The following is a 569,365-nucleotide window of genomic DNA, read 5'->3' on the forward strand; positions in this document are numbered from 1 at the left end:
TTTATCAGAGGTATGGAAAGATTTATAATGGTTTATTGTCACTGCCACTCGTTATTTTCCTCCGTCCTACTCCTCTGAGGTGCATTTGTAACTATTCTGTGTACAGCTCAGCACTGCAGTCATATGTATCAAACTAAGAATTCTTCTAATAAGTTGACTTAATAACTTCTCACTCCTTTGCCCTATGTTTCATCCTATAAGCTTATTTTGTTAAACTCATATTTCAAAATATTCTGTGTTGCTCTCTCTTACTCTCAGGGGACAATTCATACCTGCAAAGTGTTGAATATTTGGAATACAATGTAAGTTATCTTTTTCTCCCTAAAAACAAACACACTGCATACTAGGTAAACCAAAAAAGATGCAAAATAAAATAAAATGTAGCTGAACTATAGTAATGTTCCACAATAGTATAATTATCACATCATATATTTTAAGGAACATACACACAATTGTCTGCCAGGGCAAATAAAGCTACTGCAAGAGAAATATCAGCTATGATTTCACATGCAAAATTTTAAAAAATTCCAAATGGCATTTTTTATAACATTTGAGGAAATAAATATTTACAAATATGTGGAGGAAAATTGTCTAAATATGTTGCCATTATAATCATCTACCCAAACTGTAATATTGTTTTTAAAGACTAACAGTATTTCTCTAGGTATTTTCTAATGTTGTCAATTATATACCAAATTCAGTATAAAGTTGTCAATTTAAAACCTATTTAAACCATGCCCTGTATTTTAACTTAAGTATTTTTTGAGAGCGCAAAACAATTGATCCCAAAACAGAAGGGTGGATGAGCACTGCAAAGAACATTTGTAAAAAGATAATGCTTGTCTCATGACAGGATCTTAAAACAATTTGTGCTAAAGTGTTTTGTCTGTTCCAGCCTTCACCCTTGTCATTGTGTGCTATTTTGTAATTATATTGTAAATGCTGTTGTACCTCTTTTTCCTAGAAAAAGCTCTAATCATCCCTCTGTTATACACTGGATAAAAAAAACACCAGTGAAGGACGAGATAGGTGATGGAAAATCAGAAGCAGTTTTACATGTCCCTCGAATCTTCCCATGTGCTGGGTCCGACATCAGTGAGACACTCGTGGTGCTGCTCTGTTCCTGTGCAGGATCCCAGAGGGCCCGGGGGCCGCTGCAGGAGCGCAGTGATGCTGCCCACACCCCTTGGTCCTGCCCACACCTCCCCTCCTCAGCGCTCTCCTGCTGGCTACAGAGCGAGTGCCAGGTCATCAATATAGAGATATTTAGCTTAAGTGACAACTCAATTCAGCTTCCATCTGTGTGAGGAACACGGACAGACAAGTGTTGCAAAAATAGCCTTTTGGTTCACAGTGATAGGATTTCCTCTTTGATGGGAAATATCTGAGAATTCTTTCTGCTCAATGAAAGAAAAATGAAAGGGAGTAAATGTCTTGGAATGCTCTGCCCACTGATGAAGTTGCATTGTGTGGTATCAAAATAATTCAGAAATGTTCTGAAATTAAGAGGAGATCAAATCACTGGAAAACCACCCCCGATGGTGGTTTCATTCATCTTCACTTTGCAGGAGCAGTGTGTGCATGGGTCCTCTCTCCATACTTCCTTCCAGGAACAGATGGCAGTGCAAACAAAGGGAACAGTGCTTCTGTGCATCAGCTCAACCAGGACATGCTCTGGCAAGTAGAACGATGGCAAGAACCAATTGTAGAAATTAAGGCTCTTGGGATCATCAGACCTGCTCTGCTTGACTTCTGCTTCACTATTTCACGGAAATAACTGGTTTGCTTGAGCAAAAAAAAAAAAAAAGAAACCCAAAGCTCTGTGAGGCCTGACAATCCCTGGGTTGTGCCGTCTTGAGAAGACTGGACGTGAACTGATCTGATCTAAAACTTGCCAGCAGAATTAATGTCACACACATCATATCAGGAGGGAGGATAGTGTGAAGATCCATAGATGAAGGGAAACAATCTGGCTCTGCAGTGGTGGCACAGTGAGAGAGAAGGTCCCATGGCACATGTCTGGCTGGGCAAAGTGGGCACCTGGCCACAGCAGCAGAGGGGAACATTGCGGTGACCTGAGTTACATGTGCTCAGTACGTCTGCGGGGTAAGCACAACATTAACGTGCTTTAGGAGATGCCAAGAGTGAGGTTGCTGCATGATGGATGCCAGGCGTGATTGAAGGGATACATGGTGGTGTCAAAGGCAGCTCTGTGTTCGAGAGCGAGTTGTTAGAACACGACAGGGCTGCTGTGGGACGATGCCCAGCGCCTTGCCCCTGACCGGGCTGCGGGCTTGTGCCAGCAGTGCCAGCGCTGACATCCCCGCTCAGAACGGCTCCGCCTGAATACAGCACACACGGATCAGGGCTAGGGCCCCGCTCCTGCACTGGGTCAGTAGTACAGCCCCGGCCCTCCGCCCGCTCCCGCCCCGAGCCGAGGCACCGCCCGCGACGCGGCCCCGGCGCGGCCCGGCCGGATATGAGCGCGGCGCCGCTTCCTGCGCCCGCAGTCCGCCCTCTCCCTCCCCGCCTTGGGTGGTGCCGCTGCCTCGTCCCCGCTCCAGGCTCAGGGCGGAGGCGGCCGCGGCTTCCAGCTCCGCTCAGCAGCAGCCCCGATGCAGGCCATCAAGTGTGTGGTGGTGGGCGACGGGTAAGTCCGAGGGGCCCTCGGCCGGGCCTGGCGCTGAGCCGCTCCGCCGGCCCGGGGGGGATGTCGGGCCGCGGGGCGGGAGCGGCCCCGGGCCCCGCCGCGGGGTGTGGGCGATCCCGGCGCGGGCGCGGCCCGGCCCGGCCGTCCTGAGGGAGCGGGGCTGGTCGAGGCTGGGGCTGGGGCCGGAGCTGGGCCGTGGCGGCCGGGGCCAGGGCCGGGGGCGGGTGGGTGGCGGCCGCGGCTTCCTGCTGCTGCTGCTGCCGGACGGGGAGGGGAGCGCGGGCACGGCGGGCCCGGGGAGCGGGGTGTGCAGGGGTCGGCAGGGCCGTGCGCGTCCCCGGGCCGAGCCCCGTGGGGCTGCTGCTCCGGGCCCGGGGCCGTGCTGGTGACCGAGTGTGCGGGCAGGAGCGGCCGCCGTGAATGGGCAGGGTGTGCTGGGCTGTCCGGGCAGGCCGGGCCGCGTCCCTGCACTGCCACTGCTTGCTGGTGCTCTTTCATCACCGAAGTAGTCCAAGTGTATTAAAATAATTGCTGTGTTTTTAGTTATATGAGAAAATTAATATTGATTTGAAATACTTTTTGTGACAGTAACAAACTTACTATCTTTTACTGAGTGAAATGGACTGAACTCTGTGCAGATCATAAATGCTTTTGGGCAGGAACTGTTTTTTTGCCTGCAGACACCTGGTCTTGTAAGGCTTCTATCTAAAGGAGACAGATAGGCCCTTGAAATACAAATAGTTAATGATATACATGTCTGTAAAGAGCTGTTACACCTACAGTACCTTAATGTATCTTATATGTGAAACAAGTTGGGGATGCTTTTTAGAATAAACTCATAAGTTTAGCAGTTGGATTTCAGTGTGAGGAGTGTTGAAATTGAGAAAAGAGTTTGTGTGTTTGGTATTTTTGAATATTCTCCACTGTACTATTCCCCTCGGCTCAGAGGGATTCTCTCTCTTACTGGATATCAGAGCTCAGGGGAACATCCCGGGCCAGCTGGAAAACAAGACTTGTCTTATGCAGTTTGAGTTGGTTTTTTTTTTTTTTTCCTTTAGGAGAAACAAAAATCCCAGTGTAGACTGAGCATAATTGGTATCACAGCAAACTTCTGTAGATGACAGAGGAGTGAAGTGTAGCTAAATGGACTCGCCACAGGGGTCTGTAATTTCACATGGTATCTTAATTTTCAAGTTATTTGTATGGGGGGGTTGTTGATTTGATTTAATGATGTAGAATCTCTAAAAAGGCAGATAAGTATGGCTGAAAGATATACCTTACAGTGTGTCAAATTTGTTTTGACTTGCTGTGTAAGATTCGGAGTGATATGAAAAGTGGTATCTTAATAAATCATTGTCATAGTAGTGTAATTCTGTGATACCAGATAGGGTAACTGCGGACTGCTCTTCTGGTTATATTGAATTTAAACTCAACAAAATTGCTTTTCTACTATAAATAGATACATATTTTTAAAAATTTATCTGAACTCTGTATTTACAATGCTGTAAATAAATGTGATGCATCATATTTGGGTGGGGAAAAGGCTCAGTCTACTTCCTCCTCTGGAAGTGAGAGCTCAGCACAAACCAGCTGTATAATGTTCAGTAACTCATTCAACAGAACAGTTCTTTGGGTCATTTGCTTTGTAAACCATCTCTCTTCCTAACATCTTTGCTTTTCTTTGTCTTAGAAATGTAGGTGGTGTAGCTCTACCTGACTTTTGTACATACATGTGAACAAAATACAGTAGTTTAATTTCTCTTCCTTCCTCTTTAGTTAGAAACAAATCTTTCATAAAGTTCTTTTCAGGTACTGTTGCTCTTTTCTGGTAGCTTTGTATCATTCTCTGTTCACAGTTTTCTTAAAATGTATTTAACTAGTTGTGTTCATTTGTGCTGTTGCTGCTTCAAGAGCTCCAGCATTGCAGGTATTCTAGGAAATGTCATGTTTGGCTTAGATAAGGCCAAAGTTTTAGTGTTCCTGTAAAACAATGCAGGTTAAAGATTTGCTTATGTAATATAAAACTTGGGTATTGTTTTATGTACCCTCCACAAAGATCTGCTAGGAACAAAAATAAACAAAGCTTTAGAAGTACCTGTGGTCATTTTAAAAAGTTTGTTAATGAGTAGGCTGTTTCTCATATGGAACTCACGTTTTGTTCTTAAAGTTTTGACTACTGTATGTTTAGACAACTGCACTAGAAAAGTGTGGCATGTGTGCTAGTTTGGGCTATCATATTTTCTTCTTGATTTTTTTTTTCATTCGCTGGGGGGATTGTTTGGGGGAAAATAAATGACAACTGTTGCTTTGAGCTGTCATGATAGAGAGCAGGAGGAATGTGCAGGACAGATGAAGAGCAGTCGCTGGAGTAACTGCAGGAATTGCTGTTGATTGACACTTGAGAAGAAGCATTAGTGGAAGTTATTTTTAGCAGCTTTTGTTTTCACTCCAAAAAGGCAGCTGTTAAGTGGTACAAAATCTCCAGTGATGTTGTGTAATGTTAGGAGAAGTTCTGTGTTTTGGAGAAATTACCAATTTTTAGATGCCACAGAAGTTGTCGCATTTCATGCTCTTCTGTAGGCATCTTTTAATTGTGGCAGTTTAGAAGTCCTTGTTTGAAATTCTGCTTGATCTAAGGCCTTGTCTGCTAAAGCTGGGCTTTTTTTTTCCTGTGTATTTGCTTTGATGGCTCCAGGAGAAGGGCAGGGCGTGTGTAGGGGAATTGGCTTCTTACTGAGTGTAGTGCAGTGTTTGTGTGAGACACTGAACACCTCAGATCCCTCCAGTGCCATCTGGAGAAAGTGCAGTGACTTGAAATTTGGTAACTTGTGTTACTGAAAAAGTTATTTTAAAAGTAATTGTTTTGTAAGTACCGAAGAGCATATTTGGGAGAGGGTGTGGCACAGTGAGTAATAGAGCTTATCTGAGAGCCTTATGTAGCTAAACCTCCTATAGCAGCAGTACTGAACTCTTGATCTGAGGGTGGTACTGGGGAAATCTCAGCTACTCTGTCTGACCAAAGACCTGGGCATCGTGTCTGCCAGAGAGTTTGGTCACGTGCATCAGAGAAAGAAAGAAGATGGCACAAGCAAAGCCTTTCATGAAGGTTGCCACCTATTTGCAGGTAAAACATAGCTCCAAGGAGCTCTACTATAGTGGGGAAATTTCATAAAACTTGTTAGCATAACTAAAGAGAAGATATGTTTTGTTTTTAGGAATTAATACATATGTGATTATATAAATACATTGATTCTTGTGTGCTACTTGGAATCAAAAAGGAACTCAGTGCTGTCTTTTGTTAAGGTAGTTTTGTTAAGCACTTAAAGCTGGATTTCTGTAGGCCATGTTTTTAATGACAGTCAAATGTTGCTAGTTTCATTTATGTAATAGTGGGTGGACAGAGCTGTGATTAAGTAGTTGCTAGAAATCTTATGACTAATCTTGGTGTTATTTTAGATTCTTAGTCTCAGCCTTTATGTACAAGGATTTAAACTTCGCCAAACAGTTGGAATTCTCTTTAGGGGAGTTGCTTTATTACAGAAATTAGTAGTCTAAAAAAGTTGATAAAGCACTTAGAGGATGTACTTTATAAAGGTAGGCATTAGTGTTTATTTTTAAGACTGTTGACCATAATGATCTGATTCGTGTGGCATTGAGCCAAAAGGCAAGGAAAGCAGGAAACCTGGATGGAGTAAGTCTGAAATGGGGTTGTTGAACGTGTCTTTTCTTGTTTAAATGACTCTGGCTGATTGGAGCTGCAGAAACTACACTACAGGCATTTCTAAACTTAAAATGAAATCTCTCACCACCTTCCTGTGCTAATTTGATTAGCCAGAGCAGACTCGGGAGTTTCAGTGCAAGGTGGGCAAAGAAACCTGGATGCATAGAACAGTTCTTGATCTACTGCTGAAAATGTTGAGTTCAACATCAATTTGGTGGAAGCTCCAATTACCTGTAATGACCTTACTGGAAGCTGAAGAGTCAGCCCAGACAGGTTCCAGGACGTGTCTCTGCGCCTCGAGAGATTTCCCAAAGCGTTTGGCTGTTGCTCTGCCCGGGTTCCTGAAGGTTTTCCCACCTGTCCTTTGTGAGCTGGCCCAGCACAGCCAGCTGTGTGGTGTTGGAGAGCAGCTCAGCAGCACATCCAAACTGATCTAACTCATCAGCAGGCAGCTAAAATAGCAAGTTGTCCTTATGGGGGAGGAATAACTTTCCTTAACTCCTTGTTCTGGCTTGTTAGAATGTTAGTTCAGGATCTAAGATGGGATCTCCTCTTTTGACAGCTGTTAAACAGGTATCTGTGTGGTGAGCTGCTCCTTGATTGTTTCCCACACAGGTTTGTTTTTTTTTTAAAGGTAAATCCATCTGCTTTTGAGCACAAGTATATTTCAGACCTTTTACAATAAGGGAATGTTCAGAGATTGTACTTAATGAGAACAGCATTAAATGCCTCCTTTCGTGATGCTATTATAGCTTGGTAAAAAGAGTGTGTGCTGAAAGGAAAAAACCCTCAGACTGTGTGAGGGGCTGTTGTCTTAGAAGCGGGTGTGAAAAACAGGGTGGAAAACTGCATGGCGTGATCAGGGTTGCAAGCAGATAGGGTGTTATGCCAGGTATTGGCTCAGAAAGGTAAAGCAAATCACAGTTAAAAATGGGTGTAGGGGACAAAATCTCAGGTAGTTTTGCACACTGAAGTGTCCCTTCCATAGCTCAGGCATTTCAGGTGGTATCAGAAACTGCTATCAAATACCTTCTTGGGCTAATGCAGTGAGGAACTGCTTAAAGTTGAATAGAGAGACTTTAGTTAGAGATTGAGCTGTGACTTAGGGATATGACAAAGCTTAGATTTGCTTGTGAAAGATTTAGTTCATGAGGCTCGTGAGTCAAACCTCATAGTAATGGCACGATCATACTTGTAGGTACAGCAAGGTTTCAAAGTTGCTGCTGACTGGCTTTGAGCAAATCGCTGTGGTGATAAAACATCTGCAAGACAATGCAGTTTTCCCTGCCCAGGAGCAGGAAGGGGGATCAGGCTCTGAGGCTGACTGGCAGCACCGCCTCGGAGGAACCAGCTCAGCCCTGGAATCTCTCACACGGTCAAAGGATTATGCACTGCAAGGGAACCCGTCTGCAGTGTCACAAACACTCTTTGCAGACGCTATTTTAAGAAAGAAATAAGGCCCAATTTCAAGTTTTCTAACACTTAATTGAAACTGTAACAAAAAGTGAAAACTGTCCTTAATCAAATGTTTGACTCCAGATAAGATGTGGGGAGGAGGGTGGAGAGGGAAGGAGCTGGCTGCCAGAGTTTTGAAGGAATCCTGGAACAGAGCCTTGTCCTGCCCTTATTGGAGGCTCTTGTGAATTAGATCAGTAGGAAGAGGTTTGGTGTTCCAAGTTTTCCAATGGTGGAATGTAATTTATCTGTAAATCAGTTAATGAAGTGTTTGAGTAGTGGGTGAACACATGTGGGGAGTCGCTTTGCAATAGCAGTAAATAATATGAGAGTTATCATTTGTATTCATTCCTTAAATACTCAAAAGTAATGATGTGTTGAGAAATTATATTTTTCAAGCTTTCTTTAACTTCACTTATATGCAAGTATACATTTTTCTGGAAAAGATAACAGTTTTGGAATTGTATAAGAGTGTCTGGAAATACTTCTCAGGTTTTTTTGATTTCAGAGAGTTGGAAGAAGGCCATCTTTCTGAGTATTCAGTCAGGTGACTAGATGTTAGTAGTCTAATTAATACGTGTGGATTTGTTGGGGGTTTTTTTGACTAAAAAATGAGCAAAATTTTGTCATTTATCATTTCACAAAATGGATATTTATACTAGAGGTATTTTCATTGCCAGTAATTTTAAAACTGCAGTCTGTCAGCTGTTTTCCTGCACAGTAGTGACTGGAGATATTCAGTTGTCCTCGGGTGTCTGGATGTAATTAGTCTTCTTCCCCCTACAAGGTATATTATTTCTTGTTATTCAAGATGAATGTGTTTTACATATGAACTTTCTCTTTTTGCAGTGCTGTAGGTAAAACATGCCTACTCATCAGTTACACAACCAATGCATTTCCTGGAGAGTATATACCCACGGTGTAAGTACTTATAAAATCCAAAGAACTCATTTCTGTCAGCTTCTCGATGCTGCTGCCATTCCAGATTCCTTACCTGAATTGTTTCAATTGCTGCAAGCACCCCCTCAGGTGTGTGTAAGGAACACTTTGAGCTTTTGCTGTAGCACAGTCACAGCAGTGCTTGCTGATGGTCCCTCAGTTTTGGCTCTCTGTGCCCTCTGGGCCTGGCAGATTCGGGACTAACATTTGCTAACATTTGACCAGATGTTGTTCTCTTCCAAAATAATGTGTTTCTGTCTCTAATGTCATTCATAATAAGCCCTCCCAAAGCTGAACAGCTTGTAAAACATTACATCATAGTCAGAAATAGTTGTCTTACATGACTGGTGATTTTTTTGTTTATTTGTTCCTTCCACTTTTTGTGCTACTGCCAATCCTGTGCTAAGCCAGCCACGGCTCTTCAGCTCCTCAGGCGAGACTGTGGAGACTCATTTATTCTGGTGCTTCCCTTTTTTCTTTCACATAAGGATTTGTCAGTATCAGTTTTAGTGCAGTTCTCTTTTCCAGGGCCTGTTGGGGGTGTTTTATACATATGCAGCTTCTTTGCCCTTTTCAGATGTCTCTGTATTTTCATCTGGTTATGGTGCTCTCTGAAGTATTGATGAGCTTTTCAGACAACAAAATACATTCTAATAAGGTTTACAGATGACTTTTGTTACCCGTCCAAGGCCTTGTTGCCTTAGTTACTGCTGTTTCCTTTTTTTTTGGTCTTAAATTCGAGTTTTTGCATTACAGTGTCTTGTGTTCCCAGTGAACTTGGTTATTTGAACTTGACTTAACGAGTCATTAAAACATTTGCAGTGATGAGATAAAAACGATTCCTCCACTGGCCCTTGGTTATAAGCTTTGATATTTCATTGGAGGGGGTTTTGATTAGCAGAATTAATTAGCTTTTTTCTTACTTACTGTTGTCATTAAGGATTCCTTGGTTGTTGCTCCTGTATCTTCTGTTCTAAATCTCACACCATGAGACAGATTAACTTGGTGAATGTCCCACTAAGACTGGAAAGTGCTTGCTAAGTACGTCACCTGCTTTCCTGTACTCACTGGGATTAACACTTCCTTTGGAAGAGCCATGACAGAGATCACTTCTGCTCAGACTGGACCAAGTCTGTTGTGTATAATTTTTTTATTCCATTACCCAGCATCACAGTTGTTATTGAAAGAACAACTTTACTGTCTCTGGGGAGCCGATGGATGCAATGAAAATGTTCCCTTGCCCAGTTTTCCCAGATCTTCCCTCTGTGAGGGAAAAATCTTTGGGTGCCTTATTATACTGCAAGCTAATGCAGCTAACTCTCTCTTTATTTTTAGTTTTGACAACTACTCTGCCAATGTAATGGTTGATGGAAAACCGGTCAACCTGGGTTTGTGGGACACAGCTGGTCAAGAGGACTATGACAGACTACGTCCACTCTCCTACCCGCAAACAGTAAGAGCTGCAGGGTGAAACCAGGAGCAGCCTCTACAGCTTTGGCTAACATAAAGCATTTTTCTTTTTGAACATAAGGCCAACATTGTCACACCTGGAGTTGTATTTATTAGTAACAATGATCCTCTTTCATTTCATGTGCTGTAATTTATAATCTCTGGGGTGTGTGCAGTTGTAAAAAAGTTAAAACTTGCATGCCCTGTGTATTTGTGTGCACGAATACACTTGTATTTGTACTTGCCGGGTTTTGTGTAGTTGCAGCCTCAGAATTGTCTAGAATGCTTGATTTAAAATAAAACAACCACCCCTAAACTATCTCAAAGAATCTTGGTGAATAGTCCCATCAGCTAGTCCATTGATTTCAAAGTTAGCATGCCTGCCAAAGGGAGGGTTTGTTTTTGGTTTGGCTGCAACCTGACACTGTCACTGCTAAGCACTTGATATTGTTTAGTCTATGTGAAGATGTTCTACATGTGAAAGAGGCAGCACTGAATGAAGAGATTATTGATATTGACAGAGGCTGTGGTGTCCCAGCTTTCCAATGTCCTTGAGCCCGTGGTTATTTTATTGCTTGCTATAGTTTGTGCTGTGACATCAATACAAATGTGCTTCTGTCTTCCCTGTGTGCAACTGGTAAAGTCCTGCCTGCATCCTGCATCTTTCCATGTTCAAGGAAAACACTGAAGTGATCTACTTCGTCTTTCCAGTGTGACTTCAGCTATAGTTAATCTTTGTAGAGGTGGTTTTGTAATCTGTTTAGAGCAATGGCTTTTACCTGATGGAGCTGTGCTATAAGTAAACAAAGGGTAATTTGCAGGGTTTTTTTGGCACTGATTACTCTTGCTGTTGACAGTCAAATGTATGTTAAATCCTAATAATGTGAAATGCAAAATTGTTTCACTCTACAGCATAACTGCTCTCTTGAATAATTTGAATCTTACTTAAGGAACTCTGGTGCTATTTTCAGTAATCTGTCCTTAACTGACAATTTTTCTTAATTCACTGGTCACTAACTTACAGTCATTAGGCTTCCCCATCAGTTATGATCCACAAGATTGATATGAATTTGCCAGTTGTAGACAACTATAGTTCAAATGTCAGAAATGCCTGTCTATTTTAGAGGGAGAGACAATGGAAAACTGGTTTACTCTAATATTTAGATATTTATAGGATACTTAAAACTTCAGTTTTGCTTAACATCATAAAAATATTTTCAAAAAAGTAGAAGGTATGATGAAAGATATTTCCTAGGGTCAGAGTGTCTGTGACAAAGGGACAGAATGCACATGCATGTCTTTAGCCTGCTAAAGGAATTGTGGCTTTCTGGTAGACTGCAAAAGAATTCCATGTCTAAGCACCTTAGGGAGAAAGTCTTGTCTGTGCAAGGGTGTGTAACTGTGCAGTACAGGTTTGGAGTACTTTCAGTTATTTGGATTGGTTTTTTGCAGCAGTAAATGAACCAGGGTGGTTAAGTCTTGAAATTCTTGTGAAGAAGTCATCTGATTTCAGACTTGTGCAATATCAAAGATTCATCACCCCCACAAAACTAACTAAAGCACAGAGGAAGAGAACAGTGGTGCTGATGAAACTTGACTTTTTTTAGGATCTGTGCTCAGCCTCCCTTTTCCTTCACTGTGCTATTTAAAACTCAGCCCTTGCATGTTCTTGTGGCACTCCTTTCCCTCTTTGTGCACCTGAAGGATGTTGTGGGCAAGGTGAAAGCAGCAGGTGTTGGTTAATTGGGCAGTCTGTGCTGGGATCAACCACCCAGCAGTTAACAGCTGTTAACTTCACAGTGAGGGCTTGGCATTAATTTGTATCTTTTTCTCCTTATTAATATTTTTATTTTATTCCTTAAAATATACAGGAATTTAATATCTTCTCCTTAATACATTTGAAATCTACTACTATTTCCAAATATTTGGGGAAGGAGAAAGTTGGGACAGAAAAGGTGGTCATGTCTGTTTCCTCAGGAGACCAAAGAGAAGTTGTCAGTTGGGTGCTTTTCAGGAGAGGTTTGATCTTGCAGGTTTTCCCTGACAGTGCAGAACTGGTTTCTGGGGAAGGCTGGTGTCTGCTCTGGGTGCAGTTGGTTGTGCTGAATTACAGGGCAGCGTCTCTCTTAAGAAGAAAATCCTCCTTGAGAATATCTGTGAGCAGAAATTGCTGACTGAAAACATTTTCCCTTAAATCCATTTGAGGAGTAACTTTATCTCCTACTGTTATTAGGTTGGAGGAACCAATGGTAAGAATATATCTTCCAGTCTGACAGATCAACCTATTGCCGTATGTAAAACTTTAAATAAACTTCAGTTCCAAGTTCTGTCATCTTGTCTTGCCTATGATAGTGATAAATTGGCCCCTATTTTTTGAACAAATACTTCCCTTGGAACTATCAAATTGCTAGATCTGAGAACTGTTACTAAATTTATATGAGTTGCCAAGATTAAATATTTTCTTGAAAACAAATAGCTTTTCCTACTAGTGTGCAAGACACCTGAGATCTTCCAGTAATTCCTTGTGGTTACACAAAATCTTTTGATCTCTGGAGCTAGTGGAGGAGAGAATCTCCTCAAGTGCAGCCCTCGAGTCCCCATAGACCTGCACAATTGGAAAACAGAAGTAGTGGCCATAGTATCACGTTATTTGATGTTGTTTCTTTCTTCTTCTGGGACGCTGCTACGGAAACTTGTTGGGGTGATGCATGAACAACTGGGTTGCAAGTGCTTAGCAGTGAGATGTCAGCTGCTGACCTAACAAAATGCCTTGAAATGCAGCACAATCAACTAACACTCTGCAATGCCTGATTCTGTAGCACGTTTGGTACCGGAATAAGTACGGAAGCAGAGGTAGGTTGGGGAAAGTTTTTGGCTTGTCTGGGAGACACCTACCGAGTTTTGGGTCATACAGCAAGTTTACATCAACACAGAGGAAATGAGTGTTGGGGTTGTTCTGAATGCCTGCAGGCCTGGAGCCTGTCATCTGTGAAACCTGAATTGTGTCCTGTGATTACTATAAACATGTGCTCTGAGATGTTTTATACCTGCTCTTACTCAGAATCTTTTGCCTTCAGTTGAAAAGCAAGATGTGCAAGATCCCTAAAAAGACCCATTTTTCTTTATGCTTTCTCATTATGTAGAAAGGAAAGGGAGGAACTTTGAGATTTTAATACCCTTTTCAATCCTAATTTGGTTATAGAGAAATTCTAAAATCTTTTTTACTGGCATTCAGTAGGAGTGAAGTTTTATAAGAAGTTCAACAAGCTACTTCTGATTTGGGTATGGAAGCAATAATTGTAGAAATTCTTGTGTGAATTTTTAAAAAATTTCACACCATTGAACTTGGCCTTTGCAATTTAAGACTACTTTAAAGTTGTGTCGTAATAGTTAACACTTTGCAACATCTTATGAAGGAATGACATTTATAGAAAAAAACCCTTGAAAGGCAATGGTATTAGTGTCCTAGTTGCTGGCTACTGCAATAGCTGATTATAAATTTGACTGCAATCTATTTGTTGTTTCCCTCTTTCTCTGTGGCTGCTTGCAGCTGCCTGGGAATGGATTTCCCACTGGGAAAGCTGCCTCTGATTGTCACATGCAACTGTATAGCTGACCTTGCCCTTTGCAAGTCTGGTAGAGCTGGCAGTGTCATGGAGGTACTGGTGGTATTGGCCTGTTCATGACACCCTGCCGTGCTTTCTCTCTCGGGCTGACCTCTGTCTGTTGTTTTGTAGGATGTCTTCTTAATCTGCTTTTCCCTCGTGAGCCCGGCTTCCTTTGAAAATGTCCGTGCTAAGGTAAGGGCAAGCTGGTACTGTTTTATATCTGAATGTTTGTCATACTGTTCACTTTACAGCAGAGCTTGGAAAATATTAGGTGCTTTTTGTTTAATTGTTTTTCCCACAAGCCCCATGAAATGCAGTTTGAAAAAGCAGAAATCCATTTGCCTAACTTGTGAGTCATGGAAGTTCAGGGCACATGACACACTTAAGTACGAATTGTTCCTTGATGCATTGATAACAGTAATTTAAGTGTTCAGCCAGCAAGGTGCTGAGATCACAAACAGGAGCTTTCCTTTTGGTATAGTTTGAAACAAACAAGTTTTAAAACAAATGCTTGTAAAAATTGGGTTGCACTCGTTCATTGCATCAGCCGTCCTTGTGCACGTGCTCTGTGACTGTGGGAATATTCCATGTCCTGACAACTCAGCTGCACAAGGAGGTGTCTCCATGGGGAAGGGGGGGTCAGGGCTCTTCTGGTGTGTGAGGAAGATACATCCCTTAATTGGCTGCATTTTTAAATGGAAATAACTGTTGGCTTCATTAACAGTGATGTGCCTTTTTCTAATCCTGCCCTGATGGGATCTGTGTCCTCCCTCTGACCAAAAGTGAAGGCCTGGGAGCCTTCAGGTGTGGTGTTCAGGGCCTTCAGGGAACTCTGCCCCCACACTAGACACTCCATTTTTAATTTGCCTTTTGCAGTGGTATCCTGAGGTGCGGCACCACTGTCCCAACACTCCCATCATTCTCGTGGGCACCAAACTCGATCTCCGGGATGACAAGGACACGATTGAGAAGCTGAAGGAGAAGAAGCTGACTCCCATCACCTACCCACAGGGCCTCGCCATGGCAAAAGAGATCGGTATGGCAGCAGTGGGGTTATTGTTGGCTGGATCCAGGCTGTGTTTGTGGGAGACCTTGTACCTTAATGAAATGGAATGCCTGGCTTTTGTTGTGGAGCCAGCTGGGAGCAGCGCTGCGGGAGCTGTGCAGAGCTGCTCTGTAACTGTGTCTCTGCTTCCCCCAGGCGCAGTGAAATATCTCGAATGCTCAGCACTTACGCAGCGAGGCCTCAAGACAGTGTTTGATGAAGCCATCCGAGCAGTGCTGTGCCCCCCTCCTGTAAAGAAGAGGAAGAGAAAATGTCTGCTGCTGTAAACGTCACCCTCCCCCACCCCATCAACCCTGTGCTTTGCTCAAACAATGGAGCATTCACATGCCAATTTTTTCTGTTATAAATTACTTCTCTTCCATCAGTTCTTGAATCAGTTGACAATTTCATGGTTTCATTTGTTAAAAGTATGATTCTTACCTTGCCTCCTTCTAAGAGCAAACTGAAAAGACACACCTATGTAAAGCCTTATTTTTAAAATCCTCTTCTTGCTCAATTAAATGTTGCCAAACTATCTGCTGAACTAAGTCGTATTGTTGTGCTACAAACACTAAACTGTTTTTTAAAGATTCTTCTTGGAAATGACTCTAATTTCTGGTAGGAAATGCAAAATCTCTTTCTAGTTTTTCACAGTAAGTAACAGTACCGGGGAATTAGCAGAACACTGCGCTCTAATGTGTTTTATTCTGAACTGTTTTCCCAGCGCAGCCGTTGCCTGGTGGTGCAGCCAGCACCCATCTCAGGCAATGACTGACACCCCTGAGTCACAGTGTAAATGCTTTATCATTGGTAAGGGCTTGGTTGCAATCTAGTTCTTGCTGCTGTGATTGAAAAAGTAACTATTCTTACTGAAGTGTATCTAGTCCTTTTGACAGCATTGTATTGTGATGAATAAATGGAATATTGGGTTGGATCAGGAGATAGTGCCAGACAGTATTTTGACACTGTACAGCTGACTTACACTACACTGCCAGAGTAGCTCAGCAAGCATTTTCCCAGAGGTGCAGTGATGGAGAGAGGTTGGTGTTCATGGGTAAATTCCTTTGAATTTCAAGTAGGGCATTCATGTAGGTACAATTCTGAATCAGTCATTCCCACTTTTATGTAGTAAATGCTTTTCTTGTAGAATCTCTTCTTACTGAGCAATATAACTTGTATTTTAAAACCTTCTGATTGATAGAATTTAGCTTTTTTTTTCTTTTTCTTTTAGAGTAGAATGTTCAAGCATATCCTCATTTTCCTGTTATTTCTGACCCAGTAAGTTATGCTGAGGAGCTTTTAGTCTATTAACTAGGTGTAAAAATCATGTGAAGCAGCTTTACACATTTTAGTAATTTTTATATTTTAAACCTCTGTAACTGACAAACCTTTCAACCATCACTATCTCCAAGGTCCCCCCACTGTAACATGACTAATGCAGCCAAGTGTTCTTTCTGTCACTCCATGTGCAGCATCGATTGCGTAACAGTAACTTGGGTCTGTGAGGTTCTGTAATTAGTGCTAATGTTCTGTACCTTCCAAACTGGCAGGAATATAATGTTGAACTACACCCTTTCAACCACTAAAGCAAAATTTAAAAATAAAAGTTGCAAAATTGTGAAGTTTTTACATTGATCTTTTGCTAATGCAATTGGCAGTATGTTTTGCATGTATGACTTAATAAATCCTTGAATCACAAGTGTGGTAATGTTTGAGTTTCTGAGTGAGTCTCGTTCTTGTGCCACTCGGAGCACACATTCCTGTTCCATGCCAGCAGCCCTGTGTGCCCGAGTCTCCTCAGGGACAGTGTGCAAAGCCCAGGCTGGCAGGGGTGCTCTGAGAATCCAAACGAAACCCAGCACTTGGCAACAGCTCTGCAGAGGCCCTGCTCTCTCAGTGCAGTTGTTACAGCTCCTGCTGCTGCTTGTGCAGTGGGGGGGAGGTTCTCTGTTCCACTCCCCTCTGTGCAAACAGAAAAGCTTTTCCTCTGCACAGGTCACAGTTTGTGCTTAAATGCCCCAGATTCCAGGCTTTTATTTAAAGCCCTGCTCTGTGTGTTGCCTCGCCTCCAGAGGGGCTGGGGCCCTGGGACCCCACAGGTCTGGAAAGCTCTGACAGCCAGCACTGGTCCCTGTCATTGCACAGGAGCCAAGGTTTCATTCTGCATTTAATTTTGTCTCCATATTGAGTATCACAGCAGGAACAGACACATAGTTAATTCTCAACCACATCATATTTTACTTACATCAATTTCTTTTAAATAAATGCTGCTGAGCCTTAAAAAGGAAAACAATTAAAATAGTTACACACTAGAAACAAGGAATCCACTTTTTAAAAATCGTTACAACTGGTTACACATTCTTGGCAGAATCAGAGTGGTGCTCAGTAGCTGGAGCTGGTGACCAACATGATGCCAGGGCCTGTACGGTATTTGTTTTCCTTCTCATTAAGTAGTTTTAGTTTCAAATCAATAAAAGCAATGATGTTGATCAACACAAACAAAAGACAGGTAGATTAAAGAATATTGCACATGTATATCCAAGCAGCATTTAACCACAACACGCCCTCCCCCACAACCCCGGGATCCCAGCACAATCTGTAAGAAAAAATAGTGCAATCACTGAGCCTGGCCCAGCCCCGCCCCGGCCGGGCTCACTCCCCCTGCAGCTCTGAGCTGCAGCGCCGCCGTCCCTGCAGCCCCTGGGCTCTGCCACGGCCACCATGTGCGGCCACACGGTTCTCACACACATTCACTTTGGTCAAGCGTTCAGCTGCTGCGCCAGCCCACACAGGCTCGGCTGGAGCTTCTCAATCTGACCCGTTCTGGAAAAGCCCAGCCTTCAGCACAGAGACACCATCTGTGCTCTCACAGCACAACAGTCCCCGAGGTCGCTTAAGAGGCACGGGCACTAAGACCCTTGTTCATTTTATGCAATGTGAGAAGAGTACTGAAATCCACTTAGGCATGAAAGTGGAATGTGTCCTGAATACCTGAAACTTGCAAAAAAAGCCTCCCAGGTCGTCCTTGAGCTGTGGTTATACTGCACTGGGGTTGTATTCTCGTGTTTGACAAGACAGACACGATCCATGTTCCTGAGACAAACTGGTCAGAGCTTTGAGCACAACATCTGGCATGTGGTCTGTGATCATCTTGGGACTTATTAAAATGCTGCTGAAGACGGTTTCGTTTGACCATCTTGCTGTATATTTAATATCTGAAGAACACAACCTAGGGAAGAAACACAGCACAAATACAATGGCTCTGTCAGAACTGGAACAGGCAACACGGAGACTCTGGACATGGCTCAGGTAGGAACTGGAACCCTCTCACAGCAGCGGGTGGGATCCCAGAGAGCTGCAGCTCTGCCCTACAGCAAACAGCTGGAATTGCTGCCATGAAATGTCCCAGAGGGCTGAACTGCACCAAATTACACTGTGCTTTAACAGGGAAAGAAGCCATCAAAGATTCAAATAATCCTTCTCCCAAAACCATGGAATACAGCCTGAGCAAGGAGGGGGAAGGCATTAAACACTGCACATTCATGTGGTAAATGTCAAATTTAGGGAACAAGACACAGTGGTATCAATAGGAGACCAAGCAATGTATTTAATGCTGCAACATAGGATGCACCATTCTTTAAAATTAAATCCCAAATACATGATGGGAGTTCTTGTGTACTAGGCCTACTTTAAAAAACTCCAATTATGAACTGCTGTGCTGTGGAGTAAAAGACAGAAAAGAAATTAACTCAATAAAGTAGAAGAGCAGCCATTGGGAAAACCTGCCCAGGTCAGAGGTGTTCAAGTATCTACCTGGTAAAACCAGTATTAAAATTGTTAGAAATTAAAGATGTGAAGCTTAAACAAAACACTGATCTTCTGAATGGAAGGAAAGAAGTGAATTTCTTCTCCAATCCTTTCCTTTTCTCTTTGTAAGGGACAATTTCTCTTCTTCTGTAAGATATGTCTTATGCAAGTTAGAAATGTTCTTATTTCTGTTTCAGAACACTAGAGGATATCAGAGCCTGCCTGGCTCTGATACAGCCTATAGGCTGTTTCAGGTTGCTTTGTCTAAAAAAACCCAACATCAACAAAAAAACCACACAAAAAAAAAACCCTGAACACGACATTACCCCAACAAAGCCACAATTCTCACACTTCCAGCAGTTTCAGCTTTCTGGTGTCTTTGTCCCATCTTCCTGCATCCACAGAAAAGCAGCAAAAACTACAGGAAAAACTACAGCCTATGTGGGCACGCACTGGGTATTGGGGCAGCTGCAGCTCTCCTGCCTCGCTGGGTCAGCATGACAGGCAGTATTGCACCTCTCTGCAATCACCAACATTCATGGGACTGCTCAGTAACAAGGCATTTTGTTAGCACTTCACCACTACCAGGACACACTGCACATCTGCAGTCTCGGGCAGGAGCTGCAGCCTGGCAAAGCTGAACTTGTCAGTCCTGGTGTTTGAAGTCCTCACTTCAGCAGCTGCAATAAATGGGCGGGAAAAGGCATAAAGAGAACAGTGTCCAGGGCTTGAAGTGAAACAGAAAGAAGCTGGGAGGCACAGAATAGAAACTGAAAACTGGGTAATGTGCAATAACCAAAACTGGGTACTGGAGATGCAGCCAAGTCACAGAGCTGGAAATGTGTACTTCAAAAGGGACAAGGAGCTGTAAGTAGACTAAGGAGACAGGAGAGTGGAATTCATCATGCCACTTACCTCCTAGAGCTGCATTCTTCAACAATGTGGATAATCTTTCCAGGCAGATACAGATGAGGATACTGAGGGGGTGAATTCAAGTGTGGCTCCTCCTCAAGGGCATTGTACGAAGGTGACCGATGGACCATTAAACTCTCCTCGGCCAGGAGGGGCTGGGTCAGGGCATCCTGGTTCCTTCCATCCAGCTCTGTGGGGAAGTCATCAGGATCTCCTCCAAACACCTCGTACCAACACCCCCGCAGCAAAATCTGGTACTGAAATCAGAGAGAAGAACAGTCCAACTGAGGTTTGGCATCTCTTCAAGTAACTTATTCTAGTTGTGTGCTTGCACACACTTCATCTGAAATTATAATTAAAAGATTAAAGATTACTTTAAGCACATGCTCCCCAAACTTTGTTTGGTAATTCCCGAATTTTCCCCACAGTAACATTCATTTCAACAGTACAGATCCTAAGCCTTCAGTAATACTACAGAAAACACTACCATCTTTACCAGCTGAATTACTCCATCTGGATTCTGCTCTGCAGGTTTAACTTTTCATGCACCTCTAACTTCTAACTGTCCATTATCTTATTCTGTATTTAGGATGTCACACAGACCCTCTGCTCATCCCTGGGACTACATGGAAATCCTGTGGGTATGGCAGATTCAAATTCAGATGTTCAAAAATGGCAGTTCTAAATCTTTAAGTCACACCTCTGTACCTCCAGTACCATCCTGCCTGACACCACACTGATCCAGCACGTTCAAAACTATTTCCCATTCACAGTAAAAAGTGGTAAAGAATTAACACTGTTACAGAGAAGCACTTGCTTTCCAAATGAATTCTGACAGTAATATATAAGTAAAACCAATAATTTGCTTACTTACTGGTACCATTGTTACACTATTAAAGTTAGAAATCTTGCTGACTTTACATAATTTTAACTGTCTGGGGTTTTGGTTTTTACCTATTTTTAATAGTTTCCTTTTATCAGATAATTTCAGGTCTTTAATGTTGTAAACCAGTATATTTGGACTCTTACTGAATCCTAATTTCCAACAACACAACTTTATAGGATAGGAGAATAATACAAATGTCACTGAATTAAAAGCAAACGATTTTGTTCTGAAACACAATTTAAACTCTCAGCTTTAGGACCAAAAATATGCACACCAGCAGTTACTACATTAAATTTGGGGCATAACCTGGGTAACAATTCCACAATTTTAACCAGGAACTGCATTTGGTTACCTTGGGTCTGTTGCAGTTTGCCACAATTCTCACTATTCTTCTCTTTAAATCCTCCATGTTGGGCATACTTAACCTGTTTAAACACAGAGAACAAAATGAAGCAAAGCCCCCCACTGTCTGCTATCAAACATATCTCAAAATATCAATTTTAAAGTATTTTCATCTCACCTTGCAACAAGGTCTTTTCCAACAATGACTGAAACAATGAAGTGCTTAGTGTAATCTGCAAGTGATTTGCTTAAAAAAAAAAAAGAAAAAAGGCATTTAGATGCACTAAAGAAATAAGCATGCTTTAATTTTAGAATGGTCATTATAATGCAGTAAAAATACAAGCATGTGGCAGCACCATTTGCTGTCAGTGCCTCAGTGTGCATTCAGACCTCCTTGCTGAAGGTGACAGAGTAACTTCAGTGCTGACTCTAAGGGTGTGTAGATGTCCAACAGGCCAAGGCAGACAAGTCAGGTGAGTATTTTTCTATAAACTCTAATTATACTGCCTGACAGAATTCCCCAGATGTGTTTCATTCTGTAACACTCTGCCAAGAACTCGAGTCTAACTTCAGATGGAGCAAATTAATTTGAGTGGAGCGTGGGGAACATACAAACTCTTCCCACAGTCAGCCCACAGCTACCAGCTAACACACCTGGCAGCTGCCTTGGCTTTCAGAGCTTGGACACAGAACCAAGCAACAGAAGTCTCTCACCTTAAGAGCCCTCCTGGGGGAGAGAAGGCGTAACAGCGCAGTGTGGGGAAGGAGTTCCTGAGCATGATGGCCAAGATGGACGCTGTCCCACCACCCAAACTGTGACCAACTATCACAAGTTTATATTCCTGCAGACAGAAAGACAAACTTAGATGGACTCAGAAAAATCTGTGGGTAATTTTTCTGACAAATCAAAATATTTGGAAGGTAACTTACGGGGGCAATTGTGAAAGCCTGGTTTAAAATTCCATCATTTATTAGTTTTCGATAGATGTAATTTGCAGCTTGAGTGATTCCCTACAAGAGAGCAGTTCAGGTTAGAAGGGTATCTAATCTGAGCTGTGATACATGGATAGTTTAAACACAACACCATCACAGCACAGCTTTTTGCAAAGCTGGTCTTTGACACCCTCTTGACAGAAGTCTGGTTATAACCATGAGGTCTGTATGTATTCCATGTATGAGTTAAAAAGGCTTTGGACATGAGGACATAATCCTTAATGAGGACATTGAGTCTGACAAGAGGATTAAAAATTCTACCTTGCAGTGCCAGAAGGCAGTATTTGATGCACCAAACCCTGTAATAATTTGTGCAATCCATCTGACAAGGAGAATATTCTTCTGTTTAACTAAGGATCCCAGGTATTTATAGCAAAGAGCCACAGGCTGCACACACCTTATGCACAAACCCATTCTCCAGAACCTCCTCCAGGGTCAGGTCTTCACAGTCCGCTGACAGATCAGTGAGAATGTCCTGTGAACAAAGCCCTGGTCAGAGCTCCCTGCAGGGCTGTGGGGCTCAGGAGTCGTGCTCTGCTGCTCACCCCTGTCACAGGGACATCACCAGCTGGCTGCCAGGTGTGTGAGCAGCACAACACATCCCACCACACACCACCAACCCCAGCAAACACACAGCAAGCACAGCTCCAAGCCTGGCAACTATTTCCAACTGCAGACACCCCCATTATGGATGCACCTCCACTCACAGTGACTTGGAATTATCCTGCCTGTCCTCAACTCTCTCTTCCAGTAGTACAGGAAATATTATCCAACCAAGGGCAGAGGGGCTTACAACTTAAACCTGGAAGACTCCTTCCTGTGAGTGAGTTATTTTAACATGTGCCAGTGTTAACACAATTTCCTCTAGGTTCTGGGAGTTCACTCATTTCTATAAAGCTAATTATTGATATCAGATGGATGATACCTCAAAAGACAAGGTTCCTCTCACTGCAACCACAATAGCTTCTTTTTTGTGATCCAAAGCAACAAAAAATGGAATCTCATAGATCTGGAGGAGAAAAATGTAATTAGTAAACACACCAACATTTTGTAAGGGCAAGCACTTGTTCTCACCTTCTGGAAGCTCTCACAGAGCTCCACACTGTACTATGGAAAGAAGCTGAATAGGTCTCTTATTTGTTTAGTCTAAGTGCCTTTTTTCAATACTGAGACAGATTTCTATCAATGGTTTTGTGGCTGCTCTGTTGGATTAGAAAAGAAATCCAAACTGAATGTTTTCATTTGGTTTTGCATCTTACACTTCATAAATGCTGAAGGCAAACTAGACCCTTCAGCCCTTGTTTTCCCTGAATTAATCACTACAGCTTGCTGAATGCCTGTCCAGATTGTTTACCTTGTTATGAAAACTGATATGGATGAAGTCTCTGTACTGCAGTCCTGTTATTTTTAGGATGGATCCAAAGTGAAAGTTATGACGATCACTGCCCGTTATATCAGAATCTGTTGGTCTATTTCTGCAACTACAAAACACAGAAGAGAAAAAACTTTCAGGTTCTAATTTTTTAGGTTTCCTTTCAAGGAATCAAACTCATTAAAATTTGCAGAGGGCCTTCTGCCAGGAATCAAAAGTGCTTTCTTTTTGCAATAGCACCAGTAAAAATTCTGATGCAAGATGTTACCTCTGCCTTGTTACAGGACCATTGGCAGAGCAAACAGTGCAGTAAGATAAGAATTCTTAGGATTACAAGCCACTGAGAGAAACTACAAACAAGGAAAAAGGAAATTCAAGTACAGCAATCTTATCTCATGTTTTACCCACAGTATTATGTGATAATTTTTTTCTCCAAGTGATTTATATTTCAGTAGACTATACGGATATTTTATATTAATAACTACAAAAATCATTCTTTCAGTCACAAGTATCAGTGGTCACATAGAGTAATCCTACCCAGCAATATACAAAATGACATACTGACCATAAACATTTTTGAGTAAAGGGGTCAAAAGGAACAAAAAGGAGGCTGGAGGGACAGAGAACTTCTGCAAATTCCTTAGGACAGGGAAAACTATTGATAGACTTTTATTTCTATATGTAAATCTGTGCCCAAAAGGCATCTCTAAAAAGCCTAATTTTAAAATATGTTTCATTTAATTTGAATTCTTCCTTTGTCATTTTGCTAAATGAATATTTTTTTATCTCAATCACAGACTCTTCCCATGAAAAAAAGCCAATCTGTTTGAGGGTGAAAAGACATTGGAATTTTTTTTCTCTGAATTTCTGAAAGATAACTCTAGCAGTCAAGCTCACGTACTCCTAAGAGTGATATAATTTAATGCAACAAAAATACTACTATTGTAACTATTTTATTTCTGCTAAGACTAGTTAAATAGAAGACAGCCATGTGTTTTTAAGCTCTTGGGTCAAACCTACCAGTCACCATTGAGCTTACAGAGTGCAGTATATGGGTTGGTGTACACGTAGTAGGGCCAGCCATAGGCAGCCGCAGCAAACAGCATGTAGTGAGCAGCATTCTCCAGCTCAACATCCAAATCATCGGTCTGGAAGCACACAGGGAAAGAAAAGGAAACAGAGAAAGGGAGGAAGGTGTGTTAGGCAGCCTCAGAATAAAACTGAACACAGGCTAGTGAAAATCAAGGCATGACAAAATACACACTAACCAAAAGGAAAACCTCAAGGTCTAAGAGGAACTAAAAATTGCCACTTGTATTTCAGAAAAAAGTCTGTGTTTATTTTTGTAGCTACACAGCTCAAGGATCTTGAAAAGCTCTCACTGAATCATTTTCTTCCAATACTGATATATTGATAAGGTCAATGCTGAAAACAACATTCACTCCAAGTATGTTACCTAAAGATGTCCAAGGGAAGGCTAAAGAGTCTGCAGCAAATCTCTCTGGTACAGACTTTTAAAGCACAACCCCATCACACTGGCTGGATTCAAAAGGAAGTTGACAGAGATGCACTGGTTGAAGTACAACTACATAGATGTATGAAACACAGGCTATAAGCAGGGGAAAAAATTTATAAAGGCACTTTTCCACTGAAGACCAGCAAAAATCAGTTAGCAAACTAACTCACCACCTGCAAGCATTTAAAATATGCTTTTTTTGCTTCTTACCTTGTCTGGGTATTTGCAGCAGACAAACAGCCCACAATACACACTAGAAAACTAACTTCTCAGTTCTGTGTAAACAGTACCAAATATTCATTCTCCCTCTGTTCCCTTTCTCTCCCAACTGATCACCAAGGATCAAATGTCTTAATGGTTCCTTTTTTGCACTTAATTCCCCATTCAAAGTTCTACTCATGCAAAAGCAGAAAAATGTTTTTCACCCCAAACTTGTTTTAACTGCATTTATTAATAATGTACATTGCTATGAATTTTTATTGCAGTGTTTACTTTTATTAAAAGAATAAACAAAACAAAAAAAACACCAACAAACAACCCTTTCCATAAAGAAATGCATTTCAATTTGATCTGATTTTCTGGAATCATTACACCCGTGGCTGCACCAACCCTATCTTACCACAGGAGATGATGGAGAATGACACAGGACTTCTTCAGGCTCTTTGGGGCAGTTTTCCATTTTATCTTGCTCTTGATGGAGCAGAATCAAACCAGCTGCTATGTCACTTGGCACCAGGTCAGTGTCCTGTACAAAGACATGGAAGACTGTAAAACCATCCCACACCTCAACGTGGCAGAACTCGGAGCAGGAGCAAGGCTCTCCCTCTTACCGAGAAGTAGTTGCGGAAGAGCTCGGCGATGCTGGTGAAGGCCACCCGGTGGTCGTCGTCCTGCACGATGCAGCAGCACAGCAGCCTGATCCTCTTCTCCCACACCCTGGTGGCAGAGCTCTTCACATTGTACAGCAGCTGCCCCGACTGGCTGCTCTCCAGGTTGCGGCTCACACCGTCGGGCAGGTAGAAAGTCTTCTTCCCCCCGAGGGGGTCAAAGACAATGACAACTCCAATGACGGTAAAGACGATGATAATCCAGCTGCCAGACAGGAGGGAGTGGGATAACAGACTGTGAAACCAGACACTTCTGACAAGTGTGCAAGAAATCCCAACTACAGATCTTGGCAGACAGAAACCAAAGCTGGGTATGGAATTCTGTCTGGAGACCTCTGCTGCTGTCCTGAGGCTGCAGCTCTTTGGACTGTGCTTGCAATACTCCGGGCGCCAGAACAAGGCTTGGTGGCTCAGTTTCACACAGGGCACCAAACCTGCAATCACAGCTGAGTGCTTTGGAAGCAGCAGCACAGAGGAGTGGCAGCTCCATTTTTCACCACCAGCTAAGTGATCAAGTTACTACATTCTTCATATTTACCCAGTTTTCTAAGCTCCCATTGCCCCTCTTACCCTTTCTGACCTTCACTTCCTTTCCTTCCCTGCAGGACATGTTCTCTCTCCCAAGGCAAGCCGCTCTTTTAGGGAAGGATACCAACCCATTTTCCTTTTCCCATACACTGTCAAGCTCAGATTTGTGGGGAGGCACCTTTACCTTGCAATAACTGTCCCAATGACGCCATTTATCACAGTCTTCTCACACTGCACGCTGTTGTCTGACACCCACACAGCTCCTACAACAGCCCAGATGAATTCAGGGAAATAGAGAAGCAGGCGAGTATAAAGTATTTTGGGAAGTGATTTTCTTGGGCCTGGATTAGAAATTGTTCCTGAAATTAGAGAGAGAATTTAAAATAAGAACTGTTCATGAATGCACCTCAAATACATAAAATCCTATCTAGAAATATGAACTTTCTGGGCTTTACAGAAAGTAAGAAATGTAAGTGAAACTACGAAGTTCTTTCATACTAATGGAAAGCTATCACTGAAGCTAAGAAAAACAACAGTGGATTTATAGCTGTGATTCTTAGAATCTACTCTACTAAAACTCCAAACAGCTCTAGCCAGAGACAGTTCTGCACTGAACTGGAGGCAGCAGTGCTGTGCCATGCATAAGCCAAAGATGCATCCAGGAGCACTCGTTCACCTACAGCTCCGTGTGACTCTTGAGGCCTGCTTTTATTATTCTATTTAACTTTTAGCTGGTTAATATTTCATTTTCAGATGCTATTTTGCTGGGATACAATGAAGGTTTTTTTAACAGAGTTGCTAAATAATAATAAGAGAACAAAAGTAGAACCATTACCAGGACAAATACTTCTCAGGCTATTTTCTGTATTGTTAGTTTATTAATAACTTCTTCGTTTTAGCACTCTAAGGCAGTAAAAAAGGGAGTAACTTTTGGCTAGCTCATCTCCTTAAACCAGTCTGCTGATCCCAGGGAAATGAGGTAGTGGGGTGTGCGTGCTCAGGTGTAGACAAGTAATTTGTAAAGGCTGCAGAAAAAAATAACAACTTTGGGAACTGTTTTCCAATTACAAAGCTGTGGTTCACACCCAGTGATAAAGCTGTTTCAAAAGCCCTTAATCCTGAGGTTGCTTTTTCCCAGTCCCATGTTGCAGCCTGTCCTGCAGCAGCGTGGTTGCTTACACAGACACAATCAGATGGAACTGTGCGTCCCTTAAACAACTTTTCCTTTCTCAGCACCATCCCCAGGGTGTGAGGGCTCCAGCCAGGCTCCCTCAGGACAGCACAAGGGCTGGTGCAAGACCAAGCACACCCAAACCCACACGTTCCAACCAAAGTCCAACACACCTCACCCTTTGTTTTCCTGGAAATCTAGCCTCAGAATTCTTCAATTTCTTAGTTACAGTGGCCTTGTAGCTGTACTTTCATAGCAAACAAGATTATTTTATCACTGCTATTTACAGCTACATCTCTCACCTCTGCAGCTTTGGTTAGAGCCTGGTGCTGACAACACCCTGGACACGGGTTTGACCCCTGTATGGCCCATTCACTTAAGAGCTGGGCTCAATGATGCTTGTGGGTCCCTTCCAACCCAGACTATTCTGTGAAACTCTGATATAAACATCACGGTCTGGCTGATCTTACTTCCCCTCCTCTGGAAACTCTAAGAAAACCAGTAGTCAGATTCAAGGCCAGAATTATCATCCACACCTCTGCTCTGTCATAGTTTCTCTTCATGCACTCTCTTAAAATTGCTTAAATGGAAAGAAGTAAAAATATTTATTTACAGAAGCATAAATGCTTATTTTCAGTGAGTCATGAGAACCAATATATTAGAAACTGTGGAGTCTCATGTGTTACTCCAGAGACCACACACGTATTTCAAATTAATCTTCTTAACATTACTTCGATGATCAGGTGCCTCACCAGAAAAATGCTCTCCTAGCAATTTTAACCCAAAATAAACCATTTCTACAAATAATTAGAAGTTGCATTTGGGTCCTTACTTCAGCCATTCATTTCAAGCTCTCCTGCTCTATTTAATAGTACTCATTTTCAGTTTTATAATGACATTTATACAATTCACTTTTCTGTGTGTTTTTTCCCCAAGCAGCACACTGCAGCTAAGGGACTTTGACAAGACATGACTAAACCTGCCCATGCAAGGCAGAACTAACAGGATACTTCAAATGATTCTGGATACACTTCCCTAAATTCCTGTCAGAGAGGTGGAAGTGTTACATCAGAGATCATACATAGTTTTCAGGATGCTCTGATGGCAATAAACCATTAGCTGCACTAACCTGTTGTATCTATTTATTATGTTAGGTTCCAGACTAGGCAATACTATTAAAGCAAACATGTTAATGCTGATGGAGTTTTTCAAGTCTGACTACCATGGAAACACTTCAATTTTTTTGGTAGCTTTTAATGTCAGCTCCGGATTAAAAACACACTTCTATTACAATCCTACTAGATAAACACAAAACAAAATTATTAACTATTTACCTTGCATACTGACGTATACAAGAGCAGACAATGCACATATTATGGAAGCCAGAAGAATGATGAGGCCGAGCAGGTAGCTGTGGAGCAATCCTCCCCCGGGACAGTTAAACTGCCCTTTGTGAACCGTGTAAAGGACAAAAATCCCAATCCACCTGCCAGGAAGGGAGATAACAACAGTTACAGCAGGAAGGGAGAAGTGCCTGCTGTGATCACCTAATGGGCAGTAGTGGTCTTAATGAAAGCACCGCACAAAGATTAACAGCGAGGGACCTGTTACATAAGGAAAGTGTCAGGATGAAACCACGACACCAGCACTCAGCAGGAATTACACTTCAGCTGAGTGCAGACCGAGCCACCTGCTCCCTGCCTGCTGCCACTCCGTCCCTCCCTCAGATCCCGAAGCACCGCGGCCGGCGGGCACAAAGCCGTCACCGTATTAATTACGAAACCACACGAGCGCTTCTCGCAGATTAAGCCCAGCGGGTGAGGGCGGCCCGGAGCGCAGCGGCAGCGCGGGCACCGCACGGTGCGTGCTGTGCCAGGGACCGACAGCGCCCGGGCCGCGGGCACCGCTCATCCCGCCGGCGAGCGGCCGGGCCGGTGGGCAGCGGCCCCGGGGCGCGCCTTACCACACCAGCCGGACGAAGAGCTCGAAGGCTCCCGGGAGAACGAAGTCGTCGCTGCCGATGGCCCAGCGCCGGCCGAACAGCACGAGCCCCGGCATTGTGCGGGTCCCTCAGGGCCGCCCGAGTCCCACACGCCTCCCCCTGCCCTCAGGCCTCACCGCCCGCAGGGGCGGGCACGGCCTCGCGGTGCCGTGACGTCACGCGGGCCCACTCCGCCCTGAGCACCTCGCCCCACCCCAATCGAGCCGCGCCGCGCATGCGCCTGGCGGGAGCCCCGCCCCATCCCGGCACGCGCGCGCGGGGTGGTGGAAAGGGCGGTGGCGCCAGGGCGCGTGCGCGGTGCGGGCCCAACGGGAGTGACGTCACACCGCCCCGGAACAGGACTCCAACAGGACCCCTGAGTGACGTCACAGGGCGAGCAGTGGGCAGGGCCAGGTTCCGCTGGGCTCGGAGCAGGGGAGCCAGGAGACGGCAGCAGCGCAGCTGTGCGCAAACACTGGAATGAGAATCGGCACTCACTACGGAGATAACGGCAGCAAATTAAACTGAAAACAAAACACATACAAACATTGAACCCTCCTCTGCACCAGGCTGAAGACTTGAGCTCTTACTAAACAAGCAGAACTCAGCCATCATTGTTTCCATCAGTGATAACGCCAGAGCCTTAAAATCTTTTTATTTCAATACAGCAATGACATTAAGCAACTCATCCTTACCGCAACTTTTCATCCAGTTCCAGGCAAACAGAAAACTTTCACACTCAAGAATGTTAAAAAAAAAAAACAAACCCAAAATGTTTTCACCATTTCATAAAGTGTTTATTGAGGATGGTAACACAGGATAAATCATGCAACAGCTCAGTAAAAAAAGGGAATCATTTAAAGGATGAAGAATGGTAACTGGTGCTGCTGATTCTGAAAAGTTTATAAAAAAAAATATTAATTGTCCAAAAGTGACATCGAAAAACCACTTGAAGCTGAACATGGAAGTTGCTTATAAAGCATTCATTAATAAGAAAATGTAGATATTGTTTAAAATGATCACCCACAGATTTCTGTAATCAACAACTTACAAGTCTCCCATTCCTACAGCTGTAATGGTGGAGCAGGGCTGGACATTCAAGATATTTAACCTTCTGTTCCTGAACAAACACAGCCACAAACATTTGCCAGTAATTAACACAATCGCATCTCTTACCCCTCACAATCTGGGCTGCCAAGTGCTTTCATTATTGGGATTATCTTCCCAGACATCATGGCATTACAGGAAAGGGCCCGTCCTTGTGGCCTCAAGTGATTTCCTCACTGCCCTCTTGCCATCAGTCTGTTTTAGAAGGGGAACAAATACAAAGTGTGACTGTTCCCCTTCTAGCACCAACATGTATTTTGAATAAGGAACTCCAAGTCAGCAGATGGCACAAAGACTGGGCACCAGCACATCACATCAAACATCGGTGGTTTCAGATTTTGAGTTGACATATATTCACCTTTTGGAAAAAAAATAAATATAGTGGAATGAAAACTGAATCAAAGGGAAAGAACAGATGACTACCATCCATCAAGGATGCACATATTTGTGCACTGAAAAAAAAAAAAAGAAAAAAAATCAGTCATTTCAAAGAAAATCTTGAAAATTAAAAAAACGTTTGCACTTGTTCCTGGTCATAAACAATCTCACAAAAATCTCACTTTTGGAACTATTCCAATTGAAACCATACACTGAATTTATTAATACAGTATAAGTTTCTTTATGTAAAAAATCTTTATACATAGTAATAAAAAAGATAAAGGCAAGATGCATCAAACAGAAATCTGCTGGTTGTTTTTCCTCCGTTCTTACAGAGCCGCTGATGACTACCTGCACTATAAAGAGCTGTGTTTCTGACTTTCTGTCTCAAGCATCTTCACCTTTGCTTGTGATAAGGATTGTTCTGTCCAAGCATCCAAAAGGACAGATGCTGGTGATGTTTTGGCACTTACGCTGGCAAACTGAGCTTCTTTCCCTTGAGAACTGCAAGGAAAAGTGGGAAAGAAAACAGTCAGCAAAGTGAAGTTGTGATGCAGGAAAAGCACACGCTGTTAAAATGTCAAAGGGACCAAAACCTTCCACACCAAATGGGTCCACTGCAGACAATCCTCCCAGGCTGCCTCTCTCTCTTCAATACATACTGGTAAAACTGGAATTAACAATTCTAACCTAGCCCTCTTGTGGCACCCTGGAGCTCCCATGTTTCATCCTTATAGGACATACTAGCCCCTCATCCCAGCCTCTTACGAATTATGACTAAAATAACACAGCCCCATGCAGCTTGGTTACATGATGGAAGCTGAAATGCGAGTAAGGGCAGAATTATCAATGCACTCAGCAGAAGTTCCTGCTTCTACACTCAGCATAAACAGAAACATCCAAAACACTTTCCACTCTTATGGTATTTAAACCACTGAGAAAGATAAAGATATGTGTAGGCATGGGATCTGCGTGTAACAGGGTACACGGTCAGGGGAAGCAGAAGGATTATGCTTATCCATGGAAGGAAACAGCAATATATACTTAGCCATACTTAAGTTTTTCCAAAAGTTCATCAGACCATTTACACATTTATATTCTACCCACACCCCCAAAAAAATCCTCAGAAATGTCCCACACTAGCAGAAAGTGTACTCGATAAATTAAGGATATTTCAGAACTAATTTGCACACAGAATTAATGAGCTCATAATGGTGATGTAGCAGATCCCTATGAACCTGTAAACTGCTACATTCCACAACCTAAAGCTGGAAGTTACTGCATTCCTTACCTTTTGTAACATACAAATAGAAGAAGTCACAGTACAGAACGGTCTGGACCACACCAGCAACAACAGCTATGAGGTCAAAAAATCCCTCAAAGTAGTAGCGCCAAATCCAGTTGACTAAGTACAAGGCACGGTACAGACCCAAGAAGAAAAGATAGTGAGTAGTGATGGTTTCTGCTTCCCCAGTTTTGCTGATCATAAAAAGTTGAGGGAGAATAGCAACCGATTCAAGATAGATGGAGAAGGTCCACAGTATCTGAAAGGAAAAAACCACAGGTCTATCCAACTGTCTTACTGATAACAGCAGAACAGGAAACGTTTGACTTGGCTTGACTTTTTACTCTCTAACAATGTTATGGATGAATACCTATTCATCCAGGTACAGTATTTTGGCAAACTTTCCCTGGTACAGGAAAAACTAAGTGAAAGCTTCATAAGCAAGCAGCGGATGGGAGGAGGGAACTCTCCTGGCAGCCAGCAGACTCTCCAGAACAGCTCTCTGCTGAGCTGGCACACACAGATTTACTTGAGGGAACTTGTGTGCAGCCAGTTCACATTACCATGAAATGCAGCTTACAGAGTCCATGCTGAGAAAGCTGCAGGGAAGATGAAGTCCTTTCCCCCTCTTAATGTTCTTCCATTTTTTATCTATTTGTTTAAAGAGTAAGTTAACACATAAAAATTTTAAAATCTCTCTCGAAGCGTTGCAATTCAAATTCCTTTACTCTGTAATATTAATCCCAATATAAAAATGCAGCTCAGTCGACATGAAACAACCATCTAAAGTTACTCTCTATTCTGTAGGGGAAATTACCTGTTTGAACTCTATAATTACATTTTTACAATACTTTTTTTGCAATTAAACACATAGCTGCATTTTAAATATAATGCAATTCTTTTTAATAGTCCAGACTATTTGCAATTCTATAAAATTTAAGTAGTAGTATAATTCCTTGTTTTCACCAGGTGGCACCAACTATTCCCAAACTGCATTTTTGGGGATTTCTTTAACAAACAGAACAAAAGGAATTTTTAATTAATACAACCGTAAGAGTATACTGGGAAAAACACAGTCTTCTGCTTAATAAAATAATCAATACTGATAACAATGTTGGTCTCCTGAGGTGCCTTAAATTTGCACAGACATCTAAATCACACAGATTCATTAGGGAAAGCATTAGCCTGAACCTACTAAACACAGACACCCTTCAACCATTCACTGGTCAAGCTAAATACGCTCATCCTCACATTAGAAGTATTTTAGCAAAAAAAATACCATATCCTGCCCACAATCAACTCACCTCCAGTGGAGAGAAGTCATGATTGACAAGAAAAGAGAGCCCACCAACAGGAACTATCAGGAACTCCACTCGGAACGTGTCATGGTTTCCATCGTAGGTGGCCTTGAACTTCATGTAGATCAGGTACACAGTGGCATACGAGCAAGCGATGTAGATAAGCTGAGGGCAAGGAAAGAAACAACCCCAAAACAATCCATGGAGGTTCCAGGATTAAATCAAATCCCCTGAATAAGCACTGAGAGGAGTAAGTGTGGTCTTTCTGATTCTCTGCATTGTTTATGTGGTTTTGCAGGCTGTTGGTGCTGTTTAAATTTTGGCAGCAGAGTAGTAATTCCAAATGAGTTATTCTAGGCTCTACTGGTTTTGTTGCTTTTGAAGGCATCACATGCCCATGGCTGAAGTGACTGCCCAAAGGTGAAGACCCTTTCCAGAACTAAGGAAGTGACTGGAGAAGGAATACACATTCTGCAACTGCAGGGGAAGCACAGGCCCCAAACATTTAGGTTAAAAATGTGCAGGTGCATACACACAATAACAATGGAAGGGGCCTTTCTACATTCAAAAAACCCAGCATGGTGTGGTTCATGTGGCAATTACAAAAAAAATTCAATAAGCCCCATTCAAACAACCATTTAACATATCACAAGCTGACTTTTAAACATCTCTAAAATCTGAAGAGTGGCAACTGGACACTGTTCTTCACTAACCAACACAAAACCTGCAAGACTAAAAGACTGAGAGAAGCAATAAATCAGAATTCAATTTGAGCTGATGTCTAACCATTTTGAATGGTTATGGCACAGTAGACCTTATAGCTATTCCCTGTGACATAAGCAAAATGCTTCATTTTACAGGTGAGAAAACACAACTAGAGAGAATCTAAGACTTTCTAAAGGTCAGTCTGCCATCATCAGGACAGAGCTTATTGTCCTGGAGTCAACACAGTACAGCAGACTAGACAAATATTTTAGCTTCTGCCAGTTTCAGCACAAAGATTAAACGTTCCAAACCATTTATCACATTAAAAAAGGTTCTTTGCAACAGAGAAGTAACAGATTAAAAACCCCAATGTTTGCAGATGCTATTAATCACTAAGTGCTCTGCTCACAGATACAAAATCCTACAAATACTGTATTAAGGAGCTCAGAATCCAATGGTTCTGCTACAAAAGCACCCCAGCTGAGTGGAGATAAAGAACCACAGATCAGGATACAGGGAACCTTTACTGTGAGTGTAAACTAATCACAGCAGGTGTGGTCATAGAATACACTACAAGTGTGATTGAATCCAAATTTCTTATATTACAGATTTCTTCATCTCAAGAATCTCAACTCTCAACTTCTCAGCTAAAGTTCTCTCAAGTTCTCAACTTTCTCAACAACTGTGTAACATTATATACTCCTACATATATATAGATATAACACAAAACTGTGTTGGGACACTCAAGCAGCTTCATCTTGACACTAAAACAATGGGATGTAAAGACAATTACATCCAATAGTCTTTCTAGGCAGTGACCTTTGAAATTGAAAGAGAGGATACCATTTTAAAGTATTTCCACATTCACTCCTTTTCTGATTAGGAGGGCTGCAGAACAAAGATGTGGTCATGGCCCTGAATCAAAACCTGTAAATAAATAAATGGCAAAAACTCCCTACCTGCTCCTTTAGTGCACCTAATGGTACCTTCCAATCAGAAATTATATATGGAAAAAGCTTCTGTTTCAAGAGTATTTTATTTAATCCACTCTTCATCTATACTGCTAATATTAAAATTTAAGCAACACACATTTTACTTGCTGGAAAGCAAGTGTGAGTTTAAGATACAAAATTTTACTTTACAGTATTATTTTGTTAATTCTTCAGTACATTATGCCTTACTGATTATTTTGTAAATTTATACTAAATTAAATCAAAATTACATTAAACTCTAAATTAAACCTGAAAAACATTAAAAAATCCAAGAATAAAGTAATTGGATTAAAAAAGCACAAACATACTGCCCTCTCCCAGACTACTGCTTTATTTTCTTGTACTAAGCACCAGAAGTTGCAGGAATGAATAAATAACAAACTCAGGTTCAGGCCCACTGACATTCAGTGGGCAAGTGACAGGGATATAACTCACAGAAGCTGCATTCCTTAGAGTTTACTTTTGTCAACTTTTGATCAGCCTCTGACCAGACAGTAGCTGCAATTCTGGCAGTGCATCCTGAATACTGATTTAGCCTGTAGTGAATCAAAGGAGATTTACTTGAGCTTTAATGTCTCAATTGAGAAATACTGTTTATTTGAACCATTTTTCCAAAAGCTTTTATTTCAATAACCAAAATGCCATTTGTTCTAAATGTCACAGTCCTGATATAAACAGTTTTTTAAAATTGAATGTAGAGTGCAGGAAAAAAAAGCAGGATTTTGAGTCCATCTTCCACATTCTTGATCTAAAGCCCATCTAGAACTTACTCTGTAACAACTGTGCAGAGGGCCATTCAAAGTGGCTTTTATTAATGAAATTATGCACTCTGCATGCAACATCACTAGCTTTTCTAACTCTTCAGTATACTCTACCTTCATAGATGTGTTATACAATGAAATGAATGAAGTGAAGAGGTCCAGGTAACGGGTAGTGAAGACCAGTGCAAACAGAAGCTGGCTTTTCCCAGAAATACCTAAAGTGATAAAGGAAATAATTAATTATTCAGAAAGTGATGAGGTGCTTTGAAAGACTTGATACCCGGGATAAGAAAGGATATATCCTTTATTTTTAAGCAAGTTGATCACAAAATTAGGACAAAATCCAAGCTACCAGGCTGTACAAACAGAATTCTAAGCCCATATAGCTCAATAGTGTGAAAATAAGTTACCCTGTACTGGAAGAGGTGCTGGCACTACACAAGGTTTAGAAGTTACTCTCAGCAGGTAGTGTCATCTCCAAAAATATCACCTGCAAGTTATCTGTTCTTTATTATCACTGAGAAAGCTGCATTAGCTTTCAGTTCTCACGTGCCTCAGAACTATCTTTAGATCTGAATAGCTGGAAAGGTAGGAGAGCAATAGACAGAACAGACCCAGTGACAAGCAGAAGGTATGCTGGCACCGATAATGGGATTTTAGAGGAATTAATAGATTTTAAAACATAAGGCAATTCAATACACAGACTCAATTTGCCACATGGTGAGAAAAACATCAAACAATCAAACCCACGTGTTATTATGTACTAAAACAAAATTTTAAAATGAGAGAGAAGTGAGATAAAATGTCAGACATCTACACTGCATCTTCAAAGCAACTTTCGATTCTAGGTCAAAGCCCCAATGTCAAAACGTTTGTTTGTACTTAACTTCAAGCACTAGAGCACAGTTAGAAGCATAAAAGCTTTGCACAGTCAAGCACTAAAAGCTTCCGAAAACCGAGGTGAAGCATCGCTCCATAATACTGATGTGGTGGTGTGTCACAGCAGGGGGACAAAACAACCCACTCGGTGCCTCTATCTTGTTATTCCAATTATTCTTGTTTTCAGTCATCCAGGGTGAAAATAATTGAATCTGTTCAGCTAAGCATGCAAGTCTTGTTCAAAAAACAAGAGGGAAAAATACTGTGTAGGAGAGGGTTATGATGCAAGGCTGAAAATCCCTGTCCCTTTATACAGAGATATTTCTAGAAAATCTTTTATTAACAGTGCCATAAAGCAATTAGGAGAAGGCAATCTGCTATGGCTATTGAAGTCCTTTTTCACTCCAGTTTAAGGAACATGGAATAAACTGCTCCAGATTAAGGAATCTGACCTACAAAGTACAAGAATGGCTGAAACAGTAACAATTAGAAAGGGTGGTGTTTGCAACTTTCACACGTGAAATGTCTGCAAGATGAGTCTGATGTGCCACCTATAGAACAGCCCAACAGCAGTACAGGGAACATAAACCACCTCAAAACCTGCAGGCTGTAAAACTGTAAAACACAAGCTGCAAGCATTACAAAAAAAAATCACCCCCCCATCCTCGCAAGGAAAAAAACCCAAACAAACCAACAAAAAACCCCCCCAAACAACTAAAAAAAACCCCGCGAACAAACCACCTCCCGAAGTTTAGAAAAAAAATACATTTGACATTTCTTGAACTAGAATCACATTGCATAGACTGAAGCAGGACCCTGGGCTCATCCCAGGTGCGCCTGTGGCATCACAACTTGCCAATAAAATCCTCCAGCAAGCAAAGCTGTCCTAAAGTCAGAATCCACAGGACAAAGAAATCCACCTGGACAGACGACAGAACAGCATCACACTACAGAATATAATTAAGCTAAATTATTTAGTATGCTATTTTCTTTTAGCAAATAACTGGAAACAGAAAAAAAAAAGAAAAAAGAAAAAAGCATATAAGAGACATTAATTATTGATAACAGCTATAAATTTGGATCTGGCTATACTGTCATAAATACATATCATATACTTGACAAATTCTTCTAAGTCACTGCCAGTCTCACCTCCTCAATCCCAAAGCTGTAATTTTCATTAAGGTTTTCAATACTCTCACTGATTTTTGAATCTTTAGAATAGTTGTGAAATCCTAAAACCCACCCTTGACTCAAGATTAAACTAATTTAAGTTAAGTAGCCTAGACTAGGAAGGGTTTAAATTGTAAACCAAAGGCCTATGAAGGGACAGGCAAACCGGGAGAAACATCTAAACCATGAACAAAAATAGGGCGAGAGAACAGGTAAACATACAGTTGTACGACTTTTATGCATTTCAGAACTTTAGGAAATGTATCAATATATCACAGCACTGACCCTGGCTCACTGCTGCCAACTGCAATACACTGAGGCTACAATGATGTTGTTATTCTCATCTCCTCCCTTTCCATTTACTCCCACAAACATTAATTTGTTCTTGAACTAAATAAAAATGGTTTTATTTCTTCTTCCAAAGCTCTAGGCTCAAATTTGGAAGAGCCAAAGCTCTCCGTTTTGTTTCATCCTCACATGTGGAAAAGCTCCTTCGACCTCTGCACTCCAGCTTGGCTGAAAGCCACAGCATGAAACTTTAATTCAGGTGATTTTCACAGCCAGGCAGGAGGGCAGAGCTGAAACTGCAGTACTTTCTTATCAACTTCATTTTGCTGCGGTGAGTCAGGTAAGGAAAAACAGGTAGGAGCAGAGGCATTGAACTGTGGAGTGTGTACAGCACTTAGCAACTATGAACTGCACATCACAGCCCCTACAAACACAACAGTTCTTCTAAGGAAGATTTGAGCCATACTTTGCCATGGAAACTTCATAGACTTTTTAAAATAAAGTAGTTTAGTTCTGTACCAAGTCCACATCAGCCATAGAACCTCTTCTTTGGTTCTGCTAATAAGTACCACCATTAAGACTCCAGTGTTTCCAATTTAAAAATCCAAACTAATTTTAAAGACAAATTTTCCGACTGAGAAAGAGAATACTTTCCTTCAAAGAGAGAGAAAAAATTTGAAAGATACCTAAAGCAGCAGGTTTTGAGAAAATACAGAAAAATTAGCAGCAGCTATGGCAAAGCACCGTCAAAAGCCTTCAACTTAGCATATTATCTGGTCCACAACAGACACATAGAATTGAGTTACAGCTACATTACCTAGCAAAAGTACTACACATTTACTATCTCCACTACTTTTTTCTAGTATACAGCAAATAATTTGACAGCACTGGAACTGTAGGTCACCTTTAACACTTGATAAATGGCACAGAGAAGTGCAAATCAATTTTCAGGCAGTAATTTGCACTGCAAACAATGTCATTTGACTTGAAATGGGTAAGAAAATACATTCTGAACAGGACAATGTCTGAAAGCACAGGATTCCTCAAGTCTCATGAATTTCCTAATTATGACAGGATGCCAATAATGGAGTTACCTACTACATTCTCCATGGCCCTTCCTAATGATTTTTGAACTGTTATTTTGAGTGGCAAACATTTTTTCAAATTCTAAATTTGGAAACTCAAATAACCAGACATGCAAAAAACTGTTTCCCTGCCAGCTCTGAAATTCTTAAGTCATGATTTGATTTGCTTTTCCCTTGCTCTCTTTTCAACCTACTGACTAAATAAGAAAAAAAAAATTAAGTTTCTCAAGCACAGAAAACACAGACTGCTTCAAAGTGCAGGTGAGCCTAGCCTTAGCTATCTGCTTCAATTAGAGGAGTCACTTCTTAGGAAAGAAAATGGGGACTCGGAGTCTTCAAAAACAGCAGGTTGCAGCAGAGGTGCACAGGCTGTGTCCCTCATTTCCAGCTGCTTTTACAGGCCTCTGGGTTCTCCTGGAACAAAGGCCTCACACACAGATAAAACCAGGAGAGAGGAGTCGGCACCATGTGGTTTGCCAGCTCTTCATGGATCACAGCCTGCAGTTAGAAGCCCTTATTTATTTTCAAACCCTCTACTGCTTCAGAAGGGCACAGTAAAGTGGCAGCTGGTTTGCCCATGTTTCCTTAGTCACCAATAACCACGAGGTATAAGTTTATTTAATTTTAAAATGGCTCTAATAACCATACATTGTAAAGAAACGGCAGAAAACCCTCTAATAAGAGGCTCTTCATAGCTGCTCAACATTAACTGGTAACTACTTAGGAGCCATTATCATGTATGACTTTACAAACATATGCAAATGTATATTTACAAAGGTTTCATCAATAGAAACCTCAACTGACAACAACGAACCACTAGGAGGAACAGAATAGAGCCCCAAAAAGAAAATTCTTTGCTCGTGTTCCTTTGAGGTATTCACCTTCTTCTCATTCTAGAAAACTTGTTAGGCCTCAGACACCAACACGAATCCGAATTTACTCCTGAGGACTCAGGCAGAACTAGAAGACATCAAAAAAACAACTCCTGACAAACACATTCCTGCTTCCTTTTTTTTCTCAGGAAAAATTAATTAGGCAAATATTTTCTACTGAAAGAGCTCAAGCATGTGTGTTTGTGTGCAGGGATGCTGGCTAATTTGGGAAAGGGGAGAGCTGTACCACATATGTGATATAGGCCTGTTTACTTTTCTGTCTTGGAGAAAGCTGTAACAATGATTGGTGTGAGGTTACTTTCTTATGAATAAACCCCCAGTAGTAGAGATTCTCAATCACAACTGGCATAAGGAAAGCAACATCAGATCACTTTTTAAGTGGAAAGATGGGATGAGGTCACATTGTACTACTATGTAAATAACCTCATATCCAAAGGTCACTTATGGATCTCTTGGCTCAAACCCTATCTGAATTTCACCTTTGCAATAGAATTTCTCATTTTCTTTCTTCAGACAGTAAATGATATTTAGTTTTTAGATCACTGACCCTCCTTCTGTTCGTAATCTCAACTGCATTTCTCAAACACAGGACAAAACTCCCCAAGTTTTGAGTTGGAGGAGGCAAGGCCTTCTCCTGCCAGGTCCAGGCAGGATTCCCGTGATGCCAAAGCCAGGTAAGAGCATGAGCCAGGTAAGTTCAACAGGAAGGTGCTCTTGAGCTCACGACCTTAGGAACAATAGTTCTGTACTACCACTGCATGTGGGCCATGGAGTCACTTGCCTGACTTCTTTTGTAAAGTTAAGGACACTTTTTACTTAAAGTCTGTTTAAAACCAAAGCTATTAGTTTATTTTTAGAAAACAAAACTATTCATTTGCTCGGGTTTTTTTATGCTATCAAGTGATTAGCCAGTGATTTGACATGACAACATACAGAACCTGTGCTTCCTCCTACCTATAGTGTAAATCTCTTTCATTTCCCCATTCTCAGTTATTTCAGGGTATAATTTAAACTAATTCTTCATGCTTTTAACTGTAAACTTTACAGATGTATCTGTTCAACAGTGCTAACCCGGTATTTGAACATCAACACATGGTAAACTGATTTCAAGAACAATCGCCCTCACTAAAGCTCAGTGGAGAGAAGACAAAGTCAAACCGTTTGCCGGCTTGACTCCCGTGTCAAACTGCCGTGCACAACTAAACCAGTATTCCCAGGGCGGGCGGTCCGATTCCACATAACACACACGGCGAGCAAATGCCCATTTTGAATGACAACAGCTCCCAGTTTTCTGACAGAAATCAGCTATGCTGCAGTTACGGGAACTGCCTGCAATTCCCTCCAACCACCACACCGTACAGCCGAAGGGGGAAAGCGAACCACGGCACAAGGAATTGGAGCACGCCCGTTCGGAGCGGGGGGCGGCAGAGCGGGGTTCGCCCGGCCGGACCCGGCGCAGCTCCCGCTGCCACGTCACACAGGCCCGCGGCTCCCGCCGGGAATCTCCCTCCTACCGCTTCCTACTGCGAGCTGGCCCGGCCGCCAGCAAACCCTCCGCCAGCCCGAACAGCGGCACGAAACACAGCTCAATTCCTGCACAAAAGCGAAGGAGAGGGGGAGCGTGAGGCCGCCGCGGAGGGAAGGGGAGAGCGGGGAAACTTCAGAGGTTGCGAACCGCGAGTCAGCGGCGGGCACCGAACACACAGAGGCCGGGCGCGGCCAGGGCAGGCGAGGGAAGGGATGGAGGGACAGAGGGATGAAGGGAGGGCGGCTGCCCGCCCCGCGGGGGACGAATTCCTCCCCCTCCTCCTCCAAACCGGCCTCCCCATTCATTCGCCTGCCGCCGGGCAGTTACGTAAGGAAGGAGCGACCCTCCCGGACACAGCCGGAGCGGCGGTGCACAGGGATTAAAGTACAAATAATAGCAACCACAACACCTTTCAGGGAATGGCAGCTCCCGCTGGCGCACCCCCACCCCGGAGCGAGGATGCGGCTCCTCCTTCCCCCTCTCCCGGCTGCTCACCCGCTCCGCCAGCGCTGGATTTGGAGGGGGCCGAATCGCGGGGAGGTCAGGAGGAGGGCAGAGCCCCTTTCCCTGCGCGGAGGGGAGCGACCGTCCCTTTTCACCTGCCCGGGCCGAGTCCTGCCTGCTCGCCCCGGGGGCCCTCGGGGGCGCCCCAGCGGGGTCAATCCCCTCCCCGCCTTTCCCCGCTTCACCAGGGCCGCCTCCCGGGCCACTGAGACAGGCAGGAGCCCCCCCCGCCCCAGCTCGCTGGGCTCTACCGGGGCGCGGTCTTTCGGGGGCGATCACAGCACCCCGCGGCCGCGGCGAGCTCGGGGCGATGCCGCCCAGCCCCGGCGGGGCTCCCGCGGCGCTCCGCGGCCCGGAGCCGCCCGGCCGGTCCCGCCCCGCGGCCTCCACACGCACCCGCGCAGGAGCGGCTCTTCCAGATCTTGAGCAGCAGGATGATGATGGCCGCCAGGTGGGACAGGTCCCCGGTGAGGCGGAAGATGTTCATGGCGGCGGCAGAGGCGGCGGCGCAGCCGGAGCCGGGGAGCGAAGATGGCGCAAGCTCAGCGGGCACCGAGCGACGTGGCCCGGGGACGTGGCCAGGCAGCCCCGCGCCGGTGCACGCCGGGAAGCGGGGGGAGCGCCCGCCCCGCCCCGCGCCGCCCTCACGGCGGGGCCGCCCCGGCAGCCGCGGGCCCGGGCGAGCGGAGGGGAACGGCGGGACTCAGCCCGTGGGGCGGCTGAGCAGCTGATCTGTATATATATATACATAATATTGAGTAATATATATTATATGTATATGTTATTATGTTTTGTAGGTCCTGTGAAAATCTACATCAGCTACTAGACAGGGTCCAGCGGAGGCCATAAAGGTGATGAGGGGTTTGGAGTGTCTCTCTTAGGAGAGACTGCGAGGGCTGGGCCTTGTTAGTCTGGAGAAGAGAAGACTGAGGGGGGGATCTCATCAATATATATATAAATACCTCAAAGGTGCGTGCCAAGAGGGTCACAGAATCATGGAATCACAGAACGGTTTGGATGGGAAGGGACCTGAGGGATGATCTCGATCCGTCCCTTGCTATGGGTAGGGATGCCACTCACTAGACCAGGTTTACTGAGGGCCCTGTCCAGCCTGGCCTGGAACACTTCCAGGGATGGAGCAGTCACAGCTTCTCTGGGCAGCCTGTGCCACGATGGTGCCAGACTTTTCTGTAGTGCTCAGTGACAGGACAAGGAGCAATGGCCATAAACTAAACCACAATTAGTTTCACCTCAACAAGAGGAAGAACTTTTTTACACTGAGGGTAGCAGAACACTGGGACAGGCTCTTCAGGGCGGTCAGGGATTCTCCTTCCCTGGAGACATTCCAAACCCACCTGGACACGTTCCTGTGTCACCGCTTCAGGTGACTCTGCCTTGGCAGGAGGGTTGGACTGGGTGATCTCCAGAGGTCCCTTCCAACACTAACAATTTCATGATTCTGTGTAAACTTCCAAGACGAAGAAAAAAAGGGCAATTATTTCTTCAACAATCATGCCTTGAGAGTCAGCACACTGCCTCTTCAGAGTCTTAAATCCCTAAAACACAGGACATGGGCAGCATAGTTCAGTGGGCAGTTCAAAAGAGGCATCTCCTCTTAATAACTCTCCAATGTTGTCTGTAAAAACCTCCAACAACCCAAAAAATATCAAAGAAAAATAGGAATAGCTGCCCAGGAATAGGATTTCCAGTGGTTGTAGAAAATGGGTAACAGCTTATTCCAGGTGACCAGTGGTGCTTTGCTGGGTCGCTCATTTCTTTAAAATCTCTTGGTTTACATTGTTTCACACCCTGATTAAGGAAATAGCATAAGGATTTAACTGTTACACAATGATACACTGAAAATTTCCCATAGCAGAAGGTTATGGACTGTGTGATATTTATGAAAAGGATTCTAACTACAATCTTTAATTTTCCTGTTTAAAATGCAGCACAAACATTGAAATCTATAGAGTTGACATAATCCTGAAAAGAAGAGAGAACTGATGAGTACCTGCTATTATCTTTTTTTAGTAAGTAGCCACAGTGTGGCAAAAATAAATTTACTTATTTTGAGAGATTAGGAATCAAAGCCTGTCCTCTTACAACACTGTGTTTACAAGTACAGCAGTACAAATCCTTGACAAGCTCCATAGTATCTCTTAACAATTCCTAAGATAAGAGGTTGTATGTTGCATTTGAAAAGTTTTATAGATCTGAACTCTAACAGAATAATTACTTTAAGCACATGTTGAATAATTTTTTTGCATCAAATAATATTTAATGTAATCACCAGCGAGTTGCCTACTTGAGGATACATGTTAAAAACCCCAAATATAGTACTTGGGAAATTTGAACTGAAGACGACAGCATTTGGCAGAACTCCCCAAATCTGTGCTACCAACTGCAACAGGAGTGCAAATTCATAACTACAACATCAGCAGTGGCAGTGCTGAGGCATTTCTATCACTGCACACATGTGTGAGGTCTGGAAACATAGACATGTGTCAGAGCACTGGCTGGACCAGCCTGTTTGACACAGCTCGATTGAAATGTGTACATTTATTGTCAGATCTCAACAGTTCTGGAAGGTGGAATACTGAAATAAAAGTAGCTAATAAAAATACTGACAGATGCATATCTAGAATCTATTTAATAGATATATTAAAGACATCCATTCTCTCGACCCCATTCTCAGTTCATGCAGTATATATTCAGAACTTGTTTGTGATCTCAGTTGTTTTCTGACATCTGGTTAAATGGTAAAACATGTCAGGCCCCAATTAAAGATGTCCTAGGGCAGTTTCAGCTTGTGCATCAAACCAATGTGATTTTAACTACAGTGATGGCTATTCTTTGATAAATCAATACAGTTCACTTCCACATACAATGGTTAAAAATTATTGAGGAAAGCAGTACCACTCCCCTGCTGTATGTGTGACAGATTAGCATTTTCATATTTCTCCTACAGAAATTTACTTTTGAATTCTCTCCTTTTCTCTTTGTCCCTCAAAGAGAAGTTTATAAATATTAAGTGAGATGTTGTTAAGTATTTGTAAGCCTAATTATATCAGCTAGAACATTAGAAATGTTATACTGTTGCAAGAAAAGCAAGAAATCCATCAATCACAATTCCTCCAAGTTAATACTTCAATGTTCAGTCACTTGGACTGTGAGCTCTGAACCTGCCTGTGTTCCTGCATCATCAGGGCAAGAAAATCCTCTCATTAATCCGGATTGGAAAAGCAGACTGATGCTGAACAGAAAAGGACAGAAAGAGACAGATGGACATTGGTTGCTTTCTACCCATTGCAGAAAAAATAGAATACGTTTTGTGGCTATCTATTTTTGGGTACAAATAAAGAGCCAGATGTGAATTTTGATAAAAATATCCTATGATGCAGAACTCCTACATGTCCTGATGCCAGGCAAGGTCTGGTGGGGTCTCTGAGGTAGTCTCATAATTTCTCTGTCTAAAGACTGAGTAGATAGATATGGAAAGATGGTCTGATAATGGATCAGTCTTAAGTAAAATATGAAATTATGGATATCTGGATAGCAAACAGGTCTGTTTTGCTATCTGACAGGTTTGTTATTTATCTGCACTTTCCAACAGCTGCTGTATAACAACACACAAAATACTCTTTCTGAGGAGCAATTCCAAATGTTCTGGGATACCAATAAAAGAAATTTAACTTACAGTCGAGTTTTTGTTTATTCTCTGCAGACCTGTCTTTTCTGTCCAGTTTCCCTCCCGCCTTACTGGAAAAGGAAGTCAGATCCCTCCCCTCCAACAGCACTGGAGTAAACAGTCCCCAAGGCTGTCCCACATCATATGGCATGGATGAGAATTATTTTACTAATCAGGACTTTAAGGTTCTTAGCTCTCCTTATCCTATGCCTACAGATCTTGCCTAAAAAAAAAAACCCAAAACACCCCCACAGACTTACCAAAAACATGTAAACGTTTTCATTCAAATAAAGAGACCCTATTGCTTAAAGTTGTGTATCAGCCTGGAATATCAACCTTTATAGAGCAAAGAAAAAAAAAAAAGAGAGGAAGAGATTATTTGAAATTTGATTTTTACTTCTAAGGAGGACAATATATGACAGAGGAACGAGATAGTGCAGTTTGATGGCTGTTCCTCGACTGCCATGGGGAAATTGGCAGTGTCCCACTGGGAAGCAGTGTGTGTTATCTATAATCACAACACATCATGAGCCAAAATACCAACGGTGCATTATGGCCAGTTACCTGCTCAATGACACATTCCAGGTTACTGTGGATTCCTTGCTGCTTTCTGAGTGTCACTGGAGTGACTCAGGCCTGTCCCTTAGCCCCAGGTGCATTTGGCTGGCACACCTTGAGCAACGTCTCACAAGAGGAGCAGCCAGTGGGACTCTGACAAGGTCCCAGCCTAATATGATGTGGCTGCAATTTGTGTTACTGGAAAGTAAATAAGGGGGTGATGATCCCCAGGCACAGCAGTGAAGTGATAAGCTAAATCTGCCATAATGCAGTATGTAATTGCCTCTGGAATATTTGAGCAGATTATACAGAGGCATAAAGGGCTTCTTAAAATTAAGGAAGGATGCCTTTTTTTTTTTTTAAATAGCATCTTTAGAGCCTCACACTGAGGAGCTGGTTAGCTCTGATGTGACAGATTGAGATCACTGAAAGTCAAACATTCCATGCACTGTACAAAACCTGACAACAGCCATAATACCAGCTTTAACAGGGACACAGATACTGTGGAGGGGTAGTTGTTTTCTTCCTTTCAGGGATTTAGAGATACCACAGATGTGGCATTTACCTCAGTACCAGGTCATAGGGATATTTTCTCTCCTGCTGATCCAGAACCAGTAGCCCTTTTTTCTAAACACAATTCTGAACATAAAGGTATCAGGCACTGCAATGATAAGCCAACAAGAGTATTTCTTCCCATCTGTTAACTCCTGAAGGATCCTACATTCAATCACAGGAATGAAATGAGATGCTTCCTCTCACATACTGCTGGACAGGGTCACCTGTCACAGGGCTTACAGTACTCAAGAGGAGCCAGGCCTACACCAGAGTTGTGACTGTCAGCAGTTGGATACTTGGATTTCCATCCCACAGGATGTATGGCACTGCCCAGCAAACATCAGAGGAGCCACAAGTGTAGAGGAGGGCTGCAACTCTCACAATAAGCAGATAAAATTATTATCATGGCCTATATTAAACAGCAGATTTATGGACAAATCCTATATTTTTTTTCTTTCTCAAAGATCTAAAAGAACTAAAAACAATGTAGGAGAAATTAAGCTTGGTTTAAACAAATGTTACCCACATCTACAAACAGCAACATTTCTTGAAGAATCAAATCTTTATACCACATTTCTTTGTAGTTTACTCTTCCCCAAAACCCTGATCGTGCAAAAAGAGAGGGACTGAGAGACATTTTTCCCATGAATGCATTCCAGTGAAAGTGATCACATGCATGTTGTACACAGTACACATCTGCAGAGGGGGCAGATGCCTGCACGGAGGGGTTCTGTGGTTTGTTTCACGGAAGTGAAGTGTACACGTTTCAGTTTCCTCTGGCAGTGGCAGTGTGCAGGATTGGGCAGCAGGTCACACACAGATTACACACTGTGCATACTTGTGCTCTCCATGCCTTTCTCCCCTTTCCATCTATTCTTCCCACAGAAATTGTTTCAACAGTTTTGATGGAGGTGTCTCAATGAATCTTAGATTTTGTAAAATGGGCTTTTCCATCGGTGATCTTTACAAGAGGTACACTGGCAGGAGTAAAATTGCTTTTTTACAATGTTTGCCATCTAAGATGCTCACACCATCTTATGAACCAAACAGGATATGCAATCTCACCATGAAATAAGTACAACATTAAGTCAGTGTTCCACATTTACCCCTCCTACACTACTCTTGTAAGAAATAGATAAGCCCTTGACCAAACGTAAATGCAATGCCAAAATTCTTAACATAATTATTCGTTTAATAAAATACTAAATAATCAAGCAGTTTAGCTATTTAAAAGCACTTGTGCTTGAAAGAAATTGCAGTGCAGATGGCACAAAGCAAAGAGCTCACTCCTGCTCCAATTAAAAGCTAAACTCTGACTCACATAATTGCAAACGGAATCACTCCCAGGTATATTGACAAAAGAAGATCACTTTCAACTCGTATAGATTTTTGAAGGGCTTGGTAGAGCTAAGTCACGTATCTGACCTAAGCAGCTGAACTGGAAATGCTGACTGCCTTCTTGACATGAAAACACTCTCCTGCATCTTCAGAAGTGCACATAGAATTCAAGTCAGGCAATTTCTAGAAATCAAAAAACCTTTTAGTACTTTCACATCTGACTGAGGCAGAACTTTCTAATCTGAAAACACAGATAAATCTTTATAATGCATTTGATCCACTGAAGCATTTCTTGGTTTTAGTGGACATTTGCATGTATTTGCTGGGATTAATAAAACAAATTTATTTCTATTGAAATATACGTCTCAATCTCCTGTTCACATGCAGAAAGGGAAACATAGCTGGAGAAGCTGGAATCTTACCATGAGGATTAGAGAAAAAAGTGCCAGGCAGTTTGCAGCAATCATAATTCTTTGCTTATAAAATGCAGAACTAAAGCATGTGGTATTATCTATAATATCACGTCACACTTGCCAGGGTTAGTTATAGGCAAAGGCAGTTCCCAAAGCAGCAGACTGCTGAAGGGGGAAGAGGGAAAGGAGGGGGTGAGAAATGGCTCTCACTGTCTACTTTTACAATAACAAAGCCCTAAGAATCAAGTTAGCCCCTGCTGCTGCAGGAATTATGGAATATATGGGACTGTGGTAGGAACTGTTTCTCCCAACTGCAGCAAGAAGTAACATTCACCGTGCCCCAGCAGCAGCTAGGCTCTTCCCTCCAGCTCTCCCCCCCTCCCTCCCAGTCCTATTGCTTCCCCCCTGAGAAAAATTTCAATTCTACTTTCAGGGCTGAGAAGCCACATGTAATGTTTGCCATAAAGAAATACAAATTACAGTCTGAAGGGCATTTTCTACAGTACAGCCCTGAATGAGAAAGCTAAACTTTTCAGTCCATGTATTGCCTTTTTTAGTCTAGAAAAAATAATACTTTTGCAATGGCAAAAGGGAAAACTGTGCCATGTGTTCGTGGTCTGAAATCATGTTGAACAACATCAAAATATATGTTCACATGCAGAAGATTTTTAATATATATTTTCCCCCCATTGTTTAAAATATTGAGGTGTAGCATGAGAATCTAATATTAGACACTTAAGTCATATGCTGATAAAACACAGGAAAATACCTATGGTTTATAATTATGAGAAATTCCTTATTCTAGGTCTTGTGGAAAATACTGGATTGACAGTCTTAGTAGTGTATAGGCCCAGTGAACAGTTTTCCCTTAGTATTCCCAGGTGTACACTTCAATCCCACCTGGAGTGAGAGGGCTGTCTCTTGATGAACATAAGCAGGTTTCCATGGTGCATTTTGTCACATGAAATACTCATAGTATTGCTAGTGCCCTCAGTGTCAACAGCTCTGTATTGAATACAAACAGCCACGGGGAAACGATGTTTTGTAGAGGTGCTTAAATTCTAAGAGCCTATTATCACTTGTCTGAGCAGGATTTAAACCAGCAGCCCCGAGATGAAGCTATTTTATTGCAACAGCAGTAACTTTTAGAGCAGTTTCTACTACTCCACTCAGAAGGACAGCCCCTCTCCAGGGAATGTACACTTGAAGTAAAAGAAAACCCAACAAAAGGACACCACAGTGTGACCAAATTAGTCCATGTAAAAAGCACTGGGTATCAGACAACAGCCTCCAAATAGCAGTCCTCTGCTACCTGTCTACCCTATAATTCAAGTTTCTACCTAACACACAATCCTGTATTTCAGTGATTTTCTCATGAGACAGATAAGCATTTTTAAACTCCAAGTATTTGCAGGGATACTGTGTTATTTGTTAATGGTAAAGCTATGGAAAAGAGATAGTTCTCATAATGATGGCAGATGCGGGTCTTGCTTGTAAGAATTTAACCACTCTGCACTCAGAAATCTCAGAGCCTCTTGATTCTACTGTTCAAGCTGAGCTGACACTCTTTTATCTCCAGCATCTTTGTTGTTAAACTCCAGGATACTGAAAATCAAAGCAAAGAAAAATATTAAGTCTTTTGACATGCCTTGCTTTTCAACCTTAAAGACTAAGTAGAATACTTAAGCTCACTTAGTTTGCCTTTAGTTTACTTAATACTTGTTTGTTTACTTAATACTTATCCAGTTTGCCTAACTGGAACCTAAACTTCAAGCCCACCAGTGCTCTTCTTAAATATTAGCCTGTCAAAATGTTAAAATCCAATGAAAGTTAACGGCAATACTCTACTAAATAGAAGTGCTTGTGGAATAAAATCTTATAAATAGCCTGGAATGGGCAAAACACAGAGTAAAACCAAGAACATGTTCCAAATAACAATGCAGTAATTGACTGGTGTTACATGGAGCTTTAAATATACCTTTGTTATGTTTGGCTTTACAATAAAGATAAGATAAAGTGTTTTCCCCTTGATTAGATTCAGAGATAGTCTAACCAAGATACAAGGCACCTTTGTAATACAGAAAAATTATTCAAGAATTGTTATCTTTGTATTCAAAGCAGGAAGAGGGTCCCACAGTCCTTCTCTGTTACAGGTGGTCTGTGCTTCTGTCATAAAGTTATCTCTAACTGAAAATATAACTTACCTCAAGCTCAGCCCTTGAGGGTTCAGAAAGGAAGGTGCAGTGTAAACACAGCACACAGCCAGATGCCAAAGCCACTCAAACAAGGAGCACCTGGAAAGCAGAAGACTTTATTTCTTACTGTCACGCTACAGCTCAGGCCTAGAAATCTTATCTACACCATCCCAAAGAAGTGCAGCAAATTCCAACAGTTGAATCCTAGTTACATTCAGCTCTCACAAGATGTCACTTCCAGTTTAACACATACAGCTCCAAAGAGAAGCATTTCATAGGGAGACAGGAACAATGGACAAGAAGCTCAAGAACTCAGGTGATCTTTACCCGGAAAACTCCTCCCTTTGGCAGACCTCCAGAAGGAACAAGTCATACCTGAGAGGGAGCTGGGTTAAGAGCACTTCCCAGGTGCTTCTGGGAAAGTCTGCCCTAATTCCAGCAAGGGCATCATAGCATTTTAATTCCCCTTACTCCTATTTCAGCACTTCAGCTTCCCTCTCTTTCCTCCAGCAGCTTACATCTCACTGGTGTCACTGGAACCAACAATATTTGCTGTTTGATAGGGATAAGTTCTCAATATTGTCTTGACTATGTGCAAACTCTCTCACTGTAACACATCCATTGATATTGCCAGTGTGACTTGCTAGTATAAACTGAAATCTGAAGAAGTAAAAGATTAAACCACTGAAGTACAGGTACTAATAGGCTTTAATTCCAAATGGGTAGGACTGGCAGAAAAAACCATTCAGTGGTCCTAGAGTCTGGATAAAGATGCTAATCCACCCCAGTACTACCTCCTTTCCCACATGCAGCTCTGCAAACAACATTCTGCTGCACATAAAGGTTCTGACCTGAAGGTCCAGAGATGGAGACCCCTGCCTTAAATTTAGGCAAAGGATATGGGAAAGGAGAGGGAAGAGCTCAGTGTTTCAGACTACCTTTTACACAAGCTAGTGCTTAGCACAGAGTAATGCTACTAGACAGCTGCCAATGCCATCTGACAGTCTTCCTCCATTACCTTTTGCTGTGGGTAAATCCAACATCCTCCTGGCTGTTTGTCTTGGTCAGGAATGTGATTTGAAGCATGACTATAGAAGTTGATTAGTAAATTCACTGTAACCCACCCTCAGAATAGAGGCCTGCCCCTGGTGCATGCTGTGAGACCTCACACCCCACTGGTGTGTGCCCTTCCCCTAGGCAGGAGCAGGGAGGACTCCACTCACTGCTCTCAGCTGGGGTTTGTCCCTCCTGGAGAGATCCTGCAGTGCTCTGTGTCCCTGTGCTGCTGGTCCTGGCTCCATCCAGTGCCAGCCCCAGGCTCTGGAGCTGTGATGCATCCAGGCGCTCCCGCTGTGATCCTGTAACCATGGCGGCGTTCTCAGGGCCCAGGTTTGCTATTTGTTCTGGGGACAATGCCTGGGAGGAACAAAAGACAGAGAAATTGGTTTAGGCTGTCAATTACAGAAGGCAGGTAAGGAATCAGAAGTCAGCACTGCCTTGCATTTGGAATGAGGGACAGAAGCCTTCAACATTGTGTTGCTATAAAAGAGCTCAATAGAGCTTAAAAGAATCCTCTGTACTCATTTACTGCCCTGACCACTCATCTAGCTGTCACTTTTCTCTTTGATGCTGGGTGCTGACAGCCTGAGAAGCTTTCTATGCCAGCACTGTATTGTACATTTCTTCAATATACTGTTGGAGTTTAATTTTCCAGCCATTTATTTTCTGATTTGTTCAAAGACTGATGGTATTGTGCAACCTCTTGTGTTTTAATTTATTTCCTCTGATATCCTCTTATCTGCTCCCAAGCAATCTCACTTGAACTTACATTTGACCTTTGATTATAGTTAGCAGTAGAGCAATGAGATGAAAAGACCCCATGTTTTAATCTTATTATTAGACTTTCTCTTTTAGATTTAAAATCTTCTGAGTTTGTTCCTATTAAATTTAAAAATTAAACATGGTAATCATAATCTTACAGTAATTATCTTAAATCACATAGCAATTAACCAGTTTGTAAAGCCTGCATTATTGGGCAGGCTGAATTGCTTTAGTTCTAGTTAACATTCTGCAGTCACAAGCACTTCAACCCTCCTACACAACAAGTTTTTTCTTGCAACAATTCTGCATCCAGGTTCTACTTTGGAAAGACAAAATTCCCCTTGCAAGTAGGTCAGATGATGGAGCAAACCCTTACCCATTTTTCATTGTCTACCAAATGGTGTGGTGGTTTGAACAAAGCAAACTCATGGAAATCCCTATGGGTTCAGACATTTTGAATTGAGCATGTTCTTAACTCACTTAAAGTCCATAATACAATGTCATTTTTCATAAATCAAAATCTGAATAATTTATACAGCTGCAAAATGAGGCCATAAAAAGACTGTGTAAAACCAAAATCTTCTTTGAATCTTTCAAATACAGAAAATTCTTCCAAAGAGATATCCTGCTTTTTGTTAATCACTTTTTGTAGTTATCATTACTACTCTTACTAACAAAAATGTTGTTTGATAGAAACTCTACAAGATGGTATAGAGCTGTTTTGCAAAGAAATAGTTTCTGAAGGACGTTTGAGGCTTATCTGAACTGTCAGTGGTACTGTGCACCAACAGTTAGTGCTCAAGGAGTTTTTCTTTTTTATGGGAGCTGACACAGTTAACTCTCTGTTTAGCTCATCTGTCCATAAGTACATTGCTTGCCTGAGCATCTGAAAGAGACCAGCCCAGGCAGAGTATTAATCTTGTCACCAAGTGAAAGAAAGTCAGGGGCAATGATCTCAGGATCCCTATTCGAATTTCTGGTCCACATTCAGTACTGCTGTAATTAGATGGAATTCCTTTCTGATCTATATCTGCCTGCACAATCTGTTTTTCAGAGCTAACTCAGGAGAATGGTGCCAGATTTTAGGTTAATAAAACAGCTCTTGCACCATCACCAGAGAAATCTGTAGTTATTACAGCATCCTTGCAAATGTTAATAAACAGAGACAAAAATTCAGATCTGAATAAAACGTTGGAAGATACAGTGTCCATTCCCTGTTTTGTGATACTTGCTTTTTCTTTGGGATGCATTCTGAAGGATGAATAAAGCTTGTCTAGCATATTTTATGGGCATCACAAATACAGATGATACAGCTGAAAGTTAATGTTCCAGATCCTTGATGGTCTCTCACTTAACAGACCACAGAAACTTTTTTGCCACAACCCAAAAACCTATAAATGATTGCTGCAGTTTATTTATGCTAGAGGGAAAAACAACAGAAATTCAGTAACTTCTTCAATAATTAAGCTCTTACTTGGAAAATTTCAGGAGGTATATGTATTACTGCTGATGGCTGGAAATATGGCATCAAGCTCTTATCAAAAGCTTTTAATTCATCCTCATTCAAACCACCTAAAAAATAGAAACACATAATAGAAACAAAACTCAGTTAATGTCCTTTATATTAAACTTATTTTTAAGGTAATACAAACTTCAGGCATTTATAAAAAATACATAATAGATGGTTTATTCCAGAGTGTTATATAGAGAGAAGCTGGTTCTTTTTGTTTTGCTTCTTTCATTATATTTCAGCATTACAAATCATCTGACCTTAGCCATTGACATGGAATGTACTCTACCTGAATTACTTTATCTTGGAAAAGAGAATTATAAAAACCTATAAAATCATAAGCAATGTTATCAGGGAATGCTCATTCACAGTCTCTTCTGATCCACGGTTAGGGAGCATAATCATGCAATGGGAGTAACTTCTTCACCACTAAAGTGGTTATGGAATTATTATACATAATAATTCCCCAAATTATTACAGTTAATAATTTGAGGAATTATTGCCACAGGCATTGGGGATGCTAAAAATTACGAGAGTTCAATGTGCAGTTAAACGATAACAGGGAAACAAATCCAGGAACCGAAGTGGGAGTGACCTCTGGCTCAGGAGATCCCCGAGGCCACACGAGCACTCTGGAGAAGCATCACTCCAGGCCAATCCTGCCCTTGTGCTCTTCCCTGGGCAGCCCATTCTGTCCAGGCAGGATGCTTGGGCAACCAGAGCACAGCTCCTCCCAGTACAGCCTGGTTCACAGACAGTGACTGGGGCTGGAATCCTGATTGGTTTTGCCCTCCTTGATTTACCCTTTCCAACTTACAGGACCCAGGTAACTTCAGGCTGTGCTTCCCAAGGTCAGTTTGACCAGATTTACAGAACCATACAGAGAATACCATGACTTTTCCTTAGTGCTTCTGAATTTGCTGGATATCTGTCCCTGCAGGTGACTCCCCTCTGGAAGAAATGTCTTTTGCCAGTCTAGAAAAAAACCCAGCTAGGTGAACCCATCTCTTAATAGCAATGCTTCACAACTATCACCATCTGGAGTTGTAGTTTTGTTACCTGCTATAGTACCAATTTCCTGTAAAACAGAGCCATTCCAGCTGGTAGCAGCACCAAACACAGATTCTGTCATCTTCTTAAACTGCCTCAGAACAGGGGTGGTACAAAACAACAGGCCAATTCTTGCAATTGCAGCACTGCAAAAGGCAACAAGGTCATCATTACAAGCTGCATTTACATGCAGTACTAAATAGGCCTGGAATATACTTAGCCTGCTGTAAGAAGACTGTAAAACCCATTTTTAATTTAAAATATATGTACACGAATTGCATACAAATATTTCAGGTTTTGAGCAAAAACCTGGGTTTCTCAATGCAATACTTCAATGGTGGGATATAAATGGCAGAGGAAAACTATAAAAGAACATGTTTTAACTGCTGCATGCCTTCTGCTTTTCTAAAAGCATTTTAAATGTAAAAAGGAGTCCTTTAGGCTCTGCAAATCTTGATGGAAGAAAAATGGCACAATGAATTTTATCAATAGAGTTACTAAAAAATATTTCATTAGATATAAAATGCAGTACCTGAATTCAGCAGTCCTTATGGATGTGATTTCTGTGGAGTTCAAAGCACAGAGAACAGCTCCTAATCCAACTAAGTCAAAACTTTTTAATGTGCTGATGGTCTGGCCAGAGTCGTCTAGAAAACCTTGCAAAATAGCTCTTGCCTATAAAAGCAGTAAGATAATATGCATGAACAGAGTAAATATAATGAAGAGTTTTTTACTAGATGCTTAAAATCTTACCAGAAGCTATGGAGCTTAAATATATATCCTGAGCCTCCCCAGTGTGTGGCCGTGGCCTTCAGGAGGAGCACTGTCACCACCTACATGTGACACTAAAACAGGGCAGTGTTACCCAACCACTTGCTAAATGTAAATGGTGTGAAAACACTCTGTACTTCTTCTGCCAGGTCACAAGGAAAGCCTTCACCAGAAGTAATGGTGCTGGATTGCCTCACAGAATCAGTGAAAACATAAAATACCTAAGGGGATCAATATGTAATTTTTATTATTTTTATTACTCAGGATGACTTGTCTTATTTAAGTGCCATATATGAGTGGTGACCTGTGTTTATGATTAATTAGGATTAATTTTCAGATATGAATGGGATATTTGTACCAAAGTGCCTTTGCAAGTCAAAGTAATTTAGGATAGTGCTCATTTTAAACTAACCCTTTAAAAACTGAGTCCATCTCAACCATGTCACCAAGGCATTCTCCAAAGCCAGTGAAAGAAACAAGCATCTTCCAAGATTTCCTAATCTGTCCACAATGCTGAGCTTCAAATAACGAGTTTAACTAGCTGCCTAAGTTTCAGACAACTAAAGTTCAGCAGGATCAATCTATTTTAACTAACTACTCTTATTGATATCAGGAAACCTCAAAAGCAAACTGGTTCTGTACAAAATCCTCCCAGATGCTTCCTTCTTATGGTTCCCTTCAGAACATGAATCCATTAAACAGATGTGTGATATTCTGCCAGAACTGCCACCATGACAGCACCTGTGCAGCCACAGAGTCCTGATGCTATGGGCCACAAAGTCAGAAATATGCTGCCAATTGCAAATATAAATCAAAGTTTTAAACTCTTATTATGAAAGTCCCATTGATATAACTAGAAATTATTCAAAGAAAGGAACATGAGAGAGGTGTATTTGCTAATAAAGGGCTTCTAGGGCAATGGATGCTGGGATTGGGGCACACTACCTGTTCTGTGATTGTCCTTAGTTAGGAAAGACTGGTACTCTTAGCAGCAGTGTCTATTCCAGGGACAGTGTGAGAGGAGCTGCTGACCTCCTTCCACTGCTTAGTGGGCAAGTGCTAAAGAACACACCCATCCCACCCCAATTAGCAGTGACTGATGCTGTCTTGGCCACCTCCCCAGGGAAGCCCCAGCCAGGCAGACACCAGTGCTGACCTACCTGGCCACTTTCACTGCAGTCACAGCTGCAGAAAAGCAGCAGGGAGGAGCGTGGATCTCTGGATCTGTTTTCTAGGCAGTTCCAGGACTTGAGTCCCAAAGGGTGTGAATCCAGAGCCTTTTCACCAGGAGTCCATTCAGTAACTCACTCACTCACCTGGGTAGGAGTCCACTCTGTTTGCTGGCTAAGAACAGCCACGGTGTCGATGGAGTGCAGGTCCAGCTCTGTGATTTCCTGGTCAGTGAGTGCCAGAGCAATGCGGCCCAGGGAGATGATCTGGTAACTCCTCCAGTCTGCCAGCAACCCCCAAACCTTTAGATGAGAGTCATTAATATCTGTTCGATCATTATGACTTTTCTTCTATATACATAATTCTCAAACCCCTTGGTTTAAAAGTCCTAAAACCTGAATATTCCTCTTTGCACGCAGAAGGCAGAGCTTAGGTATTGCGAAGATTTTTGAGGTCCTACACCAATAATGATTAGTTCATCTAAAAATGCTGCAATTTTTACAGCTTGGAACTTGTTGTTGAGTCAGAATAGGAACTGCTGGAAGTGTGGCTGTAGGAGAAAAACCACTAAGAACAATAAAAATGGGAATTTGTGCCTAGATCCACATTGTTGTACTGCCAAGAAAGCAGCACCTGGACTGCCCAGGCTTCTACCCAGCTGCAGTCACTCCAGGGGACAGACTTTAAGTTACTATTGTTACCAGCCACCCTGGCTCAGTCACTGACAAGGAAAGACAAAGTAGAGAATCAAGTAATACAGACAAAGAACCAGTTCCTAAAGTTCTGATTTCTAGATTATGTTCATACAATGCTAAAATAAAAAATAATTTAAAAGTGTTTGTACAGATACAGTTAAATTTGTAAAACATTGTAAAAATCCCAAAGAAATAAGCAGGGGCTCTTCTAAATCAGTACCAGTGTATTTCAACAACTTCCCCTGCTTTTAACTTTATTTGTGATGAAGTTACAGTGATTGAAAAGCTGTCACCCAGCAGACTGAAGGAAATTTTAGTATCAGGAAAAGTTCTGCCTGAGTAAAGAATAACAAAAGTCCACCAAGAGCTGAACTTCCAGAGGCCAGAACTGTCAATTACATTTAGTTGACAACTGTAGAAGACTGCAGACAGTAGTCAGTATCTCCCCTGATGTGGCCAATTGCCTTTACAGAAAAAGACAATAGGTTTTGGCAGGAAGAAGTGACTTGAACAAGACAGGCACACATTAAAAAAAATGCTCACTTTAAAGCTCTCATGTATTTCAGCAACTCTGCTTTGTGTTAGTGAATACATGACAGGTTTCTAGTATAACATTGTGCTTCTAATTCCATCTAGAAAATTAAAGCTAAAAGCCCAGGGCTGGGCTACCGTCTGAGTCAGAAAAATATTTACTCCATTTTTGGGATAGCTACAATTTAAGTTTTGTTCAAAAAGTTAGAAAGGACAAAGATAGTGGGGACTTGCTGAAGAGCATCTCTGCAGTTGCCTACTAAATGGTGTTTGCACCATCAGACAGATATGGAGCTGTACAATCTCCAGAAAATATAAAAGTAGAGCTCAATAATCTGGATCTCTGAAATTAAATACTCCTTACACAGAGCTCCAGGCTCTCTGCTGTGCACATCCAGCACAGAGCAGCCTCAGAGCTGCCCGGGTGCTTTTCCCAGCTATGACCCTCGGGTTAAGGATTTGTTTAAGAGATGCATTGCTGGATTTGTATCTCCCAACTAAGCTTCCACCAGATCTTTTATGTTGGTTTTACAACGTCATAAAGGGTCTAAGTCTGGGAAACTTCAATCTTTTTCAAAGAAAATAGATAGTAAAAAGCATTAGCCCAATTTTAAAGCTTTTAATTCTCTAGCTTAAGAGATACATGAAACACATGCCGGCAAAAATGCCAACTATCTGTTTCCTGATCTAGGCCATAAACTACAGAATTTGAAGTACTTCATAAATAGTATTATCTGACAGTGCTGGGTAAAATCTCAGGCAGAATGATATAAATAACACAATACATGAAACTGAAGCACTCCTTTGTCCTCATTCACATAGAGACTACAGATCCATACAGCTGTCTCTGCTGCAGAGCTGGGAGACCTTCCATTTACAAGTGAGCTAAGCTTCTTACTTTCATTAAGACACAATCTGATAACTAGACTTTTTGAATTAGTTTGGAACAATGAGTAGTTCAGGCTTAATGAAACCTTTAATCAAAGATGTTAATAACATAACAGTATCTGTGCACGTAATTTCAAGGAGCTTTGCCTGTCCTGTCTCATTTCTCATGCCTCGTGCTCAGTGTAACACCACATTGCATTTTGAAATTAATATATAGGAAGTCTGTCTTTGTCTAGCAGAATTCTGTACAAACACTCACTGACAGAATATACCACCATTCAGTGCACTACAGATCTGTGTGTCTTTAAATATAGCCAGAAATGTTAGTGTATCAACGTTCTTGGTAATTTCCCTACAACTGATATCACTCTACAAGTACACCAATATGTTGCACTGCTGTAAAGAACAGTAGTTTCCACTATGTCAGGGGAGCACTGTTTTTATTTTCTTCTAGGATTACACTTTTTCCCCTTTTCCTACTAACAGGTGTCCATGCTGACAGGGGGAAGCTGACTTGGGAAGAATACATTTGCTGCAATTGTCCTCCTGCAACAAGGCAGCAGAGACACAACTGCAGAGTCACCATCTGCTTTCAGAAATCTGGGCAGTGCCACTTCTCTTCAAACACCTGCAGTTCAGTCACATTGCAGCTAGCCTGAAGCTGCAGCTCCAAACTCAACCAGCCTAGAAATAAACAGGTCCCTAGGTGAGTGATGAAAGGATGGATTCGAACACATACAAATGATCCCAGCCAGTTCATTGAACCCGAAGTGCAGATATACCATTGGCCAAGGAAATGGGCAGTCCAAACTCCCAACCAACTGTCATGAGCTGGGGAATTCAAACTCTCTATTTAAGAAGGGTTCAGAACAATAAAGAAAACTTTTGTCACATGAATCTCTAGAGGGTTGTGTCTCTGTCTCCAACTACAACCCCATTTAATGTTATATTGTTATAACACTATTTTAAAGGCTGAGCTTTACTGCAAAAAATTGCACAGTTGGCCTAATTTACCCAAAATCCATGGTCAGCTCCACTACTGGCTGCAGCTGCTGATTTAAGGAGATGTAGGCCCAGGCCCACGTTGTCCCCTGCTCCTGCTTTCCTCCAGAGGTCACAGCCCTCAGGTCTCCAGCCTTTTGCACTCTGTACTACTGGCAGCCAACTGCAACTTGTAGATGCTTCCCAACCTCATTCTGTCAGAATGATGTGATGGAACCTAAAAAGGACTTTTACATGTTGGATCATTTTGACAGAAGGGGATTAGAGAGATGGAAGCAGAGAACAGATAACCTCCAGCAGATGCTGCTGACAGGAAGCTGAAGCCAGGCTGGGGCCAGTATCCTCTTCACCTCTGAGTTTTCTGCAACTATACCAATTTGTCTTACTGCACCCTAAGCCTTTTCCTTGCTGTACCAAAAGTATGTTTGGGAATTTGCTCTTTCTCTGGCAGTGCAGGCAACCACAGAACAGCAGGAGGAGGTCACCCCCAGGGAGAAGTGCAATGGCAACAACAGGGATGGAGCAAAGCTTGACTTCTCTGCCAGCCCATACTGGCTCAGGCAGGGCTGCTCAGAACTCTGTTGATGCCCTAGACCCAGCCAGAGTGCTGACCTGCCCCCAGCACAGTCCTCTGTGTGACTGTGCTCCTGGTAAAGACAAAATGTACCTGGGTTTTTACCTCCCTAAAATTTCCCACTGATGGGGCTGTCCCTGCCTGTGGAAGAATGTGGAAGAAGGAGTTTTATTCAGCCAATAACTGCCTTTCAGTCAGTTTGGGTTTAGCCACTGTAGGCTATATTTAGCATCCATGCAGACAGTTTAACATGCCAAGCTTAATTCTCAGCAGGGCAATCAACAGCCCCTAGTACTGCTCACTGACTTTTTCATTTATGAAAGGAAAGTGAGAAGCAAGCAGAAAAGCAATTCAAAAGTAAAAACACTTCACTTTTCCAGCTGCCAATAGCTCAGAACTACTTGCCTGTTGACTCTAAAGCAAGGGCAATAGTCTTCTATCACCACCTCACATTATTTTTCCAATAAACCATCGATATTCTTGTGGCAGTAGTGACATTGACATAGCACAGTTATTTTAGAACTGCATAGTTCAATAACACCAAATCAAATTAGAGATTTAATTTTCCTTCACAGACAGGATAGTTACCTGCTTGGCTTTTTCCTTCAAGGCAGTCAGCTGGGAGCTGTTAAAACCTGAGACAGTCCCAAGAAGTTCCACATTTTTGTCAAAAGTTCCTGGGTCCATGCATTTCAGTTCCTGAACTGACCAAAAGACATTTGCTTCTCCTAATTTAATTATTTCATTTGAAGAAGGAGCTCTGGTTTTCAGGCAATCTGAAAAAGGTCAAATAACAAGAGTTTTCATCAAAGAGACGACAAAATAAATCAAAGCAATACTGATATTTAAGAGAGCAACAGACTATGAAAATTAACTGCTGCTGATGTGATATTGATAAATTTATTATTTTATAATTGAAGAATTAAAAAAATATTTCTATTATTTATGTTCTGGATATAAAACTACAATTTCACTAATTTACAATACATTGGTTATATTCTCTATACTCCAAAGGCAGTGTATGCTGGACAAGAGCAGACACGTTTCAGAACAGTTACAATGCAAGATGCCACAATAAAACTAAAATATGGATGTGTGCAATAAGAACTACCAGTATCTTGCAAGCTTCTTTCAAGACTAATTCTCTAAGGGCATCAAAACCCAGACAAGGACTTGCTCTGAGGTAAAGCCACCATTTTCTGGGAGACTTGGTTCAACAGGAGTGAAATGCAAATGTTTGCATTCCTGGTGGAAATTCACCAAAAAGAGCTTCAGCTGAATAAACATCACATTCAAACAGTGAATCCAACTCAACAGGACTATAACAGACATGAGAGGTCCTTGCACTCTGAAATGCCTGGTAGAGATATATGTCTTGTAAGACTTGCCTGACATTTAAACAAGGTGAAGACAGAAGCTGGATGTGTCAGAGAAGCACGGTGCTTGTTCGTTATGTCAAGCCTGTTGTTAAAATGTCAGGATCTAGAGAGGGCTGTTCCCTCACCACAGCACTGTTTGGACAGACAAACTGCCTTTAAAAATCTTATTTACAGTCAGGTTCCAGGCCTATGCATTATCAAACCAGACAGTTTCCATTGTGTGTTTTAACAAATCCTAGTCTTTGTTGGCATAATCTACCTCTAATGGTGATGGAAAGCAGAAATAAGAATCCTAATGTGGTTGTTTACTGCTCCCTCTCCTGTCACTAATTTAGGAAAACCTTATTAAATAATTATCTAAACCAAATAATCCCTACATGTCTTTGGATACGGTCATTACCAGTAAAAAGCACGAATTTCACAGATGCTGTGCCTCAGCTAAGCTCCCCCAGATAAATAAATTAAAGCGAGGATGTACAAAGTAGATTTGTATTTTGAAAGGAGGCAGAGGAGGGATTTATTTGCATCAAAGGAAGCTGCAGTAGTGGGTAGAACACTGAAAAGATTGAATCTGTTGAGCAAATGAAAATGCTGTTCAGCTTCCACTGTACCAGCTGATCTTCTGCTCTCTCTTTACCTCCCTCTTGTGAAGCTGCATTGTTTCCCTTTCTCCTGCTGCAGAAGGTCAGCTTTTCTCATGTAAATACTGCCTATGCAGACACAGTGCAGCTCCCTTCCCCAAGTCATGAAAACCTAAGACTTTGTGTCCTCGAAAAAACCCATTGATTTTACAATTTTTAAGACACCAGATACACTGATGCAATTCAAGAGGGAAATACTAATTAGATTTTTGACCTGATGCCACTTTGCTCTTCCTTTTGCTATACATTTAATTTGATGAAAAACATATATATGCATTATAACATCTCAGTGCTTGTGGTGAGAAACCTGAATTCTTTCTCCAGCATTGCCACTGCTCTCTGGTAGCATCTCAGACATACAGTTCCCAAGTTTTGCTTTTCATGTTCCATCTTGCCTTAAGCACCTTAAAACCTTTGTTTTTAATCTTGATATAGACACAGATGCAAGAACTCCGTAAGTGGCAATTGCTACTGTTATTAACATTAGCTCACAACTGGTCTGTGAGAAATTAGCATTGGTGGCATGAAAAGCATCAATGTTATTCTGGAGTAGTTTTCATAATACCCATTATTTTTGTGATTTAGAAATCAGTAATTAAATTTCATTCCTTACTGTAACCACTGTGTGCATCGTGTAGAGCTGCTGAGATTATGTTTGGTAACAGAAGTTCAATACCATGTTTGGGCTGCAGAAGCATTTCCTGGAATAGCACAAACAATCCTTCAACTTTTCATATCCCAGATTCCCTCCAGCTGAGCTCGTGCACACTCAGTGAAGACTGAGGAGCCTCCACGGACTTGGAGCCAAGTTATCCTTTGAAAAAGACCATCAGCTTTGCTGGCAGGTTTGCATTGGTCTTACAATGCAGATGAGAGAGCTCTGCAAATGCACTGGACATGAGCTAGGATGATTAGAGAAGTCTTTGGGATTCATGTAGATCCAAAGGCTTAAAAAAGAACACATAAGCACACAGGCAGACTGAAATATCTGCTGCTGAACCTTTAGTCCTGTGGCCTGTGTCTAAAGAAATATGGCTGATTTACTTGCTGAAGGAAGAGTGAATTTCATGCATACAGGTGAACATATAACAATAACACCCAGATCAGTCCTGCATTTTTTTACAGTTTGATGATTTTGTAATGACTCCTCTGATCAACTGAAGTCATGTTTTGTTTCAGGCTATGAAAAAACACAACTCTTAGAACTCCCTCCACCTCTCTCTGCCTATGAATACAGCATTATAAGAGGCAAATTCACCTCTAGAGACAAACAGTCATCATTCAGAGTCTCTGCTACAAGCAGATGGATTTCCATGGTGGCTCAGGGCTTGCTGAGAGCTTGAACCTCTATTCTGCTAGGCAGAGAACCAAAGGGGAGATTTTCAAAGACAAAGGCAGACAGTATCAAACTCCTTGAGTATGTTTGGGTCTAAATTCCCATTGGTGCTTTTCAAAAGCTTCCCCCACAGCAGGATTGTTTTCCATGGCATAGGATGGCACAGCTTACAAATTCTGCCTGGGTGAATTTCAGATAAAGAATAGTTGTTGCTATTATAATAATAGAATACTGTCAGAGTATCTATCTTATATAAAGAAAATTATCCATTTGGCACCAGAGATTCTAATAAATTAGTTTGGTTGCTAATTAAAATACCTTTTAGATGATTACAAACTTTGTCCATTTGGACAGAAAAAAAACAGTGCCACCACAGTCAGATTTAAGAACAGATCAGTCACCATATGCTCATGTCTGGCAAAGGATTAACTATGTGCAATCTTTTGGCACAACGGTAACTTGTCACCTTCACAGGTTTTTAATTCAAGGGGTTTCAATTAGATTACAAAGTAAAAATAAAACAAATTAAAATAAACAAACCCCTCTAATCAAAATAATTCAACTTTTTCCTTTGTGCACTCAGAAAAATGCCAGGAAATGCTTAGTTATGGAATCCTGTAATGAAAGCGTTTCAGCATTAGTGCATTATTCAACTCTGATGAGCAGCAGAATGAAGATTCTCATTGTTTTTTTTGCTGAAAGTCTCTAAGTAACTCAATACTTCACTTTTACTGTTCAGCTTCTCAGAATGCATCTGATGACAAAGTGAGACAAAGTCTGTTTGAATTGCACCATCTCAGGCCCGAATGGCAGCACTTTGCAGAGGCCCCAGCACTGACCAGCTCTGCTGAGGGACCAGGGGACGCTGCTGCTGCTGTTGGAGACTGACTGGAACACGGCTGACAGAAGCTCTGCAGCTGAAGAAACTGGTCCAACTGTCCTTGCTATTTGTAAAATGATATCTGGGAACTTCAAAAGGAAAGAAAGAATAAATAAGGCTTCTCTCCCTTTTAAAACAAATCAAGTTGTGGAGAAAGGCTTGTGCAGACCTTAGCAAAGGAGGGGTTAGTAACAGTTCAGTCTCATCCCATTGTGCAGATGTTTCAGAAAAGAGTAATTGGCTTCTACTGAAAGGTCATTGGCACACATTTGAGGGGGAAAAAAATAGGAACAAAGCAAATTCTGAGTGATTCTCCCTTTGGTATGCCCTCTCAGCTTCTGGCAACACCTGATTGGTGTCTGTGTCCAGCCCTTCCTGGAGCAGTGAGTTCCACTATTTCAATTCAGGCTTCATTTAGCTTGCCTTAAATTTGCCAAATAAGTATATGAATTGAGGACAGGGACTCAATTAAATTACGAGAAATAACTTCGACCTGTTTGCCTTCTTTAGGCTTTTCTGACCTCTTTCCTCCACCCTGCCAGACACTTTCCTTTTCTTTGAAGTGTCCTATTCTATCTGGTCAATTATAAGCATTATCTCCAGTGGAAAAGCTGCTGACTGTGTTCACATATTTCTGCTGAAGAATGAATCTCTCATTCCAGTATAGTTTATTCTTATGCATAAAAATATTAAGATTATATGAACTAAAGAGGGCAAGGAAACTACAAAGTACAATGCTGAGGCCATCAGATATTGTAACTTGTGCTACACTGGCCCCAGGGCAAAGGGTCACATGAGTAAATGCTAATTTGATCAGTATGATCCCATTAATAACAGGATAAGAAACACAACTTTTATGACTGGAAGGAGGGAGGATGGAGTAAAGAGCACTCCAAGGTGTAAAGTACTAAAAATAAGTCTGCATCACTATAAATGCCCCTTTTTTTTCCAATGTGACAATGTAAAATTGTCATTGTACACATGCAAGTAATTGTTTAGGAATATGTGAAACATTAACACAGGGTTTACTTGACAAAAGAATTATTTATCTAGTTCAGCATTCAGGTTACATAATTTAGACTGCATTACGACATCACAAATACAACTTCTAAAATATCTGTTACAAATTTAAAAAATTTAATAAAAGCATAAATTTTTAATAAAAGCATACCTTTACAGTAAGGACATTTAATTCTTCTTTTGACAGGAGAGCTATGAATGGTCCAACATCTAATGTTGTTTCTGCCGTCCAGTTGTTTGAGGAGCTGAGAAAATATTTTGAAAAATTATATTAATAAAGAATGCTACAATAAAAATAATACTAAAACTTCAGTGTTTTTATGATACTTTATCATACAAGAAACACAGTTCTATGCCAATGTGATGATTCATTGTTATAAGCATCAGATTGCATTTTCTCATCTCTCTGGGTATAGGGCATTAGTGGAGCTCACAATAGAATCAGAAAAACCCTTCAAATATGGTGGTGATGGAGCTCTCCCTCAATAGTCAAGTGTTCTTACCATTACAATGTTTGAACAAGGAGAAGTAATTCTTTCTTTGAAAGAAAATTAACCATTTTCTGTCAGTTTACATTGCAAGAGTAGTCTGCAAAATAGTTATCAAAAGAGAAGTAGGAACATCATCCAAATCTGACAAATGTTAGTCAATTCATTTGGTGGGTGACTTAATAAAGCACTTAGATAAGTTATTTTCAGCCTGACAGAGCCCATAGAAGAAGGTAGTAACAAATATGTTACTAGCTCATGTTCCCACAAACAACTTTATTTGCTTTGTTGCTCCACTATGAGGATCTTTAACGACATTTAATGTTTAATGTTAAATTAAATGATATAAAATAAAGTCAAATCTTATTTAGCACAGTGTGCCACGATTCAATAAACTGATTTGTATCCAGATCAATGCAAGGATGGAATCTGCTGGAAAATACAGCTATCCTGTCACAGAAAAATGCTGACTAGCAGGAAGCTGAACAGCATCTAACGTGATCAGGTGGATCAAGTGACCGACTTTGGGGAGAAGGGGTGGTTAGAAACTGTACATCCAGTCTCCCTTTTCAAATGCAAGATACTTCCAAGGAACAATGCAAGTGAGAAACTGTATATTCATCCAGGTAGAGGATGGCTTTATTCTTTGCATGATTGATACCAGTGAGGTTTCTATTGGAAACCTCCTAATCTGAGTCCTTAGTGACACCCAACACTCTGCCCACTCTGCTGCTTCAGAGGCTCGAACTTTACATCCCCCTGCTGCTTCTCTACCCTCTCTTATTGCCACAGATGCTTCCAGTCTTCTTTACATCTTCCCACACCAGTACACCAAGTATCCCACTTCCACATCCCCATTCTTTGTGTTCCTGCACCATTGTGTGCTTGTAACCCCCTTCTCTTGCCAGGGAAGTGAGCGTATTTGCCTGCCCCCCAAACATCGCACTTTCTCTCCTTTTCCTCTGGGACTTAAGTCATGCAGGATGTCCCTGGGGTTGTATTTTGTTCCACAGTTATCACATTACACACAAGAACAGAAATGTCATTCAAGTGGACAAGACCCTGAGCCTGGGGAGTGACAGAAGCTGCTTTGTGCTGTTTTCACTGCAGTTCATCTGGGCAAGCAAATGCTTGGTGTTTGCATGGCCTAACCACGAGCATGACCAAGGTGGTGTATCCAATACCTTACCCATATAACTGAAGGAGTTTGTATTTAATTTCAGTCTTCTGCTCATGGTTGAGCTCTTGGCAAAGTTTGAATTGATGGAGGGCTGCTGCCATTGCCTTCAGGGACATTCTGCCATGTAGAAAGGCTGGAGGTAAGTGGCAGATTAGATTTCCAAGGAGATCAACATCATATTCATCAGCAATGGAGCTGTTCTGAAACAAGAAGCATTTGCCCTGTTGGCAGAGCTAACCTTGGCTCTTGCCCTGTACCACTCTGCTGTATTGCAACTCATTTAAGCTGCAAGGAACAAAACAACAGTTTGCACTGGCAACTTAATCTACAATTTCTGCTGAGACTGCCTTACATTTTTTGTTTTACTAGTCCAACTTGTGATATTTCATAAGCACTTTTCAGAGCTTTCAGTATTCTTTATTCCATACTGAATCACACATAAAGAATGTGACCACCCAGCACCTGCAGAGCTGGTGCAGTTCTGTCAGGCAGCACAGCCCTCAGCTGGCCCCTTGCAGCAGAGGGGCCTCAAGCTCTTGCTGTTAGAAGGCTGAGCTCTGAGGAGTTTCTTAAACAGCTGCCAAAAAACTGGGGACTTTACAGCTGGTACAGTGTGTAAAGACAGGAATAGCCACAGCTACATCAAAGAACTAGTTTCCCTGAAAAAACTGGTGAGTGCTGCAGCTCCCAGATAGCAGAAGTCACAAAATCCTCCTGGTACCACCCACCTCTCCCTGTGCCACAACAGCTCTGCTTGGACTGGCACTGCTTGGAGCCAGGGGAACAGCTCCAGGTGCAAACTGCTCAGCTCCAGGCTGTCCTGGCCAGCAATGACATTTCATGACAACACTTTGTAACATGTATGGAGTCAATGAAAATTGTTAAGGAAGATGTAAAAAGGTTTCCTTAAGAGTAAACAATAAAATGGAAATAGTACATAAAGTCCCCAAAAGAATACAGATGGATGGGTGAAGAACTCATGTAGATTGTGACTCTCTCCACCTCCATGGTGTCTCTTACTTTGCTGGCCCCACTCAGCCATACCCACCAAGCACTCCTGTACTTTTTGCAGAACAGCATCCCTTTTGTGAAGGCTTGGGTTCAGAAGGTCCATTCCAGTCTTCCCCAGACGTTCAAGGAAAGGGACACACGAAGGGCCTGTAATGTACTCCAGGTACTCAGAACTGCAGAAAGAATTTGGAAGGTCTCAGAATGCAAATCTGACCTTCATATACCCACAACCATACCCATGAAATCTGTGATGACAGAAATATTTAGAGACAAGGTTGGGCTTGAAAAATCATAAACCAGACAGGCCAAAAAACTTGCAATGAACCCTTGCCTTACTTCAACACCCATCTTCTTCCAGTCCATCAGGACATGAACTGAACTTCAAAAAATGGCTAAGAATTATAAAAGCTGCAAGTGGATGAAAGTGCTCTAAGATGCTTTAACACCATATGAAACAAGACTGTCTACAGGTCAGAAGCTTTTTCCCTTTCTCTGTTTTATTAAGAATAATTATCTGGTGACTGAAGATGTGGTGGATGGCCTAAGGACTACAAGTAGTTTTAGAGTAGGTTTCCTTTTTATCAAAATAAAAAAATCTTGCCAAATTAAACAAAATTATGCTCTTCTCCCCAAAGAGTGGCAGACAAACTTTGCAAATAAAGCCACAGCCCACATCTGCACAGGCCCAGCTTTGCCAGGGTCTGTAGGCAACATCACCAGTAACTTTTGATGGCCCTGAACTAACAACAAGCAATTGTTGTCAAATGAGTGCTGCAGTTTGTAGGAAGCCTTGCATTATTATTTTAGAGTTGTTAAATAGAGTAGAGCCTTTCAAACAGAATACTTTTCTTACTTTCTTCAATTAAGAGATATTCCACAAAAAGAAGGGTTCTCAGTCCCTTTTATCCTCCTAGGCACATGCAAAGAGAGAGAGAAAGGGCAGAAGAGACAGAAAGTGAGAAAGAGATAAAGAAAGGAAGGAATCAACAAGTTTTACAATTCAGGAGATCTCATCAATACACAAGTTACTTTTCCTAAGGAAAAAAATCTGTCACTGAAAAGTTTTGCTAACTTACACAAGTGTCTTGAAACACACTGGAATGTTTCTAACCATACAGAACAATATACTTCAGCAGTATCAAGTGGTTTTGTCTTATATATCCACTCTCAAAAAGACTCCTAAAAAATAAGCAAACCTAAACCAAATAAGCCTGCCTAGGAGGAAAAAGATCCACAATTGTGACAAAAACGTGCTGTCCTAAAAGACACTTTAAAATATGACCAACTTACACTTGAGACAGATTTTGCCTACAGTCAGTGACCACTTTTTGATAAATTACCATTTATTTGAATCACCAGTTTTCTTAGGACTGAAGAGATTATTTGAAAAGTGCTCAGAAGTTAAGATGGACAAAGATGTAACTCACGGAAGTGGCAGTAAGAGGAAGGGAGGAATGGATGTATTGGAGACTTCCCAAAATTTCCAAGCCAAACAATTAACCTAAAAGCAACAAAAATTTAGCATCTTAAACCTCTAGTAATTTTGAGGAAGAACTAAAAATATGGCTTGTTTATTGCAGCATATATATAAATTAGCATATATAAGACTGTGCATATTATTTTCAGAGAGCATTTTTATCTGGCTTTTTTTTTAGTTTTCTTTTTGTAGACAGAGATGAAACATTCTTTATTGGGGATCATGAGAATATTTGTATGTTTCTGAAATTTCTATGTATTTCCAAACAGATTACTCATGAATTAACAAGTCAGAAGGGCTGTAGGAATTTCTTGCAATTTGTAAGTGACAAATGAAATTGTCAAAATGAAGTATGATAACAGATGAACTCACATATAAAAGATTAAAATAAAATATGCTAACAGACAAATTGAGACATACAGGATTTTGAAAAAAATCTCCAAAAAAATCCCGAAAAATCCAAATACAAAATAGAATGAACCAAGTTCTAATCTACCTAATTTGGATATTGGGTAGTATGTTCATGTACATAAAGGTTTTTTGTTGTGTTTTTTTTTTTTTTTTACCTGATATGGAGAAAGTAGATGAAGATTCATTTCAAAGAATTTAAAATTGCTTAAAAACATGTCTGTGTCCATACTTTCAATAACTTGACAAGTTACTCCTTTCACAAGCTGTCCTGTGCTGATAGAAAAGGCAAATTTCAATATTTTGAGTATTTAAGCAGGATCTAGTTCTTACTCCCCATGATCCCATCCTAACACACAGTTTCTTCACCTCTCCTATTTCTTGTAATTAAAAGGCTCTTGAAAATAAAAATGCAAACAAATTGAAAAATATAAACTAAGCCTTAAAACACCCAGACCTCTGCAATTATTTGATCCTGATTTTGGTTTTGAAGACCCTTTTTAATAAGGAAGGTGAATTATCCTGTGGTATCCAGGAATGAATAAGCATAAGGTAATATATAATAATTACATATTGTTTACCTTAAAATTGGTCTCATCACTAAACTAGTCTTAAACCCCATTTCAAAAGAGATACAGTCCATACCTTAGAAGGTCAACAGGATCATTTTCCTTGGACAGTAATTCATACAGATACAAAGCCTGAAAATAAACCACTATAATTAAAGGTAACTTTAGTTAATCCAGTTGTACAAGACAGTAACTACTGCAAGGGTTTTGTACTCTGAGCTCTCTTACATGCTCTAAAGATACTTCTATGGTCCAGCTTGAGCAACCAAAAGGTTTGGCCTCCAGTTTGGCTGAATTTTTTCTTCACAACACAAGACAACACTGCCTGGCATTATGGAATGGTGTTAAACCTGTACACGGCCCACAGCCACTGAAAAACTTAGGGCTGAAGGGAGCTCTGGAGATCATCTGATCCAACCTCTCACCTCTCTGGGCAGAGTCAAAGACTTTACATGCAAATGTCTAATATACAATACTGGAAAGAGAAAATTTACACAGCAGGAACCTGGGGGCTTAAATTCAGCATATTAATGCTTTTTCATAGCATTGTCTCATAATGCCTGGGCTCTAAATGCCCTTTGGTGTTTATGCTGAGATATAATTGGGGCAGTTTCTTCCTTTTACCTGTGTTCCTTGAACACAAATATATTACATCACTTTCCCAATTCTCCCATCACACAAAATTGCAGTGGAATGGGAATGCATAGCAATTTTTACCTGGCTGCTTCTTAGTTCTTTTTCTTTCAGCATTGAAGAATTATATCCAGTTAGATTCCATAAACCAGAAAGAGACACTTCTTTAAAGAAAGCTCCTTGTATATCTTTGACTGATGAAGAAAAATCTCCAGATGCAGCTATCTAAAAAGAGGAACACAGAAATACATGGCATTTCTGAATTGATGCTTAGATTTACAGGATTTGCCCTTCTTTCTACTCTGTGTAATATTTATCTTAAGAGGATAAAGGAAAAACACGACAGTATTAAAAACACAATGGAAATAAGCAAGCGAGAGCCTTCAAAATACACTTGGTGTTCAGGAAAAAAGCAGTAGAACCATTAACCATTGAGCTAAAGAACACATCTTGGTTTAATTCATGCTCTACAGTTCTGGTTACTGTGCTCTTGTGCAGAGAGAAACTGCCACACACTGGAGTTTATAATCACCTTCCTGAGGATGCCCTGCTGCTGTGCAGGAGATAAGTCAGACAGGTACTGGGACATTGTGCCTCGAATAATCTGAGCCAGCTCCCTGGGGTTCATGCTGTGGAGTGACTGGGTGCCAATTCCTGTCACCAAGGCACCCATTTGGCTCATGTTATAAAGTGATAAAACCTGCAGGGAGAACAGCGTAAGCAAACAGGAAGTATTATCAGGAACAGCAGATGTATTTAAAAGCAAATGTCAACAAAAAAAGCAAAACCATTCTTGTTAAATACTTAATATATTTCTTGCCTGAGAATGCATTTTCTCTGTCTGTCCATGGCTGAAGTTTCTCAGAAGTTCCTTTTTCTGAAACTTCAACCAGGACCTGATTCCTTGCATTACAGTAGATTTGAATATACAGCCTGGCATCTCTGATCATGCAAATTCTGCTTAGGGCAGTGACAGAGACAAAATAATATATACAACTGCCAAATCCAAATATTCATTCTCTCTATTACTAGAGAATTACTTTGGGATGTACAATTTTGGATGCTTTTATTTGATTTAAACACATTTTTCAGGTCACTAACTAAATAGAATACTAATCTTTCCAAAATCTACAGTTATTGTTGAGAAAAAGCCATTCTACTTTTAAAACAGAAGGTAGAAAAATTGTTATCAGAGATACCTTTTCATAAGAGAGATATTTACTGGATAAAATCATAACTTGGCTCTTTGCCCACCCAGAGACTTGGTTTAATGTTGCAACAGCATTATGCACTGCTTCAGGTGACAGAGATTCCAGCTGACTTGAAGTTAGTCCAACCACAGCATCTGACAGAGATCCAAGGGTATCATTCAATGTCTGGTTTTGCAGGGCAATGTTCAGGAGTTGAGATTTGAGCTAAATCAAACAAAAAGAGCAGATCAGAAATACAAATCTGCCAAGAACCAATTTCCATTAACACCCAAAACATTACTTGGAATCTCTGGAATAGGCACTGGCAAATATTCACACACACTTCATAAAATTTCAAAAATAGAACTACAGTTGTGAAAGGAATATGGAACAGGAATATGAAATATAATGCAAAAAGAATGAGCACTCAAAATGGGTTTCTATCCTTTGCATTCTCAAGAACTATTTTTCTTTATTTCTTAAGACCCAATAATTTTTCACTCATTTCTTTCCTAATTCAAGAAGAACATCCCTCCTCCTCTGTTTACAGGATTATATTAGGCAAGAAGAACAAGTGCTGTACACACCTCATGAACCTCGGCCTGGAAACCTCTCAGCTGATTGCATTTAATCATTTGATGAAGGAGAGTCCGGGCCACAGCTGCATCCATCTGTTCCAGCTCATCATAAAAGCAAACCAACAAACCCAGCCTATAGAAAAGAAATATATTAGCTCCCTTAATAAAAGATGTCACTGTTGGGAAATGGAAACACAGCTTGGTACCCTCTCCTTATGATCACAGCTTGAGCCATTTCTGTTTGTTATGAGTGCCTCAACCTGCAGCCTTTAAAACTTAGCCTGTAATGGGGGTATGGAACATGCACTGGCCTTTGTATTCAGCTGAATTCTGCCTGCATTGCTTGTGCTTGAGAATTTACCTGCCCTGGTTCCATTTACCTGTCCATGGCTGGACTGTCCCAGTTAATGACTCCACTTCCCTCACAGGATAATCTTGAAAATGATGGAGGGCTATCACTAAGTCTCTAGAAGTGCTTGCTGAGCTCTTATCTGGTTTGATTGGATGTTTTGAACTCTAAGTCCTGCTTGGATTTCACATGTAACTCAACCCATTTGTGTTTCAGAGCAGCAGCTGGGCATGACATGGCCTCTTTATCATTTTAGGATTAAACAAAGCCCGTTGTATTTCACATCAAACACAGGACTGGACAATGGATGGAGACCTGCCCAGTTCAACACCAGTTAGGGGAAAGCACACTGAGGCTTACTGCCCACTTGTGCCAGCACAGCAGTCTGCAAGGCAGGGTTTTGAACTGAGCTCACTTTCCTTCACAGCTCCCATGCCATAATATTTAAGTCAACATTTCCATTAACCTCTGTACAGTGTAATCACAGCCATAGTTTTTGGAGAGGAGGAGTCACACCACCATGAGGAAGTGCCTGTTGTAAATGTCCTTCTGGCTTAGACCTTGTGCTTATTTCCTGCCTTTACCTGCAGCAGGCCCTGCAAAGAAAGAGTTCTGAATTGTGCATCACTATGTCTGGACTTCTTTGAACCCTGTAATGATGGCAATGAACTGGTTTGTAGGAAGCCTGTATCAATTCCCTGTCCCTGTAAACTCTCAGCCTTTGCTTTTACAATTTACACTGAACAAAAATTTCAAAGATATGAACAAAGGCCAGCTTTCCTGCTACAGTCCCTGTTTTTTTGCAGTTCAGTGAGACAGGCACAGGTAGAGTCTGGGCAGTAATGTCCAGGTGTGAACTGAATCATCGGTGGACAATGCTGCAGCACTACCACAAACTCAGTCAAATTCTGCAGCACAGAAAGGCTTTTAGTTCCTCTAGTCCCTCAACAACTACCTGCCAGTGATATAACAAAACACTGCTTCAGCAGCACATCTGAATTCATGGGAGATCATCAAACCAACATACAAATCAAAGAAACATCTCTAAGAGCATTTTTATAACAAATAATTACATTCTGATGCGTTATTGCATAGCTGCCAAAAGCTCTTTTTCTCCTTTGGGATTAGCAGAAATGAATAATACTACATCTTAAAAGTAAAAGCACATTTAAATCAACAGTATGGTTAAAATGAGTAACATAAACTAAGTGTGTTGTAAAAATGGAATATATTAAGGATTATGTAGCATGACATTTCTCTCATCTGTGAGAATGTGGCAGCTCTCATGAGTGACAAAATCATTTTTAAGATTTCTGACATGGAAATTTAGAGCGTGGGCATAACTCTTCTGTCGCTTACTCCTCCGACAAGAGCAATGTTTCACGGAAGTCAGTGAGCTGCACTGCAGTCATGACAGGAGCTCTGAAGCCATAAAGCATATTCTCCATTAGTTTAAAACTCCAAGGTATCCCCCAAGGAGACTACAAATAATATCAGACGGCATTGTCTAGGGACTAAATCCATCCATGGATATGATAGTGTAAATGCAAATGTGGAGTGCAGAGTTTTCTCATGTTTGCTGTGTATTTATAAGTAACAGCAGTTTATTTTGGTTTTTTATTATTGTTAAAGTTAGTTCAGTGCAGATTTGACAGACCTGAAAATTTAGTTTCCTGCTCACACACCTAACATTCAAACATATTTAAGCATGGCTCATCTCTATGAGGCTGCAGGACAAAGAGGACAGCAGGGCAAGCTTTACATCGCTTCACTTTGTGGCTTCTCTGGTGACACCCATGTCAATTAAAACCCACTTGCAGTCCTGGCTGGCAGGAATTGAGATTTCCTCCTTCAATCCTAACTCTAACATGATTTCCATCAAACACCTCCATGTTCTGTGATTCAAGCAGCCAAGACAACTCATGTTCTGCTGTCCCAGTTTATTTTATTGCTCTGCAACGTGGTGGAGCTCTGCCTGGGTTCCCCAGATACTGCTGCAGACTTCCTACGAATGCTCCAGGCATCTCCTCACTGTGGAGCAGGAGACAAAGCATTAGCTAATTAGGCACACCTCCAAAAATTCATAAAGTAGCAATTCTTCACTGTTGCTAAACAGGGCTGGATTTCAGCCTAGATTTTTCTGCTGGAATGAAAAAGCTGTGCCACACTATCAATTTCTATTTTCTCCTTAGTTAGTTGTTCCATCCATACACAGCCATAAAAGAAAAATCAAAGCAGCCTTGCCTGTAGAGAGTTGAAGTGTTCCTCATATCAAATCCTGATGAGTTTATCCTTTCCAGGAGGGCCCGTGCAAGCTCTGGTGTGATATCATACACCGTGTCCAGCTGCTTTGTTGCGTTGTCATAGCTAATGAACAGTCTGATCTGACCAGCACAAACAAAACCACACATCAGCACTGTGAGACAATGAATCCTATAAAGTCTGACACTCCAAATTAATTGAGCCTGTTCATGTTATAGAGAAAGGAAGAAGATTTGGATAAACCAGTATTTCTGAATGCAAAGATGAGTGAGTGATTTGAGTGATTTTCTGCCAAAATGTCGTATAATTTGAGGGTCTTCTATCATTGGTTCCTTTCAGTAGAAGTCAAAGAAGCTTGATACAGATACAGATAAATAATTACATATTAACTCCAGGCACTCTAAAATTAAAATTACAGAATTTTGTAAAGAATACATTTATATTTTCCCTCTGTATTTTCTCTTTATATTCAGTTAATTAAAAATAGATAAAGTTATTTTTGATGTTTAGGTTTGCATTTGTGTTCATATTGTTTGTAGCTGACATCACATGGCAATAATATATCCAACCATACTTTGTTACTTACTTCATTGAGACTAATTTTCAGAATTTCTTCTAATGGGAGATGGACGATGTATCTTCCCAAAATCCATAAGCTCTCTGCACTGACCCAAGAAGTTGATTCATTGAACTCTGTTTAGTACAAATAAATATTCACTACAATGTTAAGAAAGTAATTACTTTTCAAATATATGTTACCCAGTATATTATTATTGGTAAATAATAAAATATCTGCAAATCAGAAAAATCCTTAGCAGAGGGAGTCAGATTCCCTCAATTTGCTACATTTTAGCACCACACTTTTATGAGTCCATAAATTTTTTAATGAAAATGAAACAGTGTTTCAAATGTCTCAAATTTTCTCATATAAAAACAATTAATGTTTTATGTTGCTGAAATAGAGAATGGATAAAGTGTGGGACTGGAAAAATTTACCCAAAAGTATTAAATACGGAGCAGTGTTTTAAAAATTCACTTTTCCTAATCAATTGTATTATTTAAGAACATCAGGAAGGCATAATACCTTATATATCTTATATATTATTATTGATGATGCCACTTATTTCAGCAATATGCAATAGCAATAATGGAGAAATGAAAAACCGTTCAAATACCTACATGGAAATAGGCTGACAAAAACACAAAACACTGCATAACAGTTAAAAAATGGCATTCATTAAGTAACATCCTCCCAAGGATTGAAAATTAAATCAAGATCCAAATATCCCTGAGAAAAATCATATTTATGGACTCCATGTGTACCCTGAGCCACAAAGACTCTTTTCTCCGGGGTGTTGTCATTTGGAAGGCTCAGTGTGTGACACCTCTGAACATATTCCTCAGCAGTGCTGATTCTCACAACTCTGTTAAAATAAAATCATCAGTGCACTTTGAAGAGTTTCCAGTGTCAGAAAAACACAGCGTGCATCTATCAGAAGCTGAAGGACTCCATTAAATGATTTTTTTGAAAACACAGATCTAAGCTCCTTAAATGAGACAACATGATGATCCCAGCAGACCTGTCAGGCCTGTGTTTTTTAAGTGATATTGCCTCCCATTACCCAGAATATTAGGAGAGTTGGAAGATATGACAAGAGAGCTAAAGACACCAGCACAATTTAAGGATATTGACTGTGACCTTTAGCAAAACAGACTTGCAAGTACAAGCCATGGCAGCTGTGATCCCCAAAAACTGATCCCTATCCCAGGTGGTCCCAGTGCTACCCACATATAAAGTGAATCAATCACCCTCCTGCAGGGACCGTTCCTCTGCTGTGGTCTGGGGAGAGCAGATAAACATGAGGGAGCTTTAGACTTCCAGTCTGAGTACACCTGCCCAGGGCTCATGGCCACAACCAGCTGGGAATCAGCCCACACCTGATGCTCTGGGAGTGGATTCACCACATCTGTGCTGCTTTGAGCATGTGAAGCAGCAGCCAGGGAGGAGAAGGAAGCACAGCAACTCCCAGTCCCTCTCAAGCTGGGTGATCTTCCATGAATCGAGGGTTCAGCACTGCTTCAGATACAACCCAACATGATGCTGAGGGATTTTCCCAGGACTGCTGAGTAGCACCAGGCAAATTCTGCATCTTTGCTTCCCCAGCAATGCACTGGCACTAACATCACCTCACAGCAGCAGCATGAACCTCCTCTCCACGACTTACTGGTTTACTCTAATATTTTGAAATGGCAGGAGACCCAGGAGGCAAATTTAGCTCCACTGAAGCAAGTGGGCATTTAACCTTTGGTTTCTAGAGAAAGAGGGAGAACAGACACATCTGTAAGTCTAAAATGCTCCCAGGACAGCTGTGCTGGGATGTTCAGTGAAACCCAAGCACCGGCTCTGATGGTTCAGTGCCCTGCACAGCCCCCTTGTGGAACCCATCCTGCCTGTCCCAGCTATGGAACACCGTTTCAGGAACATTAAACAGGCAAATAGATGTGGCAAAATGCATCCAGTCAGGATTAATTAATTTGGTTTTATCTTGTCCCTTTGCTGTTCGAGTTGGTGCCATGTGCTTCCACAACATCCTGCATTTCTTTTACTGTTGAAAAACAGTACAGTGGATAATGTATCCTGAGCCAGAGCTGTTTTTCTCCTCTGAACAGGAGTTCAGAAGAGAACAACATGCCTTAGCAGAGCACCTGGCCACTGTATCCTACTTCAGACTTAGAAACAGTACAGAGAAAAAAGACTGGAGTACCAGAAAAAGACTGTGTTTAGCTCTGTGCAGAACAGAGGAAGAGTCCATTGGTTGGATTTGATGATCCTGGAGGTCTTTTCCAGCCCTAAGAACAGCATGATTCTACTCTATAAGTTCAAGCATCTTTGAAGAACTATTTGTTGTGAGTAACAAACACATTGTAATTACTGTGTTCTGCAGTAAAGATATTCCAGACAGCTACTCTTACACAGACCTGTGTTAACTGGGGAAACAATTCAATACAATAGACAGGCCTTTTGCTGAGTGCTTTTCTCTTATGATAAGCAAGAAGAAAACACTTTGTAACATACCACTCATGTTGTAAGATTTCTGTAGAATCTGCTTCATCCAGCCATAGAGAGCTCTCTGAGTGCTTGCTGAGGTTCTGTCATAGAGGTCCTTGAATAATGATGATCTAAGTGATACAGGGGCATGTTAGTTCACTAATGAGTTAACTATTCATTTTTTTAAATGACACATGGACAAATGATTTTAGAAACAGAATTCTTCACACATAAGCAGAAAGCTGCATCTGGAAAACAGACTGAGACGTCTTTTAAAATAGTCAGTAAATCCAACATAATATTAATTGTGTCTGAAAAATAAATGGCTTACAAGTTTCTGAAAGCATCCTCCAGCAGAAGGTTTGGGAGACTCCCAATGACATCAGGCTGGAGATAGTTGACTGCTGACACACGCAGAACCTGACTCAGGATATCCACACAGTCCAGGGCGCTCAGAACCAAGAAGCATTTATCCAGTGTTACAAGGAACAAGGTCCTGTTTACTCCTGGGCTTTGAAAAATTATCTCTCTAGTCTTGCCCCAATCAAGAATAATATTTCCCACTTCCTGCAAGCAACAAGGTATTAAATTAACATCTCTGATCAATTCAATACATCGTTCATTTTGAGGCCTGACAAAGAGCACTCTACAAAGAATACGATGCTGTTCTCATGAAAAACAGCTGCAAACTACTGGTTGTTTGCATAACTTCAGATAATTCCTTTCTGGCATTGGGTAGAGACCAGCTTGAATTTTTTTTACAAAACCAAAATGAAATCCAGCAAGATATTTCAAATGGTTGATTAACAAAATTACTAATTTCACCTTCTTTAGCCATTTTGGCTCTCCTTCTAGCCACCAAAACCAAGACACTCCCTGAGAGTAGCTGGCCCTGCCTACCTAAGGTGTTACCGTAGGAGGGTGAACTCTTCTCTGGAGATGAGTTTCTCTCTACAGATTACAGTGAAAATCCAAATGACTGACTTGGACTTGCAGCAACTTCTAGACAATAAGAGTTACATGAACTAAGTCTAACTTAAGAGGAGAGGAAGTCCTGGAATCCAGTCCAAGCCAGGTAAGTAACTGCAGGGCCTGCACCGTGAGCCCCACTGTCTGTCCTTTTCCATTTATCTAAACCACTGACAGCAGCTTTTCCTTTTCACAAGTGAAACTCACAAGATGCTCCTTTTTGCTGTTGAAGAGGTACTTCATTGCAGTTTGGAACTGATGCTGATCAAGCTGCTGCAACTCAGACAGTAGTTCCCTGGGCTGGTATAAAAGGTCCTTCAGGTAACTTTTTATGGACATCTGAAGTACAGAAAAATATGTATAATATACATAAAACTCATACTATTGTACTTTTAGTCCCTGAAAATCTGTGCTCAAGGAGAATTAAGTGCTTAGCTCTGCATTGTCTGTGCTGCCAATGATCGAAATAACTATTCCCCACACAAACTGGAAGCAAAAATAATCTAAATGCATTCTGAAAGAGAGTAATTTTCAAATCCTACTCTTGGCTTCATGAACAAGTCCTCTCGAGGGAGCTTTTTAACAAAGATGCCTCAGTTTCTCACTTCATAAAACAAGAGTAATAAAGCTTTTCTGCTTCACACAGCAGAGCTGTGAAAATGAAACTTTTTAAAGAGGTAAAAAAAAGCCTGGGAAAAAAAATACCCAGATACCATGTGCGTATTACTTAAAAAAAGGAAGGAAATGTGCAATTAGATGGGAGGAAAAGTCTCTACCAGGTCATAAGCCAACAATATTCTCTCTTGCATCAAGCTGCATTACCAGTTAACAATCTCATGCCTGTTTTGAAAAATTGAAGGGGAATCATAATATTGGAACAGAAATAAATGTAAAGCTCATTAGCAGCAGACTGGAGTAAAATCCCTTCTATTTCCTAACAGGATTATTTCAGAATTGGTTTGGAATTTGAATTGCAATTGTTCTTTGCTGCCTTTGCTTAATTTGCATTGCCACCACCAAACATTAACACAGTTCCTTTATGCCTTGGGGTTCAGCCTGCTGAGAGCCTCAGGCTACCAATGAACCTGACAAAGGGAAGGGGCAGTGGCAGGAAAATGTAGGTGAGGATGAGCTGTGACAGCGACAAGGAGCTTGAGACAGGGTTCAGGCACTGTGGAGCTTCTGGGAATGCCTGAGGCTCAGGGATGGCACAGCTGACACTTCCCTGTTTCAGTGAGTGGAGGGACGAGGGAGGGGCTCAGCTTCATTAGCTGGGTACAGCAGCAGGAGGAGGAACAACAACTCCTTCCTGCATCACTTCCACATCGATAATTTACCAAAACAGCACTGAGAGGAGCTTCGAGAGGTGGAGGCATTTTGTAGGATGCTCTGGAGCCTCTCATTCCGTAAGGAGCAGTGTGAACCACAGCCAGTCAAAATTTGAGAGAAACCCATCATTTTCTGGGGAAACAGCTTTCATATACACTCAACTCAGGAACAATGAGCACGAAAAATCCTAATTCCTGCTTTCCATCAGAGGAAAAGCAAAAAAGATTGTTATTAGTATTTCTACCTTGCATACTCCCACAATCTTCAGGGGAAAAGACAACCTATTCCTAATCCCTATTCAGCTGCTACACTGTAGATGTGTTAATTACCTCTATCATTGAACACCTAGTTTTGGCTACAGATATAGGTCGAGTTTTTAAAATTCCTTATCAAATAAAAATTTTCATGCATCTTAAATGTCACAAACCTCGAGGCTGCTAAGAGTAAACATAACTTCCTGGGCATGAAAATATGCCATGACTTTTGTAAGCAGATCTGCTGTCCAGACATTAGAGCTGTAACAGAAGACAGGACCAAAAATGCCAGTAAAATAATATAACAAATTAAATAGCAGATTATAAGAGTAAAAAGGAAAAAGGGAAACAAAGAGTGATGCTAACACCATAATGACAAAATTACTCAGTTTTTTGCCTAGCCAGAGTAGTAGTTGATCTATTTAATGCAACAAAAATACATGGCTCATTGGGGAATGGAATTAATTAGTTTTTTCCATCTAATTCCACAATCACCCACAATAAACTCAATTTTCCAAGGTGTTGCCATTAGTACCATCTCCAAGGCATGTGCTTTCTGGCACCCCATTATGCCTGTTCTGATCTGCTTGCAGAAAGCACAGGGAGTAACTGCTGCCTTTCCTTCAACAGTCATTAATTTCACTGTGTCCTCTTATACAGCCACTGATTTTCTCAAAATATGTAGGTGTGGAATAGCCTTTGAGGCTTATACTGCTCTTTCAGATTTGGACAAAATTAGCAAATAATTGAAAAGCCACCAGGAGCTGGAGGATGGGGGATGGAGCAAGACTGAAAGAAGGAGGTGGACAGAAAGCTGGAACTGCACCTAATTTCCCTAAGTAGACATTTGGACACATGTGGGCAAAGTTAATTTAATTATCAAAACTTCTGAAAACTGTAGCAAGTATTTATTTTCAGCCTCATTTTATAAGTTTTTTTTCTTTTTCATGACAAACAAGTTTTTCCCTGTTGATAGGAAATAATCCTCCCAGGAGACCCAAATCCAAGTAATCATATGTGCCAATTTCCTTCTATCCATAATGTTCCAGTTTCTGTGGATATGAAACAGATCATATCTAAAGTGGAAGATAATATTGAAAAATCAAGATGGGTAGAGCAATACATTACCTTTGAAAATAAAGTATATCTAGGAGGGCTGCACATGAAAAATGGAACATAAAAAGTTATGGTGAGATACTGAGTTTGAATTCGTTTTAAAAGTGTAAGTGGGAACAGCTGTGTACATTACCATTCAGATATTTCCCAGCTATTACTTCCTCCTAAGGAAAAATTACAAATATATGTAATAAATTGTTATTTTTAGATTATAATATAAAATGTTAGTAGAGAGATCAAATAAAAATACTAACCACAGCTTTGTGTAACAACGGAGGCAAATCTGTAAAAGATTATCCCATTATTAAAAGTTAATTTAATGTTTTATCATTCAATTGTGTTACACAAATCATATGCAGTGATTATATATACATATATAATTTATTTTCAAACATTTAATGCAGTTTTGATTAAATTTATTTACAGAAAAACAGTGGGGGGAAAAAAGACTATTCAATAATAATCAGTCTTGGTGAAATTCTTTGCTGGCATAGCTCCATGAAGCCAAGAGAGCAGAGACCATGGTCCCAGTTACTAGACAGCACCTAATTTATTACACAGCTTTTTCCATGCCACAAAATACACCCCTCAGACAAGAGTTCTGGTCTTACCTTCAGAGCTCTGACTGTGAGTAATCTCAGCATGATTCACTGATATCAACAAGAAACACATCTTCAAAAGCCTGGACATTTCTTCTGGTGTTTTTTAGAATAAAAAGATACTTGGATTGAAAAGGAAAACAGGAAGAACAGTCAAAAGGCAATATTCACCCCAAACTTTCATAGCTATAAATCAGAGACAGCCTATGCTATGGTGTACAGATAGAGATCAGAACAATCCAAAGCTCCTTGCTCCCTAGTTTTTAATTTAGATCTTTTTCTAGGATAGAGATACACTTTATGCAAACACAAGTCCACCAAGAGTGCGTGTGCAGCTAGATTTATCTCCCTATAGTAAATGGCTCATTTAATTTTCTTCCTTGTAGCACCACTTATTTACCAAGTTACACTGCATCCAAATATGACTTCAATGCACTTTTGTTAAAACAGGCAAATAAATCCTTTTAAGAGTAGATAAAAAAACCGAGAAATTGAATGAAAAAGGAAATTATAAAGAAGCTTCAAACAAACTCTAAGCTTCTCCTAGCTGGTTAAGCTGCCTGCAGTATCACTGCAGGCTTGGTCTGGGACCCTCATTTGCAGATCTCTGCACTCAGGCGTGGGACAGCCTGGCCCTGGTCCCAGGTCCCTGCAGGGTGCTCCAGGCAGGGAGGGGCAAGGAACACTCCCCTGCCCGGCTGCCACATTTGGCAAAAAGGGACAAAATATCCTTATGCTCTTCTAAAGCAGAGGGAAAGTCACACATTTGGGAAACAGACCATGTCACTTCACCTGAAAGGATCAAAGCCCTGGTTTCTGTACTCACAAGGAGTGTCCCATCAGTGTTCCACCACCACCTTGGACACAGTTTGTGTGGAAGTAGTTTTGGTAGTTCTTCCTATCCCTGCTGCCCTGTGCTATGCAGCATAAAGACCACTTGAAAGCTAAACTGTCTGGAAGGGCAGTAATGGGATACCCAGAGCTTTTCATTGGGTTGTCACTGATTGCCACCAGAAATAATTGAGTCTCACAGTTGTCCAAAACAAAAAGAATGTGTTACTTTTGGTCTCGTTCTTGAAGCACAAGGATACACGTAGCAGCAATGCAATGGGGTGGAAAGGAAGCAAAGACTGGGCAGGTTTCACTCACACAGGAGTTTCTGTAGCCACGTCCTCTCCACAGCTCTGAGGGCTGTCAGCTGCTTCAGTCCACACTGCAAAGAGAATTTTCTGCCTCTGCACCCTCAACATGGCCCTCTGCTCAGCCTGAGAATCACCACCCCCACAGGTAAAACAACTAATTAAACTGAGACATTAGATGATGCCTTGATCCACTGATGGCAGCTTCTTATGTCAGGATTAGTCCCTGATTTAAAAAATGACACGGAGGGTCCCATTAGCCAACTTAGCTCCAATCATAAAGAAACTTTCTTAGGTTTTGTCTCCCTTTCCCTCATTTCAAAGGTTCATTTGCAAGACACTGAATTTCTGCCTTTCTTTTTGTTGCTGAATTCTGTGCTCACTCTCTCTTTGTCCCCCTCGAAGTTCTCTGCCACGGCTTATGTTACAGATCTGAATATTTGATAAATGACACCTTTTTTGGACTGTTTAATCTCATGTACCCAGGTACTCTTTTATGAAAATATCTTTCAACAAGCCTCCAGCAATACCTCAGTCTACTGAAAATATTTAACTCCACTCTTGTAACAGGAGTGACTCAAACTGACAAATGATGAAAAATCTAAACATTAGACTTTAAGAAGCTATTACCTCTGTCCTATTCTACACACACTGAAACCCCTTTCAGCTACTCTTTTGGGAGCACCACAGTAAATGTCTCTCATTCAGATGTATCTGGTTTCCTAGACAATGAACTTACTTGTGTTTGTTTCTGCCTGCGCCCGAATAATTTTGCAGTAAGGTTCGATTGCTCTGCATAGGATAAATCATGCTTCCAATTTCAGTCCTGATTTGTTTATTCCAATCCATTCACTTTGATCAGGGAGTGTATTTTAATTAAAGCATGCTAACTTAATATATAAGAGATTAAATGCTAAGGAAAGTGCTTTTTGCATCCGGACTAACTCAAGCAGACAATCAGCAGGTGCACAGAAAGGTCTGCTGTGAAACAGCCTTGTTTAGCAAGACAATCTATGGGATGAAGAAGTGCGTTTGAGTGAAACAGCTCGGTTTGCAGCTCACAGCAACTTCCAGTCTCAAATCCCGCCGTGGGGATCTCCTGCAGATCCCATCCAGCATTTTCCCGGAGATCATTCCTTACATTCGCTGCGATGAGATCTCTGACAAGTCACCCTTGCTTATGACAAGCTCCCAGATTGCCTTCTCTTCTCGCTCCCAGAACAGCCACCCTTCCATGTACAGAAATCCTAGACATTTTATCACTCACTCCATGCAGTCGCTGCCTTATCTGAAGCTCGATAACCAGAAAACCGACCTCACAATCACCAGTCCCGCTGATAATCCCTTGAATTGCCGGTGCCCACCTTTCCCTCGCACCCGGGCTCGGAGAAAAAGCACCGCATGCAGTGTGGGAAGCCGCAGGGGGTGCGGGCAGGAGAAGGGAAGGAGAGCCAGGAGCCCAGAGCGCTTTACCTGCCTCAGCCGTGTGCGCCTCCGCCCCGCAGCGCAGGAGCCGGGACCCTGCGAGCCGAGCCAGGCCCAGAGGAGCCGGGCCCAGCGCCGCCCTGCAGCCCCAGCAACAGCCCGGCCCTCAGGGCGGGCGGGAAAGGCTCCCCCGCCGGGACCGGCCCTCAGGGCGGGCGGGAAAGGCTCCCCCGCCGGGACCGGCCCTCCCGGGGCAGCACGAGGGGACACTCCTGCCCCGACACGAGGAAAACCCCAACAAGCCTGCAGGGAAAGCACAGGGCTGGCACTGCCCTGCTCCGCCATCTCCCCAGCCCAAGCAGAGTATGAACTGATTGTACCTGGGATCACCTCATGGCAAAAGGAGGCTGTGTTTTTTGAAGGGATGAAGCTGTTCCAACTTTGCTTTGAAAGTTTCTGGCTAGCATCGTTTTCCTGCAGTGCAACACACCCACTCCACCCTGACAGAACAGAACAGAACAGTTTAGTCACTCTCCAGGGCAAAACGCTGCACATGAAAGCACTGAAGTGCAGCTTGGATGGACAGTCACCCACAGCAGGACAGCGACAGCAGGACAAGGCAGGGCTCCCAAACCCAGGAGTAATGGATTTGGACACTGGAATTGCAACACTTGTTCCCTTAGATGGCATCTTAGAGTATTTGGGGCCATTTAATGAACTGCTGGACTCGAGTTTCTTTGAGGGCTGTGAGCATCACTGCACACAAACACTCTCAGGGGCTGCAGGGAGGAAAGAAGTCCCTTCCCTCCCAAGGAACTCTGGCTTTAGAAATGCAGATGTAGGTACAGTCCTAGGGGTTATTCTGTTTATTCAACAGGACAGAGCATGTGTTTGCTGAATTTAGGCTTTGTAGAAAGATTTTCTTCATTACTGGTCATGTTTTAATTCCTCCTCTCAAGTGTAAGAATATTTGGTTAAATAGAGTGAACAAAGTAGAAAATCAAAAGAAAGAGAAAAAAACCCTATTATTTACATTGCACCTTCTGCTCCCAAACCTCTCAAAGCCATTACAAACTGAAATCCTCAGTGATGGGACTAAAAGATGAGAGACATGAAATGTAGTCTCTTGTGTAATTTTTAACATGTGGGATTAGAACACTTAAGTACCTTTGAAGAAATCTGTCTTACTATATATTTGCTACCTTAACCGAAATTCATGACACATTAAAAAACATTTTCCCACTATTAGACGAGTACAAAATGAAGGTAGCAGAAGATAAATTAATGGATTCACTCCAGAGCAGACATAGATCATTTTCCCAACAGACAAATCTGATTACACTATGCATTGAAATGCAACAGCATATCCTGAAATGAGAGTAACACTGAGACTAAATTACTGCTGAAAAGCAATTTGAAATTTCAGCAGTCGAATCCCTGGCCCCATATACATAGTACTATTCCACAAAGATGACTGACAATGAAAAGCTAATAAATTGGCAGGAGCAATCATTAACCATCAGGCAAAGTGAGTTTGAGGTAAACCTAAAATGACATGTTAAGCATCCTACCTGGCATAAAATCACCAATAATTATAAAAACCACAAAAACCCCTACAACAGACAATTTTAGACTCCAAAAGCAACAGAAGTCAGTTCTTGCTTTACTTACCTGAGGTCTCTCTGCTCTCTCACACTTGCAACCCAAGCACTGCATGACATACACCTGCCAGGTTTGTACTAGTTAGGATGTCTCTAGTTGTTTTAAAGGCAAGTTATATCCCAACTGCCAGAAATTATCCACTTAAACAGTTTTTAAACCAAGACATATTAAAATAAACAGCATTTATTTAGTGAGAAAAATGTCTCAAGCTAGCTAAACTCTCAAGCCCCTACAGCCTGACCCTCAGAGCCTGTTTGACACAAGAAATCTGCAAGAAAGCACCTGCAACTTTTTAAAGCTGAAAACATGTGGCAACAACTTGCTTAGAGAGTTTGTTTTTAATGCCATTAATTTAAAATGCAGTTTTAACACGTTCTGCTGTAACCCCTTTAGCTGGAAAATGGAAAATGCAAAAGCAACGAGGATTTATGAGGCTTTGACGGGGAAGAACATGAAGGAAACCCAACCAAAAGTGTAACATCTTTTGTGCACTGTTATCCCATAAAACAGTAATTAAATGCTATTTAAATAAATGCAAGGTTGTACTGCTACTGAAAGCTTGATTCTCAACAAAAAGAGCAGCTGCTACAGACAAGCATGGCTATAGTTACAAAAATGAACACAAAAGTTAATGCAAAAGTCATCTCAAAAAAGTTTATTAGCATGATTAAAAACGTGAAGAATGACAGTAAGAGAGAAAGTAACTTAGCATGGAAGATTATCCATTTCAACAGTTTTATTCAACAAGGCTTGAACTGAATGGATAACTTTATTGCCAGATTTTAGTGGATTTCTTTCACAACAGTTCACACTGTATCAATTTCACCATTATAAAGACTATTGCTTTTGTTTGGATATGATCCCTGTTGCAGGTAAGTATAAAAAAATATCCCACATTGCTGCTGGATTGCAGAATGCAATGTTGGTTTAAGAGCTGGTAAAAAAGAAATTCTCAGCTGAGGAGTCCATTTAAAAAACAACCTTTCCCCCCCCTAATTACACTACAAAGAAATACATTAGTATTTTGGCCTTTAAATTTCTTACATGATATTTACTTAGCATGGCAATCCCAAAATTCCCTCCCTTTAAGTAACCATAAATCAAAATCCTCTTTCAGAGGCTGCTTCTTGGGTTAGATTGTGGAGCTTTACTTCACACAGGCTTACACTGGCCTGAGGACGAAGACAGCATCATCCAGCACGTAGTAGTCATTGTACATGTCACCTTCACAGAGGTAGGGCAGTCTGGTGAAAGCCTCGATGGCAAAACCAGCTTTACTGAAAACTTCTGGCAGGCTGTTCACCTGTTCTTCCCAAGTGTGCCCTTTGATTTCCAAAACTTCTGAGGGCTTTTCCCACTTGCCACCTACTGAGAAAACAGAACAGCTTTGTTTCAGTTATAAAGAAAACTTCACTGTGTGCTGCATTTTCTTACAGAAAGTATAATTACACTATGTTCCATTCCACTCCACACAGGAGGTTGTCACATCACTTGTAGACCTGTTGCAAGATCAGTTCCAGTTTATCCCTGCTGTTCAAAAGCAGCTTCTTTGAGGTTATCTTTTGTTACATTTTTAACTAGAAGTGCCAGGAGTAAAGGTAACTGCCATTAGTAAGGCTGGTGTCCAGCAGACAGGCACAGAGGTAATTACAAGCAAGTTGAAAATTATGCTTTGCTGTGAAGCTTTCACCAGCAGATCACCACATTACAATGGATGGCTACTTTGTGCCTTCAGTGGCCACCTACCAGCTGATCTGCTAAAGGCTGCTTAGGGTCATATAAAGAAGCTGATTAAGCAGCATGCTGGAAAATGTCTTGTTATTTGTTATACCCAATGAAACAATCTGAAGGATTAGAGGTACAGCTCTCAGGAATTCAAAGTTTAAAGTTCTTGACTCATTTTCCAAGTCACATCATCCACAAGAAACAAAAGTTTTCTGGCTTGGTCTGTAGCTTTAACCAGTTTGCTAAACACAGTGGTAAACACCCTTCTAAACAGGAAGTTCTACATCTTGTGATTAAGACAGCTCTGCAAGCCTAAACATTTCCTAAGTTCCTCTTCTTTCAAGAAGATTCATTTCCACAGAGATACAAGAAATGGCATCTTTCAACAAATTAAAAAATTTGCTAATACTGGCGTTTGACTGGATCCTGTATGGTGCTGGTAAGACTTTTAAAAAAATTTCTTACATTTTCTCATTTTACAGCAGTTAAACAAGACTGAGAATTTTATGGTTATGATTTGCAATACAGCTAGAAAATAAAAGCAGCGAGAAGTTTTGCTGAAAATCAAGTTAATTTCTGCTATCGTCATGTAATTTCTGAAGTACACAACGGCTAGAAAATGCTTTTTTCTTCCAAAAGTCTGAAACTCTGCTGTAACCTGTGATTTCTGGGTCAAATCCTGCTGCATTTCCCTGCTTGGAACACTCCAGCAGCAGCCTGGTTTCAAAGCAACTGTGTTTGCTTGGGAGGAGGGTTTGGGAAGTTCAGCAGGCAGCACCTCTATGACCTGAGGCCATGGAGTTCTGCTCTGCAAGGACACCAGAGCCTGTGGATAAGGGGGAAAAGAGAAGGGGATCAGCTGCAGAAGCACAAGCTACTGCTTTTCACCACACAAGGTGCAAGTACACCCACAGCTTAACAATCTTCAGATTGCTGTAGCTGCTGTGGAATGGCTCTGATATGGACCTGACACAGAATCCGTTTTACTTTATTCCTGTAAAAGTCACAGACACTGAATCTAATTGGATTTAGTAAGAAAAATTATCAAGGGACAATACTAATTGTTCACCATGGATAGGATCACGGTTTACAAATTGTGTATCAGCAGTACATCAACATATTTTAGGTTCTTCATCTTCCAGTTTGTTATTTTCTGGCAAGCAGAAAAGGATGTTATTTAGCTACTACCTTTATTCTCACTACAATAACCTCAATGCCATAGTTTAAATAACTACACTATTTATTTGAATAAAATTAAATATACTAAACCAGAATTCACATGGATTTCAAGAAGGACTTAAAAAAACCTTTCAGACTAGTCATATTAAACCACACATTTTAGTTCCTTAATTAGAATGCTCTTCTCTGATTAACCTTCTTGTTTTCTCTGCACACATTTTAAAATGTCAGAACTAACAAGCACTATTATTCTTAGAAACTCAGAGTCAATATAAATGATGAAGTGGAAGAAGTCTAGGAACTATTGTGAATTCTAATCAATGTTATGAAGATGCTAAATTATAAATGTCTTGATTTATGACATTTCCACTTCCTACCTTCAGCTTGTCTGGCTTGACTCAGACCAGGAACAGTGGAAGAAAGAGAAAGTCCTGCAGAACTGCTCCACCGAGCAACTGCACTTATGTCACACAACATCCATCCCCAATGGCCAGTACCCCACAAACATGCAAGATTAAATATTAGGTTGAGATCTGCACAAAGTATTCTTCTGGTCTTCTCCAGTGCCAAAGGAAACATTCACATTGCTTCAGATCTATCAATCTTCTCTGTTTGGTCAAAATATAGAAAGCCAAGCACATTACCCTGTAGATAAAAGTGTTAAATAAGCACACGTGCAAGCTGTAGGAACTATCTAAAAACAAAGTCAGCTGAAACCAACCTTAATAATTTCAAGTTTGAAACTCAGTTGGTTTCTTCCTTTCCTCCCACCCTTCCTTGAATGAACCAGTAGCTGTTTTTTCTTTTCAGACTGTACCTTGCTTTTTAGCTGTCCCTCACATCACCAATTGTTCCTTCCCAACAGGTGTTGCAGATCCCTGCCGAGTCACTGTAACACAGCCCAGGTCTCAGCAAACTGACTCCTCCATGAACACTGTGTCCCTACCATGCACCTTCTCTGCCTCTGGATGCTCCTCGTCCCAACCTGAAGTTCTGTGGTTTCGCTATTTAACTAATATACATCAGGATTTGTGTACTCCTGGATGCACAGACAATCAGAAGTACAAAGTACGTTCATCAGGAGATAACATCTTACTTGAGATAAAAGATCTGACTGTAAATGACAGCGCTGTTTATATCTGTGGAATAGCATTCTCAGACTCAGTTTCACCCCTTTCTAAACAAACAGGAGATGGAACAGTACTAACGGTAACAGGTCAGTGGTTCATTCCTTCTTAATGAAGTATCTCAGAAGAAATAAATTATCTTTTCTAAATAATCTATTTATACTTTCAAGAATGACATTTAAGATGGAAATATCAACAAACCCATTAGGAGTAGTATGGCTATATTAAAATGTGGTTAGTAAAACCAGAGGGATTCCACAAATAAGCATATCAACCTCATTTTCTAATTAGGCTATCCTGTCATATGATGAAGATGACTCTAGAATTCCACAAAAGAAAGAAGTTTTGCATTAGTGCTGTCTAACCACACTCTACATCCTCTTACATAGAGACTTTTGTGGCTGTCAGAAAGAAGTATCAACAAAAAAAAGGGAAGTAGAGAAACCAACATTTAGTAGAAGTACATGCAAGAGAGTGCAGGGCCTCAGACATGGGGATTTTCTCTGACAGCCTGAGAAAAATGTTCCAAACCTTTGTATGCCTTGCCTTTTAGTTAAGAAAGTGATGGAACTTCAGTAACTACATTTCAGTTTTACGTGCCTAAAACAGAAAAAGAAAAAAAACCCACAGAAATACTCAGCTGGATTATTACTTTCTTTATATTCCTTCCTTTCTATAATTCCATTTCTGAACAGAAGTCTATGAGCTTTATTCAAATATACCTTTACAGGAGTAGAAACTCTCTACCCTTAAAGGAAAGGTTTGTGATCAAGATTTACAGGTCTCCATTGCCCTTGCAAACATATGAGCAAACAAAAGGAAAATTATCTCACTAATGAATTTAGACTGAAAACTAACCAGAAAAATATTGATAGTATATGATTTTTTAATTCCTCAGAGAAAGGGAGCTGGAATGTAGAGTCTTAAAAAATTATGTGAATCAGAATTGCCCTTTATTCTAACACGAACTTTTAACAAAGGATCAGAGAAGCAGCACAGCAACGGAAAACTCATCTCCATGATCATTGTCTCGTCCTTACTGTTCCTGTACAGCTCTGCTGTGCTCACTTCCTTTGTGGTCTACAAGGTAGGCTCAAAGAGATTTTTCTGGTTTTGTTCATTTTGTAAATCGATGCAGTTTTAACATCTCCATAAGGGGAATAAAAACACATTTCTGGATTTCAGAACTCTTATGGTTAAGTTTGAAAGAGGAGGTTGGTTGAAGTCCATGTGCTGCACACACACATCTGTTAACTCCTGTGTGGCATGCACCTGGACTCTCAACAGCAACCACATTTTCTTTTATCAGTAAAGCGTCTAAATAAAAAGGTATTCTGAAGTTTAAATTATCCAAAGAGTACAAATTTCCAGTAAAAGTAAAATAATTTAAATTCACATAAAAGTATTTATGAGCTGCAGTGAAGTTACTGCAGACTGACTTCGCTTGTCTACCGACTCTCTTCATATATGTACATAGAGAGCCTTGGTAAAATTAAAAAAATATCAGAGACTTGGGAGAAGTTTTATGCTCACAGAAACAAACCCATTACAATGCACATGGTTTAAAGTTATGTAATTAATGCTTTTTTTAAAATCTAGACTAAAATTTGTGTTTAGATAAAAACAAACACAGAGCTATAACAGGAATCTTTACATGATAACAAGACTTTGGAGAATCAGGACTTCACAGTCCTTACTGGTATGGTAAAATGGCTCTTTCCTATAGTGACTACTGTCTAACCATAAAGACAGGACTGGCTTTTTCATTTTTGTTTTTCTTTAGAAATAAAGTTACAGAGTGAAGAGTACAGTGGGAAAAATTAAACAAGTCTTCTTCAGGGGAAAAACTGGATCTGTGATGCCATTGGCTTATTTTTGAGAATTAAGTACTGTTTCAAGCAAGTCCCACTGTGCTCAAAGCAAAACCACTTGCACTAGCCACAACCAGAAGCTGTAAAAGGCTTCACACATGTGAAAACCTCTGATTTTTCCAATGGTATAAGCTGATCTAGTGAGACATTTACCTACAAACTGACACTGAAAAAGGGCAACAATTTTAACTACTCTGCTACCTTCTCATCTTGTATTTTAATTGCTTTTTCATTTATTTTTCCTCCCTCCAGTTAAAACCAAAGCTGCTAAAGAAATATGGGAAAGACCAAACAACAGAGAACTGTGTATGTTACCATGTTATTTGCTTTGTCTGTGATTCAGCTTCTTCTTCTTGTCTTTTTAAAGTATATTTGACATCAAATTTATGATTAATTGATGATTCCATTAAAGAAACATTCTGAGCTGCTAAGGCTTCACTTTAGATTTGTACAAAACTAGTTATCAATTCATATATAACTAATTTTAACAAATCAGGTAATTTATTTTTGCACAATGGATGCATGGTAAAGTTAATCTCTGTAAAAGCCATCTCTAACACACTGTTTCCTTTAGGTTTTAACTAAATTTTGTTCAAACTTATGACAATAACAGATTTTGTTATTAATTAACAACCTCCACCACTAGGTATCCTTGTATAAAAAGAAGCCATGCATTTAAAAATCCATTAAAGAAGGTGTATATGTTAAGCATTGCAATTATAATGTAATTTATAACCCTTCCACTTGCCAAACCCCATCTTTTTAAAATGCTACTTAGTAACGTTCCCAAAGACATACACAGGTAAAAAACCTAAATTAGAAAAGGTAGAAAAAGATGTTTCTTCCAACTGAAAATGTTGCACTGAACCAAAATATTTTAAATATTTTGCAGAAAATAAATAGCGGCCGAAAAGTTTTTCAAGCAATTGCTCAAGAACTTCAAAAGCAGAGATATGCTCGACACTGCCAACAGCCTGTGAGTATCCACCTCCCAATACCTAAATTTATGGGGAAGAGGACAAACCAAAAGGTTTTAGGAGTTTACTGTATCTATTTCCTTTAAAGTTGATAGAAATGTAAAAAAAGTATTCTGAATGACAGTCAAAAATATAAAGCATTCTAAATGGCTATATGCATACAATTACGTGTATATATATATATTTATACATGTGTGTACACACCTTTCTAAATGTATGCATGTACATTTAAAATTAAAACTGCCATAAATTTGTATTTTGTCAAGAAGAGGTCTGGTTCTGTACTGTTTGGTAAAATGCCTGGAGGTATTAAGAGGTGATATTTGAAAAGTACTGCTTTTTCACTTCCTCTTGCTCCATTAACTCAGAATAGGGGACAGAAACATAATAAAACTATTATAAAAGCTCTGCAATATATTTAAATGTATTTCCCTTCCTCCAGCACACAGAGCCTAAACTAAGTATTCAACATCACTGGGTAAAGCCACAACTTATTTAATCATTCCAAATTTATGCCATTAAGTCTTAGAAGACAATAATTTTACATGCGCCATGCAAATTATTTTTTAAAAAGCCAACCCAACAAAATCAAACAACAACAAACCACACAAAATTAGAAATCATATGTATTTGCAAGCAAAGAAGATGGCTTCAAAATCTTGCTTGTCCTGGGAAACCATGTTAATTTTTTCCTACTCTGAGCACAGAGATCATTCAGAGATGCAAGGAGGAACCCAATGACACATGGACCAAAGTCTCCCATATACATTTTACTTAATTTATTTCCATACAGCTCCAATCATTTTCCTCTGTAATTATCCCTTTAAAGCTTTCAAGTCCTTGCTGACATGACTTGGTCCTTGGTTTGACCATCAGATATAAAAATATGGGCTATGTTTTACTGCCCCTGTGCTCCCTGGAGTTTAGGAAAAGCCAACAGGGTAAGAAACGTTTTCTGAAGCCTGCAAATACCCCATGGACAAAAACAGCTGGATAAGAGGGGAGAAAGGATTTTACTGAAACACTGATGGGATAGAGTTTGCCTCAGAAAATAAATCCTGCCTTTATTTAAAAAAAAAAAATCACCTCAGTAATGAAACCCTTCTTTCCCCAGGATGATTTGGAAGATGACACCCTTTATCAGAACAGATGAGCACGTGCAGCACCTCAGATTTGTTCAACAGTTCTGCAAGCAAAGGAGCAGGTGAGGAAGTTAAACTTCTTCACAGACTTCCTTTGCTTTAAAGAAAGAGGAGAAAACCTTGCAGGGCAGTGTTATTTGGGAGTATTTTCTAAACATTTCACCAGAACCGAGTGCACTGTACCTTACATCTGTGTTATATATTCCATTTTCCATTTCCAAGAACCCTGGGGAAAAAACTTCATCTTTGTAAGATAACTGCTGATGCTTCATAAAAGTTTCCTTTTTTTGTTTAGATTTAATTATTTTTTTTCTCTTTACATAAACTTTTATGTATTCCTTTTACACAAATTGAGAAACTGTGAAAGATGTTTGAGAATTGACAGCAACAGAAAATAAACGCATTTCATGTGTGACATTCTGGATTTGCTCATGTTAATGGGATAGTTATTGATGTAGCATTTACAGACCAACAGTAAATGAGCTTAGAACAGTTTAAACAGAGCAAAGCCTGTGTATTAGACAGGCAAGCAAAAAAAATTACAATATAAAGACATGCACTATCTTGGCAAAGCTCATTTCAGATGTGAGCATCTTCCAAACCTATTTAGGAAAGTAACTGTCATTGTGAAAACACTGCTCCTCCAATACTAAAATTCACCTGCTAGGCTGACAACATCCATCTCCCAGTCCCACCAACCCAAGTCAAGAACACCTGGAACACCATGTATTGCCTTTACAAGCCTGTTCAACATAGATACAAGCACAAAAAAGGAACTACACTATCCAGTAAAAGGCAGTATCCTTTTTTTTTGAAAGTACCTCTTTAGCAGTTACTACCTAGGCAATCTGCAAAATCAGCACTTTTTCAAAGTATTGTTGCTATCAGGCATTTTCCCTTCCAAAGAACATCTGCATCTTCTATCATAATTTAAATAGAGCGAGGCTTTGTTTAACAATGAAGTGGCATTTCTCACTTCTGCAACATGAGAACAAAAGAAGGGTCCATCTAACAAACTACCGTGTCTCCAGCTCCATTAAAAGTATTTCAGGAGGACAGAATACACACCTTTGCCTTCTCATCCCTGTCAATCACTCACAAGGATATTAACATGTTCAACAAGGAAGTTTCACACTCTCAGGCTCCCAGTGTTCACTACTTCTGAAGTATGGCATGACATTTTTATTTTAGAGAAACTTACACCAGTCCAGTCATGTCCAATCCAATAAAGACTTTTCCTGTCTGTATTAGGAAATACAAATAATTCTTATATGACTCTATGAGACACCTATAAAACCAAAGTTGTGGTAATACTTGTTCTTAGTGACTAGTCTAATACCTGATGATTCATCAGGCTCTCTTACCAAATTCAGACACCTGCAGTAACTGCACTCCTTGTTGTTCTGCACATTGAAACAAAACTGAAAAGCCCCAGAGAATTTGTGATTGAGCTCCTCTGGACTCTAGGTGTCACTGTCATTCCACAAACAGTGAGCACAGATCTGTATTTTAATTCCTCCTCCACCTTGCTTTGTTCTCTTAGAGCAGGTTTTATGTTATTCACATAGACAGCTTCCACCATTACCATCCCATTATCCTGCATGTAATAACCCAAATAGCTCATTTTGATTAAAACAATTTCTCCACTTCTATCTGTGGATCTATCACTACTGATCAAACACCTTACCTGCCCCGACGCTTTTCCATTTGTTTTCCCTCTACAAAATTCAAAAGTTTCACTACATGGGTCCAAGTTGGTTTTAATGAGCTGCTACAAGAAGTTACTTGAGCCATGGAATGTTCTCCTCTTTGAATGTTCCAAGTATAATTTTGTTATATATAAAACATATGTACATAGCTATTTTTAAAATGCATCATCATGTAGAACAGCTGAATGAAAATACTGAAATTCTAAAATGGTTTTTGCATCATGAAGACAGTCTGGCAGTTGTCTGTATCTTTAGACCACAGTTAAATTGATCTTTAGTAGGAAAGCTGTAACTTTTGTGTGTTCTAACCTGCACTGTTAACAGTTTATATGGGTCCATATCCATAATAGTGGCAAATAGACAAACTGAGCATGTTTTTAAATTTCAAACATATGAAGGGACCAAAACTGCCTTCAGCAAAGTGACTCATCTACCAAGTCACCATAGCGAATAAAATTATGACAGTGGTTTACAAATCATCTCACAACAGCATTTCAACTTTCAACAAGTAGGAATGACTGCATTAACAATCACAGAACAGGTTTCCAGTCCCTTGGGATTTATAAATCTAATTCTCTGTTGTCCTCCCAGTATATGGTAGGAGATTAATGATGAAGAATATAAGCAGGTTTAGAATAGTTTGTGCCTTAACTTACCCCCTTCTGTTGAGCCAGGGAGTTGTACATGGTCTGCTATGGGCTACCCAAAAAAATGCAGGAAAGTAGATGTGGGGTGCAATAGTGATTGCCTAACACAATGGCACAGAGTTTTGAAGGCATACAAAAAAAAGGATTTCCCATTTTTTAGTTCTAGTATGCCAGTGAAAGACTAGAAAGACATTGTTGGTATTTGGAATTTTAAAGGATTTCTACAAGGGGAAGCCATACTGTTCTGCATTATAGGAACAATAAGTTCTAACCAAATATGCTTGAAATACTTTACAGATGCTTAAGTCAAACATCAAATCTAATTTAAGACACACTACTTTTAAAAATAGTTACAAAATTACAAGCTCAAATACTCTATTTTAAGTAAATCTTCATCTGATGGCATTATTTCTTAGGCTTCTTTTTTTCCCCATCTCCCATCAAAATACCATTAGCACGTAATAAGAATAAAACGGATTCAGTTTGATGCATTTGTGATTGCCAGAACATAATTAATTCTGTATTTCCTGGGTACCCAAGCCTTTCCAGACAAGGAATACTTAATACTCAAGGAGAACAAAAACAATGGCTGATGAACATCAGCCTCCTGGAATTCAAACTACCTTCTGAGTGCTTCAACCTGAATCCACAATCACAGGCATGTAAAGAGGTTTCTAGTCTCTTTAGAAGTTTAGTCATAAGGATGGATTCATCTGAAAATCTCTCATAGATTTCTTTAAAATCCAAATAGGGTAAATAATTGAGTTTTGGCACTGAATTGTACTTTTTTTATTTCTGTTACTAGTACAATGTAAATTAATACAATATTAATAGTTGTGGATACTTCATATTTATAGGGGTCTAAATTTTACTTCGAGACCTTATGTTGAAAAGTGAAAGTTATCTTCCTATGAATTTTTAGGTGGGATTCATCTGAACACTAGAAACAGCCTGACCTGAACAGCTCTATTCAGCATTAGATAGTTCTGATGGTTTTGCTCAACTGATCACTAGAGACAGCTGAGGTCACCTCTAGGTAAAAGGCCCCAGTCAGGAACCAGTTTTCTCAAGTTGCTCCAACACAGCTGAAATGTGGTAACTTGCAAAACAGGATCTGTGACTTCAATATTTGAGCTTTTTGTTGGTGCCAACAATGTATTCTGTGGAGTTAACAGAACAACTTATATCATGTGCCCTATTTACCTATGATTTCATACTTTTGAACATGCCCTCTACTAGTTATTTGTAAAAAATCAAATACAAACATGTCATTTATGAAATATTTAATTTGATTTAAAGAAAACAAATGTTTTCTTTACCTGCCTAAACAGCTGTTAAGCTGTGCACTTACCATTTTCCACATAGGGGTGAAATGGCAGAACCAGTGCTAGGATGACTCTGCCTCTGGTTGGCTCCAGTACACTTCTAATATCTTTTAAAACAGTCAGTGGTTGATCACAGCGATCCAGCAAATTCAAACAGCTGATAACATCATACTGAAACCCTGTGTTTTGCCATTCATTTACACCAAGCACCCTGTGAAAGGAAAGAGATAGAGTCTGTTAAATAAAAACAAGCTGATTTCAGACTACTACTGAAGACAAAAATTCCCTGTGGATGTGTTGATAGCGTATGTAAGGTCAATCATTTCGAGAAGAGACAAAACAATCCCTTCTGGTCTTTTGGAAAAGAAAACTAAATCAATGATCAGCATGGCTACATGTCCAGGTCTATGAACCCTTATACTGCCTGATAAACATCGGGTAATAAAGGAGACAAAAAACAACACTGGTAAGAGGGATCATCACATTTGTTTGTTTTTTCTGCGTTTGTACAGGCTAACCTTTTCCATAACAATCAAACAATAAAGGAATTGACTGAAAATACTGAACATTCATTAAATTACAAATAGATTACTTTGCTGTAATGTCTGATATAAAGGATGTAGGAATTATTCAGTTGATACCTGTATTTCTTCTTCTGAAGCTGCCATATCATAGTTTCAGACAATTCAGTGGCATAGATTTCTTCAAAGTGAGGACTCATAACTTTAGTGACTTCTCCATCTCCAGCCCCTAAATCGAGAAGTCTGTGGGATTTCCATTCAGGATTTATTTTAAGCAGTCTTTGAAATTGTTCTGGGGAAAACACAAACATTGAGCCCCTTCCCAGCAGCCTAAAATGTAAAAACAAGAAATTACCAATTTCATACAAACTTTAACAGGACAGGCAGTGAAGAAATTTACAATGTGCTTTGGCAGGAACCAGTCACACATAATAGTAGACAAGGTCACTGCTCAGATAAATTTTAAATCCAGTTCAACTTGCCTTGCACTTGTAAGAGATCAAACACAGAGCCACATGCAGTTACAGTGGTTAAGACTCCAGAAGGAATTTGATTAGGTAAGGAAGTGCTCACGGGGTGCAGCTCAAGAAAATGATTGCATTAAAAAAAAAAAAAAAAAAAGAGAAAAAGGGAAGAGAAAGAGTAGGAAAGATAAAGACTGAACCTTATTTGTCACATCTGCAGATTTGAATCTCTGCCACCTACCTTTAAAAAAAAACAAACCCAAGATGAAATAACAGAGGAAATAAAACGGCTGCAGACACAGAAGTATGTACAATGAATGAGGAATAGGATGTGGAATGAGGAGGGAAGACAGGGAACAGATTTAAAGAAAGCATGGGGGTAACGCTGCTGGAAGGGCAAAAGAGATTTTTAAAATTCTGTGTTACAATGGCTTTTGCTGCTATCTGCAGATCCTGCATTCAACATGAAAAGCTGTGGAATAGAAAATAGACAACTCATTAAGGAATTGGGTAGAGGTGACAGCTGGATTTCTTATGGATCAAGTCAATGCCATACCCGCCCACAACTGTTTGAAGACTACATAGTGACACAATTCAGCTGTCATAGCAGAATTCAATGATGAAACAGTTAGAAGAACAGGCAGAGGAAGAAGAACTGGTCAGTAATAGACTGCAGGTAGAAAAATACTGTTCTTTAAACTCCTGTTGGATAGCAGGTTAAACTTAAAGACAATGAACAGGAAAAAAAAACAAACTGGAAAAAAAGGTAAACAGAGACAAAAAGACTCAAAGAATAAAAAATGTGAAAAGGAGCTGGTCTAGGAAAGACTGACTAATAAAACCCAAAGAAACAAAAGGACAGAGTATACAAAGTCATAGAGAAGAAACTAAGCAGGATATCAAATGTATAAAAATAAACAGACTACATTCAATTTAAGTAGAGCCCCCTTGCTGCACACGTGTCAGTCCACACTGTGTAATTGGCTCATAGCTATTATTCCTAACAGCATTATGAGGTGTTATTCAAAGCCCTGAAGAGCCTTTGAAAAAAAAATGAAAGAGAAAGGAAGAAGAGACCAAAGGAACCTTTATATAAAGCTACACGTAACTAGGAACACCACAGGGAAGCTCATGAAGTCATCTGGGTAGAAAATAAGGAAGAAGACTATTTTTCCAGCCTCAGCAGACAGCTGCTATCTTGTATCAGACTGTGCAGAAGTATGTAGCAGGTGCAGAGGTGGGGATACTGGAGAAATAGGCTAAATGTAACAAAATGTATATTTCATAAGGTCAAAGCTGATAGTTGTTAAGCATGTCTGAATGGAGTAAGGTGAGCAAAAAAACCACTAAAGCACCATGAACAGCCAAACTCCCCTGCAACTGATGCAATAAAAGAATGCCATTCTATCATCTTCTGTTTTCCTGCTTTGGGTCCTGCTTATGGTTTCCTGTTGATAGTTCATCAGAAGTTACCTGTTCCAGTGCAGCTTACACACAAATCGAGGTGGAATTGTTTTGGAGAATAAGAGAAAGGACAACATTCCACATTAGTGTTATCAGACACAACACGTGGCCAGCTTTGCACTGTTTAGAGACGTGCCATGATTTGCTGTGGGCAGGCAAACACTCTCCAGCAGGAAGAGTTTTAGGTACAATACAGAACTGTCTGGATCCAGCCACCAACCAGCACAACCACAACAGTAACTGATAAAAATGTGGCAGTAGGGAAAGGGCAAGGTGGGAGGGGGGGAAGAAAGCTAAGGGAAGAGACACACAGAGAACACTCTCCTAGAAGAAAATTAATACATGTAACTGTTATAAAACACAATTAGAATCCTCTGTCTTTTATTAATTGCAATTACCTCCTCTGTCCCCCCCATACTGGAAATGGTGTTCACCAGTTAAGAGGGCTGAGTGTGATGAACACAGGAGGGCATTTCACATCTGACTGAGCAGCAAAGGGAAATTACACATTTTGAAAAGCTGGCAGATCAAGGGGTAGGGCTGGACACTTGAAAACTCTAAATCTAAACTGTATTTAGCTTATCCAAGATTGACTTTTCACTTACCCGTTGATAGATGTTCTAGACATAAAAAGGCTAAAAATAGAGGACACAAAAGAGTGATAGAGCTGGATAAACAGCCAGCCTGACTTCTCAATGCTGTTGTTTAAGAAGATCTGTGTTCCTTGGTCAAGGTAACTCTGAACAAAAATGGGCTGAAGGGATTCAGACAACTGTTCAGTGTTGCAGACATACCACTAGAGAAAGAGATAAAGGATCATTTTAAAAGTTCAGCAATGCAAACCCAGAAGTAGCCAAAATTAATACATACAAAGTTATTACCAATGTCCAGAAATACAAAAATTTTGCTTTTCCTACAGTCTTTCCAACAAACTTCAGGGTTAAATTAACTTAGAATTGCAACAAACTGAGGACCGATTACTTGCTAAGAAGTAGTGCTTTTAATTTTTGTCTTAATTATTACTCTGTACTTGGAAGGTATCTACAAGGTAAATGCCCTAGAAAGTCAACATAGGTCCTCTATGTAAAAGTCATATTGAAAAATTTTAAATTTATTTCTAATGAAGAACATCACTATTATTTTTCAGTCTCCTACACTTACATACAGTTAGTGCCAGTCCTTCTCATAAAATGCCATTGTGTATGTTTTCTACCATCAAGAATTATTCTCTACAGTCAACACCCTCTAATCTTCCCCTTAAATCTCAAAATAATGTTCCTTAATCTGACAGCATGTGTTCATTGTCCAGATAGGGAGCTGTAAGTATCCTAAAGTGAGATGTAGAGTTTTAGCAGAATCTTATAAAAACTGTTTGTGGAAGGACAGAAACTGTCAGCTGGGCTAACTCCCCAAAGATTTCACACACATGTGCTCAGATCCTGATCCCATCACACTTGTTTGCCTTGTTGGGAGAGGAACATTCACTCAATGCAGGTTTACACCTGTGCATTCAGCACAGTGGAACTTCCAGTCATCACTGGAATGGGACAGGGCTCTTACTGCAGTGTGTGCAGCTCCCCAGCAGGAATGCCAGCAGGCACAGGGAAGCACACAGGGCCCTTGTGCCAGATTCATGAGCAGGGGCTCCATCAAACACTGACCCAAAGCAGCAAGGGAAGACCCTTCAGCTCAGCAGCCAAGGTACCTGCTTAGGTTTGAAAACCACCTGCATAATGGGTGCATTTCTACCAGAATCAGGCTCTCAACTGTACTTTCAAACACACTTGTGGGTAGAACAAGTGAGTGAACCTTTCCTCTGAAACACAGATTCTGAGTCTGGCACAGGGATCCCTGAGAATGCTGATTCACCAGCTTAGGTCTTTTCTCACTGCAGCTCAGCACTTGTTAAATAAACCAGCATAGGCCAGTGATTCCCAAAAGGAATCTTTAGTGGCTTCTGAAAAACCACTAAAGCAGCATCTTGTGTACTCTTTCCATTCAATTCCAAGAGTGTGGCAGAAGCAAATGATCTCAAGGAGCTGAGGAGCAGGCTGGGATGTGTCAGGTTCACTCACAAGGCTGCTGCCTCACTCCACTGAACAGGTTTGGAGTGGCTCAGATGATTTGCCTTTTGCAATGTGCTGCCAGTTTCAATCCAGAAAAAACATTTTCAAAGCCTTGGGAAACAGAGGCTTTGTTCCATAAGCAGTGTGACTACACCTGAGCTCATACACCTTGGGGTTCTGCACTGAACTCTCACCTGCAGTTCCACCGAAAAACAAGTCCTACAATTCTTGTCTTTAAGACTTCTAAATATTGACACAACCACTGGCAGGATGATGGTTACAACTAACAGAAGCTTGTTTCCAAAAATTAGGTGTTGTTCACAGATCTCCAATTTCTTCTCAATAGGGTTTTGTGGGTATGGTGGTATTTGGTCAAAGGTTGGACTTGCTGATCTTGGAGCTCTTTTTCAACCTTTATGATTCAATGATTCTATGATCTCTCAATAAGGTTATTGACAACAACCTATATAACACTGGTGAATAACAGAAATTCTAACACATTAGAAGAGCAAAAGAACCCCCCCAAACCCCAATCTAAATTTCAAATGGAAAAAATGGTGAAAAACAGCTTAAATCCAGAACTATTTCCTCAGAACAGAAACTGCTTTTGTCTTCCTCCATGTACAACATATGAATGGCCACTAGTTATGTGGCAGAGTGTGTGTCAATCTCTTACATATTTTCAGATTGTTGTGCTAAGACCTTTGTTTTAACAAACAATATAAATATTGCAACTCTTGCCTAATATTAGTAAAAGGCTTAAAAACTTCTTTCAGATAATTTACATAAAACTAGTTAAGTCAGTAAAGCTTCAGAGTCAAAGTACCAAGGGTCTCAACAGGCAGCCCTTGCATACTCCACAAACTCAGCAATCATAAATCTTCCTACATATACTAAACAATCAATACCTACATTTAAAATCTAGATCAAATAAACTAGAAATGGAGATTATCCACTGCAGACCATCTACCTGTGAATGACACAGGCACTTTCACAACACATTTCCCTGACTTGTCTTTCTACTACAGCTTTTAACGACACAAAAGACTTTCAGATTTTCTTTGTTCACCAGAAGGAAGTTCTTCCTGTAAACCTGAATTCTGCTTCTCTTTCTACTTATGTCCTGAATGATTCCAAAAGCATTAAATTCCAGGGATACATCCACCCAGCAACATTCTGGATGTCAGTGCCCCCCCAGAGCACTAAGAAGACGGCAGTAATGGATCAGCAGGAAGAATTATGGTCTTCCTTTGTACAGCAGTCCTCAAGTGTTTATACTACATCGTCTTCGTTAGCTCAGTTCTGCATATTTAACCTAGATTAAGCTGCCAGCTTCCTTCTGCACTGAGTTCTTATTAGCCCTTCTAACTCCGTCAGATTTTCAGCAGCATTTCACCAAAACATAGTGCGGATCTGAACACATTCCAAATGAAATCTATCACATAACAATCGCAGTATAAGGGCATGGCCCTTAACTCCTCCAAAGGTACCGACCCATGTGGCCACGCTGCCCAAACATAGCACTAACCTTTTATCGCAGTCAGATCACATTGCATCAACTCATTCCTGGTCTGCCACCTCCTACGGCTCCAAGGCCTCTGCGGGAGTCCCAGTTCCCCACTTTTTTTTGTTTTCCTCTACATGCACCGGCACTAATTACAAACATCTCTGTGATTACAAACCCACCCCCGCTACCACCACCTGCAAACTTCACTGGAGCGCTCTCACAGGGCTCACCGGACAAACGGGGCTGTGCATTGAAAAAAAGGGGCTGCACATGCAGAAGGCGGGATGCACCTCTCCCGGGAGCAGCTCTGGCCCCGACGCGCCCCGGGTGCCGGGACAGGCGCTGCTGCCCCCGCCGGGCTCGCCCCGACCCTGCCGGGCGCCCCCCGAGCCCGCAGCCCCGGCCGCGCTCCGCGGCGCGTTCCGCGGGGAGAGGGCACGGCAACTTTCTCACCGCAGGACAGAGCAGTTCCCTCTCTTTGTCTGCGCTGCCCGGCCCGCTGCCCCCTCAGCCCGCACCGGGCTCCCCGCTCCGCCCGCCGTTCCCCTCGCCCCGGCCCGGCGGAGCTCCCCGGGGACGGGGGTCCCTGTGTCGCCCCCGACGCCCACCCCGGCACGATGAGGGAAGGGAAGGGAGGGGCGGGCAGCGCGGCCGCCGCCGGGGCTGTACCTGGTGGTTCTCCCTGGCGCCCGGGGCTGGCTGGCGGTGGCTGCCCATCATATTCACGTAGAGGGACCTGGATAAAGGGCTCCGCAGGTACCGGGCCGGGCCAACCCACATCGTCCTCCTCAGCACCCACAGAAGCAGGGTGTAGCAGCCCAGCCAACACAGCCACAGTCTCATGGGGAAGGGGCGCGATCAGCCCCGCGCGTCGCCGCCGCCCCCCCGCTCCATGGCAGCGGCGGCTCCGCTCGGGGCCCGCGCACAAGCTCCGGGCGGAACGCGCCGCCGCGGCAGCGGGGCCCGCCCGGACGCCTTCGCTGCGACACGCCGGGGCCTGGCGCGCACCCGCTCCCTCCCTCGGCAATGGCCGGGCGGGGCCGCGCTGCGTTCGAACCGGAGCGGGGCCGGGCAGGGCGGGCTGGCGGCGGCTCGGCCGGGCCCCTCGGCCGGGCTCCTCCTTCGTCCCCGCCCCGGGCCCCGCCGGCAGCGGCAGGCGGGCGGGGCCGCCTCGGCGGCGCGGGGACACGTGCCCGGCGCCGCCCTGTCAGGCGCGCGTGCGCAGAGCGGGAGGCGCGGGCCGAAGGATTGTGTGTGAGGAGCCGGCTCCCAGCCGGGCCCTTCCTCATGATCGCATCTCATGGCTGCGCAACAGCCCCTTCGTTGAGACAAGGAATTGGAAAATAAGGAATAGTTCATCAAAAACCAAGACAATGAGGAACGCCTGACCTTTACTGTCTTTGCAAAAATCAGGAGGAGAGGCGGACTGGTTTGTGATAAACGAAGCCAGAACTTGCCAACAGGGTGACGGTTGCAAGGCTACCAGTGATAAGTAATAAATCCAAAACCTTAAACCAGCAAAAACTAATTTCAAGGTCTGGAATGTGCCCAAAAGTCTAAGACGCATGCTCCAGAAACAACGTTGAAAAGTTCAAGTGCGATGAAGAGTTTGGAAGCCTTCATCAGAGACCCTCGATGACCCCTGAATTGGGGAGGCGCAATCGCAAAAGGACTTTGGTTCATTGGAATACGAAGTGAGGGTAGGCGGGGCTAGGATATGAATATGTATTAGGTGTATTGTGTAATCCTAGCCTTTTAGGAAATAAATAGAACAGTAGTTTGAAGTTTCCCTGTGCTTTAGGAGGAATTATCCCCGTGCACCTCAGCGCTAAATAAATGCACACCTACTTTATAACCCTCATTACTCACGAGTTACAGAGTCTTTTCCACGTGTCATCATCTCCTGGTGAAGGTGGCACTGGAAGCCAGACCCCCCGGGATCCTGGTTTTTACCTGGAACCTCCCTCTGACACCAACTGATCACATCCAACCTTGCTTATCCTGGGAAATCAGCAAAACCAGAGCAAGAACAGAATATTGTCAGAGGATTGTTGTGTTCAGTTCATTTTCACTGATGTTTAACCCCCTAGAGGAAAGTTTTTGACTTGAGAGCTTTAGACAGGTTTCCACTGAAAATTATTTTGTTTTGGTTTGTTTTTTTCTCTCCAATAGCTAGATGGGCTAGAATGCCTTTTTGGTCTATTTTTATTTGGCTTGGGATTAAGATGCTCCTTTCCATGTCTGTTCTTATTTGTAAAAAAGACAAGTTTATATTTTCCCTCCAGGAATAAAACAACTTTGTAATCAAAATCCAAAATGACAAAAGATAAATTTGCTGCTTTTTAAACAGACATCTGCTCACAATATTATAAACCAGTAAATAAAATTGCTTCAGGTTAGTTACATGTTCTTCACAGGAAAACATATCTTTGTTTTATCACAGAGTAAATACAGATAATTGATTACATACCAAATAAATTAAGACATTTGCTAGCTTTTGTCTTTGCATTGTTAGCATACAACCTGGGTGTGTTTTAATGGAATTTTCCAAAATTCCTACCCAGTGTTACAGTTGTCATTAATATTCTGATGCAGTAGTTGTATACTCAGCATATTTTTCTCTTGACAAGCCATAAAGAACTCACTTCATGCATATTTAGGTAATAATTTTGATGTACAGTCATTTGCATATGAGCTGGTGGAGTTGTAACCAACTGCTGGACAATCTCAGCAAACCATTTGTGGTGTAGGTAAGCTTTGACATTCAATTAGTGTGCTGGGAAAGGATTTCCACAAATAATGGAATCACTGTTTTCTCTGCTTTCTGCTCCACCATTTGGGGAGTGTTTTTTCTTTGTCTTGATGGAAATTTCTATAATCAAGTGAATCCCTGGAGTGGAAAAGGTCCCAAACACACCCAAAGGGTTTAACACAGCCGTTGTTGCTTTGTGGTGGCCCAAGGAGCCTGGCTTCTGGAGCAGGCTCCATGGCAGGGCTGCCTGGGCTGCACAGCCTCGTGTAGTCTACCATGTAGATCCTCAATTTTTCCAATAAAATGCAATGATAAAACAACTTTCCCTTCTATTATTTAAACATTAGCAAGAAAGGGATTAGCAGAAAGAGGTCTTGAAGGTAAACACAGATATCTAAAATCCTCTCCTCCCAAGGTAACCCAGGAAGCCCAGTTATCCAGACCTTCAGGACAACTCTCCCCAGTCTCAGTTTTATGTTCCTGTACCACACCAGCTGGAATTCTTTTCCCTGCATGTTCTGCTGAGCCTTTTCCCCGAGCTGGCTTAATTATGCAAGGAAGTGCCTAGAAGTCCTTGTGGAGATGTGGCTTATCTGAAGTATTCCTTCCCCTTCCTGCTTGTCTTTCCTGACAGCACCCACTTAGGCTGTAGAACTGTATTCAAATGTAAACATTCCTACCAGCCATGTCAACACAGTACATTCATGAATTACTGAGCAGTTCCAAAATCAGGGCAGCAGGAGACTGTGAAGGCGATTTTGTACAAGACCAGAGCAGAGGTGGGCCTGTAAGCTCCACAAAACATCATTTTTCCTCACTTAAAATTAAATATGCTTTGTTGTCATTTATTCAATATTTTCACTCTATCACTGACTATATATAATATTACTACTATATTAGACTGCCATTCTCTAGTGTCTATTGAGCAACATCCTTTTAAGTCTAGCAGACACTTCTGCTTATTGATTTTCAATAAATAAAATTCATTAAGTGTATTAAGTTCCATATTCTCAGAATTTATAGAGAAACTCTAAGAAGTAAGCATCACATTTCTCCTCCTCTAAGCTTACCACAGCATTTCATATTTTATACTATACACACACTTATAGCCTCTTTATCAGTTATGAGACTATTTTAGACACTTAAATTATCATGATTAAATTGAGGCACTTTTCCATCAGTGGGAGTTCAAGCTCAGATACTGTTGGCTAATAAGGAGAGAAAGCAGGGAAACCAGCTGTTGCAAGACACTGAACTTTTGCCTTTGATCATCTTTTACTTGATTCACAGCCAAAACCAATCATGTAGGTTTAGCAGAAGATAACAAAGTTTAGTGGGTGACAGAGAAATGGAGAATAAGCAATGTCACTCACACAGTGCCAACCTTCTATTCCTGTAATTCCACCACCCAAATTAAAGCACTCTTCCAGTCCTCTTTGGGATTGACTATTGATGCTGTGAATACATTTCTCCTGCCCTTATAGCAAGGGAAATACGACAAACAAATGGGAGAATAGTGCATAATAAATTTGGAAAATTATTAATATTTTACATATTTAAAAATTTAAATTGTATTTCTCAGAATTTTTTTTCTAAACTGGTTTGGTTTGGTCCTATCTTCAGGCTGTCTTGCTTAGAAATCTTGGATTATGTACTTTTCCTGTAGGAATTCTAGAGATGCAGCAGATGGCACAGCCTATTCAAACAGTGCATTGAGTCATATCACTCCTTATTCCTTTCTTATTTCAGCAAATTAATGGTAACTTTACCAGACATTTTCCAGAAAAAAAACAATTCTGATAATTTCAAAGAATTCTTGATGTAATTTTGACTCTTAAAACCACTTACTACTGGTTGTATAGCACGGTACTCTTCCAGTTGTACACTATATTCTAATAACTTACTATTAGAAATAACTAACACAGTCACCTAACAAACCCTATTTGTGGTACAATAACATTATTTTATTGTATATGTAAAAATATATATTCCATGAGGATAGGATGAACATGGGAAGTTTAGGAAATACAGAAACAGTTGAAACAAAGAGACTATTTTATGTTATTACTGTTTTAAAGGAACTGTCAGGGAGAAGACTGTTTCTTATAATGAATCAAAGATAATATTAACTTAAATTCCTTCAACTTCTGCTCCTGCCTTTCAGACATGAAATAAATACATTCAATGCAGGAAATATTTTCTAATTCAAAACCTAAACACACAGGCTATATCTGCTCTGGTATTTGTATTTACCTATCCACAGAATATTTATACAAGTGATGCTGTATGTGCACATAATGCTGATAGCATGCACAATACAAATGGACAACAGAGTTTCTGACAAGACAGATAAAAAACAGATAAGGCAACTTCAAACTCCACCACAGCTCTGGTTTCTTACATTTTAACATAAATCTTCATATTCCTATCAAAGGATTCATTTGGATTTCTAAATATTTAATGATGATCTCCTGCTTTTTCATTCATCGCCTTGAAAGCAGTTCACACTTCAAAAAAGGCAAAGAAATGATGTTATTTCTACTCTGCAAATGTAAAAGCCAAGGCACAAATGAATATTTTTTTCAGCTCTGGTATTTCAGATCTCAAACTTCTTCATTAAATTATGCTGGTGTCCACCAAAATGCAGAGCCATTTCTTACACTCCTTTATTTTCCAAGTTATCTGTCACAATACGTGGAAAGCCTTGAAAATCATCTGGCTCAGCCTTTTAAAACTGGGATCCACACAGTGCTCTTGTACTTTCAAGTGGCACTCTCTAAGAAAGGTGCTACTAAAACTGTTTGCCCAGGCAAAACAGAATACAAAAATGCAGTGATTGTATTATGCTAAAGGGATTTATCACTGCACAATTACACCATGGATATACTGGAGGAAGAATAATATTGATTAAATGGGAGTACTGTAAACATGCTAATGTGTCTTATCATTAGAGCGTGTGAAATGAAAAGAGGACTCAATATTTCTGAAATTTTGTCAAAACCCCTTTATTTTATAAAAATCACAGGATTCATTAAAAATCTTAACTGATAAGAATTAATCAGAAATTAACTAACTTTAACTGGATGATTCAGAAATTAACTTAAATTGTCACACAGCAAATGAGTTTGTCAATGTAACACCACTGAACAGGTCGAGCTTGATTTAGTATCTGTGTGTGCTTACATTTGTCCAAGAGCTGAACCCTACATCCACAGACTAATGCTGTCCTTGCCACAATGACATTCTGTATGAAGCACTGTAGAATTAATACCTTCAAAATTATATTCCCATTTAAAGTCAGAAAACTGCACTGACCTTCCACGAACCAGCGATTTGGAAAGCCAGTGAGGACTTATGGAGCTTTTTCCACATTGAGCAACACTGAACAGCATCTGAATCCTTTTCTTCTTTAGCCTCACACGGCCTTTCACAGGGTAGTTAATTACTCTTGGCTCTTGCCATGGTAGCTGTCAGATTTGTCTTGATACTGGCCAGCTAGACACCATCTAAACTTTTCTCTTCATCTCCCTGCCATCCATGAGAGATGTCCACTGGGATCTTCCAGATTAACTTCAGAGATCTGCCATTTTATTAGTATGGCAAAATTAATCCACCAGTAAGCTTCAGAAAAGACAGTTCCCTTGAATTCCAGGTGCTGGGTTAGGATCCCTTTCCCTGATCTGCCATATCCTTTCTTCTAATAAATTAACAGGAATCATTATATACCAGAAATTACTTTAAATTAAGTAATTAAGGATGAAACCCATTAACAGAAAGCAACTGAACTAGGAAAAACTTGTGTAGGCTCAGCATTAATGCTGAATGTGACTCGGTCTATAGAGACTGAAAACACAGCTTTACTGAAACAGCTCAAACTGTGTTTCATCTTATAGTTTTGCTTTTTCACATTAAAAACTTACTGAACTCTCCTGTGGTTCAGCAGGAGATGCACTGAGCACTGGTTCCATATTTACTGTGGAGCTGCCAGGTGGCTGTTCTGGATGGAAAAGGGAGTCCAGATCAGGATCTGTAGGACTGCAATGCAGAGGGGAACCAAACAGACCAGGTAGAACATGGCATCATGGAGATCTAAAAACAAGCTGCTGAAACAAATGAGAACACAGGAATCTTCAATAGGAAAATTAACTTCCATGGTCATTAAACGAGTTCTTTTTTAAAGCATTCCCATTATAAACACATAGACATGCTACTGTACAGTCAATTCTAAGCGAAATAAATAGAAATATCTTGTGTATGTTCTAATTCTACATACAGATATGTATGATATTTTGTTTTCTCTAGCTGGGAGGAATTCAGACACTAAGCACACAGAGAGTTAATTTAAATATAACCTAAGAAATCCTGTTCAGGACTTTCCTGATTATGTAATATAGAAATCAACTTAAGCAAATTTAATCTAATTATAGAACAGAGCATCCAAAAAGCTTTAGTAAGACTGAAAAGTTTGGAAGAAAAAGAAAACTAGAAAATGGAAACAAACATTTTAACATGAAATTAATTTATTTGAGTTGAAATCTGTGCTACTAACTATCCACATAGAGGGTTGTTTTAGTTGCTGAGTGCTAGATGGAAGTAGTGATAATTGCACAAAATTCAGGTGTGGTTTCAAGGGCTGTTTGAAATATCAAGCCCTATTTCACTTGGTTTTAAAACAAATGATTACAAGATAATATAAGCCATAGAAGGAATACATATGAAATTAACACTAGTTTTCATTTTTTCTAATGAATGCATGGCATTTCCTCATCTAAATCTTCTCTAATGAAAAATAAATAAAAGCATCAGCAAATATGAATGAAGAAAGAAAATACAGGAATTAAATGAGCTCCCTTTTATGAGCAGTATGGTTTCTGACAGCTCAAAGCATGCATTTTGGCATTCATCTAGTAGCTGGAATCATTATCTACTTGCATTCTGTTAATTATGGGATTCTAATTACTTAAATATCAGGAAAGTCAACTCAAGCTGAGAAACAGCCCCTAAGTGAACTTTCTCTCCATGAGGCAGTTTATGTTCCTTTCTAATTTTTTTCCTTAGCGTTCAGGGATGAGATAAAAGACTCACAGAACAGCACTGGACGTGGTCCAAAAACCCTGAAATCTGCAAAAAATTCCCCAAACCTTGAGCAGGTATTTGAATAAAACCTAAGAGTTCCTCTGAATCATGAAAGAATCAACTCACTGGGTTTAACAGAAATGTTTGCAACCTCCAACACAGCCCTGATTCCGTCCTTAGTACAGAGTCAGGCTCATAAACGAGCACAGTTTATCTCAAATCATGTACATGCTAATGCTACATGAGAAAACAAAAGCCCACAGGCTCACAAGTGAATCACTTAATCACTCGGGCAATTGCATTTATGACTGGAAGTGTTCACTAGCAGGCCACTGGTCCATAGCCAATGTTTATTGGCAGTGACAATAATTTACCATTTGGAGTTGTTTACTGGCCTGCACCCAACTGCATTTCCAGTGCACCCACAGGGGAAGGAGCCCACATCATGCACAGCTCTGGCACAACCTTCCCCAGGGACTCTGGGCAGGAGCAGTGCCAGCAGGGAGGCCACAGACACATTATTTAACCACCTAACAATGAGAACAGGACTCAGACACAGTTAACAGGATGTTGAGGCTTGCATTTGGCCTGTTCTGCACACTGAAGAGCATTGCAGGTTTCAGTACTAACATTATTCCATCTTTACACAAAGAACATCTGCAAAATCACTCACACTGTGCAATCCTGATTTGGTTTCACTGGAATGATGTTGATTTAAGACAATAATATTACCTATTGTACTGTAAAACCTTAAGTTATTGCAGGAATTATGAAGAAGTATCTATTATACACAAAACAAGGAATGGGAAAATATTTCATTACGGGACTGGCATAAATCAAGAGCAGAGCTTGGATTTTATCACAATTACAGCTGAACAAGCAACTTCAGAAATTTCCTTATCTACCTTTTTTTTGCACACACAGGAATAAAACATAAAATGTTTCCCTTAACAGCTCTAAAATCACTCTGAACAGAATGTCAGGTAGTTCAGTAATTCAATATGAAAGCATTAACAGTTTAAAGTGCCTTCAATAAATAATAAAGAGTTGTTGCCAAATAACTTTATTTTGAAGAACAAATTTGAAAAGCACTCTCAAGAGAAGCTGGTGGTAGTTGCAGTGCCTCTCCAGAAGAGGGAGGTTTTAAACCAAGCATATTTTCCATAGAAAAAAAAAAAAGAAAAAAAAAAAGAAAAAAAAAATCAAGCCAAACTTAAAAAAAAAAACCAAACCCAAACAAGAACAAAAACATCTCAAGCCATACAGGGCACTTACTGCTTATGATGATGGAAGAAAGGAAAAATCAGGACACTCCATTCTACAAAGTATTGCTCAAATTTTAAGTATATTAAAAACACTTTCCATGACAAAGTGCTTAACTTCTGTGCAGTACCCACATTTCCTAAGGATGTGGCACAATGTGTGAGCAGAGGGGAAGGATCACCTTTGCCCTGCTGGCAGGACTTTGTCTAATGCAGCCCCAGGTACCATTCCCCCCACCTCCCATGGCAGTGTGACCCAGGTTTGTGTCATCCCCAAACTTCCTGAGGGTCCATCTTGCCCCATCATCCTGGTTAGAAATGCAGCCCAGGCCTTCCCCTGCCCACCAGGCGAGTGATTGAACTGTAGAAGTCTATCAAGGTCAAACATCACTTCCCCTTGGTGGAGCCATGCTGGCTATTGCTGATGATTTTATTGTCCTTACTGTACCTGGAGGTTTCCAGGATTAACTGCTCCAGCATTGTTGCTACAGTTTAAGTCTCAGTTCCAGAAAAAGCAATAATTGTTTGTAAAATAAATTACTGAAAATAATTCAGAATGCAGCAAATAGTGTACAGACTGCATATTCTGCCTTGTCCCAGTTAACAACACTGCTGGAAACTCTTCAGACATATTTATTCAGGGCCCAAATATTTTGTAAATGCAGAATAAGGGTCCTCTGTGCTATCTTCACAATTCACTGCCACTACACCTAATAAAGCAAATGCTTTCCAAAACACTTAATAGACATTGCTAACTTTGGAGGAGGAGGAAGGACAGAGCTGAGATTGTATTGGCATGGGTCATAATACTTCATTTTATATAATTCACATGTGTGAAATGCTTTTTTTCCCCCAAAACAGTTTATTTATATTTTAAACAATCTCTTATATTTAATTTCTATTTGTCCTGGAGCAAGTGTATTTTAACTGTCTGCCTATGGCTGAAATACAAGATCAACCAATAGGTTTTTAGCATCTATAAGTAATTTTAGCTCAGTCAATGGTCTGAGCACATTGCCAAAGGCAAACTGACTCTCTAGAAATAAATTTGAGTTTTCTGGTCTTTTTGGGTTGTGTATCAACCTTGTAGTCCATTTGCAAGCAAAGGAAAATCCATTCTCACGCTACATATACAGGAAACACAGGCAAACTGCTTCATATTTAAGAAATTCTTTTTGAAAGGATGGGCAAGAGAAATACATTAATATACTTCAGGTGCTCTGATTCACTAGTCTCAGCTTTGTATGGTTTATGCTATTCCCAGCTCAAGTGAAACAAATAAAATTTCAGCATAACTCAAGTGAAAACACACATGATTGAACATTCCAAGTATTTCAACTCTCTATATAATAAATTTATTGTTGCTATAATCCAGGGGTTGTTTACCAGGCCAAAAAGATTTAAGACTCCTGTGATTTAAAATCCATCCACAAAGGGATCATTTCTCTGATTGAAAGGGATCACAACTGCAGTTTTTATGTTTCAAATCTAAATTTCTCTGAATCATCAAGATGAATATATTCAGCCATCTCATATCCACATCCAGTTCAACCTACCACTCTTCTGCAAAAATCACTCATCTTATTATAATGAGGTTCATGTCCTCTTCACATCATCTCACTGGCTGTCTACAGAATGCATTAAAATAAGCTGTTGTCACACACAGCCTGAAACTTAAGCTGCCTTTGCTTCTGTCTGGATGCAATTCTGAAGACCACCTGTTGTTCTTCTATGTCATGCTTGTCCTCATACATTTTTTTAGAAAATTCCTCAAATACAGAGTGTTCTTCTAACCTTAGGTGACACATAAGCACACCTCTCTCCCTCAGGAGCTATCTCCACAAAAGCTCATATAAAATTGTGTTTATCTTTTCCTTTAGGTTTTTACTGAAAGTTTAGGAGAGTTATGTAGTTCTCAGGATATGCATGGTGTTCCCTCAAGTAAATCCTAATCAGGATTGATTTTTCCATTTAGCTCTGACTTCAGTTATTCCTTATGTTGCCACTTCCTCCTCATAGCCATAAACACAGCCTGTGGCCCTTTCAGTGTGCTTATTCCCTGTAAATTTATTTTTATAAAAGCCCACACATGTCCAACTAACCAGCAACCACAGCTTTATGCTGTATTAAGGTCTCCAGGGACTGCAATGGAATCATTAGCATTAGAAAGGTAAGGAGTACTGGAGCCAAAATTATACACTCCTGCTCAAGGCAAAGTCTCTCCCTCCAGTGATTATACTGCTTTCTCTCAAAACCAAAATCTGATTAACATTATATATTATATATTTAAGGAAGGAGGTTTATGAGGCAAACAAAATGCAGATGCCAGGACAACACCTATCTTAATAAGAGCTATTAGGTGATCTCAAACATTTTATATTCTTTCAAAATGCCAGGGAATGAAAGGTATCCTTTCCTTTTCAAAATTAGGTAGATATCCCCATGTATATTGTTTAATAAGTTATTTACTCTTTAAAAAACATTTGTACTTCTACACAGACAAAAACAACTGATAAATATTTTTAAGGTGTTTATGTTTTTGAAGTGCAGTTGATGCAAACTAATTGCTGATCGATTTGTTTTTTAGATTACAGGAGTCTTTCATGTTATTTTCTAAGACATAAAGTGAACTCACCTTATATCAGGATGACCAGGTACATTATTCAGGTTATAATATCCATAATGATTTAGTATTTTAACAACAATCATTGGAGCCAAAGATTGGGCAGGCTTGGTAAATAAAGCATTGGTACCAAAAACCATAGAGGAAAGTGGTAATCTAAAAAATTTGGGGAAAAAACAAATTAATGCACAACACAAACTTAGTAGTGTATTAATTACAAGCATGATTTTAGAAAGCTTGAAATCCTGTTAACATGCAAATGCTAAATATCATGATCTTTAGATTTATCTAGTTCACACATTATAGCAAACAAACCTACTCTCATAATGAAATTTAAATTTATTTGGAAATTACAAACCTCTGTGGGGTGTGTGTATGTATATATATATATATAAGTATATATATATATATAAGTATATATACACAGATATATACATAGACACAGCTTGGCCCCAGTTCTGAAGTGACTCGTACTTAAACTCAACTTTGTGCTCTTTGAGTAATTACTGAAGTTAAATTAGACTGAACAGTGCATGGAGAATTAATTACAACTGAAGATTTTGAATGCATAGGCCAGAAAATGAGGCAATTTTTTCGTCATGAAAGCAACAGATCTTCCCTTTGAGAGGCAAGTTCTTTAACAGGACTGAATCAACACTTACATAACAATTGATGGAACCAACAGGAAGTTATGTGCACTTTGATAAAAATCTAAAAGATCGATGAGCTGCAATATGCTATTCTGCAGCAGGTTTTATCACTCTTATTTCAGGGAGATAAAGGAATCAGTTAGATTTTGAAATCTGCACTTTACCTAGCATAGGCAAAGCTTTCTTAACACCTTTTCCATCTTGAAAAAGCCTTATTCAGAAAATTCCATACATGATTATAGATGTATCTGGTTACAAAATAATTCAATTGAAGCTAACAAAAATAAAGCCACAAAATTTGGAAGGACTTGGCTTATATTATAGTGTAAGAAAAAAGAGAAATTACCTAATAATCAGTTTAAATGACTCTACTGAAGTAGGAAACTTTACTCAAGTTCTGATCTTCACTTATACTAAGCTGGTCTCACAAAAAGAACTTCTGTATCAAAGATCTCAGATCATTTACTGTCCTTACTCTGACATAATTTATTACCAATGAGTAACAAGGCAAACACCATGTTTAAAAAATTGTAATGATGGACATACCTCCTCTTGTGCTTTATTAAATCTGCATCAATAATATCTGCCAAAGGCAAATTGAACAAGCTAAATGAAGCTTGCACAATTACCCTAAAGAAAAACAAAATATTGAAGATGTTCATAGTTCTTATATTCACTTTATAATGAAATTGAAACTGACATTCTAACACAAACACATGAACATTGATATTCTGCAAACACACAAAGCTGAAACGTTCTTTAAAACATGGTGATCTATCTGAAAGCATTACCAGATCTGTTCTTAGTTGTCAATTAGAAATTAATATGCAAACCTAAAAGTGGGAGGATTTCTTCTTTTTTATTTTGCTGGACATTGGTGTAAAAGGTCGTGCATACTTTGACAATAAATTTACATTTGATAATGTAAATGTAATTTAAAATTATCAAAAGAAAATAAACACCACAGAAAAAGGGAAAACTGTAAATTTGCTCTTGAAATCTGGAAAAGACATGACCATGTGGAAGATAAACTTCAAGGTGGAAGAATTAGAATAGAAAGACTAGTTTACATGCATTCCTATATATGTGTTTACAGTGTATATAGCTGTATATAGATATGCATTTAAACACATACATATAAAGCTGACTCTTAACAAATAGCCAAATGAAACAAACTCAAATATTACAATTTCTGTGTCTTATTAAATTTTGGGAGTGATGAGCTTTTACTAACAAGGTACTTTGAACAACTAGTACTTTAAACATACAGTCTTTAGGTACCTCAGAATTTTTTCTTGGAGAAATCAAAACACATCTTCATCATTTAAAACATGCAGATAACGAAATTCAATTTATTGTTCACACAATTCAGTGTTAGAGTAGCCCAGGACTGCAATACTGAAAATAAGAATGAAAACGGGCTGGGGAGGGAAAGACAAAGAAGGGCAGGAAAGAACAAGTAGAAAGACAACAATGAAAGAGAACATGAAGAAATAAAAACAAACTGCTGTAACAATATTCTGAGCAGCTCTTTATATTGAAATAAGGTTTTCCATGTATCATTATACACTTATGTGAAAACACTACTGCTTGGCATCTTACTACTGAGCACCAGTGGAAACGGGACTGTGCTGGTTACCCAACAGACCCCTGAGTTACCACATTTGCCTGCAGTGCAGCACACAAGTGTTCCTGCAATACAGGCTGAGGTCTGAGCTTTGCTAACAAACAAACCCTGGGGAGTTCCTCTGCTGAGCTCTTCCATGTCTGTGCAAAGCATGAGATTCTCCTTCCCTTGCATCCCAGGTTATGACTGGAGGCATGTGCCTGCAAACTGTAATTGCTGTTTGCATTTTAGGCTTTTTTATTTCAAGCAGAAAATAAAAGCTGAAAGAGAATAAAATGAAAGCTGAAAAAAAAAAAAAGCTGCAACTGGAGTTTCAACTTTTCTGGTAAGTGAAACAGAATGAAAACCATGAGAGCAGAGGCAGAATCTTCATGGTAATTAAAGCAAGTGTCTACTCTGTTAGAAGTATTTCAGCTGTGTCTATGAACAGGGGAGTGGATTTACTTACATGTTTGTTGTAACATAAAATGCCAGCAGGTAATAGTGTTCTTGCCCTAGAAGGCACATGACAGCAGCAGCTACTCCTTCATAGTAAAATGAAAACATGATGATTCTGTAATAACCAAACTTCTTCAACGAAGCCTGACTGAGAAGAACAAGGCACTGAAAAGATAATATATACACATATAGCATGAAAAATACAGTACAGTGTCTCAGCATTAAGAGAACTATAAAACACAGACCTGACATAAGTAATACCCTTTAAAGAAAAAAAAAAAACCAAACAATGACCCTAAGAAGTTCAACAAAATAATAAAAATAGAAATTGAACAAAGACAACTCTCTACTGGCTCATTCTATGCTACCTCCACTAGGTACAGTCTCCTTTCACTCAAAAAGTAGCCACTAAGAACTGCTATATTCTGAGGGAAACACTGTTTCCCACAATGCCTAACTATTATTTAATGCTCATGATCTTCACTTTTATATATCCCTTATATATACTGCTTTGCAGTATGATAATTGTAAATCAAGGATCTTGCCATTTAACCGCTGATAAGACATATTTTCAATACATCTTTTTAATTAATATTACTATTTTCATTGACATTTCTAGAAATCAAGCATGATTTTTAACTTGGCAAAGCAAGTTCACCAGGACAGCTTTAACTAAGCAAGTTAGAGGCTTTCCTAGCAAGCAGAGAAAGGTAGAGGCCAGTGCTTGTGCATGGCTGAGTTTTAATTTTGCCAATGTTGGCAAGATTCTGAGAGTCTAGTGACTGGCTAACTCATGAAAACTATATTGAGGGCTGATTATAGTAGGAACAAAATTTAAGTTCTTATACATTGTTCCTCACTCTTCCCTTTCAGTAGGACACTCTATAATGAATTATGTTCTTTTTATTATATGGGCCTTGTCACCATCTACATGGTCCTCATCTCTGTCACAAATATACAAACTGTATAAAGATCCACATTTTCTCCTTTCTTTTGTGCTACAGAGATGAACTGTGTAATATTCAGATGAAGAACAGGAAAGAATTTTCCTTGTACAATTGTTCCCACACTGAACTGCTTTAACATAACAATTAAAACCAGGATGCTACAGTCAGACAAAGATTACCATGGCAAATGCTATTGTTAAAAAGCTCAAGATTGCTACTTGATCAGGGAGGTAAAACAAATCTGGAAAGTTGGTATAAGAAAAACATCTTGTTATAAGAAATTTAAAATATATTCCTCCCTCCGGTTATTTTCAGGGGTCTTGCTGAAAAGTGCCTCCACTAGAAATACTAAGGGATCATTTAATGCCTGCTATTGTAAACACCATGTTCCTGTCTCCCTGTAATTGCAAAATAACCCTGTCTCAGGAAGTCCTTATGACTTAGAAAATTCCTCACTACTTGCACGTCTCTAAGACTGTGTGTTTGTAAAGAAAATACTAACAATGATGCAAATTCAAAGTTGTTTGTCTATGTTACAGCAACATTTTCCTTGTGGGCAGGTTGTATTCCTCACATCCACTACTAGAAGGAACCTATGTCAGAAGCTGAATTCTAGTTTAGTAGAGGCCACTGAAGCAGAGTTCATGAAAAGGAGCTTTATTTTACAAGGGTCGGGTGTTTTTCCAGTAAGTGAAGTTCAGGACATTGCCATCAGAGAATTCTCTTATTGTATCTTGAGCTCAAAGAGACAAAACCTGAGAAAAATAAGGTCACAGCAAACCCTCTATGGTTCAGTGACCTTCTAGACAAAGAGTCTCTGGGGACCAGAGAGAGACGCATTTTCTGAAAGATTGTTCTTTTCACACTGTCACACTGATTTCATCAATAAAAGTGATTGCTATATATTAAGTGTAAAATTATTTAAGCTTTTCTAACTTCCGTAGCTTCTGATTTATTTCCAAAGTTCATTATCTAACTGTCTGAGGTACAGGAGAAAACTCCAGAACTATTAAACCTGTGATAAGGACAAAAGCTGAAATTACAGATAGTTAGGAGTTACAGAACAGAAGGTACGTTCAGGATCTGTATGTTTTATATGCAAAAGCCAAAATGGGAACTAAAATTGAGCTGTGAATTCCAGTTGTACTATCATTTATCTTCTTATACATATTACTTATCAAAACCTATTACAATTTAATGAATAGAATAGCCGGATTTTAGAAAATTCTAGATACCACCAGCCTATGATGAATGTCAGGATACTCATATTTTGAGTATCAACTTTCAACATCCAACAAGTAAACACAGAGAAAGTTTTTAAAGATCCAGAGAAAGAAGAAGGCAATGAGCAGAGGAATTTTTTATTTACTGCAGACAAGTATGGCCACATTCTGTGGGATATACTTTTGCTGCTTTTCTTGTTCTCACACATTACTCTTTTGGGATCTCTTTGTCTTATCAGTTCATTACTCCTCCCATCATCCCTGACTGGGCTCTTAAAAGTATGTCTCTCTTCCCCATAAATACTGCTGGCCAAGAGACCAAACAACAAAATAAATGGGAATGCATTGTTCTCCAAAAGCAGCTATTTAGAGTCTTGTTTGGTTTTCATGACTGAGATGACACATATTTTAACAATGCTTTTCATATTTTATATTTTTTTTCTGGTATTTTGTGCAGTTTATTTCAGAAACTTCCTGAAGAAGAGTTTAGTCTTTCATTTGTAATATATAATATTAGAAAACAAAACAAAACAAAAAAGAATTCAGAATTCTGTAGATTTTGCTTTTTGAAACGTTTGATCTTGGCCATGTTTTTCATCCCTTTATGCTTAGGTATTATAAGCACTGGAGGAGGTTACAAAACATTCATTGCTTGCCTACTCATGTCTCACATTGCTTTAAACAGATATTCTACCAGCCTGTCTGTCTGCTCTCTCTACCTCTTACACTCGATCAGCCTGCACAGAAATATTTTCTTCTTCCAGAGAAATGGGGAATGAGATTTAGTACTCATTTTGGCCAATGCCAAATACAGCATTTTTTCAAGTGTTAAATGGATACTGTGAACTACTAAAACACCAGGTTTTCATATTTAGAAATAAAGAAGTATGACTACCTACCTGAGGACAAATAAAACCTGCTCCATACATGATACTTCTTACTGAGGAAGAAAGGATATCCTTAGGAATAAGATTATCTGCAAAGATCATCATAAAATTGTTGTAGAAGGCTAAGTGGAAGACTTGGAAGAAGTTCATTGTTACAAAACATAGAAAATTCTTCTCTGTCATGATCTGTTTGGTCAATGAAACTACCGAGGCCAAGGAGAAAGCTCCATCACTGTTTTCCAGATTAGCATCCTCCGTATGAATTTCTCTCTGCTCGTACTGACTCGTGCTGTATTTACCCGTGCAGCACATACAGGCTGTCGCCAGCGCCGCGATCAAAACAGCGAAAGCCTGAAAATAAGCGAACTTTTCCATGTTATCAGACACGAGCCCGCAGAACAGAACGCTCGTGGACGCCATCAGCGTCGCCACTTGGTTGTACTTGATGAGCCGGAGCCTGCCGTGGTGGCCGCTGGAGCTCTCGGCGAAGAGCGCGCACTGCGCCAGGAGCACGAAGGTCAGCAGCCCGTCGAAGGCGCACAGCGCGACGATGAGGTGCAGGCCACACAGCCAGTCCCCCTCCTCGTAGTGCCTCCAGGGGAACCAGGGCAGCAGGAAGGCCAGGCCGTACAAAGGGGCTCCGTACAAAATCGAGACCTGGCGCCTCGCGCAGCACTCCAGCCTGGAGGTGTCCTGGATGTAGCCGAACAGGGGATCGTTGATGGCGTTCCAGATCATGAACACAACCTGCCACAAATGAGGGCATTTGTCACTACTGTCATTCCTCTACAGAGGTTACACAAACACATTTATTTAAAACAAAACTCTATTCAGACAATAAATAAATACAGAGAAAAGCTATTCAGGTCAAAACAGACTCTGAAACAAATTCTTATCAGTGTTCATAAGTTTATAGAAATTCTGAAAAAATAAGCAGGTAGGTGACCAACTGCATGTGAAATAAACTGTCTCTAAGACTCCACTCTTTCAAAACCTTATATATCTAGGCTTTCATCCTGCAAAGCTCAGATATTATTCTCACAGCAAGTTAATTCAAAACACGAGCTGGCCCATTACTTTCAGAAGACCATTTACAGCAAGAGTTACTCACGTGGATAATGACTTGCAGGATAAATGCAATATTTAAGGACTTAAATAGCTCATAGGAAAGCACTAATGTCAAACTTATCTATGGAGCTAAGGTGCAAGATCAGTTCAGAAAATTACTTCAAGCTATCAAACATAAAAATCTTTTCAGCAATTAAGACTGGAGCTTTTTACTTTATGGACTGTAAACAATGTGCTTTATGTGTAAGTTCCGTTGCTTATGGATTAACTAAAGTCAAAGATAATTAATTGCAATGATTCCAAAATTAATCTGTCATTAAAAGAATCACTTCGTTGTAATAACACTGACACATAGCACAACGTGGTAATCAAAATATTCCATTGTACATTACCTGTGCTACATGAAATGCTGTTTCTGAAATTTGGTATCGGTTTAGGAAAAGCTTAACATAGTAGAAGTTAAAAATGCTGTTCATCATTCCAGCACCTAAGGTAGTCATGGAATATGCCAGTGCATTAGAATGAATTCCCGAAAGAAGCTTCATCTTCCCAAGAGTACAGCTTTCTTCTTCCTCAAGTTACAAAAGAGAATTAAAACAATTAGTAGAATAATTTTTCAAATTAAAACATGGGGGATTTGCTTGATTCAGAGGTGCAGAAATGGATTATTGGAGGAAAATTTTCCCATTATTCCTTTTTTTTTTTTTTTAATTGGAAACATATTTTACTGAGTTGTAAGACACTGAGCCCAAAATAATAAGTTATTAGGTGACATTTCTAAGTATAATCAGGACTTAAAAGTCAATGGAACAAATAGACAAAAATTTAAAAGAAACCCTTCCTAACTGATGTATAGACTCCACTTAAAAACCTGCAATTGCAAACACTCACCTTGGTATAGAGTTCAAAGTAATTGCATACATTTTAGATCTTTCTTGCTAGCTATTCTTAAAATTATGGACTGTGTTGGAATGAAATGACTCAACTCCTTATGTACTCCAATTCTATGAATGTCAAATGCAGCGTGCACGTAGGGGAATATTTCTTTCAAAACAAATACCAAGTTTTGCCCTTCTATTCTAAAATACGAATTGTTAAGAAGTAATGGAATCAATACTTTCCTAATAAACCATAAAACAAAACAAAACACCTTTAAATTAACAATTTCATGATATGAAGACTGAATGTAAATAAAATGTAGCAAGTGGCATGCACAGCATTTTATGTATACCAAATAACAGAGATTCATCCTAAGAATACAGGTTGCTTTAATCTATTAATCAGATATTCAGCCAACACATTTTTAAGATGCTGATCTTTTCCATCAATTACCTCAATGTGTTTGGTGTAAATTATGACATGGAAAAAGCCAGCTCCAGGGAACCTCTACCTTTTAAAGCTGTTTAATAGCTACCTAAAAGTAGTCCTTAACCATACTTGATTCTATAAGCCCAATACATAATTACTCCTAGGTATCTGTTTTTAACTGAGGCTTTATTAATTTTTACATTTGTTGAAGGAAGCTGTCTGCTCATAATCTTGGTATCTCAAGTTCAAATGTCAGTCTTACGATGCAGAGCTTTACAACCTGCTTTACATCAACAGTTCCCACTTTGCTCCTCTGCATATTAATACTTCTACCCTAAATGCAATTTTCACATATCCATCAAAATATCTAGTTTGAATATCTGCTTGATCAGCAGCTCTATAGGCAGCTCCCTGAACTCCTCATAAAAATAACCATGGAAGAGACAGGAAATGAAAGCCAAGGCTGTTTCCAGCCTTCCTGTGGTTTACAAGGCAGCTGAAGAGAGGCTGCTGTGCAGGAAGGGAGGAACTTCCGAATCACCACGCAAGGACCACACAAAAGCCACAAACCAGGTAGGGACTGGGGAAGATGGAACAAGCAGTTTTTCCATCCCCCAACATGGAGAATGAACTCTTGAAGAACAAATAAAGAGTGGATGCACTTTTTCATATATATGTAAGATGCTGTGATATGAAACATTGTGCAAAGAGTAGGTAACTTCATTCTATAGCCAAGAAAAGAATCGAGCTGACAAACAGGATTCGTTTTATTAAAGCCAATTTACTTCTAAGAATATGACTGATTTTTTTTAATATTTGAGAATGAACATGATGTATATCTGCAGACTTTTCTACATTTGTAAAGGCAATACCATTTTCAGGGGATGAAATTTTGCATTTTTGTAGCAAGCTTGGTTTCACAATCTTTTACTGAGAAACCTAAAATGAAGAAAAAGGTTATTGAAAAGGTGTACAATTGAAACGTTTATTTTTGAAAGTTTGGTATTAATATGAAAGTCATTACAATGAGTATGTTATTGGCAAGAGTCACATTTGCTTTTGCAAGACTTCACAAATATACTTAAATTATTTATATAGTGGATATTAGGGCTTTTAGAAAGGTAGACGTTTCACCTCTATTTCTGCTTGGAGCACCCTGCACAGGTTTTCAAAATGGAGAACTGGGAGACTACTTTCCTTCAAATTCCACAAGCACTAAGAACAAAAGTGCTTCACAGTAACATTACCAGCAGTCATTTCTAAATTGACTTGATTCCTGACACAAATATAAAATGGTTCCCTCAATTTCCGAAAATTTGAAAGATAATTGAAAATTCTTCAACAAAAATCTTCTAACAATGCACAAACTGGCCTCTAGTACCGTGACTAATTATAATATGCAGGATCTGACATAACTCTACCCTAATTGGTACATCTAGCCCTGCACCTTGTTTATGAAATAGGTTCAATTAGAAGTTGAGGTACCACACTTCCTTCCCCAGATGTTCCCTTTAATAGCATTACAATGAAATCATGCATGAGCATCCCCTCCCTCTTAATAGTCAGCCTTTATATTGAGCAGGTTAAAGCACAGGTGAACATTTTGTGACTCACAGAAGGTAAATCGGTTTCAGAAATTTCTGGTGGCTACAATTGTGTTAATACTCAGAGGCCGAAAGAACAGACTGTTCGGGCCAGTGGGATGCAGCGTGACATTACCTGCGCTTCTCCCAGAGCAGGATGACAACTGCTAAAAGGAATTAGAACAAGAGTCTAAAGAAGAAAAGTGGTTCCGAGAGATAATAGCAAACGCTGCCCGAGGCGCACTAGCTGAGATCCTGCTCTGCCGTTCTGGCTCCCAAACCGCTGTGCAATGCTCACAGCCCTGACAGGTTGGACACACGGATCTTCCTCATCCTTCTGACGTGACTGGCACCACATTAAGAGGGAAGCCAGAACAAACGCGCTGCTAGTGCCGAGGGGCAGCACTGAGGGGAAATGCTCGGGGATGCTCACAGAGGCAGCCGGGCTGTGGAACCGGCCCGTGCCCGCTCCGCCAGCGCTGCGGGGCTGCGCTCCGGCCACGCACGGGGCTCGGGGAGCTCGCAGGACGGCACCTTTGGAAGAGCTCGTCTGTGAAGAATGGGGAAGTTACGCTCGTTTTTCTCAGCAGGTTCCTGGACAGGAAACACGGCTCCCTCCGCTTTGTGTGGAAAAGAGGCTAAGAGTGAGAGGCGTCCGCTCGACCAAGGTGCGGCGATGGAGCCAGCCCTTTTCGGGCTGCAGGCTCCCCGCTCCGCCCTCCCCTCCCGCACTCCGGCGGAGAGGCGGCCCGCACCTGGACGCCACATCGGGTCTCTCCTCACGGGCTCTTCCCTCACCGCTCCCAATGCCGGGCAACTACGAGCCCTGGCTTTCCCTACGCCAAATCGCACTGTCCCACTCCGGGCTGTGCCAGCCCTCCTCCACCATAAGCCGCAGCCGGCATCCCTCAGCAGCCGCTCCCCGCCATCAACGCCCCGGAGCGCCTGCGACCACCGCCCCTACGAGCGGCACCGACCCACCTCTTCTGACGGGAGGCCGCGCACCGCGGGGCGGGCCGGGGCGGGGCGCGGCAGCCCCAGGACCGCCCCCTCTTCACTCTCATTGGTCGCTTGATATGAAATCATTTCGTGATTAGTGTATCTTCCTTTCGATCTCTGCGGCGGGCGGCTCCCCATTGGCCGCCTGCCGGCGAGGCGAGGCAAGGCGAGGGTTCTGTGTTTGAATCGCGGGAGGCGGGGGCGGGCGGCGGCAGCAGTTGCCACGTTGCCGCCGGCGCAGCCCGGCCAGAAGGGGGAGAGGTTCGGCAAAGTCCGGAACCGCTCGGCAATGGCCGGAGGCGGCTGCTGAGGCGGGGAGCGGCTGCCGGCTCGCTCTGCCCCGCTCGGCGCAAGGGGGATCGCGGGGTGGGCGCCGCCGGCTCAGCCGCCCGTGAGGGGAAGGGGCGCGATGCTGGCCGATAGTCTGGTGGAGGAGTTCGAAATCCGCGAGGATGAGCCCTGGTACGACCAGCAGGACCTGCAGCAAGGTGAGCCGGGCGGCGGCGGGGGGCGTGTGAGGGAGGATGTGTAGCGAGCCGGGTGTGTGAGGGAAGGGGCCGGGGGAACCGCCGCAGGGGTCAGGGCAGGGGCCGCGTTGGGCGGGGCGTGTGAGGCGAGGGGCTGTGGGGAGCCGCCGGGCGCGGGGTGTGTGAGGGCAGGGGCTGCGGCGGGGAGGGCGTGTGAGGGAAGGGGCCGCGGCGGGGAGGCGGCGGCTCCGAGGCGGTGAGGGGCGCCGGGAAGGGCGCTCGGGGCCGGGGGTCGCGGCGGGCCCGTCGGTCGTGCCGGGCTCGGAGCGTCGGAGCCCGGGATCCCCGCACGGCCGCGCTTCCCGCCGCCGCGGAATCGCTGTCACCGGGAACGACTGCGGCCGTCTTTGTCTGAGGGAAGGAGGTGCGGCAGCCGAGCTGAATGGTGCTGGGGTCCCTCTCCGCCCGGAGGGAGGAAAGCGGCTCTCCGAAAAGTTGCACCTTTCACGGGAGGTGAAGGTGCTCTGTTCGGGGCAGGCGCTGGAAGCACCGGGCTAGGATGCGCTATTGCGCCCTGTTGAGTTCTTTGTAAGGGCTTCCAGTCGATGAAGTTGTAGTCGTAGCAGTGCTCGATTCGTTACAGGTTCCTTATTAGAAACTCTTTAGGTTTTCTTAATAAAATATCAAATAATTCCACTACTCCTCAGAAATATACATGTTTAGCGTCTGTATGTAATTCCATCAGTAGGTCTTAAAACACCACATGCGAGAGGTAAATGCTGTTCATTTCACAAATGAGAAAGGAACCACAGGAATACAAGTATAATTGCACTAAAAATCTTTTAACAGGCATGATATGGAAAGAATGTGCAATTTCCTTAAGAGCTTAGTGGTGTTTATGACTAGTATTTATTTAAGTTACTTAGTTCTACTTTTTGTTCTTAATCCCGAGTTTGTTTTGAAAAGCCAGCTCAAAGCTGTGGCTTCCTGAAAACCTGCTCCAGTCTTACGTGTTTTGCTTTTATATTGAAATACATTAATACTTGGGATTGGAGGGTGCTGCTGTACTGTAAACCATAGAGAAAGCCAGGCAGTATTCACACTGACATCAAGTATTTGACAGCAGAAACTCTTTTTGAGACGGGACCAGGTCTCTCTAATTGTATGCTATATAAAATAGCTAAATGAAAGCTGTATTTAGGTACTCCTCACCCAAAATTGATGTTTTCCTGGCTCTAGGATACAAACAAATCAGTTGAAATAAGATCCTGAAACTACAGTTTGCTGTCAAAGGGAAGAGAGTGAAAAATTTGAAGACATGATTTTACTTTGTCAGTGTTTATGGATTAGAAGACCTAAAAAGAGACTTCACAATGTATAACTGCTGACTTCTTGCCTTCTTGATGTTTTTCTACTTTCATATTTTAATTAAAATGAGTGAAATAATCACCAGTTGACTCTGCTGTCAGCTTTTAAGAAACATTCCATTCTAGAGGTTAGTGTGTTTTGGGGGTTCGGTTAATGTACCTCAACATGTGGACAATCTTTTTCTGGGGATTCTCTCTTTACAAGCCTAAACGGAAGCCACGAATAGCCTTGCCAAAAGGAAAAGGAGGAAAATAAAGTGATGGGCAAGTTGAAATTCAAAGAAGAAATTCCTTACAGGAATGTTTTTTAAACGTTGTGCTATACTTCCTTTCCGGACTCTGAAGGATACTACTCCTCCTGCTGCTAAGGCTGAGACACACGGATGTGTGTAAACAGGGTAGTAAGAGTGCTTATCAAGGTCTCGTGAAACTTCACAACCCAAACAATCAGTGCATGTTTAAAAACTGACGACTATGATTATGAGAACCTCGGTTGTAAAACATTAGAAGGCACCCTGAAACAAGCTTGAAGTCCTTGTCAGTTGGTCTTTGAAACTTAAAATTACAGTAGGGGTTTTGGAAAACCTTGATAGTCTTCATAGGTACCAAAGATTTTTGCCTTGACAGTAGAGATGGGCTTTTCTGGCATACTGCTCATGCATAAAGTGCTCATGGAATTCTTGTAAGGATGGGAACAGCCATCCTGCTGCAATGTTTTGCTGAAGTATGCTGACCTTTAAAAAAGAATTTTTTTATATGGACTGTTCTTTTTGCATCTTGCTATTACTCACTTTTACAAAACAGAGGGTATCCTGAATATGAAATAGGAAACTAAGTAGGAAAAAAGTTTTCATTTTACAGTTAACTTACACTAGGCTTACTTATACATCTTGTGCAGTTAGTGCCTTTTGCTGTTCAAAAGAATAAGCTTAATTTTAGATTGAAAATTCTCTGAATAATTTTGTTAGGTGGGTTATGAAAAAATAGAGAAGAATAGAATAGAAGAATAGAACAGAAGAATTTTGATACTGTTTTATCCTTTTTTCAATGATGGTAATGCAGTCAGAAGAGATAGTGAAGCAGTGGTAACTGAGGACTGTTCAACATCACGGGAGACATCCTTTAAGTCTTATTTTGGAGGTTTCTGATGGTGCTGTTAAACACCAGTACAACTAATCAGATTTACTAAAATGAAGATCTTTAGATCTGCACATACGCATTTTGCATTATTAAAATCCTCTCTGCTTCCATCTTTATGGTGAAAAGGAAAAAGGCATGTCTGTCAGAATTTAGCGGTTGCTTTACATAAATTTACAACAGAAAAATGTAGTTTTGCTTCTAGTGTTCTACCATAACTCTCTCCAGAGAAATGTAAATTAATACTTTACATATTGTATCTGGCACATCTCTGCTGTAAAATTTGCTCCTTACAGGGCTTCCAGGTACTTGACAATGTAGAAAAACGGATACAAAAATTTTCTGAATTTTAGAAGAGATGAAATTGTTTCAGAACCTGCTTTCTCTAGAGTTAAGGCTTTATTGTATGTTCCTGAGCGCTCCCACTTGTATTTTCCCCCTCAGAAACAAATTGCCTTAATTATAAAAGTGTTTCTCCCATAGTAACCCATTTGTGCTTCTTGCAGTCTAACAAACAGAATGAGTGTGAAGTATGACATGAATTCTATTATTCACCTTGTATTCCAAGTATTGTGTGGTATGTGCTATTTGATTTAGTAGATGAGGGGGCATTTAAGAATGAAGCCATAAACTCCTAAATGTACTTAAACATGAAAACCAACTTTCACTTCAGGAAGGGAAGTGGTAGTAATTCCATTATGCATTATATCTTTAACATAATCCTAAATCCTCTCTAAAGCTCTTATTCTACTCTATTAAAATAAAAGAATAGACTATTTAGTCTTTGCCTTGAATGATGCTAGTATTGTTTTAAAGATGGTGGTTCCTAGGAAAGATCTGTGCAGTACGAGAACTTGTGAAGCAGAACTCCATTTCCTATAGGATAATGAATTCATTGAATTTGAAGACTACAGTATTCTGTAACGAGATAGAACAAACAGCTTGGTGTTTGACTGGGAGTTACTCTGTCCATGGGTAAACAATGTGCAATCTGTTTACCAAATGGGAAAAATTTAAGCAGGATGCCTTAAGTTTTCCTTATCCAAATGCTTTAAATCCTGCTTCTTAATGAATGGTGCTACAGTGAAGAAGTGATGTGAATATAAACTCCTAAGTATAGACCAATATGCCTTGTGCCTTCTAATTGTACCTCTTGTGAAACTGAAGAACTCCCATGCAGTGGGATTTCTTTTAGGTAATTTTTACGGCATTAATGCTAAGAATCTGACCTTAAGGTAGGAAACAAGGCATTGTGGCTGTAAAGAATGTGTAAAGAATAGCACAGCTGTTGTTTTGCCAGAATTGGATATCAACAGCTTCATAGACAAATGTTTGTACTGACTTGTCCTTGTAAGTCTGAATTTGGTCTTTGGCTTATGTGTGGAGATGGAGTAATCGTTGTGGACAGGCTGCCAAACTGAAGGTTAGCACAAAACAATCTTGGAGCAGTATTGTATGTATTACAGTTCCTAGCTGATAAGATAACTGAGAGGGGGCAGGAAAGAGGTAGCACAACATGTTAAAAAAGGGCATCACAGTCAAATGAAAGTGGAATTAATGTGTTTACTTCCCTGGCTGTAACTACTGATGATGCAATACATGTCTGCTGTTTATTAATTTAAGACTTCTTGATGTGACTCAAAGTTTTTCTTGACTTTTCTTCTCTTTCTGATTAATGATACAAGTCCTATGTGAGAACTAACTAGGTGGTATTGCATGCATGCAGGTCATGGGTCATGTGATGGGAAGGAGGTGGAAAATAAGAGATTTCTAGAAATCTGTTGGATCTTTGATGTGTAATACCCTCCACAGAGTAACTACAATTTTAGTATTAATACCAAGATTTATTACTTTGTCACATTATGTTAGCTTTTAAATTACTTATCTTTCAACATAATAGTACAGAATATCTAGCACTTCTGATGCTGTTGAGCAAATATCAAGCTTCCCTCTAGAATAGAGCTGAGTGTTCAGATGACTTATTTCTTAATTTGCAACAACTACAGTCACTGCACCCTGGAGGTGATTGAAGATGACTGAAGTGAAATTGAGATTAAGTGCCTGAGAACAAATGACATTTAAAGTGATGTTTTGGAGCACATTAAATAGTTCTTGCCACCTGGGTTTATGAGCTTGAAAAGCAGAATAGCTGCAAGTCTTCATCAGTTTTATGTCTTTTGATATTATTGTTTCACCATAAAAAGCATCTGAAACTTTCATTTAGCACTTTGATCCTGTGTGACCTGGACTCTGGTAGAGGGTTATGGGGAGGAACAGTCAAGTCAATAAGGAGTTCATCAGCTTTGGCCTGGGTCTAGACTGATGAGCATTTGCAGGGTCTGCTGTCCTTATTCTCCCGAGTGCTGCAAAGAGGGGGAAGCCCAAGAGACCTTGGGCAGAGCTGGTGTAGACTGGGCACAGTGTGGGAGGTGAACATGGCTGGATGTGCCTGAGGAAGCTTCATGAAATCAAAGTGTCTCTGGGCCTCAGGGCTCACCTAGACTTGCATTAGAGATGGTAGATGAATGTTCTACTTAGTATCAGCTAACTTCCATGTTGGGTACTGGAGATTACTTGGAGCAGTTATAACAGCAATAAGAAAATATGTCAAATATTTGATAACAGGCTTTAGAATTAGATTACATCATTGTTTCTCTCACTTACATGCAAACATAATTTCTTTGTTTAGATCTTCACCTTGCTGCTGAGCTTGGCAAGACACTACTGGACCGTAACACCGAACTAGAAGAATCCTTACAGCAAATGTATGCAACAAATCAAGAGCAATTGCAGGAGATAGAGGTAAAATATCTAAAGGATCCCCATGTGAAAGCATCTAAACCTGCAACATACAGTATATAAGTTAAGATCTGAATTTCTTGAGCTTTAATGGAAAACACTGAACAATCTTTCACCACTTCAGCTATTTTGAGAATTTGAGAACCAGTATAGGTGGCTCATACTTAGAACTGTTTCTCTGATTACCAGAAGCTTTGTGCCACTAAATGTTGGATTTGGTTTGTTTAATGAAAAATTACTGGTATTTTTCAGTTCTGTACAGAAAAGATATTTCAGTTATTTTTATTGCTAAACTTTGCTGATCTTGCCAGGTAAAATAACAATTATATGATGATAAATACATTAATAATGTAAATATTACGTGAGAGTTTTAATGATTGTAGCACTGAAATTTAAATGCTGATAAGTGCAGAATTGAGATTTAAGTAAAATCTGAAGATATGTACTTCCAGTAAACTGAGCTGTGATAAAGGGGGATAAAGTCTATTTGAATATAGAAGAAACCCTGCAAGGACAAGAAAAAAAAACCAACAAACAAACAACAAAAAAATAGAAAAAAATCCCACTTAAGTAGTATCTAAATATAGGATACAGTGGATATATTGTTCCATATTTTCCAGGGAAAAAACCCAAAAACACAACCATTCTTTCAAAACCACTCATCTCTAGGTAATAGAGTGGAAAAACCTGGCTATTTTTGGAAAATTTTCTTTTTTTTTTAACATTGCCTGTGTTCTTGCAGACCTAGCATTTGTCAGCATAATGAGATTTTTTTCAGCTATTAGAGGGCAATGCATGGTCTCTAATAATTAAATTATTAAATATTCAGGACTTTGCTGACTGACAACACATTGAAAACACAGTCAGCATTTCAGTTTGGTTCTGGTGTGAATCACAGGGAACAGGCTGTGACTGGTATGTACCAGATTTTTACAAAATCTGAGTTCCTTTGTTCTAGCAGTACTGCAGTTAGAGATGTGCATTTTGTACAGCTGCAACTTCAGACTGAAAACACTCACTATTGTAGTGGCAACAGGTAACTGAAAGAATCCTAACCATAATAATTACAGAACTAGAGGTGTCTTTAAAGTAGTGAACACAAATGCAGCATTTTTAGTAAGTAATGAGTGATTTCTGAGTGCAGGTTTGATTTGTGGGCGTTTTTAGAAGTTACTTTTGTTTTGTACCTCATCTGTTGGCTCTTTCTTCTGTTATGTGCTAACTATAATCTTTGTTATCCTGTTCATCTTGAGATACCATGGTTGGAATGGCTGATATTTATATTACTGCCACAGCGTTAGAAGATATATTTACTTATGCAGAGACTGAAAATACCTCATTGCCATGAATGGTTTTTATAAAAAGATTAATTCTTAAGGTGTAGAGAGGACAAACACTTCCGAGGTGCTATACAAATACTGTACACAAGGTAATTGTATGAACAACCATATTTAAGAAAGCATTCAGCAGAGTTACAACACAACTTTTGAAATAAGGTACCAGAACTTTGTGATAGGCAACTAACCTGGCTGATCAAGTGTAGCTACTTAAAAGCAGCTGTATTTTAACACTCTCTATAAATGTGGAAAATACATTATTGCTAAGCTACATTGATGTACAGAAATAGTCTAGTGCTGTTAAGAATGCAATATCCTATTGGTTTAAGCCAGTTTGTTTGCTTAAGCTGTTCTGTGGTTCAGTGTTTATAGAGGACATAAGAGAGCTTTAGCTCCAGAAGTGTCACAAATGTCCTTCCAGCAGTGATCTATAGTTGGTGTGTTGCAGGGGCAAGAACCTGTGGTCAGACAAACTCAGACATGACACATTAATTTTTTCTTTCAATGTCTTGCTCTACCAAGACTTTGGCAATACTAGTTTTTGAAGGCTTTATCTGATACCTTTTCAATATCTTTCTTCCTCTCCCTCAAGGAGAGTGGGAGATGTGTATTGGATTGTCCTATTAGCTCCCTCCAAGAGGAGAGGGAAAGAGTGGGAGAACACTGCCACAACAAGAGTTTTTGTGATGCTTCTGACATATAAGTAGTGCCTGCACCTTTGCCCAGCTTGTTGAGCCAAAGACTGTATTTGTATCTGCTGTAGTAACATGCTGTCTTCTCAGTGCTATCTCCTGTCTCAATCTTTTCTCTTTCCTCAGTGCCATTTAAAAGTGTAATAGCAGCACAAAATTTTTTCTTTCTCCAAAGAAGTTTCTCTTGCATCTGGATTTCTGGCAGAAAAGGGAAAATGAACCTCTTGTTCAACTACCCAGAGAAACCCTTCAGTTGAGGAACTATTACACAAATTCACCGAAACAAATGGGAATGAAATTTGCATGTGCAAGGTGTAAAGCAGTTCAATCTATTCTTTTCATACCAGCACTGCTGTCTCTTGTGGGATCACAGGATACCCTATTGCACAGGATACATGTGCAAATGGCATATTCAGTCTCTATACTTAATTTTTCCCAGTTTTCAAGTGCTTGTCTCTGTAACCTACATATGATCTTTCAGCTATTCCTGTAGCTACTCTGTTGAATTTCTGTACAATCTTTTTCAGTGCACTATATCCATGTAAATCTTTGGGACCCTTTTCCTATTAATTTGGATCTTACAGGTAGAAAAGTCTATAACTGGCAGAAAATCATTCTGAAATATGGCACTGTCTTGTCTGCACTGGAAGGGAAGGGTCAAAGGCTGCAGTGTGCTTAAGATTACATCTCATATACTAAATACTAACACATAAAGAATTTTACAGCTTTGGATCATTATATCTGACCTTTGTGCTGACACGTGTGCCACTAACTAATCACTGTAGTAATAAATAAATAGTAATAAAGGAGTAGTAATAAAATAAAAAGTAAAAAAGGCTGCATGGAAACAGCAACTTCCTTCCTGAATCAATTCTCCGCACTCAGGTGTTGGAAATTGTGACACTAGGCAATTTTCATATGCTAGAATGCAAGGTGCTGCTTCATGTAAGGGACATAGATTAAACGTGAACTTCTCAAGTACTTATTCCATCATCTTTGGTGGTCTGGTTATGCCAGGTCAGCTGAACACCAGCCCTGAAGATACTGGAGATGGAAGGTGGAGGAAGTGGTGCTTCAACCCTTCCATTCATCTGGAATTTCTACAAAAGCCCATTGTAATAAGAGGCAACATCTCTTCAGGCACCAAAGCCTTGGCTCCTGTGCTTAGGCACACTTGTATTGCTGAAGAAAGTCTGAGGATCTCCAGCTCCTTCCTTCAGCTACAACCAATAGGGAAAGTTAATCTGAAATGGGTCACATTGAGATTCTACTGCTAATCTATGTTCTATTTTTGTGTAAATCCTCTGTCATGTGTGCACAGGCTACAAAAGGATCTAGCCAACAGCTATCATGTTGATCTTCTAGAAGTCTGTATGGAGCAGTTACTAGTCCTAGATTAACTTATTATCTGTTCTTAAATTGCCTAAAATGTAAACCCACCAATCTTTTAATGAGGTAAAAGGTTAAGTAGAATATTAGAAGTTTTGAGTATGTAACAGGCCTATGTAAAGAGAAGTAATTCTGCCTAGGAGTTTGCTGTATGTTCCTATTTGAAGCTTAGCTTTAAGAAAATAACATGTAGCAATACAGAATATATGGTAAAATAGAGATTTTATATAAGAACAAAATATTTCAGATTTAGGGGGTTAGACTCAGAAAAGAACTGTCTCATGTAAATGCTTATGTCCTGGGTGGGAGAATATAATATCCTTTTTAAAAATTTTTTCTTTTAAAGAGATTTAGGTGATTGTGAACTGCTTAGACTAAGAATTCCAAGCTTTCTGACATTATTCTGGAAACCAAACAGTCTGTGTAGTTAATTGTAAAACTCAAGAGGATTAAATTGAGAGTATTTTATGTGAGGCTTTATTTTTTTAAAAAAGGCCAGGAGACCTTTGTTTGGGATTACAGTAACTGGAATAGTTCCCTGTGAGTAATTAAAGATTTGAATTCAATAACTTGATTATACTTCTTGACACATATTAGCCCACATACTGTCTAAAGACTGATCACAACATAAATTCTGCTGTGCTGAACCTAATGCTGCTTCAGACTGGAAGAACTTAGGTCAGCTGAAAGTACATTTAATTATGGATGGTGCTGCCCAGTATTTCAGTTTTAATGTTGAGAAAGTTGTTGGGTCAACATAGTTTAAAAGTTTCTGTTGGAGCACACTTCAACCTTTAGGACACAGTGGACAGGTAAGGGCTGTGTTGGAGCCTGAAGGCTCTATCAGTGCTGACTGCAGCACAGGCTCATTGAGAAAGCACAGATAAAGAGAAACTGGCACCATCAAACCCAGCTCCTCCAGGTAAGGGCTGCTTTCTCAGCCTCAGGTGACCTCCATGACAAAGGCAAGCTGCCTAGCAAGTTACTGATAGTGTCTCTTCAGCTTACCAAAGCAAACACGGGAATTTGCAGGAATTTTAATTTAGAAAACTCAGGAGTTTCTCTCCGAGTGTGAACAAAAATGCAGCATAGGAGCTGTAGCTTGTGTTTCAAGAGTAAACCAGTAACAGCAGAATGTCTTGCAGTACCTCACAAAGCAAGTGGAGCTCCTGCGACAGATGAATGACCAGCATGCAAAAGTCTATGAGCAGCTGGATGTGACAGCAAGAGAACTGGAAGACACTAATCAAAAACTGGTTGCAGAGAGTAGAGCTTCACAACAAAAGATAATAAGGTAACAAACTCTTACAGATTTCCCCCCCCCCCCCCCCCCCCCCCAGCTGTTAATATCGGTAAGAGCAGTCCAGGTGTATTTCTGTAGTTACTGGGTATCTGTCTCTGTCTAGTACTGTTCTACAATACTGGCAAATTGAAGGGTTAGTTTTATTTAAAGGCCTTTTCACCTTTTAGCTTGACAGAGACTATTGAAAGTCTACAAACACACATAGATGACCTGCAGCGACAAGTGGAAGAACTGAAGAAGCCTGGACGAGGCCGGATGAGCCAGGAGAGATCTGAGCAGCCAAGATCAATGCACAGTTTCTCATGTTTGAAGGAGCTGTATGACCTCCGCCAGTAAGACTTTTAACCTTACATAGTAAAGAACACTGAAACTATTTTAAGCAAAACTTTAAAACCTAAGACACAAGCACAGATACCAGATAAGCAGGAAAAAAACTATCTGATGCTCACTCAATTAGCAAAGTATCTCTGCTGTGTGGTACTGTCATTACTTCTGGCCTGCTTCTAGACCACACTGGTATTGGTGCTCCACTTTCTCCTCAGAGCCAGCCATATAAAGTAGTAGCCTAGAAAACTTACAACAATTTGCACCCCAGTGTTTTCAGTCAGATAAAAGCAAACACACAAATAATCTGAAAAACAAACTTACTAAATGCAAAATATTTCATGTAACTTACTCTTTCCTTGGATGTCCATGGATGTTTCCTTAGCTTTTTTTAACTTAAGCTGGTTAAAGTGATACCTAAGCTGGGAAAATGGTGCCTGGGCTGCTGGGATGCCTTTTAAATGTAGAGCTAGAGCCATTTGACTCAGGTGAACTGCATTAGTGGGGCCAAAGGGACAATCACCTGGTATAAGCTTAGACTAACTGCAAGCCTACAAGGCAATTTGTAAGTCAAGCATCTCCACAGACAAAACAGGCCATTGTGTCTACATGGAGGTAATACTCCAGAATAATTCATAAATCCAAAAAGAAGTTATTTCTTGGCAATTCAAAAGATAAGTGGATCCTTTAAGCTGCCAAAGGCTTGTGAAAATACCAGCCTCCAGCATCGCTTTGTCAATTATGAAACTTGTTTCTACATCAATAGTGACAAAAGTTACAAGAGTGGAGTGCTGTAGAAAAAATTAGTGTTAGAAAGTACTGCATGGTACAGAGAGACAATGTGTATTTAAACTTGAATTATAATTTAAACTTTTATTATTCAATGAGCTTGTCTGTAACATGAAACTGTTAACAAGCTTCCATTCTGCCTAAGCTGTGAGCTTGGTTTGATGGCATGTAAGTTCTTACAAACTCTGTTTTTATTACTAAATTGGCTGATTGGTTAGTGCAATGGCCCCTGTTAGTGCTCTGAAGTGTGTTAGCACACAGTTTAAATATGTCATTAGTTACACAGGACAGGAAAACTTTAGGTGTGGTCAGCTGTACTTCCTATGTTTGATAATCCTTATTTTGTTTCTGCAGGTATTTCGTTTACGATCACGTCTTTGCAGAAAAGATTACTTCGATGGACAGTCAGCTAAGTCCTCTAGAAGAAGAAAATGAGAAGTTAAAGAAGGCAGTGACAGTTCTACAAGCCCAGCTGAACCTAGAGAAAGAGAAGAGGGTAAGCATGGAAGAGGAGTACAGTCTTATGGTGAAAGAAAACTGTGACCTGGAGCGGAGGCTGGTTGATACGGACTTGTATCGGGCTCGCGCGGAGGAACTGGAAACAGAAGTAGCTGAAATGCGACAGATACTTCAGTCTGAAAACACGCTCCATAATGCCGAGAAATTGGTGCCAGAATCCTTTTTCATTTCGTTCAAGGAATCTCTAGACAGGGAGCTTGGTCAGAGCCTGGCAGACGATGGACTTCTGACAGTATCCGAGCTTGAGAAGAAGGCACTGAAACGGAGCAGCAGCGAAGGCCTCCTGAGCAGTGCTGCTGGGGCAGACATTCTCAGGGGCCATGAAGAAACGTGTATCAGGAGAGCTGAAGCTGTGAAGCAGCGAGGAATCTCTGTACTCAATGAAGTTGATGCTCAATACAATGCTCTGAAAGTGAAGTATGAAGAGCTTTTGAAGAAGTGTCAAATGGATGAAGATTCTGTGAAACACAAGGCTGTACAAACACTGAAGCAGTATTCCAAAGACCTAAATGTGGGGAACACCCAGTATGATCTTTCAGCTAGCAATCAAGAATTCACAATTGCTGAGCTAAGTGACTCTTCCACAAATGCTCCCCCTGAATATAAAGCACTATTCAAGGAGATTTTTAGCTGTATCAGAAAAACAAAAGAAGAAATAGATGAACACAGAGCAAAGTACAAGACTCTCTCCTCTCAGCCATAACACCTTATGTGTTAGTCAAGAACACATTTCATATGAATGTCAGAAGACCCCTTAAACTGATGTGTTTCTTGAGCACTCAAAGTGAATGTTTTGGATTGGCTGGTAGCCCTGTAGTTAACAAGCTAGTTAGTTATCAGCTAGATTTCCAGTTCCTGTGTAGCAGTAGATTTAATGTTTAGCACTGTCGCACAAACTAGTGGTTGTAAAGCAAACAAACATCATAGCTTAATGCTACACTACTACTTCATATTACACTTCATCTCTGGCCAGAGCAGTGACTGACACTTGTTTCCTTAGTCCACTTCAGAAATAACAGAGCTAAGGACTCTGAATCTCTCACAAGAACCAGACTGAAGCTTTTCTTTGGTTCACAGGGATGATCTAGCCCTGTGACTACACTGATGTAGAAAATGAACAAAAGCAAAGCCCCGACCAGTCCCAGGGGCAGCATCTCTTCAGCTCCAGGACCGGAGCAGTCCGGCTGATCTTGCTTTGGCAGGGTGGTGGAAAGCTGTGCTTGCTTTAAGCCAGTACCACGTTTTCACAATCACTAAGCTCTCCCACAGATTAATATAAATGTCTTCCTACTAAGAAAGGATTTGATGTAAAGTTTGTGTGGCTTTTTAGATATGGTTTCTTTTGTAGGGCACTTTGTCTTAAGGCAAGCTACTGTGAATTGACTCTATGTGTTATTTGGGACCTACGGTTCTCTGGTGGAATGTCTGCAAAGTACATTTTTGTGTGTATTTGTAAAGTTAGAGAGTTGTTATTTAGCTATTTAACTTTAGAAGTAGCACTGACATAGTGGAGTAGCTTTTAATGTTGCATACCACAAACTCCAAGTGCTTGAAGAGACAGGCCAGGTACAAAACCTTATATTGTCTGTTGCTTCCAGTGTCAGCCTCTCTGGACCTATTCCATGCTTCCAGTGGGGTGGGAGGATGGACACTATTGCCAGCACATATCCTACTGAAAATGGGACCACACTCCTGTTCTCCCTCTCCTTTTCCACTCCCTAATAGTAATTCATACAATACTTAATTTCTAAAAAACAAAGAACATGGAGAAGGTTGTTCTTTGGAACACTGAGAAATTAAGAGGAAGAAAAAAGGCACAGTGAAACGTGATGTCCTTCTCCTTGTAAAGGGTCTCATAGCTTAATGTGGCCTGCAGTTCTTGGGAAGCAGCTTCCTACTAAGATGCTGTGAGGCACCAAACCCTTGACCCAGAATGTTGACAGTTTCTCAGCTTTAGTCCAGCTGCTGCAGCTCTGCTGTGTTATGCTGTTCTCTGTTCACCTTGGCCTTCAGGTGCAGTATTAAAACTTCATGTTGTGGAAGTTTCTCTAAAACATGTATTGCAGTCTGAAAATTATTTAAAAATGGGAATCTGAATCTTCTGAATATTTTTCTAAGCAAATAAATAATCCAGTCAAGCTACATGCCTAAGTAGTAATTATATCCATCTGTGCCAATCAGGAAACTGTATTTGGTGCAGATGGCACCTGCATTATCTAGTTTTGCCATCTTTCCTAGAGAGCTCAGATGGAGTTCTCATGAAATTTGTATTTTAGAAAAGTTATGCTACATGGAAAAGAACAGGCTTGTCTAGGACAGAAATCCAGATGGAAGCAAGTAGTCTTTCCTCATTGTTGTGGTTTTTGTCAGTTCTGTTCAAAAAAGAGGCAAGGGTGGGGAAAGCAGAAAAGCTGCTCTGCCATGAGGTTACTGTCCTGTCAGTGTGTCCCTGCCACCTGCACCTGTCCCACCCCAGTTTGGAGATGAAAGCAGTAACCTGAGAAAGGCACAAAGTGGTTCACTACCAGTGTTCCTTACCACTTTAGGGATGGGCAAACCACACCTGCTGGGCAGAAGACGTGTAAAAGCAGTTGCAGATTTTTGGTTAAATAGGTCATCTTCAGTGGTTTATTACTTTTGGCTAATTTAGAGCACTTTGATAGGAACCATTTCTATGCTTTAAAATACCAAAAATATATCCTCAGAACTTCTTGATTCTTCTGTATTGTACTTCCCCCTTGGCTACCTGTGCCACTGCTGAGCTCTGGCTGTCCTGCAGCACTTACCTGTCAGGCTGTGCAGTAAATCCCTTCAGGCTGGGCTCTTAGAGCTGCTCCTGGAGCATGGCTTTCCCAGAGACCTTTCCAGCCACAGCCACTGGGTCAGTGCCAGCCAGGGCTGCCTGAATATAAAGCACATCCCAGTTTTATTTATGCAATTAATACACTAACCTATTAAATAAGGAAGTTTTAGCCGTTCAAAACCAGCCATTTTCCACCAAAATGGGATATGCCGTAAGTATGGTAACAATATTCTTAGCCAGTATTCTTACCTGGATTAACTACCTTAATCTTCTTATTTTGGTCAACAACTCAACTCAGCCTTTTCTGAGCATAAGTAGATGAAATCAATAGAATCCCCTTGAGCTTCTCATGTGATGGAAGCTGCAGCAGAGAACAGAACAGGAGCAGCAGTGCCCGTGCTGTGCAGTGCCCACCGCCGATGTTCCTGCTGGTACTGCAGGTAAGGCCAGTTCAGGACGAGCCACCAGGGCTGGGTCCCTGTCCCTGCACAGCCCCAGGGAGCTCAGGGACTGCACTGCACTTCGTTCTCCACCTCTGTCCTTCTCCAAGCCTTCAAGATGCAAAAGGAGCAAGTGCAGCTTCTGTTTCTTGGACAAATACAAGGCGGGGTAGAGTTGACCTTTGTGATAAATTTTTATTTAAAAATTACACAAAATAGAGGTTTTACATGGTTGCTGTGTGGTAACTACAGCTGGATGCCTTCCAGAGAGTGCCCTCGGTTACTTACCTTGCTCTGTCACATACAGTAATGCACAAAGTCCCTCAAACCAACCCCACATCAGTAGAAGAAATCCAGTAGTTGTTCCCTGTGTTTCAGATGTAGGTACTTCTCCAAATAACTCATTTCACAGATAACAGGTGAGAACAATGGTTATGTAGTACAGAGTTCACAGACAGTTATTTTGTTCCCCCCTCCCAGGCCTGACATTCCTATGAACACGACTACCCCTGCTCTTTTTATGAAGAGGGCTCAAGGGCTATGACAATGCTCACACTATAGTATGAGCATCCAGGGATTTAACAAAAACTGGGATGTTTGTAAACAAATTTAATTTATTGGCATTACTTACAAAATAAAGTTTTAGACCATGATTTTCCATCATGTCTGTGTCACTATATTGTTTTATTTTTTCATAATGAAACAGAAGGAGAATTGCAATACATTAGAAATCCCAGATTAATCAAGCTGCAGACAGGGTCCCACGGTGCCTTCCCGGCGACTCCGGCGCCTCGGAGGCCATGCAAACTCTGAGTGTGGGGATGTCAGTGGCTGCCTGCAATGGCCACGTGCCCCAGAGCAGCTCAGATCCCGCCCTGGCTGCCGAGGCCACGGCATTGCTCCAGCTGTGCCACCCGCTGTGGGTTCCTCTTGTGTCCCCGAGATCACCTGACACCACTGCCACCGCTGTCAGGACTGCACCGTCCCCTTAAGATACCACATTCCACCGTAGCTCACGCAGCAGTCCTGAGGAGACAGGGAAAGGAAAGGCTCTGTTGGGCTGCCCAGGGTGTGGTGGAGGCACCATCCCTAGAGGCATGGCAGGAGTGTCTGGATCTGGTGCTGGGTGATGTTTCATGGTTGGACTGGATGATCTCAAAGGTCTCTTCCAACCTTGAAAATTCTATGATTCTAAAGTCCAAGAAAGTCTTGGGGAAACAACTGGCAGGCTCTGGGACAATAAACGTGATCAGTACCAAGCCCTTCTCCAGTGCACAGGAGAGAGCATGAACCCAGGGCACAGAGTAACCCCACCCTGAAGGACAGATGGCTTCAATGGAGGGGACACACAAGGGGGGAAGGCTGAGAGCCACAAAGGGACAAATGCCAAGGCAGTGAGGAACAGCAGTGGCTCATCGGGGAGAACCTGGGGCTCCTGCAGAAGCCAGCTGAGGGAGGGAAGGATGTGTGAGGGCTGGAGAAGCAGGGCAGTGGAGGGGTAAAGAGGGGCTGAAGCCCAGGGGAAGAGGCTGAGGGGAGCAGCGGAACAGCAGAAGAGTGAGGGCAGTCACTGGATCTGAAGCCTTTTAAGAAATGCTTTGTATGATAATGAAGTGTCAAACCTCAGAGCCCTGCTGTGACCACACGTGTGCTGTGCTTAGGGCTGGAGAGCACCTCAGCAAAGGAGTGCAGGGATTGGGGTGTCTTGGGGCTCATTTCCTTGTTTCTATTAGGTGAGCACACTGAGCTAACTGCTTCCCTTTTGCTCCACTCTCCCTCTTAGGTAATTCAACACAGGCTCAAGTACTACTGCAGAACTCAGGCTGTGGATCTTAAATGTATCTTTGTTTCTGAAGTCTTGGGGCTTATCCATAACAAAAACAAACCCAGAGGTTAGAAAAGAGGCTTTACAAATTTTGCAAATGCAAAAATACAAACCCTGTCAGTCTGTTCCTCAGTGTATAAAAATGAGCACAGGCAGACGGGGAAATAAAAGTCAACAAATCCAATTTCACTCGAAGTGGAATCCAATCTCTTGTGGCTTAAAGAAGCCAGAGAATCCTCCCATTTCATTAAATCATGCTTCTAAATTTTATTTCAGAAACAAAGGTGATTTCCCCTACGCCTATGACAAATGTATTCAAGGCAGTAAAGCCTGCCACAACACAAGGCTGCTCACCCACGACTTAGTCACATAAAAACAGTGCCTGATGATTTAGGGGCAAGTATTTTTTCTAGAAACAGGTTATCTGTTAAATAGCAACAGCATCATGAAAAACTAATGCCAGTACATTGTCTAGATGTTCCAGGAGAGCTGATACTTGAGCTCATGTAGTCGCTGACAAATCCCCCAGCACAGCAGCCAAAGGAAATACTGTCTAGCAGGCAGAAATGTCTGTGCTTACTTAACTGCTAAGACGACCAGGTTCTTTCAAGCAAGACCAGTTTGCTTATTATCACAGCAACAGATCTGTAGCTCTTCAAAGATGCTATTATTCATTTGCAGATCACAATGTAATAAAGTACTTAAGCACTTGTCTTATTGAAGTGGGTGACAGTGAGCAAAGGCCCAGCCACAATGATTAAAGTATTACATTAGTTGGCAACTTTCTGCTTGGCCATCCTGCATCTCTTTTAAAGTCATGGGCTGTGTGGTCTGTATTTATACCTCAAACTCCTTGAGCAAGTAAATAGTGCATCTTCAAAGAGAGATGAAAGGATTCAAATAAACATTTGCAATGAGATGCATTAACAACTACTCTGCCTGCTGGTTTTGGCCTGGGTTTTGCTCTGTGCAAAGCTGCACATCCTGCTAAATAATAAAAAGCACTTCCTTCTGAACGTGTGGCACTTGTGTTCTTCAGCACGAACCAGCAGCAGTCAGTTGGTAACTCAGAGCACTGCGCAAAGCCCTCCCACCTCCTTAATGTTTAATTTTGCATTATTTAAAAATAACTCAAGTATCACATTTACTACACTCTATTCTCTGCTGCTCCAAGATGACAGAAAGATTTGTTGCAATAATACAAAATAATGTGTGAGCCATTGCTCCTTGGAGGGAAAGAAGATAGAATGAGACAAGTGAATGTTTAAGAAAACAAGCTGAAACACAGGCTTTGTCCATATCCCAACAACAACTGTTCTACCATCCTTATCGTTTGGCAGTTCAAGGTGAAATATAATGCTTTGTTCAAATCAAGCATTAAAACTCATGTATTAATTGGATCAAACCCAAAGTGAACAGAAGCTTACCTTTAACACTCTATCCACCTCCTGCTTGTTTAGATCCTCCCCACACTCCTGACTCAGCTGGTTCTGGATGACGTTCCTGCGCACTCGGTAGTTTTTCGAGAAGAGTTCAAGCAAAACTTGGCGATGCTTTAAAAGAAAATGTATCCTAAGTACACAGAGAACAACTATTCCTATCTGTCAGAACTGCACATATAGTCTGTACAATGTTACAGTCTGTACAAAACATTCCCTGAACTACATTGGAGGATTCTTGCTTCATAATCTGGAAACCATCCCATATATTCCTGCTCTGCAGCAGTGCCTTATCCTTCAAGGGCTGTACAGGGGTCCCTCCACACCCTGTGGTCACATCTGCATCTGTCCTGTGACCTGTGGCAGCCCAAAGGTAAAAAAACACACTGAAGAAGGCATTGCAATGTATTCCTCTCAAATGCTCCCATGGGAGTTCACATCACTCCAGGCAAGAGGTTGGCTAGTGCTTGTCTCTTTCCTATAAAAATGTATTCAGTTCATGGAGCTGGGAATTGCACTGCCCATCCACAGGTCGTCAGGCACCTTCCCTTTCACCCTGTTTACTCTGACAGCAGTTAGAACTCAGCAGATGCTCACATATGTTGTAATAATTTCCTACTCTTAGGTAGAAACAGATAAAACAGAAAAAACCTGTTAATCTCTGGTTAATGTTGCATTACCATAAGAGGGAGAAAAACCTAGGGCTGGATCCTGGTTTGAAGCCTGCATTGGAGAATCTTTTCATAGGTTCAGAAACAGCCACCGAGCTGGTTATTGACATGATTACCAACATGTTATGAGCTCCCTTGCAGCTGGAAACAGGTTGGTGTTGTAAACACCAACAAAGAAAGAAGAGAACTGTCTGCTGTACCAGGTCCAGAAACAAGTATGCAAACAATATCAAATGCTCAATAAAAACATAGTGGGGAATGTGACTTATTTTAGCTTTACCTGATCATAAGTGTCACCAGCTTCCCAAAGTGCATAGACCTTTAGCTCATCTGGTGAGGCAGCAGTCTGTGGAGGAAACTGAGAACAAGAGGCTGTTAAAAATAACCAGCTATTTAATGAGTTCTGCTTAATGATTCCATGATACTGTATCCCTGGACACCCATTACTGAATCAAAACCCTGGCTCCCATGGAATAATAACTGCTGAAACAGCCCAACTGCTGTCCCAGCCCAAGTGATGCCTTGGCTCTGGCAGCCCTGTGCCTGCTCAGCACCTTCTCACTGACAGCAGAAGCATGGTCTGTGTCACACCTGTGACCCAGGGAATGGGATGAGCACCATGGCACCCTGAGGTGTGTCTCAACGTGACCAGGTTTGACTCTGGTCAGGGTGGCACAACCTGCATAGGGCACTGGTGCCACATCTGTCACACACCAACCACAGCTGGGCTTTCAAGGGAAGTACTGACATACTGGAATCCCATGAACTGTGCATGGGGACAGTCTGCCACTGGTGGAGAGTTGACCACCACGTATCAGAACAATCCCAGGGCCTGGACCTCGATGGTATCTCCCATGGCAAGGTATCTAGATTTTTCCTGTCAGCAGTGTTTGCTTCCAGACCATCCAGAACAGTACTCAGCTGAGAGCACCAAGTGCATTGCAGGATCTTTCTGGAGGATTTTACCTTTACAGTGGCAAGTTTTATATATTCAGACTCCATCCTGCAGTTACCTGCTGCACTAATCCCAAGTCAGCATTACTGACAAGCAGGTGCTTCTGCTGTATTGCCATCTCTATTTTGGGGCAGACTACAGAAGACTGAACACTGACGGACGCTGAACCTGATATTTTCTCATTTCAGGCTCCAAAAGTGAAAGTTGTTTTGTGTGTTTTGTTTTTCCCCCATGTGCCAAGCTAGAGAAACAGATTCATTTTTTCTGAGGCAGAAGTCTCACACCCCTGCAGACAGGAAGAAGCACAACTGCCTCGCCCCCCCAAAATAAAATACCATCCATTTGTCTTAACATTTCCCCTTGGAACAGTGACTAATGAGCACTGCTGAAATATGCCTTCACTCCTGACATGTCTCTTCCTGTCTGTCACTAACGATTTATTCCTTGCTAACTGCCCAGACGACCTAAATCAATCATCTATGAAAAGCTAACAAGCCAGTCCCAACTGTTCCAACATCCCTCAATCCTGGCTGCTGGTACAAACCAAACCTTTCTCCCCAGCCTCCCTCACCAGCCAAAAGACTTGTGCATCTCAGAGTGAAAAGATCAGCATTTCCTTTCATGCTCTGCCTCTGATCTTATTGCAAAGGGGAAGGGTTTTGTCCAGTGGGAGCTGCCTAGTGGGATTAGCAGCTTTGACTTTCAGGTTAGTCCAAATGTCTGGAATATAAAAAGGTTTTACACTTGGTTTAGAGCCAGGATCCAGGTTGACCAGGCTCACAGTACCTGACATAATTCTCCTCCTATAAGGACGCTTGCTGAGGAATAATCTCTCTTGTAGGTTTTCAGCAGAGATAAAATCAAATACTCCAGCTTCCCTCCACACAACAGCTGCAGCAGGAATGGCAAAAGTGCAGCAGGGCACTGGGAGCACCCAGGCACAACCTGTTGGGCTCAACAAAGTGAGCCAGCACAGCCCTGGAGTGCAAACTCCTCCTGCCTCAGCCACAGGGCTGAAACACAGCTGTGTTTATCCAGCCATTCTGTGAGGAAGCAGCTTCCAAACAAACACAATACTTAGCTGGGAAGAAAAACGCACAGAATCTCCTCCTTCCAGCCTGCCTTCCTCTGCAAACTGGTGCCAACAGCTCCCTGCTTGCTTGCTCCTGTCACACAGCCTGGCCACGGGAGTGGGAAATGCCATCAGGGATTCTTCAGAGAGACACAGCCCAAACAGCTTCACTGCCTTCCCATCTGCTGCCCCTTTCCTGGTTTATCTCACCTTGATCTCCCCAGCCTCACCTTGATACAGCTCTCTGCTGCCTTAAAATCCTTTTTAAAATATTTGGTCTGTGCCCCTTCCTGCTCTAAGCCCCTGGAGCAAGTGCAGGGCTCCTGGGAGATGAACTCCCTGCTGCCCCAGGGCTGCCACGTTCAAATGGAGCCTCTCAGGGAGGAGCCCTTGGCTCTGGGAAGTGTCTCAGTCCAGCACTGAGCCACTGCCAGGCGGCCTCATGTTATAGCTACACCAGATGGAAGGGGCTGAGTGTGCCAGAAAAAAACTTATCAGCTGGAGTAATCCTAAAGGTAAACTGTTGATCTCACCTCTCAGGGAGCCTGGCACTGGCACCAGCCTGCAGGGCTCTGTGAGGGCAGGGCTGCACTCCCCTCCTATCAGCCCAGCCAGGCAGGATGCACACAACACTTACATCATTTCCCGAGGCCTCAAAAATATCCTCAAGTTTTGGGCAGAACCTTGCCACTCCACAGGCCATGGGAAGGGAGTCATGGCAGGAGCCAGCCACCCCCAGCCTGCAGGAAATGGGTGCAGATCCTCAGGAGCCAGAGTCCTGCACTGACTCCTCCCATGGGACCCGAGAGCAGCTCAGCCTGCACAGCCCAGGCCACAGGCACCGAGTCCTGCCTGCCCAAGGCTCCTCTCCCTCTCCTCTGTGTCTGTACCCTCTCCTCACCCTCTCCCACAGCAGCACCAGCCCAGGATTTGCTCTTTCCTGACCTGTGCTTTTCCCTCCCACTCGATGAGGCCAGAAAGCAGAGCAAGCACAGCACCCTGCAGGCATCCCCATGGCCCCAGCTGCAGCCAGAGTGGCCTCTCCTGGCTCCCCACAAACACCGTTTATCTCATGCCCCAGGTGCTGTTGGTCAGCTCTGTAATACATCCTGCATTCCCCTGGTAAGGTTACAGTTGCCATTTTCAGCCACATGTTTTCTATAATAGGTAAACACTCAAGCCAAAAGTGTATTCACCCCCCACAGAACATCATTTTAATTACCTCAGATCATTGATTTTTATCACCAAAGCACTTCAAATTACAGAAAACTAATGAATAACTATGAAATCCCACGCTGAACAACCCTCCAGGCTTTCCCTGAGCTCAAGCACCCTTGTTGGGTTCTGACAAAATTGTCCAGGGGAACAATCAAGAAACACCAAAGTGTGGGAGCCTATGCAAAGAGTAAACCCAGCCCCAGCACCTCTGCCATCTGCACAGAGCATCGGGGGAGGCTCAGGGGCAATGATTTACATTGACAGCAGAACAGGCTCATACACAAGAGCTCAAGTACTGAAAATTCTGAGTCAGCAGAACTAAAACTTTCAACAGTCTCCCAAGAGACATTCCAGGGACCACTTCTGCACCTCTGCAGGTCTCCTGTGACAGGCTTTTCCACACAGAAGGAAGTTCCTGGCCACCTCTCTTCAGCAGGATTTTATTTTGCTTTTTGAAGAGAAACGACCTCACTTTCACTTCTCACATGGATTTCCAAAATCCCCAAATTTCTAAAGCAAACAAGCCCCAGTCCCAAGCAGCAGAGCAGGAATGACCTCAGGTGTTCACCATCAGCATGACAGAGGCACACATGACACCAGGTGCAGGGGAGAGCCTGGCCAGCACTGAGACAGTGCCAGGTAAGCAGCACCCCAGGACTTGGAAAATGCCAGGAGAGGAAGCAGCAAGCACCACAATTGGAGCTCTCCCTAGTGACATTTCCAGGCTGTTACTTGGTTCCCAGGTGCTGCAACTTGTACTTTGCACACGTCTGAACATGTTCCTGCTGCCCCCCAGCAGCTCCCATGCTCCAGCCTCTCCCAGCCCTCCTGCTTCCTGCTCTTCTGAGCAGTTCCCATGTTCCTTCTCCTCTCTCCCAAAAGCAGCTACTCTCAAGCTCCTTCTGCTTGTAACCAATCAGCAGTGCCAGATGTCTTGTAAAATTAATTTCCTTTTAGGCTGTTTCCCATGATGCCAGATTCCCTTTGCTCTCCTAAGCAATCCACTGTCTCATGCAATCACACACGTCATTTCCACACAGACAAAGAACCAGACACCTCTGCACAGCCTAGGAGGAAACAGAGTGGCCAAGGAAACCTGCTGCAGATGGGCTTTGTCGCTTCCCAGAGGCTCTGCTGGGTGTGCCCTGCAGCTCCCAGGCAGTCAATGTCACTTTTCCTCTCTCAGCTGGGTCCCTGTCCCTGAGGGAAGGAGCTTGTGCAATTCCAGGAGAGCTGACGGGAATCTGAGACTGCCTTACATCACGTTACCAGGAGCAAGTTGGGACAGCAAATCACAGTGACCCAACACCTTGGATGTGGAAACAGAGGCCCAAGGACAACAGGGCAGAGAGGGCAGAGTGCAGAGCCTGCCAGAAGCAGGACCCCAGAAAGAATTCCAGCAGCTCCAATATGTCTAATATTGGATAGTTACTCCAAGCACATCTGTCCTTCTGGCCCACAAACACAGTACAGAAATATTTCACATCTCAGATGTTTAACTGCCCCCATCCCCCATCCCTCATCCCCCCCCCCAAAGCACACCAAGTTTTGGAAAACCATACTTACAGGCACCAAAATCTGTTTGCAGCCAGTGTCCAACACCATGTCCTGCAACATTTTGTCTGAAATGCCACTGAACAAGGTATGTCCTGGAGGCAGACTGGCTAAGTGAAGGTTAAATAACCGTTTAAGCTCACTCAGGGTGAGTACAAATTGTTTCTTAAATGTCGAGGACACAAAGGCCTTCAGTTCCTGGGTGACCCTGTCCATGCAGCCCCCGGGCAGGTGGCCATTCACAGGGTCCATGGAGCCCTGGGCTGGGTGCAGGCCATTGACCAGGCCGTTGTTCAGGCCCTCGTGGGCTGAGGTATCCATGGGCTCCTCCACACTCACAGGCTCCTCTTTAATGCGGATGTTGGGAACATCTGTCTTGGCTGAGCTGTCATTTGATTTCATCTCTGCCTTCTGCTTCTGCAACTCCTTCTCCAGCTGCCCATAGTTCTGCTTGACTTTTGCTTTAGCCATGTTGACCCTCTGCTCTCCAGAAACCAGCAGTGGATGAGCTGGTAAGAAAAAAATCTCATAAATAAATCTCAGCAAGGCTCATAGTGAAATAAAACTAGGAAATATCATCTGCTTATGAAATCTAAGGCATAAACCCAGTCTGTTGATTCGATTTTACATTAGTTTTGGGGCGTTTTGCTGGCTTTTTAAGGACAGTGTGTATTAGTTTTTCTAAAGCCAAATGCTTGGGGAAGGGTGTTCCAGTCAAGGAATCTGAAGCAAAGTGTGTTTGTTCAATCACTAGGGCCTTTTCCACAATTCAGGAAACCAGGATACAGACTGCTTACACATCTCTCCTTGTAACCCAAATACTTCTCTGTCCAACAACTCTTCTTTTTGTCTTTTAGATTCTCTAGTGGCTGGTGGGGCCTGGTGCAGCCCCTGCCAGAGGCAGCACCGGGATATCACCAGGTAGAGGGAGGAATGTGGAAGGGTTAACAGTGAACCTGCACACCCTTGCAGCACGAGAGGCTGAGACCCTCTGTTAGTATTATTAACCTGTAATGAGGAGAAAGGGACAGGAAGGAGTTCTTTCCCATGGAATCCTGCATTTCTTCTCCTCCCCACACCCAGCCATCCAAAGGTGAAAGGAAGGGGCTGTTGGCAGCAGAGGAATCCAGTCTTTGCCAAAGCAAGGAGTGCAGTGTTTGAGACACACATGCTGTTATCTTCTCTGCTGTTAGGATCACTAATCCTCTCCAAATAACCCAACACCTAATCCTTCTGAGCAGATCAGACACAGGGTATTGAAATGGATTCGTATGCTCCTTTGTCAGTTCTGCTTACACTCCTCAATTGCTCCAGTGTCTGGCACTGAGCCAAATGTCCAGCTAAAATTCAGGAATCTCAAGTTTTCACAATGTTTTGGGATTTTGGAGCAGCTACTTTAATACTAGCATCCACAGAGAAAAAGGATGTCAAAAAGAGACAGCTTCACACCTCCTTACAGCATCCTGCCATTACATTCTCCAGTAATTGCTTAGCCCTCAACAAATCACCTCATTCACATTAAGTTGCATTAACATTAAACTGAGAGGTGAGATTTATTTGTGCACTGGTCCTGTCTGTCCTCCCTTCAGGAGCTGGTTACACCCCACAAGCTGCCTTAAATGAGCAAGTGTGTAAGAGAACCAGCTGATTTTACAGCATCAAACAGCAAGTCCCCAGGGCCACAGACTCCTCCTGGCTCTGCTGCAAGGATGCCACAGTAGCTGGTATCACCCCAACTTCAGTGACATTACTACAGACTGTAACAATCTGTCTTAAATATTCCAGAGGAAATTTTAAGAAAGAGAAGTCATTAAAAAAGACCAGTCTCCACCACATTCAAAACCAGAGAGAAACTCCAAAACATCACTCAGGAGTATGGATGGGTGGATGAATACATGCAAGTGATCCAAGCACAATCCCATTTACCTGATTGTGCCTCTTGTTTCTTTGGTGTCAAGTGCTCCTTTAAGAGATTATAGACTTTTTCTAATCTGAAAGACAAAGACACAAAATTCCAGGACAGTTTCAGTTGTTATGTCTGCAATCAGCCATGCCAGCTTTAGCCATTAGCTATAACATTCCATCCCTCCAGGGAGCCAAGAACCAGGAATGACTTGAGTGATGCAGTAACACCCCCCACCACACCACTGCCTGGGCACTGTGAGGGAGAAACCTGGAGGCAGTACAGATCAGATTATCAGTGTCTACAGAACCTTGGTACTAAACAGTTCTTTGCTTTTAGTTTATTCCCCAAAATAAGAGTAAACTATTTACTTGGCCTGAATGCCCATCCACAGCATCTGTTGTCTCTGAACTATATCTGGATGTTTCTTTACAAAATCTTCATCGTAAGGGAGCATGAACTCCCAACCTTTGTTTATTCTTGCCACAGACATGTGCTCTAGGAAGTCTTTCACATCTTCTGGGCAAAGCTGAAAGAAAAAGAAAAAGCATAAATAACATGGAAGATGGTTTATACAGGACAGATGCAGCAATGAGCATTGTGCATGAAACAGGAGAGCTGGGCTGATTTGGTGTATATGGAGCTCCACGGGCACACACCCAGCTAAGTCAGAGATGCTCATCCTGCTCTGCAGCACCAACACTTTCACACAGTTAAAAGCCCAGGACTTCAGAGAGCAGTGGTGATTAATCACCCCAGAGTCAAATAGCTCATGGCATGTTTTGCCAAGAAAAGGGAGTTTCCAAACTGAGATGAAAAGGCTCTATGGGGAAGAGAAGCATATTCTACAAAGTTCACCTTATGTTATGTTAATCAATGTTATTTTAGACCTGCAGGCCAGACATGCTGCACCTACACATGCCCAGCTTTTATGCAGCACAGGTTCTTACACTTTAAAAATAGATGGTCTGTGCATAAACTGACTCGTGCTTTATCACTTTAGAGCATTTTAAAGAATTTGGGTTTTGTCCTTTTGACTTAATATTTCTCATTAATTTGCCACTCTTAACAGAATGTTCAGGCGACTGAGTTGCTTTAAAGTTTTTACTCAATATTATAACTGGCAAATGCTAACAGAATAGTTGCTCTTATGACACCCAAAGCAGAGCAGCTACTCCGGGCTGACCTTCAGTCAAGCTCAATTCAAACTGTGCCCAGCTTTCCACTGAAAGGACATGATGCATTCCAGCGGCTCAGGCCAGTCTTGGAGTTGTGGAAACTTGTGGGAGCTGCTCAGAATGTTTTTCTCTAGAAAGAGTATTATCTATACTTGTTCCAAATGGAGAGCAAAGCAGGCACTGTGAGAGGAAAGGCCTGCAGCAGCATCCACTATCTACACTCACACAATGCCCAGCAGCATTTGGCCAACTCATCACCACCTTTGGATTTAGGAAGAAAAGGAATCCACTCACTTTTGTAACAGCTGCTACTTCCTTTCTCACCACCCAGCGGTCCTGTGTGAACTTCCACATCTAGGAAGGGAACAAAAAAGGAAAACCTAATAACTGCATGTAGCAGTGGCATTACTGAAGTTGTAGCAATGACCCTGTTCAACGATGTTACCACAAAAATAGAACCTCCATTCCTTGCAAGAATGTAAAAGTAAGTGATTCTCAGCCAGCTAGAGGAAAAACATTTCCTGGCTCCTTCTGTCCTCAAACAGCCATGAACACAGGACCAAAAGCTTTTAGAGTCCCTGGTGTGCCTTGTCAAACCTATGACTACAAAAGCTATGTGGAATCTCTTGAAGTCAAACTCCATTCAGTTTCAAAGGAAAAAAAAACCAAACACTAAACAAAAATCCCACAAAAAAACCCAACAAAACCACTGCAGTGATGCTGGGACCCCAGGAGTCACACCTGAAGTTCAGCTTCTCACATACCCCATCATCAGCCTAGAGACATTCTCACACAGGGGCCTGTGATGACTGCTGCCCTTCAGCAGCACACAGTCCCTACAAAGTGCCTGTTCCCTTCTTCCACTCCCATCACAGTCACTTACAGTTATGCCAAGATGTCCTGTCACTCACACACTTGTTCCCAGGTAGGGGACAGCCAGGTGCTCTGCACAGCAGCCCCTGAGGTCCAAATCCTGAGAGGCAGCTGCTGAGGGCAGGCTGGCAGGACTTGGGCAGAACACTGCCTGAACATGACCTTTCATTTCTTCCTGTCTCCATTTAAATAAGCTACAGCCTCTTTTAGTCTGTGTGCCTTAATAATGTTAAGAATCCAAATCTCATTACTGACAATTTCTTCCTGCCCTACGACGTCATCTGTTCCTCCTTCTCTCTCATTCAGTTTCTCTCTGCCCACAAACACACAAACCCAATCCACTCCTTTATGGCACAGGGCATTTCTGTTTTAATGCACAACAAGACCATAAATTTTTTTTGAGCTTATTAATTACTTTACACAAATATATCCAGGAAAATAAAGTTCACGTTTTAAGCTAGAACACATTTTCTCCACAAATGCAATACAGCATTATATACTATTTCTGAGTTGTAACATCAGACATTTCTCTTTGTCCAAAAGCCAGAAATATCGATTTAACATCATTTTAACATTTTCCTTCTTGTAGTATTAATCAGCAGATTATTTGCCTTTAAGATCAACACAGATCCATTTCCCATGGAAGGTATATTTGACATAATTCAAATGAAAATAATGTATCTTTTAATCCTAAATATTAAAACAGTATCCCTTACTTAACTGAGCACAATAATTCTGGTCCCTGAACTTTACACATGACATGTCACCTAATCTGCTGTGCCCTAAACACTTATGTCACTGGGTCACACCTGAATCCAGGTCTCCATATGGCAATGTCTTGGGCAGACATCAAGAGAAAAGGAGAAGTCAGCTTCAATCACCATCAGTTTGATCTTACAGTAGTACTGTAATACCCTTAAAGTCTCTTGCACAGTGTTCTCCTGTTTAGAGCCAAACCTCATGAACAAACTCTGCAAAAACAGTCAGGTCTAACTGAAACAAATGAGAGCTGTGCACTCAAGATTTGCTCTAGGGACGGAAGCCATAAACTGATTATGAACTTAGGAACCACTTAGGAACCTAATTCTTTCCATGGTCAGTGAAAATAAACACAATGCAGAGGTTGCTCCTTTTTGCTGTGGTTACGTGTGTGTTTACAAGACCTGTATTCATTGCAACTTCCATGTGCAGCTACTGCTCACAAAAGGTGCCTGGGAACAAAGTCCTTTCACTGATTAGCAGCCCTAGGGAATAAAGTCCTTTTAAAGATCAACAGTGCATGCTCAGGGAGCACAAGGCTTACCCACACTGCCCTCCTGAGCCCTCAGTCCTGAGCCCATAGAAACAGAGCTGGAGAAACAAGCACTTCATTATCTGGTACTGGCTGTTCTGCAAGCCCCACATTGTGAGGGCAATGTGATAGTGCTCTACAGCATGTGTTAGAAAGGGATGAATGCTGCTAATGACAGATGATCTGAACCTGCCAGCCAGACATAATGTGAGCCTACACCAACACTCCCACGGCAGACTTGTAACAACACCTTCAAGATTAAAGCACAAACAACTTCCTTGGAGGAAACCCCTCACTGCAGTAGAGCAGATGAGTTTTGCAATACTGTGGCCTCCCAGGCAAGCTTCACTTGTGTTTTCCTTTAAAAGCAACAAACACTTTTATACTTACAACAAAATCTCTCCCTCGACAGAGCACTTCTGCAGGAACTCCACTATGGGGACTAGAAGTATCTTTTGGGTAGAGAACATCACTGTTAATTAAAAAGGAAGAGAAATTAGTTACTAGGTACTCCAGAAAAATAGCATTAGTGAAGATTAATATTACAAACATGCCCTCCCTGTTCTGCAGTTAAATTATACCTCTATCCAAAGCATGGTTTTCATTAAAGGCATTAATATTGGTGTAATTACACCACTGCAATTACACTAGTGCAGAAAGGCTTAGACCAGCAAAGCACAGACTTGTGGAAAGCAGCTGTGTGCAACACAGCTACAAGCTTTGCTTTGTTCTTGTAAAGCCTACCCTCCCTTGGATCCGTGTAAACAAGACCAGAATGATTCTAAGAAGTGCTTATGCTAACCTGGTATGCAGCCTTGAAGGCAGCATTTAACCAAAATGCTGATGGATGGGCAAGAGAGTTTTTTATTTCCTTCCCAGCAATCAAGGGTTTAACAGAACAATATTACAAAATGCCATACTCAGACCAACAGCCCCAAGACCAACATTACTCTGTGTCCTCGTCTGCTTGCAGGGCCAGCTGATGATGTGTTACCAGGCTTTCCAAAGCCCCACAGCTACTCAGGCTCATGATCTTGATCCTACCCAGGCCAAAGAAATGGCTCCCCACTCTGTGCAAAGCTCTGATGTGTGCTGCCCTGTGCCCAAACACCCCATCCACTACAGATCCACACATCCTCCTCAGACTAGTAGCAAAGAATCAGTTATAACCTAAGAACAATCTGAATGCTAATATACTGTGTTTTAACCTGCTCCCAGCTTCCTCCTGTAACAGCTGGAGGAACAGCAGGGTTGCTCTAAAAGCTGGTCACATTGCTAATGCAGGCATGCACCACAATAGCTGAAACATCTGGCTAGCACACTTGGACTGGCAGCTGATGCCATTCATCTTAACACAGCTATTCCAGAGATTGTAAATCTCTGCATGCAAGGCTCCACCCAGGTAAAAAAAAAACATACTGCATTTTAGACTTCAATTCCCCATAGGATGCTCTATCCTAATAAACAGGAAGATGATAAAGACTGCAATTCATGTGGTACACTTTGTACCCCATGCTTGAGTTTTTGAGCAATGCCTTCTAGAGGGTCGTTTACAGCTGACAAGAACAGCATCCACTGATGAACAGCAATGGGACTGCACAGAGATCCTTACAGAACTGAATTTTGCTAAGAAATAGAATAACTGACATTGGTTTAATCTTCTGCATTTCTATTTGACGGTAATCTCTGGAAGAATTCAGAGCAGTTCTCTCACAAAGGAAGCTGAGTGCAGACATCAAAAACCTGTCATAACTCAGATGCAAACACAGATTACATCAGTGCTCAGCCATAATCCCACTTGGGACCAGTACTAATGCATTATCCTTCCACAGCACGCCTTTGGATATGGAACAGCCGAGACGCAGACAACATGAAACCAAAGGTTTGCAGAGCTGCGAGTTGGGAACGCGGGTGCTTTGGGCTGCGAGGACGGGCACGCAAAGCCCGCGGTCCCCGAGCGGTGCCGGACAAAGCCCGGCCGTACAAAGCCCGGCCGTACAAAGCCCGGCCTTACCTCTTCACCACCCAGTTTCCCTGGACCAGCAGCGCCACCTGCTGCACGCAGCGCAGCACGGCCGTGGGGTCGGTGCCCGAGCCCAGCAGACTCAGCAGGTTGGCGAACGGCATCACCTTCACTGCAAGGCAAACACAGCGTCACACGCACCACTCGCACACCCGGGATTGGGGATGCGGGGTGTGCACGGACAAAGATTTATCTTGGGAAAAGAAATAAAGCCTTAGTTTTACTCAGTTTTACACCCCTGGGCTATAGGCGTTATCTGTTCTGATAGTATCTGCTAGCAGAGTTGACTGGCTGAACTGGGCACAAATTGATGTATTAATAAAATAAAAATTAAAAAAACCCAAAACCTGTGCCTTTGGCAATATCTGTAAGCAGAGATACCTAACAAGGCAGGACACTCCTGAGACAAAATCCTCAGGATTTGCTCTCATCAGAGAGTAATCCTGAAGAGACAAAATAAAATTCCTACATGACACTCATGAAGTGTGTGTTGTTAAAAACTTCCCAGAAAATGCCAAAGTCCAGGCTGTACATGTTCAGACCCCACATTCCATGAGATACTTGCTGAAATAAGTGTATATAGAAAACTACTGTCAAATTAGATAATTTTCTAATGTGTAAATTGATGGCAAGTGTATCAATAGTCAGAACAGCTGTTACTGTTCTTTTTTAGGGAAAGGCTTGGGATTTAGATTCTTGAGAGAATCAGAGAGCCAGACAGTCTGTCTGGTGGGGTGGCAGAACTGGTAATACTGGGGAAGGCACCTTATCTGAGGCAACTAGAAGTCACAAAGTGAAGTACAAACGCATTCTAAAAGCTACAAACCGTTCTTCATCAGGATCTTGATCTGATCAGCAAGGGGTAAAGTTCTCAGCTGGGCCATAGACAGCACATTGCTTGGAGCCATTGGTTTGTCACTGCAGATAAACAGATTTGCAGTCCATGAAAAAGAGAATCCAGCCAAAGTGAACTTTGAACATTATGTACAAACACTTACTTCTCTTCCTCTACGCTTGGAGGCATCAGCATCATTAAATATTCACTAGAAGAAAAGGAAACACATTATTTCAAATGCTTGTCTTGAGACTTGCCAGGTTTAAGCACAGTAATTTCTCACTTAGAGTAAACCTGCTTGTGTGAATCTACAAAACAAACACCAGCCTGAAAAGAGCTCCCCCTTCCACTCCCATCTCCTTAGAACCAGTAAAAGCTACTGACATTCATCTGCCCAAAGAGTATGAAGTAAACGTGGGTCAGAATCCCAGCTCTTTTGTACAGCAGGTGACCAAACAGACGATCTGCACAAGGAAATATATTAAACACAGGTGTTCTGACAGCCATCAGTGGGGTCATGCAAAACCCCACAAAGAATCAGGCCAGCAACAAGCAAAACCTCTGTCCTACCCATGCAATTACCAGTGTCTGTGAGAAAGAATCAGATCCAAAAGACTCTTCAGAACACCTACCACTGATTTACTGATGTTAAATGTTAAGAAAACCATGCCCACACCTGGCAGAGCCAGGCTCTGCCACTTCACTGTTACTTGGGCCATGGCTGTCTCAGATGACAGGGAAGCACTGACTGCACTATGGAAAGCTCCTGCAGAGCTGCAGTCACCAAGAAACAGACACAAACACCCTTCAAGTAGTTTCACTTGTCCCCACAAATCATAAAGGGAAGTTTTATAAGACTTGCTAACAACAGATGTTATTGGCTTCAGAATATTAATTTATATTAACCAGAAGAAACTTTTAATTTTCCTTCACAGTAGTCACAGTCCAAATAATGTAGGATTGTGATAACGTACAAGAAGCTACAACCCTGAGTAAAAACAAGAGGTTTTAATCTCAAGGATATAGGGAAACAAAGAAAGCAACCTCAATAAGATGAGAGCTAGTTTGTTTCTGTGTTTTTTTAAACAATTCAACTTTTATCATGAATAGGATTTTCAAAGAGCAGATTTTTAAAGAATAAACCTGCTTATTACTCTGAAAACAATCCCAACTCATTAATGCTATTTCTGTAGGAAACCACCAAACCATTACCTGGGAGATTTAATTAATTCTGTGTTTTCAGCAAGGCCGTGACCTTGACTAAATAAATACTGGCGCTCGTGTTCAGAACGGCTATCCTGGAGATAGGGAAAAAACAAAAAGTCATTAGCACATACTGAAAATATACAGAATGCCAGAGCTGGATTCCTCATTCCAAACTATGGCCATTCTGTCATCATTAGACCACTCAAGTGTTCTGCCTGGCTAACTGATGTTCTGCTTTCACTTCCTTGTATGATGCTCATGTGATGTGGGAATAGCTCCCTTGCTATGCCTTTGAAACCTCCTGACAGACATGCACAAGTCATCCAAACAGGATTTCTCACACCTGACTGAATGGGTTTCCCAAGTCTTTCACAAGGTCTAGTTTATAATCCAAGACCCAAGTGATTCTCACACTCAGACCCCCCCTTTATATTTGTCCAGCTCTCAGTTTTGAAGTGTGGAGACACCAAAGCATTATCCAGCAGAGGAGATACAGAGCACTGCAGGGTCTGTTCCAGCCTACAGGCCTCTTCATTTTCTTTTGAGATTCCCTCATTCCCATGGGCCCAGATTTAAAAACAGTTCTGCACTTGGCTGAGCCTTCAGGCTCAGGCAGCCTCAGGAGCCAGCACACACCTACCTTCAAGCCATAGTAATGCAGGTGAACCCAGTGCTCCTCTGCTTGTCTCTTCTGCAGGAACTCGTAGGACTGAACGCGTCGCTGCCGAGCTTGTTCCGTTTCAGGGCGGGAGAATCGGACCTAGAGGATTTAGGCATCATTCAATACAGCCCTAAAACCCTTGGAAAAAAACCCATCTGCATTATTGATTTGGTGAATCAGTAACAAGCTAGGGGTCAATGAATCACTCCTTGCTCTCAGTGCCATCTCTATGCCTGTGCAACAAGGGCCAGTGCACCTGGCCTCCCCCACCCAAGTCCAGGATCAGCAGGACTAGCTGAGGTTTGCTGTCCTTTCATTTCACTCTAAATTGTCAAGCTTTCTTGTGAACTGTTGCCTGAACCAGCATAAAAAGGAAAATGTGGACATACAGTAATTTGCTTAACATCGTCTTCAGCTTCATCCTGGGATGAATCACCACCTGCCAGAAAACACAGAAATAAACACAGCACTGCAGTGAAAGAACCAGGCTGGAAGAAAGCACACTGACAACTCCATAGGCATGGCTTCAATCCCAGCCTGCCAAACCATGCCATGTATGACAGCATCACACTGCTCCTGTGACAGGACACCCTGTTGCCATGACTTTTCCAGTGGCAGTGGTGACATAGTTCCCATCACTACCCTTTGTCACTACCTAGCACCTCCCACCCCTCTGTCAATACCCTGCATTGTGCCCATAAAAGTATTTAGGTAAAAAAATCAAAATCAGTAAGCAATCTGAGAAATGACCTAATGATGACTGTGTTGTTAGAATAAACACCTTCAGAACAGAATGACTCTTATTACCCACATTATAGAGAGAACTTGTATCTCACCTCCCCTAAGAAAACACAATTGTGGAGAATTTACCTTCATTAGCAGCTTCTCTTTCTCGGTGTTTTGCATCAGCCTTGTCCAAGTAGGTAAAGCTTGGCCTCAGCTGAAGAATTCCATGTAGTGGAGTCAAGTGAAGTTCACCTGAAAAAGAGAATTAATGTCGGTTAAAATTGATTTTTTCACTGCACAAGGACTCAACTTTTCATTATCTCTCTGTCTCTGTAAAGCCACAGCTTCAATTGAGTATAAATATTTAATACAGCAAAATGTAAAAAGCGACTGAAGTGAAAAATTCATCCAGTGCTCAGGATTTCAAGGGAATATGAAAGACCAAGACCTGTTTCTGTTATTTTGCCTTTTGTATTGAAACCAGATCTTGTAGAGAGCCACATTCTGGCACAGGCTTGACCCTTAGTCCAGAAGACTCCTAGTAAAATAGTCATCACTGAAAACAATCTACATATTGTCATCTCAAATGACCAGCAGACCAAAACTCTGTGATGGCCTGGGCAGTCAAGAGAGGGACAAAAAGTGCTGAACAGGAAAATGAGACAGACAAAATTAGATTAAGAAAGCAATATAAATAATAAAGATAATTTCATGCTATAAGTGTGTATTATTTCAGGCCACCATGAAGTGTTCAGATTTTGGAGGCATCTACAAACCCTGGGTGTTCTTACACGATATTTACAATTGTGCTACATCTACTCAAGGACTCTTGGGACACCGATAAAGGAAAATTTTCCTTTCTTAAAAGACTCATCAGTCAATTAAAACCTAGGCCAAAAAAAAAGATCAAATAGGTCTTATCTTACTAATGAAATGAGTATATTTCACTGATGTGAGGGTTAAGCAAAAGGAACTTACCTTTTTTATAAATAGCAGCTGCATAGCGGGAAACATTACTGGCAGCTTGGGAAGAGCAGAAAGTTTGCTTGTCCATCAGCTTCCTGCAGACAGAGGAGGGCAGTGAGATGGCATTCCACAGGCAATGTGACATGCAGGTGCCAAAAGTCTGAAAGCACCAGTTCTCAAGATTGGACTGTCAACAACTGCATCAGACAAATATCCATCACTTCTGAAAATCTGAATTCATGATGCACCCCAAAAAATGTAGGTTACTCACAAGAATACTTGCTACAGAACAGTGTCCAAAGCAGCCTCTGTAACTGTACAGCCACTGGTGGACACCCAGGTATCTGTGTTCACCCCAAAAAGGAAAGGAAGCAAAGAGGACACCTACGAGGAATAGGTGCTTGTTTCATCTGTGCACGTGCCATCCACGTTGAGAGCGATCTGCTCTCCCTTGCTGCGACAATAGTTAGGGTTCAAAGTATCAATGGCCATTTCGAGTTCAACCTAAAGAATATAAGGGAAAGACAGCTAATTATATTAACTACCATGGCACAATCCCAAACATATCAATTAAAACCCAGCCTCACATTTTCAAATATTTCCATAGGTTTACATAAGCAGCATCATTCAATCCACAGGGCAAATCTCACCCAGAGTTGAACAGCACATAGATGGGTTTGGTACAGTGAGGTCATTTAAAGCTGGAGATACACAAACTCCCATGGCCATGAATGGGATCATAAAAAGCAGAGTTCTTTAGGCAGCCCAGAAATACACATTCACTTTGCTGGAATCCTTCCATGACACTATCAGTCTAATTTACTTATCAGTACAAATCAGGTGCACAAACAACCTCCTTCAAGCCTCTTCATCACCAAGGATCCATTCAGAATCTCTCCTAAGATGGATTTCCTTTTAGTTTGGCTACCAAGAATACAAAGTAACTCAGTCCTCTTCAGAGGCAAAGGCCTTGATTCTGCTAATTCAAGACTGCAGCACTTAGCACTGACTTCAGTTACACCTGACTTTCACTTGTCAGAGCACTGTCACAAACTCCAAATCTTTAGTGATAAGAAGAATTATTCCCCCTCACTTCAACTTTAAATTTCAGACGAATGTTCAAAAATAAGCGTTTTTCTGTATAATATTTCTATTTATATACTATTACAATGCAGCACATATTATTCTTCAGGGTGTGTCAAAGCCCTTATAAATTTGTGTATCACAGCTACTGTCTTATTTTTTCTTTTCTTTTATGTTATTCATAAACTGAACTAGTTTTAAGTCCCTGGGTGAGACAGCATATTTACAAAAGTTTGCACAGGGCTTAGACTGCAAATGTTTGCTGAATTTAATAAAAGACTTCATGAACACAATATGCATTCTAACTCCAAAGTTCACTGAAGCACTTCCCTTAACCATTTCCCAGAACCAAATTCTAGTAACACAGACATCTGCTGCTGCAGTTTTTAAATAAGACATTGTAAAATAATAGCCAGAGTTCTGGGATACATTTGCAAGCAAGTGTAATGCCTCTGGCTTTGGCTATACTTTACCTGTAGTGATTTCAAAAGGACTCCTGATGATTCACTGCCAGCAAGAGAGAAATCAAGACTTGCACTGACACTGAAAGACAGAGGATGGCTCCAAGGCTTCATCCTTCTCCAACCCTTCTCTGAATACTGTAAAGACCCTTTCATTCAAGCTGTTTTCACACAAGCATCCACAGACTGAATTAGCATTAATAACTTCCCTGAGTGGTTCTGGTTTCTATTAAAATAGTGGCTTTCCCAGCATGATTTATAAACTTTTATACTTTTATTCTAAACTCTATCTGATTGACACAATAAAAGACTCTTCATACCTTCAAGCCCAGTGGTCTGGTCCTGCAAGTACCTGTATGGTTAGAACAGCTCAACAGCACTTTTCTAAAGTACATTCTGCACATCATCAACAAACTTTTACAGACCAGACTCAAATGATGACCAACCTTTTGCTGCTTTGGTTTTATCTTCGCTGATAAATGTGTAACATCATCGTAGGTCATGGAAGCTGGGCGAATGGGATACTGGAAAACAGATCATTTCATGCACCCCTCTTCTTTTAAAGATCAAAGAATTTCACAGAAAGTAACTTAATTTCCCCTCACATGCAGATCCATTTGCCAGATCTCAGAGACAAGACACCAAGAAGAGACATTAAATGACTGATTTGTGAGTCATCAGGGGATTTGGGAGCATGACCTAGAAAGTTTGTTGTTTTCCTCCCAGCCCTCTGCTTTTGTAACTTCACAACCCTCTTCCTGCCCCCACACACCACAGTAACCTGTAACACAGGAAAATAGTCCCACATATTAGTCCAGTAAAAAATGTTAACCCTCAGCATTAACACTCTGTAGAGTTATTAGAAGTAAAATATCTGTGGGTTTATACAAGTAAATGTTAGCTTAGAAAGTCCTGGCCACATGTTGCTGATCAGGAGAGCAGACCCCGGTTCAGCCACATGGGTCTCTCTTTTGAACCCTCTGGGAATGCTGAGAGGACAGTGTGGTATCCCAGGGAAATCTCCCAGGCACAGCAGCATCCTGCTAAAGCTGCCAGGTCTCCAGCACACCCACAGGCCCCATCACCAACCAGCCTCACTCCTGCCTCCAAACTGGGACCCAAACAGGTTCTCTACATCCAAGACCTTGGCAGACTGAAGCATTAAGTTATGCTCTTTGCATTTATTTTAAACAATATCACTGCATAAAAGTTAACTGAAATACCTGAAACAGATAGAGCTTCTCCAGTAGACTTCTGGCCAGGAACACGTCAATCTAAAAAGCAAAACAAGTAACTCTCATTAGATGCCAACTGTAATAAAAGTACAGCCCTTAGAGCTCAAATACTGACAACATTAGGTTTTCATTATAAACTCTAATATAAAACAGATTCGTGACTCTCCTGTCAAAAGTTTCCTCTCTGCTGACTTTGACATGAAATTCTGCAGTTGGTCTTTTTAAAAACCAATTCTAAAAATCCCACTACAAAGAGGCAGCAGACAGTGGCTCTAGCTGTGTTTTTCCTCTCTAAGGAAACTTGGCATACAAATGTGAAAGAGGATTTTTTTTCCTCCAAGGATCTGAAGCAAATCTGTTATCACAATTATAGAAAGAAGAGGAAGGTCTCAGTTTGGCAGCATGACTGAAAGGTAAGTTTGTTACTGGTATTTTGGCATAAAATCCTTCTAAATTAGACAAGAGACACCCACACCCTCAAGCTGATTCAATACATGCATTTGGCCATCAGAACTGAAAATGCACAGATGTGTTTCATGAATAAGACATATGGAAGCTGCCATTTCAGATACACTCCTGACAATTGCCACTCCTTTTCTCATGGCTTTTCACTTTCTATATATTCGTCCTTCCTTGTGCTTCTGGTGTGTAAACTCAGATATCAAGTGACAAGACACTGTGGCTACTTCTTGGGACACAGTAATCCTTTAAAGAAATCCAGACTAAGAATACAACTCCTTACTTCAGCAGAAGGCATGAACACTGTAGATTCATGTTTAACAGATATTAACTCATCAAAGTAATTCCAATTTTTTCAGCTCCCAGAGACATGCAATGGAGTTCACTGGAAGCACATAATGGCAGAAGCAAATTCCCCACCTTCTCTCCTGCCATGGACAGATTATAAAGGGTGAAAAACCTGAGATACATCTGCCAACAAGACAAGACTACTCTGACAAAACAGATACCATGAGCCATACACTTGGCCCACACAACATAATTCTTTGTACAGCACCAGCCATTGGTTATAAGACAACCACTGATGTTGATGACACATCCTCATGTATAATCACTGTTGCCACAATGCAGTTTTACCTCTTGTATAATTGGATCATCTTCTTCATTTGCCATGCTAGGATAAAACAAAGCTCTTTCTTGGCTTATTCCTTGGCACAACCTGAAAGGAAACAAGAATGTCATATGAATAATTTCATCTGTGTCACATACCACATGCAGCCTAGAGTATTGTTCAAGTTAACTTGGTTCCTTTCAGTGATGATCTGTTTAGTCTGTATTTTGAAGGAATGTATGTCCTTGCATGAACAGGTCCCTGATACTCAACAATCTTGACCGAAGGCCACAACATCATAGAGACGAGCAAATGTCTCAAAAATAGGTAAACTACTGTAACTTCTGTGGAAGCTGCAGTTATTAAGAAAGCCCTGAGCCAGCGCCATAGGGAGGGGAAGACAGCCATTAGCACTTGCATAAAGTGTATCTTTTTTACACTGTGTAACAGTAACACATAGGTGGAAGGTATTTTCCAGCCACTGCTGGCCCGGCAGGGTCACTATCTTGGATATTCCAGTCTGGGAATACCCTGACTTTTATTTCATCTCCCTGACCAGCTGCAGCCTTGTCTCCTGACCTGCCACTCTCCACACTGTACTGCTAAATGAGAGCTCCTGAACACACTGCTCTGCATTTCCTGGAGTCCTCCAAAACCAGCAGATTTTTCTTCATAACTACACCAGCTCCAATGAAAATAAGTCTCTGGTATTAACTGAGGACTGGATACTCTGGAACAAAAGTTCATTATGTTCAATCCAGTGCTGGAGTCAGTGTTGTGCCTGGTTCAGACAGCTGAATAAAAAATGATCTCTCAGCTAAAGCAACAATAGTTTTCCCTGCCGAAATCAAACAAAAGGATTTACAGATTATTTGGGATGCCACTGCAACAATGTTAAGACACTGTTAATCAACTAGTACTGGTCAAGATAGGCATAAAAAAATAAGATCTCTCACAAACTGACCAAGGAAAGTTTTAGCAACAAAGATGATCAGGCAAAGAAACAAACAAACAAACAAACAAACAAAAAAATCTGCGTTCAATAACTCTTCCCTCATTGTCCTTACTCCTTGAGGACAGCTTGCTTCTTTGCTGGACCTCCAGTGGAGGAGGAGAAAGAGAAAAAGCAGAATCCAGGATCAGCTGGGAAAGATGTTACATCTAGAATAATGACTTTTTTTTCAAATACTCAAGCCACCACACAATTTAGGCAGCTCTGTATTTCAGCTGACATACAGGCTTCTCAAATACCACACTAATGTACACACAGTTATCTAAGAAACCTTTCAGAGAGACTAGACATTCTGGATACAAGTGTTATTAACATCCACTCAGGCTTACAGTGTTTCTGCCATTCCACCTAGAAATATAACTTCATATTTTTCACTTACAGACTCTCTGCTACCCAAAACGTGCCCCTACCAGTACTGAGCTGGCATTTTCTATTTCTTTATGCACCAGCATATCCCAGGGTCTCTGTACCATACATACGTATTTGAAAATTTATGACTTAGTATTTCAGATTCCTAACTGAAATCATTTTGTAGAAATGCAAAATATCTTCACAGCAAAAAGTCAGTACCTTAACCACAGACTGGGCTGTGAGCAAAACCCTAAGTATGTGATATCTTACTGATATAAGTGTTTTCTGTTATCAGGCACACAGTTCTTCCCAGAAATACATACAAATATGTTTTAAAGAAATGAGATTTGTCAGCTCCGTTTTTGCTTTCGCTGCTCACGTCCCCTTGGTGGCCCAACACCTGACAGCTCTGCAGACATGGAAAAACTGCAGTTTGCATTCAGCACAGAGCTGATGGTGGGAGGATGCCCAGGATGTGTGAGGATGTGTGGTAACACCCAAAAGGTGAGACACTTGGGTCCAAACCCACCTTCTTCACACCCCTGAGAGAACCAGGAACCACCCTTCCCTTCCATGCGAAGTATCTGCTAGGCTTATTCTCTCTCTACTGAGAAAGTTATTTCACTTTTGAGAAGAGAAATTAAGATTCCTTGGGCTAAGGGAAGAACTTAGCCTGAAGGACCTGGTCTCTGGTCCCTCACTGAACACTGCTTATGCAATTATACACAAAAATCTCTTTGTGAATCCACCTATCACTACTCAGGGGAAATGCTGTATTACAGAAACTACATTTTTTTCTTAGTCCTATAAAGACAAAGCATGACTACAGATCCTTTTACTGGAAAGTGAGACTGACACATCTATAAATAGGAAGCAGTGTGTCCCAGCACAACTTATAATACTCATGCAACTGGAAGAAACCCTCTGAATCAGAATGAAGGCATGCAGACACAATCTTATGTCTGATACATATATACATAGAGTGGTGTTAATTTCCACATTACTCATATACATACATTTATGATATCACAGGAGTTATAGAATGGAATCATACATTAAGAGACAGCAAACATGGTCAGCAGGTTCAAACTTCTTTTAGTAGAAGCGTTTTCTTTTAAGAGGGACTTTCCTTTAAGGTGCAAATCAAAGTATAATGTGAGTTATTAACTTGCAGGAGAGCAAGGGATGTAAATCTCATTTCTCCTGCAGTGACCAATGCAAGGACCAATCCATGAAACTGCTCATTAGCTGCCCATAACACCATCAATGCAGAACCAATGAAGAAAAATGTTGTGGTTAAAGAACTGTAAAAATCAGTGATGAAGCAACGGAATCCTGCATCTCACTCTGAGCTTAGAAGGGCATTTGATTATTAGGGATTTAATTTCATTTTACTACCAGACTTAAATGCAACTGTAAGAAGGTAAATTCCAAACCCACGCATCATTTGACACACAGACTTTTAGCCAGGCCTGCTAGAAATGCTCCAGTATTTCATTTTCATCTAAATTTGTCAGTAATAATGGACCCCCAAAGTGCTAACACTCAAACCTGAAATATTCTTCATATAATCATGCAGTGCCAAGGAAAGGCCAAGAATTCCTGCTGGATCAGTGCCTGAAAACAGCACCGTAGGAAAAGTGCCATCCTCCTGAATCACTACCACAACTCAGTCTGGCAACCATGCTCCTCTAGAAGGGGCTCTGAGCAAGCCTCGTGCTCAGGGTGACCCATGGCACACAGCAAAATGGAAGCTGCAAAAAGAAGCTGAAGCACCTTCCATACATTTATGATAACTATAATTCTGACCCAATTACTTGCTTCATTTTCTCCTCGCCTGCAAGCAGCTTTGCACAGTCATCTTCTGGCAGTGAACCCAAGAGGGCTCCTCTGCACCAGGACCTCTCTCTGGAGGTGATGTCACCGAAGCAAACCTTTGGGGTTTAATAGATTATGCATCAAGCATAAACCTTTCTTTTCCACCTCAACACGTGTGTAGCGGGGGACGTGCCAGGCCTGCGCTGCCAGGGGCAGGGTCACTCCCGCCGCTGTGTGACCCTCCCGGGGCAGGTCGCCGTGCCCGTCCCGTGCTCCCCGCGGGCGGGACGCGGCCCCGCACTCCTGGCGCCCGCCCTCTCCTGACACAGCAGCCTGGCAGCGCAGGGGTGCGGGGAAAGGGGGCCCGGCGGAGAGGCCACAGCGAGCCGCCCAACCCGCCCCGACCGCGGGGACGAAGCGAATCGCCCTGGGCGGCACGGCTGGGCCGGGCTGGGCTGCAGCCCTGCAGAGCCGATACCAGGGGCAGCCGCTGCACTTCGGGGCGGGTGCACTCAGTCCTGCCCGGGATGAAGGCGCAAGGCTGGGGGCCGCAGCAGGACCGGCCGGAGCCGCCGTTCACAGCCCCCGGAGGACCGGCCGGAGCTGCCGTTCACAGCCCCCGGGAGGACCGGCCGGCATCCCCCCGGTACTCCTGCGGGAGCCGAGGGGCCGCGGCTGCGGCCGGACCCCGCCTGCCCCTCCAAGCGCCCCGGCCCGTGCCGGGTCCTGTCAGAGCGCTGCGGCCCCGCGCCCCCGCGGTGCCGAGTCCTCGCAGTCTCGGCTCCGCCGCCCTCCCCGGACAGGCAGAGCCCACTCCCGCCCAGGCCGCGCTCCTCCCCCACCACCGCCCGCAAGGCCCTCGGCGCCGGGGCGGCCCCGGGAGGCGCAAAAGCAGCGCTGCCCCGCGTACCTGTGTGCGGGCCGGGCGGGCGGCGGCGGCGCCGCTCCCCCGCTCCCCGTGTCGGTGGGGCAGCGGTCAGGCAGCCGCCATGTTGGTGGCCCCCGGGCCGGCACGTGGGGACGCGGCGCCTCCTCCTACCCACAATGCTCTCCCGGCCGCCGCCGCCGCCAGGGGGCGATAGCACCGGCCCGCGGCTCAAAAAAAAACAATGCTGGCAGCGGTGGGATTCGAACCCACGCCCCCGAAGAGACTGGAGCCTTAATCCAGCGCCTTAGACCGCTCGGCCACGCTACCACCGTGATATGTCACCTCTTCGGCGACGGTTTTGGTCCAGACCAATTTTTTTCCCTTCTTTCCCACCCCTCTTCATCCCCAGCGACCGCTCTGCCCACACACCCCTTCTACCCGAAAAATAAAATGCGGGGGGTTCCTTTTCAGCCCGTTTCCAAGCAGCGGCACTTGCAGCGGCGCGATGCACCCAGGGACGGACGGGCGGGAGCAGCTGTGCCGGAGCTCTCCGCGCCGCGCCCGCTGCCACGTGGATGCCACGGAGCAGCACAGCCGCCTGCGCGGTACGTGTGGCATCGCCCGGGCACCCCCCCTGAAAACCTAAAAAAAGTTCTAAAATTCTAATTTTCCGTTGCAAAGCCACAGCTCACTGAATTTACAAAGTCAAAAGTCAGCAGTTTATGGCTGGGGGTTTGTTCTTTTAGCACAGGGATCAGTACGGCAGTACTCAGTACACTTGGACAAACGGATGGTAGCACACCTTAGCTGCTGGAGTTCCATGAATGCGTCCCTGGGTGTCTCTGGCCACATTTTGCCTGAAAGTTTGGTGAGTTTTCTTAAATAATTAATGCTATTTTCACCACTTAATTACAACCGAAGGGTTGTATTTTGAGAAAGTTTCAGCTTCTCTATGGTAAGGCCACAAAGCCTTAATGCAGCTTAATTCTGTCCTTGTGGCAGTTAACTTAAATAGGATAGAGAAAATAAACCTGCTGGAGCCCTGCTGACAGCATCATTCAACCCTTTTCCCTGGCACCTCCTACAGCCTGTCCCTGCAGCACACAGCAGTGCCAGCTCTCTTTCCAGGGAGCTGCTGAACATGGAATCCAGGAATAGTTTGATTGGGGTTGAAAGTGTCTAAAAAAAGTGGGATAGTCCAACCCTCTGCACTGAGCAGGGACATCTTGAACCAGATCAGGTAGCTCAGAGCCGTGTCTAACCTGACCTTGAATGTTTATAGGGATAAGGCATCCACTTCCTCTCAGGGCAACCTGTGCCAGCTGTTCATCACTCTCATTGTGAGAGGCTGCAGCAGTGTAGTCTTGCTAAAAATTTCATTCACTGCCTACAAGTACTGAGGAATAACAGCAACACACATGTAAATATGAAGAAACTCCTCTACTGCTGCTGCAGTTTCACACCCTCAGTTTAGTGCCTTTTCAGGATATGGGGTTTTTCAAGAACAGAGGGAGCTGACTGCAGAGCAGCAGGAGAGGTTCAGGGAGGAGAGAAGGTAGGCAGGCCTGAATTGGCTTCACACATCAAACCACCTGTAACCTGCTCGGGCAGAAAAGTTTAGGCAGAGTCAGTTTTAGCAGTCTCCAAGCATATGTATGTGTGTGTGTGTGTGTGTGCAGGAGGCTGCATGGAACACTCATTACAAACTGTTCCTTACTGTGTGGGCTGCTCAGTCCCACAGGTTGTTTTGCCCAGGCAGTGCAAGGTACCAACACCCTCCTGAAAAGTGCTTTTCTGCCCTGTCACAGCTGAGCTCAGCCTCTGTCCCTGAAATGTTTCTGTGCCCGGCCACAGGGACATTTCTCCTGAGCACCAAAGGAAGCCTGTGTACCCAAGATTATTCACATCAGCCATGTGTAATACAGACAGGGGCTAAGAGCACAGGTTGTCCCTTGGGGGTGGCAGTTGGGTGACCAGTTTTTTCATCTCGCCTGTGCAACATCAGTTAAAATGATTTTAAAAAATTAAAAAAGAATTAACGTAGAGGAGAACTCAAACTATAACACAAACGATAACCTGCCTCATTACATTGTTTTCCTGGCACAGGATAGCCAGAAAATAGCAAGGACCCAACACTCATATCTAAGGGCCAGGCCCAAAGCCCTGAGCTGTCCCCACCCAGGAGTCAGGTCCATCAGCAGGAGCAACTGAGAGATATCCCTGAACTTAAACCTGAAAATATCCTGACTCACCCCTGGCAGCAGTGCCCTGCATCCATCCTGAGAGCTTCAAATGAAATTCTGCCTGTCCAAATTCAGATGAGGAGTTCTGATTTGACCCATTGTAACTACACCTGGCTCTGTCAGCACTCATTCTACTCTGAGTGAAATTATATCTGTGGGGAAGAGAGTGAGATTCAAATTAGTCCCACAGACCAGGAATTCAGAAACAGGCAATGTACTTATTTACACTTTAAAAACTGTAAGAGTTTGCTGTCTCCATGGTTTCTGAAGAATGCTATTCTTACTTTGTTACACTTGCCAAACACTCCATCTCTGTGACAGCAGCTATATCTAAAAACTACACAGGCTATAAAGCTAGAGCAGTGCCAAATTTCACCATTTTTCATCTTAGTGATTCTTCAGTGCAGAGGCCCAGCTGGTGCTTTTTTGTTAGGAAATTCTGCGACTTCACAGTGCCTTGCTAGAGGATAACTTCACATTGTTTAAACTACACAGGTATAAGAAGTTCCACCTGTCTAAATAAAGCCATAAAAAAGCAACAAGAGCTCCCTTTTTAACAGTTTGAAAGGGCCTGTATCAAACAGATTATTCTGGCACAGAAAGGGAAATACACTATCAGCTTGCTGTGATTTATCATTAGATGCTGTATCCCACCTCAAATCACAGAGCCCAGGAGTTTCCAGCCCATCCTCAGGACTAAACAAAAGCTAAAGGCATAGAGAAGCCTCTGTAGCATCCTGCAAATGAGCCCTCCTGTCCTCATATTTTATCCTTCATTGGTTACAGACACTACATGTGTAATCAAATGCAAATCAGAGAGCACATCAACCATTTTGTTTTCTGGAGGAAAACAGATTTTGATGCTCCACATCTAATAATTTCCTCCTGGTTAGTTACTTCTGACTGTTGAAAGGGAATGAAATCAGGAATGGAATAATACAATCAACAGAGAGGATTTCTGGAAGCTTGCAATAATAGCATTGATTTTTGGCAATTCTAAAGAAAAAACAAACCAACCAAAAGCAAACATCCACAAGCAATGAGTATAACAATACTGAGAAAAGTGTCAAAAAGAAGAATTTTATTGACTATCCAGAATGAACTCAGACAAAGTGAATGAGAGGACTAAGTGATGCAGGCAAACAGTATTTGCTTGTCTGTCATACAAAGGCTTCCATCTCACTGTCCTTACCCAGGCAGCATTCCCACTGACATCTGGAAACATTGAACCCAGGTAAGTTCTGGCAGGCTGAGTCTCAGATTTATTTTCACATTTTTAAAAATACAGATTTTTATTTATTCATTGTGAATAGATTAAAAATACAGCATAAAGCAATATCATTGCAAAAGTCTTTAAAATATACAGTATTCCCTTCAAAAGAATGTCACAGAGTAAGTTGCAAATATTTCTGTAAACAATTTTCATTTTCATATTATTGACAGTCCCATTTATTGAATGGCCAAATCATCTAATACACCTTCGGACACAAGGTAGTCTTCATCACCAAAAAGCAGTATTTGCAAACAAAGAATTAATAACCATAATAATTTTTGCACTGAATTGTGTGCACATTTACATACCAGATCTACACAGAGCTGTCAGCAACTTCAACAACTATTGAATTTAGCAAATTAAACTACACCAAAAAGTGTCAATAATTACACTCTACATTCTTTGCATGCACATTTTGGACAGGCACTTTCAATCTCCTCCCTACATGGTTAGTGGTGCTGTCACATATGCTTCCTTCTCAAGGAAAATCTCAAAAGATTTGGCATCAACACCTTATGAAGGAAACAAATCTTTTTCTCTGATTTTGCTATAGTCCCTACACTGTATAGGTTCTGCACAAAACAGATTATTCAGCTGTCTTCAGACGTGAGTGGCTTCACCTTTCATTAACAGCTGATACTTTCATGCTATGAATGGAAATAGCAAAAAAAGCCACATCCCAGAGAGGCTTTAGGCATCTAAAACAGAAACTTTGGATACTGAAAACATTCATCTGAATTGCAGTCCTCTGGTTCTATTTCAGCATGTTAGGTACAAAAAATATTAGGTCCAAAAATCTGGTCATTCTAGTACCTCACTACCTAAGACCAACTGAGATGGAGAAATGAGACATTTCTCCATTAACAGGTGGGGAGCTTTGCCCTCACTCTCAAAACAAAACAAAAATGAAAAAGGTCGTGGGCACTACTTTCCCACGCCTCTGCAACCTACAGCAAAAAGATGTTGCCATGTGTTGCAAGGCTGCTCACAGCTACAACTGCCTGGTGGTTACAGCACCAGCCTGAAGTACAATATCCAAGGGTAACCTTCCCTTCCCTCCTAGAAAGGATTAAAATCCTCCCTTAACCACCAGGAGTTCACCTCTTTCAGACAGTGGCAGTTGTTAGTGATATCACTCTTGGATACTGTCTAAACAGCAATTCAAGATCCACTTGCCATAAAAAAGAGCAAATGGAAGCACAGTTTGATTCCAGTGACAGGCACTTGCACAGGAAAAGAGAGAACTGATTTCTGTTCTCTGCATTTTACAAGAAGTTAATATTCCTTGGCTATGCACGCAAGAAATCCTAATCAATCCTGCATCATCTCTCAGCCTGCTTAGCTTTACACCTGCTTTTAAGAGCTTGGCTGAAGTGGTGAGCATTACAGCACATCAATTTACACCTCAGGGGACTGCAAGGCCAAGGAGGCAGAAGCTTCCATCTTAAATTTCCTGCAAAATGACTGTTAACCACAACCAAGGAATAGGAACAGCTTCTGTACTATCCATACAGATGGCACAGCAGCTTTGGAGTAAAAGATTGGATTTGAAGAAATTTATCTCTGTGCAATGATAATTCAACCACCACCAGGTATTTGTCCTCCCCTCACTGGTTAGGATTAGGCAAAGAGGACACAAATTCAAGTGTTTGGGGGTAATACTGTTTTCCCTTTCTAATCAGAAACTCTTCTCTAAATGGCATTTGCAGGTAAAATACCATTTTAAAATAGACTTAAACCATATAAATTGTCTTATATACATAGAAATAGGTGAATCAACATCTCCTAACCTCTTCAAACATCCATCTGGAGATGGTGGAAAATGTGGCCTTGTTTTAAGTGAGATGATTTAGTGTCACTGAAATTTGAGATGCCACTGTAAAACTAACTTCAAATTACCTGTATATTACAAATCTTGCTACTTTATGTCATTTGACAAATATAAGATCAGTAGAATTTTATACACCTAAACTTTTATATGGTGCAAAATGTGAAAATGAGAGAGGTAGCTGGATGCCTCACCTCATCAGGAACATGAATGTTTTTCTAATGGTATAATATGCAATGCTGGTAATGAATAGAACATTCCAGTCTGAATATCCTCACTGCCAATCTGAATCATCTTCCCTACCCCTCTCCAAACTAAGGATTCCATCTGAAATTCATTTGAGAATAAAGTGTCCAACAAGGTCAGCAAATTAGAATGGGACTACTTATCAATATCAGTAGCTGCATCCATAAACTGAAAATTTATGTTCATGTGCAAATTTGGTGAGATACACCAAAAATGATGAAGAAATGCTGAGAATTTAGGAAGATGTTTTTCTGTATGTGGGGAGGAGAAGAAAAATGTAAACATACTGATCATTTGCTATGTAAAAAACAGGACATTAAAGGCTAAATAATAAAGCCTCATTTTCTTTTGTCAAAAAAACTAGGCCCCTCAGTTCTAACAGTAAAAAAAGTACAAAAGGTCCAAGTGTGTGTGTATTACAGCTTTAAAACACAAACAGAAGTATACTAGGGCACCCTACATACTACTTACATTTAGATTTCTACCCTCGAAAAAATTATAAAACTAAAATACGAAGAAAAAACAACCTGGTAACATCACATAAAAATACATCCTTTTAGCTGCAAATGCAGCAAAGTGTATAAAAAATTTATATACAAGAACTGCTTAATTTCAGAGTTATTCTTCCATCATTGCCCAAGCCTCTTCTGCTTTTTGGTAGTACTGATTTGCCAGTCTGCCCTTCATGGCCTCCATGGCTGCTTCTGCTGCTTCTGTGTAAAGCTCACCTAGAGAGGAAACAGCATCAGTTATGTTGACAGAGTAAAGAAAGAGCATGGCTTCAGCCTGAAGCAAATAAAGGACAAAGGGAGGAGAAATTGAGTTCAAACTGCAGGCCGGATGTATGGGTGTGTTTTAACAGTGCCAGAGTTACATCAGCTGGGAATATGGCCTCAATTCTTCAAGCTCAAAGTTACACAACTGCCTGCTGATGGCTCCCCAATGTATTTGGAAGGACTGGGAACAGGACCAGCCTGTAGGAGCCCCCTGACAAACATCTAGCATGTAGGTTACACAGCAACTAAGAGAATGTTGTGTAGGGCCTTGGGAGTCATGGGTGTAACTCAAACTGCAAGCAGCAACCTGCAGCTCAGGGGAGTGACCCAAAAGAGCAACCTCAGAGGGAGTGAAGGTTGCCTAGCAGTGACTCAGTGTGCCACAGACTGGACCTGGCACCACCCACAACTCTGCTCCTGCCAAGATCTCTTCTTTCACTGTTACCAGCCTTGTTACACCCAGCATCATTAAATTTGAAGGTATTGACCCTCTCTATGTTTTGCAACAGCTGAAGCAAGAAGTCTATTTTTGGGGTACATGCTGGGGGAGAAGGGAAGAAAAAGTAAGATCATAGATAAGAGAAACAAAACGAGGCCTCACCTGATCTCTGTGGATTCTTCTCCAGGTTGAACCCTCCCATCATTAACATCTCTGCTTCCCTGGCCAGGAGCAGATACCGAGGCTCATCCTGAGTGCCATCATATTCACCTCCCTCATCATAGTCGGTCATGTTCAGTGCAGCGTTGTACCAGTGCAATGCCTCCTTCCAATCCTGGGCTCTGAAGTCAAAAATAACTTTTGAAGATGGTTCCCTTAGGAAACAAATGTACTTTGTATTGGAGATTCAGCATCCAATTTTGTAGTGGCTTCTCAGAGCCTTGATGCTCTCCAAGAAAGCAAATGGTCTCATGGAGACTCATTAACTGCACTGCAGCATTAGGTCACTAAAGCAAAATGAGGCTGGGGTCACTTTATGCAGGAATTACAGGAGAAAGTATCAGACTGAAGTGTTTTGCTGAACTCCAGAATGTGAGCTTCATTACCAGTTGTATGGTTTTGGTCTGGCATTTATTTATGTGAAAGTAACCAATTTGGAAAAAAACCTGAAATTGCAGAGTCTTGTTTCATAAATACTTTAAAATCAGTTATTTCAATTACATTCAATTTCATAACTTCAATTAAAAGTTTAATGTTATTTGACAATGGGAAATTTAAAGAATATCACTCTTTGTTATTTACATGAGTTTTCTGTTTTGCCCAAGACATGCTAAAATACAAAAGCAGAGAAATCATTGTCCCAGCCTTGCCTCAGTGAAGTACCACCAAGTTAACTTACTCAGCCATGCACAGTACCTGTCTGCACCAAGATTTACACCTGTGTCATATGCTCTTGCTACCAGAATCATGGAAGGCCGGTCTCCAGCTTCTGCTGCTCTCAGCAAGTAATTAAATCCTTTATTTCTGTTCTCCTTTGTATCCTAGTAAAGGAAACAAAACCTTTAAAATGCATGTTTCTAAAACCATCCCTTCATCCCTCTACCATTAAATGAAGTTTCTCAAAGTCAGCAAGTATTTACTATGTTTGAGAAATTGGCACACCTACAAGAAACAAAGCAGTTGAACAGTAAAGGTGGCTTCAAAAGCTTCCCAAAGGCATGCAGTATTTTTCTGGCAAAACCAGAAAGAGGAAGCATTTTTTGGTGTTTTGTCCAAATCCTTAATTACAAAGTAATCTATTTTCTCTGAAGAGGCTACTGAACACCTAACTCTGGTTTTTGTTTCATCACCATTTCCTGCTGTTCTTATGTTGTTTTTACAATGAACCACAATTCTTTTTGGCATTTTCCATACCTGAAGGGTGACCTCGGAAAGAATGTGATGTGGCAGCTGAGAGCACATGAGGCCCAACCCAACGATGGCTTCCAGCTCCCCGCAGTCTGCAGCCTTCTCCAGGTGGAACAGGGCTGACTCCTGATCCCATTCCTTGTCCTTCTCACAGAAGCGCCCGGCTTCATGATAGCGAACCATGGCCAGGTGAACCTGGACACAATTGCACACGAGAGACACAGCATGATGGAGGGATCTGACCCTTCAAAACCCCTCTGCTCCTACTTTACCAGGTCTTAGAGGAATGTCCTGGAGTAAGAGGAAGCTCAGGGGAAACTTTAACACTCTCTCCAATTATCTGAAAGGAGGTTCTAGCAAGATGAGGGTCAGCAACTTCTCCCAAGCAGCTGGTGACAGGATGAGAGGACATAGCCTCAAACTGCACCAGGGGACGTTCAGGTTGGACATCAAGAAGAATTTATTCATGGGAAGGGTTGTAAAATTGGAATGGACTGCTCAGGAAGTGGTGGAATCACTGTTCCTGAAGGTGTTTAAGAAACAACTGGACATGGCACTTAGTGTTATGGTCTGGTTGACAAGGTGGTGATTGGTCAGAGGTTGGACTTGATGGTATTAGAGGTCTTTTCCAACCTAAAAGATTCTGTGAAAAATAGGTTTCTTCCCACATCAAAAGGTCTGAGAACAACTAAGGCTCCCAGGATGTTCAGAAATATTTACATCATGTTTTAGGAGTGGGCTTAAGGCCATACATAACCCCAAATTAATTCACATTTGCATTATCTGGAATAGTCTGGAGTAAAGTCAGTCCATGCTACTGGTATTCAGGAGCTCAGCTTTGCCTATGTGCAAGGTATGTGGGTCAGGCACACCACACCCATCCCACTGTATCTTCCCTGTGTGATGCCTCTGGAAAGGCAGATTAACAACAGCAGGGTTCTTCCTAAAGGAGCCCAGATGTTGCAAGGCCAAAAGCAGATGGAATTCACGGGTTCCTGAACTCAGATGTCCCTTATATAACATAGGTAGGTGACAGAAAGGTATAGATGTGTTATTTTCAACTGCATAAATAAATGCAAGCAGGGCAACATCTCTATATAAGTAATAAATATAAGATGTTTCTTGTTGGATAAAACGGTGTCAGCAGACACATCCTACCTTTCCAAGGACTGACTTCCCAATTTTTTTTTCAAGTTCTAGTGCATTGAGCCTCTGAATTTCTTGGGCAACACTGGATGGTCTGTGGATGTGGACTCTGGAAGAGTTGTAAAGATTCCATTTCTCCACACTGATCTGAAATACAAAATATACTATTATTTATATTCAAAATTAAAATTCCCATCCACATGGGTTATCTTCCAGGAATCAAAGCCTCTACTAATATTCTTACTTAGTAGTAAATACTGTATTTTAAAACCCAGATTGCAAAAGTCATGTTAGTAGCTGAATAAGTGGTTATTATTCTTCATTAAAGAAACAGAGTAAACCCCTCTACTTCTAATCTGAACATCATCACTTTGAAGAATCATCTCCAAGTTTTGAATCAGAAGAAGTTACAAAAATAAGCAACTGAATAGTCACACTGCAAGCACTAAAGTTATGAATGCACAAAAAAAAAAATGAAACCCATACTTTTCTGTCCAGAATTTCAGTTCCCAACACTTTAAATGCAGTTTGCATTCTAGAAAAATGACACATAACCATGCAGAAGATGACAGACAGATGCATGCACTGGCATTTCTCAAGAGAAGCAACCCAAATGAAAAAATTTTTTAACGTAATGGATCAGTGGGAAACAGTAGCTGAAAACAATCCTATCACAATTAAGGCCTCTGCAGGTACACAGAGAAAACACAGCAGCAAAGGTTACTGGCATAGAACTTGAGTCTGCTAAAGCTGTTTCAATTTTATGAAACAGGAATATATAATAATTAAAATTAAATTCTGAAAATTGTATCTAAACAAATTATTAATTGTTGTCAAAGCTCTGTTTTTTCTTTCGTTTCACAGCAGTTATTTGTTTAGGCTTATACCCAAGACCAATTATCACAGAAGTTATATTTTGTAACAGAATACAAGACCTGGTCTTTCCTGAGTCAGTTAGGTGACAGCAGCTCTCTTCACTGTGTATCTGTTTCAAACATTGCATGTTTTTAAGAAATCACACAACTACATATGGGATAGAATTCCAAAAGTAAGGTGCAGTGAGGAAATATAATTTAGTTAGGCAGAAAAGAAATCCACAGAGCTGTAATTTTTTTAAAGTGAGAAACCCATGCATAATCACTAATGTATGACAGAGGTCAACTACAGAGGTAACAATTTGTTTCACAGTACTTCTTCAACAAGAAAACAAACACAAAACATAAATGGAAATAACAGAGTGGTAAGTTGATATTAATAAACATTTTCGGTAGCTGGAAAGGAAGGGAAACCAACATCTGGTTCAGTGATGTGGTTAGGTGGCAGATGAGTGGAACAAAGGACAAGCAGAGCAGCAAACTCAGTCTGTGAACATTTCTGCTTTATTTACCCTTGCAGAGCTTCCCAAACTGTCTTCATCAGACTCCTGCCTCCGGTTGTTGTTTGAATGGCCCTACGTTAATGTAAAGATTTGCATCATTCAATTTGCAGGAACTGATGTGTGACAGTTATGCCTTTAGACCATTCCTACCCTGCAGAATCAATAGTGACAACGACCAAAACTGTTTCCATTGGATTCTTTTCTTTCGGTGATATCACAATATATAAAGAAACATACCAAAATTATAAAGAACTTGGCACACATGGGCTTTAATCCTGTAAGCTGGAGATGCCACGACAAATACCTTGCCAAAGGAGGTGACAAAAGGAGTGGTATCTCTGGAAGCAGTATTCTCTTTCCTGTCTTCTAATTAATTATCTTGTTAAGATCTCCAGGTCAAAAAGCATTTATTTAAAAAAAATTATTTTGGAGGAGTAACCCACTAACCCCCCAGGAATTCTAAAGTTCCATATTATTATCTAACAACAGTAAGTTCTGTAATATTTCAAGCCATACAAAGTAGAGAGGCTAAACGGGTCTGAAAGCAGATCATATTCATGGATTCCACATGACAAGAAGATGGCTACACCTCCTAAATGCAGTATGTAATACTTTAAAAGCCCACACAATAACATCGAATTAAATACAATATTTGAAATTAAGCTACTAATTACAAATCATCTTTTTCCTGTAAGAGTGTCATTACCAATATGAATAAGTAACTTTGCAACATGGGGGAACTTCTTTATTTCCTCTGTTTTCAAAGTATAGATTAGGATCAGATCTAGACCAGGAAGGATAAAAAAGAAGGTTCTTCTACAAAAAACAATACACGTATGAACTGACCAAACTCTGCTATACCAGTCAGGTTCTTACCCTCTCTCTATGATCCAAATCTTCTGTCTCACTTCTCTTTTCACTGGGATATCCACTGTCTCCACCATTTTCAAAATCCTACAGAAGTCAAGCACAGAACAGAATTAGATTATAGTTTGTAAGGACCTCAGCTTGACATTTCTCACAGAGCAGTTTGCTCTTTCAATGAAAATTACTGGATAAAAATAACTGTGCTACCTCTGTCAAAAGGAGCAGGACTTAATGATACATGAAGTAGTCTAAGATTGTCTTCTCCCTTATACACATTGAAACAAATCAAGGACTTGCATATTTTATCAAATCAAGAATCCACTAAATATAGTTTTCAGCTTCAGTGATAAACCAATAACTGACAACCCCTGGCACTAAGGCCCAGCACTGAAAAATGCCCATTGCAAACTTCTTGCATCTCCTCAGACAAGGTTCTCTAACATTCCATGGTACCATTATTTGCAGAGACCTAATCCATAGGGATTCTTTAGCTCTAATACCACAGCATCTGGGACAGCATCCAAGACACAATATGCAGGCAGGGGAACAGGCACATGCTTTAAGCACCTGTTAAAATACACCAGATCCAAATAAGTATCTGGTGGCAAAATAAAGAATACTAAAATATTAAAATAAAACATTCTTCCTTTACTACAGACAGCAAACGCACAGAGGTAACATGATCTGCAACAATAAAAATAGGCAGAATATCTTTATGTGCTTCTACTGAACAAAACCTTTGGGCAGTCCTATAAAGACATAATTCATTAGGCAATTCCAACCTCATTTTTTGTTGGAAAGACACTCACCCTTTTGTTGTCAAGCTGATCCAAGTTATCTACTTCACTGAACACAGGCCAATCTAGGAGAAAATATATTTGCTGTTTGTAAGGATAACATGCTTGAGGAAAAAGCTCTAGATACCATCATTTTATTGCTGTTTTATTCACAGAAGTATCCATGCATTAATTGCCTACATAGAAATACTTTCAGTTTTATTTCTGTTCAAAGAGGAGCACTAGAAACAACTGTTCTGGGTTAAATCAATGCTGTTGTGCTTAAAATAAAAGTAAGAAAAATACAAAGTAAGACAAGTCCAACGTCAGGGAACTCCCCCAGAGGTGATGTAGGAGGCTCACTCACTAAGCATGTCCACCTTGTGGCTGTGAGGGGTTGCAGAGGATGGAGAGCAGGGCAGGGAGTCGAATGCCACATCACTCATGCTTTCATCCCCGGAGTTTTCAGACAGGCGGAAGAGCAGCGGGGGCCGACTCCCCGACACCGTCCTCACCCGGCTGCTGCCACATTTCTCCTCTGTGCCACGGAGGATTGTTTGAGCAGATTCCTTGGCAAATCAACAAGAAAGTTCTGTCAATAATCCTGTTGTGTATTCTAAACGTGCTATGCAAGCCAAAGTGAATGCTTATTAGCAGTCCTCCATAAATATACACGTGCATACAGAAGTATTTGCTTTGGTAAATTCTACACTGCAACAAAGTATCAAGCCCTGACATTTTTACTGACAGAATTTTGTTTAGGACTGAATTTCATTCCAAGTGTTACACCAGGTCCCATTCCCACCAAAATCTGCTGAAACTGAGATCAATTTGCAACAAGTGTCAAACCAGGTTTGTGAGATCCAAAACTCCTACATGATTTCAGCATTCAAAGATCAACTTGGTCTCGAATATACACTGTGTTACAACGTTCCCTGTTAATTAAAGCTACAGCTTAATTACACTTTTTCATCAAACACTTACAAGCAATTTTTTATTATAATCCAAGGCATCTTTCTCTTTGGATGAAAGATCAAATGGTGCAAGCCCCATGCTTTTGCAGATGTTGTTGCAGAAATGAGAATGAAAGAACAAGGCCATACCTCGAACACCTAAGGCATTAAAAAAAAGTTAAGAAAGGGTCATATTTTATATTACTATTTACTTATTAAAAGCTGAAAGTCCCAAAGCTTTTCCTAAAAAGTCAAGAGAGAGAAAATACTTTGTAACACACAGCCTAAACCATTCCATTTCAACACCTGTAAGAGCTTTTCACTCTCTCTGCATGATGGAGTGAAAGAAGTGTGAAAGATCTTGAAAAGCTAGTATGAACAAGATATAACAAAAACCTCATCCAACTGCATCACTGAGAAACGTGCCTCGATTTGATCCTGCTTACAAAACTTGCAGTGTCCTACAAACAACTTCATACACAGACACTTGGAACTTCAAAAATACACAGTGCCTATCTCTGCATTCGGCTATATCCATTCCTGCAATGTGGCAAGGAAATCAAAGGCCATGATTATTGTTCTTGCAATGTAGAAACTACTTAATTACATTACTTATTTAGGAGTAGGCCAGGAGACATGAGCCAAGATCACCTCTCATTTTAAGATTGTCCTTATATGACAGCTGACCTGTACAGAGCTCCTTACAATAGGACTTCCCCAGACCCTCAGAAATGTGCCAGCTCACCCAGTGCAGTGGCTACTCAGCAGAGCTGGGGAAAAAAAGAGAAGCACCCTTAGTGAAACAGAATCATTGATTTTACCTAGGTTGCCATCTCCAAAATCTGTACCACTCTCTGTATGGATCTGAGGATCTGTGTAAAGATCTCCAACTCCCTGGATATCAACAACAATGAGCTGGTGTCCTGAGCGCTCAAAGGTGAAGTGACTGAAGGCCTGGAAAGAACCACAGAAGATGTCTGAGAACACTCTCCCTTCATCTACTGAAAACAGCAACACATACTCCCCTCTTATAAATGGGAAAAGACGTCTGATAACTCTATCAGTGAAATACAACAGGTATAAACATCATGATGAAAGCAGCAAGAGAAACTAGAAGGATGTAGTATCCTGTCCAACCTGCTCCAACTCACAGAGAGGCTAAAAAAAAGGAGGGTGAAAAGCAGCAGGGAGCACAGGCAGGGGAAAGGAGATTGCTTAATTCCTCATTTTTGTACTAAGAGATTGTTTTCCACTCTAGTCTTCATCTTAGGGGGTGGGGAGCTGGCTGGCAGAGAGAAAAACTCTAAACCTAGTGCAGAATAACTTCTGTATAAACATTCTGGCTGTGCCTGTGAACCTGCAAGCTCTGTTTCTCTGGGACACTGCTTACTCCTGCCAACAAGCATTAGCTCTGTCACAGTTTGGAAAAAAAACCCCCATAAATAAATGTGAGCATTCCCACAAATTCTTCTTCTCTTTTGATTGATCCCCCTGAGCAACTGCTCTGTGTCTACATTTGTGTATCAGATAATGCGTGCTCTTGAAAAAACACATTTCAAGAGTCAGGTATAAAAAGCCCTTCTCTTTAGAATAAAGCTGAGAAATTAGGAATCTTCTGGGAAGGCCTCCAAAAAGCACTGCCAGTCCTGGAGGAGGTGACTGGTGGTGATAGACAAACATTTTAACTGCAGCAAATACCAGGGAACATTTCGTTCCCAACCTGCGAAAGCACAGCACTGATTCAGTGCACAAACAGCCCAGAACATAAACTCTCTGCTTATATTAAGCCTCATGACAAATACCTTAAAAATAGTGGAAAAAATGTAAAGAATAAAACTCTCAAGGCCCAGTAAAATACCTCTTTACGTTGACGACTTTGCATTTTTCAATAGTATTTCAAATTTATTTTACAAGATTCAAGAATCACTTGAAATCTGTACTTGGTATTTCTATATGCAATCTCAGATTCAGCAATTCAGAGGCTGCAGCTGGAAAAACCTACATTTTTATATGCAAATGGACTAGATTTATTTACATGAATTGGATACCAGCCACCTCTTGTGTATTACGTGAGGCACCAAAAGACTATTCAGTACATAGTGCATGAGAGATCTCTCTCACTGCCTCAATTTGAAGAAAGTTTGAAATACTTTGATGCCTGCAGTTATAATTAGAGTCAAAGGGCTTAAGGTTTCCAAAGAGTATTAACCCTGTTCAACTCAACTGTAATCAACTGAAATCCAATAAAGAAGCACTCAGTGCTTGAAAGAGCAGGCCCCAAGTAAGGGGCAGACAAACTGCAAATAGAGAAATTAATTTGGCATTGTACTGCAGAGCCTGCAGTTTCCTTTCTTGGCAGTAATGCAAGACCTTTGGAGAGAGCCCAGAAATTCCCTGCAGCAGACTCTATGGAAAGCATTCAACAAAGCCTCACTTGAGGAGTTAGACGAATGTTGTCGTCTCGCACAAATCCAGAATTTGAGTTGTATTTGATGTATTTGCCCTCAATGTAATGTTCCAGATGAAAGAGAGGCTTTCCAGGCCTGTTCTTCATTTCGAGAATACAGGTCTGCACTATATCCACCTGGGGAGGGAAAGAAGGTAAACAGTGACTAACAGAACACTGTCTGCAGATCAAAGTCTGTGTGAATCCTCCAGCTGTGAAAACTTTCCCAATGCAAGAATCTGAACAATTGCAAAGATTTTTCTGTTTAACAAGGGGATGAGGGAAGAGTCATGTGTTTCTTGAGTTATTGGAGGAATTCCATAAATTAAAAGCAGTCACTTCAAAACAGTTCATTTCTACAACGAATCTCTCTGAAAATAATTCTTAGCAAGTGCTGGTTTTCTATTTTATCTTGTGGGTATCTTAAGAGTACTCTGCAAAGAGCCTGCACCCAGAGAGCAAAACATACAGTCACTACTGCACAGCTCAAAGAAATGTGTTTTCAGAGAAGGGCTGAAGGTATCTACTGTTCAGGTATCTCTGTATCCTGCCTCACCTTCTCTCTCTATCCCACACACATTCTTAAAGCAGAAACCATCACAACTCTCACTCTACTTCTATATTTTCTCCAACATGCATTTAAAACTTCTAGATTTGTACATTTCTCTCCACATGCTTTACTGTAGAGCTCATCTTGCATTTATGAGCCAGGTAGTTATTAATTAACCCTCATATGGGAGGCAATGCAAATATTCCACATATCAAAACCACTCATTTTGGCCATTAAAACTGCTAAGGCTTCCAGCAGGTTTCCAGGTCTTCTCAAAAATCAATGCTAATTACATGTTTGGATGAGTGTGCAAGACTTAAGCATCTACCTTCCTGGAGCACTTCTTGCTGAGACTGCTGCTGGCAATAAATTTTGTAACATCTCTGTTTATCACAAAAGCAGCTGGGCACACATCAAAGAGAACAATACAAACATAGTTTTATTTTTGTTTTCAGTCAACCACTGAGGACAGTCAGACATTCACAAACACACAGCCCCTAGTCCTGGAAATATAAAGCAATTTCTGTATTTACTCCACTCAAAATCAGCTATCATTTAACAGAAAACACAGAAGGGCAAAATAATCTATCCAAGCATTTAAATGTGATGGAATGTGAACAAGTAATTCCTGCTAAATTATGTCTGAAAACTAACCCAATAGAAGGACAATATTGCATTTTTGCTTAGTCAGATCTATGAATGCACCTGTTTTGGTGGCTTGTGCCGGTTGTACTCTTCTCCCCAGAGTTTTGCTTCCATCTGCAGTCGAACATCCTCAAAATAAACATCCCTGCTTACACTCTCTATGTATTGCTTGGCAACATAATTATAGGCACCTTTCCAGTTCTGACTGTGTAAGAAGTTGGACAGCTTTTTTCTGAAAGACAAATCAATCATTGGTGAAAGGAAACCCAAGGATTTTAATTCAATCTTTCCCATTTCCTTGCCTGCATGGACAGAGTCAGGCTCCAAGATGAGCACTACCCACAGTCATTTACCAGATATTCTACCTGAAATGTGCAGCACAGGAAGAGGACAAGGGAAAATGAAACATCCCATGGGAATGGTGGGGATGTGTCAAACTGTTTGGTTTAGCTGCAGCTACTTGTGCTCTGAACTTTGTCCTTTTCTCAATTCCTTTCCCTTCCCATTCCTCTCAAATCTGGAGTATGAAGGGTTGGTGCCTGGTCAACAACCTGTTCTAATGTCAACAATTATTTTATGCAGAAATTAGCAGGGAGTGGCCTTTCAAACATGAACTGAGAAACCTCTCCAGGAATAAATGCAATCTGCTGCTTCTCAACATGTTGCAGTCACTACTCAGTAACCCACACACTCCCAGAAGGAAAACTGCATCTGACAGCTCTCATAATGCAGCTTTTCCCTTTTGTTGTTGTGCAAATCTTTAATCCACAGATCCTTTCAAAGCGGGGGGGCTGGGGCAGGGGGGTGGTAGTGTGTAGCACATGAAAACTTTGATAAGAAAGGATCTGTTGGCTGCCAACAAATGCATTAAGCGGGTGCTTTAATTAGTAGCAGCACTCAAACTCTCAACCTTTCCTCCTCCTTCCTTTTCCTCTCCCTGTCAAGACCTTGGTGCAGAGTTCTTGGTACAGGGGACACTCTACAGGCAAAGCAACTTCTTGCTGCCTGTACTCCTGCAGGGATGGGCACACAGCCACTGCAACAGAGGCCTTGGAAAGAATGAACAAGGAAATGAGGTAAGAATTTTAGCCAGACCCCAAACTTTCCCAGTTCTTGAAGGAACACATTCCTCTTCATAAAACAAGCCAGCTCATGTTTTCTAAAGTCAATATCCTCACATTGGTTCACTGGGCTATGGACAGCTAATATTGTCACTGTCTTAACTAAACACTTACAGAGTCACAAAAATCTAGGAGAGAGCTCCAGATGGGAAATATCACTGTACCACTGACACATATGGGAAGCCCAGCAGTAGGCAGCTGGCATTCAAGTCATGCTTTTTTAGTACCAGAGGTTAACACAAAACTGCTGAAAAGTTTCTGTTTATGGCATTACTCAAAAAGAATTGTAGTGGGGAGCTTGGTAAACAACAAGAACTAGAGGAACGTCAGCAGGCTGAGATTTGTTGCTTCTTAGGCTTCACTCACTACTGTATCCAGCTGGCTTTGCAGGAACAGAGCCACCAGCATGAACTGATACTGAAACAATGCTGAACTGGAGCACTGAGGGGTTACTTGTCTTCCTTTCTGCTCAAGTTCAAAACATCGTATTTCCATCTTTCAGGAGTTCTATCTTTCCAAAGCTGAAACCACACATGAAGTGCAATTTCTCTGGATTCCACATATGGGAAGAAAGGAGAATGTTTTTAAACACATACACAAGTACATTTTCCAGGAAACATTTGTTTCCAGAGCTTGCAAGGGGTGGGTTAATCTCTCAGCACACACCAATTTATAGCTGGAGGTTGATCCTCACAATAACTTTCGATAACACTCCCCAGGGAAGGAGAAGCTCCTCCTCTGTCTTCCCCCACACTTTATCCTTCTGGAAAGCACAACTGTTAGTGCTCAAGTTCTGCCTTACTTCTTTCTTTCTCTTTTCTCTGCCTAACTGTAGGCCTCAAGTTGGTCTCCAGGCTACACACACCTGTGACCTCATATCAAATTTGAAAATATTTTAGCACACAGGGAACACAGAAATTAAGTGGCTGTTACTATACTTTCATGAATATTTTGCCTCCCAGGGATGGCTGAAGTAGAACATTCAGGGAATATTCTCCTTTCTGAACCCCACCCCCTGCAGATGGAGTCACACAAACAGGGATAAACCCCTCAGCAAAACCTTTTAGAAAGGAGTCGAGCTTTACACAATTTTCACTACGTCTAAGTGAAATTCCAGTCACCACAGAAAAAAATACTGCAGGGAGGCCAACGAAGATGAAGTGGGCAGATACTCACGTTCTGAAACACTCCCGCATTGCTCCACGACCGAAAGGCTGGGGAAAAGAAAAAAACAAAAACCCAGCATTGCCATTTCCATGAAGTTCATTTCTAACCAATAAGAAACACAAACATGACTTCTCCTCTATACCATGCAGAAAGCAGTTTTCACACAGGCTGTATAAAAACATTTCCTCAAGGAAAAGTGAAAACCCACTGGTAGTGTAAGCAGGTATCTAGGGAAAGGCATTTGGATAAGCTCCCTCCACCAACATCCCATGAAGAAGAAATGGTTGGTATGTCTATTAAATATGCTATTTGAATTCTCTCCCCAGCAGGGAGTCAGCTCTGTGTGGCTGCCTAAAGAAGCTTCATAGACTTCATGTTCTTTGCATTTAGGCTTCTGTGTAGGATGTGCCAAAAAGATCATCATCTCCCCAGATGCCAGATACTCAGCCAGCAGCACAGAGCAAGGCAACCCCAACACACAACCAACCCCAGGACTTAACTGGGAAATGACAGAGCCTTCTACCCTCACATACAGAAAATTCAGTTGGCTTTCATTCTAAGAACAGAAATTATTTGGGAGCATACAAAAAAGTAGAACTACTGCCAGGCAGGGAAATTATGCCAGAAGGAAATGGGAGGGGTGACATGGAAGGGAAGCCACTGGGAATGGAACAAATGCCTCATGTTGTTGACAGAAAAGGTCCAACTCCATTTTCTACTCTATTCTGGAGAGAAGGATGCAAAGAAAAAGAGACAGGAGAAAAGAATTACACTGAGACTTCAAAATTTCCATAAAGAAAACATCTTGCTGCCACTATTCAGGAACAGAAAGGAAACTACAAACTTGCTGTTTGTAAACATGAAGGACAGTGTGATCTTACTTGAGAAGCCATCTTGATAAGGACTTCATCTTCAACCCAGTCCCCAGTAACTGCATTGTACCTGCAAAATCAGGAGATAAGTCTCAGAAAAATACAAAGGGAACCCAAATCCTCCCATTTCCAGCACCTATCTGTAACTGACTCTGCAAAGTGCTGCTGCCACTCCCACATAAAAGCTTCCAGTCTTCCCACAACACTCTGGCCCTCCTCATTTTGGGCAGGCAAGCAGAAACACACATAGCTCTTTGAAGAGACACTGAACTCTCCTGTCAATGAGCAGATTCAAAAGCAGAATCTGAACTTCTGTAACACTGCAAATCAGGCTTTATCTGCTTTGAAGTTAAACCTCCTCTGTGATGCCTGGGCAGCACAGTGGAGGGCAGAAAGGGCCTCCCCAAGGGAGGAGGACACTGGACAGGTTGTCTCCCCCAATCCTGAGTTTGCATAAGCCTGGTTCTGGCTGGGTATTGGCCTTGGGGCTGTGGAGAATGTGAGCAGCACCAGCTGTGAGAAGCAGTGGGGCCAGGAACTGCACTGCACTGAGGGAGGAGCAAGTTCCTGCACAAGCCAAAGAGCATGACTGTGGTTTCTCTCCATTCCAACACAGTGAAAGCAAAATTGAGAACCACAGCAGCTGAGTCATCAGCACATGGTTGTTTCTAGCCTGGTTCCCCCATCCTGCACAGAGTAATTCATGCATGCAGACACCCCATATTCTCCCTTATATATTATGTATCACTCCAGTTTGCAGCAAATAAAGAGGTAAAAATGGGAGTATCAGAGACATTTCTTTTTAGCAGGATATTGAGTAGCCCTAAAGCAAAATTATCACTTATTTGTATTTTAAAATATGCAAACTATTTCAAGACTGTGTGGCTGACCAGGGACAGATGCAGTCTATGGGAAAGAAGAGCAGCACTGCATGACTGGTATGGCATTGGAAGCAAGGCCTCCCCAAACACTGATGCTAAGTGGTGATTCACTGGCCTCTAACCCCTAACCCTTCCTCCCAGAAACCTGTGTCAGCAAAGTAAATATTTTGGCAAAGCTTATGTTAAAAGTACTGAAAGCAGTACAGGGCCAAACTCCCTTCTAGCACGTAGACCACACTGAGCTATTCTGGGCTGTATAAGGATTTAAATTCCATGCACATGTAACAACACTGCATAGACTAGCAACACTGAAACTGCTATTTTGGGCAGTGGAGGGCTATGTTGTTTTCTTTCCCGAACTATTTAAACTAAGTATGCTGCCTCTTCGTTGGGATTCATTTCCTTATTAGATTACATTTATGGCATTAATAAATCAACCAGAAAATAGTTTACAGCCTTGTTTCCTGTCTACAGAGTGAAAGTCCTAGATACTGCTTAGGTGGGAGAGAAAGTATGACAGTGGTTTGCTGAAAGGTTTTTTTGCTGATGTGCAGAATTTACATATTTGTGGGAGACTGAGTTAAGACCCACTCACTTTGGGCATTATGAAAGTTCTTCAGCCAGATATTCTGCACTACACAAACTCAGCCCTTGCACAAACCAGCAGTCCTATTTAATGGCAGCATCCAAAGCAGGCAGACCCACAGACCTGTAACGAGTGGCATGTTCTGTCTCAACGTCCTCCAGATGAAATTCTGCCCAGGGATCAGGCATGTGCTTGGCTTTCTCAATAGCATGTTTCCAGGTTTCCTGAAGAATTTACAGACTGGCACTTAATTTATAATCAGCAGCAGCTCACAAAACCAGCACTTTCTAGAGCACATCAGGATCCTAACGCTATGGAGATGTGCAACTACACAAGCCCCCAAAGCACTACTCAGAGCAGGGACCAGGTAGTACCAAAGACCACTTTGACCTTTTTATAGTTTCAATTATAATGAAACCCAGCTCAGATATATAAAGCACAGATTTCAGTTCAATTTGCACCACTGTAAATTTACTGAGAATAGAATCTGGCACAGTACAGTATATACCAGATACAATTTAAAATTAAATTTACAATTTACAGAACATATTGTAATTTGCACATCTGTAAATGGCAGTAAGGCACACCCAGATGAAATTAATTCACTTTTTCTGTTTTGATTTTTAGCTTTTCATACATAGCAGCATATGCTGGTTTTGCATGCACAAGAGTAAGTATAAAAAAGTCCATTAAAGATACAATTAATATGGATAAATTAAGAAGTTCTGTGAACCCCAGGGTCCCAGACTGTGCTCAGCATGAGAAAGAAGAAATTAGAATGTTGTAAAAATTGATTATTATAACAATTCCAGACAAGTAGGTATTTCAATGTTCACCAAGTCAAGAGGAAAATATCAAAGCAGTTTTCTGGAGTACAAACAGCCTCTCTCTACCAGCCAATTTGGACACTGTACTCTTAACATTTTGTTCTCCCTCTCTTACATTGTATATTTCCAAGAAAACTGGAGATATGATTCTGTGATGTGCTAAATGCCTTCTGCAAAGTGAGCAGGAGAAAAAGCACTCTGCACCCTGCCAATAAAGAAGTATTGAGTTTTGAGATATTATTACTGCCTCTCTGACTGAACTCCAAGTGTGTAGAAACAGTAACTTTTAAGATTTTGGAATTATTTTGGTTTTTATCTTCAGGAATTAAAATCAGCCTTTTTTAATAAAAAGATACGCTATAAATTTGTGTCAGCAATGGCTTCAAGGAAGTTTTTGAAGCAGTTAAGCTTTAAATGTTCATGTTTATTCTGAATTTCAACTTCAACTATGCATACATTGCAAGTAATTTAAATGCTCCCCTTTCTGACAATAATAACACAAAATGAAAAACAATACTACATTAAAGAAAATTACTTCAAAGGACTAGTTGAGAAAGATTTTCTACATGTTTCATTAGAAAATGAAGTTGCCTCAGGTCATGCAATGGCAGCTCATATGGACCTGAGGATTTCCATACTTAAATACCTATGGCAGAAATAAGGAGAGGCAGCAACAAGAACTGCTTGGTTGAACAGCTGTATCAAATCATTCTTGAGTAGATTTTCTCTCCAAAAGGTGATTTGTGTTCATGTTAGATGATAATTTAAATAAGTTAATTACTTCTGCTTGATCTCTTGAGGTGCTTTGTACAAAAGCTGGATCCTAATCTTCAAACAAACACTAGTTGGATTTCCTGGAAATGGTGCTAGCAGTGCAATTTTTCTCCTGCTGGAGGCATATGGCTGCCACACAGTCAAATTTCAGGGTAGAGAACACAGGATGGGTATTATTCCATTTAACAGATACCTCTTTTAGTTTTGACTTGATGACTCTTATATTCTGAGGCAACCAGTCCTCTCAAACAAAAAAATAATGAACAAAAAAAGTCCATAAAAGGGAAAAAAAAGCCAAAACAAAACCAAAAAATCATAATGCATCTATTAGATATGGTGTTGACATTTTCTTTTTAACCTACCCGACCATGGTCAACCACAGAGCCATGCTTAGAACGATGTTGTGTGTCATTCTAAGGGATCCATGAGACATGAAAGTAGGAAAATACATGTGATAAGACAAATTATTGACCAAGAGTCTTGGTTCTCTTTGTTAGTAAAAAAACCCAAAACTTTCAGTTAAAAGCCACTCTTCAATTTATATTCCCAATTTCAGTTCATTCTTAGAACACCTGTGAACAAACCTACTGAGGTAAGTTGGTAATTTTTTTAATTGGAAAGTATTTATTAAAAGGGTCTTGCCTATTAACTAGCTAATTAAACATTGCTGAGTCCTGTTTAAAGCAGAGTTAACAGCAACTTCTCTATCTGGCTCTGCCTTTCATTATCAGTGGCCCACACTGCCTTTTTTAGCTTTGAGGTCTGACAAGCAGACTCTGATAGGCCAGGCTGTGGGGTTTAGGATGTCCTCAGCCCTGGCTGGCTGCTTCATCTCTACAGTTTAAACAGGAGATGGAAACTGGCTTGCTCCACATATAGGAGCTACAATTCCAAAGTAGACATTGTGGAGACCAAAACATGGGTACAAACATTCTGCAGAAGCAAAATGACATCTTAAGAAGGATGAAATAATTGCAGTTTCTGGAGTCCTTATCAGTTTCATCTCAGACTGTGACTCAGAATTTGCACTGCAGACCCAGAGGCAAGTGTTTAGTACATGTTAAAATGTACACACAAATGAAGACTAAGCACCCTATCAGGTTTTAACTTGCTTAGTTTAGCATACACCAACATCTGTTCCATTTCTATACTAAGCTTTTGCTCCTCACCTTCCTTAGGCATATGTACCTTTTAATGTTTCTATTAACTAGGTTTGCCAAAAATCTTCCTGTAGACAAGCCAGCTTCACTTTCAATGTGTTACTCACTATGTTATCTGACTGAAATAACCCCCAGTACTTTTTCACAATTAAAGCATGCATTAGGCATAACCGAGATTTTAGAGTATCTATTAAATAAATGTTAATATTTATAATAAGAAATGTGTTAATAAAACACATTAAACACAGGAAAATCTAGGAGACATGCCAGTTTAGCACAAACTATGTTTATTTAAAATATCTAAGCTACAGAGTGGATATCACTTGAAGCTCCATTGTCTGGCCTGGTCTGTGCAAAGGCAGCTGAGTGGAAAAGGACACACTGCCAAGGAAGCACCAGCTACAGCCCCTCTGATCTCCCTGCAATGCTGCAGCTGCTGTTCATCCCAAAAAGGTCAGATACAGCTTGTGTACACTGCCAGGAACTATTGCCAGTGTGATGCTTCATGCCCAAGCATGAAACTCAACATGTCGAAAGCTCTCTAAGAAGGAACTATAACATAAAAACTTACCCGTACAATTTCATAATTTACAATTTTATTTGTCCAATAAAAATATCATAGACTAGCAAAGTTAATAATAAATTATCTTCTGACAGGCCTCAACTTTTCTTACACCAATTGTATTGTCTTATGAATCTCCCAAACAACATACTGCATTGTAAATGGTTTGATCCTAATGGCAGTGAATTGTTCTGCTGGACTGAGTGGAGGAAGATCTCCCCCTGAACTGAAAGGGACAGCAATTCCATGGCAGTGTCAGACTGTTGGCTTAATGGAATTAACTGCAGGTCTGGAAAAAACAGGTGAGTCTCTTAATTGAAAAGTGTTAGTTACAAGAGATGAAGCAGTTAGAAAATGTCTCATGCCAACTAAGTAAAACCAAAACCTTAATGAAGACTGGCAATACTTACCTTAAAGCTAAAGCTTCTGGGAGAAGAGCTTGAACTGTACTGCTCAGTTTTTGCTAAATTGCTGTAATAATTGTCTACTTTGGTATTGGCAGATTTGTTAGAAACTGGATCATCAGTTATTGGACAGATAAAATAATTGTCTTCATCATCACTATCAGCATCAAGATAATTCCCGGAGTCTGCTGGAGTTGTTCTGGCATTATCAATCCCTTCCATACGAAAAATAAGGTCCTCGTCTGCCATGTTTGCAGGAGGTTGCTTTCACTCCTGCAGGGACTGCAACACCAACTACTCCAATGCACATGCAAACAGGGAGAAGAAACTGGCTGAGAGAGGAAAAAAGGAAAAGGTTGTTATTAAAAGAACAAATAATGCATGACACTGATGTCAGCACACTAACAGGAAAGAAATATATTTGCATCTGGCTCTGTAAAATAATCCTCAAGTACCTACACGTAGTTTTGAACACCTCTGCTAGAGCTGCTGAGAAGAAGCATTCTACAGGACTGAGAAGACAGGAGCTTAGTATTATTCTATCCTTGGTTATCTCCTCCTCCAAATGTTTTTATTCTTCTTTATATGAAATGCTGAGTTTCACAACACTAGTCTTAGAAACTTGAAAGACTTTTACCTCGAACACCACAGTCAAACTTTAAAATCTTTTCCAGACAAGTCTTCTCAAGGATATTGTATACAAATGATAAGTCAAATAAATTAGAGAGCATTATAAGAACAACACAGAAAAATTTTCCACCATCCAAAAGATTTAAGTTCACTTTTAGCTCATGTACAGCCAATGGCCCACAGGCTGCTGAAAGTGTAGCATATTGCAGAAAAATGAGGTGGAGGAATGAATAAAGCCCTTAGAAAAGGTGGAAGTTTACACAGATACTCTGGAAATACTGACATGTACAAAATAGAGGATTAGTGAGAATATTCAAAATTTGGTCCTGATGGTGGCTGAGTAATAGGATGTAATTTAAAGGACACTAAGTGTCACATGGTTTAGTTCTTCACCCAACCAGCAAAATCGGGGATTTTCACACAGCTAGTCTAGTAAAACAACCATAAACCAAGGTTTTCAGTTTTGCTTTACAGTCATTCCTCAGCCCTTTGCATTTTCAGTCTTCTTTTTGCATGAAACAGGAAGATGAATACACTCCTGCAGAAGTATTCATAGCTGCAGACCTCACTCCCCAGTTACTGAGAAACTGGTGACCACAGAAACAGTGGCAGCTTTCACCAGCAACATTATCTTGTTGGTTACTAATCTTCTGACAGGGGCAGCATTCCCACACTTCAGCCAGCAACACAGGTAATTCCAGCACTCCATCAGGCAGCAGCTGCTCTGGAAAAGCACTGCTGGAGGAGGTCTGAGCCAGCTCACCTCACTTAGCACTGGAGCAGCTCTGCAGTGCTCACCTGCTCTTCCAGCAAAGACCACACGGGAGCTGTCGATTCTGGAAGGGGCAGTAGCACATACCTGGAGGGGGAAGGTGTCCTCAGCTGCCACTGCCATTTTTAGTGTGATCATCTTACCAGTGTGCACTGAGTGCTGGAGAACTTCTCCTGTCTGTCACACACACAGCCAGCAGCTGTCAACTGATGCCTCAAGGACGTGACTAATCCAGGACACAGCAGAGCACTGGACAGCCCCATTACACCCGAGTGCTGCCCTGCACCCCCTTCTGCTCCTGCTGTCACACACATCAGCAGATCCATGGGGTTCAGGACAGTTTGAGAAGGAGCAGCAATGCGGGTTTGTGCAGCAGTGACTGCACACATTCCGATTTCTGTGACTTGTGTAAATGAAATATCACCAACAAATCAGTTTCTATTTAAAGCTAATGGTGTTTATAAAAGTCTCTTGATTCTTCTTGGAACCATATTTCTTATAAGTACTCGTGATGTTTACTTTGAAAGTGTATGTACCAATAACCATACTCACATAAAATGCTCTCTAAAACAGAATTCAACAGCCACACTTTGAACTACACAAACCCTGCTCTAAACCTCACAGTTTGCTTGACAAAAAGCCTTATAAAAAACCTGAGCTTCATCTTAAGGCTTATATTCTGTGCTTTTGCACTATAGCACAGATGTTGTACTATATAGGAATTTCTGTTACTACTGCTGTTGTGTTTTGATAATTTAATCTTTACTATCCATTACAGAAGCATTCCTAAGGCTAAGCAACAAGGAGAGTGAGACTGCACTGAACCAAGCCTGCCAGCCTGCATTATTACAGACAACCTGTAATTTTCACTACCCACTCCAACCCACTTTGAAAATTTATTCCATTTTTTATCAACCTTGTACTATGAGATTCAAAATGCAGACAATTTAAAATGCAGTTCTTAATCTGCTCTAGCCTGTATTAATTTCTGGTTTTCCAATGCCTGTTTCAAGTGTTTTTCCTTCCCTTGCCTTTATATCCAAGAGCTACACCAGGAGGGGCAGGTGAGCTGCAAGGACAACATGCAAATATGTGAACACAGATAAACAGCAGGAAAAATTCACATCACAGGGCTGTTAAAGCATAACTTGTTTCTTGTAGGTGTCTGTCGTTACAAAGCACTGCTGGGTTTAGTGAGACTCTTAACCAAGGTTCTATAGTGGCCTTAGCATAACTAAACCTGCCTTCATTGATCCAAAAGAGCTGAGTGATAGGAATGCTCCAGTCATCAAAAGAAGGGACAACTGGAGCATTTCCAGTTGCTTCTAATTCACTGTTTCAGCTCAGACACAGCCCCCTGCAGCTCTTTAACACAGGACAGGAGGGCAGGAACTGCCCTGTAACAGAAGTCCCAGCTTGTCTTGTGGAGAAGCATTAAAGCAAGCATGATCCAGCTCTCCCTGGTATAATACTAAATCCCTTTTGGTTTAATACCACATCAGTTAAAGCCATTTAACAGGATATCTGTAAGAGTAACAAACAGTTTCTTCTTAAAAGAGAGAAGTCACCTTTCAGATTAACATTCTTTTAAAGCACAGATTCAAAATTTTAACTGAGCAACTATACAGACTATGTACCTTAAAATGTATTAGCACCTTTATGAGCTACAGACTCAAAGCTACATAAACTCGTCCAGAACAACTCCACTAGCTATGTTATCCTGTAGCATATTGCAGAACTACTGTGCTTTCCAAACACCCAGCTGACCCCTAGAAATCAAATGTCTATTCTCATCTGCACCACACACTGCAAGAAAACAGGTTCAGTGAGTCTAGGCAAGAACTGTGATGAAAAAAAAGATAAAAAACTCCAGAGATATCTCAACTCACTGTCTATCTTTGAAAACCTTGTCTTACCAAAGACAGATTTCTAATTAGAAGCTTTTAACACAGGTCTCTTCCAGTGTATCACTACTGCAAACACCATAGCACAAATCCCATTCAGTTTGCCTGCAAACACAGCTGGGATGATCACTATCCGAGTGTTAGAGAGCAACGATGCAAATTCATGAAGCAATGGGGTGAGTTCAGCTGCACCAGCTCAGAGTACGAAGCATTTGAGACAAAACCCTGTGCAAGGAAACACAGCATGGCTTCAGATACTCAAAAGGCTTTTAGAGCTGCAGGCAGTGAGGCACAAGAGCAGCCCTTCCGAGTCAACTCTACCCGGCTGCCAAACACGCAAATAAACAGTACGGTAAGGGTATCCAAAACACTGGGCATCAAAAGGGCAGAAAAGGAACTTCCAAGATAATGACAATAGAAGGCTATTTTAAAGTTAATAGACCCGTCATTTCAACTGTCTTTAAACACTCTGCACAATTACCTATCGCTGACCTTTTGCAAGCATTTGCTCAGTAGCCCACGTTGTTAACTCCGTGCTTTATGCGCATTGAGGTATTTGAAGAATTCTCCAAACATGAACCGTCCTGGAGCCCAAGGACGTCCCAGGCTGTCAGGGCGGACTCAGCCGCGGTCAGCCCCGCACACAGCAGCTGTCCCACGGTCACAGACAGCACTTGGCGCCTTTAAACAGCGTAGGCACCAAATTATCCGCACTGTCGTGGGACCATAAATGCACGAAACGCCAATTTTCAGGTGCGAGCGCAGCATTGCCGCCCAATACCACAAATTAGGTTATTTTTTTGCCCGCCGGCCTTTCGCAGGCTCTTACCACCCCAGAGATCATAATTTTCCGCAATTAAAAACGCCCTTCTCGCGCTTCCCGCCGCAGGCGGCGCTGAGGCAGCTTCCCACCGCCGCCGGGCCGGGCCCCGCACCGCGACGGGACCTACCGGCTTAGGAGAGCCCAGATCCGCAGCTCAGCCCGGAACGGAGCGATCCCACAACCCCAATACCCCCTTCCAGCTGCCGCCTCGCTGAGGGAAGGCAGGCGGTGGGAGGAGAAGCCGCCCCGCTGAGGGGAGGGAGGAGGCGGGAGCCGGGCAGCGGGGCCGCCCCTCACCGCCCGCGGGCCCAGCAAGGCGCCGCCTCCCGCTCCCTCCGCGGCACCGCGGGCGCCCCTCACAGCGCCGGGAGCCTGCCAGATACTTAATTCCTGTGAAAAAAACGATAAAAATATGAGCAGAACCCCCAGCTAACACCGTTAGCTGTTACCTACTGGGGAATCCCGGGGCGAGTGGGGACAGGAAGGACAGCGGGTGTGCAGGTCTCCACAGGTCAGCCGCCCACATTTGCTTTCATTTCTGTGTCCCCGTTGAGAACCGGAACTTTGTTGGAGCTGAAAGGAGGGGGTGTCCTGGGGCAGGTGCTCCCATGGGACGCAGCCACTGCACGGCAGACCCCGAAGATCCCAGCCCCGAGGGAAGGCACAGGGAGCAGACGTGGGCACGGGGCCTGCCTGCACTTCAGGTTGGTCTTTTCAGCTGAATTAAATTGCGCTATTGCACATTTCCCCGTAAGAAATGACAGTATTATGCACCAGGTTTCACGTTCTAAAGACCACGTTTCCTCAAAGCACCCACATTTGCATTTTTCCTAAAACACTGGCTTTCTGGGTTGAAAATGCTCATGTTTAAGCTTTTCCTCAAGCTAGAATTTGTGGAAAATTTAAACAAAACTCCTTATCCTTTCATGAGTTACATGGAAATTAATGTAAATAGGTTCTGGCTTAATTGTATTACTTGGCAACCTGCAAAGAGTCTGCCTTTTTTACTGCTGTTTAATCCCTTATTCATGTAAATAATCCTCATTAGTGCTTTTTACCACGAATAGGTAACAGAACCAAGACTGGAAGATGTGAGTTCGTCCTTCGTGACAGATGGATGGTCTCTTGCAGCACCCACCATAAACAGAAAAATGCACAATCCCTGTGCTCTGAAGAGAGCAAAAAACACTGCTGCTGAGATAATCTTCAGGAGGAAGATTACCAATATTTAATTAAAAACACACAGAGCAGATGCTCTGACTCTCTGCCAGGAAAACCCGCCATTACTTACACAACTTAAACTGTGTCTCAACATGGGGACTGGAGGGAGAAGCACACATGTGCAGGAACACCACCTGCAATTTGAGGGTATATGTAATTTTATCATCAATTTCCAGCACCATGCTGAGGCTGCAACCCTGGTTTGAGAACGTCAAGCAGGCACCTGACTGAGCCCCCATTTAATGCTGCTTCCTAAGGGCACCTTTTTTTCAAAATTCGTGCAGAGTTTAAAGTGAAACACATTTGCAATGTTAGTGATTGTGCAGAAGAACTCTTGAGGTCCTATTAATCTCCCAGCTGCAAATCACTGTTGTAAATATTAGCAGTTATCAATAACTGAGAACTTTTGGCCTATGAGCACCAGAACCTGCATCTCCTCATTTTTCACTGTGCTGTCAGCCCAGCTGAACACCTTGAGGACAGCAGCACCCAGCAGGGCTGATGTTGGGATGCTTCATGGCAGGGCCTGGGAAGAGCACAGACTCATCAAACGAATTCTGAAGGCCTAGGAGAAGCCAGATGTCGGGTTCCCACTGTGTGAAAATGTGTTGATAATGGATAAAAAATCACCACCTGCCATGGCAGGCAACTGATAATGGTGAAATACTGTAACTGATACATGAGCACAACTGAACACGTCATGAGAGTAGCTTGTTTTAAACTCAGGCAAATAATGAAATCATTAAGGTTGCAAAAGACTTCCAAGGTCAAGACCAACCTTTGACTGAATCCCACCATACCCACTAGACACAAAGTGCCACGTCGACTTGTTTTTTGAACACTTCCAGGGATGGTGACTCCACCACCTCCCTAGGCAGCCTGTTCCAATGCTTAACCCCCTCTTTCAGTGAAGAAATTTCTCCCAATATCCAACCTGAACCCCCCCCAGTGCAGCTTGGGGCCGTTTCCTTTTGTCTTGTTACTTGGGAGGGGAGACTGGTCCCATGTTGCCACATCCTCCTTTCAGGGAGTTGCAGAGAGCCTCCTTTTCTCAAGGCTGAACACCTCCAGCTCCCTGAGTTGCCCCCAGAGGATTTACCCTCTAGACCCTTCACCAGCTCTGTTGCCCTTCTCTGGACACAAAATACTCGGCATCATTTTGGACTGAAGGGAACCCCACAGCTGCCTTCTGGCATAAATCCTCATGGAGAACATTCTGTTCTATCAGGAACATGGGTCATGCCTTCTCAAGCTACACATTTCTCATGCTTTCAAATAAGCCAGCTCACCTACCCTGATGCAAGGGTGTACTTATTCCCAGGATTAAGCCTGGAGCCTCTCTTCTATTGTCTATAAAATTTCCTTAAAAGAACAGTGATGATGAAAAACAAAAGACATGTTGAAATCAGGCATTGGCCCAGACATGCTGTATCTTCTACTTTTAGTTTTCTATTTATATATTATGTGTTATATCCTTTATACTTGAAGAGTTTGATTCACTTATTTTCTTGTTTGAAAATATTAAAAATTAAATTTGAAATGGCAGCCTATGAAGTCAATGGCCTACAAGTCTAATATGCTATTCTTCCATTGACTATGTTCAGCACTGTAGGTATTTTTTTCCAAGAGCACTATAGCTTGTAAAATTTCAGTATGCTCATTTTAAATAAGGTTCCCTTTCGAAATCATTGTTCTAGGGAACTGTGGTTTTTGAAAGACAAAAGGAAAGGACACCCCATATGATGTTAACTTTCAGAGTAATTTTATTCTGCCTTTGTTTAAATCTTCAGATTTAAAAACTGTCTTTAAATCAATTTCCAGACAATTTGTGCCCTTATACTCCTATGAGAATCAAGTTTTACAAGGTAAATCAAGTTGGTCATAAACCTCATTCCAGTCATATGGGAGGTGCATGTTACATACCTAAAACTTCCTGGAGTACCAATGCATGACTTTCTACGAGATGAACGGCAATGGTGGACATAGTTTCTCCATATTGCTTTAATTGTACTGCATTTAGTCTTGATATTTAGCTCTGTCCACAAAGTAATTATACAAATTTCTCCTGCAGGCCTCCCAAAACATGAGAATTCGTCTTTCTACTCACCAGTGACCGAATCTGGTTCTGGTTGTCGAAGCCAGCTCTCTCATAGAGGTGGACAGGGGAAGCACCTGCTCACACCGTGCCCGTGCTCAGCAGCAGGTAAGTGAGGCACCGACGTGGCAGGACAACAATCTGTGTACGGGCAGCCCCGACCACCGGCTGCCAGCGAGATAAAGGCGGCGGGGCCTCCCGTGTTGGGTGGGAATGGTTCAGCTGAGGACACACTGCGATGCCAAGGGAGCTGCTGCCTGGGAAGGTCACTGGCCTCGCAGCGAGCTGGCAGCTCTTGGGCAGCACATGTGCTCCGGTGGGCCGGAGGCGAACGCAGCGGGCAGGGAAGGCAGTGGGTGCCTGATACGGGGCAGGACGGACCCTCTTCGTGGCCGGGAGCTGTGTGCACATTGACTACCGCCGCTGCCAAGGCACCAGGCAAGGGCGACCCTCGACTCTGCGTGACCACGGCACGGCCATCGCTGGGGCTGCGGATCCGCGCAGCCGGGCAAAGCTCGCCCGAGGACCAGCAAGAGCTGATCCACCACAGCCGCGGCTGCTGTGGGGCGCACACCGCCTTGCAGAGGTGCTGGCGTGGGCCTGCCGCGGACAAAGTGCCCCGAGGCGCAGCCCGACGGCCAGAGCCCCCGGGGAGGAAGAGGCCGAGGCTCAAGGTCTGGCCGAGCCCGCGAGAGGGAGCCGGAGCCCGGCGGCGAGCCCGGGCGGCAGCCGCAGGTCCGGCTGAGCGCGGCGCCACGTGCGCAGGCGGTGCCGGGCGCAGGGCAGCGCCGCCACCTCCCGGGCAGGGGCGGGAACTGCGCTGGGCCGGGCCCGGCGGCGCCGCCTCAGCCGCGGGCACGGGGAGCGCGGGGCCCGGGTGGCAGCAGTGGCGTTCACGGGGCGCGACAGGCGGCGCGGTACCGCGGACACGAGTGGGCAAGATACACGGATAGGAAGAACGGCGGCGGTGCCCTCGTCAAAGAGGCCTGGCGGGCGCATGAGCAGCCAGGCGGTAGCGTGGCCGAGTGGTCTAAGGCGCTGGATTTAGGCTCCAGTCATTTCGATGGCGTGGGTTCGAATCCCACCGCTGCCAAGCTGTTTTGTCCCCGCCGCGGCGGCTCCTTTTCGCCACCCGCACAGCGGGAACGCGGGAGCCGCCGGCGGGGGCGGCCCGGGGCCAGCACGGTACGAGCGGCGCTGCCCGGGCAGGGCACGGCGCCCCGCGGGGCCTGAGTGCTGCGGGTTGTCGGTCACAGGTGTTAATATTAGAAAGTTGTGGTATGAGCTAGGGAAAAGGGATTATCAACTGTGTGACGATCCTGTGTGATCAGCTGTCTCTCGGTTTAAGAATAACACGAGAAACGCTGTAATTTTCAGGGATTCTGCCTTTCCGCGCTGCTTTTGGGTTACAGCACCCCGACCCGCGAGCTGGCACCTGCGCTTTGCGGCCGGCCCTGGACGGAGGGGAGGTGCCAGTGTTCGCACCCTCCCCAGAATGCTCAAATCCCTCCATCGTTATTCCCCTCCAGACCATGGTTTCTCAAGCTCTCACCCCTAATCATTTCCAAGCTCTCTACTGTTTGCATCTTGCTCTTGGTTGTTCTCTCCCCATGTTACAGGTTGGAAAGATGCAGATGGGAAGGAGATTTCTCTGATAAATTCCCACCATGAGCGGTGGATGGGAAGAAGCTGGAGTCTCCCAGACCGTGCTTTAGGTCCATTTTAGCTGAAAAGTAATGTGAAATTCTTCACTTCAGCTACTACAGGAATTTACTCAGTACAACTGCTGTACTTAACAAATTTGGTGCCAAAACAGACTTGTGCTTTAAGTTCAACTGAGGAGCAACTGAACTGTTGCCTTTAAATACAGGAGGTGAAGGAAGCTGTACAAAGATCTGCACAACCCATAGTGGCAGATTCCTCTACTGTGACATAAATACACTTAACTAATGTAACTTAGTAGTTTCCAATTTAACTAAAATACCCAGTTTTGACGTGTGAAAAATTCTACCAGCACATACCTGCAGTTCTGCACCAGGGGCAGGGCAGGGAGCAGTTCTGGGACATTGTGCAGAGGAACAGCAGGGACTTCAGCAATGTTTCAAGTACACTTTTATTTTCCCTTAGATATGGTGCTAGAGCTAATTAATGAAATCAGACAATATGAAGTCTCCGTAGACCTGGTGTTCTTTATTTGCAGTAATCTGTTCTGTCTGTGCCTTTGCTTGTTCCTCTGTTCCCCAAGGTAGTGAGCCATGACAGAAGCTGTGGTCAGTCTTTCTTCTTATTTCAGCCATTTTTCTTCACTGGTGAAGCACTGCAGGCTGTCTGCAGCTCTTGTTCTTTCTGCAGGTTCTCATTTACTTCAGCAATCAATATGGAAAGTTGTTGTTTTGGTTTGAAATAGATGCAACAATCTTGACTCTGGTTGTGTTTCGGTGATTTGGCAATTACTGTTTACTGTATTTTAATTTCTCAGGTCCAGCCACTCATCTGTAATGATTTTTTTTGTATATTTAAAAGTAGCTGCCTGTTTGTTGCACTGTGCCAGTAATTATCGTGGGGGTTAGAATGATCTGGGTAGCAATACTGTGACTGTGCAGTTTATGTTGGTCAGTGTCGTCTTTCTTTAAAAAAATGCAAAACCGAAAGGCTATCAAGTTTTAAAGAAAGAAAAAACAAAATTGAAGTAATAATTAAAGTAAGCAAAACATTGAGGAAGAGTTGATAATTCGAGGGTTGTGGTCTGGATTTCATGTAGTGGTCCACAGAATCAGCAAAGTCATACTTCAGTGGGCGGTACCCCAGTTGAGCCTGTGCCTTGTCTATTTTAAATGTGTGAGTTACAGAAATGTTCATAACCTACAGGGCAAAAGAGTCAACATACAAAGGTATGACTACACAGGCAACTGGAACAAACTGTAAATGGTAGCAAAGACAGTTAATGTAAAATACAAAAACCCCCCACAACATTATATCAATGTCTTATGAGTATTGCACACATTATTTTTAAAATTGTCCACTCAAAAGGAGATTCTTGAGAGCACAAAGAGACTTTGCATTAAAAGATGCAAAGTAGAATCTGTAAACGTCCACAAAAAATGTTATGCAAATGTTCTCTTTGCTTAGGTACTCAAAGAGGCAGATCAAAGCCATCTCATAGGTTTCTAAAGGCCCAGCCAAGTCATACAGGATACTGACCCTTGGAAAAGAGGAGCTGAAGAAGCCTCTCCAGATTGCAAGCACAAACTCTTTTCAAAAATCTTGGCAACCAAGCACAATATATTGCCTAAGTTGCACACAATGCATGTACTTGCCCTCGAAACTGGAGGCTGAAGTAGCACTGGGTGGGATTTTACTTCCTACTGACTTAAAGTCTCCCTCATATTAAAATGTATGGATGCCATGGGAATTAAGGAAAGTTTACAAACACAGAATTTACCTCATTTCTTGTCAGCAGTGGGGGCAGGTCAACAACTGGTCTCAGAATGGAATGAAGGTGTTCCATCAATGTGGCTGCATAACAAAAAATTTCGGCTTGAGGTAAGAACAGTGAATTGCTTTGCCATTGTGATTGTGACGTATCTCACCCTGTAAATGCTCACGAAGGATAATCACAGACCTGAGAGCTCAGGGCACCATTACTAACACCATCAGGACAACTTGCTCACAAGGGACTGGATTTAATCTAATTATTGTGTTTGTGGAAAGAGAATTTGGAAAGGGGAAAAGGTTGGGCACAGATCTAGTGAAAATGTCATGAGGCTTCATAAAAAGATGGCAACAGAGAACTCAGTTGTGTTCTGTCTGAGCTGCAGGGGGGGTTGATTCTGGAGAGGGCAAGACATTTACCTGTGCAGAAAAGCAGATACTCTTCAGTATGTTTCATAAAGTCATGAAGTTTTACATTTTACTTTTTGTATCATTAACGACAAAAAGTTATACATCTGTTAGGTCCTACATAAAACCTGTTCTAGTGGGACTTGAATAAGAGATCATCTGGTTTCAACATACTGCACAGAGGTGAATTTTACACTGCTGAACACTAGGTGAGCACACAGAATATTAATTTTTTACATGAAAATGAAAATTGTGGGCAAATAAAATAAAATAAAATAAAATCATATTAGTTAGAAATGAGGGTAGTATAAACAGGAAAGAGAAATACTGATAAAATATTTTACCTGAGGCATAGACTAAGCAAGTAGGAATGCGTATCCATGGCTTACTGCACCCTAATCTTTCAAACTGAAAAAGATTTAAAAACAATTAAAAACTCCAGAAACTTCAAACAAGTTTTAAGTTTCAATGTAGAAGATATTTATGGAAATATTTACTGTTAAAACAGAAAAATCATGGCTCTTAGTATTTACTGTTTTTCATTTTTAAGGAGATGCCAGTTAAAGTCACCCACAGACACTATGTCATTTTCCTACCTTAAAAGAAGGAAATAAATTATAATAATTAATCACAATGTCACGGTGTGCTGATACCTAATTTAACATCATGACATATTTATGGTTTTGAGCCTATCATTAACAACAACATGGTATTTTTAAAAGAATAAACAGATAAATACTTAAGACTTATATTTTTTGCCCTTCCAAAATGCTCATTATTGCCATCTGCATGCTCCGAAAATGAAGACAGTAACAGCTCAGGACAGGCTGCTGGTGTAGATAATCCTTTGGTCTCAGGGAAGACAGGAACTTTAATGTGGCATTTTGGGTGGGCATTGTTACACTGAAATTCAAGCAGGAATTAAACCCACATTCTGAGAGTTCCACATGGAACTCTCACACCCAAAGCAAACATACAAAATGTAGCATGCACACAAAAGCTGGAGTTGAATGCAGTTAAATTAATGTACTTGGAGATGAGTATTGCACGTACAAGTGGAGTTAGCCATTCAAAAAGGTTGGATTTTTCACCATCATGAATGAAATACACCTGGCCACTCTGTTAAAGAGGTAGAGAAGAAACAAGTCAGTAAAAATAATACTGCATATATATAGACTTCTTTTTCTTTGTCTAATCCCTTATGAATAGCTTAAAAATAATACAGCAATATCAAATATGAGTGGATGCACACACAAGTCACAAACTCTGCTTGTGTTTCACTCAGTTGCACTGTTATGAAGTGGAATTGGTGAACAGGTGGTTTGTGTGATTAACATGCCCTGGAATGAATGGTTTATTAAAGATATGCTTGTTCAGAGTGGCTGTACTGACTGTGCAGGGACCACTGGAGCTGGTGCTGGATCTCACTGGGGCTGCTGGAATGTGTCCACCAAAGGGTGGGACACCTTCTGCTCTGGGTCTGGTTAAGGCTCACTGGAATCCAGAAGACTCCTGTGTAGCCAAGGTCTACCTTCCTGCTTTCCTTTTGCTTTCAGAGTTTTAGGAAAAGAACCCATTTCTAATATACTCTCAGAGCAATGCTTCTAAGTGATTAGAAACCTGCATTTACAAGGAGGCAAACAGTTGTAACTGTTTTTCAAAGCAAAGAACCCAAATGAAATGTGCCTCTGTTGGCATATGGCATGGGGAGAACTGACCATCACAGTTCAGAACATTCAATCTGGACCTGTACAGGGGAACAGGATGAATCTGCTTGAACTTCCAGTTTCATTTCCAACATAGCAAACATTCTTTGCTCAGCTTCCAGAAATGACAAATACTGCATTTTAAAAATGCAAAGATGGAGATATGCTTACAGAACTGAATATTCCATCTCTTAACCAACACCAACAGCCAACACTGTGCCCCATCCCAAATTGCTCATAGCACGTTTATCAGCTGAAAACACAGACAACAACATAAGCTGAGGGACAATAACTCTAATTACTGCAGTGGTTACTCTAGCACAGTGGCAGGATCCACTGTCAGATGAGATGTGTGGTAATTTACTGTGTACTTACAGCTATGTAGTTCTTTTCAGGGGTGAGAGCTTCAGCAGCCAGAATATGAGCTTGGACAAAATTCTCTACATGTATCCAGTTCATTTTAACAGTAGGGTCTGCAAACTTGAAGCTAAGTAACCTTCTCTCAATAATCTTCTGTAGATAGAAACAAACATGAAACCATTACAAAATGGGGTTTAGAATGAGGTAAAGTGTACTTTCTTGTCCAGCTAAATGTAGGTTAAGCTCTACTTTTAAAAAATGAAATACATGAATCAATTAAAAATTAAAGGAACTGCTCATGAGAAAATGTCAAAAGTTGTATTGCAATATGTCCTGAATTTACAAAAAATACAAGTACATTCTAGGGATAAGTAAAATATTGTATGGAAACGTGAGATACAGTTCTGAGTGGATCAAAAGTATTCACTAAATTGGATCTAATTTATCAAATAGCTTTGGCTAGGAAAAACTGGAAGATACACTCTGGCTGGAAGGAAAGCATCCCAGTTTTCATTGAACAGGTAAATTTTAGAAACTGCAAAACATGACATTTGCATAATGTCTTAAAAGTGGCTCAAAACAAATAAGCTTAAAATCAAATAGAAACTTTAAAATATTATATTTTTTAAAGGGGCTAAAAAAATCTCAGATTTAACTAAAATGACGTTTTCCATTCTTAAAAATATTTACAAGATGAAAAAGTATATTTTGGCTGACTGCAATATGATTTCCTACCTCAGGCACAAACCAAAAATATCTATTATGTGGTCAACTTGAATCTATTATTTCCTGAAAGCTGTGTGTAACTTTATATTACCCTCATTCTTTTAAAATAACTGGCTCACAGAATTTTACAGGGATCATGTTCTAAACATCATCTGTTGGCCCTTCAGTTTAAAAGCAAGTGAAAAAGGGTAAAATGTGAACACCTCAGCTGCTGCCCTTCCTTAACCTGTTGTACCAGAGGCTGCTTCCAGCTCTGGAACCTGCTTCATTGGACAGTGAAAGCTGCTAATAGTTGAGAGTGGAAATAAGATATTTTGCTGTATCTCTTTTCATTAATATTTAAAGCCATTTGGTGTAAGTTGCATGTAAATAGACATTTGAAATATCATGAATTGGCCTGAATCTTAAAGTAATCATTAAATTATAAAGCTGGATTTTCATGCATTTGTATTTAAAAAAAAAAGGCTTTTTACATCTGCACTTTACAGATCTAATGCTTGTTAAAAAGAGTTAAAATAGCCTCAGCAGACAATTGAATTGCTACCCAATAAGATCAGTCAATTTATAACACAAATAAGTGATGCTCCTTTCAGCCTTTTACCCATATCATAGAAAACTCTGCTGGTTAAAAAATTCAAATGACATACTGCTAGCCTTGGCAAGTGTCTCTGCTCTTCTGGTCCATAAATTCCTGGTGGGCGAAGGACACAGGTATGGAGAATTCCACCTCCTAGAACATGGGATAAGATCATTCTTAGAGACCTTCATGCCACTGCATTGTATCTTTATTTGTATGAGCCAAAGGCTCCAGCAGCAGAACTTACTTGAAATTCATTTCACTACCTTAAGAAACAATACATACCAAAAGGTGCTGCATTGGTAGCTGGATATTAAGATGGGAGAATCAGAGCATGCAAAATAGCAAGCTAAGATTCAGAAAAGTCCTGCAAGCATAGTTGTGTTCGTAGAAAATACTAGATATTTAAAAATCTCTTTCTAATCAGTCCCTTGTCCCTGTGCCAGAGCAGAGAATGAATGTGTTGGCTGTGGTGATGAGCTCACTGAAGTGAGCAGGTTGTTCGAAAATATATTGGATAGTGGAATGAAACCAACTAATCCCACACAAAATTATTGATGGGAAGCAATGGCCTGTTAGTAGTACAAGGTAAAGCTGAAAGGTTCTCTCAACAGCAGGTGCAGTTCCCTCTGGAGTGAGGTAGGAGCTCTTGACAATTTCAGTGGGATCATAAAAATCAAATCTTCCCATGTATATCCGTTGGCTGTTTCATCATCTGCTAATAACTGTTCTTAACAGTACTTGTAAGCATGTAAAATATTCAGTCCTGCTATGGCACAGGCTCAAAATGGGATGTTTGGAACACTGACTGGTTCTACTTCATTGACAAATTGGTCCTGAAATTAGGAGGGGCTTTGATGTGAAGAGCTGCTAAGGAAATGAAGGAGGGGAAAAACCCTTTTCTTATTTTAAACAAAATTATTTTGTTGGGATGGAGCTCCCATCATGGACTTTCTATCTGTTATAGCCCTCTGCAAGTATCAAGTGAAGAGTCTTTTCTGTAAGTTGTCCCCAGCTAAATTTAGCTCAGTATCACTTGGTCACATAGAATCATGTTGCACTTTACATTAATTTGTTTTGCACTGGCAGTTATAGTATCTCACAGGTGAGCTTAAGTATTGAAGTGTATAACTGGCTTCCTCAACATGGAAAACTTTGGGAAGCACTAATAAATAATTCCAGGCTCTAGGCTCAGGTTGCTACTTCAGATTTTAATATATAACTTAAGGGGGTGTGTGGTATGTAACAATCAGCATTTGTGTTTCTGTTGCATGAGACAGAGACATTGTGGGAACTTAAAACCAATTAAAAGTAACTTTTAAATAAAAATACTTAAATTTGTGAGAAGGGGTTGGTAATTTAATTTCATAGCTGCTGGGCAATCGTGCCCACTAAGGATTGCTACAGGACACAGGATTTTGGGGAGGAACAAGAAGAGAAGGAATAAATTCTACTATTAATTCATACTCAGACAAAAGTACCTGCTAGTGAAGATCCATTAGCTGCTAGTACCATTTGTTCTGCAATTGATTTGGTTCTGGAATAATGATCAACAAGCTACAGAGAAAAAGCAAATACATTTCTATCAGTTCCTGAAATGACAGGACAGAAAGGCATCTCTTCCTCACTAGATTTTACTTAGCAGATGGCAACAAATACCTCAAAATACAGAAGTTGTGGGGTATTAGGTTCGGGGTAAAACCCATGAATATTTTGAGGCTAAGGAAGCATTTTTATGTATGCAAATCTGGTTAATTAATTTCAGCACATTTGAGAAGCAATAAATATATGTATGCTTTGAATGCTGCCAGGAATGTAACTGATCACTACTTTGTAATCTGGATTTCTTCTTCAGGTAACAGAAAAGTCAAACACCAAGTTTTGCAGTATCCTGCTCACTTCCATGTGGCATTGTCCCAGAGAAAATTTTATTTAAAATGTTATTAAAAATATTCATATTTTATCTCCATCTCTACTTCTTGAAAGACTGTGAAGTAGTCAATAGAGAGAGGAGGGATGCAAAAACAACTGTGTATGCAAAGCAGCCAGAAGTACTTTCTCTTTTTTAATTAAATACAATAAAGCCATATAAAAATAGGCTGCTTTTCTAAATGACCTCTACCTTGAATATATGTCATCCTCTAAGGGAAAACCAGAAAAATAATGTAGATAATAAATAGCTAAAGAGGCACCAAGCCATATAACAGAATCCTCATGTCCAGGTGGAATATCCCTGATGTTAATGAGGCACTGTGGGAGTTATTTTCCAAACTCAAGGCCTTAATAGGAAAACAAAGAAATATATACTTTGATGTACATAAAACTGATGTGCCAAGGTTGTGAATAGCATCGTCGAAGAGTGTGAAGAGTTTTCTTTTTTCTTTCATAGAATCAGAGAATGGTTTGGATTGAAGAGGACTTCAGCAATCATCTTATTCCAACCCCCTCTTCCATGGGCAGGGACACCTCCCACTAGACCAGGTTGCTCGAACTCTCATCTCACCTGGCCTTTCTTGTGCCTGGATACTTGCATCAGACAAAACACTGTCATAAAAACTCCAGGCTTTTTCAGAAACATGGAAGTAAAGAGAGGAATTTGAAAATACAATACAACAAAATACCTTGTCAATTGGGAAATATGGCAAAGATTCCTCGTCCCCATCTTCAATAGGAAGCCCTCCAAACACCACATTCACTGAGCTGGTGTACACCAGCCGAGGGATGTCTTGTTGTTTGCAGGCTGCAGCAATGAATAGAGTCAATTACTTTAGTGGAAAACTATTTGGGAAAAAAGCTTGTGTGACATTTTTTCTAAGAAAGTGTCAAATTCTGAAAGAGAAAATCCTTCCATCCTGTGACTGGGTGAGTTGAAATGCAGAGCATATTTAAAGGGAAAACATCAGTGTAGAAGTAAGTGCTTTACTCTCTGGCACATCCTAAACTGGGTGCCAGCACTGTGCCCCGGGATAGCTCCTCCAGCCTGCTGGGCATCAGGACAGAAGTCCTTCTGCTTCAAGGGCTGCCCACTGCCTGTGCACACGTTGTTGGCAAGCAGGTTAACAGCTACAAAATACATAGGGAATTGGTTAACTCCTTACATGGGTACAGATTCCAACATCAGTCAGACAAGGTGTTGAAGTAGCTGAACTGCAGTGCTGGCTCTCATATAACACCTCATAGTAGAATTGAGCATAACCCCCCTGTGACGTGATTCCTCATTTTCTGCCAGCAATGTAAAGTACTTGGTAATAAACAGAGTGTGCCAAAAAGGCCAACTGGCTTTCTCTAAATGGCATGTGATGTTTGACATGCTGTACTAACCCCCAATGGCACAGTTAAATACCTACCATTAAGGATGAGTCTTGTTCCATTAATGTTTACACTTTCAATCTCTTTTTTATGCAACTAGGAAAAGAAAAAAATAATTTAGTGCATTTTTTAGTAATAATACATATTCAGTTCTATAGGGGGATGTTATAAATGTCCCCAAATAAACATAATTTAGTGCTTTGATTATAAAAAATGTCATTTAGACTGGTGTTTTAGACTTAAAGAAGTCTAATCATTATTTTTAAACTACACCTGTATCTTTCTTGTATTTTTACAGACTAGTCTGCTTGAAGCAAAGAAAATTGTAGTGCTTCTAAAAATATATGTCCAGTTATTATATATCTTGCAGCAGTATGTTAAATATCTTGTGTTTCAGAAGCACTTTAGTGACCAGTTGCCTCTAACCAGAGCAATTCCAATTATGCATTGCTCAGTAGCAACAACTCAAACGACTTTGAGTGAGCTGTTCTATCCAGACAGGGTAGTTACTACAATTCCTCTTATTAAATAAAGTAAGAAAGGAGTTTGTTTGTGTTTGGATGTGTGCTTGTAACTCTAATTATAAAATTGTGACTCAGAGTCCTACTTCAAGTGCACTGTACAGCTTTTTACCCAATGGCAAACAATTAAAGACTTGAAATATTGTTATTGTTATAATTCACATATATGACATAATTTATAATTTGGTTAAGGTTTTATTCTTCCTAGTGACCTTACACCTAGGAGATCCATGTGAATGTTTAGGGAAGAATCAGGGTTTTGGAGAGAACCAGCTTCCCTTCCTTCCTTTTGTCTTCACAGTATTTAAGAACATTTCAATGCTATTTCCATCTCAAACACCTTCCCAGGGTGCTGTAGAACCTCTAATGGAGAGGAAATGCCTCTGCAAGCAGCCTGCTTGCAACTGGCACTCCAGTTGGCACACAGCAATTTACCAAAAGGCCAGGGCAATATGAAGAGATGGAATCTGTCATGCAGCATTACAGCATCAAAGTCTCTGCAGTCACAGAAAAAACCGAAACTGTGTGGGCTCACCTGCTCTGTTCCTGACATTCCATATGAAGCTACATGAAACACACAGTCAGCCCCTTCACAGGCTGCCAATATGGCACTGTAATCCCTGATGTCTGTCTGTAATACATAAGAAAAGATATTTGGACATGAAATCAAAGCTGCAGGTGAGCATTTGTCATACAGTGGGAATCCATATATATAAAGCATATATAGAACTGTACCTGCTATACAAATATTCTGGGACTCAAAACTGGGCACACCTCACTACTTGCTGATAATTATACTTTTCTTCCATAGAACCCAAAGGACTTTAAAGACATTCATTAAGGTTCACAGGAGTCCTGTGTTTATTCTACAGGTGGTTAAACTAAGGCCTGGATGAAGGCAGGATGCTGAGGAGTCAGGAGTGAAACTGCTCTGTGCTTTACAGGTTTCACTGGTTTCCTCATTTCAGATATACTAAAATCCATTCACCAAAACTCATGTGGGATATTCACACAGTTAAAAAGGTTACTCAAATTTGAAATAATTGGCAATTAGAGATTTGGATTCTGTGAAAACTAGTAAGACATTATGGAAAAGTCAAATGAGCTAACTTTGACTGTTGGGAAAATATTATTTATCATACCTGGATCCACTCCACTCCGTTGGGAATCATCCACAAAGGCTTGTGTATGTCACACAGAACAACAGAAGCTCCTATGTTCGCAAGAGCACATCCCAGCTTGTATCCACAATAGCCACCCCCTCCTGTCACCACGGCTCTCATACTGATTTGATGGTATGCTCTAGCGTGTTTCTTCTGTTTGCAGCCAGGGATTCGGTGATCGGGTGCTGCTACAGCACTCATTTTTGGTTTTGTGTCAGTGAAATAGTGCCCGGCACTACCAGATACATGTAAAAATTCCTTCTACATGGTGAGAATTGCTTCATAGCACTCCTGGATGCAGACAATTTCAGGGAGTTTCATGTTGACAAGATCTATTCACAGCACCAAAATCTGACTTTAATGCAGCCTGTTTAAGAGAGATAAAGACAAAAGCAAACCAAAATTTACAGTCCCCAGTTTACTGCCAAGACAGATATCTGAGAGAAGTGGTATTTCCAGCTTCTTTCTAAGTACCAGCAGGTGAACATAAATTAAGAATACACTGAGTTGTTATCATTGGCAGAGCTGGAGTTGAGATAGATGAGGATTTCATGAGGGAAGAGGGATGCCTGATCCTCATGTTATAACTTTAGAAGGTGTATCAGAGAACAAGGCTATCAAATCCCTCGCTTTCAAGGGGAACTCGAATAAAATAGTAAAATAGCTGCTATACTATAGAAAAGGTAAAAAAACTGCATTAAGGAAAAAGTAATAGTGAATCACTTATTTCCTGAACGTGGGGGTTCTTGCCCTTCCAGGGGTTCCTCACTGGCAGTCAGGACATTTCAGAGGCTGTGCCTACCGACTCCTTCCAACACCCGCGTCCCTGCCCCGGCCGCAATTAAACATTCAAAGCCACCCGAGCCCCGCCGGGGCTCTCTGCATCTCCCTTGCAAATCGGCCGGGCGGCAGCGCAGGGACTCGTGCAGGGCCGGGCCCCGGCCGTGCCCCGGCCTCGGGCGCCGCCGTTGCGGCCGTTGGGGCCGCGGGCCGGGCGCGGGCAGCGCCCGCGGGAGCCGCTCCGGGCTGGAGCGTCCGGCCCGGCCCCGCCAGCAGCCTCTGCTGCGGGCCCGACGGGTCCCCGAGGGTTCCGCAGCATCCCCGGCGTGCTCTCATCCTAAAGCACCTCTGACATCCCATCGCATCCCCAGGCTCCCACAGCACCCCTGGGTTCTACTCATCTGGCAGCAGCTGTGGGATTGCACAGCTTTCCTGAGATAATGCTCATCCCACAGCATCCCTGGGATTCTGCTCATCACGCAGCATCCTTGTAACTCACAGCATCCTGGGGATCCCACAGCATGTCACGGTATTCCTGGGTTGCCAGAGCATCCCTGGGATCCCAGAGCATCCTATGGTGCTTCTTACCTCCTGGAGTCTTCACACAGCTGTGACTGCTGCGCAAAAGCATCCTGTCAGTAGCAAGGGCTCCGGCCACTCCGAGGTACCTGTTGAACAGGTTGTTCAGGAAGAAAACACCACCTCCTGCCTAATGGTTGGACAGTCGGTGGCGGGACATTGCTCATAGAGATGCAGAACTTCTGAGACACCTGCAAAACAGCAGGAGTTCCCAAAGAGGCACAAATAAACAAATAGGCACTAAGGTCCCCTTCCACCTGAGCCTCCCTGGAGTCATTTGAGCCTGGGAGGGTGTGAAAAGAGTCAGGAGCTGCAGAATTTCAGTTACCCATTCCAGGCAAAAGTTAGGCTCTGAACACGTTTATCTCTTTTGTTACAGTTGTGCTATGTCTGAACATTCACATTAAATTTTAATCATTTAAAGACACACTTCAGTTATGTTAGAGTAGGAGTAACTCAAGAGTCAGCTTTAACTGAGACTCAGTAAAGACCCGCAGAAATAAGAGTGCTGGCTATTCCCATCTGGTACTGATGATTGTTTTAAAATCTCAAATACTGCATCTGTAAGAAAGATAAATCAATGTACTGGAGCCAATTATTGTTAATCAGTGCTGTTATAACAGTGATGTAAAAAGCATCCTACCCAAAATAACAAACCACAGGTTTGGTGCTACAGGACTGAAATGATGGGACTCCACAGGGACTTACAAACACAAAGCCAGCAAATTCCTTGGTTAGTCCTTACTGAGGAGCATCCAAACAAGGTCAGAACCTGCACTCCTGTGAAAAGTGTTGGTGTAATCTGGGATGCATCCTGAGCTCTTAGTCCAGTAAGAGCAGTATGTAAGATTTATAAATAACTAATTTAGAACCAAGTTGAATGTTTGCATGCAGCTAAAATGCTCTCACTGGGAAGTAACTTCACACTTATGGCTTTCTATTCTGCATTTCTAGGGAGAAATTACATGGCACCACCTGCCTGCAGCACTTGCTGGCTCAGCTGCAGGTCTGTAGTGATACATTGTGAATTTTGCTGGTTTTAATCAAACCTGGACAAAGGCCTCTTATCTACAGAGCTTCTTTAAGCTTCCTATCAATTGCCAGGAATAGGAGAGAGGGCTGAGCAGTGCCCTTGCTAAAGGAGGATGTACAGTGGGAGCTCGCTTTGTACGGACAAGGACAATCTCCAAATGCAAACCCATAATCAAGCAGGCTCTACTGCTTTCACTGCACACAGAACTATTTGTTTAGTGAAGAGAAAAAAAAATCCAGTAAAACAAATCTTTGCTTACAGAAGTTGCAGTGGTAACTGTGGTTGCTCGCATATTTTCCTGTCACTGTATTGCCTTTTACCTGTAACCTGTATTCTTCTAGGGTTGCTCTTGGCTCTCCTGCATATCCTGTAGCTTTAGAGTGAGAGAATCTCTATAAACTTACTGGTCTTAAAAATCCTGTAAAATGCTAAGAAAAGGCAAAATGAACACAGAGGGGAGATAATCAGATGGCAGAGTTGTTCCATCATTGTCTTCCAAGGCCCACCGTGGCAAATGCAGCTCTCTTGATTCATGTGGGGTGCAGGAGAGGGAGCAGCTGCTCCCTGGTCAGAGCAAAGCTGATTCCTAAGAAAAAAACCCGTAACATCTTTAGGGTTTGTCTGGGCTACACCTGGTGGGTACATGTATCACAGGTGGCTCATGTAGTGCAATCCACCCAAGAAGCAACTGATGTAAGACTTAAGATAGGGGAAAAGAGAGAGGCTGGATTCTCACTCCTGTCTTGGCTCCTCTGCTCACCCCAAAATACAACTGAACACACAGTATGTGCCAGCACTGCTACAGGGTTGTGGAAATGTAGAAATGTGGAAATGTGACTCAAGGGAGCAGTAACAGCTGGCTGAATTCCACAAGCTCCTTAAAAACAGTATTTGGTTCAGATATTATTTATTATTGCATTGAAAAGATATTATTTGATTTACAAACACACATAATATTTATTATATTTTTTAAAAGCTTTAGAACAATTAAACTATTTTACATAAATATTATTTTCATTCCTCTAATCACCTATTATTTATAAATATTTACTTTCAATATTTTTTGCACTGTCTCAGGTCTCTGTAATTCCTCAGGCTAACTGACAGTAGCTGTAGCCACGGCTTCATCAGAAGAGTTTAGTCACCCTTTTCTTCATTGGAGCTACTGGACTTGTTACAGCACTGTTGTCCTGTGACAGTTCCTCTTTCTCTACCTTCTCACCCTCCTGAACCATCACTTTTAGAAAATATTTCCCAGCATGAAACGAAGATCCATTAAAACTATTCCTTGGACCCATTTGTGGTGAACTCCTTTGCTGTAACACTGGGGAACTTGGGGAACATTTTCTGATAGATCCTGTGTTTTCACTTTTCTAGTTGTTTTTTGTTTGTTTGTTTTTTTCTTTCTTAATGAGGTCAGACAGGTGTCATCATAGTAACATGAATAGCAAAGTCCATAGTGGCTGAGGAATGAGGAATGTACTATGACCAGACAGTTAATACTCAGAAACAAAATGAGGTTTTCCGGAGCAGGTAAGTGGTCATTTGATTTTAGAAGAAAGAAAGAATGATCAAACTTAACAAAGTGCCAAAAACAAACAGCATTTTAAGGAAAGTGTGATCTTCTTGGCAGGTAGGTCTTGTTTTTAGATAATGATCCACAGAATCAGCAAATGAGAATTTCTTTGGTTTGTAACCGAGTTGATTTCGTGCCTTGTCTATTCGGAAAGTGTGAGTTACAGTGACATTCCACACCTGAAAGTCAAAAGGACAGTTATGGCAGTGACTTTAATATCCAGTTTTCTAGAACTTGGGTGAAAATATATCAACAGTGATACTACAATGGAAACAGAACAGGAAACAGAGCTGCAATGCAGACAATCCAAAGGGTTATCATGTCCTTAATGAGAATTTGAGTCAGAAATATATAAACATTATATTTTTTAATATATTTACCTCATTCCTTGTCAAGAAAGGTGTAAAGCTAAAAACTGGCTTTAGTATCAGGTGCAGATATTCCATCACAGCAGCTGTGAAACAGAAATTACTTAATGAGACACCTGGACAACAATAAACTGAGACAATGCTGACATTATATATCCTGTAATTCCTACTGGTAGAAGGCACTGTTTAATTTATAAAGTACATGATGAGTTTATGAATGGTCTTTAAACTTTATCTGGTACAACTAATACCACATGACACAAGTGATTATTCTCAATTAAAATCATGTTAAGTTAAATAATTCCTGTAGTTTGGGTCCCTGCACTTTATAAAACTACTATGTAGCTTCATAGGAATAAAAAAAAAATCAAACAACACACCACAATAATTAAGAATGTGTTTTATTTCTTTTACCTGCTATATGAGCCAGGAGAACAGGAATATGTATCCAAGGTTTCCTGTAGCCTAATTTTTCGAACTAAAAAACAGTATAAAAAGAAAGAATAACAGAGAACTTATACCAAATTGAGGGAGTCAATTAGGCATGGAAATGGGGGGGGAAAAAAAAAGGAAAAAAAAGAATGAAAGAATGTTGATAAACTTGTATCTAAACTTTTTTTTTCCAGCTAGTGTTCCTGTCAATACAGGTAGTAAAAAATGCAATTGAAGCCCACTACTCATTCTTTGGTGTCCACCTCCCACCCCTCATCTGCAATTGGACAGCAAAGGGGAATAAAAGTCCATTCCCATGAGGGAAGTGATCCAGACTGGAATAGTGAACTACAGTTAAATACAGGCCCAGTTTTCTGCTGCAGTCATTTTCTGTGACAGCATTGCAGGATCAAAACTTTGGCATGCTCCTAGAATCTCAGCCTGATATTTCTGAAAATACAGTGTTGTCTCTTTTTAGCTTCTAAGATAAGATTGTGAATGGGCTTCCCCTCTGTGCTGCAGCTGATGGCAGGACAAAGGGATAAGCAATGGCTGTAAGAGTCCTGCCAGATGCCAGAGGCAGAGCTTGCCATGCACTGTGGGTTTGCTTCATGAAATGCTCTGTCCTGCAGCACGTTCTGGACTTCCCAGCTAAATCCTCTCACAGCAAAACAGCCAAACTCCACAGTTACATGCATCCAAAACGTCTCTTAACACCAGTGGAACTTTGGGATATGCAGGGAAAACAGGACTGAGTTTAATGTTAAGGAATTCAGTAATTTATGTGCACTGAACTTCATTTAGTTGATCTGGTGTGTCAGTCAGTGACAGGACTCGTGGCCCCGTGGTGCTGGGAGCTGCAGGGCTTTGCAGTACGTACCAAAGGCACAATCCACTCAGAGAAGATGACATTTTCACCATCGTGGATGTAATAAGCCTGACCACTCTGGTAAAGAAGCAGAGAAAAACAATGACAAAACTGTGCACAAGATGGCGTTTTCTGTTTCTCTCATACCTACCTACCTGTCATGATTTTGTGAGCAACATGCCAGCGTGCACAAGGTGAATATACACAGAAGAAACTGCCCCCACTGGGCTTCACTGTGGTTAGCCCAGAGTGGTGGTAGAGCTCATGGTGATTAACCATGGTGTAGTGCAGATCAGAGCTCAGTTTCCCCATGTAGTGGCCCAGTTGTTGGAGCATTATGTTCTTCATGATGTGCTGAGCACAGAATGACCTTTGTGAGTCCAACAGAAGGGGCAGCACTGATGGTATTTAACAAACACAGCCCTGAGGTCGAGTTCCAGCTGTGCTCTGGATGAGGAGTCTGCCCAGCTCTGAGTACCAGGAACACCTGAGCACCCAAACCTGGGACTCAGGGAAGGACATCAATCTAAAGCAGCTGCTGGCTTCCAAGCACTGAACTAATTGAGAACACATGGACAGGTGTTCACCTGTGTCAGTACCTTTTGTCTGTATGTTCCTACCAATCTAAATGAATCTGAGACCTTCAGGAACTGTGAATGCAGCAGCTGTTGCATCGTTGTCAGTTCTGGAATGCTTCACAGTCCTAAGACTTGTGTTGCAATTATTTAAACCAGTAGAACAAAAGGAAAAACCTCTAAAAATTGTACTTTAATTTTGTACATCTCTTTTTGGAATCTTCGGCTCTGAAAATTCAACTGAAATGCCTCAGAATGGTTGCTCTAAATTTTATGTATCAAGGGTTAGAACCTATTTTCAAGAGAGTAACAGGATATATAGATTTGTGTAATGGTGAATATATTTAGCTAGTTAAAAATACAGCTTCCTCCAGTAACCCAGGAAATTATGTATTTTCAAACCAAACAAAAGCATCATCAAAATATGAGCAGAATATATTTGCATTTGGACTGTCTGTGTGCTTGTGGAGCTACACACAGTTTTAGGGAATTTAGCATATGACTTTTTGGACACTCTCTGATCTCAAAACATCAAAAATTAAATCTGTTTGAGAATTCAAGCTAGGGCACAATGATTCTATTGTTTACTTACAGCTACATAGCCCTTCTCAGAGGTGAGAGCCTCAGCAGCCAGCAAATGAGCTTGCACTAGATTTCCTATGTGAACCCAGTTCATCTGAACTTCGTGATTCCCAAACTTGAAGTTAAAGAGTCTCCTTTGGATATTTATCTGTAGAAACAGAAACCATGAGATAACGACATTATTCCTTTATTATGCACTATAATACTGATTTTGTCTCAACCCAAATATTTGGAATTTGCTGTATTTGTGTACAATTACAGCACAAGAAATGTGTCACAAGAAAAAACCCAACTAATGGGAGGTTTTAGAAATCAAAGACAGTTGCACTGATAGGCAGTGGCAAAATATAGTGACATTAAATTTTTTGGCAGACACTAAAGTGCATATTTAAAAGACACTAATAGGGATGCAAACCCAGTTCTTTTACCATGGCATTTCAGCTTTCCACTTTTCCTTTTCACTGAGAAGCCCAGCTTGATCCTGGCCCACAGTGCTGCTTTCATGCTATTTGTTACCCTGCACCACATCACCTATCCCCAAGCTTTCACCACATTCCTGCAGGAATGGTTAAGAACTGCAATCAAGGTACTTCCACTTGTGCTATGCCCTTACAACTACTTGTGGTGTCCTCCAGAGCTGACTACAAAACACATACGGCTACTCGAGGCAGGTGCCGCTGCTCTTCTGGTCCATAGATGCCCGGCGGGCGAAGCACACACGTGTGGAGCTTGTCCCCTCCTTGGAGAGAGAGCAACAGGTGACTGTCAGACAGCTGGGAGAGCAACAGATGGCTGACACATATTGTCTGAATTTACACTGTCAATATTAAGGCTCATTTTGACCATTCTGTGTGGTTTGGCTTCCTAGGGACTTGATTTCATCTCTGTGTGAAATTGAATTCAGTAGCAGTGACAGACCTGAGCTTAGCAGCCTGAAAAACTTTCCTGGGGTTACAGGAAGAACCCATTGGATAGTGCTTACAAATTGGTATTATCAGAACAGCTAATTGTCCACTGAAGACAGGAATAGAAACATGTAAAGGTGGCTGTAGTCAGGGGGGGTTGGTCTCTTTCTCCAGGCAGCTCTGACAGAACAAGAGGACACAGCCTCAAGTTGCACCAAGGGAAAATTAGGTTGGATATTAGGAAAACGTTTTTCATGGAAAGAGTGATAAAGTACTGGAATGGTCTGCCTGGGGAGGTGGTGGAGTCACCATCCCTGGATGTGTTTAAAAAAGACTGGATGTGGCACTCGGTGCCATGGTTTAGTTGAGGTGTTAGGGCATGGGTTGGACTCGATGATCTTAAAGGTCTCTTCCAACCCTGTGATTCTGTGAATCCTTATTTCAGTTAAAGTATAATATTGATAAATGAGCAACCAGAGAAAGGAATGCCCATTAGCACTCCTAGTGATAGAAAAGCCCCACATGCTTTACATGTACCTTTGAGTAAAGTTCCATTAGCAGCAAGAACCATTTGGTCTGCAATTGCCTTGGTTCTGGAATAATGATTAAATTGCTATAAAGAAGCAGAATAAGATAATTATTGAATCTGTAAAGGCAAACTTGCTGTTTATTCCTGATATTTCAATCTATCCAGCTCACTGATATCAGCTGAGCAAAACAAAACTAGAAATAGTTGGATTTAGTAAATATATAGTTTGTTTATGACAAAAAACAGACTTACACTTTAGTGGGATGAGTTTAGCTTCAGAGTGAATTTAAGTCAATTTGTATTTACTTAAATTACTTTTTGTGCTGAATATACTGAGAATATCTACAGTAAAACAACTTCTGCTCCCAGAATAGCCTTCACACAATCTACCCTTTGGAGCACAGTAAATGCCACACCATCCTATGGATAAAGTACCTTTTCCAGTGGAAAATAAGGTACAGTTTCTTCATCTCCTTCTTCAATAGGCTTCCCTCCAAACACCACATTCACTGTACTGGTATATATCAGTCTAGGGATATTTCTTTGTTTGCAGACTACAGTGAGACACAAAATAAATTATTTAAAACAAAAATAAAGAGGGAGAAATAACTGAACTGGCAGGTTTTCTTCTTGAAAACAAATACTACAATTATAGAAAAAAACCTAGTATTTTAATTTTAATGTTGCTTTATCATTTAGTATAATATTATCTTCCATTCAGCTGGAATTTTTAATCTCAAATATGTGAATATTACACATTGTGGTCACCAAATGTTTCATGATGAGGTACCTGTAAATATCATATCACTGATTGCAGACATCAACTGGGTAGAGGAATTATCTTGGTGGGGGAAAAATTCCTCCTTGAGAAGCCTTTCTTAAAACATGTTCATTTTCCAAATGGAATACAAAGGAAATGAGTAAGAACACTTGTTGTGGTACAGCCCTTGGGGCAGTGCTGAGGGAAGCAGCCACTCCAAGGCCACTGGGTTACCCTCAGTTCCAGGAGATGCCTCTTGCCCCTGACTTTGAAGGAACATGAAGTCACAGGGGAGCACGGGCCAGCTCTGCCCACATGCCACCAAACTTCCTTTGTGTCAGTCTGTTCATCAGTGACAAAGGATGTGTTAACAGGAAAACATACCCTGCTAGTGTATAATCAGCTGTGCTTTGAATACAAAGGAAATTAATGTTATTTGCAAAGCAAAGACTTAATTATGAATTCCAGTCTTGTGTAGCTAACACACTGTAGCTAAATTCTGCTGCATATCTGTCATTGCAAACTCCAATAATGTAAATTTCCTTATAATTTAACAATATTTCTAAAGTGAATTAAAATGCAAACTCGGGATTTTTTTAAATCTACAGAGCAGTCTGTTCTGCTGGTTCATTGGCTCATTTTAAAAATAATAAATGTTAATTATTGTTGTAAATTTTTGGGAAAAAATACAATAATAAGGTGTATTATTAAAATGATGATGAGCAGGTTCATGCTCCTCCCAGCATCTTGGTTTGCTGGGAGCCTATGGAAATTTGACATGACACGTTTCAGTGGGTTTGGAGGCTGGGGAAGGAAGAAGGGAATATGTGGCAACTCTTCCTTCTAACTTGTTCAGACTTTTACTTGCCTACTATTCCATTTCTACATTTTTTCAGTAATAACACACAGGCTGCATGAAAATTAGTCTAAATAAAAACTGATTTTGCCATTTTGCTGCCTTTTTTTCCACATTTGGTTTCTGAGGGAAAAACAAAGAGAAGGTAGCTTTGGTATTTACAGTACACTCAGAAAATGTTCTTTCTGGAATTGAATATACTGGAAGAGATCTACTGGCATCTTCCAGGGACACTAGTTAAAAATCAGCATACAATAAAAAGGATCACAGTAGCAGAAAGGATGTAAGGTTTTCTGTATTAATGTGATAAAATAATAGCTAAATATACTTACACATCTCTGGAGCTTGTTACCAAATGTTTATGACACAACAAACAGTACAACTGCTCTCATCTTATTTCTATGAGGAAAGAGGATAACACTTCTCCATTACATAAAATAAAGGGAAAAAATAATAAAAAATATAATGGAGGAGAGCTTTATTGGATTGCCAAGGAATGAAGTCCAGGTTGAAAATCTATCCCCAGTTCAAACCAATGGCAAATCTGCCAGCTTTAATGGGACCTGCACACTCAGGTTTACATCACACTCTGACAGGAGGGAGAGAACAGACTCATTTTACTGCCTGCAGGAAACATCCAGTTAGTTTTTTAATTCATGATTTAGATCATATACAGAGAAAGGAAATCTAGGTACCTACCATCAATTATTATTTTTGTGCCTCCAACATTTATGGATTCAATCTGATCTTTCTTTTGAAGCTAGAAATAGAGTTTGCACAAGATTTAATTAATCAAACAAGTCACATTTACTGTATGATGGTTACAATTGCCAGATCTAGAATAGCTGAGGTCTTTTTGTGATACATACTACAGTTTTGTCTGTCTGATATACACTGATTTCTGGCAGTTCTCTGGCAGTTTTTATTGTCTTGTTCAGTGTATGAGCAAAGAAAGTTGAAATGTGAAAGATAAAATGCATCTAAAAGGAAATAACAATACTTCAATATTTTGTCACACCCCAGATAATTCATGATATAGAAACAAAAATTATGGGCAGGGGTTATTGCTCCCTGAAAGCTTTCACAAGTTCTTGTTTCAGTGGCAATCTGTCCTGTTCCTAGAAATAAATTAGTAGGTTCATGACTTTTTGATAACACCTCCTGTGACTATCACTGTTATTCAGCATAACATATTGTTGTGGTCTGTTTGCTCATGACTGAGTTCACAAGAGGAAAATGCATCAGTATTAGTTTTGGAGCGAGGCTGTCACTCTTCTTCAGATCAGAGAAAAAGGCTTCTTATCCAAGATCTTAAAACTATGATCTCATTTTTCTAGAATATTTTGTAGTACATTACTTTCACACTTTGACTTTATTATTTAAGGAATACCTCCCTTATTTCTTGTGGGGATGACTTGGCCTTTATAACAACTTCTGTCTCACATAAATATTGTAAAATTACATTCTTTGTTACGTACAGACAATTTATTTCTTTCTCAAAAATAACCAAAGAACACTTTAGGAAAATGGTACTTGCTTGTTCCAATCCTGACATTCCACATGCAGCCACATGGAAAACACAGTCAACCCCTTCACATGCTTTGAACACTGCTTCATAATCCCTCACATCACCCTGTAAAATGAGAAAAGAATGGATTTTTGACAAGGAGAGCTCTTATATTCTCTATAGAACTGTATTAACTGTGGCTAGTAAGGAAAATCTAAAGGTATTCTGGTCTATTTTTCACAGTACTTAACAATTAAATAAAATATAATGGACAGGAAGAAAAAGTAATGATTAGGAATTTTGCCAGTATTTTGTTGCAAAACAAAGATGACTCTTGTTGGCTTCAATTATAATGCGTATTTTCACACTTAGTCCTGCAGCCTCCAGGCTGGCAAAACTTGTTTGACTTGAATGGGAGCAGCAAGAGCTCGAGGGCTGGAGAATCCAGCCCCAAGGACAATAAATCACAGCAGGAAGGGTTCAGCCGTTTGCCTTGGAATCACCAAATAAGAAAACCTCGTTTCTGTTGGCACCTTGAGATGTGATCTGTGCTGTCTTCACAAATGTCTTTTTATCTCTCTAGGGCTTGTTTGGTGCACTCTATGATACCTTTAATTCCAGTTTTGTACAAGAGTAAAAAACTCAGTACAATCTGTATGTGTTTAATACTTTAGTGTACACTACTGTATACTATAATCACATTGATGAAATTCCCTGTATCACTGAGCACACCTGTATCTAGTATTAAATCCTATGATGGGTTTAGAATATTATATTGCAGTTGTGTATACCAGGTAATACTACATTAATAGTACTCCTCATATCTACATAATTGATAGAATAATCCCAAAAGAAACACCTGAAGGTAATATTAAAAGCTAATCTAGTCAGACTTTAACTCTCAACGTTTTTCTCCTAAGGTTGCCAAGTATTTCACAAATAAGCTGACCTACACTTCCCATCCTCAATGCAATGCTACAGGAGCTAACCAGTATAAACAATATTAACCATCTCCAAATCACTGCTCAAGGCTCCAACCTCTGAAGTCACTTATCTTATTAATTCATTTACTAGGACTCCATAGTTCAATTTTCCAGATAACTCTCTTACACTGTGTAGTATTTATTCTTTTAAAATTGATTTATAATAAAATGCTGTTCAAGAAGATAATTTGTGAGATCTTGAGTCCCCTTTAGAAGATGTAAATTGCCATCAGTCCACAAACTTAAATCAAATTATATGGACTTACAGCATTAACAAATCAAGCTTATGGTGTTTGAATGGTTCCTCAATAATGCTTTATCCCTCTTCCATGTTCTGTAAAAGTTGTTAAGAAATTGAACTTGAAAGCGTCCTGGGTCAGACAAGATCTGCTTAGCCTGATATTCTGCTCTCACCCAGAATCATCCATCCCCCTCTGCCTCCCTTCCACCTGCCCCAGAGGGTGATGTAGCCCAAAGGAGAAAACCTAGCATCACAATGACAGCCTGCAGGACCAAGGTCCTGTGATCCCTTCCAGCTTTGCCATCAGCTTCCCAGTTCTAGCAGGGATGGCAAATGCTCTTACAGTAAATTCTCAAGAAAGATCAGCTGAGCAATACCCTGGGTTTAGCCAGAATTTGTGTGACATGACAGGAGCAGCCAGAAAGTACCCCCAGAGCCCAAACCTGAGCACCTGGAGCAGCTGTGAGAGGCACTGGGAAATGTGTCCTCCACACATGGCAGTGAGCTGTCAAATACTGGAGACCCCTTTTATCAGACACAGTAATTCCTTGAACTGTTAAAATCAAAAAGAAGCAGTGCTCATAAATGGGTGCTGCAGGAAGAGTGTGAACAGGGCAAGCAAATGTGACACTTTCCCCCAGAATGTTCTTCGTGTCTTGAAGCATTTTCATTCAGAAGATTTCTTGAGCCTAATTTAATTTATCTATTCAGCAGTTTCCAGAGAAGGTAAATTTTTTTTTGGCTTTGTACATGCCTTTTACCCCCTGCACGAAAAGCCACATCATTTTGTTTGTACTGAACTGACTCTTCCTTCCTGCTGGCCCTTCCTTCTTGTACTGGAAGGACAGTGAGCAATGCCACTCCCAGCCCATAGAGCTCTTCTGCTCCTGAGTCACCTCTTTCCCAGCCTGGAAATCCCAGTTTTCTCAATCATTCTGCATTTGTGATCCCCTTTATTGCCCTATCTTGGCTCTTACCCTTTTACTTAAAATAGTTCCCCTGAGCAGGCACCTTTGTCCCTTCACTGTTCACAGTTTCCATGGGGCGCTGAATGGCACCTCTCAACAGAGCATCACTGGTGACACCGAGACACTGGGACCCTATTTGTCATCCCTTAATCAGGTACTTATGCATGCAAGGACCTTTTACCACAGCTTCTTCTTGTCCTGAAAGGCTTTTCCATAAATGTTTTAATCAAAGGTTCTTAAGAGGAAGCCTTGATAATGAGCATTAGACATGCAACTCCAACATACCTTGAAAAAATCGGCTCCGCTTGGAATTTCCCATTTAGGTTTCCGAACATCAAACAGCACAACAGCAATTCCAGAGCTAACAAGGGCACATCCCAGATTGTATCCCAGGTAGCCTCCACCTCCTGTCACCAGTGTCCTGCTGCTCCTGGGAGCCAGCAGCCCAGCAGGCTCAGTCACTTGGCTCTCACAGGGTTGGCTGCTGTGGAGCTCTTCTGTGGATCCCTCTAGCATCACGACTGCAGCAGAGAAAATGTCTTGAAAACTCCTGCATAATACTTTGAGGTCTGGGTAATTTCAATTACTTTCACATTACAATGCTCCCACACTAGTTTTTATTATGTTAATATGTTTAAAATGTATGAATTCATAATTTTGGTGATGGGCTTTCTATGTATATTAGTCTTTTCCTCATATTCCTAGACTTCATATTATACAGAAATGAAGAGAAATCACAGGATTTTAGAGCCATTATAGTTACCTAACCTTAACAGCTATGTTGGCATTTTTTAATACTTGGTTTAATCAAACATGTTATCCTTGAAAACTCATTAACTTCTGATATATTAATGCCAAATTGATGTTATCCTACTAGTCAGGAAAATAAACCAAGACATTAGATAAGGAATATAAGAAAGGATTAATTCTATTTTTAAAATAAACTTTGTTTCATATTTGGGTCTTTAGTAATGATAAAAATTAGTTACCATTTTAAGCTTTTCCAGTTACTCATTAAATATATTTAGTTTTCTTTCTAGTTCTCACTAACTTTTGACCATATTATCCTCAGTAGGGCATTCATAACAAATAAACCAACAAGGGGCAGAAGAGGTAAGCCATCTGCCCTGTGGGTTCTTCTAGTTGGGAAAAATGATTAGAATATCATTCTAGGATAACAACTCCATGGGAGTTACCCATCTGTACACCTTGTTCTATATTGAAAATTAGTTTATTCTACATTAATTACTTGTCCAAGAAATTTTCATTTTCCCACACAGAGAGCCCCTGTTGTCCTGATTCCATGCCTGGCCTTTGCACATTGGGATCTAGGCTCTTATACCCCCAGACAAAAATCCAGAAGAAATCTGCAATCAGTTATGCCACCATGAAGTGGGAACCCAACTGGGTCTGCAGTCTATATAGGAATATGGACCCAATCTCTGCAGATTATTTTGGTTTTCTCATAGTTGGAGAGCTCCTTATAGGAGAGGAGCCTCCCAGCTGAGTACAGTTTGCCCTCAGCCATTTATGCCAGGCTTCAGCAGAGCTCAGGCACAAATGGGCATGGCTGGTAGCTGGTAACTCTGTCACTTCCAGAGTGACAAAAATATTCTCGAAAAGTGACACAAAATGCAGCCACAGCACACAAAATTATGGACTACTTTAACCATTGCTTACTTAGTATTTTATACTTTTGTTTGTGATATTCTTCTTATTTTTTATGTTAGGTTTTAGATTTCAGACACAGGAAGGGACCATATGTCCACACTGTTGCATGGTTTTAACACCAATGTCAGTTCACTCAATTCAGTAAACTGAGTGGCATAACAGTGTAAAACACAAGCTGCTCATGTTGAGAAATATCCTGACATTTCAAAAATGAAAAATAACCCATGTTTCCACAAAAATTTAAATTACAACTAATGTAATACAACTAAAACAAGTATGCTGTCCTGTTCAAGCAAGGAAACACAAATTTGTGTCTCTAGATTATGCTATGCAGGAGTCTTAAGCCATATAAAATTCTTTTGCCTTGTCGTCTGAGAAAAAGCATCTTTTTATATGCTGTAAGAAGAAATAAAGTCAAGCTTAGCACATATATTACAAAAAGGCATTTGAGAAATGGTAAATATTTGAGTACTTGTCATTAATATCTCCTTAAGGTTTAAGTAAGCTGGAGGTTGCATTAAAAAGTTTAAAGTTTTCTAGAAATCTCTTTCTTAAAAAGCACTAGTAGCATTAGTATGTTAATCTGCTTCATGGATTTAGAAAATTGTTTTCAAATTTTAAACATAAGCAGTTTTCTTTTTGAAAAAGCTTCTTTTCAGAATCAGTAACTTCATTTTTTCTCTGAATTTTTAGGAGCTATTATTATTTATAAACGTTTCTGCATGATAAACAAAGTCATACCTCATGAAGCACATGTCGTGTGAGTTGCACTTAATTCATTTCAAACTCTACTGTCATTTCAAATATCAGAAATGTTCTAATTACTTCCCATAAAAAGTAAAAGTCAAACATATCAAGTTTTTAAAAATAACTAAAGAAGTAGTAAGTACCCTTGGTAGAATCCTGCTGTCAGTGCTCTCCCAGGCCTTCCTGTCCAGGTAAGAGGTTGAGATGTCTCTGTGCTGGACAATTTGTGACTCAAGGGCATCAGGTGCTCTCAGGCAGACAGAGAAGTTCAGTGTGCTCAGGCCTTTTGCTGTTCCTGCTCCTTTGTAGCTGGTGCTTGGCTGGGAGCCAAAAAAGGGCAGGGCTTAATCTGTACATAATATACGTTCCATTTCAGGAAAAAAATTTAAAATTCTGCACATCACACTGGTACCTCTCACTTACTTGGTAAAAGTGTAAGACACTACACAACACAAATAGATCATTGGTACCATCATTCTGTAGATAAACTACTAGAGAAGAAACAAAAATCCTATTTGGCAGTGCTACTCAGCACTTTCATCCTGACTCTTCTATCTCCATCTCCAACCCAATTTTGTATTTGCAGAGAGGCACAAGGGCTGTTCTCTGATTTCCAAGATGAATGAAGGTACTAAACTACCTTGTACACAATAAAACAGGAAAAGGTGGTGTACTGTTAAATAATGCATTTAAAATGAATGAATTAATGAAATTATTAATAATTATAAATGTGTTCTGTCCTAAGATTTTAAAGCACATATGCTTTTGCAAACTAAACAATGAGAAGTCAAAGCCAACATTTTAAATGGGTGTGTCTAAAATTAAGTCTCAAAACAGTAGTTAAGATGCTAAAGAAACACTCCCACATCTAAATATAAATTACTACAATTTTCAGTGTTTGCATGTTAGAAATATCTCAAGTTCATAGGTAGCCAATTGCAATTTAAATGTAATTTAATGTTCATGTGCTGACAAGAACTCAAACTGACACCTAGGCAAATGTATTTTCGCATAACATGTATGTTCTAAATATACATGTTGGCATTAGAACCAGAATATTGCACTGTCAAATTAATCTGCACTTCTTGGATTGCTGAGTGAGTGACAAGCTCAGCTCACAGTAAAATCCCCAAGACCGAACTGTCTGTTTTGAGCTGTCCACAGTTTTTACCATTTGATGCAAGAAATAAAGTATCCATTCTATCCCTGAACTATTCCCAAGTCAAAGCAGCTTGTCAGCTTATTCAAAGGATATCAACCCCCCACTCCTCAGTGAAATTTAACAAAGAGCATTTTAACTTGGCTTTGGTTTTGGACACCTCAGAGGAGTTTTCAGAGCTGGTATTTTGTACCTCTCCTGTTATGCTTATTCTCTTACCTTTAGTAAAGAGGGTTGGTCATATTTTGTTCAATGCATCCTGCTAAGTATTTCTGAAAGAAACAGAAGGTAAAGTTACAAGGAGAAAAGCTGCTGCATTAAGATTGGAGCTTGCTTTTGGTCTTGAATCACCACTCTATACTGCCTTTTTCTACCTTTTCTCCTATGACCATTTGTAGTTCATGTAGGCACATAGAAACAAACAAAACATCCAGTACTTGCAGTACTTACAAGGAAGGTGTCAGGGAGTTTGTCCATGTATTTACAAGGAGCAGGTCCACATTTCTGAAATGTTTTTTTGGCTTATCAAAATATTGCTCACATCCAGACTGTAAAGCAATGTTGAAATGTAATTGCACTGTTTCATAGAGGAACCCAGTACGCTTACACAAGTTCATTTCTAATCACATGCTGCTAGAGCCAAGCCTGAATTGAGTAAGGAGGATTTGGCACAAGACAGACAAGACAATCTCTGTCCCCAGCATGCAAAGCCTGGTCCCTGTGCTGGTTCTGAACACTGCTGGGTACTGGACCCCAGAGGGGTTTCAAACCATGGCCCAGAAGGCAGATGTGTGAGACCAGGTCATTCAGAGGTCCTGGGAACTTCACAGCTCTGCACTCCCAGGCCACAGAACAGGAGCTGTGCTCCAGCTGTGGGGTAACCTGAAGAATGGTTTTCAAGTGTGGAAGATCCTATGCAGAAATGAACCTTTAACAGAGTAACCAGAGCATGAAGATCTCGACAGTGAGTTAAGATGACAGCCAGATATTTGGCGTGAGTCACAGGCAGGATGGGATGTTCTGGAGTGCCCAAGGGCAGAGGAATAGCAGAAAATCAGACTAAGCTCTCTCTTAAACCTACTCAAGGACAGGGTTTTGCTGAAATACCTGCCATACAGAAAATACCCTCTCTTCAGTTGACTTATTAAAAATTTCTGTATCTAAGCCCTACATTAGTAGAGTTGTCCAAGCTTTCCATGTGTTTGAGCTGGTGCACTTGTTCACACACAGATGCCCCATCAGAGGTACTGACACAGTCTGTGAGCTCAGAGAGGTGAGACTCGTTTGGACAGGGTACAGAGCACTGACCCCTCTGCAGCCCCAGACAAGCCTGGGCAGAGCTGTTGTAGGCTGTAAGTACTTTTGACTAAGGGAACTTATCTCTTTGTGACTACAAAAAGCACCCTCAGAACAAGGATGTCTAAAATGACAGAGAGCTGAGAGAAGGGAAGTGATAACAGTAAGATATTCACTCTTTATGTGAGAGAAGACAGAAAATGTTAAAAAGCATTTAAATTAGATTAACGGAAGAGAAAAAGAATAGAGCTCTCCTCTAATTATGTCTAGCTGGGCTTAGAACTTTTAGTCAAAAAGAAAAATCATGGGATCTGAATTTGGGAAAGGAAACTTCAGAACATTTTTCATATAGCCAAATGCTAAACATTGGTACATATCAAACATTTCTACAGCATGAACTCATCCTTAAAAAAGTTTACCAACACAATATTGATACAACAACAAATGCAATATACGACCCAAATTGTTATGATAACACAACATTCTTCACATTCCTTGCTAAGTTAGAGGAGTAAGACACAGAGGCAAAGCAACTTACCCGTGTCATGCTCTAAGTCCAGGCCAGAAGGGAAAAGAAGATGCAGATCCTTATTCCTCACTGCAAAGCTAAGAGATCAGGTTCTTCTTAAAACCCTCAATTCTTCATTAACATACATAAATATTCTCACTCTATCTTCCCTTTTTCCTGTTCCTTTGTGTATTTGTGTTACAGTTCTGCATATTTCACTGTTTCCTCATGGAAGGAGTAAAATACACATAAATAGAGCCTTGGAATGTGCTCCATAAAATGCTTTTCAAATGACTTTGTTCTCATTTCCTTTGCATTCGTGGTTACTTTGCATGTTACACAGATTGATTTACAGGTCAAATGAAATGATAACTCTGAGCCTGCATTGCCAAGGCAGGATGGAATTACAGGAAGAAACAAAGCAACTTCTCACAGCAGCAATGAACATCCCTGTATCAGCCCTTGGGTCTTGTTAAAGAAGAGAACAGTTTATGCAATATTTGAAGGGAAGGAATACAAATGCATCATAAATAAAAATACTGTGTTACATTGTACTGAATAAAGGCACATTCCTATACAATTATCAGGGATCACAGCTTGGCTTGCTGCACATGGGAATCAGAGAGACAACAAGTGTCAAACAAACCATAAAATGCATCTTTGAAAGAAATTATAACACCAATTCCAACAGGTTTGTTATTTGCTAGTTTTTACTCTATTTAGAGAAGCCTTGGTACCACATTAGGAGTGGCCAGGGTGAGAGAGGCAGCCCTTGTCATTGAAAGAATATACAATTGTGGCTTACAAATAGAAAGATTATAAACTTGTGGCTACTTATCAAATTCTGCGTAGAATTTAAGATTCTAACTGAGGAAGTCTCACATGATATGAGTCAGAAATTATCAGACTCCTTATAAATTACTTCTGCCAGCTCTTTCACTACCTCAAACCTGAATTATCATTATTGTAACAGAGACAGGGAAGGAAAAGGGTATTTTCTGATGCTGGCAATTTTCTGGAATTGCATTGTCCCTTCTTCCTCTCTCTTCCCATTACTTATTTATTTATTTAAACTAATCAGCAAGCAAACATCTCATAAGCATCTGTTTGAGACAGTGTCACAAAGGACCAAAGTTCAATGGAATGGAATATACATCTGATAAATATCTGATTTAGATGCATTAAAGTGATTCCATGAAATTTCCAGTGACTTGATTATAGTAATACATTTGGGTGCCTAAAGTCTTGGAAGTTAAAAATCTAGATACATGCTAACAGTAGCCACATGCTTATAAGGCATAGAGAAATTCTTACTGAACAGAATTCTAGAGGACACAACACATATTGCCATTACCTTCCTTTGAAGCAGCATGAACTGCTGGGGTGCCTCAAATTTGGGATGCAGGAATTTGTTACTATGCCAGGCTGTCCCACCCTTCTCCTGGAAGCTGTCCCCTGAAGCAGCCATGGCTGAACCATGAATGCAGGAGTTCCTGAACTGCCAGTCCTTGGTAAGATTTATGAACATCTGCACCAGTTAAACCTAGCTCAGCAGCTGGAACCTGGGAATTATAGCAGCACGTGAGCTGCTCCACACAGAAATTCCCAACCCCTGCTGTGAAAGCAGCACTCTCCTGAAGGGGGCTGCACACACATGTGGAGATAGCAACTAGTTCAGCCATTTGTCTTTAATTCATTGCACACCCATCAGCATATTCAGTGAGTCACAGCAATGACATGACTTACAAACTAGCTGGCAGAAAAGTATGCCTTTGGTCAATTATAAAACTCCTCTTTTATTATGTCTTGAATACAGTGGGTTGCATTCCAGCAAGCACAAACCAGGAAAGAAAATGACACAGAGCTGACAGATCGACACTGAAGTCACTAACTGAGTATTACTCAGGTCCTCCCCACTGAGGCATCTCCTGAAAACGTTTTCCTGGCTGACAGCCCTCAGCCTGATGGGACCAGGTAGGATGGGAATTTCCAGGTGGGTAGTAAGGAGATGGAACCTGTATTTTAAAGGAGGTAGCAGGGCTTGAGCAGCCTGCAGGACCACAAGGCTTTGGCTGCACAGCTAAACACACTTACAGAAGAGGAGAACTTGGATGGGGTGTAAAGGCCTGATACTGTAATACCTGACTATTTTACAGCTTCTGTGCTGACACAGATTCTAACATCAACATTTGCTCCTTACTTTTTATTGCATTTTCTTGAACAGGAGGCTTAGAAGCCCTTAGCTCACACCTCCAGCATACAGAAGGCTCCTGAGTTCCCTGGAGTGAGAGATCATGCTCAGGAGAACCAGAGAAATGTGCTGTGCTCTGCCCACAGAAACAAACGCCCAGTCCAGGCCAAAGCAAACAGCTCAGTGATGAGTACTGATGTAGGCTGCCCCAAATTTTGGGTTACAGATCCACTGACAATCAGCCAGTGGAGACACTGTGTAAATGCAATTGTTTTGATAGAATAAAACCTCTGAACACCAAATATTGTATGGGGGGGAAAGGCTGTAAATGAGAGCTTTGACAATTGCAGTCTAACACAACAGACTGAAATATTCTGATGCTTATCCACATTTGCAAAATCCAACATGTTCATTATGATCTTACTTTGCAAAGAGCCTCTGATACCATTTAACACATCTGCATAAGTGTGTTTCCTTTTAAGTTCTTTTAAAGTACTTTTATAGGAATGTAAGAATCTATGCTACAGTACTGTGACATTTCTTAAATCCTCCAGGGAACAAATAAACCCTTTCTGGCAATACAGAAAGCTCATCCTTTCTACCTGGATTTACTGTTTTAACATTTCTGTTAGTACAAATCCTCATTTTATTAGTGATTATCATACAGAAATATAACTAATCCTATTATTTACAATTAACATTTTCATATCAAATCATCTCAGCAGTTACACACATCCACAAATAAAATCACAGAAAGTGATGCACAGCACAAAGCACTAGTTTAACTGCAGCATTCTAGTGAAGGCTGGCACTCACATGGAAGGCAGGAGTCACCTGGTTCAGAGCATACAACACTAAATAGATACATTTATGATAGAAGTAATTTTTAATTCTTTATAGAGACAAAAGAGACAAAGGGACAGAAAAGACAATCTCCCATATCACAGCATATCCAGTGGCACTCAGGAGATGCAAATGGCTCCTGAATAAATACAGATCAAGTCTCTTAATTTTGAAGTATGAATCCATTTTTATTATATTACATATATTAAACACCTGAGATTAATTTCTAACCCTCTAAGAGACAATAGTAAACATCTACAAAATATTGGTGAGCTGTCATTACAAACATCAGTAAAGAACAAGTATACTTCACAAATCAACTGATACTGGCAAACATTTTTTAATCTTTCTAGACGGGAAATATGTAAGACCAGAACTGCTCAGAAGATAGGCAGTGCCTGTTCTACAGACACAACCAGGCTACATCAGCAACAGAGTATTACTTTCTTGCATATTTTATAATTTCTGAATCATCAGCTCTAAATCTTTCTTTACTGCCAGCATGAAAAGCAAAGAGTCAAAATAATCATCAGCAAAACTTCTCTGTGCAAAAATATGAATTACAAGCTTTGTTTCCTGCACTATGGTTATTTCTTGAACTTTCTATGAAAAACTGGCATGAAGAATTATCTTCCTAACATCACAGCCATCTGTCTCATCTTCTCATCTGTTAGGGATAATAAGCACCAGTAAAGAATTCTCAAACCAACAGACAAAAAAGGCAATTTAGACATACCAGCAACTAACTGAAGAAATTATTAATATGATGCAGTAAAAGAGAAACAAAAGTTGTGACCCTGTATAATTACTGATACATACACTTTTAAAATTTGTATTAGCTATATTGAAAACTACCCTCTACTTATATTTAAACTTTGTAGAGTTCAGGGCTTGATTTACTTTGAATCCTCCAAAATCTGCAAGTGGAGTCAGTGCAGCACTTATCTGCAACTTCTTGTCTTGCCAGCCATTGTGACAACAAAGAAAATAAATCTTTCTGCTTGAAGCTGGAAGGTGTGAGCACACTTTGTAAAGAAGCAGGTATGATGGTATGATTCCAAACCTCTTCAGCATCTTTTCTTCATCTAAAATTTAATCCTACAAGTGAAGCACAAGAATACTTTTTAAAATACAACTCAAAATACATAAAATGCATGGGCTGAGTGTCTCCATTGACAAAATAGTCATGGAAAAACAATACAACTTAAACTGAAAGTAATCAAGTTTCCTTACTTACATGTTTCATGGAGCTACAGTGCTATGCACTGTCTGGAGAATTTTAACAGGAATGCCTTCCTATACACTTCACCAGCAATACAGTTTTCCTTGGAACTCTGAGATACAGAGATGGCTGAGGAACACCAGCCTTTATCTCTGCCTGCCTGCAACAACTTCCTTGCTCCTACAGGACAGTTTTACATCTGCTCCCACCACTCTGTAATGATAGTCCCATGTTTGCTGAGGTTGTCTTTGCTATTAGTGGGGTCTTTTTCAGTCAGCCTTGTTCATTTAACAGATAAGTCATGCAGCTGAAATACATAAACTATGATGTCAATGTGGTGACTGTTTACCTGAACACTTTCTTGAAAGCCAGAGTCATCTTTTTGGTCTCTGTTCCATTTTTCAAGCAATAATCTGTTTGAAAGAAGAACAAACCCCAAAGAATTACAGCAGTATTTCACAGAGGCACAGGACACTTTGGAATCTCTGTTTAGCCCTGTCCTGGGGTAACCTTTCACTGAGGAGGTATAATGCATTTTAAAGCTCTTTGCAAGTACTTTTGCCTTCATTCCTATTGAATTGGTGCTTTCTGGTTCTGGATTGGCAGTTAGGAAGGGTAACAGTGAAGAAACAAAGATCAATACAGTTTAAATGTCCTTCACTCCTATTCTAGACAATTCTCCAGGTCTATTTTTTTAATATAACAGACATTGGGAGTCAGATATTCTTGTCTTCATTCCAGAAAAATAATAAATACAAAGATCTTTGATAAATACTCACCTCCAAGATTTTGCCTGCTTTAAGAAACTTCTAGCTTTTGCTACTTCTTGAGTAAGTTTCTTTAAATCATCTCCTTCAAAGTAAGGGAAAACTGGATTCTGAAAACATAGTTAAAATGTTTTAACTTGCACCTATTTATTATTTTCTGTTTCACCAACGTAATTAACTGATCCTAAGCTCTAGATTTCCCTACTTGCAGAGAAGGTCTTGGTCTCACAAGAGGAGAGCAGAGCAAGCCCAGATTGAGCCTGGTTCTGTTCAGTGACATTCCTCTGCTGTGGCAATGCCTGCGGTCTCATGCTGGAGAATTAACGTGCTAAGCACCATATAAGGATTTTACAATTAAATCAAACACAATATGGCAAGTGTAAGAAGATAGTAAGATCTGAAATTAGCTTTAAAACCACATACAGACACATGATATATTTTTTACTTCTCTTTCAAAATCTGTATTGCACTGTGTATTCCTTTCATGGGCTTGGGCACCTCACCAAGGCAGTTAGCAGAAAGGCAAAAACAGATACAAAAACTTCTCTTTCTGGTTTCAATATTAATATCTTAGAAGTTTTGTATTCATTTGCTCATTGTTCTTTTTTAAATGAAGTTTCTCTACTGATGAAGAACTAAGTTGCAATGAAACAAAAAAACCCGATTTATTTAACATACATCTTCATCATCCAGCCCCTCTGTCAATATTCTGTGTGCTGCTAATTGTCCATCTTCACCTGCAGAACTGCAGTGGAAGCGCCCTCCTGTTTGGGAAGCAAGCTTCTTCAGGAATTCAACAGCTCCTCTGTTAGCACAAAGTAGAAAGCTACTTAGGAAAATTATTTTCCAAAAGGAACAGCAAAAGAATTTCTAAGAACTCCTCAAAAATATGACATCAAAACAAATAGCTTGGAGGACATGATTATAAATTCCTGTATGAAATGTGGCCATGTGGCAATTCCCTGTGTCAGAACAACCTTCCCTGCTACCATCTTGGTAGCCCAGACTTATGACAATAAATTAATCATTTTAAAATATTATTTTTTTGTTCTTGCAAGTATCATATACCTGTCTGCACAGCTAAAACAAATGGTGTGGATTTTAATATCTTGTTTCTTTATCAATCTTTCAATTTCTTTCAAAATCAGACTGCAGCTGGTGTCTGGTTTTCCATCAGTCAATAGATACAGTGCCTCTACACCTTGGAAACTGAGAGCCTTCTGGAAAGCAGAAAATATGCTTAAATAATTTGTACATTTATATGAAATGTTGTACTTCGGAACAAAAAACCATTCCAATGATTTAAGACAGTTTTATATTTGCCACGTCATTAATGAACTAAGTTTTGTCTTTTCATTTTCACTCATTAGGATATGAATTTGAAAATTTAAGTAGATAATTTGTAGCATAAGGCAACATATTTATAAGCAGGGCATTGCCAAAAATTGACTCACTGAAATAAGAAAATTAACTGGTTTTGGAGATCTACTAACAAAGATTTTTACATCATATTTTATGGGATTTAAAGTTATTTAATGTCTGAAAATCAGGCTCACTAGGACTTGAATGCATATTATGAAAATTTGCTACAGTAGTTGACTCATTGTACTATTTACATGCCTTGTGGCTCTAGTGGACTTCATTCATGATGAATGCCATAACATTTATATCGAGATTGTGCAAGGATGTCTGGAAGAAGAATCGTTTATTAAAGGCAAAATTTCTTTTTTGATTCCAATTTTAAATCTTGTGAAATTGCAAGTTCAGTTTTAAGTTATTATTACTAGTTTCTGCACAGAGAATTTTTATAGGAGAAAAATTTCTTCACCTGTTACTGAAGTTCAAGAACTGTACTCAAAACCCATGAGATTCTAACAAACACTGCTTATTTAAAATCTTGTTTGGGTCAGAGCAACATAGCACAGCCACAGTTGTACATAAACATCAGTTTCAGCAACTGGCTATTTTGCCCTCTCCAGTATTCTTTGAACACAAATATTAACAAAACTACTGATATTTGACTTTAAAAAAAACCAAAAAACTTAGTATGAGCAATGAATTTGAGTATCTATCAGAGCTGGGGCCAGAAACAGTGACTTGAGTTCTAAACTGTACAGTGATATGCATAAAAAGATCTTGTACACTTTGACATAATAATTTTCCTAGAACATCAGCAGTCAGGTGGAAGTGTTTTACCACCACATGACAGGACGTGTTCTCCAAGCTGGGGCACACCAACCTGTAAAGCTGCAAGGATGCAGGAGCTCCCATGAGCATGGCATGTGGAAGCCCACTGCACAGCATCGTGGCAGCTTTCATCAGCTGCCTCTACAAGATACTCTTTCCAACTCTCTGTATTGTCTGCAAATCTCAGCAGGTTAAACCTGAGGAGAAAGATGACCCAAAACATTTAACCAATACAATGAGTCACTTTGGATAAGCCAGTTTTGAAATAAGTAGATAAATAAAATTAAAAAAAACCCAGACCAAACATAAACACAAACCCAACAGTAAAAAAAAACAATCCCAACCAAACCCACTACCAAAGAGCCTAGTGTTGGATGAAGATCTTCAGCCTTGGAAGAGTCAAAAAAGTTTGTTTGCTTCACATAAAGAGAAAATCTTTGGCAATGCTGAGCCCAATAGGGTAAACATCAGCCTACAGCAGAGGCTCAGATTTTAGAGAGTTTAGAACTTAAAACTGGTAAAAGCAACAGAAAAAGCAGGTCTTATCACATGCACATTATACTCTAACATACAATAATTACTTCAATTGTGTTTCAGTGCTGTATTACTGTAATTATTAAGCAATCTGATTACATAAGAATGAGTGCAGATTTCAGTCTTTATCAGTAATTCACCATACCTGACTTCATTTTTTCTCAGCTGTTCCCAGATAAGGGAGGTAAGTTCTTTTGTGACAGATGGCAAATATGGGCCCATGGAACCAGACGTATCAACCAAAACACAGACATTTGCTTCTAAAATGGTACCAAACAATCGTCGGCTTCCTGGGCCAGAACATTAAAGCTAATTAAGAGTTATTACACAGGCTTATTTTATTGAGCATAATGTAAATCCTCAGTCTTTAGGGGTAATTCTGGGCACATTTCTACGTAATTAAGTGTAATCTATGTGGCAATTAGGTAGTTAAAAGGTTAACAATAGAAAAGTCTTTGGCCATTTCAAAACTAGCACTATCAAGCATTAATTACCAGCTGATTGTAGCAACTTGCATTAAATAATTTGTAGCTCCTTTGCAATCGAGAAAAAAATTAAAATGTTTCCCAACAAAGATCTTTATGAGCAACAGAACGATCAGAATAGCCTTCACCAGTAGTAATGCTGAACTTCTAAGCAGGGCTCATTCTTAGCAAAACATGCAGAAAAGCTAATTTTGCTTGTATGTGTTACTGTATAGATTCTGTTGATAGAAAGTTTCTGCTCTGTATTCACAAACACACAACGACCAAAACTTCATTATTTGTTAGCAAGCGAGATGTTTATCATCTACACAGATGCTGAAGTCTCTTGTATTCACAATAATAAGTTTTAAACTTTCAAAGAAATGCAAGACAGAGAACCCTTATTCACACTGGAGGTTCAGATTTACATTCAGATCTATTCTACCAGAAATAGCAGACCAGAATGTTCTTCTATATTTAAGTTGTGCTTTACAGAAAGCCAGAGGCACACCAATACCTGAGAGCAGCCACTGCACTCTCTGCACGTAGCGCTGCAGCACATTCCCCAGTTGTTCTGTGTAGCTTTCCAGTTCTTTAGGGTGAAATTGCAGATGTTTCACAACCCCCTGAAAAAAAATTCAGTTTGTACAAGAGCATCTTACTTCAGGGAATCTGAACTCAGCTACTATATATACAGTGTTGGCACTGGACATCAGGGAGATTTTTGTCTTTACATCTATGAAATATGGTAAGAAAAATTCTGTGACTCTGTTGCTTGCACTTAACTTCCTGTGCTTCTCCTCCATTGTTACACAAACTGAATCAAGATCCAACATTTTTCCAGTTTCAACTCAAACATGATTTTAAAAAGTTTTACTTAAATTTTAAAAATTATTTTTCATACTGTATGAGCAGAGGAGATGCTACATATTCTAAAGAACACACAGTTTGGACTTCTAACATGCTAGATGGATTTTTATGGTGAATAAAAGACCTTCTCTAGCTTGCTAGTGGAAGTATGATTTAGAAAGAACAGGGAAGAGTGGAGAGAACATCACACTAATAAGCCAGAAACATCAATCAACATTCACTAAACAAATACAAAGCCTTTCAATAATGTAAGTACCTCACATCTGCAAAAACCTACATTGATTTCTCTGCTGGGGAAGATAGAACAGTATTTTGCTGATACTTTCTTGTGCAGACACTCCACAGTTTTCTTCTGGTGGGTACAGTCAAACATCAGTCTGGACAATTCCAGTTTAAGCTTTTTAATACTATACTTGGTCAGCCACTTGTAAGACAAACAAATAAAGCAATTGATTGTTGGCAAATATTAGAACAGTTTAAGTAATAACACATTTCACAGAATCTCAATTAACATTTACATTAATTCAGATGGATAGTTCCAAAATGGCAATTTATTAGTAAGGAGAAAAATACCTCTTTGCTTGAACAGATTTCCTCTTCCTTTGGCAATGTGACAGAGCAAACAGATTTTCTTATGTGCATTGCCTTTGGATACCTCTGATATATTGTACCTATTTAAGAAATGAACAAAGTACCTAAAAAATCACTTATTTTAAAAAAACTGTCACCTTCAAAAATTTCTGGACCAAATCTTCTGTAATCAACTAAACCACGTTCACAGTGCTTTTCCTTGGAGCACCTTCGACCAAAAGATTCCAAGGGACTTTACAAAAGAAAAACCCAATTAAAAAAACAGGCAAAAAGTGCCACCCACCTGCACCCAAACTAAAAATCCTTACCACTATTTGTAAGTGAAACTCTCTCTCACTGTTCAAAGCACACTGGTTATGAGTGACTCATATCATGCTGCCAGTTTTATTATAAAAGTGCTGATAATAAAAGGACTTCATCCCATCCCGATAACACATACCCACATTTCTTCCTTCTTCAGTGTAAAATACAGACACAGAAAGCTCTGCCTGCTTCCTGGGTTTGTGCTTTCCTTTATTCTCAGTCTGAGGCCATTCTTTTACTGTTTGTGCTACAAGTAAATAACAGATTACAAAACCCATTAATTTAGCTCAGCTGGATAAAACTCCTACATGAGAAGAACTCAACCCTGTTCCTCTCTTCATATATTCCTATTACCACAATTATAAATGCTTAATTTTCTTTGATACTGCTTAAGAAAAATCATATTACAGCACTACTTAAGAGGCTTTTATAGAAATTAAACTTTTCCATATATAGACATTACCATCAGGAAGAATGTCACAGGTGTTAGTTTGAAAAAAATTAGGGATTTGAACAAGCATAATATTTGTTGGAGAAATGAGTTAGCTTTGTACAGAGCACCTCAGATGCAAATATGAATCTAGATTTGTAAACACTACTACATGTCAACATCAGTAGATTTGAAGACTCAAATTTAATGTAAAGAAAAATAAATTGCAAATTTTAGCAATGATACAAAGAAAAAACACAGGAAAAGTTTTATAAAATAGAGGAGAAAAAAATTCAGCTTTAAGGGACCATCAGGAACTGGAAGTTTAAAAGCTTTTCATATACCAGGAGCAGTTGTAAGAGTTAGCACTTCAGACAACCTGACATTGGTGTTTAACTTCTCCTTCATTACTAGATCATAAATAAATCAAGTGGAGCAGGATATTAATTAAAATGGGATCTAACAGATTTCAGGTAATGTATACATTGACCTAATAACATAATAAATGTCTGAAATGCTGAGCATTACAGCTTCAGGTATGGAACACAGTGGATTCCTACTTTCCATCAGACACATTTGACATTTCCTGATAAAGGTCAGATATTCAGTCCTAGGACCTGGAAATCATTGCACAGCTGTGCAGAGCTCCTTCCCTGAACAGTGTAGAAACAAATGAGAGAAATTATTCATTCCAAAGGAATTCCACGATGGTTCCTAGAAATCTGATTACAGATTACAATTCTGGGTGTTTCTAAAATCCTAATTTAAATACTGTTTTTTAAGCAAAACCCAAAGGCCACTGAAGACAAAAAAATCCCCTATTCCATACAGACCTGGTGGAATTCCTGCTCTGGCACTAGGAGGACGCCATGCCACTACTCTTACACGTGTATTTCTCTCTGCACCATGGTTGTCTTTAACATCTTTCAGTACCTTTAATAACAGAAAAAAGTAAAGTTTCAGCTGGATCATAGCTGCATTATTCTAACCTGGAACTATGTTTCTTTATTCTTTAATTCCTGTTTTACTATGGCTTTGACAAATCCACAGACTGACATGACAACACATTAATTTGCAGTTTCTTGCTGGGTTAAGTAACTCTAATTGCTCTGCTTCAATTATCTTGCCAATATAATTTGCTACCATAAACCTGAAGACTAACATCTACAGGGAGAGGAGTTTGGACCATTTTTGCCACCTGAAGGAGCAGTCTAGTATGGTAATGGCCTTGCTTTATAGAATACAGTATTTGGTATCTTCCTCAGCATTTTATTGACTATTGAAAATCTAGTGCTGACACCAGTAATTTTTCTTTTGGGTTTGGCTTATCCCTCTAGGGTCTGAGCAGTCTGCTAAACAACAAAACACCTGTTTAACCCTGCTGTAGGATAAGACTTGCTGTGACACTGAGCCTTCAAACAACTGACATCTAATTTAACATACAGCTCTACTATAAATATCACCAAACATCTACAGACAACCTCGTACCCGTTTTCCAGAAGTTTAATCCCTGCAAAACTATGCTCTATTGTCATCTCTGAGTAATTAGTTTCTCCTGCATTTGTGAAGAGGTGTTGAGGATATGTCACTTGTGATAAAAGAGCCTGGAAAACCTACAAAGCCTTTGCAACATTCCCACACCTACATTCCCATTTCCTACATTCCCACACCTACAATGCCATTCCCAATTCAGAGACGAGAACTGAAAGTTCCAGCAAGCACTGGCATATTACAGATGTGCACACCTATTGAAAACAGATGTATGTCAAAATCAACAAACAGTAGCAAAATCCAAAGGGATTCAGTAGTGCAGCTCCATGGAAATAAGCACAGCAGGTAGGAAAACAAATCCTGAATCCTGTTCTTGTTTTATGCTGGCTCTCTGTGAGGCCAAAGATATGCTACTGAGCTGCAGCTGTCTCATCTGTAAATGAGCAGAACACCATAATATTCAGTACCTTCCAGAAGGACTTGAAAAACAGATGTAATTTGGTAAAGCACATTTCTGCTTTGCCTTTGTTCCGATTAAACATTGTTTTTAAGGTGAGAGGAAGGATTATTTAGACACCTTTTGACACTATAGTGTAGTTCCATTATAATTAATCACTTAGTATGATGCACTTTTTGGTATATATAGCATTTGAATGCAAACAAAAATTCAAAGTACTATCACAGTGCTGCTCTGATTTCTTCAAATTTTCAGCTAAGCACTTTTCTCACCAAAAGGAGCATCCAATAGCTAGGCAGGATCTTTAATTAACACAGAGCATATTAAAAATGGGACCATTTCAAACCATTCTAGCCAGACTCACAGCTGTGGGTTTAGGAGATGGCACCTTCTGTTTTTTTCTTTCCTCATTCCTCATAAGCACATTAGAGTGCCCTTCTGGTGTGAGTGGTTTCACAGACTGTTTTACTGAGCGTTGCTTTAAGGACTCCACTAGGAATGCACACTGAAATGAAAATCCACATTGTTTAGTAATTCATTTACATGGAATTTAAAGAAATGAGAATTCAAAGACAAGTATTTTGTATTTACTACGATAATAATAAATAAAATTCCTATTTGACCATTATTAACACCTCTGACTGAAGAGAAACCCCTTTATTCTGTGTTTGCACATGCTGTATGGAAACCCTTCCTGCTCTGGGCAAACAGACTAAAGCAAAAGGCAGCAGTGCTCTAGACCAAGGCTAGGACAAATTGGAAGATGGTGAACCAAGTATATGCAACTTTAAATGGTAACAAAATATTTTAACATGTCATTGAATTGCCACCAGCTCTTCTTTTAACAAGTCCAACACTAGTGACTCAAACAGGGTACTCAGCCCTCTGGACAAGGCTCTTATTGCAGATCTCTTTCTATTCACACTTTTATAAGAAACCACCACACTGCCAGGCACTTACTGCCTCAGTTATTCTGTTGGATATCTTTAGAAAAAAGTCATGTGCATGGAATATGGTGAGATACAGTCTAGTTCTACACCCTCAGAACACTTGAGAAAATAACTGTTTCAGAATTGACAAAGCCACTGTGCTAATGACAAGCCCTCCCTACATTGGGACTTACAAGAATGTAGTATTATTTATTTGCATATAACATATATATCTTTATTATTATGAAGAATTAATTCACTTGAAAAGAATTAATTGCAAGATTGGCAACAAAAAGGAGAATCACTTGAACTGCAAACTTGTATTTGGTATGGAATCATGGCTACTCCAGCACCAGTCATTGCAGTGCTATTGTGCAACTGCTTTCTAGTCCATATTTACTCTGTGGCCACTATTGTCACACTCTAGAACAGTCCTGCTCATCATAAAATGGTTTTGTCCAATCTCCTGATTTGCCAGCTGAACTAACACTGTTGAATTTTTTTAAGGAAGAAACACGTAATTTAAAGATATACCTTTTGGTATACCATACCTTTTGGGAGTAGTTCTTTGCTTTTTCCATTTCAGATATAATACTGCTAATATCATCACTTTCAAAAATACCTGATAATCAAATAGATGCTAATTAGTGATGAGTTTTTTAAAGTGTGCAAAATAAGTACTTTTCAAAATGTACAACAGTTTGTAAAACATGCTAAATACCAAAGCAGAGAATCAAAAACCCTTTGTTTCCTGAAAGCCTGATCATCTGGACCTACCAATAACTATATTTTAAAGCATCTTTAAAAAGCCTAACAGAAAATAGTGAATTCAAATAGAAAAGAAACCCAAACAAATTCATTCATTGGTGCATTATAATATTTTGCAATGTGATTGAAAGTTTCAATAAAACTATGGCCTGTGTTTATATCTCAGTCCTAGTACAGCATCAGCATATCTTAAAAAAAGTCAACTACTTGACTTGAGAGTAAAAAAGCATTAATGAACATTATTTCAATAATGAAAAACAAGTGTGTGCTGACTTTCCTTTGTCCATACCTGCTTCTCCAAACCAGTGAAACCTCCCATTGCCTGCCTGTACAATTTCTTTGAAAGCACTGGCAGTTTCTGTTGGGTTGGCATAGCGGGCTGGAATAATCCCACTGGAGTCAGTGCCCTTTGTCACACTGAACAGACAGACATGCAGCTGCAAATCAAAACCTCTGCAAGCCTCAGCCACATAAGCACTGATTGTGTGCTGTAAGACAGGAAAGAAACATCAGGGGTGAGCCTCTTCCTCAGACAAGCTTCCATCTACTCCACTGGGTCCTGACTGATGTGTAAATCCTCTCAGTTGGAGCAGTTCAGCACAGGAATCTACCCTGAGCAGTCCAATACCTCCTCAGTCCATGCAGATACACAACTACTGTCACTACTGCTGGCCAGCTACAGCTCTACTGCAGGCAAGAGGTGAGCTGGGGTAAATCTGAGAACCAAAGACAGACCGTGCACATCTATTTAGCTGTGCACTGAAGCAAAGAAGGGATGAAAATGTCCATTTTTCCCTCATTTTCTTGTCAGCCATACCGGCTTCAATGATGTCTTAGGTCTGCCCAGAACTTCTAAAGGTTTGGTAACAAAAGCAGGAGACACTTCACTGCACACATGTAGAAACTCGAGGTTGTGCAGATTAATGGTCACAGAGCACATTCACTACACACACGGATCCAAGCAAGGGATTACTGGGACAAAGACAGGAGCTGTCTCTACACAGCGTGCTATGGAGTCCCACTGGAAAATTATTTGTGTCTTTGTTCCCATGAGTTGTACAGAAATGATAAATTTAAAAAAATCAGCTTGTTCAAACTCAGAAATCTGAAGTGAAATGATGTCCAGAGCTGGAGTGGGAAAGGAATCCTAAAAGCACATCTTGAATTTTCTGTAATTCACACATAATTAATAATTGCTACCTTCAATACATGACTAACAATTGAAGAAGTGGAAGTTTGGGATCCTGACAGTCGTGCTACCTTAGGTAAAGGAGGAATATTCTGCCAGTGAACTGTGATGACTGGCCATAAGGGGAAAAAAGAGACAGGAAAAAAAGGAGAAAAACAAAGTTGAAATTAGTTTTGATAGGAACTTAGAGAAAAGTTGTGTATGACAACACTCACTGTTTCCTGGTCTGGTATTCCAGTGGTCAGCAGGTAGAGTCCCTGTGATTTGTGTTTATCTTTGTCTTTGAACTCAATTTCCACAGCTCTTCTGAGTGCACTCAAGACATTTCTACTGCCCTTGCACTCCAAGCTCAACACCCACCTAAACCAAGATGTTTACAGTTCAAAGAACAAAGAAACAAAAGCCTGTTTCTGCTCAGAGTAATAAAGATAACTAAGTATCTTAAATAACACTGCACTGGTGTCTAAAATGTTTGAAAATTACAGAGACCAAAACCTAATTATATAAAAAATTATTTGTTCTGGTTTCTGTATTGCCAGCATGGCAAACTAGTTTTTAAAGTAAGATACAAAGCATAAAGAGGAAACAATTCTCTCCTAATTTTATGTGGAAAAATATTAACATAGTAGAACTTAGAGAAACAGAAATGAAACAAGTGGTATAATGAGAACACACAAGGTGTGATTCCACAAATAGAAACCTGGGATTTTTTTCCAAAGCATGTGGGAAATGCCCTATTGCTTAGCTCTCACATCCCAGTTGTATTTGAATTAGTTTTCAATTCTTCATGTAACCTGTTCACTCCTTACACAGACACTTCTGTATCTGTGTACACATATATTATATATACATAGGAAACAGAAAGTCACCAAGCTTACTAACTTTTACAATGCTTTTTTCACAAGAAACCACTATGAACAATCAGTGTGGAACATGGCAGCTTATTTTTGCAACACGATCAACTTATATAATTTTTTAGTTGTTTGCAATTTTTCTTTGTGAAATTTGCATACATGGGATAATTATTTGATCCTACCTCCAAGCCTTTTCTAAGTTTTCTGGTTGGGAAGGAAGGAGTTCCTGCTGCCAAGGCACAATGTCACTCCCAAATCTTTCACAGAAAGGTAACAGCAATTAGTTTTCAGATTGTGGTTTAGAACAAGCAAAAATATAAAATAAATTCACTGAAGAAGAAAAATCTCATTTGGGGTATTACAGACATAAAACTGCCCAATGCCAGCTATTTTCTATTTCAAACCATTTATTTATCCACATTTATCTATCACCCAAGGTTTGTTTGATTTTCTTTCCTGAACAGGATCCTACATAAGCTGGGAAAAGCTCAGTGGAAGGATTGTGAAAAAGGAACTCCAACCCTCAGCTGCTGCCAGTATCTCTCTTGTGAGATAAGGGCTCTGTTCCCACACCATGTTAGGAACTCCATGAGCTTCTGGCTCCTACTTTTACCTGCCAGACACCTGCCCAGCAGCTGCTTAGCTGTTGTGCCACAGATTTCTGCCTGACAGTGCTGAGTACAGAATTTTAACAGTAATATATTAAACAGTATTGGAGTCACTAAAAAATTTAAAAAGTGCTCTCAGTTACAGTACCTGAGACATTAAAATCCTCCTCTGATAAGTTTCTGACAGGTGAATTAATACTGTTATACACAATGTAGCAGGATGAGTATTTGTTACAGGTATGATGCAATCAGTTCCAGTGACCCTCACCCAAAACAGTGGTTTTTAATTACTAATCTGGTCTCCATACATCTGATTCATGCACTCAACCCAGTAAGGACCAATCAGTGCTAGACTTGCAAATACTTCCTTAAAAGACATCAAATACTAAAACACACTTATTAGTAACTACAATCTCTCAGCATACTTCTTTCATTGCAATGCATTACAGTTATTTTAGCAGACTCTTGAGTAGTTACTTACGCTATAATATTGAAGGAATCCTTATCTGACATTTGCTCCTCAAGTAAAAGTCGCAAAGAATGTTGGATATGAGAGATGTAGGTAGAGTTTGTCACTGATATATCAACAAGTATAACCACCCTATATAAAAAAAATGCTATTCATTAAGAAAAAGAGAAAAGTCTTATGTATTCTTACCTTCAGTACACTCTAACTTGTCAGGGAAAGTATCTTCTACCTATGTATCACAATGTATAAACACTGAATCTATATTTTTAAAAGATTCTGCAAAACATTAGGTGACATTTAAAAATAAAAACAGGAACAGTAATGGAAACTTCTATCTTTCCTAAACTATGGAATAATCATAGTAATTGTAGTGCCATAATGGCTTCTGAACCCCAAACTGCTCCTCCTCCTCCTCTGTACTCGAGTATCTAAAACCCTGCTGGAATGTGTGGATGTTTGCCAGCAAGGAGAGTTGTTGGATAGTTCACTGTCCTTTCCCAGCCAACACTCCAGGAATATGTGGAATATTACTCCAAAGACAAACAGTTAAACTTTCTCTCAGCTCATCAGTGCCAGTGGTTGCTCAGGTATGGACTGACTGATGTTATTGAGCATGTTGCCTATTTAGAGAAAAGTGTTAATGAGGAGCTGCTCAGCATGGTCAGTTTTATGTCTTGCTTACAGAGACAATGCAGGATGGTCACACTTAATGGACAGGGAATAATTTGGGAGCAGTAGTTTTGAAAAGACCACAGATGTGATGGACAGTCAGTGGCATGTGAGTTCCCAGCACAACACAGTGGCCAGATGGGCTAATTCAATCCTTCATCAATGAGCAAGAAAATCTATAGTAACAGGTAGCCTCAGCTACCTTCCTTTTGTCTGAAACTCTATGGTCAAGGTTTGTCAACAGGAAAAAGAGCAAATGTGCAATTGAAGTTGAGTAAGGCCTCAGACAAGATGTAAATAAACACTGTTCTCAAACACATTAAAACTTCAAACCTCACAAAAAAACTCCCAAATCAAATACAATACCTTCTTTCATACACACTTCCCCATATTCTTCTGCTAGCAACAGATAGCCAGTCAATTCGTTTCTCATAGATTCTTACCATTTTAGCAAGGAGCTTCTATGCATAAATAAAGAAAATTTATGTTAAAAATAAAAAGTTCAAGTCTTTTATTGCCAAATGCTTAATACAGAAATAACATTAACAGTATAGTTATGAAAAAATATTTTAATTCATTTAGATAGCAACATTTCATTCTTAGTACAGATATGAGAACACAGTCCATTAAAAAAACATACTGTGATAAAAAAGAAACAAAGAATCTAAAGGTCTCTATCTCCACTTCACTTTTCCTCTTGCCACCATGTTCCAAAATGGTGTTTGGGCATATCAACAAAAGAAAAAAAAAAGAGCTTTAAAAATACAGTTTTTGCAAGCTTACCCTTTCTTCAATAGCATTTTTAGGCAGCGTTCATAGCAAAATACATAATCTAACAAACACAATATTCTCAAACACACCTAATTCTTTAACAGTATCAGTTTGATATTGAGGCAATTTGTCCAAACTCTACACACCATGAGGGCTTATCAAGCTAGAAAAGGGCCTTAAACTCAGAACTATCATTTAGCATGCTTTAGGAGCACAAAACACAAGCATCTACCAGTGAGCAAAGAGCCACAGAGGCTCCATTTCAGCTACTTCACACCCTCCTGGCTGTAGAGCTCCACAGACTTCACATCACTCCCACTTCAATGAATTATCTGCCCTGCCTGGAAACATTCTCATAGTCCTTTGTCAGGACTGCCAGTGAAGTGGGAAAGAAGGACTGACAGACCACTATACAGCAAACCCTGGTTGCAAACATCCCCAGACAGCTTCTCTTTCATTAAACTTGTCCCACTTGATGAGCTGCATTCTGATCTAGGAGGAAATCCTCAAGAATCACTACTGCCTGCAGGAATTCCAGTGGCTGTAGACTTACATGGGCAACTGTCTGCACATGAATCCCTGCAGTACTTAGCTAACAAGACAATTAATGAGTAATAATTAGGTGGTAGTCTAGCCCTGACAAGGCCACATCACAATAGACAACTCACCTGATAGTTGTACAATACTGGCAGGTCAACATGGATATTTTTTACAGTTCCATCATACCACTCAAACTGCATCATCACTTTCTAGAAGGATAAATAGAGTTAAATGTTTACAGAACCCAACATAAGATAGACTAACATGGAATTTCTTCCTGAGTTATTCTTAGGAATGACATTAAATATTTGAGTTGAATCTATGACTCAAATACCAGCCTGTAGAATTTCAGCTAACTTATAAAGTACTGATTTAAATTAGAAAAATGTAGCAATAGAAAGAAAAAAACCTCACAAATCCAGGGAAAAAAGTTCCTCATCACTTGCCTCATGTAGAGTTGATGATACTGTTTTTTTAAGAATAGGTACAAAATCTTCCACAGGAGAGAAGGCATTGGGAGCCAGAACTTGATAGAGGTCTAACTTTTTAGCTTTAGGAAAAAAAAAAATTAAATGAAACACATACTCTGTCTGTAATTCATGTTTCATACCTGTGGAGCTTTTCTTTCTGTGCTACCTTTCAATCCATATGTCTTTAACCAGTCTGCTGAGGTTTTGCCCAGGATGCCTGGTGTTTGAATAACTAATGGTCCTTTGTGCTTTGGAGGCTTTGGGAAGAAGCTGGAAGGTTCTGTATTTGCAAATGCTGTAGAAACCTAAAATGGATTTCAAGAAGAGCTCTTGCAAGTTTTTAACATTATTTATTTTTACCCTCAATTCAAAATATCCATCATGGAATCCCAAAGTGCTGGGATTCCAACAAGCAAAATGCTTTATAGAATCTTCTAAGTAATCTTAGAGTGACTTCTGCTCCATAGGTAGTCTACACAATCCTTAGTAACCATGAGGTTGGAAGAGAAGGGGAAAAAAAAAGGGCACAACATAGGACGGATTTAAATGTCCAATGAAATCACACAGGTGTAAGTATCTTTTCACCAATTTAAAGGACTGTTGGAACTTCTTTTATATGACTGTGCATAGAGTTATGCTAGTGCTCCTCAGATACCCATTACCATCACAGGAAATTTTCTTTTCATGCATTTTGGAGAATATTTAGCAAAATATCTCCTTTAATCATTTTTTCCTTAGTTTGCTCTTACAATAGATGTTTAAGAGAGAATATTCACATATCAAAGTTCACATATCAAAATACCTGATCAATCATACAATTTTTTTCATATTGTAGACACTTAAAATTTCTAACCTTAATTATTTAAAGTATATCTGAAAATAAAAGGATACATACATCTGCTCTTTTACTACCAAGCAAGTCACCAACTCGTCTTTGAAAAGTCTGTTTGATGCTCTTGAGTAAGTCCTTAGCCTTTTGGGATTCCTGAAGTAACAGATGAAAATCACTGCTATCAAAATTCTGCAATTATAAAAACAAATGGGGAAGAATTCTGCAATTATAAAAACAAATGAGGAAGAATAAGTTAACTACTGCTCAAACACCAACTGAAAGCAGCTTTCTTACTTTACTGTGCAAACATCAACACGAGACTACCTGGCATAGCAGAATTGAGTGTGTATGTATCTAATGCTCTGCATATAAATCAGTAATCATTTATAAACAAGATATTATTTATTACTTTGAATCACTCTACAGTAAGCCACTGCTTTTATCAGCCATAAGTCAGTAAAAAAATAACTGCAAAATTTATTGCATTTTTAGGAAATGTTTTCAGTTGCAGAAAGAATTAACCACAGGTTTATTGAGCACATCCTCAGCATTTCTATGACAGAGACTTTCAGCACCAATTCTTATTATCAACTTCTACTCAGGTGATAATTATTTTACCTTCTCAAGTGAAGAATCATCAAAAAGTGAGAAAAATGCTTTGCCTCTCTCCCTGTCACCTACCTCTCCCTTGGAAGAGTAGCAATGATAACAGCCTCTTACAGCTTCTGCAAGGTTCTTTAGAACTGTCTACATATAAAAATAGGAAGAGAAACAGTTACTTTGATTTGATAGACTCTTGATAATGTGGGTTGTTGGTTCAGTTCTCAATAGAGACAGAAAAAGAATATTTGAGATACATGTAGTGAGAAAGCCACAATAATTATGTTTCCATCATTTGCTTACCAGTCTTATTTTAATATGTCTGAAAAACTAACTCAGTAAAGAAAGTTACAAGATGATGCTCCAAACAATTTTTTCATGTGTGCAAATGTTCTCTGAAGAGAATACAACACTAATTCAAGAACTCTAATGATTAGGTTAGCTTCCCCACAAGTTTATGAGAGAAAGCATTATAGCTGAAGAGGGAAAAAAATGACAGGGCACTTAATGAAGTTAAGTATTAACACAATTACTTACAAGAGAAGCAGGGTTGCTGCAATCATAGATAACAGTGTGAATCTGCACTTTTCTCCCCAGTGTACACTGCTGAGTATAATCACATAATATTTCAAAAGACTGATCAGGGCTGATGAAAAAAAGTAAAGAAAAAGCATATTAACAATGGCAGTAATCAAATGGGGAAAAAAAGGCCCTGCTGAAGAAGATGTGGAAGAAAACCTGGGAAAGAAATAATAAATCATGGGAATTATTTAGGTATTTAGCATTATCATACTTTTGGAGGCACCTTCTCTCCCTCTTTCATCCATTACTGAGATGTCACTGCTGGAGTTTGGTTCTATCCTAAAAATCTGAATGATACCAAACCCACTAGGATTCTATTCCCATTCATAACAGCTTGTGAATGAAATGTTCTGAAGTACTTCCTGCTGGCCCTGAAAGTTAAAAATCAGGATTTGTGGCTTTGGCCTCTGTGATAGAAAACCTTTCAACTCTGGCATGTAAGGATGTACTCTATTTCCACAGGCAACAAAGAAAGTAAAGCTTTGCTTTATGTTTAGAACTTAAGTGTCCCACACAGCTTTCATTTCCTGAGCTCTGATGGCTAGTAAAAACCTTTCCTTCCAGCTACACTTCTGTCAGGGACAGATATTAAGGATTTTTTTCACATAGTAGGAACTTCTGTTTTCTGTTCGGAGCAGATCTAAGTATAACTTGGAACCTTGTAACCAACACTATGTGTTCAATAAGTTAGCTGAAATTTAAGTTCAATTACTCTAAGTATCAATCTTGCCAAGCTTATACCATCCATTTTTGCACAATTAAAATTAAATACATTTAGTAAACTAGGGCTAAGGCAACACTCCTAGAATCCTTACTGTAGTCTTTTCCTTGTAATCCCAACTCCAATATTGCAATTTTCAAATTATGACAATAGAATTGCAGAATTTAAGTCCATAGCTGGATATGGATAATTTCATCTGGTTTCATTTATTTAATCAGACATTTTAAGTTCTCCATCAGCACTACTAAGATCACAGAGAGAAGAATCTTTGAATGCTGAATGCTATTTTATAGCAAAATCTATCTTATCCTCTTATCTTCCCAGAAGTGTGGAATTCTTTCAGTGACATCTTTAATGACATTTAATTGAGGTAAAATTAGAGCTAGCAGACTCTCAGTAGATTACTGTGATAAGTGATCTGCAAAGGAAAAACAGCTTCATACCAGAAAAGAGAAGATTTATAAATAGTAAAAAAGGGAAGAAGTAAAGGAATTCAAAAGTATAAACTACAAACATGTAATACACGGATCTTGAATTTTGTATTTATTTTTGTATTAAGTTCAGTTTCTTGTATCAATTCTGCATCCAAGTTATATCTGGTTGTTAAAACAGTTAATGAACTTACCAGCTTCCTACAATAAGGACCAAGGAATTCAGTTCTTTCATTGGAAGGACATGCCTTAAGGCTTTCAGCAAGTTGCAGCCTCGACCAGGCTCCAGCTCTTCTATCCACTGTCTTACTTCACGTAGCCTAGGAGAGGGAAATAAGAAAAAGAATATTTAGGTGCTAAGTAAGATAGATCACAAAGATTACTACAAACCACAGGAGCAGCTAAGATATTTTATATGTGAAAGGCATCTTGAAAACACTCACCACAGGTCAAATTAATTACTTTTGTCCCCTCTAATAATCACTGCAGACACAAGATGAAAAACACTATTACCTACAAGACACTGCTCAAATGAAATAGAGACCTTGTTTGAAACACCTTGATTTTTCAGAGAAATTAACTTACTTACACATGAACATTGATGGTTTTTGGACTCTCCCACAGTGGTGAAATTTCTGTACTGAATGAGAGGCAGTACAATTGCTTCTTATAACAAAGCTGTTCATCTATTAAGCACTAATAAATAAAAAATTATGAATGCATTACTATCCATGCTGCTTCTGGTAGGGTTATTATGTAAAAGACTAAAAGCAGTTATTTCCTAAAAATAGTTACAGCAATATTTTCAGATACCACTAAGAAATAAAAAAAAAAAAACTCAATAGAGATTCAAATATTTGGTAAGGATAGAGACAAAATCTGCAAACTTATGGCATTCCAACTAATTTGTTAATGGGGCAGGAGGCACGGATGTTTGCTGTACTGGTACCAGTTTTTCTTTTCAGTTGATGGCCACATGAAACAGCAGTGATCTAAAATGCACATATTCACCTGCCAGGCAATTCCTAAAAAATGGTTAGCACATAATCATGAACAATAGCTCAGATATTCAGGCTAAGCAAACCAGATGATGTGGAAACTGAGTTTTCTTGAGGGAGTTTTATTTGACACACACAAAAATAATATAAATTGATGGTAAATAATTTCTGAATGTGAAAATGGAATTGTACCAATTCTCAAATACAGACAACTAACCAGCTAAATTATATCTTCCTTCCTTACTGGAAAAGTTTTCTAAAAACAAAAAGGACAATAAAGGACAAGTTTCTTTTATAAAGACAGAAAATTATTAATTCACCAAGGCTCTGACAAAAACTGTGAAGTGGGTCTTACTGTGACAAAACATTAACTTAAAGGAAACGGTATTTACTATAAATATCTCTATGTACAATTTGGCTCTACCTCTTACAGCTGCTTTTGTTAAGCAAGTTTATTCCATAGAGAATGTTGATAGAATTGAGAAACTTTAACAATAACACTTCCCTTAATAATATTTTGAAGTATACTGGATGTGTTTTGATCTGGACATTAACAAAAACTACACTTTCAAAGACATTTGGAACATACTTTTCTACAACAGAATATTTCTATTCTATTGTATATTAGGATTTTAAGTGGATTTTTTTTCTATTTGGTTCCTGGCTTCTAGTTCCACAAAAGCTTGATTAGTATGTTGAAATCGGCAAAATTTGCTTTACTTACCAAAAGGTTCTTCTGAAAATCCAACAGTCTAGGTCCATAACTCAAATGAGACACATCAACCAAAAGTCCAACTTTAGTTCCTTTTATAACACCAAACACCTTAAAAGATAAAAGTCTCTCTAAATATTAGTTGATCTACAGTTTAATAATTTTACTGTTTATTCTGTACAACACAATTTTTTTATCAAGTATCAGGTATTTATTTTTAAATTAAAACTTTTTAGCATAAAGATGTGCACTTTTTAGCACAGTGACAAAGCCAAGGAAGAAAAGAAGAAAAAAAGAGAGTCCTACTCCAGTTAGGCTCCCAGTTAGTCCTTACTAGTGAATCATTACCTTCTTCCCAAGACAACTTATTCATTACTTGAGAGGATAAATAAAAAAAATAACTGTCCCCTTCAGGTTAAATTAAGTGGTTTGTGGAAACCAGATTTTGGAATGCTGCTTCTTTCCCTATTCCCTTCAAGAGGGACAGTGTGATGAAGCAGCTGGGTAAGAGTGGGCACAGTGAACTACAAGACAGCTCCACTCCAGGCAGAGGTTAAGCTCAGCATTGTCTGCTCCCATTTAAATTGTGCTGAGAGGACCTGATCACTAAGACTGCAAAGAGAAAGGAAAAGACTAAATCTAGAAAGCAGAAAATTGCATAGCAATGAAAGGTCAGGAAAAACTGTCAACATCACTGCATATGATGTGGAACTTGTGGTAAATAATGAAAATACAAAGACTTTCTGGAAGCCACTTTTCACTACTATTCAAAAGTTAATTTAGTCTTTAATGCCATGTAGAGTTTCATTCTAAAAGTACACTGCAAAGTTTAAGTTACCTTTCTGCTGTCCTGCAAGAGCCACTGAATTCGGTGCTGATAGATTTCAATCACTCTGACAAAAGGCAGAGCACACATTTAGCTACAGCATTCTCTCACACTGGCTTTCAATGTAACAATCAACCACCTGTCTTCATCACATCTCTTTTCTCACAGATGCAAAAATCAGTGAGAAACAGGTATTTTAAAATATGTTAAATATTTTAAAGATGCCCTTCCACAACTGGTAGTTGCAGGGCTAACCTATTAAATACTTCTTTCCCTATAGCAGAACAGCTTCCAACAGTTTAATATCAAAATAGTTATAACTTGAGGTAAAACAAAATGCTTCCTGTCCTCTAAAATTGTTTTACTTTAACCAATGGATTTTTAATTCCATGCACATAGTGTCTACAAGTTGACAAACAGAAAGCTTAAGCCAACATTTTAAAGGGGAAAATCCATTTTACTTTTTCAGAAGAGAAAAGCTGTTTCTGTTTTATAAAAGCCTGACAGTGAGGTATGCTGAAATGGCAGCACTCTTATCAATTGTGAAGATTATTCTACAGCTTATTGAATCTATGAATTAACTTACATAAGTTTCCGTGATTTTATACATTTAAAATTCACTTAGAATACTTTCAACTTTCATGTCACAACTGCATCCATGACTTGAAGCTAATCCAAATCACACCAAGTATAACCCCCAGCTACAAATATGGAAATGTTACATATGGAAACCTGACCATGCACTGGCTGCCTTTCTGACATGAGCAAATTGCTTCACATCAACACCTCGTTGATAAGCATCTTCCTTAAAAAATCCCAAACCTCAGTTATAGTGACATAAAATTATCCCTTACTCTAAATCTCAGCAGAAAGGATTTAATGTTGAGATACTCTGAAGTGCTCAGAGATAACAAATTAGGATTTAAGGCAGCACCTGCAGTAATGGAGATACAGAATCAGTTACACATCAAAACAGTAAAGAAGATGGATACTTACTCAGAAACTCTGGATTCAAAATCAGTAACAATCTCCTCTGTAAACTCCATCTCTTCACCACCATTTCCTGCATTCCTGGAGCACTCTGCATGGTTGACATCAGAGATGCACAGAAGTTAAGACTGACTAGAGAAGAGGCAACGTTGTACTTACAAAATAACATTGCTTCCATTTACCAGATACTCTAATGTTAATTGCAAGCATTGCAAACTGCAGTTTCTTATCAATTCTTCTGTTGTTTGCACCTTTTGAGACTGTGTTTTCTTCATTTGTCCTCCCTACAGATCTCTACAGAAGTGAGAAAAAATCTACAGGCAGTGTGAGAAATTAAATGTGCTGTTTAAATGGGACAAAAAAAGGTAAGTCCTAAGGAGAGTTGCTGCTAGGCAGTGCATGTCTAAGAACATAATTTTATGTACTGGAACACTCTTTTGAATGTGGAATACAAAGAACAAAAAGCTTTCGCCAGACTTGTGAGGTAAAGGAAGGGGAAAGAGAGTTTAGTTTAGAGCAGAATAAACGAAGACAAGAAATAGAAGAGCTCAATAAAAGAATTTAAAAATAAATACCCCAGTGATTTACCAGAGAAGAATAAAAATAAGCATCTCCCAAACATAACTCAGAGTTTGAGCTGATATATATTGGTTTCTGCCTTTTGGAGGAAAAATGCAGTATCAACAGTTGATCTCATTTATTATTTCACCCAATTTGTTCTCAGATTCATCTCTGCAGAGAAACTACACGCAGTTTCATGACATGAGTGACCACATCTATCAAACTGTGTATATATGCAATTTTATGTAAGGAAGCATCTTAGTTGCCTATCATTTTATTTATTCCCCACTACGAATTTATAGTGGGTATGCATTACTGTACTACTTGCTCCATTTTGTAGGAAAACTCACCTACCAGCACATCTTGTGTCTTGCTGCTATGTGTTCCCAACAATCCATTATCTGGTCCTAGATGAGGCACAGCAAAATCTTGCCATGGTGGATGATCACCCTGTAAATGGAATTTTGTCAGTCTAAGAGACAATAATTTTATGAGGGCAATTCATTACCAGTAATATTCCTGTATTGTCATAAAGTAATTTCAAATTTTCTTCTGTAGGAACTGCTCTATACTTCAACAGTTGTTTAAGCATTTATTTAATATATGATGTTTTGCAGGGATATAGTATATACTTTATATGAACTATAATTTATTTTCTATCTACATATGAAGTCTCAGCTAGACTTAGTAACAGTTTCCTCACCCAATTTTTTCCAAATATTGATCATTGTGCACAACAACACCATTTTCCTGATGTGTGGATCCATTATATGAATAGACTTAGTCTTGTTAAAAATAAAAGTAAAAAGACAGCAGTAGAGCAAAAAAGTTAAAATCCTCAGGAATAAACACTGTTAGAAAGGTGTTAATATTGTCAGCAACTTAAACGATAATTTATATTGTATGTGGGACAACAGCAAACTAAAAAACAAAGAGAAGTGACAATTATCCATTTATAGAAAACACATTTAGGAACTATTCTGCAAGAGCTGCTTGTTAAGGGATTTTATGCAGTCAATTATATGTGTGCACAGCTGCTGGGAGACCGGCTCCAGAGCTCAAGCAGAAAAAGAGATTAACCACAGCAATCCCCAGAGCGGCGGCGGGAGCTGAGCCAGCCGGGCAGGCAGCGGCTGGGCGAGCTGCCCTCGGTTTAGGCGCGGTACGAGTCAAGTAAAAACCATTAAATCCCGATTTTCCCTTGGCTGGGCTCCACCGCCTCCCCCCTGCCCAAGGCCACCCTTGGGCTCGCAGGGGTGCCAGCACAGCCCTTCCCGTCCCCGACACGCTCCTCACCTCACGGGGGAAGAGCCCTGGGGTCCCGAGCCCGCGCTGTCCCGTGCCTCAGACTCACCGCGCCCCACCGGGGACAGACCCCTCGGCTCCTCCTCCTGTCCGAGACTCACCTGACGGGGGAAAGGCTCTCCCGGGCACCGCGCCAGTGACAGCGACTCCCCAGACTCCCTCAGCACCTCCCGGCACTGCCCCGACCGACCCTTCCCTCGTGCGGGACCGGGAGCGGAGCAGAGCAGAGCGGCCCGGCCCGGCCCGGCCCGGCCCGGCCCAGCCCAGCCCAGCCCAGCCCGCTGTTGCGGCGTTGCCGGTGGAGACGGGGCCGGCCCCGGCCACCGCTCGCCGCCGCCTGAGGGCGCCGGGAGGGCAGGAGGCGAGGGGTCCCGCCGGGCGTGGGGGGACACCTGAGAGGGGATGGCTGAGGGGACACACCTGAGGGGACACACCTGAGGGGTCCCGCCGGGCGTGGGGGGACACCTGAAGGGGGACACCTGAGGGCGGGGCGGGATCGATTTTGCAGTCAGTGCAGCCGGAACCAGTCGCTTTAGTAGACAATTTATTTTGATAAACTTGCTCAATAACAAAAATACAAGTGAAGAAAATTATGTTCATTTTATACAGTTTGTATTAACATTTGTTCGGAAATCATTAATTGAAAAAATGCTCTAACCAATAGAAAACAACCCTCAGTAAAGGCCGGGGGGCGCAGGCGGCGGGCACGGCCTCGAGCCCAGGCAGGACAGCCCGCCTGCAGACACCATTTCCTTCATTATGTTCATCCTTCACAAAGGTTTTAAAGGACAGCTTTCATTTTCCTGTGTGTGTGTGTCGGGGCAAACAGGAGCCTACAGTCGTGCTCTGGAGTGGTTAAACAAGGTCTCGGAAACACAGGGACGGCAGGAGGGCCCGGCTCAGGCAGAGGCCGGGGCTCGGAGTGTGGCACTGCCCGTGCCTTTGGGACACTGGCATCGCTCTCCAGCTGCGTTAACAGCGGGAAAACCACGGTAAATGGTCAGGCTGGTGTGTGCTGGGAAGCACACCCTCCCCAGGTTTAAGCCAAACAGCTTCCAGACGATTATTTTCAGCTGAGGTCAATGATAAGATTTATACAGACAAATTTATTAAGTTTTTCCTTCTGAAAGTATTGTCAGTTTCCAATCTTACGTTTTGTTAGCCAAATAAATGATAAAGTGTGCACAAATTACATTATGATGGGGCATCAAACCTTTGGGAGGATTTAGAAGCAAAAGAATAAATGGAATTCTCTAGTCATGTATGAAATGAGCTGTCCTTCAAAAAGTTAAAAAATAATGGCTGGCAGAATCAGAAAAGTTTATGTAAACACTCAACACAAATATGGGATTACCTTTGGAGAAGATTCATATGGAAACATTTGCTTTTCATGAACTGAAAAAGTCTACAGATGTTTAGGCATGTTCAATACGAACTTCCTGTAGTTCAAAACAAAACCTTGTGCAAATAAAACCTATAAATAGTCTTCAGCAGATTTTACAGTGATGCTCTTAGGTATGAAAAGAATGCACACAACTTTAAAACAAAAGTAACAGACATAAGTTTGACAAATGATTGCACCATAAAACAGTGTTTTATATACAGTTTACAAGATATGATTTTCTGCTATAAATTAATACTGTACTATATAGTACTTAGTGACCTTATTAAAAGCAACTGTTGACAGCTGTCTCTTCAATTACTGGGTTGGGTTTTTTCTAAATGCATCTGGCCGCATCTATTTCTGGACTTGAAATGCTCAAGTATCTAATAAATCTATTTGTTAAACCTTTGCTAACACTTAATAATTCATAGCAATAGCACTGGCAGATCAGATCAATTTCCAGTCAGCCAACCACAGTCTGGATAAGCTCCATGAGAAGTGTTTTTGTTTTGTTTGTTTTTAATTATTATTATGATCAATTTAATCAAAGCCTAAATCCACATGATGTTACAATAACTGAAATAAGTAAGTTGAAGGGGTGGGAAGGGGAAAAAAATCTTAGCAGCTGAGAAACTCTCCCCACCCCCCAGCTATGTTCCAGTTACAATAATCTCAAACTATTTACAAGTGTAACATTTCTGAAAACATAATTTATAATCCAAGTTTTAGTGAATATTTTAGGAGAGCAGTGATAACACCAAATTTTTGACACATATCAAGCAGCTGAACCCTGCCTTTTACCTCCACCACTATATCACTAGGGGCCTCAGACTGCCCATGAAGATGGGCATGGATTAAGATGAAGACTTAAATTAGGAAGCAAATTATATTTAAACTGTGACTTCCAAGTAAGTGCTTGGCCGTATTTACAGATTAGTACACTTTGGAAAAATTTAGTGATCCATAAACACTCCATTCTACCTGTGAATGACCTGACTGGAAAAAAAATACTTAGAAACCATTCAAGTGGCAAGTTTGGTCAAAAATTTCAAAAGAAAATATACATCAACAAATGACCTTTTTGTCATGACATCACAAATGGCCTTTAAAATACTTTGGTGGGGGAGAGGGAAGAGATGGAGAAAGGCAGGGACCCACTAAGGTCTGAATGGCACAGAGTTTAAAATAATTGTGCAAACTAATTTTTTGAACACTCCAGCTTACTGGTAAGTGATTATTTTGGAAACTGCTGATTTTATTTTAACATAAATCTCATCCTAAAATGGCTATCTATTCATTAATGCAGTTCCTCGAGTAAGCTCAATGAAACAGTGCTCAAAACAGACATTTTTTTTTGTTTTTCAGAATGAATCTCAGGTAAACTATGTGTTAACTGGAAAACAAATACTGATAGTGCAGGCAGCTTCCCTGGAACACCAACCTAGTAGTGAATTAAGATGTCTGCGGATTCAATGATTTATCCTTGTGTTGAAAAATAAAACTACTTTTAGTGAGGAATATTTACTCCAAATTTGGGTAGCCATTAAATCTACATTTAAAATAACAACTTTAGTAAACAAGGCATACATTTTTAATTATATTGCTCATTTTTCTGGCAAAGATGAATTAATACTCAGCTGAAACCAAGTTCATCCATCTTTGCAGTGGGATAGTGTTTGCATTACTTTAAACATTGCATTTTATATGTGCTAAAGAAATGTTTACCTATGGTAAAATGCTGTGCTTGAACATGAATGAATGCTAATGTAACAATGCAGTAGAAAAAGAGATTTTCTGTACAACAGTTGCTAATAATGTAAATAGTGTCAGTTTCCCAAAATTAGGATTTTAAGGTATGACATGATCTCACCTTCTACCCTCATATACAAATAAATTACCATAAAAAGAATTTTAGCTTAACTTAAAATTGCACCTAGAAAGGCATGGGATCGTTTGTACCTATTACAAAAAACTGTTAAAATCAAGGGCTGCTACAAAGAATGAGGTAAACTGAAGACTCTCAGCTATGTGGCCTTCAGAAAAATGGCTTTTTTCTATTGAGTTCTAGTTTTGCACACCACAGTGTTTTGCTAGCAAAGCATTCTGAGTTCTTTTCCAGGAATCATTTGTGTGTATATACATATATATACATATGTGTATATACACACACACACACATACACACACACTGTATACTGCATCAGCAAAATATATATATATTTATATATATATTTATATAAATATAAGGACGAAATCCCCCTCTAAAATGTTCCTTAGTGTTTCCTAGAGCTTATGGGGGAGCAGGGGATGTATGTGTTTCTGCTGTTACATACATTGAGAGAACATGTTTTGATCTATTGGCTTCTTGGTGCAGTAATGCAAGATTGATCCACATTGGTGCCAAAGGCTTTGCTCATCAGAAGGAAGATGTAAAACACTAATCTCCTAAACAGCGAGGCCAGCCTCACTTGAATTCCTCTGCAACCCTCTGGTCCACCACAAAGTTCATAAATATTTTGACTTCCAAATTGTTAGACGTTAAAAACAGGAGCAGTCCAGTAACATGGGGCGTTATGCTTCTCAGTGTAAAGCATTCTTCACTAGTTCCTATCACAGTGCAGACCTGACTGCATTGAAGTATGCTCAGGAGATTAGTCAACGTGGTCTGTATTTGGTTATGGGAAAGGCTCTCCTTTTTTTCATCCAAAGTGCATAGTGAGAACAAGTCAAAGCATTCCTCTTTTCAGTCAGTGTTTGATAGTATGATTTAGGCATCCTCCTGAGAATGCAATTCTGATGTCTTGCTCTTTTCCAAAATAAAGTCCTGTAGTCCAGACATTCATCAGCCAGGTAAACAAACTTTGCCAGCAAATAGAAGTCCCACTATTGTAAAGAAAATGGATAAGACAAACAGTACATACGAAGACCCAACCACTGTGTTATTGGGTAATTTATATGGTTGACCTCCAACTTCATTGATGTAAAATCCTATTGGAAATATTAGGGCTGCCATACAGAATAGAATCACTGCAAAGAAAAGAGAAAAGAAAAAAACAGTCACTGCTGTGTTAAAGTGAAAATATTTACCTGTTCACAGAGCACTCCTGAAAAGCAAGCAAAATATCCTGACTGAACTGAAGAGCTGAGATCAGAGCTATCTGAGCTCATAACTTGCTTGAAATTACTCAGTAGGCTTTATGATACTTTGAAAACATCCCTCATCTACTTCCAAGAAAGACTAAAAGACCCCAATTTTGACTGTAATTTCAGTTCTGCTCACTAGATCATGAATCCTCTTTACAGAATAAAAATTGGTAGATATACTTCTATCACCATCTCAAAGTTCAGTCATTTCTTCTCCAGTTATTTTAGAGTCATTTTGCCCTGCCAAGATAAAGTAACATTCAACACTGAAGAAACTTTTTCTATTATCAGTTGTCTTTTTTCAACTCTAGTTGCCCTCTCCCATTCTTCACACATTTATTTTCTGTAAAAGCTTTGCTAAAAATAGAAAACGCTCAGATTGTCATTACAGTTTCTTTTAAGATGAAAAGATATCAGTTTCCTAACGTTATATGAACGTTTCCTTAGATAATGAAATATCCTTAGAATTTCCCATTGTAATACAATGAAATGAGAGTTTTCCAACTCAGTTTAATTCAAGCTTCGTAGTGAAAAACTAAATTCAGACTCTGTGAACAAAGTGATCAAGCAATGAGGGCTCTTATTTCACTTCAAACTTACGTTTATGTTTTGTTCTTGCAAATGACTGTGTGAAAGTACAAGAAATACAGAACTCCTGTTAAAGAATTACATTACAGATTTCACAGGCCTTCAAGTATCAATAGTGGCCAAGATTCCTCACAGCACATTTCAATACCCTGATCAAATCCAGGAGAGAACATTCAGCGTTGTTTCCTGGACAACTTCAGAGTTTCTGTAGCACGCCTTTGGAAAACTAAGCCTGTTTAGTTTGGATGTAGCTGTGCAGGCTCTACTGTCTCAGTCAAGGGAATGACTTCTAAATATGGCTCCTCTGAGAGGCAAGATAATCTTCACAACAAAAAGCATTAGCTTTTGAACTGGTTTGATTGTATATGCAAGAATATACAATGGGGTTTTAAAATCAGAATAAAACAGAATTTTATCTGATTCTACTAGTTCAGTCAAGTCTTAGTGCTTTACTCTTATTTCATTTCTATGTATTGTCATTTCAGACACTATTTATTGTGAGTGGAACATGGCACCACAATACCTATAATTCAACTAAATCTAATTAGATCTGGGGGGAGAGAGGAGGTGAACCTGCTCTGTTCTCTCACCAGCCCCACAAATCCACATACCAACATCCTCTAACATGAAGCACAGCTCACACTGAAGCCTCTCCTAGTCCTCAAACTCTGCTTATAACCTCGCCACACACAAAAAAGAAAATTCAAGCCAAGTGACAATGTTCCTGCCTGAACAAAGTGCATCATACGCTGATTTTTTCAGCTTTCTCTAGTTAACACAGGCTGCTGCTTTTAGTTTGTTAGTAAGGGACACGGGTGCTGTCCTTGTCTCCTCCTGTTCTCCACCACTGCAACGGGAAACCCTGGGGATGCTGTTCCCTACTTGAGCTTCCTTATAAGTCAAACAAGCAACATCAAAAACCACTGGCAACACTAACAGCCATCACCTTAATCACCAGCTCCCCTGCAAGACGTGCTGCAGCTGCTTTTGTTTCCAAGGTATGTGAAATAAAGTCAGGAGCTTGCCTGTCCCCTTTGGCATCACAGAACAAGTTTCTAGTCTTTACAAATGAGGAAACAATCGGCTGGAGCAGCATCGATATTTTTTAATGTAGCTTCACTACTGCTCTTCCTCACTGAACAGAGATGCTCCAGTTTATCCAGCTACAGTGCTTTTTCAATTTTTTAATGACTCCATGTATATCCAAGACGAACAGTTTAGCAACGTATTTTATATATTAGTGCTTATGATTTCCATAGCACAGGCCTCAGCTTTGAGGAAAAAAACACTCATATTCTAGAAGATACTGGGCATGATGAATCTGAATTCAGAGAGTGTCCAAGTAGGACCTGGGCACAAACAAAGAATGATGCTTTCATAAACCATAATCCACATCAGAACATCAGCTGCTGCTTGCCTTCCACAACACATAAAGCAGCTTTCACAACACCTTAAGCCAAGAGCAGCCGGCACCAGGATCGTTTCTTCAGCTGCCAGTGTCGAGCAGGAAAACCCAGATGTTCCACTGGAGGGGGCTCGTGTCTCACTCGCACTGTGCCCGCACCGCCGGGTGATTCTTCAAAGGGGAAGGGAAAGAGCACAACCAGAAAACATCTGGCAACTGCACAGCTGCCACATTCCTGCTCAGTGCCACCTCGTTAGGCCATCTATTAGAACAGAACCAAAGACCCAGCCACCAGACGTTAGACATTAAACAACGAAGAAAGTTTTAATTTATACAATTATTGGTCCATGAAATTCCACATTACACAATCTAATCCCTAAAAAAATGCTTCCTTATTTTAATTGTATCTCAAACATCTGAGTCCATCTGAGGAAAGCATAGGTATGTGTTTTTTGAACAGCTCTATGTAAGCATAGAAGAGCTTTCTAGTCTGCATGTGAATGGTGGCTGTCAAAAAACTCAACTAGTTCTTGTAATTCTTCAGCTTGAAATTGTTTTGAGTCTCTAATGACAACTTGAAAAGAAATCTGGTCTTCAAAAAAGGTTTAGTCTTTAGAGGGCTCACTGTAATATCTGCTTGCTTCTGTAGAGACACATAACATAGAAAGCAGCACCGGGTACAAATCTTTAATAACTCAAGAAGCACTTTATTCACTGGGGAACACCAGAGACAGATATTCACAGGATAGATACTGTTAGTTAAGGATGTGATTATCCTGCTCCATTTTTACTTGCATTCCAAAAAGCAGCCCGTTACTGCTCATGAACTTTTAAATCCTCAGAAAAAAAAACCCCAAACCAAATCCAGACTCTCTGGTAACTGCTGGGAAAAAGGCAGAAGTACAATTTTTCTGTCTAGCATGTTCTCCCTTGACACATCTCAGAGAAGCACCTCATTCAGTAGTAGCAGACACAGAATTAATTCCCTTTCTAGTTGAAGCAGATGGTAAGAGACCTGGATCTGTACGATGTAAACAGATCTTGAGGGAGCTCTGAATTCCTGCAATAGCCAAAATTGCAGTAACATACATGAGATCACCTATGTGGCCTCCATGGGGAATAAGATCTGGACATTGTTTCTATTTACAGAACTTAACAGTATCTGCCTGAAGGACCAAGAGTATGACCATATTTGAGATTTCCACACCTTCACCACATCCTATCTTACCAATTGGAAGATAGAAAACAAGCACCCTGAAAAGGCAAGAGATTTACATAAATCTGAAGCAGAGGTAACAAAACAGGAGCAGTGTCAGAGATGTGGAAAAACAGCAAAGCCAGGTCACTTTTTGGCTACCAACTTGTGTCACTATGTCCCAGTATAACTAACTAGTGATGAGATGGTACAGAAGCTGGGATGGCAAAAGGCAGTTCTGGTATATAAGCAAAGGAACAGCTCATCAGAGCTTTGCTTGCTACCTGCACACGAGGCAAAGCTCTGGGTTTGTAACACCCTGTTCATTGAAGAATCACACAAAACCTGGACAGTGCACAGAGGAACACCAACAAGGAACCTACTCTCCATTATTACATGGTATGAATGTGGTACTGCTGAAACACCAGTGATAGTGTTGATGGTATCTATGCCCAGTGACAATACCTAACTCATCAGTAGGAACACTGATTCCTGAAAGACTCTTCTCTACAAAAAATGAAGGAAAACCTTCACATTTACCTGCATGAGACTTTTGTCTCTCATGCAGTATGACCTGGAGGACAGCAGTATCTCTCCTCTCCACAAAGCTGTTTGCAGAGACGTCAGAAGGATAATTTTCTGTGCAGTAAACCCACCAACAACTGGGGAATGAGGCAACTGCTATGCTTGTAAATACCCTCTGGGGTGTATCCCTTCAGAAGTATATAGAAGAAAGAGAACTGACAGATTAAACTTCTGTCTTCTTCATGTCTCTTAGCTAAACAAGATAAACAAGACCACTCTCAGCAAAAAGCCAAATTTATAGGTATGCAGATGAAAAAAATTGCCTCTAGGTATGTACTTGAAAACACCTAGAGTCGTCCAAGATGACAAGATTACAACCAAAAATTCCATGAAAAATATAAGTTATACAACTATATATAAATTCCAGCATGAACTGGGCAAAAGTCACCTCTTACCAAGCTTTCCTTGCTGCCCTCAGAGTTGTAAGGAAAAGACTGAGCAAAAGGATTCCTTTGCCTCAGATATTTACTCCACACTCTCTTGCACTTGAAGGAATGGAGCTGCCAGTCCCAGAGCTTCCCTTGGAAGCCCCAGCAGACTTCCCTGCCTGCCCTGGATAGCATGTCCTGAGTTGTGTTCAGAGAGTTCTGTGAGAAGAATATCTGCTAGCAGCCTCAGAGCCCACTGAGTCTTGAAATCACTTGCAGATGAGATGCAATACAAATATGAAGTCTTCCCTACCCCCTTCTAATGAGTTACACGTTTTCATCTAAACAGCACTGGCACTTCACAGGAAGGATCTGCTCTAGGTATTCCAAGTTGATTCCACATGGCTGCATATTTCCTAATACTAACCTACAAATACGTTACTAATTTGTCTTGCATCCAACAAACCACAGAAGTCACTCTCCACAACTTTATGAAAAATCTAGAATTCTTCTTTCCATTCATTCTATTTTTCAAAATTAATTTTCCTAACAAGTGAGTTCAGAGATAAAATTCCTCATCATCTTTGTTAACAGGAATGCAAAGGTCACAGAGTTGTATGTATTGGAGATGAATACCTAAGACATTGAATTTTATAATTTCAGCAACGCAGAGATCATATCTTAATAGAATTATGAATAATTCTGACTTGCAAAAGAACAAATTAGTGTGTTTCATTATTAAACATCTCATACCAAGAAGACAAGTGCTGAAATAAAAATGTCCTTCTATACTGAGACGTATAATAACGAACTTGTTGCAAGTCTGAAGAAATCTCTAGAGAAAAAACCCAAAACAAAAAAGCTTTAGGGTACCACACTTTTTGGCTGAACTAATCATCACAGCTGTAGAAAACTAAAGCTGCAGGGATGTGATGATTTGAGATATTAAAGAAAAACATTGATCTCTAGAACTCAAACTCCCCTCTTTACCCAAGAGCTTTGACTCCAGCTCACTGTCAACATTTTAATTTTATACTGCATTCTTATTTTAACCCCCCCCCCCCTTACCCATGCATATATTAGATACACATGAAATATGTACAGATAAACAGGTGCACTGGAAAAGTTGGGATGGAATATTCAGTAATACTCAGGTCTGCTATTTTAATCATTCACCGGAAAATAAATGCAAGTCAATCACAATGGATACAGCATTTCAATAGCTCCATTGTCTGCAAGAGCTGCACTATTAATTTAATATGCTGTGTAGCAACGTTGTCAGAAAGATGGCTTTGATTGTTCAAGTGCCTCAGTGAAGTACCTTTGTTGAATCTGAGCACTTTTTAGTATTATTCCCTTCCCAAAAACAAGGTTAAATCTAACTTGTATTAGATATCATTAGATGTCACAGAGTTCCATTAAACTTTATTTATGCCCATGTATACCACAAACTTGCATTTTCTAGTTAGTGTTCACACTACCTTTAGTGGTTTGTCATAATTCAAGTCAATTTAAAAGCCCTCAGGTTTTGAGTTTTTTCATGCTGTCATCCCCACCATTAAGGCACCATTTCACAGTTGGGCTAAGCCTGTAACACACACCAAGAAAAGGAAGTTTGAAAGTTATTCCCCTTGCTCATTGTACCTGTTTTTTTTCTTTGCACTGAAGTAGCCATAGGATATGTTTCCCTGTGTGCAAACACAGGGCTGCTGGAGAAGGCTCGGCTGGGAGGAGTTACACTGGTGCTCATGCAGAGCACTGTGGAGGGAGGCAGAAAAGCACTGGTACTCCTCCCTCCAGCTAAAGCACGGCTGCAGGTCACTGCTGGAAGCAGAAGTCTTGGTGCTGTGAAGCACAGCAGATGCTCTGCAGTGGGCAATCCTCCTGCATAGGCAATTAGGATGCAGACACTCTGAATAAAGCAGCTGCTGTGAGCATGAAGCAGAGCTGAACCAGCCTCAAGCCTGAAGGAGGTATTCACAAGACACCTGAGTAAGGGACAGGTTAGCTCAGATGTACCAACTGCCTCTTCTGCCTCAGAGAGGGAATTTTCAGTAATTGCAAGCTACTATGATTAAGTCCTGCCTACATGGGAGTGGGGAAGTATGAAATACTACAGCCACTCAAGTCAGGACTGGCCTCTTCTATCCCTGCTCATTTTCTTAGGTCAATTAATGGCACTGCCCAAGGAAGGTAAAGGGATCAGGCCTTCCTTTCTTTCACACCATTATTCCCTCTCAATTACAGTCACTAAAGACACCAACCCCTTTATTTCTGAAGACTTACTTTTCCCTCAGATGTGGTATTCAAAGAGAAGGAATGCTTTGCATAGCAGGAGCCCTAAGCCCTTGCTCCTTTCCAACACTGTGGTGTTATTTCAGACTCCACCAGTTTACCCTGCATACAGGTCAACTGTGCAGTTGAGGTCACTTACTTCCAGTGAAAGCTATCCAGCGGGCATACTTAGTAGCTTCTCTTCGCCAGTGGGAAGCCACCAGCAAACCACATGTGACAGTTAGTGAAATGATTCCCATTATGATGAAAAATAACGTAGTGACCCACTCGGGAGGCAGCCGTGGAGGAATACAGGTCCTGTCACGTCCATGGATGGTTTGACACTGTCGCACAAGGCCAACTGTGAGAGCACCTGAAAATACACAGCAGAGAGGCAAGTAAACTTTCAAAATCCTCTCTGAGGGGCGCTCAATTGCAAACCACAGCTCAGAATGGTCCCAAAGTAAGGGATTCTTTCTTTGATGAACCTTAGTAAGCCTTTCAAACACGGAGGAAGGATGGGGGCTATGCTATAAACATCTATCTTCATGTTCCTTCATCACACGCTTGCACAAGCTGAAGTGAGATGGCTGCAAGCTCTATCTGGTTCCTGAGTGGCAATCAAGGTCTAATCAAAGGGATAAAGCACTTGTAATAAAGCCTGCCAATATCTGCTAATGTGGTAGCTGACTTGCATAGAGGATCACTCCCTCATCTGTGCAAGATGAAGTACTTTTATAGTCTAACAAAACAAGCTGTATGCTCTAAAATGCTTTTAATTGTCTAATATCTTTCTCCCTCATCTGTAAATATGGCTTTAAGCCTCTGACTCTTGCAGCAGAAACTGCATTTGATTCATGTATGATTTTTAAAACATTAAAAAAACACCCACTTCTTGACAGTAACTCATTAAAAAGAGTCCCTCCATGCAAGACTGATCAATCCTTTTGATTACTAGCAAGAGTTACTACACACAGAAACTGGGATATCTACACAAAAGATCTATCAAAAAGACCCTAGAAAAAGGATAAGATTGGTACAGGAGCCATGAAGATTTAATCAAAATTATGTTTTTTCTGTTTAATAATAATATCTTTTCAGTCAGTGCTTTTGAGACTCATAAAGAAGCTTTTAGTGAGCTTTAATAATGAAGTTATCTTTCTAACCCCAATTTAACTTGCAAGATTAAGATCCATTTCTTCCAGTGTCTCTTAAATATTAAGTTCTAGATTTCTCAATTTTGTCTTTTCTTCTGAACTGTTATCCTAAATAATCACAATTATCCTTTATCTATACTAGGAACAAAACCTAACAGTGGACAGCATTAGAGTCAACATCTTTCTCCACAAATTACTTGAAGTAAATATTGTTTCAGTTGACCTGTTTCAAATAAAAAGAGGATAACTTAGACATAATTACAGTAAGACTGGGAAGCTTAGGTTTAGTATCTCCTTTGGAGGGAGAAACATCTGTCATACTTTCTAGCCTCTTTTATGAGGAAAGAAAAAGCATTTAAAAAAGGAGAAAGCCAATAGTCAAAAGAATAACCAGTTCTACCATGCACCTTCTGGCACCCTGGAGCCAATTTCTACAGGTCCTCTCTGCTCACACCTCAGCAATGACTACCAGCAGAATCAGCTTCTGAGCTTAGAATTGTTGGGCTAGGAGGCAGCATATCATGTTTTATTAGATGTTTAGAGTTTTATTAAATGTACTGCTTCATATCCCAGGGGATTAGAAGAACCAAATGTGAAACCATTACTGAATCAGTTCTGTTGAAGTATTCTTGCAACATTTGTTGAGGCTACAAAATTTCAGTCTTATCCAAATATATCCTTTTAATTACACATCCATCGACTGAAAGATTCAGGGATGAAGTTTCAGCTAAAAACTGAACAATTACAAAACCAATAAAGTTGGCATTTTCCACTCCAGATACACAGCATCACACCATTGCTGTGCACCAGGATCACATAAACCTGAGCCAGGGTTACACAAGCAATCCTGCCCAGCTCTACACCTGCACAGTACAGTTCTACATGAACTGCTTCTCTTCCATAACTTGCAATGTTTTCATTGCACATCAGCTGCTGGAGCAGAGGGGAGATGTGCCTGTGTCCTTAAAAGTCAAGCTCCCTGGAACACACACACTGCAGAACCTCGTACAAAACACTGAGCAGTTTCCTGCAGTTTGGGGATAAAGAGGCTATTCACTGCAGCATCATAGGACAGGAAACTAATCCCAATCACTCTGCAAGACCAGGATTTAACAACAATTTTACTATCCTTACAGCAGAAGTCAGTTTCTTCTAAACTGCAATTCTAATCAAAGAATGACTTCATAAAAATGACATCATACACTCAATAGATGTTTTCTGAATTCAAAGACCTCTCCTGACTTCAGTGGCAATAATTTAGTGCATTTTTAACTTTGGAGAAAGTAGCAGTGATAAGAGTCACTCTGCTGAACTTGTTTCCATTTTGTGTCTTAACTGAAACTGAAAAACAGCTGCTGTAAATGAGCACATATTAGTGAGAGACAACTATTTCATTTTGTAGATGCAATTTGCAGTTTATATTAAAGATATTTTTCAATTAACAAGTGCACATTTACCATGTCAGACTCAGAGAGAACCAAAGCTAAGCCCATAAGTGCCATACTAGAGAAACAGAAAACTCCATCCTGAACTATTTTTAATGCAATTTCTCTTACTATCAACATCTACTACTCCCAAAGGTGACTAAAAAAAAAAAAACCAAAAAACCACAACCCACCCAAATAAAAAAACCCAGAACTGAAAATGAAGAAAATGAGAAAAATATCTCTGAATTGGGAGTACCACAGTATCATTCCTTCTTAATACACACAGACAGCTGCAAGAAACTATTCATAGGATGGCTTCCTAAACATCACTTCTGGTTCCCAAGTGTAACATTTCACTCTAGTGGGTTGTTTTGTTTTGTTTTTGTTTTTTTTTTACATCAGAGTTTTAAAGTGTCAGCAATTAAATTTCAGAATCTGACATTTTTAAGGAAATATACTGAGCTTTACGGTTAAGATCTTGTTAGCACGTACTCAGTATTTCTTCTTAACTCTGCTTTATGGGTTACAAATCTGAAGTAGATATACTCCATATTTAAGATTTTGAACCTTGAGTGTGCAGCCTCTAGGGAGCCAAATGGAGGGCAAGAGGTCTGTGTACCATTTCTGAAGGTTTCACAAAGGTAAGTGGAAAATCAACCTCATTATGCACTCATAAATTCAGTTAAAGTTCAAGTTGACTACACAGGAATACCTCAGTTGTGTGCATAAACTGGGCACAAGGAAATGAAACCTCAGGGTTCATTCCATAGTGACAAATCTGTTGAATTCAGACTTCAAAAGAAGTCTCTGGTGTGGAAAAACAGTATTTATTTGCCATGAAATTCAAAAGAAGAGCATGTTTATATGTTATTTTTTTCTGTTGGTCCCATTCTGAAGCAATCAACCAAACAGTTTCCAGGGAGTTGCAAACAAACTTGTTACAGAAAATCTTGTTTCCTCTTATCTAGTCTATCAATGAAAAGAGGGACAGGGATATGAAATTGCAGAGAGTCCTTCTGCCTGCAGTTAGAGAACAGCTCAACAACTCATCTCAAACCAATCACCAAGTTCCATCGAGATCTGTAAGTAAAAGGTTTTAAGTCGTCCTCTCAGAACTACTTCAGAATAATTGCTGAAAATCTAAGCACCTAACACAGGTATGGAACAAACAGCACAGCTAATGCCAGTAGATTAGGCAGCTGAAAGATGGATCCAGCCCTAAACATCTGCAGTGGAGCAAACACAGCTGCCCAGCCACCTCCCCCTGCCCGCACAGCTCAGCCCTGGGAGCCACAGTGACAACCCCGAGGTGCAGGGGCTGCCCCTGCTCCCACCTGCCTCTGTCCCCAGAGCTTTCGAGACTGCCATTATTCAGGGCAGTACAGCTAGAGCAGGAGGTGATTAGGATAGATATGCTAATTACTAAAAATGAAATTCGACCTTTATCAAATCAGAGAATGCTGCACTGAGTAAATGGTCCTTACTGAAGTGGTCCTTAGTCTTTTCCAGTAAATCTATTCCCTGAAGTGCCAAAGCATTTCTAACATATTATAAAACCTCTCAGTAATAACAACCTGTGTATAACCAGGGCTCCAGTTAATTTCAGAGAAAGATTTTGTGATCATCCAACTCCTCAAAACCACCAGTAATGCTCATTTTTCAACACTGCATATTTTTATTAGAGTCAATGACAAAAAGGCTCTTCAATAAACACACCAACGCTGGGGAGCATCACCTATTTAACAATTAAGTTTCACAAAACCATTGAGGAAAAGAGGGGGAAAGGCACCAAACCAAGGAAAGGCAAGCCCTCATTTTCCCCCTGGTGCAGACATGCAGCTGCCAGGGAGCCGACCCCCGAGTCCCCCTCCAGCCCCGCGGTGCTCTGCCATCCCTCTCCTGTTTCCCTGGTAACTACAGAGCCACCAAGGAGGAATCACACCCTACAGAGAGAAACAAAGATTGCTGCAGCCCTTTAACTCCCCCTCCTCTACATCACTTGTGAATTATTAAAAGTGGCACAGCAATAGCACGGCTGGAAAGCAGCAGCATAGTAATGGCCACTCAGATGTTCGCTGTTCATCTGTTATCTGAGTGCCAGGACATGCAGGATCAAGTGTGACAGATGGACACAGGAGAGGTGCCACTGCCACGAGGAGCTTACCACAGCACAAGAAACAACTAATGTGGTAAAAGCAAGATGCAGTGAATGAGGTGGGGCTCAAATGTTAGAAGGTCCTAGAGCTCAGCAGCTCTGCTGGCACATGAACCTCCAAGGCACAAACCCTCAGACCTGCTCTTGCTCAGCCTGGGGTACCTGCTCCTCCTCTGCACTCCCCTACTGTCCCAACTTGAAAATGAGTTTAGTCTTTACCATCATTTTAGACAAAATGCTCTTTTTTGGATTTAAATGCATCTGCAACCCCTTATATTCCTTGACAACAGCTTCCTTACTTCTACCTCCCATACATCAACCATATCCTTAGCAAAATGCTCAATACTAAAACTAAATAAGTATTACAGGCCAATATATCTTATGAAGGGGTTAAAACATGCCCACAGAGAACCACCTGCTCTTCCTCCCTCTTTGTCCTGATGAGATGGAGAGATTGATGATGAGATTGTCCTGGTGCTGCTGGAAATGCCAGTTGTGACTGGCAGAGTCTGACAGTTTCTGCTCAAAAGAGATACTTTCCTTTAGTGTACTGTCGATTAGTTAAACTGTATTTGCTAAGTGAAAAGCACAGTTTAGGTTTCTTAATGAGGTGCTGGTGACATAAATCTTAAGAGCACTGACAGTGTGGCAAGGACACTGCTAAGTTTTATGTTTTAGTAATGAGCACAGTACATGAAGCTCTGTTATTCGGGCACACTAAAACATTCATTGCTGCTGTTAGGTAACAGTCACATGCCAGAGAATGACATATGTGAAGTTAAGGGCAGCTCAGTTAAGCCATTCTCAGTAACTCTCACTGTCCTCTCAAGGACAGCTTGGTTTCAGAAAATTTTTAAGTTCTATTCAGCTGATAAACTTGAATGGGAAAAAATGTAGGTCCACTTAAGAGCAACAGGCTCCAGTAATGAGCAAAGCTGTAGCTTGCTGCCAATCCAAGTGGAAACTTGAAAAGCCTAAAGAAAACACAGTGATTTGGTCATGGCAGACTAATTCTATGCACCAGTGTTAAAGATAACCATCAAGTTGGCATTGGCCAGCTTGCCTTTAACATATTTGCTGCTCCTTGCCTGCAACCAAGTTTTGTGACAGAAGACTGCTTTCAATGTAAGCAAAGTGTAGCCGAGGCATTTCTGAGAGGAACAAAACAACACAGCATGGAAAGAATAGTTCCAATGCACCTACCCATACAGGAAACAAGGAGGAGGGAGTTCCAAGAAGAAGATTTTCAAAGTCATCAAAGGAATTTGGCAGTTGAAATGGGATGTTTCCCATTCTTACATATGGAATTTATTTTCCTGCAACAGGCACTTGAAGTGATGCTGCTATACAAAAGGGGAAGAGAGAATGACTTCTTTAGGCTTATTCATATGTGCTTTGTTTTGTGCAAAACTTTTATGAATCTCTAGTCTAGGTAGTAGTTCCTTGGAAACAGAGGGCTCTCCCTTCTGCCTGTCCCAAAATCCAGGGAACTGACAGTACTGATCATTCCTTACCACGGTCTTGGAGGTACTCCATACAGTTAATTCTACTTATTCCAGGGCAAAACTCTATTAGAAATCAGGCCCTGTACCCTTTTATGAGATTAGCCATGCTCAGAATAAGCAATGCAGAAGGTTAGGGGAAAAGTTATGCTTTTGTAGGATAAGCACCACCTCTGATGTGAAGGGGATAAAAATAACAACATCCTGCTGGTTTGCAAAACCAAAGAGGAAAAAAGAACTAACAGTGCTGGGGAAGACCAGCAGATCCTGTATGGCAAGGCCCATGTTGTAAGAGTCAAAGAGAATCATGGGGTCTCTGGATGTCAGGTCCCACTGAACGAGGTCCACAGACATAGCTCACAGAATAGCTCTGTATCTACAACTTTTCACAGTTTTAGCCTTGTAAATTATAGTCCTCATCTCAATTTTCAACCTTGACCCACTAAAGCAATCTTTAAAAGTTTAGTCTCAAATAGCATCATATCAGAGCATTTTTTAAAACAGCACAGACACATAATTAACTGCAAATAAGTAACTATAAGCAAGCTGAACACCTTGTCTTCCACATTTGTGCTTCAGTCATTGTAGGACAACACAGTAACTGATTTATATCTAGACAGGTATAAAGGGTATATAAAAGAATCAAAATATAAGATAATATCAACTGCCAGTCTCTAATCAAGTATGAGAATACAATCCCTGGTACAGCTCTTACAAAAATAATTAATTCTTTGTGAGGAATGGAGGTAGTCTGAGTAGATGCTCTTTAGGACTTATGCTGCTAAAATAACTTTGAGGTTACCATGCAAGTACGGTATTCAGGATGTAGCAGAACAGATTGATTCTTTCACTGCGGATGTTCCAGTACATTGTTCAGGTAGCAGATTAACAGGAAACCAAGACTCACTAAAATAAGGTTTATAAATGTTAAAGGATGATCTACAGGAAGGTTGAAAAGAGTAACAGAGGTTCAGCTGCAAAGGCACAGAACATAGAATAGTTCAGAACAACAGATTATAAATTATCTTGCCTGCCTTTTGTATGCCAAATCTTATGCTTTTGGCCTTCACTCCAATTTGTCTCTCCAATTATCTAATAGGTATCATAACCCTGGGAAAAAAGCTTTGGAGTTTCTCACTTTGAAGAAAGCCCAATGCAAGATCAAGTCATACACTAACTGGATTTCTATCAATATGAAGCAAATAGCTAAAAATATTTATACAATATTAAAAAGTCAGTTGTTAATACAGATCTAAATTTGCTTATCAAGTCCCTGCTATATCTAGAGGGCCTCTTTTAAGAGCCTTGTAGTAAGAGTCCTTGTTGTAAGATTATATTATACAATCCGTTATTTCTTTTCTAATCCATTTATCCCCTTCTCTCAAATCTGATGGTCTCTTCCTTTCAAATCAACTTTGAAATGCATCGTCCTTCTTGCTCTAGAGATATAAAGGATGTTTACTTGCTTCAGGAACAAAGTATTTGCAAAAATATTCAAATAGGTGAGGTACTATCTCTGGCTTCAAACACAGCTTATGTTAGCTATGAGGAACCTACCTTTAATTATATTTAACAATCTAATTTCCAGAAAATGGAACCTATTAGGTACCATTTTTGGCACTCCTTAGAAATCTTACTGACTTTTAAAGAGAAGAATTACAAATTTTTAAGTCTAAAGCCAATGTCAAAAGAGTTGTGGCAGCAGGCAGAAAAGCCTGCCTTGCTGCTGAATAACATCTGGTGCCAAGTTGCCTCAAAATTTTCCAATTCTGTGTTTGTATCATGCCTAATGCAAACCAAATCCCCCCTCCACAAAACCCACAGTCTTCTCCCTCCCTCTTCCTTTCCCAAAGAGAAAAAAAAATCAGGGGCCATCTATTGGGAAAGACTTACACATATTAGAGAATTTTATTACTACAGATGACAATCATTATGATACATTAGTTCAAAGACATGCCTAAATTGCAGACATTTGGACCAAAAAAAAGTGAGTTTATTTCTGAATTCTAGTAACTTTCAATGCCCTGCTGCTTGTGTATTGAGTTTGCTTAATGTTTTTTAAATTTTGCAACCCCTCTTTTTTTTTAATTTTTTTTTTTTAGGTGGACCACCAGACTCTCTAAGAGCTACCCTCAGGCACTAGTGCAGGAACAACTCCCCCAACACAACAAAGGCTGTGTGTTCTCACATATCAGAGCCAAGAAATCTGCCTGTGCTGAAGGTATTCTTTCCTTCAGAAGAAGGTATTCATTCCTACTTCAGAAAACAGCATTAATTAAATGTTGGTTAAAAGGATCTCTAATAAGCTGCATCCTTCTGATTGTTTATTTTCTAACACTATAAGCATTTTCACAATAGAATAGTTTTGTCAGTAACTAGAATCTTTACAGTTTCTGAAGTGGCAAGGGCCTGGAAAAAAAAGACAGAACTTTCCTAAAATAAGAAAGCAATATTTTATTTAGTTTAAAACACAAACAGAGAATCCAGTTATTTTCATTTTTCCTCCAACCAAAGTAGAGCTACTCAAAACTGACAGAATTCACTGACTAAGAAAAAAACCATCAAAGGCAGTGTCAATATTTAAAAGTGATTTTTGGAGCCAGCCACACCATTTTACGCCATATGTTCAGCTGAAAGCCACAAGCTATGACACCCACAGCTGTTCTGCCATTTAACATCTGATGAGCTTGTGTTCTTTTTAACAGTTAGTTATATTTGGCTTCAGACAGAGCAGTAAAATGATGTCTCTTTATTCAATACACCACACGACCCTACCCCAGCCTTCTGAGAAGTGCTCAGCACCCACAGCTCTATGGGTGATGTGCAGGTCCCTGAGGCTGCATCACAACAGGAGCCAGATGTGAGGTGGCCACACGAGGTGGCCAGGCTGGGACAGGAATGGCAGCACCAGGGCTTGCCACGTGGTACAACACAACCAGAACCACACAGAAATTCAGTGCAGTAGATCACCTTCCACACAGCTGTCTTATAAGATGGTCTGTTCACAGGCTGGCAATAACTGAACTTCAGAGCCCTCCATTTTTAACTCCGGGATATCCAAAAGCATCATTTCCCCAAGTTAGCTGAGTTACAAATTTATTAGATGTGCTCAAGCAGATCAGGATGGATACACCAAAATTCCCAAACCACACCAACTAAAGTACCCTACCTCTTATTCATGGAGAGAAAATAAGGATCAATGTTTCTGGTTACAGTCTAAAGCAATTTCTCCAACATAGTGACAAAGGCATTCAATGTAAGGGGAGACTTCAGGTCCTGGCTCTGACTTCAAGACTGTTTGTGCATTTTAACAAATTAAATTCATTGAGGAATAAGGATCATCTTCCTCTGTCTGTTGTGCTTTGCACTGATCTCGGCTTGCATCAGACATGCTCCAAGGACACCCACTGATCTGGCTCTTCCAGGGCCTCATGAATCACCCAGTGATGAAGGTAAAAAGAGAAGTGTTGAAATGCATTTTGGCATTTATATGGTTAGAAACACATTTGCAAAGTTTCAGCGTCTGTTCTGCAAACATTCAGCCTAAATACACCTTATGAGCTTAAATGTTTGCCTACACCTGAGCATAACTTTCTCTTGGTTCACTACTGACAGAATATTTTAGGCCCAGATTATCTGAAAGTACAACAAACAGACTACACTAAATAAAGAACAAAACATTTATATCCCAAACCAAGTGTACTAACAATTGTGACAGTTTCTTTGCATCACATAACTGATGGCAGGATTGTATTTATAGCAATGAGGACATGAGAAGGGAGGTTTGCAGGTAGAAGTAATCCTTCATTAAAACCACTAGAAAAATGGAAAAGATTAAGCACATTTCTGGTCTTGCAAGTCTTTCCTTGAACACACAGGTTACCACCACTGTACTTGCTGGGGATATACAAGATCTTGTCTTTGTCCACTAGAATTGCTTTTTTCATAAGGCAGTTTTATCAACTGAAGAACATTCTTTGGGCAAACAGGTGCTGTATTTCATTGCAAGTAGAATAATATTTCAAGTAAAATAAAACTTAACCTTAGTTTTTATTCCTAAAGGTGCTTTTTAACTGTTGCCAAATCTGTGTGACATGCTTGTAACAACTGGGAATACAGGTTAAACTGCACTTCCAATAGGGATTAGGTACAGAGCCAAGACTTTATTATCTAAAGGTAACACTTCATGTGCTGAAAGACAGACTGAGATATAGCTTAACCACATACAAGTTGTCCTTCAGGACTTCTAGCACAGTTTCCTGGCTCATTTACATTTTAAGCCCCCACCAATATAAAAGGCAAACTGGAAAATAAACCAAACCAAACCCCAATCTTCTTCTGCAGTAATAATTCTCAAATGTAGGCATTTACTTGCTGTTCACGTTACATCAAAAACATTAAAAACAAAGAAGAATAGGAATGCAGAAAGCACATTCATATTTATCCTGAAGTACATATTTTCTTATTGCTTTTGCTAAGGCAAGTCCTTGTTTTAGAAGCCTGCATAATTTAAGCCTGAATTATTTAGGCAATTAACAGGTGCTGTCTGTGTGGTGATAACACTTTCTCCCTTATCACAAATTGGCATCTACAAAAATAGACTGTGAGAGTCTGAAGAGTTCTCTTCTACTAGGAAAAAAAAAAAAAAAAAAGAGAAGACAGACCGTTCCTGAACAGTTAAATTTGCACTTCACTGAAGTAAAATACGATTTTATTGAAACAGCAAGACTCAGTCCTTTCTGAGCAAGTAGAACAGTTCTTGAAAAGAAACCAAATGTTATATAGTGCTCCAAAGAATGTATCTGTTAACAGATGTTTATACAGTTGTTATATTGACATTCTGAAACATTCACTCTAATTTTAGATTTTATATAAACAACCAGGAGATCCTCTGTTCTTATCACCAACTTCATCTTACTGAACATCTACTTACAGAGAACATTTACTTCAGGTTACACTGGGCATAAATCAACAGACTTCTGTTTGTGAAACAGCAACTGCTACTTCCATTTTTCCAAAACTACCATTTTTCATGCATTAAGCTTCAGGGTGCTTCTTGAAATTGCTGAGTGACCCAGTAATACTCCACTGAAAGAATTTATGGGACCAAATTGGAAATTCCTGGCCTTTCATTCTCTTCAGGTTTCCTGTACAGTCTTGTTGCATAGTTTTTAAATTGAATTAAGTGTGGGTTTAAAAAACAAAGTGAAACATGCTTCTTCCCACGAGTTTCTATGACGGAGAGCACATCATTAACGCATTAATTTAGGTGCACAAGTCATTTCAGAATGCAATTCAACCTAAGGAAAATATAAAAGTTCTTTCTTCATCCTTGTGACTACTCTTCCCCCATTGCATGGAATGCCTACAATGCTCCTCACATCAACAGGCACAGAGAAAGCAGCAGTGCCTTTTCTGCTCTACAAGAAAGGAAATCAGATTCTTCCACTGTTGCAGTTCTGGAGCTGACACTGCCACTGACCGTGGGAATATTTCTGGATTACAGTCTATGAGAAAAGATAGCTCTCATTGCTCAATTCAGAGTATTTCTATTTTGTATAGAGAAGACCGAATATATCAAAACAAATTTTCAAGTCAAACGAGTTACCTACTACACAAAAGCCATCCTTCAGGAAATTTGAAGCCCATGACAACCCTTCATGGGTTTTCTTCACTTGACCTTGGTATAAAGACATTACAATTAGAGTTTGTTAATGTTTGATACATTAAGCTCACACTGATGAAGTCACAGATGAAACCATGCCTCCTTATTTGTACATTTGCTCTGCTTATCAATGAAGACATGTTCCCTCTCAATTCCGTGTATACAACGATTTTATTGCAGAAATTAGTATATATGCCATAAATTTGAGAAATGTACAAAGAATGTAGGTTCAAAGCAACCCTTCTGAAGTACTCACAGCAAAGCAGTTCTGAGGTACACTGAATGATCAGTTGTCCTGTTCTGATCCCACATCTATTCCTTAAAATACAACTAAACTACATTGCTGCTAATAGCAGAAAGTAGTCACAGCAAGAGGAGTGGAAACCACACAAGAACCTGGGCAAAAGAAAGCCCAGGAATAAGAACTGTGAGAATACAAACTGGGAAGCTGGCATCATGATGAGCACTGCAGAAATAACCTACCTGACTTTACTGTCCATGAACACTGTCATTTGATCAGTAAATTCTTGGACGTACCAAGCTCAGAGAGAGCCCAGCCCTCCCCATGCAGTGTGCAAACAGTGGCACAAAGAACTGCTCACCATCAAGTGAGTTCAAGGCCTAATGTGAACTGTCTTCAACTGGACAAGTATTTAAACATCCAAGTGGGGAATTAATCACTACACCTCGAGAGACTGTCATCCTTAATGATCCCAAAGTGCTTTGTAATTTATGGCATAGAACTGCAGCTACCATGAGGTTTTTGGGTAGCAGCCAACTGTTGCTTAGAGCACTGCAGTGAATCACTGGAGGCTTTCCATGCCCTCACAAGGGAGCATTTTAGATCATCCCAAGGACCCAGATGTAACAGACTGAGTATGTTTTGCTAAAAGACAAGAACCAGGCTTTACACACTTTGTGAATTTTGAACCTCACACTCTTAGCAGGAAGTATTTCCTACTGGATTAGACCATCCCACAGACAAACCATCACCATCAGATGTTTCCTAGGGTACCCAAGAGAGACCAAACTCTTGTCATCAACTCAACTTAGAAAATTTAAAATATGTATACAAGACAATACATCAGACAGGAAATAAAATATGGTATTATAGGAAAAACCCAAAAGCTTCCCACTGAGAAGGGATACAACCTATGACCATTGATTCCATATAGATCCCTAGAGAATCAGGCCAATATGAGTGCTTTGCTAGTCTAGCTTGTTTCCCTTCTCCTTAAAATAGACACATACCCTGCACAGATCCTCTTCTTGGCCATAGCTCCAGTTTTTCAGATCTGTGTATATCTCCATCAGTCAGAGGCTTGGGGAAGAAAAGTGAAATTGAGCAAAGCAGCTGGAGCATATATAAGGGGATTGCTGAAAAATTATCAAAGAACTTTTTTCCTGCATAAGGGCTCTTCTGTCAATTATAAATCTATAGGCACTCTGAATTACAATAATAACTTACAACTAGATAATAAGAAAACTATTTTAAAATTCAGAATTGTATAAACAAAATTTTAAAATAATTTTATAGTTTTCCCAAACTACTTTGTAGAAGAATTAAAAAGCCTCCACATCGTATTTGTTCCACCATACTACAAACATCATTTTGTATCTGTTTCTAAAATAGACAGCAGCATTTATTCTCTGTGAAGTTCAATATACTTCCTCATCCATGAGTCACTCCAGTTACATTCTTCTGAAATACAAAGGTCTCAAGCACTGCTGGAAAAGGATTCAAGAAAGAGGTGAAGAACTCCTGCCTAAGATGAAAATCCTACACACTGCATGGCACTGCATGAAAATAAATGGGAAAAAGTTGAGCTGTTGTGAAGTACCTATGAAAAAAAAGTAGGTCAAGTTTAAAAGTTTGACCTACTGATCTTCTTTGCTTTGGCAAAAGTACAAATGGAGTTTACATAATGCTGCTCACATGTAAGTACTGGCTGGAAACTAAATGATACAAATGTTTTTAATAAGCCCCAGCCATTAACAGGATTCCTTTTTTTTATTATTTCAGACAACTTTAAATCTTTGTTTTGCAGTACACCCTATTGAATCTTTACTTTTGAGACTCGTACATTTAAGTTATTCTTGTGTTGATTTCGGTGGAAGTTTGTGACAACAAATGTAATGCACACACCTCAAATCAGGTCTGAATTTATTTTAAAAAACAGAGGAAACTTCAGTAACTTCCCAAAGCCACAAAGGTGAAGTTTCAACAAGGCACCTTTCCCACAACCCATCTGTGTATAAAGCAGCTTTACAGCTGCATGCTTCTTGAGGATGGACAGAAAACAAATCTGTATCTGCACATACTGAATAGAATTTAGTTCTGTAGGAACTGTGCACACTGCTGGTAAGTAAATAAAAAGGTTATTCCAAATATCTGAAACTCTAGTACCTTATCCAAAGCACCTACTATTAGAAAAGACAAATGAAATGCATGTTATTCTGTGATTGTTCCCCTTAGTTTAATAGAGTGAAATTGTGATAGGAAACAAAAGTTAAAAACAAAATGAAATTAAAGCTTTGCTGCTAATGCTAATAGAAGTTACTGTGATAAAGATACCACCTCTGTTTTACAGAGGAAGAAACTGGGGTACTACCACAATAACTTGCCAGCATCCAAAGTCAGCCATGCCAGATGCTAGATTTGAAAGTTACTGGCTCCCAGATCTGTACTCTATAATCAGGTATTTCTTACCTAACTCTAATTAGAGAGTGAGGAATTCAACAGGATTTGGTGGAAGGCAAACTAACACTTTTGTACCTTCACATGCTAAAGAGTAAACAAAACGTGCACCTAACAGGAGCAGCATGAGTTTGTGTTTGTTAAAAAGCAGATGTAAAACATCAGTTCCTCTATGGACAAAAACAATTGGCTCTCTCATGTCTTCTCTGGCAGGCTCAAATAACCAGGCTGACACAGCTCTTTCATGAGATTCTTCCTACACATAAAATAGTTCCATATGTTTAAATGCTGAGTGGTTGAGTAAGCACAAAATTAATTCATTACAACAATGCTTTTCTATTGATTTTTTCTTGTGCCTTAAGGCCTGGTCGATTACAGAACCCAAGCACAATTCAAACACTCTGCTTTGTCACATTTTCACATCCACTTGAAAGACATCTACAGACACAAAGTAACATGGAAATGTTCCTTTTAAAGATGACACTGACCCTCCCTGTCCAGGCAGACCCACTAATAGGCCGCTCTTATTAGAGTATTCAGATTATATGGGGTTCAGAATGTTGTTCTTGTTTGGGTTTGGTATTGTTGTTTTTAAGGCATTGGCAACATCTCTGAAATGCAACTGCTGCTGGCACTGCCTGCATCTTAGAAGCAGGAGGTCCTCATCCCTCACTGTGGTATCAGCACACACACAACACATCACAACCCACCACCACCTTCCCCTTCTCCTCACACACCTGGGAGCATCCATCAAAGAAATGTGTTCTCCTGAAAATTATGTCTTAGAATCTAATTTTAACACTCTGATGTTCAGATGGCTTTGGAGATTGCTTTTCAGCACTCACCTCTAGGACCTGATGGTACATAAATCTTCATTCTCTGTATCATCCTCCTTTTTTTTGTATTCCCAGCATACAATCCAAACAGGTTCATGAAAGGGCAAATAACTTCTCCTGTCACAGTCACTACACGATAGCACAAAAAACATTAGGAAAAGTAATTTTGTAGAATTGCTTCCTATCATGTCCCATCACTTTCTACTGAGAAGAGCTGGGAGATGCATACTGTGTTTTTTGAGTATATTGCAAGGTGCTTAACAAATGATCACCAGAACCCTTTTACAGACAGTTTTTGAAAAGCCAAGTACCCACACATCACAGAAACAACAGTATCTCCTTCAGAGAACAGCACAATGGCTGCTCTATACCATGACTTGTCCTCAGGGGAGCATTGTACATGAACACAGCACAGGCCCTAAAGGGCAGAAGTCACTGGTAATATACTGACTTTTACATATCACTGCTATTTGAGCAGAAAACTTCATTTAGAACAATAATGCCAGCTGGAACTCAAGTTTACATCCTCTTTAAGTTGTGGATACTTTATTTACTTTATCTGGTTCATTCTATTTAGAAGTACTGTTTCATTTGAGCACCTTCATGTGATCTTGGGTTTATTCCATGTACAGTCAGTGCTCCAATTAGAGAACTATATTTCAGTGGTCTCAAGCTCAGAAGGAGCCAGGAATCATTGCTTGGTTGTACTACCTGTGATAGTTTGTTAGGATTAAGCTGATCCCAACAAAGCTACAGTTCCTGTTGGAACTGTGAAACAAAATTCCTCAGGAAGAGCTATGACATGCAGAGGAATAACACTGAATATCAGTAATTTTCCACTAAGTACTAGATAACTTATTCCACAGGATCAGGGAGTTAACTGCCTCAGGAGGAATGGCCTGCTGCACAGAGCCTGCTCTTCTGTAAGACCACTGCATCTGAAATCATCCTTCACAAATAAAAATGCAACTGAGTATGCAAACCCCAACAACTATACATACACTTTAGAAGATACATAGAAAGGCAGCACTGGTAAAGAAACAATCTTAAATAAATGTCATATTCCAGCTCTATAATTCATTCTCACACTGTTACTGCACAGCAAGATACAGATAGCAGTTTAAATGAAAAGCATAATTCCTAACACAAGTGACCTTGATCCTTTAGTCATAGATGCAAGATGAAATTGGAAGCTCTGCTGAACACAAATATGGCCCAGGCCAGCTCTGTTGGGCACATGCTGAGTGGCCTGGCCATAACATTCCTGGTGACCTATGGCTCAGCATAGGAGGATGTGATATATCCTTGCTTTAGGAGTTCCCCATCAGTTAAGCACCCCTAAATCCTGACATCCATGTTAACTTAATGACTGCTATAAAAAGGGTACACGTTGTTCTGTAAATTGGAATCAAATGAACAATCATGCTACATAGGAAGGGATGACTAAGCCACATAAACAAACTGATAGCTTAGCTTTCTGAAGGGAGATTTTGCTTGATTAAATTATTCCCTTGAATTACTTGACCTATCCTAAACCCCATAAAAGCATTCCAAGTTGTCAACCTCCCCATATGTACAGCTTTTAACAGCTCTAATTTCAACTGTGCACACTATTCATACCCTTTTTCCTATAAAAGAGAGCTGCAGCTAGAGCTGCCTCTATCCCCCTTCCTCCCCTACTGAAGACAAAATATCAAAATCATTAAAGACCATCCCACACAAAAAAAAAGGAACATATGGATACAAAACTATCAGCTTATAAAGTTCTTTGCAGAAGTGTAGAGATATAGGAGCAAAATTCCTTCCTACTTAAAGCAGTGGCACTTTAGGCATTGGCTTAAATTAAAGCCAGCTCTGTCCTTATTTCTCACAGAGCGTCAGTTTGATAAGAAAAGGCAGTCAGTGCAAGAATACTGAGCAGCCACTGGTTTTCAGATTGGAGTTATCAGTGTTCTGTATTTGCACAGCACGAATAACACAACCTCACTGAGGACTCACTGTTTAGAAAAATCCATTTAATTTTCATCTTTCCTTTACCATCTTAAAGATGTATGAAATATCTGATACCAAGTTAACGAATAATTCTTACAAAAGTACATAAAGAATAAGTGCCCAACAGAAACCTGTTCACAAAGGTGTAGTTCTGGCCTAAAGACAGATAAGCATCTGAGACCTTCAATAATCTGTTGCAATCCTTTGATGATAATTGCTGGGGAGAAATTTTTACAGCCAACATTTTTCAAATGACTATAAAACTTATCTTTTAGGATTTAGGAGACTAGTCAGCTCTTCTATATTGATTAAAAAAAATATTGAAAACTATCTAGATTTTTCAGAGAAGCATTAAAGCCAGTGATTTATGTTGCTATCCAATTTAGCTGAAACTCATCACTGTCTCTGGAGTAAGAGGTACATATTGTTTAGCATCCAAATCAGAACAGATTTTTTTTCTTCCTGAAACATAAGCCCAGGTTGCCAACCTTAGTGGCTGTAAACAGCTCTGAATGAGCCAATGAGTGCTGCCTTCCCAGGTTTGCCAAGACCTCTGCTCTCTGCCATCCTCAAACAGCTGCAGTACTGAGGAGACCAGGCTGTTCCACACTGCCTTTCAGAACCCCCAGGCCAGCAGCCAAGCACAGAAACACCATTACTCCCCTTCCTCCTGGTACTAGGCTGATTTGTAGAAGCAGAATCTAGAATAATTCCCACAGGAGATGAACCTAAGAACACAGAGATAAAGCAAAGAAATATTTTCTTTTACCAAAGAGTTCCTTTCACCAGCTGAGCACAGGATGCTCCAAAAAAACCCCTGCTTCTTAGTGGCACGTATGGAAGCTGGATGCCTTGGATGTGATCCAAGCACAGAAATCTGCTGAGAGTCCCTGAATGTCACCAGCAGCTGGGACAGGTTTTACCATCAGGACTGTGCCCTCCTGTGCCATATCTCTCCCCAGCAGTCTCTGGGTAATGAATGACACTCATAAAAGTATTCACCTCATAATTCAATACTACAGGAAGTTCTTGGTTCAATGGGCATCTCCACACTTCCCTTCTTTACAGTTTGGGCAAACGGCTCATTTTAGAAGGTCTAAGAAACCAGAAACACACATCTGTATGGCTTTTAAGCACAACTCTTAAAATAATGCATTGAATCCTATGTAAATAAAAATCTACATTAAAGGTAGCAGCTAGTTCTCCTTTATGGTTTTATAAAGACAACAATTTGGCTTCAAAACAGAGCACAGAAAAAAAAATCTTAGGTCTGTCACAACATTCTTTGACTGGTGAAGTCCTTCAGAAAAATCCATACAGCTTTCATGTTTGGTAGCCTAATTAAAACTGTTAGTTGCACCTCAGAAATGGCAAATGATTCTTAAGTAATCACCCACTAAGTAACTAAGAAATGATTGCTGCTTAAAATATTTTAGGAGACAATTCTTGTATCACAAAGAGATATAAAACATTTTTCTTTACAAAATAATGTAATGGACTCTACTTAGTTCCTAAAGGACTGTTTTTTCCATGAGCACTTTTTTCAGAATAGTTTTTCTTATCTCCTTTCTATACATGCAGAGAGAATCCAACATTTTACACATTGCACAAGATCTGCTAACGTGAGGCAGGCCTTCAGAAAGACGTATTTAAATATTTGAAATTAGTACTATTTTATTTGACTTTAAGCCCCTGAAAACGGGCTCATTACCACAGCGCTGCTGTTAGGTGGAATTATAAGAGGAAAGAACCAACTATTTTATCTAGCCCTAGGCAGGAAAATCACCACAATTAGCTACAGGAACAGTGAAGTCACCCAGGGAGTTCCTGAAGGCTGCACTTTTGGAAGGGACTCGTTCCTTTCCTCTGAACCATGTAGGAAAGTCTAGGTTCTAGACTAGGTAATTAGAAGCAAATCAAATAAGCCATAAGTAGTGGTCAGAGTACAGTCACCAATCCCAAATAGCTTTTAACACTCTACTTCATTAGAATAAAGGAAATATGACACAATTTGAACCAGTTCAACCGTTCATATGCCTTGAATATTAGGCATGGAAGATGCAAGCCAGATGAGGAAAAATTTTCAAGCCTTCTGTCAGAATTTATGACAGAGGTCTTTACAGTCAGACCAGTTTTCTCTGTACTAACCTGTGGTTTGCTTGGAAATTATAAGTCTAGGAAAAATCACAGAATCTCCTGTGCTGAAAGTGACCTAGAGGGATCATCAAGTCCAAGTCCTGCTTCTGCACAGGACAGCCCCAAAAACCACACCATGTGCCTGAGAGCATTGTCCAAACACTTCTTGAACACACACAGGCGTAAGGCTGTGACCACTGCCCTGGAGAGCCTGGTCAGTGCCCGATCACCCTCTGATACTCAATGAAACCTCCCCTGACAGAGCTTCCTGCTGCTCCCTCGGGTCCTGTGACTAGTCAAAGTGGTTAAGTTAGTTCAATCTGTTTGCAGTAAGGATGGTTTCCCTTCCTGACAGGCAGCTTTGGGTTCCTCTGGGACACGAGATCAAAGAGCTGCCCTCCTCTGTTCTCTCTCCCTGCTCCACTGATCAGAACATGCAGGTCTTTATCAACAGACTGAAATAAATTGTTCATAGACAATTACATCATTAGTAAAAAGACAGATGCCCAAATCCTTATTATTGTAAAGAAAACAATGTCACATTCTAAAATAAAAAACACATGGGATCTCGGCTTAAAAGCTGATAAAAATCAGCATGCAGGATTCGGGGGGTAAAAAAAGGATGAAGGAAAGCAGGAACTTCCCCGCAACAAAGAAAACGTCAGTGTAGTACGAAAAACTCCAAACCTGCCGCAAACTAAGCGGAGACAGATCTCAATTCCCTGTCCAAGGTGACGGCACCTGGGAGGCACAGGCAGGGATGCTGCCCTGGCTCTCAGCTTCCCAGAGCCAGAGCGGGATCGGGGGCTTTGCAGGACCCCTCGGGAGACCGGGCTCCGCCGAGACGGCCGGGAGACACGGCCGGGAGCTCTGCCCGGGCCTGGGGTCCCGCCGGCTCCCCCCGGCCGCTTCACTCGCCGCCGCCCCGGGGGAGCAGCCCCACGAGCCCCCGGGACGCGGCCCAGGCTCTCGTCGGCCCGGCGGCCAGCAGCCCCCCAGGCTGGCCTCCCTTGGGCGCCTGACGCCAGCCCCACCGCCGCCCCGAGCCCCGCAGCCCCGCAGCCCGCCCGCCCCCGAGCCCCCCGGCGATGCCGGAGCCCTCTCCCGGCCACCTGCCGCACGCTGCCGGCGGGTCCCGCGCCGGCCGCCCTCACCCGCGGACTCGCCGGTGTTGATCCAGTCCGGGTTCGCCAGGCTGGCGATGGCGAAGATGTCGGCAGCCAGGAAGAGGCATCCTGAGATGATGGTCAGTTTGTCCATCTCCTCCGGCTCCGGCGGCACCCGGCTCCGGCCTCCGCCCGGCTCCCACAGCGGGCCCGGGCCGGGGGCGCCTCACGGCCGCGGCTCCATGGGCCCCGCGCCGCGCTCGGCGGCGGCGGCAGGAACGGACCCCGGACGGCGCCGGAAGCGAACCCGGCGGGCGGGGGCGCGGCGGCCGCTCCGGAAGGGGAACCCGCGGTCCCCAGCGCGCGCCCCGGGAGGGGCGGGGCTTCCCGCGGGGGCGGGGCCAGGTCCGGAGGGGCGGGGCAGCTCCGGGGTCGCGGCGTCTTTCGCCGGGCAGCGCGGGGCGGGGGCGGGGCCTGACGCTGATGGGCGGGACCGACTGGGGACGGAAGGGCGGGGATTATGTCGAGTGGGCGGGGCTTGGGTTGGTGGGCGGGGCAAGGGGCGGGACTGATCGGAAGGCGGGAGCGCGAGGGGCGGGGTCAAGAGCACTCAGTGGGTGTGGCCTGGGAGGGGGCGGTGCCCGCGGGCAGGGTGGGGCAGGCGGTGCCTCAGGGCGGGTCTGTCGTGAGGGGCGGGCGGTGCCCGCGGACACCGCCTGGCTCTGGCCCCGGGGAGCCCCAACACTTGCCCGGCCCTTCGCGGCCCTCATGCATCGCGATCCTCAGAGGTGATTTGGAATCGAGAATGAGCCTCTTGGTCAGTACCAAGGGCTGGGGAACGATCAGGAGTCTGTGTTCACCACAAAAAACTGCCTTCTGTTTCTCGAGTCCCTGCTCTTTATCCCTTTGCAAGGCTGGGCATGAGCTGAAATTCCAGAGCTGCTTCTATAGGACTGATGAGAACAGGGGACGTGGAAGGACTGAGGTTTGGCGGCTGTGGAGCCCCTCAGAAGTGCTACACAGCATTGTGTCTGTGCCCTGTTTTTGGAAGGAAATCTAATTAATTGTGACTGGAAATCTCACACAAATACAGGCATTTTTGATGGCATGCTTTTCCATGGATTCAGCTATACAGAACTAAGGGGAATCTGTAGCCAGAAAATGAACACTGCACCAAATGAGGGAAACCAGCCCGGTTTTGGCCATAATAGCTTTGTGCCTTTGATACCGTCATTCTGGTATGGGAATGTTGAAGTAAATGAACCAAACAGCCCCCACATCTACAGGTACTTGGAAAATATCTAATTGTTTGCACTTTTTCCCTTCCAACAGTGAACACCCACCTGTTTTTTCCAGAGCAGCACAAGTGGTCTATATGGAACATAACGGGAAGCCAAGTGGGCAATTGCCTGTGCTGCTTATTTTTATGTAAGTATTTTACATAGATGGCCGACTGTACAAACAAAATGGAGATATCAGTAATCTTGAAGTGTTCAGCAGCAATCAGTAGGATTTGTTATTTGGAGGACAAGCCCTGTACTTACCTCCCATTGAAATTGCCTATACTTGACAAATTTTCTTAAGGGTGGAGAAAATTGTAAGGCTTTTGATGAAAAATAACTGAAATTATTCCCTCTAAACCAGAAAAAATTGGTGCATGGAAGAAATAGTGATTTGAAAAATCCATTTGCTATAGGCATGCAGTATTTTCTTGAAGTCCTTGATAGCTGGAAACTCCTCTGTTATTTTCTGCCCTGTTCCTACCTTCCCTGAATATGTTGCTGTTAGTAATGAATACTTAAGTAACAGCACTGTCGCTCCTTCTCTTGGCAAAACGTGCGACTTTTTAAGAAATAAGTTTCTAAGTAAAAACTACTTTGAGTGTATTTATTTGCAGTAAGCAAGTTTATGGAGTCTTTTGGCATCAACTCAGCACACAATGCTGGTCTAAAGAAGTAACTAAGGATGAGAGGCTTAACTGGATACTTAAGAATGGGGAGAGCATCTTCTCAAATGCCTCCTTAAACACTTTATTGAAGAATGATTTCACTCTTTCAGCTAGTAAAGTTTTCCTCTCACTTTTCAAAGGGCAGCTGGAAAACTCTGAGCACACAGATTGCAGCACTGGCAGTAGAGATTGGGATGGATGAACAAGGATTAGCCCTCACAATGGTATGGGATGGGCCACAGCTCCAGGTAACAAACCTTGTTGAAAAAAGCTCTGCAGCTAATGATGGAAAGCTGAAACCAGGTAAAAAGAACCAATATTGATATTAAAATTTAATTGCATTGAAAATATCCTTGTTCTGCATTTATGCTTTGAGCCTGTCTCTGATTTATTTACACTTACACAGATCAAAAGAAACTCAGTTTTAAATTACAGAGAAAAGAAACTAGCACAAACTGTATGAAGCTCAATGCCAGCATTCCACTGTGATGAAATACCTGTGATCTTAAAATAGCTGATATGGTGACTGTTCCACAATCAGATCAAGATTTAAGTCTATACATTGTTCTCCAGCAAAAACATATTTCCTATTCACCAGCAGATTTTTTCCAAAAAATATTTTGACTATTACCTTTATGTAGCAAGTAGACTTGAATAATATAATTCTTGATTCAGTGCATTATTGTTCAAGCAATTTCTTTCTACAACTAACACAAATCTTCACAAGGCTTGAAATTAATTTGCCTTATTGTTTGCTTTTTATTTCTCTTCATTACACGGAGTAGTTACAAAATGGCAATAGACTAATCTCTGTGCTTTAACAATCCACACAGGTGTTCATTTGCTAAATGTTTTAAACCTGAAATGAACCATATCAGAACTAGCAGACTATTACCAGTTATTAAAGGTTTCTTGTGGAACATCTGACACCTGTATTAAACTTGAAATTGAAAGCTCTGTAAATGTGAGTGCTTCACATGGGTCCCCAGCCCAATTACATTAAACTCATGAACTGCAGTTTGGGGACGATACTGTGCTATGGTAATTCCCAGCATGAAATTGTCTCTTAACATTGAAATCTATGAAGCGTAATGAAGTAATTTAGAAATTTACTGGCTGTACAGTGAAAATGCATATCTTTAAATTAGAACAATTTTCCTAGCAGTGCCTTTATAGTTTGGGCAGTCCTTCCTTCAGAATTGCAAGTGCCAGGAAGAAACACCTACTTGCTTGGTGAAATAAAAACCATCAAGTGAAGTTCTTAGCCTCAGCTCTTGCAGGCACCTCTTGCTTAACCCTCGGCCTCTCCTGACAATGTAAGGTGTGCCTGTGTTGCTTGTTTTGACATTTCCCTTCCTGCCTCTTCTGTGAGCGTAAATTCTGGCTGGCAATAAAACCCCTGAACTCAGAGCCATGTCCGTTTGTAATAGCCACACATCAAGACAATTACAAGCAGCTGATGATACGAAGATGGAGCTCTTGCTGCAATCCTGTAAATAACCTGTTTCTTAATCAACTGAACTCTGGTAGTAATTAAAGATTAGGACTTGTAAAATTAAGCAGGAAAAAAAAAAAAGCACTTTTCGTGAGAGCCATGGCATACAGCTTTTAAGAATTTATTGCTCTCAGTGCTAAGGGTGGTCCATACACTCAACAGAATTCATCTAGATAGGTCACAAGGCAGTTCCAAGTTTTCCCGAGGCACAGTTTTAACAGAAATAAACTTCAGAGGTAGGGGAAGGAACAGAAGTATTAAAATGAGATAATTAGGCTAGAACAGCAGAAAGGAAGCTCACACAGCAAGGGGCTTTCCAAGAGATTAAACCTTTATGTTTGAATAAATCATTAACTACACTGAAGGAGCAAAAAAAGAAGAGTTTGCTTTTCTGTTGACTGAGCAAAGACCAAAGGAAAGTGTATAGAAGGGACAATGGACAATAGAATGATACTAGAGGAGCTTCAGAACTGAAGAACTTGTCTTTAGAACAAGTGTTTGAAAAAAAATGAAGATCCCATGATTAGCTAACTAAATGGCTATGGCAATTACTGCATGTTCAAGTAATAGCACGCTGTGTATTTCCAGTGTGAGTGAAAAGACTGAGGATGAAGATGACAGTGGGTCCAGTATTGATAATGATGATACAGATTTGGATACTTTTCAGTATAAATCTTCACAGTTCCAGTGTTGTGAGTTCAATTGTTACCAGCAATATCCAAAATTTGGCGAATATCTGATACAGGCCAGACACGGTGCAAAACTTGGCTTCTTCAAACCCTGAATTTCTTATGATGTATTGTATCTGTTTTCTTTTAATATATGCCTAAACTTGAAAAAAATTATGTCCTGTGAGATTTCAAATTATGTATTAGCTATATATGGATAATCCCCTCAAAGACATCTTCCAGTACTACTTGTGGAGAAGCCACAAAAAAACCAAGATCTCTGCTAGACAATCCCAGACAAGTAGGAACTGCAAGTTCTAAGAAAGGCTAATATATTCATCTTTGTTTGAAGGCAGGTTTCTTTTCTTAATTGATATAAGGATGGTAGAGACAATCTAACAAGAACTTCTCCTGAATATACACAGAATACATAGATAATACATAGTGGTAATTACAGCATTTGTCTTCACTGAACTGATCATTTTTTATAATTTATTTTTTTACACTAACCAAAACTCTGTTTTCGCACTGTGGTTTTTACCTCCAGTGTACAGAGCCAAATTTATCAGCCTTTTTTATACCATTTTCAGTGAAAAAAACTTCTATACAAAATGTATGAACTCAGCACTTTATTTGATGAGTGCAAGCCCACAATTACTCCAGATTAACTTTCTGAAAGAACTGAATTCATAAATAACAAGTTAGTAGTAATTCATTTAGAACATGGTGACTTAGAGCACAGGTCCATCTTGAATCAAATCCATCCCAGATTTGTTTTTACAACTCATCAAGAAAAGGAGTACTTCCCAAATCCCCAGTAGCTGCCATTGATTTCTTCCCACTGATGAACTTCTTTGCAGCCTGAAAATAAATCAGGAAAGTGGATATGAGGAAATATTCACTACAGAGTTGATGCTACTCACAGCATCAGCTTCAAGTTACTAAAACAAAAGACAAATCCTGGCACCACTATAATATACCATGTCAACAATCCTCCTTCTGCTGTATAAATCTAATTGCTTTTAATACAGCTACTCATTACTTTATAATCTAAACAGAAATGGCTGATAGACAGTTGGCTATAAAAGACATGAACTCTAAAAATGGTTATTCCTAGAATAATTATTACACCATAAAATACAGTCTATCTCATTACTACTAAAGCTATTGCTAGTTGGTGCAATACAAATAAGCAATGACTGTGAAAAACAAATTTTGTATTTCAATTTCTCTTTATGATTGATTTTTAGAAATTTGCATCACATGTAAGCAACAAGGTAATGTGCAGTAGCAACAAAGTTACATCAATTCATCACTGAAAGCTGAATTATTTTATTAAACACACTCATTATTCTTGACTCAGGAATCCTAAAAACCTTGACACAGAATCACCTGCACTGGAACTAATATGAAGTTTTCCATAAATATTAGTCAGCAGTTTCAGGTAAATTTTAAGTGAAGAAGGTGAGAATTTTACATAATTCCCAGCTACACTAGTTTTACAGTGTATTAGATTAAAGAGTTTTGTGTTATTAAAGTAAGTGAAGACATCAAAAGATAGCCAGCTGGGATTTGTGAATGAGCTGCCTTTTCTATTTTTAAGATAGTATATATATGTGTGTTTATAAACACACAGAAATGAGCATCAGTTTTCCATAAAAAACCTGACAGAGTGATTAAGGAACACCTGTAGATGATGACACATACTTACATTCACAACATCAGCAGTGGCTACAGAGTCGATTTTTTGAGCAGCAGCAGATGGGGCTGTGTGTGTGCCAGAAACCAGGGCCTCAGAGCCAATTTCATTCAGCAACCCTTTTGAGGTCTCCACTGACATCAAATAGTTGGCTTTCAGCTGATTTCTGCCATCAAACAAAGCATCAAGAATGAGCAAGTTTGTGAGTCCTGCTATTACCTTCCTTACCACCCCATAAATACAAGCAGGTTTTGGTCCTTTTAAACTTCTCAAGGTTGAAAGGTTTCCCTTTTCTAATACAGAAGGATTTCATGGTTAGGAAAGAGGCACCACAAATAGTCCAAGCATGAAAATGACAGGTACTTGAACACCTGCTGTCTCTCCACACAGTAAGATCTCTAGCTCAGGATTTGTTCCTGTCTGGGGTAACTAATGCAATTAGACAAACTATCAGGTTTAAATCTCATCAAGAACAGATGCATGCAGAACAATTTTGTCCTAAGTGACAAAGAAGCAGTGAATGTAAAGGGTCAGGCACCTCCTGTAATAGTTCCATGTTTTGTTAAAAAAGTTTGTTTTTTATGTTTCATGAACAATCACTGCTACATATGAAAATCTTATTTTTGTAAGCCAGTCCTATTCTGAAAAAGATTGAACACTTTTTATAGCTCATTATTAAATAGTTTAGTATTTCTGATTGAATTGCCAGAATCTGCAAATAGAACTGACTGGGTTTGGGGTTTTTTTCAATAAAGGAAAAAGATGAATATAGGAAATGTATGAGGCCATTCCAGACGGGAAACTCCAGAAAAAGAAAGAAAACTAACCACAGCAGCACTGCATGTATCCCTAATACTAGGGAGCTTTGTTAAAAAAAAAGGAACAAAACAAAAAACCACAAAACCCACAACACACAAAACAAATAATGACCAGTATAAAAGTCTAGAATCCACCATTTAGCTACTAGTGACTAAGGCAGAACCAACCATGTCCAGGCTGTCATGTTTTGTGTAAATATGCTTTACATGAAGTCTTGTATTTTACACATGCAACAGACAATATTTTCATTTTGCTACTTGAGTTTGTTGTTTTGCACAGCTGCAGCTTTGAAAGCTCAGTGCAGTTTAACACTACTTGGAGACCCCCTCCCTAAATATTCCTAAGGGCATATATTTCCAGCACTTGTGTACCATCACTAATTCAGTGCTTTACACTTGCACACCCTCATTACTCTCTTTCTTTGAAGATGGTACAGATTGCTTATTATAATTGTTTTGGGAATTCTCAGTGTAACTGTAAAGGGAATTACCTAAATAATGCAATTTAGGATTCTAATTCAAATACATATTAATACTACAGAGTATGATTAAAACGACAGCATCTGCTGATACTTGCTAATTTGAAAGTCTTCAGAAAATATTAACACTTCTCTAACAAGATTTCATTAGGAAATAACACTACTGGAGAATCAGTACAGCTTTGAAAAAGAATATTGATGGGGCTCAGTTTTAATGCAGGACCATGAGCAACTCCCCATGGAAATAATTACAGGATAAGCTCTGCTGTACAGAAATGTCTGTGTGTTTGACAAACAGCTGCATGTTAAGAAACTTCTCCTAACAGCACATGAGACACACTTGCTTTTACACACTTACTTTGCCACTGTGACATCAGCATCGGTGACACCACCCTGAGCAACTGCCTTTACCTGGTTCAAAGCAGCTTTAATGACCTGAGGAAAATTAAATCATTTAAGATTTCTTCCCACCTCAAATTTCAACATGTTATTTCCATTATCTGGTATCTTGAAAGCTTCGAGGGAAGAGCAGCTGACAATGTGAGGACTGTCTGCCCGAACATGATTCTGAGCAGTTTTATAACAAAACTAAAACCAGTATAATAAATGCCCAAAAATGCACAAAATACAGCGTGGATTTTAAATGCACCACAGCACGCAGCATTATTTTATATGGTCTCACCATGTTTCATACGAGTGTTCAGTTCTGCCAGCTTCAAGAGACAGCATGTTCTTCATTATATACTGAGGCTTACAAATGTAAATCAGCTATTACAGTCAGCAAATCAAGGCATTTTACCAACTTCTGTTCATATTATGTATCTGTCCTTCCCACAAAGCAAGTCTCATTCCCAGCTTACAGAGCTAAGTCATAACTGAACATGCAGCATTCTTATACAGGACATCACATGAATTTCCTTTTTTTTTTTTCTTTTTGATGAATTAGTCACTATCTCAAATCAAAATACTGCTGAAGGTTATGTTGTTAATACTTAAATTCTAATCAGCAACTCACCTCCCCAGCATTTGGAGCCTGGGCTATGGTATAAATCCCAAAGAGCCCAGAATCAGAGTAATTAACATTAAATGCAGAAACCTGCAAAACAAACATTATCATCAACTGTTTTAAGTATCAGAGTAATTCAACATCAAGCATTGGAAAATAATTACTATTAGGATCTAAAATACTGTAATTCAAGAAGCTAAACTCCATCTGTGCTCAGGACAGATCAGACTGGAAGCCCTTCACTGATACACTGTAATATGTTCAAGAACAAACCAATTAGGATTCTAGCTGAAGGTAGTAACCTCTCAAAGATAATACACATTTTACTTAAAAATCAGAATACAGTAATCCTCTGAACTTACATCAAATGGCTGGCTGGTTGCTTTAGCAACAGCCTGGGTCAATTTGCTGGTAACATTGCTTCCCCTCTTGACAAGGGGCCCAGCACCTAAAACACACTGCAGCACACTGAAGGCATTTGCTTCTGGGCTCCCAACGACAGCTCCTTCTGCTACAATAGCAGCATGGACAAGGCTATCACCGGTCTGTTTCCTGATTTCTCCTAGAAATACAACAGAATAAAAGTGTTGAATTACAAACTACTGTACATTCAGAGGCATGGAAAAGAAACATTTTCTTTTAACAAGAGAGAAGCCAGGGCCTGAAGTTACTGCATGGCCACTCAGGAAAGCAGCATGAGACTGCAGGTAACTTTAAAAAGTCCTTTACATTCACCATTTTTCTTCTAGTGTAAAACCTACCTTACTGTGACTCATTTGAACCTGACCCTAAACCATACACGGTGTGGGATGCTAAGAGTCTCCACGTAACAAATATCCCAAAAAATAGTGTACCTTCTGTCTGTAATAATATTTATGCTGTCTTATAGAAACCGGTTATTCTAGACAAATACTAAATGCTGGAAACTTTCTTTTTCCCCTTCATGTCTTTACAGAGACATCTGATACTCCAACTAAACAATAGCTGTTGGTAATAGTACAAGACACTGCTCTGAAAGAGCTAAGCATTGCCTTGACTTACAACATTTAACACATCTTCCCTAAATGTCCTCCCTCCACTTCCTGACAGCTCTTAACCTACTCTTACAGGCATCTTACCAAAACTGCCAAGAGAAACCATATAGCAGCTTGTTTTTCACTTTAGAGCAAAAATTATGTCCCAGGTAAAACTTTGTTGAAGAATTGAGTTCAGTTTAATCCCAGAACTTTCCATGGTGGAATCCTCTGCTTATTTAAATACGATATGCATCTGAACTGTCACTTCCAATGCCAACCATTTAGGGCAACTGTACAGTTTTCAGTTGTAACTTTGAATATTACCACATTTATAAACAGAAAATCAATCACTCAGAATAGATACAAGAAACATCCTTACCCCCTCTATAAACAGCCTTTCCACCAGGAGCACCAGATCCACTTCGGATATTTAGGAATTGCTCTGCAACTTGCCTTAAGGTAGCATGCTCTACACCTGCAATACAACAGTTACTCCAAGTAATACAATGACATTGAAAAGCTACAGCAGTTAAATAAAAGCGAAGCCTATTGTATCAGTTTACTTCTACAGAGAATTAAAATTTCTTCAGCAGTTTTCCCATACAACCTGCAGTGTTCATTCATACATACCTATTCCTACGAGAGCCATTCTTGAACTTGTGAAATTGGTCTGTACAAAATGGTGAAGCTGCAACAGTAAATTTGCATTTTAGGGTATTTTGTTTAAAGAACAAAAATCATCTGTGTTTCTGACATAACCCCTTATACTTCTTAAAGCAAATTCCAAAGCTTCCAAAAGGAACTGCCTATACAATGTAATTTTATTGCACTCCCCAGTGACAACTACAAAACCTTTTTATACAAGAACACCTGCATTTCACTGCCAGCCTTACCATCAACAGAAAGCCACTGAATTAACCATCTTCCAACATATGAATATGAGTTCTGTACCCAGTATTAAAAGTTGCATGGAAATAAATTATTTCAATACCAGATCAATAAGGTAGTAAATACTGACTGTATAGATACTAAATTAATTTTCTCTCACAAGTGTCGCCACCTATTCCTGACAAAAAACTGAAACAGATATATAACACAATACAAAGAACCCTACCTGCTCAGAAGTAATTTTTCCAACTCTGTAGTCTGGACAATACAAGGGGTTTGCCAGAGCATTTTTATAAGCTGCAGCATGCAAGTTTTCCAGCACTCCTGAGAGGAACAAAGTTTCAGATAATTAAAACAAGAGCCACGTGTAGTAAAGGTTATGAATGAAACTAAATGAAGGAGAGCTATGGTCCACTTTAAGGACCATAAGATTTGCAAAAGCAGGTCTGAAATAATTCAATTCATAGGGAAGCTTCCAAATCTTTGGGCTGGAGCAATCTGGCCTGAGGCCTTCTATTCTTCTGTAGCTTATTAAAAAGTAACCAAAACAAACATATATACATATATATATATATATATATATATATATGAAAATACCGAAAATACACTTACCAACTTGAGGATTCTGAAGTGCAATTGCTTTATCAACTTTTAATTTGGGCTGAAGATCAGCTACTTCCCATGGTCTGAACTCTGGTGCTGTGGTAACATTCAGGAGATATTCCATTACTGTATCACTAGATTAAAAAAGTTACAAAAGCATTAAACACAAGTAACATGTACTTCTTCTGCAGTTGAAAGCAATTAAAATTAATCTGTAAGCAACACATTAACAACAAAATGCATCACTCAAGCCAGAGCAATTATCAGCACTGCTGTACAAAGCAGGATAATTCAAATCTGTAGCATTTGTATGCTCAGTAACATGACACAGAAGTTGAATGTTAATATAGTAATTTGCTGATTTATTACAAAAGCATGAGGATATTCCACCCACCCTGTAAAATGCCAGTTTTAAATGCAAGCAGTTTTAAAGAAGGCAGCAGTTCCCTTTACAGCCCATCCAGATACCTACACATAATTTCGCAGACATTGAACAGAGTAAGCCATTTTCTCTCTTGTTGCATGCACACTACATGAGAAAAAAAAAAAAATCCATTTCAGCAAAGAACACAGAAGTGAATGTTTACACATACTCCCTGTTGATCAAATTAATCAACAAGGTACAGACTGGAACAACTACTTCATCTTAAATTTGTCTGGGATGAGTGTTTTAACACATACAGAGCAGAAACAGACATAATTAAAACTCACATCTTCAGTATTCAAGTAATAATATTCAAGTAATAACAAGTCTCTTGTGACCATCAGAATTTAAGATGCTACAATAATTCAAGGTTAAATAGCAAATAAAGTTGAATAGCAAAACATGAAAAAAATGTGCTTATGTATTAAACAAAGCAATTTAGAAATTAGATCTTTGGGCAGAAAACATAGTCGATCTTATCCTTTTCTTCAACATATTTGTTACTGACTGGACCAGAAAAAGGGTAGAGTCGTAAACCACTATTTTTAACCAAATTCTAGATTAAAAAAAAAAAGATCTCACTGGATGATTTCAAGATACACTGAAAGAAAGCAGGCACAGTGAGATCCGTCTTTTATTCCTCTTAGTCTTGTTTTCTAGGATTAAAACTCTCAAATCACAAAAGCTAACTACTGTCTTTACTGTTCTCAAGGTTGCAATCTATTAACAAAAGATGGAGGAAGAAATAAAATCTTCTGACTTTAGGAAGTTTATTCTCAAAGCCTGCAAAGGCAGAAAGAAAATTAAGCTTCTAGACAAATTATATTTCTTCAGTGTACACAATATTTATATTTTGTTTACTAAAAGTTGTTTTTAAAATACAAATAATGAGCGTAGCCTTGAAGCTTAACAGAACAAAAAGTACAACATCTTCCTTGACAACATTCACTATTCAAGTACCACCTCCACACAGGAGCTTATCCACCTACACATTGTTGTGCTTATTGTCTTTTGTTTCCTTTAGTCCTAGAGCTCATTTGTATCTCACCAACACAGATTATCTATGTGGGTACAAACCTCAGGCTGCCCCCAACAGCTTCAATGCCACGAGTGATCCGGAAGGAGGAAGCTCCTTTAGTGGTCTATTAAACAAACAAAAAAAGGGCAACTTACAATTCTAGCTATTTAAAAAACAGATATTGAGTTACTGATGGCAGCAATAAGAGAAATACTCCACACATACACAAAATTGACTTTGTATCAGCCACCTGAACTAATTCCTACCGCAGCTTAAATAAAATAAGTTATGTGTCTGTTTGAATGTAGATATACTATAGATATCTAGTTTAAGACACCAGAGGAAAGCATAATTATAAATGAGTATTACTCCTCCTCTTCCAGAAGCACTACCATGTCTCCTGCACTGAACCACATAACCCAGTACCACTGTACACTGTTCTCCACTTTGTAAGATCTCTTACATTAAATTTTACCATACCATTTATTTTTACAATTATTAACCTTTGATCATTCCACCTACTGTCATTAACATAATAACAAAGGCAATGAACACCTACCAAATTAGATGCAAGACGAAGCAAGTGAGCAGTTCCCAGGTTACTGGTCGTTTCATATCTGCTGCCTGTTTTAATAAACACACCAATTCTTGAAGTTGGAGAGAAGTTTTCCAAAGATGCAATAACTAAGCCATTTGGTAATTTTGTGATCTGTATTAAAAAGAAAAAAAAACCTTTGTTTTCATTCAGTGGGAAGTACTTACCACAGCTCTGCCTTGATCAAGTTTTAAAAAATAAATTCAAAAGAGAGGGGGAAAAAACCCAACCTATATTTTCATACTGACCTCAAGATCCTGAGACTCTGGAGATAATTTCACTTTTGCTGCAGTTGGTGAGGGTGAAGCTTTAGGAGCTACTTTAAGTGAGTAAAATCTCTTCTAGAGGAGAAAGCATAAGAGAATGGATTTCCTTAATTAGTTCATCACGTTTCCTTACATACTGAAAAATAATCTGATTTTAAAGTAGAAATACAATGAAGGACTTCCAACATGGAGTAAAAACAGTGTTTTCCTTGTAATTCCTCTGATTACTTTTTACACCAGTAGAACCTGTGCTATGACTTACACAAGGACTCTAGAATGTCAAGAAATAGCAATGTAAGAATCTTTCCTCCCCTCCTCTCTTTGCTGTGCAGTGGGTATCCCTCTCCATCACACAGTCAGGAGCACACCTGCAGAGCAATTAACTGAACCAAGAGCCACAACAATCCACACATGCAGCACAACACCTTGGAAGTAACTTTAAATTCCTTAAGTGCAGGCAGTCCAGCTCCTGAAGAGTCACCTCAGAGTTCCAACCTGCACCGAGTGCTGCATGCGAAGAGGACATGGAGGCAAGTCCCCAGCCTGCAGTTTGGACCTGATAAAATAGGTCCAGAGGAGATCATCATGAAGATCAAAGGAGAGGAGCACCTCTGCTACACAGACAGGCTGAGAGAGCTGAGGGAGTCCAGCCTGGAGAAGAGAAGGCTCCAGGGAGACCTCGCTCTAGCCTTGTACTACCTTAAAAGGACTCTTAAAAGAGATAGAGAGGGACTTTTTACACAGGCAGATAGTGAAAGGACAAGGGGAAAAATTTTAAACAGTCAGTTATATTAGATTTTAGGAAGAAATTCTTCCCTGTGAGGCGACGAGATAGTGGAACATGTTGTCCAGAGAATTTCTGGATGCCTCATCCCTTGAAGTCTTCAAAGCCAGGTTGGACAGGGCCTGGAAAAACCTGGTGTAGTGTATGATGTCCCTACCCATGGCAGGGGACTAGAATGACATGATCTCTAATGTCCCTTCCAATTCAAACCATTCCACGATTCTAGGATTTTAATAGCCAGAAGGAGTCCTTCACACAAAAGAGGTGAATATCATAAGAACCCTGCCTTCAGCAGCTGGCAACAGAAATAAAGACTACTGATTTCAAATCTGAAATGTTATTACTTTCCACCCGCTTTAGAAGTTGCTTATACTGGTGAATTTACATATTACTCTTGTTTTCACATTAAAAGATAGCTTTATTCCCATGCATCTCAAGGTGAAAACCGAGTGACAGAAACACCACTCGGCTGTACGGATGCCAATGATGTAATGCCCATTGCTTTTCACTGTATGAACCTAGGAAAAACTCCTTTCCTCCCTCACCAAGGGTTTGGTAAGACACCTAGTTTTAAACTCTAATAAGTCTACTTATTTATGAACTACTACTACATATCTAAAACTGACTCACAAACACGCTGTCACCCAGAGGTCATTCTCCATCCCACTCGAGCGCATTTCCAGCGGACATCCAACACAGGTTCTACCCAGCTGTCCGAGAGCCTCTGGGAACGACAAGCCCTCTGCCCCCTCCTCGCCTCCAGAACACGCCAAGCGCCAATGCCAAGGGCACCACCTTGTCTCAAGCAGTCGAAGCTTCTCCAGCGCGGCGGGATCCCCTCACCTCCCTTCTCTCCGTGCCCCGCCGGACGCTGCCGGGCGGCTCTGGCAAAGCCTGGGGCGCCGCTCGCTGCGGGGCGCTCTGGACCCGGCCCGCGGCCTGTCTGACCTTCAGCCGCCGTCCCGCTGCGCCGCCCGCCGGCCCGGCCCGGCCCAGCCCTGGCGCCCACCCGGATTCCGCGGGCATCCCGGCAGCGCCGCTGCCACGGCCGCTGCCCACCGTCCCCTGCCCGGCTTACCGCCCCGGGCTGGCCGGGGTCAGGCCCACCCGCAGCCCCCGGGCCCAGACAGCGGCTGTCACCGCCAGTTGCGCCTGTCCCGCACCGCGCACGACGCGCCCGCATCCCGCTCACCGAGAGGGAGCGCGCGGCCATCGGGAACCCCTTCATCCTCCCGCGCCCCTGGGCTCGGCCCCGGCCAGAACAAGATGGCTGTCCCAGAGGGAGACCCCGCCTTCCCGGCACGCCCCGCGCCGCGCTGACCTTCCAGCGAGCGCACCCCGAACTCCACTGCTCCGCCGGGCGGCCACAGCGCCGCGGCGCGGGCACCAGGGGCTGTGCGCGGGCACCGCGGGGTGTCGCCCCCTCCCGGGCACTGGGAGCTACGACACCCTGCGGCGCGCGGGGTCCCGGTGGCGACGGTCCCTCGGGGCCATGCCTCAGAGCGCGGGGTCTCGCTGGCGGCTGTCCCTCGGGACGCGGGGTCCCGGGGTAGCTGTGCCCAACCTATGTCAGGACCATTCCCTGGAGTTCGCAGCCGCCGTCCCGCCGAGCGGTGCCTGGGTGAGGCGGGACAGCGGCGGTGCCTGCGGGTGCGACAATCCCCGGGGCGCCGGAGCCGCCCTCGAGCACGATTTTAGTACCGACATCGCGGCGTGTCCGCCGTGCCCGTGAGGGGCGTGGGGCGCGGAGGCGGAGCCGGGAGCGGCGGGGCGGTTCCGCGGGGCGGTTCCGCGGCGGGGCCGGCGGCAGCGGGGCTGACCCGGCGAGTTCTTGGCGGTGCGGGAGGTGCGCCGTGTCGCACTCTCGCAGTCCCGTCAGCCCGTCCCGTCAGCCCGTCCCGTCCCATCCTATCCTGTCCTGTCCGGTCCCGTCCGCCCGGCTCTCGCCATGGGCTCGACTCCGCCCGTGTTCATCGGCGCCGAGGAGGTGGAGAAGCACCTGCACCGCGCCAGCCTCCTGCTGCCGGCGCTGGAGGCCGCCCTGGCCAACTTCTCCGCGGGCGCGGCGGGCGGGGTGGTGCAGCCCGTGCGCACCGTGCTGCCCGTGCCCCGCCACGGCGGGTGAGGGCACGGCGGGGCCGCCCCGGCCCGACGGCCAGCGGGGATAGCGGCAACGGGGGGCGGACTCGCGGCGGGGAAGGGACCGGGTGGGCGGGTTTGGAGCATTAGAAAAGGTCCTTTGTACCGAGTTACAGATGAACCGGCCGGTAGCTGGCTGCGGGCTCCCGTGATAACGCAGGTAATTCTCCCCCGAGGTACCTCGGAGTCATGCCCGCGTACAGTGCTGCAGACGATGCGCTGACAACCAAGCTGGTGACTTTCTATGAGCACCTGAAGGACTCCTCTGTGCCTTCTCACCAAGCGACTGTCCTCCTATTTGACCCCAGCAATGGTACTTTGAAAGCTGTAAGTTCTGTGTGTCCTGCATTCTTCTCTGCTCATGCTGTCAGTTCTCACTTCTGGAGCTGGCGTAAATTGGCCTGAGTTTACCAGCAGGATTTGTCCCAAAGCTGTCTGTCTTTTGTTTCTGTTAAACTGAATTCACCGTGCTATTTACTGCTGCTTATGATTTGAATCAGATAGCTCAGAGTATAACTGGAAGATAGAAGTGATTAGGAGAAGTTTATTTTGCATTTTAAAGCAAAGATACCCCCCACCTTGCTGGGTGAAAAATGGATCTTGAACCATCTTAAGTTTCAAGTTGAAAGAGATTTACAATTTGCATTGCAGGGAATAATATTGAGTCTGATTACCTTTTCTTTCTTTAAAGAATTTAAGATTTTTTTTAAAAATAGTGATGATTTGCATTGCAGTTTAGTAATAATGATTTATTAAAGGGACAAAATTGGACAAGTATACTATCTTGGGTTCTTCTACCAAACATCTTGGGTTTTTGGCCCCATAATTAATATGTATGCAGTAGCTAGTGGACATTGAGGCAGGAGTGTCCCATGTGTGATACACATTTGAGGAATTCCGTGATTCCCTGTCACCCCTCTGTACAGACCAGGACAGTGAAGGACAGTGGGGAACCACTGCTGGCTTGCACTGATCCCTGGTCTTCCTGGAGTGCAGAGTATTGGAATCATATCCATGTATTCCCTGTGCTGGAGACCCAGGGAAGCGCAGTGCATCAGGAGCTGGGTGAGTTAGAGGTGACTCTTCTCTGACCATTTTCACTCCTTTTGTGCTGACGGAATAATATGGAAGAAGTGGAATAAACAGAGAATCTGCCCAGTTTAAACTGGTCTTTGTATGGTTTGTGGTTGCTATGATAATAGTTGCCAACTTCTACATGTGTATATCTTTTATATCTGAAATACCACATCATTCACTAATTGGATGAAAATGCTTGGTATTTATTAATTTTTCAGTGTTCACTTCAGTCTGTTTGATTTTTTTAAAGGTCCTGGATGGAAGTGTCATTACAGCAAAACGAACAGCTGCAGTTTCTGCCATTGCTACCAAGGTGTGTCTTCTGTTCTCTAAGTGGGCCTTGGAGTTATAAAATAACTAGAATGAATGATGCAAATGGCTTGTCATCCAATACAGCTTTCAATTAGATTTATCATAGCATATGCATTTCAGGGAAAACTTAAACTCACTGTTTTGAGTCAGTCATGTCTGGCTTTAACACTTTGTGCGTGATTGAAGAAGGAACCTGAGCTATATTTTTGTGGCTTCTATTGCACCCTCTTCTAGAAATTTACTGAGCTGTCTTTCAGTGTATTTTCTTTCTTTTGTGTTTGTGTTAATATGCCCCTTTATGGCTTTGGGTGATGTAGCTGTGGTGATATATTGAATTTTATTTAGATAGATGCCTTCTGCTGTCAGGACAGGAGAGGTGGGTTGCACTGGACCCGTAAAAAGAGAGAAAAAGCACATTTTCATTTCTCTTAAGATAGATGATGCCCAGTATAGATGAATAATTTGTCCAGAGGTGTCTGTCTATCTGTCAGTGTCTCTGTTGTCACTGGAAGGTGTCCAGATGACTGTCCCTGACCATGGGCATAAACTTCAGTGTCTAAAGACAGGTGAGGTGTATCTGGCTGTGTGTTCCTTTGTATCACTTCAATTTCAGTTGGAAATTGTTGTGTTGGAATTCTATTTAAAAGCTGTTTTTGGCTGGGCTGCCAACAGCAGGAACAGAACAAGTGCCTGTGCATTGCACAGCAGCGTTTTGGCCTTCACCTCAAAGGCTGAGGCAATAAGAAGAAGGCCAGAGCTGAAAAAGACTGTTGTTTGTCACTCCTCAGCTTTGCAACAGAATGAAGGCTGATCTCACCATTTTGTTAGGGGCAGTCCTCATGCCAGGGTGACTCTATCCATGGCAATGGAGCTACACTGGCATAAAATTGAGTGAAGGACCTGTCCTCAAGAGCTGCTCCTGAACCAAAGGACAGAATGATTTACAATGAGCTCCTTGGACAGGAGGTTACAGGACCTCGTTCATTTTGTCCATTCTGTATTTGGTCAGTTCTGATGGTTTTTATGCAGTCCATGCTGGCTTCAAAGGAGCTTGGCTGCTGAAGGTAGTTCAAGATCAAATCCCTCATTGTCACCTCTTGTTTTGGAAATTTTCTGGAGTGTTTGAGTTTAGCTCATATTTGTCATCTTCTCTTTTTTATGGCATTTGCTTTTCAAAGACCCATGCTCTTATGCAAAGGACCTTTGAAATCAATGCTTCAGCGTCTTTAAAAGGCACATTAAAACAAATTCTTTTTACTGAAAAATGGGATCAATGAGATTTTTTTCCGTTTTGTTTGCAGCAGAATAAACCTCGAGAGCCTAGACAATTCTAAAGCTTTTAGGCAGGAGTGAGTGGCCACAGAAAATGCATAAACAAGACACAAGGGTAGATTAGGGCTGGACTCCAGCAGCTCTGTCCTCTCCTTTGCCAAGTACTGGTGAATCACAGACAAGAACTAAACCAAAAAACCAAAGCCAAAAACCAAACAAATAAAAGCAACTGTAGAACTGAATTTTATTATTTGTTCCTCAGAACCATCCCTACTTCTACAATGTCTGTGTATCATGGCTCTTGTAATGCCAAGATATGCTTGTGGTGTGATTTATGGCTTCAGTGAATTCAAAGAGCTTGATTAGCGTGGGGCTGCCAGGACCAGTTTACCTGTGTCAGTACTGATAGTTTTTGGGATTCTGAGCCCTGCTTTCAGCCAGTGCAGAACATCAGCACTGTGGTTTTACACTTAACCAGCCACATGGGTGTGTTAATATTGGAATGTGCTGAGGCCCTGGAACTTGCTGTTCGTGCTGTCGCATCTTAAATCTGAATTTCAAGTCAGACAAATCAACACTGGAATTAAGCCAAGATGTGCCTTGGTGCTACTAATGCTTGCTTTTGCCTTTAAAAAAAGCCCAATATATATAGTGATTATTGAATATTTGTTTATATACTTTTTTGTTGTTTGAAAGGACTACCAATGCTGCTTTCTTTTGTAGTATCTTGATATATATTTGTAATACCTGTTAATATATTGTCCTTACATATTCTCTTTTGTTTTTTTATTTCTGATACTTTCAGTTGTTAATGCCAGCTTTTGCAGAAGTGCTGTGCATTTTGGGAGCTGGTGTTCAAGCATACAGCCATTATGATATCTTCACAGAACTGTTCACATTTAAAGAGGTAACAGACACATTTTAAGAGGATACATTTATTTTTCTCTATTATGTTGCAGGATTCATTATAAAAATAGTACAGCCAGTGAAGTTGTATCATGTCAGGCTGGTATGGAGTTCCTGTTTCCCAGAGCAGCCTTCACAGTGCTGAGCACTGGCAGCTCAAAGGTTCTGATAACACCCCAGTGTTTTGGCTACTTCTGAGCAGTGCTCACACAACATCAAGGCTGTCTCCAACATTTGTTTCTGTTCTGTTAAGCTGCCTTTATATTGACCCACAAATTTTCCATCTTATTTTTTCTTCCTTCTCCCTTTGCTGCTGGGGAGGGGAGTGATGAAACAGTTTTGTGGGCACCTGATACCCAGCCATGGTCAATCCACCATAAAATCATATTTTGGTTCTGATTCTACAGAACTCAAGTTGGAGCAGCAAGAATTTCTTGCTCAAATGTTGATATTTGAAAAGAAAAAAGATTGGAATCAAAGTTGTTTCAGATAGCTTTTTGTCTGAGAAGATCCTACTGTATATGCCATACTTGGATAAGCTTTTTGTGACTTTCCCCTAAATGTATTTTTCAGAAATATTTGCATTTTATAAGAACAGCTCTACAAGGACAAAACAGGCATTCAAATGTAGCTGAACACTCATGAAATTTACTCACTTGTATGATAAGAACATTAAAGGGAAAAGAACCTACAACCTTTAGGAAACGTTTAACTATCTACTGCAAACTTAATTTAAGTGTTCTGTTTCAACAAGAAGAAATTCTCCCAGTGAACTTGTGTTTGTTTTGTTTCTCTCCCTGCAGGTGAGGATATGGAATCGCACCAAGGAGAAGGCAGTGAAGTTTGCCGGCTCTGTCGGCGGCCCCGTGCGGGTCTGCTCCTCGGCGCAGGAGGCGGTGACCGGGGCTGATGTGATCGTGACAGTCACTATGGCAACAGCTCCCATCCTCTTTGGGGACTGGGTGAAGCCGGGGGCCCACATCAATGGTACGTTCTGCTCCCAGTGTGTACAGCAGGTGTTTATTGGCATCACCTTCTGCTGAAAAGCAGTTCTCTGTGCTTCATGGAATGAATGGTCTTTACATTTTGACTTTTCCTCTTTAGTGAGGACCATTTTCCCAGCCCTGTCCTCCTGGAGACAGAATGCCTGCATAATCCAACAGAAGATTTTTGCTCGGGCATGGGATTTGCTCTTTTCCCATTTGCTCTTTTCTTAGTGGAGCATCATCTTTGCCTTCACGTTGTCATTATTCTCACCTTGCTCTCCATTTAAATAACCCACAAAGGAGAAACGTTCTTTCCTAAGTAGTTACTGCACATTGTTACATTGCCCTTGTGGTATGATCTTTTCTTTCACCAATTTTGTGATCTTCTCTATTTGTTTCTTTGGGGGTGATCACACCAATTTACTTTTTCACTTGAGTTATGAAGATGCAATAACTGATTTAAAAACATCATAATTTAACCTCTAATTATAGTGAGGTTTGGAAGGGTGCTTTTTTTTTGTTGTCTGCCTTATAATGATGTTGCCACACCATTGTTTGGAGTCTCTGAACGTGCCTCTGTTTGTTTATTTTTATTAACTGTGGGCCTTGTTCAGATGACCTTGTGCACTTGCCAGATAGCATGGTAATAAGACAAAAGCAAGTTCTCAAAGGGAATAGTTTAAAGAAAGGTCCCACATTCCAGCAGCATCCTACCAATTTTTCAAACTCGATTTAGTCCTTTGTCATTGAAAGTTGCTGTCTGTGTTGTGTCATGGCATGGAAGCCAGAAATGCAACAAAATCAATTAAGGTCCACAGTCACTGAGATGACACAGACTTCCTTACTTACTTTCTTCCTTACTTGCCTTTTTTAACCTTCATTGAGGCATTTGTACTGTTTGAAGAGGCATTTGAGCAACAAATGCAAATTTAGAAAATGCAAATTTATTGTTCCTTAGTTGGACATGTAAAAAAATATCTGAATACGGTCTAACTGGGTAGTCCTCTTAGTTTTTGTTGAGTTTCTTGTTTGCTTGTTTTTTAAGCCCATAACAAGTTGATAATGATCTTGGTGCTGTGTATAAAAAATTAAGCTCCATGATTTGTTTTCAGTTTCTCTGGTTAATGATAATCTAATAAAGGTGTGTAAAATTCATTTGGTAATGATCTGATGAAAACAAGGATATAAGAGATAACAGACAAAAGGGAGAGGACTTTTTTGCCTCAGCTACTCAGACTCTTGTGAGAATATTTTACTGACATAACGAATCCTGAATTTTTTTTTGTTGTCCTATCAATCAGTATTTCTCCAAGGCTAACACTGGATTTTTTGTACATTACATTTCCATAGTAGCGTTGATTGTTGCTTCAGATGTGTCTTTTGAACAAAATGTGGTTTGAATTTATTTTGAACATTGCTCCCAAGTTCATCAGTTTTGTTGCTTTAGCTGTTGGAGCAAGCAGACCAGACTGGAGAGAACTGGATGATGAGCTGATGAAGAATTCCGTTCTGTTTGTGGATTCCAGAGATGCTGCTCTTACAGAATCGGGAGATGTTATTTTATCAGGGGTAAGACTTTCTGAAACAATGGCCTTTATTTTTGTGGCAATTGGCTTGCATTTGAAATGAGTTGGTATTGATGATGTCCTGCATTCTAACCTTTGGGGCATCAAATGTAATTGTTAACACTTTCCAGGCAGGGGTTTAAAGATAAACTGGTTTTAAACTGTGACTGCTCTGTCTGTGACCAAACCATGCAACCTCATTATGTGATACCATATTACAGCAGCATGTTTGCAGCATTGGCTTTTGATGATAACAATGTATTGCTGTTGAAAGACCTACATTTCCTGCAGTGTTTGGTTATCGTAAATATTCTTCAAATCTATTTATTAAAACCTGTAGCTTTCCTCCCATGAGATTTCAGTGTGATTGACACTGAATGGAGCAGCCCAAAGAATGGACCACACAAGCCAAGCAGACAATGATCAGCACAGATTTGCCAGCAGGGACTCTTTGAGGTTCAATGGAGTTTTCTTTTTCTCTTTTAATGTGTCTGCAGGATAAATATGATTTACATTTTTGAGGTTTAACATAAGAGCTCCAGATATGGTAATGTGTGTGGAATCCCATGTGTTTTGTTGGACAAGTAACAAGCTATCCACTGTAAAAAAACTTACTGGCTGAGGAAAGTCTGCCGGCTGTTTTTCTTTGAAAACCATTCTGCTCCTCTGATTTCTGTCCAGTTTCTATATAATTTGTCTGAATGTTGATCTGCTTCACCATGGAAAGTAATCAGTTTTGGGATGCAGCACTGGAGGAGTTCTTTCTTTTGAAGTCACTCAGAAGAAAAGAGTTTTTTTCCTCTTGATGTATGTAAGGGTATTATGACTTTGTATAAATATGTATTTTTTTCACAGGCGGAGATTTTTGCTGAGCTGGGGGAGGTATTGAAGGGTACAAAACCAGCCCTGCCTGAGAAAACAACAGTGTTTAAATCGTTGGGTAAGAACAGCCCCTCCTGTGTCCAAGTCTGACAGAAAACAATGCCTTGTTCTTTATTAGGTCCCCCATGCGTGGGAAAGCTGCTGATCATCTTCAGAACCGCTGTGGCAATGCACTGTCCACAAGAAAGTAGACTGTGATTTGCATTTTCCCTTTTAATTTCCCTTCTTATTTATCTAGCAGGATTGATGTAATGAAAAGTGATAGGAAAGCAGGCAAACAATAGAAGTCCATTTTCCATTTCACAGTTGTTCAAGACATGACTGCAGCATTTATTAATAGAGCTCCAGCCCGACTGCCCCGCTGTTCCACCCGTGGGGTCTGTCTGACCTGAGACAATGTGACAGTGTCCTGTGGGGCTGGGGTTTGGGGAAGGGTGGCACTGGGGATGAATTACCATGCTCTGAGCTACATGACATCTCCAGAAGGGCCCAGTTGTGATATGAACACTAAGAATTAGATTCCTACTGTTACATTAACTTCTTACAGCACACCCAACACCGCATGATGGCTATGGACTTTGAATGTAACACTGTAGGTGTTTGGGATGGGAAATAACTCCTGTTCCTGTCCAGTTAGATAATGTCCTGAGTCTTCCTGTTCCCTTCTGAAGCAAAATTATTTGTACAGTTGAATGACTGCTGGAAGGTAACTTCAATTCTTTTTCAGGGATGGCAGTTGAAGACACAGTAGCAGCAAAATTTGTTTATGATGCGTGGTCAGCTGGTAACTAAAGAGAGAAGTCTGCAATGCCAATGAGGCCAAGAAAATTGTTTGCACTTAGCTTCCTTGAATCCTGTGTTAACAAGAAAGGCACCAATCCTATCTGAATGTGGCCCTTCTAGAGCATTCAAGAAGGAAAAGTAAAATTTCAGCAATAGACTAATTTCTAAAGTCTTCTAATTTCAAGTATTAGATACTTGCAGTATTGCTAATAAATGTCTCTCTTTTGTAACAGCAAATATTAGCTGTTTGCAATGATGCTAGCAAGGGTATCTTTACATATTTTGGTGTAATTCTGGAATCAATGCCTTTCCTCCCTAATTATTTATGTAGCAGAAACCTGTGTGTAGATTTTATGGTTTCTAGAGGGATAATTCGTTCTAGTGTAAAATACATCAGTTATGTAGAATGGACTCTGGCATCATATTTACCTGTGATGGTACTTTAAATGCAACTGTGTGTTTCAGTGCTCCAGTGACAGTGACCTTATCTTCAGCCTCCTGGGTACACAGCCCACCTCTAAGTCCTGGACACACCTTCCCTTCCAGCTCACACTAGAAGTCACCATTTTTTTCACCCCTTGCAATCCACCTTCCTTTGCCCTCAAACTCAGTGGTTTTTCTTTTTAAGTGCACAGTTCTGAGAGGGGGTTTATGTAAATAACCATACCTCCTTACAGTTAGGTTTCTGCTCAGTACCTCCTTAGCACATGCCTTGCTGGGATATTGCCATTTTCATATTGCAAGGAGTTGCACAGAATGGGAGAACTAGTATGTGTTTTGAGTTAACTTTTATATGTATGCTGTAAGAAGATTTTGCTATTGATCTGTGGTGCCTCTAAGTAGTTTTTCTAAACTTCTTGAAGGCTGAAACAACACAAACTGATTTCAAGTATACAGGCAAAATTTTCAGTTTGGCTGTACCATGCTTCAATTGCTAATTGTTCTATTATCACAGATATTAGCTGGGACAGGAATTTTCATGATTCTTTCCTAGCAGAGCAACCCAGTGACATAAGGAAAAGTTCCAGTTTTGTGCTGTTATGCAACTGCCTTGCAAAAGAGTGAGCATCTGCTGAAAAACAGCTATTGCCCTGGAAACAAATTCCTGTCTCAGGCTCACAAATTGTGCCTTGTGAAATTTTATTTCATTCGCTTATTATTTCATGCAGACTATTAAGTGTTTCTTCATGCTGTGGAAGAGTTGGATGACAGGGTATTTTATAACATGCCAGTAGAATAGAGCAGAGCAACAGGAAGAGGAGGGTCAGGAGCAGCTGGCATGAAAGGCCTGGAGGGTGCATAGGTAAGTGTAGAAGAGGTTAATGAGTACAGTGCAGGTGTGATGTAAATAATACTCCCAGTTATAAGCCTGATGTAAGCTAGTTGGAAAATGTACTAACTGGAGGAGGTAACACAGAAAGATACCAGACCACTAAGGGGGTTGAAGGATGTTTCATGTGGATCCAAACTGAACTCCACTGATCCTGTTTATTCCATCAGAAAGAAAAACAGAAATTTTTCTATTAGCTTTTGCATTTAATTGTAGCAAAACTACTCTTCTGTTTTTACATGTCTTGTTTCTTCTCTGTCGTTTCTGAAGTGTTCAGAAATTTGTGCTGACTTAGTTTGTTACTTCAGTCATGCAGAACTACACTAACCTGAGGAAAACATGAAAGCAAACAATGCTCTCAATATTCAAGAACTCCTTGGGAACTTGCAATTAATAATTATGACAGTATTATCCCAGTTCTGTGCCAGTGATATACCAGATTTGTAATTTGAAGTAAGATGTAGTGTTTGGAAAGATGACAAGTCCAGTTTATTTTCACATCTACTCCTCTACAGGATATGCACTTTAAAAAATAAATGGAGCCAGTCCAAAGACCTGGTTCTGAAAACCCACATTGTTCTCAGCTTCATTGGCAGTGGGAGATTTTGGGAGCCTGGCTTCAGTGTTGTACCTCTGATGTCATGAAGATAATTTGGTTTAGTTGTGATGGGAATTGTTTGGATGCCAGCTTTAGATTTTTTGAGGGGAAATAATAGCATCAATTTCTATATTTCCTTCTCTTACAAATTAGTGGATTATGAAATTGTGTAACTTGCATTTATATTAAAATCAAATAGATACTACTGCTTTTCTTTGACTTTCATTTTGTTGTCCATGTCTTTTCTGGTTTGTGGTTGATTTATTTGAAGATAAGAAAGTATTCAAGTTGTTGCAGTGACTGCTCTCTCAGTAAATGTGCTCACTGAACGTAAATGGAAGAAATAGGGAGTGCCCTGTTTCTCTGTGATACTCATTTTTGCAGTTGTCCCATGCTGCACATTTACTTAATGTCTGTCCAGTGCAGAGTATTAAATCCTTAAGGAAGGAGAACCTTGTACTTGGCAGGGCTGTGCTCCTGTGAGATTGCCTGGTTTTATGATTTGGGTTTGGATTCTGCTGTAGGATTGCACATGTGAACTGGACTGAGCTATTCAAATGTTCCTAAGGAGTCACAGCTGGGATTCCAGTGCTTCCAAACTCCAAAGGAAACAAAGAGGTTGGTAAAAAAAAAAAATGAAAACAGCAAAGCACAGGAGTGGAAAAAAGCTGAACTATGAGTCTTCATTTCTATTAATTTTCCCCTAATTTTTTCTACAGGGCTGCTTTATACTATCCCATAAGAAAAGGGTTAGCACTATTGCACCTTTTTTTTAATTAAAAAGAATAAAAATTAAAAATTGATTCAGTTGCCTAAAAGTAAGTGTCATATGGGGTGTTCTGGGGCTTCTTAGTTTTTTGATGCAGTTTCTGGAGTACAAGGGACTCCTACAGGTCTGGTGCTGTTTCTTTTAGCTCCCCAGTCACTCCTAATACCTGAGGAGGTGCCTGAACACTGAGGATGCCTGTGACAGCTGAGCTATGTGCAGATGGTCTCTGCTGTTCTCGGGCTGTCAGAGGCTGCAGATGAGTAAGCACAGAGGCAGATTTTCAGGTTCCTGATTCTCCCTGCAGTGCCTTCTCCTCTACCTACATTTCCCTCCCATCAGTGACAGGCATTTGCACGCTTAAGAGTTTTTGGAAGCATTTCCTGGACAGCTGAATCCAACCCACTTATTTAAAATCTGGCCTGAAAAAGGTGCATCGTGGTCAGCTCTTTGCAGCAGAGAGGAGCCACTGGAGCAGCACAGACCTTGTGTCAGCCCTGTGTGCTGGGGGTGTGGAATTCGGCTGCTGCAGGGACTGGAGGATGCAGAGGAGGATGAGGCTGGCTGGCCTCAGCAGGAGTGGGAAGCATCTGCATCTCCAGCATTGGGGAGAGGGATTGAAAATCCACCTATCATATGCCTTCAAACATGAAAGATTAATTGGCTCCTTCTTGCTTTGCATGGGAGTTCCTTAGCCAAAATGAAAACAGCCAGACAGTGGGGGAAGGTGTCTGGATTACTGTGCTCAGCACAGCAATCATGGGAGGCTGCACAGAACAGGACTTTGATGTGATTGCTTAATATAAGAACATATCAACCTGCTGTGTACAGGAATCCAAGCAGGGAAGAATGCAGTATAAAGTCCACCCAAGAAAAGATACTATAATATACAAATCACAGTCATGAGATGATATGGAAAGAAGAAATATGAAAAGTCAGATCATTAACCAGGATTAGTGTCCACAAATGCAGCATATGCCTAAGGAAAAAATCATAGCTGGCTAATGGAAAGCCATGAAAAGAGCTTTAAAGATAAATGTTCTGCTAATGAATGTGCATCTAAAATCTGTGATTTTATCTAGAGCATTGCACTACAAGATTAGATTAATAGATTCACAAAACTCAACAGGAGTGATTAATTTATATCTATATAGTGCTGGCTTCCCAAGGGAACAGGGGAACCCTGCTGTGAATGCCTCCAGATAAACTGTGAAGAGCAGGAGCTTCCACAGCAGCACAGCTCATTTTCTTTTTTTATTTTCTTGAGCTGTGTGAGTGATACACAGCTCTCAGTCTAAGGCTGACAACAACCCACAGAAAATGGTGTGTGATATGTGTCCTCATTTCTGGGACTCTGCATGGAAAATGCAGCCTACAGGAACCACGCTGGGGCTATACCAAGATTGATCCAGAATTCTGAAAATTAAAACTCAGCTTCTTGTAGTTAAAAGTATTGCAGCTTTGATGACATTTAGGACATGATGGGTGCTGGCAACTGGATCCAGTCTAACGAGACAATAAAGGAATATACAACTCACACTGAGCATTTCTTGAGAAGATACTTCATGTATTTTTAAATTGTCAATACAGAAGTAAAAACCTTAATGACAAAAATATGAAATTTGCTGTAAAGTATTCTTATTTACATTAATTCAGAGGTGATTAGAGTCAATAAACCATAGCTAAAAATCAAGATTCAGATTCCTTTTCTAACGTACTATCAGTACCAGGAAGAGTGGTTTTACTCATCTTACAGAAGCAAATGGAGCTCTCAAGTTCTGAGAATGCTCTTTGCATTGTGGTTTTGGAGAAGAAAGGAAGGCCTTTGTTAAGGAATGCAGTGGCCTGGCCTTCACGTTATTTGAAATTATCTGGACCAAAAGAAATCCAATCCATATAAACAGTTCAGGGAGAAAAAGCTTTTGGGTTTTTAGCTTCACAGTCTTGCTTTTTGGCAGAATATACTTTACTTAGTATCCTGTTCACCACAACTACCTACCCAGAGAGAAAAACTATCTCTGCTGTACTTCTAAAGCAGTTGGTAACCTGCCTTTTGCTTTAGCAGAATTCTCAGAAGAGTTGCCCACTCTTTGGAGAGAGGGAAAAGTAATCAATCAGTGTGTAGGTTACAACAACAGGTATGATAATTTATAAGCAAGTATCTACAGTTTTTCCAGGGTTCTGGAGTGCCTGTTTTCTTTTATTCACAGCATTCAGGACTTTCTTTCTTGGCCCAAGCTCCATCTGAATGCTCTGTAGATCTTCATCAGAACATAGCATCAGGGCATCTAAATCAATTTTTTCCCTCATGAAGACTGGAAGAAACTCATCCAGCATCTGTGATGCCAGAAATACCTCAAGGGGCGTATTCTCTGTTTCCTCATCATCCCAAATGACTTCTTCCTCATTCCAAGGGACATCAGCACTGTTTTCAGCATCATCTTCCCTGCCATTCTCAGCATTTTCATACTGAAAGAGCTCACTGGCCATTGTAACTCTTATACCTTCTTTCTCAGAAGACACAGCTTCAGGATTTACCTCTGCAGCCAAATTCCTTCCAAACACAATTTTGCCAAGACCTGGCCTCTGAAAAATGGAGAGCTGACTGTCATTACCAGCAAGGTTTTTCTCTTCGAGGTCATTCAGTAATTCATCCTCCTCTTTCTCATCAAACAAATGCATCACATTTCTCCTACCCATATCATCATCTTGGGCATTTCTTTGTGTTTCCTGCCTTTTTGTGCTGTTGGCTGTCTTTTTTGTCTTGAGTTTCATGGTATCTTTCAGGTTTTTGGTTAAAGTACTTGTGGTATTTGAAGCAAATAGGCTGGGCAGCTTTACCCTGGAGTGCGTTCCTCTGGAAGAATTCACTGTGCCAACCTTTTCTTTGATATAATTCCGGTTCATTTCGTGCTGGTGTTTCTCTTGGCGCTTCTCACATTCCTTAATTTGTCTCTCAACGTTCCTCTGGGCCTGTGCCTTTTGCTTGGAGACCTTCTTAGGGTTCAGCAGGTTCTGCTCGGTGGCAGCTTTGTCCAGGATCTGGACACACTCCTTGCGGTCCCTGCTGGCTGCTGCCTCCAGGGGAGTGCGCAGGTCGTTGTCCAGAGCAAAGATGTTGGCCCCAAAGTTGACCAAAAAAGAGACACAGTGGATGTGGCCATTGCAGGCAGCGTGGTGCAGGGGCGTGTTCCCCCAGATGTCACACTTGTCTGGATCCCCCCTGGCAGGGAAAACAGCACACAGTTAGCTGGGCTACCCACACTGAGCTCTGGAGTGGCACTGAACACACACTCAACGTGTTACTCTGCTCTGCTCAGAGGAGAACAGCCCAGGGACAATGGCTCAGCTTGGCTCCAGCCACTAGAGCAGGGCTGCACCCACTTACACAAGCCCTGAGCGTGGCTGCGTGTGTGGCATGAGCTCCAGTTCCTGCCTGTGAGTTACACGAGTTCACAGGGCTGACTGTGTCTGCATCTCCCCATAAGGGAGCCAGGGCATTTCCTTTGTCATCCCAGGGTTTGGCAACTAAAAGTGGGCTCAGGCTTTGACTTGGTCTCATTGGAATTACTGGCCAAACTGTTTCAAGAACATTTGCATGGAGTATTTTAAAGCGCTCTTGGTGATTCGCTCCTTCTGCATGTCAAATACAGGGCAATGTTAGAAGGTTTGCTCACTGGCCACAGTGATACACATTTAATGAGCTACTGCAGTAACTTTTTAGGTAGGTAATAAGTAAATGATCTGGAGTAAAGCCCTGATTACCCATTTGTCTCCATTGCTATTAGTTTAAGCCCAGATAGATGCCATTGTTTTTCAACTCTTTTGTTCTCTGTAAGCTGCTTTTACTCATGATGGTTTGAAAAGCAGAAGTTCATTTGAAAATAAAATGCCACATTTTTCAATTGAATTTAAAGCCAGTGAAAAGTATTGCTTGATTTTTAATTCTTGTGCTGACTTTACACTGAACTGTTTGAATATGTAGATACACGTTTGGCAAGGTCAACCTTAGCAATGTTCAGAACAGACCCTGTGTCCTCTTGTGACCAACCAACAAGGCAGCCACAGAAGCCCAAAGTCTTTATTGACTTCAGAGCCAGGGACCAAATTTACAAGGAGAATTTCTACTCTTGGGAGTTCAAGCATTTCAATGACACAGTAGCTGTACTGTGAAAGACATGGTACATCCTGCCACAAAATGTCCTTCAGGCACTGATCTCTGGCTTTGGGACTCTGAAGAAAAGCACTCCCAGGTTTGTTGAGGGCCAGATCTGAACACATCCTTCAGCCTGAGCTGCCCCAGGCAGGAGTGAGCTCAGGGGTCGGGCAGAGCTCAGGCTTTGCTGCAAGGAGGTGGCAGCTGAGGATCAAAGTTTCTCACTCAGCCATATGGGAACCATGTGCACATATTTCTGCTCTGGTGGCTGTGCCCTGGGGAGCTGCCTGGCCGTGGCTGAGCGTGCTGGGTTCCTGAATTCCCACATTAGTGAGCTGGCTGCAGTGCCCTGAGCCTGGGGAGTGCCTGCTCATCCATCCTTCCCTGCTCCCTTCTGAGCTTTTGTGGTCTCTCCTCCCCCTGGAACCTGCCAGCCTTTGAGTCTCAAACAATTGACAACCTCGAGTGGCTGTTCCCAGCTCAGTGGGACTTTGGAAAAGGTTTGACATCTACTCTGGATTCTCATGTTCCTCCTTTCCCTGCTTCCCCAAGGAAAAGGTTCACAGAAAAGAGAGCAGATTCTGCTATTTGGTCTTGCCTTTATTCGTGTACCTGCGAGGCAAGCAGAGAAAATGTCTCCTGTCTCCAAATTATTTCAAGATGAAAGGGGTTTATTGTTAGTATTGCTAACTTTCCAAGGGCTAACCTTGAGAGTCCTAAAATCTGCAACCACCCTAAAGAAAATTGCCCTGTACATCAGAGCCTCTGTCAGGAAACCTCTTCAAGGAAAGGACAATTTTGTTAAAAATAATTAAAATCCTTTCCCACAAGAAAACATTAACTGACTGAAGAACAGCTTAAGCATCTTCTTAAATTCAGCTTCTCCCCCAAAAACCTGTAAGAATGCAGCCATACCTCTGACAGACACATCTTGCTGATTGTGTCAAGAAATCTTAGATTAAAATAGAGGTAAACACATATGTATGAAGATTTTGAGGTGATACTGTTCCAAAGCTGTCCTCTACCAAGGAAAAGACTTAGAAATACATGAAATAACAAATATACAGAAATTTTAATCTTTGTGTCATCTGCTGTGATTTCTGTCAGCTTATGTTCTAGGAGAAAATTATTTTGCTATTTGTTCCTTATCTAGTTGTTCTGGCTTGCAGGTGTTCAGGGACAAACCTTATTGACAGATATTTTCTTGGAGCTGCCTTAATTGTACAAGTTGAAAAATTGTCAATCTATTTTTGCTTCTCCCGAGGACACAGCAACAAGCACACAGTCCAAAGGTCTTTTTCACTGTGATACCACAGCCACACCTGAGCCCAAGGAGCTATAAAGCATATCTATTTAAAACCATTTTTAAACCATTTTCCCAACTCCTTTTTAAATAAAACTCAGATACTCAGATATCCAAATAGTTATTTAGCTGTTCCTTGCAATCTGTTCACTGTTCTGCAAAAGAACATTTTATTAAGTGTATCTCTATACAATTTTCTTTTATTAGATGTTATTACAGAATAACAGATTAAAAGGTAGGCTCTGGGCAAGAGAGTACTGATGGTGGAGAGGTAATTACCATTTCAATAAGACATTTTAATCATGTAAGACATTTAAATGATACAGACATTTTATTACTAGAAAATAAACCCGTAGAAAACCTTCCTTTCATTTTTTCCCTTTTTTCCTTTTTTTTTTAATGGTTTACAAGGGTCCTATCATAGCTTCTGAAACAGTATTCTTGGTTTTTGCGTGATGGTAGTTGTTAAAAAAGCAGAGAAATAACCATTTGAGATGTTACTAGCTCTAAGCTATCTGTTGTGACTCACCTCTGGATAGCATTAAATCTTCACAAATGCCTACTAAAGCACTTTGGAAGCGAATGGGAGATATTTTTTGCTGAAACTGTTTCAAATTAGGGATTTCTCTATAAATCCTGTCTCAAGATATCCTCGAAGGTTGTTGGCAACCTTCTCCAGTGAGGGAAGCAAAGGTGCCAGGGTGCTGCTCTAGGAGCTGCTCTCTGCAGGCTGCACACACGGAGTGGTCCTGGGGACATGAATGTGTTTTCACTGACTGAACACACAAAGAGCTCCTCAACTCCTGCCTGAGAAAATAATAAAGAGACCTTCCTGCAGGCTCTGGACCTAAACCACTGCCACTAAAGAACCAATTCTGGGCAATGCATTGAAAGAAATTACTGTGATTTTCAGCCTTTGGGGCCTGGGGTCACGGGGGCATTGGAAACACGACGCTGTAGTTGCAGTTTTGAGTCCCAGGCTTTGAGCAGTGGGGCTGGGTGACTTACCCCCTCCTGCAAATGACTTCCAGAGCTTCCAGGTACCCGTGGTAGGCTGCCAGAAGGGTGGGGGTCATCCCATCTTCATCAGAAGCGTTGAGGTCTTTCCTGGTGGCCTCTTTCAGCAGGTCCACATTGCCATCAGCTGCTGCTTTGTGATACCTGCTGGACATTTTCAGCAGCTCCTGGTTTCCCGAAGCAGCTCTGGGCGATAGCCAGGCTGTACAGTCACACCTCCATTACAGGCACAGTTCATTAATGATTACAAGGTGAGACACCCCTGTGAGGAGGGGAATGGGGAGGCAAAGTTCATCCTTGCAGGCTCTTGGTCTGCAATCTGCATAGGTAACGAGGCTGTGCTGTGGTGAATGCTTCCATTTCCTGGGAGGTGGCTCTGCCATGTACAGTTTGTTGCATAATTGACTACGTAGAGAGGGGATCCAGTCATCTTCTTCATATCTTTGCCTGATTGTTCTTTGTGAATTGCAAAAGGACTTTGAACTACAAAAAGAACCTGAAAAAAAGCCTTCAAAAGGCCATGAATGTAGGTGTGACCAGGTTTCACCCCAAATAATAAACTATCCCTGAGTCTGATGGGGAGAAATGGATGAGCAATTACCTTTACTGATGAAGCCCTTTGTAACCCATCTTTTACTGGGATGCTGTACTTGAAAATAAATCACTCCCCTGCCAAACCAGACACTTCTATGGAACTACTTTGTGTACAAAGTCTGGAAATTATGAACAGGGTCATGTTTGGATAAAACCCCCAACAAATCTGCAAGTCACAGCTGGCAAAACCACAGCTGTGTAAATTGCATCTCATCAGGAGATCTTCAGGAAATTGGCAAATATAAAACTCATCTAACAGGTAGTTTAATCTCTATTTAGATGCAGAAAAAATGTGCAGGATTTCCTCAGGATACCACAGGGAATCCCAGAAAAGGAAACGTGATGGGCCTGCACCTACTGCCCCACCTGGTCACTGTGGTCCTTGCCTAGAAATATATGGGGTCATTCCCCATCACAAATAATGACTTCTTGATTCAGAACTAATTTCCCCTGATTTCAGTGGCATAAAGGGCTACCTCTACAAGTAGAAACTTATAGAATTAGACTAGTTCTAACTTTAAGTTCAAAAGAGCAAGCCATATAAAAAGAGAGTTTTCAAACAGCAGCTCAAAAGTTGGTAAGAGGCTCCTGCAGCTTCCTGCAGTGCTGTGAGTTCAGGGTTCTTCTGGCCACATTCACAAGAGCTGCCACATAAACATTACTTTTTGCCAAGCTGTTTTCTGTGGCTCACTGAATTAACCTGGATCTCAGAGATTCTACCCTCAGCAATTAGCAATGGGGTTTTGTTGCTTGTTGTGCCCCCATTAGAGAATCACAAACCAACTCCTTGCTCAGCGTTGGTGCAATCCCCAAATGGAATTCTGCCACCTCATTTACATCCATAATTCTGCCCGTGACACACCAGAGACCTCTAAAAATGGGCTTTCTCTCTTCATTATTTTCTGAGGCAGGGATTGAAGAGCTCTTCAGGAATGAGCTTGTACCAACCTTTTTCTTCCCAGGAGGACAAGGAGAGTCAGTCAGATCCTGTGACAGGTTTGAATCTTTGAATAAACAACTCCAGGTCAGAGCAAAGCAAAGCCCTGGCTGTCCCTCATGTCACCCCCAGGCACAGCTGTCCCTGGTGCTTTCTGCCATCTCAGGGCAGTCAGGCTGGGCTGTGCCTCACCCAGGCCAACCTCCATCCCCACTTTAGAAGATGGTTTTACTCTCAGCTCTTTCTCAGGTTCCTTGCACTGCATTAATACTTTTCTAATAAAAATGCAGACATTTATTCTGTTTTCTATTTAACCAGCCTCAGCATGGAGTTAAATTTACAGCTACTAGAAATTGTTGCAGAATAAAGATAGGTAATACATGTATATATATATATATATATATATATATAAGATTAGCTATTTCTTAATGCCATTGAATTTTATTTCTTTTACTAGGCCTATTTTCAGGGGTAAAATGATCACCATCCACATGCTGCATATACCACCAGTGCCTGGTGGGAGAGAGGAAACACACTCATGGAAGTGATTTGGTGGCAGAAGTGTCCTTTTATTTTCAAGATCCTTGGTTTTTACTACAAAAGTACCTTAATTTGCTTTTCTCTGAATTAATCCAGCACAAAAAGTGTTGATCTCAGAGTTATTTCTATCATTAACATCTGAAAATATGGATTTTAAACTTACCCTGTATAATGCTAAGTGGGAAACTATTGCTCCAAGTTTTAATTAGAGGTAAAGAAAAACCCACGTCAGCTGGGGAGAAGCTTCAGGGCTTTGCAAGCTTTATTATTCTTTCTGTCATAAAAGTGGGCATTACAAAAAGAAAGAACAAAGAAAAGACCAAAGAAAATCTTCATCTGTTTTTAAACTCCTGGTACTTGTTCATCTTTGTCCCATTCAAAACCCTCAACTTGAAATGCAATAAATGATTCAACATCAAATGAGCTAAATTTCTCAGCCTGAATGGAGATTATTCTTTTGAGACTAAAGCTCAAAATTGTGAACTTTTAAAACTCCCTGGATAGTTAGAATGAAGCTTTTCTTTTTGTGTTTGAAAAGAACTTCAGAACCATTACACTTCCAATTGAAATGTCTTACCAGGCTCAAGAGAAGCTCTGTTGTGATGTTACATGGTGTTGTAAACTAATGAATTATTTAACCAGCAGCTTTGATTTGTTACTGGATTTCACTGTTTATATGGGTATTACTCTATTAATTTGAGAACTGTCTCAAATAAAATACTGCCAGTTAAACAAACTATTTAGATTGAAATGCTGCAGCATCACCTGTTAGGTTGTTGTAGATAACTTGGAGCATGAATCTGCACAGTGATGTTGTCGTGCCATCTGTTTTGCATGAGGTATTATCCAGCACATTTCCTCATTGCAACTTTTTATAAGCACCAAATGTGCTATGGTAAAGGCCATGCAAGGGGAGGCAAGTAAGTCTCTGCTTGCCTAATGAGATCTTTGGAACTAATGGGCTCGGAGAAGAATGAAATTAGTCACACTGGGTAATTGTGGCTACACAATTCAGAGACGATGACAACATTTAAAACAACAATAAGACCTTATTTTTTCACTTCTTAGGGAGGCAAAACTTCTGTGCCCCAGGACACACTGCTGCTGGATGTCCTCTTGAGCAACCAATTCCCACGGCCAGGCTGAGCCTGACCCACGCCAGGCTCAGTGTGACCCACGCCAGGCTCAGTGTGACCCATGCTGGTGCTGCCTGACACTCACCTGATGTGATTGTTGTTCTACTGTGGCTCCAAGGGCATCCCTTGCAGAGCCTGCACACAATAGGGCTGGGAGCAGTGACATTATCTGTTGTATCACAGGGACTTTTGCAGTTTTTGCTGCGAGTGCTCAAAAGTAGAAGTTCTGACCTAGCATTCAGGCTCTTTCCTTCGTTAAAACATTTTCCTTGGTTTTGGGGATCTTTTCCCCCATGGTATCTTCACCAGTGTTTCAAATAGTCCCAAGAAAAGTCATGTTGAGCCCATTGGTGTCTCAAATGCTGTCATGTTGGCACAGAAAACTCCATTTAAAAAAATAACTGCCAAAACAGACATGCATTTTTCTATTAAATATCTAGCATGGGAATAAAGGGAGTACATTATCAGAGGATGCTTTCAAAATAGAAGGTGGCAACAGCAACCCCTGTTAAAGATTTAGTATTACCTTAAGGTCACCTGTGAGCTGCCCCACTCAAGGAGCAGCAGGTGCAAGTGCTCTGTTCCCTGGGCAGCAGAGATGTGGCACCTGTGTGAGCCAGACCCAGGCCTTATAAAACCCTCCCTGGGCAGGCAAAGACCAAGCTTGTGGTGCCCTGAAGAGATGGGGTTTGAGCAGCAGTGCTGGAGCACCTCAAGGATGTGGTGAGTGTGGTTTGGGATACAAGGGGGGGTGGGTCCTTTCCTTGCTGCTCTCTCATTTGGTTCTCTTTCCCTTGTAGGTTGCTGCTCCTGTTTGGATTTTTGCTGTATTCAGCCCCTCGTGCTGATGGCCTGTGGGACCAGGATCTCTTGGGTAATGTGCTCTCTCTGGGCTGGCTGTGGTGGGGATGTGGGTTTTGGGTTTGCTTGGAGCTGCTTCCCCTCTGCCTTGGTATGGAAGGGGCTCTGAAGGGTGGCTGGCTGGGGGGCTTGCAGGGTTTGCCCTTCCAGAAGGGTTTGCTGGAGCTTATGGTGCTCTTCCCTCTGCAGAGAATGTCACCTGTCATAGGGATGGGCTGGAAGCTGAGTTTTCCAGAGAGCTTAGCAACTACTCCTGGCATGTGTTTGTTGTTGGTATGTACTGCTGCTGCCCTGGCCCTGCCTGCTGCACCTGCCTGCTGCAGGGCTGATCTTCCATGTCCCTCCTAGATGTGAGTGGGGAGGAGATTGTGTCCTGTGACCACGCTGTGGATTATGAGAGGCTGACACTCAGTGTCCTGTTTGTCAACTGCACCAGCCTGCAGGTAAAGGAGTCTTCATCTTGGGAAGCTAATGGAGTTTTAATTTTTTCCCTGGACAGGACTAAGTTTAATAGGATTTCTGTTTCTAACTCTTATCAAGACTGAAGATTCTTGTACTTCTGATAATCTGAAACTCTCTTATAGAAGAACACTTTATGCCAAAAGTTGGAAAAGAAAACCAAATGCAAAGCTACTGAAATTCCTATTTTTTCAACTATGCATTAAGTCCCTCAGAGCCTGCTGTTAATGTTGTGTTTGTTCCTGTAGAGAACTTGAACACCTCGACAGGTTTTCTTGTAGGGAGATGGACCAGATTCAAGCGTTTCAGAGCAACAATCTATTTAAATTTGTATTGACAGACAATTAACACTATATGCTGATTATAGCTGTTGAGGTAGAGTAGTAAGTGGGAGGCCAAAATCAGATGCTTTACTGGTATCTATTGCTTCTAGGTATTTGAAATATCTCAAGACTCTATTCTGCTATTTATTTGCTTAGTTTTCTTTTGACCCTGGCACTAAAACCTGCTACTCCTTGAAGTTTTCTACTTGAGTTCTGGAGTTATCTTTATCTTTTGCTCTGATCTAACCCTGTGCCCCCCTGCTTTCCTAAAGAACTCATCCTTTTCCTTTGGGCTTTTGAAACAAGAAGCTATCTTGTCCTTGCACTGGTACAAACACCTAAACCAACTCTGAAGTTAGAGTTCAGTCCCAATTGCTTTTAGCTGCCCTCATGCTGCAGTGAGTACTGCTGCCTCTAATTCACGTCTCTTGTCTGTAGCATGGTCAGCACCAGCTCTGGTTAAAGCTGATGGTGAATGACACCGTGGGAGAGGAGATGAATATCACCTACAGCACTCACTGTGACAGCATTCACGTAGAGGAAATTGCTACTCCTGTGTTTGCTGGTGCAACAAACTGCACAAAAGACTTCATGGCAGTGAGTAGAGGAGTGGGAGTGCTAGAGATCCTGCTCTGAGGCTTGCAAGGCAGGGTGGCTGTCTCCTGGAATTGTGTGTTTGGGATCTGCAGAAAGGTGGGGAAAGCTCCAGGGAGCTGCAAGGAGGTCTCTGGGCTGCATGTTCACTTTGGCTTGGCTGCTGGCTCTCTGGAGAGCTCGTTTGTAAATGGTCATTAATGATGCACCCAGTCTGGCTCCAGCCCTCTTGCAGGGGAAGCTGATGTTGGCTGTCTATTTTGGGAAGCTGTATTTTGCTGTGTGGCTCCAGCTCTGCAAGTTTCTGCAGTCTAATTCTCATGCTGTGTTTCAGGTTACCTTCCCAGGACTCATTTCAAATCTCAGTGATGAGAATATGGTATGTTCCTTCTACCTTGTGAAGGGAGCTGGGGAGGAATGTCTGGGGTTTTGGCATAAACTGAGCCTGATGGCTCCAAGTTCAGGCAGGGACCTCTCTGATAAACCTACATCTTATTGGGAAGCCTAGTTCTGCCCTGTCAATATAGGGAGCTCAAATGTAACACCAGGGAGGTGGCAGCCCTGCAGGGTGAAAATCCAATGCCTTGGTGCTTCTGTGCCTTCCTTCCCAAAGCAGGGATTTCTTGCTTTGCAGGTTCCAGCAACTCTAATGTCCTGGAATCTGTCAGTTGATGATGGAAGCAGAATACATCAGCTGAGCTTTGGGCAAGCAATGAAGCAAGGCTATAACTTCCTAGTTGATGGCCACAACCTGATCTTTCAGGTGGCCTTTGCTGCCACTGGAGTTGTGTCCTACAAGGTATGTGAATGGAAAATCAGCACTGAGGAGTTACCCAGCTCCTGTTTGGCCAGCACTGACTGTCTCGTGTAGACCTGGGGAATGCGTTTTCAGGCCAGGGACAGAGCTGATGCTAAGCTGGTGTGTGCAAAGCTTTGCACAGCAGTCACTGAACTGCCTGGCACAAGGAAATGGGGAGGCACAGTGAGTGGGAATCTCCAGAAGCAGAACTCTAGCCACAGCCAGTCTTGGGAACATCTGACTGGTAGTCTCCTGATCAGCAGCTCTTTTTAGAAAGGGTGAGGTGGGAAGAAACTGCTGCTGCAAACCTGAACCTGATGCAGTACATGGCCCTCTGGGGTTGGTCTTATGCTGGGTCAGAGCTGAGCATTGTCTAATAGAGCTCTATCTTCTTTGTCAGCACAATGATAAGGTGCTCTACACTGTGGCACTCAAGCTCATGTATGGCCCTCCTGAGCGTAGACTGACTGCAGAGTCAAGAATGCTTTGTGCTCCAGGTAATACATGGAAAAAGCCAGAGCCTGACCTGCTTTTGCCCCAGGGAAAACTGATCTTACATTTATCCAAGGTGTTGTTGCAGGTCCAGCAATCTGTAATACAACACACGTGACTGTTGCCATCCCAGCCTTTCCTGGGATCCTTACGGATGTGGATGTAGAGAATAAAACTATCCCCGTGGATCAGCTTCAGGAAAATGGAATCACTTTGGACACACAGAGAGGGGTCAGGCTGTATATTAGCAGGAGAGTCCTGAAATCCAGGGTGAGTTCTGAGTCACAGGCGTTGGTGTGATCACACCTCCTTGCTGTTTTGAGACCCAGAGCACAGTAGCTTTGACCTTGATTAAGCAGCTGTCAAATCAGTCATGCCCTGGGGGCTGACTGAGGGCAGGTGTGATTAAGATGAATGCAAACTAACTGTGTAATAGATAGGCATCATGCAAGGTAACTTAGGTTTCTTTTGGCAAAAAGAGATGGAGGTAAAAATATTCCTCTTAGAGGGGGGTAGGTATTTGGTATGCCTGGAGCAATGCAAATGAGCTTCCTCTGTGGCCAGTGTACTCTTCAGGCCTGGCTTATTTGTTAATCAGCTCTAAGAGGTGCATGTGTTGAACAGAGCTCTTGTAGTCACGCTCTAAGTGAATTAACTTGTCCTTCAGCAACCTGGGGAGAGCTGCTCAGGACTCCAGTACTACATGTCCTCTTTGAAACTGGCTTTTCACTTCCACGGGGAGACTGTGGCAATGGTGATGCATCCTGAGTGTCCCTGTGAGCAGCACACACCAATAGGTAAGTGACTGACTCCTGCAGCTCCCGTGCTGTGATCCCCCAGCATGGCTCATTGTTACACTTTGTGTTGGATTAGTTCACCTCACCAACAGCTCCCCGCAGACAGAGCTGTCCCTGACTCACATGACAACTCATGTGAACCTCTGTTACAGCTGCTGTATGCACCCAGGATGGGTTCATGGATTTTGAAATCCTCGCTGAAAGTACCACACCGCTGCTGGATTTGGATACACTCAGGCTCAGGGATCCTGTGTGCCGGCCAGCCTACAAGTCCCCTCTGAATGACAGGGTTCAGTTTCATGTCCCACTGAATGGCTGTGGGACCAGGCATTGGGTGAGTGTGTGGCCAGGACTGGTGGGGGTGGGATTCAGGAATTGGCAATGCCCTCACTAATATTATTTATCTGCAGTTTGATGGGGAGCAGATTCATTATGAGAATGAGGTGAGAGCATTATGGACAGACCTTCCCCTGGGCAGGATCTCAAGGGACAGTGAACTCAGGTGTGTCTGGAAACCTCTTTAGGCCATCCAGTACTGCATTACTCATACATCAATATATGACTTACTAGCTCCTTCCTTGTTATAGGTTAACAGTCGTGTGCTCCTTCAGCAACAGTGATGCCTCCCTCACCATAAAAGTAGACAACCTTTCCCCTCCACCTTCTTCAGTGAATCAAGGTTCCCTCTCCTTAGTTCTTCTAAGCTACCCAGGTAAAGCTGGCTTTGGGCTCAGTGGCTGAGAAGTATCTGGAGCTTGTGGAGGAGAGGGTGGATGAGTGGACTGTTCTGGTTGTACAGATTTCTATAGTGGTGGTGTGCTTCCTTCCTGCTCATCCATGCTGCTTGAAGCACATCCCTCAAATCTGTGGCCCTTGGACATACAATAGTTGTCCAATGAGCTGCTGTTGAAGAGCTTGATACCCTTTTTGCACCCTGAGTTATTTACCATAAGTGACTTTGGCTCTTTCAGAGGACACATTCAGGCAGCCATACCGCGAGGATCAGTATCCCATAGTGAGGTACCTGCGCCAGCCCATCTTCCTGGAGGTGCAGGTCCTGAACCGCAACGACCCCAACCTCCACTTGGTACTGGATGACTGCTGGGCAACAGCCTCACAGGATCCAAGATCCCTGCCCCAGTGGAATATTGTTGTTGATGGGTGAGTGCCCTGCCATACAGATGAAAGCACCTTTTGCAGTGGGTGGGAGGAGTCCCTAAGTGTCCCCTGCTCCCCCTTTAGTAAGAGACCTTAAGTATGAGGGCCTTCTAAGAACTGCCCTGGGATGCTGGAGTAAGTAGGAATTGTAGGAAGAAGATAGCACCTCAAATAACCTTGAGTCTTCTGCTTAAAGGCATTAACACCAACCACCCAAACCTTCTCTGATGTTCTAACTTTGTTTTTATTTATTGGCAGCTGTGAGTATGACCTAGACAGCTATAGGACTGTGTTTCACCCTGTGGGACGTGGTGTCAGCTATGCTAACTATCGCCAAAGGCTGGAAGTGAAGACTTTTGCCTTTGTCTCTGGTGACAAAGCCCTTCCTGGCCTGGTAGGTGACATTGGACTTGGAGCAATTGTTTCACATTGAATGGATATCTCATTCCTCTCATTCTCTGTCCCAGGTGTACTTCCACTGCAGTGTTCTGATCTGTCACCGTTTTCACCCAGACTCCCCATTGTGCATACCAAGATGCCCAAGGCTGTCTAGAAGCAAGCGAGGTAACGTCTGAGTGGATTTTTAGGTTGCACTGATCCAAGATAACCCCACAGTGCAGTGGGTTCAACTGTACCGTGTTTCTGTTGTAGAAAGTGGGATGGCAGCTGTGAACTCTGCAGTGGTGAGCCTGGGGGGCCCTGTCCTCCTTGTGCCAGAAGAGTGGCCTGCAGCCCAAGGTACTGAGCCAGTGTGGGGCTGGGGGATGCTGCTTGGGCTTAGGGAGGATCTGTCTCCACAAACAAACTGCCTTTCCCTTTGCTTTGCAGGGAGCACTCTCCTGAGCAAGGAGGCATGGGCTGCCATTGCAATGACTGGTGTTCTCTCTCTGGCCACAATGCTACTATTTTTGGCTTTTCTTAAATGCCTAAAGAGAAGAGCATACATGGTAAATGTGGTACATTAGTGTGCATTTCCAAATAAACTTGGGGTAGTCACTTGATGAATTATGTCTGTCATGTATTCCCTCTCCTGCATCTAGTTATGCAAATCAACACTATTCATCCTCTCAATGTGTCCTTATTGTAGATTCATCTTTAACAATGACTATAATACTTAATTTCCTGAGTGTCTTTGTTCTGAAACAGACCATTGCTATGCTAAGTTCCTGTTGGACTCTGCAGCCAATTTCCTTTCTTGAATTGCTTATCACAGATCAAAATTGTGATTCCACTTAACTGGGTTCTTAAAAATTCTTGTTGTGCCAGTATGAGTAGCTCCTCCAGCTGTTCTTGTAACATAAGCCCTGCACTATACCTGGAAATTAAAACCTGGCTTTACTGAAATTGTTTAGCAACACCCAGCACTTGTGCTAAAACCGTAAAAAAAAAAAAAAAAAAAAAAAAATCTTTGTCCTTTTGGGCATCAGATCATTACAAAAGGTCTTTGAAGGAGATACACAGTGAAGCCTCCCTTTAAAAAAAAGTGGAACAGACTTCCTGCTGCCAGAGCTGATCTTCTGATGGCTGGAAGTTCCATTGGCCACTTAATAGGGGGGCTAGGAGTATGCAATTTGGGGTCTCAAACTGGGTGGAGGAAAAAAGGTCCAAGTACAGCTAAAGCTATTTTGTCTGCAGTACTGACAGCACTGTCTGTAGATGTAATGCTGCCCACCTGAGGTGAGGCACTTTTTATGCAGTTCTGATTTTGTATTTTGTACACCTTGCCTTGCATAGTCAAGAAAATGAGTCATAAAATATAGCTGCATGCAGAGTGCAAGTGCTTTGTTGCAGTAGGAGTGTGACAGCCTTAGGTTAAACACTGTCTGGCACCTTTTTGTGAGCAGGGAAGAGTGATCATCTCAAGTCCAGCTCTGGTCTGTGTAGGGTTTCAGATCAAGTCAGTGGCACTTGTCAAACATGCTGTGTGTAAACAGCACAGGCTGTGGGCTTGTCTGCCACAGCCCCTACTTCACTTAGGCACTATTAATGAGCTATTGTTAATGCAATAGGTTTCAGGATGCATTTTCTAATTAACGTGTATTTCATGCAAAGAGAACATGGAGTAGAGACCATGATTAAGATGATCATTTGACCTTATGCTAGTATTTAATCACAATTATAGTAATATAAACATAATTAAACTATGAATCCTATTGGAGCCACTTAATTACAAGCCAGTGACTGTCATTGGCCTTGTGTTAAGGCTGAAAGGATTACTTAAGCTATTGTCCAGCAAACAACCTGCTATACTTAAGTCTTGTTGACTTAGCACTTGGCTGGAATAAGTATTTCTGCAAAGGTCAGGTAAGTGGCCCTTGATGAAGAGGGTTTAGGTACTTGACAGCATGTTGTACATAACAGGATGGGCTGTTTAGCTCTTCTGACCCAAATAAGGCTAATCTTAATATTCCCTCTCTCCATCCTTCTTGTTCTGAAGTGTGGGGAAAAGATCTTCATATGTGTTCAGAAAGAGAAGTTTTCTTGTTTCTCACTGATTCAAAGAAGTTTCAACCTTTGCTCTAGGATGATTGGAGTTTACTCAGTAATGTTACATGTGTACATGTAAACAGGCTGGTTAGTGTCCCAGTAAGCTAAAACATCTCTTATGCATCTTGCATACAAGAATCTGCAGACTTGCCCTAGTGAAGGTATTTAAAATAACTTGGATACCTTCAGTATGGGAAGCAGTGAGAGCTTTACTTTTGCTCTCTGACTTCTGTATTTTGTACTATTTTTTTACTGCCTGAGGAGGTGAGACAGAGCTTGCACTGTGACAGCCATCTAGGTCAAAGAGAAGGTTGTTCTTGCCTGGTTTCTGCCCCTGGCTGATATTGTCTGCCTAGGGAAAGACTTCAGATGTGGCATAGGAGAGATCTGTCCCTGGTTTCTGGGAGGGTTAGCTGTAGTTCTGAGTGGCTCAGTTAATGCTCCTTGGGAATATTGCAGGGGTGATTTGAATGAAGACTTGTAATTAATTTAAATCAAGGAGAACACAGGATTGTGTTCCTTATTTTGTACCTAGTTTACCCTAGAGCCCAGCCTCATGCATTCCTTCCCTCTTCCTCTGTGTGTTGCTGCCTCTCTGTCCCCTATTTGTTATCAGGAAAACTTAAGCTCATAAGTAAAAAAGACTCAGGGAGAGGTCTCTGTCTTCTGACACAGAGCAGGGTGAGGTGGGGATGATGGTGCTGCAAGAGAAGTCAGAGGAATCAGTCAGGGAACCTGCTGCATGTGGAGGCAGCATTGACTCTGCAGCCTGAGCTCAAACAGCTGCTTCAGGAACCATACCACAGCTGTTGCCCCAAATCTCCTTAGACAGGGGATGTTTGGGGTCCCCCAAGATTTAGGGCTATAAGAGTGGCTGCCTATTAAGGCATGTTTATGCCAAAAGTAAGGGGCAGTGAACCAGATCTGTGAGAGCTGAGCTGGCTGGGAATGGTGCTACTGGGGTGGGAGTCTCCTGCTGGTTTCTTGTGGGGTTGGTGCTGTTCTGCAGAAAGCCGAGAGAACAACTGAGAATGAGGGGGCTCTGCAGCATCTCCCCAGCCTGTCTTGCTAAGGACTTCTTAGATCTATTGCAGTCTTTAATAATTCAAAGAAGTAAACAACCTCTGCCCTCCTTTTAAGGGATGCCTTAATGTCTCCAGTAGAACACCTACTCTGTGCTGACCTAGATTTTTCTTCAGCATCTCTCAATTGAAAACCTTGCTCTGGTGATAGCACTGTGCAAAAAGCAGCTCTTGCTGAAAGGACACAGTGAGAGGCCTTGAAATGACAGGCTGATAAGCATGCAAAGGTCAGGGCAGCAGGAGTGAAACTGTTCCAAGTTTATCTGCAGGTAACTGAGAATTCACAGTTTTAGCTCCTGCTAAGTGCTGATGACAGAATGAATTACATAATGAAAAATAAATTTAAAATGCAGATGGAAATGGTTCATGTTGGGTCAGACTCTGAGTGGGACTGGATTAACTTACTTTAGTGTCTGCTGCTTTTATTAAGTAATGCCTCTTCCCTTCAGAAGATGAGGGCATAAAGAAAACTGAAGAGAAAGAATTCAACTGTGTATTCATCTAGGAGCTGTACTGTAAAGATTTTGAGTGTTGTAACTTTAGGTAGGTGTAAAGGCTTTATTGCTCTGTTTTTGGAGGTGCCTCCTGGAAAGCTCTTGCAGGCAGCCTTGCCTGAGGGAAGGCTGGTTATGTGGCTTTGTACTGTTGGCTGAATTAATCTGCCATTAAAATAAAGAGCTCCTGGAAATCTTCTTGGGATTGTTTTGCTCTACAGCTGAAGTGTGAGGCCAGCTTAGCCGAAGGCTGAAGCTATTACCACCACTACAGCTCAGGTAGGCTCAGGTCTCCATGTTTTAGTCAAGCAGCAGGTTTGTTTATGCAAAACTAAATAGAACTAACTTGGGTATCTGCATTTCCTTTATAAGCCTGAGAAAAGGAGTAATCTGCAGGTTGTGGCTCAGCAGTGTTGGCCATATAAAATACTATATTCAAGAAGAAAAACTCAGCTCCAAATGTAGCCTTCCTAAAACAGGACGTGAAAAAATTGTTTTTACTGTAGAATAAAAGATTAATAAGACACTCTGGTTAAACAAAGAGCACTTTATTAAACTACTATAGTTAGATACTTAATGCTTAAAAATATAATAGCATTTGCAAAAATGAAAAAAAAATTTTTAAATAACATGCAGAGTTACAACTGAGAAGCAAACCAGGCAATTTAAATATAAGATCTAAGACCTAAGCATGAGGCAATGAGAATAAGGAAAATATCCCTTTGGAATAACACAACAGCTAAAGGGAGATAAAAGCTTAGACCATGACCTATGACAAACCCACTTTTCCCTGTATAATGAACATAAAGCATTGGTCTGGTGTACTCATACTATTTTTAACAAAGGTTGTTAAGGCTTACAAATACTTTTCTACATTCAAAATGTTTCTACTGTTACTCCTGTATCAAAATGACTACTGCTACATACTAAAGAGAGTACATTCAGAACTCCAGTATCTGAGAAATCAAGTATCTCCCTCCCCTTTCTGTCCACCTACTTGCCATTGACATAACAGTACCAGCTACTATTCTGTGCCTTTACCAAGCTCTATGGAACATTCCATCATGCACATACACTTACTACTGCACTGCTGCTTCTTGGTTATTCTTAAGCTCCCTTTTACAGTGCCAGTGTAAGATGTACACTGATTTTTCTCAGTTTCCAGGAGTACACAATGGCTGAATGCTAAATGAGTAAACAATTACATAATAAAGGCTGGAATTATACAGCTAAGTGCCTATGAAGGGGGGTGAAATCTGCTTATTCACTCTTTCCAGTACTGCCAGAAAGATCCAAGCCAGGCTGCTTCTGTGGTAAACTTCCATTAACATCTTGCTTCCTTATCTGGCCCCTGTGCACATGAGAAAAGAATGGTTTTATTGTCTTTTAACTTTTCACTCAAAAAAGCTGAGCACTGTGAGATGTCCTAGACAGGCTTGTATCTGCTTCTGGTCTACCTAAGCTTCTCTCAAAAGTCAGAGGTACATAAAAATTGATGGTATTGTCTGTTTTAACATCAAAGCTGTAGTTCACAGGGCTGGTCTGTAGGTTGAATTGTGCACTTACATATGTCATGGAAAGTGGAAATCGGGAACTGGTGGGCAGTGCTGGGGACCTGGCAGCATGCCTTGGAACTGGGTCTTGCACCATGCTTTTGTTACCCTGCTGCCATCTCAGGCAGCTTTGTGTGTCATCAAGAGCTGTGCAAACACAACTGTGCTGAAGGAGCAAACTGAGGAAGCCCAGGAGAGAGCAGCTGTGATCTTTCTTCTTGTTCTTCCCTATGCCTCAGTGATTACTGTGGTTCTTTCCCTGGCAGGTATTTCAGGGGGGCACAGGTGGCACTGCAGCACAGCCTGCTGCTGCCTCCTGCTCTCAGCTGCCTAGCTGAGGCAATGCTGACTGAAATAGGCCTCCAAGCCCAAAATCCTGAGGGGCACAACTGGCTACTTGCACGGTGCAGTATCCTACAAAACTTGTTATTTCTATTTTGACCATGCTGCCCTTTTTAAGTACTTCTCTGCCTATCCCAAATCTACAACCGCTTTTCCTCCCTTACTCTACAAATGCTGGTGAGCAGAGATGGGTCATCATGCAGGAAAAACTGCGAAAGGCTCATCTTCTACACAAAATTCTACTTGGCAGTGGATTTTAATGACATTTAAAGCAATACGTTGGAGTGAGACGAAGTTGTATTTTACTGCCTGATGTCATGTTGTGCTAGCACATTCACATTTGAAGAGCATTTGTATTTCCTCTGTCCAAAATAGGAAAAAGGGCATGAATTAACACTCAATGGAGTGGTTATTGATGACCAGATAGCTGTATGCTGCACTTTAAGTCATGAGGGTAGCCCAAGATTCAAAGCATTTAAGAAACATTGTTAAACTAAGCAACAGTGGCTCACTTAGAAAAAAAGATGGAACAATGACTGTAATAGCACAGCTGCAGCTTTTGAAATGCAAGCATGGATCAAGACATCCATACTCACCTTGATGCACACCAGTAGTTGACCAGAGTTGAAAGTGCAATGTAGGAAACACTCAGCACTCCAGAAACTCCCAGGGACAGGGCTCCCAGACCACACAGCACACACAGAAGGGCTATGCCACCTATGGCTATGACAACACCTAATAAAATATTACTTTGTTATTTAAACAAGTCTAGGTACAAATAGAAGAGCTGACATTCTAACATAACCCAAAATTCAAACAATTTGGGAAAACCATCTTCCTCACTCATCTGGCTAGCCTCTGTAAAAGCTATGCATGCTCAAGATAACTGGTTTAGGCATATCCTGGTGGCTGAGATTAGAAAGGAAAATAGGATTTCCCCTGTATGGTCTACACTTAATTGGATTACTATTCTTGTATTAAGAGTTTTACTACTGTTCAGACCTGAGGACTACACTTAGAAATCCTCAATTGCTAGGACTCAGACTTCCAGAAGGAAAAATTAAAAAGGGAAAAGATAACATGCCTTAAAAGGGAATAGGTAAGTATACCCATGAATGCATACAGTACCTTCCATGACTATCACACCAATACAGGCCATTACAGCTGTTGTAACAACAAAAACCAGGAAAAATCCAACAGGAATAGCCGACACTGCAATAAACATCAGGAGTGATAAGGCAACAAATGGATGGTCATCTAAATATTGGCCAACTCGAGAATTCATAAAGGCAACAACCTGCAGATAAATGGAAAACGTTTCAGATTTTTTTTTTTTTTTAATCTCCTGTCACAGATATCTTTCACAGATCACTGCTACTGTAGTGAACTACAGGTAGGACAGATCTTTTGTCAGTCTGCAGCTGGAATAGGGAGCATCTCTTGTCTCTGTTTCAAAACCACGGGGACTTGCTGCAAATTTAGATAACTTCAGGGCAAATATAATTCTACCAACAGCAGAAATGTTTTTCTTGGACTTCCCAGTTCTATTGCACAAATTCTAAAAAACAACAAACCCACAAAAAAGCAGCCAATCTGAAAACAAGTAAAAAATTAAATAAATCAGTCTAGCTGTAGCTTTCACTGGTGTCTTGGCAACCATTATTTTGAACTAGAGACCTCTATTTATTAATTTTTAAAATCTGCAACATTTAAAAATACTCAACTATTCTTTTATCTATGGCTTAGTAATATCTGCAACCTGCTCATTTATTGAATCTAAGTATAGAGCAGGCATGTCTGTATCAGAAATGATAAGAATTTAATAATACTACTAGTAAAAAAATCTTTTTACAGAGGCAGTCATAGCTATACACTAGAATTCTACTGCAGTAATTTCCTCCCTTAAGGAAACACGTATTGTAGTTTTAGTTCTTTTCATAGCAGTACAACCATTTCACTAAAATGCCATTCTACTATCTCAAAGGGTTATGCCAGTAAAACACAAAAGTGCAGAACAGGCTTCCCTCTTTCTTGATTGAAGGTGTGGGAGGCCTTCCCATAGGCCTCACAGTGTTCACTTAAAAAACAGGGAGTGCATTTAAATAGATCAGGGTGTGATGTCCTGATAATTACAAAAGGAGTAGCTTTATAAATATATAAAATTAGAATCCAGACCCACATTTGCATTGCTGTGGATGGTCTGCATCATGGAGTGCCACTGCTTCTGTAGTTCCTGCATTTCTTTAGACATGTTATTAATCCTCAGCCACGACCTCTTCTGAACAGACTGTTCTCACTCAGCCATCCAATTTCCCTTAAAATTAAAGTGCAATTAGTAACAGACTCATACAGATGCTTTTTGAAAATGAAATGTTTCCTTTATATAAAGAGAGAATGCAAGTTTCAGCCTAAAACATTACTTTTACAAAAGCACATCAAACGTCGAGGGCTTGTCCCTGCAACTTCTTCTGAAACTCCCAAAACCAAATAGCAAGATACAGGTGACTCTCACCTTCTTCCTTTGTAACATTAACCCCATGTTTACCCATCGCGGTATGAATTTACCAGTAAAAGAATCACTTCTAATCACCTGCATGGACAATTTGTTGCCACGGGTGCTGGAAATCGGTAATACAGAGACTGATTTCTGTGAGTATCCTTGTGCTCAGTATCCAGAGCACCCCCCCCACAGCTTCAAAACTCGGCCTATTAAGGCAAAATGATTCCAGACGCCCTGAACATATTTAACTGTGGCAGTTTCGAGGACACCTCAGCGCTGCATTCTCCCTGAAAATTTCCAGCTGTTGTTGCAGGGGGACCCTTAGAAGGGGCAGGTTAGAGAATGCACTCTCCTGTTGGCAACCCCGGGCAGGCCGGGTGCCGGTGTCCCTGCTGTGTCCCCTGCACACACACGGCCGTGCGGGGCCCTGGGCACTGTCACACACAGCGGGTGAGCCCTGGCTGCCCGCGGGGCGCTCCCGAGCCCGGGCGTTACCTCGGCCCCCGCCCGCGGCCTGCAGCGGCACCCAGAGCAGGCCAGGAGCAGTAACCACCCCTCACCACCGCTGCTGCCACCCCCACGAGCCAAAGCCCCGGGCGGACAGCGGCTCCCCGGCTGTGTCCCCCGGAGGTAAGGGGGGAGGACACGGCCCCGCTCTCGCAGCTGCCGGGCCGCGGCCCTCTCGGCACTCCGGGCAGCGCCGGAGCTCGGGCTGGCGGAGCGGGACCGCGCCGGCCCCGGCAACGTCCCCCTCACCTCTGCGGCTGCCGCCCGCCGGGCCGCGGCCCCGCTCGGCCGCTCGCCCCCGGCTGCCGGGCCTGCCGGGGCTGGGGGAGCGCCGCCGCCTCCCGCCGCTGTCTCCTCCCCGCGGGGGCCGGGCAGGGCCCGCCTGTGGCGGCGCAGGGCGGCTGTGGGTGTGCAGCGCCCCGGCCGCGCTCCAAAAGCCGCCGGGGCTGGCAGCGGTGCCTGATGCCCGTCGGGTGTCCTTTCGAGTCCCCCTTGCTGTCCTGCCCTTCACCCCCGCCCTACCTCAGCCGCTCAATCCGGACACCCTCCTCAGTGTCCTAGAGGTTTGCGTTGTTTTACCACATGCAGCCTGCAGCTTATTGGAATGAGGGCGGAAAATGAAGGTGTCTGCGGTCTCCGTGCCGCTGTGGAGGCGTGCAGAGGCTCGCTCGGCACCGCACCTCAGGGGCTGCGGTGCCAGCAGTGGCTCCGTGGGTGTCTGTAATGCCACCGTGCCCGGGCTGGCAGGCAGCTGGCCCCGAGCTGGGAGTGTTGAGCCACACCGTGAGGAGCGGTGGAACAGCTGCAGTGAAACAAACACCTCACCTGGCACAAACACCGTCCCCGGCCCGGCTTCTGTTCCCACACGTTCCCACCTTGTCCTGCTGCCTCCAGGTGTTTCGGTGCCCACGCGGCAAACCTGTTCGGGGAGACGCGGCATGTGAAGAGTAATTTCTTTAAGAATTTAGCTGGGTTTTCAGCAAAAGCAGTGCTCCTGCAGTGTCCCAGCATTTGGCTGGGGCTGTTCTCAGCAGGGATGCTCGGTGAGGTGTATCACACCATGGTTTGGCCTGGCTGCTCTCCGGAGCCATCATGATGGTGAAGCCTGAGGCTTCAGTGAATTCCCAGCTTCTGCTACACGGAATTTTTCATGCTGTAAATTGCAATCAGAAATGAGTTAAATATTCATGTTTCTCGTGGCTGGTTTAATCATTAGTTGGTGTCACCTATGAGAGTGAAAACAAAACTGAATGCTAATGGTTTCATGATTATTTTTTTAAAGGCAACCAAATAAATAGCATATTTATTTGGAAATTATTGCAAAAAGAGGTTTTGTGAAGTATGAGGGGTTCGACTTATCAGACCGTTGGAGCTCAGTGTCTTTGAGGTGCTGATTTCAATGTTCTCTGCAGATACCAGGATTTGTGTAGACACAGGGAGTAAGATTTGCATATTAACACACATTTGGAGTCTAGGGTCTAAAAGGCTACCACAAGATACCTGCAAGAAAAGGATGGTCAGGGCAAGTGTATTTTGCTCGAATTCTTAATGTGTTAATCTCTCATATTATTAAAGTACATAGTGGATCGATATTCCTGGTACACTAGGGTATATCAAAATAAATTTGTTGGTTTGTATACTCTTTAAAAAAGTAGCATAGGGGAAACTAACTGGCAGAATTGCAGTGTGACAACTCAGTGATAATGGCATTATAAAGTTTAATGGAGCTGAGTTTAAAGTATACTGGAGATTTTAAATTTCTGGCTGTTTTCAAGCATGCCATAGCTGCAGTTTTGAAGATAGTCTCATACGTCTTAGTAAATTATTATATTGCTATGCATAATTGTCTCTTCTGCTAAAAATCATTATATAATCTTCTTTTATACAAAACAACTGGTTTTAATGTTTCTCAGGCAGCAGAGATAAGTCATTTAATTTTGAAGGGCATGCATATACGAGCATCGGAGTTGATGTGCACAGAGGAACAGTAGTTACTCTTAACTGCTGCTTAATTGAGCTTGTCTTCATGCCAGTGTCAGCTCCAATTAGAAGGAAAATACTCATGTTGCAAACCAGCACCGACATATTTGGAGAGTTACAGCACACATTTGCCAAGCAATTACCAGCACCAGCAGTGCTAGTTCTGTACCCTGCACTGCTGGCTTGTGTTTAAAGAACAATGGCCAACAACATTGTTCCACTTGTAGATGGTATAAGGGCAAGATATAAGGAAAACTGTGCTGTTATCTCAGGGATATCAGCCATTCTCACAGCTCACAGAAAATTGGATGAAAAATAGCAAAGATGATGGGAAAGGGTTGAAAATTGAGCTCTTGCTGTGTTGGCAGAACACATACAAGGCCCCTTTTGAGGGTAAGCTATTAAGAGACTAAGCCAGATATCATGTTGGATGGTTGTAATTCCCATTTGTGAGGCAAATGGATACAGGCCTAGAGGAATTGGGAGTATCCCACCTGCTGTTTTCAGATCTTCAGGGAGTTTGATTCTGAAGGGTGGAAAAGTGGTAGAGATGTTTGCAGTCAAGATTTTGAATCTTGACTATTTTTTTTCCAATTCTTCTTAAGAAAAATTTGGTATATAGAGCCTTTACTGCTCTGGGAGCTCTGTACAGTGCTTTCATGCAAAAGTTATAATATCTCAGGTATATCAGATTTCATTTTTCATAACTTTCAGTGGTAAAAGGAGCCTGTACAGTTCCTCATTGGTTCCAGAACTGAATCTCCCTGACCACAGCTTGGCACAACACTGAAAGGGGCTGTTTCCTCTCTGCTGGGGGAGGAGAGGGAGGAGGGAATTGTGTCTCCAAGCACCAGCTATGCTGTAACTGTGGCAACCAAGCTGAGGACTGAAAGGCAGAGTGTCAGAGAAGTTCACCAAGCTGTGACAGGCAGAGGGACTGGTACCAAGGGCACCTGCAGGTAGTACCTGCCCTTACCCTGCTCACCTGTGCATCCTGTGCATGTATGAGGCACACAGGGTGTCTTTCTCTTTTCCCATTCCTTTTGACCTGGGCTTATTCTTTTTGGCAATTAATGTGTGATTCTGCTGTAAACCACAGCTGGGGGGCCCAGAGTCCCTGGGACGTTAGAAGAGAACAGGCAGCAGGGAGGAAACTGGTGTTGGAGAAAGTGGAAAGGGCAGGGTTTAAGAAAGTCTTGCTTGAAGGATATTTGGGGGGGAGTTAGAAAGATTAAGGTGAAAAGTGAGCTTGAGAGGAATGGTGAAAAAAAGAGCATGGAGATTTGGAGGAAGAGAGAGTTTATTGTGAAGAAGGAATGTGAGAGGTGATTTTTCTTCTTCCTGGCAGCTGGGATAGAAGCTGAATGATACCTTGTGTAGTGCCTGAAATGAGTTTCTAATTCTTTTTCAGTGCATGTAACAACAAGGATGTTCACGCTGAAGGGGAGGACCAAAAAGTTTTAAGCAGACAAAAAAAGCCAAAGCAAAATAAAGCCAACACAGAGCCCGAGTCTCCTGAGGGTAAGTTCCTTCTGCAACGACTGTGAAAGATTGATAACTTTGTCAAAACTTCAGATGAAATTGGCCATTACTGGTGGTTAGTGGTTTGATATTGGAAGAACACTTACTAAAAGACACATGTTCTTGTTAAATAGTTTTTGGACTTAATCCTTTATAACCTACTTTTTATTCAGGATTTCTGTGTTAAAATATTAGGTGTTTGAAAGGTTAGTTGGCATATAAGTCAGGAGTTTTTTTAGGATGAATGATGGCTTTAAATGACTTTTGTACTTGTAGAATGAATGAATGGATGTCCTAATAAACTGTATAATTTATTCATTTTTAAAGTACCCTAAGGCCCGATCCTTTAGTCATTAATCAAGAGGAATTCGTGCTCTCTTTAATGAGTTATGTCTGGCTGTGATAATGTCTTTATTTCTGTGTGTGTGCAGGCATGCTGGGGAATACTAAGGAGATAAATCAAATCAGTCCTTTCTCAAATTTTATTTCTAAATGGGCTCTGCTTTGATATTGAGGAGGGCACAATTTTGTCTGCTAAAAAACTAGGTTCCAGCAGCCTCCGTTTTCAGTGATACATCAGAAAGCAATAACCACGTGCTAAAAGTGTGTTTAATTATGTAAAAAAAAGATTATATCTTATTCAAACATAATTGTATTGGGTAATAACTTCCTCTTTCATGGTGATTTAACTCACCGGTGTTCAGATATAACACACTTCCACCTCCTTTTTCTCATAGTGTCACTATGTATTCAGGAAATTGCTCCTTGTGAATCTTCTAAACAAGTTTGATTTAGGAAACTCAGAACAGACTGTGGGTGAGGATTTGGCCTATGCTAAGGAAGGTTGCCATTCAAAAGCATCTTAAAACACTGTGAGGCTTAATAGTTCTGAGAACTATCCTGACAGAGCTTTGCATGGAGTTCTGGAAGGCCATCTCAAAATATTGTCACCTTGAAGAGGTGAAACATAATCCTAAAACATATCAGATATCCTGACAGTTGTAGTACAACACTTTGCAGAGTACTTGTGAGCAATTTGTTCCTCCAGCAGCATCCTGGTAATAGCTTCTTCTATAATTGGCTCCTTCTAGACATGAAAAAAATCTTGAGGGTTTTTTTTCCCCCTCCCCAATAATACAGTTCACACAACTTGGAGTGTTTCACTGTAAATTTGGCAGTCTGGTAGGATTTAATATTCTAATATCCAGAGTTTATATTATTACAAGCTCCATGTAGAGTTTTTAGTGTAACTTAAAATATTTAACCAATTTTAAGTAATTTTCAGTGATATAAAAATAAGATTTTTTTTTTAACTGGCATTTACTAGTGTTTAGGCATTTTATAAAATGGCTGCAAAAACCATGTTTTGCTGAGGAATCCACCACAAAGAAGGCTGTTTCCTTAAATTTTGAAAAGTTGCAATATGTAATTTTCGATGAAAACTGGAGGACTCTGTTCCTTCATGAATCTCTTTTGAAACAGAGTATTTCATAAATACCTTTGAAGTTGCTTTTCATTTCTGTCTAGTCAGGAAACAATCCCATGTGCAATATGAGTCATCCAAAACGGTCACCAAAATTACCATTGCTACGCACACCTGCACCTGCTGCTGCTTCAGAGGCACCTTCAGATTTGTTTGAGGTACGTGCTCTCTCCCTGCTGCCATGGCATGCACACCTTCCCTGTGCTGGCAAATTCCCTTTCTTTGCAATGAGGATTAGTGGGCATGGTGGCACTGGGTCAATGGTTGGATTTGATAACCTTGGAGGTCTTTTCCAGCCTTAATGATCCAATGATTTCAAGTATATTTATGATTGTGTCTCATTACTTTTATCTCTGAGGGTATTTTGGGACATGCATCTCGTGTGCCAGTGAGTGCTCTCAGTAAAGTTCAGATATCAGGACTGATGAAAAGTCCATCAATAGATACCAAGCCACCTGAGAAAACATGCAATGAACAGAGAGAAGAAGTCTATTACAAATCCTTACTGATGTGAGAGAAAACAAGAGCTGAATTTGTTAACTTGTACTATTCTTCAACTATTACAAGGACTGAGTGTTAAAAGTAGGCAGGTCATTAAAAAAGGCCTGAGGAATAGGAATTTTCTAAATCTAAGCAAATATAAGGAGAAGAAAAGAGGCAAGATAGAGATGTGGGGGAGTAGAAAGAATTAGATAATGTACTGTTTTCTCTTATTTACCAAAAATACCTTGATTATGCAAAAAAATGCCTGACTGCAACTGAAGTGTTCTGCAAAATTATCCTTATACATGTGGAGAGCATAGTGATCTAAAAATAGATTGGTGGTGAAATGTATGTCTGACCTATGTATTTGCTTTTTATACTAATTGATGTTTAATCGTGTTCTAGCCCTAAGAAGGCTTTTTAAATTACTGTGCTCTGTAGAACTTTTGCTTTTGTTTTTCCAATTTCAGGTTCTCCTTCAGAAAACCCGTTACCCTCCTTTGATGCAGGAGTCATCATGGACTTTGGCAGCTCCATTCAAAGAACAGCATCACTACAGAAACCCAAGTGACTCCATAGCTAATAACTATTCTCTTACTGCACAGGATTTAAAATTGAAAAATATGAAAAAATTCAAGTCCTTTTCAATGATAGAGATAGCACAGGCTTCACCATGTATCCATATTTGAATGTGTTTATGAGTTTAACCTTGCTTGTTCTATGCATTGTTATCTCTAATTCTTTATCTGCTAAAGCATCATCCCTGGAAAACATTCCTTATTCCTAATAAACACTTACAAGCTTAGCACCTCAGAGTCAGTATAGCCAAATTTGCCAATGCATAAATTCAATAAATGAAAGGCCAGTTTCAGATTTACTGGTTAGGGTTCATCCCTCTGAATAATCACATGCAGTGCTTCTCTGTGACATTGTATTTTTTTCTTATTTCATTATGGGATTAATTACCTTAGCTGTGTTTCTCACAATATGAAATAATAGCTTATTTGAAAAACATATCTGTATGTGATTTTTCTTAACTGATATTTAAAGCTTCAAGGAAAAAGCGGCGATGGAGTTCTGACAGGTAACGTTCTATAATGTTATAAAGATACAGATTATTACAGTGAGTCTGGTTTGAGATGTGGTTTAATATTTCTTTTTACTGAATGCTGTGTTAAGCATCCAAGCATGAAATGTTAAGTCCCTACAAAAAATCTGTGTGTGTCAAGACTGGTTTTTGTGTCACAAGATTTTAGTAAGATAATCACATGAAAATACATGGAGATCTTGGGCAACCGAAATAACTGTCCTAGTAGGTTTGACTCTGATAGAACTGCTCATAAAATACTGCCTGTCTGAATGATACTAGCCAGTTGTAAGGTTTGCATGATTGCATCCTTTATGTTAAAGTAGTATATTGTATTATGCAATTCTAATGAGAATTTTTTTATTGAATTGAAATGCTTCCATAGGTCATACTTGTCCTCAGTGTAGCACAAGTGATTTATATAATCCTTGTCATCTGTCCTCAAACATTATTGCTTCTTTATTCACTAAACTTGTATTCTTTTTTTTTTAAGTACTTTGTTAAAGAGTTTGAATCGCATTTCATTGAGTGTACCTGCTCAAACACCAGAACTGCATGTCTTAAATTATACAGACAACAAGCCACTGACCCCAGAAGAACAATTTGCTCTCATGGATTTGCATGAGAAGGAGATAAGTAAGCGAGAAAAGCCACCTTCAAGTGATGATATAGAGGTATTTATATAATTTCTTTTTAAGGTGAAAGTAGAAGCAGTAATCATCTGCAAGATATCTGGATGCTGTTTAGTAAAAGGAAGCTGAGAAAAGCAGGCAGTACATGGGGATTAGGAGATGTAAATACTCAATAAAGCAAACTGCTGTTAAGTATTGCCAACTCCTTTTTCGTTTGTTTGTAGCTACTCTGATTTTTGTTGTAAAGTTAAGTATCTTTCCAAATTCTTAACCTCTCATGTTGTTCTCTAGTGCTTTTTTGATCAGTAATTCAATATACTGAACTGAGTTTTAGTGGTCTATGTGGTTGCCTCAACACAGGTGAAGTATTGTACATATGCCAGTGCTTTAAAGGGAACATAGATACCCAAAATCCATTATATTCAAACACCTTTCAATTACAGAAAAGGCTTAAGTGATAGAAAAGCTAAAAATACTTTGTAGTAATTAATTATCTGTCACAAAAATCATACAATAAGCATAATCTTTTAAACATTTTTTAGCGGTACTGTCACTACATACATAATGGAGTGCGAGAAGACATGCTGGCACCTCAAGATAAGGAAGTGGTGAATAAAATTTTAAAACGTATTCCAACTGACATTCTTCCTAGCCTAGAGATGAAGAAATTCCTGGCACGTTTAAGAGAAGAAATTAAGACAGACTATCGTATCAGCCTCATGAAAGCCATTGGTAAGGCTCACCATCTCTGAGCAGTTCCAACAATGTAGACATTTACTGCACTTTGAAAGCAAATCTCCTTCTATTCTCAGCATCCATGGAGAATTCCTTTGGGGTCAGTAGAATGACAGTAGATTTCTGAGAGAAAATAACCTGTGATCATCTATGTTAGTTTTAAATGTCCAGAATTGTACTGTTTCCTGAACTATGAAGATACAGTGGTTTTGAATGCAGATTTTGGCTATACATGCAGTCTAACCATGGCGTATATGATTTGTTCCAGTTGATTATGTCTTGTTGGATCCAGCTGAGAGGAAGAGACTGTCTATTCAAAGCACCCCACGACCATTTCCTCGGAGAATTGTTTGTGCACCAGTCCCGTGGCACAGCTCTTACAAAGAAACAAAAAGTTGGAATGAAAGCAATCTGTTCATAGTGAATTCATTGATGCTCACTTTGCAAGAGCTCTGGCTTTCTCAGTAAGATGGCTTGTTCACGGGATCTTAATGAAATTTAGCATGTTTTTATTTAATGATTTGGTTAGACAGTGTATCTGCTGACTTCTCTACATATACTACAGACATCCTGGGGGAGCCACTAGATAGAAAGTGGCAAATACGTCTGTTTTCTAAATAATTCTTTTATTTTGAGCCTGTAAGAATTTCAGCATAAAATTATTGTTCCTGCAGTCGCTGAATCAATGTGTTACATGCTGTGAAAAGATCATCCCCTTTGTTAAAAGGTGCTATGCCTCAATTAAGATTCAGTGCTCAAGTAAATGGTGATTTGGAATTCTCATGCTGGTTGCCAATATGAACAAAATTAACTCTTAAAACTGAATATATGTCAAATGTTTATAGTTGAAATTTTCCCTGGGGACATTTGAAAATCGAGATGTATCATCTTAGGAAGTTAAATAAGGTAATTAGTAATTCTGAGAGCTGTTTTTGCATTTAAGAAACATTTGCAGGAATTTAAGCTTGTATGTTACAGACTGTGATATATGCCATGCTGCTGAAATTTCTTTGTTTTCCCCATAGAGTAGTCAGGATAGCTGCTTATTAATATAGAATAGAAACAGTAGATGTCATTCTGTATGTTCTTTAATGACTGGATACACTAATTAATCTAGGAAAAGGACATGGCAATTTTAGCAAAGAATTAAGAGTTGTACAGCATGTACAACTAAAATTTGTGAAACCCTTATGTTTGTTGATAGAAAAACCCAACCAGAAATGCACTTGTTGGACAGCTTAGCGATGGAGTGATATTTATAAATGAAATTACATTTTTTAGTGTTTATAATACACTTGAGGCCTTCTTGACTATATTTCAAGGATTTTTTTTTTGTTTAACAGTATTCCGTAGGGCTCTCCTCTGTGTCTGCCTTCCCTAGGTACAGCCACGTGCGGTTTGTGCGCACTGCAGAGGTGCTTTGTGGGGAGCTGCCCCTGCTGCCTGCCGCGTTCGAGGACATCGTTCAGAGGCACTGTGCAGAGGCTCGTGATGTCCTTCAGCACAAGTCAGTGCCACCTCTGGTAGCTGTAGATAAATAGAGTATCCCATGAAAACCCGTTTTTAAAAATGATCTTAGACTGAGATGACACCAGTTCCAGCCACAAGGCTGCCAAAACAAAGGGGTCAGTAGCCCTCAGGGGAATAAACATGGGGATACTGTCAGAGACTTTGGAACTGCAAGAGTACTTGTACAAGAATAAATGGCAATAAACTATGAATAAATGGAGACTGGAATTCAGAAGGTTTCTAACCATGAGAGGAGTGGAGTCTGTATCGTAAAAATGGTGATGGAAAATATTTTTTTAATTACGAAAATCAGTCAATTTAAGGAAGAGAATATATGAGGCACATGATAAAGGTGTTTGCATTCTGCTGCCTGACATATCTTCCAAACTTGTTTCTCATTTAATGCTAATAATTGAATATTGTTTCATAATCAATAAAAAATATAATTTACTATTGTTTTGTCTGTTACTATTAATTTAAAATAATCATAGTGGTCCATTATGACAAGCATCCTTAGCTTTAAAACTGAGGTTTCCTCTAAGTCCTGGAAGGTATAGTTTTGTTCGATACCTAATTATCAATCCTCTTCTGGCTCTTTGGATTTTACTCATTCTTTGGGTAATTTCTGAGTTTAAATTTCGTTGCAAGGAGCAAAGTAAGACTAACAAGCCTTTAAAAACTTTGTCTCCATATTATCTCATTGTAGGTGGATCCCAGCTTGTGCATCTGTTTTCATTGATCAGAGAAATATGTGGCTGCATTTTGCTCCTCAAAGGAACTCTGATTCCTCTGAGAAAGTTGAAAGCTATTTTAGTTCTGTGGCAGCTCTAATGTCATTGCAGTTGCGTGAGATGGTTATTAATTCCTTAGAAGATCTTCTTGCATTTTTTATGATCCACAAGGTATGTGCTGTCAGGTATACATATAGTGCTCTGTCTTACATGGAGATAATTCATATAGCCATAAAATCTAGTGGTCCTTAAAGGCTAAAATGTTGCAAATGGCTCTTGCCTCCATAAACAATGGCTGTATCCTTCAAAGGCTTGTGTATAATCAATGTATTTTTTGCATGATCAAGAACTGCTGACTTGAATGATCACTTGGCAGGTCTGGGGTTACAATTAACAGTTTGTAAGAGATTTCAGCTCAGTCTTGAGTGAGTGTGCATTTAGTTTAGTTTAATTTTTCTTGGTCATAACCAGTTACAGTATTTCTCTGAAAGCACAGAAATAATCCCCTTTGAAGACAAAAGTGTGCACAGTCATGTATGTAAACCTTTGCAGAGGTGATTTATGGGTGTGGTATCCCTATGTGTAGCCAATGAGTGCCTTGTATTATTTCAATCAATGCACAGAACTATAAAAATAGTCATTACACCATGGCTATAAACATGACCATTTTTGGCTACCATAAAGTTGCTTCTTTGATGAAATGAGTTTTTTTAAATATAGGATCGCTCAGGACCTACCTTGATAAGACAAAATGAATAAATATAGTGGGCTAAATACTGCATTGCAGAGGATCAATTAAATCAATCACTTGATGCAATTTACTATTAGACCTTGCACTAAGCCTTGCCACTAAGCTTTGCATCTGGATGATGATTGTGTGGCTGATGGTTGAGTTTTTAATTTTTTTTTTAGTTTTGTCTTGTGGGTTGGTTTGGGTGGGCTCTTTAATTTGTTTAATTTTGTTGCTTGCTTTGTCCTGTTTTTACTTATTATAACATCCACATTATGAATCTAGTCATGGATTAGGACTCCATTATTGTAAAGGCAGTTTGGGGGTAGTGCAGTTCTTACTGACCATAAAATTAAAGGCAATTAAAACTAGATTCTAGAATTTATTTCTGATGGATAGTGTGGATTACCTTTTTTTTTTTTTTAGAAATTTTGTTCTGTATGATAATTAGTGCTTTCCTTCTGTTACTTAAGAGAAAAGGCAATTAGGCTTAAATCCAGTTTCTCAATTCTAGCTTTTATAGATTCATTTAGGAGTCAGCACCATAAGATCTTATTTGAAACATCAGGTTTTGTATAAATATCAGGGAAGATGATCCCATTGTGTTGTGCAGTTAGGATATTTGGGAAGTTTGAACAGTTTAAAAATTTTTATTCCTATAGCTCACTTCCTTGTCCTGTATATTTTTCCTTCTTTCCCCTAAGGATGGAAATGATTTTAAAGAACCATATCAAGGAATGCAGTTCTTCCTAGCTCAGATACTCACAGTCAAACTCTGTGTGAAAGAGCCTGAGATTGTCTTTGAGCCACCTTTGGGAGCATGTTGGGATTTAATCAGTCATTGCTTCCAGAAGATCCTGCAGAGCGCTGAGGAGCTCCCAAAGGTACTGGAGAAGTTGTAGCTGCATACAAAATACAATATTAAGAAAAACTATCTATAATATAAAAAATTACCAACGAGGCTGAAGACTGACAAATAGAAGATGAAGATCAGGATTGTGAATCATGAACTGTGCAAACTTTTTGGTTATAGGAGATAGTTTTCAGATTCAGGTTATATTGAAATTCATGAATGAAATTTGAATTTCATATAGTTTTCACAAGCAAACTGTGTGAGTAACCAAATGTTAGTCATGGATCAGAGCCTTTTCACATTGCACTATTTTTACCACATAATTAGTTTTTTAACGTGGTAGGTGAATGGGTAATAGAATACCATTTTTTTCGCTATTCTGTGTCTTTTTACAGTATTTGTAATTATTTCCTTTAGGTAGAGAAACTTCTATTTCCGGCATTACGAAGAGGTGACCTCACTCTTAATACAGTCAAACCACATGAGTCATTGTTTTTAGAGTATATAGGCAAACTTGAAAAGATCTTTGAAAGCAACACACTTGGTCCAAAGAAGTAAGTTTTGGCTGGTAACTCCATTGCCCTTCAAAACCCTCAGTTTTGTGACACTGTCCATTTGACTAAATAGACAGTTTGAGTGTAGTTGTTTCTTTCTATAGAGAAACTTTGCATCAGAATCTTATGTTTGTTTTTGTGGTCTTCTGTGTTTAAGGTATTTAAATGTGTACAGGAAGTACAGCAATCTTTTGAACAACAATTCACAGCGAGATGTTGCAAAATTTTTGGAAAAAGGTCCTTCTTTGGATGCTTTAACTGAGGTAATGTGTTCCTGACAGCTGCAGCATGTCCATACTTCTGCTAAAACATCACACATGACTTCCTAACTTACTGCCTGAAGAACAAATCACTTATTTTATCCTTGGAAATGCTAGGCTCCTACATAGCCCCTTACTGTAGGGCTGCTGTGTAAATGTAGGAGGAAGTTTCTTTATAGCCTTCTTCTGTGAGTTTTGTTTTTCTTTCTTAGCAGAAAGGCTGCCTTGAGTATTTGGTCAATCTACAGCTTGCTTTTCTTTTGAATGTTTTGTCCTCAGTCAGCCCTATCTACTCTTCTCTTTGCTACCCTGAGTGACTAAATGATGCCTTAGGCAGCTTGGGGTCTTCCCTACTATGGCAAATTACTGTGCAAAGCTTTCAGTCCTGCAATCTGTGGATAAGAGTAGGTATCTAGAAAGATAAAAATTCTTTTTTCCTTCTTCAGTTTGGAATAAATGATCCAGTTGGTTGGATGGAAACTATTAGTTGTGTCAGATTTTTCAGCTATAGACTTTTAGGAAAAATAACAGATGTATTACATGCTGTTTTTAGAAGATTGACAGCTTCACAGAATTGAAAAGAGAGATTGCTTCTATGGATGTCACTGTTCCTCTGGCCATGTTCTGTCTGGATACTTTACAACTGCATGAGGAACTCTGCAATCGGACCCAAAATCTCAAAGACACACTGATTGAATTTGAAGTGATGGAAAACAGACAGTTAAATCAAAGGTACCTGTTGTTTGCATGGATGGTTCTTGCTGTCTGCCTGGATTGATGCTGCATATCTGTGGCTGAGATACTTTTATTCATCTGCTGGGTTTTTTAGTGCTGACCAGACAAGTGCAAGATGGGCAGCCTGGCTGAATGGGGAGCTTTGGCTAGAACTCACAGAAAAAAAAAGAAAAAAAAGTTTAATTTATGAAGAAATTTAATATTTTTGTTTCAAAGACAAAATCATTTTACCAGATCTTGCCTCTCTCATTTACAATCCCAGTGATATGTTTATTCTCTTTTTGTTGAAGAATTTGTGATGAGTATAACTTTATTGCAAAGAGAATGAGTGAGGTGCCTCAGAACACTGAACAGTTAGTGGAGTATGATGCATTCTTGAAGAAATCCAGTGAAGTTACTGTTGTTAAACTGCAAAAAGAGCTCGTCAAAGCAGGACACAGACTGCAAATCCTCATGGACTATGCTGATCTCTCTGGTATGTCTACCTACAGATTATACAATTTCCATGTGATAATATTTATATAGAGAAAATGGGCTCTGCATGCCTAAATGTTGCATCTCCTAGGGTGCTAATGGAAAGTTCCAAAAGAGACAGAAAGGAAATAAAAAGAATTTAACAGAGGCCAAAATGTACCAGTGCAACAAAGAATGGTAGAGGAATGGCACACAGCATAGACAGGACTTTTAAATGTGTTTTAGGTATTATCAGGTCAATGTTTTGTAATCTGGCCAAATGATTGCACCTCTATATTATTAAATAAAAATTCTCCTCGTAAAAGCCATCCAAAAATTAATGTGCCAAAGGCTTTATGAAGCATGTAGAAAGTGTGAGAACTTGCATCTCTGCAGCTGAGGATTAGATCAGAATAGGCCTTTAGTTGTTTTCCTGTCATGGTTTGCTGTTCTTAGTTAATATAAAGGCTGTTCTCTAAGACTGATGATACATCTGTAGAAGTTACTTTTAGTTTGCATTTTTATTCAAAGCAAAAATGTAATTGACAGATCCAATCTGTTATTTGCTGCACCTAAAAAGGGAGGACAGTTGAATAAATGCAAACCTATTTTCATGTCAGGATGATATTGTTTCCTTAAGCAGAATATACTCTTGGATCAGACAGTGATAGAAATAACAAGGATATGTTGTGTTTATTATAGACTTCATTTCTGATAACAATTAGAATGCCTGTGGAAGCCAGGACAATTTTGGACTGTTACATTTTGGACTGGAGTGTTTGCAATTGCACTATTTTGTAATTACATTTTCTCTGTAGCTGGTTTTATAAGCATGTGTTCTACATTAGTTATAATGACCTCAGTGCACTGAACAGACAAATATGAAGATGGAGATATCTGCTCATCTTGTAGTTTTGATGCTCTAGATTTTGTGAATAATTCAGCATTTACAGATTAAGGACTAGAGATGGTTTATACATCTATCCATTACCATGCAGGTATAATATACATTTAGTTAGGAGTGGTCTCTGTGTGTTGTTGAATGGAACTGATATTCTGGAATAACTGTTCTTAAAACTGTCTCTGACTAGCTAACATCTTATTTAGAGAATTTCACATTCTTAACTTGATTTTACAGTTTTACTGTTAATCAGACTTGTTTTAATGAAGAGTTTCTTTGTAGTAAAGATAATTCAGCCACCAGTTTATTTGCTTATTCCTAAATAGTTTAACTATTTTGCTTGTTAGTAGCCATTCTGTTATATAATAACCATTCTATTAAATCATTGGGTAAAGGGTTTTTTTTTAAAGGTGAGTATATTTTTTATTTTAGATGATGACATAAACCTGAACAGCGCAGTTTTCCATTGGCCTGATGAGATAAAGAAAGTATTTGAAAGCAGTAAAAATCTGTTGACTGACAAGAGGAGTCAGGTGGAGAGAGCATTGTTTGAAAGGTATAGTGTTAAGTAAATTTTTTTCACTGGGGATTTTTAAAGAAAAGAAAAATCTCACTGAGTAGGAGGGACATAATTTCAAAGAAGGAAAACTTGGAAGGAACCTGAGAAAGTAAGGAATAAATCTAGCTTGTAGTATTATGGAGATTTCTGAAAAATACTGTTGATGAGGGTGGATTTGAGCATCCCCATACTTAAATAGATCTGAGAGGAGGAATGGAGGATTGGCCCAGAATGTTCATAATTTTATGTTGTTTTATTGATTAACACAGCAGTACACATAGTTTTGTTGCATTCTTTTCACTCTTTCTTTATTTTCTCCAGGTAGCAGATATAAGTAAAGTAAATCAATTGTGAGGTTTGAAAATGAGCCTTGTTCTAATCCTGTGAACTGCACAGTATTGATATAAGTGATTAGTGAGCTTTCACTGGCATCTGTGTTTACACTAGTATTGAGATCAGATTTCATGTGGCAGTGCTTGTTGTAATTAATAAAATAATTGAAACTTGAAAAGGAATGAAACACAACATCATTTTACCTTAGCTATCTTTACCTCAGGTGTTCTCAGTTTAAGGAAACTCTTGAAGTTTATCATAAAGAAGTAGAAAGCTACAAAAAGCGGGGGGATATCGTGACTGCAGAAGAATTGAGGAAGAATGTTGAGAATTTTAAAGTGTTAAATAAGAATATAGACAATGCACTAACAGAATTTGAGGTTAGTATTTATTAATTGAGTATGGGGTGGGTTACAATGTGCTGGATGAACAAAAGTTTGGTTCCTGCCCCAATTTTTTTTTTCCTAGGGTTCTGGCCATATATTGTTAAGATGACTTTAAAAATTCCAAATTCACAAAGATATGGCAAATATCTTTTTGTGCCTATATGCTGATTTGTCCCAGCTACTGAGTTGAAGAGCAAATTTGGGGGGGAAAAATTTCAGGGATTTTAAAAAATTTAATATTTTCAATTTTAAAATTGAAATACTGAATTTCAGTGTTTCCAAGCAGTCAGTGGTACCAAGATGCTATTCACAGAAAACAATTCTTCTGGCAGAGTTGACAGAGGCAGAATGTTGGGGAGCTGCCATTTTCCCTGAATCATGGTTTGTGCACTGGAGCTGTGTTTTCAGTCCTTCTGCTTGTTCTCTAATTAAACCCAAATGTTTTTCAACCGTTTGTATCATTTCCATGCAATGCTGATTAGCATTAAATATACATTTTAACACATAACAGGAATTTCAAATGTTAAGAAACAAACTGAAGACCAAGATTCCTGGATTCTATTCAAGGCTCTCCATCCAATTTACTGTATCATCCTAAATTGAACAGTTTGTCTTAGCTGTGACTCTGCTGGGAAATGAGAAGGGTTGTCTTTGAGAGCTCTCACAAGCATTGTGAGGCTTAATTAATCTTTTAAATCACAGTGAGACAATCAGATTTCTCCATATATGGAGCTATACGGGTCAAGATTTTAATTAAGTCCCACTCAAAAGAAAAAATGGAACCAATTAAATGAGTTTAGAATTTAAATAAATTGGTAGTCCTACACATTAACACTATTAATCTGATTTAAAGGCATCTAGTATATTTAATTAGTGTGAGTTAACAGCACTGATATGCTGTTATAGGCAGATCAGAACAACTAATTAAGCCTAAGTTTCTTAATACATGATCCCAATGAGAGGTGTATCCACACATTTTAAATGACATGACAATTAGCTCAGTGAATACACGAATTTAAATATTATCTTGGAATATGGATCTTTATATTTTTTTGCCTGCAGCCCATATTGAATGATTACAAGTTTTATGAAAGGACTGTTGGCATTATAAAAGCACAGACTTGGGACTCAATCTGAATTCAGTGTCTGCATTTCAGACAGCATTTCTCTGTGCTTCACCTCCCTACCTGTAAAATGAAGAAGATAATACTTTTTAAAAATCTAAATCTTTGCACATTGATTTTTACTGTAAAATCTTTTGGACAATGTCTTACCATGAATAAACACAGCAATTAACTCTTGTTTTGGTGGGACCTCCCAGATAATTCTGTAAAAGAAAAAAACCTAATCACAAGTTAAAAAAAAATCCTACAAGCCTCTCTGAGTAGCTTACATTCAGATTTCACAGTGGATTGGAAACTTGTGAGCCTTTTTTTCACTGAATGCCGAGGTAAATTATCTTATTCTAAAATGGATTTGGATTTTTAAGTTTATTTGAGTAGCAAAAGGTACCCACAAATGCTGGGTTAACCATTGCACTTGATCTTCGAATGGTTTAGGTTGAAAAAGACCTCTATGATTCCATGAAAGAACCACGGGAATTTTCAAGAACACCATTACCTTATGCACCTAAAATCCACAGGCATATATAAAGAAATCTGTCTTTAAGACATGTAAAAAAATTGTGTTCAATATTGTCTGTTTAAAAGTTTAAACAACAATAGGATTTTTGATTTTGATGGGAATAATATGCTTTTCTTTTTCCCCCTTAAAGGGTATTAATTATGAAGAAGATTTGCTTGGGCAGGAGAAGACTCAATTTCCTCTCTTGCAATCTATAATTGCAACCAAGGAACCCTTTGAGCAGCTTTGGGTAACAGCATATACTTTCCATACCAAATCTGAGGAATGGATGAATGGTGAGGCTTTGGTGTTCATTTAATGAAACATGGTATTTGCAGTTAGTCAAGTAGAAGTTGAGAAGGTTGATTAGTCATGAGAAAATAATTTTAAGGAATAAATGCTTACAGTGTGAAATAGTTACTGGCTTGAATTTTGCATTAAGATAATTTTTTGTAACGCAATTGATTTCCAGTTAGAGGAAAATGATTAAAAATAGCTGTAATTAAACCACTCTGGGAATCTCCTTGTGCTGATGTGCCTGCTGTGCTTTTTTAATACCGTTGTATTCAGGATCTCTTCAGCAATTGAATGCTGATGAAATTAATGACGAGGTGGGAAATATGTGGAGGACCATGTACAAGCTCAGTAAGAGCTTCCCAGATGTGCCTGTGCCCAGGCGTATGGCAGAATCCATGAAATTCAAGCTTGATAAATTTAAACAGCATCTTCCTGTCCTGTCAATTGCCTGCAATCGTGGAATGAAGGAGAGACACTGGAAGCAGGTACTTTAAACTCTGCTTTAAGTGTGGAAATATTCTGACAGTCCAGTCTTTTATCCTGTGACGTAATACATCCAGTTTTGAAACTTGTAATCCCACAGGCAGAAGCTTCTTTAAATTAATAATTTATGGCAGAAAAGCAAATTACGGTGTTACACTAATACTTTGTTGGAATTTGTTGTTTGCTGTTTGAAAGTATTTTACAAAAATGCATCTTGATAATAGATTTATTTCTTACTTTATTTTCAGATTAGTGAAATTGTAGGATGTGAGATCAAACTGGATAAGAACACTAACCTTAAATACATATTGGACTGTGGACTCTCAAAATTTATTGAACAGTAAGAAGTTTAATGTAGTCTCATTTTTAAGACATTGTATTTCAGAGCTCAGATACCAAATATTAGTTCATTTGGAGTTTTGTGTGCTGTTAGAACATGCTGTAAAGTCAGCTATATTTATCAAGGTGCTAACTGTAAGTTGTTCTTGTAGCACAGAGGCATAAAAATCCAGTTGTGTTCCTAAATCACTTAATTTGCTCATCCAGAATTTTCTGTCTGTATTTGTCTTCCAATTAATATCTATAATTGGTGAGGCTGAAAGTGGAAAAAAATATTCCTTGAAGAGTCTATGATATTAGTAACAAATTGTTATGAAAGGTAGTCTGATATGCAACTCTACCTAAAACTACTATTTTTTTTGCTCTTCAGCTATGTTACAAAAACATTTCAAAGATATGTTTCATTTCAATTTAGAATAGAACCTGTTGGAGCAGCTGCAAGTAAGGAGTATTCCTTAGAGAAATCAATAGAGAAAATGAAGTCGGAGTGGGTCAATGTGCACTTTGGTTTGGCGAAATACAGGGATACTGTGAGTAAACACCAAATCAAGATTTACAGACAGTGATACTGGGACAGGGCCAGCTGGGAAATCTGTGGTGTAAATATAGAGAAACGGGGATGATGGAGTGATCTCAAAACATAAAGGCTTTAATGTATAAAAATAACAAACATAGAAACTGCATGACTTGAAGGCACACACCCAAAGATCCTGGGGGAGTGGTTGTCTTGGTTTGAAAGACAGGTGTCTGCCAAGAAAGGCAGAAGCCTCTTTTTAAAATGCAGAATGTAAATGTAAACCCCCTCCCTCCAAATTATTATAATTTTGAAATTAAGGGACTCTCGGGCAAAGATATGGGAATGGGAATAACAGTTCTTTACTAGGAAAATTAAAATAGAAATACAGTATTACAGAGAACAAACCCAAAACCAGTGCCAGAGTCAGAATACAGCCTGACACCCTGTCAGTCAGTCAGGGTGTTGGTATCAGTCCCATTAAATGGTGGCTGCAGTCCTGCTAGAGTGACAGATGTGGTTCAATTGAAGCAGTGCTCCTGCAGAAGGTGCAGTTTTCCTCTGAAGGTCCAGTGATGATGTGGAAAGGTCTAGTTTTTCCTCTGGAATCCAGTGAAAAAAGGCTGCCTTGGTGTTCCAAATCTCAGTTTTTATCTAGGTAGGAAAGGCTTGGCTCCTCCCCCTGGGTGGAGCATCTCCCAGTGGGATGATGGAATTTTATCAGTCATGCAGTGGGACTCATTAACAGAAGATACCTTCCTGGAGGAAGGATGGGTTGTGGAAAAGATAAAGAGTACTGCCCCACCTGGTTTAACACATGGCCCATTAGCAGAGAATATCTCCCACAGAGATAAGGATCACTGCCCCACCTGGTTTCAAGAGATGGGGATAGAATCCATGCTTTTGGTCACATCCTATATTGCAACCTAAGACAGTGGTGAATTTAACAATATATAGGTGTGAAAAACAAGGTTCACTTTCCCAGTAAATTTTAAAAGGTTTAATTAAAAAAAGACAAATCCCAATTGAGAAATATTAGAGGGATGTTGCTGGTGATTCATTGTGGCACAATGGAAAGTTGTATCTTAACCCACAGCTGGGTGAATGTCTCCATTATTATAACTCTTTTTATGTGGACTTTAGTATCTGGACAGCTTGTGATCTCACATACTCATTCTAACAAATCTGTAAGCCTGAGGATTTCCCCAGTATTGTATGGAAAGCTGGACAGTAGTGAAATTTTAATTTGCTCAGAAGAAACAAGAATCATAGTGCAAAAATTGAGACAGAAGGCACCAGCTTCCTATCACAAAACAATCTGTCTCTGGACCTTTGAAACAGAGGTGTACAGAGGAGATTCCATTTGATATCTTCACATCATAGAGAAGGGGGAAACAGGAAGCTGAATGAGTGGTGAAATAAAGTGACTCCAATTGATTTACCAAAATGTGACGTGTTTACAGGACACCAACATCCTGTCGGCAGTGGATGACATCCAGCTTTTGCTGGATGATCACATTGTTAAGACTCAGACAGTCTGTGGCTCTCCCTTCATCAAACCAATAGAAGCTGAATGTGTGGTAAGGAAAAGCCAGTTTGATTGAGCTTGCATGTCTCATTATGTGCTTTCCCCAAGTGATTCAAGGTACTTTGACATGATGTTACAGAGTTGTTAACTAAGAACACATATTCATATTTTTTGATTTTTTCTTGTTGTGATTTTGCTTAACCACTAATTTTGCTTAACTACTAAATGTTTTCCTTGCAGGCTTGGAGAGATAAGCTGTGTTTAATGCAAGATATTATAGATAGCTGGTTAAAATGTCAGGCAACATGGTTGTATTTGGAGCCAATTTTTAGTTCAGAAGACATTGTAGCTCAAATGCCTGAAGAGGGCAGAAAGTTTAAGATTGTGGATTCATACTGGAAAAACATTATGACAGAAGTGGTAAGTGCTAACATTTCCAAAATTGTGCATCTGGTAACATGATTATTAATATGCACATACACTGTTCTTTTCTGCAGTTGGGTATTTGTTTTGATGGAGTGGAAAATCCTACTAAATTCCAACAAATTCTAGCTTTGCAATAAAATTGTAGATTACATCATTATTGTGAGATTTCTGTAAAGGCTGAGTGTTGAAGGGTGAATTATAGCTCAAGGAACATGGTCAGAATTAGGTAGAAAGATGAATGATTTGTGCTTTCAGGATCTGCTTACGACTTCACTGACAAGGTACAAAGCCTTGTCTGGATGCAATGAGAGTTTGCATTAGACTTACAGGGTGTACACACTTTTGGAGCAACCAAGTGGATTTTTTTTCCCTGTGATTGTTCTCTAATATGTGATGTCATGATTATTCAAAAATGTAGTGAATATGGACTGTCACGGTAGCAAGGTTATGGGGATAGGAAGTGCAATTTGGTAACCTGTTCAATTCCCTGTAAATAAGAAGTTGAGTAAGAGGCCAGACAGTGCTGAGCTGAGATGTTTGTCAAAAACTCTGGGAGTGTGTGGTTGTGTGATGAAGATGTTGAAATAATCAGTGTAACTAAATAGGAGTTGAGACCTGTCCAACAGCTCAGACTGTGAATGATGAGGCCTGTACTGAAATGGAACCCTCTGAAGAGGAGTGTTATCAGAAAGAGAGAACAGGAAATAATTGTGTGCTGTGTCTCTGATAGAATTTATTTGTGAGTGGAAAACAATGTAGCAAGCTCAAGATACAGGAACAATTGCCAAGGATCTTATTTATTGATATTTCCTTCATTAAGGTTTATAAAGTTCAAGTTGGTAAAATTGACAGTCTGAAAAGCAAAACTATTATATAATGCAAATGTATTTAATAACATGAAAGAACACTACAGAGAAAAATTACAGCTTTTAGCCTCCTGCAGTATATGTGATTGATGCTAACAATTTTAATGTAAAACTTATTGCAATTTTTACCAGTGTCTGCTATGTGTTTGTTTTTACAAAGGTGAAAGACACAAAGGTACTTGTAGCAACTGAACAACCCAATATGTTAGACAGACTTCAGGAAGCAAATACTCTCTTAGAGGACATTCAAAAGGGGCTGAATACTTACTTGGAGTCGAAAAGATTATTTTTCCCAAGGTAAATTAATTAAACAGGCCTAAGTTAGAAACAAGAAGCTGTAAGCTCTTTCAAACCATTTCTACTGAACTTAAAAGTCTCATTTTATACACGTATGTGGGACACAGTCACATGCAGCAAAAAATGAAAAGCTGTTCTCATCTCCAGGCATAACTCATTTTCCTCTGAGTTGTGAAATGCCAGAACAGGTGAGGATGGGGAGGCACAATCTATCACAATGTAAACTTTGATTAGAAAGGCATTTTTACTTACAGGGTATTTTTGAAGGAGCTTGCTACCTTCCCATGGCTGATATGCAATTATGTCCCTGCCCCACCCTCTTTAGAGGGGTGTGATCCCTGCGAGTTGTACATGATCACGAGGAGCAGGATTCAGGGTTTTTACAGGGCACCTGAAGGCTGGCTGGAGCCTTTTGGTCTTTCCTGCCTGAGTCTGAGAACCCTTATTCTTCCTTTGCATCAAAAGATGGTCACATTGAAATTCTGAAAAAGCAGATATGATGAGTTTTATAATATTAAAAATTGCTTAAGGAAAGGGGTTTGAGATAATAATTTCCTTTCTGATACATAGTATCTTAAGCAACAATAAAACCAATTGTATTAATAGATTATTAGTGTCATTTTTCATTATTGGAAAGTAATTGTATTTTTCTGGCAGATTCTTTTTCCTGTCTAACGATGAGCTGCTTGAAATACTGTCTGAAACAAAGGATCCACTTCGAGTACAACCACATTTAAAGAAGTGTTTTGAAGGAATTGCTAAACTGGAGTTCACAGAAGATCTGGAGATCATAGGCATGATCAGTTCAGAGAAAGAAACAGTTCCTTTCACAGATAAAATCTACCCAGCGAAAGCAAATGTAATTTCTAAAAAATTTTACAATATAAAATTAGATGAATGTATAATACATTGCATAAAGTGCATGTTTATGAGGGAATTAGATTTAAACCATTTAGGATGACATCATGAAAGGAGTTTAGGAAGTGAGAGTGCAGACTGGTATTCTAGATTAAAAAGGATTTCCTACAAAAAGGAGTAAGACATACCAATTTTGCAGTAAATTCCTCTGAAAGGTGGGGCATATTGTGAGTTACAGCTATCCTTTTCCCTTAATCCTGCAGAAACAAAGCATGCCCGGGGTTAAAACGAGCAGGCTTTGCTGACCATGCCATCTGTGTTTTTTGTTGATGCTTATACTAAATATATCCAGCTGTTTCTTTAGCTGGATTGTCTTTAGAGTTAGCTGAATATACCTGCCTTCAGACAGGGTAAACTACAGTATTACCAATCAGATTTGGGGTAATTGCAACCTTTATTCCTTTTATATATAACACCCAGATCTGAAGAAAGCATATTTAAACCTAACACATTTCAATAATTTGTCACTGAAGAACACAATCAGGAAATGTGTATTGACTCCTAACCGTTTTTCCTTTCTCGAAGGGCATGGTAGAAAAATGGCTTCAGCAAGTAGAAGAAATGATGTTGGCCAGTGTAAGACAAGTTCTTCAAGGTGGCATAAAAGGATATAGCCAGGTAATTATTCCTGAACTATGGAATAAGTTCGATTTCACAAACAAATATACATGAATAGGTTGTTCAAATTCTTAACCAAGGAAACACGTTTGAAGCTAAGTGGAATCCTTCAAGCTCTTTTGTTCAATAGTACCAATCTGAAGTTTTAATTCTGAAGTTTGAAGAAGTATTAAAGCTGTAGATTCTGATTCTCATTTATTTGCAACATGAGACAAAAGACGTTTGAGGAAAGTAATTGTTATCAGTGCCATGATCTAATGTGTTTATATGACTTCTTGTGTCTGAAATTGATATTTTCGTTTAAGGTTCCTCGAAAAGAGTGGGTACTTCAGTGGCCTGGACAGGCAGTTATCTGTGTTTCATCCATTTTCTGGACAGAAGAAGTGTCTGAGGCTATAAGGAAAAAAACTTTACAAGTAAGATTTTCTTCTGACTTTCAATTCCTAGGCACTGAACCCTGATTAATTAATAAAAAGCTCATTCTAGCAAAGAAGATCCTCAATCAACAACATATTGCAATTTACTCATGCAGTGCTTTATTTTGTTTTTCCTTTTGCATTGGGTCTTAGCAGAGGTTTGTTCTCGTTTATTTGGTGTGTATCAGGAGAAATCCTACTGAAGAAAAAATTATATTGCTTCACTTACGAGTGATACTGGTGTAAATGAAAGTACCAAACAAAAAGTTAATAGACATTGTTAAACTATGTGTTTTTATTTCTAATTCCTGTCTCTACATGAGAAGCCTCAGAGAACATGCAGGCAGAAATCTCTCTTTACAGAAGTGTGCAGTTATTTAAGAGAATCACAGAATCAGTGAGGCTGGAAAAGACCTCTGAGCCCATCGAGTCCAACCCATGACCCAACACCACCTTGTCAACCACACCCTGGCACTGAGTGGCATGGCCAGTCTCCTTAAACACCTCGAGGGACAGTGACTCCACACCTCCCTGGGCAGCCCCTTCCAATGTCTAATCACTCTTTTTGTGCAGGAATTCTTCCTAATATTCAATCTAAACTTCTCCTGGCACAGCTTAAGACTATGTCCCCTTGTCCTGTCACTTGTTACCTGGGAGCCCAGCCCTCACCTGACTCCAACCTCCTTTCTGGGAGTTGTAGAGAGGGGTAAGGTCACCACTGATTTCTCTGGTTACTGCTTGACTCTCCTGGTGAGGAAGGTGCAGCAGCCAAATTTGTTATTTTATACGAAAATCTTTTCTTATGTGTTCATAGTGCCTCTGTCACTACAGCAGTTTTAAATATCACTTCACTGAGGCTTTGCTCAAACACATGCTCAAGTAGTGGAAATAATTTCTGTTTAATTCAATGGGCTTTTCTGTGATCTTATTTAAATGGGTGGATGAGGATTTATTTGGAGATTAATTCTGTCAACAAAATGTTTGGGCTGCTTTTTAAATGTCGAAATAGAAAAGTATTAATAAACTTTACATCAAATACTACATTTTTTTAATATTAACTTTTTTTTCTGTATCCTTACTGAGTTTCTTAGCTTTAACTTGCCTGTATTGTTTAACACCAGTTGAAGATCTTATTCAATATATCCAGATAGAACGAGAATGTTTATTACTTTCAGAGAAAGTATCTAGAATAATCCATAGCTGAAGAAAAATGAGAAGGAATCACAGAACAGTGAATCACAGAATATAAGGGACCTGTGGACAACCAGCGCCTGTTTAAAGTAGAGCCAACTAAACCGTTTTTCTAGTGCACTTGGTCCCATATGCCCATTCCTTTTTTGTGTGGGGGAAGCAAAACAAAGACTATCTGCACCTCTCCCATTGTCGAGTTTTGTCACTTCTATTAGGAAGAAAGATAAGCCTTCTGCTTCTACTGCTTTCAGGCCATAAATATTTTTGAAGTGTTCATATTAAAATAAAAGGCCAGTATGCAAAAGATAATTTAAAATATTTGTGTAGTGCCCAGACTATGATTAATTTGTTTTGTTGGAGGGGCTGTCTCCAATGATTGCACCCACAGGAGCTTAGGCACTGCTGGCTACAGCATCACATGAATGCCTGTGTTTGTTTCTGTGACAGGATTTCTTGGAGAAGAGCAATCTACAGATCAGGGACATAGTGGAGTTAGTGAGAGGAAAGCTGTCCAGTGGAGCCCGGCTGACCCTTGGAGCTCTCATTGTCATCGATGTGCACGGTAATGTGCAGCTGCTGCTGCCCCTGTGACAGCTGAGGCAGTGCTGCTGACATTAGGGTGGACTGTTGGACAGAGGCACCTAAGATATTTTCTCTAACTTGAGTCACCCTTTACAAAATTATTGCTTAGGTTTTTGGGCAAATGAGGATTGCTCAGAACTGCACAAGGGTCTCCCATCTACTTAGAACAGACACTGGAATCTAGTTACAATTAAACTGATTCCCTATGCAAAATAATTGCACATTCCTCTCTAACATGAAAACCAGCCTCTACATGTTGAATTACTCTTACATAGCTCTAAGTAAATGTTACTTTACTTATAAGTTGTTTTAAGTAAACTACCTCAGTAGAAGTGTCTAGACTTTCTAAACAATCTGTATCTTATTCTGCAGCTCGTGATGTGGTCTCAAAGTTGGCTGAAGATAAAGTCACAGATCTGAATGACTTCCAGTGGATTTCTCAGCTGAGATACTACTGGGAAGAGAATGATGTGATGGTACGAATGATCACAACAGAAATGAAATATGGTTATGAGTATCTGGGCAATTCACAACGTCTGGTTATAACCCCACTGACAGATCGATGTTATAGGTAAAGACATCCTGTCTGTGAATAATGTTTTCTTTTTTTGGATTGATCTGTGTTTACTTTCATTTGTTCTAGTTAATAATAGGAGGAACCTCAGCAGATAACATTTTCCTGTCGATTTTGTCCAAATATGGTAAAAATATTTACAATGTATAGGCTTCTACACCAGTAGAGTAATAGATTCTACTGCATCCAAGAAGGGGCTTCTGAAAAGAGGTGGCAGCACATGGTATTGGAACTGCAAAGAATTCTACAGTAGCACTAGTCAATTAATTTATCTGAAGTAAGACACACAGATAAATGAGGTAATTACAGAGCCTGTCACCGATATTTGACTGCAGTTAGCTTCCTGTTTCTCCACTGGCTTGCAAGAGGTTGTAATGGAAATACTTCAGTCCTCAAGGCTGAAATATTCAAAGGCATTTTGTATTTTACTTCTGGTGAGCCCTCAAGACGTGAGTCAGAGCCTTTGAGAGTTTAGTAAAATAATCAGATCACTCCTGTGTTAACAGGGATCTCATTTTAGTAAGATGTTCACTTGAAAAGCAATGTGATCTCCAGGTTTTTGTAGCAACCTTTATGCTTTCTCATCCATTTCTAAAGATTGGCTGAATTTACAAAGCCAGCTTCAAGCTCTTGCCAGTTCAAGTGCCACTTGAGAGAAATGTGTGCTTTTGCAGACTCTACCATTTTGCTCATGGCACTGTTCATTTGCTTTTGTGTAATTGAGTGTATACATGGTGGATGCATGTAATAAAAGCCTTGACATGCCTTTTAGGCCAAGTGGCCAAATGTGACCTTCCACAATTAGGAATCACTTATGAGACAATATTGGGTTTTTAGGGCAAGCTGTGAAGTCAGTAGAGAAATAAGTAAATTGTTTTCAGGAGATCCTGTATAGGAAAATACTTATCAATCCATTCAGAAACAATCTGATGTTAAAGATTGCTATTTCTAATGCCTGTGTTCTTGATAATGTAGGACATTAATGGGTGCCTTGAAATTAAATCTTGGTGGTGCTCCAGAAGGGCCTGCTGGAACTGGCAAAACAGAAACAACAAAAGATCTAGCAAAAGCAATAGCTAAGCAGGTATCAAAACTCCCTTTTTACTTTCCACTGTTTATGTTTGCATATGGTGATATTTCTTAAAATGCTATTCTTAAGCAAGTGCTGGTTATTTTGTAGCTATTCCTTTACAGTTACAAACATCTTAAAGGCATTTCCTAGCCTAATGATTCTGTGATTCTGTTCTTTATTCACAGAAATAGTTGATAACAAGCTCACATTTAGGACTGGTGTCTATATGGCATCCTGGTTTTCTAATCCAGAATTAGCAACAGTAATCCCTTCCCATTTTAGATGCTAAGAATTTCATCATGGACTTTGTGGTGATATTGAGAACTGTTCTCTGTGTTTTTGTTGTAGTGTGTTGTCTTCAATTGCTCTGATGGCCTCGATTACAAGGCAATGGGCAAGTTCTTTAAGGGGCTGGCACAAGCTGGGGCGTGGGCCTGCTTTGATGAGTTCAATAGAATTGAGGTAATGTTTTATCTCAGACAAATAAAATTAGAAAGCTTTAATTTAACACACACAAAATTGTAGATTTAGACATGACAGCATTATTGCCAATTTTCTGCTTTTACTTGTGGTGAGGCCTCTCTCTTTTGATAATTAGTGGCACAGAAATAGGAGATCATCTGCCTGCTCTAGAAGCACATACCTACCTGTGCTGTGTTGCAGAAGTGTTGTGTTCTGGGTCAATTTAGCTGAAAAAAATGGTTCTTTTACAGTTTTTTCTTTTGTATGTGCCACTCATTTGTTGGGAAAGAAATGTTCTTGTCTTTTTGAGAAATCAAGCTACAGGTGTGGAGTTGCATTTGTCTATGTTCAGCACAGGACAGACAAATCCCAGTAGAGGGATTCCTGTAATGACTGGAGCTGAGTGTCACTAACTGAGTGACCTGATTATCAATCTGTGTAAACAGACACATCAAATTCTCCCCTTAGTCTCACTCTGGTCTTTTTGATATTGTTTAATTTGGTCACTAATGGCTTTGGAAAAGTTTTATCATGACTTTGATGAAATTCGATTTAAGTACATACTAGTAAGTATAGAAATTTAATTAAATTCTATTTTGTATGTATTAGTATCTTAAACTCCTTAATTTTTCCATTTTTCTGCTGTAGCCTGTTTTCTAGTGAATTCAAGCATTAGCATTTCTTTTCCAATATTCTGTTACCTTGATACTTTAAAACAGTCTTACCTATTATTTATCCTCAATTTTGGGCATTGAGTGAATCAGTTTTTCTGGAGAGCCTAAACTATGTGTCTGAGTTGAAGGAAAAGTGCTTTTAGAGGCCTCCAGAGGGAGTTCCTGTCCAACTAACTTAGATGTCTACATTCAGGAACACAGTATTTCCCCGAGGAGGCTTTTAGAAGCCTCTGTTGATCAGTGTCTGTTAGTTGAGTAGAGAATAGTGGCAGTAACTTTTCAGCGGATCCCTTCAATAGGCAGCTAATACATAGGCTCAGGGTAATTTTTCCCTGGAGGGATGCAAATACAGCCATCAAAATGAGTGAACAAAACCATTTTATATTAGTTCTCCAACTGTCTTATGTTTTCCAATCTGTTCTGTCTGTATTAGGTTGAAGTATTATCTGTAGTTGCCCAGCAAATACTTAGCATCCAGCAAGCTATAATTCGCAAACTCAAAAAATTCATCTTTGAAGGGACAGAGATCTCTCTTAATCCCACATGTGCTGTATTTATTACAATGAATCCTGGCTATGCAGGACGGGCAGAGTTACCTGATAATCTGAAGGTAAGTCTGAAATCCTGCTTTCTTGTAAAAATTAAACTGAATTTGTGACTTTAGTCTATAGTAATTGAAAGAGTCTTCAGTCAAATAATAAACTGTAATGGTTGCTTAAGGAAGAAAAATGCCATCACTCTGAACCATTCCCTCCCTTGCTACTTCTGGTGAGCATGACCCCATATGCTTTGGAATATCCCTTGGGTCAGCTGTCCTGGCTGTGTCCCCTCCCAACTCCTTGTGCACCCATCCTCCTGACTGATATGTGCAGTGAGGAGCAGAAGAGGCCTTGACTCTGTGTGAGCTCTGCTCAGCAATAACTAAAACATCCCTGAATTATCAACACTCTTTCCAGCACAAATCCAAAACACAGCCTCAGGCCAGCTACTGTGAAACAATTTAACTCTTCCCCAGCCAAAACCAGCGCAACTGATAACCTATTCAAGTGTATCCTGCTGTGCTCTTCACCAAGCTTTAGTAAACAGTTTGGGTTGTACAAAATGCACAGAAGAAAGGTCTCAGTCTAATCATACTGATAGCAGTTTACAGCTTTAACTGTGCTCTCTCTAACTGGAAATTCTCTGGGTTTACAATGGCTTGGTGATCCAAATCCCAGTTTAAATTTATTATAACTTTGTGAGTTGCTGAGGCACTGTGGAGAGACTGATATGGTCCTGGTTCTTTTTCTAACATTGCCACAATTCTTTGCATGATCTTTTACAAAGCATTAACCATGTGCTAGTTTGTCTGTTATGAAAGTGAGATGAATGTCACTTCCCTTTTCCTTTATGCATAGCTCTTTAGAATTTACACATTCTTAGCATTAGTTGCTGCAGTGCTTAGCACAGACTTCTTGAACCTCTTGATAAAACCAGAATAGAATAGAATTCTAAAGCAGTCTCATAGATTTCAGATGATTCATGAATTCTTTGTATTCATGAATTTATGGAGAGATGCTATTACAAAACAGGCACAATTTATTACAATATTCCATACTCAAAAGTTGGTATCTTACTTTTTTCCTTACAGGCATTGTTCCGAACAGTTGCCATGATGGTCCCAGATTATGCCTTGATTGGGGAAATTTCACTTTATTCAATGGGATTTCTGGACTCAAAAAGGTAAGACATGCTGAATTTTCTACCTTAAGTGAGTCTGGTATACCTCATTCTTCTATAAGGCATATATGTGTGTTTGAGGCATATATGGAAGGCTGCCCATATTTTGTTTCTCTATAAAGTACTTTTTAATCTGCTTTCTTGTCAATTCTCATTTACCACCTCATGTTGCCAGATGTGCACTTCTACACAGAATCATTTGGAAAATGTATCAAAATATCAGAGAGAATTCCTAAATGGTGCATGCCTTCTCTAGTATGGCATAATCTACAGTCTTTCTTCCCAGGTGTCTTGGGCCATCTTGTAAGCTGCTGTGTCTTAGAATCACTGCAGATATTTTGTGTATATAGGTAGGTAAATTATTTTCCTTACATGGTGAGATACTTTTGCTCTACATGTTTTATTTTATTATCCACAGTCTTGCCCAGAAAATTGTTGCCACTTACCGTTTGTGCTCAGAGCAGTTGTCATCTCAGCACCACTATGATTATGGAATGCGTGCAGTGAAATCTGTCCTGACAGCAGCAGGGAACCTAAAACTGAAGTACCCAACTGAAAATGAAAGTGTGTTGTTGCTTCGGGCTTTAATGGATGTTAATTTGGCCAAGTTCTTGTCCCAGGATGTGCCATTGTTTCAGGTAAGGTATCAGGCCAGTGTGTTTTAGGTTTTATGATGATGAGATGCATTGTAAGAACTCACAGAAACAGGTCATTATCTTAATTTGGAACAGTTTGATCTAGATGATGCCATATTAGTGTAGAAGTATTTCAGTCCACTGATCTGGAGGAAGCAAAACAAAAGCAAACTTTCAGTGGTTTTTAAAGTTATTCTATAAAATGTTTTAGATTATATTTTGTTGAAAATCATCTTGTCCTGTTTCATTTGTGGAAATCATGGTTTGAAGTTTGTTTTCTGGCTTTGTGCTCCAAAAGAGATGTGGATAATTAAGGTAAATTAGAAATTTGAGTTCAGAATGAAAATGCTGATGTTTCTGTTTGCATGCTGCTTTAATAGCAAATAAATTAAGATACAAAACAATCAATACTGAGGATTAAAAGCTAGGATAGAAGCACAGCTAGAGTCACTGCTCTGAAATTTTGGAACACATACCCTTCTATTTAATCACTGAAATTCTTTCAACTACTTTCTCACATCATTTTGTGTAATCCTGATGGGAGCAAATTTGCAAAGGTTAAGCTTCATTTTACAATAGCCTATTATTACAATTGTACAATAGAGTACAATTACATGTTCATGAAAACTGCAGGCACAGGTTTCTGTTTGAAGTATACAGAATACTTCTATGGCTAAAGTTTGCCTAGAAGTTAGTTGGCTAAAGTTTGCCTAGAGAACAACTAGAGAACATTTGGTTTTAAGCTCCTGTTATCTGTGTGAATATTGTTTTACTTGGGAATTTTCTTTTTTGTAACCTGTGTTTAAATAGTATTCTATTCTGTCTTTCCTTAACAGGGTATCATATCTGACCTGTTTCCTGGAGTGGTTCTTCCTACACCAGACTATGACCTATTTATCAAAGCACTAACTGAAAATATTGAAAAATTGAATCTCCAACCAGTGCCATGGTTCATTGGAAAAATTATTCAGGTTTATTTTCACATACTTCTGGGGAAGAAAAACATGAGAGCAGAAGCACTCTTCATTCACTATCTGTGTTGTGATCAATAGCTAAGAGTTTCCTTACCATTAATGGACTATTATAAATGGAGTATTTTTACTGAGTAGAAATCATGGAATAAAAGCCTGCTTTGGTCGTAGTGATTTTGTGATTCAGACAGTCTGTGAAAGAGCTAATGTGTGCAGCCACATTGCAGGGCTTATGCTTCAGGATAGAAAACTAAACTGAATCTGTTACTAACTGAGGCAGTGTAGCCTAGTGAACAGAATGCTGGATTGGGAGTCAGGCTCTGTTCCCAGTTCTGTTCAGTCTCCTTGAGAAGTCTTGAAAGAGGTGACCTTGCTTATGCTTCACTTACAGCCCTGTGTTCCCACTGCCTGTCATTACTAGTGGTGGGGACCTCTTAAACAATACTTAACCTTTTTTCTTTGCAGCCTAGTGACAGGATAATGGCAAGGGTAAAAATGTGTGGCCTAGGCCAGGGTCATCAGTGGCCTCTTCAACAGCAGTTTAGACTTCATGGCTTATGTTCAAACTTTCCTTATGCTGCTTTCCAAACCTTAGTGTATCTTTCATTTAAAAATACTTTCAGTAAGAATTACCCTCTAATTTGGATTAAGGCGTTGGTCAGCCAGCAGAGTGCAGAGATTTGTTTGTGTTGCATCTGAATGCAGGTGTGAGATTTCCATTTCCATTCACATAGCATGAAACACTTGGTTTTGTGCCATGTTAAGGATTAACCTCTCCTGTCACTGGCAGGTGTATGAAATGATGCTGGTGCGCCATGGCTTCATGATTGTTGGAGAACCTATGAGTGGGAAGACCAGTTCATACAAAGTGCTGGCTGGAGCCCTGGCTGATTTGTGTGCAGGTAACATTGTCCAGACACAAGCTTCTCATTAAATGAAGTCAGTTCTATGGATGTTATTTTTCCTTTGCTGAGATATGCCCAGGTTGTTAATTGTCCTATATACTTCTTTTTTGACTGCAGAATTTCTATTAATTGAACTACTTTTGTCTGATATATTTGTCTGATAGTATTTTTGTCTACATCTACTGGAACAGTAAACCATACTAATGTGTTTATGCTTTTCTGAATTTTGTTAGGCATTTTATTTGTGCATAATTCTCTTGAAAAAATTAGCTCTGATAGGATATTGTAAGTAGCTCCCAGAAATATATTAAATCTATGCTGCTCAGCTTTTGCTTTTTCCCATGTGTTTTTTTATAGCAGACTTCTTGCTTGCTTTGTACAAGTAAGGGAATTTCTTATTTACTGCTGCCTAGATGCCAGTTACCTGGGGTTTTTTGCTTTGAGCAGCTGGAGTAGGATCCTCAAGGATCACCTTGTTCAGCTGTTGAATTAAACTAACCTATCAAATTCTCAAGCTCGTGTATCTGCCTTTTTGCACAGCGAATGCCATGGATGAATTTGCTGTTGAATACAAAGTTATTAATCCCAAAGCCATTACTATGGGGCAGTTGTATGGCAGTTTTGATCCTGTAAGTCACGAGTGGTCAGATGGAATTCTTGCAAAGGCCTTCAGGGAACAAGCATCTTCTACCACAGATGATCGCAAGTGGATTATTTTTGACGGCCCCGTGGATGCAGTTTGGATAGAGAACATGAACACTGTGCTGGATGATAATAAAAAGGTAGCTTAATTTTGGTCATAACCTTGTCCTTGAATAAATGTGCTTAATTTTAGTAGTAGCAATATTGTTACTACATTAGTCAAGGGAGGTGTGAAATTCAGGAAGGGCTGACGTGCCTAAAAGCACTGCTTTATTTCCCCAGTTGTATGAGTGGGTTTAGATGGTATTAGATAATATTAACCCATTACTTCTCCCTAGAAGCCTTGTCTTGCTCCTTCTTTATTGAAATGAGGTTGATCATTGAGGCTTTTTTACTGACCCTTCTAGAAAACTCAAATGCATGTACTCAGTTCTGTGACTGAAAACTGAATTTGCTCAAATTACCTTGAGAATAAATGAATTTTTAAAAAGCTGCAGGTCATAACTGCTTTTTCTTTCAGAGTTACTTAAAGTTAGAACATTTTTCTCTGTGTCTCTGCAAACCTTACAGTAAGACATGGCAAAGTTGAGACAAGGTCATAAAATACCATGTATTGTAGAGATACAAATGAATGAATGAGGAGTGACACTAAGTGGAATGTTCAGTGGTTTTATGACAGACATTGCTTTGACTGTATGATGAGCTCTGACATGATGAAACCATGTTTATGTGATGCTCTTCTTCCAGTTATGCTTAATGAGTGGTGAAATAATTCAGATGAGCTCCAAAATGAGTTTAATATTTGAGCCAGCAGACTTAGAGCAGGCATCTCCAGCAACGGTCAGCAGGTAATGTGAGAGCATTCAAGCTTGAACTGTCCCACCTTGCACATGTATTCCTCTACCATAGGTGTGTGTTCTTCCCAGGTGTGGTATGATCTATATGGATCCACAACAGTTAGGTTGGAAGCCACTGAAGGATTCCTACATGAACACTCTGCCTCCAAACCTGCAGGAAGAACACCGAGAGCTGGTGCGAGACTTCATTTTTTGCACAGGTCTAATTTAGAAAATTAACTATAAGGTGACACTCAGAGTTTGCCCACTTGAAGGCAGGCATGCAGAATCCATTTTTTTTATTATTACTTTTAACAGTTTTGTCTTCAAAGCCTTTTTCACCTCATTGCTTGTTTGAAGGAGAGCTTAGTGCTGTGTATTGTACTATATTTTCTGTAGATGCAAATAAAAATAGGTGTTGGTGAGAATCAGCTTTTAATGAAAATTTAAAATCCCTATTATTGAGCATTAAAATCTAGTAAAAGAATTGGAATAATATTAGGACTGGAGCTGTAGAAAACTTATTTATCTGAATTGAGAAGACTCCCTTTGAGTTTTTGCAGGAAATTAGAATGAAATTCCAAAGAAGTACCAAGACTAGAAGAGCTCTTTATTTATAGTTTTCTTAGTTCATCAGAGTAAAAAAATTATTCCTTAACAAACAGATAGTCTGACCCTTTAGTGCATCTCCTTGAGTACTAATCCATGGGAAAAGGGTAGGTCACGATTTCTGTCCTGTTTTCCAGTTTGAGTTGTTGCCTAAGCAAGACAGGTGTCTGTCTGGGCTGAGCTTGTGCTCTGCTGTCTGGGTTAGTAACTGAGTAACAGAATTCCCGCTGAAAACTCTGTGGTAAAAGCAACTTGTTTTCACCATCAGATAGTGATGATGTGACTTTGTGAACATTTCAGTACTGCTTCACAAGGGCCCTTTCCTGATCTCTCTGCCAACCTGGAAAATTTCTGATGCCTTATGTTTGACTGAGGGTGAATTATCCGAGGGGACAGTGGGGAGTATGGCAAGTCCTGCATTGTCACACAGCTGTTTCCTTTTCTCCTGGTAGGTCAATAACTTGTTTATGTGGCTAGTCGAGCCCTGTTTAGATTTTATTGACCATCATTGCAAAGTCATTGTAAAAACGTCCTCTATTCACCTGAGTTACAGCTTGATGAAACTCTATTCTTCTCTCCTTGGTAAGTACTCTAAGCTGCCTGGTTCTTATTTCAATTTTTCTTTTTCTTCCCTACCATGTCCCAGGACAAAATGCAGGTAATAAGATGCAAGGAAATGCCAAAGGAATTCCTTACTGTTGAGTTCGTATAACACAGTCAGTGATCTGACTGATCAGTATTATTAATAGTTCTTTGCATACAGAGCTTTCACATTTGGAAACTGGTGTTATTACAAAACTGAACATGATCTTGTGAGTATGTTTTGCTTGCTGTTTGCTACCATCTCAACAAAAGAGTTAGGACTCTTTCTAAATATTTTTCTTCTAATTTCATTTTTATTTGTAGACAGTATTTTACACAGACAAGATCCTCCTTTTGTAGATTGGCTTCTTTCCACTGAAGACAGTGCTGTACTTTTGTCTCAGGATGATTTTGCAAAACTGCCTTTTGAATTGGGATTTATGGTTATTACTGGCACTTAACTAAAATTCAAAATACGTATTTTAGATGAAATAAAGGAATCCAGTGAAGAGGACAGTGAAACCATGTCTGCTCATCAAATCACCTCATGGCTGCAGGCCCTTTTTCTTTTTGCTTTGGTGTGGACAATTGGAGGGATCATTGATGCAAACAGCAGAAGAAAATTTGATTCATTTTACCGCAACTTGCTCAATGGAATGAATGAGGAAAATCCACGCCCTAAAAACGTGAAGCTTAACAAAAACAATATCTTCCCAGAAAAAGGTGCTTCTTCATAACTGTGCTTGTTTGGCCTTTTATAGAGCAGTAAGAAAGCTTGGCACTTAGTGTGCCTGGCAGATGTTAAGACTGCAGCAAAGCCACCATCTGCCAGGCCTTGGGCTGCACAGTTGGGTGCCCTTTCCTGGCTCTTTTAACCAGGAGTAGCATATGCCTCCTGTTGTACTCAAACACTGTGGCTGAATCTGACCTAAAATCATTTGGTGATGATAATGGCAGTGGGGGGGGTGGGTCTAGGGGGCTGGGGGTGTATCTTGTCTCCTAGAAAGCTTCCATTATTTCTCAGTTTTGGAAATCTCATGCTAAAATTACTGAAATTTATTTTTATAATTTAATCAGTGGGTTTTCCTATGTTGTGTTTTTCAATTAACAGGGAGTGTTTATGATTTCTATTTTAACAAGCATGGCCACGGCCAGTGGAACATGTGGACAGACTACATCACAAAGGAAGAGCAAGTTATTGACCCAGGGGCTAAGGTGCACATTGGTATCTTTATTATGGAAACTAATTATTTGACTAAATGATTTAGAGGTATAAATAACTATATTAGGCTGTTTGGTGATTGATTTGCAACATTTCATTAGTCTCTGTGAGCTCCCTTTCATGCTTTTCTCTCAATTCTGGTACCACTAACACTGGAATTTCAGCACTGCAGATGCACATGGAGCTCTGAGGTTGCCTGGTGATTAAAATTTGGGTTCTGTTTTGCTCTCTAACAGCGTTTGATATCAGGGATACCATGGTGGGAAAAAGCCAAAGCCTGAATTTCCATTCCTTCATTTCTGATTTCAGTGGTTGATCTCATGATATTGTAGTATGAGTTACTTAGAGAAAGCAGGCAAACAGACTTATTATTACTTTGGGATGTAGGGAACAGTACTGAGAGTCTGGATGCCCTCCATTTCCAAATAGGGCACTCAGATTTTGATGGCAGCTTTGAACTGAGTGGAAGGGAAGCACAGCAGAGATCTGCAGATGAAATTTCAAGATAACTTGTTTAACTTTTCATTCCACTGTAGTTGCAATTGTCTTGTCTATGAAGTACATGAGAGATGTAAGATTGCATTTCATTCTGCTGCTGAAAATTTTTTCTCAATATCAAATCCACAGCTGCTAATTATAAGTAAAAATAAGGAAGAGAGAAGATTTCCATACTAGCATTCCTTTCCCTTTGCACAGTAGGGGAATAGAACTAGGCCATACTTAACTCTGTAGTTCTCCAGACTTCATATAATGTCTGTGAACCATCATATAGGTAATACTGGTTGTGCTATTGACTGTATAAACCCTGATCAAGAAGTGGGGCCTTAGTATCTCCTAGAACCTTGTTATAGCTTAGGTTTTCAGACAATATAATATTTAAAAAATGCATTTGTGCTACAGGATTCCTGTAGTTGCTTGCAAATATTCATGTTGATTAAAGTATTAGATGTTTGATTTTCATGTTTTATTTTACTTTCCTGTGTAACAGGTGTCTGAGCTGATCATTCCAACAATGGAAACTGCCAGACAAATGTTTTTTCTTAAAACGTATGTGGAGCATAGTGTCCCTTTGCTTTTTGTGGGTCCCACTGGCACTGGAAAAACAGCTATAACAAACAATTTTCTACTAAAACTTCCAAAGGAAAAATACATCCCGAGTTTCATCAATTTCTCTGCAAGAACCTCTGCTAACCAGACCCAGGATATTATTATGTCCAAGCTGGACAGAAGAAGAAAAGGAATATTTGGACCTCCAGCAGGAAAAGAAGCTATAATTTTTGTGGGTAAGACATATTTTTCATTTTTAAAAACAATTTTCATTCTGGCTTTAGGCAAAGGAAGTCGTTTACCAAAACTGGTGAATTTGGATTGCCTCAGTGCTTTTTTCAGGCATCCAGAGAATCCGAGCATCTCCTGAGTTGGAAGGGACCCACAGGGATCATTGAAGGATTATCACTGCCCTTGCTGAAAGATTTAAGTGATGGTTGTTTTCAGAATACCTCTTAGAGTTACAGTAGGACAGGACATGAAACAAAACAAAATCACCAGCTACACTAAGTTAAGCCATCACCCTTAATTATGCCTGTGAGGTTTAATGGTATTTGATTTTGGCTAGTTCAATGGGAAGCAGGAATAACAGCACACAGCCTTTTTCTACCTCTGGTTCAGTTATTTTTCCTTCTTAGAAGAAAAATTTAATTCCTAAACACTGAGGTTTTTTTACTCAATGTCTGTGTTCTCCATAGATGACCTGAACATGCCTGAAAAGGAAGTGTATGGAGCCCAGCCAGCTATTGAGCTTCTCAGGCAATGGATTGATCATGGGCACTGGTATGACAGGAAAGATGCATCCCACATCAGTATCATAGATGTCCTGCTGGTCACAGCTATGGGTCCCCCTGGGGGAGGCAGGAATGACATTACAGGTGAGAAATACATTACTGTGGCCAGTGGTTATCTAGCTGACTGAGGTTAAGGGATGGGTTCAGGTTTGCTGATGGCAAATTCAACATTTATCTATGACTGCTGGATCTACAGGTGCATTCACTGAGTGGGTCATTCCAAGTACAGGTCTGTTATGTTCAAGTTCAAATCTGTACCTTTGCCAGAGGGGAGTTTAATCAACATTAGAAACATGTTTTTAGTGTGGATTAAACTGTGAATGACAAAAGTTATTCTAAAATTAACGATAGAGATTATTTCTGTTTCCTATTCTTTGGAAAAGGGAAGGAATACATCTGTTTGCCATGTCTCTGGCAAGTCTCTTCTGAAGTTCTATCTCCTGCTGCTAAGGTAGGCTGTCTGCATTTATTTACAAAATTGTTACCTCCAACTCCATGATTCCTGTTACAGCACCATAAAGGAGGTTCTATTTTCTAATGAAAAAATTACATAAATAAAAGCCCTAATGTATCTTCAGCTACATTACTATAGGTTATATACAGCTGCATTGTTTTAAGGCACTTCATACTACTTTGCTTCTTATAAACACTGTGATAAAGATATAAGTGTATGTGTTCTGAGGAGGCTTTATGAAAATAACTCTTCTGATATAGCTGAATTTCTAAAATTTACTCATGTATAGACTGATTGTTTTTAGGTGAAAGCCAGTAACAAGATACTTGACTTTGTAAAGTTTTTACTGTGTCATATCATAATTAAGAAGGCTGAGGTGAGCTGAAATTTTTAATTGGGTAATAGTGGCCTTGTAATGGAGATTCATGTTTTACATATTCAAAACAGTTGTTTTAAGTTAAATACTGATAGAAAATGTAAAGCAGTTTATATTTCTTTTGCTTCACTGCTAGGGCAAAAATTTGTCAGAAACAAAATCATGAACCTGGTGCCAGATTCAAAGGTTTTTTTCAGTGACCGTCCAATCCAGAAGATGCTAGCTGAAAGGTGGAAAAATATTTGAACATTTAAATCTCTCTGCATCCTTCTGTGTGTGTTACAGGACGCTTCACACGGCACTTAAATATTGTCTCTATCTGTGCTTTCAATGATGACATTTTAACCAAGATTTTTACTGCAGTTACTGACTGGCACTTCAGCAAAGGCTTTGATTCTTCATTTCTGAGGTAATGAGATCTATTTCCTGTAGCACCTTTGTTGTCTTTTCCCTGTGATTTATCTGCAGAAGTTAAAATTGTATTTCTTTTCCTTCTTAAGGCTGGGTAAAATGATGGTCCAAGCAACATCAGCGATTTATAAATTGGCAGTTGATAATTTTCTCCCAACCCCTTCAAAATCCCACTATGTCTTTAATCTACGGGATTTTTCCAGGGTTATTAAAGGAGTTCTGCTCTGTCCACACACTCATTTGCAAGTAAGTTGTAGTTTAATTATGTGTATGTAAGAGAGAGCAGTGAAAAAAGGAAATTATTTTTATAATACCTGAACTATGATTTCAATAGATTTACAGGTTTAAGATCAGAATAGTCCCTGAATTCCTTGTTATGTATTCTCTGTCTGTCTCTGAGGGAGAGAGCTGTCATTTTGTTAATATAATTTGATTTGATACAGTAGAGAAAAATGCTTTGACATGAGAGTCACAGTTTATGTTGGCAGGAAGGACAAGATGGTAACTAGGTGAGGAATCCAGTAAAGTTAGCAGATGCTGGGCCATGTGCTGAGTGGCTTGGGATGGAAAGATTCCCACTGAGTTTAGTACAAGGTATAGCAGGGTCCAGATGGACATTTCTAACCTTTTCTTTTTGAACAAATCCTGCCTGAGCTATATTTACCCATTCTTTTGTATTTACATTTTCAGGATGGAGACAAACTGATCAGACTTTGGGTTCATGAGGTTTACAGAGTTTTCTATGATCGCTTGGTTGATGAGGATGACAAGAATGTTTTCTTTCAGATGGTACAAGAGACAACATTAAATAGCTTCAAGCAGAACTTTAATAAGGTATTTTTGGGAAATGTGCTGGAACCAAGATGATATTGATGCATTTTCAGAAATACTTAAACATTGAGATTAAATCAGTATTGGAGATATTTTGCAATATTTTGATCAGTGAACTTAAAAAGTACGGACAATCTTTTATTCAGCATGGAGTATTCCTATCAGAATGATTCATTACTTTTGAGGGATTCTGTGTTGGTACAGAGGACCAACTGGAACGGAATAAATTTCTTGCACAGCATTTATCTATGCTTTTACCCAAGATAACTATTTGGATGATCTGATGGGTGTAGTGAGTACCTTCCTGAGAAGCCATTTTAGAACTAGGCCTACATTTGACAGCAGTACCTCCCTGTGGGGTATGCATATGTGGAAACCTGCACGCCAGCCTACAGTATTATTTTTCAGACCAAGGCTGTAACTAGAACAGTGAAAAACAGTGCTTTCTGCAGTATTAATGCTATGTAGGTAAGGATTATTACGACTTTAAAGAAAATAATTCTCTAATATCTAGAATTATTGGTTGATTCTTGTCTTTTTCCTAGGTACTGAGTCATCTCTCACCTACTGGAAAAGTCACTGATGATAATATTCGCAGCCTGTTCTTTGGAGACTATATAAAGCCGAGCAGTTCTGTCAAAATTTATGATGAGATCACAGACTTAAAGCAGCTGACAAGCGTGATGGAATTCTACCTTGAGGAATACAACAATATCAGCAAGGCCCCGATGTCCCTGGTGATGTTCCAGTTTGCCATTGAGCACATCTCGAGGATATGCAGGGTACTGAAACAGGATAATGGGCACCTGCTGCTGGTGGGCGTTGGCGGCAGCGGCCGGCAAAGCGCCACCAAACTCGCCACCTTCATGAATTCCTTTGAGCTCTTCCAGATTGAAATTACCAAGTCCTATGGCATCAGTGAATGGAAAGATGATATTAAACAAGTCATGCTGAAAGCAGGTGTTGGTAACAACAGTATGTCCTTTTTGTTCTGCGATAATCAAATAAAGGATGAATCATTTGTAGAAGATATCAACATGCTTTTAAATACTGGGGATGTGCCTAATATCTTTGCAGCAGATGAGAAAGCTGAAATTGTTGAGAAAATGCAAAGTGCAGCAAGGATGGAGAACAGGAAAATTGAAGCTACACCCCTTGCCATGTACAGTTTCTTTATTGAAAGGGTGAAGAAAAATTTGCATATTTGCTTAGGTCTGTATACAGTGCATTGTCTCATAGAATATTTTTGTTTAGTTTTTTTTGTTTTTCTGCTTCCTAACTGCAAAGAAACTTAAGTAACAATCATGTTGTTATTTTTGTAGCCATGAGTCCTATTGGAGATGCATTTCGGAATCGATTACGGATGTTCCCTTCACTGATAAACTGCTGCACCATTGATTGGTTCCAAACCTGGCCTACAGATGCTTTGGAAATGGTTGCTAACAAGTTTTTAGAGGATATTGAGCTCAAAGATGACATTAGAAAAGAGTATGAGTTTATCTCTCAAGAAATATATGAAGCAAAAGTTTGTTCCCCTGCCCCTTGTGCCCTCAGTGTATTTATCTGTCCTAATAAACGGACAAAGCCAACTCTGGGCTTTCAGAGCAAGTCAAAGATACTGAGATACTGTATCTGATGTTTCAGAAAATCAAGCTGCTCTTTGAGAGGAGTCCAGAATATTTCTAATAATGGGGAAAATACATTTCTCCTTCCCTAATACTAATATGACTTCATGAGCTTAGAGTAGTTTTTTGAGAGTTGACATAAAGACAGACTGTTATTTTCAAAGTAATGTGGAAAATTTTTCCCCAGGGTTGTGTCGGTGTGCAAATATTTCCAAGAAAGTGTGAGAGAACTCTCTGCTGGCTACTACGCTACTCTGCGCAGACACAACTACGTGACACCAACTTCCTACGTGGAACTGATTCTCACCTTCAAGACCCTGCTGAATAGAAAAAGGGAAGAAGTTGACATGATGAGGACTCGTTATCTTGTGGGACTTGAAAAGCTTGAATTTGCATCTTCACAAGTAAGTTTCAGATGAAATTGCTGAATATATGCCATATGCATACTTCAGTGTGGGGTCTGTATGGCTGAAACTTATAAAAATAAAACTTATTGATTTGTTCTTCACTATGTTCATGATGCTATTAATAGTTTTCTATAGAAAGCCAGCAGGAAAATTTAGATTTCTGCCTAGTCATTTGAGGAAACTGGTCTCTGCATTTGGATTATACCTCTTAATAGAAAACAAAATTAAAATTATTATTCATTATTATTCATTCATTAAATGTTGAAGGAATAAACATTATAAATTTCATTATTATCTCAAAACCTTATATGGAGAGTCCACCTCAGCATTCTAGTATCTATTATCCTTTTCAAAATAGGGGAGAAATTGAAAGACATTGTAAGACAATATTAAACATTAGTTCCTGAGTAGATTCCAAGTAGGAAATTGATCAGGTTCCAGATAAATAATTCCTTTTTCAACCCATGTGATCTAGGAATTGATCTTTCCAAGATACAAACGAAAGGGGCTTCTAGATACTTGCTGGATGAAGAAGATCCAGTTTGCCACTGTTACTGTCACTAATTCCGTGTTCCATTCCAGGTTTCTTTTGAATTTTGTTTTCTATCTATGAACTAAAGGACTATTTGGACTTTCATTATCTGAAAGTGACTGAGGAAAAAATAGAATTAATCAATATATTTCTCATTATTGACATTAATGAATCTTGAAAAAGCAAGTGTATTGCATAGATGATGATAAATATACCTTTAAAAATCTAATCAGTTAAATGAAATAGCTCTTAGTAAAAATAAACTAGAAAACTATTAATTCTTTAGATCAAATGTCCTTTTTAAGATTCTATTACTATAGGGTCTTCCAATCTTTATTCCTAAGACTTCAAGATATGAAATGCATACAGTGTTTCCACAGATTTTTTTTGATTTCCTGTTGTATTCATCAGGTTGCAGACATGCAGAAAGAACTGACTGACCTTCAGCCTGAACTGATTAAAACGTCTGCAGAAACAGATAAAATGATGGTCAAGATTGAAAAGGAAACAGTTGAAGTAGATGCAAAAAAGGCAATAGTATCAGCAGATGAAAAAGAGGCCAATGATGCAGCTGCTGTTGCCCAGGGTATTAAGGTAAGAGCACAAGGGTTTGAGCCTGGAGCACAATGGGTTCCAAGGAAATGGGAGCTGTGATGATGTGATGATGTGTTAATGGCCTGAGCCAAGCTCTTAAAGTAACAAAATTGCAGATGATGAATGACACACTTCTAATATAAACACAGTAAATTTGGGCTGTTTGGAGTCTGACTGCATCTCGAAGTCCTGCATTAACTTCCCTTCCTAGTTCACGTTCCAAAAGCTGTATAGCTCTTATTTCTCTACTAGTATATTCTCATTTTCAACAGATTGAATAATGAGTTTACACTGTTTCCAGGCCCAAAGACAGTTAATTTAGAGTTAGCTGAGGTAATTTGGCATATGCTGCATGGAGTCCTGTTAGGGATAACCTTAGAGGTAATGCCATAGCCAGACGTCTGTAACACAGATTTTCTTGTGGGAAGCCTCAAGACTCCTCAATATTTTTTCTGTAACTATCTGGAAATGCCATAATGATATTTATTATGGATAACTGCTTAGATCAGAGTATATGATAAAGAATTTAAGCTGCACAGTATCCCTTTTTCACCTATCAGCACTGTAAGATTTAACTAAGAACAATTGTATCTAATCTTTATTTTAATTCTCATTGCTAAACCAGAGAGACTTTGATCTTGAAAGCTTGTCTGACTTTTTCAACTATCAGTTCAGTTTATGGAATTTACTAATTTATCTACAAACCTTCCCTCTGTAAACTGTGCAGTCAATTTGTGAAAGTAATTTTCTCTCCTAGAAACACAATATTGTGAGAGTCTATTTAATGGGTACTGACCAAGAGAAAAGGTTCTGTGAGGCTGTGCTGTGGTGATCAGGCTGCAGGCCTGGCATTGTGTGAGGGTTTACAGCTTTCTGCCCAATGTCTTAACAGGACGAATGTGAAGCAGACCTTGCAGAGGCTCTGCCAGCTCTGGCTGCAGCAGAGGCAGCTCTTAACACCCTGAATCCTTCTGACATCACTCTGGTGAAATCCATGCAGAATCCACCTGGCCCTGTCAAGCTCGTCATGGAGAGTATCTGTATCATGAGGTCAATTAAACCAGAGAGGAAACCCGACCCCAGTGGCAGCGGTAATGACACAGCTTTTGTTTTCCCTACCCCAGGAATGCGTGGGTGCTTCTGGCAGGAATGCAGCTGTGTGCACTGGGGGTGCATTTTGCTGGCAGTGACAAGTACACTGAGGAGTAAAGAGCTGCTTTTGCCATGCTCACATTGCCCTTGCCTGACACTGTTGTACAAGCTTTGTAAGGATGATCCCAGCCACCAGCACAAAGTCATCTCTTCAACTTGCTTTGACCCAACCTTGAGATTTGCATCACCTTGAGGAGCTCTGGGCACTGGAGGTGTGCTGTGCACCATCTGCCTGTTTCCCCTTGTAATCCCTGCTTCCAAACTATCAGTTGTGCTGGGAGAGGGAATTCTAGTTATACCTCTGCCATAGGTGATTATTCTAACAAGATTTTTCTGTGTGGTTTAATGTTGTTATTGTGGGATTGCATAGAATTAGCAAGGTAGGAAAGAGACCTTTTTCTTTCACTTTTCTTCTACCTTATACCAATACAGTTCAACCCTTCATAATTAAAAATAAGAATTATATAAATACCTTTCATCCAAAATGGTCTTATCTGGATTAAGAAGGAATACTTCCACAGTTACTGATTTATCTCATAGACAATGATAAGAAAGACTGTATAGTAAATTGTTTCCCTTAATGTGCTTGGTTGATTTAGAATTAATATGCAGTTAATAAATATGACTTTGGTTAGTGATGCTGAAGGTCCAGTCGGAATTCCTTTAAGTAATCATTTTCCCAAACTATTTAATAGTCTTGCACAGTGAAATTCCACTGCAATATAATTGATGCTAACTCTTCATACTATGTTTCAAAGTATTTTTTTAGTTTGAACATGCATATTGTGAGCCTGATTTTAGTCTTATTTCCAATACAGGTAAAATGATTGAAGACTTTTGGGGGCCAGCTAAAAAACTTCTTTCAGATATTAAGTTCCTTGACAGATTAAAGTCATTTGACAAGGATAACATTCCTCCTCCTATAATGAAGAAAATTAGAGAGAAGTTTATGAATCATCCAGATTTTCAGCCAGAGGTTGTAAAAAATGTCTCCTCTGCCTGTGAAGGCCTTTGCAAGTGGGTGCGAGCCATGGAGGTGTATGACCGAGTGCAGAAAGTGGTGGCCCCGAAGCGCGAGCGCTTGCAGGCGGCTGAAGCAATACTGGACGTTCAAATGCAGAAGCTGCAGGTGAAACAAGCAGAGCTGAAGGAAGTTGTTGATCGCCTTCAAGCTCTGCAAGATGAGTTTGATGAAATGAATAACCGGAAGAGAGATTTGGAGAATAATATTGAACGTTGTTCTCAGAAGCTGGTGAGAGCTGAGCAGCTGATCAGTGGTCTGGGTGGAGAGAAGGAGAGGTGGACAGAAGCTGCACGGCTATTAGGATTTCAGTACATAGACCTAGTAGGGGATGTGTTGTTGTCATCAGGAACTGTGGCTTATCTGGGAGCCTTTACAGTGGATTACCGCCTAAAATGCCAAAAGCAGTGGCAGGATCTGTGCATTGAAAAGAACATTCCGTGCTCCAGTGATTTTAGCTTAAGTAATACATTAGGGGATCCAGTCAAAATCCGTGCATGGCAGATTGCGGGATTGCCAGTTGATTCTTTTTCCATTGACAATGGTGTAATTGTTTCTAACTCAAGAAGATGGGCTTTGATGATAGATCCTCAAAGGCAAGCTAACAAGTGGATAAAAAATATGGAGAAAAGTAACAAGCTGGCAGTTATCAAATTATCTGACACACATTATGTGAGGACATTAGAAACTGCTCTTCAGCTTGGAACACCGGTCTTGCTAGAAAATATTGGTGAAGAATTAGATGCTTTCTTAGAACCTATTTTATTAAAGCAAACATTCAAACAACAAGGAGTAGAATACATGAAATTAGGGGAAAATATAATTGAATATTCAAGAGACTTCAGGTTTTACATGACAACCCACTTAAGAAACCCTCATTATTATCCTGAAGTGGCTGTGAAAGTTTGTCTCCTCAATTTCATGATTACACCTTTGGGTCTTCAGGACCAGCTTCTTGGAATTGTAGCTGCAAAGGAAAAGCCTGAGCTAGAAGAAAAGAAAAACCAGCTCATTATAGAAAGTGCAGCCAATAAGAAACAACTAAAGGAAATAGAAGATAAAATTCTGGAGGTCCTTTCCCATTCAGAAGGAAACATCTTAGAGGATGAAACAGCAATTAATATTTTGTCTTCATCCAAAGAGTTATCTGCAGAAATCTCTGAAAAGCAAAAAATTGCCTCTGTAACTGAGCAGGAAATAGATTCTACTCGAATGGGGTATAAGCCAGTTGCTGTTCATTCAGCTGTTGTCTTCTTCTGCATCTCTGATCTGGCAAACATTGAACCTATGTACCAGTATTCATTGATTTGGTTCATTAACTTGTATGTTCAATCTATTGCTAAAAGCAGAAAGAGTGGACGTCTAAAGGAGAGAATTAAAAATATAACTGACCATTTCACAGTAAGCATCTATAATAATGTCTGTCGCTCGCTGTTCGAAAAGGACAAGCTGTTATTCTCCTTCCTCCTAACAGTAGGCATTATGAAGGGAAAAGGAAAGATAGATGATGCAGTTTGGCGTTTCCTACTGACAGGAGGTGTTGCTCTTGATAATCCTCACCCCAATCCAGCTCCAGACTGGCTGTCTAACAAATCATGGGCTGAGCTCGTACGTGCATCTTGCCTGACAAACCTGCAGGGACTAATGGAACATGTAAGAGACAATTCCTCCAAGTGGAAGCCAATCTATGACTCTGTCAGGCCCCATGAAGAAGATTTCCCAGACTCCTGGAACTCACTGACGGGGTTGGATCGCATGGTTATTCTCAGATGTTTGCGACCTGACAAAATTATCCCGGCAGTGCAGATGTTCATTGTGGAAAACATGGGAAGAACATTTATTGAACCACCTACATTTGATCTTGGAAGAAGTTACAGTGATTCAAATTGTTGTGCCCCTTTGATTTTTATATTATCACCTGGTGCTGATCCTATGGCAGGTGAGATTGGTATTAAAAAGATCTTTTTTTATCTAGTTAAATGTCACTGAGTCTGACTAACCCATTAATAGTGTAGGCCCCCTCATTTGATCTTTAAAGTGCCTTTAAAGTACAATACAGCAATGATGAAATATCAGACACTGGCACCTGCCCATATATAAACAATGATAGTAAAATTTTTTAGAGGGTGGGATGAAAGTAGTGGTGTTCAAATGTCTCCGTCTCTGAGCAGCAATTTGGGGATCTAACAGATTGTAGCATCCAGAGCAGTTTATAATTTGTACTTGCATTACAATTCTTTCAGTGGGTGTTGGAGGTTTGCCCCAGTCTTTACTGCAACCCCTCCTCCAGTAAGTTTCCTCCCTCTCAGTTGCTGATTAAATGATGCATAGGCCGCACTTTAAAACACATTTGTTAAATGTACTTTAAAGTATAACTACCCAGATTATTTTTAAATCTGGTTTTCTGCCAAAAGAATTGTGATATGGAGCCATACTGTAAGGATATGTATTTCCAGAAAGTACTGATTTTGATAGTAAAGCTGGAGGTCTATTTGTAGCCAGATCTAAAGATCCAATTTGCAGCTCAAAACCCATAAACAACTGTACCCATCCAGTGGAGTTGAGGGATGTTGTGCAGCCTGGAAATGAACACTCGGGGCCAAAGAAGAGGTCAGCCATTTAATCTGGCTAGGTTTTGGGTTTTTTTTAATAATACCTTATACTCCTAAATTTTAGTGTATGCCATAGAGATACAGTGACTGATACAGCATATGATACTACATCTGGATTGTTGAGGTAGTTTTGTTTTTTTTTCAATTGAGTAAAATATTTGTTGACTTTTCTCCCTTTAATTACTTTATAAAAATGATTAATATATTCTACTTTCTAATAGACTTTGTTTGCATGTATAAAACTTGCCATCATAGGTTTGCTAAAATTTGCTGATGATGTTAGCATGGGAAGCTCAAGCATTCAAACGGTTTCACTTGGCCAGGGCCAGGGCCCAATAGCAGAAAAAATGATTTACCAGGCTATTACTGATGGAACCTGGGTAGTGTTACAAAACTGTCACCTTGCAACCAGCTGGATGCCTGCCTTGGAAAAAATCTGTGAGGAAGTTATTGTGCCTGAGAATACCAATGATAAATTCAGGTAGGAGTTTTAGTATTTTGCACTTTGTATTTCCTGTTTGCTGAAGACTGCTAAAAAGAAATTAAAATACTTATGTAAGAATGCCTAAGTATGACATTAATGTAATTTATGTGCAGTGATAAAATCAAGATCCATAATTAAGAGGTCATCTTTTCTACTTGTCCAATATAATCTACTTTTTGCCTGTATTTTAGACCATATTTAGATGTTATTTTTATGGTTAAGGAAGTAGTAAAACTTAGTCTTCTAGAGATCAATAAGAAGGATTCTATTTTATATTTTTGATTTGTTATTATTACTACTACTACTACTACTACTCCTCTTACTATTATATGATTTTTTAATAATGTGCTTTTGAAACTCCTTTTTAGGTTGTGGTTAACTAGTTATCCATCAGAAAAGTTTCCTGTTAGTATCCTCCAGAATGGCATCAAAATGACAAATGAGCCTCCAAAAGGCGTTAGGGTGAATCTCCTTCGCTCATACCTGAATGATCCCATCTCCGACCCTGTGTTTTTTAAAAGCTGCCAAAAGCCAAAACTGTGGCAAAAAATGCTTTTTGGCCTTTGCTTTTTTCATGCTGTTGTGCAGGAAAGGAGAAACTTTGGCCCACTGGGTAAGTTTTAGATTATTTTGCACTTCATTAAAAGAAAAAGATTCGTTTTGAAATGCATTGCTGGAGTCTCTCTGTAAAAAGGCAGTACTGTTAACAGTTTTACAAGAGTGCAATCTGCATTGCACAGAACATCATAAAGTCTAAAAGCTGTTATTTGCAGGGATTTATTCAGCCAAAGCTACTTTTGAAGCTACTGAAAGTATTACCTTGGGGAAGACTAGAAAATACTATTTTTCCAAATAAATATATTATACAGTACTTACATGAAATTATAGCTTACTAAATGATTAACTTATTACTGTAGTTCTTGCTAACAATGAAATTCAGATACTTTAAATTTTTGTAATTAAAAATGCCTTCTTCTATTCTGCTTTTGTTACTTATGTGCATACTTTGTTTTATCTAACCTAGTGCATGTTTTTACTCAGTGTGAAACAAATCTATGTAGCTGCAGTGTGTTGTTTATAACATAGCAGTGAAAAGATGCATTCGTGAGATTTGTGCTTCAACTTTTTCTGTGATCTTCAAATACATAGAAAACTATATAGAATTTCTGTATAGCATAGAAATATATGGACTTAGAGATTCCACTTTTATAACTATATGAAGTTTATGCTCTGCACTTGTGTAAATGAAGTTCTCAGTCTTCCATTCCAACTGTCTTCCTCATAATAGGTTACTATTAGGAAATGATATATTTTGACTGAAAGCCACTTTCATTATTTAAATAGTCAGCTGTTTAAATAAGCATTAAATTTCCAGTATGAAGACACTCATTTATTGCTCTAGAGTAAAACTGAATTTTCTAGAGGTCATTTTCTAACGTAACATCTACTGCTAAAGTGACCAACTATCTGGGTAAAGAAGGATAGTTGCATCAATAGCCCTATTTTTGGTTTGTACTAGGGAATTAGGCTTTCTGAAGGATTATTTTATCTGGAGTATGTTTCTGATTTTTTGTCTGCTTGCTTGCTTATTTTATTGTACTGTTACTGTGAATGTCATCTGCAAACACTATTAATAGATGGGCAGATTAAAAAATGAAATCAGTAAGTGAATTAAAACTCCTCATCATGTCCAGATAGCAACAGATTAGCTTGTACATGCAGGTAAAATATAATTTTCAGGGCACTGTGATGCCAAAATGCCCATGCTTAATAAACAGCCTGGTATATTCCAGGCTTCTTCTAGACTATCTGGCAGTTGTGTCTTCAGCTCTGCAGGAGCAGTGTAGTACCAACACCACCATTTCCTGAGCTCAGCTGTCACTACATTGCACCACTGCCCTGTGATCTTTTCTGAATTGAACAGGTTGGAATATTCCATACGAATTCAACGAGTCTGATCTCAGAATCAGTATGCAACAGATTCAGATGTTTCTGAATGAATATGAAGAAATCCCATTTGAAGCTCTAACTTATCTAACAGGTACAGACATTATATCCTCTCACATGGATTTGTTGACTTTGCTGGGCACTTTCAGCTGATACACTGATCAGCTGGTGAGTTCTCAACAAATTGAGTGGATTCCACACCAGTTTGTTTTACTGGCCTTCCACATCCAATGTGCTTGTCACTGGATGGATGTTGGAGCTGGACTGTAATTGGAGTTGGATCCTAAACCCTCAGATGTCATTGTTGTTTTGACTTGTATATGGCTACAATTACTGATGGTCCAGGAAACCTCCTGGTCTTTGCTTCATACACATCAAATAAAACCATCGATGGCCTCTGGGTCACCTTTGCTGATTAATGTCAGCCTGACACAGGAAGCTTTGGCACTTCACCAGAGGATGTGATAATACTCAGGGGTTTAAAGCAGGAGGTTCTGATATGTGTAAATAACTCAGCTGCTGTGGCTATTCTGTTCTCTTTCTCCAGGGAGATAAGCTGCTTTTTGGCACCTCCTTTGTCAGCCTTGTCATTGTTGATTTTTGTTAATATTATGATTAGCTTTATGAAAAAGAAATCTGCGACATGAGTAGCAGTTACTCAGACCAACTCACAGAAGTACTTAAAGCTTCCATCATTAAGACACATAAGTTTAGCACATAGATGTTCAAGTGTCTAATTTTCATTGAATCAATTGAAGTATAAAAGCTAAAAACTTTGGGAGATCTAGAGCTTTGGAGCTTCAGCTTACTAGAGTTTCACATTATTGCAAAGCAATTTTTATTTGTTCATTCACTTTCAGTTTTTTTGTTCTGATTTTCTTTGTCTTTTTCCAGGGGAGTGTAACTATGGAGGTAGAGTGACAGATGATAAAGACAGGCGTCTTCTCCTGTCCCTGCTTTCCACAGTCTACAACAAGGATATAGAGCAGGAGAAGTACATGCTTTCAGCTGGAAGTGACTACTACATACCACCACATGGCCCATATGAGGTGAGAGGACAAGAACTGTAAATTCTCTCTGAGTTACTGGGGAAGAACTTACCTACACTGTGCTTGGATAATGCTGAATAAAACAGAAAATAAACCCCATAAGATCATAAAGCCATGCCAGAATGTATCTTGTATATGAAATATGAACCTGGTACTTAATATCTGCTATACCCCAACGAGGATGTAGAGATTATCCAATAGTCTGGCATTTGTTGATGGAGAGAACCACCCCTGTGCAGAAACTTCCAAAATAGTTCTAGAAAGCCAATAGAAGTCAGGCTGCAGGAATTTACATGGTACTTCTGCACTTTCTTGCAACCAGTCTGACCTTGAAAGCATCAATCAGGAGGAAAAGCTGGAATGGCAAGTGTATACTCAATTTCCATCCTCTTTTTCCCTTCAAACAGCTGCATAGAGATAATGAATGTGCTCAAATCCCACCTATTTGTGTAGCCCACAGTCGTAGGGATGACACATCCAGCATCCTACCCCTTCTGTGACTCCTACCAGCACTCCTTGGATATTTCTAATGTACTTTCCTTTCTCTTGCCACTTACACGAGGGTGGTATTAACAACTCCTCCGTGAGTTTTTGAATCACTCAGAACTTTTACATTTATCTCTGTGGAGAATCAGTCAGTTCCTGGATGTGTTTAACAGGAAACTACCATCTTGAATTGTAAGTGGGTAGGTTCTGTCCCAGTTTGGTTTACTGATCATTTCTGAATATCACATTGCATGATGTCTGATATCTAAATGCTTGTTTTACAGTCTTATGTTGAATATATACGAAGTTTACCAATTACAACACACCCTGAAGTGTTTGGACTTCATGAAAATGCAGACATAACCAAGGATAACCAGGAGACCAACCAGCTTTTCGATGCAGTGCTCCTGACTTTGCCTAGAGAAGCAGGGGGAGCTGGCAAGTCCCCTCAGGTAACTGGGGAAGAAAGATCAATTTGCACTCTGGAAAGGTGCCCTTTCCTGACATGTCTTAGGTCTCAGAGTAATCCAACACCTCTCATCTCATGACTGTAGCACTGGGAGCAGATGTGAATGTCCGTGTGGAGAAGCAGATGGATTTGGCATAGATGGACCTTTAAAGATGGAAGATACTTCATGACTTTGCATTCAATCCAAACAGATTAATACCACATGTCCTGGTAGCACAGGTTACTCAGGCCAATTCCATGCCACTTTGAGATACAGATAAATAACCTTTCAAGCCTCTCAGATTTGACATCTATTTATTATACAAGTGGATTCTTGAAAAGTGGAATGGATGGAGCCTTGTTTCCTGCAGGGTTGTCTGGTGATCTTATTCTCTGATGTCTAATATGTTTTCAGTAAAGTTTCTCTTGTGGCTGTGGTATTCATGGGGTCTTCCCCTTATTTTGCTCATGCTGCATGCTTCATCTTTTCCTTCATTGTGGCAGTAATATGATTCTGCTTGTCTGCTCTCCTGCCTGTTTCCTTAGAAATCGCCTAAAATCTTGTTACAAACTAAAAAGTACTAACAAATTTAAAATTATTGAGAAGGAAGGAACAAGCAGGCACATACAGAGACAGATAGGATAATGGCCAAAGCAAATAAGGGCATAAAAGCACTGTATCTTTAGGAAAATGGACTAAAATACCTATGTGGTTATACAGAAAAAAAATAGAAAGTCTGTAGTGTTTTGTGGAATTTATTAAATAAAAATAGGAGGGTAAAAAATGAATATTTGTTAATCATTGCAAACTTGTGACTTCAGGAAGTTGTTGAAGATTTGGCACAGGACATCCTATCGAAACTTCCAAGTAGCTTTGATATGGAAGAAGTGATGAAGGCATACCCAGTACGTTATGAGGAGTCCATGAATACAGTTCTTAGGCAGGAGCTAATTCGATTTAACAGGTATGGCTCAGTGTTTTGTGTAGTACTTCTTAAACTGAAATATGCTTGTGTTCATTGGGGCTCTACATTACATTGGTGATATACATATACAATACATTTTTCCTAACATGTTCGATTCTGCTTTGGATGAATCTTTTAAAAAGACTTGAAAGCTGCAGCTGGGTACCTGAATATAGCAATAGTACCTGTATTCTTGGATTATGAATTTAAATCTGATTTGAGTTTGTTGTGTTGAGGTAGAGCAGCCTACTTTAGTCTTTGTGATACCCAGGTCCCAGTATTCACAGCACACTATGACAATGAGTGCTACAGGCTTTAAAGCTCTTGTCACTTGATTTCCCTGGTCTAGAGGGAAAGTTTTCACTGTCTTTTATTCTGGGTGTGTGTGTTTCTAATTTGTTTGCTTTTCTAAAGTTAAGTAAGAGTTTTGAAAACTACTGGTGAGATAAGGAATTTCTGATAGGACATTTACCACCTCTATCAACACTTCATTCAAGTTGGACTGAGGGGTATTTAGCCAGGTAATAAGAAGTAAATAATGACAATTCCTTTGTTTTCTCTGAAGGCTTACTGCAGTTATTCGGAGCAGCCTCATTAATATAGGCAAAGCCATTAAAGGCCAAGTGTTGATGTCTTCTGAGCTTGAAGATGTTTTCAACAGCATGCTAATGGGAAAAGTGCCATCAATGTGGGCTGCCAAATCCTATCCATCACTGAAGCCCCTGGGAAGTTACGTGTCCGATCTCCTCTGTCGTTTGGAGTTCTTCCAGGTCTGCTAAACTGACACTGAGGAGTCTGGGGAGTTGTAGTTGAAAGCTGGATGGGGAGAGTGTGTCAGTGCTGTCCTTGCTCAGCAGTCCCTGGGTAGCTCCAGACTGTGAGCTGCTCACACACACTCTGCAGTTAGCTGGGCAATTTCTCAAGGTGAGCTGGGAGCATGATCCCTTGGTGCTAATCCAGTGCTGCTTTTGGTAGTTTCATCTTTCTATTTCTAGAAGACTCATTTTAGTTTGAATTGGTGTCTGAATGATTTCCTTGCTGAAAGAACATCGAGCTGGGTGTGAGAATGCTTTAGAGCCACTCCATAACAGGCACTATGAAAATTTATATACGTCTGTAAATATCTTTCAAGTTTCATAAAAGGTGGCATCACTTTCACACACTTTTTGAACAGGCCATTTTATTTTTAACTTGCCATTCCATTATTTCCCTTGCACTCTTAGCACTCTTAAAACTACTAAAAATTTTGAGTGTACCTTAAATAGTGAGGTACGGAGATGTAGTGAAACCCCATAGAAGTCAGGAGAGAAGAAAGCTAGAAAGAAGTGACTGAGATTTATGTAAATGGCAGAGTTTCCTGTTTGCTGGAGCAGAGCATTGTATGGGCTTTTTTGACTCCAAAGAACTTACAGCAGTGTGAGAAAATTCTGCCCTTGTTTTGCTTTTTCCTACTGAATTGTGTGTACAAGGCCCAAGATCTCTCCTTGTCTGGCATCTTTGTACTGGAATGATTTCCTCTGCTAGGATCTGAGGTGTAGGCTGTAGTGAGTGCCCTCACAGTGATCAGTGAAGAATGTAAAAGAATTTGGCTTTTTCTCATGTTAGGAGACTGGTGTTTACAAAACTGTAAAAGGAAGTATTTTGATAAAAGTGTCCAAATTCAATCACTTCTCTTGTTTTTGGAGGCCACTATCTACACTTAACAAAATATGCTTATGCTACTTCCTGAAATTTTTCTCAGTAGTTCTGGTTGTTTCAGAATGAGTGATTATTTTTGTTGTCATTCTAAAGAACTGACTTCTGTGATTTGTTGTCTCTGAAAAACAGAAAATTGATGGAAGAATGCAGAGAGTCCCATCAAGGCTTAGATCTCATTGTGCTGTTTGAGTATATCTGAAAAGACATCCCTTTTTCTGGTGAATTGTCACAGTGACGCCAAAAATATATTGGATTTTTTTACATTTGTTTTCTCTCTCCTTATTCAGAGTTGGGTTGACAAGGGGCCACCCACAGTCTTTTGGCTCTCAGGATTCTTCTTCACTCAGTCTTTTTTGACTGGTGTTTTGCAAAACTTTGCCAGAAAATACACCATCCCAATTGACCAGATTGGATTTGAGTTTGAGGTAAGAAAAATGCAGAAGAATTTTGTTTTTCTTGATCAGTTTGAAACATGTTCAGGGACAACAAGAAATAGAGTTTTCAGATGAAAAGTTATTTTATTTAAATGAGCAATTTCAGACTGTCACTTATAGGATTTAGTATACTCCAGATAAAAATAAAATCAAGCAATGGTTTAATCATTCTAGGTGATGAAACAGGAGTACACAATGGAGAAAATGCCAGAAGATGGGGCTTATGTGAGAGGCCTGTTTTTGGAAGGTGCACGATGGGATAGAGACTCCTTGGTAATTGGAGAATCACTACCAAAAATCCTTTATGATCCTTTGCCTATAATATGGCTGAAGCCTGGAGAAAGTTCCAACTTTCTTCATCTGAACATCTATTCATGCCCTGTATACAAGACAAGTGAAAGAAGAGGTGTCTTATCCACCACTGGGCACTCAACCAACTATGTTCTGTCGATTGAACTCCCTTCAGACAAGCCCCAGAAACACTGGATAAATCGAGGTGTGGCAGCTCTGTGCCAGCTGGATGACTGAGAGGGTGCAATATTGAGATTGTAAAGATCTGCTTTAATCCTGTTGAATGGTTGTTTGTTTTTTTGGGGTTTTTTTAATGAAATCATGCCTAAAGAGTTTTGATGCTGATTTTAATGGGAATTCCCCTTCACAACTCTTGCAAATAAGATTGGGGATTTGCCTACCACTTCTGTGTCCCAGGAGTATGTAGGACAAGGAGGGAGGAGATGAGAATATTCTGTTGTCAACATATGAAACCAATCCTCTAATCCTCAGATAGAATGAACTACCAAAACTGTATTATAAAACTGTAGTCATTGTTTGATGAAGTGCCTCAGAATTTCCATGGAAAACTTCATGACAGCACATTATTGGGAGCTGCCATTTCTCAGAACAGTATAACTCTTTTTCAATATTATTTACCTACATATTCCAGGTACCTGAAACATGGAGTTGTTTTCTTTCTCTCAGTCTCACTTTACTTCCTGCCAGCAGCCCAGCCCCACACAGACATTCACTCTCCCCCCTCCACTATCTCATGGGGTGAGATAAAGACAGTTTAATAGGGAAAGCAAAAGCCATGCACACAAACAAGGCAAAACAATTCATTCCCTGCTTCCCAGAGGTAGGCAGGTGTTCAGCAATTCCCTGGAGACAAGGGGCCCATCACATGTAATGGTGACTTGGGAAGACAAGAGCCATCACTCCAAGTGTTCCCCTCTTCTCCCCCACTGTACACACTGATCATGATGTCACATAGTCTGCTATGTCCCTTCACTCATTTGGGGTCAACTGTCCTGGCTGTGTCTCCTCCCACCCTCCCAAGCACCCCCAACTTCCTCCCTAGCCTGGCAGTAAGAACAGCAGAAAAGGCCTTGGCTCTGTGCAGTCCCTGCTCAGCAATAACAAAAACATCTCTGTATTATCAACCCCGTGTTCAGCACAATCCAAAACACAGCCCCATACCAGCCAGTGTGAGGAAAATTGACTCTACACCAGTTAATTGACTAAACCTAGCACACTTCCTCATCTTACTCTCTTGCATGTTGGACTAATAACTGCTTGAAATTTTGTACTTGTTTAAGCCCTTTCATCAGAGAAGCTCAAAGTAGCTTGCAAACATTAATTAAAAATAAAATAGCCTGAACATCTTCAAAGAGCTGTGCAGTCATTAACTAATCCCCACAGCATGCCAAGAAGATACTAAAGATGCATCATTAGACTTGTGTACACAGTACAAGAGAGGCACAAAGATCAAGGCAAACATTTAAAAAAACATGCACTACACAGACATCCACTAATTTGGGGTCTTGTATTTTTTTTCATTGCCCAAATTGCAGCATTTTAATGACTTGCTGGAGGCCTCATGAAGTCAGAGATTCAGCCATCATTTAGCAATTCCCAGTATCCTGCTCCAAGCATTAAGAGATGTTGCAACAACTCCTTAAAAGACACAGTTCTTGTCATAGGAATTTGTCTGTTGTGTTGTGCTTAGGTCAAAACAGTTCATTATTGTTTTATTAACCACTGGTTTGTTTTATGCAGATATTCATAAAATAGTAACTGTTAAGAATGGTACTGCAAGGTCAGGCAGAAGTGTTGGGGGTGTTGTGCAGTGCTGTTCTGCAGGAAGATGAACAGCACAGGTAAACACAGGAGCTTCATGTTCCACACCTGACACCTCATTAACAGTGCAGCATTTGGTGTATCATTGCTGTGTGGTGAGTAGAGCAAAGATGTCAGGCCAGGACACCTAAAGGATGTTTGTTTTAATAAAAGGGACAGAGATGTGCAGGTGTTTCAAATTACTGAGAGGAAGAAACTACTCTTAACAAATTAGACTAAATGATATTTGGCACCTATACCAAAATAAAACTTGTTTATGAATGTTACAGCACACTCATCCAAGCAGACAACAACTTTTAAGAAGAGAATCATGTTTCAGTAGATCTATAAATAAATTAATTAAAATTGGTCCTTGAAAAAATTATTTTCTTAGACTTCATAAGAGAGATACTTTGTAGTTCTCATATAATTAAAGTTAATAGAAATTTACTGAACATTTAAAAAAACATTGTGGTGATTACTGTATTTTTGAATACCTGCATCTAGTTGTTGTTGTTGTAATTGCATCAACAATTCAGATCACAAATTAGGTCACTGTGGCATCAGAGATAACAAACCAGTCATGAGCCTCTTTGTATGGAAGCTCTGGCCAAAGGGGCAGGACGTGGCTGTAAAATCCTTCCCTCTGGATTGATCAGCTCAGTCTCTGCTCTCAGGAGGATCTTTCTACTCAGATGTAGCTTCTGTTTCAAGGCACTGGTGACACCTCACCTGCTGAAAGGGAGGCTGGGCCAACAACAATTAACTCTGAAATGAAGGTTTATCAATTCTCTTACAGATAATGCTGATCTTGCAAACAGTCCTCTAAATTAATCCATTTTTTAAAAGTCAGATTCATTACCTAAATTATATTTTATGGAGATCAATTACTTTTAAACTGTTCGAAATCTGTGTAATAGTTTGCCATGTGAGTTGCTTGTTAACCCTTTTTTGTGAACAAACAGTAATTGATAATTTATTAATTGACATAGTTGTGGGTCTTGTGAGTATACAGTGACTTTGCTATGACATGTGTGCCATGTCGTTGTTACTGTGTTGATTTTCTAAATGCTTCCTTTGTGCTGATGTTTAGATTTGATATGAAGGCATCTCTTGAGAATATAATTAAGGATGTATTTTAAGCTTTTGTAGACATGATAAAAAAATATATAGATAAAAGAGAATTTGTAAGAGGGTCTGTGCATCCCCTTCACCAGGGATCAGGCATGGCTGACTTGCTTTAGCTGATGATTACTGCAGTACATGATTTCCTAGGCTGCCCTCCCTAGTACAGAAAAAGTAATGGAATTTACTGTCAAGGGATATCTGTCTTAGAGATAATTTTTCTGTGGTTCTTTGAAATGAGCTTCCCAACCTTATTTTCTTAGCATTGTCTAGACCTTCCTGGAGAATGATAAACTGGCCAAACATTAGAATTCACAATCTTTCTTGGCTCAGATGCATTTAGAAAAAAGAAAAAGGTATCTCAGCTGCTACTTGGACATGATAGAAACATGAAAAATTTTTGGACAAAATATCTTGTAACAGTAGTATTATAATCCTTGGATTGACAGGTTTAGAATTTTTATTTCTTAATTAACACTCATTAAATAAGCCACAAAACCCACTTGTAATTATTTCAAATTGTAAGTTTACAGCCTTGGTAATAACTCAAGGCAGATGGAAAGAAATGCATTAATGGAACAAGAGGTATTTTTCTCTTAGCAGAGACAGATTTCCAGCTAGGGATGCTGTAAGACAGGGTTTGTACATTTTCTTAGGAGACTGAAACCTTCCTCTTATATGTACAAAAATTCTTTTTGAAAGTACTACCCTTGTGAATTTTAACACTGTTGGGCTCTTAAAGGGAAAGTTATACAGTGAAAAAGCAGAAGACAATACAAAGATCCCAAATTCTTCCACTTATACCTAGAATATTGTGCCTAATAGGATTAGAGTTACTAGTGAAAGTTGCAGGTGTCTGTTCTAATTAGCATTCTTGAAAATGAGTGCCTAGGTATGATCAAATAAGTGACCTTTCTGTCTGTGGATAAAAGATGGACGTTGCTGGTACCATTTCTGATGGATACACAGTAGGGCCCAGGACAGTGAGGTCCAGCTTGCCTCATTTTCTTCACATCTGAAAGGTATTACAAGAAGCAGCCTGTGTAAGTAGGAAGGTGGATCAGGTAACCTAATCTGTCTTAACCTGTTTTGGTGCTGTGAAGCTGCCCTGGGAATCAACTGGGGCACTGCTGCAGCAAAATGAGCATTTCCTCACCCCAGGCTATGGAGAGGGACATTCAGTAAGCAGCTGCCACGTCCATCTTCTTAAAAGGTTGTATGCTTGCTAATGTTAGTCAGAAATGCACAGCTCCATAAACTACAACCTTACTAATGATGGATTTAGGGACAGAACTTCCAGAAAGGAGGTGTTATTTAGGTATTCAAGGCCAGATTACTGTGTCAACAAATTATTACTGCCTTGCAATTGGCTTGCAGGAGAGTTCATGCAACTGACTCAGGACTTTTATTTCTGAAGAATATAAAGTTAATGCCATCATATTCTTCTAAATTATTCTAAAGCAGCTCCTGACTAGGGTGATAAATTTGAAAATGACAGTATTTACTGGAAAGGGACTAAAAGAAGGTTCAGCAAGTACAGGACAGAGTGTACACTGACTGGGTGAATCCAGTGCATTACAAATTCTGCAGAAAGCAGAAGCATTTTAGGACAACCTGTTTTTGCAAGTAAAATTAATGCGTAGGAATGACATATTGTGCAATCATTGGGATGCTTCTTGACAGACGTTCTAAGGGCCTTGGCATCTAATACAAGAGTACCAGCTGAGATGTCAGCCTATTTGCTGGACTGAGTTGCAGATGAATTTTTTTAATGAAACTCCCTCAAAATGGAAGTTTGCCAGTTTGACCTCCAAAAACAAAGGACTCTAGTTAGATTCTCCTTTCCATAGTGACTTTACCTTAAGCTATAAAAGAGAGGGTTTGCTCTCTAGACTTGAAAAAAGAGCTGATCTCATCCTTCTTTTAGCTGAACAGTCTGAAGTTTTAACAAATTTCTTTGCCTTCTGGTGATGGAGAGTAATGAGGACGAAGCACTAGTTAATAATTTTTCAACACTTTGAAGAATGATTAGGCTGTGTAGCATTTTAAGGCATCTCAAATAATGTGATGCTGGTTCTTGCTGGTTTCTCAGTTAAGCAAGTGGATACTCATCTGAGTGACTTGAGGGTATTTGAACCTTCTTAAAATTGCTTCTTTGTATTTTCCTTCAAAAGTAAACTCAAACTCCTGTTGTTGTCTTATTTGGTGTAAATCATCTGTGATTTTAGGGCTGTTCTTTTGAAATAATCTACATCTTACAGTATGTGCTTAGGAAAGAGTTGTGACTATAGAACAGACAGTAAATTTAGACTGCTCATTTCCATGGCTGTTTATTCACCTGATGCGTCAGAGCATCAGTACCTTCATTAGTCACATGAACTTCAGCAATTTAAAAGATTCAAATGACAGTTTAATGACAAAAGTGAGCTTAAGCTTCCATTCAAACCCCTTGCCTCTGCACATTTTGGTTGGGCTCAGCTGACGCATCCCTACACAGGTGTATCAGAATTAGGATGGGAAGCCTGTATTTAGACTTCTTTCAATGAAGAATTGAGCAGTGTGTGCAATCATGTTAATTTTTTTTCCCTGCTTTTCCAGTGCAATCCCTCTTTTCCTAGGCTAAAGGAGTTTTGTTTCGTGTCTTCCTGGCAGAAGTAAATTTGCAAAGCTTCCATTGACAGAACAATGGCATTTTACCTGTTATTCCCCACATGAGGCATTCCCAGGAAATAATTATATGGGAATAGAGACCTTTGTGGAGTGGAACCATAAAAGTTAGTGAGAAATTGGGCCAGCCAGTACCTGTCATGCTGATTCACTCTTCTTATTGTTTTCTTATACTTTCTCATCTGCTTGTACTTTATTCACTCTTAAAAGTGCATTCTTGGGGGAGGGACTGTCAGTCTGTTCTGCACAGGACCAGTTCTAACTTTTCAGGTAGACAGCAATATTTCTTTGTCATTGTTTATTAGAGCTTGGAGGGTTTGGAATGACTTGGCAAGCTCAGAAATTAGATTTCACTGATTTCATCCACTTCAAAAGGAAATCATACACACATGCATGTTTCAAATTTGCTTTATTTTGCCACTGTTAATGTCAGGCTGGAATAGGTTGTCCTTGAAGTGCTGTGGACTGTCTTAGGTAGTGTACAACACAGTGTGGCTCTTGTCCAAGTTTGGTCTCACTGGTATTTTCAGCCTAAAGGATGGAAGGCTCCCCTAACTTCCCTGAAAAGAACATGTCAATAGCCTGCTAAAGTCAGAGGACTGCAAAGGAGCCAAAACAACTGGTAGCCCGTGAAAGGAAAATTAATTTCATTTTACTTCTATTCATGAGGCACCTGGGAAACAGAAATACCCCTTAAACTTAAGAGACTTGTAGATACTTTCTTTTATTAAATTTAGGGTTCTGTCCATAAGAGTTAAAACCCAGCACTAAAATTAAAATAATAGTTGAGAAAGCCAGTGTTCTGATTATGCTGAAAAGCTGACCATCTGAAAACAGCCAGTGAGGACACCAAAGCATCCTAAGCTTGTTCCCATAGTGATATCCTAAAGGCATAGTTTTCATCCAGTCCATACATGGGAACTTGAGGAACCCAACACTGGAATGTTTTACTCAGACTTGTGTAATAGCATTCCAAACTTTGCATTTCACATCCACACCCTCTCCAAAGGAAGGGAGAAAAAAGCTGACATAGGGACTCTAGGCCACTCCTCTGCAGTTTGCCTAAAGGAAAAGGAGTAGTGGCACTACTGCTCTTTTCTACTGTCCAGAAACTAAACTTCCCCATAAGGGTATTGTGAAACTGGAATTCTCCTCCAGGGACAGCAGGGAGCAGAGAGGAAGGAGAGCAGGTACAAGGTGCAGTGACTGTATTCCTACTGGCATTCAGAAGCTCTGGAGGAACTGTGCTTGACTGTCCCAGACTTCTTGGATTTTGGCTGACCTTACACAAGGCACTGTCTTGAGTCACAACTGAGCACAGAGAACCCTATTACAGACAGAGTTTGAAATCCTGCTGCAGTTTGTCCTGATGTCAAAGTAAACTTTGTATCACTCCTCAGTCCTTAAAAAGTGTTACCTTTATTGACAAGTCAGTGGTTGAAATGTAATAAATACTAAACCAACCTTATCCATCATGCACAATGGATCAATTGGCTTTTTGGCATCAGGAAATGTGTGAGCAAGTGACCACACCATTCACAGTCGTGCACACAAATCACCTGGATTGCAGTTCACAGTTTAAAGGATGTGATTACACATCACAGCTTAAATGGTGGCTTATGAAACTTCATCATGGGATTTCAGGTATATTGGCTTAGAAATCTTCCTTAACTTTTCCTGGTGTCGCAATGTACGGCCTTGTTTATGGGCAAGGCCCATAGGAGGCAGATGGATCTGGAAAAGAAAATCCCACCAGTTAGGTGCATATTGGGAAGAAAATTGCAGACTAAGTTTCACTGAATTATAAACCATTTCTTCACACTTTGGAGAGGGTAACTCTATTGTCTCAAGCCAGGTTATTAGATTTCTAGGAGGACCACTCTCTGAGGAGTGATTAGTGGTATAACTTTCAGGCCCTAATTTTTCTGTTTATTAAAATCCTACATAAGCTAGGCCTTAGTAACTTAGTTTTGCAGTTTGATATCAGACTGCAATGACACCTGATGAAATAGGATTGCTGAAAATGTTCCAGAACAGTAAGAACTAGAAACCCTAAAAATTCTTGAGTAGATGTCTTGAATCACTGTGTGATTTATTCATACCTATCTAACAAGTCACAAAATAACCCCAAACTGTATGTATTGAAAGCCTGCCTTCTTACTGTCATGATTATATATATGGCACATTAAAATGCACGATCAATGTCATTGACTCCATAAGCAGAAGGAGCAATAGGTGACAGACTCTTCCTTTGATTGACAAAGTCTTTATATTTCATAAGACTGTTAGTGGGAATCAAGCAGCTGTAACCCCCCTAAATGACTGAAAAATGTAGGTGGTAGCAGTCAGGTGTTACTGTTGCTGAGGCTGTCATCCTGTAAGATGGGTGTTTAGGTGCAAATAGTAGTAAAAGCACTGACTAAAGCAGCAGTAGAGATTTCTAGAATCTGAAAAATAATAATCATCCAGTTTGTCTGAGAGAGCAGATCCTTTGGAATTTTGAAACCACTGCAGAGCATGCATTTTAGGCCCATTTCTAGGAACATTGTTTGCCAGCTGTGAATTGTTATTCTGTATACTGAAACAGATGGTAACAGTGACCATAGTCTAGGAAAGCATCTGATAATCATACTACTTAATTTTGACCAGGACTGCCTTGATAAGGAAACTATAGATGTGTAAATATAAACTCATCAACAGGAGTAGAGAGGATGTCTCTATGGGAGGCAGCCTAAACTATTACTGACAGAAGTGACTGGGTAGTGAGGAAACTGTATTGAATGATGCACTAGAAGACTTTGCTGCAACTTCCAGCATTTCAGTAATCTTGGACATGTTCTTCTGTAGAAAGTTAACAGTAATGTAAGCTATAAAAATTATTGTACCTATGGCATATGTAATTAGGTATTTTTGTTCTCTCATTCTCTTCTATTATTTGATTCCATTACCATGTTTTTCTATATTCACTGGTCAGCTAAATATTCAGAGGCCTTGGGAGTTGAGTTCATACAACTCCATTTAGGCTTTGACTCCTTATTTTGAGAAGAAATCCTCCATTTTACAGTGAAAGATAGAGAACATCTCAATGTAGATTTGGCTCTGCTTTAGCAAACATTTAAATGCCAGCTCATCTAAAAATGCAGTGCAGTGAGAGTGATGGGAACTGATGGTTTTGTTGTACAGGGAAAGCTCAGCAGGTATCAGTGAAGACTTCGTGATTTCTACTCACAGGTCTCGGGTAGGGGATGTTATAATGAAGTCCAATTTCTATTCTTGCCTCACATTCTTCTATGCACTGCTTAATCAGCTCTGGATCTGTTACCTGTAATGATCAGACAAACAAGTGTTTTATATGAGTACAGTAATTAGCAATTGGAAGCTCAAGTGTAAATGATGTACAGCATGTGGCTTTCCTTAGCTTATTTTGGCAAAGCCAAGGATACAATGATTGTATTGTGCACATCCATAAAAGGTAACATTGGTATTTTCCTCAACTCAGCAGTTCTGGGCTTGATGGTGCTGAATGTTAAGGCCCAAAGACTGTCAGGACTGAGGCTACAGCCAAACATGGTATTTTCTCTGTAAAAAGTCAATACACATATAAACTACTACTACATCAATGGAAAAACCATGCTCACCTGTTCATCACTCTGCAAGGTCACCAGTGGAAAAGACACTGCTTGGTGTACATTCTGTTACCAACCTATCCAGAAACTCTTTGAAGTCAGAAATGTGGTATGAATTATGACTTAATTTTTTTTAAATTTTGCATTACTTCAATTTAGCCCCAGACCACTATAGGATATAAAAAAGTGTTGTGATCTTGAATTACAAGAAGGGCCTTTGATTACCAGGGTTTGAAATGTCTTCCTTAAGAAAAAAATTAAAGTGCTTCTTTTAAAAGAAGTGCCAATAATTGCTGCTTTGAAAAGAAAAAAAGAAGCTGCTGAGCTCTGTTTGCCATTGCATGGGTAATGATACACTTAGCTAACTTTGTAAAGATCAAAAGCTGCTTCAATTACACAAGCAGTATCTTTGGAATTTAATTTTTTCTTGGCACTTTTTTTACTGAAAAAAGACCTTTTAGACTTCTACAGTAGTTAATGAAGAGCTGAAATGGTTTGAGTTTTCTCAAGGACGATATTTAAACTGTAACCCAAATACAACAGCATTTAAGGTGAATGAAATTTTGGGAACTCAACCTTTATATTCCTATCTTAGCATCCAACTATGGAGTGCAAAAAGCAAGAGGAGAGTAATTCAGAAATTCAACACCATGAGGACACTCACGTTTTTGTTTTTTCGGAATAATGTTCTGGCTTCATTTCTAATGTACTCTTTCTCTCTCATGGTTTCCTCTATCTGCCCTGATGCCGACTGCCAGTTCTTGGCTATTTGCAAAACCTTGCGGTAAAGGCCAAGAACTTCTTGTCGAGTTGCTAGTGTCATCTACAAAGACAAGACAAATCCCCCAACATATGCATGAACATTTGAGTTGCCAAAAGGCCAGCAAGCAGGACATTTTTTCACACCATTAAATTAGTATAAAAATATTTCTGCCATCCAAAGATATGCTGAGCTATATGAAAAAACCCTGAAATAGCTGTAAACAATAATTAGCTGTTGAAAGCTGAAGACTCAGTCCAGCAAAGTACTTATATAGATACTTAAATCTATCTCCATTCAAACAGCTTGAGCTCTTGCTCAGAGTTAAGCACTTGGTTTAGTGCTTTGCTGAATCAAGACTGGTACAAGAATGCCTGGGTTCTGTTTCACTGATGTTTTGCAACAGACATTGGGCAAGTCACCGAAACTCTACACGTCCCCCTTCCTGAGACATTGTTGTACCAATGCTGACCCTATCTTTGCAAATCTGTGAATGAAATACATGATAAAACCACCACAATATTGCTGAAAACTTGTATAGGCTCCAGGGGCTGAGAGGCTTATTTGAGATACCATGACAGTAGGCAGTAATGATTCAGCTGGAGTTTGATGTGATGAAAGGTATTTTATCTAAGCACTCAGGAGAGGCAGACTAACTGTGGATTTAGGAAAGTCCTGAATGTCTTGATTTTCAGAGACCTGTGTACCTGCTGAGCCCACTGAATCAGCCTCCAGGTGTGCTAAGACTATTTGTCAGAAGAAAGAATGAAATCTTACTCTTGCTTTATGTAAATGAATATTTTATCATATAGGTATTAAACTATTTCATGACAGACCACAAATATCCCTGAGACAAATCCACTTCTGGATAACAACATTTCTGCCATGGGTTAAATTAACAGAAACAATGACTTCTGCTTAAGGGGCACTGCAGCTGTCAAAGGCACCTTACTGTCCCAAAGGAAGGTGCAGCAGCACTGCCAAGGAAGTAAATGAAGGCAATGAGGAAAAAGTGTCAGGGACAGGACGTTATCTGGCTATCAGGATCCATTTGCCAACCTGCAGCTCTAATTACTGTAGGTGAATCTACCCTGAAATCAGACCTGTGTGCTGGGAATGGACAGTCTGGACACAGTAATTCAGACAGCCTGACCTTCCTTCTGGAGGGAGCACTCTCTTGGCCGTGAGGAAATACAGCACCTAATGCAGCTTCTTAACTACCAGCTTCCAAACTGCTAGAAATGCTTCCTAATGCAGCACTCAAACTACCATGGGAAGTTTGGCAGTGTGCTATGGCTCAAATCCCTGCAGCCTGCGGCAATTTCTGGGATTCTGGGTTGTAAAAGAGGGGCTTCAGCCAAAGGCTTCTCAGGCTGTACTGTTCTTGTGCTGCTGCCTCCAGCACAGTAGCTGATCAGAACCAGCCTCCTGTGGCTCCAGACACACACACCCTCTTTCCCTCACCAAAGCTGGAATTACAGATGCTAACCTGAATGCAGGATTTGGCTCATGGTTCTTTTTCATAAGAAATTCTAAACTATAAATTACTAGACTTATCTTAACCGTTACTGTGATCTAAAGACCTTTTGTGGTTTCAAGAACTATTTTTCTCTGATTCTTAAGAACGAATATTTTTGGTTTGCTATTTATATTTTAACATGTTTAACCAATCATATATTTCCCCCCAGATAGAAATTTATTCTTCCTACACAGTAGAAAGTACTTCTAGTAAATGTTTATGGTATTTCTAGGAAATAAATTCCACAATAATATAACTAGGTAGTCTCACCTCATCAAACACTTTGGAGTAAATGCTTCACTTTATCCACTCTAGAGCTCCATTTCAGGCAGTGATATCAGTCAGACATGAAGGCACAGATGTACATGTATCTGAAAAGTCACTGCTTCCCCCTGCTAGGTGTGTATTTTGTGCAGAAAAGAAACAATTCCGTTTCAAGGGTTAACCCAGCACAAGCAGAGTCCCAAATCCTAGCCTCACCTAGAGCCTCTCCTGAGTACCCCATCTGCTTTTACCTGAAGGTGTCACCTCTGAGAAGCTGATAACAGCTTAGGTTTTCACGTAATCCATAAAGAAAATAAAAGGAACAATGCTAGGGGTAAAAGTGTTTAAAATACAAGTTTCAATCCCGATCTATGCATCAGACAATTTCCAAGGTGACAGCTTGAGACAGCACATGTCCTTTGTTCAGAAGTGACTACACCTGCTGCCCTTGGATTTTCAACATACCAAGAATCTGTTTATAAAGATTTTATTGAAAAGTCCAGAACCAACAACTATTTATCCCACTTCCAGTCCCCCAGGTACAACTTACTCTTTTGTTCTTTAACTTCTCTATGCTGCAATTGCTACAGAACTGTGTAGCCCCTCATCTAGGCATGGGCTGCACTTCTGCATTCTTGCTCTCCTTCCCACATATGCTGGATGATGTAAAAGACATTAAGCAGCTATTCATGTATACTCAGCAACCAGCTGCTCACAGGGCTCAGTCAATAATTCTTAACGTTACAGACCTGTTCATAAGCCATTTCTGCAAAGACACATAAATGAAGGTATGAGGAGCCCTTCACAGATTGAGGACTTCTGTCTATGACAGGAAAGGATGAGAACAAATAAGACAAAATTCAAAGCCTGGGTCAGATTCTGATCTGAGTAGGAGTATAAATAGGGAGTAATTCCACTGAGAACAAAATTACTTCCAACTTTAAATGTTGTAAATGAGATTGGAATTTTTCCTTTGGTATAAACAGAGCCCACACTGACAGAAATGTAAGTGATGGTACAAGTCATGTATCAGGTGTAATTTCATCAAGTGACACTACTTGTATTAGTTTTGTGGGTGTGCAAAATGATTCTGAGTGGGATAGAAAGGAAGATAAGGGAGGCTTTCATGTCCTTGGAGTTACTCATCTTGCAACTTACATCTTTGGCATTTAAATCATAATTATATTTCACATCTCTGGAATGCTAAGTGGATGTTACACCACTTTCCCACTAACACCCATCTTGTGGTAGTCACACCCATTGTTTAACTTCTACCACCCTTCATTTTACTGCAGCATGCAACCCACAGAGGTTAACCACAGGCGTTTCTGTCAAAAAGTACAGGGCTATTGTATTAGCTGAGCAAATTTCGGGTGTTTACTGCCACAAAGCAAACCAGGAGAGGTCAAAGGTAGGTGTGTCCGCACAGCGGTGTCAGCGGGGAAAAGCAGGAGGTCGCAGTTGGGAGCCCACTGTCGGGCTGCGGGCTCTGGAGGGAAGCCAAGCGTGGCCTCCCAAACAAGCCCTGCTGGATGCTGGGGCAGAGCTGTAACGCTGCCTCGGTCTCCATGCAACCCCCTCTTATCAACACCTGAAACATCCCATTGTATCCAAACTCCAAAGGAGATTTGAGCAGTTAATCACTTACTGCATGGTGAACGTGCACATTTTTTTCACTGTTAATTAAAACAAATAGTCCCTTAGACTATAAAGTGCAGTAGGTCTTTCTTTCAGGAAACAAATACACATTCCTTTGGATTGTTAGATGGTTGACCCAAAAGTTCAAAAATCTAAATAATCAATGCAATACTAGTCTTATTTTGCTATTTTGCAGGCTTGTCTAGAATTTAAACTATAAGTTCATATAAAAATCATAAAAGGAATCTGCCAACTGCGCTGTACAATGACTCCACCAGTGTAGTGTCAAAGCACAGCTAAGGCAGAAGACAGGCTGCACCAAGACTGGCTGCAGATCCAGGAGCAGCTAAACCACAGGTACTTCCCAGTAGGGGATGCTTGGCTGGGAACACATGTCCAGCACTCTCCTCCTCTGCACAGCTCCTTTGGTGAAGTTGTAAGTCTATTTTATTTCATCCTTTCTTCTCGAGTCAAGCATTAGCTACTCACTTTAAGCATAAAATCTGCCAGCAGTGAGTACATAGAGGATTTTAGAAAATAAAGGGTGAAAGGAAGAGCCCATGGGGAAAAAAGGATATTTTAAAACAATTGATCTCTTCTTTCACATCCCAGCTAACTGGGGCATGCTTTAGTAACACACACCTAGTGCTGGTGCTGAAACTAGATTTGCTTAGGGGAGGTGGAGAACAAAACCCTGCATGAAATAATTTGAAAAGGCAGCTCTGAATTTCTCAGATGTAAAATGTTTTATTTAAGAGCAACACAACTTCTATTTAACAGCTGGTTTGCTACTGGCAAGGAATCTAAAGACACAATGACAAACTGCTGGGCTGACTGCCTTCCAAATTAAGCTGTGGTCACATCTCTGTTACTGAGGTAAATGATGTAATTCAAGACCATGGTGTATCAACGCTGTAGTAGGGAACAGCACCATGTTCCATACTAGCTGCCCATAAGACAATCCAGCCTGTATGCCAATCTATAGCTCCCATTTTCAAATGCACTCTTTGGCTAATATTTATTTAAAGAGATGCAGAAAAATTTACGTATCTGGGGTTTTTTAAAGGAGCTAAATGATGCCACTTAGCTAAAAAGTGATCTGCAGTCTCTCTCCTGCTGCTAATGCAGCAGATAATCAATCATTCCTTTCAGAGCTCTCCACAGCAACAAGAGGTCAGTAATCCATATTCATCTTTCATGCAAGTCTGCCAAAATGATTCTGTGGTTCCTAAGACAGCAGTGGATTTGGGCTGTCATTTCCTTGAGGGACAACAACTCAGACAATGAGTTCCTGTGGTACAGGGGGCAGAGAAGGGGTCACAGATTCCTGTGATAGCTGGGTAGGTCACATGCCTTCCAGCAATATTAAGTTTCAAAATCTAGTTTTCACAAAAGTAATTTTGTCTTCTTTTACTCAAATCAATGACTCAGTGGCCTGTGACAGTACCCTGCAAACACTGACCACGTGTGGCTGCAGTATGTACTGGTGAAGTGAAAACTTCATTTGATTTTCATTCTTTATTGAACATTCATTGCTTTTTTTAAGATTCAGACAAAACCAATTCCTAGCAAAACCTGAATCACAGCTAAAGTATTCCATCTCCATGTGGTGAAAAATGACTAGAATGAAAGATCATGTTCTTCCATGATGGTGTTACATCCTCATTTCTACCACTGACACAAGCCTGTAAATTTCCAGACATTCCCATCAATTTGACTCAAAGATTTATTTCTCACTCTTTCCATCTACAAGCTGCAATCATAAATATATGCAGATTTGGTGAAAAAGAATGAAGTTACTGAACCAATATATTCTATAATGGTGTCTAAAAGTAGGGTGACTTTCACAGAATTTAGAATTTTGTCATGCCAGTGTCTTTCTGCTGGCAAACTGAAGAGATCTGAAACCCTGAAACCTCTGAACCAGACTCCCTAAGTTATTGTACTCACATTGTTCATCAACTGGGATGGGAACTCTGCTCTTCTATCTGTGCCTCAGATATCTGACTGAACTCAGACCTCTTTTAAGCTTGCTCTTGCATATGGAGCAGTCTTTTGATCAGAAAAAGCAAACTGCATGCAAAGAGAATATAATTAAAAAGTAAAAGCAAGGACATGGATTTTATCACCGTTTCCTATGTCAGTTCAAATAAGCCAATTCACACAAAATTAAGGTTCTACAACATTCTTTTCACTTGAATAAATGAAAGTGGAAACTCTTAACTAGTTCCTTTTTATCACTGGGTTTTAAATCTCTTAGTCTGAGGTGGTTGAGGCACTATCTGGTTTTAGTAGGACATAGAGACTTGCCCTGGGAGTGGCCTCCTGTGCTGCAGGAGCCTCAGTAAGAACAGAAATGCTGACTTAGACTTGGGAAAGAGCAAGGGAAACAAAAAAAATTGCTTTACTTATTTCTTAGCTTTCTCATGAAAAGCACAGTGTCCAGGTAAACTCTAAAGCAATATGAACTTGTCTCTAGTCTTGTCCAATTCTGTTGTTCATGCTTGAATATCATTTTCTTCCCCGTGTGTTTAGTTCTCTATTACTTACAAGCAGAGAAAGATTTTAATGCAGACTGAGAAATTTAGCAGAGAAAATGAATTCTCAGCTATCCTTGGATGGCCTTGCTTATATAATATAGAAGCATACAGAAATATAACAACATGGACACAAGCTCCAGTATAGATTTATGCACCTTATTCATACTTTGGCTTCCAGCCAAATGCAACTGAATGCATGAATAGGAATATTTCCCAGCATTGGAAACACTCCCAAGCTCGAGAACAGGTATAAATATTAATGCTACCAGAGACAAAATCCTCCCTGACCCTTTTCTTACTTAATTCTGAGGGTCACTCAGTGAAACTCATTGATAGACATGATTTTTAGTTGCTATTTGAGAACCATAGCAGGGCTATGGGCATGGAGGGCTGTGGGTCACAGAATCAGGCGAGTTAGAAAGAGGCCATTGAGTCCAGTCTGTGACCAAACACCACCTTGGCAACCAGCCCATGGCACTGAGTGCCCCGTCCAGTCTTCTTTACCACCTCCAGGGACGGCGACTGCACCACCAAACTGGGCAACCCGTTCCCGTGTCTAATCACCCTTTCTGTAATGTTCTTCCTCATGTCCAACCTAAACCTCCCTTGGTGCAGCTTAAGACGCTGCCTTGTCCTGCTGTGGGCACTGAGCCATGTGGGCTCGGAGCGCTGTGGGCACTGATGGCTGCGGGCAGTGAACGTTGTGGGTCGATGAGTGCTGTGGGCACTGAGCACTGTAGGTCAGTGAGCGCTGTGGGCACCGAGGGCTGTGCACATTGAGTGCTGTGGGCACCGAGCACTGTGGGCTCGGAGTGCTGTGGGTCACAGACCGCTGTGGGCACCGAGCACTGTGAGTCACAGAGCACTGCCCCACGGCCACTGTCACTGTCAAGATGGCGCTGCCGCCCCCCCCAGCCTGGAGCCTCGCGGCCACTAGGGGGCGGTGCCGGTGGGGGCGTCCTTGCGCCCCCTGGCGGATGGGGCGGCCCTACCCCCGCAGCTGGGCGGAACCAACGCGCGAAGCAGAGCGGGGGGGTAGGCCCACCGCACGCCCCTCCGGCCTCTCCCCTCCCTCCGCCCTCCCCGCGTGTACGCCCGCCTTCCTCCCCCTCCCCGCTTTACCTTGGTGCGGTCGTGCCGCGGCCCCGCCCCGCCGCGTGCCCCCTCTCCGGTGGGCGCGGGAGGCGCGAGCCGCCGCCTTCCCTGCCCTCACCGTGCGTGCGGCGTCGCGCGCACCGCCCCTCGCACGGTACGCCACGGTACATCACGGCACGTCACGGCGCGTCACGGCGTGTCCGCCAGCTGAGCGCTCGCCCGGAAGTGATGCGGTGGAGGCAGAGCCGCTCGGCGCCGCGGAGGTGAGTGAATTGGACCGAAGCTCTTCCCGTCCGCCCGGGCTGCGGGGGAGCGGCGGCGGGGGCGGCGCGGGGCTCGGCACGGCTCGGGCGACGGAGCGGGCGGCGGGGTTCGTCCGTGGCCGCCGCGCTGGTGCTCAGCCCCACCGGGGCCGGTTGTGCTCCCGGGGCCCCGCGCCGCCGCCCCCTCACGTCAGGGCCCCCCGAGCCGCAGCCCTGCAGCGCCGGGACAGCCCGCCGGGAGCGGCCGGACAGGCGCTGCCCCGGTGCCGCAGGCGGGGCGGTCCCGGCCGGGCGCCGCTCCGAGCGGTGCCGGTGGGGTCCGGTGCCGCCGGGCCGTGCCCACCCCACACTCATCCCTGAGCGGCGGGGCTGCCTCGCCCCGGGATTTGGTTCTCCTGGTTTTTTCTGTTCCGATGTTCCCCCCGTCTGCGGGGTCCTAAAACGTCTCTTGCGGTGGTCGCTGCGGGCAGCTCCGCAGCCCCCCAGGGCCGGGGAGAGCGGCTGCTTTGTTCGGGTGCGCTTCGTGCCCAGCCTTCTCACGTGTCACGCTAGAACGTGAATGTTCCTAGTGTTTTCAGGAGAAAGACAGAGCAATAAACTGTAAAGCGATTTATTTCCAAGGTAGTCCTCGCTATCTGAACATACCCTCTTTGCACAGCCACTTTTTTTTCCTGCTTTGAGCTCTCCCTTCCTCCCTCCCCTGAGTGTGTTTACCCTTCCTGTGCAAGCTGCAATCTGCATTAATCACTCTCTGGGGCTGTGGTGGTACTAATAAGCTACTCGTAACAACTTCAATTATAACTTGCATAATCAGTGTTTCGAGCAAATACTGGTTGGAAGAATATGCCTATCCTATCAGTCCTGTGGTTGCTGGAAAGAATCATTGATTATCTTTTAAATAGTTAACACAGCTGATATGCTGCCCTTCAAAATGTTACATTGATAACTGTACAGGCTGATGCCAAGTGTCAGAATACAGCATTGATCCACAGACTTTTTTTGAATGGCAGTGTCTGTCACATAATTTAAAGGGGCAATGAGTTAAGTGCTCTGAAAAAAAAAAGGGGCCGTAGCTGTACAAACAAAAAGCACAGAATTGCCCTACCTTTTTGAAAATTACAGGCCTCAGTGGCATGGCCTGTATTTTTTGACCAAAAGACATTGTCTAAACAAATTCTTACGTGTTTAAAAACCCCTTTTTTAAACAGTTAATGTGTAGTTACAGTATTTGTATTTTATTTGGGCTACAGCAATGGGAAGAGAGAGTTTCTGAGTACTTGTATCCCATGACTGCATCTGAACACTGCTGCGTGTTTCCCTGGTGAATGATAATCCTCAGAAAAGGAAACACAGTTCCTTAATTAAGATTGCATATGAAAGTGAAGAGATCTGACCTCATGTTCTTGTCAATTCTGTAGTCTGTCCTCAGTCTCCCCCACACAGGTGTGTCGTGGTGGTCTGTGGGAAACGTTCACTTTTACTTGACGGGCAGCTCACAGCCTAAAGCAAAGGTTTTCTGCACATCAGCAGAAAAAGGAGAGCTTGTGATCTGTGTTGAATTAGTTCAGATTTGCAAAGTGCAACTGGCTTTACAAACTTACTGCAAATACTGGCTCTTATAATGATTTCTAAAACTCTGATTATTTCCTAATAGCAAATTGTATGTAGGCATGAATACTGTAATTCTTAAAAAAAACCCAACTAACACAACTAATAACAGAGGAACTTACAGCTTTGGTACTACTTGGCTGCTTTCTTTGTGAGACTGACAGCTTGCAATAAGAGCTGTAATCAGCTCATATAATCAGGATCTTCAAGGCTGTATTAGGTGCCTTTTCTACCCAGATTCTTGCTTTATTTTGAAGTTGAATGTTGTTGTGTTGATTGTTGTGAGCAAATTCTCAATGATTTATGTCAGTAGTTCTTATAATTTGTTGATCTTGGAAATTCATTAATTATTACATCTGGCTTCCATTCAGCATGAATTGTGTTGAAAAAAAGACGATCAGATGAATGAATGACTTTGAGAGAGAATTAAGAACAACTCTTTTGGAAGATCCTCATTGAAATTAATTGAAGAAGTATATATTGAGCAAAAAGGTCTTCCAGACAGTTTAACAGATTTTTAGAATGTGTTCTGACGAATTTGAGAGTGGATAAGGGAGAGGCTTGGTTCTGCTCCTTCCTTTTGTTCAGCTTAAGGAACAGGAAGAAATCCTCTGTGTTGGAGATATGTATAGGGACAGTAGGGTATAAAAGGGGATGGAAGAGGGGACAGACACGTCTCCTACACTTGCATTTCCTCATGACAGAAAAGAATGCACAAAGGGTTTGGATACAGAGATTCACGGCTGCAGGTCAGAAGGCGTGAGAGTGCCCCAGCACTCCTCAGATCTCTCCCACACTGAAGCACCCGATTTTCTTTATCGGTTCTAGGGAAATGTTGGTAAATTTAATTTGGAGCCTTGGAGCACTATAAAATCCATCATGATAGGGTTTTGGCAGTTTGTAAGAACTTGCAAATGGCAGAAACAATGTTATTGTTTCTTTAGGCACATGGGTCTCTACGTGAATGTAACAGGAAAACTGAGTAAGAAGAGACCATAAAAATAGAAGTATAGGATGTTAGAAAAACAGTCCTTTCTTTCATCCTCAGAAATACAGGAGCTGAATATTGGTAGCCAGAGCTCTTGGAAGGCTGAAAGAACAATCTGTAAACACTTGAGGGACTTGGTAGTCACAGGAAGATAAGGGGGAACCCCCTTAACAATTTCATCAGAATTCTCTGGCTGGGCTCCTTCTTTTTGGCTGCTTCTCCCTAGGGGTCTGCATCTTATCTCTCTGGCTTCCTTTCCTCTATTTGCCTCTGACTAATAGGCTTTGTCTTCTGGTTACTGGAAGTCTAATAAGTTCTTTTGTCTCTTACCCCTTCCTCCTTTTTAAAAATACTAGATTAATGGCTGTTATGTTTTGGAGACTGTATGTGTTGGTGACATGGATTAATTGTGTACTTGACTCTTAAGTTACCCAGCAGTAATGACATATTAACTTGACTTGAAACAATGGTAATTTCATGGCAAATGTTCAATGCAAATGTTGCCTTCTGGTAAAGTGCCAACTGCAATTTACCCCCTGTAAACATGTGACACAAGTAAACTGTCTATGCAGATTTTCTCAGTGTCTTCTGTACAGTGAGTCGTCTTGAGAGCGTGTCTTATGAAACAGTCAGTGATTTCTCCTTCCTCCCTATCTTTTGTCTCTTGCTTGAGTCAGGTAATTACAGATCTGGGTTGAAACCTTCCCAGGGAGTGATCAGGAAAGCCAAGACTTGGAGATGTGCTGCCATTGCTCACTGGCACCTTGGCTTCCCCCTTCCCTGTGGAGGGTTTGTGGATCCACTCGGCCCTTGGTTATGGGCTGTGGGTGAGCAAATGGGAGAGCCCCAGGCAGGTGGGGGCTGGCAAAGCCAAGGGGAGCTCTGATTTCCCCTGCACAAGTGCCAGTGTTCGTTGTGGTGACATGAGGAGGTTCTCCTTGTCACGTGTGGCTTTGGTGTGACAGTGTGGTGATGATTTTACATTCTGGTCTCAGTGCTGGCCATAACAGAGCAAATAGGGATCCAAAGCCTCTTGCCTAAAATATAATCTGAGAATTGACCCGTTTAGGTCTCCATTTTATCCATGTGTCTTGGAGGGCAGCTGTCCAGTCCAATGATCTACATATTAAAGGAAGCAGAAAAATCTGGATTTTAGTTAAGGGTTGTTTAATTGTAATGTTTTGCTGCTAGAAGAATGATAGTTAGGGGACTACTTAGATGTAAGTGTTAAAGAACTGTTTCACAGAAGTAGGAAAACTGTAGAGAAACCAACAAAAGCATAGGTGGTGAGACAGGATTCCAGTAAAGAGAGTAAGCTAGTATAATCTGGTGTCTCAGAAAGAATGGTTATAAATGCTGTTCTGTCTACAGCATCTGTTTTGTGAAAGACAAAACTTACTTTGCAAAATGTGAGAATGCTGTTCCTGACCTCCTGTCACAGTTTGTTATTCCCACAAAGTCAGACTGCCAGAGACAGTATGACAGTCGTAGTTGTTTGTTGTCTCACTTTTCCTGTTTAGTGAACATAAGTGGGTTTTTTTGAACCAAAAGGATTATGTGCTCCTGAAATATACCAGTCTTATTTTTGCATCCATGTAGTAGCAGAAAGTGACAGTTTTTAGTTCTTTCTTTGAATTTTTTTTGTGTGTGGTGCTTTTCCTCCTGCAACTTTGGAACTTGCAATGCAGTCAGTCTTATCCTTTTGTTTTAAAATGGAAGGGGAGGGAGAAAATCATCTTAGCATCTATGATTATGGGAGGCATGTGTAACTTAGTAATAGACTCACAAACGCTAATGTCCTAGCTCTTAGTTTGATCATATGCTGGCTGTTCAATATTTTCATTGCCAACGAGTCTGTACAGAAAGCCTCGAGTGTTCTGGATCAGCATATCAATGGGTGGCCTGGAGTGCCAAAGGTCTGATGTATTCCAGCTTCCAGCAATTACTTGTGTTTGGATTTAGTGGTTATGTCTCATGAAGCACAGGGTAGTTACCTACACACCTGGTCTCTTGTGGGGCACAGGATGTCGAGAGGAATCAAGGTTATGTGAAAAATTGTGAAAAAAAGTGTGTGTTGGTTGAAGCTGTCACCAGATTTCTCAAGGAGAGGTGAGAGTCTTTGTTAAAATTGATGACCAAGTTAAAGCACTCAAAGGAGCTCCTTTGAAGCTACTGATACAGTTAGCATCAAAATACTGCAGAATCCTTTGTATGGTGGGAAATGTTGGTGTTGTTCACTGAAATGGGGAAGTTGCAAATCAAATCAGGAGAATTAGGGCTTCTGCAGATGGCTGTGTGTGTTTTCTGCTTTAGAAACTGCAGTCAGTTTAAAAATCCAAGCATATGCTCTTAAGGCACTTTCATATGTCTGTGCTTTCACTTAGAACAATTTGTTGTACATAACTTAGATATGATTCCAGTGTTTATGTGGTCAGCTGGTACTGAAGTTCCTACACAACTGCGTGCAATGCGTGATTCTTTTGGCTGTCAGCCTGTAAACTGTGTCACACTCACTGAGATGGCCAGTGGGCCTTCTGTAAACTCCTTATGAGCGTCTGCTGCCAGCAGGGATCTTATGAGGTGGCCTGGCTCTGGTCTTTAAACTTGTCCCTTCAGTGTTAGGTGTTGTGTGGGTCACTGTTCTCACAGCTGCTTGCTGCTGGAGAAGGGAGACTATTAACCAGAGCTGCTGGAATGGTTTCCTTTTTTTGTGTAACTGCTGTCTTTTCTTCATTGTTGAGAACAGTAAGAAATATGAAGTTATTCACTTACTACAATTAGTTTAAAGCATATGGTATTACAGGAGTCACTTGCTATATACCTGAATTATATTCCACTGAATGTAATTGGTGAAGGCGCCTCAGACACTTCAAGGTGAAGTCTGATAGCTGAACTTAGGGTAGAAGAAAATCTGTGCACACTTAGCTCAGTTTAAAAGTAAATGTTGTTCTTTCCATTGCTAAGTAGATTGTAGACCGAGGTGGTTTTTCAAAGTTATTCTGGTTTGGCTGCAGATAGCTGCAATTTTCTGTAGGTTAATTTGCAGAATGGATTGGATTGTGCCAGGGTAAGGTAAATACTTGTAGCACAACTACTTTCAGATGCTTTCAGTTGGATGCATCTCTGTCCAGAGATATACCCAGGGGCTGTGGTGTTTTTGGTCACGTAATCTGCAGTTTTGCTGTAGAGATGTGAACTGGTTGTATCAGCACAGAGTAGCTCTTCCCCTGGCATGAACTGCTTTAATTATTCATTATACATACTGAGGTGTTAAAGGTCTGTCATGCTGTGCAAAAGTAAGTATACCCTGGAAAAATACTGAAGTATTATTATTTTACAACCCTTTGGATATGAAAAGGGGAAAAAACACACGAACTCGCATTAGAAGATTATTTGCTTTTTTGAACATGCTGGACCTTGTACAGCCTTTGACAAGGATCTCGAAGGAGAAGACGAGTATTGGTAGTTTTTAAATGGATGGAGATAAATTGCTCAGTGACTGAGCCTTTGTTTTTTGAAAGTGGTTGAATTATGTGCAGTGAAATAAATGAGTTTGTTCATGTCTGAGTATGTAAGAGGTAGGGAATTGGATGGAGTCTGATTTGGGTTCTGGTTTCAGCTTTACTGAAAGCTGACTGCATGATCTTTAACAGCCCTCTTGTTTGGCTATCTTGATTTCCCTTCTGCCCATTGTCTTGCTCATAGCTTAAATAGACTTCTCAAAACAAGTACTGCTGCTGCATGAATTAGTTCATTAATTTATTTACATTACAAAAGCACCTGAAGGCACCCTTCTAAAATTACATTCTGTTTAGCTAACCGGACTTGGGTTTGTTCTTTGAAAATACAATAATCCTAACAAATCATTCCACCCACCTAATAAAGTAAGATGAAGCACATAATAGGAAACAATTGAAAAGTTTTTAGTGGGGCCAAATGGAAAAACAATGAGAAGTAATCAGTAAGTAAGGTATTGTGTGGTTAGAGAATGTAAAGGGAAAGTGGGGATTCAAGGATGATGCATTTGTCTGCTGAAAAAGCTACTTAAGAAAAGTATCTTCCATAAGAAAAAGTAGTAAGGTGCTTTAGTCTTCCTCTGCCTATAATTTTTCACATTATTATTCATTTTTCCTTAAGCTAGCCTTAGACAATTAGCTGCACACAGTGAACTACAGATCTGAAACATCTGTTCCACTTTTTCTTGAGACTACTTGAACTTTGGAGATGAAATGTGGTGTCATGCTCTGTGAGTGCTTGCAGAGTCAGGTGCTCTTTAGCAGAGCAGAAAACAGGTTTCTTCTGCCCAGTCTTGAATGGAAAAATCGCCTTTGATGAGTCAGCTCTGGACTTGGAGTGACAGCACACCAGGTCACGGCTCAGGTATTTTAAAGAGACTTTTGCCTCTGTTCTGGTGACTGAGGGAGAAGAGGAAGAGATTTAGTGATAACTCTGATTCTTGGCCCTGAGACTTGGCCCAGCATTATGGACTGTAAATGTGGTGAAGTTGTTTCTGTTTTTTTTTTTTTTCTTTGTATTTTTGTACCTGTATTTCCCTTTCAAAGGGGGGAGGTTAAGCCTTTTCAGTATGATCTTTGTCAGAGAAGTCTGCTTCTCATTTGGGAAAGTATTCAGGCTTCCAGTATAGCTGTTGCCTGGCTTGGTTTTCCCCTAGACTGCCATGTAGCCTTCTGCCAAGTGGCAGCTGGAACTCTGCATGGTGCCTTTTCAGGTGTCTGTAAAACTAGCTTCTACTCTATGCAGGCATGTTCTGTAGAGACAAATTTTACCCAGTTTGATCACGTTTCTAAAGCTGTTTTGTTTCCAAAGCTCAAACTGAGGTTGATCAGAAATAGTTTTGTTATCCTGGTTTGGAACAGATCGGTAAAGTTCTCATGTATCTGCCCACAAAACCATTACTGTCTGTAATTCATTGAAAGGTTCTTCAACTGCAGGAAGCCTCACAAACTAATAATTCATTTTAACTAATTGCAGCAGGACTTTCCTGCTTTTAGACTTCCTCTTGAGTAACTTTGCATAAGTGTATTTGTGCAGCAGTGGCGTGGAGCAGATCAGTGTGACAGACAGGTGCTAGTGCAGCGCTTGGCTGGGGATGTGGTGGGGTGTGTTCTGGGCTCCTGACAGCCCATAATGTGCCATTGTCCTGCACTCAGAGGGTTTCTGCTGAGAAGGTTTCATTGCAGGTTCAGACTTGAAATAAGCAGTTTCCATAACGTGCCGGCTTTGACTGAAGTTTGGTTCTTGCTATAACACTTGTGCACCAAGTGCTTGGTGCTGTAGTGTAGAACTCTGAACTGCACAGTGAAAGCTTCCACGTGTCGAGCTGATCCTCTCAGTTTCTGCCTGCTAAAGAGGGAAACAATACTATTGATCCTTCACCGATTCCCCACAGGAGAGCAGAGAAAGTTGTCTGGTGAGAAGGCTGCCTGCTCTTACCTCTGGGAAAGCTGCTGGGGGTGTGGAGGGCCTGCACTGATCCTCCTGCCCAGTGCTCAGGAGAGCGAAGTCCCAGGGGCTTAGACACAGGTGTGAAAAGAGGCAGGTGAACAAAACAAAGGCCTCCATCATCCCAGGGGTCCACATTATTTGCTTACTTATTTCCCCGTGGGTTGGTGAGGGATTGCTAATGAGCAGTGCAGGCTGTTGTCTGAGTTACTGTGCTGTGATACTTCTGCTCCACAGCAGCACAGAGGGAGGAGTGTTGGTGACCACAGCCTGCAGCTACACCTTGCAGCTCTGGCCCAGGGACTGAACCAAAACCTGTGCCACCAGCGTGCCAATGCTTCTGTCCCCCCCTGCTGCACTCCCTGTACATGATTTAGGCTGAAGTCAGTGCATTGCTGTGCTATGGCAGCCTTTAAATACAGCCTTGAAGAGCTTGATCTTTTAACTGCTAGCTCGTACTAACTTTTTGTTCCATATCCCATAATTGTGTTGTCAAAGTTTCCACATGCTACTACATTAAAAATTTAAAAAAGGTTAAGTGGACAACTTGGAAGAATAGAAATAAGAAAGGGGAAGAATTGTAGCTGGAGGTTCTTACATGTTAAAATTTCTGGCTCCAGTCAGTGTGCGTGTGTATAGGTCAGCCAACAAGGAAATTACTTCAAACAACCTGAAAAAGTTTGGCTTTTGCTGGGTAGGGCTGATCTCCATCAGATTCAGCTTCTTTTGAACTTGAAATAAGTGTTTGCTTCCAGTATGTGCAGTAAATTGACTGGAAATGTAGATTTGGTGGATCATGGGATCATAGATATCTTCCAAAGAAATACAAGTATGTTTGAAAAGTAGTTTATTTCAAAAAGTTGCCATGACAATGATTTTTCAAAATGTGAACTGTAAAATGTTTATATAGGTTCCTTGGGAATGAGGCTGCACAGCACCCTGTGCTCCTCCCTGGTGATTTATAAAAGGAATTATTTAGATGCAGGAGGCCAAAAGAAATTAACACAGATGTGCCAGATGTTACATTTTCTTAAATTCTTGAAATTCATGGGATGCTGTGGTCAAATAGGAAGAAATTCAAGCTAGTACTTCCACCATGAGAGAGGCAGACACTTGTCTGTTCCCTTGCATGTTAAGCTGCCTGGTGGCTGTGCACCCACTGGAGTGTCTGCTAACAGAGCTGTGAAGCCATGGAGGAGGGAAAAGGGGCGTTTGGTTGTGTGGAAGATGAGGTTTGGGACCAGAGTATATAAACCTAGTGTGAAGTAGACTTTTTGATCTTCATCTCAACAGTAATTGTCTAAAAATGATTCAATGGAGATACACACACAGAGCAAAAAACATATGAGTGAAAGTAGCACTCCAGAGTTTCCAGGCATTTTGAAATGTTTGGGGCTTTTGAGCTCTATCAGCAGCTTTGGTCTGAACTAGGTTTTATGTGTCAGTCAAATTTTCCTAATCCAAATGTAGGATCAGGTTTGGGGAAAACTCATGTGGAGATTGGCATGTGTGAAAAGACCTTGTTTCATGGTTGTATTCCTACATTCACCCACCTCTTTCTGCTGAAGGATGCTCTGAACAAGCTAATGTTCCTTCTTGTTTCCCAAGAAGTAAATCTCATGTAAAAAGTAAGTATGCAACAAGGCAACTTTTGATCATCTGTCTGCTCCCTAGATGTAAGAGCTGTAAAAACGAGATGTTTTAGTGTTTCTGTTAGTATGGCAGAGCAGGGGAGCATTGCCAGAGATTTCTTGTTTGTTGTGTTTTTCTACTAGATCAGATACAGAGGTGTTGACTAGGGCCTGCAGTTGCAGCTCTTGCTACAAAAACCAGACATGCCTTTGTCTGTCTTCTCTTCAGAGCTTCCTAGTTATACAGCAGAGCTGCGAATTTAAGAGAAGCAGAGTTGAGCCAGCTCGACTGAACATGGGAAAACAAACATGGAAAAGAATGTGCTAGAGAATGAAAAAAGAGAATTACTCTCCAGACCCAAATTATGCTTTGCTAGGTAGCAGCTGTCTGGCATTCACAGATTAAACAGCACTCAGCTAACATGCAGTGGCAGTGATAGCATGTCCTCTGCTTTGCTTTGAGTGCATGAAATGAGGAATTAACTCTCCCATGCTGAAAGCCATGAAAGTATCCGGAAGTGTGTATTTACTCCTAACAAACATTTGAATTTGTTTGTTGTATGGTTCATATGACAGTGCAGAGTTAATGGTGTAAATGCTACTTTGTAAGTCAAAAAAGTGAAATAGTATTTTATAAAATGACTCTTTGAGCAAATGGAGTTTGACTCTGAAGGGTTTTATTAAATACACAGTTGGTTCTCAGCGATTTGGTGCATTTCATGGTTTTCATAGCCTCTTCTAAATGTAAAGATTTGTGTGGTCTTTTGTCTTCCAGCATTCTATGTGGAGTCCAGGGAGCCTAAAGGAAGCTGTGAAGCTAGTGGAATGATTCCCTGTGTAGCTGAAACTATGTAAGTATTAGATGTTTGCTTACAAGATCACTTGTCCAGCACAATTGTTAGAGCAGTGATTGCTTCTGCTTCAGCAGTGGCAATGATCCTTTCCTGCCTCCCCAGTGGGAAGCTCTGTGTATCTGTTCAGGGCTGGAAACAAACAGGGCATCCATGATATACTGTTCCCTACTCTCAGCTGTTTTTGAAGTCATGGATCCCTGTCCACTAAAAGATAGATAATGCATAGTGGAATTCTGTAAAATTCTTAGACTGTGCTCAAGCGTTTGTGAAAAGATGAGGCTGGGTTGAAGCTTAGTTAAACTGTAGTTATGTTGTCTTTGCCTTAACTAGTGAAATGCTACTTGGAAAGGGATTTAATGGTTGGCTGAGCTGTCTCCCCTTTTGTTATGAGATTTCCTAAATTTGTCTTTGAGGTCTTCTTGAATGTATGGAAAGCTTTTTCCTCTACTCTCTTGATACTTGCTGTGTTTTGAAACTCATTATAAATACCTTCTGATGCAATGCTTTATTAAACAGCATAATGCTTGTCTTGCTTGTTATTCTCTGGACATATCCAGTAATTTCTATTACTACAATAACATCAGTCATAGAAAAATACAGGGTTACTTAAACATCTCCTTTGCATCTTCTCTCCTCCTGCCAGCTCTCCCCCCTCACTTCATTGCTGCTGTTTTCAATTGTGCCACGGTGTGCTTGTATGATTGAGAGTTGTTAACTGAGTCACTTTGTTTTGCTCCCTTCAAATTTTGGGTTGTGTGTGATCTGGTCACTTGAAAATGGAGGAAAAATGCTGCAAATTCCTTACAGCACGTAGAAAAAAGTCTGACACAAAACCCCCACCAAGCATTAGCCAAGGCCTTTGTAATCTTCTCTAGGTTTTCATTTAATATGTGGGGCCATATGGCTCTGCACATCCTTTGTTCTTAGAGGGTGATTTTCCTTTAGCTGGCTGTATTCACTAGCACTCATCTTCCTGTGTTCCCAGCTGCTGACTCTGTTCTAGAAAGGTGCAGGGAATGTCATTGTGGATCTCTGCTTTGAAAGAGGAAGATGGCCTCATGGGCATCTTGGTGATTCATATGTACTGGAGAACATTGCTCAATACTTTTCTGAGTAATAGACTTCTTTGGGAGCACTGCATCCTGTAGCGCTGAGCACATTCCAACCTTAGCCCTGAATTTTGATCCTTTTTAGCAGAATGGCAAAAGCAGTGGTCACTGCTGCCTTTTATGTCTTGCTTTTATGCTGTACAAGCCTCTTAGTAACTTTGCTCTTGGGAACTGATCGTTTTGGGAATTGATGCTTTGCCACCAATCCAGTGTAACCCTTGGGTACACAAGAACTTTACACTCGTAGTTCCTGATCCAGCTGGGAGAAATCTCTGCTGGTCCTTGTGCACTGTGATGCTTTGCTCTGCAGCTGAGCACGCAGCTCTGTTCACCTTCCTGAGGGTGCTCTCTCCCACTCCTTGAGCTCTGGCTTCACTGCAGTTCCCGATGCTGCAATTAGATCCTCTCTCCAGCCTTCCTTAACAAAAGGGCCGGCTTCTCCCACTTGTTTCTATCTTCCAAGGCTCTTGTTCCTTTCATGCCTTGAAACCTGAGTCACGTAGGAAGCGGAGGTGACTAGTTAGTGAAGTGGATCCAGCTCAAGCAAGGCAATTTAGCGAAGGCAATTTACAAAAGGGTAACTGATGGAGTGCCAAAAGACTTTCCTCTTACAAAACCAGATACATGCACAAGCTGCCAGCGGATGCAGTCTGGACTTTTTTTTTTCCAAGCTGGTTTTGCTATTTTTGGGGTAGAATGCTTCTAAGTATCTGGCACCATGGCATCAAGTTTCATGTAGAAGAAAAGTGAGGAATTGCAGCAACTTTACATCAGTGTCTTCCAGTGCTTGTTCATAAGGAGTAGGATTGTGCTCTGAAAACCTCCTTGGCAGGGAGGAGGAAGGAAGAACTCTGTTACTGCAGGGGGGAGCAGTGCTAGCAGTGCCCAGGCAGTGGCGGTTCAGGAGCAGCATTCAGCTCTTTGTAAGGCAAGTAGGAGTACAGCAAATGTGTTTGTTAGAGGGGTACGATGTGAGGGAGGTGGTTAACTTGCCCTCTAGGGCTTAATACTATTGGGCTTGCTTGTTTTTGGAAACTGATGGTGGGACACTTCCTTATATACAGGTGTCTAATAATGCTGGCAGATCTTCCCTCTGTGTATTGTAGTGCTCTTTTTGTGGCAGCAAATGATTTTAAAACCCATCAGTTTCATCACATTGGTGATGTCACTTTGGAAACCTGAACATTAGATAGTTATTGTCATTAATACAAGCTGTTGCTTAGGAAGCATGACAGCATGAGTCACTTTTATTGGGAAAATTATGGACACTGTATGTATTGCAAACTGCCTTTAAAAAAAACCTCTTCAAATTGGGATTCCTCAAGTGAATTTGATTAATTACGATGTGTGTGATTTGACTACTTTAGAGGAAAGTACTGTTCACTAATAGGCAGCTGTTCCTTAACCTTTCCCCATAGGGAAAAGTTGTTCCAAATCACCAATAGCTAATAACTGCTATTACATCCTTGAGCAGGAAGTTTTCTATACTACCTAAACTCTGCTTTAAACTCTAATACTAGTCTGTACTCAGGATTTTTTATTCTGTTCTTTTAGCTGCATTCTTCTCTCTAAAGAAAAATTTGTCCAGTGTGGTGTTAGCTGCTGCTGAGAAACTGATGGGAGAACAAGAATTAATGTAGATTGAGCATTCGAATTCAGATGAATTTAAAGATGGGGGCGGGGGGGGGGGGTGAGCTGGTATGTGGGAGTTAATCACTAAGCAGTTTTTATACTGCCTGCTAATATCCTGTTTGTTTTGGTGTAATGAAATAATGACTGGTGTAGACTGGAGAGGACGATGTTGCTCAGGCACCTGGCAGCACAGAAATCAGTGCCAGGCTGTGCTTTGCTACTCACAGAAATGTGAAATAAGGACCAGTGAAATTATCTTATGGATCATTTATATTGACATGCATATTTTTATAAATCATTTCAAATACTTACTGTTGTGAATTTCTTTAATGCATTAAATCAAACTTTGCTTGCCTATAACAATGATGCTGCAAAGTTAATCTTTAAAGCATTGTTATGAAAGAATATATAATACCTTTGTTTCTTTATCTGCTTAAAAAATAGGCATTTGCTAGTTTCGTGTGTGAGTTATGTACTTAAGAAAAGGGACTGGGGAGGGAAAGGGAAGCCAGGTGGTCAAAACCAGCATCTTGACTGTTGTAGTTCCACTGGCAAAATATTTTGCTCATGAAGCTGCACACGTGCTGTTTTGACAAAACAGGTATAATGGCTGAGAGAAGATTTATTTTTGTGTTCCTGATATCTGAGAATTCATCTGTACTTGTTGCTGCTGTTGGTTTACAGCTTAAAAGAGGGCTTCAGTCTCAGTAAAGCTTTGCCCAAGAAAAAACACAGTAGAACTGACGTGACAGCTATTGTGTTTATTAAATTTTTATCTCTCTTCTTTCTTGTTCTAATTCTAAACTGGAAGCTGTACACAAAGTCAAGGCAAACACAATTTTTATGTTTGAAGCTTTTGCCTAACTGACAGCAGAGGTGAAATGCAAGTAAGTGGGTAAAGGAGGACTATGATAAGCAATTGCTTTCTTGGAGCTGACATTTCTGAGAAGTGGACTGTCCTTGGTGTAGCTGCTCACTGATAGGGCAGTATCAGTGTGTTAGCTTGGTTTTAGCAGGGAAAATTGGAGAACCCTTTTCTCTGGGCAAAATATCTTTTCCAAATATGCAGGGCTTTGTGATTTATTAAAAGAGAGTATGATGAAATCATTTTGGCATTTTAATTTTTATTTTACAAAACCCCCTCTGAACTGGAATTACTACTTCTTATCTACATATGTGTCTGTCTGAATAGGTTTCATTAAGAAGGCCCTCTCCCCTGTCTGTCTCCTTACCTGAAGGGAGGAGCCCACTTGAAACAATGAACAATTTTTGAATACCCTCTTGCACAAGAAGTGTTGCCTTCTTTCTGCAAACATACTCTTGGTATGTTTTAAGTACAAAACCTAGATTCCAAATGCTGTTTAAAAATAAACACACAACTTCCACACTCTCTCCTCCTCCCCCAAACCAGCCAACAGCCAGCCCCCTCCCCCCCTCTCTGAGATGTCCCTTTTGCTGATTTGCTGGATGTGCAGTCTAGAGGCAATGCTTAGCTCTCTGCCAGGTTGTCCCACCAGTGTCCCTGTCCTCCTTTCCCTGCTTTGTTTCAGTGTTTTATATTCTATATATAAAATGTGAGTATACTTTTAAAAACTATTTCCTTTAAAATATTTCTGGGTTAGAGTTAGTGTGTCGTGATGAAGCCTGTGCATGAATCAACCTCTTTGTAACCTATGCTGCAGTAAGAATTTTAGGAATTTCCTTTATTAGGACCCGTTAGTGTAGTGTAGCACTGAGTGAGCTGTATTGATTTCTAGGTAAAACAGCCTGAAATTGCCTGAAATTTATGGCTTATTCCAGCCTTGTGTACACTACTCCTTTTCAGTATGCAAAGCTTAAATATCCTGAAGTCGGTTGCTTAATGGCAAATATTATCCCACATTTAATACTTCAAATATTCTTTCTAGAGAGACAGCAGTTTGACTCTGAAACTGTTTTTCAGGTTAGCTGAGTGCTGCTAATGGCATGGTGAGATGTGTTGAAGAGCAGCTGCGAGGGTGTCCAAGGGCAGGGGGACCGTGCTAGGAGCTGGGCTTGCAGCATCATGGGCCAGTGTGTCACCAAGTGCAAGAATCCTTCTTCTACCCTTGGCAGCAAAAATGGGGAAAGAGAATCTGGCAGCAAGTCCCACAGCAAGAGAAGTGCAGTGCACAAAGACGACCACGGCTCAGCTTGCGGGAAGGCTTCAGGAGACATTCTTGTGAATGGGACAAAGAAAACAGACGCTGCTGTAGAGTCCAGTCAGCCTCCGACGTTTTCTGGAGATACAAAGAAAGACTCTGTGTGCAGTGCAGAGGAATCTTCTCTTCAGAGGATTGGGGAGTTATTCAGGAGGTATAAGGACGAGCGGGAAGATGCCATACTGGAAGAAGGAATGGAACGATTTTGCAATGACCTCTGTGTTGATCCCACTGAATTTAAAGTACTAGTTTTGGCTTGGAAATTCCAGGCTGCTACCATGTGCAAATTTACAAGGTTAGTTCTTGTAGAACTTGTAATTATTTTCATATGTTAAAGTATATCCTGTCAACAGTATGTTGGAGAGACAGCCTCATTAGCTTCACTTACTTATTTCTTCTAACACTTACATTTTGCTCAAACTCATTCCTACTACTGCACAAGGTAAGCTTTGTATTGTCTTCTTTTCCCCTTCTCCTCACACTAGATTTCAGAAGATATGGTTTTGGCCATTATGCTGCTAGTGATGAACAGTGTAGTGAGGTTCTGCAGGCATTAATTTATTCTTGATTTGCCAAAAGCAATTTACTGTATCCGGCATCATCTTGGTGATGGGATTGGACACTGAAATTAATTTTTCCTTTAAAGTCATGTAAGATTCTTTGGTAATTGCTACCAGCTCTCTTAACAGTGTGTGAAAGAATGACAGAATTGTTCCTGTCCAACCAGTGTAACACCTAATGTCTTTTTCCAAGAGTAATCTTCTTAAAGCATAGAGAGAGAAGGAAATGTGAGGGTTTTGACACTGGTTGCTGTTTCATACTAGCTGACAAATGATTGCTGTTCAAAGTGCTGTGTGCCCTTCTGGACAAGGGGCTCAGTCAGCAGGCTGTCAACATTATGTGATGCTATAGGAAACAATGCAAACTCCAATGCAAATGGCTTAAACTCCCCCCACTAAGCCCACAAGCAACCCAAACTGCAGCAGCCTCCCCAGCTTAGCAATGTCCAGGTAAGAGCAAGTGAAGAGTGCCTACAAGGACTTGCAGGGTGAGAAGGAATTCTTTATTTTTTGGTCTGTCTAGATTGGTTTGAGTAATGCTACCTGTTTTTACTGAGCTTATTACTTTGGTGTTCAAAGCCTTGACCCAGGCCTCTGCTGTGCACTGAACAGCATCTTCAGAGTCTTTGTGGCTGAGGGTGTGTGTCAAAGGGATGAGTTACTCTGGAATGCATATGTGGATTTACTGGAGGCTGATGACACAGGTATTTGCTAAGATGGTAAAGGAATTGTAAGTAGTGTCTGTGATTCTGCACAACTACTATGAGTATTATTAACATGGTTTTAATTTCCTTGGAGAGGACAAATCTAGTGGTGAGAGGTTATGTTTGTTGAAGGGCACACTCCATGGTACAGGTGCTGATGGACTCCTTCCATCAAGGAAAGCAACGTGGTCTGTTCTCCTGAGTGCTGCTCCATCTCTTATCTTCCCTCCAGCCCATCCTGTGTCAGCCTGCTGGCTCTCCTGACTGGTTGTAACCCATGCTCACAAGCATCAGAGAAACCCACCTGGCCACTTGCTCCAGGGCTGCTGCTCTGAGCAGTGTCCATACATTGTGCTGCAGCCCCTGTGATGCCGTGCTCCCTTCCATGCTCTCAGCTGATGCCTTACTGACCCACACCAGTGGCTCCCCTTTGGTTTTGCAGGCTGGAAGAGCAACCAAAAACCACAGCAAAAGCAGAAGTGAACTGCTCTGTCCCTCGCAAGCAGCTCACCCTGGGCATGGGCATTTAGACATAGGCACTACTGAATCAAGTTGGGATAAATGTGTTAATTTCAAACATGGAATTTCTTCTTTACTTTTTGATGTGAAAGTGTCCAGAAAAAACAGAGAGCAGAACCTTTCAAATGCTAACACTGGGGGGTTGCATATGGTTCCCCAGGCCTTTAGGAATGCCTTGGAATTGTCTGTCTTTCCAGTGGCTCCCATTGCCAAAATCTGTGTGCCACTGGAGCTGAGGGCACACCTTGTCTTGCCAGATGATCCTCTTTGATTCAATGTGGCTGAATGGAGACAGGACAGGTTGGGCACGCAAGGTCAGCTCACTCTAATTTCTCTTCTCTTGCTTGACAGGAAGGAGTTTTTTGAAGGCTGCAAAGCAATAAATGCAGACAGCATTGATGGCATTTGTGCAAGGTTCCCCAGCCTCCTAAATGAAGCCAAGCAGGAAGATAAATTCAAGGATCTCTATCGTTTCACCTTCCAGTTTGGCCTGGACTCTGAAGAAGGACAGAGGTCGCTACATCGGGAAATAGCCATTGCCCTTTGGAAATTAGTCTTCACCCAAAACAAGCCCCCTATTTTGGACCAGTGGTTACACTTCCTAATCAAGAACCCCTCAGGAATCAAGGGAATCTCCCGGGACACGTGGAACATGTTTCTAAATTTTACTCAGGTGATTGGACCGGACCTTAGCAACTACAGTGAGGACGAGGCCTGGCCGAGTCTCTTCGATACGTTTGTGGAGTGGGAAATGGAGCGAAGGAAAAAGGAAGAGGAAACCAAATGTATTCTGTCTTCAGACACAGAGGGCCTGTGTGTGGATGAACAGACTTAGCAGTGGCCAAGCAGCAGTGACAAAAGCAACTTGTTGCCCTTCACAAAATGTAAACTCTGGATGTTTCTGGAAATTACCGAGGCTCCAGATTTTTCTACTTTACACCTTTTTCTGCCTTGTCTTTGAAAGGGCTCTAGAATGCTGTATCATGTTTTAGGCACTTTCTTAATTTTGGTTATTCCTTTTACTCTCGCCCTGAAATATTTGACCCTGGCTACAAGTTAAGCTTTTTTTTTTAAATTTTATTTTTATTTTTTTTAAGACTTCAGATTAGTATAAATAAGTCTGATACTTCTTGCACAATGTAGTTCTTTTTAGTTAGGTTAAATTAACATTGCTAAATTATACAGTGCCAGATTAAGTTTTTCATACTACATCTGTCAGGGCAGGTCTGTACTGTGTGTAGTGCTGTTTACATTGTTGAAATTTTAGGCTGTAATAATTTTAAGGTTTTATACCAAGATGAACAGCAGTGTTAACTATAAATGCATTAATCCTGGGTAACAAGGCTCTAAAAACCAACATAAGCAACAGCATTTTGTAATATGGCTAATTCCCATTTTGAGTGAACTCCTAGTGAATGAGTCCAGTTCATTCCTTTTTTTGGACTTTCAAACTAAATGTTGGGATTGTTTTATAAAATTACTGTACCTGTCAGTCAACTGAGTGGTAGATGATGATTTGTATCTAAATCTCTTTACACATTCACATAATAAAAGAGCAGTACTACCTCAGTTTTATTGAAAGTGGACTTGTTGATGGACTTCCATTTTCTCTGGAAGTTGTATTTTTGTGGTACATGAGAATATTTTTACTTGACTAAAAGAACCAAAGGTTCTGCTTCTTAAGTTTGCTAAACATTGACAGAAGCAACATACAAATCCTAAGTCTTCAAGGAAAACTGTGGTATAATTCTGCTTTAATTTGTTTGATTTATACCTAAAGTATTACCTTACTTGTCTGGCAAGCACAGTACTTCTATGTAAGGAACTATCTTTTGCATTAATATTGACGAACCAGTTTTTTAAACCATATGTTTAATTGCTAAATTGCAGTTAATACTCCACTTTCTGGAGCAACAATATCGGCATCTGATGACAAAGTGAATTCTTAATGTGTTCTTAATGACAGCAGTGTAGATGAGTCATTTTTAGACTGATTTGATAATATTTGGATAGGAGTCAATTTATTATTTTACAATGCCTGTATTGGGACTATTTGCCTGTTGAAATTGTTGTGACTTAAAGGGAGTTTTATTAACACTGGTTGAAATTTTTTGAGTTATTGATGCTACCTTTTTTAATTTTAGTATGTCAACTTTTTTACACCTTTTGGTAAAAGGATTGATTGCCAAGGCTTTCTGTATAGCCAAGTGCTGGCTTAATGAATTTGATATAATTCCGTTACACACCTTTTATTTTCAGAGCTGCATTTCAGGATCATAAACCAACTTCAGCTGAAAAAAACAAAAAGCCTGCACAGTCATCCATAACATCTGATAGCTTTTGTGATATAAGGGTTTTAAAGCTAAAGGGAAACAGGTTTTAAGTGGTGAGCTTGTCACCAGGTCCAGGGTGTCATGCTTTGCACATCTGCTCTGCCCCCACAGGGATTAGCAGAGAGAGGAGTAGGATCTGCCCGAATTCTGGGACTGGCTTTGCTAGTGTGCAGCCCTGCAACAGCTTGGCTTGGAGGTCATAAATCACTAACAAAATGTGGCTAATGCAAACTGTTTATAAACAAACCCAGAAGCCACAGATAGCATCTCTTTCATCTAATAAAAGGAGAGTTGGTCCATGCTGCTCTTGCTGGGAGACAGGCTGTGGAAAACAAACGTGGTTGTTTTAGATGCAGCTGAATTTGTCCCTTTGCAGGAGTGCCTTGAAGTTGCTGTTTTATTGGTAAATAGACCCAAAGCTTTGTCCTTGCTTCCCTAACTTTCTGTGGCATGTGTTTGGCAGCAAAACCTTACTCTGATTTTGTGAGCAAAGCAGGCCAAAGCACTCATGCTGGAATCGTTAAATTTACGGTGAGACTTTTGCTGGTGCTGTTATTTTTAAGACTAAAATAAATTCCCCAACAGAGGCTGCTTTGTTAGGAAAAGTTCTAAATGGAGACTGATTTGATAGTAGATGAAGACTGTATTTGTAAGTTTAAGAGTTTTCATTTATTCAGCTATTAAATGCTTTGTTCATCACTTATTTTTTTCCCCCTAAAAGAAATTTAAAATGTCCAGAGTGTGAAGCATTACTATTCAAATAGGTAGCCAGTGTATGCATGCACACCAGATCATGGCAGCTTCTGATTTACACCGTAGCATGCAGCTGCTCCAAAGGATGAGAGAGAGAGAGCTCTTCAAAGGAGGTGTTTATCTTGTGGTTGGAATGTGGACAGCAGTGAGGAGATCAATCTGTAGTGCATCAGGCTCAGCCATTTTAACATATCAGACGCAATACAGCTTCTTTTAAAGGTGGAGGTGAACACACAGGAAGGGAAAATCTGGTTTCCTGTTGGGGAAGTGACATACTATTACTAGTGGCTGAGGTCCCACGTGTTCAGTGTTGGGGACAGCCCTACTCCTGTTCTGCTGCTTCCAGCCAGGCAGGAGCAACTCCACCCACTGGGCAGGGTACTTGCAAAAATAGCCAAATAATCTATCTAGTGAAGTATCACTTATCTTTAGCCTAGTTTCAGTCCTTTAATTACCATTTACAGAATGCAAACCAGACCTGTGTCAGTTCTAAATTCCTGAAGCAGGAGCTGAAGGTGCAGCTCTTTGACAGTGCTGGCAGTGAGCGGTGATTTTGGATTGCCTGGTGATTTTGTCATCCCAAATGAGACTGCCCAGACTCTGTAATGCTGGGATGAGGGAACAGGGTTTGTGTGTGTCTCTGAGAAGTCTTTAATTATATTGGAACCTCTGAAAATACGCTTGTTTAATGGTTAAACTGTGAATATCTGTGGAACAGGCCAAATACATTCACTCTTCATTTTTAGATAATTTAATTCTTCATTGTGTAGGGCACAGGACTGTAAGTGAGCAATGATGCTGATGAAATCCTTGCAACCATTGCAACTGTTTAATTTTGTTTTAAAAATTAGATTACGCGTTAGGAAACTTTATGCATGTAATGAATCTGCTGCAACTTGGGATAAATAACTATAGATAACTATATAGATAGTTGGAGTAATATAATGGAAAACTGGTCTGACATCCACAATCTGTGGCATTTTACTGCCTTCTCTTATATGCAAAGAAATACAACTCCTGTAAACTTTAGCCCCTAGTAATAAAACACTGACCACTTACACCATATTATAGTTTGCAACACCTTTAAAATTTGCTTCCAGATCCAACTGGAGGCTTAATTGTGCTAATTTTTACTTGAGTGGGTGAATTTCTGAGGTCAAAGACTATTGATTGAAGTAAGGAGTTGAAAGATCCTGCCTGTAGCTGGCCATAAAACATGACTGAGGCAATGAGTTGGAATTGAACACCAAATTATGAGTTTATTTGCTGCTGGTGCTATTCTACATGGAAAATTACAGCTTTTTAGTACTGTGCAATCCTAGTGAAAGGACCACAGGAGCATGGCAACAGGTCTGGCTGGTGGCACAGAAGCAGCTGTGGCAGTTGGCACTGAGAGCTGCTCCCCCAGGCTGGCCCGGCAGATCTCCTGATCAGCTCTGAACCAGGACAGTTCTCAGCCAAGCACAGTGCAGAGCATGGGATGAGCTCAGGCTGCTCTGAGGACAGAGTGGCTCGGGTTGGTGGCAGAGGGTGCAGCCCCTCCTCCCGTGGACAGTGCTGGGGGACAGCAGCAGCTTTTTACTGGGTGATTTTTATTTCACTCTCGACGTGTCCATCAGAGCCTGAAGAACCCGTGGATCCAGGACTAGCCTGTCACCCGTGGTTCCCAGGCCTATGCACTTACCAGTGACCTTAGACTTTTTGTGGTACTGTCAGCATAAGTCTTGTTTCCAAAAAAAGCCCAACAAAATTAGGGAAACACCATGTAGTTAATAGCCACCTCAGTTGTGATATTGTTTGGTGGCTGAGGTTACATCATTCCCATTCTTTGGTAAATAATAGTCATTGTGAGTTTCTGGGTCTTGCAGCCTTGTATTCTGCAGTGTGATCCTGTTGTAGAAGGTCCTCAGTAAAAGGGTGTCCAGTTCTTCCCTTGAGCCCACTCTGCTCAAAGTATGTGCATGTGAATTTAGCCTTTCATACTAAAAAGGAAGATGCTTAACCTGAAACTCAAAATTCTTCAGGGTAGTGCTTCAATATGCAGAAAAACATATTTTTTCAGATAAGTATTAAAGCAAAGTGTCTGCTGAAATTTTGTTGTGTGCAAACAAACTCACCAGTGTTAACATTGTCTCTCTGGACTATTGAAGATTGAACCTTTGGTTTTACAGTGTGAACTGAAGTGAAATTCATGAGATTGTAAGACAGAAAGAAGGCTGTATCTCCTTCACCATGAAGTACGTAGGTATCTCTACCTCTTGTTCTTAGACTTGAATAGTTTAAGGCTACCATCCTTTCGTGCCAGGATTTTATGCCTGGATGAGTAATCTATTTTTTTTTTTTTAATTGACCCAAGTTAAGTATTATCTATTTGCCATGGTTTTTGGTATCCTGTGTTTAACCTGTATGCAAAGGACCCTTTGGAAGGGGGTCAGGTCAAGCTGCAAACCAGAGTTGGTCCTTCTGGGTGCTACTTTTGGAGTGCAATAGAGCGAGCAGAGCTACGTGGCCTGTGGCTCAGGGGCTTCTGTCACCACACATCCTCTTCCCTGGTCAGGCTGCCTGTACTGACAGTGAGTTGAAGATGGAGCAGCTGCTCCCCAAGAGGGAGCCATCAGCCTTGTCATTTGCTCTTGAAAAGCTTTAGGAACCTACCTGATGCAGTGCCATGAGTGTTTTTTTATTTTTATCAGAAATACTGTGTTTTGTTCCACGTTGGACTGGACTTGTAACCACCCAGCAAAGATGGGAGCTGCCAAAGTGCAAAGGCCACACGCATTTATTTTATCCCTGAGGTCAGAACCCTACTCAGGATAAAACCCTTGTGTTTGAGTAAAGCTGGAGTGTTCTCAAGGGAACTGGAGATGCCAGAGTGGCTTTGGTGCTCAGCTGTGTTCATTAATACATTGGGGGGTGTTCTTCTCCATGCAACACATCTGTCCTTCCTTTCCTCCCCCAAAGCAAACTGCAACACAGTTGCTGTCACTCCAAATCCCCCATAGTTTAATGGTGTAGCAACTGCTGCTGCAAAATTCTTCCAGTGTGAGGACTGGTTTTGAGGTGTGACCTCTTGCACTATCAGGATGGGCGTATTTCAAGAGGACAGGGGGACATGTGAGACAATAGGTAAAAGGAGCATGTACGTTCTTGTCCTAACAGCTTGCCTTAAATCACTGACATTGCAGCAGTTCCTTGCTACTATTGCAATCCTCAGTCTTTGAAAATTCATCTGGTTCTGTAGGTAATACTGTTTTTTGTTTAATTTTTAATAAGTTTCTATCTTTGCTTAATTGCACTCTTCAGATAAGCCCTTTTTGGATAACTTGTCATTTCACACACAGGAAAAAAGTCCATCTCCAGTGTTTGTGCTGTAAAGTGTTTCTTTTTCCCCCCTGTAAATTATATCTGGACTAAAGATTGCCTACTGTTGAAGCAGTGTGTTTACTTGAATGTTGCCATTTTATGCAGTTACAGCTGCTGACTCTTGCTCTTCTCTGGGCCCATGAGAGTGGAGATTGTGTGGCCAGAGGTGGCAAACCTGCACAGAGGATCAGTGGAGCTGAAGGTTGGCTGCTACTCCCATGTGTGTTACACGTTAGAGGACTTCACAGATTAGTACTCCGTACTTGGAAATTGTGACTTTTTAAGTCATGCCAAAGTTATTTGAAAATACACTTGCTTTCTTGCCTGTAAGTTTGAAATAGTCTTTAAAAAGAGATGGGCTGGCAGGAGAGTTGGAGGGCCTCGTGCTGTAAGTTGTTGAGTAACTCAAGTTCCAGGAGCCATGGATGGGACTGGCAGGATTCTGTCCTGAGCCAGCACTGTTGGGGTTTGCACTGGCTGGTCTTGAGGGCATGAAGCAACCACAAGGCCTTGATGGACTGTGGAGAAGGGTCAGTCTGGGGGAGCTGGTTGGTGCAGCTTCACTTCTTTCTTGTGGATTTTGAGGCCCCAGTTCAGCCTCAAGTCCCTCTCTGTGGAAGGAATGCGTTTTGGTAGTGTTTACTCCCAGGGAAGTAACTCAGTGTAACTAAGGAGGTAACGGGAGTACGGCTTTGTGTGGCTGTCACTGCACCTCTGTGAGCACAGCTCCCTGATCCCTGATGGGCCTCTGGGCTCCTCAGTAAACCAGCAAGGGTGGGCAGGGTCACATCTCCTGTTCTTTGTGCCTGGGGGTGTTTTGCCTTTTCAGACCTACCCAGGAGATAACCTTGTATGAGCCAGTTTTCTCACTCTGGGAAATGATGAATGTGTTGCATGTCATGGAGCAACTCCGTGGTTCCTCTTTGGGACAGCAGTATCAGAAGTGCTGTGTAAATGTAATGCTTGAAAACAGCTGGAGTAAATTCTGTTTCATGTAGGATCTTTATTTCAAGGGGATGCAACCAAATTTGAAACCTGATCTAGAGGAAAATTGGGAGAATTTCAGGACAATGCATCTACTGAATCCGAATCTACTGAATTGGTTTGTAGTTTTACAAATCATGTAAAATTACTTTTACATCAAATTTTCTCACCATTAGTGTATGGAACAGAATGGAAACAGCATCTTATGGAATGTGCAATGTAAGGCACAATGCAAGTAAGGTGTGATAAGAAGGTTGTCTTTACTTGATAGCAATTCTGAGTGCAATGTTTTTGTTGTGTCCCTTTTGGAAGAAGAGCATTAAATACAGTCTGAGGTTTTTCTTTTCCTACAAGCAAAGCATTGGTTTGTCCATTACTGACTTCTTGTGAAATTTGTGCCAGATGTATATTAAATATTTTGGTGCTTTTTCTAATCCAAGCTGCCATTCATTTTCCTGTGAGATTATTGTACTTCTGTATATTTAAATGACCAACCCCTTAAAGAAAAAACAAAACAAAAAAAAAATCCTTTAGTCACAATGTATCCTGACTACTGTAGCTTGTAAATGTTCCAAAGCTTCTGGGTTTCCTGTATTCCAGTAAGGTCTGAGGGGAGGGGAACAGCTACAGAAATCTCACCCACTGGAAAGGGAACTCGCACGCTGTTCTGTGCATTACTGAACAAATGAGTAACATTTGTGGTGTTTACATGACACGTTGGTGTTCACTTTTTTGTGCTCAAGCTTTGTACAAAATGTCTTATTTAAAGCTGAAGTCCTTTTTACATTTTTCAATTAAAAAGGGACAAATTACTTATTTTTTCATGCCTATGAATAGGACTCTTGCTAGTTTTATTTGTCATGCGAGTTTCTCAAGCAGGACTCCTGGATGCTCACTAAATCCTGTCCAGTCCTGGCAGGGAGGTGACCACATCATTTTTAAGTGTATGGAAGGAAAACTAGGTGTTTTTTTTCAACTTTGCAGTGCAAGTGTCTGAAACAAGGAGATGCTGGATGTGAACAGCCTGAACAGGAGTGAATCCTCAGAGAGGGATGAGTGCTGGGGTCAGGCTGCCCTTCACCTCCTGCTCAGCAGCAGGGACTGGCTGTGCTGCTGAAGGCACTGGCTCCTTGTCACATTCCGTAGTAGCACTGATGTTATTGCTTATGCTAGTTTGCAGTAGCTGGAGCCAAATGAATGACAGGCTCACTTGGAGTGGCCAAAGTACCTTTGTGTGAGAAAAAATTGGCTGCATTAATCTTGCTGAATAATAGATTTTTCAAGTGGCTTTAAATGTAGTCATTAATGACACTGACACGAGCACTCCTGCCTGCTCACTGCTGCTTCTGGGCTTGTGCTGAACTTACTTTTCTTCTGCTTTCCTCTATTTGTGCCTGCTCCTCCATAAAGCAAATCCCAACTTCCAAATTCTAACATAAGGAGAGAGCCCAGCACAGTGAACTTAGGGCTGGAACGTAGGAGGGTGTAAATATTCCATTAGCTGTATTTAATAATTTCTGGAATGATAACTATTTCAGCTTTGTATTAGCCTATTCCAATTCACATGAAAAAATCCCTCATCTCATGGTCAAACCTTTTAGCATTAAATTTTTCAATATTTTTTTCTGAAGGCCTAAAACTCTCCTAAGCATCTTTGTGCTTGGAAATTATGTTAACAAAAGATGCTCAAGCAGCCTGTATTTCAAGTGGCAGTGGCTGTAAAGGACAGGTCTGCAGCTGTCAGGTTGCAAATCACCTCATCCTGCTTCCAGCTCCTTGTGGGAAGTGATGCATAGTCCACACAGCCATGTGCTTTCCTTAAAACATCCCTTGCTCCTCCTACAGCCACATGGAAACTTTTTTCTTTTTTCTTTTTTTTTTGTGTGTGAGGGGAGGGTGGGGGTGGTCAGGGAGGGAGGAGAAAGTGGAGATTGTCCAAGAAGTATGAATCACTGATTCCTCCTTTCCATGGACTAAGTACAGCACTTTCCCGGAAAGGAGGCAGCAACTCCAGGAGTTGGCACCACAGAGTTCCAGAAATCCACACAATTCCTGGGGTAGCTGTTAACTGCTGAGCAGCTGCTGCAGGCTCTACACTGACATGGTTGGCTGGTTTATGGCCTAGGATGTTCCAGGGGAGATGCCCCAGCTGGTACCTTGGTCTCCAGCAAGGAACGACATCCACAGGCCAATCCTACCCAGCTCCTATGGAGCCCTGCTCTGGTTTGCCCCAGTGCTGCCTAAGCACCTGCCTGGCTCGGCCTTCCCACAGCAAGAAGGGTTAATGGAAAAAGCTTTGTGCTTTAAGACACTTTGAATGGCTTTTATTTTTAGACATAGAAGATACAGAGTGAAAGCCTATTGTTCTTATGGTAAGAGATCTTTACAAAGACGTCAATATTTAAAATAATTAAAAATATCTCAACAAAAGACTTTGCTTAAAATCTTGGCAGTTTAACAAGCACTCCTCCCTTCATCTTTTATTCCCATCAGACCAAGGCCGGATTGTGATCCATGCGTGCTGCAACACAAGTAAGAGGTGTGTTAGTTCTGCTCAGCCTTCATGCACATAACTCTGCTGGGCTGGCTTTGAGAGGCTGCACCCCCTGGGTCAGCACACTGAAAAATTAATTTTTTCCACCCCACAATTACTTGGCATCCTTTTTAATCAAGAAGCCTCCTCTGATTTGTTGGTCCTCAGGGAAACAGTACTACAGGAACCTCACACTTGGCAAGAAATCTCTTCCCAGCCTGAGATGGAGCTCCCATCCAACCCACTCAGCAGCCTGAGAGTGTGAGCCAGGCTCTGTGGGCTTCCACAGGCTCCCTTTGGATGCAGATTCCTGAATCCACCTGTTCTGCTGGTGGGATTCCTGCCCCTTGGTGATGGAAGATTGTGCTAAGTGAGAGTGGTTGGAAATGGCCCTGGAAAAGTAAATTGGGACGTGCTGAGCCCAGTGACTGCTGCAAAGGACACATGGTGTGGATTGCAACTCACAGCCCTCCTCACCTCAAACCTTCCCGTGGGGTGACAGGTGAGTGTGTGCAGGGTGTGTGAGGTGATACAGGGCTAGAGAGGCAAATGATTGCTCAGAAATGTACAGATGCAGTTTCAGCCTAAAGAAGACAGCAGCTGATCCAATGGCCACGTGCACTGAAGTGCCCACTGAAGCCAGGTCACACTGGGGCACTGTTTGAATCCAAGCTGTGCCCAGGGTGATCTGCAGGGAGTTCTCTGTGGATAAGGCAGGAACTGCTGCTGGCTCTGTTTATAAATACAGTTGGGGTGGGGGGAAGAAACAACTGATGGTCTATTGAAGATGACATTATAATTTTTTTTTCCTGAAGTTATTAGTAACTACAATTAGAGCAAATCACACCAAGAACAGCCCTTGGCTGGAATGGTTTATCACTGCCATTAAGCCTAAACATCTCTTGGTTTTGGATGAATCCTCTAGGGACAGCATCATGGCTCTTCTCAGGAAGCCTTGCAAGTAAGGGAGGGGAACCTGGTGTGGCTGCCCAGCCAGGCAGAAGAGATGCTGCTGAGCAGCTCTGGCTCTGCTTCTGTGCCAGGGCATGTCTGTGTCTCCACAAGGAACAATGCCCCTTCTGCTGAGGAGCACTGAAGAAAAACAAAGGTAGATATGACCTTTATTAGACTGACCAGTGCCAGTGGGAGCACAGAAAGCTGTTGAAGTGATTATGTCCTCAGTATCCAGGGCTTTTCTTATGAGAGATTGAACCTTTCTGGTTAATAATTAAACAGTGAGACTGTGGCAGTTCAGGCCCAGGGGCTGAAATGCAGGAAGCTCCAGCTTCCAGCTGGAAGTATCCCTTATAGCAGTGCTGCAGCCCAATTCAAATGCATGACTTGCTCCTTCCTACAAAAGCTGAAGGACTCAGTGAAAAAATTTGGATTTCCTAATTTTTGTCCATCACATAAGGGCATGAACCACCTCCTTGATCAGCTGTGGCTGAAGCACATTGTGGGGTACCACAACACAACAACTGGTAGGTGAGGCCGTGGCTGCAGTTATTAGGTGGTTTTAGAAACCACACCCCCCAAAAAATCCTCCCTGCTGTGGAAACTTTGCTTCATTCTCTCACAGCCACATAAAACTTATCTCATTGTCAATGGGGATGAAACATCCTCTGGGGGAGGTGGATGAACTGTTAAAATCTGTACAATTAATCAACACTGTGGACCCTCAAATACATGAACTGTGACTCAGGCCTGCTGTGTGGGCATAACTTAGGGCTGAGGTTTTATTGGCTCAACATGAAAGTCAGATTAAGTATAACAGCTTCTTCAGCCTTTCTCTTGGATTTTCTCTTCCTGGTGCAGGGCTTTAATTTTTAATAGATTAAGATAAAAATATTTGGCTCTCTATTTTCCTTGGTTCATTGCAAAATAGGTAGCAAGTTACCTGTTCACTCCAGGAAAGAGAACAATGCACAGGGTGTTGTTTTGCAGGCTTCTATAAAGCTTTTTGATATGATGGTCTAACTTCTTCACCTTTTTCCTTAGATCCTGCTCCTGCATAAGTGAATAGAAGCATTAAAGTCCCCCACTCATCAGCAATTATACTTCTAAGTGTGTGGGAAGGCTGGCCTGTGGCATGGTACAGGTGAGGGCAGGGTGATTCTGCTCCTGGCCTGGAGCCATCCACCTGGCAGTGCAGTGGCCCAGCTGCAGGGAGAACCACAGGCCCTGCTCAAATGGCACCATGGTAAAAATGAGAGTTGCACCTCCAGAGTTCTCAACTAGAGCTCTTCTTTCCTGTGCAAACACACACCTCTCCCTGTGACTCCTGTGCTGCCTGTGCCCTGTCAGCTCTCCAGTGCCAGGCTTCAGTTCCTGGGCAGCACCACCCACTGCCCTGTGCAGCTACATGGTTTTAACGTTATGCAGTGCCCTGCAAACATGACGTTAACTTGTGTGGTGTTACCTCTCAAACTGCTCTATGAGAACTGATCCTTGGCAGCTCCTTTGCTCCAGCACAAGGAGACCCTTCTGTCACAAGCAGCTCTGCACCTCCGTCAGCTCAAAGTTACCACTCCAGGTTCCCAGGGCAGTCCCTCCTCACTAATTGCAACAAACACCAGCAGAGCCTCACACTCACAGAGTCAGACAGCTGCTCCATTTTCTCATACAAGATGTGTTTTCCTTGCTTCCCATTGCTGTGATTCATTTGCCAAATCCATCTCCAGAGGTGACCTGGAGCAAGGGCATTCCTACTTCTTAGCTCACTACCCTTCATGGTCCATCCGTTTATAGCTTCAAGGGCATCCACAGCACTCTGGCTTTTCTGGAATTCTGAAATGCAAAGAGAAGAGAATGTGCTTTGGCAATGCTGTTCCTGCCCTCCTTGGCACCTGCAAGGCAGGGCTGAAGGTGTGGAGCAGGAGAGAGATAAGAAACAAATCACTGCAGCAAGCAGATCCTCATCTTGCTACAGATAAACATCAGACTAGAAATGCCAGTTGGCTGCAGCAACACTCATCAGGCTGTTCTCACCTTTCAGGGGTGACTACTGCTCTGTGTGAAGCTGCACAATAGCCACCCTCACATGGAAGTACTGGAGCCCATTAGCTGCCCTGGAATTTTTCTAAGTAAAGGTTTGGGATTTTTTTAAGCAGTTTCTTTTCCTCTTAAATATTTAACTGTAAAGTGCTCCTCCAAACAATATGTGCTTTCCCTGGAGCATTTTAAATACCATCCCTTTGAGCTTACCTGGGATTCAGTAGCTTTTGCTGTGTCTGTGCAAAGTCTCAAGGGCTGCTGAATGAGCTTATTTGAAGGAAATATGCAGGCTGTGTGTGAAGCTACTTACTGAGGAAACAGCAGTTTCTGTGCTTTCCACTCTGAAGATCCTTTGGCAGGAACAGTGTTTCCAGGTCTTTCAACTGGCTGAATTCTTCTTGCAAGTCTGTCTCTGTTAATGAATTCTTTAGACCAGCCACATAAATCACACCTTCATTTTCTACATCCAGTTCTAATTCCTTAATCAGAACATTGCAGTCCAGCATTGCTGCAGTGACTGGTCTCTGGACCTGGGGTGGATGCAGCAGGAATAAAAGGCATGTTAGCCCACACTACTCTATTTTAAAGTATTTTTTTCCCATTACCAAAAGTAGACAGGTTATTTTCCATCACTTGAAATAAATATGACTAATTAGTCATGATAAAGGGAGATCGTATTTGTAATACAGAAACACTTAAAACTACAATGCCATACTCTGTATAGCCCTGCCACTTGGATCTGCCTTTTCAAGCTGCAGGTGGAGGTCAGAATGCTTCTAACTCCCTTATACTGACAGGCAGAAAGGGAGTGGCTGGATCCCTCTTTTTTTCCTTTCTGCCAATGGCCCTGCATTGTGCAGGGACAGGCAGATTGTAAGAGCACAAGAAGCCAGCATTTGCCCAGATACACCGCTGTGATGTTTCAGAGGTATTGGAGGCTGTGCCTGGGCTGAATGTAACTTTTGCTGTTTGCCTTTACCTTAATGCAGGATCCTGCTACCTCAGCTCCATTCAGGCTTTCTACTGCAAGCTGGGCAGCTTCCAGCACTTCGTATTGGATGCAGACATATGGCTTGAAATAGAGGAGAAAGATACTTCAGGTTTGTCAGTGAAACACATTAGCCCTCCCTCTTAAAAAGTCAGGCCTCTAAGTTGTGCTTTGTTTCAAAACTAGAAAAATATTAAAAAGTTTGGGGGTAAAATATGTAACACTCCACATACACTAGTTGTTTAAAACCCCCTTCAATTAACTCTTCACTTAATACTACTCTTTTTTTTTTTTTTCTCCTTTGGCTATTAAAGGCCTTAACATTATCAGTTCTCTTTAGAAGGACAAAAATCACCTCAGCTTCCCCAGCCCTTGAAGTTATCTGAGCAGCACATGAGCTGCACTTGTCATTGTGTGAAGCAGCTTTTTAGGTACCCTGAATGATTGTAGTTGATGATTAAACTACCACAAGAAAAAAAAAAAATCCGAACAGAATAACTGGTATTTCTTTGGCTCTAGCCCATACCTTTCCAAGAGTTTACACAGACCTTTCAGGCCTGTCAGCAACCTTTGAGTGCTCCTCACCTGGAATGTTTCAGTTACCACTGTAAGGGACTGGATTGGTCCACACCTCCCAAATTCCTTCTTCACAGACTTCACACAAAAGTTTTCTTCAAAAGGACCTGCGTAAATTGTCAGCATGTCAGTCAGCTTGCTTCTCACCTGTTGGAACACAGATTAGAGAAGGCACTTCACAAAGCAAATGAACTAACTACTCAGTGCCTCCTGGTGAATCACATCTCTACAAGCTCAGCATGAAGACTATTCTCAAACAAAAAAAAAATACCTTTTCATAAAGCCCAGCATGAAGGTGAGATGCAAGGTACTCTGGACCCAAACTGAACTGGATGATACTGAATTTGGACAGGGGAACATCTTCCAAGGCTCTCTGAAGAATCTGGAGGGACAAGAGCACACAAGACAATTGTACTGCAGAGGATCAGAAACAAGACTATTGAATTTAACTCCCAACTTTAATTTTCATTATTGTCCAAGAAAGCCCACAGGCAAAAATTCTTCTTCGGTGAGTCATGAGAGGATGCAGAGGATCAAAGCTCATTTCCGAAATGCTCAACCTGGTATTAACACTATTGCTAACAGTACTGTCAGTCAGCTTTTAAAATAGGACTCATCTACCCACTCCCAGAACAAGAACAACTTTGAACTATTTTGATGCTTAGACCAACCCACTCGAAGTCCATTCACCTGTTTGTTTGAAGTGCTCAGGTTACTCTGACACAGGCCAGAAGAGTCCAATCCCTGTCTGCCCAAAAGGAGGGGTTTTTGGCCAGTCACCTGCAGACAATCTAAAAAACTAGCAGAGAGAAGTACACTGTGAATCACAATACTTTTCAATATGGGAAATAAAAACTTTCAATAAATACTTGTCAGAGAATTACAATTAATTTAAGAAATTTGAAAGAACATTCTTGTCCACAACATCAAAAGAAGCCTAGGAAATACTCTGTGAAATTTAAGATGAAACTGCTTAAAGCTTTTCAACACTATGCTGCAATTATTTGTGTCTGAAGATTCTGATGGCTCCTGAAAAACATAAGGCACTTGTTTGATTTTAGTGAGAATTCAACTGAAGGAAAAACATACATATTTTGAGAATCTTATTACCATGGTTTGGATAATGGTGAAGGCTCATTCAGCTGTTCCTGGAACCCACATCCTTTTGGCTGTAGTGCAGCTTTGTTCTGTGAGACCTCAGCCAGTTTTTCAGCTGTCAGAAGCATCTCCAAGTTTAGTTCTGCTACCTTGGGGAAGGAAGAAGATTATTAGCTGGCTTTCATCTCATCAGCTAATTGTAGCTGACCAATAAGCCTGTGCTTTCCCTCTGAGTCACGTAGGCACACTCCAGCAGTGAAGAAACAAGGGCATTAATTTCTTGCCTTATTATTTTCTGTTGTCATTTTCGAGCAGACAACACTCACAGCATCAACAGGCAACCATCTCCAGAGAAGTTCTCTCAGAAATAAACAACACAAGGCACTCATAAAACCATCTGAATCACTACCACAACACACAAGGTCTCTATTTTCTTTCATCTAGAAAAATCACAGGCATTCCTGCAGGCTGGAAGTGTCTCAATCCTTCTTTACCCAGTGCCTCTCTCCAGGATCAGCAGCAATGCTGGCTCCTGTCAGTGAGTACTGAGCACTGGTAGTACCCAGGTTATTCAGGTATCTGGATATAGGCTGGAAGTAACAAGCTGTCAAAGCTGGGACCTCTATCACAGCTCCATTTTCTCTTTTATATCAACAGGAAGATGGGCAGGAGTGGAGTTTTTTTCTTCGAAAGCACAACATTATGTTCTGTATTTTAGGAGAGAAATCTTAATTAGATATAAGTACCTTTGTGGGTCCTTGCTCAATGAAGAACTGAGCCAATTCCAATGCAGCTCTAGCATCCTCTGTAGGATCATGCCCAAGCTTCTGTTCACACTGAATCTCCTTCCTAGGGTATCAAAATTAGGTGTACAGGCAGGTTATTGGTTTTTCCACACTGACCAACATCCTGTCTTTTCTAAATTAGGTCCTTTTCAGGCAAAAGAGCTTTCCCCTCTCCAAAAAGGATTTCAGTTCTGTGCAGCAGCATTCTTGTGAAATATTCCCAAAAGTTACTGCAAGAAATGTTTTTGCAATGTTGAGCAAAATGGTTTATGGAATTTACAGAATCACAGAATCACTGGGTTGGAAGAGACCTTCAAGATCATCAAGTCCAACCCATGCCCTGACACCTCAACTAAACCATGGCACCGAGTGCCATATCCAGTTTTTTTTTAAACACTTCCAGGGATGGTGACTCTACCACCACCCCAGGCAGACCATTACTTTATTATTCTTTCTGTGAAAAACTTTTTCCTAATATCCAGTCTATATTTCCCTTGGTGCAGCTTGAGGCTGTGTCCTCTGGTTCTGTCAGTGCTGCCTGGAGAAAGAGACCAACCCCCCTGACTACAGCCACCTTTCAGGGAGTTGTAGAGTGATAAGGTCACCTCTGAGTCTCCTTTTCTCCAGGCTGAATAACCCCAGCTCCCTCAGCCATTCCTCACAGGGTTTGTGTTCCAAGTCCCTCACCAGCCTCGTTGCCTCCTCTGGACGTGCTCAAGCGTCTCAATGTCCTTCCTAAACTGAGGGGACAGAACTGGACACAGCTCTCAAAGTGTGACCTCACCACTGCCAAGTACAGGGGAAATTTGATAGAAGCAGTGCTAACACTTGCTACTCTGATGCATAACTATTTTTAAATTTTACTTCTTTCTTGACCAATGGCCCAACTCACAATTTGCACACAGAGCAGACAGCAACCATCAGTTCAGTGAAGTTTGGCACTGCAGAGTATTACCATTCACTGTGAGCATGGGGAGAACTAAGATACTATCCAGCGATACACTGAGAAATATGATTCAAATCAGTAAATCAGACTCATGTGTTAACCTTTCTCTCTTGCCAACTGAAAGAGCTCTCATCTGTGTGAGCCAGAGTGCCTCTGTTATTCTACAATTCCATACACCTCTACAGCCCTGCAGGAAGGTGAGTTTTGCTGGGACTCAAATCTGGTTGGGTCACAGCATTCTTGCTTGCTCAAAGACAAGCCCATTTATTATGGTGCCTGATGTTTCAAGCAGACAGTAAATTCCTTTTTACCACATCTTACTTGCACAACCTGCTCCTTTCTTTTGAATCTTAGTAACAAAACAATAATTTGGATACTATTAGTGGCAGAGTAAGATCCTATAACTCACCATGACAGTTTCTAATCTTTCCCATGACAGTACAGTAGTAATCTTACCCTAAAACAGCTTTGGCTAGAAATTTTAGCTTAAATTTTCGTCCTTCATTTCTGGCGAAAAGCACTGAAGTATCAATAACGCTGGGGTGAATCATCTGGAGAAGAAAAATTTAGTTTAGTTAAAGAATAGCAGAATATAGAACTGGGCAGTAACTCCACAATTTTCTGTGCCTCTGCCTTTTAATTTCAGTTGCCAGTTTCTCCCTGACAGATACCTCATCCACAAGAGAGCAAAAGGAATAATGAAACAAGTCCAACTCTCCTTTCTACTTCCCACTCTTGTGGGAAGATTTAGATTGGGTTAGAAAGATTAATTATGATTCAAGCATTTTAGATTGGTTAAATTACTCACAGAAAGGACTTCAGTTCTCCCCAAACTAGAGCTATCAGAAGCATCTGGCTGAAGCAGAGGGGTAAAGCTGCAGTTGCAACAATATTTGTGTCTGGATACACGTCTCTCTTTTGGGTTCTCAACAACCCCTTGCAAATTTTATAGCTGTAAGGAGAGTTCTTGGCTTTTAAATTCCTTATTATGAATAGCCCTATTCATCATGAAAAGCAATTAACAAGTGTTCATTAATAAAAAGAGCAATTGTTTAAGAGTTTTCAGGTGTGAAATGAGTAACACAGGGTCGGGAAAAACACTCTTAAAAACATACTCACTTCCAAAGCCTGAAGATCAAAATTTAAAGAATGGCCCACCAATACTGCATCATGGGGAAGCATTTTTTTTAGCCTGGTTTGGATGTCTGACAGCCTTGTCTTCACTGGAAGAAGCATTTTCTTTGTGACTCCTGAGAATCTTCAAAACAAAAGTTGGGTGAGTTAAAAGCAACACATTAGCAACAGTGTGTGCTGGCAAATATCACAAACAGGTCCTGTAAAATATGAACTCGGTGTAGCTAATCACAGAATGCTATTTACTGTTTTCTCTTCCAACATCAGAGGATATACTGCAGCTAAACTGCTAAGAGTGCCACCACATCTGTTTCAAAAGTTTATTTTTCCCAGGTATTCTTAAGTGATGCAGTTGGCATCAGACAGCACAGGTAAGGAAATACTGCAAGTCTGATGGTGGAAGGAGATTCTTCCAAGTAACCTGAGGGGACTGGGACATCACCTCCTGGATAAAGCCAGGTGAAGTTTTGAAGAAGACAAGCCTTGAATTTTGCCTGCTGTTGTTATAATCCTGAGCCCCACTCTAAAGGTCTGTACAAGCTCTATGCATTTTTTACATATGATCAAATCTAGTTATGGACTCCACCTTATTTTATAACCAGCAGTGAAGAGTAACTTGTACTGTGTATCATTAATTTGTAACAGAACTTTCCCATGGACACTGCAGAATGGCAATGGTTCTGCCTGGTAGCCCCAGGGGCACTGTGCAGCAGACTGTACACATAATGTCACACAGCAAGAACTGTATTCTTAACACTGAGGGAAATGCAGCAGGCATCTGTGCAAACCAAGAGGTTTCTGAAAGGTCCTGTGTAACAGGCTGAATTTGAAAGGGCTGCAGCTCTGAAAGACAAGAGATAAGAAAGGTTTGTGCAAGTGACCTGGTGCAGTAGTTCAGCACTCTGCTCTCAGGTTTGACCAGTTCATTCAGGAGGCACTGACCCTGGGCATCCACCAAAGACACACGGGTGACTTCATTCCCTTTTGCAGTCAGGCACTGGCAGGAAGAAGCAGAGGCAGTTGTTGAATCAGCACGATGCTGCCTCTCAAAACCCTTAGCTAACATCTGCTTTGGCTGCAGCAGCATCACTGCAAGGGAGTTCCTTGACTTAGAGATCTACCACTCATGGCTGGTGGGTTTATACTCTACTGTGCTTCATTGTAATTGTTCAATGTGCACTGTAAGCACAGTAAACACACAGGCAAGCACAGCACAGAAAAACATCGTAAAGAAATGCTGATTTCACAGAATCAGTCTGTGCTCTGCACTGCACAAGTGCCACTGACAGCTCCAGCCCCAGAGATGTACAGTTTAAAGGCAGAGCCCAGGTTGTATCAATAGTTATTCAATGCTGATGCCAAACAGGCATCTCTGCAAGGCTAAAACTGCACTAAAGGAGGATTCTTCACCACAGCAGCTGCCAGAGGAACTGTGACAGCTAAAGGAAAGATGTATAACAGGGAAGTATCTTTCCTTTCCCAAAACTTGGAGAGAGCTGAGGAGGAATTCCACAGCATCTCATGGGTTATTGCAACATTGCTTACAAGCCTGGAAGATCCAGCTGCTGCTCTGGGAGCCAACAGAACTGAGCCCTCTGCTCAGGATATTATTTCTTTCTCATTGCCAGAACCACTGCTGGGGCCTCTCCCATGGCTGCATTAGCACTGGTACCATCAAGGAAGGGACTGGCAGCAGATATTAAGATATCAGAAGTGGTTTCACAAATACACAGAGTGTTTGGCTCACTCGGGAACAGCTATTAAGAGCTGGGTGCCTGACTCTATTTTGCAAGGCCACACACTGATTTTTACCATTTCACAATCCAGACCAAAGAGAGGACTGCTGTCTGTCCTCTGCTGATCACACTCTGTGGAGATGTAGCCCTTGGATCTAGGGGAACCTGGAGGGAAAACACACCCAGGAATAAGAAAAAGACCTTTCTTCTATAACTCATAAGACAAAACATATCACTAAAATGTCAAAATTAAAAACAACCCCCAACACAACAAAACAACTAAACAGCCCTCACTTAAAAACTGACCTTCTATGGGATAGCCATTTTTTTTCTGTTCTTCTAAAGTTAGAGTGTAGCTTGTAAGGCCTTGTTTTCTTCCTCCATACCTCCGAATGATGGGATCACATTGCAAGTCTGAGCTTTTAGTAATGCATTCACTGCTGGTGGAAGTTAAGCCTGTAAAATACAGAATCATCTGTCAAAGCTCAGTTTCTGCATCAGATCAACACTTAGAGGCTGCACCATTCCAAATTACTACCTGGAACAACAGACTGGAGAGAGAGGGTCAGAGAAAAAGACACACAGTCTTCTTAGCTCAAACCTAATTTATATCTCTGTCTCTTGGATTAGATGCATCTTAGAATAAAATAATCACAAAATGGGTAATAAAGCAGCAGGGATTGGGATGAAATATGTTAAAAACTTTCTCTCGTTTTGCATTCACTTTGACAATTGGCCCAACATGAGTTACTGAACTAGTTAGAGCAAAAAGTCTCATGGTTTAAGCCATGTATGAGTTCCTTTCTAAACAAGTTTACCACGGCAGCACACTGAGATTGCAGAGGATGCAAAGTCATAAATTTCTGTTCAAAGCAAGTCACTGTCTTGAAAGAGACAATACAAACCCAAACAAAATACCTTGTGGAGTCTTTTGAGGCTTCAGGTTTGTTTCTTCTCCATACAGGCTGACTGGGAAGTTAGCAGAAGTTGCTAATGTGAATCTCTGAAAAAAGAAAATGTGAAAACGTGTTAGTGACTTTGAAAGACAGGCAGAAATAAGAAGAAAATGAGGGGTTTATTGATCTCCAAACCAGCCAAATTCAGAGGAGGATGGATAAAGAAATAGTGGAAATACAATTGGTGTGTTTTATCAAGTAGAAAAACCCAACACAAACCAAACCTGTTCCAGTGAGGGATGATACAGGATTCTTTGTACTACAGGACAGATTTGCCTTGCCTGATACGATCAAGAAGGCAAATCTCAAGACCTTCTTTGATAGAAATTAAAGCCAGTTCCTGTCTTTCCAGTTAAGTCATGATTTACATTTGCTGCAGTTCAGGAAGAACTCTCTAGAAGCCTGAATTCAAGTCCTTTTTTCTTTCTGTCTTCCTTCAAAAATGTTGCTTGTAAGTCATAAAATTAAAATAATTATTTTAATAATGTTTTTGGGAAATGGGAGAAACTTGACATAAAATGTAAATAATAAAAGTGATATTTTTCAACCAGTGGGACTAGCATAACTCTATTGAGAGTCTCCTCACTCGAAGTAAATTCCAAATTACTGAAATTATTCCAAGATATTTATAATCTGGCATCCTGTAGGTGCAGGATATGTAACAATCAGATGACTAAAACATTAATAAACATTTCACCTGGTATGGCTTCAAAGACATATGTCTTGAAATCCTGTTCCTAATATCAGAGCCCTTTGTTCTGAGCTGACAACTGCTTCAAACAGATCCTCTCACTTGCTGTCAAGGATGGCCACATCCTTGGAAAAGGCAGTAATTCCAGTGCAGTCATTATCCCTGGGATGTGTTTTCAGGACAGGAAGAAGTTTAGAGGACATGGATGCAGTCTGGGGACTTACATGCTGGAAAACTTTCCTGAGGTGTTTGAACTGTAAATAGAATCTGTAGAAATGGAGTTGGCTCATTTCGTGTAGAACAACAACCACAACCCCAGCCAGGTGGCTTTGGTGATAAATACGGCACCAGCTGCAGTTAAAAAAGAGCAATAATTATAAAAAATAATAAAAATCAAAGCAAAACAATTATCAAGCACTCTTAAAAAACACAGTTGGAACCAGCCCAGCTTTTAAGTCAGTAAATGGCAAAGTGCCAAATGACTTCAATAAGAAGAGGCTTTATAGTTTATCTCTAACAGCCACATATTCCTGGAAGCAACAGAATGCAGGAGACAGAGAAAGAAGAATTATTGCAAATTTCTGCTGCATACCACTTCAAGGCATGTATATCTCATTCATATGCATCAGAATGTGAATATACCAGCAATTTCAACCGTAGTGATGCAGTCTGGTGAATTGTTGCATCAAAATAAGTTTCACAAAATACTTTTCTATTCACTATTGAAATCTAAATTGGGTTATTTTCTGCTTTGAGTTTCATTTGAAGATTCATTTAATTTCATTTTTGCCATTCAACTTTATAAACCCTCCTCAGCCTTTCCCTTCCAGTACTGAGAAGTGGCCCAGAGAAAGGGAGAAGTGACTAAAATTTTTTTTTGAATGCTCTAAAACACTCTATTTCAATTATATCTAACAGGAAATGCATTAATATTTTAATAGGGTATTTTGTTTCTTCAGTTCCATAGCAGTCATTTAGTTTTTCAACACTGCACGAAACAAAATGATGGAATGGTAGGATTTCTGCCAGAAGAGGAATTCTGCTTCCTGGGCAAGTCTAACAATAACTTTATCTGCACAATCCAGGCTGCCATTATGGCAACTCCATGGTGAGTGTTCCAAACCCAGCATGGCCAATATTCCTTTAGGAATGTGTTCACAGCTCAGGAGAACACGAGACCAGGCTGATTGCAGCTGTGGATGTACCTGGGCTGTGCTGCATTGTGGCATTTCCCCAGAGCTGCATATTTCAGCAGCTCATACAGCTGGTCCTGGCTGATTTCAGAGTCCTCGCCAAGCAGAGCTGCTGACAGATGACACGACTTTTCCTGTGGAAAGGAAAATGATGGTAAAGAGAGGTTTCGTGTGATCACACCATGAAAAAAGAAGGAAAAAGAAACTATTTGGATACAACCAGCTACATTTAAAGTAACTCTTCACTCATTACGAGCAACAGTTTCCTTTCAGATCTCACTTAATATTACTTCACTCAACATTGCAGTAACCCAGGTAGTCTAACTTCTAAGATTTATTTAATAAAGATTACCATGAGCAGATGTATGCAGTAAGGAGACAACGGATACGCAAATGCAATATCCTGGTCTCTCAACCCTTTCCCCCACTTGTCGTTGTAGAGCTTTAAACATGTGTACAAGTGTTACATGTAGCCACTCACGCTATGGGAGGCTTTCTCTGTCTACAGTGTGGGATCTGCTCTGCCAGAAGGGTTTGCTGACCCCTGCAGGGAAATGCTTCAGTAAAATCCAAGGAAGCTGCAGAAAGAAAACACTGAGCAGATGAGGTGAGGACTGTGCCACACACAGTTCTACACAGCAGTTCTCTAAGCCTACATGCACAAATTCTTCTAAAGGCTAATTAGCAAGTAAATGAGGCATTTTGGTGATCTCCGCTGACCAGATGGCCAGTTCCAAAGACCACCTGTAAAAATTTTAAAGATACTCTTTTTATAAGTGATGAAAAGCCATCAAGGTATACGGGCGAAAAACACCACCCAACACTAGAGAATGTAAAACCTCATAGCATGAACAAGCACTGGAAGTTCTTTTCCCTGCACACTAACAAGCCGTGTGCTCAGTCATTTGGACAGAGCCTGCCCACATGGGCCTGAGCTGGTGTGCTCTTCAAGACATTTGTCATTAGGTAAGGAAGTTAAAGAGAGGTGACAACCTTCGTGGTTCCAGTGGTTAAGAATCATCTGGCAATAACAGCACAGGCTGGTGCAATTGCTAGTGCCTCATCTCTAATGCTGAGACAAGTAATGACACCGTTGTTTTCAATACGGCCTAATTAAAGCTTTGTAAAAAAACCCGCACAAAGAGCAGAGGTTTTGATTCACCAAGGAGAGGGTACTGCCACCCACAGGAATTTGTTTCTAACCGGGTACAAACAGGACTGATCTCACAGGCCTGGGTGAGGTGTTACCGTGGGGCTGCTCTGCATCCTTCAGGGGTGCATACGCTGAGCACACACAACGCTCCTTCCAACATCTGCTTTGTTTACAAGAATATCATAATGGAGAATGTATCTATTTTTTAAACAAAATTCCTTAAATGTAATGTTGAACATTCCAAATGAGTTATTTTCCAAATCTCTTGGAGCAGAATCCAAGCCATTGACAGGCTCCCCAGGGCAGTGGTCACGGCCCCAAACCTGCCAAGGTTCGAGAAGCGTTTGGACAATACTCTCAGGCACGTGGTGGGATTGCTAGGGTGTTCTGTGCAGGCCAGGAGCTGGACTCGATGAGCCCTGTGGATCAACTCAAAACATTCTACGGTGTTATCTGCAGGCAGTGGCTGTACCTGGCCCTCCCGGTACCCTGCCGGTGGACATGGCTTTGCTGAGCTCTCAGCACCCCAATGCGGGACACAGCAACACCCCCGAGAAGCGGCTGTAAGGGGCACACGGCCCGCACGGCGCTCCTCACAGCGCAGGGCGCTCAGCTCTCACCTCGGGGCCCAGGCCCGGGCCGCCGCCATCCGCCTTCCGCCTCTTCCGCGCCGCCCGAGGCCCCTCCGCGGCTCCGCCGGGCCGCTTGCACCCGTTGAGGCACAGCCCCTTCGCCATGTCCCAGAGGAGGTCAGCCGGCCCCTCACGGCCGGGCACAGCCCCACGATGCCCTGGCGGGGGCTCTCGGATCGCGCTGGGCGGCGCCGGGGCCGCGGCCGGAGCAGCCGAGCGCCGAGAGCGCGATGGGGGCGGGCCCGCGGGAGCTTTGAAATGGCGGCCGCTGGCTAAGGCGGCGGAGGGCGGCTATGGCCACCAAGCGCCTGGCTAGGTCCGTGTCCGTGTCCGTGTCCGTGTCCGTGTCCGTGTCCGTGTCCGTGTCCGTGTCCGTGTCCGTGTCCGTGTCCGTGTCCGTGTCCGTGTCCGTGTCCGTGTCCGTGTCCGTGTCCCGTGGGGCCGCAGCGGTGGCGGGCGGCCCCTGAGCTCGGTCCATGTCCCGTGTCCGTGTCCCGTAGCGGTGGCGGGCGGCCCCTGAGCGCGGTCCGTGTCCCGTGGCCGTGTCCCGTAGCGGTGGCGGGCGGCCCCTGAGCTCGGTCCATGTCCCGTGTCCGTGTCCCGTAGCGGTGGCGGGCGGTCCCTGAGCTCGGTCCGTGTCCGTGTCCCGTGGCCGTGTCCCGTAGCGGTGGCGGGCGGTCCCTGAGCTCGGTCCGTGTCCGCAGGCGGCTGGGGCTGGCGCGGAGCAGCGCTCGGGCGCGGAGCGGGGCGCGGGCGGCCGCGGGGCAGCGCTTCGGCTTCCTGATCGTCCTGGACTTCGAGGCCACGTGCTGGGGGGACCGTGGGCAGCGCGGGCCCGAGATCAGTGAGTGCACCGAGCTGTCCTTGAACCATGTGCCATTATGTGTCTTCCTTCTATTATGTTCCTTTTAACCCCTGGCGTTTCAGCCCCACTGAAATGGGATAATAGATGTATAAATAATAGAAGTGTGTGCACGTACACATATGTATATACACATACATATGTATATACGTGTATATAAATCACAGAATATTCTGAACTGGAAGAGACTGACAAGGATCATCGAGTCCAGCTCTTAAGTGAATGATCCACTCAGGGATCAAACCCACAACCTTGGCCTTATCAGCGTCATGCTTGAATTCTCTCTCTCTCTATATATATATACTTGCATATATATGTATATATATAATGGAATATGCTGAGTTGGCAGGAACCCATAGAAAAATGGTATCATTCCTGTGAACAGTTTAAACTTTTCTGGCTTTGTGGTTTGGTTTGGTTTCTTCTTCTCCTTCTGTGTTTGTTGCAGTTGAATTTCCAGCAGTCCTGTTAAACACCTCAACAGGAGTGATTGAATCTGAATTCCACATGTATGTCCAGCCCCAGGAGCATCCTATTCTCTCTGAATTCTGTACAGAACTAACTGGCATAACACAGGTATAATTGTGACATAACATTGTTTTACAATTGTATAATTGCTGTTCACCTTTTTATTTAAAGAGGCCTTTAAAGGGCTAAGAAGAAATAAACCTGAAATGAATTTCAGTGCATTCTAACACATACATCTTCTTGTTCTGTTCCTTGAAGAATCAAGTTGATGAAGGGGTGCCTCTAAACATTTGCTTATCACAGTTTTTGAAATGGATTCAAAAGATACAAAAGGAGAAGAAAATTATATTCAGTACAGATAGTCAGAGTAATTGTACTTCAGAAGCGAAAGCATGTGCCTTTGTTACTTGGACAGGTAAATAACATTTTCATTTGCTTTTTCTGCACTGTAATAACATTAGGTGGCACTAGTGAGATTGTGCCTTCACTTCTAGGCAGCCAAAATCCTGTTACTAGGTATTAAAAATGTGGAATATTGGGGTAAGACTGAAAATATGAAATCCATGGAATCCTGATGTGTTCGCTGCATCTTTCACTCCAGGGTCTGGCACTGTTATATTTTTCTGCTTTAGTGAACTGTATGACCATTCCTGGTGTGTCTAAATTGAATTGATGTCTTTGAGAACTTTAACTGTCTGAAGTTATTTACTAAAAACAGGAGTTTGCTTCTTCTGGTGTCCCATTGTGGGTAACCCCAGTGTTTCCCATGGACAAACATTTCACAGCCTGTGCCTCCTGTCCAGCAGCACGGGATGCTGACAGTGTGTTGGTGTTGTGTCCCTTTATATAGATTTTTAGACATAAGCCACGTTATGTGGATTTTAGAGCAGTTCAGTAGTGGTGGATTGACGATGGTTTTCCCTGCACAGACTGGGACCTGGGTGTGTGTTTGCACTACGAGTGTAAAAGGAAGCAGCTGCACAAACCCGACATTCTGAATTCCTGGATTGATCTCAAAGCGACCTACAGGGTGAGAAGATTGACAGACTGAAACATTTCTCCCCACTCTCACCTCAAGGATTGACTGTGCCTGAGCTTACAAGGCAATGCTGGATGTCCCAGTGACCAGAGTAACCTGGTTTTATTCCATGTTTTTATTGCTCAATAACCAACTTCCCTAGAACTGTGTAAATTTGAATAGAAATCTTAATACTAGGAAAAGATTGTTGTTTGATAAAAGAATGATAATTATGAGAATTTATAAGCTGCTCTTCCTTTCCTGACATGTTTTGCTCTCCTTGCTTCCTATCTTTTTTTGTTTTGTGTGCTCTTATTGCTGCCTTATATTGTTGTGTAGGAAGTCATCATTATTACCTGTTTAGAGGTACTTGGAGGTACCTTAGAGATTGGCAGAAGAATTAGGTCTCTAAAGATAAACAGTGTGAATATTTCCCCTTTCTAGTGATCAAATCAGATACTCATATCAGGAGCAAGTAATAAGACTCACTTTTTTCACTTACAAAAAAATCCATACCTATGCCAAATATATTCATGCTCATGCCTTTGATTGCATCTTAAGGTATAATTTATAGTTGTATTCTTCAATGCTGGTCTGTTAGGACTTTCATCAATGTAAGCCATAAGAGTGCAGACAAATGACTCCAGAGCTTAGACAGAATGGATTTGTTTAAGCCTGAGAGAAGGGATTCCATTCTGATTTCTAGCAGGGTAAGTCACTTATAGTCTAATCCTCACGGTAAAATGCAGATATCCAACTTGCTTAATTGCCTTGTGAGATTTATTATTCATAGGGGGATATTTCTGGAATGGTTTTGCTTCACTAGGGAAAGGTTTTGAAATGCTTCATGTTAAGCACCTGCATTTCTTTTCTTAGGCCTTCTATAATAGAAAACCTAAAGGACTAAATGGAGCTTTGCAGGATTTGGGGATAGTTTTTGAAGGACGGGAACATTCTGGTAAGCATGATGATCCTCATTTTAATATATATAAAAATATATGTATCCAGCTAAATAGTACTGTTTAGCTTTAGTTAGATAACTAAACCTGAAGCAGATAGTTAATAGCTAGTCATTACTCTGAGTAGTAACTATTGTTTCAGGTTATGCCATGTTCTGTCCAACAGACCATCAAAACAAGAAAGGCAGAAGTGCTCTGAGATCAGTTTGTTATTTATAACCTCATACTTAATTTCTGAAATCTCTTCTACTACTGAGTGTATGTTCACAAAATCAATATATAAATTGCTAGGATGCAAAAGAAAAGAGGTGGAGGTGGATGATTTTACTTGACAGCTCTGGATATCATGTTAATGTGAGAGAATTCTGGCATAATGTTTATTTTTTTACTTGATTAATAAAAAGAGCAATGATATTTAAAATTGTGAATAGATATTCAGCTCTATGGATAATTCTTCAGATGTCTCAGCACAGAGAATTATTTGGAATTTTCTACTTTCACTTCCCTTTTTTTAACTAGATGACTGTGTCACAGCTCTGTGGCTCCTTGTCATTCATGTAAAGCTTGCCTAGATTACATTTTTCCTGTAATAAGAACTATCCCCAGTTAAAATGAATATGACATACTTTTGAGGTATGGAATGGACATTAATATGACCATACTTTTGAAGGGTTGGATGATTCCCGGAATACTGCTCGTCTTGCTTGGAGGCTGATTTGTGATGGATGTGTGCTGAAAATTACTAAATCTTTGGATAAGGTTAGTCACTACTTTGCATCTTCCTGTCTACTTGCTTCATAGCCTGGAATACAGATGAAAGGTGAGCTATTCAAACAATAAACCCAGCATCTTGACTATGATTTTGAAAGAACATCCTTAAGCTGATATGCTTATTAATTTTGTGCATTTATTCCCAAAATGTCTAGGTATTCACTTTCCAAAATCTGCTTTTGTTTATGGACTCCCTAGGCACATCAGAAGAGTAATTTAATTTCCAGAACACCGACTGTAAACATCACTGACAAGACTCCACTGGGAAGTAGCAGCAGACCTGAAACATCTAGAGACGGAACTCGTGAAACAAAATCTCTGGCTGAGAACAAACACAACAATATTGCTGGAAACAAGATCAGTTCTAATGTACAGGCTGGGGAACAGCAGATCACTTGCACTGATCCCTCTGCAGATGTCTGTGTTGTACCCAGCAGCAGCTCAAGGACTGAATTCCATGCTCAATCCCACAGCTCTTCAGCAGCATCTACTGACAGGTTTCCTGTTCCTCTGGGTCTGGCAAAGCCACCCCCCAGTCCTGCAGCAGCAGGCATCCAGCAGGGAGTGAGCATTGGGCAGCCTCTGAGAACAACCAGGCCCAGCCTCCCAGTGCAGGGATCGGGGCTGGTGCTTGTCTCCACCACCATCCCCTCAGTTACTCTCTCCAGTGGGGACATCAGCACCAGTTCCGAGTGCTTGTCTCTGCTGACAGACTGGGAAGATGTGGCTTTGATACCAGAATCTCAATATGAACAAAATTCAGACTCTGTTCAGCTCAAGGATGACTCAAGTACAGATAGTCTAACAGTGTTTGAAGAAGAAACTATTTCAAAGCAACTGGCTGTGACAAGTTCAGATAATCAGAGTTTGGAGGAAAGTGCAGCACCCATGGAACTTGTGAGGTCTGTTGTTTACAAAAGTCCTGATACTACAATCTATAATATAGGGACAGTACAAAGGCAGACTTCAAAATTTTCAGCTTTTAAGTTACCATCTGCAAAGGGAAATGCTGTTTCAGCACAATCGGCATTAATTGAAAATTACTCTCGTCCTTTAGAGGCTCCTAAAAGAAAGCCAACTAGTCCAAAGACATGCCCACCAGCAAAAAAGCAGTCTTTTCATATATTTAAAGAGAAAGCTGCTTCTTTTTATCATTCCTTACCTTTGAGAAGTTCAAATCTACCTAAAGTATCTCCTGCTGTTCTGAAGTCCACAGTCAATTTGAATGAGTCTGTAAGAGCTATGAGAAGTGGAAAATCAACTCCCCCTCTGTGTAACTGTGGCCGAAGAGCCAAAAAACTCTCTGTGTCAAATGCTGGCCCAAATCACGGCAGAGCATTTTTTTGTTGTCCTGTTGGCAAGCAAGGAGGTGATAAGAAAAGCTGTGGATACTTCAAGTGGGAATGTGCTCTTCTGAAAGAGAAATCTAATGGTCTCACCTTTAATGCAGATGCTTTGACCTCTCTTGGAGCTGTTTCTAGTAATACAGAAAATTCTTCCTACAAAAAGTATTTGTGTCTTAGACCCTCTATGAGAACTTGAAAATGGATACAATTTTTTGTCTGAATCCTAAACTTTCTAAGTTTCATGCTTAATGTAATCAGAACAGTCAAATGATGTCAGATAGTCTCAGAATGGGACAAAAAGGACAGTTCTTGATTAAGGAAAGTTGCTCAAACACACAAAAATATCAGCAGATCATAAAGTAACTCCTTAATGAAGTGTGAGAGAACAGATAAAACTATTAAGTGCTAAAATTAGAGTGTGAGCCTCTGTTGCTACAATACTTAAATTTCTGTTCTATCATATATTCTAAATACTTTTCTAGTCCAATCTTTAAAGATTTCAATGACACAAATATTATCTACACTTTTTTTCTGAATATTTGTAATGCCTACAACTTTTAATTTTTGAAACTTTTGAAACATTTTATAATCTCTTCAGGAGATGTTGCACATCAAAAGTGATTCTTGAAGCAATAGTATTCTCTAAAACTCTTATTGAGTTTTTTATCCTTTAAGTAAAAATAAAGATAAGATACTGGCATTTCATTAAATATTTTATTTAACACACATTACTGTTGTGCTCTTGCCTCTCTGAGTTTCCCCTTTCATTTGTATCAGTGTCTGCTTTAGCTTGCAGTGGGACAGAGAAATGATGGAATCAGGTACGAATGTATTCAAACTTAAACTAAGAAGGATGTAGTGTAATGTAATATCTTATTTTACATTACTGTGTAAACCTGCAATGTCTTACTTTGTAAAAATCCTGCAAAAAAGCAGCAAGTACTTTAATTTTTTTCTCTGCTTCCAGTGCAGTTTAGCAAGTACTTTAATTTTTCCTCTGCTTCCAGCGCAGTTTGCTTCCAATGGTGGTTTTCTTGTATTGGATTTGGAGCAGCTGCCTTGGTCAATTTTTTTTCCACAGATCAAAACCCGTAACAATTGTCCAAGAAAGTTACAAGTTACAGCAAGGAGAGGGAGCTCTTACGGACCGGGATGCACATAGACACCTTCCTTTAGGAACTCCGCTACGGGCCACGGCTGTTCTGTTAGCATGTGTTCGCTGTTTTTCCAAGCCTCCATTTACCTGTTCAAAGAGTTTCTGGTTCAGCTGGTCCTTTTACACCGTGACGCCTTCGGGAGTCGGACAGTCAGGGAATTGGCCGAAGCATTTCTCCGTCCGTGGAGCGCACGGGCCGGTGTCGGACACGCCTTTACAGAGCTGGACTGAGGGCTGCTCGCCCCGCTCGGTTCGGAATTATTAACACAGACTTTAGCACTCGGAGCTCGGGGGAAGAGAAAGCATCAAGGGCTACGAGCTTGGCCGCGGCTGAGCGCGCCACCAGAGTGCTCGCCACCCCGGGTCCGCCACCCGCGCTCCGGAGGCTGGCTCCCCGCAGCTCGGTCCCGGAGGCTCTGTCCCGGCGGCTCGCTCCCCGCAGCTCGGTCCCGGAGGCTCTGTCTCGGCGGTTCGGTCCCGGAGGCTCTCTCTCGGCTGCTCGCTCCCCGCGGTTCAGTGCCCGGTGTCCGCGGCCGCCGCTCCAGGCGCGGCGCTGTGCCGGGCGGGCGGGCGCGGGGCGGGCGCGGCGCTGACGCCATCGCGGCGGTGCTGGCGGAGCTGCCCCATGGCCGAGCCGGCGGCGCGGAAGCGGCGGCCCAAGGGGCACTTCGCGGCGGGGGCCGGCCGGGCCAAGCGGCCCCGCGGCGCCGGGCGGCAGCTGGAGGCCGGCATGCGCGGCATCCTCATCACCTGCAACATGAACGAGCGCAAGTGCGTGGGGGAGGCCTACAGCCTGCTGGGCGAGTACGGGGACCTGCTCTACGGGCCCGAGCAGGTGCGTGCGGCGGGGCCGGCGGGCGCTCGGGGCGGGCTGGTGGCGGAGCGGCACCCCGAGGCCTCGGCTACCGCTGGGTGTGTGGAACGAGCCCCGTGTGTGGATGGAAGGAACCCCGTGTGTGGAAGGAAGGTCGTGTGTGGAACGAGCCCCGTGTGTGGAAGGAGCCCCGTGTGTGGAAGGAGCCCCGTGTGTGCAGCACGCCCCGAATGTCCCCGGTTCTGCAGGCCAGCCCCCTCGCAGCCCCGCTGCCGGCCGGATCAAAGCCCGGCCCGTGCCCCGTGTGAGCTGGGCGCTGCTGCTCGGTGCTCACCAGCAAATGATGCCTGTGTGAAGTTTTCAGATCACGAGGAGAGGCTGTCTGGAAGCGACAGGGAGGAGGATGAGGATGATGTCGAGGCAGCTCTGAAGAAGGAGGTTGGCCAGATCCGTGCCTCGACGGAGCAGAAGCTGCGGCGGTTCCAGTCAGTGGAGAGTGGTGCCAACAACGTGGTGTTCATCAGAACCCAGGGCATAGGTGGGGCTCCAGCTGATACTGAGTAATGCAAACTGCTCTTAGCACTGTTAGTAAAAGGCCACAAAGTGTGGCTTCCAAGTATCACTTGTGTATCAAAACAATACCCTTCCCTTTGGCCGTGCCACTGAATTTTGTTGTTAGTGGAGAAACTAAAGGTAGAGGAAACTGCTTTGGCAAAACAATCTTTGATTCTCTAGTTGTGGTATAGTAAAACAATGCTTTGCATAAAAGGACGTGAGGCTGACAGCAGTGCAGCAAGTTCCCATCTTATTATTTAAGAGGGGAAAAGAAGAGATAATGCCTTCAATTTGTTGCTCATACCCAACTGTTTTTCTTGTAGAACCTGAGAACCTGGTGCATCATATACTAAAGGATATGCACACCACTAAAAAGAAGAAAACAAGAGTCATTCTGCGCATGCTGCCCATTTCTGGAACTTGCAAGGCTTTTATGGAAGATATGAAAAAGTACACAGAAACGTTTTTTGAGCCTTGGTTTAAAGCCCCCAATAAGGGTACTTTTCAGATTGTTTACAAAGCTCGTAATAACAGCCATATGAGTAGGGAAGAAGTAATTAAGGAACTGGCAGGTATGTATGGATTTCACATGAAACAGAACAAGTTTACATGCACAAGTATGTTGCATGCACAACATGGGTCAGACTATTAAAAGAGGTCATAATGGACATACACATTTGTTGCTTAAGATCTCTATGCTGAGTTCTAAAAGCTTCTCTAAGACTTAAAAAAACATGACATCAGTATTCCTTGTTGGTGTTGATGTCTTAAGAGACTATAAACAGAAGAGGGAACAATGTTGAATATAATTTGCAGTAGCAGTTATATGTGCTTTGAAATGGCTGCTATTAGGCTTTCTCTCTGGATGCTGTATTGAAATAATAATGTTACTGTTTCTGTTCAATATTTGATTCATATAGTAGCTCCACCTTACTCGAGTATTTTATTGAATGGATAAAAATTAAGAGAGAGGAGGCAAGATCTCCTCAGTTGTAGCCAGTTATTTTTGTAGTTGCTTAAAATAGCTGAACCAATCAGGACATGCAGAATGTTCCACCAGTAGGACTGGAGTAACTGAAAAATAATCTCACTGCAAGTACTCAGAAACAAAACATGCTTATGCTCTTAAACAGGTTTCCCAGCATCTTTTAAATTGCATCTTCTTTTACAGGAATTGTGGGCAGCCTCAATCCAGAAAACAAGGTTGATCTTAATAATCCACAATACACAGTTGTGGTGGAAATAATAAAAACCGTCTGTTGCTTAAGTGTGGTGAGGGACTATGTTCTGTTCAGAAAATACAATCTACAGGAGGTGGTGAAGAGCAACAAAGAAGATGCACAGCAAAACCCATCAAATCTGACAGAAGAACAGAATTCAGAGGTAGTTAAAGCAGAAACTGAGGAGGAGGAGAAGAGCTCTAAAGAAGTAAAAGAAGAGAACAAGAATCAAAGTGAAATAGAATCTGAGCCCAAGGGGAATGATGCTCTGACAGTGTAGAAAATGTGATAAAAGGGAAAGGTAAACGTAATCCAAACATATAAAAAAGTTGCCCTAGAGTTCTGAAAGGGTGTTGGAATGAGGAGAGGGGGATTTGTTTTGAAGTCCTGGTTTTAAAATCCACACGTGTAAGAATTTTAATGCTCGTTGCAGGTGGAACTGACATTTCAGCAGATGCAAGGGTGCTCAAGAGTGCATCACCTTTCTGGTGAAGCTTGCTGTCCTCCTGCAGCTTTGTTCTGCATTTCCTGTACCTAGCACACAGAGCAGGGGTCTGTGCATGTATATGTAGATGTGGCCAGCCTGACATGTATGAATTCTCCTTTGTTATATCTGGAGGCTACAGAAGCCAAAAGGCAGCACAGAAGCAGCTCTGAGCAATTATTGTCAGAAGTGAGAGACCTGGAAAAACGTTGTTTGCAGAGGGTTTTGGGAAGGAAGTGAACTGACAGCTGCAGAACTTAGTAACATTTTTCTGTGTGAACAACAGGATGAGGTAAATCCGATAATTTGATGGAGGGTTTTATACATATATTTATATATACACAAGGATATGCTGTCTTGACATGAATGGAATGATATATATAAATACTTGAATATTATGAGATGATTTGGAGATGATTGGACTGTTTTAGAACAGTAGAAGTACAGTGCAGGCATTGCAGATGGTTTTATTAAAAACTACATGTGTGTTTACATTAGCTGTGTATGCAGCACTTACTGGTTTATAGTAAATGCTGTAGTCACTGAATGGAATCCTTTTGACTAATTTCCTGCAGATAACTTTGCTGCTCTTTCCAAAGACTCAATCCTTGGGGGATTTTATAAAGTGTTTCTGGTTTTATTTTTTTTCTTAAGTCTCAAAGTTTGAATTTAAATACTGCTTGGAAGCTTCTTATGAAGGAAGCTCTCCATTATACTATACTAGATGAGGGGAATTAAATTTTAATTTTTGGTACAGTTTTAGCTTTATGGTATTAATTTTGTTTCAGATTGAAAGTAATGCAAGTGAGTCTTTCTGTTCTTACTGTTACAGTGGACTGTCCCTGTGACTCCTAAAAACCAACCAAAACCAGTGCAGCTATAATTTGCTTTCCAACAGGGTTTTGAGTATGCTTCTTGTAGAACTTTCTAGCTTTAGTATTTCATTTCTAGCATAAAAGCCTGTGTGTTGCTAATGGGAAAAGACTTACCTTGAAGAACACAATTTGTTACTTGTGTTGGTTTAATGAAAAGGATGTGTTCTAGTATCTCATAATTTATATTTTCCTCTTCTTTCAAAATCGCTTCAAAAGTTGGAAAATGAAGATAACTTTTTTCCCTCATCCTGTCTCCCTTGCAATCCATTTATTAAAACTCTGCTTTCTTATGTCCCGTGGTGTTTTCTTTAAATTTTTGAAGATTTTGTGTGTGGATTAAAACCATCAATGTCTTGAGTCACACAAAGGAAAGAACCATCTGAGACCAGACACAAAAGCCAACTGTGAATATTTACTGGTGGCTGATGTTGATAATCATAATTCATGACATCCTACTTACCTTATAAGGACAAAGTGGGAGTTTGTGTTTTCTTTCCTCCTGTCACTGACCTGTGTATCTACAGGGCTTAGTTCACTTCCAATTTTTAATAATTTGCACTTTCTGACATTCATTGTTTGGACATTAATTCCCTGGCCTTTCCACTCTGCCATCACTTTTGGGCTCAATGGTTCCTCCATGGCCAGACAGTGCTTCAGTGCTTTGAATTCAAACCTTCATGGACAAGCTATAAGACATTATTATCTCACTTGCATGAAAAGCCAAAAAATTGCTGTCACTATCAGTGCTGAGGAAAGATGTTACAGTGCCCAGACATCAGCTGAAGAGGTGGAATGTGATGTACTTAATTTGTCCTAATGCTGACTTGAAACTCAAGGATCATCCCTTGGTATGAATCCATGGCCCTGAGATTTGTTCTTCCCCTTGTGCTAGATTAAAACTCAGATTGGCTTGAGAAACTTAAAGAAAATTTCTTTTAAGAAAAGCTAATCTCAGAGCCTTGGTGTTTTCCAGTACTGACTTGCCTTTCTTAAGGGTCACAGCTGTGTAATTAAAATATGAGTTTTCATGTAATTCAATTCATTTATCGTTTCAGTTGTGAAATACAGTAGGGGAGAGCTTTAAGTAACACCAGTAGCTCCCACTGATTGGAAGCAGCTGGTAATATCCTGTGCCCAAAAGCATCATGCTGCAAAATCCTTCCTGCATTATATTCCTATTCAAAGAGCTATCACCCTGTGGTTATGCCATCTTAAAGCAGCTAATCCTGTAAATCTAAGAGGCTTAGTTTTGTGGCCTGCCTGGAAAACAACATGAAATATGAGTAACTGTTAATCGTGGGCATGGTGTTCTTACATGTAAGATTGCTCTTGGGTCAAACTGTGGCGTGGCATGTACAAAAACACAAAAAACGCTCTCCAGGACTGATGTTTGTTGGCTTGGTGTGCAAACACTGCCCATTCCTGTAAGGTTATGTGTGGGCAGTCTCCCTCCCCAGCCCAGCCGTGTCCTGGTGCTGGCTGGTGGCTCCTGCTGCCCAGGAGCTCCCACTCCAGAGCCCCAGAGCCTCCTGGGCAGCTCAGCACTCAGCTGAGGCAGCCAAGGACATGGGCAGCAGGGAAGTCAGGGCGGGTATCCTGCCTGGTGGGCAGACTGCCAGTGATCTGTCTAGAGGATTCCTAAAGATATTAAGTTCATTTTACAGTGCCCTTTTTAGCCTTTCATAGTGAAAAGCTATTCACAGTAGCCTTAACAAGTTTTAGAAATATGGAGTAATTTGTATAGAATGTTTGTCTTTTAGAGAGTGAATAGTTCACAACTGTCAAAAGTCATTCCTGCGCACTTTGTGTTGTTTTATTGTCTTATGTAATAAATCTCGACATTATAAGGTTACTTATTTTATAACTAGCAGTTTGGCTATTCCTTAATATTCGTTCCCTATATAAAAAAGAGACTAAATTGCCTCTTGTCCTATACCCTTAGAGGTATCTCATTCATTAATGAGATACAAGTGTACAAGAGTGTTCAAACAGGAAATTTCCACTGGAGAGAACTGACAGGGTTTAGGTAGAAGGCCCTTAGTTGAGCAAATGGCTGAAGTTCAGCTGCCCAGCCCAGCTGCTTTCAGACACAATTAGCTTCGTTTTCAGACACTGGCACTTGGATGCAGCCACCATAGGAGCAGGAGCATCGATTATAATAACACACCTGGCCTTTGAAGCCAGCAATCGATAGCAAATGCCTGGTGCTGTCAGTTGTGTTGTCCCTGGAATAATGATAACACCTGAAAGTGCAATAAAATTGGAAATGCATTAGGTCTTTTTCCCTATCAGTCCTGATCACTTCACAGCTTTTCCTGATTTGTTGACTACCAGCACCATTCAAACCAGAACTGAGAAGGTGGTAAAACAAGTCTCACACATCTGAACTTGAATAGAGATGTTCAGACTTGAAGTACAAAATAGCTTCTGTTTCTATGAGGTCCTTTGCTACAGGCATAGTGAAAGTAGGATGCATAATTTTGAGGCAGAAAACACTGGCAGCTTTAACTTGTCTGTCACAGTTAAACTGATTTAACAGAAGCCACAGAAAGTAGAAGAAAAACAATTAAGGTAATTACATCAGTTGTTAGAGACTATCCCAGTCATCTCTTTGATTATCAAATGTTCAAGCAAGGAAGTCAAGTAAGAAATATAATTGTTAAATTAATTGTTAACTTCTGGCATAGAAGGTCATAAACAATCTACAGATCATTAGGAAATACACAATTGACCTGTTTGAATACAAGCTAAGCTCAGCTGCCACCATGCTGGCATTCGAGGAAGAATCACTAAAACTCCGTCTCCTCTTTGCAGACCACACAGCCCAGGGAGCACATGAAACACTTTTTGGGACATGAAACCCAGCTCTTCAAAGCTCTATTTAATTTCATCTCCTTTTCCATTTCTGCTCCTAAAGAAATAAATTCTCAACTATCCTCTGGTTTCAGTAGTGCACGCTCAGATCCATTTAGATTAATGTAATAGATGCAGCATTTTGTGCATTTGTTTTTTATTTTTGACCTCAGACAATAATGAGCTTTCTAGCTGGAAAGCAAAGGAATATCCATTACAGACCTTAAGGGTATGAAAGAGGTGAGATCCACCCGCAGAACCCTCCTGGCACAGCTTCACCTGGGCCTTGTGTTTATTAGTCAGATAATTGGTTGTCCTGAAAGGTCATCAACTGTTTTACTACACAGCACATTTGCTGTTTTCCCAGACTCCTGCTACCAGCAGCTGTGTTTGTGGGTAGTGTGTAGTGGGTTTACAGAACAGCCTTGGTCATAGAGTTCAGCTGTTACATCCTCTGAATCAAGTGCTGTAGCAGCACAGTGTGAAGTGCAAAGGCTACAGCGAGGTAACAAGAAATGTGAGATGACACCTAGCAGGGATGATCTAAACCTCTGCTGTGCCCATCACCTCGGAATGGCTTGACTGTTATGGAAATATCTCACAGTCTGAACTGACACCTCAGGCCAGGAAATCCTTGATTATATTTAATCCTGAAACTCTATGCAACCCAGTACTGTCTAGACCTGGAAGTCTGATCACCAACAGTGATTAAAAAACATTTTCACAAAAAATATTTGGCACAGAGTTACCTATATTGTGGCTTTCAGTAACAGCACTACAGATATAAAAATAAGGCCAGTCCATTTTTCTCTCTTCTATCACTATTTTCAAAAACCTTTTCTCCCATGTACATTTGAAGTTATAGAGAACATATAACTTGAGAAATATTTCAAAGGAGCAGAACAGCAATGTGTATTTTCCACCCTTATTCAGAAGGTTATCCTCTTAACACTGACAGGAAACAGGATGCTGGAATACACGAAAGTCCAGGACGAGCATGTTCTGGTGAAGAGCTCAGCAGCAAAGAGCACCACCCTGTGCTTTTCACTTTCTTCCTCTGAATGTTCCCAGAGATCATCTCTGACAGTTATTGAATATATCCCAACTTGTCTGTACAGAGAAATAACACCACCACTTAGCAGTTTCATTCCAAACTGTGCTCCTTTGCTGTGGCAAGCCTGCAAATTTAAAAGCTTTGAGCTGTTTTTAGGATTTAGCTGGAGGGTAGCACATCACTCCCAGTGCCCAACAAAAAGATTAAGTTCTGTTTTAGAGAAACAAGGAGTATCAGTTGGTTGACTCGGAAGTGCAGGACAAACACACACACACCACTGGAACCGAGCACAACCTCGGGAACAATTGAGGAGCTTCATGTGATTGCTAAACACCCTGGGCAGTGTGACAGAGCAAAGGCTCCTGCCCACACATCCAACAGAAATGTTTTGGTTCACCAATTTATTTCTTCCTTTTTTCCTGGTCAGGTTCAGGTTATCATTGCAAAACTGCAAGAAGACATTGGTGAGTGTCTGGCCCAATGTGCAGACTGAGCAGGCTGTGCTGCAGCACAGAGGAAACCTCCTGAGCAAGCCCTTCCCTGCTGGAATGAACAATTTGTGCCACTACCAGGGCTCAGGGAAAAGTCTAGCCAGGTTTGTTTAAAGCCCAGCACAGACCAATTCCAAAAAACCTAGGAACACGTTGCAGGATTATACTTTTAAATTTGCTTTAAAATCAATTACTTTCAAAGTTCATAATTAGATTATATTTAAAAATTTATTACTTACATGGAATAACTGGATTACTTTAAAAATCTGATTACTTCAAATTGGATTGCTTTTCCAAAAAGTACTCACATTTGAAATCTGCACGTCCTTAAAAAAATCAGATGCCGAAATTGTGACCAGATGACATTTTTCAAATTTTTTTTTAATTGCACTTAAAGATCTAATCCAATTTCTCGTTATTTTGTCCAAAAATGGCATTACATATAAAATATCCAACATGTTTTCCCTCTGTTCTGACTGAATGAAACAGAGAAAAATTAATTTCTCAGAAAAAAAAGCTGTAATACAGGAAAAGGGAAGTTTAAAACCCTGCTGCAGCCAGGTTTAAGCACAACCTATTTTGTTCACTTCTGGTAGAATCACATTAAACAAACTACTTGCTCTCCTGGGGGATTTAATTTTCTATACTCACTAGAAGCCCGTGAGATTGTGTTTGAAGATAACTTTACTTTGGATTTTAAGGACTGCAAAGGAACCCCTTAACAAATTAGCAGCTGCTGAGCTCCATTGCTCTGCCACAGCTGATGGCAGCTCAGACAGCAATGGTGAGTTCTGGTCTGAATCTTAAATCTAACACTTGATTTGCCAAACTTGGCAAATTACCCCTTCTCTTATTGATCTTTTCAATAACAAACTATTTTTAAACAGATAAGCTTACATACATTTATTTTATAAATCGTGTTCGTTTTTTATTCTTACAGGATGACTATTTAGACCCAGATCAAGTATTAGTAGAAGAGTTGGTTTTATATCAGCAGTCTGAAACCCTTTTGACTAACTAAACCCAAACTCATCTAAAGGCTGCTCTGTTTTTCATTAAAGCTTAATTCCAACTTTTAGTATTGTGGGAAAGGAGATGAAGTTGTAGATCACTTATAAAATGTTCCAGCTCAATGGATTGGCTAAAATAACCCACTCAAAGTCACAAAAATCACAATCCAGAAAATCTGCAGGACCAAGTTCCAAACCCATTCTGGAAATGTACTAAGCATTTCAAGACATAAAACTAAATATTAACTTTCTTACTAATGCAAGCAGAGTAGTTTTATGTGCCAAATGCATACACAAAACATATATTTATACACACTCTATATATGTATATGTGCAACATTGAGCACATACTGTGAATTTCTACAACTTACTAGTTTCTCATTGTGCATGGCAGCATCATCTATTAAAGGATTATTTCTCACATACTGAACACAATCTTAATTCTCATTTCATTTACCTCAGAGGGGTTTTTAAAGCAAAAGATGAGATGTTATGTTCATATCTATTTCAGAATACTTCCAACCTTGCCTTGGGAGTTCCATTCCTGGCTAGTGCTTGGAAGAGACAAGACACTTTCAAAACAAAGGACACCTTGGAACCACACATGGTTCTCATCCTACCACCAAAAACGTGACTTTTGAACCTACCCAGTAAAACTAATACCCATCTATAACATTGCATTTTTAGGAGTTTTTCTACCACTATGCAGTGGCACCAGAAAAAAAAAATGGTTTTTTGCAACCTCTTCATTATGCTGCATTTTTGGAACCCATATAGTGACCATACCAGTCACCATGTCCTTTCCATAATCTTTGGATGTCAGGGTAAACTCTCAGGAAATAGTGAATCAAATATATTTCATGTAAAATACTTTTTCAAATGTGGGCATTATCTTTTTTATTGTCTCTCAAGAATAACACCAAATAGAAGCTGGGCTGTAGGAGGGATGGAAAGGAGGTCTCAAAGGGAAAGGCTATGGAAGTTGTCTATTAAAAATTTTATTTTTCACTCAGAATAATACAATTCAGTCAGGTACTGATATTGGAAACTCTGTAAGCAGGCACAAATATCACATCTTGATGTTACCTGTATTTTTTGATGTTCAGACACTTAACAAAAAGAGAATGAGGGCAGTTGTAGTAGTGAAATTCATGTAGTGCTATTGGAATGAAAGAAGTTTTGTTCAATTCCAAACAATGCTATATCCGTCCCCACTCTTTGTCCCTTAATACATTCCTCTTGATCTTCCCAGTGACTGTCTTTGGCAGCTCTTTGACAAATTCCACCTAGATAAAATAAAGAGAGAAGGCAATGCAGTGTGTTCTACAGAGCTGGTTTTCCAAGACTCTCCAAGCTTATATGGAAAATTGAGAGTTCTCCCATCAGTAAGAACTGCCTGCCTCAAATCCAAGCCAAACCAAAGCAGCACGTTGTGCCACTTGTGAAACCATCTCTTTGGCTGCCTAGATGGCCAAACATCTGTACAGCTGCCTCTCAGCTGACCAAACTGGGGACAGTAACTCACAGCAGAAGGGCCAATGCCTGAAGGGTATCAGAGGTCAGAGATGAATGACAAAAAGAAGGAAAAAAAGGATGTTACAGCCCCAAAGTCTTCAATGATTCTGAGTTCTTTGAGTTCTGCTCAAGTTAGCTAATGCACTGCAGTAGCTCTTCCTCTGGTGCTGGGATTACTAAGAAACACCAAGTGTATCCTCCTGGGCTTGTGTATATTTATTAGTTGTGATGATCTCTCAAAGATAAAGTCTTACTCAGATTGAGTGCTACCCTAAAGGCACTGGCTAGTGCTTGTTTGAAGGTTAAACACAAAACAGAATTATGATTGTGAATCTGACTAAGAACATGTAGATCTAACTGGGATGTACAAAACCTAGAAAATTTTGAGAAGTTTGAACAAGTACTTTACACAAATGCATGAAAAACAATGTAAGGTAATGTTATTTAGAGAAGGTCTTCTGGAGTCTGTAGTCTAGATGAATCTTTACTGCTGTCTCTTTCAAGTGAATCATGAAAATGTAAATGGTAATTCTCCTGAGATTTAGGGAAGGGTGCCCTGTTTTAAAGTTTCTCCTCAGAAATATTTACCTTTCTAGGGTATTTATATGGAGCAGTAGTTTTCTTGACATGGTCCTGCAAGTCACGAGTTAAGCTCTTCAGGTCAGTTGATGAAAAGGCTGGGGACAGAACCACAAATGCTTTCACAACCTGTAAGGTAAAATGAACAGAAGTGATCTGATACTATCTGTTTTTAAAGGCTGATGTGCAGGTTACCAGTGAGCAATGCTGCTCAGAGTCACAACAGTTCATGAGGAACGGGTGGCTGATTGTGTGACATTGAAGCCACAAAAGGACTGTTTTCTTGTGGAGAAGTCTCCATAGACTAAAGAGAGATACTCCTCTCCCTAAGTAAATTAAAGAAAGACTGTTTTAAAGATAGTAAACTGACTGATTTGTTTCTATAAGTTGGCAATTTGAAAACAAAAAGGGTGAGGGGAGGAGAAGCATTCTGAAAGTTTTATTCTGATTCTTAATATTATTTTTCTTTTTAGTTTCTATTAATAAAGTTTTTCTTTATACCCTTCAAAGTTTAAACCTACTTTGCTCCTCCTCCTAATCCTATCTCACAGCAGGAAATGAGTAAATAATTCTAGTAGAAGTACTAGCAATTAAGCCAACACTAAACCCACCACATAAATTAGTGCATTAGCTGAAAAATCTCAAATTAGCAAATCAAAACCACTAAAAAGGGGCAATAAAAAGTGTCTCTGTGGAGTTCTCCCTGAAGCTTAGGGACATTTTGTTTTCTCTGAAGTTCTGACAGAGGACAGTAAGCACTGTTATCCTGGCACAGGATTGTGCTTTCACCACACCTGCAGCCCATGTCTAATCCTTGGGCAGTTACAGTAGAATTTTGGTTACACCAAGAGTCATAAATGACAATTTCAGTGCATTGACAAATGCATAAGAACAAGGGCAAAGTAAACATCACAGTAGTGTTCTCCACAGAGAAGACCTTGGGATGAAAATAAACTCAGAAGAGCAAAAGCATGTAAATGGGAAGAGATTTTGCATGTCGGCCCCACTAGGATTATCCATGATGGAAGTAGATGTGGTGCTCATGGTTTATTTGTGGACCTGACAGTGCTGGGTTCATGGTTGGACTCAATGATCTCAGAGGTATTTTCTAAACCTAAACAATTCCATGATTCTGAGATGACATTATTGCCTTAGAGCTATACATTATTCAGTAAAGTAGAAATTCCTTTATATTGTTATATACTTGGACAAATGCATTGCTTTCCCCCCTCCATTCAGCATCGTTACCTCTCCTCTGAGGGGGTCTGGGCTGCTCACAACAGCTGTTTCTACTACAGCTGGGTGCTCTATCAGGGCACTCTCTACTTCAAACGGCCCGATGCGATACCTAGGTTAAGGAAAAATAAAAATGAAATTTGGCTCTTATTTTTTATCTGGAAAAAGCAGTGCCAAATGTTTTTTAATTTTCATGTTGAAGGATAAAAACAAAGCCAGAACAAATCAGCAACCAACTATAGAAGCTTTAGCCAGAATGGGAAAGCTGGCTGGGTTAGGGGTGTTTCATAGTGGTCTTGTGGCAGAGGACTTCTGGGGCTGTGGCTACTTCTCCATCTGTCCTCTCTCCTTGGAGCTCTCAGGCTGGAGCTCCATCCCACCCTGTAGCTGGGGTCTGCAGGAGCAGCCTGTGCCACGTTATGGTATCACATCATACAAAATCAATCATAAAATAGTTTCCTTTCAGCATGTTAAAAATTAATGTTTCAAAAGCTCTTTGAATCTAATAGAGATTCCTTCAATTTTAGTCAAAAAATAAACTAGATAATCTCTCCTTTGCCAGCTGAAGTCTTCATTCTTTGTTCAAACACATAACACGTTGCAGGGGAAATGGATCCAGTATCATCACCAAGATGATACTGCAGGTCTGTGAAAAGTTAATAATAACAGCAAGTATTCCAAAGTCAAGAGGTCAGTAAGTTCCTATCACAGGATTACGATGTCAGAAGCTCACCAGGATGCAACATGTAAGAATATACAATGGCAGATTTAGAATGGGTGTGTGCAGACTAACCCTGAAGAAATGATGATGTCATCATCTCTGCCAATAAACTGGAAATATCCCTCTTCATCCATTGTCCCTCTGTCTCCAGTGACATAAAAATCTCCACGTTCACTTTCTGCAGTTTTCTTAGGATTATCCTTAAAGTGGTTTACAAGCAGTAGTTTAGATTTTGAGCATGCATTAGCTATACATTATTCTATAACACAACATCAAATGTACTGGAACTTAATTTTTAAGTCAAGGATGTACTGATATTGCTATAAAATACAATAAAATAGGTTTAAAATAATTTCTATTCTTTAAGATAAAATTTATCTTGATCCTAAATTATTTTCTTTCCTTTTCTAACACCCACCAATCTGAATAAACAAATTGCTCTGGTAATAAATAATTAAATGGTGAAAATTGTCCAGCCTTTAGGACCACTATGCAATTGGAGAGCCTTTGGGGAAATTGGTAGTGGTGGTGAGGAATAAAATGAAGTTCTTACTAAATATTCAGAGAAAAAACCAAGTGGTCTTATAGGTTTGCTTCGGACAGCAATTTCCCCCTGTTGTCCTGGAGGCAGGATATTGGCATTTTTGTCTATGATCTAGAATGAAAAACAATTCTTATTTTAGTCCAATGGAAAAGCAAACTCCAGACACAAATCCAACCAAACCAAAAATCCCCCATGACAGAATGTAAAGAGCAAGCTACAAACCTGAACATCATAAAGGGGAGCTGCTTTCCCCATTGATCCAGGTTTAATCTTCATTCCTTTACAAACAGAGCAGATTATTCCCTGTAAAAATCAAAATCAAACCAAAGGTTTGCAATAGAAAATTGCTACATTCACACTCAATTCATTACATGTCGTTTCTAGACTAACTCCAAAGTAAGGAATTAAGATTCATAGGATCCTAGGTGTCAGTGCTGTGTGGTACAGATAAGGAAATCATAAAAGTCCCTGAAAGGATCCTGTTCCATTCTCTGTGAAAAATTCATGTCCTCTGTTAACCAGTCTTCTTCCCTTATATTCAAACTCTGCCCTCTTGACTGTCGCTGTTACTTGGAATTATCTTAAGGACATTTGTGGAAATAGAACAGCACATTCCCTCCCAAACTCCCACCTTTATGGCAGGTTCTGTGAGGAGAGCCACGACAGGAAGTTCTTTCAGAGGTTACCAGGGAAGGGAATTACTGAAACATCCACAGAAATGTGAAGGAGGAAACAGACTGTGTTCTTACAAAGCAAACCTTACAGCAAAAAGAAATTCCAAAGATATAATAGGCTGTTGTCCCTACAGATGTACCATTTCTGTCTGGCCATACACTTCATGGATGTCCAGCCCCGTCTGGCTCTTCCACTGCTCCATGACTTCTGGGTTGAGTGGTTCCCCTCCACTCATGCAGTACTTCAGGTTCATGAATTTGTATCTTCACAGGGAGTTAAAAACAAGAAAGGCAATACTTAAATCTAGAGGGGGAGACCAGGAGCATTCAAGGGTGAGCTGTTTACTGGGAGAGTTAGTGCCACAAAGTGGGGAAATCAGAGGGGTCCTGTTCCTTCTGCTACCCATATAACAAGAATATCACTCAACACTCAACATAAGTAGCAGTCAGAGTTAAACATGTGAAAAATAAAATTTTTGCTGAAGTCAGCTGGGATTATAAATAACCAAATACTGATGTGCTGAGCCAGGGCCCTGATTGCTGACCCTCTGCAACAGGCCAAGCGAGAAAGTTCAGGAGAGAAGGAAGGAGCAACGACAGGCAGTGAGAACTGGAGCAGGGGCTGAGGTACAACTGCCACAACAAATAATTACCTCAGAGTTACGCTGACATGCACTTTCTAGGATGAAGTCCTTCCCAAAGTGTGGACAATTTATGTGATTAAAAAAAAATTACGACAAAGTATTTTACAGTCTCAGTTTCATACTAACAAGTACAGTCGCCTAAGTCTCAAATTTCTGTGGGAAAACATCAAGTTTCTCTGTTTGATCAAAAAGCTCAGCAAAACTCAAATTTTGCATGATGGTCTTCTCGTGAAGGATATTTTAAACTAAATTATTAATCTATTTTGTGTCAAGCAGTTAGATATAGGAGATTACTAAATTTTGTTGGGGTAAATTAAACATTAGTAAATAAATTTTTTACATACTTGGAGAGATCTTCTTGCACTAGCATGCGGAATAATGTTGGAGCACCAACCAGGGCATCAACTGGGAACCTGCAGAGAGTCTAGAGGGTTAAACAACAAGAAGGACAATGTGAATCTCAGACAAAAAACTGCCTTGGGAATGTACAGTAAACAGGTGACACGGAAAGGAGAAGTACATTTGCCCCCTGTGTAAAAGCACTGCACCCTCTGTGGGGTGAGGAGCCCTCCTGCAGTTGGTGCAATATGCAGAGAGTATTTGTATTTGATTACCAAAATCCTATGCTAACACAGCTACCTGACACCAGGACCCCACAGCTTTGGGCATGGGGAGGATAGTTCCTCCTCTCTCTACATCACAGGGAGGTGTTCACTTTCATCTTGGTTGGTGTGGGCAGAGAAACACTTCATTTCTCCATTAATACCCACTGATATAATTCCAACAGTCACTAGGATGAATGGCAGACGTTTAGTGCTGCTTTTGGATGATTTTCATTCATGTACTCACCAGCTATGAGCAAAATGTATGAATGGATTGCATGTTTGTCCCCTTCTGTATACATTAAAAATGAAAGTAGGGGCTTTACACAACAAATACAACATCTCAAACGCTACTATAAACACAACCCTCGTGAAATCTGTGGATGCTGTCAGGAATTGTTTTTGGCATGCTCTCTGCAGATGAATCCATTTCCATAAGTTTTTCCCTTACATTTAGGATGACTGCTGAGTCAGTCTGTGGTAGGTTATGTATAAAGATGCACGACCCGAAAACCCAGGGATCAAAAAAAGATGCTATTGAAGTTAGTATCCATCCTGTGTCTGCTGTGTTCCATATCACGTCAGAGGAAGTCAAATCCAACCAGTACCTGATTGAACAGAAAAAAAAAAAAAGAAGATAATGAAAAGCACCCAGAAAGAGGGTAAGAGGTATTAATTGGAAGACTGAGACACTGGGGCAATCTTAATCCCTAGCAATTTGATGGGGTTTTTAACTCTGATTTCAAAGGGAGAAGGGCTGGGGATGTACACTGGTATTTCTTATTCATAAATTTTTTACAATAGTTCTACCATGCAGCTTCAATTATCTTATGTTCAACCAGGCTTAACTCTTTCATACCTTTCACTTAGAAGGGGTCTGAAACCAAGACTACCCTGGGAATGTTGAGTCATCTTTGGAGAACCTGTAGTTCCACTGGTAAAGAAAATAATCATTGGGTCTTGAATCTTTGTTTTAATGCAAGAATGGTCAGCAGATTGGTTTCTGTAAAAAGGAAAATGTAATTATAACTTCAACTGTTGTAGCTGAATTTGTGGAAACAGGTCTGCTTTGTCCTTGTGACTGCAGTGCCACTAAGTCCTACTCACTGGTACAACTCAGTGAAGTTCAGCCACCCCTCCCTGCTGCCTTTGGACACCATTAGCTTGTTTTTCAGGAGCTGGCACTGGGATGCCACTGAGTCCACTGCAGGAGCCAGTTTGTCAGTGGTAATGATGCACGTGGCCTTTGATGCCTGGAGTCGGTACAGTATGTCTTTGGCTGACAACTGGGATGTTCCTGGGATTATGACAATTCCTGGAAGAGAGATAAAGTTAGTTCATGTTGGCATTTTTTCTGCATCTGATTCTTTTCTAAGAACATAAGCTATTAACTATTGCCAAACTGATCTCCAAGACAGATTTGCCCTGGTGTTCTCCAGCCAAACAGTTAGATTGGATTAATGCAGATGCCTGTGCTCTCCTGTCAGGAAGGAAATGTGGACCTGCCTGGTGATTTCCATGGCTCTTCCCTGTCTTCTGGCATCTTCTTGCCCACTGCACGAATTACGTCTCCTATGGCCCCTAGTGAGAATCCTTCAGGACTGCCTGGCAGCTAGTCCACTCACTGGGTTATTACACAGTTTTTCCTTGATAAATCCATTCTTGATTCTCTCAACCGATTTGCATGGACCATTTTACCTCACTGACCTGCTCGCATACAAGCCACCTTGACCAGCCACCATTCTGGAATTCGTGGTAGGATCAGGATAAGCTTGTCTCCCTTCTGCAGCCCACATTCTTTAGTCAGCACATTGGCCACTTTCCGAGACAGGAACCCCAGCTCCTCAAAGCTCCACTTCACTTCTTCTCCTTCACCACTTATCCACCAGAAAGCAGGGTTTGATGGTCTCTTTCCAGCCTACAAAACATAGGAATTAAAACATAAAAGATTTTCTTCTGAAAGACCTTGAAATAATAATGCACAGAGATCTGTAAATTATGGAAGATCTGAGTATTTGACAGCTGGCATATAAGCCTTTTTTTTCTTGTCCTTAAAGGATCAAGATTTGCTATTCATCAAGCTCAATCCCAAATAGATTCTTCTTTTCTGAATCTGAAATGTTTGTCTCTAGACCCAAGTCCTAGTCTGGATCCTATTTCAATTTAAGCCTTATACTATGCATTATTGCTCCCACAAAATAACAATAAATAAAGCAAGAAACAATGAACTTTTGTATAATTTCATAATGCAAATTTGGTTTGATCACTGGTTGATTTTATAAAGAAGAAAACCCCATCTTATTACAAATGAAATTTAAAATTTAAGTATGTCATTGACACAACAGAAGATCACCTACTTTTTCAATCTCAGACCATTTGTCCAGTACATCACTTGCAAAGTTAAAGTACTTCGGTATCTCCTGTTTGCCCAGTCTGATGGACTCATACTGGGAATATACATCACAGGAAAGCAGCCTGGGATGTCCATGGAAAGTCCTATTAGGAGGCTTCAGAGTTCGCAGGAGTTTTAAACTCTGTAATTTAAACAGCAATTTCATGGCAGAAGATAATGTGTCTAGATGCTGGAGACTGTATAAGAAGATTGCAGAACTGTTGCTATGAATCCTGCAACAACAAACAAAGAACAAAAAACAAACCAACAAAAGAAGCATAATATTGAGATTATCCAAAGATAATCTAGTTATGAATTAATGAGTTCTTCATTAAAGTCACTTGGGCTAGTCAGAGCCAGACTGATGATTTTAACATGCTAATTAAATGTTAAGTTCCCTATCCTGCTTTCCCATATACATGTTGTGGACATTAGAGATCAGGAGTTGCTGTGGGAGATCCTCTTCATTCATTTCACTCACCTTTCAGGACATGATTCCCATATGAGAAGATTCCCTGGAGATGTGAAACCTGGACACTCCTTCATAAAGGTTATGGAGTGAAACCCTTCTGAATTTATTGCTCACTTCTTCTGAAGTAACGAGAACAGATTGTGGCACAAAAGAGACCAATCAGCAAAGCTCTTTCTGTGTAGTAACTTTTTTCATGTAATCATTTACACCATTGTTAGTTGTGCATAATTTGCACCTTAACCTAAAGCATTTTGGGTCTTCTTTTGCCTCAGCTTTAATCATTTAAAAAGAAATGTCTTTTTCTTCCACCCTGAAAGAATTTGAGAATGTTACAGTAGTAGTAATTGACAAGAATATATTAATGTGCTGCTGATACTCACCACAGGACAAAGATTATTTTTATTAATTTCACCTTTATTTGTATGTATTTAAGAGTTGTAATTACACTTCATTTTTTTTGAAAGGAAGCCATTTATACATATGGTTTTATATGTTTATATATATATTTTACTGGATATGTATATATCCAGTAAAAAAATTAAATCTTTGTATGCACTTAGGTCTGTCCTTTCTCTTTGCCATTTCACACTCTGAATAACTTGCAAGTCCTTCCTTTGGAAAATTTGTAGGTCAATGACAAAAGTGGTTCCAATAGCACATATCTTCAAGCCATATGGGTGTTTTCTACTTTTTCTTCCACAGTTTGTTTTTCCCAATGTTTCCAGGTGTTCTGGGTCATAAACATGTGCCGTGTTGGATGTGTTTTGGTTGGTACAGCTAATGGAACATTTCTCTCCTTGCTTCCCAGAATCCTCTTGCTCTTTTTATATGTTTGCCCACTCTTTGGCCCTTAGAACTTTTCTCTGGATTTTCCCAGTAGTTGTCTTTGGCAGCTCCTGAACAAACTCCATCTTGAAAGGCAAAAATACATTCTGGTTAAATTCCCAGCTGAAAGAAAGACCCATTTTCATTATGGTTGGGGGGGTAAAAGGATGGAAAGCTGTCCAGCCAGGGCTGGGATGATGAAATGTTGACTGAATGTTTTGCCCATCTGAGCTACTGTGAAAACTCCTGTACTCCATGAAAAAAAGACTGGGTCCTCATGAAGTAAAATTTCATGACCATTGCCTCCCTCCAGGAACTTTCTAGCACACACAGCCAACCCAAGGCTACAGCTGCAACAGACCCTGTAATCTACTTTTATTTTATCTAACTCAGGTTGGAGTGTTTGTCAGAATGCTGTTGAAAAAGAGATGAGGCAGGACAAAAAATGCTCCGTTTCTGGTACAATGAGAGAGCCTGTCTTCTTGGGCTGTGCTTACCTTCCTTGGATACTTGTAAGGTGCAGTCACCTTCTTGACATGTTCTTGGAGTTCTAGAGTTAATTTTTCTGGATCGTGTGATACAAAATCAGGAGCTAAAACAATGAAGGCTTTGACCACCTGTGCCACAAAATTGAAGGGATTCCATTAACATGCAGAGGTGGCAATAAAGGAATACATTTGTTGTGAAAAGCGAGTGTCTCAATTGAGAATGCCAAAATGTGAGCTCTTTCTTTAATTTCCCTTTTCATTAGCTGTTATCAACTGCTGTGCTGTGCCATTCTAGAGCAGAGGATTTTTTCCGTCTTTCCAACTTTTTTTCCCCTTAACATTATATCTTATTAAAGCTGCAAATTTCATCCCAGTTGCTCAAAGAAATGTTTCAAAGTTGGGAAATATAAAACAAAATTTAAACACTGTGGATATCATTGCCACTATGTGCTTAGTGGTAAATGAGAAATAATCAAAATTTCATTGCTTAGACAAAAACATATCATTATTAGTCTGAAAAGTCAAACTATTTTTCCACATCAAAACTTGCAAACAAAGAAATAATTCTGAAATGGTAAGATCTGCCAAGATATTACAAGAAGGGGCATTTCTTTTACATCTTTTCTCTATTTTGTTTTACCTCCCCTCGCACTGGGTCAGGACTGCTGACAACAGCCACGTCTGAGACTGCTGGGTGCTGTATCAATGCACTCTCCACTTCAAATGGGCCAATGCGGTACCTAGGGGGGCACAAAGACACATCAGCCCCAGCAGCATGCACCAGTCCATTGGTCTTGGCATTTTCCTTCATGAGGCAAATCTAAAAGGCAATGCCTTACCCAGCAGAATTAATGATATCATCAGCTCTTCCAACAAACCACACATATCCCTCTTCATCCATAGTGCCTCTATCTCCAGTGAGATAAAAATCTCCACGCACAGAGGCAGCAGTTTTCTCTGGATTATCCTGGCAACAATCAAACATTTTCAGAAAAGGTATTTGATTATTAGTGAAAAATAGCGCATTTCCTTTCCAGTGGTGCTAAAAATGATAAAAATAATTTTTAAAGTTGTTCTCAAAATGAGTGTGTTCAATATTGCTTTATACCTTCAACTAAAAAAACCCAGAGCTATGTTGATTAGCAGTTTGATGCCTGAAGTATGTGACAGAAAAGAACACTACACACTGAAGAGTGTATGTAGAGATTTCTGTTCTAGAGAGAAGAGGTCATGCTCTATCGAAATGCCCATCCATCATAGCAGATGAGTAGCCCACAAAAATGTGTAATCCACTCTGTTCAGGGAAATGATTTATCATTGCAGGGGGTTGCCTCAATAACCTCCTGTCAAAAGAAACTTTTTACCTTTAATTGACAGGATCAAAACTCAAATGAGGTCACCTGCAGGAAAAACTTCATTATTTGCATTGACCTATAGGACCTCTACACCCAGTGTAACTTCTTGGTTACACAGGAAAACACTTTGGCAACAGAAGACATAGTGAAAACCAGAAGTTATAGTATTGAAATTGTTGAAGTTTCTTATCACATAGTGAGAACAAATTGCTGTTCGAGGATGCTACAACTATCAAAATATTATGGGGGTTGAGAAAAGGATTAAAAACATAGATAGGTCCCCCAAAGCTTATTCATGATGATAGTTCAATTGCAGGGAAGAATGTCTTTAAGTTTGCCTGATTCTACTGTTTCCTTAAGAATGTCCTGAACCTCAGCACCACCACATACAGATCAGGCTCAAAGTCCTCAAGTAACCCAGTGAGACCTTCTGAAGATCCTGCATGGAATTCTGCTCCTGGCAGAACTTTGCCCTGGCTCCCTCCCGGCTCTCTCAGCAGGCACAGACACAGCAAGTCAGGCTCACCAAGTACTCGGAGAACAGACAGAAGGGTCGCGTGGGCTGCACTCGCACAGCAATGGTGCCCTCTTCTCCTGCAGGCACAACGGCCCCGTGCTCATCTACGATCTGCAGAAAGGACAGACACAGCAGCAGTGCTTTGATCAGCTCACAGGAACATCTGCTCCAGCTCCGTGCAGGCCACTGAGGGACACGGACAGCACAGCCTCACTGTTCTACCCACAGCTGCCACCTGTGCCCGTACCTGCACATCATAAGGGGGAACAGCTCTTCCCAAAGAGCCAGGTTTAATTTTCATTCCTTTCATATTGGCACAGATTGTCACCTGCAGAAGAGATTTGTAAAGGATTTTTAAAATTGTTGCAACATCTTATAAATTTTATTATGGTTTGCACTAGACAGGACTCCTCTTTGTGACTTTGTTGTGACAAAGGCTGAATCAGGACCAAAGCACTGTGGCTCTTGAGAACATCAGAGAGGGCTTCAGAGGCATTTCAGATCAGACCTGTTTGAGCTTGGTTTTGTTGAGTCTGAGCCACTGGGCTGTGCTGCAAACACTTGACTTTGCAGGACAGCAGATATGAAATTATTACAGATCTTATTTCAATAATGGGACAATTAATTTGGGACAATTTCAAGGGCAAAATGAAAGAAGGCCTGAGATCTGACTCTTAATAATTTTGTCAATGTTCTCTTACAGGGAAGCCTGGGATGTGAGCTGTTTTAATATTTGCCATTAAAACCTCAGGCCAAATTGATAGCTGGAGCAAATTATTTTTTCAGTCTTTTTTAAAGTAAAGATGACAAAGGAATCGCCTAAATTTATTTGATCTGAAGTGTCTCTGGCATGGTTTTTGCAGGGGTCTAAACCATTAAAATATGCAGCTTGCTGATGTTGGATCTGTATAATCATAATTATACAAAGTATTTCTCGTTTTTTAATTATATAAGTGATTCTCACCTTTTCCATTGATTTATCAAGGATATTGTGGTTTTGGTTTTGTTACCTTTGAATGGGTATAGTGCAAGAATTAATGGAAACATACTGTTTCAGTCTGGCCATAAGCTTCGTGGATAACCAGCCCTGTCTGGATTTTCCACTTTTCAAACACTTCAGGATTGAGTGCTTCCCCTCCAGTTACACAGTGCTTCAGACTCGGGAATTTGTAGCTTGAGAGAAAGACCAAATGAAATAATTCTCTTAACTCCTAAAGTAAGCAGTGAGCAACCTTAACTGAACAGACTTCCTCGACTGTCCAAGTACACCTAAGACTGAAGGAAAGGATGAACAGGAAGACAGAGGCTGAGCTCTGCTAAATCTGGGTTGGCTTTGGTCAGGATGAAAGACCTAGGTGACAAGAGTAAGTACCTTACCAAAGATGTGAAAACTCCTTACAAACCAGTTCTCACAAGCTGGGTATTTTACAGAGTAACAAACTGGTGGGAAGAGCTGCCAAATAACTCTCAGCATGTGAAACTCCTCTAACTGCTCCCTTCATTCTCAAACATGTGAGAACAGCTCCATGGTGCAATGGTGCCTAAAACATTGTCTTAACCTGAACTGTGAACCCTAAGTCCAGAGGAAGTGACAACTTAAAAATCCTCCCTTGTTTCCTCTGTGCTGTCTATTCAAAGGCCCAGTCCTGAAGCCCAAGTAGCCCATGCTGTGGCTAATTATTCTCACATTTCAAAACTGAGGGCCTTCTTTACTGAGAGCAAGTTGTGCTCCTTAGATTGCATTTAACAGAAAAAAAATTGAGGAACCTAAGGAACTAAGCATGCAGAGCTGTCCAACACTGTACCCCAGCCTCCCTCCCCTCCCTGCTGTACCTGCTCACATCATGTTGGACCAGCATGCGGAAGGCGGTGGGAGCCGTGCAGAAGGTGGTGATGGGGTATCTTGAGAGAGTCTAGGAAAACAGGAAGATATTGTGCTGAAAAGAAAGTGTAATTCTGGGTCTGACCTTGTAAATGTGCAGGTGATTAAAACAATTTACATGCTCAAATGTCTGCAAGATGAAAACATAAAAATGCTGGACCAGGCAGTCAAGTCCTGTAGAAAATATGGAACTTTCTGTCCAACCAAAAGTCACTTGTGTAAATGAAGGACCAGTGACAGCAGTAGTTGCAGTTAAGGTTTTTTTCTTGGGTTTTCTAAGGCATCTGTGTTCGAGGCTCAAGCCCAATGGGTGATAGGGAGCTAGATCAGAGTTTTCCCAGTATTATTCTTGGGAAGGTTAAGGTTTCTGCCCCTTACAAGAGGCCAATGTTGAGGAGAATCATCCGGCTGAGTGGTTTTGAAAAATAGCTTGGAAGAGGAATAGGCTACCTAAATCTGCTACCTTTGGATTGCTTGGGATGTGGGGATTACTCACCTCTGCAATAACTTCTGGTTTAAACTGTGGCATATTGTGTACAAAGACACAGGATCCACAGATCCACGGTGTAAAAACACTGCCCCAGGCTGATTTTGCCCAGCCAGTATCAGAGGTATTCCACATTATATCTGAAGGAGTCAAGTTCATCCAATACCTGATGAAAAAGCAGAGATGAAAAAACTTTCAGGAAAAGCAAATCAGTACCAAGCCACAGATTTAGCCTGAAGTGTAACTTTTAAAGTGTAATGAAATGGCCCAAGGTTGCTTTGGTTCTCAGGGAAGGTTGGCCCAACATGAGAGTACTTGACTTCCTCTGCTGTGGCTGGAGGGACACTGTCCTTATTGCTCCTCTGCTTTCAGCCCTGCAAGTGACAAAACTCTGCACATGATGAGCTCAACTGGGCCTTCCAGAAGCTTTCAATAACAAGGGTTTTACCATGAGAGGAGAATGATGAGGACGATGCAAGATACTGCAGTCATGAAATGCCTACATTACTGGAATTTTACGGTCATATGTTCAGTTTAACGCTGATCATGTCACTTAGTCAGGACCCTGGGAGGAACTGCAAGGTAATACCTGCCAGAGATTGTAAATCCAATGCCATAACTGCTGTGGGACTGCACCACCATTTTTGGGAAGCCTGTAGTTCCACTGGTAAAATACACTATCATTGGGTCTTGGCTCCTCGTCTTGACACATTGATGGTCAGCAGATGCAACCCTTCAGAAGAAATTATATGTTCTGGTCACTACATGTAGTTGTCTACTAGGGAATCAGTATTTTTAATATTTAGGAGTTCAACAGGAAAGTTGCCCCAAGTTATATGATCTTAGTAATGAAATAGTTGCATTATATATCACAGGGAAAAGTTCGAGAACACAATTTGCTTGTCATAAGTAAACTCTGAATCACAAGGCTGAGGAGCAAGAAGCTGAAGTACCTGAACTTGGCTCCCAAAACCTGGGTTGCATGAATCTGTACTTAATGCAATGCAATCACAATGCTGTGAGTTGAGAGAGAAATGTAACTCATTTGGATTTTGAAAATTCCCCCCAAAACTCAGCAATGTCACCTGACTGGTACAGCTCCCTTCAGCTCACAGGCATGATGGTGAAAGAGCTGGATACTCACGCAAGGAGTTCTTTGAGGTTCAGCCACCCAGCCCTGCTCCCTTGGCCTACAATGAGTTTACTTTTCAGGAACTGGCTGCCAGGCAGGACAGATTCCACTGCAGGTGCCAGTGTGTCACTGGTAATGATACACTTGGCCTTTGAAGCCTGGAGTCGGTATGAGATGTCTTTGGCTGTTAGTTGGGATGTTCCTGGAATAAGGACAATTCCTGAAAAGAAGCAATTGAGAAAACTCAGTATTTCCCAAAGATACTTGGTTGTGTCTCTCTGTTGATGCTGATTTTATCCATCATGGATGTTTAGCAGTTTAACAGCAGAACAAAATAGATATCTTGCATTATTAATTACTCTAATCATATAAATTCTTCCATTGTACATTCATCTCCCTTACAATGGATGTGGTCAAGCCTGGCTTTAGTCTGCAGCCATTCACCCCTCATGGCTTCACCTGAGGATGCCATTTGACTGGACCATGCCTGTCCCTGTGGTTCCTGTGTGGGTGCTGCCAATTCTCCTTCTAGGCAAAAGATCAGTTGTAGAGGTCACATTAGAATGTTCCTGTGTGCATTTTCTTCACTGCCATCTAACACAGGGCTTGTAGCCTGTATTTGCTTTCTCTCTGCACCCAACAATCAGGGGGTCCCTCACCTGTTCGCATGCAGGCCACATTCAGGAGCCACCACTCAGGAACACGAGGCAGAACTGCAATGACTCTGTCTCCTCTCTGCAAACCACAGGCCTCAGAAAGGACATTGGCTGCCTTCCTGGACAGAGAGCCCAGCTCCTCAAAGCTCCACTTCACCTCCTCTCCCTCATCATTGACCCACCAAAAAGCTGGATTTGCTGGTTTTCTTCCATCCTACAAGATGTGAGAAGATATTAAAATAAGACAAACCTCAAAAGGTTTCACTTTAATACCAAATAACTCCTAACTAAGCAAATCATCCCTGGCAATCACTCTCTCAGGGTGACACCTATATTTCTGATAAACAAAGTAGAATGGTCTTTTCACTCTGCAAATAATATTGTCCAGTACCAATGAGGAAAATGGAATTGTATCGTCTTAGATTTGCTCCCCTGTGTCCTCGTTTTGCCTGGAATAAAGTAAATTTTCTTACTAAGTCCTGGTATAGTGTTGTGGTTTATGAATTTAGGATGAGTGTAGTATTGATAACACACTGATGTTTTAGTTGTTGCTAAGCAGTGCTTACTGAAAGGCAAGGACTTTCCAGTTTACCACACTCTGCCAACAAAGAAGTGCATGAGAAGCTGGGAGGGCTCCCAGACAGGAGAGCTGGCCTGAACTGCCCAAAGAGATATTCCACACCACAGCAGGTCCTGCTCAGTTTATACCCTGGGGGGAAGTTTGCTGGGAGGTGTCTGGGGATGGGCTGGGCATCAATCAGTGGAAAGTGAGCTACTACTACTGCTACTAATATTATAATGGTTGTTATTATTATTTTAACATTTCAATTCTTAAACTGTTCTATCTTCAACTCAATGGGTTTTACCTTTTTTTTCTCTTGATTCTCCTCCCCATCCCACTGAATATGCGTGTGTGTGAGATCCAGGGACTCTGTGGTTCTTTGTTAACAGCTGGGGTTAACAGCACAATGTCTATAAAGTAAGACAAATACTACCTTTTCCAGTCGTGCCCACTCATCTAAGACATCACTAGCAAAGTTGAAATATTCTGGAAGTTCCTTTGTACACTGGTTTATAGGTTCATAGTAGGAAACAATCTGAGATGTAAGAAGCCTGTTGTTTCCATGGAATGATCTGGAAGGTGACCTGAGAATCCACAAACACTGAGGAATCCAGGATTTAATAAATGTTCTCATGATAAATTATGTTTTATCAGTCAGTGAGGAGAAGAATCAGGCACACACCTAATGAATCAGTCACCTGGAATGAAAGAAAATACATTTAAAACCAGACAGTTATTAGATGCTGTCCCATGTATGATGTTAGATAAATTAATGACAACTGGCTTGAATAAACAGGTTGTTTACACACATCCTCATTCTATGTCATGTTCCTATATTTTTGTGATGTGAGTATTTAACATTACAGTATGCAGAAGGAATAAGTACAGTCGCCTTGAGGTTAATAAAATTAGCAGAGTTGTTGTTATGAATCCTGCAACAACAACAACAACAACCAGCATAACAAACAAACCTTGAGGTTATCCAGACAATCCAGTTATGAGCTGATGGGCTATTCATTGAAGTCACTCAGGCCCACTGCCAGACTGATGGTTTGAATGGTCCAAATAAATGTGAAGTTCCCCATCCCACTTTCTCGTATTTTTTACCTTCTGTGTTTTAAGGACTCAATGTCCTGTATTAATCTGGCACCTTGCCTGTGTCTCAGCTGATGTGTTGTTTGGGGCTGTTAATTGCCCACAACTTTCCTTCCTCAAACACAACATCAGATGTTAGTGTTTGCATTAGAAGAATGTCCCTGCTTCTTCATCAAAGCATTCACTAGCTGATTCTCCATTCCTTTTCCTTCCCATGGAGCTGAAGAATATTTCCTAACTTCTACCGACATTCTCACTCCTTTAGCCTCAGCAGCTGCTGACACATATGTCCATTCACTACATCCATCCCAAGAACTTTCACTTCAGTAATCCCTTCCATCGGCCCCCAAAATTGATTTGCACACTACTTGCCTCAGAACACCTCCTTGATTTTTCCATGTCTCAGCATATCTTCCAGGAGGATTTGCTCCATTACCTTCCCAGGCAGAGGTTCTACATTTGCTTGCTGCAGATACCCTCTTCCATTACAAAATCACAGGTAAACTCTGAATCAAATACTTTTTCCTGGGAAAGTTTTGTGGCCTGAGTGAAGCTGCAAAGTTTTGCCCTTTGCCCCAGGTTTTTAAGCTCATTTTATTGTCTTTTACCCCTTGTCCCATGTCTTAAGTCGTAACTGTTTATTTTCACATCTTTGATGCACAGATCTCAGCATTGGTCAAATTCTATTCCTCAAGAAAAAGTTACTTATTTAACACTGGAACTATTGCCTTATTCCTTAGCAGAAACTTATACAGTAATATTTAACCTGCCTACCAGGCAAATTAGTTCAAATACCCGAGCTTAACACAATCTTTTCAGTGATATCTGCCAACATAAACAATCTGGATACAGATTTCCCACCACCCCTCCCACCCCCCAAAAAGATATTTTGTGAAAAGCAACAGAAATTCATGGTGTTCTCCACACTCCTTGGACATTGTGGCAGAGAAACACTGACCAGTTGTAAACAATCCTTAATCACTTAGGATGATGTTTCTCTTTTCTCAGTCTGCTCTAATTCTCTGATTTAGCTGTAACTTGTGTATTTCAGAGCATTACAGTGACAAAATCTACACGATAGACTATGAGAGAAAGAGGAGGGACATAATATTTAGGAATATTTAGGTAAATTATATTTAAGATTGACAAGATGGCACATTTGAAGTTTAGGATTCCAGAGTACTCTACAAACGCATCCACCAAGAACACTGTGAGAGCCTTCAAGATTTTAGCACTTTCTCACCTGCAAATGTAGAAGTGAAAATGAAGACATAAAACTGAGGAAAAGACCCAGTAATGGCAAAGTTCTCAGAATGAGTAGTGAGAATCAGAAATTATTATTCCTGACTTAACAACATTTGCTTTGCTCAGTGATCACCAGCACGAGGAGTTCAGATAAATAACATTTTCCTGACCTACCTGCTGTACACAGGAGAGACTGAGAGCTGCTGGGGGAGATTCTCTTTATTCATTTCACTCACCTTTCAGGACGTGCTTCCCATATGAGGCACTGTAAAGATCAGCTGTTCCCTGGAGATGTGAAACCTGACCATTCCTTCACAAAGGTTTTGGAGTGAAACTTTTCTGACTTTATTGCTCACTTCTTCTGGAGTAATGAGAAGACAAGGAGGCACAAAACAGACCAAGCAGCAGAACTCTTTCTGTGGAGTAACTTTTTTCTTGTAATCATTTACACCATTGTTTATTGTGCATAATTTGCACCTTAACCTAAAGCACTTTTGCCTCCAGTTTAATCATTTAGGTAGATCACAAATTCATCATGATGAAGAGAAGCATTAAAAAGAAATGCCTTTTTCCTTCCACCCCGAAAGACTTTGAGAATGTTACAGTGGTAGGTTTTGGATATTAAGTAATTGCTGATATCCATCTTAGGAGAAATATATTTTTATTAATTTCTCGTTTATTTGGAATTTTCAAAGCTTCATCGTTTAACCCATTTTTTTAAAAAGAAAGATGTTTATACAAATTGCAGTAAAAAAAAACCTAGAGGTCTGTATGAACCTGAGTCTTTCTCTCTCCCATTCCACACTTTGAATTACTTGCACTTCCTTCCTTCTGAAAATTTATAGGTTGATGGCAAAAATGGTTCCACTACCACATATCCACAAGAACGTTCTCTCCTTTTTCTTCCACGGTTTGTTTTTCCCAATGTTCTCGTTCTGCTTTGCTTCATGACAACCTGCTCTGTGTCATGTGTTATGGCTGCTACATGTGATGGAGAATTTCTCTCCTGGTTTTCCAGATCATTTTTGCTGCTGTCATTCTCTTGCCCACTCTTTGTTCTTTAGAACCTTTCTCTGGATTTTCCCAGTAGCTGTCTTTGGCAGCTCCTGAACAAACTCCACCTGAAAGGCAAAAATGCTTCCTGTAGCCAAACAATTGTGGTTAATTTCCCAGGTGCAACAAAAGATAGTGAAAACACTTTCAGCATGGGCTAACTGGGGATAAACACATGGGAAGCTGCACAACCATGGCTGGAATAGTGAAATTCCTTACTACACTTTGTAGCTACTGCACAGACAGTACTTGCAGGGAGATGTACCATGACCTCTAGGAGCTGAGTGCTTCAACTTTCAGAACAGGGAGTTACTGGTGTCTTTCCTAGTGAGAAGAGATGGATTCCAATCCACTGATGCCAGCAGGAACTTCAGGTTTCACAGGCGGCTGTGAGTCAGAGGAGAGCTCAAGGTAGAACTGGTTAGAATGGAATGCCTTGCCCATCTGAGCTGCTGTGAAAACTCCTGTACTCCATGAAAGAAAGACTGGGTCCTCATGAAGTAAAATTTCATGGCCATTGCCTCCCTCCAGGCACTTTCTAGCACACACAGCCAACCCAAGGCTACAGCTGCAACAGACCCTGTAATCTACTTTCATTTTATCTAACTCAGGTTGGAGTGTTTGTCAGAATGCTGTTGAAAAAGAGATGAGGCAGGACAAAAAATGCTCTGTTTCTGGTACAATGAGAGAGCCTGTCTTCTTGGGCTGTGCTTACCTTCCTTGGATACTTGTAAGGTGCAGTCACCTTCTTGACATGTTGTTGGAGTTCTAGAGTTAATTTTTCTGGATCGTGTGATACAAAATCAGGAGCTAAAACAATGAAGGCTTTGACCACCTGTGCCACAAAAATGAAGGGATTCCATTAACTTGCAGAGGTGGCAATAAAGGAATACATTTGTTGTGAAAAGCGAGTGTCTCAATTGAGAATGCCAAAATGTGAGCTCTTTCTTTAATTTCCCTTTTCATTAGCTGTTATCAACTGCTGAGCTACGAAGGACCCATTCTGCAGCAGAGAATGTTTTGCTGTTTTCCACTTTTTTTTCTTAACTTTGTACATTATTAAACTTTCAAGAAGTTCTAGTACAGAAAATAAAGAGAGATTAAAATCTCATCCCAGTTGCTCAAAGAAATGTTGCAAAGTTGGAAAGTATAAAACAAAACTCTGGATGTCATTGATATAGTGCACTAAGTGACAAAATGATAAATAAATGAAATTTCATTGCTTAGGTAAAAGCATGTCATCATTAGTCTGAAAAGTCAAACTATTTTCCCCCGTTGAAACCTGCAAACAGAGAAATAATTCTGAAATTGTAAGATCTATTAAGATATGGATTAAAAAAATATTAGTCCATTTAATTTCCAAAATCTACAATTTATCGAAGCCTAGTACATACAGGGATACTGATGTTTAGAATAAAGGGCATTTCTTTTACATCTTTTCTCTATTTTGTTTTACCTCCCCTCGCACTGGGTCAGGACTGCTGACAACAGCCACGTCTGAGACTGCTGGGTGCTGTATCAATGCACTCTCCACTTCAAATGGGCCAATGCGGTACCTAGGGGGGCACAAAGACACATCAGCCCCAGCAGCATGCACCAGTCCATTGGTCTTTGCATTTTCCTTCATGAGGCAAATCTAAAAGGCAATGCCTTACCCAGCAGAATTAATGATATCATCAGCTCTTCCAACAAACCACACATATCCCTCTTCATCCATAGTGCCTCTATCTCCAGTTATGTAAAAATCTCCACGTACAGAGGCAGCAGTTTTCTCTGGATTATCCTGGCAACAATCAAACATTTTCAAAAAAGTATCTTACTGTTAGTGGATTTTAATGCATTTACTTTGCAGTGATGCTAAAAATGAACAATTGTTCTCAAGACGAGTGTGTTCAATACTGCTTTATGTTCACAATTAAATAAACAGTGCCACGTTAGCAGTTTTGTTGTGGGAACATATGAGTGTGGACAAAAGCACTTTTTAAGTAGAGATTTCTGTTCTATAGAGAAAAGGCCATGCTCTATCAAAATGCCCATTCACCACTGGAAATGGCTAAAATGTGTAATCCACTCTGTTCAGGGAAATGATTTATCATTGCAGGAGGTTGCCAAAATAACTTCCACACAAAGGAAACTTTTTCCTCTTAATTGTCAAACCAAACACAAATGAGGTGACCTGCAGGAAAAAACATTATCTGACCTTCAGGACCTACATATCCAGTGTAATCTCTTGGTTACACAGGAAACACATTCTGACAAAAGAAGACATAGTGAAAACCTGAAATAACAGTATTGAAAGTAAAGAAGATTTTTATGACATAGTGAGAAATGACTTTGTGCAGGTTATTGTATGAGGATGCTACAAGTATACAAACATTATGGGAGTTCAGAAGAGGATTAAAAACATAGGTAGGTTCCCCAAAACCTATTGAATATGACAGTTCCAATACAGGGGAGAATATCTTTAAGTTTGCCTGATTCCACTGTTTCCTTAAGAATGTCCTGCACCTCAGCACTACCACAGATGAACAGTTGCTTAGGTGGACCTTTGACCTGAACCAAGATATCTCCTCTTGGGTGTGTTTTCTTAACCTGGATCAGCTTTCAGTGGGTAGAGCTTTCCCATTTGAAAAGTGGTGTTTGATTACGTGTGCCACTACCTCAGAACCGTATGATTCTCTACATGTGAGGGGTTTTGCTGTAGCTTGTGTTTGTGCTGTTGATCTTGTGCACATGACTGGCTCTTGTACAAAGGTTTCTCTGACTGCAGGGACTGCTGGAGTGGGGGTACCTCTGACAGTGGTATGAGGGAATAAAATACTTGTGCCTTGGAAAGACTCTCTAAGCTTCTGATGTATAAGAGAGGAATTTATGTGTATTCTTCCATAATGTTTAACCAAACACAGGAATGGAATAGAGGGAAAAGAGTGTACTCTGAACAGGAAGTGTATGGCAACTGCTTGGTACACAACTGGAACAAAGCATCCCCTGGTTAATGTTGCATTTTGAAGCTACACTGTCAGTCAGTCTGTTCCTGGAACTATGCACTGATCAGGCTCAAAGTCCTCAAGTAACCCAGTGAGACCTTCTGAAGATCCTGCATGGAATTCTGCTCCTGGCAGAACTTTGCCCTGGCTCCCTCCGGCTCTCTCAGCAGGCACAGACACAGCAAGTCAGGCTCACCAAGTACTCGGAGAACAGACAGAAGGGTCGCGTGGGCTGCACTCGCACAGCAATGGTGCCCTCTTCTCCTGCAGGCACAACGGCCCCGTGCTCATCTACGATCTGCAGAAAGGACAGACACAGCAGCAGTGCTTTGATCAGCTCACAGGAACATCTGCTCCAGCTCCGTGCAGGCCACTGAGGGACACGGACAGCACAGCCTCACTGTTCTACCCACAGCTGCCACCTGTGCCCTTACCTGCACATCATAAGGGGGAACAGCTCTTCCCAAAGAGCCAGGTTTAATTTTCATTCCTTTCATATTGGCACAGATTGTCACCTGCAGAAGAGATTTGTAAAGGATTTTTAAAATTGTTGCAACATCTTATAAATTTTATTATGGTTTGCACTAGACAGGACTCCTCTTTGTGACTTTATTGTGACAAGGGCTGAATCAGGACCAAAGCAATGTGGTTCTTGAGAACATCAGTCTGGGATGTGAGCTGCTTTAATATTTTTCATTAAAACCTCAGACAGGACAATTTGATACCCAGAGCAAATATTCTGTCTTAGTTTTGCTTTTGAAATAAAAATGGTGAAGTTTTTAAATAATAAATTAATAAATGTAATTACATTTATTGCAAACGTACTGTTTCGGTCTGGCCATAACCTTCATGGATATCCAGCCCTGTCTGGATTTTCCACTTCGCAAACACTTCAGGATTGAGTGCTTCCCCTCCAGTTACACAGTGCTTCAGACTCGGGAACTTGTATCTTGAGAGGTAGAGCAAATGAAATAATTGTCTTAACTCTTGAAAAGAACAGTAAATAGATTTAACGGAAAAGCATCCCTCAGCCTTCCAAGGAAGTACAACTAAAACTTCACAAGCTCCTTTGGAAATGGCAGTAATCATCCTATTATGCACACCTGGACTAGACTCCTAGATTGCTTGATTCAGTGCCACTGAAGATGACATGGTTTATCTCTGTGTCACTAGAAGTAGGTTTTCCTGCTGGAAAACGCATGAACAAAAGTATTTCCTTGGGAGAGCTGACATAAAAGGAGAAAACTGAACAAGCACATCAGATGAGCGTGGAAAGCTGAGGTATGTACCAACAGTCAAGATCAGATATAACACAGAGAATTTCCTAAAGCAAAAGGAACGATGAACAGGAAGACAGAGGCTGAGCTCTGCTAAACCTGGGTTGGCTTTGGTCAGGATGAAAGACCTAGGTGACAAGAGTAAGTACCTTACCAAAGATGTGAAAACTCCTTACAAACCAATTCTCACAAGCTGGGTATTTTAGAGAGTAACAAACTGGTGGGAAGAGCTGCCAAATAACTCTCAGCATGTGAAACTCCTCTAACTGCTCCCTTCATTCTCAAACATGTGAGAACAGCTCCATGGTGCAATGGTGCCTAAAACATTGTCTTAACCTGAACTGTGAACCCTAAGTCCAGAGGAAGTGACAACTTAAAAATCCTCCCTTGTTTCCTCTGTGCTGTCTATTCAAAGGCCCAGTCCTGAAGCCCAAGTAGCCCATGCTGTGGCTAATTATTCTCACATTTCAAAACTGAGGGCCTTCTTTACTGACAGCAAGTTGTGCTCCTTAGATTGCATTTAACAGAAAAAAAAAATTAAGGAACCTAAGGAACTAAGCATGCAGAGCTGTCCAGCACTGTACCCCAGCCTCCCTCCCCTCCCTGCTGTACCTGCTCACATCATGTTGGACCAGCATGCGGAAGGCGGTGGGAGCCGTGCAGAAGGTGGTGATGGGATATCTTGAGAGAGTCTAGGAAAACAGGAAGATATTGTGCTGAAAAGAAAGTGTAATTCTGGGTCTGACCTTGTAAATGTGCAGGTGATTAACAAAAGAGGCCAATGTTGAGGGGAATCAATCAGCAGATTGGTTTAAAGTGACTTAGGGGAGGAATAGGCACTCTGGCAACTCACTAAAAATTCAGGAAAACAGAGCCTTAGTTCAGGTTTATGCCATACTCTGGCCCATACTCAGTCTGACCCCACAGCAGCTACAATTCCATACCTGAAGTGAGGTTTAGGTTCAATATTGGACAACACAGCAGTGATCCCGAGATCTTTATATCCTGCATCTTCCTCCAGTTGTCCTCTACACTCACACCATGACACATGGCCTAACCAGGAGGGAAAACACCTGCTCCTCAGTGGGCACCAAACGGAGGGATGATTCCTTTCAGATGTGGGAAGTATTATCCTTGCTGCTACTGAGCAGTGGCACTTATGAACTGGAGCCCAGTTTGTTTCCTTCATTACGTAAAATAGAAATAAATATCACAATATAAAATATTAAGCTTACCTCTGCAATAACTTCTGATTTGAACTGTGGCATATTGTGTACAAAGACACAGGATCCACAGATCCATGGTGCAAAAACACTGCTCCAAGCTGCTTTTACCCAGCCAGTATCAGAGGTATTCCACATTATATCTGAAGGAGTCAAGTTCATCCAATACCTGATGAAAAAGCAGAGATGAAAGAAATGCTGCAGAGAATGTGAGAGACCCAGGCCCAGGTCATAACAGGAGGCTTCCATTAATAGATGTGGTGTCAGCAAGTGGGACTCTGTAGGAAATTTGAGAGAGTTGAAGAGTCTTAATTATTCTCTTCATTCCCTCCTACTTAATATTTTTCTTGTGAGCAGTGCAAAACATCTTTGTCTTGAGTTGCAGAATCTGGATCTAGAGCAGAACCCAGATCATCTGGAGTAGGCTTTCCCCACCTGGTGCAGTTGAGACATCAGCTAAGTCACGGCTCATTTCTCCAGGACACTAAACAAGTTACTTCTCTGGACCCTTGACCACCAGCTTCCAACTCAGAGTGCTTTGGGAAAGGTAGCCTTTAACTTTCAAGATGAGGAGGATGCAAGATACTGCATTCATTAAATGCCTACATTTACTGGAATTTTATGGTCATATGTTCAGTTTAATGCTGATCATGTCACTTAGTCAGGACCCTGGGAGGAACTGCAAGGTAATACCTGCCAGAGATTGTAAATCCAATGCCATAACTGCTGTGGGACTGCATCACCATTTTTGGGAAGCCTGTAGTTCCACTGGTAAAATAGATAAGCATTGGGTCTTGGCTCCTTGTCTTGACACATTGATGGTCAGCAGATGCAACCCTTCAGAAGAAATTATATAATCCAGTCATTACATGCAGTTTTCCACCATGGCAACATTTTTATTATTTAGGAGTTCAACAGGAGCCTGTCCCCAAACTGAATGATCTCACCAATTGTTGTGGTTAAACGTAGGTTTGGTTTTTGGTTGTGGAGGGAGTCCACTAGCTGCGGAAGTGGCTCCCTGTGGGGACCGGGCAGAACCAGTCAGCTACCTAGGTTAGAAGATTGATACGTGGTTAAAGCACTGAAAAGAGCTCGGTACCCTCTGTAGAAAAGCTCATTTAAAAACGAACAAAGCCTGGGAAAGCTCTCTTGGCTTCTGGCTTGGAGGAGCCCGGGCCAGACCCACATGGCTGGATGGGCTCAGCCTGCGGCTCGGCTGGAGTTTATGCCACAGCCAGGACTGTGCCAGCACCACTGAGACTGCTTGGCCGAGGTCATGGCTACCACGGCATGGCTCGCAAAATGAACTTTGTTTACTCCAGGACCAGGGCCAGGAGTGGCCCCACAGCTGGCACTGGGGGCGGCCCTGAGGCCTGGAATGGCCGGGGCCGGGATTCTGCGGCCCACGCCGGCATGGCTGGGGCAGCATGACTTGCAATAGACTTTGTTTGCTTGGCTGTTTTTAGCCAGCCATGCTGGGGACAGACAGACAAAAGCAGCAGCAGCAGTTTTGTTTCTTTTCCCCGAGCTCCACACGAAGAAAAGGTGCAGGGATGGCAATGGGCAGCCAGCGTGACTCGCACAGTGCCATCGGCAACCATGAGGAGGGACACAGCGATTCCTCAATTGCAGAGCCTGGACAAGGTCAACCTTTTAATGCTACAGAACTCTATAAAAACTGTTTCAATCGATAAAGCTCGAAATGAGCTTTATCCAAATGAGCCTATGAACACCGTTCTCTCCCAAATCACAAAAAGGGTGAGGACACATAGAGGAAACAACTTGGGACTCTGAGGTCAGTGAAGAAGTCAAATTCTAGATGGGAGGGGATTTGAGGAGATATATTAGTCTTGGGCTGAAATCCTCTTGTAAGGTTATAGGGAAGATATAATTGGTACATCAGACTTTTCGTCTGTAGCTCATAGATATGCATAGAAATGGGGAGATGTAGCATTCTAACACAACTGTAAGCTGTGGCACCAGTATTGAAATGAGCAGTTGTTGCATTAGCTGTAATCCAATGACAAGCTTGAACTGAGAGAGATGAGAAACTTTGCCTCCAGAGATGGGAGCAGAAAACCTTTGTTCCCAGAGATAAAAGAACTTTTGTTTCTATACTAGAGCAGCTCATTCTTAGAATTGTACCCCAATAAGTTGACTTGGCCCATGAAAGCAGTTGTGGGAAAGCTGCAAGGTATGGAGGGACTTTCACACTGCAAACAGATTTTTCCTTTCTTGGGTGGCTGATTTGCTGTGACATTGAAGCCATGAGAACTATTTCCATAGCATGACAAGAGAGAGAGACTCTTCTCCCTAAAGAACTGAAGAAAGACTATTCTAGAGGTGGTAAACTGACTGAAAGCCCCAGGCTTTGTCTCTTTATGTTGTCAGTGGGAAGGAAAAGAGGGCAAGGGGGAGAAATGTTCTAAAGGTTTATTCTGATTTTCTTACCATTTTTCTTTCAATTTTGTTAATAAAGTTTTTCTTTTACCCTGTAAAGTTTTGAGCCTGTTTTGCCCTCTTCCTCCTAATCCATAACTAACAGTAGGAAATGAAAAAATAATTACCAGTGGGTGTATTGGCACTAAACCCACTACATAATTGGTACATTGGCTGGGAAACTCAAATTAGCAAACCAAAACTGCTACACTAAATAAGTGTAACACAGGTAAGAACAGTTAGAGAACACATATTTCTTTTAATGAGTATGCCCTGTATGGCACAACTTTTAATACCACAGAATATTTCAGTGACTTTATCTGCAACTGTTTTAGCAAGGACACTCCACGTGCTGATTTTGGAACAGCAGCCAAAAATCAGTGGCTGCCTCACACAAGCAAAAACCAACCTCCAACTTGAAATCAATAACTAAGGTTATTATGCCAAGGACAGTGGTCTTATTACTAAGAGGATACCATTTATGTTCAAGAGACTGATTGACAGTTCAGATCCTCTGAGCTCTCAGGATAGTAAAGGGAAGAAATAGCTGAGCACCAAGAGTTGGCAATGGATATTTTCCCATTTAATCAAGAGCCATTAGAATGGGCTCCAGCAGACAAGTTCCTAACATTGGTTTAGAACTCTGTGTGCTTGTCTGGTGATCACAGTAGATTACATTTTGATTGCTTCTAAAAGCTAGCAGGCTGCTAAGTGAAGCTGAAGGACATGAACTTGGCTCCCAAAACCTGGACTGGGTGAACCTCTACCAATGTAATCACAAAACAGGGAGCTGACAGAGGGATGCAAAAATGTAACTCATTTGGATTTTGAAAATTCCCCCCAAAACTCAGCAATGTCACCTGACTGGTACAGCTCCCTTCAGCTCACAGGCATGATGGTGAAAGAGCTGGATACTCACGCAAGGAGTTCTTTGAGGTTCAGCCACCCAGCCCTGCTCCCTTGGCCTACAATGAGTTTACTTTTCAGGAACTGGCTGCCAGGCAGGACAGATTCCACTGCAGGTGCCAGTGTGTCACTGGTAATGATACACTTGGCCTTTGAAGCCTGGAGTCGGTATGAGATGTCTTTGGCTGTTAGTTGGGATGTTCCTGGAATAAGGACAATTCCTGGAAAGAAGCAATTGAGAAAACTCAGTATTTCCCAAAGATACTTGGTTGTGTCTCTCTGTTGATGCCGATTTTATCTCTCATGGATGTTCAGCAGTTTAACAGCAGAACAAAATAGATATCTTGCATTATTAATGACTCTAATCATATAAATTCTTCCATTGTACATTCATCTCCCTTTCAATGGATGTGGTCAAGCCTGGCTTTAGGCTGCAGCCATTCACCCCTCATGGCTTCACCTGAGGATGCCATTTGACTGGACCATGCCTGTCCCTGTGGTTCCTGTGTGGGTGCTGCCAATTCTCCTTCTAGGCAAAAGATCAGTTGTAGAGGTCACATTAGAATGTTCCTGTGTGCATTTTCTTCACTGCCATCTAACACAGGGCTTGTAGCCTGTATTTGCTTTCTCTCTGCACCCAACAATCAGGGGGTCCCTCACCTGTTCGCATGCAGGCCACATTCAGGAGCCACCACTCAGGAACACGAGGCAGAACTGCAATGACTCTGTCTCCTCTCTGCAAACCACAGGCCTCAGAAAGGACATTGGCTGCCTTCCTGGACAGAGAGCCCAGCTCCTCAAAGCTCCACTTCACCTCCTCTCCCTCATCATTGACCCACCAAAAAGCTGGATTTGCTGGTTTTCTTCCATCCTACAACACGTGACAAGATATTAAAATAAGACATACCTTAAAAGGTTTCATTTCAATATAAATCATCCTTGGCAACTACTCTCTTAGGGTGATAACCATCTTTCTGACAAACAAAATAAAATGATGCCAATATTTTCCAGGATCCATCAGTAAAACTGTATCCTCTGAGATTTGTTCCACTTTGTCCGGGTTTTGTCTGGGATAGAGTAAGCACTGCTTAGCAACAACTAAAGCAAGGACTTCCCATTTTTTCACACTCTGCCAACAAGGAGGTGCATGAAAAGCTGGAGAGATCATAGACAGCTGACCTGAACTGTCCAAGGGATATTCCACAGCACAGAAGATCCTGTTCTGTTTATATCCTGGTGGGAAGTTGGTTGAGAGGTGCCACTCACTGTTTGGGGACAAGGTGGGTGTTGATCATTGGACAGTTGTGTTGTGCATCATTTGTCTTTTCTGGGTTTTCTTTGTTGCTCTCTCTTTTTGTTTTCTACCTTTTCATCACTGCTACTTCCGCTAATACTTCTACAATAGTGATAATTATTATTAATATTCTTCCTCTTCTTATATTTTATTTCAATTCTTAAACTGTTCTTTCCTCAACCCATGTGTTTTACCTTTTTTATTCTTCTAATTCTCCTCCCCATCCCACTGGGGAGTGTGTGTGTGTGTCTGTGTGTGTGTGTGATCCAGCAGCACTGTGGTTTTTACTTGACAGCTGGCGTTAAACTACAACTCAATGTCTATAAAATAAAAGACAAATACTACCTTTTCCAGTCGTGCCCACTCATCTAAGACATCACTTGCAAAGTTGAAATATTCTGGAAGTTCCGTTTTGCACCGGTTTATAGATTCATAATAGGAAACAATCTGAGATGTAAGAAGCCTGTTGTTTCCATGGAATGATCTGGAAGGTGACCTGAGAATCCACAAACACTGAGGAATCCAGGATTTAATAAATGTTCTCATGATATATGATGCTTTATCAGATGGTGAAGGGAAGAATCAGGTGTACACCTTATGAATCAGTCACCTGGAATGAAAGAAAATACATTTTAAACCAGACAGTTATTGGATGCCGTCTAGTTTGTGATGCTGGATGAATTAATGCAAACCAGCTTGAATAAATAGGTTGTTTGAACACATCCCTGTTTCCCCTATTATTTTATGTTCCTTCTTTTCTTGTAAAGGGATAGTGCAGTGCTTTTCGTTAGAATATTTGTCCTCTACTTTGTCAGCTGATGAATGACTCACATATCTCATCTCTAAAATTTCACTTGCCAGTCCTTTTCTCAATATCTATGTCTGGATTCCTGTAAATTTTATGTTACTTTGCCTGCTTACAGAAATAAAATGCCACTACTTTTAAAGTATTTTAGGAGACTATCACCTTGACTTGAAACTGTCTCTGTAATTATGTTATGCCTTAAACCTGCACTAGATGGCGAGTCACACTGAATTTATGCACCAATAAAACTGATGAATCTCTGATTTATTTTCTTATGAGTTCTATTGTCTTTGAGGGAATGAAACAAGCACAAAATAGACAGTAGGTGAGCAAAGGTGGAGTGTCAAAGACTTCCATTTGCTTTACACTTCAGCTGAAGTTTGCAGCTGAGGAAAAGATACATGTTGTAAAATGAACTTGCAAAGAAAGTGCCAACACTTCTAGTTTCTCCTAGTACAGGTACATATGGAAGAGACAGAATGGATAATGCCACAGGTATTTAAAGCCTGAAAGTCAAGAAAACTGGATTTTCACTCAGAGGTGCAGAGTCATAAACTTGTTCTGAGTGTAACGAAGTCTTTAAGGATATACCCATATATCTAAGGGATTTTTTTCCCCAATTCAATGAAATCAGCTTTGCTTTTATCTTTTTTGTGCCATGATGTGTTCCTTATTTAATAGCCAGCAGTACATACCTGTTTCCCAGGGATTCTATGCAGTTACTTTCACCTTTGCATTATTTATTGCAAGCATAGGTGTAGTGAGAGCATCCAGTGTTCAATGCCAATAAATAACAGTAACTGGCATCACTCTGAAATCACTGTCTTTGCAAGGCAAACCAGAGAAATTGAGACAGAAGGAGCACATATAAGGTATGTCTAATGGCTCTTAACCACATATTTTAAAGGGTGTAAGTGGTAACTAAGCAGAAGGCTCTAGGATATTATTTATTCTGAATCCAGTGTTTCCTGCTGACTGGACTGTGATTTCTGCAGAGGGCAGATTTTCCATAGCTCTCAAACTACAAAGCACAAAAAGGAAGCCAAAGCTAGCTAGTACTGATGAAGAAATGTACAGAATGTGACCTTATCTGCTCTATGTCTAAAAGAAAACATTGCTCTCCACCAGTTCACTTCCACATAAATCTCACTCCTTTCCTCATTGCAAATCTGTCCTGGCAGAATGGACTGTGTATGCTCCTCCTTTTTCTGCAGTTTCCTTTCAGGACACAGAAGTTAGAAGCCCTTTCCATGATGGAGCCTATTTCCTGGTAGGAGGTTTCCAGGAGGGATTTAAGTTGACAAAAATTTGTTTTAGTGGCAGACAGGGGAAAACCAGCTCTCTCAGCAAATGGTTTTGTCATCCTCCCTTTTCTCTGGGAGCCTTAGGCTGTATTCTGAGCTTAAACACTGCCTGCTCAGCTCAAACAAACCTTGTTAGTTTTAGCCTGCAATTCTGAGAGATGCTTTTTAACCTTACTAGTATGTTGCTTGAAAGACATGTTTGGAAAGGAAAGATGTCTTCTTTCTTTCTGTTATGAAGAGAAAGAGACCACAAAGTCAAATGGGAGACTCTTATCTTTCTACTTCTTTTTCTCCTTTAGTACCTGATTGCTGAATCTGTATTTATGTGTGATCTTATCTTGCAAGCAGCCTGAATACACAGCTCCTGATTTCATTAGGCACAGCTCTACAAGTACTAATAGAACACATCTCAAGGTGCATTACAACACGAAGCTTTTGAGACTGATAGAAAAGTTTGCTGGAAACTCAGCCCCACTCACAGCAGGCAGGAGAACAGACTAAATTGCAGCAATATGCTCCCCAAGACCCTCCACCCACAGAAAATAGAGGCTACCACATCAACCCCACTTTTGAACATGCCTTCTTTTTAGTGGTGCCCTCCTGGATAAAAAGTCTGCTAAAGGCAAGAGGTGCAAAGCATCACTTACTACTCCTCAAGAAGAAAGAGTCATTATTGAAGGAATTTCTTCTTGGTTCTACTAATCCAGACTCATGGGTTGTCAAGTCAGCTCTGTCCTTCATGCCACTGAAACAATCACTAGAATACCTGATCTCCTCTACCACATACAGCTTTGGGGGTAAAGTTCACAAATTTCATAAGAGTTTAAGGGTCAAAGATGTTTCTGCTACAACTATGGACTGGCAGGTGTTTACAGAAACAATAATTCCTTAGTAAATTGAAGAAATTCCAGAATCTTGATATTTCTGTAAGATATTTTTTGAATGTTCTGAAAAATTGTGTAGTGAGGCCTCATAGTTCACATGCACAGTTGATAGCTATCCTAAGGATGAATTGGTACATTTAGTCCCTTCAGTTTGTTTCACAGAAAACTGGTACCACTGAAAACCAGTGGCAAAATCTTCTGGTTTAACCCTTGAAGTAGTATCTTACTTGAGCTAAAGCTTGGCACTTAAGTACAGAGGGGAGCCTCACAGACAAAACATTGAAGAGTTACAGACATTAAAATTATCTATGCAAAGAAATGAGAGTTTTTCCCTGACTTCAGCACACTCTCAGTCAGATCCACAATCAGTAGACCCATAAGTGCAAGAGACAAGCAAACATTAGGCAGAGGAGCAGCCCTCAAATACAGTCCCAGGTACCTGACCTGCTGCTTTGTCTGCAGCCCTGACAAGAGAAGGGTGTCTGATTACACCTGTGCACTCTGAACCCAGTGGTGCTTCTGTAGGCAAGTGTTTCCTTCTCCCTGGGTTGTTTATTTACAGAAACAGTAAACCCAACTTCCCCATAAACACTTTCTCCCCTCCCCCAAACACTGCTAAAGATGGAGAAGTACTTAACTAATTTAATCTTCCATTGGAAAGGTGCAATTGGCTCCACTGGTGGTGGACTGTTATCAGCCTTATCAGGCTCTTGGTTTGGCTGATACAGCTGCAGACATTTGAGCAGCAAACCCTACTGCTTAACGCTCCTTTGCTTCTTTCTTTTTCAGTATCTAGATAAAGGCAGGACAAGATGAAGATGCATCCATTTTTCCTTCTTCTACTGTTGTTTCTCACAAGCTTCTTGGCAGCAGGCAGCATAAGCCCAAATGAAGCAAAGCTAAAGAAAAACAAGCTCCCCAAAATAAAAAAGGAGAACCATGTCCTCTTGCTAAAACCGAGCAACTTTGACAGAGCATTGAAGGAAACCAAATACCTCCTGGTGAAATTCTGTGAGTATCAATTTCCACTCCCTTACCCCGGTGGCTCTGCAGAGGATGACTGATTTTGTGGCACCCAAGAATGCTTGTTTTACCATTCCTTTGTCCCCTAGTAGTCCTTGTTTGTTTTGGTTTCCTTCATGTATCTATTCCTGATTGTTACTACAGTAATTTATTCTTTTTGGGGTGGTTAAATACCAGTCTGCTACATAAGACAGTGCTGAGTTAGCATTCTTTGCTTCCACTGCCTAATTTTGCAAGTATGTGTTTCACAGCAGTGATGGGTAAAACATATTAAAAAAAACCCCAACCAAACAAAAGTTAATCAGAGAGTGCTTTTCTCCCTCTTACATTTTCATCAGCACTTTGTATGAGGTTTTTTCAGATGGCATCTCTTCTCTGTGAGCATTTGGGTTTCAGGGATTGTTTTTTTCAGTATTTTGATGTCTTTAGTTGCATTATGTTGCTCTTATTCCCTGAAAGGGGCGCTTGATTAGGTAGAGGCAAGTTTGTGGTCCTTGTTTTAGGTTCAAGTTCATTCCTTCTGGGGAGAAAACTAACGGGGTTTTTGAGTAACCAACTTTGTTATAAGGCCTGGCCATCAAGTACATCACAAAGGCAAAAGCCAAGAGGCAGATTCTTGTCATGTTACCCGTCTAAGAGTTCAGATGCTGCATAATTTCCCATGCCACAGACAGGGCCAGCAGCTTGCTGGTAGCAGAAACCCTTTGATCTGCATAAGGCAGCAAAACCTTTGTTGCCTGGGCTTGACCTTGTTCTGTGGAACCAAACTCCCTGAGTTCAGTGCACACGTCCCCTTAACCTTAAATCACACAAACACTTGCAAACCAGGCCCCCTTTGGAAGCAGGTACCAGACACAGGCACAAGCTGAACCCCTTAACTCTTCCATATTTCAAAGGGACATTTGAAATCAAGGCAATATCCTAATTTTGCAGAAGTGCATCTAATTTGTTCTTTTGCATCACTACCAAATGTGGATTCTAGTGCAGATAATAGAATAATTAATATTTTAAATATAATGTAATATAATATAATATAATATAATGTAATATAATGTAATATAATATAATATAATATAATATAATATAATATAATATAATATAATATAATATAATATAATATAATATAATATAATATAATATAATATAATATATAATACATTATGTATAAAATATTAATATATAGTATTCATTATATATATAATATTAATATATAGTATTATAGTCAATATAATATTATAGCAATAAACAATAAAACTGATAATAACACAAATAAAGAATATAATGTAGACAATAAATATAATAATAGTGATGTAGTGTGGTCAACCTGAAATGAAAACACTTGTATTTCCAACAATAAAACCTAAAATACGCTAATAGACTCAGGAAACTAAAAATATGTTTGGATCATACCAAACATTTCATTAATCCTGAAACAAGGTTATAAAACTTCAAGTGTTTTTAAACTTTCAGAATAATCACATTAGAAAGTTATTTAAAACCTGGTGTTTAAAATTTTTAGATACTTCTGAAAGTGTTGAAATTTAGGAAGATTTTGTTTACTAATTGTGAAAGATTTAAAGCTATTTGCCAAATTCAGTCTGCAGTTTTCTTTCTCTGAAGATGCATAATTTTGGTGAAAAAAAACCTGATCAGAAAAACCGTAGTCATTCTGTATTCTCAACTTTGTAAGAGCTGTTTCAAAGCACAGGATCTATATGGCCAGGTCAGAGTAGAGTTTGTGGACAAACTTTCTTAGTACTGGCAGAGATTATGAACAGTGAGATATTGCAACACACTTCAGGATTGCAACCAAGTATCAGGCATGGAAAAGTTCATAAAGAGACAGGAGATGGAGAAAGAATTGTTCAGAATACAGCAGCCCAGGAACTCTGGCACTCAAAGGACGTGGGGATCTAACCCAGGCTTTCTTGGACCTCTCTGATATCCCAGCACCCTCACACCTGGCTTCTTCAGAAGGGAAGGACAAACAGGCTCTTCCATTCCCCACCCCATCTTCCAGAATACAGAGATGAAAACACACCTTGCTCTCTAAACACACCTTGCTCCAGTGATCCTCATCACTTTCTGGTTTGGACCAAAGGCCAGCATGTCAATCTAAGGGTTTACTGAAAACTCATGGGTTGCCTTTTCCCCACAGACTGTAAAGGCATCCACAGTCCCTGGAAAGAATTATGGAATGACTCCCAAGAGTGATGAGCTCCACAGCACAGATCCATTATCTGGAAATCACTGGCCTCAATCTCTATAGCTCCCTTTGGAGACATGCCACTAAACAGCCTCTGGGGCAGTGAAAAACTATCCTGCAGTGAGGCACTGCCCTGGGGTGTAGGAAACCTGACTCCACAATGCTGAATGAGCTGATTCATTTGCTGTAATAATTTCATTGCCACAGCACTAGGAGACTAAAGATGAAACCTGCCCAGAAAAGCCATAAAGCCCTAATCTTTTATATCCTACTTCTTAGAAGTCTGTCTAAATAAACAACCAGTGTTAACAAGGAGCTATTTAGGAAACAGATAATGTGAGAGAAAACAATATTGCCCACATCACCCAGGAAATCTGTGAGGCTGCCAGGAATTAGTTTCAGAAATCCAGAACAAACGTGAGACCTGAGATTTTTTCTTCCTGACTCATTAGCAATCACAGAGACGTAGAGGGTGGGAAGGAATCCCAAGCTTCCCCGGAGATGGGATTTCTCCTAGTGCTGTACCAACACAAGAAAAGTTAGAGCTACAAACTTTGATTCAAGACTGTGCCTTAGGCCACCTATCAATTATAAGAAAATCCCAATGCTTTCCCTGTTGCATAATATTATTTACTTACCAGTCCCACAGCATTTGTCAGGTGAGGTCTGCTTTGATGTTTTCTGCCCAGTGACTCCCAAGTCTTTTTAATACCTGTCAGTTCTACCCTCACAGTGTCCCAGGTCTGCCTTCCTTCAGGAAAGTTTCTATAAATACGTGCTGACTTCTGGCCAGGCAGTGTCAGATCCCTCTGGAGCTGGGCAAAGCTCACAGGGAAAGTACTCAGTGTGAAAACAAAGCATTGACCCGGAAATCCAGCACTCTTCCTCTCTCATCCCAGCTGTTTTGTGCAACAAGTCATGTCTGAAAACGATGCAAGCATCACCCAGCAATGTGTGAGCCCTGCCCAGCACCTCATCTCAGCACTCAATTGAAAGTGCTCTTCTGCTTCAGGCTGTGGCATCTCCCAATCCATGTTAAACTGATCTAAATTCCACACAAATGCTCATGAGCACAGGGAATTCAGAGCACTTGTCACCAGCTGAAGGTAGACCTTAGATCAATGCTGTCTGCATGGAAGAGTTCCACTGTTGACATTACAGACTGCCTGAATAGAAGTCCCTCTGTTTACTTTCACTGCAGAGAAAAGCAAATAAACACCATCAAAAGTTTCAATCACTCTAACAAATATGCCTATCACAGAGAGAATAAACTTCTTACACTTACAAACACAAACACTAAAAGCACTGCTTTCAGAGCACATGCTAACACCATTTCCTCCAACTTATCAGAAGAATTCGTGAAAAGACACAGACCCCAGTGAATGATTCCACAGATTTCTGAGAATGTCTGCTGCTGTTCTTTCCAGTGAAAAGTTTTTAGATCCTAGATAAACACAGGAATAACCTCAGGACAAGCACACAAGTAGTGCAGACATTGTGCTGCTGCTTTGTGTGCTAAGCACGCTCTCATTTATGAAAAGGTGATGTTTACCTTTTCTAGCAGAACATTTGTACATCTAGTGAGGCACTGGGTCAGCCACACTATTCCTGCCACCTGTGACTGGCAGCCTGTGCTGAGATAATGACATTTAACAGGCAAGATGAGGGTTACTCTTGGAGACAAACATCTCCTTTTTAAGGCACAAAAGCTGAAGGTGATGCTATTAAGAAGAAATTGCAGTTACCTGCAGCAGAATTACTTACTAGCATGGGGTCCTCATTTAGATGTCTCTTACACATGCTTATTTTAGTGAATGCTTACAATAATCCAAATTTAGAATAAACCCTGATGTTTACATAGCAGAAAATATCAAATGAACTGCAAATCTCAGTTAAAAAGTAGAGAGGTCAGCACAGGAGATTATGGCTGTATCTCACTCCAGAATAGAAAGGGAGAATTCAAGGTCGCACAAGCAAGTTTGCAACTGCAATAAGATTTACATCCTCCCACTCTGATATGTTAAAAACGAATTTCTATATTTCATCTCAAGACTCTTTTACGGAGAAATTTATATATCTGTAGTGCAACTGTAAAAGCAGCCTGCCCAGATGAGAAATGGGACTGCTGAAATGGTTTTGTGACCATGTCAGAAACTAACAGCCAGGAAATCAGTATCTGGCAGGACAACAGGCACATTCACTATGACTGCAGCAATCCCTAAACCATCAATTCAGACAGAATAATGAGATTGGAGGCCACCAGCAATTAGCTAGAGGAAAATTAACTCATTGTGCTTCTATGTATACCCACTTTAAGAATTCTTTAGGGTCATTAAACACATTCATGTGTCAGCAAAAGATTTATCTGCCCACATTTCAATATATTTTAGCTCAGTAAACTGTACCATGAAAAAGAAGTAGCAGCTTACTCAGGCTGTCAATGTACTGAAGAGGTAAGAGTCAAAACACAGGATTTCTGGTTCTCTTCCCACTTTTAATTTTCAAACCCTTAATTTATCCTTGTTTTTATTTACAACACAGCTAAAACTACTGATGATGGAAACATTCTCCCATGTAACAGGAGGCTGTTTTAAGCTGACAGCCTTTGAAGGGCCCCTTGCTTCTGGCAGCTGTGGCACAGCACGCTGGGTTACACAGGTGTCCCCCCACCCACACATGCCTTCCCTGGTGACCTTGTCACCAGCTCTCTTGCCTCTTATCCGTGCCTGCTCTTGTTCCCTGCTGATGCTGCTCGAGTTTGGAGGCTGTGATGCCACATTAGCTCCAGCAGCTGCTTCCTCATCCCACAGCCTGAAGCGATCAGTGTCAATAAAAATCTAAACCAGAGGAAGCGAGACAAAACCCAAGAAAAGGCTCCAAATAAAAGGAGTGATGATTTCCTGCAACACTCAAACGACTTGAAAAATAAAGCACCTGGGAGGCAAACAGAGAATGAGTGGAATGAAAAGGAATTGATGGAGAGCTGAAGAGGATTCTAATCACTCAGGAAAGCAGGGGAAAGGTGTATGATGGATGTTTCCACATGATTTCTGGGTAGCCAAGGAAACAGTTTTATCTGTCTGTTCATTCACTGAACTTGAGTCTCACAGTTAGCAGGTCAGTGGTACTTAAAGTTTTCCTGGTCTGACTGCAGGAGTCATACACTTCTCCTAGCTGCAGCATGGAGCTGCTAACTCCACCAACTTTTATTATCTAAGCATGCTACTTACATTCCTAGTTAGCTGCAACTCTGACTACTCAGGTCATTCAGTGGTAAGATATAATTCCTAAAATATCTGTTTGGAATTAAAATATTTCAGGGAAAAATGGATCCTACTCTCTCTTCCTCCCATGCTATATACCTAAATTTCTAGTGTCTAAGCTTAATATTTCTTTTATATTTGTGAAATTCAGCTTCTGTGTCTGGACTTAACAACAGTTTCTTCTTCCCCTTCTTATTTCACTGTGCACAAAGCACTTAAGCTTCCACTTTCCCAGCCGTGGTAAAACACAGCTGTGCAACCTTAGGTTATTAGGAAAAGAGATCATTATATTGCAATTGCCTCTGGTGTAAAAAGCTGGCTTAGAATTAGCTGAAAGCTGCTGAATCCTGGTTTGCTATGGAGTTTCCTGCTCCTTACTGCAAATGCCCTCTGCCCAGAGCCATACACCCTTCCTCTTGGAAAGCCCAGTAACTGTTCTGGGCCAGCCCTGCCACCTGCAGTCACTGTGTATCAGCACTCTCAAATTGCGTAGCAACTATTCCATGTCTTATTGAATAGTCCACCTTCGCAATCATTTTCAGCAAAAATATTTCATAAAGGCTCCACATACAGTGTCCCTAGAAGCAGCAGTAGTTTTATAGGGTAGACATGCAATATCTTACACTGACAGGTCAGAATCGCAGGTTTTTTGCAATTGCCTCTACAGCATATTGAGGTACAACTGGAGATAATTTTTCCCCCTTTTTTGGTGCTAGGAGATAACACATTGCAATCCTGTTGAGGGAAAGGTTCATAAGACTATTTATATCAATTGGAAATAGGAAATTAAATTTTGGGTTAAATTTCTTTGAAAAATTGTAATAAACTTATTTTATGAAACACTAATTTTACAGGCAATTAGAACACAATTTGGGTTTTAGAGAAGACTTTCTCTTCATCTCATGGTATCTGAGTATTCCCTGAGCAGACACCAAGTTTTGTTCTACTGCCAGGATCCCTTTGGCATATTAGCAGCTGGAGCAGCTCTTCCAGTGCAGGGGTTTGTGAGCCTCTGCCAAGATGGGTCTATAGTGACTGGATGTGGAAGGGCCTGTCACTATCACTATCACTATCACTATCACTTCAATATTTTGAGAAAATGGCATTATTTGATGCTAATCTTCATACTTGCTGCAACAGTAAGGTGGAAGAAAATGATTGATGGCTGGGATTCAGAGCAAGGATAATGATGAACAATGCAAGGAATGTAACTCAGCACTGAGTTAGATTATGGATTTATATTTCATGTATTAGAACTGTTACAGAAATCTCCATTTACTTTTTGGTTATAACCACATTGGGCAATGTCTTCACCAGATATGCTCTAAAGAAGTGCATCTGCCATTTTGTGAAAGAAGAAAAGACAGTTGTTTTGTTACATTTATACTTTGGTACATTTGCATGTGTGCTTGTGCTGTTATATATCTGAATGTGTTTATACACAAAATCCCTCATATATACACAAAAGAACAAACAGTTTTATGAAACCAAATTTAACTGCATGCTTTCCATCTGTTTCTATTTGCAAAATATATTGAAGAAACAAAAAAATTTATGTGAATAATCTAAAGAAAAAAGTTTTGTTCTTTATAATAAAAGAAATTTAACAAGACAGAGTATCTCAATTTCAATCAAAATTTGGGTCTTTTTCAAACCAATCTGCAAAAATATAAAGTTCCAGGCCTTTATCTCTTACTTATCTTTGAATGCAGAGCAGTTTGTGTGCCTAGTTTCCTTCCCTTGCCCATTTTTCATATTAATATAACTTTACAGCTCCAGGCCCCAGCCTAGGATGGTCCCTCTCCTTCCACCAAGCACACAGCTGCCATTTGAACTGGAGAGGGGCTGGCACAAAGGACAGCACGAGGAACACACTGCCAGCCTTTAAAACACCACACTCTGCTCCTCTCTTTTCCCTCCTCCATATCTCATCTGGAAAAGTATTTTCTGCATTACAAAAGTTTGCCTCAGTGAAGTGCTTACAAAAATGGGATCACAGAGTCCTAATGTGAGCAATATTTATCTCTGTCCTTCACCTCTCTTAAACTCATACCCAGCATAGTCAATCAAACTACTTTTTAATAGCTCGTCATATTTTCCCAACAGAAGAATATTGAAATGTTGCTGGTTGTTCATCATGATTGGTTCAAGGACATAGGGAGTGGTGAAAAACCAGCATCAGTATAAAGAAGTAAATATAATCCCTCATTTATTTCTGAGTCATAGAAGACTTCATTCAAACTCTCCAGCAACCACTTGACCCAACAACCTCCACTAGAAAGCTCCATGCTGTGGCTTATGTAACCCATTGGCTTTTGATTGGCCTTTTCCAGATGTTACTTTATCTCAGTCTTCTCAGAATTTATCTGAAGAATTTGCTGAGGCTGCACGACAGCTTAAAAAAGAAGCACCAAGAATCCAGTTTGGCAAAATTGATGTGACACACCAACACGACTTGAGAAAAGAATTTAATATTCAAGCCTTTCCTACTGTGAAATTTTTTGTGAATGGCAGCAGGGAAGATCCCATAGACTGCAAAGGTAAACTGTCTCATGCACTGATAAGATAATGATATATAATGACAGGATGTACCTATCTATTACCCTGCTGAGAAGAAAAACATAGATGCTCAGATAAAAAATACCCAAGGTGGAAAGCTGGTTTTACCCATGGTGTTGAATGTGCAATGGCCTCTGTACGAATACAGGAACTTGAATCTGAATTCATCTTCCAAGAACATAACTGGATATCATCTCTATATTAAGTTCACACAGTCAAATTAATTACTGGTGTTATTCCACCGAGTACAGAATTGCCCCAACAAGACACCTTATCCCAACTATTACAATAAATATTAATGAGTTATGCCAAACCAGAATTGGGTCCCCAAACTGCTCCACTACTCTTCTGGTCCACTGCAATTGCCATGGGCAGTGTGCCTACAAACACAGGCTGGAGCAACACTACATCTAATAAAGAATTGGGAATTCACAGGGTCCTTAACATACAGGCATGCTTCCTAAGCTAAGGAAAATAATTTTGCCATTTAGCCATCAGAGGGAGCTCATATGTGGCTTAGAATAAAACATGGAATAATTGGAAGTATTTTACAGAAAGTTATTAAGCAAAGACAACGACAGACTTGAGCAATCTCAGAAATCCAGGTCTTATTAAACATTTTTATTCACTTACAGTATATACAAGAATGGTTTTATTTTTCATTAAATGATGAACTTTTAAAGAGGTAATAAAAATTACATTACTTGGTCAAGCATCTATTAGTGTACTCTGAGAACATACAGGTGAGTCACAAGTTTAATGCAAGGAACAAAAAAAAGGAACACGAAGTTTGCCTCCTGAACCTGTACACAACCTTGTGCTAAGATATCTTTAACTGCTGAGCCCTCTGTGGCTCCTGCTGAAACCTGATCTTCAGTATTTTTAGCAACTTGCTCCTCCTTGCTATTGAATTTCTTACCAAGTTCCCACCATCTAGGCTTGTGCAAACAGCAGCCTCTGCACAAATGCCACTGAAAGCGTGATGTGCCATACTGAGCTTCTATTAGAGGTGCTGGTACCTGAAAGCAAAACCCCTACCTTCAGTCTCTGATTAAATCTACAGCATTGACCAGAAAACCTCTCTTAAACTGGTAAACCTGACAGATTTTCTGGTGTGAAACATGTGAGTACAGAGAATTGTAACAACACACTCACAGTTGCCCTGCAGCAGAGAGCTGCTGGTTTGGGCACATTTTCTAGCAAGATGCAAGAATTGGGGAACTGGCTGCTGCTCTGTGCTTTGTACAAGGCAGATAGCCCCGGTTGTTGGGAGGACATGTACCACCAACAATGGCTGAAATTACGTTTTGTTCACTGGTAAATGCTTATGTGCAAAACTGAGTAAAACCTCACGTACCATGTTTGATTCTTAAACTGCTGAGCATTGGGAATTGGAAATGTGCACTGGCCACTCATTGACTTCTCATACAGGACTTGGTACATATTTCACATCACAAAAGATACTGCAAACCTTGCTTAAATGAATTAATTCAACTGTTTATGGAATGGTGTTCCTGGCAATGGACATAACATGAAAGCCAAATTCTAGGCTTCATAAAATCATCATTTACAACTGCAAGGTCAGAATTTGGCCAGTACACTGGCTGATTAAAGGAACTCAGTAGAAATATCAACCACACAGAAAATATGTTTAAGGGCTATAGCACTGACGTAAGGGACAAGACCTCAATTCTGCCTTTAGACAGCAGAAGTCGAGCACTCTATGGCCACTAGGTACTGCTCTGCACTTTGTTCTGCAGCCTATACACTCCAGAGCAGATGACTGTCTGCTTCACTTTAAAAAAAAAAAGTATTTTAAACTAGTTGCAGTGCTGTCTGCTGCAAAATTGATGGCAGTAAATGGGCTGACTCAATTTTGATCTTGTCACGCTGCTAAAATGCACAGTACCAGGACTTGCATCTCTGATAATCCACTTGTACTGTACATCTTGACTCTAGCACTTAATTTTTTCTTTTTCATGTATGATTTTAATTAACCCTTAATCTGGTCCAACAAGCCTGTCTGTCATCCAGAGATGAAAGGACAAAGATTTTAATCGCCTGAGCCTCGACTTGTTGCCTCAAATTCCTCTGAAAACATGATAGTTCAAAAACGTAATTTTTAAATACTCAATACTCTAAAACTTCTGAAAGCTTAGGAGAATTTACCAAATAAACAGACTGACTATAATCTCAGTAAAACTGGCAGTAGTAATTTGGAAGCCAAAAGATGGAACAATCCAGAACTAAATGACAACTCTGACACTTCAGTTTTGTTTCTTATGTCTAAACTGGAGTGATTCTATGGCCCCCCAGAGGAGTTTTAACGTGTCTCTGTGCCTATCAGATCTCTCCTGCAGCATCAAAGGAACAATTTTGACATCTAATGTAATTGAACAAACAGTTCAATAAAATCTGCAATTGGTTTGAAGTCATTCTGGATTAAACCTTGGGTCGATAGCACTTTATAGCTTACTGTGATTTTGGGACATGTGAAATCTTGCAGGACAGGTTTTCTACCTGTCTGAATTTCCTCATCTCTATTCTCCATGTGTGATTAATCATTTAACTGGACATAAAACCATTTGCAGAGGTCTCAGAAAAAGCTGTACTGATCCGCTGTTGGTCTTCTAGAGCCACAATTGTTTAAATGGTGACTAGAACCTGAAGTTGAATTTGAATACCTCAAGTCCCCTCTCAATCAGCTTTGACCTCAGTCCTAAGGAGCCCAAGTCCATTTATATTTAGCATCCCTGTGCACCTCCACTGCCTCTGTCCTGATTACACAGAAATTTCTGTCATTCATTTTGACTTTCATTTTAACTCTCTTTTCTTTCCACAGGAGTCAGAAAAGCCTCAACCTTTATTACATGGGTGAAAAGAAGAACAGGACCTAGCTCAGTTTTTATCAACTCTACTGATCAGGCCGAAGCCATCATAAAAGCTGATGATTTAGCAGTGATTGGTTTTTTTAGGGTAATTATCTGGAAAGGTCAAAAGGCTGGTTTCTGTTCCAGCTTTGGGACATACTGCTTGCTATCAACACCAAATCCCACACATCCAAAAGATAAAAAACCCCAAAACCTAGAACTCACCAGAAAAACCCAGGTCCTCAGTTTTCTCTACATTAAAAAAAAAATATATTAACAGTCTCTATCTATTTTTTTACACTTCTAGATAAGCAGCCCAGGCAGAAATAAGAAAATCTTACCCCACAGCACATTTCCTTAATCAGTACCTGGGCACAGAGATCCTGAGAACTGCTTCTGAGAGCAGGATGCTCCAGCAGTGTTTGCACAGCTCTGGCTGGTCACAGCAGTGTTTCCTGCACCCTCAGAGAATGGGCTTCTGCCAAACTCTCCCAAATTTGCCTGGTGTGAAGAAGGCCAAATCTGCATGGATAGGAAATCACAAAATATTACCACTGTATATGATCCAATAACGTGCTGTCTTTTCTCAAGCAAATTCTACCAGGTTCCAGATCAGAATAAGGTTCTTAGGACTTGGGCTGAATGCAAATGATCAACAGTCAATAGATGTGCTGTGAGAGTGAGTAGAATAGGAACAGCTTTTTCCATGTGTCCTTGAAATCTTTAATATCTGGAAATTCAATCAAGGATTTTCTCTAACTAAAGAGACTTTCATTCTGGTATCTCTCTGCATAGTTAAAAGCACAATGTCTGGACTCATACCTGAACTGATAATATCCCAATATGTAATAATAATATATAATATGTGCTGGCTACAGTATACAGCCCAAGTTTTGTGGATATGGAAAACAGGACTCATTACCAAAATGTCCCATAGTAATGAAGCTGGTGAGCACATAGAACATAGCAGGACAAACTGTGAAAATGTTCAGTGCCCAGAATTTTGCTTTGCAGCAATCTGCTTGCAGCCATTGAGGAAGGAAGGCAGTTTTCCAATGCTGGGGAAAATTGAGAAGCTCTTTCTATCACAGTGATGCCAGAGAGTTCCCTGAACCACACTGATAGCAGATATTGCCTGCAGATATGTTTGACTGGACACTGGTTTCATTCGGGGGCTGAAATGACAACAGATGAGCATGAGCTTGGGCATGTCAGAAATTTAATGGGTGGGAGCCAACAAAGCAGTGTCCAAGCAAATAAAGAGCCATATTTGGGCTTCTATTACTCACAGATTGCTCACAAAGAGGAGTGCCAGGATGTGTTGGAAGGTCTCAGCATATAAATTACTATTCATCTAGCATGAAATAATTGTCTGATTAAATCAAATCTGGAAGTACTCTTGCCTTTCATCCAGCTTATTTACTATTAGTTGAGGGTGGACAGCACAGTGACTGTTTGACAGATGCAGGAGTCAAGGTCCCTGCCTTGAAAACACTCAGTCAAAAGCCCCAAATGTGCCAGTCAGCTCCTCTTGAGAGCAGAGAGCTCCTCTGTAATCCCTCAGCTCCTGCTGGCTGTGCAGGGGGAGCAGCTGCTGGCACCATCCCTCCTGTCTGCAGAAGGCTTTGCACAGGGAGTGCCAGGGGAGAGCAGGGAGGATGAGATCAGTGCAGGGAGGACAGAGGGAACCCCACACCATCCCTGCTGACCCAGGCCAGCCAACACAAGCTGTGTCACAGCACTCCTAGGATCCCCCTCTTAGAGGTAATCCTGGAAAGCATTATCCACTTCACAATTACACTCAGCTCTTTACTTCACTTTTATGGGCCTGCTTCACCTGGAGCTCTAACTCCTACACATCTTAGCGGGATGTAGGGCAAAGTCTTAATAAATACTCTTTCTGGGACTAGGAACTTCACAATGACAGTGTGGAAGTTTTCAGTGAGACAGCAAGAGATGTGCCAGAGATGCCTTTTGGGATGACAGCCAGTGAGGACGTCTGTGCTAACTACGGCATCCAAAGGAACTCTCTTGTTGTGTTTAAGAAGGTAGGAGCACAAAAGTCCAGCAGGTAAGGTGTCGTGACAGCTGTGGGCTATGGAAAAGCAGTTTGGGGATTTTTCAGATTATATATAAATTTTACGCTAAACTAAATTTTTAACCAAAACTACACAGAGTAGCAGCAGTATTTCGACTAGGAAGTAGTCAGACCAACAATTTCCTGAGTGAGCATATCTCACAGATAGTGTGTATAGATGTAGGAAAGATCTTTCACTGTGTCAACATTACTGAGAAAATTAAAACTGTCAGTTGTACCTTGAATTTTAGGTGTTATCTTGTTCTTCAATCTAGCTGTGACATTCATTTTACAAGCTATGGAATTTCAGTTGCTGAGGATCATAAAACTATCACTTTTAAAGCCTGTCATTTTGCTCCTATAGTTGATAAGGCCACCAACTTCACAAACTTCACTATTTGTCCAGGGAAAACCTGTGCATAATGAAGTGCTTGAAGAAGGTGGACAAAACAAGCTGGGCCTGACAAGGCTAATCAAAACCTTTACCTTGGATTTGGTCACTGAATATAATATTGAGGTATGTGCATTTCACTCTTTTAACAAAAACTACAGGAGAAAGACAGAAATCCATGCAGAAAGAGACCTAAGGAGCTATTCTGCACCTCAGGTAGTGAGGATTTTCTTTGCTTGTTTGACAATGTCACTGTTAAACAGATCTAGAAATGCCAGCAGAACCCAGCACACAGCTCTGGGTGTAACCCAGGGCAAATGATGCTTCCTGCTGGGAAGATGTTTCTTCCTGGAGGAGATGAGGGGAGCTGGTGGAGCAGTGAGCTCTGAGCATGCAAACACGTCCCTGCTGGGGAGCCAACACCAAGACCTGGGCTGCTTCTGCAGCAGCTAAGGGGGTTGGGGAGGTGGGAAGGTCAGTCCCTAATCCTGGCTCCAACCATTCCACTCCAACACAGCAACAGGGAGCTCTGGGCCAAGGCAAGAAGGGAATAAACCAGCAGTAATTGTTGCTAGGGCAGGGAGGAAAGACATGGAAGAACCTGCTTGCCTGGGGACACCCCACTGCCTCTGAGGAAAAAAATACTCCTATGCAGAGAAGCAGATAAAAGCTGCTAATGCCACCTAGAAGGGAAGGAAATGCCCAGCCCAGGTCTTGCCCCCACAGCTGCAGCAGTTGGGCCTCCCTGGGCAATATAATTTTTTACTTCCAGCATTAATTCTTTTGTGTGTGTTATACAGGAGGTCAGATTAGAAGATCACAGTCCCTTCTGACTGTAAAAATCTATGAATAACTATGAGGTTTTTCCTGGAACAGAATAAAAACTGAGCAGCTGCTGATTCTTCTTACTTTATCTGTTTTAAAACAATGAAACAAAATCCAATGGTTATGGAAATGACTGAGAACTGAGTCTTCAAAAGTAAAATTTGCAATAGCAGAACCTAGGGATACTGATATGCTGAGCCTGTGATTCACTGTTCTGCCTACAAAGAGTGGAGCAGATGTTGAGTCTTTTGTTTCCCAGACATCTGTGAAGATTTTTGATGTCCCTGTTGAAAATCACATCCTGCTGTTCACCCCAACGAACTCGGAGACATTCAATGAGATTTACGAAAACTACCAGTCTGCTGCTGCAGAATTCAGAGGAAAGGTTTGTAACACTGAATACAGATTTGCAAATAGGAATGCCAAAAGATCAGTGGAAAACCCTCACCAATATTACTGTAAAAATAAACTGCTGTCAGTCCATCTTCTAACTCTACCAAACCATTTAAATACAGTTAAATACATTTAACTACAGTTGCAGTATTATTTGAATTTGTTAAGGACAAGCTGAAAGGTAAACTTCACTTGGAAATGATTCTTTAAAACACAAAGACCACAAAGAGGAGCACTAATTCCAGCTGCTACAAACTAACCTGTTTCTGATTTTACAAATACAATTTTCTGGAAACAACTTCCGGCCAAAGGTAGTTTTAGCAAAATTCTGGCAATTTCTGGCTCTACCAGGAAATACCACAAGGATCCCAGAATATTGCCTGAAGAAAAGGTAGAATATTGTCTGAAGGAGCCAGATACAAAACCTGAGGAATATCACAAGGTGTATGCATAGCCTTGCCTGCAGCCATGTGTTTGCAGTTATACACAGTATAGGAAGTCATACACACAAGTATTTTGATTTTCTGTGCTGCTATTCCTGCTCCAGATGCACGAGACACTGAAGAATAGTAAGTCATCTTGTAATGAAATATCACATATTGGTAAATCCATATGGATTACAGGTGTTTCAGCTCTTCTGTCCTGGTAAGATTTATGAAGAAAAGCAATAAGCACTTTGAGGGGTAATTTAGAAGTGTTAGTAAAAAATGTGATAGCAAACCACTGTGAAAGGACAGTACTTCAGTACTTTTGGCTGCTTGACATTTGCTAGTACCTAGGATCAAGGTGTAATAAAGTCCACAGAGCTGCTGGGTTTTGGTCTGAGACCCAAAAATGATTACACACAGTTCCTTGAATTTAAGGTTGGATCCTACCCCACTGTCAAGCTCCACAGTCCATTTCTCCAAAATAGCTAAAACAAAGCTGGAACACCCAACCAGATGCATGATTCTCTCTTTATCATCAGATATTGTTTGTTTTGGTGGATACCAATGAAGCAAGGAATGGACGGATTTTTGAGTATTTTCGCATCAGGGACATTGATGTTCCTGCTGTAAGAATCCTAAATCTGACCAGCGATGCCAAGTACAAAATGCCTGCAGATGATGTGACCCTGGAGAACCTAAAAGAATTTTGCCAGAGCTACCTAAATGGAAAAGCAAAGGTATGTCCCTTACTAATGAGACAGCTCTCTACTATGCCAGCTAAAACATAACAAACTGGCAGAGTATGCCCTTTAAAAATTAGAAGTGTCCTGTTGTGATCACTGGTTTATTAATCTCCTGTCACCCTAATGCATTCACCTACAGTTGCTGACACACCATTTCTCTGTATTCAAAAATTAAGGTGAACTACAAAGTTTTCCAGTCTTCCAATGTAATACTGGATTGATCATCTATGGCCCAATATTTTAACTGATGCCGGTTGTTTTATTTTAGTGTGTTTAAAACTCCCTATGTCTCAATCTTTCCAATACTATAATGGAGATATTTCCTTTCCTTCGCTGGGGAGAGATGCAAACAATCATTGCAACAGATTTTGAGGCTACAGAAAAATCCAGTAAATAGAAAATGACAGTTTCAGAGGGGATTAACATTTGGTATTTGTTTTAAGCAAGTTTAGCAAAGTGGATTTTCCCGGGGGGATCATTCCCAATTGTAAATACAACATTTGTTGCTACAATGAGGCATCATCGCATTCGTGTGAAAAATACATTAAATTTTTTTGCTTATTCAGTGCACCTCAGGGTGATTTACAGGGAGAAAAGATAAAGCAGTCAGTCTGAGAGCAGGCAGAATTTAAGAAACATAAGTAGGTAGATCCTGTATTCAGTGCTGGAAGGGAGCAGAAGGACAGAAGCAGAGGGGATGTGGCCTCTGTCACCAAGATCTGCTTGAGGGGCACAGTCCCACCAAGGACAGCTTCCATGGGGCACATGTGCCTTTCTGCTACTGTGCTGTGGTGTTAGAGAAGAGAAATTCCCAGTTACTGCACTGTAAATTGTACAAGTCTTGTGGAGACTGTGGTTGGTGGTGAAGGCAGAAATTGCAGCAGCAATGCACTCTTTCTGGTGTGTTTTACATCATTTTTGAGAGCCCACAATATGTAAACTTGTCAGTAGTCCAGCTTCTGATCATTGGGCAACAAGAATTCAGGACAAGGAATACAACTGTGTTCCAAAGGATCATTTTCAGACTGTCTGCTACAGAGTCTGTATTCAAAAGAGGGACAAGTAGTTCTGAGGACCAACTGCCCAGGGGTGTGAGATCCCAGCTCCTGCTGAAGGGAGAGAAGGTGGAAGCATGCATGGCTGACCATACAATACAATGATATAAAAGAGTTATCAGACAGTACCAGAGCACCTTAGGTAATGTCCCATCAGTTTCACATTAACTTGAGCTGGAGTACAGTTTCTCAATGTTTCCTGCACTTTCACAGCAATGTTTCTGTTTCTGCTCAGCAACATCTCTCTAGTGAAGAAATTCCACAAGACTGGGACAAGATGCCTGTCAAAGTGCTTGTTGGGAAGAATTTCAACAGTATCATCTTCAATAAGACCATGACTGTATTTGTCATGTTTTGTAAGTGTTGTCATTGAATTCAGATTTTAAGCTGCTTTAACATGATCAATTGGAAGGAAGAAAGCTCATGCTTATATACCAAACTAATCTTTGCATTTACAGGATCTGAGCTCAATTAATTTTTATTGTTTGTGGAAAGAATGTTTGTGGAAGGAAAATTTGTGTCATATCTATGGAAACGCTGTGCTACCTTTGCTGACTTAGTGTTGCACTGAGTAGCACAGTATCTCCTCAGTAAATATTTGTCAAGGCCATATCAAATCTCTGTGTTGAAAGACAACACAACACTGGAACGTCATGGAGTATGGTGGAAGTGTGGGGCACAGTGTGAGTCAGGCTGCCTTCCAAGGGCAGAGAGAGAGTTAAGTGAAATTGTCTGGTTGTAATGCTCTAGGATTAAATCCCAGATAGGAAGTTTGGTTTAGTAAATTGTAATTCTTTTTTTCCTCCTCTGCCTGTAAGATGTGTGGCTTCCTTACATGACTCTTTCCAGCAAGAAACCTCTGCCCTGTCCTTGCACCAGCCAGCAGGGATTAGTTTGTGCCTTAGTTACTTCAGTAAAGCAAACAAGCAGCATTAACAGATTTATAGACAACCAGATGTACTGCTCTGAATTCCAGAAATTCCTAAAGCTAGTACATTCCTGCCACCCTCCTTGCTGGCTGCAGCTGTGTCACTCACCCAAGTAATTTTTACATTTTGGTATCATGAACAAACTGAATGATCTAAGCAAGAATTGAACCAAGTCTTCTGGAAATGAAAGGCTGGTAAAGGGAATGTACTGTATTCAGTCAAGTGCCCCTGAAATTTTAATTCTGTGTAACCAAGTGTGAGCATTGTTCTCCTGACTGAAGGACTGCAACTGTGTTGAGAGCTTTTTAAAGGGATACTGGGCTCTCAGCAGTTTGCCTCTGGTGACCTGCATCAGTGCAGTGCTCAGAGTCAAAACAGCACCATAACTCAAACTCCTCTTTCTAGAGTCAACATAGCATGGTTTATGAACACAGTCAATTTTAGTATGCAGAAGTATTTTGTAGTTCTGACAAGGAGGTCAAGACAGGAATGATGCAAGACTTACATGGGTTGCACTGGATATCTGGTACACCTCTCCAGCAAAGTAATCCAAGTTTTGTGTTTGTTACAGTCATAAGAGGCTAAAGAGAGCTAAAGCAGCACTGCTATCAGAAATGTGTCAGTGAATAAGTAGTTATCACTACACAGAAACGTGAAATTCATGAAGGGCAAATGGTTTCAAGAAGCTACTGGCCACTGGAATCCCAAACCCTGTTAACCTGAAAGGCAAGATAGGTCCCTGTGATCACACCACCACATGCACTTCTGTGTCCTTCTAATTTTATTTTTAAATTTGCAGATGCCCCTTGGTCCCATGAGTGCAGAAAGCTCCTGCTGATCTGGGATAAGCTGGGAGAGCAATATGAAAGTCACAATGATATAATGATTGCAAAGATTGATGTCACAGCAAACGACATCCTGTCGGTGGGGCTGGATCGTTACCCCTTCTTCACACTCTTCCCTGCTGGGCCAGGGTACCAGGTGAGAAGATTGTGGAGGCACAGCTGCACACCAAGGCAGGGGCTGTGCTTGCTCAGACACAGGGAGAGCTTTGGTCCTTTTCTGCTCAGCACTGCCTTCTGAGCAGACATTGCTGCCAACAACCTGAATTAGAGGAGAAACCCTTCTGTTGTCTCATCCTATTCATGAGGCTGTGGCAAGAGCTCAGGTATCATTTACTCTCTTGGACTGCAAGTCCTTAGGGCCTCACATCCTGCTGTTTGACAATCTCCAGTCAGCCTGTTGGGTTCTAGCAACACTGTAAACTAGGAGTGAATTTACAGACACCTCCTAATGACTGCAGTGCCTTTGTACTTGAAAACATGACAGGAGATGTTCTGTCAAAGAGCTACTTGTGCCAGTTTTTTTCCAGAGCATGTATGACAATTGTCTGTAAAATGATGGTACTGCTCCTTTTCCTCTACATTTTCACAAAACCCAAATCAAAAACTTTCTTCTATACATTTAAGTCAGTAATTTGACTTCATTCTGGTATCCCAACCTCCACTGGTAATAAATATTTGTTGTCAAGACCAATGTTTTTTGCAATATTCTACCTAATGAATCAACTAGGTTACACAATAATTAGAAAATGCTGCTGAAAGTGGAGGCAAAAAAATATTAAATAGCTACATTCTCCATCTATGTAGATTATCTAATTAAAAAGAAAATATCACTGAAGTAAAAAAAATATTAAGATACCACTATAATTAAGACATTACTAGGCTTTTCATTTTTCTTCTTAGTAGTAAACTTAAATTAAATTCTAAGACATTTACCCATGTCCTCATTTAATCTTTGAGAGATTTTCCTCTCAGATCTGCATGCACAACTTCTGATGAATTGAACTGCAGTCCTACACACTCACACAATATTTAGTCTTCTAGCAGAAAAGCAGAAACCCATTAAATGCTCATAATAAATGTCAGCAAAACAACCAAATAAACAAACAAAAAAGCCCCAAACCAGTAAAAACTTTCATTAACTCTTAAGGGATTATTTAATAAAAAATGACGAATATTTTTTTTTAAACATAAAAATACTCTGGAATTAAAGGGTATTTGAAATCTCAAGTCCTTCCTTTACACATCCCCAGTAGGCAGAGCAGGAATCAGCTGCATCTCTGGCTTTTCAGGTCTTCAGGCTCTGAGAAATTGGTGTTCCAGCCATCATCAGACTCGATAAAAATCAAGACTCATCTGAGAATGTTAATTGCCTCTGGAGAAATAAACTCTTTCTCAAGAAACTTAAACTTACAAACATAAAAAACACTAAAAAGTAGTTTCAGAGCTGCCACATTTTCCTTAAAATGGAATGGAAATACCAAACTTTTAGTATACCAAAAGTGCACGATTTTAGTGAACTCACCAGTCTGGAGGTGTTTCGTTTACAGTTCTTTGAACTCAAATCAGATGTAAGAGTACCCAATGCAAAATAACACAACATTATTGATCTCAGTGGGAGTGAGCTTAACCCAACTGAGAACAGGCATCTCCCTGTTTCTAAATACACTCAGATAAGAGCAGACAATTCCCAATGCCATGTACATGAACTTCTGCAACCTTTTGCTAAAAAACTTGTGCAAAACACTTTTATACTTCCAGAGAGCAAAGGTTTTTTTGGGGAAGAATCTTTAAAATACGATATGGTGCCTAGAATCACTCAGAAAATTTGAAAGCTCTAAATTGAAACTACTTCTTTCATTAAACTTCTTCAGAAGAAAATCCTCAGGAAATCCCCAATTTAAGGTGAAGTATAAGGAAATTAATGTCACTGCTCAACTTCATCCTGTTCTTTCAAGCTGTACAACAGTGTATTTCAAAACTATTCCGGAATTTGAATTTTCATCAAAATCTTTGAACAGCTTTTAATAGCATGGCTGGACACTTAAAAGACTCTGCTCTTCAGAATACCTTGCCTATGTTAACTGTTAAGCACAGGAACCCCACTGATGTCAGTAGCTGGCGGGATCCCAAACTAATACCATAAAATAACGGTTGTTTTTTATACAAGTCCATTTCTTCTAAGGAATATACATCTATTTCTTCTTTATACTCAATTTTTAGATGATGTTGGAACCTGCTGTGCCTCTGCCCTTGCTTTCTAAACTGAGCACAAAAGTCTGGAGTTTGGTCAGTCTAAAGAACCAAAATCCTCCACCTGATTTCATCATTATTTCCAAAATTTTGTGTACAGAGTTACTTACTTAACTTTAAATTATTTTCAGGAAGTGGCCTATACTGGGGAATATACATTGGAGGCATTTTCTGAATTCTTAGAAGAACAAAGAAAGATGAAAGCAGAACCAGGAGAGAAGGTAGGCATTTGCTGCAGACACTGCCTGCTCTGCTGTGTAATCCAGGCAGGTCCCCAGCTTGTGGAGACATTCCTGAGCTGGCTGTAGCACAGCCACTCTCCTGGAGCCCTGCTCGTGCCAGTGCTGGGCTGGTTCTTAACCAGTTTGGAGCTGGTTCCATCCCCACAGCAGCTGCAGTCATGTACCACAGGCTGGCAGGCACACACCCACTCACATCCTCATTTTTGTCACACAAAGCCCTCACCTCCCACAGCTCGTGTTATCCCTGAGTCACTACATCACCTCTGGCAGCAAGCACTGCATGGCACAAAGGAGCCTGCACCCTGGCAGGTGTGCAGCAACACTTGTTCACGATTTCAGCTGGGAAAAACAGCCCCGGTTAAGAGTCAGTTGTAGCTGGAGTTGTTCACATCTCCATTGCCCACCTCATTCTGCTCCATTCAGTGCAGCTTCTCTTCCTGGTAAAACAAGGACACAACTGAGAGCAGATGATGTCCCTGCTCTGAGCAATCTGGTTGTGATTATTGCCCAGTTCCTCAGCCCTTTCTTCCCCACCTTAAATCAGACCAGAGAAATGTTTGCTGTCCCACAGCTGCCTGTAATTTAATCACAGGCACCTCACTGCAAAAAGACACACATGGTAAGTGAACAATGTCACTGATCACCACACAGAGAACTACAAGCAACAGAAAAAATCCTGACATGTAAATGGAGACACTGTCCACCCAGAATAAGAATCCTGGGTCCTTTCTGCCCAGAAGTGAAGTGGAACCCCAGGGCAGCAATTGCTATAACACTCTTCAACCAGAAGGAAAACTATCTGTGGGTGGAGAAATAGTTTTGAGTTTTCAGATTTATTTCCACCAGAGGCTTTGATTTTCTCTTCAGTGTTTCAATATGTAGTTACTGATGGAGAAAGATGACTAAACTATTACTGGGACACAGAAAGCTGCAGAGCAGGACCAGACACCCACCTTTGCCCAGTCACAATTCTGCTTTCCAATACCCAAAGCCTTCACCTGATGTCTGCCTCTTGCATGTTCCTCAATGCTGTGTTTCAAGCAGATCTGTTGAGTTCTACACACAGACTTTTACATGCAATATTTGAGCTCTGTATATTCTGTTGTCTCCATGCTTTCTTTCACATAAAAGAATAATTTAAAAAGTCATCTTAGAAAATTCCACTCAAAACCATGCTCTGTGTGGCAAAAAGGGTAAGTAATTGACATTTTTTCACATGTTCACTTTTTCCACCCTTACCTGACACCCACCAAATTTTCCCAGAAGATTTCAGTATTAGACCATTTGCAGTACAGTGCTTGATATGAACTCCCATCTTGAAGTAATTATTCATCCTCACCTCAGGGCATTCACAACCACATAAACAAGATAAATAAGGTCGTTTCTTTTGAGATTGCCAAAGAAAGACAGTCTTGTGCCCATCAGCACACATTATATTCTAAGTTCATATTAAACCTTCACATAAAGCTTCATCTAAGCTTTTCCATGAACCAGTAAAAAGGTTTGAAAACAAAGTGCATTTTAGCAACAGCTGCACTATTTCTGACCTCATTAATAAGACCTCAAGTTCCTTGGTTGAAAAGATGAAAATCTGTTTTTCAACTAATCTTAAATATTTATTTTTTTTAAGAATTACTAGAGTAATTGTCTTTGTGAACACCTGTGATAAGCAATTTTCCATCTGCATTTCCTTTTAAAAGGATCCTTTGGGAGGAATCAAAGAGGATTTCAGCCAAAAGGAAACTGTAATAACAGAGAAAGAACTTTAATAGTACAGGGAAAGAGAAACATTCTGAGGATTGTGGGGAATCCTTCCTGGAAGGAGCTCACTGGAAGAATGACTCATCTCAACTGAACACAGACCTGAATAATAAAAAAAGTAAAGAATTCAGTATTTGTGTCTTGTTATGTGTGACTTCTCTTCTGAATCCAATTTAACTCCTAGTTTTACTGAGATCTGTTCTCATGAGTTCTTAAAGTACTGACAATTCTGCATAAACAGTGGCTTTATTATTAATAAAACTGCTCTTCTTTAGAAAGATGTGTATACCATGGCAAACAGACCAAGATATAAAATGACACAATCTGAACAAGATTTGCAATAAGATTGCAACTGATTGCTCTCCAAAGCAGCCCTCTTGTTTTCAAAGGGACTAAGTGCTCCCAGAAAGAATGGTCCAACACTGCCAATAGCATACCTGGAGGGATCTTCAGAAGAAGTCATTGTAGCTAGAGGCTGTGCCCAAAGGGGCAACAAGGCACAGTTCATGATTTTTTTTTATTATCAAGCAGTAAAAAATGCAGAAATAGAGATATAATTTAACTCAAGTTAGAAAAATACCATAGCTAATGCAAAAAGTCACCAATATGACTCATTTGAGTTATGTGAGGTCCCTTAACCACTCCTCACATGTTAAAGAAGTGAGACAGGTGAAACTGCTGGACAATAGTAATTTCTTCCTGCAAGGACCAGATAAAGCAGAAATAATTCTGAAAATTTGAAATCTTTTCCCACACAATTAGAGAAGGAAGAACACTTATCAGAATTTCATTTCAGAAACAAGTGGTCAAAATCTGTTTCAAATTGTTAATGCTAATAATCACTTACTTATGTAAGCAGGGGAAAAAAATGGGGAAAACTTAGAAAAGGAAGGAGCACCCATTTGAATGGCATCACTGCAGTGAAGAATACAGCACTGAGAGAAAGCATGGAGACCTCCTAACCCTCACCTGTCCCAGCAGTCTACAAGAGAGGGTTTAGTTTAAAACTACAGTTTTAAAGTACTGGACCTTTTACATTTTATGATGGTTTGCTAAAAAGTGCAGCTCATGACAGGTGGCTTGTTTGCTATCCAGGTTGCAGCATGTAATTAAATAAGCATACTTCAAGATTTAAGGTGAATTATTAACTTCTTTACTTGACAATTCTTGCAAATAAATAGGACTCCACATGCACCACACCTCAGGAGGCTGTCAGCTGGTCTGCACTGATGAGGAGGTAACAAGGAGACACAGAATGTAAAACAGTTTATGTTGATTCCCCATGGGCACAGTTTAATCTCTGCTGGGGTTGAGGTTCATTGGGACAGCAATTAAATCCACTTAATGGAAGAGGATTCTTGTGGAAGCATGTTCAGTGCTAGACCACCATTCCTGTATATAGTCCACCTGGGTTTTGCAGGTCTTGGACCTGTTTTTTTGAGCAGTTCACTGAGACTGTCTGAAATTGGTGAAGACCAGGGGCCAGATGGGCTCCACACATTCAGGTTTTCTGACAGAAACATCACCTACATGGGAGAAGGAGCTGAAAGCTTCACAGGAAAACTACAGCTTAAAAAGCATGGTAGTGGTGAGAGATGGGAACCACAGCCAAGTTATTATTATTTGAAGCAAAATTCTTCTTTTAAGATGCCAAGTAAAGTTTAATTCTCATGTTTTTAGTACAGAGAAAATTTGTGATAGAACTGCAGTACAGTAGAAACCAAATCATACTGTCACTTAGTATGATGGCATGAGGAAAAAATGGGTCAGTTTTAAAGAGCTTAGGCTGAGTTTGCTGTGGGTGGAAGCCCAGCTGGACACTGTGGGTTGCAGTTGACAGGAAGTGTTTCTCAGCACCCTTGTTGAGAGGATTTCATCTCCCAATACCACAGAAGCAATGACTTGTCAGTTTGACCACTGAGGTGTACCAAAACTGCCCCTCTCACACACACTGAAGTCAGCTCTCCTTTGGAAATCATACACAAGTTCTCTGGGACACTCCCAGTGGGATCTTGGGCAAAGTAAACCTGATCACTGCTGGATATTGGGTTTCGTTTGACTTTCATTTAACCTTGGGCATTCATTAACATACAGAAGCATTCATTTGCTATCCTGGGAGATCAGATTAGAAAGAGAATGAGACAAACTGAATCCCAAAGAGAGGGAAGTGTCAGTGTGCTTTCCCTTTGCTGCTTGCAGCATGATGAAATCTGAATGGCAAGCAATGCCACCAATATATTTTGAACGACTATTAAACACAGAAGCTATTATCTTTTAATTAGTTTCCTTCCAGAAAAATAGAGCAGGCAAGGTTCAGCACCAGTCTATATCTGGCAGATGGGTTTACCATTCAAGATAATGAAAAAAAATAATTTTCACGGTGTCTACCCACTGTATACAAGGCTCAATCCTGAAACTATCTATCCTATTATGAGGTGCAAGATTACATTTTAATGAAAACATGTGACATCTCAGCAAATGATGTTCTCATTTCTGTTCCAGCCACTCTCAGATGTGGCATCAAGACAAGGGGCTGAGTGCAGACTCACATGCCATGCCCTGACACATGACAAGAGCTGCAAATCTGCTTCATAAAACGTGCTAAAAGCCTGCCTGAATCACATCTCTCCTTGGTCAAAATCCTGCCTTCTTACTGACTGAGCTCCTCCAAGTGTCAGCCACGTCAGAAGGAGCCCATGGTGCCAAACAAGTGGCCTGGCACATTGCCTCATTCTCCCTCTGACCCAAGCCAGCTACAGAATATATTCCTGCAACAGAAATTTAAAAGTATCTCAGGGAGAACTGAGCCCTAAGTGTGTGAAATGCAATTGGTTCCTCAAACTTTGCTATGTCAAACACTACTTCTTTTATTTTAGTCTAAACATGAAGTGAATCTGTTTCATTTTAAAGACTACCTCATTATAACCGTGCTCAGACATTCTAAATATTACTTAAAACCATAAAAAAATTTAAAATCAATATTTATTAGCCAAACTTGTTTCTGTAAATGAATACCAATATTTTGAATGCCTTACTCACATGAATGATCTCCTCATGCACATAAATAAGCCCTATCAATTAAGACAGACAGGACTAAGTAAAGAAATATTAATGCATACCAGCAATGGAGCTGCTTTAATCTACACTGCTAACATGATTTGGTTATCAATATGGAGCAGCAGAAGCAACACTTTCAGCTAGGAATCTTATATATTAAAAGCATCACAAAGTTTAATACAAAAAAGGGATAAACTTGAACCATCCCCAAGAAATGCTGACTCAAGTTTTTATTCAATGATAGGCTATTCTGCCTTAAAATACAAGCTTTGAGCACCTTGCAGATAGAAATTCATCTCATTAAGATCTATTCTTAAATCCCGGAGAAGAAAAATGTTCTTCAGAATTGACAATCATTCATAGATGCTCACATGAACAGGGGAAAAAAAAATCGATCTTAATGAGAACCATAATAATTCTTTTCCTCTTTACAACAGACTAACCCCAGCTTAATTTCCCTGGAATTACTTTCATCTGGCATTAGCATAACAACAATACATTAAAAGGGATTAATACAAATACAAAGCAAATGCACTGACTGTTCCAAAAAATCTCCTAGATGTGTGGCAGTAGCATAATTGGTGTAAATCAAAAGGTCTGGCTTGGAGGTCAGAAACTCCTATTGGTAAAAATAAATGTGAGCTATATGCTTGAAAAGTGATGGGATAATGAGAGAGGGATCTAAAGCCAGTATTTCAGGCATTTCATTCAGAGAATTGCATTGTCAAACTCCTTAGGAAGTTCGAGCTCTTGTCTTTCCTCTCTCACACTCCTGATAGTGAAGAGAGTTTTCTCTAAGGCCAGAATGATTTAATGCAGCTATATTGACAAAAAGGAACAACTCAGACTTTTGTGAAAATGTGCTCGTGTGTTAACTCAAGTGGAGTTGGACTGATGGAAATTACTCAGCTCAGATATTTGAAAACCATGTTTGGTATAATCAGCTGTGACAGGGGCAAGGAACCTGTGTTCATTTGAAACTTTGCTGTGGGAAAAGCTTTAAACCCATTTGTCCCCTGGGCTTGTGGCCACGCTGCTGTAGCTGTGCATCAGGAGTCTCACACAAGCTGTCAGTCATTCACTGAAGCTTGTGTCCAGCTCAGAGGGCTTCCAGGAGCATCTCACTGCTCACATTTCAGGCTTGATTCACCACATCTGGGAAATGACAGGACTGAAGGGCCAAGCCAAGTGCAGCTCTGTCATTGTTTTTGGAGCAGGCAGCTGTTCCTCCTGCTGCAGTCCTGCATCAGAGGGATTACACATTGCCCAATGTGCCCTCAGTTTGCAGTTCTGAGAATCACCTTGGAAATATTTGCTCTCTGTGAAACATTGACAGAGCTAAAGCTGTGCCAGTACAGCTGCCCACTCCTCTTGCTGCTGAGCAAACATGCAGTGGCTGCCTTTTCAGCACAGCCTGCCAGCTGCTCCACACCAGGTCCTGCGTGGGGAATTTACTGCACAGGGACCCTCACTGGACTTCACACACTAGACCTGCACCACCACTGAAACACCACACACAAACAGCTAAAGAATCATTTTTCCCCCTCCCCAGGAAGAAACACCATGCTGTAATTCATTTGAGCTCTCCTGGGCAAATGCATGTTACCAATAACCAATAACCAATAACCAGTGAATAATAAATATTAACAAAGCATTTAATTGGAATCTCATTGAAAAGGGCACAGCTGGCAAGAGCCCCTTGAACAAATGCTGCCTTCTTGCCAAGCACAACATAGGTAGAATCATAAATTGTCAGTAGAGGCTAAGGACATATGTGAACATCATGGCTGAAGCCTGAGCTTTTCGAAGCATCTATTTTATAGATTGAAGTAATCTGCAAATTTTGCCTAAATTTTCCTCCTCTGGCCTTGTCATTTCTGAGAAGATGCTGGTAATTTCTTAGCACCAACACCACATGCTAACAGTCCTAAGGTAAACCAGCATCCTTGGAAAGCATTCCCTCCAGCCTCTATGTGCCAGGGCACATCACCAATGGTTGCCAGAAAAACACTTCTTTTAGAGCAGTAACACGTGAAAGGGTCCATAAAAATTAGTTAACAATCATTTCCCTTCACTTGGTTTGACACTGGTGGGTCTCTGCCTGCCTTGCCTCACTCTCCTTGTCTCCACAGCACTGATATTTGCTGAGTCAGAAGAAAACCCACCCTTTACCACATGCCCTCATCCTTTTTCTTAAACAGCTCTTGGCTGAAGTCTAGTAACTTCAATAGACCGAGTTATTTGCCCAGAAATCACATCTGCTTGGAAGAGTCTGAGCACAAGTCTGTACCACTGTTTTAGCCTGGCTGTACAGCATCAGCTGCCTCTGGTAATACTCGGTTTAAAGGTGGCAATTATAGTCTTTGTAAGTGTGTGGTGTAACAGCTTTCTAGCTGACCTTAAATACATAATCTAATCTAAACTATTTTTGTTCTATTCCTTAATAATTTCCATGTAATCCCTTATTAAGACTCATTGAAAGAAGAGACTGGGCACCTTTTAATGTTCACTTAATTGACAATCTTTTCTGTAATTTTGTCTGTGTGTTTTTCTGCTTGAAACCCTTTGACTAAGATGCTGCTTGACATGAGAATTCTTAAGTCAATTTCCTCAGAGAACACACTGGTGTGGAAATTTGAAGGATGTGCTCCCCCAGCAACCAGAGGACTTCATACAAGCCAAGGAAGATGATTTTCTATGGAACACTCATTGATGAAAGTGAACATTATTTGCAATACGTGAAAAGAACATCACTTGTGATAAACGAATCTCTTCATTTTGAAATTTTGCAACCTGAAATCTTCTCTTTCAATCAAGAGCCACTCGGTTTTTTCAAACTGAACAAATTCTCGTTTATATTGAGAACATGTGAACATGCAAAAGGCTTCCCCAAAGCCTTCTTCCTATTAATTTATCCAAGCCTAGTGGGACAGCATACTACAATCACATGGTCAAAGATGTGGAATAAGGCCGTGTGACTTAGGAAAATCACACTGAGTGGTGAACAACAGGAGTTTATGGCAATCATGCTGTACAAAGGAGCGTCAGAAGAGCCGCCCAGAGCAGCTTTGGGGGTTCTGAGCGGGGAGCGAGGGCGAGCGCGGCTCCTGGAGCCGGGTCCTGATTCCAACAGAATTCCCACGGCTCCACCGCCACCTGCCGGGGTATCCGAGCATCCCTGACAGGGTGTCTGAGCATCCCTGACAGGGTATGTGAGCATCCCTGACAGGGTACCTGAGCATCCCTGCCGGGGTGTCCGAGCATCCCTGCCGGGAGCGGCGCCTGCAGCACCAAAGGACGAAGAGTCTGAGAGAACACAGCGCCTGGGACACCCCGAGGGTCACTGGCACCTCCGTGTGCCCTCGGGGAGGAAAAGGAAGGCACAGAGTAAGAAAGGGGGAGAATATTTGTGGAATGAAGAGATGCCATGGGTCTGGTGAGAGACCAAGCCACTGACTAAATATGGGATTCCCACAGGAAGGAAACTTAAAAGTGGCAGGTAGGACAGGACGGGTAAAGGTCATGAGAGGAGATACAAAGAAGTATGAAGAGAGAATAGAAATAAATGGTTTTATAAGAGGGGAGAAACTCAGCTGCTGGCGACTTCTGCCTCCAGTCCCTGATACAGCCCTGCTGTACCTCTGACACCTCACACATACAAGACCAAGTATCAATGCAAGCCTCCCTCTGCCATTGCTGAGAAGAGCCCCTGGATTCCACTATGGAATTATTTTGGCTTGGTTTAGAAAGCCTCTACTTTGGGTAAACAGTTTTAGTGCAGTTTTATTGAACCCCAGAAAAGTGACAGACAGCAGAGAACATTTCAGATAAACCTGAAGTGAAAATTGTCAATAGGATATAAAACCAGTTCCCTGAAATTTTTCTGATCGTGAGGTTTCCATTAAAATTGTGCAGTACACACTGTGGAAGTGTTACACCAGGCTGTGCTGGGTTATATCCCAGGAAAAATCAAATACAGCATTGCCACATTGTCAGGATAAACACCAAGTACAGCTGAGAGATTATAACATCCCATGGCAGCACTATCCTTGACTCAAGCCATGAGAGGTAAAATGTTCATCTCAGGAATGGCAGAACAGCCCTCATTCTCATTCCAGAAGACACCGACAAGTGGGTTTTAGGTAGAAGTACTGTAATTATCCACTTTGCAAGAGATAATGTTCAGTGTTTCTAATTAAAGGTAGCTAACTGTACAGAACTTTGTAATCATGTGGGATAATCTTTGCATCAAAATAAGACATAGCCCACACTTCATTTGCATGGGCCATGAACTTTCTAAAAACATTTCACTTCTAGCCAGCTACACCAAAAGCAGAGGTACAGGCCTATATGAAGAAGAACATAGTCCTGTAAAATTAATTTTACTCAGGGACCTAGCATGCACACACTAATTTGGGTGGCATAAATAGTACCTACAAGGGAAGTTTTCCAGGCAGATCACCAGATACAAACTGAAGCTTCAACCATACAGGTCCAGCCCATTTCAGTGAAATTATAGGGCACCACTTTGAGGAACAGAGCCTCTGTGAAGTGGCATTTCATCTTAACACCCTCCACAATTGTTTCTACAGTCTTGAGCTGAGCTGCTTTCTGTCACAAACCTTTTAGCTTGGCCAGGTGGTGAACCATAACCCAGGCAGAGAAATCCCAGGAAATCACTTTCCTGAATGACCCCAAATTTCAGGGATGTGAGTAGAAGCAGCTGTGCCCCAGAATGATGTGTAGACCATCGATGTATAAGTTATGCAATGTATTACTTCATGAGAATCAGAGCTGCACTTTCAAATCAACAACTTATTCTTCATTTTCTGACTGTCCTGTCCTCAGGGCTAATCACTTTGATGGTTTTGTATCCAGAATGAACCTGCCTCTGTGTGCTTAAGGCTGCTTCTTTCTACATATTTTTTCTCCTTGCTTCAGCACAGGCATAGGAAAAGACAATGATTGCTTCGAGACAGTGGTAGAGCAAGGTAATAGGGAGCAGTGATGAAGGAATGTGGATGGAGGTGTTGCCATGGCAACAGGGGGACAGAGAGTTTTGCAGCTTTGGGAGAACAAGTACATTTTTCATCACTGTTTCTACTCTGAGTTCTGAGCAGCCCTTATGACTTTTAGGGTGAGGGACAAAAGTGCAAACGGCATTTGGCCCCAGGGAGCTGTTCCATCATTGCAAAAGTTAAAGGGCAGCTGAGAAAGCCACACAGAAAATCAAACTGGTGTTCAGGTCAACCTCTTCAGCATAAACTTACATTACTGAATTGTGTAGTAGATCTGTATATCCATAATTTTTCAGAATAACTTCTAAAAATGTAATTCCTGTACTTTGAAACAAAATGTTTATTATCACATTCCCAAGCACTGGCTCTATCTGCCATATGTGTCATGTAGGCACTGCACAGTCAGCATTTCCCTGCAAAATTGAGTCCAAGAAGAAAGAGCAATACAAGACAACAATAGTAGTGAAATAATCCCATTGCAAGCAAGGAATACAACAGCAATATAACAGAAATAAGAGCATCTATTGATAGTCCTTTATCAGTAGTAACTTTGCCCCTTTTGGATGGTGCAGGTTTTGCAGATGAACAGCGCAGCAATAGGGATGCACAGAAAGCAACTGGAGTACAACATCCCTCTTTAACAGCCATAACAGTGAGGGTACATATTACACACACCAGCTATCACTTACATTAACTGTTGTTCCTAGTGAGCCCAGCATAAGGAAGGCCAAAACCAGAACTACTTTCCTCCCAATAAAGTTATCAAAAGATCATGACTGACCAGCTAATGCAGCTGTGCTATAGCAGGGAGCACCAATTTTCATTTAAATGTAAAAAAAAAATAGCAAGAAGGCTGCAATGCTTTTCTGAGTTAAGATGAAAAACTCCCTGCAAGGGTGTGCCTTTATGTGTTCTTAAACATAAAGAAGCTGTTAAAGGATGAACCACAATATAACAAAGCCTAAAGGAAGAACCACATGAACGCTGCAAGCTGGCAGATTTAGAGATGCAAAGCTGCCAATTTTCAGAGAACACCTCCTGGAGCAAGCAGTCTACATCTTATAATTTCTGAAAGAGACTCTGGGAATGCTACTAAAGGGAAGTGCAGTAAAGTGGAGTAAAGTTAAAAAATGCAAGAAAATGTATTTAAATATGTAGGTCTGCAAATGGTAAATGTTTCTATCAGTCAGTACAAATATATTTTTAGGAAGTAATGGTAGTTCTAATGTTAAGGTAAAGGCTGATAATATCAGCAAGAAGATGCAAACCTTTCACCTTTTTAGGGGCACGATACAGCTGACAGTGATGCATGATATCATCTCTCCACCTGCTTCCTAGGGAAGCTGAGCATGACAGATAATCTCACACTGTTTATTTTGGGGCAATAGATAAATTCACCTGGAGAGCCATGAAGACCCTTGCTGAGGTCACAGCAGTTTTTGCAGGATGTCATATCATTTACACTTTCCAATGTGTTTCTGACTCTGTTCTCGAGCAGACCTCAGCAGCACACAGAATGCAGTCCAGAAAGCTTTTACAATTTGAAACAGCCTAGGAGCAGGAGGCTCATGGTATTAACAGACCATCAGTAGTGCTTGGTGAGGCATTCAGGCTGCTGCTCACAGTAAACAGAAAACCCACACATGCTGTGCCTGCCTCTGGCTGACAGCTCACCTAGGTCAGGAAAAAGCAAATCCTTCCAAACCTGTAGCCTACAACTTTGCATTTGTGGTATGGGAGCAAAAAAAGACTTAATGGATTCCTTCACCCACTGGCACTGAACACAATTGTGATCTCCAGGTTTTCTAGGGCCAAAGGATGCTCAGTTGCTGTGCTGCTATTGGCCAGGGTAGAGTTAATTTTCTTCACAGTAGATGTATGTCTTGAATTTGTGCTGGAGACAGCTGACAGAGCAGAGATGTTATCACCACAGCTGAGCAGTGTTTACACAGAGCTAAGATCTTTTGTGTTCCTCAACCCATCTCGGCAGCAAAGAGGCTGGGAGTGCAGAAGGAGTGCACCCCAAGAGATATTCCAGACATTATGGTGTCGTGCTCAGTGTATAAAGCTGGAGAAAGAAGAAGGAAGGAGAGAATGTTTGGATTCCATTACCTGTGACAGAGCCCTGCTTTCCTGGGATGGCTGAACACCTGTCTGCCCTTGGGCAGGGGTGGATGAACTCCTTGTGTTGGTTTGCTTGAGTGTGTGACTTTTGCTTTACCTATTAAGCTGAGCTGTCTTTATCTCCACCCACAAGTTTTCTCACTTTTCCCTTTCTGATTCTCTCCCCAGTCCCACTGGCAGGAGTGAGCAGCTGCAAGGGGATGAGTTTCTGTCAAGGGCTGAACCACAATAGCTGCTCTCAGCTCTGCAAAGTCTGTGCTGAAGTCTCTGCAGGCCTTTGGAACAAACTCTATGGGTACAACTACCACACAATATCCCATACTCAGGGAACCTCTGTTATCAAAAACACCCAGTACACTCCCAGGCACCTCACACCTCTCATTTCCCACATCTGGCCTTTGATATATTCCACTTGCTGGTAAATGTGAAGTACCAGCCACTGTCAGCTTCAGTCAAATATGCAGGAAAAGAAGAGCCTCATATTTTCTGAGAGAACCCAACATCATCCACTGGTCTAAGGTGGAGGAAAATCTGGAATAACAAATCTGTCCCAGTCAGACGATACAGAAACAGTTCTGTGTGAGCCCAGCTGTGCCTCTGGGAAAATGAGAGGTCAGGTAGTAGCTGTAGGAAAATGGCTATGGTCACCAGCTTTGTACCTCCCAGAGAACTGTTCTCTGGCTGGTTATTAACTCCCAGAAAAATTGAAGTTATGTGGTTTCAATTGTTACAAGCAACCTTATCTGTAAGAACTGACCTCTTGCCTGAAATGATGGCTTTCCTAGTCAAGCAGAGTACTCCTCTCCCCTTCCTGTATCACCTCAAATGGTAATCCTACAATTTAACACATGATAGTGCTTACAGAAGCAGCTTTTTTCACTTATAAAATGGTCCCTGACAGTTCCTGCCCCCTCATAAATAACATGTTAATATTCACAGTGGGGTGAGCACTTCCTAAACTGGCAGGTTAATATATTATCAGACTTTTCTAAATAAAGAATTCAATTTTTCCTTATTCAAACCTCAGTCCCCAAAGGGATTTTCTGCTACCAGCCTGCTACAGTGGTCTGGATCAAAATAATGTGGTGACTGCAGCCAGCTGGTCTAGCAGGAGGATTTTAATCAGCATCCCCAGAGGTTTCTGAGGAGTGAGGACTTTACTTACACATTGCCATCCCAGGCAGGAACGATACTGTGTGTCTAAATTTATACATTTTGGGTGGGAAAAGTTCATCAGCTGTAGTCTTGAACCTGAACTCCATTCCTAAGTTCCACACACAAGGCAATAGTGAATGCTGGCTATAAGGCACCAGGATACTTTGTCCTCCAGGCAGCAACCTGACCAAATCATTGCCCGTGACTGGAGGTCTGAATAACTTAGACCTGAAGAAACAGAAGGTCTCCAGGTGCTCCAATACCTCTCCACCTGGGATGAAAAAGCAAGAACTGTTTCTCACTTTGCCAGCCTACCACCAAGCCATGTTTCCAAGCAAAATGGGTGATGTTGGATAAATTTCTGTAATGCTGTGCCAGGTGTTCCTGTAATAGCACAACAGCAAGTCAAAGTAAGAGGAGAATTATGGTTGCCCAACTCTTTCGTGCCACTATAACTTCTGTCTTGCTACAGACAAAAAAGAAAAATAAACAAATGCTATCATTTCTCATGGGGAAAAAGAGAAAAGCAAAAGGAACCAAACAGGACAGATACAAGCAAACTCTGACACACATTTCTCATTGAAGCTTAACATGGAAGAAATACTGAAAGCAGAACCACAAGCTTCAAATTTTTGCATTTGCTTCCTATTTCTGTTAAAAATCCTGTCAATCACATCTCAGCAGATAAGCACACTGCTAGCAGTTTCACCTTACCATAGGCATCATCTCGTCTCCAGTCAGCAGATGTGAACACGTTTTCCTTAGCACTGCTTTGGAAAATCCTGTAGATCTACTTGGAAAGGAAAATTCCCTGCTCAGGAGTCCCTCAAGCCATAAGCCAGCAGAAAAGCATCAGTAGAAGTGGGTTAATTACTCTGAGCTGCTTGCACCAAGTGCTGCAGCAACACTTTCAGGGCTGCAGGACAGAGCTGGGGGCCAAGCAACTGAAATGCCCTGCAGTCCAGACTCCAACTTGCTCCCTCAGCACAACACCTGGCCTTTGGGAAGCAGTTATTTAAAAAGCACCATAACTTGAGAGGAAAAAACCCTCCAGAAGCATGAAGCTATTTCCAGTTGCTCCTGTCTTTCCTGCTTCATTCCCAAGGCACACACCAGCCTGGCTGGCCATCCTTCCCTCTTCCACCACTGAATAAACCTCCAGGTAAGAAGACACACAGTTCAACAGGGCAGCACATTGTCAGAATTGATTCCTCCCAGCCTCCAAGCTGACTTCTTGACTTTGCTTTATTCAGTTAGTGCCTTTGACCATGACAGCACAGCTACTATGTCTATTCTCTTTTGATCTAAACTTCTTTATATAATGGTGAATTTGAGCACAGGGGGGAAGAAAAAAAGAATGACAGCAAATAATTTTATTCTTGCAGAACAATCTATTAGCAGGAGAAAAGAGATGGTAAATAGCTGCCATTTTACTGTCTTGTTTGAATAATTTTCTGTAGGAGAATTTTAAATGCCTTGTGTATCAGGAAGGGGCAGCTTCTCTGTTTTCCATATGGGCATTATGGTACGAGGCACTGATGCAATTTGGAAGATGGACTATTGACTGTTGTGAAATGATGCTGAAAATGATGCAATCAATTTAATTCTCTAATGGCCTAAGTAAAGGAGGAGAAACTTTCTGGGCATTGTTTGACCTGCCTTATGAGAGACTGAAAATTCTGTTCTGAGTAATCAGAAGATGGATCTAATTTTATACAACTTTTTCTGATTCAGTAGCTGAAGGAGGAAGAACTGAATCTCAATTTATAATTCTAGTTCCTTCCACTATTACTCAAAATGAATGAAGGTGACAGTTTTCATTCCAAAACCCAGAGTGCTTCAAGCCTTTAGATGACCTTCAAGAGAACAGCAAGACAGTCTGACTATAGCCATCCAAAGATTTTGGGTTTAATTGGATCTTGTAGAAGTGTACTCTTCTATTAAATATTTTGTGGCAATGAATTGGTTTGAGGTTTTATTTTTTTAAAAATAAATACAGAGTGAGATGGCTGTATCACAGGATGAAGCGAGGCACCATTACAGGTCCCTGTTCTGACCAAGCCAGGGATATCTGGGATGAAAAATGACCTAAGTTTGTGAACCTCTGTGTGTGAGTTAGAGGGCAAGTGAGAGAGCACATGCATCCTGATGTCCAACAGAAAAATGGGCTTTCATTCTGAAAGTACAAATTATGGCACTTCTACATTCACATTAAAAAAGGGTTCATATTGCTCCACATCAGAATTAAGATGTATTTCAAAACACGAAAACTGGATGAAATTAGAATTTCGGCCTCTTCATCAATAAAATACTGACATCAAAAAAAGAGGGAGAATGTCACATCCTCTAGATCAATACAGGCTGCTGCAGGGAGTGTGTGTACCACAGAAACCATAATTTCTGTTACATCATTAAGTACAGTGGAAGACAAAGATCATGTTACCATGTTTCTCTGGTTTTTTGTTTTTGTTTTGTTGGGGTTTTTTTAAATGAAAAATTTATTTAAACGAACAGGAAAACTACAAAAGCTACTTTTACCTCACACCTGGTGAATTGAGATTCCAAGGACACATTCAGAGTAGGTATCATTTAAGTAAACCAGCCCCAAGTTCAGATCATTGTCTGCTGCTCACATCTGAAGATCTCCTGTGCATCTGCAAGGTCTCTCCTGACCCATTCCCTGGGCCATCTTATAGAGACAGCTGTAGTATTTCTCTCTATTTATTTTATCATGGATTATCACTTTGTAATGTTCTTCTGACCCTAAACACATTAACCTGAACTGCTCTCAATCACACCGAGGTCCAGGGAGAAATGCTAATCCAAAATTTATGTGTTTGTATTGGCTTGGTGCTGTCTCTAAAGGAGACTCAGATTCATGAGTTCTGTTTTTAATTCAGTTCCACTACAAGTTTCCTGAGCAGGGCATTTAATTTCATTACAGCTGTCACCTACTTCAAGCATACGCTTACTGCTGAAATTGTAAATTACCCAAGACAGGGCCACCTAACCCTGAGTACTTGAAACAGCTGGAGAGAGCAGAGAAAGGGTCACAGCTGGACTCCAGGGCAATATTGCATTAGAAACGCTACCACACAAAGCAAGGTCCTCCCAGGCAGTGCACCCCAGCTGGGCATTTCTCCCATTCTTTCATGGGTGTTCACAGGCTGAACATGCAATGAGATGCTCTGAAGAGAAGTCAGGCTTCCAGCTTTCTGCATGAGGATGTGCAAGGAAAGCATTCAGGACCTTGCTGGCTCAGCCTCCCTGCCCTATACCCATCACATATTCCCTTTATAATGAGTCTTCAAGATAAACAATGCCTGAACTTTTTTGATTAAATGCTTTTCAAGCTCCTAAAGTCCCTAGCAAGTGAGTTACTTTGGTCTGTGATATTGCATTATACAAGAGTGATTGATTGAAACAAACCCTTTCCCCTCTCACTCCATAGCTATTTCCACAGTATTTTGAATCTGGCAAGAAGTATGACATTATTGATTTGCTCTGCACTGCTTTTTCTTGAGCCTCATCTGCAAACACATTATTCTTTATTGCTTCAATAATTTCCCTGAGTGCACAGAACTCCATTGTATTTTTTTAACTTAGCATGTAGTGATTCCTTAAATTTTTTATGTGCTCTGAAGCAGAATATCAGCCATTTGCAGAAATGCACTGGAAGGCAACCAGAAATTCAGATGTTTCCATAGACATGTGATTACTACTTTTGCTGATCCAAAGTTCCCCACAGAGGTTTTGCCTTGTCTGGGACATTGGTAGCACACTGCATTTAAGCAAAGCTTCAAGTGACGAGTAGGACTGGGCAGAGAAGAGAAACTGATTCTGAACTTCGGACAGAATCCATTTCTGTGCTCAAACGGCTCCTGGTCAGCAGAAGTAAAAGCAGTGTTTGATGGCCCAGCCAGGCCCCCAGCAGACCCTAGCAATGGGTCTCAGAGCACCTTCATTTTTAACCCTTTTCCTTTCCAAAGCCCTCTGCTCATGGTGCTGAATGCACAGCACAACCTTAAATTGCATTAAATGCACAGTCTTAAAAACCCCGCATGATTTGAACACCTGTTCCTTGAGATGTGAACTATAAACCCAATGGGATTGGAAAAGCAGTGCTGGGAGAAGGAGCATCTGCAAAGTCAGGCTGCGTGGCACTCATCCTAGAAGCCACTTGTGTATGGAGGAGACAACAGACAGGCACTGGGGTCAGAAACTGATGGAGACTCCAGGGAAGTGCAGTTCTGCAGCCCACTCAAACTAAGGGAAGCCCAAGAACACACAAATGCAGGCTGGTGTGACTTGAAGGAGCTTTGGTCCCGTGGTTTTGTGATGGGCCAGACCTATCAGAACCACTGAGTGCTGCCTGTTTTCTCAGGCTGCTTCCTTATGTTTCAGCCACCTGCTGTAACCCAGCTTGCAGGCTGAGAACCAAAACAATTACAGTAAGACATAAAACCTCCCACTCTCATTAGGGATGTGAATGAGCTATGATCTTCACATTTAGAAGCATTTTAAAGTTTCCAGGATACTGCAACATACAGAGTTACTTAGCAGCCTGGAAAGGTCACATCTACTCTGCCTCCCACCACTGTTTACAGAGCACAGTAGGCATCAAAAACAATAGATCATGTACTTTCATGCTATAGATTGAGGGGGAACAGAAATTAGAAAAAAGAATGTGTTTGCAAAATGACAAAACTGTGAATGGGGCAAGCAGACAGTAACCATGTCTTATGTCACATGAAAATCACCTTTCATGGCTCTTAAGAGGAGCACTGAGCATTTTCCACATCTGAGGGATCAGAGTCAAGCCTTGAATAATGAGCCAAGAATAAGTCCACAGACTAAGATTTCATTATACACAACATCTGCCCAGAAGCCATTTTACACCTCAGTCTTTGCTTTATGACCAACGAAATTAAGAGCTTCATGTGAGGTGTTGGGCAGCAAGTTCATAAAAACAAAGCCCCAAATCTTCTCTTTGCCAAGCTGCTAACTTGTCTATTTTGAGTAGCAAAGGGTGTTCCAAAATAAAGAATACTTTTATACCCCAAGATATTGCAATATGACACTTTAAAGATGCATGGTCTTATAAGAGATTGTGTGGTAATCTTCTCATGTAGAAGATATATATCTTTAGAGGGTATGTTTAGAGGAAGGAGAATGCTATAAATTTTGCAATGCTGCAAACATATACTGAAACTCAAGATCTAAAACCTCCTCACATGTTTTCCCTCTCTCAGAGCAGCTGGGTGATGTGATGCAACTCGGCTGACTCATTCCCATTGCCATTAACCCCAGACAGCTTTTCCTTGCAGGGTGGAGGCAGAATATCATCCCAATAACCAACCTTACTTCTATAGAAATACTTCACTAACCATCTCCTTCCCTACTTAAAAAACAACAGATCTCTTTTCAGCATAGTGGAAATCATACCCAAATCCTCACATGAAACAGCTCTCCCATGAAAGCACAGAACCTGATGCTGAACACACAGAGCCTGGACTGCCACTTTAACTGGCCCTGCAGCACGGCTCTGTTGCATTCCTTGCTGCAGGCACACCTCAGAGGTGCTACTCAGAGGGTCAGAGCAAGGCTGCATTAAAGCACCAACTTCTGGTTTTGTATGACTGAAAATTGGGTCAGGTCCACTGCAATCAGTGGAGTGCTGCCTCTATACCAGTGAAGAATTATGCTCAAAAGTAATTTTATCATATTTTAGAGATTGACTCAGTGATTTTAAACCTGTTTCTTTGGTTGTGCATTTTTTGACCTTATTTTAGAGGCTCTTCAGCAGTTCTAATCTGTGCATCTGTTCAATGCAACAACAGGGCAATTACAAAGGCAATTTCAAAAGATACTTCTAATATTTAGGACTGACAGATTCTTGCAGGTGACATCTGTTTTGCCACACTGCCAAGTTCCCAGCAAGCTTTGTCTCATACCCAGAACAGCTCCAGGAAAACTGTACACAGGCCACGAGTCTCTGTGGTGAAGATTTTGTGAATGGATAAAACATCTCACAGTCCTGCCAGGGCACGGGGAGGCTGAGCTCACCTGCAGCCCTGCAGCACCACCTCCACCTGTGCCAGCTCTGGACACCAAACATCCTCCTTCTTCCACACACCTTTGCTACATCCGTGTCATTCCAGACACCCTTGGGAGAAACTGAAATGGGGGGCTAAGGGGAGATGACATTATTTTTGTCTTGTTTGTACCTTTAGGCATTTAGGCTAAACCTTTCAAAATAAGGGGTACATGTCTGCTGATTTCAGGGAAATCGGGGACTGTTTAAAAACTCTTGAGCATTTTTTTTCCCCCTTTAAATGAACACGTTTCTTTTTCCATGCTGAATGCAAACCTTGCTAATAACAACTAGATATTAATTACCATGCTGCAGGTCATCAAGCTCAGTGGAGGAGAATGGCACTGGCTGCCCAGCTGCAGTACCTGCTACTGATCAGATCACACCAAAAAATCAGGATGTGCTCTTAATCACAGCTGCTCTTCAATGGTTCATTAATATCTGTGCTTCTTTAAACCCTCTCTTCTGATTTTAATTCTTAGGGTAGTCAATGTCATTATAATAAGTAGCTTCCTTGTCCCCATCCCTGCTTAAATGGTATTGAATTATGTACTTTAAGAACATCTTTCCAACTGAATGATCAAACCTATCTTTGCTGGGCGAGCTCCAGCTTTAATATTGTATCAGAAACGTGTTGAGTCCTTAGTGTGCTGGGAATAAACTAAGTTTACTGAAATATTCTAAGAGGTTCTTCTCTAAGAAGTCATTAGAGCAAATCACTTTCTTTGTAAGTAAACAGATATACTTCCTATGAAATACTAAATATTTCCTGCTTTCATTACTTCAGTATGAAAATTGTGTTTTTCTTTTTCTAAGCAAACAGGTCAGTTTGAAGGTCTAAATGAAGCTCAGATGTTGTAATGTCCCCACATTTAATTTAGTATTTACCTCTACTGCAAACACTATTTGCAGTTATTTTGATTTTGGATTTGTGAGTCAAAGGAACTTATCTGCTCATTGTTTGCAAATTTCTCCACAGAAATACTACCTAATATATTTAATGAAGACTGAAATAAGGCAAGTGAAGTTAGGTGGGAATTTTGCTCCCTCTTTGTTGCCACTTTCCTGATGGCATTCCTTGCTTCCCATCCTAAGCAGCACCAGCTGCAGATGTCAGGCGCATTTCTAGAGCCTCACAGCTGCCAGTTCCAGAAATCTGACTTTATCTGTTGGCTGGGAAGTGCTGTAACAAAGAACAACTCCATGGCTAACAGCAGCATCTCTTCAAAATATGACTCTTAACACAGTAGATTTAAAAACTGTTGCCTGACTTATTTTAAAAATCACATATGGTTCAGAATATACACCTTTTTTGCTACTTCAAAGTGCTTTTAAAATGAAGAAAGAAGATTAATTACTAGTACAGAATTATATAGGGACCTATAAAATAGAGACACAGAAAATCACCAGAGAATAATACAGCCATGCTCCTCTCTCACACCAGCCAGTGAATTGACTGAAATATTCCATTTGCCTCATCTGAAATGAAGCAGTGTGTTAATGTGCTTTGTCAAATAAGGAACAGTGGAGATCTGTTCAGCACTTCAACAAAAAGATGGTGCATGAGCTGATTCCTGAATTCAGTGTGTAGGTGGCACTCAGTACTTGTCCCTGCCCTGCACCAGGAGGGCAGACTGGGCACTTTCCTCTCTACCCTCCCAAAAATCTGCTCTGGTAGTTGTTCGTTTCTCATAGAAGCTCATTGCCTTTAATAAGACAGCAAAATATTATCAGACTACAGTAAGAGGAATCACCACCCTCTTTGCCAGTCTGTTTTCCTCACAGCCTGTTCTGCTTTGATTGTTTTTTCCTGAGTAAAGGACAGCAAATCAAGTATATAAGAAAAACTGAAGTCTCTTGGACTTTTTTTATTTTCTCTATTTTGGACACTTGGATGACTTTTTGAGAGGGTCTGTTTTCACAAGTTGACCTCATGCCCACTACACTTGTATTTTTATTCACAAGTATAGCAAAAGCTTCTACTCACTCTGCATTTTATCTGGCTCCATGTGTCATTTAGTTAGGACGAGGTGCCAAGTGTTATATTTTCCTTGACTAAACATTTAAAAAAATATGTATTTCACCTACCCAGGACACAATGATCAATCCAAAATAAAACCTCCTGCTTTTGAATGGTCTCTGTTAAGTAAACAGGAGACCCCAAAACTGTACTAATGTAGCACTGAGCACTCTGACTGCAGAGAGCTCTGGGGGTGTGGAGAACCTGCTGCTTCTGCCTGGACTTCAAATTAGGCAAGAGCAACTGGAGCCTTGATCAAAGCTCTTCACAGACATTTACACTAAGCTGATCCCAGAGGATAACAGCAAGGACACAGCCGTGCTGGATGGCAGAACCTGGCTCCACAAATACAAGGAGATATTCCAAGATGTTTAATGTAGTAATTTTTTCCAAAAAAAAATTTGCCCAATGATTTGAAGGAATTGAGGTGGGGTTTTTTTTTTGTTTTTTTGGGGTTTTTTTCAATCTGAGGTCAAAACAGAAGTTTAACAAGTTTTCTGTCTGCAGTTGATGTGTGTTTACTGCCTATCTAGCTATTTACTGGATTTAGGTAGTATTATACCCAGTCTGCCAATAACTGATTTTTTGTCTAAATTTGTGAAGGAACATAAATCTGGAGAATGACTGCAGACCCTTTTTTCTTGAAAAATCTAATTTTATTTTCAGCTTAGTGCTGATTCATATAATAACTGATTTTTAAAAATCACATTTTTCAGATATTTTGATCTTACAAGTGTTTTTAAATTCAAGAGCTTCATCCACATTGGGAAACCACTCAGAGAATACATACAGAAAATTAATTAGAGTTCAGTTCCTGACAGAAGCTGAGCATCTGCTGAGTACACAGATCCCATTTCCAGTGGGAAATAAATAAATAAAAATCAAACCCTAAATTAAATCAATTTGTATTACAGGCACTGAGAAGCATTCAGAACTGGGCATTTGTGATCTAACTTTAACATAAAGATGTTCAGAGCTAGCTAGCATACACAGCTTTTTTTCACACCAGTTCTAACATCAGTACAGCACTAGCACTTTGGGACTACTTCAGAGCAAGCAGGAGCTGCTGTTAGCAGTGACCTGGATCACACTCAGTTTTGATTAAAGACTCAGGTATTTTATCACATACCATGACAGATAAAAGTATGATAATTACTATTAAATGCAGATGGTTTTATAAGAGAATGTAGTTCCTTGTCAAGAAATAATTAAACCCTTGGGATAAGTTTTTAGTATAATTCTCAGTGATTTAACTCTGTGGTTCATTAGAAGTCACTTTCCTTAAAGCTTTCTATGTTGAAATTGTGGCTGTTGCTTCAGATTTTCCTGCTATCTCTCCTCTCTGCAGTTCATATCAATAGATCCTTTTCAAGATCACTTTGTGCTTTATTCTGTGTATTAAGGACACCCTCCCACCTGGGCCACTCATACCATTAACTCTCAATTGCACATATTCTTACCTTCCCCTCTCTAACCTCCACAGGAAAAGCATCTTATGCTTTATAAAGATGGTAGCACAAATCCATGTATGAATGTGAATTAGAAGATCATTTAAAGGAATGGGTTTTCAACATACATGATTCATTCAAAGACAGCAGTTACTCAAAGGGTATAAACATCAAAGTTTTAATTTCAGAGGGTCTCTAGTTCATGAGAGCAGGAAGGAGCAGATACAATCTTTTAGGGTAATTAGCTTTGCAATGCATAGAGGAGCCTGCAGACAGTGCATCATGTTGTTACATGCTGCCAGTACCAAAGTTATTGATAAATAACTTAAAGTGTCATGACTCTAGCTAGGTTATTGCCGACCTAAACATGCCAATAGATATTTAAGACTCATTCAATACAATAGTCGAGTCCACTTGGGATACACTGGCAGGGCAGATTTGGGTTTGTGCACAGAGCTTGGAAAATAGTAACACCCCCAAAGCCCTGGCCATCAAAATTCTATCCTGGACAGAAAGGCTTTGTTTGTAACATGGGACCAGTGTCTCAGGAGAGCGAAATAGTAATAAATTATGCAGCTCTTATTGTTTTAAGATACTACTTTTGCCTATTCATCCTTCCATTTTCTCTGTTGTCTTCAAAAGACAAAATCTCTCACTAAACATTCTGCTGATAACCTTTAGGAATATTTCAAGGCAGAATCAGAAAACAAAACCACGGGGAAAATATGCACCATCCCTACTTGTGGAGGCCCTGGAGCCTGTCCAAGAAACAGCCCTATCCATGTCCTGGAAGGAAAGACCCTAAATTGTCAGAGGGACATTAGGGCATGGAGACAAGAAGCTTCTCCCCACAGTCCTTTGTGGGATTATGCTAATATTCCCCAGTTCTGTTCTCCCATTGGCCCAGATCTCCCCATATGGCTTTTCCCTAGAATGTTCTCCCTTTCCCTGATCCCCATTGGCCCCGGTTTGCTGCAGTGCTCCGCCCCTGTCACCCCATTGGCTCCCCTCACCCCTTGCCCCGCCCATGCACCACTTTCCCCTATTCCCATTGGCTCCCCTCATCCCAAGCTCCGCCCCTCTCTCCCCATATTTAAACCCGAACCCTTCCATGGTCTGAGTCTTTTGTCCCTGCACCTCTTTGGTGTGTGGCTGGAACAAGCCCCGCTGGAATTCCATCCAAAAGACCCCTCCCATCTTTCCATCCTCGAGCGGGCTGTGTGTGGAATCATGTGTGGAATCATGGAATGTGCACGTGCCTGCCTGCTCCCCTTCCATCAGAGCCGCTTTTTGGGAAGGTAGAGGCACTTTACCATCGCCTGCAAGCCTCCACATCTCCTGGTAATTAACAGGGATGACCAGTTAGAGTCTAAACCAAAATCTTATCACATCACTGAAACAGTGCAGGATGGTAATTAATAGCAAACGGCAGCATTATTACAGCACTAATGCAGTGCAGTCATGTGGGAATACTGAGATCCCTGGAATGTGAGAAGCATTTAAAATCCAGCTGGTAAGGCTGTAAATCATCACTCAGTCAGTAGGGCTGCAGGTATGAATTGAAGAAAACAGGGGGTGGCAAAACTCCATCATTCATTTTGTTATATTCTTTCCCTTTCTATGTCTCCCTCCCTTTTCCTAGTTTCATTTTCTAACAAAATTATGACAAAATTCATGTCCTTCCATCACTTTGCCTACTCTTTTCTAACTAAAACTATCATTAGAATGAAAATTGCTTTCTTGCTTTCCCTGCCTTTAATAATACACAAGACTAATTATTTATTTTGCCACAGATTAATTTTCAGTTAGAATACAATTAAGATATAGTGCATGCCATCTTGCCAAAAAGAGAGGGTAACATGAAACAGGAATGTCAGTTGACATGGCCAGGGACAGGCCCAAAATTTAGAGAAATTTTTATTACCTTTCCTTTTTTAATCAACCATGACTACCAATTGGTATGTAAAATGGATCCAAGACAATTTTTTACATTATTTGGTTTGAATGTAGTCAGAAGAAAGAAGATGAATCAAGTGACTGTTTTCTGAAGTTTAGAAAAATCTCACCTGAGCCACAAAATGAAGATAAAGTATTGAAATGTCAGATGAACTAGGAGATTCTGTTCTTTGCAAAATTAGATAACTGTAGGCTTCAATGAATTTTTAAGTGACTGAGTTGGGCCTGCTTCAATACAGTTCCTGCCTTTCTAGCCAGATCTCCTGTACTTGCTGTTCCTCTAATTTTCGAGCTGGTTTATGGCATTCTGTAAATAATGATCTGAAAAGTTGGTACTGGCAAAAAGCACCTAGAATTCTGAAAAGTCTTCTCTTCAAAAGTTGATGTGTCAAAAACCACATAAAACATCTATACAAAAAACCTATTCCTACTGCACACCAAATTATTTCCACACTGTTCTATTCTGCCTAAATGAAAATTTTCCTTTCAGAGGGTTATCAGCAGGGTGGGTGCCCTTGAATTTACCCAGGGCTTGCAGACTGCCCAGCTGGTGCTGCTGTCTCAGAGCTGTGTCCATGAACATCTGTCCACAAGGAAGCTGCAGCTGGCAGCCCATGGATGGAATGGATGGAGCTTGAGTTCCTTTGCTACCTGACATCTCCCCACTCGTCCAGAGCAGCTTCTTTAGAGGTGAAAATTCTCCCTTCCACAAAGTGCCAAGCTCTGTGCCAGTCTTTTCCTCTCTGTTCAGGCTATTCCTTGCCCAGCACAGCCAAAAGTGTTTCCTCCTTTTTTCATTTCAGAAGCACAGTTAACATAAGGCAGGGACCAAATCATCACATACACAATAAAAATGAGAGGAAGTATTTTCTCAACAGGAGATAGCAGCTGTATTATTTCCCAAGACTTAACCAACACTCTGAGAGGGGAACAACCATAAGTCAAGGAAAAACATCACTTTTCAGAAGCCAGGTCATGCCTGGAGAAGTGCCACCTATAAAAAGGTTTTGCACAGGTTGCTGCAAGCCATGAATATGAATAATGTTCTACACACATACAAGGCTTTGTGAAATCAAGACCTGAATACCTTCAGAATTACAGATTGAAACATTCTCTGTGCTATTGATGTGTCACACAATGCTGAGTGCATTTTGAGATGTTCTTATTTTCTACCAGAATCGTATGAAAATACATTTACTATTTGTTATATAAGAGCATAACAGAATCGTGGATTTATTCAGAAGATTAGTGGCATTGCAGTATATTACCAAATCCATGTTCCCACCAGATCAAACATACCACATTTTAGATGGGCATTTAATACAGATATTTGTAGCCTGCAGGAATAATAAATGAAACTAATCAAGTTTAATAATTCAAGAGAACTTGGTGTGCCTGATTGCTACAAAAAGGCTAATTATCTTTCTCCTTTTCTTCCAGATCTACCCCTCCACTCACCAAATTAATCTGGAAACTTCATAAAATATGAAAATATTAAGAAAAACATCATAATGGTAAATCCTTTCAACACATGAAAACGCCCTGCAATAGATTTACAGCTGATGCAAGCTTGACTGAAATCCTACAGATGTTTTAAGGAGTAATGTATGTTTTTACAAGTAGTCAGCTTAGTCATAAAGGAGATTTCTTGTATGTCCTCTCACCACAATAACAGGACCCAAAAATTGTCTTAGGCAGACCTTACTAAATCCAAGTCATCAGCAACACTTTAGCAGAGATCTCAGGTATTGCAATCTCTGTACCAATTATTTCACATGTGTTGGCACACAGTAACTTTTATTGAAGATCTACTTCATTCAGTAGTGGAGTATTTATAAGCACTAATATTTCCAGAAAATTACTTCTCTCTTCCCACATTTACCAGACAGGATTAATCAAAACACAAGTTAAAATTTACTTTTGAAACCTTAATAGTGTCTTAGGCTGAGAGCAAAACAGTTAATCAGTTAAGAGAAGATAAAATTGAGAGAAGGCTTTATCAGAAGCACTGGACTCAAGAGGAGAAGTTTATATGAAAAGAGTTTGCCCTGGATGCAAAATACTCAGTGTGAAGCACTCCAGATGAGCAGGTACCCACACAGAAAGCAATATGCAGTGTTTCATTCTCACACAGAATGTACCACCAAATTACAACAAAACTCAAACTCCAATCCCAGTTGCCTCTATTCATTTTTTTCCAAAATCCACTTCTAGCCAATACTCTTTTTCCAAGGTGAAGAATTAAAGAAGATAGTCTTTAACTGGTGATTAATTTTGTTCACTGTACAGTGAAAATTTTTAGAGCCAGAGGTTGACTTAGATTACCATGCTAACTAATAAAGAGAGCAGGTTTTTAATTAGGTAGCCTAAAGCTCACTCTCCCTTCATTATTTATGATTCTTCTTTTGCACAGGGTAATTATTACCAGCAACATATATATATATATATATACACACACATATATATGTACACAGAGAGAGCACCATGCCAATAAGAAGGTTCCTCCTCCTGCACAGGCAGTTCTACAAACAGTAACCATGCAGAGAGTCTTGGCACATGCAAACATCAGAGTTTTCTCCTCTCAGGTCCTTCTTCTGGGACATCTACAAGATACATGTTATAAAGAGGCTGCTGGGCAGTGTAACTCTAGCCATGGAGTTTCTTCTCATTGTGTAAATCCATTTGACATTCATTTTGATTGGAAACTCTTCCAGGCAAGGCTGTTTCTCTTTTAGTGCCCAACACACGAGGCCCTGACTAGCAGTGATGGATTTCCAGCAGCATCACAAAACACACCATTTTTTGTGTGTAAAATATGTATAACATTTGCCTGATGGAATAACACTGAACAAGGCTGGCTCCCACACTGATGTTTGAAATTACAACAGTGGTGGATTTCACGTGTACATAGTGTGGGATGTACAGAGAAGGCTGTGAATGATTTACATTTTTAGCATTATTTATTGCAGAGGGGTTGCCTTTGCTCACCACGTCCCATGTCTCCACATTTACTGTGACCATCAGGGAGAGTGTGTTAAGCCAGCAAACATCCACCCAGAGCCTGTGCTAGACCCACATCTCACCCAGGGCTGGAAGCACAGCAGCCCTGGGAGAAACTCTGCTGTGACATGTGGGGGAGCTACCAAAGCCAAGCAGCTCCTCTTGAATATCCAGCTGCCATTATTTTCATTGTTTTCAGGCAGAGATGGATACTGAGAACAGGCAAGAAGAATGGAAGCCTACACACCACTAGAATTTACTTCCAAGGCTAAAAGGATTGTTTTGTTAAGTCTTGAATTGTTGCAAGCACTGCTTAGATCAACACCTGCAAAGGCTCCCCACTTTCCACAATATTTGGTTTTGTGAGAGTCTTTGGGACAGGCTTTGTTGGCTTCAGTATTTCACCTATGCAGATTTCTTCATTTTCCTCTGCTGTGCCTGAGAGAGATCATTTGAGGCCAGTAATCACATACCCACAGGACATCCTCCTGCTATTGTACTCTATGCTTTTTCAAAGTTTAATAAGCTTCTGAAAAAAATGAGCATTCCTTCTCTGTTGCATTGGGGTGTAATAAAGTTGTTTATTTTTTTCCCCAAGGGTTGAATTTATTCACACTAGCACCTTGCCTATGCAGATAAACTACCACCATTATTTGGGCACAGGGTAAAGAAAGTTTGTGGTATTGTTCATTTGCATTGTAGCAATCCTAAAAACCCTGTCATTGACCAAGCAATGCCTTTGGATCCTAAGAGACCAGGAACAGCAATTCCAGTCAATGGGCTCATAATCCAATTTAACAGGAAAATTTTTATGGCTTTTCTGTCTCTGGCACATAAAAAAAAAGCTAATTCAGCTCAGGGATGACTTTTCTCCATGTACTTTGCTTGCACAAATAAAAAAATCTGATGCCAGTCCATTGAAAAAGAAAGACCAGAAAATATAAAATTAATATTAAACCATCAACACCACCAAAAAAACCAACAAAAAAACCCCAACAAACCAACTGGACAACAACAAAAATCCCAAACAAAACCAGCAACCACACCAAAGTTGCTTTTTGCTTTCAAGCACATGAAGGGGGTAGTAGAAGACAGCCAGGCTTGCTGTAGGAGTAGGTTATAAAGATATGGCAGAAATGCAGGGGCTCAGTTTTCTGCTCAGACTGGCATGCAAGGTCCTGCTGCAGGAGCAAGGACAGTGCCTGGAGCCACTGCTTTGCACCACGAATGCAGAGAGCAGCTCAGGACAGTCAAACCCACAACACAAGCTTGGCTACAGTGAAGAATACATTTAGTGGCTTTTCTTTTTCCCTAAATCCATGCCCAAGGAGCCACACAACATTCTGCTGCCTCTGGCTATTGACAGCTGTAGTAAAGACCTGTGGGGCCACGGGTACAGGAATAAATTAGCACAGATCTGTGCCTGCCTTGATGCAGAGCCCTCTCTCCTGTTCACATCAGCATATTTCAGTTAACTGTGAACAAAACTGGACAGTAGAGAGGTCAGACTGAGATAGCCAGTGCAGGACAGACACACTGCAGGAGGTGCAGGGAATTGCTGAAGGTATTCCTGGTTCACTCAGGAGAGCTTTTCCCTCATTATGTTTATAGGATTTAAATAACCTAACTCCTCCAACAATTCTTGTTAACGTGTTACTTGTCTCTGATATAAAGTTTCCCTGCTTGAAGTGGGTCAGATCTTCATGCAGATTTTTAGTTCTATAGGGAATTACTCAGCAGAACTTGGGTTATCAGCAGAATTCTGGAACGCTCAGACTTTCCCTCGCTAATTCTATGATAAGAAGAGCCCTTGCCCTTCTTTTGGGAGCCTTGTTCATTTGGCTAGTGGATCCTCAAACATTTGAATTTTGCATTCCTAGAAGTCTTGTATTCATGCCCTTAAAATATATCGTCTCCCTAGGAAAAAAAATGGAATGTATTTGTGAGACAGCAACAAGAGCCTTCTCTGCTTCAGCCTGATAGGCTAAAGCACAAATTCTTGTTACACCTACTTACAACCAGTACTGCAGGCACACTTCAGAGGAGACATGGAAACAGTTAACATGTAAGTTATGATAATTCCACATTTTTTCTAATTTTACTCATGAGCTGGTGATGACCAGTGAGCCTTTTCTACCTCCCTGATCAGAGATAAGTAATACAGAAATTAGCACATGTACACACGTGGCTTTAAAGCAGGGAAGATGTACTGGCACTGCTGAGCTCCGTGGACATTCAGTGCACAGAATGCTGTTGCCTACCATGCATTCAGTCATGTGCCTGCAGTGCTCCTGGCAATGCTTATAATTGCCCATAGTTGATTTACATGTCGCATTTTAAGCACCAGAGATGAGTGTAAAGCTGCCTGAAGGTCTGAATCCTTTTGAAAACATTGTATGTCATGTTAGGGGAGCTAGATGAGCAGTTCTCTGACAATGCAGCAGCAGGAAGAAAGCTCCCTCCAGTACTTCTGCAGCATCTATTCCATACATCAATGACTAATTTGGACTCCTGTAACTTCACTTAGGCCCATACAGTCACAATGAGAAGAAGAATTATTCCACTGTGTCTGTACAAGTCTGGGCCTATTCCATGCTTATTGCAAAAATAAGTGCTTTTTAAATATCTACATATTGGCAAATTCAGCTTAGGCATGAGGAATACTGAAATACTCAGCCAGCCAACAGCAGGACAGATTGCAACAGCATTACTGATTTGGGTTTGATAGTCTATTACTTCAGTGGGGCTGTGTGAAGTGTGCTCTTCTTGGTACAAGGGAGACTACCCAGAATCTAACCCAGAATTAGTTGTTCACCCAGGAAATTTCATGAAGCAGCACCCTTTAGAACCTCAAATATTGAAAAGTAAATACATATGCAGATTTATAGGTATGATCCTGCCAGATACTGTCAGAAAGGTTTCACCCCCTGTTCTGGATATATCCTCTGTAATATCTGGTCAAATTTAAACACATGCTAAAGAAACCAGTGAGAAATAAATGCCAGCCTTTGAATAGATGCTTCTGCCCAGCAAGTCCATCACATCAGAGGTCTATATTTACCAAAATGCATTACTTATCAACTCACTAGGAAAAAAAAATTCAATATCTCCCCATGCAAATTTTAATCACTTTTTCAATGTCAAACCATTAATTAGGCTGTTCCTAGGAAGCAGTGTAACCAGGCCATTAGCAATGCAGCCACAGAACAAAACTCTATTAGGAAAATGACTCTTTCACTTCAGCAGACTCAGACACACACCAGTGTAGTTAATCTAAATCAGATTCTAAGTAAAACCAAGAAAATACTGCAACAGTGTTCTGCATGCCCTTGACTACTCATCAGAGCTGTAATTTGTACATATATGATGCAGTAAAACTACAGAAATGCCAAAGAGAAAGTCTAAGTTTACTAAAAAGAAAATGTGACACACTATGTCATTTTTGCTACTGATATGAAATTTCTGTCAGAAGCAGCACTTCCTTCATTTGCATCCACCATGGACATTTCTTCATTTTATTTAGGAGAGCACTGGGACAACCCGTGGAACAATAACTTGCAGTACTGAAACACTGAACGAGCACATGAACCACGATAACAACTGCTTACATTAATTACCAGGTTGACACACAAGGAACTGTACTCCTCCAAAGCACACTATTTGTAGTAGCTAACAATAAACCTAACCAATACTAGAAATCATGTTGCCCTCTTGGGTATTGGGAACTACTGCCCTGGTACTTCTTTCTTCAGACACACTTGTGCTTTCTCCAGGGTTCGAGTCGTATTGCAGAGAACTAAAGCAGAATACACCCTCACAAGGGCATGGCAAAGCAAGAAAGAAAAGCAGGGAGAACAGAGAGGAAAATAAAAAAATACCATTATATTCAAGTTATAAAAGGGTGAGCAGAAAATAGATTTTAAACAGTAAATGGAAAAGCAAGAAAGCTATAGCTAGAGATTAAAAGAGGACAGTGGCTAGACCTTGACGACTTGAAGAAAGGTTCTTTGAAGAGCCAGAATTGAAACAAAAGCTCCTCCATTTGTATTAGTAATGGAACAATAATCAACCCTCTGGGCAAAATATAGGAGCAAGGCACATCAGAGCTGAAGTGCAAGATGTGAAAATTTTATGCTCAATCTTAGAAGTGAAATGTTTTTATCAGAGAAGGTTATTGTAAACAGTTTTATTTTAGGAGCTGCCCTTTGAGAAGCTACTACACAAAAATGCTCACAGAAGAAAGCATGATGCTTTTCTCTATTTGAACTTTGCCTTAACAGAAAAAATGCTGTTTGCTATTTATAAAAATATCCAAGAGCTGGCAGCTCTTAAAGCATGTCCCTACACTTAAATGCTTTTATAGTTTAAAAAATCTCAAATAATCAAGTGATGCTCCTATGAAACTGATGAAGAGTGGCTGCATCTCTTACTGTAAAGCTCTAAGTACAGCCAAGAGAGCTCAACTTTGCTTTATACATTTAGAAATATGGATGAGTTCAATTCCAGTTTTAACATCCGTGGTCAAAGCAGTCTATGAACCTCTCCTGCACCAGAAGAAATCATCTCCATGAATCTTCTAACTCTTCAATAAGCAATAAAATATATCTTAGTTGTTAATGCTTACCATTTAAAATGGCAATGTGGAAATTGCCAAGTGACAGAAGTGTGGGGACTTTAGACAACAGGGTGCAGTGAACTTTGAGAGATGGTGATTGTCATTTTTAGGAGTATTACATTCCACAAACGTCAGAGCTCTGCTGTGACTTTGAGCTTGGTACAATGAACTAGCTCTTGCTAAGGATGGCAACACAGAACATCTACCCAAGTTCATCTTAGCTATTTATGTGACTCCAGTGTAGAAATTGCTTGTACACAGCTCTGATACTCAAAAATCAACCCAAACCTAAAACACTGGTAGAAGACAAACTCTCCTCATGTAATGATCATTTTAAACTCAGAAAACAGACTTCTGGAGCTCCACTCCCCTCTACTTCCCATGTCTGACAGCAAGTCCCCTGATGTGCTACTGGGCTCTGTAACATGGGCTGGGGCACAGGCCTGGGGACAGTTTCTCTAAAGTATCACCTGGAATTATTTTCTTCTTCAGCAGGTTATTTGACCAAGCTGAGTTTTATGACAGCAGAAATACTGTTCATGGATTTTTTTCCCCACAGTATTTAATAATTGATTCATTTTTCTACCATGCAGACCTGTAAAAATGCTTCACCATCAATTTCCTGCTTCCCCACAAGCAACTCTAACTCCAGGATCTTGATTTAGTCCAGCTAAGTCCAGGAAATAAAACAGGAGCTAGACAACACTACCTTCAGCCATTAACATCCTGAAAATACACAATGGGAAATGGAAAAGTTTCAGATTCCACGATGGAAGTGGACACATTCCACCAGATCCATGATGTTCTACCCTTGAAAGTTCTCCCAGAAATGTCTCACTTGCTCTATAGGAGACAGTAATAAATTCAGTGACGTGCTCAGTGATGTACAGATCCTGGCTGAAGTGTAATTTTACTGACATGCATGAAGTTACATCAGAATTGATTCACCCCAGTAAGTTAGATTTTAGCTCACTATCTGTGTCCTTGTTGCCTTTCAGAAGTGTGTGTGCAGTCAGCCCACAAGGACAGACTCATTTAACTCAAGCCCCAGAAGGTGCCGCCATGGCCAGGCAGAGCAGGCTCAAAGACCCAAGTTCACCCGGTCCCTTGGAAGGTTGGAAATTGGTTTTGCAAGGGGGTTAAAACACCACCACGGCATACCCAGACAGGCAGGCAAAACCTCCAGCCTGCCACAGAAAGGCAGAGAACACATTTTGGCTATTCCTGAATATGAGCTGTAAAAAAACAGCCTCTGGGTTAGAGCTGTAGCTCTTCTGTCGTGTATGTTAGGACTTAGAGATCCAAAGGATCTAAATGAATTTGGTGGGAATGCTCCCGAGAATCACTGATTTTTAATTTTCTTTTCCTTTAAATAGTACAAAGATTGTCTTTCCAGAAGTTCTTTTCTTGTTGATGGTGAGGTTTTCTGTGCCCTTGGCTTCTTGTGATCAGCAGGACATTCAGCAGCAAGCACTCTTTGAGATTCATCGATATCTTCAAGGGTAGGAGAGAACTTCACTCCTTTGGAGTACCACTCAGACAAAGATGAAAAGCTTGTGAGGGTGCCAATTATATAACCTGGCTGAGCCATCTTGACAGTGAAAAATTTTGCAGGATGCATTCTGGCTTCACAAGATGGAAATTCAGCTTTTATTCAAGTAGTTTCATTTGGTGACTTCACAGTTTAATCCATGTAGCCACTGTGATCAGTCAGAAGCAGTAACTGAAAAGGAGGTAGCTCAAATTAATTCTACCAGGATTTCACAGTGTTTATTGTTCTGTATCTCTCTGGCAGCATGCCAGTGGGACAAGAGTTCAAGACAACAGTTGATGTGTTCTGCACTGGAAACAACATATTCTTACACTACATGACAGAGCCTTAAGCTGAGATGCTGGATGAGCCCCAAGTAGGTTCCCACAGTGCTGTGGGCAGATCTGGCCTGGAAGTTGCATAGCCACATTTGTGCTGAATTAAATCCAGATCAGTAAAACCTGTCTCCTGGCTTATTACTGTGGGCAAGGTACCAAGTCATATATAGCCAATACTATTTTCCAGTCTAAACTGGCCTGTGTGCAGCTGAGTGTTTCACTCAGGGACAGCACTTCTCCTCTCCCCAGTCTGTGCTTATGTGGACTTTAATAATTAAAGTGCCTTGGATTGCCAGGCCTTTGGGACAGGGACAGTCTTTTTCTTACATTTCTGGGTGGTTCCTTCCATCTTCTGTCTCACTTTGAACACGAACACACAAGTGCTCCTGCAGCTGAGTAACAGCAGCTTTTCCTTGTGTAGGACTGAGCAATAAAACTGCTGCTCTGGTAAAAACTGAGAGAAAAATATCATCCAAATGTATGATGGAAATGAAGGAAAACCGACACAGAGCTTATTAGCCAAGTTGCATACAAGCTTCAAAAATGTATCAGCCTAGACCTGGAAATTTATGTTCAAAGCCACGAATTCAGAGTTAATTTATTATGCAGTAGATTTCCAGCTCCACTGAGCTAATGGGATTTGTTACTCTGTTAAATGGGCTTTTCCCTGAGAGCACCTTGTTTCATTAGACCATTTAACAAAGGTTTGGGAGAATGAGGTGTGTAAACACAGCACAGCCACGCCAGTTGCCTCTTTGTTTTGCACACTAAAGTGCTAATTCCTCTTACAGGCTATGGGTGCACATGTACTGCACTCTGTGCAGGAGGCATGGGGATTTCACTTTACTGAAAGCTAAAGAAGAAGTGCAGAAAATTACTGAGATTTCTTGAGAGAAGAGTTTTTCTGGTGTGTTTAGAGTTAAAATTTGGAACTATCTTCCTTGCACTGACAGTGTTGATGACAGGTTCTCCAGGAGCCAAGCAGAACTTTGTGAAATGGCAGATGTAAACAGAATTGTCTATAACTTATAACACTTTAATTAATAGCAGGACTAAGTGGACTAGACAAAATCAAGCCCCTGAGAGTCTCTGTTTCCTGTAAAGTATCAACACAGAAAAAAAAATAACAGCAAGGTGAAAGATCAAGCTCTGTTTCATGGAAGTGAAACCAAGTCATGGAAGAAGCAGAGAAGCCTGGCAACAGCCCCAGGAGTGAGCTTGAGCCCTGCTTGTTCATTCAAAACCCAAATGAAATTCCTTTTCTGATATTCCTCACAGCATCCTACCCCAGTGTGCCCAAAATACATGCTGTTCTTCCAAATATCCATAGCTCTGGTGAGAAAAGAAATGCTTTCACTCCAGGGCTAACTGGAACATTAATTTTCTATCAACTTTAAGCTTTTAAAATGAGAGTTCTTTGCCATTCTGATCAGCAAGTTGAGAGCAAATGCTATAACCCTTTGTAAAGCAATGCATCCATTAAGGAGACATTCTGCACCTTTTCAGGATGCAGTCTTACACTATACAACTGACTGACCTCCATACTCTCACTGTTTACAATAATTCAGTTTTCAGTTATAATGTTTTGAATTTTCCCAAGGAAAACTTAAAAGCA

General features: G+C 40.9%; 29 protein-coding genes, 2 long non-coding RNA genes and 2 other non-coding genes across 48 annotated transcripts; 13 read left to right on the forward strand and 20 right to left on the reverse strand.

The window, feature by feature from the left end:
* The first annotated feature begins 2,329 nt into the window (after positions 1–2,329).
* Positions 2,330–16,566, forward strand: RAC1 (Rac family small GTPase 1). The gene is made up of 6 exons (XM_014869502.2): positions 2,330–2,650; positions 8,676–8,747; positions 10,101–10,218; positions 13,952–14,014; positions 14,699–14,858; positions 15,024–16,566. The coding sequence occupies exons 1-6, from the start codon at positions 2,616–2,618 to the stop codon at positions 15,152–15,154; spliced, it is 579 nt and encodes a 192-aa protein (XP_014724988.1). The 5' UTR covers positions 2,330–2,615; the 3' UTR covers positions 15,155–16,566.
* Positions 16,567–17,021: 455 nt separating this feature from the next.
* On the reverse strand, positions 17,022–29,505 carry DAGLB (diacylglycerol lipase beta). Its single transcript, XM_014869481.2, has 15 exons — positions 29,245–29,505; positions 28,616–28,767; positions 26,295–26,469; positions 25,526–25,787; positions 25,315–25,440; positions 24,200–24,327; positions 23,162–23,288; positions 22,733–22,816; positions 22,205–22,282; positions 21,745–21,825; positions 21,529–21,656; positions 20,993–21,061; positions 20,825–20,897; positions 19,590–19,843; positions 17,022–18,096 (listed from the first exon to the last, which is right to left on the reverse strand). The coding sequence occupies exons 1-15, from the start codon at positions 29,337–29,339 to the stop codon at positions 17,904–17,906; spliced, it is 2,025 nt and encodes a 674-aa protein (XP_014724967.2). The 5' UTR covers positions 29,340–29,505; the 3' UTR covers positions 17,022–17,903.
* A 530-nt stretch (positions 29,506–30,035) lies between these two features.
* KDELR2 (KDEL endoplasmic reticulum protein retention receptor 2) lies at positions 30,036–42,764 on the reverse strand. Its single transcript, XM_014869470.2, has 5 exons — positions 42,532–42,764; positions 35,903–36,003; positions 33,337–33,495; positions 32,039–32,291; positions 30,036–31,251 (listed from the first exon to the last, which is right to left on the reverse strand). The coding sequence occupies exons 1-5, from the start codon at positions 42,620–42,622 to the stop codon at positions 31,217–31,219; spliced, it is 639 nt and encodes a 212-aa protein (XP_014724956.1). The 5' UTR covers positions 42,623–42,764; the 3' UTR covers positions 30,036–31,216.
* Positions 42,765–42,843: 79 nt separating this feature from the next.
* On the forward strand, positions 42,844–45,833 carry LOC148221895 (uncharacterized). The gene is made up of 2 exons (XR_015807220.1): positions 42,844–44,165; positions 45,342–45,833. It is a non-coding gene; the product is annotated as an uncharacterized LOC148221895 (long non-coding RNA).
* A 3,500-nt stretch (positions 45,834–49,333) lies between these two features.
* Positions 49,334–83,709, reverse strand: OTOA (otoancorin). The gene is made up of 28 exons (XM_088174377.1): positions 83,624–83,709; positions 83,267–83,295; positions 83,025–83,176; positions 82,070–82,157; positions 80,521–80,652; positions 79,676–79,911; positions 79,372–79,475; positions 76,882–76,988; positions 76,278–76,417; positions 73,694–73,817; positions 73,116–73,331; positions 72,449–72,616; positions 72,001–72,141; positions 71,360–71,415; positions 70,873–70,990; positions 70,257–70,330; positions 68,867–69,002; positions 67,828–68,018; positions 66,302–66,395; positions 65,090–65,219; positions 61,483–61,670; positions 57,351–57,506; positions 55,796–55,938; positions 55,273–55,409; positions 54,178–54,275; positions 52,106–52,298; positions 50,892–50,981; positions 49,334–50,292 (listed from the first exon to the last, which is right to left on the reverse strand). The coding sequence occupies exons 3-27, from the start codon at positions 83,072–83,074 to the stop codon at positions 50,914–50,916; spliced, it is 3,288 nt and encodes a 1,095-aa protein (XP_088030503.1). The 5' UTR covers positions 83,075–83,176; positions 83,267–83,295; positions 83,624–83,709; the 3' UTR covers positions 49,334–50,292; positions 50,892–50,913.
* A 4,768-nt stretch (positions 83,710–88,477) lies between these two features.
* Positions 88,478–106,584, reverse strand: METTL9 (methyltransferase 9, His-X-His N1(pi)-histidine). 2 transcript variants are annotated; one of them, XM_014869434.2, is made up of 5 exons: positions 106,231–106,584; positions 102,594–102,784; positions 100,181–100,390; positions 99,566–99,750; positions 88,478–89,205 (listed from the first exon to the last, which is right to left on the reverse strand). In XM_014869434.2, the coding sequence occupies exons 1-5, from the start codon at positions 106,402–106,404 to the stop codon at positions 89,000–89,002; spliced, it is 966 nt and encodes a 321-aa protein (XP_014724920.1). In that variant the 5' UTR covers positions 106,405–106,584; the 3' UTR covers positions 88,478–88,999. The 2 variants fall into 2 exon arrangements, with proteins under 2 accessions (XP_014724920.1, XP_014724929.1); XM_014869443.2 differs by having other exon boundaries at positions 88,478–89,202; positions 106,231–106,517.
* On the forward strand, positions 89,834–96,273 carry IGSF6 (immunoglobulin superfamily member 6). The gene is made up of 6 exons (XM_014869455.2): positions 89,834–90,001; positions 91,607–91,957; positions 92,849–92,955; positions 93,992–94,045; positions 94,632–94,715; positions 95,831–96,273. The coding sequence occupies exons 1-6, from the start codon at positions 89,935–89,937 to the stop codon at positions 95,867–95,869; spliced, it is 702 nt and encodes a 233-aa protein (XP_014724941.1). The 5' UTR covers positions 89,834–89,934; the 3' UTR covers positions 95,870–96,273.
* Positions 106,585–111,293: 4,709 nt separating the features above from the next.
* LOC106849019 (solute carrier family 68 member 1) lies at positions 111,294–128,022 on the reverse strand. 3 transcript variants are annotated; one of them, XR_015807221.1, is made up of 8 exons: positions 127,987–128,022; positions 124,507–124,686; positions 123,059–123,793; positions 120,000–120,154; positions 118,471–118,554; positions 117,287–117,430; positions 112,234–112,416; positions 111,753–111,893 (listed from the first exon to the last, which is right to left on the reverse strand). XR_015807221.1 is itself a non-coding variant. In XM_088174379.1 (7 exons), the coding sequence occupies exons 2-7, from the start codon at positions 124,657–124,659 to the stop codon at positions 112,284–112,286; spliced, it is 1,401 nt and encodes a 466-aa protein (XP_088030505.1). In that variant the 5' UTR covers positions 124,660–124,686; positions 127,987–128,022; the 3' UTR covers positions 111,294–112,283. The 3 variants fall into 3 exon arrangements, 2 of the variants coding, with proteins under 2 accessions (XP_088030505.1, XP_088030504.1); XM_088174379.1 differs by having other exon boundaries at positions 111,294–112,413; XM_088174378.1 differs by having other exon boundaries at positions 111,294–112,416.
* Positions 128,023–128,220: 198 nt separating this feature from the next.
* Positions 128,221–142,265, forward strand: CDR2 (cerebellar degeneration related protein 2). The gene is made up of 5 exons (XM_014869421.2): positions 128,221–128,492; positions 133,665–133,777; positions 138,338–138,486; positions 138,663–138,827; positions 139,963–142,265. Exons 1-5 carry the CDS (start codon positions 128,414–128,416, stop codon positions 140,828–140,830), a joined length of 1,374 nt encoding a protein of 457 aa, XP_014724907.1. The 5' UTR covers positions 128,221–128,413; the 3' UTR covers positions 140,831–142,265.
* A 1,280-nt stretch (positions 142,266–143,545) lies between these two features.
* On the reverse strand, positions 143,546–171,814 carry POLR3E (RNA polymerase III subunit E). Of its 2 annotated transcripts, none has more exons than XR_015807222.1 (21): positions 171,706–171,813; positions 167,641–167,722; positions 166,534–166,584; positions 165,757–165,834; positions 164,155–164,270; positions 163,779–163,861; positions 162,945–163,052; positions 162,464–162,513; positions 162,054–162,173; positions 161,420–161,505; positions 160,371–160,415; positions 160,199–160,290; positions 159,364–159,484; positions 157,740–157,821; positions 155,480–155,539; positions 154,379–154,536; positions 154,031–154,095; positions 152,117–152,613; positions 147,586–147,677; positions 146,623–146,748; positions 143,546–144,396 (listed from the first exon to the last, which is right to left on the reverse strand). XR_015807222.1 is itself a non-coding variant. In XM_014869331.2 (21 exons), the coding sequence occupies exons 2-21, from the start codon at positions 167,674–167,676 to the stop codon at positions 144,340–144,342; spliced, it is 2,109 nt and encodes a 702-aa protein (XP_014724817.2). In that variant the 5' UTR covers positions 167,677–167,722; positions 171,706–171,814; the 3' UTR covers positions 143,546–144,339. The 2 variants fall into 2 exon arrangements, 1 of the variants encoding a protein (XP_014724817.2); XM_014869331.2 differs by having other exon boundaries at positions 147,586–147,663; positions 171,706–171,814.
* A 94-nt stretch (positions 171,815–171,908) lies between these two features.
* TRNAL-AAG (transfer RNA leucine (anticodon AAG)) lies at positions 171,909–171,990 on the reverse strand. The gene has a single exon. It is a non-coding gene; the product is annotated as a tRNA-Leu (tRNA).
* Positions 171,991–174,965: 2,975 nt separating this feature from the next.
* Positions 174,966–201,387, reverse strand: EEF2K (eukaryotic elongation factor 2 kinase). 2 transcript variants are annotated; one of them, XM_014869279.2, is made up of 19 exons: positions 201,247–201,387; positions 196,997–197,322; positions 195,227–195,277; positions 193,387–193,487; positions 191,806–191,866; positions 190,934–190,971; positions 188,697–188,868; positions 187,430–187,579; positions 185,817–185,949; positions 185,027–185,154; positions 184,410–184,611; positions 184,076–184,128; positions 183,276–183,353; positions 182,409–182,471; positions 181,034–181,168; positions 179,882–180,070; positions 179,384–179,508; positions 178,631–178,809; positions 174,966–177,981 (listed from the first exon to the last, which is right to left on the reverse strand). In XM_014869279.2, exons 2-19 carry the CDS (start codon positions 197,237–197,239, stop codon positions 177,872–177,874), a joined length of 2,211 nt encoding a protein of 736 aa, XP_014724765.2. In that variant the 5' UTR covers positions 197,240–197,322; positions 201,247–201,387; the 3' UTR covers positions 174,966–177,871. The 2 variants fall into 2 exon arrangements, with proteins under 2 accessions (XP_014724765.2, XP_088030506.1); XM_088174380.1 differs by lacking the exon at positions 195,227–195,277.
* A 4,059-nt stretch (positions 201,388–205,446) lies between these two features.
* TRNAL-UAG (transfer RNA leucine (anticodon UAG)) lies at positions 205,447–205,528 on the forward strand. The gene has a single exon. It is a non-coding gene; the product is annotated as a tRNA-Leu (tRNA).
* Positions 205,529–206,615: 1,087 nt separating this feature from the next.
* LOC106848984 (putative short-chain dehydrogenase/reductase family 42E member 2) lies at positions 206,616–216,853 on the reverse strand. The gene is made up of 11 exons (XM_014869256.2): positions 216,617–216,853; positions 216,010–216,105; positions 214,992–215,049; positions 214,266–214,384; positions 213,126–213,201; positions 211,715–211,797; positions 210,357–210,494; positions 209,329–209,394; positions 208,620–208,683; positions 207,878–207,951; positions 206,616–207,297 (listed from the first exon to the last, which is right to left on the reverse strand). The coding sequence occupies exons 1-11, from the start codon at positions 216,836–216,838 to the stop codon at positions 207,049–207,051; spliced, it is 1,245 nt and encodes a 414-aa protein (XP_014724742.1). The 5' UTR covers positions 216,839–216,853; the 3' UTR covers positions 206,616–207,048.
* A 3,066-nt stretch (positions 216,854–219,919) lies between these two features.
* LOC106864713 (putative short-chain dehydrogenase/reductase family 42E member 2) lies at positions 219,920–233,151 on the reverse strand. Its single transcript, XM_014894322.2, has 12 exons — positions 232,741–233,151; positions 230,465–230,700; positions 228,018–228,113; positions 227,180–227,240; positions 225,300–225,418; positions 224,873–224,948; positions 224,087–224,169; positions 223,441–223,578; positions 222,286–222,351; positions 221,388–221,451; positions 220,986–221,059; positions 219,920–220,784 (listed from the first exon to the last, which is right to left on the reverse strand). Exons 2-12 carry the CDS (start codon positions 230,693–230,695, stop codon positions 220,581–220,583), a joined length of 1,212 nt encoding a protein of 403 aa, XP_014749808.1. The 5' UTR covers positions 230,696–230,700; positions 232,741–233,151; the 3' UTR covers positions 219,920–220,580.
* A 5,467-nt stretch (positions 233,152–238,618) lies between these two features.
* Positions 238,619–264,692, reverse strand: VWA3A (von Willebrand factor A domain containing 3A). The gene is made up of 33 exons (XM_088174394.1): positions 264,597–264,692; positions 263,837–264,265; positions 262,781–262,880; positions 261,876–261,960; positions 260,892–260,946; positions 260,066–260,164; positions 258,933–259,039; positions 258,538–258,663; positions 257,147–257,255; positions 256,691–256,756; positions 256,073–256,198; positions 255,344–255,482; positions 255,154–255,257; positions 254,836–254,916; positions 253,763–253,857; positions 252,740–252,859; positions 251,833–251,907; positions 251,012–251,156; positions 249,897–250,095; positions 249,391–249,461; positions 248,275–248,415; positions 246,796–246,895; positions 245,669–245,779; positions 245,212–245,309; positions 244,916–245,062; positions 244,286–244,394; positions 243,450–243,594; positions 242,823–242,967; positions 241,652–241,803; positions 241,262–241,388; positions 240,596–240,693; positions 240,166–240,229; positions 238,619–239,692 (listed from the first exon to the last, which is right to left on the reverse strand). The coding sequence occupies exons 1-33, from the start codon at positions 264,690–264,692 to the stop codon at positions 239,687–239,689; spliced, it is 3,870 nt and encodes a 1,289-aa protein (XP_088030520.1). The 3' UTR covers positions 238,619–239,686.
* MOSMO (modulator of smoothened) lies at positions 264,263–295,567 on the reverse strand. Of its 4 annotated transcripts, none has more exons than XM_088174382.1 (5): positions 295,400–295,538; positions 290,127–290,246; positions 287,835–287,904; positions 274,838–275,050; positions 264,263–268,145 (listed from the first exon to the last, which is right to left on the reverse strand). In XM_088174382.1, exons 2-5 carry the CDS (start codon positions 290,145–290,147, stop codon positions 267,961–267,963), a joined length of 489 nt encoding a protein of 162 aa, XP_088030508.1. In that variant the 5' UTR covers positions 290,148–290,246; positions 295,400–295,538; the 3' UTR covers positions 264,263–267,960. The 4 variants fall into 4 exon arrangements, with proteins under 4 accessions (XP_088030508.1, XP_088030507.1, XP_014724719.1 ...); XM_088174384.1 differs by lacking the exon at positions 287,835–287,904 and adding an exon at positions 273,885–273,991 and having other exon boundaries at positions 268,025–268,145; positions 295,400–295,567; XM_088174381.1 differs by lacking the exon at positions 287,835–287,904 and having other exon boundaries at positions 295,400–295,550.
* An 892-nt stretch (positions 295,568–296,459) lies between these two features.
* LOC148221898 (uncharacterized) lies at positions 296,460–297,548 on the forward strand. Its single transcript, XR_015807223.1, has 3 exons — positions 296,460–296,589; positions 296,684–296,779; positions 297,440–297,548. It is a non-coding gene; the product is annotated as an uncharacterized LOC148221898 (long non-coding RNA).
* A 2,526-nt stretch (positions 297,549–300,074) lies between these two features.
* Positions 300,075–310,403, reverse strand: UQCRC2 (ubiquinol-cytochrome c reductase core protein 2). The gene is made up of 14 exons (XM_014869187.2): positions 310,251–310,403; positions 308,257–308,349; positions 307,973–308,122; positions 307,473–307,537; positions 306,444–306,500; positions 305,981–306,105; positions 305,595–305,692; positions 305,111–305,168; positions 304,860–304,955; positions 303,827–304,026; positions 303,474–303,554; positions 302,817–302,893; positions 301,174–301,327; positions 300,075–300,323 (listed from the first exon to the last, which is right to left on the reverse strand). Exons 1-14 carry the CDS (start codon positions 310,284–310,286, stop codon positions 300,240–300,242), a joined length of 1,374 nt encoding a protein of 457 aa, XP_014724673.2. The 5' UTR covers positions 310,287–310,403; the 3' UTR covers positions 300,075–300,239.
* A 102-nt stretch (positions 310,404–310,505) lies between these two features.
* CRYM (crystallin mu) lies at positions 310,506–321,113 on the forward strand. Of its 2 annotated transcripts, none has more exons than XM_088174387.1 (8): positions 310,506–310,679; positions 311,374–311,524; positions 312,525–312,587; positions 314,664–314,765; positions 315,568–315,751; positions 317,198–317,319; positions 318,171–318,255; positions 318,925–321,113. In XM_088174387.1, the coding sequence occupies exons 2-8, from the start codon at positions 311,387–311,389 to the stop codon at positions 318,987–318,989; spliced, it is 759 nt and encodes a 252-aa protein (XP_088030513.1). In that variant the 5' UTR covers positions 310,506–310,679; positions 311,374–311,386; the 3' UTR covers positions 318,990–321,113. The 2 variants fall into 2 exon arrangements, with proteins under 2 accessions (XP_088030513.1, XP_014724693.1); XM_014869207.2 differs by lacking the exon at positions 310,506–310,679 and adding an exon at positions 310,829–311,179.
* A 2,107-nt stretch (positions 321,114–323,220) lies between these two features.
* Positions 323,221–328,438, reverse strand: ANKS4B (ankyrin repeat and sterile alpha motif domain containing 4B). Its single transcript, XM_014869175.2, has 2 exons — positions 328,142–328,438; positions 323,221–324,897 (listed from the first exon to the last, which is right to left on the reverse strand). Exons 1-2 carry the CDS (start codon positions 328,303–328,305, stop codon positions 323,823–323,825), a joined length of 1,239 nt encoding a protein of 412 aa, XP_014724661.1. The 5' UTR covers positions 328,306–328,438; the 3' UTR covers positions 323,221–323,822.
* A 3,380-nt stretch (positions 328,439–331,818) lies between these two features.
* On the forward strand, positions 331,819–337,845 carry ZP2 (zona pellucida glycoprotein 2). 2 transcript variants are annotated; one of them, XM_014891371.2, is made up of 18 exons: positions 331,819–332,080; positions 332,158–332,231; positions 332,408–332,491; positions 332,567–332,661; positions 333,439–333,597; positions 333,929–333,973; positions 334,229–334,393; positions 334,794–334,890; positions 334,974–335,155; positions 335,553–335,682; positions 335,835–336,016; positions 336,093–336,184; positions 336,270–336,394; positions 336,654–336,843; positions 337,099–337,234; positions 337,308–337,404; positions 337,492–337,578; positions 337,669–337,845. In XM_014891371.2, the coding sequence occupies exons 1-18, from the start codon at positions 331,956–331,958 to the stop codon at positions 337,803–337,805; spliced, it is 2,202 nt and encodes a 733-aa protein (XP_014746857.2). In that variant the 5' UTR covers positions 331,819–331,955; the 3' UTR covers positions 337,806–337,845. The 2 variants fall into 2 exon arrangements, with proteins under 2 accessions (XP_014746857.2, XP_088030512.1); XM_088174386.1 differs by lacking the exons at positions 334,794–334,890; positions 334,974–335,155.
* Positions 337,846–341,435: 3,590 nt separating this feature from the next.
* On the reverse strand, positions 341,436–347,183 carry LDAF1 (lipid droplet assembly factor 1). 3 transcript variants are annotated; one of them, XM_088174388.1, is made up of 5 exons: positions 346,631–347,183; positions 344,978–345,112; positions 343,927–344,095; positions 343,395–343,533; positions 341,436–342,254 (listed from the first exon to the last, which is right to left on the reverse strand). In XM_088174388.1, exons 2-5 carry the CDS (start codon positions 345,047–345,049, stop codon positions 342,164–342,166), a joined length of 471 nt encoding a protein of 156 aa, XP_088030514.1. In that variant the 5' UTR covers positions 345,050–345,112; positions 346,631–347,183; the 3' UTR covers positions 341,436–342,163. The 3 variants fall into 3 exon arrangements, with proteins under 3 accessions (XP_088030514.1, XP_014724631.2, XP_014724640.2); XM_014869145.2 differs by having other exon boundaries at positions 346,328–346,632; XM_014869154.2 differs by lacking the exon at positions 346,631–347,183 and adding an exon at positions 346,055–346,186.
* Positions 347,184–348,658: 1,475 nt separating this feature from the next.
* Positions 348,659–407,145, forward strand: DNAH3 (dynein axonemal heavy chain 3). Its single transcript, XM_014869077.2, has 62 exons — positions 348,659–348,744; positions 349,197–349,306; positions 350,834–350,947; positions 351,743–351,947; positions 352,323–352,356; positions 352,853–353,033; positions 353,534–353,723; positions 353,995–354,190; positions 355,108–355,233; positions 355,942–356,137; positions 357,401–357,580; positions 357,967–358,103; positions 358,261–358,366; positions 358,917–359,095; positions 359,389–359,573; positions 360,885–361,008; positions 361,568–361,724; positions 363,505–363,649; positions 363,924–364,135; positions 364,382–364,473; positions 364,888–365,002; positions 366,450–366,566; positions 366,755–366,934; positions 367,967–368,103; positions 368,761–368,962; positions 369,547–369,639; positions 369,945–370,055; positions 371,694–371,808; positions 372,201–372,399; positions 373,378–373,486; positions 373,823–373,936; positions 375,044–375,220; positions 376,241–376,332; positions 376,748–376,967; positions 377,801–377,935; positions 378,726–378,837; positions 379,381–379,622; positions 380,230–380,330; positions 380,409–380,514; positions 381,380–381,509; positions 381,996–382,232; positions 382,621–382,724; positions 383,720–384,014; positions 384,477–384,656; positions 385,688–385,811; positions 385,903–386,059; positions 386,504–386,647; positions 387,190–387,856; positions 387,967–388,132; positions 388,457–388,673; positions 389,620–389,802; positions 390,695–390,893; positions 391,773–393,914; positions 394,843–395,068; positions 395,440–395,684; positions 396,996–397,112; positions 397,913–398,067; positions 398,838–399,005; positions 399,824–399,966; positions 400,532–400,736; positions 401,952–402,089; positions 402,273–407,145. Exons 3-62 carry the CDS (start codon positions 350,849–350,851, stop codon positions 402,624–402,626), a joined length of 12,117 nt encoding a protein of 4,038 aa, XP_014724563.2. The 5' UTR covers positions 348,659–348,744; positions 349,197–349,306; positions 350,834–350,848; the 3' UTR covers positions 402,627–407,145.
* Positions 407,146–408,394: 1,249 nt separating this feature from the next.
* On the reverse strand, positions 408,395–419,605 carry LYRM1 (LYR motif containing 1). Of its 2 annotated transcripts, none has more exons than XM_014869113.2 (4): positions 419,472–419,605; positions 412,293–412,451; positions 411,232–411,324; positions 408,395–409,736 (listed from the first exon to the last, which is right to left on the reverse strand). In XM_014869113.2, the coding sequence occupies exons 2-4, from the start codon at positions 412,449–412,451 to the stop codon at positions 409,620–409,622; spliced, it is 369 nt and encodes a 122-aa protein (XP_014724599.1). In that variant the 5' UTR covers positions 419,472–419,605; the 3' UTR covers positions 408,395–409,619. The 2 variants fall into 2 exon arrangements, with proteins under 2 accessions (XP_014724599.1, XP_014724580.1); XM_014869094.2 differs by lacking the exon at positions 419,472–419,605 and adding an exon at positions 414,178–414,308.
* DCUN1D3 (defective in cullin neddylation 1 domain containing 3) lies at positions 419,581–438,524 on the forward strand. Of its 2 annotated transcripts, XM_014869067.2 has the most exons (4): positions 419,581–419,707; positions 430,173–430,248; positions 434,935–435,467; positions 437,307–438,524. In XM_014869067.2, the coding sequence occupies exons 3-4, from the start codon at positions 435,037–435,039 to the stop codon at positions 437,788–437,790; spliced, it is 915 nt and encodes a 304-aa protein (XP_014724553.1). In that variant the 5' UTR covers positions 419,581–419,707; positions 430,173–430,248; positions 434,935–435,036; the 3' UTR covers positions 437,791–438,524. The 2 variants fall into 2 exon arrangements, with proteins under 2 accessions (XP_014724553.1, XP_088030515.1); XM_088174389.1 differs by lacking the exons at positions 419,581–419,707; positions 430,173–430,248 and adding an exon at positions 432,087–432,288.
* Positions 438,525–440,405: 1,881 nt separating this feature from the next.
* Positions 440,406–461,944, reverse strand: REXO5 (RNA exonuclease 5). The gene is made up of 19 exons (XM_014891257.2): positions 461,792–461,944; positions 460,031–460,152; positions 459,050–459,176; positions 458,097–458,181; positions 457,485–457,634; positions 457,255–457,343; positions 456,324–456,439; positions 455,428–455,566; positions 454,765–454,859; positions 453,324–453,426; positions 452,590–452,726; positions 452,170–452,278; positions 451,751–451,861; positions 451,489–451,626; positions 450,895–450,987; positions 450,226–450,445; positions 449,515–449,708; positions 448,819–448,928; positions 440,406–446,909 (listed from the first exon to the last, which is right to left on the reverse strand). The coding sequence occupies exons 1-19, from the start codon at positions 461,906–461,908 to the stop codon at positions 446,843–446,845; spliced, it is 2,322 nt and encodes a 773-aa protein (XP_014746743.1). The 5' UTR covers positions 461,909–461,944; the 3' UTR covers positions 440,406–446,842.
* Positions 461,907–468,029, forward strand: ERI2 (ERI1 exoribonuclease family member 2). The gene is made up of 8 exons (XM_088174396.1): positions 461,907–462,107; positions 462,410–462,647; positions 463,114–463,241; positions 463,392–463,548; positions 464,063–464,163; positions 465,028–465,109; positions 465,781–465,869; positions 466,080–468,029. Exons 1-8 carry the CDS (start codon positions 461,907–461,909, stop codon positions 467,421–467,423), a joined length of 2,340 nt encoding a protein of 779 aa, XP_088030522.1. The 3' UTR covers positions 467,424–468,029.
* Positions 468,030–468,993: 964 nt separating this feature from the next.
* On the forward strand, positions 468,994–472,621 carry THUMPD1 (THUMP domain 1 NAT10 acetyltransferase adaptor). The gene is made up of 4 exons (XM_014869047.2): positions 468,994–469,218; positions 469,555–469,735; positions 470,076–470,324; positions 470,924–472,621. The coding sequence occupies exons 1-4, from the start codon at positions 469,009–469,011 to the stop codon at positions 471,250–471,252; spliced, it is 969 nt and encodes a 322-aa protein (XP_014724533.1). The 5' UTR covers positions 468,994–469,008; the 3' UTR covers positions 471,253–472,621.
* Positions 472,622–478,721: 6,100 nt separating this feature from the next.
* LOC106848844 (acyl-coenzyme A synthetase ACSM4, mitochondrial-like) lies at positions 478,722–486,854 on the reverse strand. The gene is made up of 13 exons (XM_088174393.1): positions 486,612–486,854; positions 485,962–486,172; positions 485,362–485,569; positions 485,114–485,257; positions 484,706–484,862; positions 483,997–484,076; positions 483,149–483,272; positions 482,557–482,637; positions 482,344–482,445; positions 481,863–481,990; positions 481,082–481,181; positions 479,843–479,962; positions 478,722–479,025 (listed from the first exon to the last, which is right to left on the reverse strand). The coding sequence occupies exons 1-13, from the start codon at positions 486,810–486,812 to the stop codon at positions 478,939–478,941; spliced, it is 1,743 nt and encodes a 580-aa protein (XP_088030519.1). The 5' UTR covers positions 486,813–486,854; the 3' UTR covers positions 478,722–478,938.
* Positions 486,855–487,514: 660 nt separating this feature from the next.
* Positions 487,515–497,709, reverse strand: LOC106862136 (acyl-coenzyme A synthetase ACSM4, mitochondrial-like). Its single transcript, XM_088174392.1, has 14 exons — positions 497,599–497,709; positions 495,456–495,720; positions 494,464–494,674; positions 493,817–494,024; positions 493,262–493,405; positions 492,682–492,838; positions 492,137–492,216; positions 491,353–491,476; positions 490,551–490,631; positions 490,313–490,414; positions 489,271–489,398; positions 489,072–489,171; positions 488,441–488,560; positions 487,515–488,029 (listed from the first exon to the last, which is right to left on the reverse strand). Exons 2-14 carry the CDS (start codon positions 495,654–495,656, stop codon positions 487,943–487,945), a joined length of 1,743 nt encoding a protein of 580 aa, XP_088030518.1. The 5' UTR covers positions 495,657–495,720; positions 497,599–497,709; the 3' UTR covers positions 487,515–487,942.
* A 297-nt stretch (positions 497,710–498,006) lies between these two features.
* Positions 498,007–523,978, reverse strand: LOC106862062 (acyl-coenzyme A synthetase ACSM4, mitochondrial-like). Of its 2 annotated transcripts, none has more exons than XM_088174391.1 (14): positions 523,824–523,978; positions 508,887–509,151; positions 507,908–508,118; positions 507,261–507,468; positions 504,596–504,739; positions 503,915–504,071; positions 503,292–503,371; positions 502,228–502,351; positions 501,837–501,917; positions 501,599–501,700; positions 500,071–500,198; positions 499,872–499,971; positions 499,131–499,250; positions 498,007–498,483 (listed from the first exon to the last, which is right to left on the reverse strand). In XM_088174391.1, the coding sequence occupies exons 2-14, from the start codon at positions 509,085–509,087 to the stop codon at positions 498,397–498,399; spliced, it is 1,743 nt and encodes a 580-aa protein (XP_088030517.1). In that variant the 5' UTR covers positions 509,088–509,151; positions 523,824–523,978; the 3' UTR covers positions 498,007–498,396. The 2 variants fall into 2 exon arrangements, with proteins under 2 accessions (XP_088030517.1, XP_088030516.1); XM_088174390.1 differs by lacking the exon at positions 523,824–523,978 and adding an exon at positions 511,298–511,415.
* PDILT (protein disulfide isomerase like, testis expressed) lies at positions 512,347–535,484 on the forward strand. Its single transcript, XM_088174397.1, has 10 exons — positions 512,347–512,545; positions 520,360–520,566; positions 523,428–523,561; positions 525,366–525,503; positions 527,008–527,133; positions 528,109–528,306; positions 529,603–529,723; positions 531,096–531,277; positions 533,523–533,612; positions 535,334–535,484. Exons 1-10 carry the CDS (start codon positions 512,347–512,349, stop codon positions 535,400–535,402), a joined length of 1,464 nt encoding a protein of 487 aa, XP_088030523.1. The 3' UTR covers positions 535,403–535,484.
* Positions 535,485–569,365: the final 33,881 nt, after the last annotated feature.

The sequence above is a fragment of the Sturnus vulgaris genome, chromosome 16 (assembly GCF_052056855.1).
Source record: "Sturnus vulgaris isolate bStuVul1 chromosome 16, bStuVul1.hap1, whole genome shotgun sequence".
NCBI lineage: Eukaryota > Metazoa > Chordata > Aves > Passeriformes > Sturnidae > Sturnus > Sturnus vulgaris.

What these genes read in the sequence shown, in the direction of transcription:
- KDELR2 (XM_014869470.2), bottom strand. Translation starts at nt 42,622, where the DNA reads ATGAACATCTTCCGCCTCACCGGGGACCTGTCCCACCTGGCGGCCATC. An exon ending in ATGACTTCTCTCCACTGGAG is followed by an intron (nt 32,292 to 33,336) that starts GTGAGTTGATTG and finishes TTTTCCTTTCAG; the next exon opens with ATACTGTGGACCTTCTCCAT. An exon ending in CTATTTGTATGTTACAAAAG is followed by an intron (nt 31,252 to 32,038) that starts GTAAGGAATGCA and finishes TTTTCCTTGCAG; the next exon opens with TTCTCAAGGGAAAGAAGCTC.
- REXO5 (XM_014891257.2), bottom strand. Translation starts at nt 461,908, where the DNA reads ATGGCGAAGGGGCTGTGCCTCAACGGGTGCAAGCGGCCCGGCGGAGCC. An exon ending in TTGAGCAAGGACCCACAAAG is followed by an intron (nt 452,727 to 453,323) that starts GTACTTATATCT and finishes TCCTTCCCCAAG; the next exon opens with GTAGCAGAACTAAACTTGGA. An exon ending in ATGCTGGGCTTTATGAAAAG is followed by an intron (nt 451,627 to 451,750) that starts GTATTTTTTTTT and finishes GTGTTCCAACAG; the next exon opens with GTGAGAAGCAAGCTGACTGA.
- LOC106862062 (XM_088174391.1), bottom strand. Translation starts at nt 509,087, where the DNA reads ATGAGAACATTTATTAAATCCTGGATTCCTCAGTGTTTGTGGATTCTC. An exon ending in GTTATGGCCAGACCGAAACA is followed by an intron (nt 501,918 to 502,227) that starts GTACGTTTGCAA and finishes TCTCTTCTGCAG; the next exon opens with GTGACAATCTGTGCCAATAT. An exon ending in GTCTGTTCTCCGAGTACTTG is followed by an intron (nt 500,199 to 501,598) that starts GTGAGCCTGACT and finishes GATTGTTGCCAG; the next exon opens with GATAATCCAGAGAAAACTGC.
- METTL9 (XM_014869434.2), bottom strand. Translation starts at nt 106,404, where the DNA reads ATGAGACTGTGGCTGTGTTGGCTGGGCTGCTACACCCTGCTTCTGTGG. An exon ending in GCGCCAGGGAGAACCACCAG is followed by an intron (nt 102,785 to 106,230) that starts GTACAGCCCCGG and finishes CTCTTTCTCTAG; the next exon opens with TGGTATGTCTGCAACACTGA. An exon ending in TCACCCCTATGTGGAAAATG is followed by an intron (nt 89,206 to 99,565) that starts GTAAGTGCACAG and finishes CTGTTTTCTCAG; the next exon opens with TAGGTGGCAAGTGGGAAAAG.
- LOC106848984 (XM_014869256.2), bottom strand. Translation starts at nt 216,838, where the DNA reads ATGAGTGCTGTAGCAGCACCCGATCACCGAATCCCTGGCTGCAAACAG. An exon ending in CATATTTCCCAATTGACAAG is followed by an intron (nt 213,202 to 214,265) that starts GTATTTTGTTGT and finishes TTTTCTCTGTAG; the next exon opens with CTTGTTGATCATTATTCCAG. An exon ending in GACACTTGCCAAGGCTAGCA is followed by an intron (nt 210,495 to 211,714) that starts GTATGTCATTTG and finishes TTCTATCTACAG; the next exon opens with AAGATTATTGAGAGAAGGTT.
- MOSMO (XM_088174381.1), bottom strand. Translation starts at nt 295,505, where the DNA reads ATGGACAAACTGACCATCATCTCAGGATGCCTCTTCCTGGCTGCCGAC. An exon ending in CAACACCGGCGAGTCCGCGG is followed by an intron (nt 290,247 to 295,399) that starts GTGAGGGCGGCC and finishes GCTATCGTGTAG; the next exon opens with TGACTGTGACAGGAGAAGTT. An exon ending in TGTACCATCAGGTCCTAGAG is followed by an intron (nt 275,051 to 290,126) that starts GTGAGTGCTGAA and finishes GTGTATTTTCAG; the next exon opens with GTGCTCTCACAGTTGGCCTT.
- DNAH3 (XM_014869077.2), top strand. Translation starts at nt 350,849, where the DNA reads ATGTGCAATATGAGTCATCCAAAACGGTCACCAAAATTACCATTGCTA. An exon ending in GCATAAAAGGATATAGCCAG is followed by an intron (nt 369,640 to 369,944) that starts GTAATTATTCCT and finishes TTTTCGTTTAAG; the next exon opens with GTTCCTCGAAAAGAGTGGGT. An exon ending in ACCCGACCCCAGTGGCAGCG is followed by an intron (nt 390,894 to 391,772) that starts GTAATGACACAG and finishes TTTCCAATACAG; the next exon opens with GTAAAATGATTGAAGACTTT.
- CDR2 (XM_014869421.2), top strand. Translation starts at nt 128,414, where the DNA reads ATGCTGGCCGATAGTCTGGTGGAGGAGTTCGAAATCCGCGAGGATGAG. An exon ending in TCACAACAAAAGATAATAAG is followed by an intron (nt 138,487 to 138,662) that starts GTAACAAACTCT and finishes TTCACCTTTTAG; the next exon opens with CTTGACAGAGACTATTGAAA. An exon ending in GAGCTGTATGACCTCCGCCA is followed by an intron (nt 138,828 to 139,962) that starts GTAAGACTTTTA and finishes TTGTTTCTGCAG; the next exon opens with GTATTTCGTTTACGATCACG.
- EEF2K (XM_014869279.2), bottom strand. Translation starts at nt 197,239, where the DNA reads ATGGCAGACGAGGACCTTATTTTTCGTATGGAAGGGATTGATAATGCC. An exon ending in TTATCAAGATGGCTTCTCAA is followed by an intron (nt 190,972 to 191,805) that starts GTAAGATCACAC and finishes TCTTTTCCCCAG; the next exon opens with CCTTTCGGTCGTGGAGCAAT. An exon ending in ATGCGGGAGTGTTTCAGAAC is followed by an intron (nt 188,869 to 190,933) that starts GTGAGTATCTGC and finishes TTTGTCTTTCAG; the next exon opens with AAAAAAGCTGTCCAACTTCT.
- VWA3A (XM_088174394.1), bottom strand. Translation starts at nt 264,692, where the DNA reads ATGCCAGTGTCCCAAAGGCACGGGCAGTGCCACACTCCGAGCCCCGGC. An exon ending in GCAGCAACCCTGCTTCTCTT is followed by an intron (nt 256,757 to 257,146) that starts GTAAGTAATTGT and finishes TTTTATATGTAG; the next exon opens with ACAGTTCTAAAGAACCTTGC. An exon ending in GCATCCTTGCAGCTTTACAG is followed by an intron (nt 241,804 to 242,822) that starts GTTGGTGTGCCC and finishes TCTGCTTTCCAG; the next exon opens with AAGGCTCTCAGTTTCCAAGG.
- LOC106848844 (XM_088174393.1), bottom strand. Translation starts at nt 486,812, where the DNA reads ATGAAATTGCTGTTTAAATTACAGAGTTTAAAACTCCTGCGAACTCTG. An exon ending in GGTGGCTTGTATGCGAGCAG is followed by an intron (nt 485,570 to 485,961) that starts GTCAGTGAGGTA and finishes TCTCTCTTCCAG; the next exon opens with GAATTGTCATAATCCCAGGA. An exon ending in CTCCCCTTTATGATGTTCAG is followed by an intron (nt 482,446 to 482,556) that starts GTTTGTAGCTTG and finishes TTTTCATTCTAG; the next exon opens with ATCATAGACAAAAATGCCAA.
- ZP2 (XM_014891371.2), top strand. Translation starts at nt 331,956, where the DNA reads ATGTGGCACCTGTGTGAGCCAGACCCAGGCCTTATAAAACCCTCCCTG. An exon ending in TCAACTGCACCAGCCTGCAG is followed by an intron (nt 332,662 to 333,438) that starts GTAAAGGAGTCT and finishes TCTTGTCTGTAG; the next exon opens with CATGGTCAGCACCAGCTCTG. An exon ending in TGAGCAGCACACACCAATAG is followed by an intron (nt 335,683 to 335,834) that starts GTAAGTGACTGA and finishes CCTCTGTTACAG; the next exon opens with CTGCTGTATGCACCCAGGAT.
- LYRM1 (XM_014869113.2), bottom strand. Translation starts at nt 412,451, where the DNA reads ATGACACTAGCAACTCGACAAGAAGTTCTTGGCCTTTACCGCAAGGTT. An exon ending in TATTCCGAAAAAACAAAAAC is followed by an intron (nt 411,325 to 412,292) that starts GTGAGTGTCCTC and finishes TGATCATTACAG; the next exon opens with GTAACAGATCCAGAGCTGAT. An exon ending in ACATCCCCTACCCGAGACCT is followed by an intron (nt 409,737 to 411,231) that starts GTGAGTAGAAAT and finishes TTTCTTTTCCAG; the next exon opens with ATCCATCTGCCTCCTATGGG.
- THUMPD1 (XM_014869047.2), top strand. Translation starts at nt 469,009, where the DNA reads ATGGCCGAGCCGGCGGCGCGGAAGCGGCGGCCCAAGGGGCACTTCGCG. An exon ending in TGCTCTACGGGCCCGAGCAG is followed by an intron (nt 469,219 to 469,554) that starts GTGCGTGCGGCG and finishes GCCTGTGTGAAG; the next exon opens with TTTTCAGATCACGAGGAGAG. An exon ending in AGTAATTAAGGAACTGGCAG is followed by an intron (nt 470,325 to 470,923) that starts GTATGTATGGAT and finishes CTTCTTTTACAG; the next exon opens with GAATTGTGGGCAGCCTCAAT.
- ERI2 (XM_088174396.1), top strand. Translation starts at nt 461,907, where the DNA reads ATGTCCCAGAGGAGGTCAGCCGGCCCCTCACGGCCGGGCACAGCCCCA. An exon ending in AACTAACTGGCATAACACAG is followed by an intron (nt 463,242 to 463,391) that starts GTATAATTGTGA and finishes TGTTCCTTGAAG; the next exon opens with AATCAAGTTGATGAAGGGGT. An exon ending in TGAAGGACGGGAACATTCTG is followed by an intron (nt 465,110 to 465,780) that starts GTAAGCATGATG and finishes ATACTTTTGAAG; the next exon opens with GGTTGGATGATTCCCGGAAT.
- POLR3E (XM_014869331.2), bottom strand. Translation starts at nt 167,676, where the DNA reads ATGGCAAATGAAGAAGATGATCCAATTATACAAGAG. An exon ending in CAAGATCCTGATGAAGAACG is followed by an intron (nt 159,485 to 160,198) that starts GTTTGTAGCTTT and finishes TTTGCCTTGCAG; the next exon opens with TGAAGGTGATGCCGTTCGCC. An exon ending in GGAAACTGGGTGGTGAAGAG is followed by an intron (nt 157,822 to 159,363) that starts GTAAGGCCGGGC and finishes TTTAATTAACAG; the next exon opens with TGATGTTCTCTACCCAAAAG.
- IGSF6 (XM_014869455.2), top strand. Translation starts at nt 89,935, where the DNA reads ATGGCATCTTTCAACAAATTAAAAAATTTGCTAATACTGGCGTTTGAC. An exon ending in ACCAAACAACAGAGAACTGT is followed by an intron (nt 94,046 to 94,631) that starts GTATGTTACCAT and finishes AATATTTTGCAG; the next exon opens with AAAATAAATAGCGGCCGAAA. An exon ending in CTCGACACTGCCAACAGCCT is followed by an intron (nt 94,716 to 95,830) that starts GTGAGTATCCAC and finishes TTCTTTCCCCAG; the next exon opens with GATGATTTGGAAGATGACAC.
- LDAF1 (XM_088174388.1), bottom strand. Translation starts at nt 345,049, where the DNA reads ATGTCTAAAGAAATGCAGGAACTACAGAAGCAGTGGCACTCCATGATG. An exon ending in TGGTGTGATAGTCATGGAAG is followed by an intron (nt 343,534 to 343,926) that starts GTACTGTATGCA and finishes ATATTTTATTAG; the next exon opens with GTGTTGTCATAGCCATAGGT. An exon ending in AACTACTGGTGTGCATCAAG is followed by an intron (nt 342,255 to 343,394) that starts GTGAGTATGGAT and finishes TCATGTGCACAG; the next exon opens with GGGCCAGATAAGGAAGCAAG.
- LOC106864713 (XM_014894322.2), bottom strand. Translation starts at nt 230,695, where the DNA reads ATGCTAGAGGGATCCACAGAAGAGCTCCACAGCAGCCAACCCTGTGAG. An exon ending in GAATGTCAGGATTGGAACAA is followed by an intron (nt 227,241 to 228,017) that starts GCAAGTACCATT and finishes CTCTATTTCTAG; the next exon opens with CTTCAAAAGAAAGATCAGAT. An exon ending in TCTCCTGGCTCATATAGCAG is followed by an intron (nt 221,060 to 221,387) that starts GTAAAAGAAATA and finishes TCTGTTTCACAG; the next exon opens with CTGCTGTGATGGAATATCTG.
- PDILT (XM_088174397.1), top strand. Translation starts at nt 512,347, where the DNA reads ATGAAGATGCATCCATTTTTCCTTCTTCTACTGTTGTTTCTCACAAGC. An exon ending in CTCTTGTTGTGTTTAAGAAG is followed by an intron (nt 525,504 to 527,007) that starts GTAGGAGCACAA and finishes TTTGTTTCCCAG; the next exon opens with ACATCTGTGAAGATTTTTGA. An exon ending in CTGCTGGGCCAGGGTACCAG is followed by an intron (nt 531,278 to 533,522) that starts GTGAGAAGATTG and finishes AATTATTTTCAG; the next exon opens with GAAGTGGCCTATACTGGGGA.
- LOC106849019 (XM_088174378.1), bottom strand. Translation starts at nt 124,659, where the DNA reads ATGAAGCTTCTTTCGGGAATTCATTCTAATGCACTGGCATATTCCATG. An exon ending in CAGCATTTCATGTAGCACAG is followed by an intron (nt 123,794 to 124,506) that starts GTAATGTACAAT and finishes CATTTGTGGCAG; the next exon opens with GTTGTGTTCATGATCTGGAA. An exon ending in TTAATAAAGCACAAGAGGAG is followed by an intron (nt 117,431 to 118,470) that starts GTATGTCCATCA and finishes CAAATTTTTTAG; the next exon opens with ATTACCACTTTCCTCTATGG.
- DCUN1D3 (XM_014869067.2), top strand. Translation starts at nt 435,037, where the DNA reads ATGGGCCAGTGTGTCACCAAGTGCAAGAATCCTTCTTCTACCCTTGGC. An exon ending in ACCATGTGCAAATTTACAAG is followed by an intron (nt 435,468 to 437,306) that starts GTTAGTTCTTGT and finishes CTTGCTTGACAG; the next exon opens with GAAGGAGTTTTTTGAAGGCT.
- DAGLB (XM_014869481.2), bottom strand. Translation starts at nt 29,339, where the DNA reads ATGCCGGGGCTCGTGCTGTTCGGCCGGCGCTGGGCCATCGGCAGCGAC. An exon ending in ATTGGGACAGTTATTGCAAG is followed by an intron (nt 25,788 to 26,294) that starts GTAAAGGTGCCT and finishes CCTGTCTGGCAG; the next exon opens with CTGGATTATCATCGTCTTTA. An exon ending in GGAAAAGACCTTGTTGCAAG is followed by an intron (nt 20,898 to 20,992) that starts GTGAGATGAAAA and finishes GTGTTTAAACAG; the next exon opens with GTTAAGTATGCCCAACATGG.
- ANKS4B (XM_014869175.2), bottom strand. Translation starts at nt 328,305, where the DNA reads ATGTCCAGCAGGTATCACAAAGCAGCAGCTGATGGCAATGTGGACCTG. An exon ending in GAAGTCATTTGCAGGAGGGG is followed by an intron (nt 324,898 to 328,141) that starts GTAAGTCACCCA and finishes TTTCCCTGCCAG; the next exon opens with GGGGGATCCAGACAAGTGTG.
- LOC106862136 (XM_088174392.1), bottom strand. Translation starts at nt 495,656, where the DNA reads ATGAGAACATTTATTAAATCCTGGATTCCTCAGTGTTTGTGGATTCTC. An exon ending in GGATTTACAATCTCTGGCAG is followed by an intron (nt 492,839 to 493,261) that starts GTATTACCTTGC and finishes CTTTTTCATCAG; the next exon opens with GTATTGGATGAACTTGACTC. An exon ending in TTCCCCCTTATGATGTGCAG is followed by an intron (nt 490,415 to 490,550) that starts GTACGGGCACAG and finishes TCCTTTCTGCAG; the next exon opens with ATCGTAGATGAGCACGGGGC.
- OTOA (XM_088174377.1), bottom strand. Translation starts at nt 83,074, where the DNA reads ATGTTCCATTTTTCATGTGCAGCCCTCCTAGATATACTTTATTTTCAA. An exon ending in ATCTACTTTCTCCATATCAG is followed by an intron (nt 70,331 to 70,872) that starts GTAAAAAAAAAA and finishes TGTTGCTTTTAG; the next exon opens with GTTAATTGTTTGGCTTGGAA. An exon ending in AAAAAGTACAGGAGTGCTTG is followed by an intron (nt 68,019 to 68,866) that starts GTGGGTATGGCT and finishes TTCTTGTTTCAG; the next exon opens with AACAGCTCCATTGCTGATGA.
- UQCRC2 (XM_014869187.2), bottom strand. Translation starts at nt 310,286, where the DNA reads ATGAAGGGGTTCCCGATGGCCGCGCGCTCCCTCTCG. An exon ending in CAGAGTCTCAGGATCTTGAG is followed by an intron (nt 308,123 to 308,256) that starts GTCAGTATGAAA and finishes TTTTTAATACAG; the next exon opens with ATCACAAAATTACCAAATGG. An exon ending in GCTGTTGGGGGCAGCCTGAG is followed by an intron (nt 306,501 to 307,472) that starts GTTTGTACCCAC and finishes TTTCTCATGTAG; the next exon opens with TGTGCATGCAACAAGAGAGA.
- RAC1 (XM_014869502.2), top strand. Translation starts at nt 2,616, where the DNA reads ATGCAGGCCATCAAGTGTGTGGTGGTGGGCGACGG. An exon ending in TGTGTGGTGGTGGGCGACGG is followed by an intron (nt 2,651 to 8,675) that starts GTAAGTCCGAGG and finishes CTCTTTTTGCAG; the next exon opens with TGCTGTAGGTAAAACATGCC. An exon ending in TTGAAAATGTCCGTGCTAAG is followed by an intron (nt 14,015 to 14,698) that starts GTAAGGGCAAGC and finishes TGCCTTTTGCAG; the next exon opens with TGGTATCCTGAGGTGCGGCA.
- CRYM (XM_014869207.2), top strand. Translation starts at nt 311,007, where the DNA reads ATGGGCTCGACTCCGCCCGTGTTCATCGGCGCCGAGGAGGTGGAGAAG. An exon ending in GCCGGGGGCCCACATCAATG is followed by an intron (nt 315,752 to 317,197) that starts GTACGTTCTGCT and finishes TTGTTGCTTTAG; the next exon opens with CTGTTGGAGCAAGCAGACCA. An exon ending in GAGATGTTATTTTATCAGGG is followed by an intron (nt 317,320 to 318,170) that starts GTAAGACTTTCT and finishes TTTTTTTCACAG; the next exon opens with GCGGAGATTTTTGCTGAGCT.